This window comes from Rhinolophus sinicus, linkage group LG04, assembly GCF_036562045.2.
Source record: "Rhinolophus sinicus isolate RSC01 linkage group LG04, ASM3656204v1, whole genome shotgun sequence".
Lineage (NCBI taxonomy): Eukaryota > Metazoa > Chordata > Mammalia > Chiroptera > Rhinolophidae > Rhinolophus > Rhinolophus sinicus.
This window is the reverse complement of record NC_133754.1, coordinates 102,706,652-103,181,734: the sequence shown is the minus strand read 5'-3', so window position 1 is coordinate 103,181,734 and position 475,083 is coordinate 102,706,652. Positions and strand designations below refer to the sequence as shown.

Below are 475,083 nucleotides of genomic sequence, written 5' to 3'. Positions count from 1 at the left end.
CTTTAAAGAGAAGAGTGCATTTTAAAGTAGTTTCTTTTAAAAACCTGCCAGAACAGAGGGGTATGATGGATTTAAACCCCGCCGTACGCAACGTGTTAAAATCAGAATTGAAAGTGGGAACATTATTACTGATCTTACAGAAATAAAAAGGATTATAAGAGAATCTATGAACAACTGTTAAATCAATAAATTAGGTAACCTAGATGAAATGGAGAAATTCCTAGAAACACACAAACTACCACCACTTACTCAGGCATAAATAGAAAATCTGAATTGATCTATGACAACATATTGTTCAAATTGGTAATCAAAAACCACCCAACAAAGAAAAGTCCAGGATCAGGTGGCTTCAATGGTGAATTCTACCAAACATTCAAGGAATGTGCCTGACACAGAGGAATCACTAAGTATTTTAAGGAATGGGTAGTGGAACACATGTGAAAGTTTTTTAAACAGTTCTGTGCTTTGCAGTTTATGTATTTTTAGGATACAAAAATCACTGGTAATTTCCACAATTGTGGAAAGTAAATGTGCTGCCTAAAAAATGTTCAATATAGGGATGTATAAGGTGTTATAAAAAAATACACTGAATATTTAAATAAAAAATATTACGGGACTATGGGAACAGAGTCCCAGAGAGCAGTTTCCAGGCTCTCAGCCTCACGTGGAAAGGTGCTGGCTCAGTTATTAGATGGCCATCAACTGTAATAAGATGGTCATCCACTATGGCTGGGTGGCCATCAGTTATTGCCGGTTAGCCATTGGCCACTAATATAACTGCCATGGCTACACTAGGGGGTTGGTTGATTGGCAGACAAGTGGACAGTAGATTGCGGCTTCTGTTTCCTGTATCTCCAACCCAGACACCAGCAAGAATATAGTGGTATGAACCCCCTATACATGGCTCCGTTGGTGTTCCTTTTTGGCCTCACCATATACTGCATTCTTGTGCGGGGAGTGGGAGCTGAATCCCTGCATGACACATGCCACAGCGAGCAGGGTATTGTGCTGTCCAAAGCTCTCTGAAGGGCAGTGGAACAGTTTGTTCGTATGGACACTCAGTCTCGGGGAGCAGCGCCGGGAGTAGGAGAGGACGTGGATGGTTCTCTGACCAGCATAAAAAAAGCCATGCAGCTGCCGGAGAGCTGGACCCCCGTGGAGGAGTGGGAAGACGTGGACGGTTCTCCAACCAGAATAGGCCGGAGAAAGCGAAGGTCATTACTGCCGTGGGCTGGGAAGTGCTTATTGAGGCAACCCAGGTGCAGGACTTGTAGTCCCAGGAGGAAACACTTGCTGAGTCCTTGGTGGAGGATGCGGGTGAGGTCAAGGTCGTCCCTCACCCCCAGGTTGGGGAGGACTTGGAGCCCTCGCCCTGCGCAGAGAGCACTCATTGTGAGCCCAACGCACAGCCCTGGCGGATGACTGTGGACTATTGGGAATTGCCTTTCATCCCTGATTTGATGGACTGTTTGACTGTTTGCTTGGGAACGTTCCACCATGTAGTGGAACTGGCAGATGTTTGCTTCCTGTGTCTTGAGAATATGTAAGCACCTTGGTTGTGAGCCACTATTGTTCCAGCATGGTACCCTGAGAGCCCTGGCTGTGCCCAGGAAGTCTGGCTGTGCCCAGAAAGACTGGTACTACCCCAAAAACTCTGGATGTGCCCAGAAAGTAGGTGGACATCAAGGGATACCCCCTGGGACATTACTTGAACTGGACTGAAACTTTTTCTCGTGAGCTGGGTTCCTGATGCAGGGCTCCTCGCAGAAGACGCTTGTTGCATAGATTGTGAGGTGAGACCCTGGAAGGGTGGAGTGTGGGGACAAAGTCCCAGAGAGCAGTTTCCAGGCTCTGGGCCTCACGTGGAAAGGTGCTGGCTCTGTTATTAGAGATGGTCATCAGCTGTAATAAGATGTCCATCCGCTGTGGCTGGGTGGCCATGAGCTGTTGCTGGTTAACCATTGGCCCCTAGTATAACTGCCATGGCTATGCTGGGAGGTTGGTTGGTTGGTTGGTTGGCAGAGAAGCGGATGGCAGATTGCGGCTTCTGCTTCCTGTATCTCCAACCCAGCCACCAGCGAGAATACAGTGGTATGAACCCCCTATTCATGGCTCCATTGGTGTTCCTTTTTGGCCTCACCGTATCCTGCGTTCTTATGCAGGGAGCAGGAGCTGAGTCCCTGCATTACAAAGACACATTGCCCTTAACCCTCCTAAAAATACTACACCTTGCTTCGAACACAGTTATCCCCTCATTCTTGCTACTTTCTGAAGCAGTTCTGGAAGTCCTCTTTCGTGAGTGTCTTTAGTTGCACTGTCATGGCTGCCTCAATGTCCTGAATCATTTTGACTTTGGGGAAGAGCCAGAAGTCGCATGGTGCCAGATCTGGTGAATAAGGTAGATGAAGACAAACTGTAATTTTTTTTTTTTTTTTAAGATTTTATTGGAGAAGGGGAACAGGACTTTATTGGGGAACAGTGTGTACTTCCAGGACTTTTTTCCAAGTGAAGTTATTGTCCTTTCAGTCTTAGTTGTGGAGGGTGCAGCTCAGCTCCAGGTCCAGTCGCCATTGCTAGTTGCAGGGGGCACAGCCCACCATCCCTTGTGGGAGTTGAACCGTCAATCTTGTGGTTGAGAGGACTCACTCCAACTAACTGAGCCATCTGGGAGCTCAGCGGCAGCTCAGCTCAAGGTGCCCTGTTCAATCTTAGTTGCAGGGGGCACTGCCCACCATCCCTTGCAGGACTCGAGGAGTTGAACCAGCAACCGTGTGGTTGAGAGTCCACTGGCCCATGTGGGAATCGAACCAGCAGCCTTCGGAGTTAGGAGCATGGAGCTCTAACTGCGTGAGCCACCGGGCCAGCCCTGTAATGTTTTTATTTGACAGAAATTTCCATACCAGAAGTGATGTGTGACACAGAGCCTTTCCACTGTAATCAAAAAATATGGTGACTGCTGCTGCAAAGTGCCATCCAACAGAAAGGCAGGGATCTTCAATATGGAAACTGATGCGTCGAACCTTAGTAACAATGTGTGACAAGTTTCATCTTGTTTGGTACAGTCAGTCTAGTGTGAGCTACAGTTGAGAGAAGGTATCTTTTTTGTTTTAAATTAAAGTTTATTGGGGTGTTTTAAAATGTGCCATAAATCATCCTACATCATGACAACGCTCTGTGTCATACATTGCTTCTGGTATACGGCAATGTCTGTCAAATGAAAACATTATAGTGTGTCCTCATCTGCCTTATTCACTGGATCTGGCACTGTGCAACTTCCCCAAAGTCAAAATTATTCAGGACATTGAGACAGCCACGACAGCACCACTAAAGACATTCATGAAAGAGGACTTCCAGAACTGTTCCAGAAAGTGGCAAGTATGATGGGATAACTGTGCTTGAAGCGAGAGGGAGTATTTTGAGGGGGATTAATGACAATGTGTCTTTTACAATAAGAATTTTTGTTTTATTTAAACAATCACTATATCGTTTGATCACACCTCATAAAGTACAACATAGGGAATATAGTCAATAATTGTAATAACTAGGTATGCTGTCAGGTGGGTACTAGACTTATCAGGGGGATCAGTTCACAAATTATATAATGTCTAATAACTATACTGTACACCTGAAACTAATATAATATTGTATGTCAGCTGTAATTGAAAAAAATCAAAAGAAAAATGCAAAACCTATAGTATGCTTCAAGAGTTGAGACAATTACATAACAATCTCAATTACTGTTATTTTAAAAAAGAAAGTAAAAATACAGGTGTGACAACTATCATCATATTGCTGTGCTGTGATCACAGCAAAGATTCAGGCTAGAATTCTCCTTTCTATTCAACATTATTGCTTAGACATTCTAGAATGAAGTGGATGTGATAATCCCTTCGTTGTTTAGACTCACAGGTTCCCATGAACTTTTGCTGCAGGTCCAATGCACCAGCAATAGTTCTATCTATATTGAAATTGCAAGATTTTCTTTTTTAAAGATGTCTTTTAGTATCCAACATTGTTAAAAACTTCTGTACTGAGCTAAAATTCTAGAAATCTGAGATTTGGGGCCTTGGTGAAGAACTCTCTTCCCCACAGGTGAAGTGGGCTGTGAGTTTTCTTGCCTTTGCCGAGTCCTGGGACTTGCATGTCTGTGTTATCTCCCTGTCCTGCTAGAGTCACCCTTTCTGGTCTGAATGATATAGGCATGGGGATTGTCCTTCAGCCAGGCCTGCAATTCTGTCCTCTCTTGACAGAGCAATCACTGATATCACTAGTCCAGCAATGAAAAATTCTCAACAATTAGAACAACTTTCATCCCAGATCAACAGCATTAAAATATTATTACCAAATAATTTGAGAATAACATAGTATTATTTTGTATATTGCAAAACCTGTGGAGCTGGGCTTTGGCAGACAAAGTGAGTTCATCAACCCCTCAAGTGATGATAAAGATGAAAGCATCCTGGTGGATATTTATGGTACAGATTGTGGTGATGGTTTCATGGGTGAATACTTATTTCCAAACTCATCAAGTAATATACATTAAATATTACTTTGTAAATTTCTTTGTGTCAATCATACCTCAATAAAGTGGCTTAAAAAATGAAAACACCTCCTAGTCATTAAATTTTTACTACATGGTATGTATTATGCTAAGTTTTTTTGTTTTGTTTTTCTTTTCAGCCCAGCACCCTAATTCCCGTGAAGTGTGGTGTCCAGAGCTCTGGCTTGGGAGTGGGGCAGGGGCCATGGAGACTGGTCTGCCCCAACTGTGGTATGGCTGGAAGGCTATGCTGTTTTTACGTATATTTTTTCTTTTAATCTTCTTGAGAATCCATTGAGGTATTATCATTCCCACTTTGCAGATGAGAAGACTGAGTTTCTAAGACGTGGAGCACTGAAGACTACAAAGCTCTTTGTAAGGTAAGATTTGATCCCAGGCCTGCTTGACTCCAAAGCACGGGCTCTTAACCATTACATTATAGTGCCCTCCTGCCTATGATGACACAAAGGATTTTATCAGAATGGATAGTTTGTGGTTAAAACCTCTGCAGGAGAGTCTGGTCTGATTTTCCTCTACAGCAATACTTGAAGATGCAACAAGAATAGGAGCAGCTGATGAGGTTGGACCTTTCCTGGTCTGGCAGAATAGAGGATGGAAGTTCCTCCTCTCTACCCCCTCCACTTTGTAATGGATTTTGAGGACCCTTCAGGTTTAATGGGCAGTTTTGAGAATTACCTGGGCTACAGGGTAACACACCTATTAGAACCTTAATTTAACAACCAATTAAGACTTGAGTGAGGTAAAAGACCCATTTACTCTACCAACAAGCAAACGTGGTAGTATGAAGTATGTTAAAAAAGAAAAAAGAGAAATATAGGCACAAAAAGTGAGGATGTTATTATCTTAAAAGATACATATTTTAAGAAAAATGATCAGTCTTTTTGGGGATGCTTTCAAGCCAAAGGACTATCATAAACGAAGATGATTTGGGTCCTTGTAAGGCATCTTAATTAGCTGTGACCTTGAAAGGCTTGGGCTTTGGTTTCCTCACCCACAGTGAAAATTAAAAGAATAAACAAAACCAAAACCTCGATTTAGGAAAGAGGAGCTATTTTTGAAGTAGATAGCAATTTTTTTTTGGGGGGGGGGGGCAAATTTCTGTGAAAGCGTTTTGTAATTATCTTTAACCAGTGGTAGTTTGTTTCAGCTATAATTCCGGTTGTTATACATGGTACTTCACTTGACTAAAAACTTGACCCGCCTTATTGTTATTTAACAGACACGAAGCCCGGGCATGCGCACTATGGTGCAGGACCGCGTCTGCATGTACGCAGCGCTCTGTGGTGGCAATCAGCTGAACACTGAATTTTGCACTTTCAGTATTCAAAATAAATACTTTTAATAAGTAATGTGACACAATGCCAAACCAAGCATTAGCCATACGAGAAAAGCGGTGACTACTTTGGAAGTGAATTCTCTCCTGGTTACCTTTGCCTTATGAAATAGTGTGGCCCAATGCCCTTTGTTTCTCCTTTACTAAGTTACACCCAGCCAAAGCGGAAACAAAGACAAAAAGCGAAAACCGCCCAAATACAATGACCGTGAAAGAAAGAACCCTTCCCCCTCAGTCTCTAAAACGGTCGGTCTCTAGATGCTTAGTTCTCTCTCCGCGTTCCCGGAACTTCCTATCCGCTGCGGCGCTCTCCTAGTTTTCAAAGGGGAGGGGTTCCGCTTTACCCCAAAAGTTCACTCTAGGAACCGTTTTTGTCCTTCCCGCCCTGCTGTGCCCCAAGCGGAGGATGCCTTGCCTGGAGTCCCCTAGGTAACGTCCTCGCTGTGACTTCGCTGGGAGTGGTAGTTTGTGAGGGTCGGGCGGTCCCTGCGCGCAAGCCCAGAGCGGACCGGTGGGCACTACATTTCCCAGGAGCCCTCGCTTCAGGGGCGGAGCTCCGGCCGGAGGCGGTGATTGTGGCGGCTCTTTCGTAAAGGCGGCGGCGACTCCAACTCTGGTTTGAGTGGACTGAGAGACCAGAGGACTGCAGATCGGTAATTCCTGGGCAAATCGAGCGGGGTAGCTGGAGTGTTCGCCGCCCTGCACCTGAGAGGGCCGGCGGGGCGCCGGAGAAACGGCTTCGGGCCTCAGAGCGGGCGCGGTGGGCGCCGGGCGACGTCCGGCGGTGGCCAACGGGTTCCAGGTTAACGGGGTTTTGTGGGGAGTCTGCGTTTCTCACCGCCGAGATTTTGGCCATACTTTCCGTTGCTGTTGAGAAGCGCAGGGGACGCAGGCTGCTCGAGAAGTGAGTGTAAAGTTGCTTTGCTTTCTGTCATCCGGTAAGGGCCGGTCTCCTTAACCCTGGTCAGGAGCTTGTCTTTAAAGCTGTGCTATGGAGTCGTTGCTTTTAAGGAAGTGCATTTTGGGGGACCGATAAGTCACCTCTCAGACCAACTAGTTACTTCCTCATGGTCAGAGGATAGCTTTGAATTAACTGCTTGTGCCCACTTTGCCCCCTCATGATGCGGAGACCCCAACTGCTTTAAAGAATGCTTTCGTAGCACTATGGAGGTTTCAAAGCTGTTGGTTTGTTTCAGAGATTTTCTTTTTTTTAAAAAAAGATTTTATTGGGGAAGGGGAACAGGACTTTATTGGGGAACAGTGTGTACTTCCAGGACGTTTTTCCAAGTCAAGTTGTCCTTTCAATCTTAGTTGTGGAGGGTGCCGTTCAGCTTCAAGTTGTTGTCCTTTCAGTCCAGATCCAGTCGCCATTGCTAGTTGCAGGGGGCACAGCCCACCATCCCCTGCGGGAGTCGAACCCGGTAACCTTGTGGCTGAGAGGATGTGCTCCGACCAACTGAGCCATCTGGGAGCTCAGGGGCAGCTCAGCTCAAGGTGCCGTGTTCAATCTTAGTTGCAGGGGGCGCTGCCCACCATCTCTTGGGGGACTCGAGGAATTGAACTGACAACCTTGTGGTTGAGAGCCCGCTGGTCCATGTGGGAATCGAACCGGCAGCCTTTGGAGTTAGGAGCGTGGAGCTCTAACCGCCTGAGCCACCAGGCCAGCCCCCAAAAGAGATTTTTATATAGGGAAAATCTGAGTCCACATACTGTTATAATTCTTTCTAGGCATTCTGCTATATATGCTCCCTTTACCAAGGTCTTAGTATCAGTAATAAGTAACAGATTAAGGTGAAACAACATTTTTATACTTCACGCTGACAGTAAATATACTTTGCAAATCATAGTCATGAAATTGAAATGAAGGAATAGAGGGGTTTTTGTTTGTTTTGTTTTTTTAAGTGTCCAAGTGCTGCATCAATAGCGGCACTTACACCTGTCAATCTAGTAGGGAACTTTTCTAGATTTTGATGTTGTAAAATGTCCTTGTAGCTTGTCTACTTTCTAAATTTGGTTTCAAAAATTTCCTGCTAAGGTTATTTAAATTTAACCAAGGTTATTTGGTTGATTTTGTTAAAAAGTTGTTACCTTTATAGATAGGCTTCCAACTCAAAAATAATTAGAAGTAGTTTGCTTAGAACTGATTTTTAAAAATTATTAAAGAATAAGCAATATCCAGTAAAGTACCCTAATCTCACGTGTACAGCTCAAATGTGTACACCAGTGTAATCACCACCCAGATAAAGAGCACTGTCTATGATCCCCGAAGGCAAAGCCCCTTCCCAGTCAATAATACCACCCCCAGCTCCCTAGATAATCATAATTCTGACTTCGGTATCTATAGATTTATTTTGCCTATTCTTGAACTTCATATTAAATGGAAACATACAGTATGTGTGTTTCAACATTACTCATCCATGTTTTTGCCTATAGCAGCAGTTTTATGTTTTTTTTTAAATTCCTGAATAGCTGGGGTTCTTAATGTGTATCAGTGAGGAAACAAATCACACTTCCATTTTTGTCTTTGGTTATTGAATAGTTTACAGGCATTCCTTTTGTTCCTAGAAAAGTCTTCAGTGGGAGTTCACAGTACGGTAAGCCTTTGTAAAACTCTTCCACAGCTCAACCAGGGCATTAAGTTCATTGTCTTCTACCGTGTTTCCCTGAAAATAAGACCTGGTCGGACATCAACTCTAATGTGTCTTTTGGAGCAAAAATTAATATAAGATCCGGTCTTATTTTACTATATGACCGGATCTAATATAATATAATATAATATAATATAATATAATATAATATAATATAATATGATACCAGGTCTTATATTAATTTTTGCTCCAAAAGACACATTAGAGCTGATGGTCCGGCTAGGTCTTATTTTTGGGGAAACACGGTATTTCTTTCAACAGTTCTATAAACTGGTGATGCATAGCATGTACACATAACAGCTGGGACCATGACAGATATAGGATCTGCTTCAGAAAACAGAGCACAAGGATTTTCAGCGTGTGTTGTGCAGTGCAGTGATGCAAACCAGGGAAACAGAATTGTCTTGCTTTGAAAGTCCAAAAAATCCAGAGCTTTGACCTAATAAAATGACACCATCTGCCTTTTAGTTCTTTATGCACATTAGCAATATTTCAAGTGTTCAATAGCCGTGTGACTAGTGGCTGCCATACTGGACAGCACAGGTCTATGTAATTGTACTTTTTTGTCTTCAGTTAACTATATCTTGGATGTATATTCAGTACTTCAATATCAGCACTTCATGAACTTACTTATTCTCTTTACTAGTTGCCTAACATGCATACCATGATTAGCTGGTCCCATGTTAACAGACATTTGAGTTAATTTCAGTTTATTACAAAGGTGAACTTATACCAATATAGCACAAAATGCCTAGATGTGAAATTACTGAGTCAAAGTTTCTGTGCATGTACAGTTTGGATAGATGTAGTCAAATTCCCCTCCTAAAGGTTGTACCAGTTTACATTCCTGAGTAACAGTTTATGAAACAGTTCCCTTTTACCACACTGGGTGTTACCAAGAGTCGTCTTTGCTAACCGAGTATGTGAAAAATGGTGTGTTGTTTTTGTTTTAGTTTCTATTGAATTGATTGAGGATGAGCATATTTTAATGTTTGGGCATCTGTATTTCTTTTTCTGTTTGTCTTTTGTGTATTTATGTCTTTTAGACACTAACTAGGTATGAAGCTAAATACAGTTTCCTTTTGGTTATCTGTATTTTGTTGTATTATATTGATAAAGTCCAGAATTCTGTCTGAAAAATAGTGTGAGATGTCACTCCACTTTGGTGTTTCTCATCAAACTAGATTTCTCATCTCAAAGACATGGCTATAGCAGTTCTTTCTCCCGTCTCCATCCTTATCAGCCTACAAATATGTTTTTATTTCTTATATCTTAAAAAAAAAATCTCTCTGCACTTTGCTTCCCTGTGTAATTTCCTTCTTTTTATAGCAAAACTGGACAGAGTTAGCTATTCTCATTGTCTCCAATTTCTTCTTCTTTCATGTATCCCCTCCATTCAAGCTCTTGCCCCTCCTCCCCAAGATGCTCTCATTGAAGTTAAGACCTTTGCTTTGCTAAATTCTAAGGTTAGTTCTCAGTTCTCCTCGTCTGTCATCTGTTAACAGCATTAACACAGCCCTTTATTCCTTGAAACACTTTCTTCACTTGGTTTCAAAGACACTACACTTTTTACATCATTTTCTTTTTTTGGCTACCCTCAATCCCTTAGTGATCTCATCTGATGTGTTTAGATACCATTTGTATGCTGAGGAGACCCACATTTGTGCTTTACAGCCTTGGCCTCGGCTATGAATTACATTCTTGGAAGTCCAGCTGCCTACATGATGTCTCTACTAGGATGTCTGATAGGCATCTTAAAATGTCCTAAATTCAACTCTTGATCTCACACTCCCCCAAACCTGTTTCACCCCCAGTTTTCCCCATTTCAGTTAATGGCAACTCTCTTCTTCCAGTTGCTCAGCCAGAAAATTTTAAGGAATAAAGGGGAGGATCCTAGTGACCTTTGAGGTTTTACAGACAGTAAAGGAGGGTTATATAGTTAGGTTATATAGTCTGATCATATGAGGTTCAAAACTGGGTGCTTTTTATGGTGGAGGGAGGGAGAATAGCCAAGAAACAAAAAAGAACAAGAAGGAAAACACATATTCTACTTTCAGGATCAGTGGTACAGGGTATGGGCTGCAGAGGAAGAAGTGTTCTTGGGAAGATGAGAGAGGAGGTTAAGGATAATAGAGAATTTGCTGGTGATGGACAGTGAGTGTGTTGGCACTGGGGATGCTTGGGAGACAGAATTAGGCATGTGCGTGGAGATTAAGAGAGAGGGTAGCTTGGGAGCCAGGCCTTCTTATGGTGACTGATGTAAATAGGTTTAAACACAAAGAGATTAATCCTGGAGAGCTCAAGGTAGGTGGTGGTGAGGAATAGGGCATTGGTGGGGCAGCCTGCAGATGGCGGTTCCCAAGTCTGGGTGTTGGGGTCTTACTCTGCACCTCATGGCTGCACTACTCGCTCTCTTCTTTACGAAATTCTTACTTTTATCCTCTAAAGCAGGGTTGTCCAAACTGCGGCCCGCAGGCCAACTGCAGCCCGCAATCCATTTTTTATTGGCCCACAGCAAATTCTAAAAATATATTTAGTTTACTTAAATAAACCAGGTGAGGCAATACGTACTTCACCTCGAGTGAGTGGCTCGGCTGTTTGCGTATTTTACTGCACATGGCCCTTGGTAAAAAACGTTGAAAAAGGTTTGGACACCCCTGCTCTGAAGGAAGACTCCCTGTTCGCCCTATCTACACTTGCAGTCTCCTTCTCCCATACGGCTTTTATTTTTCTCCTTAGCACTTATTACTATTCAACATATTGTATAGTTGTGTTGTGTTTTTTCCCCACTAGACCGATTTATTAACTGCAGTATACCCAGTGCTTAAAACCGTATCAGAAAAAGAAAACAAAACACCGTATGTGGCACAGAGTAAGAAGTCAGTAAATGTTGAGTAAAATGAGACATACAAAGGAGGAAGAGATTATGTTCTTTGTGATGTCCCATTTAGGTTTCCATGTTCCACAGTGACAGTTACACTAGGAAATTCGTCATTTTAGAATATTTTAAAATACAATGTAGCTGTCCTATGGGATGAGCCAGTGTAATTTTTATTATCGAACACTGAATTCCCACGTATTACTGAATTCATTTTCAATAATGTAATTTAAAGAAAAAGTATAGGCCATTTTTTAAAAATATTTTTTATTGGGGAATATTGGGGAACATTGTATTTCTCTAGGGCCCATTGGCTCCAAGTTGTCCTTCAATCTAATTGTGGAGGGTGCAGCTCAGCTCCAAGTCCAGTCACCGTTTTCAATCTTAGTTGCAGGGGGCACAGCCCACCATCCCATGAGGGAATTGAACCGGCAACCTTGTTGAGAGCTTGCGCTGTAACCAACTGAGCCATCTGGCCGCCCCTCTGGAAGCTCAGCGGCAGCTCCTTGTCTTCCATCTAGTTGTGGAGGGCGTAGCCACACTGGCCCATGTGGGAATCGAACCAACAACCCTGTTGTTCAGAGCTTGCGCTCTAACCAACTGAGCCATCCAGCCGCCCACAATAATGTAATCTCAGTTGTGATTTAATTTTAAGTTAATTTTAGCAAACATTTATCATGTTTCTCCCATCTGTCAGGAATGGATGGTGCTAGGCAGTGGTGAATATACACATATTTTCAAGGACTCACAGCTGCATAGATTATGAACACGGAAGTAAAACACTACTGATTATGGGATGAGTGCCAAAATATTGATGTCAGACCTCCAGGAATACAGATGAGGGACTGCCTGGTGGGCGAGGGGTTAGAAGGGTGATGAGGGAGAAAGGGACACCAGGAAACAGTGCCAAGTAAAGGTGGAGACTGTTGTCCTGGAACTAGGGAGAACAATGGGTTTCCCAGTTGGGCAAAGAAGCAATGTAGATTAGGGTCAGAAGCATGAAAGTGCTTAACGTGGGTAATATTTGATTTTGATAGTCTTTTTTCCTTTGGTAATCGAATAACTTTAAGGTGCTTCGGATCCCATAGTTTTAGGTCAACTGATCTAGCACTTGTATAAAATCATCAGTAATTGAATGATTAGATCAGAAGGGAACTTAGGTGTTTGATCCACTGAATTTGGATATTTAAGACTTAAAAAACATGTCGCTTAACGCCCAGTTGCTTTGCTAGTTAATGTCTTTTGCATCTGAAATATTCAGTAGATTTTTGTGCTGGGCCCACGTTTGCGTAGAATAACTTTAATACTTTTTGTTGGCTGTCTTCTTTCTACAGGTGTGGGAAATTAATAGCTCTTGTAACTTTTATATTATTTAAAAACAATTGTGTGATTGGACTAAAATGTTCCTGATGCCAACCTCTTCGGAGTTAAACAGTGGGCAGAATTTCTTAACCCCGTGGATGACCAATCCTTCTCGGGCTGGAGTCATATTAAATCGTGGATTTCCTGTTTTGGAAGCAGAGGAAGAGAAGCGAGCAAATGTGAACATTTCCACCAGCTCTCCTGTTAAAGCCACACATTTTTCAAATAGCTTCAGCTTTATAATTGAAGAAGATTCGCTTCATGAAGAACAGAAGTCGGGATCTAACAGCCCTTATAAACTACAATCAGATAAATCGGAAACATATGCAGGCCTTCCTTTAACTGAAGAGGGACCACAACGAGTGCCATGTCAGGATGCTCCTGGACACGGGGAAGATAACAAAAGTGACTTTATCTCATGTCTTGCAAGTGAATTGAAAGAAGTGGCTTATAAAGACCCACTTTTTAAAAAGCTTGAACAGGTACAACAGGATTTGGCCTAATACGTATTTGTGTTATTGCAGGGTTTTGTTTATGATGAAAAGTCACCAGTTTCAGGTCCTCTTGTTTTTTCACCCCTTTATTGTGAAATCCTTAAAATACCAAATTTTGCTTTTTGCTTAATGTGAAACATTAAAACACGTTTAATGTGTAAGATATATAGTCACCTAAGATAATATCTTTAAGTTTCTACCTCATTTGGTAAGAAGTGAATTAGAAATAGTTGATCAGATATTAGGGGTGAAAGTTGGTCATAAATGTGCTGATACCTATCCTACTTTAAGAATTAAAGGATTTATATGACTTTTTCTGTTTCTTAGTTGAGATAGTCGATATGAAAAATTGAATTTTAGAGTTTTGGTGGCAGGTCTAGTTACTTGGAGATCCCTCTTTGAAACTCTTTATTATGGAACATATGAGAAGGGAGATGGGAGGGATTAAGATAAATGTAAGGTGCAAAGGTCCATAGAGAGATGTAAAGTTAGTTTAATAAAATTAATTTTATGTTTAAAAAGCTGAAAGAAGTACAACAGAAGAAGCAGGAGCAACTGAAGAGGCAACAGTTAGAGCAACTGCAAAGACTCATGGAAGAACAAGAGAAGCTGCTCACTTTGGTGTCTGGGCAACACACACTCCCAGGTATTGTTTTGCTCACATAGGGCCTTCAGTTAGTACAGTGATAGACAGTGACATACATGTCTTACCTTGAGTTGTTTGACAGGTTGTTTTTACCACTTTTTTATCATATGTTACAAACTCTAATTTGTTTAGGAGCCAGACAGATAACTGTGAAATGGTGGTGGTGTCATGTAATTGGGACATGCGGGGGCTGTGCCATTCTGAAGCATTCATGTCTTACTTAAAGGCATTCACATTTATTTATAAAATAAAATTTTAAAGAGACCTAGCCGAATAAAAAGATCTAGAGCCAAAATTGGCCTAGGGCTACTGGTTTACAACCCCTGCCTGATGAATGAAAAGCTGGTCTGGATCATAGAGGTGAAAATAAGTGTGGAAGCAGTCTACTCAGCTAAAGAACGATACCAAAAATATTTTCTGTGATTGTAGGTTAACAGTTGTTTTGTTGCATGTTAGATCAGTTAATAGCATGATGTGCTTATCAGGGGGGAAAACAACCTGTTGAAATGTGACCTAGAGCGGTGATTTTAAAGTTTTTTGACCACACTGCATAGTAAAAAAAAAATTTTATTTTTTTTTTGGGGGGGAAGGGGAACAGGACTTTATTGGGGAACAGTGTGTACTTCCAGGATTTTTTCCAAGTCAAGTTGTCCTTTCAATCGTAGTTGTGGAGGGCGCAGCTCAGCTCCAGGACCAGTTGCCATTGCTAGTTGCAGGGGGCGCAGCCCACCATCCCTTGGTGGAGTCGAACCCGCAACCTTGTGGTTGAGAGCCCACTGGCCCATGTGGGAATTTAATGTTTCAGATTAAGCAGCCTTCGGCGTTAGGAGCATGGAGCTCCAACCGCCTGAGCCACCGAGCCGGTCCAACAAAAACATTTTAAATTGTGGCTCATAATTTCAAAGAAATTACATAAATCAGTCTTTATTGGTGTGCCTGGCATATAACAAAGATATTTTCTATTTTGTTTATTCTTTGTCAAAAAAAAAAAAAAAAAAAAAGGCAGTAATGACTTACTGCAGCTGATGATAAAATTACTGATGGATTGTGTATCAGAGTTTGGAAAACAGTGATCTGGAGCCATGTGTGTGCTGCTTGCTGCTGCTGCCTTTGAAGAGACAGACTTTACTGATTCCAGGAAGTACCTGATCTGTTCAGATGTTGCATGGGGCATTGAATACAAACAAGATAAGACACTGGCAAATGAGTGTGCAAAGTGTGCCTGGATGGGTGGGACTCAGGGAGTGTTGAGGGTGAGAAACATAGCAAGTGAAGAATGGGAACAAGTGGTTTAGGGTGTTTGGATGTTTATCTTAGAGAGTATAGAGAACATGCTGTGTATCTTAAAATAGTTGGATGGTTCATGATTTTTTTATGGAATCCATAAAAAGAATAATCAAGATCACTTAAATAACAGCCTGTAATACTTCTTAATGTAGAAATCATACTTGTATTAAAGCAATAGGGAACAGATTTCAAAGTTACTAGTATAATAACTAGCCCCATTCAGTATGGAGCAGGTGCTTTAGGGAAGTGGTTTTCACCCTTTTTGGTCTCAAAACCTCTTAACACTCTTAAATTATTGAGGACCCCAAGAGCTTTTGTTATGTGGGCTATACTTATTGATATTTACTGTATTAGACATTAAAACTGAGAAATTTAAAAATTAATGGATTTAAAATAACCAATTACATGTTATAAATAACATTTTTTTAACTAAAAAACTTCTAGAAAACTAGTGAGAAGAATGGTACTGTTTTATATTTTTGAAAATTTCTAACTTCTGGCTTGAAAGAACTCAGCTGATTTTCATATTTACTTCTGCATTCACTCTCTTGAGTTATGTTGTTTTGGTTGCAGTATGTGAAAAAAAAAATCCAGCCTCACATTGATACGTAATTGGAAAAAGGAGAGAGGACTATTTTAGTAGCCTTTTCAAATAATTGTGGTTGTTTCTTTGATATTGCCCCCAAACTCAACAAGTGGTCATTTCTTAGCAGTTATTCACAGTATGAAATCTGAAACATTAATGAATTTTTTTGTACTCTATTATATTAAAATATATTGGAATACTGGCATTTTGAATGGATCTTTCATCATGCATGATTTGGTAAAATATTGCATGGTTATTTGGAAAGTAGTGGTTCACTGAGTTATGTAGGTTTTTAAAAAAACTGACATATTTCATTATGTAATATCAAAAATCATATCCACTAATACACTACAGATCTCATCATAAAAATCTTGAGATAATTATAAAGCTGTCAAGGTCATGGTGGTGGACATATTTTCCAAAATTCTGATCTTTATTTGAAAGTTCAAATTTTATCATTGGCAATAAATGCTGTCAGTTATTTTCTTTGAAGTGACTGGCTCACTTGTTTCATTTTTGAGAAAATGTCTGCCAAGTACTGAGGTTTAGATTGTCATAGTTTGTCATTTATTCTTTCAAGTAAAAATGATGTTCCTTGAAAGATGTGGCTAGCTGAGCTTACAACTCAAAAAATTACACAGCATGTCTTTGTTTGCAGAAGTGATTTATGCATTTTGTCCTATAGAATGTGTAAAAGACACGTGTAAAAGGTACTCAAGAGTTGAGATTTAATTAAAAACTGATCATTTTTGCTCTTTTAGGATACGGTTAAGTAAAACCGTTTTTTTGTTTTTTTAACTGTTGAGTGCATGGTAATGACAAGGACGGTGCCTGCCAGCGCACTTGGGTCCTGCTGTTCGACCTTTGAGTGAAGGCACCAGGTGTCTCCATTTTGCTTTTGCACTATCAGTGCATATGTCAGCACGGTGAAAAAGGCAAATACTATCTTAATATTTTATGAAAATGGTTTTGACCTGGTGCTTGATGCCCGGAGTCTTGGAGACCTCCATATGTTTACAGACCACACTTTGAGAACTGCTGCTTGGGGACATCACTCTTTTATCAAAGACGTGTTCAGGCTGAAGTGGGAATTCAAAAATGTGTCAATGGGGAGAGTATTGTTATAAAGTGAAGGGAGGTCAAACCTGGTATTCAGTGAGGATCTGCCTGAGTTCCAGTTTTATTGGTTGGTTAGGAGTAAGGTAGATGTGTATAAGAGATAGGTGGCACAGCTCTTTAGAAACACTTCCCACTGTGTCCTCACTTCTCAATTTAGTTGAGCTAATCACGGAGAACGGAGGGATAGTTGCAGGATTTCAAGGGGCTGGTACAGTAGGCAGGATGGCTACTACTGCCATCTACCCTCAAGAATTATATCTTGGAGATATGTAGAAGGGGATCTTCTCTCTGTTTATTGGATTATTTCAAAAGCAGAGATTTAAGAAACAAAACAGGCAAAGAAGAATACAGGAAATTTATAAACTATAGAAAAGTCACCTATAATACCACCACCTGAGGATACCAAAATGTCAACAGTGATTTAAAGGGACAATACTTCTGTATGCTGTGACACAGAACATGATCATTAGGGAACAGTTGAGACCGTTGGTAACGGTCTGTGTTGGTGCTACTGTGTTTGTCACAGGCTGCAGGGTTGACAATGCCAGCCAACAGTGCTGCTCACAGTTGGTGCATGAGTGGCGTCTTCCAGTGTTCAGCGGTGCCACACTATCTGCACGTGAATCATGGTCTAAATTTGCTCTTCATTAAAATTATGCACGGGTCACTTTGGACTTTTAATATTTCATGATTTTGTTAAACATAATTTCCTAATAAGGAGGAAAAATATTTTTATCACTTTGGAGAAAACTCTGTGGTAGGAGTCACTAACAGGCAGGAGAGAAAATGTTATAGAGAGACATCAGCTCTGTTGATTTTCTTAATTGCAAGGTTTAACTCTACTGCCTGCTGAGCAGAGCCAGAAGCACAGAACTCCAGGAAGCTCAGCCACTGCGGAGAAGACCACGCCCTTCCGACCATCATGTCTCTATCAGAATCAAACCCAAGAAAAAACGCACGTGTCCAACATTTTGTCCGATGAACTAAACAACTTGTGTAGGACTCCTCATCAAGATTTTGTCTTAACTTCAAAAAGTGGTGCTTCTCCCAATTTGTTTCCAGAAGAATTTGTGGAAAAAAATGATTTGAAGGAAGAAAACTATAACCGCCCTGTCGGTGAGTTACTTACGTTTCTCTCTTCTGTGCTTAACCAAGAGTGTTGCCAATAGTCCTTTCTGCATTGATTTCCTGTCCCCTCGGCTTTGCTTATGAGGTCCTACATGCTGCACAGCCACTGAGCCTGGATTGGACGAATAACTGGATACAGAATTGGACTTTCCAAGAACTGCCACCGTCCTTGTGCTGACTTCAAACCCTGCATGGTTGCATGGGGGTCTTCAAAAAGGGGAGGCAATGAGTGCTGTGTGTACCATTTTTCTTTGAGAGCCTAGGAATAGTTTGAGGTTGACTTAAAATTTGTGTGGCAGTAGTGGGTACTTGATAGAAAATGTGAAATGTGAGAAGTAGATTGGTGATAGGAGTTAAAATACCCCTAACTCAGACACTCGCTTTTTCTTCACCGTCCCTCTGTGTGCCTGCCCCAGAACTGGCACTCAGTATCTGGTGGTCTGAACTCATGGGACTCTCGTGCCATTTCTGGTCTATTCTTTTTTCTGCATATTCTTTGTTTTTCTGTCTTGCCCCTCCTTTCTGTTCCATATTTTGTAATCATAGAATATTGTATAATATTGTGTTCTTTGCTACTCAACATGGAAAATGCTTATGGTACATTCTGTAGTCTTTATAACCATAATTTTAATGATTGTCCTTCCGCTAGTCAAGTAATATGTCAATATTTAATCTTCTTTGTTAAAGTACTAAGTTAATTTTCAATTTTAATGGTGAATGTATTCTTATGAGTTAAATTATAGAAAAATACAAATAATATGAAGAAAGGTGTCTATGCTTACTACTTAGGATCGGGCAACTTTGTGTATAGTATCTCATTCCTAATTTAAAGCAATTCCTTAGTATAGGAAGGTCAAATGTCTATTTTTTAAACAATACAGTCCCTTAACCTTTTATTTTGGAAAATTTAAAACATCTGGAGAAGTTAAAAGACCACTACAATGATTGACAGTATACCCACTGCCTAGATTCAACAGTTAATATTTTGCCATATTTACTTTGTCTATGTATATTTGTATGTGTGTGTGTATGTGTATATAATTTATGTGGCTACCTATATCTATATATCTACACCTATATATAGTTTGCTGAGTCATTTCATTGCAAGTAGTATGCAGACGTTATATTACATCATTTCAAATATTTTAGCATGCATCAAGTGAAAATTAGTACATTCTTTTATATAACCACAATACTATTATTATACCTATGGACATTAACAATAATTCTTTAATATTCAAATCCATTCTAGAATTCACCCTGTTATCCCAAAATGCCTTTTAAAGTTTGTTGTCTTTTTAAAAACCCAGGATCCAATCAAGTTCATGTATTACATTCAGTTATTTTAACTCCTTAGTCTTTTTTAATTTAGAAAAGTCCACCCTTTTTTCTCCATAACATTACCTTTTAAAGAATGTCTGTTTTAATTAGAGTTTTGTAGTTTTTCTTTATTATATTAAAGAAATCCTTGAGAGTTCTGAAATCTGCATACCTTACTTTTAACCAATTTTTCTTTTTTAGCATATTAATGTAAAATTCTCAAATTTGAACACTTTGATCTACTTTTTTTGAACTAAATTATTCCTAATTTTTATTCTAGGTGAAGGTATTTTACCATGTTGGGAGAAAATGACGGAACAGATTCAGGAAGGGAATGATGTAAACTTAGAAAAAAATGGTGATTCCTCAAAAGTGGTTAATACTGAAGAAAGGTATCATCTGTGTTAAAAGTAATAAGAAATGTGATAATATAATAGCCAGTCATTATTTTTGAGCATTTTCTTTGTTTGAAAGGTCCATATTTTTCTTGTTTTTGTTTGAATATACCTTTATGTGTAAGGTTGAAGATAGAGCTTATCACATTCTGTCAGCAACAAAAAGAGATTGGGGAGATATATTAGTTTAACTGCCTTTGACATTGTATTGGAAGAACTGAGCGGTTTTCTCACCTAAGAGAAATATCTGTATAAAATTAATCTTCTTTCAAACAGTTAGGTAAATCCTGTTTTGGAGAAGAGGAAAACAAATTAAATATTGGAGTCTCACATTTGATGTTGCTTATAAATTATAATTGTGTAAGTCTTATAATTGTGTAAGGTTACAGAATTTAACATTTTTATGACAACGATGAAAGACCAATATTGAAGTCGTTTATTATTTCCTTAAATATTTGAAATATTTTAATATATGTTGTGGATGGGCAAATGACTTTTTTGATTGTTGCTCTATTTACATTGTTAAGGATCTTTCTTAATTAAAAGAATGTGTATTTAATGAACTATTTTTGAAATATATTTTAAAGTCATATAATCTGACGTCAATAGATGGACTTCAGTAGGATTTTTTTCAAGTCGTATAGAGTATTGTATGTTTCTGTATTTTGGGAGACGGAGCAGGATTGTACCTTTTAATTAGATTCTCAAAGAGGGTCTGTGATTTTTGGAAAGGTTAGTTTTTAATGTAGTCTGGAGTCTTCCTAAGGCATACAGAGTGTAAAGTATTCACCACATCATGATGGCATGTTAAATAACTTTATTTTTATTATTAGGCCTATTAAAACTGCTATTAGAGAAAGGAAACAGACATTTGAAGACTACTTAGAAGAACAAATTCGGTTGGAAGAACAAGAACTGAAACAAAAACAGCTAAGGGTTAGCATTTCCACTATTTTGATTAAATTATCTAAGACTTTAGAGATTCATAATTTGCTTTAAAAATAACTTTGAAATTCCTTGGATATACCAGAATTAATTCAAATATTGTTCTTTATTTTAGGTAGCAGAAGGATCGTTGCTAATCAGAGCAAAGCCAAAACAACCATTCTTAAAACGAGGAGAAGGTTTAGCTAGATTTACTAATGCTAAATTTAAGTTCCAAAAAGGGAGAGAAAATAAACTAGGGACTAATCAGAGCATTTCAGAGGACCAACCTGTGTTTAAAATAGATAAACAACAATTACAGCGGAAAACTGCTCTTATAAATAAAGATCCATGTACAGAGAACCCTCCTGCTAAAAAGAACAATAAAGTTAGAACCAAGAGTGGTTCTGTCACATGCAGTCAGAAGCCAAAAGTGCTTAAGGGGAATAATGGGAAAAGTCTCTCTCCATTGGGACTGAAAATACTGGCAGGGAAGAAATGTGATGGGCAACTTAGAGACCAGATCAAATTAGAAAAACAAGTAGAATCTAATAAGAAAGAAAATGTACATGAGTGCCCCAGTCCTTGTAATACTGGCTGCAAAGTCTGGAGCAGGACACAAGGTAAAGACAGACTTCCCCTTCCGACCAGGCTGGTCAGCTGCATGGCTTCTAGGAGCCTGGTAGGGGAGACCTTGAGAGAGTCAGGATCTTCTTTTGACATTTCTCTTCACAAAAAGTTAGAGAATTGGGAACGAGAGAAGGAAAAGGAAAATTTGGAACTAGATGAGTTTTTGTTTTTAGAACAAGCTGCTGATGAAATATCATTTTCCAGTAATTCCTCATTTGTACTGAAGATCTTAGAGAGGGACCAACAGGTCTGCAAAGGTCACCGGCTGTCTTCTACCCCTGTCAAAGCAGTGCAGCAGCAAAAGATGATGACACTGCATCCCATGAGTCAGTGTAACCAAAATGAGGGTCCAGATCATACTGAACGTGAAAATGCGGGTGAATGTGAGCCCGTACCCGAACAACTAAATTCAGGGTCCTCACCTGAAGAATTGGGGGAACAGTCTTGTAAAGTCAGTAGGAAAGCATTCCAAAGGAGCACTTCTGAAAATCAAATGAGTTGGAACGCAAGCGATGATGAAGGTGTCATGAACAGTGACAGTAGCACTGATTCTGAGGAGCAACTGGACGTTACCATAAAACCATCCACTGAGGAAAGCGCAAGGGGTTTCAGCAGCAGAACTGATAGTCCACAAGTCTGTGATGGGAAGGGACCTTTTGGGGACGCTGGGACTCAAGAAGAAGGTAATAGAGATGTTGATTTAGACTTGTCTGATAAAGATTATAGTAGTGATGAGTCTATCGTAACTGAAAGCTTGAAAAATGAAGGTTCTGAGTCCTCAAGAAGACCTTCTTCTGTAAGTACGAGTAAAATTGACTTCGATGATGAAAGAACTTGGACCGACCTTGAAGAGACTTCATTTAAACATGATGTTATTCTTGGGAGTGAAACCATTTATCGGACTCCCCAGACAACCTACCCTAATGAGAGTGAAATATGTGTACTGGACAAAACAATAAAAAGGAAGGTTGCACCAGTGAAGAAGGAAAACATGAGCCAGCCCAGTAGGGGCACGAGTCCTCCGGCATCAGATCTGATGATGAAATTCTTCCCTTCTTTGAGACCAAAACCGAAATCAAAATCGGATTCACACTTGGGAAATGAACCCAAGTTAAACAATCACGACCAAACCCCTGGTAAGTCAGAGCATTATATGTCAGAATGTTACAAATTTAACATTTAGTTTATTGGTATGTTGTCTGAATGCTTAAAATCCCAACTTTGGTAGTTGCTCAGTAGAAGTCTAATTAGTAGGTAATCTGTTAAAATTTAATTTGTGGGTCTAAATAATGGAATAGTCACTAGGATAAGAGATTTGGGTGAATTGTGATTTCAGATTTTTCAAATTTAAGCCAGTGTCTTGTTCCCAAGGTTTTAATATTAATTACTTTATTATAAAATTAGATGACATTTAAGTTTCTTTTACAGCCAGGGAATACCCAATTTATGGTTTGTGTTACTATGGAGTAAACTGTATGTGCATACTTTTATAATGATTGTTTTTACTTATCTTTCTTTTTTTTTTTTTTTTTTTTTTTTTTAGTAGCTCATATATTAACTCACTAAGTATGACCGGGAATAAACACAGTATAATCCAAGTTTCTGGGCTCCTAGTCCCTTTCTTAGAAGCACCAGCATTCCCATTTCATTTGTATATTCTAAAAACATTTTGTGCATAATGAAAGCATACGTGGAGTGTATAATCTGCCTTCTACACAAATCAAAACATGCTTTTTAAATAATACTCCGCACCTTGTTTATTATATTTTGAAGATTTTTTAACTCACACATCTGCCTCATTCTGTATAATAGCCATATAGGATTCAGTTGATGTGATAGACTTTTTACCTTATATTGGAAAACTCTTTTCTATTATTGTAGATCATGTTATATTATAAACTCTGAATGCTTAACAAAGCTTAGATGCTTTGAAAATATTAATTATAACAAGCTATTTCAAAAACACTCTGAATTTAAAAGTAGTACTTTTTGCAGAAAGTTTGGAAGTTCAAAAAGTATAGAGGCAAAAAATGTTTATTACTGAACTACCCAAAGACAACTGTGATATCATTTGGGGATATTTCCTTCCAGCCATTTTTCCTATGTATTTTTAATATTGTGGAGACATATAACTTGTCTTATCCTTTTTGACTAGGTGTATAACATGCATTGGCTGTGTCATTAAAACTCTGTACTTTAAAAGTGGTTGAAGTGCATTATATGAATGTAGCATAATTTTATTCAGTAATTTTTTTTTTTAAGTTTTTTTGTTTTTTGGTTTTTATTATTGGTGAAGGGTAATAGGACTTTATTGGGGAACAGTGTGTACTTCTGGGACTCTTCCAAGTCAAGTTGTTGTCCTTTCAGTCTTAGTTGTGGAGGGCACAGCTCAGCTCCAGGTCCAGTTGCCCTTGCTAGTTGCAGGGGGCGCAGCCCACCATCCCTTGGTGGAGTCGAACCGGCAACCTAGTGGTTGAGAGGATGCGCTCCAACCAACTGAGCCATCTGGGAGCTCAGTGGCAGCTCAGTTCAAGGTGCTGTGTTCAATCTTAGTTGTGGGGAGGTGGAGCCGACCATCCCTTGTGGGAGTTGAGGAGTCAAACCAGCAACCTTGTGGTTGAGAGCCCGCGCTCCAACCACCTGAGCCATCTGGCCACCCAGGAATTGAGCGGCCCCTCATTGACTTCATTCTAGTTGTGGAGGTTGCAGCTCATTGGCCCATGTGGGAATCGAACCGGCAGCCCCGTTGCCCAGAGCTCGCACTCTAACCAACTGAGCCACCCGTCCGCCCCCAATAATTTCCTTAATGTTGGACACTTATATTCTTTTTCACTATTGGAAATAACCACTACAATTCATATTTTTGTGCAAAACTATTTGTATGATTTTTACAAATTTGTTTTTTAACTACATTTTTAGAAGTAGCATAACTGGGTCAAAGGGTGGCTATGTATATTTTAGCCTTGTGCTATAAATCAGATTTCGTTTCTAAAAGGGTAAAGGACTTTTAGCCTCTTACATTCCTTGACTTGCAGCTGGACATTTGTGTTGTTTCTACCTTGTGGTTATTGTGAATAATGCTGTTATCATTAGTGTACAAATATTTTTTCAAGTCTCTGCCTTTAATTCTTCTAGACATAGTAGCAAATTTGATACGGAAAGAAGGTTTTAATTTGTATTTCTTTTATTAGTGGGGGTTAAACTTTGATTTTGGTGTTGGTTAGTGCTTTAGATTTTGTGTGACTTTTTCATGTTCTTAAGCTATTTTTACATATTGGCCTTTTAAACTTTTTATTTGAATAGTTTCCTTTATATGTAATATTAATTCATTGTCACATTGATACTCTTGGGGTAGAATCATTTGATTCTTAAATTTAAACTGGTTTCATCTGGAAAGTTAGGTCTACATTTTTTTAAAGAAATTTTGTTATTAAAAGTATTGTTTCTAATGCATTTTAGTAGTGTATTTACCATATTTTTGGCTCTTAGTGTTAATAGCTATCTAGTGTTTTTGCTGCTAAACGCCTTTTGTGAAGTTCAATATTTATGGTCTATTATAGGTGACAGTGCTCGATCTCAAGTTTTGAGAGAGAAAATTATTGAATTGGAAACTGAAATAGAAAAATTTAAAGCTGAAAACACATCTTTAGCTAAACTTCGCATTGAACGAGAACATGCGTTGGAAAAACTAAGGTAAGTTTGCATCTTACAAGTTGGGAAAAAATACAGTGATTCAGTTACATCTTAGGATTATATCTAAAATATTTGTAATAATTTTGATCAATCCAACAATATAAATGGAAAGAAAGTGAAATCTATACCACATATGAATTTTTTAGTTAAATAAAGTGACTCATTGTGGTAAAAAATGTGTTAAAAGGGGAATCTCTTAGTGATGAGATCATAAATTGAATTTGAAAAGCAGTTTTGGAGTTATGAATTCGAGTGCTACCTTGGCCAGTATATTAATTTCCCAGGACTACTGCAACGAAGTACACACACAAACTGGGAGGCTTAAAACAGCAGGAATTTATTTTCTCACAGTTCTGGAGACTTAGAAGTCCAGAGTCAAGGTGTCAGCAGAGCCATGGTTTCTCGCCTCTTTTAGTGGTTGCTGGTGACTGTTGGCATTCCTTGACTTGCAGCTGGACATTTGTGTTGTTTTTACCTTGTGGTTATTGTGAATAATGCTGCCATTATCATTCGTGTACAAATAATCTGATCAAGTCTCTGCCTTTAATTCTTCTATACATATACCCAGGGTGGGATTGCTGGATCATATGGTAATTACTGAATTTTCTGAGAAACCACCATACTGTTTTTCTACAGTGGCTGCACAGGTTTACTTCACATTAATTGATTTGTATATATGAGCCCACCTTGCATTCAGGGATGAATTCCCCTTGGTCATGCTGTAAAATCCTTTTAATGTGCAGTTGAATTTGGTTTGCTAGTATTTTACTGAGGACTTCTACATCTATGTTCATCAGGGGTATTGGCCTGTAGTTTTCTTGTGGTGTCTTTCTCTGGCTTTGGTATTAGTGATATTAGCCTCATAAAATGAGTTTGGAAGTGTTCTTTTTTTGGAAGAGTTTAAGAAGTATTGGTATTAATTTTTGAATGTTTGGTAGAATTTACCTGTGAAGGCATCTGGTGCTGGATTTGTCTTTGTTGGGAGATTTTTGGTTACAGATTGAATCTGTTTGTTATTGGTCTATTCAGGCTTTCTATTTCTTCTAGATTCAGTTTTGGTAGGTTGTATGTTTCTAGAAATTTATCCATTTCTTCTAGGTTATCGAGTTTTTTGGATTATAATTGTTCATAATACAATCTTTTTTTATTTTTGAGGCATCTGTTGTAATATCTCCTCTTTCGGTTTCTATTTTTTTTATTTGAGTCTTCCCTTTTATTTTCCTAGTCTAGCTAAAGATTTGTTGATTTCGTGTGTTTTTTCCCTCTGAGACTCCCATAATGCTTATATTGGCCCATTGTTTGGTGTCTTATAAATGCTTTAGGCTTTCTTCACTTTTTTCATTCTTTTTTCTTTTTTCTTCTCTGACTGTAACTTCAAATTACCTGTCTTCAAGTTCATAGATTCGTTCTTCTGCTTGATTGAGTCTGCTGTTGAAGGTCTCTTGTATTTTTCACTTCATCCATTAGATTCTCAGCCCCAGAATTTCTGTTTCGTTCTTTTTTATGATTTCTCTTTGTTGAACTTTTCATTTTGTTTCGTGTGTTGTTTTCCTGATTTTGTTGAATTGTTTATCTGTGTTCTCTTATGGCTTGGTGAACTTCCTTAATTATTTTTAATTCTAGGTCAGGCAACTTGTAGATTTCCATTTCTTTGGGATTGGTTACTGTAGCTTTATTAGTTTCCTTTGGTGGTGTCACATTTGCTTCATTTTTCATGATCTCTGTAGCCTTGTGTTGGCGTCTTCGCATTTGAAAGAGCAAACACCTCTTCCTGTCATTGCATAAAATTTAAACTCATCTTTCGGCAAGTCTTTACCTTCTCCTGCTGGATCCCTGGACTGATGAGTCTGCCTCGGATCACAGTCAACTGGACCCCACTGTCGACCCAGAAGCTGTCAGATCGTGTGGCAGCTTCTGGGTCCACAGTGGGGTCCAAGGTTGCAGGTCTGTTACCCAGGTTGCAGGTGGACGTGGTTATGCCAGATCTCCAGTTGGACAGGCCTGCTTCTGGGACCATGGTCAAACAGGGATGGAGCTAGGTTACGGGGCTACTTTTGGGTCCACTGTTGAGTATGCAGGCAGTGGGTCTGTTACCAGGGGTGAGGATGGATGTGGTTCCTGCCATGTTCCTGAGTATCCTCCTGCTGGACCCCAGGAGACCCTCCCGCTGTCCCTGGGTGGTCAGGGCTGCCTCTAGTACCATAGCAGTGCAGGTTGAAGCCAGGTCACAGGGCTGTTGCAGGATCCACAGTTGGGACTGAGGTCTGTGGGCCTGTTAACTGCACACAGATCAGATGAGCGTGGCTCTTCGCAAGTCCTTTGGCAGATGGGGCTGGAGCTGAGTCCATTGGGGGCCTGGACTTTTTTCCATCTGCAGTCAGGACCGTGTTTAGTAAGCTTGCCCCAAGGCACGCTCCTGCTTTCTCAAAGTGGATGTCCTCAATCTTCGGCTTCACCAGGGTTTCTCAACCTCCTACCTGGGTCCTAAAACTTCCACAGAAGCACTTTTGTCCACTTATGGCTGTCAGATGGTTGTTTATGTGGGGGGACGTGAGCCAGGGACCCATTCCACCATCTTGCTGATGTCATTCTCCCTATTCTCTTAACACAGCACCCAGAGTGAGCCTGGGTTATGACAGTCCCTCTGATCACTATTCTCCTAAGCATAATACCTAAGTACTCACAGCGGTCTGTATGACCCCAGTGGGTCTTCATCCATTATATTCTCAGCCCCAGAATTTCTAATTTGGCCCTCTTTTTTTAACATTATCTACTGTTCTGTCTCTTGCTTACTCTCCTTTAGCCACACTGGCCTCCTGGCTGTTCTTTGAACACGTCAAGCATATATTCCTGCCTCAGGGTTTTTGCATGTGGCGTTCCCTCTACCTGAACTGTTTGTCCAAATATCCTCATGGCCATTCTCTCACTATCTGCAGGTTTACTTCAAATATTATCTCAGCAAGATGACCTCATCCGTAGTTTTAATCTATCCTGATATTTCCTAACCTCATTCCTTGCTTTATGTTTCTCTTTAACACTTCTAAAATTCCATGTATTTTACTTATTTATCTTCTCATCACCTCTCTCTCCCATTAGAATGTAAGAGGCTTCATGGGAGTAAGGATGTTTATTTTCTTCACTGTGCATCCTCCAGTACTTAGTAGTGCTTGACTCATAGTAGGTGCCCAGTGGCTGCTTATTGGAGGAATGCTTTTTGTATTAATTGACTTATTTCACTGTTATGGATTGAAGACAGATTCACCAAGACCAGCAGCTCCTTAATTCCATGCTGTCACTCATGTTACATTTTGGTACCACATGTGGATTACTATGTTGAGATGGTCCCCTTAGACGATAATATGGTTTGGTCATTGTAGGAAAGAAATTGCAGACTTTGAACAACAGAAAGCAAAAGAATTGACTCGAATAGAAGAGTTTAAAAAGGAGGAAATGAGGAAACTACAAAAGGAACGCAAAGTTTTTGAAAAGTATACTACAGTTGCAAGAACTTTTCCAGATAAAAAGGAACGTGAAGAAATACAGGTATGCCAGTTCTTTACATTATACTCATATGCGTTAGTAAAGATGACCGTCTTGTAAGAATCTCAGAGTTACTTGATGTGTCAAAGAGAAATTGGGTATCAGTGTAATCACCCATTGACTCACCAAATACTCTGAGACACTGCCTCAGGAACATCTTTTGTACTCTGACTTAAAGAGTAAGGTATGTTTTTTTAATAAAGGCTTCCAAGAAAAAAAAAAAGAGAAAGACTACGATAATGACATGAATGAATTAATAAGCCAGGAGTTGGAAATTCACCAGTGTAATGTTGTGTTAATCTGTTTGACCCACCGCACAACAAATACTGTTTGTTTTGTTTATTTATAATAATTTAAGCCCATATACCAACTAGAGGTTTAAATCTAAAACTTACAAACTGATCTGCCAAATTATCAGTCCTGTTTATTTCTAAGTTAGACATGGACATGATCAGAGAAATGTAGTATTTAAAAAAAAAATTAATGCATTTCTAGCTTAAATTATAAGAAAAAAAGTAGGAGAATATATTCATGACATTGGCATATGCAAAGATTTCCAAGAGAAGACACAAAGAACTAAGTATAAAATAAAAAACGGATGTAATGGACTTCATCAAATGTTAAAACTTCAGTTTACCAAGAAAAATATTGTAAGTGGCTGTCCATTGTCCATTGCATAAAATTTAAACTCATCTTCCACTTCCGTATTTAAAGTACCAGTATTTTTTTTTTAAAGATTTTATTGGGGAAGGGGAACAAGATTTTATTGGGGAACAGTGTGTACTTCCAGGATTTTTTTCCAAGTCAAGTTGTTGTCCTTTCAGTCTTAGTTGTGGAGGGTGCAGCTCAGCTCCAGGTCCAGTTGCCGTTGCTAGTTGCAAGGGGCACAGCCCACCATCCCTTGTGGGACTCGGGGAATGAACTGGCAACCTTGTGGTTGAGAGCCGGCGCTCCAATCAACTGAGCCATCCGGGAGGCAGCTCAGCTCAAGGTGCCGTGTTCAATCTTAGTTGCAGGGGGCAGAGCCCACCATCCCTTGCGGGAGTCGAGGAGTTGAACCGGCAACCTTGTAGTTGAGAGCCCACTGGCCCATGTGGGAATCGAACCAGCAGCCTTTGGAGTTAGGAGCATGGAGCTCTAACCGCCTGAGCCACCGGGCCGGCCCCTACAGTGTAATGATTTGATCAAGATAATTAGCATATCTATCACCTCACATAGTTAACCGTGTGTGTGTGTGTGTGTGTGTGTGTGTGTGTGTGTGTACACGTGTGTGTTGACAGTGCTTACGATCTACTCAACAGCTTTCAAGGACAGTGTCCTCTCATTCAGGTGGAGCTTTCTGAGACCCTCAGTGGATTCCTGAGCCCGTAGCTGTACCACATCCTGTATGTGCTAGTTTTTTCCCATGTGGACATACGCTTTACATTTTTTCTGTGGCACATGTAATGCCAGCATCACAACTCTTGGGCTTTAGGGCCATAATGAAGTAGAATAAGGGTCACTTGAACACAAGCACCGTGATATAGCCACAGCTGATCTAATAACCCAGATAGCTACTAAGTGACTAATGTCGACAGCTTGAATAAACTGGACAAAGGGAGGATTCATGTCCGGGCAGGACAGAGTGGGACTGTGCGAGATTTCATCACATACTCAGGACGATGTGCAACTTAAAACTTAGGAATTGTTTATTTCTGGGATTTTCCATTTAATATTTTTGGATTGCTGTTGACCATGAGTAACTGAGATTGCGGATAAGGGGGAGTACCGTACCGTGTTACTAACTGTAGTCACTGTGCTTGCATCAGCTTCGCAGAATGGATGGATGTCAGTTGTGATGCGTGTTAATGAGGCCTGGGATTCCCGCCGCCTTCAGCGTCACATCTGAGGTGCTCCCAAGTTGGGAAGACTTCATCTGTCCTCCCCTCAGGTCTCGGTCACTCCTCGTAACTTGCGCCTACAGACTGTAGGTGACAGTCTCCTTGGTTCTGATGTCAATCTTGATTTCTGTCTGTACAGTTGCAAATTGCTTCTAGACATTTCCAGGAGTTGCTTCACTTAGGTCATTTAGTCCATCTAAAACTCATTTTTTAAAAACCTGTTTTTTTCTTATAAATTCCAAATAGAATCAGTTTTCAGGGCCAGTAGGAATCTTTTATTCTTCCCTTTACCTCAACTCTTCTTCCTTCAATTAGTAATGAATTCCTATTAATTTTTAAAAATTTTTTTATTTGGGCGTCTGGATGGCTTAATTGGAGTGTGAGCTCTGAACAGCAGGGTTGCTGGTTCAATTCCCACATGGTTTGGTGGGCTGTGCTCTCCATGGCTGGATTGGAGGCAGTGGGCTGCCACTGAGCTGCCAGAGGGGCGGCCAGATGGCTCAGTTGGTTGGAGCACAAGCTCTCGGCAGCAAGGTTGCCGGTTCAATTCCCGCATGGGATGGTGGGCTGTGCCCCCTGCAACTAAAGATTGAAAACAGCAACTGGACTTGGAGATGAGCTGCGCCCTCCATGGCTAGATTGAGGGGCGGTGACTTGGAGCCGATGGGCCCTGGAGAGGTACACTATTCCCCAATATTCCCCAATGAAAATTTAAAAAATAAACAAAATAAATTTATTGGGATGACATTGGTTAGTAAAATTACATAGGTTTCAAGTATACAATTCTGTATTACATCATCTATGTATTACATTGTGTGCTCACCACCCAGAGTCAGTTCTCCTTCTACTACCATATATTTGACCCCCTTTGCCCTCTTCTACCACCCCCCACCACCCTTGCCCTGGTAACCACTAAACTGTTGTTTGTGTCTATGAGGTTTTGTTTCTTTGTCTTGTTCGTTTGTTGCTTTCAATTTTATATCCCACATATGAGTGAAATCATATGCTTCTTGTCTATTTCCATCTGACTTATTTCACTTAGCATGATGATCTCAAGATCCATCCATGTTGTCACAAATGGCAGTGTTTCATCTTTTCTTATGGTGGAGTAGTATTCCATTGTATACATGTACCACATCTTCTTTATCCAATCATCTATCAAATGACACTTTGGTTGTTTCCATGTCTTGGCCACCAGTGAATAATGCTGCAGTGAACATATGGGTACATATATTTTTACAGATAAATGTCAGATTTTTGGGGTAGATACCCAGGACTAGGATTGCTGGGTCATATGGTAATTCTATTCGTAATTTTTTGAGGAACCTTCACATTGTTTTCTATAGTGGCTGTATTAATCTACATTCCCACCAACAGCATCTGAGGGTTCCTTTTTCTCCACAACCTCTCCAACACTTACTATTACATGTCTTGTTAATAATAGCCATTCTAACAGGTATGAGGTGGTTTCTCATTGTGGTGAATTCCTATTTTTTCTTCACCACCTCTCCCCCATTTGTCTCTTCTATTTCAATTAATATCTTAGTTCAGACCTTTATTACCTCATGGCCATGTTATTGCAGTGAACTATCATGCTTCCCCGAAAATAAGACCTAGCTGGACCATCAGCTCTAATGCGTCTTTTGGAGCAAAAATTAATATAAGACCCGGTCTTGCCAGGCTAGCTATTGTTTCATTGATGCATCTATTTTCTTCAGTTGCATTGGTTTAATTCTAGTAATACTTTTTTTTTTTTTTTGGAAAGGCTTTGAAACAGCAGGTAGCAGATTTACAGGAAGATTTGAAAAGAAAGGAAGCAAAATGGTCAAGTACACATGGCCGTCTTAGAAGCCAGATAGAAATGTTGGTCAAAGAGAACACAGACCTCCGGGAAGAAATAAAAGTGATGGAAAGATTCCGACTAGACGCCTGGAAGAAAGCAGAAGCCACCGAGAGCAGCACCAAGATGAGTCAGTGTGGGACTGCCGCGAAGAAAGAGAAGAAAGAGTGGTCCACGGTAGGTTTGGAGGCCAGTGGCTTTGTCAGGCCAGGGGAGGTGTTATTAGGTTGGTGCAAAAGCAATTGTAGTTTAAAAAGTTAAAAACAATTGCAAAAACCGCAATTACTTTCACACCAACCTAATAAAAATATTGGAGCAAATTCTTAGGGACAGAAGGTAGAAGGGTGGGTGCCAGGGCTGCGGGGAGGGAGAAGAAGGGCCTAGTGTTTTATGGGGACAGAGTTTCAGTTTTGAAGATGAAGAGAGTTCTGTGGACGGACGGTGGTGATGGCCGCACACACTGAATGTGCTTAATACCACTGACCTGCGCACTGAAAATGGTTAAGATGGCAAATGTTACATATAGGTTGCCACAATTAAAAATTTTTTTTGAGTATTGCTATACAGATAGTTTTCAAAGTAATTTTATAATTTTTACAAAGGAATTATACCACAGTAGGCAGACAATCTCAGTTGAAACAGGCCAAGGGGAGTTTTTGCAGGGTATTACGTGTGTGACCCTTTGGAATCACATAACTGGTGTTTCACTCATCTCTGTTCACAACTCTGATTTGCCAGGCAGTGCTTTTAGGCACTGCGGATATAACAATGAACAAAACACAAATGCTGTTTCCCTCTTGGAACTTAAATACTGCAGTGGTGGGAGGAAGACCATAAATAAAATACACGGTGTGTGACACAGTGATAGAAACTAAGGAGAAAAAGCAAGGAAGGGGAATAAGTGTCGGGGAGAGGGCTATTGCTGTTATAGGTAGGATGCCCAGAGAAAGCCTCACTGAGAACGTGACATTTGAATAATGGCCTAAGAGGACTGAGTGAGCGGGGCTGAGACCTGGTTGACGAGCCCCAGGCCTGGAGGCTGGAGGAACTTAACTCTTCATATCAATTAGCCTCTGGTGAAATTGCTGTAATTGCACGTCATCTTGGACCCTCTGTGAGGACTTACTGTAAAGCTGGAGCAGAGGACCTGGGGGCAGTGCTGGGGATGAGATCAGACATGTGACGGAGGGTGGCGGGTGCAGATTTCATCAAGCCGCAGCAGTGTGTGTCAGCGCTGGCTTTTCCTGTGGGGACCTGGGCAGCCCATGGAGGGCTCTGATGGAGGGGGCAGCCTAAGCCTTTACCTTAGCACTGTCTCTGCGACAGACCTTATAATAGAGTCGGGAGGGGGTGTGCGTGGGCACCGTAAGGAACACCAGGGGGGACTTGCAGTAATTCAGACCCGAGCGGGGCTGGCGCTGGAGCATTGAGAAGTGGATGGGGTTATGGTGCCCTGGTGTATGTGACAGCAAGAAAGGAGTCAGGAATGGCCTCCAAGTGTAGTGTAGTGTTTCTGCCTGATAGTCTCCATTTGTCTGGGAGAACACAAGGAGACAGCATGTATTTCTCGGGCATGGACATGAGGAGCTCAGGTGCAGACAAGGTGAGTCTGAAATGCCTGTGTGGCATCAGGTGGACATGTTAACCGGGCAGTGTGCATGTCTCAGGAGAAGGTCAGGATGGAGCAGGAAGTGCGGGGTCATCAGAATGTGCAGTGGGTGAAGCTTCGGGCTGGGAGGGAGGGATGGCCGAGGCTGAAAATCCACCGGCTGAGCCGACTGGGGAGCTGGGTGCGAGGATGAACAGCCAGGAGGAGGAAGGAGAGGGGGCCACTGTGACGTCCCAAAAGCCAAGTCACAGAGGTCCCTCGAGGGGCGGGGCCCACGGCGTCAGGGACGCTGCCAAGTAAGATGAGGACTGAAGGTTGTCATGGGATTGACCAGTTAGGGGTGCTGAAGACAAAAGCGTGGGTGAGAGAGAACGAGGACACAGTGTAAGCTTCATGGAGAGGTTTTGCAGTAAGTGGGAAGAGAAGTGTGGCTGTAGGGGAAGTTGTTTCTGTTTTAAGATGGGACAGTTAGCACTAAGTGTCTGTTTCCCGGTGGGGTTGTCTCAGTGGGACGGAAGGTCTGATGGGCGTGAAGGGGAACTGTTGACGTGGCCCGTGAATCAGGTGAGATGGGACTCGGGGATGAAGGCAGGGCTGCCCGTCAGAAGGTCCGAGGTCTGTACCCAGGCTGGGTGTGTGGTGCCCTGTGGTAGGACGTCCCTCCTGATGCTCTGAAGCACTGAGAGTGAGGGAGGAGCAGGGGCTGTGGGAGGGGTGAGCACACGGGAGAACGTGCAGTGGCTGTGAGGGCTGCCGGCACCGCGGAAGTGCCTGGGCCCGCGCCCGTTAGAGGGCGTTTCAAGTGAGCAGGGGTCCATTATTTTGTTTCGTTCAGCCTTTTGGGTGTAGGGTGGCTGAGAGTTGTCTTTTCCAAGAGGAGTGGTCATCGGGGGGGAATCCCACAAAGTGGGGGGGTTGGAAGTTGACAGGATGTACAAGAGTGACTGCAACGCCCCGTGAATGTAAGCTGCCTGAGGGCACAGGCTCTGGTGGGGGCTGTGAAACCTGGGTCTGTGACTAGGACGCAGAGGCTGTGGAGTCAGGACCGGAGGAACGCGCTGAAGACTCAGCTGTGACAGTCAGAAAGTGGGTTCTCCTCCTGAGACGCCCCTTATGGCGGCAGCTTCCCCACATAGCAATTTCCCCCGTGTGGTCGGCCCTGGCATCTCTCCGAGACTCCAGCACTGTTAGCATTTGCAGTGTTTGTGTGTGTCCTTTGCTGGGCAATTTGAAGGTAGTTGCAGAAATCATGGCACCTCACCCCTAAATACTTGAGCATTAAATGGCATTGGGTTTTTGAGTAGGCCAGGCTGCCCCGCATTCTGGATTTGAATGCTCTGAAATTGAGTTTTGTGGTTATTGATTTTGTACATGTTGCTATTGCCCGTTGGAGTGCACGGCTGAGATTGCTCATCGCACGCAAGCCCCGGCCTTGGCTTGTCCTCTGCTGGCAAGGACAGTGGGGTACGTGGTGTGGGTACGCACCGTGGGGTTCAGAGCTGGGCGGGGACGAGACAGATTAGATTGGAAGTGGTGAGTGGGGGAGCAAGAAGGACATCTCCCCTACTTCTATTATAAATCTAAATGTAGGGGTGGGAAGTCTGAGGATGACAGACTTCCATCTCCAGGAGGGGACAGTGGTGAGCAGGCTTCTGAGCGGGAGCAGGGCTCAGAGCAAGACGGCAAGGGTGCTGATGTGGGCCATGACTCCGCCCTCTGCTCTGGCTGCCTGCTACCAGTCGTCTCTCATGCCCTCACGTGAGGAGTACATTTCCAGAGGTGGGCTGTGTGTGTATGTGTGCCTGCACGCGTGTGCACACATTCCTAGACAATAGCTGGTTCACTGGTCTATAGTGATGAAAACAACATAAATGAACAGACTTAAAATGTTCTCCTTGCACGCCGAGTTTTGTTTCATTCGTTATACTAATACGTAGATGAATGCTACTTTTTTATTCAATTCTCTCCACCTCTAGAACTCATCAGTTCGAATGCAAAAGAGTCAGAATTCTTCAGGGACCCAGCTAGAAAAACACAAGAAAAATACTTTGCCCACACAAGGTAAGAAGTCGTATGATCTTTTCAGAAAACATTTCAGGAGTTTAAAAAATAGAAAGTTCACACCAAACTTAAGACATAAAACATTGTAAGTGTAATTGAAACCCATGTCCTCACTCTCCGACCTGATTCCCGCCAACTGCATTCCCACACTGGTTTCTCATTCCTCTGCTACATCGTGCCCACGAATCAGCACAGTATGACTGTCTCATCTTTATGTATCCCTCTGCAATTTGCTGTTTTCTCTCCATATTTTGAGACTCACCACAGTAATACACATAAACTGTAGCTTATTGATTTAATAGCTATATCCAGATTCCATGTATATCTGTGCCAAGTCTCCCTGTCTGTGGGCCTTCAGGATTTCTCCCAGTTTGTCAGTGCGATGAATAGGGCTGCACGATGTCTTGATCACGTGTCTCTGGGACCCTTGTCCAGAGTTGGATGCTGGGTCACAGCAAGTTTGTGCGAGTGTAGGTCTTCCCTGCGCTCCCCAAGGTCGTTACCGATTGTTTTTTGCCATCAGCAGAACGTGCTGTGTGTGCTTTCTAACCCTTGATCTGGTCAGACTGCAATTTTGGCCATTTGGGTGGGTGTGAAATGGCAGGTCAGTGTAATTTTAATACGCACTTCCCTATTTACTGGTAAGGCATGTGAGCATTTGGCTTTCCTATTTTGTGACTTGCCTGTTCATTTCTTTTGCCCAAGTCAGACTTTGGGAGTGGGGTGGGGGGGTGTTTCTCTTTATTGAAGTTAATTATTCTGTGTACTAATCCTTTGTCAGTTACAAATACTACCAACATCTTCTCCCAATCTGGGTTTAGCTTTTTGGTTTGTGTTTTTCACACACGTTTTTCCTTTTAATACTGAGGGTGCTAAAAAAAAACAGTACGAGGTATGACAATTAAATTCACGACTCATCCTAGAAAAAGTGCAACACACCTCATTGCTGAATATCACTACAGTCACCTTCGAAGTACTCCCCTTGGGAAGCTATGCACTGATGCCAGCACCTAGTCCACCCTTCAAAGCAATTTTGGAACTCTTTTTCTGGAGTGGCCATCAGAGCTGTCATCTTGATGTCCTGAATGCCATTGTCTTCCTTTCAATATTTCCTTTATCTTCGGGTAAAGAAAGAAATCATTGGGGGCCAGATCAGGCAAGTAGGGAGGGAGGGTGTTCCAATACAGTTATTTGTTTACTGGTTAAAAACCCCCTCACAGACAGTGCTGTGTGAGCTGGTGCATTGTCGTGATGCAAGAGCCAGGAATTGTTGGCCAAAAGTTCAGGTCATCTAACTTTTTTACTCAGTCTTTTCAGCACTTCCAAATAGTAAACTGGGTTAACTGTTCAGTTGGTACAAGTTCATAATGAATAATCCCTGTGATATCAAAAAAGGTTAGCAACATCGTTGCAACAAGTTTGTGAACTTAATTGTCAGACTTGTATACAAGTGGACAGTTTGGTCAACGTTGCTCAAGCAGTAGTTCTCCGTAATCAGAAGTGTCTGGACGCTGATGGCAACCACTTTGAGCACCTCTTGTAATTGCAGACGTCAAACGTGACTTGTGTTCATCTTTTGTTATCAGTATATATTGAGTATTACAATTTTAAAAGTTTTCCTTTCTTAAAATGTGTATACATTTTTGTGGCACCCTCTGTATTGATTTTATCAATCTTTATTTATGACTTTAAGAAATTCTTCTCAATCCTCAGTCATAAATATACCATTTTCTCCTATGAACTTTTGTTTTCACAATTGGGTCTTTATTCTACCTGGAATTGTCAGAAATTTTTTGTGTGAATTAAATTTAGAAAGTGGATATAGCATATGCAGTTTGACAATTACAGAAGAAAAGCTCGGGTGACAACCAGCTAAAGAAATAGATTAGAAGTACCCCAGAACTGTCCCCTCCATGACCATATTACATTGCTTTTCCTTGTAGTTTCTACTCCCATAGATGCAGCCCTAAAAAGTGTTTTACTTTTTCTGATCTTTCTGAATACAGTCAAACCCTGTGTGTTCTGTCATCTTTCACTGTACATTGTTTTTGAGATTCAGTCACGTTAATCTGAAGCTCTAGTTCACTCATTTTCATTCCATTTATATATACTAATAATTTACTATTCTGTTGATGGTTCATTTTTTAAAAGTTTTGGAATGTTCAACAGTGATGCCACGAACACTCTTACTCATGTCTGGTGCACACATTCATTTCTCTGGGGCATATTCCTAGGGATGGGTTTACAGTAATTGGTAGGAATAGCTTTCACACCAATAGATTTTGCTAAAACATCTTCCGAAGTGATTTTACTTTCTGACCAGCACTGTGTGTGCTTTGTTCCACACCTTGTAGCGGGCCAGCCGCCACGAGTCGAACGGTTCCTGACAAGGGGAGTGGGAATGAAAGAAGGCACTCACACTTTGATGATGGCGATCGCGGACCCCAGTGTTCCTGGAGACGCTGAGTTTATTTTGTCCCCAGAATTTATACCTTCTGTGGACGTGCAGTTTAGCAAGCACAAAAATGCATTACCTAGTTAACAGTAAAACTTTAACACAGGAGACACAAAATTTACTGAAACTCCCAAATGTAATTATCTTATCAATAGCCCTGATAGGCATCAGCCTTCTGTTCTGGGAACTGGCCACTCCCACCACATTCCTGAGCAGCATGCAAGCTCTCTCCAGATGCAGGCAGAGACAATTGCTTCAGGGGGAGGAAATAGGTTAAGTATAAACCGAGCCATTCTGTTGAGGCTTTAAAGTTAACTGCAACCATGGCTCCCCACACACCTTGTTCATACTTGATGTTGTCAGACTTACATTTTTGCCAGTTAGTAGGAAGGAGTATAATAGTATCTCATTAGAGTTTTAATTTGCTGAATCACCCAGAGTACTAAATATGCTAAACACCTTTGCCTGTGTTCATTCCTTTAATGTATTACAAATATCTTCTCCCAGTCTGTGCCTTTTTACTTTTTACAATGTATTGAACCACAATTCTTTATCTTTTTTAAATTACAATATATTTGACATATAACATTGTATAAATTTAAGGTTTACACATTGATTTGATACATTTATATATTGTAATATGATTGACATTGTGGCAATAATTAGCACCTGTCACATCACATAATTATCATTTCTTTTTTAGTGGTTGAAATAGTTAAGATCTAGTCTCTGAGTAAGCCTGATGATTATAATACTGCTGTTGTCTGTACTCACTATGTTAGATCATGAGGACTTATTTACTACTTGTTGCAAGTTTGCGCCCTTCTACACCATCTTTCCTATCCCCCCGACCTCGCAATCCGTGGTAATCACCATTTCACACTCTGTTTTTATGAGTTTGGCTTTTTTAGATTCCATGTATAAGTGAGAGCATACAGTAGTTATCTCTCTGTCTGACTTATTTCACTTAGCATAATGTCTTCAAGGTCAATCCATGTTGTCACAAATGGCAGGATTTTCTTTTTTCTTGGCTATCGTATATTTGTACCACATCTTCTTTATCTAGCATCCACTGATGGACACGTTGGCTGTTTCCATACCTGACTATTATGAATAACGCAGCAATAAACATGGGGTGCAGATACCTCTCCAAGATGCTGTTTATATTTCCTTAGGATAAATATCCAGAAGTGGAATTGCTGGGTCATAAGGTAGTTCTATTTTTAATTTTTTGAGGAACCTCAATCCTGTTTTCCATAGTGGCTGCACCAATTTGCAATCCCACCAACAGAGCATGAGGGTTCCCTTTTCTCCACAGCCTCGCCAAGACTTCATCTTGATAATAGCCATTCTGACAGGTGTCGGGTGATATCTTGCGGGTTTGACTTGCATTTCCCTGATGATTAGTGATGTTGGACACCTTTTTATATACCTGTTGCCCATCTGTATGTCTTCTTTGGAAAAATGCCTGTTCAGTTTCTCTACCCTTTAATTGGATTTTGTTGTTATTGAGTCCTATGAGTTCTTTATCTATTTGGATGCATATTAACCCCATATCTGACACATGGTTTGCAAAAATGTTCTCCCAATCTGTAGGCTGTCTTTTCACTTTGTTGATTGTTTCTTTTGCTGTGTAGCTTTTTAATTTGATGATTTTTGCTTTTGTTGTATGTGCCTTTGGTGTCATACCCAAGAAATCATTGCTAAGACTAATGTTCAGGAGCTTCTTCGCTACATTTTTTCTAGAAATTTTAATGGCATCAGGTCTTATGATTAAATCTTTGATCCATTTCAAGTCAATTTTTGTGAGTGGTGTAAGCTAGGGGTCCAGTTTCATGTCTCTGCTGGTGGTTATCCAGTTTTCGCAGCGCCGGTGTTGCAGAGACTATCCTTTCCTTATTGAGTGTTCTTAGCTCCCTGGCTGAATATTAGTTATATGTGAGGGCTTTCTGTTCTGTTCCATGGGTCTGTATGTCTGTTTTTATGACAGTACCGTACTGCTTTAGTTATTATAGCTTAAAACAGTATGATGTTCCTTGAAATCAGGATTGCGATGACCCAGGCTTTCTTTTTTCTCAGGATTGCTTTGGCTATTCGGAGTGTTTTGTGGTTATGTACAAAGGTTAGGATTGTTTTTCCGTTGAATTCCGTAGGAATTTCCGTTGGAATTTTCACAGAGATCACATTGAATTTATAGATGGATTTGGGTAGTATGGATATTTTAACAATACTAACTTTTCTGATCCATGAACACAAGATGTTTTACCATTTGTTTGTGCCTCTTTGATTTATAGTTTTATAGTTTTCATCATATAGATCTTTTACTTTCTTGGCTAAATTTATTTCTAGGTAGTTTTTGTTTTTCATGGTATTGTGAATGGGATAGTTTTCTTGAATTTTTTGAAATTTTAGTGTGTATAGAAGTGCAACTGATGTCTGTATGTTGATTTTATATCCTGCAACTTTACTGAATTCATTGACTAGTTCTAACAGTTTTTTGATTCTTTGGGATTTTCTGTGTACAAAATATTATCTGCAAATAATGACAATTTGACTTCTTCCTTTCCAGTCTGGTTGCTTTTTATTTCTTTGCCTTGCCTAACTGCTCTGGCTGTAAATATTTTACAATTATTGATTTGTGTATGTTGTCTATCCTTGCATTCAGGGATAAATCCCACTTGGTCAAAGTGTATGATCCTTTTCATGTGTTCTTAAATTTGGTTTGCTAATATTTACTTGAGAATTTTTGCATCTGTGTTCATCAAGGATATTGGTCTATTGTTTTCTTTTCTTGTGCCCTTATTTGGCTTTGGTATCAGGGTGATGCTGGCCTTGTTGACTGTATTTGGAAATACTCTTCCTTTTCAATTTTTTAGAAGATCTTGAGAAGGACTGGCATTAGTTCTTTAAATGTTTGGTAGAATTCACCAAGTGAAGCTGTCAGGTCCTGGGGTTTTCTATGTTGGGAGGTTTTTGGTTACTGATTCAATCACATTTTAATCAGTCATTATTGGTCTGTTCAGATTTTCTGTTTCTTTCTGGCAGATTGTGTGTTTCTAGGAATGTATCCATTTTTTTCCTATGTTATCTAATTTGTTGGTATATATATATAATTAATTGTTCATAGGAGCCACTTATGATCTGATTTAATTATGGAGTGTCAGTTGTAATATCTCCCCCTTTCAATGCCAATTTTACATATTTGAGTCTTCACTCTTCCTTAGTCTAACGAAAGGTCAATTCTATCTTTTCAGAAAACGAGCTTAGTTTTGTTGATCCTTTCTATTGTTTTTCTGATCTCTATTTCATTTATTTCCACTCTGCTCTTTATTATTTCTACACTTCTGCTAATTGTGGGCTTAATCTCTTCTTTTTCTAGTCCACTGAGGTGTAAAGTTAGGTTATTTGAGATCTTTCTGATTTCTTACTGTATGCATTTATCATTTTAAACTTTCACAACTGCTTTTTGCAGCAGCATCCCATAGGTTGGTATGTTGTGTTTAAATTTTCCTTTGTTTCAAGATTTTAAAAAATTTCCCTTTTGAATTCTTTGATACAGTGACTTTTCAGAAGTGTGTTGTTTACTTCCCACATATTTGTAGATTTTCCAGCTTCCCTCTTATTGTTGATTACTAATTCCACACCATTGTGGTCAGAAAAGATGGTATGATTTCAGTCTTTTAAATTTGATAAGACTTGTTTTGTGTCCTGACATATGATCTATGCTGGAGAATATTCCATATGCACTTGAGAAGAATGTATTCTGCTGCCATTGGATGGAATGTTCTGTATATAACTATGTTCATTTGGTTTAAAGTATAGTTCAGTTCCATTTTTTCCTTGTTGATTTTTTTGTCTGGATGGTCTATCCATTGCAAGGTGGGGTACTGCAGTCCCATACTATTACAGTAGTTTCCTCTTATCTATGGTTTTGCTTTGCATGTTTGTGTTTTGTTTTGTTTTATCCATCAGCCATTCTGTGCCTTTTGATTTGATTGATGAATTCATCCATTTACACTAGCTGATGATTCATATGAAAGGACTTACTACTGCTGTCTTACTGAGTGCTTTCTGGTTATTTTGTATTTCCATTGTTTCTTTTTTCCTTTGTAGATTTGTGGTTTTCTGTGGTATGCTCTGTTTCCCTTTTTTTTTTTTTTTAATTAAATTTTATTGGGGTGACAGTTATTAGTAAAGTTACATAGGTTTCAGGTGTACAATTCTGTATTACATCATCTATATATCACATTGTGTGTTCACCACCCAGAGTCATTTCTCCTTTTATCCCATATATTTGATTCCTTTTACCCTCATCTACCACCCAACTCCCCCCTTACCCTCTGGTAATCACTAAACTATTGTCTGTACATAATGGAATACTATTCTGCCATAAGAAAAGATGAAATAGTGCCGTTTGTGACAACACGGTTGAATCTTGAGATTATTATGCTAAGCAAAATAAGTCAGACAGAAAAAGTCGAGAACTATATGATTTCACTGATACGTGATATGTAAAACTGAAAACAGTAAAAGAACAAGACAAACAAATGAAGAAACAAAAACTCATAGACACAGACAATAGTTTAATGGTTACCATTTTTTTATGTTTCATGGATCTACTCCAGATTTTCGCTTGTGGTTATTACCATGAGGGTTACATAAGACAAGACAAAACAGTCCATTTTATGCTGACAGCTACTTAGCTTCCTTCACCCATAAAGCCGCCACCCTTTTACTCCTCCCCTTTCATAGTTTTGATATCACGATTTACCTTTTATGCTGTGTATTTGTTAACAAATCTTAGTAGCTGTAATTATTTTTAATACTATCTTTAACCTCTGTACTGTAAGTAGTTAATACATCATCCTGTTATAGAAGAGTTTCTATCTGACTAAATTTTCACTTTACCAGTGTTGTGTACTTTTGTGTATTTTTATGTTATTCATTAGCGTCTCTGTTTCAAGTCTGGGAAAGCCTTTATTTCTCCTTAATATCTGAAGAATACCTTTGTCAGGCAAATATTCTTGGCTGGCAGTTTTATCTTTCAGCACTTTGAATGTCATTTTACTCTCTCTTGGCCTTCAGAGTTTCTACTGAGAAATCCGCTGCTAGCGTTAAGGGGGTTCTTGTCTAGGTTACTTCTTTTCTTCCCTAGATGCCTTTAACAGTCTTTCATTATCACTGATTTTTGACAGTTTCATTATAGTGTCTTGGAGACAGTATTTGGCATTGAGATAATAGGTGTTCCATTAGCTTTGTGGACTTGTATACCAAGCCCTACCCAAGCTTTGGGAAATTCTCAGCTATTATTTTTAAAATTAAATATTGACTTTAATGTCTTCAAAGAAATTTTCTTCTCCCTCTCTTCTGGAATACCAATTACTCAAATATTTGCCGTTCTAATGAAACCCGATAGCTCTCAGTTGGCTTTATTTACTATTTAAATCTTAGTTCCCCCTTCTAACTGTATTATTTCTGTAGGGTTGACCCTTGAACAACATGGAGGTTAGGGGTGCCGACTCCCCACAGAGTCCAAAATTCATGTATAACTTAAGTCAGCCCTCTACATGTGTGGATTGAACATACAGTTGACCCTTGAACAAGTCGGGTTTGAACTGCATGGGTCCTGGTTCCACCTTTTATTAGTTGACAATCTTGCAAGTTACGACGAGTATTTAACCTTTCAACCTTGATTTTCTCACCTATAAAATGTGGATATTAGTCTCTCCTATGGAAGATAGGTATAAGATTTAGAGATGATGGACATAAAACTCAAATTGTATAGTCACTTTGCCCGTCAGGTGGAGGAAGCATTGTTTATCAAATCCAAAACAGAGCACTCCTGTTCCCCCCAGCACTGCCTACCAGCCACCTGCCCGCTCAAGCCAAACCTGTGTGTGCTCCTTGGCTCCTTTCTTGTTTCCTTACCCCCCATTCCTATCAGCTCCTAAAGTAACCCTTCCCGTGTTGATATGTTGTAAATCCGTTCAGGAGGGTGAACCATGGGACATGCCGACACTTGGCAATTTGGGGCCCGTGCATCAGTGACTGGACACAGCGCAGGTGGGCTGTTTCTGTACCGTTGCCCACCAGGCGCCGCTGCCCTCGCTGCCCTGTTCTCCTCTAGACTGTTCTCCTCACAGCACCCCGCATCTGTTCTAGCCTTTAACGTGTATATCAGAGCCTGGAACTTGGGAGTGTTTATAATATGACCTGTTGGCATATAGGAAGACAATATTAGAATTTAACTGTATTTAAAAAAAATTCACCTCCATTATTTGGTGTTGGTGGTGGTATTACTAATACAGTGTACGATCAGTGCGCGTCATGACTTAAAAACTTTAGACAGCCATCAGCTCTAAACTTTAAATACCCAGTTCATTTTTCAAGCCAATTTCTGTATGTGTTATTCTTGGATGCCTCCATTACCTGTGCGCAGACCTGGTCTCCTTGTGGTTGTCTCCACAACACTCACGGGTCCACCTGTGACGCTAGTGGAGCACCTGTGCCTTCTTCTGGATTGTAAACCCTCAGAGGACAAGAATACTGTGTTTGTCGCTTTGGACTCAAGTACCTGAATATTTAAACTTATATAACGAACTCCTATGAATTAGCAAAAAAATACATTAAGTCTTAATTAATGGATAAAGGTCAGCAGTTCACCTGAGGATATGAACTAAGGAAATGTTTGACTATAATATTAAGTAAATTTAAAACTTTCAATTAAATATTAAAACTAAGTCTGACAATTATATTCTGACAGGCAATCCATCTCGAAGATGCAAGCCTGTGCCTCCTCGTGGCTCATGCAGTTTGGATAAGGAACAAGTAAATCTCTATATTCTTACACATTCAAACAGATTATTCAGGCTTGAAGTGGATTAGTTAACTGACTTAAGTTTCTAAGCCATTTATAAAGGAGGGTTTTTACTTAATATTGTAAATGTTTAATACGTAACACCAAACAGTAGTCGTAGAATCCTGTAATAGTAAAATTGGGTTTTTGGAGATAAGTGTAAATTTTAGCCACTTGAAATGTCCTTTAGGATAGCTGAGAGCCTCTTGTCCTTACAGACTGCCTCACCCAAGGAGCTCCCTGAACCAGTGGTCCTGCCAGATCCTGAATATAAACAGGAGGAAAAAGAGGAAAAGGAAGACATACAGGGAGAAATCAGTCATCCTGATGGAAAGGTTAGAATTTTTAAAAAATAAGGAGTACTGTAAAAACTAAACATGGGTTAAAATAGAGTGAAACCCTCACATTCTAAAACAATTGATCTTTAAGGCTGTTGATGGGGCCTGTGAATGTTAGTGCTTTGACGCGTGACCTTGGTTTGTCTGGATGTTCTCCATACACGACATGCACTTAGAGCCCGCAGAAGGGGGATATGGAACCCTCTGTTCTTCCTCCATACACCCCTAAAAGGCCCATTTGGAAACCTCAGGTGATGAGGAAAGGCTCACCAGCTCTACAGCCCCTTACGTCACCCTGAATCGGGGCCTTTCCATCTCAGCCTGCAGTCTTCTCGCGCCCAGAAAGGTTGTGGGTGGGAGTGCTGCATGGCGGGTGGTCAGCTCGCAGGAGGAATGAACAGGGAGGGACATAAACAGGCTTTGTTGCTGGGGAGGTGAGGAGGGAATTTTTCCTTGGATTTTCCAAATACCCTAATCTCATCCATTTTAATTGAAATTAAAAGGCCAGAGTTCACTGCTAGTGATGAAGACAGCTTTTCTTGTTTAAAAGAATTCCAGCTAATAAATGGAAATGAAATGAAAAAAGTAGGGAATCACCAGATTGCCACCTCTAATGAAATAAAGGATCTAGGCAGGAGTCACCAGTGATTCCTGACACCGTAAATGAAAGGTTGATGGGGCTTCATGGCACATCTATCTGACTGACGTGACACAGTCAGTCCGGGAGTTAGGACCCTGCATACTGTATTTCTGAACGTGTGGCCATAAGAAGCTCACGGGCACCTAGAAAGTACTCGTCAGAATAACCCAACTGTAAGTTAATCAAGCCTCTAGATATAACTACTGGTCTTTACTAGGAAATATAGCGGCTATGAGAACATGTTAAATGATACCAAAATGGGAAAGCGATCAGACAAATCCAGAATGTAGGAAATTTTTGTATGTTCAATGACCCAGTTCCTTCAACAGTCGGCATTAAAAAGGGGGACACGAGGTGACTGTTAAAAAATGAGTCACATTAACCAAGTGTGTGGACCTCGTTTTGATCCTGATTTAAATGAACTGTAAAAAGGTGTTTTTTGTGAATTTAGGGAAAACTGTGTGGATGGTTATGATAGGATGAAGGTACTACAGTTTGTTAGGGATAATAAGGGTTTGGTTAATAAAAATCCTTTCTTACCGATATCTATTGAAGTGTTCACAGGTGATGTCTGCAGTTTGCTTTAAAAAGAACTCCACCAAAAAGTTTAGGGGGGAATAAGTGAAGTGACATGAAAATCGTGATGTGTTGATACCTGAAATTGTTATGAATTTATTAACTTTTCTCTCCTTTTGAGAGAATGTTTTATTTTATTATGAAAAATTTCAAAGTGGATAATTAGGAAGAGAATTAAGGATATTTTTGTCAGGTGGTCTCAGGAAGAAATCATACATACTGATAATCTTGTTTTTCCTTTGTGTAGATAGAAAAAGTTTATAAGAATGGGTGCCGTGTCATATTGTTCCCAAATGGGACTCAAAAAGAAGTGAGTGCAGACGGGAAGACTGTCACTGTCACCTTCTTCAATGGGGATGTGAAGCAGGTCATGCCAGATGAGAGAGTGGTAGGTTTCCTCAGGGCTGGTTCTCCCTGCAGCTCCACACCTGAGGGACAGGCCTACTGACCTTGTGTCGTTACAGATGTACTACTACGCGGCCGCGCAGGCCACTCACATGACTTACCCAGACGGACTAGAAGTCTTACATTTCTCAAGTGGACAGATAGGTGAAAACTTGCTCTGCCCTCTCCTTACTAAATTCTTTCCTTCCTCTAAAAATAAAATATTTACAGTAACTTTTTTTTAAACAGAAAAGTATTTCCCAGATGGAAGAAAAGAAATCACATTTCCTGACCAGACTATCAAAAACTTACTTGCTGATGGAGAAGAAGAAAGCATTTTCCCAGATGGTACAGTTGTCAGAGTACAACGGTATGGTGTTTGTTAAAATTGTTTCTGGATTTTCCAGTTTTCATGGTTCAACTCTGATTACCAATTGAAGTCTTAAAATCTTAAAACATCTGTGTAAGTCATTCACAATTTCAGGGAGTTTAGAAGTGAGCAAAAGACAGACACTTTGAGAGCAGGTCTGAGTTTTCAGCATTTTGGAGTTAGAACTCGTTTGAGATAAACAGACTGTAATCTATAGTCTTTAGCCTTGAGATTTAAAGGGTGTCTGTAGGGCCGGCCCGGTGGCTCAGGGGGTTAGAGCTCCATGCTCCTAACTCCGAAGGCTGCTGGTTCGATTCCCACATGGGCCAGTGGGCTCTCAACAACAAGGTTGCCGGTTCAATTCCTTGAGTCCCGCAAGGGATGGTGGGCTCCGCCCCCTGCAACTAAGATTGAACATGGCACCTTGAGCTGAGCTGCCTCCCAGATGGCTCAGTTGGTTGGAGCGCGGCCTCTCAACCACAAGGTTGCCAGTTCAATTCCTCAACTCCTGCAAGGGATGGTGGGCTGTGCCCCCTGCAACTAGCAACGGCAACTGGACCTGGAGCTGAGCTGCGCCCTCCACAACTAAGACTGAAAGGACAACAACTTGACTTGGATAAAAGGCCTGGAAGTACACACTGGTCCCCAATAAAGTCCTGTTCCCCTTCCCCAATAAAATCCTTTAAAAAAAAAAAAAAGGGTGTCTGTATACTGTGTTTTCCCGAAAATAAGACCTAACCAGACAATCAGCTCTAATGTGTCTTTTGGAGCAAAAATTAGTAATAAGACCCGGTTTTATTTTACTGTAAGACCGGGTCTTATATAAGACCAGGTATAATATAATAATCCTATAATACCAGGTCTTATATTAATTTTTGCTCCAAAAGATGCATTAGAACTGATTGTCCGGCTAGGTCTTATTTTGGGGGAAACAGGGTAGCACTTCGGGAAAGGAGAGTGGCAAGTATTTGCCTAAAAATAAAGTTGGTGAAATTGGAAAACAGTGAAGGAGACACAGAAGGAAAAGCTGCACTATCCATTTTTAAAACGAATCAAACAATGGCAGCAGGGTTTGAATTAGATTCTCACTCTCCCTCCCTGTCCCAGCCTGATAAACACTTTAGTTCTTTGGCCACCCTGACCCCATTCTTTAAAACAACCAACCTTTCTTTATCCTTCTGATTGTTATATTTCTAGAAATTAGAGACTTCTTTAAGTCTTCAATCCACAATGAACATCTTATATCACCATTTTCATTAAAACCATGGTGAAGGTTTGTCAAATCCAGTGTCCTTTTCTTCGTTTGCACCTTCTCCTAGAGCATGACAGTGTTAAACATCCATTAACTTGACTAGAACACATCATAGTTGCCTTCAACTTAAATTCTAAGATACTAACTTGCCCCCCCCTTGCCCCCCTCCAACAAGAAGTCAAAACACTAATTCAAATAATGTAGGAATGTCTTATGGTCATGATAGTGTTTTTCCCTCAACATGTCTGAAACTATGTGGTGCTCATTAAATAAATAGCAATTTGTTCTAAAATTTGAGTAAAATCTTATATGTACATTATACTTTGAACGTTTGACGTTTTCTACAATAAAAAGAGAAAAGAACATACAAAACTCCATGTACTCATCTCTCCATCTTCACGTATTAACTTGGAAATGCTCAACCTTTTTCATCTCTGCTCCTCCCTATATTAGGAGTTCGGTGTAAACGTCCCAGACACACACCCAGGTCCTCAGCTGGGTACTATTTTGCACACTCCACAGCAGGTCTCGGGTCTCATCACGCCCCCTCCTCCAGCCTGTTGCAGACCGAGCAAGGGTTGTGTGACGAGAATAGAGGTCAAAACCGAGAGCCTCGTGTTAATACAGTGCCCAACTTTTTTAGAGGCAGAACACATGTAAAGTTAAAAAACAAAGAAACCTAAGCATTTTGTGGTGAAAGCATAAATATATTTTTAAGAAGCCTTTTATGGGGACATGTAAGTGCTAATCTGATCACTGGAACTATCAGCCTGCAGCAGAAACACATGCAGAGAAGGTACCATGCAGGGGAAAGGACCCAGGGGTGCTCTGGAAGAAATAACTGCCAGAATCAAAAGGCTACTTTTAAATAGTTTTCCTGTTGTATATTTTGTATTTTAAAAGAAATTCTATTTTAAATTTACAGAGATGGTAACAAAATCATCGAATTTCATAATGGCCAGAGAGAACTACATACCGCCGAGTTCAAAAGACGGGAGTACCCAGACGGCACAGTTAAAACTGTCTATGCAGATGGCCATCAGGAAACAAAATACACCTCTGGGCGCATAAGAGTTAAAGACAAGGATGGTAATGTTCTCATGGACACAAAAGTGTAATGCTGCCTGTGTGAGACTAATCATGAAATAACACTAGCTTGATTGTCTTGTTAAAAATGTACATTTCTTGTGGACTGTGGTTTAATTTATACTGTGTGTCTGTGTGTGTAAATGGAGAAGATTATGTTTGCAATATAAAATAAAATGTATAGCTTTTTATAATCTTTGAAATTCACGTTTCATTTTTAACTCACCTACTCTGTCTTTCTACAGTTAAACACAGAGTAAAGGAAGCATTATTAAAGCACTTTGTTATAAGCTTTAAAAATATAAGTGGGCACTTTAATTGGTTGGACATCCTTATAAAAAACAAATACAAGAAACACAGAATTGCACAGATTTTCCACCAGACATCAGCCATAGAACAAGGACTCGCACAGAAAGTTTACTCAAGGAGTAAGACAATTTCTCCAGTCAAAATACCACTAGGTTTAATTTAGTACTAAAATTAAAGCGTCTTACCTACCTCGGAAGTTCTTTAATTGTAATAGAATGGGAAGTTAATGAATGAACACAAAAAGTCTAAAAAGAGTTCATTCTATGAGTACAGAAAACTCATAGTGAGAAAGCAGTTACAATGAGGGTGACGATATAGCTGGTCAAAATTTAACACTTGACACTGGGAGGGCATAAAAATAGTTGGTGTTCACTGATGGGCCATAGGTACCTTGACGTTCTAACCTATAAGATGGTTAGCTGAGTCACCTACAGGTAAATTTATATAATTATAGGTGGGCCCAATCATTTCTTTCAATATGACAATAGTGTTGGCAAAGATTCAATTTCTAAAAAAAGCTAAATACTAATTTCAGGTGATTTAAAAACTGAATATGAAAAAAGTTTAAAACTTTACAAAGAAAATAGTTATATACATTACCTCAGGATAAGAGGTATACAAAGAACAAACCTTAAAAGGCTGGCAAATGAGGAAAGTTTCTGTTCAAAGATACCACTAAGAGAAATAAGCCACAGACTAGGAAAACGTATATATACATGATACAGGGTTAATACCCAGAATCTTACAAATCAGTACAATAATTATGAACTCAATAGAAAAATGGACTAAGGGTAGGAACAAGTAACACACAAGTGACGACTAAACCAGTGAGTACGTACTAAAATAATGAGGCACCTTCTTACACTGGTGTCACCTACTACAAACGTCTGGCCACACCATGTGTTGGCAAGGGACTCAGACTACTGGTGGTGGAGTCAATTGGGGAAACCACCTTTTGGAAAACAGTTACCAGGACCTGGCACTACTAAGTGTATATATTAGAAAACACCTCACAAGGGCTCCTGCAAAAGAATACTTATAACTGAGAAAAAATGGTAACCTAAATATCTAGCAACAGAATAAATTATGTGCAATAGATACCACAGGGAAACTAAACTAGAGCTATGCATACCAATACGGATAGTGAAAAGAAAAAAGGTAATTGTGTGACACTGCACATGTTTAAAAATATAAGCAACACATCTTGTTTATGGACGCATTCAGAGACAGTAAAATTACCGACACATAACAGTGAGAAACAACAGCTTCACTATGTTCACCTCTGGGGAAGGGGGGTACTGGAGCCTACAACTGCACTGATAATGTCATATTTCTTAAGGTGACAGATGTGCATTAGTTTTCAAATGAACTAAAATGGTTATTTTTATGGGTCTACAATACTTGACTTCAAAATTACAGTGAAACAAAGTATTTGAAAGCAAATATTTATTATTTTTCAAACAACTCCTAACAGTTCAACATGCAAGGGAAAAAAGGGGGCCAGCATTATTGCAGAACAAGTCGAGAAAAATCAGCCTGAAAGGGTCTTACATACAACAGAAAACGTGCTTCAGGCCTTCTAGATGCGAAACTGTACACACTGAAAAACAAAAAGTGTTATTTTAAATTTTTGTTTAATATTAATATTCAAATCTAGTTAGTGAAGCCTGTTACTTGATGTGAGTGGATAAAGACAGTGAGCTGGTTACCAAGTCCCCGAGTAATAGGACACCGACCCTGCAGCTGGCTCTGCGCGCCTCCGGCCCTGGCGCCGCCCTCTGCTCTCCTACCCCCCACGGCCACCTGTACTACCTATGGCCGTGAGCCAGGCCAAGCCTTCTCACACACAGGGACCGTCTGATACGGGCATTCAGTAGGTGACAAGGGCCTATGAAGAAGAAATCTAGGAGAGATGCTTGTTGAGTCTTGTCATTCCTTTGACAAGGAAAAGTCCAAAGGTGCTTTTTATGGGCAATTTAGCATTAATCTGTGCTATATTAGTCACGTGCCTTATACTGACTTGAAAGGTGACCCAAGAAGTCATACTTACATCACTCGTCTCGGTCTGCGAACCCCATTTCTATTAACGACATATGAACTGGATACTGTTCATCTTCGTATAATGTCACTATTTGTTCTGGTGCTTGAGCCTAAAATTAAGATACAGTTGTCAAGAAAACACAGTAACGTCTGGGCTGCCTTTTCCCTCCTGCCTCTGGCATTCTCCAAGTTTATAATTTCATACTCTGTACTTTCAAAAGGCATGTGAGGATTTCCTGCTAAATCCCCTTCTTTCCATCCTTCTACTTTATTTAAAATGTAACTCCTCCAGAGTTTTCCTAGATTGAGCCAGCTGAGTGTTCACACTACTATCGCTGTTAAAATTTATTTACATGCTATACACATAAAGGATACTTTATGCGGAAACTGACCAAATTTTGCATGTTCTTCACAAAAGTGAAAAAAATGTGTATCTCTACGAACACTTCTTGCCCCATCTATTTTCACGGGCTTCCTGAGAAACCTTGCACAAGCCATTTAAACCACTCTGCACACATAGGAGTATACTGCTCAGTACAGATTTTCAATACACACTTCTTAGTAACAGCATTTTTTTGTCACAGCCAAATCCATCCATTGGGAATCCCAAAATCTTGGCTTCCCCAAGTCAGGGCAGGTTGGGTGGAAACAGTGGGGAAGACTCAGGTAAACTGAAAAGTCAGTTTCTGTGTAAAGGGGTTGTTGCTACATCTCCAGCTGACTGGCGATCAGAAGGGAGATCCAGGATTCCTATATTTTATAACATTGACCAGAAGTCAGATATACAGACTGGGCAAAATTTTCCAGTTTTAAAACACTGCAGTCTATAGAACGTCGGTGCAGCCAGATTCTGCCTGTGGGCTCCCCTTTCTGACATGCCAGCCTCTAAAGAAGAAGGCGTATTTACAGTAAACTTCTGAAGTTTTGTATTTTGATGCAGGTTCTACTGTAATAAAGTCAAAATGAGTAGTTACGATACCATTGTAATTCAAGCTTTCTTACAGCTCTGACCAGAACTCCATCTGGTCTCCCCTATTGCCCTTCGAGGATGCCTGCCCCACTTCCTCACTCCTTCACTGGAAGTACTGAGTGCCTACTAAGGAGCAGCTCCAACACCACATCCTGACCTGTCCAGAAGGAAAGGGTCACTCACTCCTGCTTCTTCCCCCGCCCCTCCCCCAGGTTACCTATCCCTCTCTTACAGACTGACTTCATTCTACCTCTGTAATGAGTGGTTTACGTTTCCCTCATTGACTTATAAGTTCTTTGATTAAAGGACACTCATTTTGATCACTCTGATCTCAGTCATGACATCAGTGATTTTTCATCACTGTTAAATATACTCATAAACTAAGACATTTGAACAAGCCTTACAATTACCCCTGCATGCTCACAGCTTTGTGTGCTGCAGTGAGCACCCTGACAGACTCACCATGGTGGAAGCGTATAGCTGCTTCCCCTGCAGACAGTCGATCAGCGCCCACAGAGCTTCCATGCTCCACTCGGGGCAGTACGGTATCCTCGTCTTCCCGCAGTCTCGTAAGGGGGGTTTGAACCCCGCCAACAGAACCTTTATGGCTCGGGATGGATACTGCATAAGGTGAAGAGGAATTTGACGCAGTCTGTCAAAAAGAAATTCTTAAAATGTTCAGAATGCCACGATTAAAATTCTCTAATAGTGAAAACTATATAACATGGGAAAAGTCTATGACATTGGATTTGGCAAATGATTTCTTAGATATGACACCAAAAGTACAAGCAACAAGAGAAAAAAAATTGGGACTACATCAAATTAAAAACTGCAAAGGACACAACAGTGATGAAAAGTCAATCTATAGAATGAAAGTATACATTAAAAAATAGACATTTCTCCAAAGAAGATGAAGTGGCCAACAGGTACATGAAAAGATTCTCAGCATCACTGCTCAGCAGGGAAACGCAAAGCAAAGGCACAATGAGGTACCGCCTCACACCGCCCATTAGGATGGCCACTGTCATACAGAAAATAAGTGGTGATGAGCATATAGAGCGAAACTGGAACCCCTGGACCCTTGGTGGAAATCTAAAATGGTACAGCTGCTATGAAAAAGTGGTGGTTCTTCCAAATACTAAAAACAGAATGAGCACATGATCAAGCAATTCCACCTCTACGTATATACCCAAAGGAACTGAAAGGTACCTGTACCCCAAGATCACAGCAGCATAACCCACAATCGCCAAAAGGTGGAAACAACCCAAGTGTCCATCGATGGATGAACAGATACACAAAATGTGGTCTATCCAGACAATGGAATACCACTCAGCCTTAAAAAGGAAGGGAATTCTGACACATGCTACAACATGGATGAACCTTGAGAACGTTACGCTAACTGAAATAAGCCAGTCACAAAAAGCAAATACTTATTGGATACCTCTAATAGTCAAATTCAGAGAGATAAAAGTAGAACGGTGATTGCCAGAAGGTGGATGAGAAAGGAATGGGCATTTTGTTTAATGGCTATAGTTTCAGTTTTGCAAAATGAAAACATTTTTGGAGATTAGTTGCACAGCAATGTGAGTATGGTTAACACAACTATACATGTTAAGATGGTAAATTTTATGATGTGTATTTTACCACCATTAAAAAAAAATATTACAAACAACAACAAAAAAGGAAAAAGTGTTGGCAAGGATATGGAGAAATTGGAACCCTTGTGCACTGCTGGTGGGAATGTAGAATGGTGTAACTGCTACGGAAGTTTGGCAGGTCCCCAAAAAGTTAAACAGAATTACTCAGTGCCAGCAATTCCACTCCTAAGTATATCCCCCAAACAAGTGAAAGCAGGGACTCAAACAACTACTTGTGCCCCCATGTTCAGTGCAGCACGGTTCACAACAACCACAGATGAAAGACAACACCCCAAGGGCCCATCAACCGATGAATAAACAAAATGGGGTGTATACATACGATGGCATATTAGCATAAAAATAATGGAATTCGGATACATGCAACAAGTGGGTGAACCCAGAAAACATTATTCTAAGTAAAATAAGCCAGATGTGAAAGGACAAATATTGTATAATAGTACTTATATGAGATAGAATAAGAGCTGGGGGAAAGGGAATGGAAGATTATAGTTTAATGGGTACAGAGTTTCTATTTGGGATTTATGAAAAAGTCCTGGAAATGGAGAGTGGTGATGGGTGCACACTATTGTGAACGCACTTAATACCAATTAACTGTATACATAAAAAAGACTAAAATGGTGTTATATTTATGTATATTTTACCCAATAAAAAAAACTTAGATTGAAAAACTCCCAATATATGAACAGCTTCAAAATATTTTCTTTTAAAGGAAGAGGCAAAATCTTCCCAATAATTATTAAAACAAAAGAAATCTACGATTCCTAATTCAAGTAAGTTGATATTTTTTTTTTCACCTATTTATTGTCAGCTTTTCAGTCGATCCGTAATCAACAAACTGTACAAGGACAGCTAAAGGACTGAATTCTTTAATGGAGACAATCTTTGCTCTGTACCATAAGCCATCATCATATTCTGCAAGGCAAGGCATTTCTAGAAAGACAGAAAAAGGGAAAAGTCACACTGCCTTTTAATTTTAAATAATGAAGTACAAAGCAAATGCACTCACCACATCCCCACTGCTCAGAAGTAGACACTCAGCAGGTGGCCACATTGGCCGTGCTCCCCTCTGGACTTTGCAAACCTGGGAAAGGCATCCCCACGCCTACTGTCCCCCATGCAGCCGCTGCCCAGGACTTAGATCATCCCACAGCCCCATTTCTGTCCTTCCAAGTCTCTTCACTGAGGCCATCATCTTCTACAAAGGATAACAACACTTTCTGCTATTCCTGCTTTCAAGTTTGTCCTCCTCCAACCCATTCAATGTGATTGAAATCAATCACATTGCTCTCTTGCTGAAAACCCTTCAATGGCATCTTAAGCACCCGCAATATCAAATCCTCGGAAGTGCCACTTCCAGGATTTGCAAAATCTACTCCGAACCAGCTCCGGCCACATATCCTCCATGTGTCACCCAAACACAATTCAGCACGTCGCTGTCCCCATATCTGGTATGTTCCTGTGCCCTTCATTTTATGATCAGTTCCAGCCTTTAAGTCCGGGCTCCTAGCCATGCTTGCTGTGACCTGATGGCATCACGCACACTTGAATGGGAGCTGTTATTCTCACCCTGGACTTGGGTTACACGTCCCTTCTTTGCTACCACACTGGCTATTCCGTATTCCCACCATGGTAATAGAATAAGCATTTGCTCAGTAAAAAGTCTGCTCGTGAATGCTAGGCTTGAGTAAAATCGTGGGGAAATGAGTATAATACTACGTGTTTCCTTTCCCTTCGTACACTTTTAGATTTCAGTAACTTCTCTAATTCCACCCCTCCCTTTATCATATTCTCTTCTACAAAATTTCCATAAAGAAAAATAGCTGTGGGCAAGTGTCATTTAAATACTACATGACTCTAATGCAGAGATTTTTATTTCAAATGGTTTTTATTGGAGTTGTAAATAACTTGAGTATATAGAGGTGATCCGGAGAGCAAGAATCTCATCTATAGAACAGCCTGTACAGCAAACGACTGACCGAACCACTGCTGCCAGTCCCTTCCGACTTTACCATTACAGCCTCAGAACCATGGCTGGAGTTTCACCTCAAAATGCAACTTTAGAAACCGACCTAGTTGTCATATTATTTTAAACCCACCAAGCAACTCCTTCCATGTAAATTCCTTATTCAAATGTTCATCTTTAATGGGCACTTGCCTATGAATTGACTGGTTCATATGTACACTTAAAGAAACTTTTATTGAAGAATAAAGTACCTACAGAAAAATACACAAATAGTATGTCCAATGAGTTAACACATTACACAGACTGTGTGACTTCCCCTGAGACAAGAACACAATGAGGAAAGAACTGTTTCTTCCAGATGGTAAGTCTAGAGTTTACAAAAGGAAAAAATCCTAACGAGTTTATTCTTTCACTCATTCAACAAATATTTACGAGCACCTGCTTACGCAGTGCCCTAATTGCTGCTGACACAGCAGTACAGGTCCCCGGCCAACCAAGGAGAGGAGACGGGTGGCCGGCTGCACTACTTCACGTAGGGTAGGGTTGGGGAAGACCTGCAACGGGTTAGCTGTGCGGAGACCTGAAGTGCGCTCCAGCCTGGGGAAGGGAGCCGCCATGGCTGTCAGCCAAACATGGGTCACGACTGATGAAAAGCTCACTGAGTAAAATCAGGTCCATTAGGCTGTTTTCCTCTGCTTTAGCACATCCTCTGTTATGTACAAAACACCCCAAATATACACATCTGTCTATATCACATACACCAACCACTCTTGGCATTTGGGAATTGTCGACACCAGTAACAAGATGTACTTTGCTCACAGGAGAATCACATGTATTTAATAAAGACGGTTAAGAATAAATCATAAAAAAAAGAGCAGGATTTGACTTAGCCTGACACCATCGGAATTCCCCTGCCTGCTGTCTAAAATTATCAGGTTAGGTGGCTTGTAATTAAAGTTATTGTCATTTAGGTCTGAATAACAACTCTCACAATTTGAGCCAGTGGCAAAACCTCAAGGTGAGAAAAATCATATTAGGCAATTTCCAATGAGCCCGGACTTCTGGAAAGGTGAAGTGCCCCGAGGCAGTCACTTCCCTTCTGTTAGTTCCCAGAGAAAAGGGAAGGGCCTGCCAGGGTCTCAGGGACTCCGAGACCAAGCACCTACACCAGAGGTAACCCAATCGCATCAGCCCATCCAAACCGAATCGCAGGTACCTGTTCTAAAGTCCGTCAGGGGTGGGAAGGTCTTCACATTCGTACTGAACCTCCGCAGGGCTTCGTTGAGGCTCTCGGACTCAGACTCCCAGCTGACTCCACTGTCATCTGTGTCACTATGCTGGTTACACAGGTTACTATTTTCTACAGAATCGAGGCAAATATACACCTACGTGGGGGGAAGGGAAGGAGAAAACTTTCAAATTCTGTAATTTTTAGTATCAACTGATACAGAACAATCGTTGCAGTACACAGCCTCCAACAATGGCCCCAACGAGCCCTTGTAGCGCTCCTCTCCCACGTCACACCAGAGTTGATCTTTGTGGCCAAAAAGACACAACAAAGTGAGGCTCGTGCCTGCAGCGGTGGTGGTGCTCTGCCACTGACTACTCTCTCAGGGGCCCATGGAGAGGCCCACAGGACAAGGGACAGCCTCCCAGGCAGCACCGAGTCAGTCTTTCCGGAAGCGGACCCTGCAGTGCCCCCTCCCCACCCGAACATCTTGATTGTGACCTTAGGAGGGACCCTGAGCCAGTACTTAATAAGCAGCTCCTGGATTCCTGACCCTCAGTGGCTAAATTGGGGGTAACTTGTTAGGCACACAAAAATCATTGTAAAGACCCAAAACAGTGGTACAACTACTATGCCCTCTGATGAAATTACAGAGCAGATTCTGCCCTTTCCTGTGAAAGAATGGTTTACTGTATAAAATGGCTGAAGGAACTCTTGGGCTACTTAATTTCTCATGTCTTTATTTCTTGTTAGCCAAGGACTTTTTCTTTAGCGTACTTCATTATTTATTGAGTGCCTGCTATATATCAGGCAGCATTCTAGGTTCTGAGGACATATTGGTTACCAAAACAGACAAAAATCCCTGTCTTCATGGAGTGACATTTTAGTGGGGAAAAGCACACAAACATCCTAAGAAAGTGGCAGTGTGTGTAAGGTGATCAGTGGCGTGGAAAAATACAGAGCAGGGTCAAGAGCATCCAGCGTGCACTTAGGACAGGGGAATGACGTGTTGAAAATGTCATAGGCGGAACTAGGTCCAGTTTAAAAATCTAAATATTTGATATAAACATAACTAAAGCAACAAATTGCTGGGAAAACTAGCAAGTGCTTAAGAAATACTTGCCTTATAGTATAAACAAATATCTGAACAGGGGATTGTAGGGCAGACAAACCAGAGGTCACTAATTTTCAATTACTTAAAATCAGTAAGATGGAAATATGAAGTCAGTCCTAGGGTTTAGGACCAAGATTGCTTGTTATGTTTCTAACCAATCATGTAAATCACACACCTCATTAGGTGACACCACGTGCTTAACTTGAACAGCATAGAGTTCTTCTGGGGGAGGCAGAGATGAAGACAAATATGGTGGCAAAATGGGGGTCTCTGTTTCAGACAAAAGCAATTCCTAAAACACCACAAATAGATTCAAATTTCAGAATGGTTATTGCAGAAATCGAGTTACATTATACAAATTCATTACAGTGCAATTTACTCTCAATTAGCAGAAAGCAAGCTTTCTTGGACACTGAACACCGCTGGGTAGTTTTACTGCAGGACCAAAATGTGATGAGTAAACAAAAGATCTTTAGAATTCTTGTCACCCCAATTAAAAATAAAAAAGACTGTGTGTAAAAAAGCCCCACATGAATGTTTATTTATGTGTACATATTTACACATTTTACACAAAGTTCTGGAAAAAATGGTCAACAAATAGTTAACGTAATGCCACTGCCTAGTGGGACTGGGCGTTTGGACTTTTTTCCTTTTCACATTTCTGTAGTATTTAGTTTTAGAATAAGTACATATTTTATAATAAAACCTAAAATGATACATGAAATCCCAAAAGATTTAAGTTAAAATAATCAAAAAACGATGCTCTCTCCTAAGCTCTATAAAAGCATAAGGATTAATCAAAAGTTACATGATTCTCAGAAGGATCATGGCAGTTAGCAGTTATTAAAAGCACATATATACAAGTGTCGGTGGTATTCTTTTTGAAAGTTTTAAAAAATTCTTGAATATAGTAATTAGCATAAGAAGTGAAATCATCACATTCAAATTATAGATTAATTTATTACTACTTAACATCTAAAAACTGGTGACAAAACAAAACAACTGAACCACTCAGTAGAATTCAGAAAAACTGACTGCCCCACTGCTGAATTTGTAATTTGTTACAAAGAACCAGACAACAAGCACGTGATATTATTATAATCATAGGAAATACTACTTATAAATGATAAAATGTTTACTTATTAAAATTATTTCTCTACCAAAAAGCACAAGTGACAAAAGGGAAAACAGATAAATTGGACTATTACAACTCAATGAAAATGCAACCTAGCTAAAAATGGACAGAGCATTTTTTCATTCTTTTTTTTATTTTTATTTTCTATGTTTTCCAGTTTTACTGAAATATTTGATAGATAACACTGCATTAGTCCCAGGTAATTTGATATATATACATACTGTGAAATAATCACTATAATAAGTTTAATTAATATCAATTGCTTCACATTTAGAAAAACTGTTTTTCTTCTGATGAAACATTTAAGATTTATTCCCTTAGCAACTTTCAAATATACAATACAGAATTGTTAACTATAGTTACCATATTGTACATTACATCTCCAAGACTTAATTATCTTACAACTTTAAGTTTGCACCTTTGATCACCTTCCCCAATTTCCCCCACCTCCAACCTCCCCACTTCTGGCCACCACCAATCTGTTCTCTCTCTATGAGTTCAGTTTCTTTAGTTTCCACGTGTGAGATTGTACAGTATTTGTCTTTTTCTGTCTGACAGCATGCCTTCAAGGTACAACCATATTGTCGTCACAAATAGTAGGATTTCCTTTTTTATGGCTGAATGATACTGCAGTGTGTGAGTGTGTGAGTGTGAGTGTGTGTGTGTGTGTGTGTGTGTGTGTGTACAATTTCTTTATCCATTCAGCTGTTGATGGACACTTAGGTTGTCTCCATATCTTGCCTGTTGCAAACAAAGCTGCAATGAACATGGGGATGCAGGTATCTTTTCAATACAGTGCTTTTTTCCTTTGGATATATGTCCAGAAGGATCACATTACAGGATCACATGGTAGTTGTATCTTTAATTTTCTGAGGAACCCCCACACTGTTCTCCATACTGGCTGCACCAATTTGCAGTCCCACCAACAGCGCACAAGGGTTCCCTTTTCTCCACATCCTTGCCAACACTTACCTCTTGCCTTTTTGATGACAGCCATTCTGACACGTCAGAAGATATTTCATGGTGGTTTTGATTTGCATTTCCCTGATGATTACTGATGTTGAGCACCTTTTCACGTACCTATTGGCCATCTGTATGTTCTTATTTTAAAAAATGTCTATGCAGTTCCTCTACCCATTTTTGTTATTGAGTTTTTTTGCTATTAAATTATATGAGTTCTTTATGTATTTTGAATATTAGCTCCTTATCAGATATATGATTTGCGAATATTTTCTCCCATTCAGTAGGCTGCCTTTCATTTTGTTGATGGTTTCCTTTGCTGTGCAGAAGCTTTTTAGGTTGATGTAGTCCCACTTGTTTATTTGTTTTTGTTGCCTTTGCTTTTGGTGTCAAACCCTAAGTAGAGGATTTGAACAGCGATTTCGCCAAAGAAAATATACAAACTGCCAAAGAACACATGAAAAGACTCTCACTATTGATACATCCCCCCCCCCAGGAAAAGGACGAGAAAAAATAAATATATGGGATTACATCATACGAAGAAGTTTTTTCATAGCAAAGGAAACCATCAATAAAACAAAAAGGCCACCTACTGAATGGGAGAAGATATTTGCCAAATGATACATTTGATTAAGGGGTTAATATCCAAAATTTATTAAAAAACTCAACTCAACACCAAAAAAACAAACAACCCAATTAAAAAATGGGCAGAGGATATAAAGAGACACTTTTCCAAAGAGGACACACAGATGGCCAACAGACATGAAAAATGCTCAACCTAAATAATCATTAGAGAAATGCAAATAAAAACCACAATGAGATACCACCTCACTCTGGTCAGAATGGCTATTATCAATTAATCAACAAACAAGTGCTGGTGAGGATGTGGAGAAAAGGGAATCCTGGTGCACTGTTGGTGGGATTGCAGATTGGTGCAGCCACCATGGAAAGCAGTATGGAGGTTTCTCAAAAACTGGAAATGGAACTATCTTATGACCCAGCAATTCCACTTACCTTATTTTCCCCAAAATAAGACCAGGTCTTATATTAATTTCTGCTCTAAAAGATGCATTAGGGTTTATTTTCAGGGGATGTTTAATTTTTTTCATGTACAACAACCTACATTTATTCAAATAGTCATGTCATCTTCTTCTGGAATATCATCCTCTCTCTCCAAACCCCGAATTCCAGCTTGAATTTCTTGCGACTCCATTTCCTGTAGAACCATTGGCCCCAATCTCTCATGTCCAGCGATAGAGCTCTCCTTAAATGAGCACTTCTTGTCCATGTAGCCTGCTCGTAGCGCACTGGCAACACAGCTGTCAGTGATTTTATCCCATGAAGTCTTCACCCAAGTCACCACCTCTTGCAGGCTAGGCTTCACAAAGTTTCCACACTGATTTCTCTCCATTCTATTTTCAATGTAGTCACTGATTTCCATGCTCAAATGTCCTTGAATAACTTGTTTATTGCCGTATCAAGAGTCTGGAGACAGGCAGTCATTCCTGCAGGAATCATTATTTGATCTGCTCTTCTCTCTGCAAGGAAGTTCTTCATGTCTTTAGCGCGGTGAGTGCTGGCTGAATCCCAGACTAGCAGACCTCTTTGACCACCTCGCAAAACAAGTGGTAGCATTAAATGGATCCATTTCCTTTTAACTGCTTAAGGCTTTTTCAGTTTCAAAAACGTAAATGCCTGAAACGAGTTCAACCTTATCTTTCTTGCCCTTAGTGATGATTAGAGGTGGAGCTTTCTTTCCATCCAGAGGAAATGCCAAAATACAGGCAACACGTGCACTTTCGTAACCAGTGGAGGGAATGTAGATTGACAAGGCACCCCTCTGATCAACTGTCATTTGAGATCCTTGGCCCATAAACACTGCAGTTTCATCCATAGCAGTCATGTTGGAGAGTTGGTATTTAGAAAAGTCGATGCCACCAACAAAGGACTTGAATGCAAGTGCACGTTTAATAACTTCAGTATCTTCCAGCTTGGACAGTGTTGTTGATCTTCTTAGAGATAGTTCATATCGCTGAAGGAAGCCATCCAGCCAGTGTTGTGATGCTTTGAATTCTTCCGGGGGTATTTCTAACTGTGGGGCCATTGCAAGGGCAAATGCTTGAATACCAGCCCGGCGCACAACCAAAGCCTTTGCTCTCCTGTCAGCAATCCATTCACAGATGATGTCTTCCAGCTCAGGAAATAATGGTTGCCGACCTCTTCCACATTTGTGCTTCATAGCATTTCCCACGTCCACCTGTTGACTGAGGTTATTGTACCCTGCTCGCCATTTTCCGACCACTCGGAGATCCAACTTCTTCTCTTTGCAGAAAGCTGTAAGATTCTTGCTCTGGGAGTCCTCCACGATTCTTTTCTTGTACTCGATGGAATAGCTCCTTCTTTTTGCATTCATCTTGTCTGCAGGTCAAAATATTCCCTTTAAAACTACCATTAAATCAAGTGTTAACTGAAGACTTACGAGACAGGAGTGGCAGCAAAAATGATGCCAGTTAAGAATGATGGTCCACACAAAAGCGACGAAAAATTGCAGGCACCAAAATTCAGAAAATGTTTCTTTATTTCACAAGAGTGCATTAACTATGTCCATTACAACACACAACGTATTGAATTATGAAGATTTCTATTAGACACAACCACATCCGATCGTTATCAAGTGCACACATTATTCGTGTGTTGTGTCTGTACTCCAGTTGGTTATTCTGCAATACGTCTCGAGTTCATCTGTTTACACAGGCGTTTACCTCTCACCCAAAGGCACCCGCTTGGCTATTTACAAATACTTAATTATAATTTATATTATCACTTATTTTAAGTATTAATGTCAATAATATTATTTATTTCTATTTAACTATGTATTAATATTATTTTACAATTCAATACATCCATCGTGTGTTGCAACGGACGTACTAAATGCATCCATCTGGCTGACAATCTTAACTGGGGTTGATTTGGGGAGTAGGGCTTATATTACCAGCATCCTGAAAAATCATGCCAGGGCTAATTATCCAGTTAGGTCTTAATTTCGGGGAAATACAGTAGGTATCTTTATGGCAGTGCTATTCACAAAAGCTGAGACGTGGAAATAACCAAAATGCCCATCGGTAGGTGACTGGATAAAGAAATTGTGGTACATTTATACAATGGAGTATTACTCGCCCATAAATAAGAATGAAATCTTACCATTTGCAACTATATGGATGGATCTAGAGAATATTATGCTAAGCGAAATAAGTCAGACGGAGAAAGATACATACCATAGGATCTCACTTATGTGTGGAATCTAAAGAAAAGAATAAATGAACATACTAATCAGAAACAGCCTCAGAGATACAGAGAAAAACTGAGGGTTGCTAAATGGGAGGGTAGTGGGGATGAGGGAGAAGGTGAGGGGATTGGAAAGCACAAACTGGTAACTACAAGATGGCCACGGGGATATGAAAGACAGCTTGGGGAATATAATCAATAATGTTGTAAAGATTTTGTAGCATGTCAGATGTAGGGTGTCTTACTAGGAAGACCACTTCATGGATGGTGTAGATGCCTGACCACTGCACTGTACACCTGAGGCTAAAGCTGAATAACAATGAATGTCAACTATAATTTAATATATATATGGTCACAGGATGTGGAGTACAGCATAGGGAAAGTCAATGGAATTGTAATAGATATATGTGATGTCAGAGGGGTAGCAGATTGGGGGAAAGGGGGTTATCACTTTGTGAGGGGTGTAAATGTCTAACTATTAGATTGTTTTGTAATAGTCACTGAAACTAAAAAGACACTCACGATCATCAGTCACCAGGTAAATGCGAATCAAAACTACAATGAGATACCACACTTTACACCTAACCTAGCATGGCTAGGAAAAAAGTCAGGTAACAAGTGTTGGTATGGATATGGAAAAAATGGAATCCTTATACAATGCTAGTACAGAAGTAAAATGGCGAGGCCCCTTTGAAAAACAGTCTTCCTTACTATGGTAACAGAGTCAACATATGACTCAGTAATTCTACTCCTATGTCCATACCCAGCAGAAGTGAAAACAGATGTCTACTAAAAAAAGTGAACATGAACGTTCACAGTAGCTTTACTCACAACCGCAAAAAGGTAGAAATAACCCAAGTGTCCATCAACAGCTGAACAGACAAACAAAATGTGGTCTATTCATACACTGAAATATCAATAGAAAGGACACATACTACATTGTGAATGAACATTCAAAACATTATGCTGAGTAAAAGAGGCCATTTACAAAAGGTGGTGTATTGTATGAGTCCACTTACATGAAATGTCCTGAACGGACAAGTCCACAGACATAGGAGGTTAGTGGTCTCTAGGAAACTGGGGCAGGGAGAAGTGGAAGTGAGTGCTGTTGGTAGGAGGTTTCTTGTGGGCTGATGCAATGTGGAATTAGTCATGATGATTGCACAACAGTGTGAATATACTGACAAACACTGAATTGTATTCTTTAAAAGTTAAATTTTATGGTATGTAAATTATATCTCAATAAAGCTGTTATAAAAGAAAACGCTTCCTTCAGGATTTTGTATCAGATCTTTTGCACTGATGAAGTGTCCAAAAGTTTCCAAAATACTTGAATTGAAACTTACCTCAAACCTTATTTCCCACCTTTCCTCCTCATACTTGTTACTGTATTCTGTTGGTTTCTGAAATACAGTATTCTCAATGAACAAAACCATTGTTAACTATATTGATATTGTCTTAAGGTACTTTCATACTTCATCTCCACAAAAACTGGGTGTGTATCCTTATTGGCATTCACTTAGTTATTTCAGGTTAACTATGGGAAAATCTAATGTCCGGAGTAATCTTAATATCTTAATACTGCGACAGTAAAAATCCTAAAAATTATGTTAAACATACGTCAATTGTAATTAGTTTAATAGAAGAGAGTGGGAGCTCTCACCTCCCCTTTTAAATGTTAACACTGAGAAGCACAACTGGAAGAGAGACTAGTAATCTTTATAAAACCTGTTTAATAGACAGAACACCTTTTACACAAGCACACGGGTACAAATGCATGCACACACACCCGTCTCCTTAAAAGAAAAAGCTGGCAGTGAGGATGACATGTACAAAGTAATATGAGTTTCTATCTGAGATAAGAAAGTAGCTTTCTATATTAAACTGAACACCCAATGTTTGGTTTTGGACTATCACTAAAATGAATATTCAAAAACATAACAAGTGAACTGTAAGTAATGCAAATATCTCGCCATATAAAATGTTATTATTTACGATGCATACCCTCTTTCTAGAACGTACTTATGGCAGCTTGCAATGTAAAACCATATATATAAAAGGGTAATTATCTTTTTTTAAATATTAAAACCAGAAGCATCAGGCAACTGGACTGGGCTATTTATTGAAGTTAAGCTTAAAAACTGGCGTTGAGTTTCTTGTAAGAAGGCAAAATAAGGGAAACGTTGTAATATCAAATAAAAGCAAAACACATTTTATCTGGGGAGAGAGTCCTTTTCTGGCAGTGAATTCTGTTAAGATTTTATTCCTTACATCTCTATATTCAAACAACACTGGATAACAAGGGCTTCTCATTAGGTCTGAAGGTACAGAAACAACTGAATCTTAATGCAATTAAAGTCTTTTTAGAACACATATAAGTATTGCTTTTCAATACAGAATTTACAATTTCTTTAGACTCTTAACATATCAGACATGTAGAAGCATACTGAAGACTTGAGATGTAAGACAAAATAGGACATTTTAAGCAGCATTTTTCTGTAATTTAGATTTTTATAGAAAAAGAGTTCACTTACTTCTTTCAATATCTCCTCAGAATGTTCAAAAGTACAGTATTTATGGTGTGCCATAAAATAGGAAAGTGACATTCCATCAAAATAGAGATGAACAGATAATTTCCCCCATGGATTTTCAGGTAATTTCTATTTAAGTTCAATAAAGGAGATTATTAGTATAAAAATAAAGTCTGTTTGAAGATTAAAATTTTGTAGTCCGCAAAAATGAAAACAGATTTTCTGAAAATAATAGTATTACCAGTTTCATCAATGACTCTTTCATAATATTTTCTTCCTGATATTTTGGCAGGTTATGAGGCACTAATACTGTTACTTTGGTTTATGTAAAATATATTTACATGTCAATAAGATAGAGTCTTATACTTATTTACTTATTAGAAAATAACTTGCTGCACATAATTTACTATACCTCACCTTTAGATGATACTAATAATGTATCTATTTAGAAGTAGAAAGAACAGGTATGTTTAGGGGTAAAACAATGAAGTTTAGTTGAAATGTCAAAAATGGCAGGAATCAGAAGAGATTAATGATGACGGCCCAGAAGGAGTCAGGACACGGTTTGGCCCTAGTCTCTGCCCATGATTCGGTACTGGGCGTACACACTGGCCAGCTGGTCGTTTCTCATCAGCTTCTCTTGTATCCCCTTCGCCCAAACTCTGGTCTCTACTGAGTTATTGTAACTGTGTTCCAGCAGACCTCCCTGTTTCTACCTTTTTCTACTATCCAGTTTTTGTCAGTGCAGAGTGAAAATACTAGAACAGAAGGTCAGATCATGTCACTCTTTTGCTCACATGCTCAAATGGCCCCCCAGGACAGCTGACAGCAGCAGCTCTCACAGGTCCCCTCCCAGGTCCAACTCTGTCTTGCTCCTGGCTGTTCCTTGACTGCTCCGGGCACGCTCCTGCCTCAGCCTTCTGCACTGCTCTCTTGGTATCTGCATGGTTTGTCCTGTGATCATTTTAAAGTCTTGACCTAACTCACCTTTGCAGTGATGTCTTCTCTGACATTGCATTTAAAATGTTACCTCCTCGCCTGCCCCACCTCTCCCTATCATTCTTCCTACTTTATTTTTCTGCCTAGCACTTACCACTATCTAATATACCTTATATTTTATGTTGTTAATTTTGTTTCCCACCACTAAAATGGAAGCTCCACAATGGCAGGAATTTTTGAGTATTCAGTTCACTGCTGTACCTCCAGGCCTAGGGCAGCCCAGCAGGTACGAACACTTGCTCAGTATCTGTTATCAGTACATGAGGTCACACGAGCAGATCTGGGGAAGGTCCGGCTCAGCAGTAAGGGCTGCAAGCCACACAGGTTCTTATTTCTGAGACACTGAGCAGCCTCTGGTACAACAGGTCCTCCTTTAGTTATAACCTCAATAAGATGCCTAGGAACTTAATTAACTCTTGCTTGGTTTTGTTACACATCGTTTCGCTTCAAGTCAAAGAACCTATCTGTACTACAAATTGTTCTCCTGTGATAAGCTAAGCAGCAAAGAAAGCTACCTTGATTAACTAAAGCATTTTAATGTCTACCTTACCTGTGACCTCCTACAGGGGTGTGAGTAACGAAAGGGAACTCTGGGTACTTACACCAGCAACATTAAAGCTTCTCTACTTTCTTATTTAAGTGCATCTCTGGCTCTTTTTAAGTCTTTGTCACCCTACCATCACACCTTTCATATAGAAATCCTTTCCTTACAGTTTTTGTGTCTTTCTACTCAAAGCACAGCTGCAGCTTGATCTTCTTACCTCACTGCTCAGAAACCTCCAGTGGGGCCCCACCGAATGACCTCTACTTCTCTAAATCCTATTCACCACTTCTTCTCACAAAACCTCTCAAGTTCTAGCCAAACAGTTGTACTATTTCCTAAACACGTGCCATGCCCATTTCCACCTCTGTGTCTCCTGGTCGGGAGAACTTTTCTGTCTTTTCAAGGCTCCCTCAGTTCTCCCCATCTCTAAGTTCCCACCGCACTGACTCATTGTCCCAGCCACCTGGCTCCCAGCAGGTGGCCTTGCAGTGCCGAGCTCTCAGGTTTACGACCAGTGTCCACATGTTCCACTGACTAGAGAAGGTCTCCAAGGACAGGCTAACCTGCACTTAACGTCCTGAAAGCTACTACCTGTACTTTTAAACACCTCTCTTTCCTTGATACTGCTCCGTTATCAAAATAAGCGGTTAATAAAGAATCTTGCAATTTATGGACTTTAATGCTTATGCAAGTTCTCGGGAACTTGCTCAAAATCAGGTTTACTTAAAATGAACCTAGGAAACCAAGTGGTAACTTCTTTTTTATATCAATGAGTAATTTACATTCACACAGGAACACTGCTCATCATAAAAAATATCCTCCAAATTGTGTTAGCTGTAACACTTTATGGCAAATAACTTAAATCAATGACATATGTTTTAAGTACAATACCATAACGTGAATTTCCACGTCTCTCTTCGAAAGCAGCTCCTGAAGGAGTTCTACGGCATCTGCTTGCCAGACATTCCCAACCTATTTGGGATTAATAAACTCAGATTTTTTCACACATTCACCAAATAAGAGCAGGAAGCAAATGAGGACAAAGTAGTCATAAAACAGATAACATTAGAGAGCAGTACAAAATATACCAGTACATTTCAGAGAATATCATGGGTGTATGATAAAAATGATCTTAAGATACTAATCATTTCTGAGCTTCCCCCCCATCGCACTCTCTTAAAGCATTTTAAGCTTTAAAAATATAAACCTACATGAAAAACAAAGCATCCTAACAGTTTTTTAACAAGGCCAACATGCCACTGCAGTGCTTGTACACTGTGTATTATAAAATGCCTATAATATGTACTTATTGAGCAGCAGTGATGGTTGTTTCACGTGTTACGAGGTTCACACGGCAAGAACTGGGGCCTCCTGCCAAAAGCCAACGAGGAGCCTTAGCCTGTCATGACTGCACCATCACGAGGAGCCCTGAGCCCGAACCATCCAGCTAAACTGCTCCTAATCCCTGAGCGACACAAACTGTATGAGATTTTTAAAAAGTTGACTGTTAATTCAGTTTTTAGCTTATTTGTTATGCAGCAACAAATAATTAATATTCCACTCCTTTATTTGATTTCCAGCTTCAACTGTGAGGATTTTATGTGATAAAGGAATAAATTAATTTTTACAATCTTATGCCTTCCCCTCTGTGAAGATGTTATGTCTCTTCATTTATTCAGATGTTTTTATATCCTTCAGTATAATTCTGTAGTTTAATTTAGCAGTCATATTAAACTTATTTCTAAGTATTTTATTATTTTTGTTGCAACTAAAAGGGATTTCATTTTATATTCTAATTTCTAGAAAATTATTAACGAAAAAACAATATTTAAAATTAATCATCTTACAAATTACTGTTTACTCACAGGTACGGTATTATAGAGCTCACAGGGAATACAAAACTGAGGTGTATCAGGATATAGCAAAATAGGGTAAAGATGACACTGTGGAATCTTCTCGGTGAATCCATGATCTAAATATTGCACCTGAAACAGGACAAAAACAATTTTTAGTTAAAATTTACTATTAAAAACTAGGGAACAGAAGGGACTCCCAGATCTTAAAAAAAAGAAAAAAAGACACCTTGTGAAGATATCTAAATCTGGATTTGAAAAATCTCCAGAAAAAAGCAACACTGTATTCCCTCATCCCAGAGTATATCAAACCTCATTGTCAAAAGGTTTTCTTACATATAAACCAGTTTTGTTTCTTTTAAATAAACTGAAAATTATTAGATTTACAAATTCCCTGCGAATAATCCATTTTTTAAGATGATTTTTAAATTTTTTTTCCAAGTATTTTAGAAGCACTGATTTACATTTGGTAAAGAAGCATTTCTCAAATTTTCAGTATTTCTCAAACAGTTTCACACTTTGGCAAACTATGTGCAATACTTCCTTCTTGGATTGTTTTGGCATTCAGCATTTTAAAAAATGAAATAGATCATGGAGATGTAAAGTACAGCACAGGGAATACAGTCAATATTATAATAACTATGTATGGTGTTAGGTGGGTACTAGATAGATCTTTCAGGGTGATCACTTCATAAGTATTTAAAGGAAAAAAAAGTTTATAAAAGTCTCGTAACTATGTTGTACACCTGAAACTAATAAATATCATATGTCAACTGCAACTGAAATTTTTAAAAATTAAATAGAATTAAATAAAAAACATGAGTATATCACATGTAGATAGGATGAGTACAGTTTCATGTAATGTTTATTTCTTTGTGGACCATAGGATAAACTTTGAAAGTATCAGATTAAGCAATGAAAAATTTATTGTGTATACTTGAAATGTCAAATGACCACAGGAAAAATAAAACAATGATAAAAATATCAAAATACTTTTAAATACATTTTTCAAAAGAGCTATTAGACTGTGTGAGAGGAAATAAAGTTCACCACCATTTTATTTATTTGGATTCCACGTATGTCAAGTTCACGAATTATGATAACTTAATGAAAGTGAATTCCAGTGCATTTTTATACTAAAAAGGGGTTATCTAAACAATTCAAATGTGAAATGGACTCATGTGCATATAAACACATAAATCTGTAAGTATCCATATGCTTAAATGTTCATCCAGAATTTGAAACCATTTTATTTCTATTAAAACCATTTAAAGCCCATAGTCCAGTAGAAAAAGCACAAAACTTAGATCAAAAATTTAGCAATCAGATGCTAAATTTCAATTTTCTTATTAGTAAAATGGAAATAATTATCTACATCTATGATAGAAAAAAATTTTAAAAACACGAATGCACATTTGTGAAAGAAGTTTAAAAACCAGAAATGCTATTCTTATTGTTAGGCAGCATCATCAAATAGACAATAAACCCCTGTACAAGTAGAAACAAAAGATTATTTCCTTAATCTTTCCTTCCCACCTAAAACTAAAATTTTTAAGTGCTGAATGTCTCATGATTTCATTGCTTTACTTAGTAAATACATTATAAATGGTGGTCTTTTAACGTGTATTTTTATATGCACATTTTTTTTCAAAGTATGCAGATCTCTCTGAAGATCATGCATAAAACGCAAGTACTAGCTCAGTATTCTGAAGAGGTAAATTAGCTGTTACCCTGATAGGGTAAATTAGCTGGTGTACCATTGAGGTACCAGAGGCCAAACCTTTACCTGGAAATAATTTTTGGTTATTCAGGTTAATAAATATACTTGAAAATAAAACCAAAAATTATTATTACAAATAAATGTGTAATGTATCTGACTGGTCTTCCTACAGGACTGAAGTTATTAAAAGACATTTTAATCAAACTTTCATGTATTTAGATTCAGAAGACCACTTACTGTAATAGCAGTTAGCCCTACAACGGTCACCAAGGAATATAAGACTCACCCTGATGGTGCCGCCGCCGAGTTCCATTACCTTGCCTCTATACCACATAGTATCTGATCCTCTTACTGCACAGGCTTCTCCCTTTTTCCAGAAATAAGGCTCCAAAAGACCAAGGCATTTTAAATTACTTTGAATTTCATTCATCATTTTTATTAGCTCAAATTCTGAAAAAGTTATTAAAGATAGAAAGCATTTAGGAAAAATTCCCATTTTCAAATGAAATCACCAAACTTTAATAATTTCATCACTTAGATAATATTATAAATAAAATTCAGTTCTCATATAACAGAGCCTTAATAAAATCTAATTCAGTCAGTAGCTTCTATGTTTCAAAATATACAACTAAGAGCATGTAAATAATTATTCTGATCTCTGGTTATAAGTGCAAGCATTCTTCTGGGAGTGCAGGAATCATTAAAAGCTCTGAGCACATACAAGATAGCCTAATATAAGAGAACTACCACTTTGAGATAAGGTCATTTTGATAGCACACCTAAGTAAAACAGAACTCAAGTTATGTGTTACTTACTTAATGCTTAGACATAGCATAATGCTGGCATATAAAACCAAAATTCAAACATTGCTAATTACTGCTAACAGTCCCATTACTGATACCACAGAAGACAAGCTCTGGAGTCAGTGTCTTAACAGTTCTACCACTTCAGTTGAGTGATCTTGGGTAGTTCCTTTACCCCCATCTGCCTCAGTTCGTTCTGTAAACTGGGGCCCACACTGTCAGTCTCATTGTGATCAGATGTAAAGCATCTAGCTCATTGCCTGGCACTAGCAGTCAGTTTTAGCCATGACTATACATGTCAAGCAAAGCTTCTGGATTAAGTACTAGTGCTAGAGTTCTCAAACACTGTTCACTTGTTCCAGAATAGCCAACTATACAGATTTACTCAGTTTTTCAAATTAAAAAATAGTATTTAGGAGATCAATAAATGAGAGAAACATTTCAACATCTTCATAGCCACCATGCCCTTACCCATAGGTGGACTAATGGAGCTTAAGTCCTGTGAGTGTAGAGCTGCTCAGTTACAGAGCACTCTGCACACACCCACGCTGTAGAAAGGAAGAATTTGTACATAAGCCTAAAGAGATCTCAGGAAAGACCTGAATATTTTCAAATCTCTAGTCATTTGTTATGATCTTTTCTCATTCTAAATTAATATAAACTTCTGTATTCTTTTTTCCTAGACAGCCTCCAAACTTGTGTTAAGTTTCTAATATAAAAGAACTACCATCTCAAGATATGTGGAACCTGGAACCACCACCGTGCTTATGGCCCAATGTCTCAATAAATGGCTTTTACGAGCTAGGCATTGTGAAAAGCACCACGTGTGTTATTTCATTCAACCTTCACAACAACCTAGTGAAAATGAGGTCCAAAGAGGTTAAATACTTGTCCAAAGTATTTCCTTCCATATCTGTCTTATTAGAGAGTAAGCTGCTAAGCTACTACTTATAATGACTAACCCTATATACTGTAAAAGATCTTACCTGCTAATTTAGGTACCACAAATACAGTTCCATCATCACCAACGCAGCTGACTATTGCCTCAAATTCTTTCATGTTAGGAATAATTGGTGGTTTATAGCAGCCAGTGGTTCTTGGTTCTAGAACTTTCTCCTTAAATTCAGACACCCTGTGCTCACTGATATCAGCAGCTTTTTTGTCAGGGCTAAAATTAATTTTAGTACACTGAGTAACCACTGAATCTTCTTGTTCCAGGGGGATTTCCCGAAACTTCTCAGATAACGAATGGCTGTTATATAGTTTATTAATTCTGTAACATCCAAAAAAGAATACATCTAAATAAGCAAATAAAACGTTCTGGAGAAAACAATACAAAAACAATCCCTCCAATATATTTAAAATTAAAAAATATATATATTTGTTCTAATCGAGGATATATTAGTCTAATTTGTTATGTGAAAATGAGCATAATTTAAGTTATAATGAAAATTCTTTTAAATGATGAGCTTGATAAAAAAAGGAATATAATTTCACTTAAATTCTTTAAATTACAATCTCATATTTACATGCTATTTTCTCTTAAAATCTGATAAGAATACCTCAAGTATTAGACAATCAACCAGATGTTATGGGAAACACAACACCTTCATGTTGATTCGAATTTAGTCCACAGACAGAACACAAACATGTGGCTAGTTATCAACATTCATAAAATAACACAATGATATTATGAATCCCCTAAAAAAATATGGTACTATTCAGATAAGAAGTGTTACTAGTAATACGCTATATTCACTCATAATTTCTTTTACCTTTTGTTATTCTCTTCCAATTAAATTCCCTTCCTTCTAGGATATGCCTACCAAAAATATCCTAGAAGGAAATTAGCATTACTTATCTTAGCAGAATTACAGCAGATTTTTGTTTCTTCTACTTTCCTGTATTTTCTTTTAAAAGGAAATAAGCACTGGATGAAGTAGGTCCATAATGCCTCAACTCCCACCGCTCCCACAGGCCCCAGCCTTGAGCGAGCTGGTGGTTTTGGTGCCGTCCAAGCAGGGAAGAGCATCACCAGTGGCAGGTGTTGTAACATTAACTTGCGTAACATTTTTCCCTTTAACATTTTTTATCAACGAATTGCTCTAGTCTACAGCCAGTGAACCCGAAGAGAGACTCGGGACTAAAGATGCAGAATGTGGCAACAGGCCAGTGCCCAGCATTAGGTCAGCACCCACCAGGCCTGGCCAACCACCTCAGGACCCATTTTACTTCAGATGTCTCCTCTGGCCATTTCATCAGGACTGGGGGCTGGGCCCATATAAGGTAAGCTATAGTAATATAAAAGAGATCTGGTCACCTGTGGTACCACGTGGCTACCTAGAATATGTGTCTGCAATGTCCATAGACCTCTACATCTAGGAGAGAGAGAACCAGGAACCTAGGGTTGATGCAATGTCCTGATGCTTCTCCCCTTGGACCAAAGGTACTTGAACTCTGTAGGACCCGGAAGGGTCTTTAAATGCAAATCTTGTTCAATTATGTCTTTTGTCACCCATTTCTGTTTCACATAAACATGTTGGTGTATACCTATGAGAATTGCCAACATAAAGCTTAAACATTTGTGTCTAAGCAAATGAGGCCAAAGGTTGCAGATCTGGTACCCACTATACCATTCCCCTTTCCTGTGGTTTAGTGTGTCAGTGCCAAAGCAAAGGGAAAAGCAGAAAAGCAAACAAGTCAGTAAGGCTTTAAATATGCAAGAGCTGATGGGCCTGAATAAAGAAACTAGCAATCCTGAAGGAATGTATCTCTGAGCTGGCTTCTCAGGGTTATTCTATAAATCATTTTTAAGAGCAAACAAGATGTAATTCAGGTTTGAAGGCACACAGACATGAAGACTTACACAGGCAAATAAGAAGCCTCCGCCTAAACTGACGAGGAAAACAAAAAAAGTCCATACCTCCTTTCTCTCAAAGCCAAACCCTTTTTAATCAAATATTTAGAGACATCAACGCGCTCTCCTTTTTCATCTCTGCAGAAAATTTTCACAGGTAGAGGCCATGCTGTGGTGTTTTCCTGAAGTGGTTTCAGAACACAGTAAATATGAGACACAAAAATGAAATGTTATACACTTCTCACCGGCATTTCCTCCAACATTTCTCCAAGCCAGAAAAAAATTCCCAGCCAAGTAATTTTGATATATGAACATATCAGAGAGAAAACAGCCTGGAAGAGAGTCAAAGGGGACAGTGTCTTGTGAAATGTAGCAGGAAGGTCTCACTATCAAGGTAAAATGTGTGTGGTGGGGGGACGGAGGGGAGGGATGAGGAGGGTAAGTCAACTGAAAGACTTTGGTTTATCCCAGAATGGGGCAGGGAGTGGGGGGATACACATCAGTTACAAGTTTCTCTATTCTCCTACTAAACTCTGCAGACTAGAGATTGAAATTTTCCCAGGTGTGCCATTTTTTCCCTACAAATAAGCAAAAGAAAGAACTACAAAACATTCTGCTTCATGTAGAATTACAAAAATGGAGAAAGTATACATACAAAGAAAAAAGTAACATGGAAAAATTACTTATATAAGAAAATTCTAATCATTAATGTGATGTTATCAAATTAGAAAAAAAAGGAGGCAAAGAATATTTTTAAATGTTCTGAAAAGATATATCCTATATATATCCTCTTCTCAAGTCCACACTGATACACACTTTTTATGACATAGTTAATATTTCATTAGATGCTCAAATAGTTTTCCAGTTTGCATATATGCAGAAATGCACTCTAGCATACATAAATATAACATGCAAATTATCAATACAAAAATATTACTTTAGAAATGCTTTAATTCATGGGATCATTTATAGTGACATGTATTATCAAACAGCTGTTATAACTTAGAATAAGACCAACAAGGGTTGCAAAAAAAAGAGAAATCCAAATACTTTGCCACTTTTTTCTCAACAAGAAAATACATGGAACTGTAGAAAACATCAATGAAATTATCAGTACATATCTATTATAACCCCATCACACACCTGTAAGATTATAGTTGCTACAGCTCCAGTTAGGTACAACGAAAGACAGTCACAAGCTGTCGCTGTCCACTTGTCACTCCCACCAGTTGGTCTAAAACAAAAAATAATGACAACTTGTTTTATAACCAACAGCACAGGATACAGAAATACAAAATAACCACCATATACATATATATTTGAACCAACTGCATATGTAGTGAGAAATCAATTTAAACATGACTTTGTATTACTTTCACAATTTTCTCCCGTTTTCATATTTTCAGTCTTTTGTTCATCTCTACTGAGGCACTTGAGGGTAAGATTAAAAACAGACTAGATAGGGCCAGCCCGGTGGCTCAGGCGGTTAGAGCGCCGTGCTCCTAACTCCGAAGGCTGCCGGTTCGATTCCCACATGGGCCAGTGGGCTCTCAACCACAAGGTTGCCAGTTCAACTCCTTGAGTCCCGCAAGGGATGGTGGGCTCTGCCCCCTGCAAATAAGATTGAACATGGCACCTTGAGCTGAGCTGCCGCTGAGCTCCCAAATGGCTCAGTTGGTTGGAGCGCGTCCTCTCAACCACAAGGTTGTTGGTTCGACTCCCGCAAGGGATGGTGGGCTGTGCCCCCTGCAACTAGCAACGGCAACTGGACCTGGAGCTGAGCTGCGCCTTCCACAACTAAGACTGAAAGAACAACAACTTGAAGCTGAACAGAACCCTCCACAACTAAGATTGAAAGGACAACAACTTGACTTGGAGAAAAAAAGTCCTGGAAGTGCACACTGTTCCCCAAAACAGACTAGATAAACCTGTCATTTTTAATGATTCATTCAAGTTTTTATAATAATGTTGAAAGGGTCTCTGGCATCTTTTAGCTTTATTTTTGAACAGATCTGTAATATTCCTATTTGTGCCCATGTCTGAAAAATGTACACACATATATGTGTATGTATATATCTTTTAGACAAATAAAAGCAATTGGCTTGATGGAAATTGTTTCAAATCAGGAAAGAAATCTGAGCACACCAAGCACCAGGAAATTATCCTCCCATAGGCTTTCATTATTGATAGAGCTACTTCCCACTTGTAAAACTTACATCCCAGTACTCCACAGGGAAATAGTAGCTAAGACTTATTTACTAAGTTAATGACTTGAACCTCTGGAGGGAAGGCCAATTTTTGGCAACATTGTTACTTCAATGACTACATATTCTGATTTTTGTCAATGGACGCTAGAAATTCAAATATTTACGTGGCACCAGTGGTTTTTAAGAAAAGTTGAAAATTTTAAAAACTTTCTGGAGTCTGACTTATTTCACTTAGCATAATATTCTCAAGGTCCATCCATGTTGTTGCAAATGATAAGACTTCATTCTTTTTTACGGCCAAGTAATACTCCATTGTATAAATGTACCAGTTTCTTTATCCAATCTTCTATCGATGGGCATTTCTGTTGTTTCCGTATCATGGCTATTGTGAATAGTGCTGCATATATTTTTTCGAATTGATGTTTTGGCTTTCTTTGGATACCCTGGAGTAGAATTGCTGGGTCATAAGGTAGTTCCGTTTTCAATTTTTTGAGGTACTTCCATACTGTTTTCCATAGTGGCTGCACCAACCTAAAATCCCACATTCAGTGCACCAGGGTTCCCTTTTCTCCACATCCTTGCCAACACTGGTTGTTTGTTGACTTATTGATGATAGCCATTATGACAGGAGTGAGGTGGTATCTCATTATGGTCTGTATTTGCACTTCTCCAATGATTGGTGATGTTGAGCATTTTTTGGATGTCTGTTGGTCATCTGTATGTCCTCTTTAGAGAAATGTCTCTTCATGTCCTTTGCCCATTTTTTAATAAGGCTGTTTTTTCAGTATTGAGTTTTATGATTTTTTTAAAATAAATTTTGGATATTAACCTTTTATCAGATGTATCATTGGCAAATAGCTTCTCCCACACAGTAGGATGCTTTTTTGTTTTACTGATAGTTTCCTTTGCTGTGAAAAAACTTTTTAGTTTGATGTACTCCGTTTTTCTCGTTTCCCTTGGCCGAAGAGATGTATCAGTAAAAATGTTACTAAGGGTAAATGTCTGCAAATATACTTCCTTTTTTTCTAGGAGTTTTATGGTTACAAGTCTTACATTTAAGTCTTTAATCCATTTTGAATTTATTCTTGTATATGGCATAAGAAGGTGGTCTCATTTTCCCAGCACCATTTATTAAATAGACTGTCTATTCCAATGTAAATTCTTGCTTCCGTTGTTATAAATTATCATATAGGCATGGATTTATTTCTGGGCTCTCTATTCTGTTCCATTGATCTATGTGTCTGTTTTTATACCAATACCAGGCTGTTTTGATTACTATACCTTGCAGTATGATTTGATGTCAGGTAGCATACCTCCCACTTTGTTCTTATTTCTCAAGATTGCCCTGGCTATTCAGGGTCTTTTATGGTTCCATATAAATTTTAGGATTATTTGTTCCAGTTCTGTTGAAAAATGTCATTGGTAATTTGATAGAGATTGCACTGAATTTGGTATTGCCTTAATATGGACATTTTAACTATATTAATTCTTCCTATCCACATGATCTCACTTATATGTGGAATCTAAAGATCAGAATAAATGAGCAAACAAAATAAACAGACTCACAGATATAGAAAAAGAAAACTGTTGCTTGCTAGATGGGAGGGGGAGAGGATGGGGGAGAAGATGAAGGGATTAGAAAGAGCAAATTAGTAGATACAATACAGTCATGGGGATGTGAAATACAGCAGGAGGAATACAATCAACAATGTTGTAAAGATTATGTAAGGTGCCAGATGGGCACTGGACTTATCAGGGGGATCACTTCATAGACTGTAGATGCCTGACCACTGCGCTGTACACCTGAAGCTGAGGGAGAATAATATTATGTCAACTATAATTAGATAGATAGATAGATAGATAGATAGATAGATAGATAGATAGATAGATGTGGACAGATGATAGATACATAGTCATGGAAGGTGGAGTATAGCATAAGGACGATAGTCAATGGAATTTTAACAGTTATATGTCAGAGGGGTAGTAGCTTGGGGGAGGGGAGGGGGGTTATCACTTTTTGAGGGGTGTAAATGTCTGTTATGTTGCTTTGTACACCTGAAACTCTTTTAAAAAAAGTGGAGACAAAAACAAAACTTTCTGGAGGCAAAACTTACAGTTCATGTTAGTTGGATTCGGCGCACAGACTGTAAACTACATATAGTCTCTGACATAGAGATAAGCTTTCAAATTTACAGAAAATACATTAGGAAGGACAGCCTAGACGCTGAGTAACAACATTTGAATTTCAAAATGATTTAAATGAAATCTGACAGGAATAAATGTAAAATTCTATGTTTTGGTGAAAAAAAATCAATATTTAAGTGTATAAAAAGCTATAGTTTCCTAAAAAGTTGATCGAAGAAGAGCAAGTGCCACTCCTACGAAGTCCTTCTAAGTGGAAAGCCCTTGTAAGGACATCAGGGCATGTCCTGCCCTCCAGGCCAGTGCTGGGTCTTTGGCTGTAAACCCTGATGTTTTGGCTGGTGATACCTTTGTCTTCGGGAAGACGGAACATGATAATCCTGGTTCAGTCAACAAATGGATACAGACTGATGTGCTTGGGAGCTTTTATACAGTCGTTTAGTAAAACTGAAAGTCGAATGGAGCGACAGCTAAGACCACCACTTCTAACTAATAGTCATAAGCTCAATGCAAGTTCAATGAAAACTGCTTAAGAAATTCAACCTAATTCACCTCCCCAAAATACAAATTTGAGTATGCTACATGAACCAAAATGTAATGAACAGACAGAACCCCATGTTTATAGTTTTAGTGAGATCTGCTCAGAAAATACCTGAAATAATTCTTCCAACTTAAACCAGAAACCATTTAGAGAACACAACCAGGAAAATCTGGAAATCATGTTATTTTAGGATTCTTTGACAAAACTGGAATAGCCCAGAAGAAAAAAAACGTACCAGTGGAACAAGATATCTACCTTTCCATATCTAATGGCTGGATGAGTCAAGAAGTTTGTCCTGAGGGAAGATGAGGATGTGTGGGAGCTATGAGGAGACCAGCTTTAATGCGATATAAAGACATTAGCAACTGGAGCTGCCTGATAAACGAGCTCCCTGGACAAGAATGCTGCACAGCACTGGAAGTTTTCAAACAGGTCTCGTCTGTCCTTTTATTATTTGGACTGGTATAAAAGAAATTACTGTCACTATGCCACTAAGGTGTTTGGATTCCAACTCTAAGAAATAATTCTTGTTACAAAGATACTACAGCTTTTTTGCCATAGATTTTATAATGAAGGAAGGTCCCCTAGAAGCAGGAATTTGCCACGTCTTTATTTTTCAAAATGAAGCCTGAGGATAACATATACCCATGCTAATGATGCTGTGACTCCTTTCCATCTGGGAGAACCATGAAATGAAACTCAACACAGATATGTGAAGAGCTTCTTGGGTTTTACCAAACAACATTTCCCTCCTAAATTACCATTCAGAACAGACTGCATTTTCCTATATTCCTTTAAGCTATATCTTATATACAAAGTTTTCTTCTTATTTACACAGTTTTCTTAATAGTTGAAGCGTATCTGAATAACTTCTTAAATATCTGGTGAATTCAACTTTAAAATATTATTATGGTGGGCCGGCCCGGTGGCTCAGGCGGTTGGAGCTCCGTGCTCCTAACTCCGAAGGCTGCCGGTTCGATTCCCACATGGGCCAGTGGGCTCTCAACCACAAGGTTGCCGGTTCGACTCCCACAAGGATGGTGGCCTGTGCCCCCTGCAACTAGCAACGGCAACTGGATCTGGAGATGAGCTGCGCCCTCCACAACTAAGATTGAAAGGACAACAACTTGACTTGGAAAAAAGTCCCGGAAGTACACACTGTTCCCCAATAAAGTCCTGTTCCCCTTCCCCAATAAAACCTTAAAAAATAAAAATAAAATATTATGGTAATTTTCAAACACATTCAAAAACAGAGAATATAATACATCTGACGTATCTGTCACTCAGTCAGCCTTGACAATTATCAATACGTGAGCAATTTTATTTCATTTATACTCCTATACTCGTCCCATCCCTGATTATTTTCAAGCAAGTCCCAGATATCACACTATTTCATTTGAAAAGATTGTATTTCCATAAGATTATGTTTTTAAACAAACATAAACACGTACCGTTACGACATCTAAACAATTTAATACCATGTTTCCCCAAAAATAAGACCAGGTCTTATAATTTTTACTCCATTAGGGCTTATTTTCAGGCGATGTCTTATTTTCTCATGTACAACAATCTGCATTTATTCAAATACAGTCATATCATCTTCTGGAACACCATCATAACATACTAAATGCATCCGTCTGGCTGGTGATCTTAACTGGGGCTTATTTTCAGTGTAGGTCTTATTTTGGGGGAAACACGATAGTTCCTCAATATTGACCATTCAGATGGTGTTCATTTTTTCCTCATGTTGCACAACAGTTTGAATTGGTAAACAAAGTGCACACGTGGTGAATGGCTGACGTTTCCTGTGTGCCCTTCCATCGCTTTCCCTCGCACTTTTCGGTTGAAAAAACTGAGTTGTGTGGTCTGCAGTTTCTGTGATTTGGATTTAGCTGGTGCATTGCCATGATGTTGGCCATGTTACTGCCTCCTGAATGTCCTCTAAATTCAGGAAGGTCTAGAGTCCTGATCAGATTCAGGCTTGCACGTTTCTTTTTTCAGCCACACTATTCATCGGTGGTGCCGTGTGCTCCCATCAGGAAGGGTACAATGTCTGATTCTCTTTTTGTGATGTTAGCAGCCACTGACACTCATCGTCTAGATCTCCGAGTTATTAGGGTTATAAAATGGTGCCATTTTAATGACATAATTCTTCCTTTGCTAGATGGAATAGTTATAAAGGACAACATTCCCTAATTAACTATTTGATTATCTTGAAATACAGATCATAAGGAAAAGCAAGGCAAAAACTCATTTCCCTTATTCACCAGTTTTCAGAATGAGGTGGATTCCTAGAATCCTCTATAAGTAACCAATGAGGGCTTTTTTAAAAGAAAAAATCACTTTATAAACATAAAGATTTAAACATAGCAAATGCTTTAATACATTACAATTATCCTATTGGTGCTCGAGCTGTGCCATCTTTGATCAGTGGAAGTTTACTCAGGTTGACTACTGAGTCCTTTTGTTATCATCCCAATAATTCTTTACAGATTTCTTGCTTTTTGCTTTGATAAGATATTCTAGGCTCCTATTACCCGAGACCTGAATCAGCCATTTTCTTTTTAAAGAGCACGAATTTCTTTTAGTGGGAAATGGCATGTGGAGGCCACAATTTGCATACCAGCACAGCTCACTGCTACTGGGTCCTTCATATTACAAGGCTAAAAAAGATGGTTTTTTAACAATTAAAACACCTCATGAGTTTCTACTGATACTTCTAATCCAAAATCAGGAGTACAAGTTAACCCTAACCTTACACCTTTATCATCTATCCACATCAGTTCTTAGTGACATGTACATAATGACTATTTTGACACTACAACCCACTTTGGGAGTAATGAAAACAACTGCTGATGGAGGGGGCAATTATTTTTTTGTCCTTAGGATGTATTCTGGTTAGAATGTACATTCCACGTACGGTGTTTTAAAGTCACTGAAGAAGTTCCTCTCTGAGAGGCTATACTACCACTATATACAGTCAGTTAATTTCATTTTCCTTACTATCTTACTGATTCCTTTATATAAAATATTAGCATAGTTCCAATACTAAATCAGTATTGTTAGGAACCTCCTTCTGCTTTTCCCCAACATCTTATTTGAAGTAAATGTAATGTTCACCACCAGTCCTTATGTCAAAATCTCTCATGCTTGTCATCTAAAGCTTGTTCTCCTACAGATTCCTCAGGAAGGGTTCCTTGAAACAATATTCCCTGAGTGGTTATATCAGTTTGTCTGTGGGCTTTATCCTGAAGGTCAGTTGGGCTGGACATAAAACTCATAGTTTGCCATTTTCGAGTATTTTTAAAATGTTACTGCATTGCCTTCTGGCATAAAGTGTGATTTTTATTCCTCTTATAAGTCAATAATTTTACTAGATAATCTCTAAGTGTTGGCATTCCTGATTTTCAATATACAGTTTTAAGCAGGCTTTTGTTTTAGGAACACTTTCTTGAACTGGGTTCTTAGTAGTTGGTCTATTTCTTTTAGCTTTCTTCTTTGCAATTCATATCACATGTATGTGTATGCTGGGTCCTTCTGGTCTATTTTAGGTGTCTTTTGTTTTCTTTTGAATCCTTTGGATTAATTTCAAAAATTTGTCTTCCTTTCTATATTGTCTTTCTATTAAGATATTACTTATTGTGCAATTGTTTTTGCGTTTTTTCTAGTTTAGTCTACATTTCTGATAGGATTTTATTTTATTTCTAATTCTTTCTGAGTGTTATCACTTATTTCTAATTCTTTCTAAGGGCTATCACTTTTTTCAAATCTTCCTTTTTCTGTAATAAATCTTATTTTTGAGTTTTTCTAATTGTTTGTGTTCTTCACAGTGTCCATCATTTTCAAAAGTTTTTAGTCCATTCTGAAATACTAGATTACTGTTTATTATTTTGTAAGCATGTCTTTTTGGTGGATTTCCATTGCCTCTAGAGATGTTATTTGGCTTCATTGTTTTTTCTCATAATAATTTGCACGGAATTCAACTGTAACCCTTTCTTTTGCTCATGTTTTAAGTGACATAAAATTTCCTGTACTCTTAGGAGGAAACGGTAGATCACACTGCTTTTCTCACTTAATGACTCTAGAACTCTCTCTTGTGTTAGTTTTCCCAAAGTGACAGAAAAGGTGGCATTATACTTTGATATTCTGTTTCTCTCCCCTGCTCTGATCTGCATCTTTTCTTTGCTTTCTCCCATTGTCTGGCTTGCTCAAACCAGGCTCTATTCCCAGTAGTCTCCCCTCAGTGTGAGGTCATGGAAAAGGGCTTAGATAGCTAAGATGTTATACAGCTAGGAAGGCTGCTGCATCACAAAACTGACACACGACAGGTCTCTTACATTCAACTATGGATAGTCTCCAGCATTACTCCATTCTCAGTCTGGGCTGCTCTTCTCATATTGCTCTGCCTGCTCCAGTGAACCACTATTGCCGATTTCTTATCTTCAGAGCTGTCAGAAGCCCAGTCAGCGTTCCCACCACATCTTCCCACCCAAATGCTGACCCCACAGGGGTCATGTGGGCGACACCTGCTTGTATTTGGGGACTTTCAGAGGGAAGCCTTGTTGCCTACTTTCATTGTAGATGTTTACTGTGCAGTCTTTACTTTTGCTATCAAAGTGGCTCTCGGTTTATGGTAGGATTTTAGTAGATTCCTCTCTAATTCAGTATTTTTAGTAATTTACACATTTTTAGTTTTCTATGCAATCCTCAGCTTATGAAATACATTTTATTTCTGCCTTTGTTCAAGTTTTTTATTTATTTAACACTTTAAATTCTACCATGTTTCCCCAAAAATAAGACCTAGCCAGACAAGCAGCTCTAATGCATCTTTTGGAGCAAAATTAATGTAAGACCCGGTATTACATTGTATTGTATTATACGCGGTCTTATTTTATTATAAAATTAATATAAGACCCGCTCTTCTTTTACTCTTATAGTCAAATGGCTTCATTCTTTTTTGAAGCCATTTCAAAATGGCATACATTACTCTTATAGAAAATAAGACCGGGTATAATACAATACAATACAATACTGGGTCTTATGTTAATTTTTGCTCCAAAAGATGCATTAGAGGTGATTGTCTGGCTAGATCTTATTTTTGGGGAAACAGGGTATCTAGCTAGATACCTGTCATACTCACCTATCTCTAGTTCCTTACTACCACTAAAATTATGTGCTCCAAATTTTTATCTATTTCTCTTCTTTAAAACCTTAAAATTAACTAGATTTTATAAACATTTCAGAATATGTTAGCAAAATTAAAACTGACAAGAACCTATCCAGAAAGAAAAATATTTAAAATCGCATTGAAAGATAAGAAAATTTACTCAGTTAAAAACTACCTTATGTCAACAAGAGAGCATTCCAAAGATAATCTTCCCATTGTCTTTAGGTTTTCTTGAAGTTCTCGTAAACAGTTAATATTCACTACTACTTCAGTACCCACGTCATACAGCAAGACCTATGAAAAAAATAACTTTAAGTCTATGGAAAGACAATATTTCCAAGTATCTTTTGCAAACTGAAAAGCAGAATAAAAACTGGATTAAATAACTCCAGTATAAAAATATGAAATGCATTCACTTTCATGATTATACCTTTCACTTTGCATTTACCTCTACCAGTGTGTCTGTAACCATCCTGATTATCTGGCCTCTTCGCCACTCATTGTTATCTGGCATCTTCACAGCACAGTGCATATCATTTTCCCATTTAATAGGTTCCCATTTTGAGTTTCCATAAGCAGCTACCATGTTTTCTTGTAAACTATGTAAAGAAAATGTATTTTAGCTTCCTAAACCTTTTCTTATAACATGTAATTCTCTGACCTTATGCCTTCTACTGGCCTCCCTTACTCATCCTACTCCAGCCAAACTGTAACTTTGTCCTTCCTTGACTACCCAAGCTTCTGCCACTGCAGGGCCTTTACACTGGCACTTCCCTCTACCTGAGATGAACTTCCCCCAGATAGCTTCATGGCTTACTCCTTCTCCTCCTTCAGGATCCATTTGAAATGTCACTGTCTCTGTGAGGTCTTCCTTGATCATCCTAAAATTGTCTTCCTCCCCAGCTGCTGTATTTTTCTCCACTGTCTTTATTACCATCTGCTACACTAAATACTTTATTTGTTCATTGTCTCTCCCTCTACTAGAATTTAAGCTCCATGACAGCAAAGACTTTTCCATGTTTTTACCACTGTATCCCCACTACCTAGAACTGTCAAATTATGAGCTGTCAAATAATAGGTGCTCAATAAGAATTTGTGGAATGAATAAATTCTAATACAGTGAAAATAACCAGTAAAGATATACTTGTGTGCATTTAACTAGTGTTTAGTGAGTACTTAGCTGAAATAATTTTGCTACTTTTAAAATTCTCTATTTATGACTTCTAGATCTTTGAAACAAAATATAGAAAAAAAGAATAAAACTATATACAATATGTATTTTCTTTATATCTTATACCTATTAAGTAAGTTTTCTGTTAATAACCACTGAACATAAATCTTCTCAGGAGATACTACATTACAGATATGCACAGGCAGTTCCCTATTGTAAAGTGATTGGAGATTCTCATTAGGTAGAGATTTTGCAGACACAGAATTTAAGTTGTTTACTTCATTTGAAATAATTTCTTCTGGAGAAGGATCCCATATTTCAACATGCTTTTTGGAATTATCTTTGATGGTATATCTGAAAAATAACGAAACCCATCAGCAAAACCAGTAGTTTGCAAACCATTTGTTTGCATTTGCTTAGATCTAGAAATGAACAAGTTTTAGTTATGGCTCACTGCTTCCCAGTTTTGATATCAATAGCAATTTTAGTTTTGTTTTTTTTTAGAGTTCTTAACTACCACCAAAGCAAGCATAAAAAAGCCTAAAAGTCCAACTTTCTATTTTTAAAAGTTTAAAATACCAATTTCACCATTTCCCATTGATATTTTGCACTCCCACGGGAGAATTATTCACCTTTTTTTGATAACTTCACTATTTCTCTCTGATTAAAAAAATATCAATCTGTTCTCCAATGAGCATACAAGTGGAAAACAACTGCTAATAAAGGGTGTTAAGGAGCAAAATTATTAAATGAAGTCTTCAAAACATTTAATAAATCAGATTAGTTCACACTCTAACCACAGATGATTACATGTCATTTTTTATTTCCATAAAGGAAAAACTTGATTTCTTTCATAATAAGTTTGCGATTTAACTAATCAAAATGACAAATTTTTCCTATAAATCTAATGGACAATTTTCAGTCCTCAGTTGACATAAACTCTGATCACTAGCTACTCTTCCCTTGCAATGCTCTCTTTCTTTGGTTCCTGGTTTTCCCTCAGTCTCAGGTTCCTGATCTACCATTTTTTTTTAACTTTTCTTTCTTATATCACTTATAAGTGATTTCCTATAAGTGATAATCCTCAGAGTTCCATCTTCATCAAGTGAGACTGAGATGAATGACAACAGGGATCATTTCATTCACTCTCCTGGACTCATTTATCATATACATGCTGCTAACTCCCATCTCAATCACCTAACCAGGTCTCTCTTCAACTTGCCTGAACCCATGAAAAATTCACATACCTCCAAATGGGAATGTAGGCTACTCCACCACTCCACTTACTCTCTATCTTGCCACTTCTCTTTTTAATTCTCCTGTCAAACAGGTACAAGAGGCTGCCTAAGCAGACATTCCACCTAGAAGATCTCAGTATCCTTTTCTTGACTTTCAATTTCTAGGAGCCATTCTCAGGATTCAGGGTTCCTTAGAGATGGTGGGAAAGCCACTCTACTCCCCCATTAAACTAATGACTTCCATTATTTTTCCTGACCCACAAATAGGGAAAAACTCCCATCTATGACCTAAATAGGGGAACAATATGACAGTTTCTCTTCTTGTGAACAAAGTGTTACATATGAACTAAAAATAAAAATTTACAGGTTTACTTACCCTGCTTCATAAGATGCTAGGCCTTCTTTGACTAGCTGGTAATTAATACTGGTAGGAATCATTCCAGGAGCACCAAGAGAATCAAAAAGCTCAATTAAGAGCACATTATCTTCCAGAATTTCTGTAAAATCATTAAGACTAGTTTGGGGAAAGAAATTATGTCCCAAAATATACTAAACGAAGCAATTAAAAAAAAAACTGGAAACTTAATCTCCTTCATTTTGCATCCATGAGGTTTCTTGCTAATGTCAAAGTTTCTCTCTAGGGACCTTGCAGACATAAAAGAACTACCAATGTTACCTACAGCATTTACAAATTAATGAAATGTCCCTTTTAGGTTATTGTGTGCTGTTCTATAATGAACCAAAAGCAGTTTAAATCTTTTAGACTCAGAAAAGTATAAATTGACATATAGTCATTGAAGAATTGTTCTTTTATGTTTTTATACTATTTTATTGGTTTTAGCCAAGTCCCATAGGACAAAAGTAATGAATGAAAGTTAATTCAGGTCAGTAATTATTTGCGGAGGTTTATAGTTTTTATAAGAATGACACAAAGTTTAACAGAAACTTGATTTAGAACCCTTAATCAACTGGAATTTTTCCCCATCCCTCTGATCTCAGGACAAACCATCTAACTTAATTTCTTTTAGAAACCAAACTGGTTGCTGGTTCTTTAGCTCTATTTCTTTAGATTAGGAGTTAGCTGAGGGCAAAGCTTACATCTCATGTGCCTATTTACTTATTTATGGTACACAGCACAGAGAACCTGCTCAATAAGTATATGGGTAAATGACAGAGGAATTTCTCTAGGTGACACACACTTCCATGCACTGAGATCAATTTATACCTACACCTTCTGACAGCTGCTAGTCAAAATGATGATTCAAAAAAAAAAAGATAAATTGTTATCAGCAGTAATATCATGCATTAATTAGTCATAAGAATACATATTAGAAAACTTTTTTCAAGAACTTAAAAATCATTCCTGACTACTTTTCAATGGACCAGATATATTATCTAAAAACAAAAGCTGAGCCTCAATAAACTTTTATCTCCTTACTTTCTGTCTCTTATGTTCCCTTTGGTTCTTTGATTTCATACTTCCCATACATCAAGTTCTTTATTCCATCAGGGCCAACTTTCCCTGTGTTCAGTATCTCTACCGTCTCCCTACTCTGCTTCTAATTAAAATTTAAATGTCCCTTGTTTTATAAGGTAACAGTGTATATTAATGGGAGGCTGCCATTCTCATCTGTGGTAGTTCACTTATTATAAATGTCCTGAACTTTCAAGCTCATCATTGTGTGAGTTAATGGAGAAAGTTATTTTTAGGTTCAGCAGGCCTTCTGGCACGCCTGACATCAAATTATGTAGGTTAATAACTATGGTATGACTACTGTTTGGAAGTTGATGGCATAACAAATAACTGAGAAAGAAAAAGGAGGAGTTAAGAAAGAAACCCAAGGAGTCAGGTCTTAATGGGCTGTCTATGGCAGAGAAACATTCAAGGGAGGAGCTAAAAACCAACAGAATAAAGTACCAAAACCAAAGTTGGGAAGCAGAATTATCTAGGTTAAAGTCAGCTAAAAAATCAGTGAAGTTACTTCAGGACTAACTGGCCCTTACTTTACTGCTCGTATCAGAAAAGACAAATATAAAAATTCTATAGACTAAGGATACAATTTCTATAATCATATTCTTCCTCAATGGAACTATTTCTTCAGAACAATTTCTTATATCAAACTAAGTAAATGATCACAGATATGTCATCACTTCTAGGTTATCTGCCCTTGAGCAGTTGATCTCTAAGCTTCAGTTTCCTCATTGTAAAACAAGCTAATGATCTTATGGTTGGATTCATTTAATGAAAGTATGATAAAAGTGGGAAAAAAAAAGGATATAGTAAAAATTACCCTTGAAAGTCCCACAAATCAACCACAAATAAACATGGTCTTGTGTATCCTGTACTAGTCCTCATTAAAACCAACACAGCCAACGTGGATCATAGCTTTGGAACATATCAAAACCCCAGATAAATAACAGATTCCCAATACCCCTATCCAAATCCCCTGGAACCAGATGTATTTCAGAATTCTGAAAACTGACAAAAGTTGCAAATTTTCTAATATCCCTACCCGGTTCTGAGGCAGCATCCCATAAAGAAGCATTACTATCCTGAAGTGGAATATCCAGCATGTCCCTGAATAATGTTATTTTGTTATAACATTGATGAGCTGCCTTGGGAGCCTAACTCTTGTTTATATCAATTAAGCAGCAATAAAATTGGTTTCCTTATAACTTGTTTCTCTTAAAGTCAAAGGACCTATCGATGACGTTAAATGAGGACCTACTTTCTAAATATTCATTGTAAAGAAGATAAAGAATATATCCTCATGTCGAGTCAGTTTTGCCATTAAACTTTTGATTTTCATAACTTGTTGGGTTACAAAATTGTTGGCCAGTTTCAGCCTATGTCTCAGACCCAAACCATTCCAAACAAAGAAGCAAGTTTCTTCAAAATATACTGAGAGCCTACTGTTGAATTCACTTCACTTGAATGAAATGATACCAAACAAACAAAAACTATTTACCAGTTATGTCCCACCTCCTCTCCCTTTTCTGAAAATTAAATGTTGGCATCCATCATTACAAAATCAGGTACAGAGCCCTCTCAAAAATGCAAACGGAAATAAGAGAAGCTAATTCCTGGCTTTAGGGCTTTCAAGAGGCCATATTAAGGGTGACCTGGTCTTTAATAGTAATTTTTGCCTCGTGCTGATTTTAGACTCTAGAGCCTGGAGAATATATTATTCCGTTTTACCTAATTTCAATTAATGTTATCTCTCTCTACTCTTATTGATGACACACTGAATTTATTATAAGATCTGGAGAATGTTATTTCATAATGTTATTCTCATTTAAAATTATGTATGAACACATACAAAAAAAAAAAACAAAACAGAAAATAACTTACTAATGACTGAACATGTCATAAATTTATCTTGAGTCTTTTCTTCAAATTTTTCTTTAGCTTTTCGAGACCACTGCATTGTCCTTTTACATGGCTCAATATAGGCCAGCTTACATTTAATTGCCTGTGTCAAACAAAATTGTACATTAAGAAAGTAGACAATTTTTAGTTACTTTAGAATTAAAATAAATTTTATGTGTTCAAACTAAATTTTGTGTTTGAATTTAATACATATTCAGAAAATAAATGTGCAAAGATGTCTATAGTAGTACTTTAAAAATGCGAATAACTGGAATCAACAGAATATTTGGTTGAATGAATTACTATATTCAGGTATTGTCAAAACAAGCATTCATTAAAAGAATTACAGACACGGTATACTGTTAAATGAGAAAAGCACTTACAGGTTATAGGGCTACAGTCTAATCGCATAATGGTTAAAAACACAGAAGATGCATCTTAGAAGTACATATTTCAAAAATATTGAGTAATTCTGAGTGATTCCCCTAGTTTTGTGCATCTGTATTTTCAAGTTTTTTTCTAAAACATTCCACCCATTTTAAAAATGAAAATTATTGTTCAATAACTATTCAAATACCACAAGAGAATATAAATTAGAAAATAAGCCCTCTTCACCTTGCTAATCTCTGGGGAGGAGGATTCCAGGAGAAGGATAAGTTTTCTTCTCTCTTTCTCTTGCACAAGTTATATAAAATATAAATGGAATCACAGTAAAAGTACTTCTGTAATGAGCTTTGTTCACACAATATGTCATACTCTTACCATATTATATAGGTTATTTCAAAATAACATTAAAAGCTGCAGACTGGGAAGTACTTATAAAGACACAAATGGAGGACAACCAAGATGACACAGTAGGTAAACACTGTGTTTACCTTCTCTCACAACCACATCAAAATTATAACTAATCTACAAAACAACCATTACTGAGAATCACCTAAAATCAAGCTTAACTGAAGCCTTTCAACCAAGGACTTGCAGAAAAAGCCACCTCCAGACTGGTAGGAAGGTCAGAGATGCAGAACAGGCTGGTCCCACACATGCGTGTGAAGGTCAGAGACACAGAACGGGCTGGTCCCATACACGTGTGTGACCATAAAGATTGGTAAGGCTATTTCGGCTGTGGGGGTCCCCTAAGAGCGAGAGATTCCAGCCCCACTGCAGCCCAGGTTTCCAGTGCCTGGCAGAGAAGTCCCCATAATTTCTGGCTGTGAAAACCAGGAGAGATTGTGACTGAGCGAGACTGAGTGCGGCTGCACTCACAGGTGTGCCTCTTAAAAAGACAGCACACGGACTTACCCACCAACGGAATTACTCGCTCTGAGCTCCAGTGCTGGGGCAGCAGCTGGAAAGGCGGCAGGGACATGTGGTTGGGAATTTAGTTGTGTGGCTTGGGACGGGGGCTGGACACCAGCTTTCTCCTGGACAGAGGAGCTCGTGGAGGCCATTGCTTCTTTGTTGAGACCACCCCCTCCCGGCGTGTGAACACAGGCAACCGCCATATCTGAGTCTCCCCAGTTCGCTCACCACACCCTGGCGATTTGAGACCTGGCCCTGCCCAACTTTCAGGCAAACCCAGGCTGCTTTCAGGGCTTTATCATGCAGACCGTCTGCCTTGGCTCAAGCTGCAGGTTTTTCCTAGACTCTCAAAGATTTGCAGAACCCAGACAAGCAGCATCTAGCTTGAGCGTGCCCTGTGCCTCTGGCTGAGCAGCCCTAAGCCGGCACTAGCAGCAGCCGGCCTTGGTTCGCAGCTTGGCCTCTCAAGGCGTTTCCAAACACAGCATGTGCAGCAGCCATCTGCTGATTTCTTTGTGGCTCCCGCTGGGTGGCCCCAAGTGGGACATGGGCTATGGCTGAAGTAGACCTACAGTGGATCCCCTCCAAGATGGGCCTGGGGCTGGAACCCCCAGTGGACAGCTTTAAAACGAGCTAGGGCATCACCCAGCTGCCTCCAAGTACGACACACACAAGGGACAGATTGGGCAGGCACCACAGTCCTGCTGAGGCAGATCCTGCTCGGTAGGTTCAGCCCCTGCACAACTCGTCCAGTATAGTCAAAGCCATTCCTCACAACCCGTGAGCCCAGGGGTCAGTCCCTCACACTGATGTGCAATTATCAACCAAGGCTCAATTACAAGAGGAGGGCACACACAACCCACACAACAGACACACACCTGGAGCACGTGGCTCAGGTGACCAGAAAGACTGTGCCACTGAACCCCACAGCACACCTATTACATAAGGCCACTCTACTAAGACTGGGAGACATAGCAGCCCTGCCTAATACATAGAAACAAACACAGGGAGGCAGCCAAAATGGGGACACAAAGAAACATGTCCAAATAAAACAACAGAACAAAGCTCCTGAAAAAGAACTAAACAAAATGGAGACAAGCTATCTACCAGACGCAGAGTTCCAAACACTGGTTATGAGGATGCTCAATGCTCTCAAGAAGAATTTCAACAAAGAGGTAGGAAGAACAAATCAGAATAAAGGATACAATAATGGAAACGAAGAATATATTACAGGGAATCAACAGTAGATTAGATGAAGCAGAGGATCCAACTAGCAATGTAGAAGATAAGGTAGCAGAAAACACCCAACTGAACAACAAAAAGAAAAAAGAATCCAGGGCAGCCGGATGGCTCAGTTGGTTAGAGCGCGAGCTCTGAACAACAGGGTTACTGGTTCAATTCCCACATGCGCCAGTGAGTTACACCCTCCACAACTAGATTGAAGACAACAAGCTGCCACTGAGCTTCCAGAGGGGCGGATAGATGGCTCAGTTGGTTAGAGCGCGAGCTATCTACAAGGTTGCTGGTTCAATTCCTGCATGGGATGGTGGGTTGCGCCCCCTGCAACTAAAGATTGAAAACAGCGACTGGACTTGGAGCTGAGCTGCGCCCTCCACAACTAGATTCAAGGACAACGACTTGGAGCTGATGGACCCTGGCGAAACACACTGTTCCCCAATATTCCCCAATAAAATTTTTTTAAAAAAGAGAAAAGAACCCAAAAATTGAGAAGAGTTTAAGGGGCCTCCAAGACAATATCAAGCCTACCAACATTCGCATTATAGGGATACCAGAAGGAGAAGAGAGAGAACAAGGAATTGAAAACCTATTTGAAAAAAATGACAGAAAACTTCCCTATCCTGGTAAAGGAAATGGACATACAAGCCAAGGAAGCAGAGAGAGTTCCAAACAAGATAAACGCAAGGAGGCCAACACCAAGACACATCATAATTAAAATGACAAAGGTTAAATACAAAGAGAGAAGCTTAAAACAGCAAGAGAAAAGCAGTTAGTTACCTACAAGGGAGCCCCCATAAGACTATCAGCTGATTTCTCAACAGAAGCTTTTTCAGACAAGAAGGGAGTGGCAGAAAATATTCCAAGCGATGATGAAAAGCAATGACATACAACCAAGATTGCTCTACCCAGCAAGCTGTCAATTAGAATTGAAGGAAAGATAAGGAGCTTCCCAGACAAGAAAAAGCTGAAGAAATTCATCACCACCAAACCAGTATTACAAGGAATCATAGCGGGACTTCTTTAAGATGGGAGGGGGGTTAAGGATGGGTGAAAGGGGAAGGGATTAAGAAGTACATGTTGGTTGTTGTACAGTAGTCATGGGGATGTAGGGTATAGCATAAGGAATAGAGTCAATAATATTGTAAGATCTAGCCAGATAGGTACTAGATCTATTGGGGTGATGGATGGGAATGGAGTTGGGGGAAGGGTGAAAAAGGTGAAGGCATTAAGAAATACAAATTGACAGTTAAGACAGGATGTGGAATATAATCAACAATGTTGTAAAGATCATGTAAGGTGCTAAATGGGCACTAGACTTATCAAGGGGATCATGTCATAGACTGTGTAGATGTCTGACCACTGCGCTGTACACCTGAAGAGCTGAAGTAGAATAATATTGTACGCCAACTATAAATAAGATATAGGTATATATAGTCACGGGATATAGAGTACAACATAGGGAAGATAGTCAATGGTATTATAACAGCTATATAAGATGTCAGTGGGGGAGTAGTTTGGGGGGTGGGTTATCACTTTATGAGGGGTTTAAATGTCTAACTATTACATTGCTTTGTACACCAGAAACTAAAAAAAACATTAAAAAATGAAAAAAAATTATCATACAACCCAGCAATTCCATGTTTGGGTATTTATCCAAAGAAAACAACAATAATTTGAAAACACATATGCACACTTATGTTCACTGCAGCATCATTTACAATAGCCAATATAAGGAAGCAACTTAAGTGTCCTCCGATAGACGAATGGATAAAGAAGTTTTGGTACATATATCCAACGGAATATTGCACAGCCATACAAAGAACGAAATCTTGCCATTTGCAACAGTATGGATGAAACTTAAGGGCATTATTTAGGTGAAAAGACAGGAAAAGACAAATACCAAATGATTTTACTTATCTGTTGAAACTAAAAAACAAAACAAATGGACAAACAAAATATAACAGAAATGGACTGACAAATAAGAGAATAAACTGGTGGTTGCCAAAGGGACAGGTGGGGAGGGGAGGGGTGAAACAGGTGAAGGGGATTAGGGGGTACAAATTTCCAGGTATAAAACAAGTAAGTCACAGGAATGTAACAAACAGCAAAGAGAATATAGTCAGTAATACCGTAATAACTTTGTATGTTGACAAGAGATAACTACACTTATGGTAGTGATCACTTTGTAATACTGAATGACTACACTGTACACCAGAAAATAATGTAATATTGTAAGTCAATTATACTTCAATAAAAAAGACAAATGTATATACATGTTTATAATTAATGCTTATTTGCTAAGATATACATATTATTTCTTAAATAGCATCTCTTTTCTATAGTCCATGTAACAGAAATTATTTATAAACAAAAATGGTAGTTAACATTTATATGGTGAAAATAACTTCTAAAAATACTTTCATATATGTGCTAAAATTCTAATCCTATGATTCACAATAAGTAGATTACCTTCTCTGGGGGATTCAGAAACTCATCCTTGATTTTACGCATTTCTTTAAGTGTTATTTTTGCAGTATTGCCAAAGTCCACATATTTAACTTCAACTTCACGATGTCCAGGCAATCCTTCAAAAATTACAAAATTAGCAATCACAAATGTGGAAAGAAGAGAGAGAACTATCTAGTAAAATTTATATCGATCTTATCTACAGTTAACAAGATCAGAATGCTTTTAGGTTCAACATACAAACTTAGTATTTGTTAAAATGTAAAAAATATTCCTAACATGTGAACTTCAAGAAATCAACCATAATGCACAGTTGTTCAGACTTGGTGAATGAGAAACTAACAAGCTATCTAAAATCAGGATAACAAAATGACAATCAAATGTCCAGTGTATGGTCTGAAAATTAAGAATTAGGCTTTCAGTTAGATCGACTGGGCTAGAACCCTAGCACAATCACTTGAATGACATGTGGCTCTAAGCAAGCTTGTTAATATCTTTAAGATATTACCCTGAGCAAGTTGCTTTTTCTCTCCAACCGTCATTATTTCATCTGTAAAATGAGTATACCCATTTTCATTTTTTGAGGATTCACCTATTTAAAATACTTTGCAGGGGCCGGCCCTAGTGGCTCAGGTGGTTGAAGCGCCGTGCTCCTAACACAAGTTGCCAGTTCGATTCCCACATGGGCCAGTGAGCTGCGCCCTGTACAACTAAGATTGTGAACAACGGCTCTCCCTGGAGCTGGACTGTCGTGAGCTGCCTAGGGCTGCTGTGGGCTGCTGTGGGCTACCGAGTGCTGCCATAAGCAGCTGGTGGCCAGCGTGAGTGGCCAGCAGCCAGGGTGAGCGGCCAGCGCTGCCATGAGTGGCGACCAATGACTGGTGACTGACTGCCTCAGCTGGGGGGAGTGCAGGGCTCCTAATACCAGCATGGGCCAGGGAGCTATGTCCTACTCAACAAGACTGAGAAACAACGGGTTGAACCAGAGTGGGGGTGGGAGGCGGAAGAAGAGAAAAAAAATACTTGCAAAGCACAAGCACAAAGCAAGCACTTAATGTTTATTGTTATTGCTTATTTTATTGTTAGATCAACATAGGTAATCAAACAAGGCAAAAGATTTAATAAGCAAACTAAAGATACATTCATATAATAATATCTACTACGACATTTAAAAATTTTTCATTTTGGGGGATATTGTGAAATATTAGCATAGATAGATCTCTATGTCAATCTAATCTCTGTATTTTAAGAATACCAAAGAAACCTCTGCAAGTTTCAAAAACATCGAAGTTTGAATAAAGACCTATCACAAACTGACCTTTTTATAAACACTCAAAACATTCAGCTGACTTTAGCTGCTCCCAGAACATGTATGTAAGGTGCTGCTAAACCTGTTGCCATCATTTTCAAATTTAAGGATCAACACAGTGCATATGATTTCAATATGGGAAAAGTACAGGCATTCTTTGCTCCCTGACAGACATGGACCCAGGTGGAAGCAACACTGGTAGTCAAGATGACACTGCAAAGAACTTAGGCCCTACGGTAGTAAGCATCTGTGGTGACTGAGAAGACATTTGTCACTGTAAGTGTAGGTAAGAAAGTGAGGGAACCTGTCCCCACTTCCACTGGAATCTTCATGCTAGAAGGACATTCTCAACTGTACCAACGCCATTAGATCCTTTCCATTCCTCAAGTCTCTGATGAAGATGCAGTTTTAAACAAAATAGATAGATACGGGGCGGAATTTAAAGAACATTTTGTACCCAAATTATCAATCATGCATGAGAGGAGAGCCAGGAGACATGGAAGGTCTCAAAATTTACCTACCACTGATTCTCTATGAGGAAACAATCAGAAAACGCTCCATCAAAATAAGGGAGTAAACCAAAGAAGTAAACCTGGGATCCAGAAAACAAAGGGTCCCAATACATGAGAACAATGAAGTGCATTGCCAAGTGAAATAAATTCCCAGAATAACAAAAGTGTAGTAAGCCTAGAGAACAAGCAATCTAATTGGAGCAGAAGACAGAAAGATGTTTCCACCGTTAAAAAAAAAAATTATCTGAAAGTCTAATTGTGTGGAAAACTGTTTTGAAGTATTAAGAAGTTGCAGCCATAAATTAAAAGAAAATAAAGTGAATTCAAGTATATCCCAGAATTAAAGTATATTTTATAGTTTAGCAGTGAAAATATTTACAGAATTAAAGTATATTTTATAGTTTAGCAGTGAAAATATTTACACAGACTATTAATTTAACTAAACATTGTCAACTATGGGGGCTAAGAAGGGTACAAGAGAGCTATAAGAGATCTAAAACTTATCTAATGTAATGATAAATAATATCTAAGACTGAAGTATGACCAAGTATTACATATTATTTACAAGAAATAACACAGGTAAACACCAAAATAAACAGCTAAAACAACTTAAAAATATTTGCCTTTTAGGAGGAGGGTGGAATGTTTAGGATTATTTAACTTTTTAAATAAGGCAGACATTAAAAAACATTAAATCCTAGTCAAATCAAATGAAATCTAAGGAGTCAGAGATTCATCTCCCAACATCCTTAAATCATATTCCTCAGATACCTTAAGTATCCTTCTAGATATTTTTCTGCGCACACTTTCCATACTTTTGTTTTTATCAAAAATGAGAACATAACATTCATACAATTATTTAATTGATGCAAGTTTGTAAACACAGATGACAGAGAAAAATGGTAAGATCAAATAATATCACTTCCATGATTTAATTTGTACCAACTCAAATGGTAGCAGTTTTTAAGCATAACATTTCCCTGTAGAAATAGTGTGTAATTTCCTACCAATGACTTTCGCTCGGTACCAAACTCCATCTTCAAATTTAGCTACACAGGCTTGATCTTGAACAGGACAGAGGATGTCCAGATTTTCCCCATCTTTACTTTTATAGAAATCATCAATTGTCTTTAATAGAAATAAAAAATCCAGGCTCTCTATCTAAGAAAAAAAGGGATTAAAACACTGTAGTTTCATAGACACTTAAAATTTAAATGTTGCATGTATAAAATTATGAAATGTCAGAATTGGAATCAGACAGAAATCATTATGTAATTTATATTTGAAATATTTTATTTCAGAAGAATTACATAAAATTAGCATATATAGACAGAAAATGTTTTAATCATATTCCTCAGATATCTTAAGTATCCCTCTAGATATTTTTCTGCACATGCTTTCCATACTTTTGTTTTTATCAAAAATGAGAACATACCATTCATACAATTTGATAACATGCATTTTTCTGTCAATTCTCACTTTTTCTATTTCGGTAAGTGTTCCTACTAGTACTTCTAGACCGTATTTCGATTTTCCCAACTGACCAAAACCAGTATCCAATCCAAGACTACACATTATATCTGGTTATCTCAGTAAGTCTAGGGCAGTGTTCCTTTTTTTTTAATGTTCCTGTCTTGTTGAAGAGTGTGCTATTTTTCTACAGAATGCCCCATCCTTTGGATTTATGTGGCTATGTCCTCATGATGTTATTTAACTTGTTCCTTCCATGAGTAGAGTCGATTCCCTGAATTTCCCAAAAGTTACATCTACAGATTTGATGGATTTAAGTGAACCCTTTTTGGCTAGAATACATCATAACTAAATCTGTTGCCACATCAAGACAGTATTACTGAATCACTGCGAATATGTTAAGGTTCACCTACGGACTGGAATGCTGTTCTGATCCCTCCATTGTACCATCATGTTTCCCCCTGGTGGCCACTAAGCAATTCATGTAATTCAACTAATTCATGGCATATGAATATTTGGTTTCCTATCAACCGTCTATCTAATGGTTTTAAAGTGAATTGATAAAATATGTTAATCAATAATTTCAATAGTTTGTGAAATGGCTGCATTATTAAAATAGAGCTATTATTATATGGGACTTTTGGTTACTTTAAAACATAGTTCCTATAGTACCTAAAACATAGTTCTTAAAACAAAATAAAATCAAAGATAAATGTTTGAACTCAACACCAAAAAAACAAACAATCCAATTAAAAATTGGGCAGAGGATCTGAATAGACATTTCTCCAAAGAGGACACAGATATGGCCAATAGACATATGAGAAGACGTTCACTGTCATCACCGAAATGCAAATTAAAACCACAACAAGACACCACCTCACACCTGTCAGGATGGATGTCATCAATAAATCAACAAATAACAAGTACTGGTGAGAATGTGGAGAAAGGGAACCCTTGTGCACTGTTTGTGAGATTGTAAATTGGTGCAGCCACTATGGAAAACAGTGTGGAGACCCCTCAAAACACTAAAACTAGAACTACCTATGACCCAGCAATTCCACTTCTGGGTATTTATCCAGATAAATCCAAAACACTAACTCAAAAAGACATGTACACTCTTATGTTCACTGCAGCGCTATTTACAATAGCCAAGATATGGAAGCAACCCAAGTGGCCACCAACTGGATAAAGAAATAGTGGTACATTAATACAATGGGATATTACTCAGCTATAAAGAAAATGAAACCTTACTATTTGTGACCATATGGATGACCCTAGAGGGTATTATGCTAAGTGAAATAAGTCAGAGAAAGACAAATACTGTATCATCTTACTTATATGTAGAATCTAAAGAACAAAATAAGCAAACGGAAACAGACTCATAGATACAGAGAACAAACTAATGGTTGCCAGAGGGGAGCGGTGTTGGGGAGCTGGGTGAATATGGTGAAGGGATTAAGAAATACATATTGGTAGTTACAAAGTAGTCATGGAGATGTAAAGTTCAGCACAGAGAATATAGTCAATAATGTTGCAACAAATTATGCATAGTGCCAGGGGGGGTACTAGACTTATCTAAGGGGATCACTACATAAATTATATAAATGTCTAATCACTATGCTATACACCTGAAATGAATGTAAAACAATACTGAATGTCACCTATAGCTGAAAATTTTTTTAAAAGATAAATATTTGATTATTTCTCCAAATGCCAATCCTTAAGGTTAAAACATATTTAAAATCCACCTAAAATGGTAAAGAAAATTAGGTTTTTCTCTTTTGTGAGAACAATGCAAGTGGAAATTTCCTGATCTCTCTTTTCTTGTTATTTCATTTAAATTACTTTAAAACCTACTTTAAACTTTCTGAACTTTCATTTCTAAGTATGTGTTTTTCATATTCCTCCATTAACGGTTATCCAAAGAACACTGAAAAATTCAATAGAGGAATGACAATCAGCAAAATAGCTAAGTAGGAAGCTCTAAGCTACCATTCTACCCCAAACTTATTGAAAAAGAAAAAAAACAAGAAATCATCTGAACCAACTTTGTCAGAGCTCTGGAACAGTCAAAAGTTTACAGCAACCAACCAAATGCCCAATCAAACACTTGGCATTCAAGGAAATCTCGTCAAAACATTTGCTGAACACAAGCTAAAGGAACAGAGACTTCAGTGATCTCACACAGGCAATTGTCTTTGCAAAAATAGTTTGGAAAAGTTTCAAAACAAACCAACAACTATAGTCTTCAACAACTGAAAAAAATCCAGCAAACCCAGGTGGGGGAGAATCTGATTTTCAGAAAGCACACAAACAAACAGGACAACATGGTTCATTGAAAGGAACAAAACAGACAGAAACTGCCTCTGAGGAACCCAAGATAGTGGACTTACTAGATACAAACTTAAGAACAAATGTCTTAAATATGCTCAAAGAGCTAAAGAAAAACATGGACAAAAAACTAGAAGAAACCAGGAAAACAATAGAAGACAAAAATGAAAATATCAACAAAGAAGTAGAAATTATGAAAAGGAATCAAACAGAAATTGTGGAGCTAAACTGTACAACAGCTGAAATGAAAAATGCACTAGAGGGTTCAAGAACAGATTTGAGCAGCCATTATAATCAATGAATTTGAAGACAGGACAATTGAAATCACTCAGGAAGGAGCAAAAAGGAATGAAGTGGACAAGAGACTAAGGGACTTGTGGGACACCATTAAACACATCAAATATGCATTATAGGGGTCCCAGAAGGAGACAAGAGAGAAAGGAACAGAAAGATTATTTGAATAATGCCCCAAACTTCCCAAATCTGGTGAAAGATATCAATCTACAAATCCAAGAAGCTCAATGTTATGAGTTGAACCATGTCTCCCCCAAAAAGATATGGTGGAGTCATGAACCCCAGAAGCTCAGAATGTGACCTTAGAGATAGTCTTTTCAGAGATAACCAAGTTAAAATAAGGTCATATGGTAGGACTTAATTCGATATGATTGGTGTCTTTATTAAAAGGAGTAAATTTGGGCATAGAGACAAACACACAGAATACATGCCAAGATGAAGGCAGAGACTGGAGTGCCCAAAATTTCCAGCTAACCACCAAAAGCTAGGAGAAAAGCTAGCTTTCTAGAAAGGAACAGATTCTCATTCACAGCCCTCAGAAGGATCCAACCCTACTGATAACTTGATATTATATTTCTAGATCCAGAACTGTGACACAGTAAATGTATGTTGTTTAAGCCACTTAACTTGTGGAACTTTTTATGGCAGTCCTAGGAAATGAATGCAGATTTTGGTAGTGGAAAGTACGTTGTTGTAACAAATACCTAAAATGTGGGACTGGCTTTGGAATTGGGTAATGAGTTGAGAAGGAAGAATTGTGAGATGACTGAATGAAAAAGCCCAGATTTCCTTGAAAAGACCGTTGGTAGAAATCTGAACATTAAAAATGCTTCTGGTGAGCTCTCAGACAGAAGTGAGGAACATGTTATCATAAGCAGGAGGAAAGGCCATCCTTGTTATAAAGTGGTAGAGAACTGGGATGAACTGTGTTCTGTTGGATGGAAAGTAAACTTGGATATTTAGCTGAGGAGATCTGTAAGCAAAGTGCTGAAGGTGTAGCCTGCTTTCTCCTTGCTGCTTACAATAAAATGTGAGGGGACAGAGATAAATTGAAGAAATAATTGTTAAAGAAACCAGAACTTGAAGAGTTAGAAAATTCTCAGACTATCCATACTGTAAAACGTAAGTGCGCTCTGGAGAAAACACCAAAGGTGTGGCTGGACACTGTTTGCTCAAGAGATTACAGGTGTGCGCATTGTGGATCCAATCAATCACCTCAGCAGAAACACTGCAAGTCTGAACTGCAGGGGACAGAGATGGGAGTAAATGAAGGAGGGCTTTTGGACTTGTGGGATTCTGTAAGCAGAAAGTGAGCTGATACAGCGTTTGGCCATGAATGTGTGTTATCTTTCAAGAAACAGGAAGAATGACCCTGAAGGTGGTTCAGAGGCTGGTGTGTCTGCCACCACCACCACCACAGGCTCAGAGGGCATAGGCCTGAGAGACAGGCCTATGTCCATCTCTGTTCCAGGGGGTAGAGCCTCCTCCTGGGTTCCAGACAGTGAGAACGACTCAATTCCAATGGGTGAGGCTGATGCCAGGGCTAAGGGGGCAGGGCCACCACCCCAGCTGGACTAAAGGACAGGAATATCCAGTCAATGAGGATTATTTTCCAGTCATAAGAATCTACTAGAACTTGCCCTGCTAGGCTTTAGACTTGTCTGGTCTCAGCGATTTAGAGATGGAGAAGAGTTTTGCCCCTATTTGAGTGATACCCAAGTCTTACCTATACCTAATTTAGATGAGAAGATTTGAGACTTTGAGTTGAGTTAATGCTGGAATGATTAAGACTTTTGGAATGTTGTGATGAGATGAATGTATTTTGCATGTAGGAAGGAAATTAATTTTTGATAGAACAGAGGGTAAACTGCTATAGGTTGAATTGTGTCCTCCCCAAAAACACGTTGGAGTTCTAATCTCCCAGTGCTTCAGAATGTGACACGAGACACCTACTTGGAAATAGGGTTTTTACAGAGATTATCAAATTAAAATAAGGTCTTATGTGGGAACTAATTCAGTCTGACTGGTGTCCTTATTAAAGAACAGAGACAAGTACACAGAAAGAGTGCTATGTGAAGGCAGAGAGATTGCAATGATCATCAGTGAGCAGTCGTCAGTGAGCGCTAACAATCACCAGCACACCACCAAAATCTAGCGGAGAGGAATGGAACAGATTTTCCCTCTCAGACCTCAGAAGGAACCAACCTTGCCAACACCTTGATCTTAGACTAGACTCCAGGACTGTGAGACAATAAAGTTTTGTTGTTTGAACCATCCAGTTTGTGGTACTTTGTTATAGCAGCCCTGGGGAATTAACACATTCAACAAACCCTAAGTAGGATAAACCCAAAGAGAGATGCACTGAGATGCATTACAATAAATCTATCAATAGCCAAAAACAAAGGGAGAATCTTGAAAGCAGCAAGAAGTGGCTTGTCATGTATAAGGGATCAGCAATAACATTATCAGCTGATTTCTCAACTGAGACCTTGGGAGACCAGAATACAATGGGAAGATATATTTAAAGTGCTGAAAGAAATAAACTGTCTTGCAACGAGGGTGAAATTAAGCCATTCGCAGATAAACAAAGATGAGGGAGTTCACTATCACTAGACCTGCCCTGTAAGAAATACTAACGGGGGTGGCCGGATGGCTCAGTGGTTAGAGCGCAGTACTCATAACACCAAGGTTGCCGTTCGATTCCCACATGGGTCAGTGAACTGCACCCTCCATAACTAGATTGAAAAACAATGACTTGACCTGGAGCTGAGCTGCACCCTCCACATCTAGATTGAAAACAACGACTTGACATGGAGCTGATGGATCCTGGAAAAACACACAGTTCCCCAACAGTCCCCAACTAAAAAAAAAAAAAATTAACGGGAGTCCTTCTGGTAGAAATAAAAGGATGTAACTTAGAGCCACATGAAGATACATTAGGCCACAAAACAAGTCTTAATAAATTTTAGAAGACTGAAATTATACAAAGTATTGTTCCCAACCATAATGGAAAAAACCAGAAATAACAAGGAATACTGGAAAATTCACAAGTATGTAGAAATTATTTATATTCTTAAACAACCAATGAGTCAAAGAAGAAATCACAAGAGAAATAAGAAAACATCTTCAGACAAATAATAATGAAAATATGACATACCAAACTTACGGGATGCAGCAAAAGCAGGGCTAAGAACTTCACAGTTGTAAATGCATATCGTAAAAAAAGAAAGATCACAAACAAGCTAACTATACACTTTAAAGAAATAGAAAGAACAAGTTAAACCCAAAACTAACAGAAGGAAGAAAATAATAACTACTTGAGCATTGGTATAAATAGAGAAGACATAATAGAAAAAAAATCAACAAAACCAAGTTGGTTTTTGAGAAGATCAACAAAATTGAGAGACCTTTAATTAGTTTAAGAAAAAAGTTAAAGACTGAAATTATGAAAATCAGAAGAAAGTGTGCACACTACTGCTAATTTTAAGAAATGAAATGATTAAGAGTCTACTATGACTAGGAACAGACACCTATCAAGACTGAATCATGAAGAAATAGAAAGTCTGAGAAGACTTATACCTAATAAGGAGATTGAATCAATAAATCGAAAACCTCCCAACAAAGAAAAGCCCTGGACCAGGTGGCTTCACAAATGAATTATACTCAAAATTGAAAGAATTAACAACATTCCTTCTCAAACTCTTCCAAAAAAATTGGAAGAGAGAGAAACTCATCCTAACTCGTTTTAAGAGGCCAACATTACCTGATACCAAAGCCATATAAAGGTACTGTAAGAAAAGAAAACTAAGACAATATCACTTATGAACACTGATGCAAAAATACACGACAAAATACTAACAACCACATTCAGCAGCCTATTAAAAGGATTATATGTCATGATCTAGGGAGATTTATTCTTGGAATGCAATGATGGTTCAAAATACAAAAAAATAAAATAAAAATGCAATACATCATATTAACAGAATAAAGAAAAAATAAAAACCACGATCATCTTAATTGATGTAGAAAAAGTATTTGACAAAATTGAACATCTTTTCATGATTAAAAAAATTCAATAAACGTAGGAATTGAAGAAAACTTCCTCAACATGACCAAGGCCATATGTGAAAAACCCACAGACAATATTATACTCAATGGAGAAAGACAAATGCTCTTCCCCTAAGAATACGACAAGGATGCCTGCTTTTTCCAGAGCCACCAGGCAAAAAAAAGAAACAAAAGGCATTCCAATTGGAAAAGAAGAAATAATCTCTCTTTGTAGATGATCTTATGTGTAAAAAACCCTAAGAATCTCCATCTCAACCTCTCTGTCTCTCTCTCTCTCTGTCTGTCTCTCTCTCTCTCTCTCTCTCTCTCTCTCTCTCTCTCTCTCTCACACACACACACACACAGTATTAGAACAAACTCAGCAAACTGGCAGGATATAAAATCAAGACATTATTTAAAAATTACGTTTCTATACAATAGTAATGTGCAATCCGAAGAGGAAATTAAGAAAACAATTCCTTTAAAATAAAAAAGGATATTTTTAGGAATAAACTTAACCAAGGAGGCAGCAGACTTCTACATTTATTGTACACTACACATGCTGCTGAAAGAAATTAAAGAAGACAAAATAAAGGGAAAGATATCCACATTCATGGAATTGAAGACATATTCTTAAGATGTCAATACCACCAAAGCGATCTACAATTCAACGCAATCCTCATCAGAATCCCAATGACATTTCATGCAGAATAGAAAAACCCATCCTGATCAAATACATGGTGATGGAAAGAGAACTGACTCTGGGTAGTGAACACGCAATGTAATATATATATATAGATGATGTATTACAGAACTGTACACCTGAAATCTATGTAACTTTACTAACAACTGTCACCCCAATAAGCTTTAATTTAAAAGAAAAAAAAAGAAAAACCCATCCTGAAAGTCAATATGGAATCTCAAGGGACCCCAAACTGACCAAACAATCTTGAAAAAGAACCAAGTTGGAGGATTTACACATCCTGATTTCAAAACTTGCCACAAAGCTATAGTAATCAAAACAGTGTGCTACTGGCATAAGGACAGATAGACCGATGGAATAAAGTAGTAGAGAGCCCAGAAATAAACCTTCACATACAGCCAGCTGAGTTTTGACAAGCATTACAAGACCATTCAACAGAGAAAAGACTGTCTTTTCAACAAATGGTGCTAGGAAAATTGGATATTCACATGGTAAAGAATGAAGTTGGACCCTTCCCTTATATCACATACAAAAAATAGAATGAATCAAAGACCTACATATAAGAGCTAAAACTATAAAACTCTTAGAAGCTAACAGGCGAAAAACTCCATGATGTTAGATTTGGCAATGATTTCTTAGATATGACACCAAAAGCACAGGCAACAGAAGAAAAAATAAACTGGACTTTATCAAATTAAAAAAGTTTGTGGATCAAGTAATGCTATCAAGAGAGTGAAAAGGCAACACACAGAATGGGAGACAATATCTGAAAATGATGACTCTGATAGGAGATTAGTATCCATAATGTATAAAGAACTCCTAAAACCCAAAAAAAATAATCCAATTAAAAATGAGCAAAGAACTGGAATAGGTATTTCTCCAGAGAAAATAGTCAAATGGCCAATAAATGTACATAAAAATATGTTCTCAACTATACCAGGGAAATGCAAATCAAATCCACAATGAGATACCACGTCACACCCTTAAAATGGCTATTATTTTAAAAAAATAAAATAACAAGTGTTGGTGAGGATGTGGAGAAATTGGAACCCTTATCATTGTTATAATAGGAATGTAAAATGATGCAGATGCCCCAGAAAAGTTTGGCAGTTTTTCAAAAAGTTAAATAGAATTAGTATAATACAATCCAGCAATTCCACTCCTCCTTATATACCCAAAAGAATTGAAAGCAGAGACCCAAACAGATACTGTATACCACGTTCATAATAGCATTATTCACAATAACCAAAAGGTTGAAACAATCCACTGTTCATCACAAGATGGATAAAGAAATGTGGTTACACACACACACAATGGATATTAATCAGCCATGAAAAGAAATGAAATTCTGATACATGTTACATGTAAACATTATGCTAAGTTAAATAACGCAGACACAAAAGGAAAAATAATTGTTTATTTTCTACTTAGGAGGTACCTAGAATAGGCAGCTTCATAGAGAAAGAAAGTAGAACAAAGGTTGTCAGATACTGGGGGAGGAGAAATGGGAGTTACTATTTAAGGGGTACAGAGCTTCTGTTTGGGATGAGGAAAGAGTTCTAGAGATGGACAGTGGTGATGGCTGCACAACATGGGGAATATACATAATGACACTGAACTCTACACTTAATGGTTAAAATGGTGAATTTTGTTATATGTTTTACCTCAATTTAAAGACACTAAAAACAATTCAACACAAGGAATACATGCAAGTTCTACTCTATGGCTGAATAAGCAGATTTCCCCAACTCATCTGGGGAGGCAGCATAGCACGAGCAGGCTCCATAGCACGAGCAGGCTCTGAGTACAGCTGCATTGCCCAGGTCAGTGCTGACTCTACTTTCTCAGGCAAGTTGCTTCATCCCTTTGGTTAGAGTGAAGGTAACGGTATCTTTCTCATAGGATTGTTGTGAAAATTAATGAGTTCATTCACACAAAGCATTACTGCCCTTAGAATGAATTAATTCATATAAAGCAATGACGCAAAGAGATCTATAAGGATGAACTCAGTAGCTATCTAAACCCATCAGTCACATATCCAAAATGTAACATGAAATGCCTTTCATCTGAATCTATTTTGGTGTTCAAATTCAGAAAACCACCTAATGACAATCAGTCCATTCTCAGATACACATGATCAGAAACAGGTTTTATCATTTTATTTTGATCTGTCAGCTCTATATGTTTTCCTAGTCTCTACAGCTGACCCTTGAACAACATGGGCTTGAACAGCGTGGGTCCACTGATATGTGGATTTTTTAATACTATTAAACGTGTTTTCTCTTTATGATTTTCTTAACATTTTTTTCTCTAGCTTATTTTACTATAAGACTACAGTATATAATACATATAACATACGAAGTATGTTCATTGACTGTTTATGTTATTGATAAGGCTTCTGGTCAATAGTACGCTCTTAGTAAGTTTTTGGGGAATCAAAAGTTATACAGGAATTACAGGATTTTCAACTGCGTCGTAGGGGGTGAGGAGGTTGGCACCCCGTGTTGTTCAAAGGTCAGCTATAGATTTCTGAAGGTAGCGAGAAACATGATATATCCTTCACTGTCCTTTCCCTCCACATATCACTAACTTGCCTAATGAAGAATTCCTTCAATTTACTATGAATCATGTGAATTTCTTATTTAAAGTTGCAGCTACTAAGAAACCTAAATTTACAGACAGCTCATAGTGGCTTGTTTGCTCTAAAATTCATACTGGGAACTCATTTCTATTATACCTTTCTATTTAAAATTTGCAAAAATATTGTCTCAAAGGAATACTATATACTTACCAACTGAAGATAGAAATCAGTAGGACTATTTATGTGACAAACCATAACTGAAACATCTGTCATTTCTTTAGGCAAAATAGGTGGGTTATAGTGTAAAGTCATATTTTTTCCAGAGTGACTTCTTGGTGACTGTGACCTAAACCTAATTAAAAGCATAATTAAAACATAAGCAAGAGCCATTTTCTTAGTCTCTTTTCTCAGGACTTGACCTGAAGGACTTGGACATACACTGATTTATCTGCCAAAAGTATTTATTTTCCAATTTCTCTCTTCTAACTTATAACACTTCTTGGTATTGTCTCCAATTATCAAATCAAGTTAAATAAGATGCCAAGTCTCAAAACTCAATAATTAACCTTCAAATTTGTGTTGGAACATTTTTGAGCTGGATTTGTAGTTTCTACTCAAAGTTTCTAACTGTTCAGTGCACTTGATAACCACAGTGTATGGTAGCACTCACTAAGGACAGCTGAGAGGTCTCTGTGGCCTCTCTCAGCTCCAAGACCGCTTTTATTTTTCCAGAATGGAACCTACTTGGTTCACTTTCAGAGCTGTGTAATTACTCAGGACAGAAAGTAAGTATCTTCCACTATCTCTATGGTTAGTCAGCTTTGTTCATCAGAGATGAGGGAGGAAAGAACTTTTAAGTATCTATTCTAGATTCATATATTAAATAGAATGGTTAGAAAATTTAAATCAGGAACTGTTAAACTACAATCCTTGAAATACTAGTGGAGCTGCTTTGAAGTTATCAAGAGTCTAAAAAAATATTCAGTATGCCCAAATAGTTTCTATTTTGAGCTATCTTAACTTCTTGATTTCCTTAAATCAAATGATCTGAATGCAGTTTTCAGAGCCAACTGTAATTAGAAAACTCTGACAGCAACATTTTCAACCTCTTGGAGTATGTTGAGGTTCACTTTAGAGCCCATAGTTTTTTAAAGGTAAAATCTGCTATTCCAATTTATAGCTATTATCTCAAAAATATTTAAGGTTTAGTACCTTATAAATATAACTTAATATTTAAGTTACCTACCTTGCCAGTTCCATAAACACTAATGCATCTCTAAGAGACACAGGCATGTCACTGCTTATTTTATTTGTTGGTGGTTTCTGCAGGTCTACAATAAGCACACCATCTTCTTCTCTAAAAACTTTCATTAAAACAGCCTTGTTATTTACCATTTTTAAAAATTCTACTTTAGCTTCTTCTCCCCAGCCTTCATTCTGTGGAAAAAGTTAAATTCCAAGGTACTTAGTAAAGATAATTAGTTCTAATGGTACAATGCTCTGGATTTAACTTTATACCAACCAAAGTCCGCAAATTTGAGCAAAGGCATGGAACCAACCATAGATACTAAGCAGCAGCTGGGGCCACAAACTCAGGACAGTCTTATATATGCATGATGTGTGGATTATACTTTGATTTTATAAATATAGCCTTAAGGTGTCCATACGCTGTTCCACTTCAGAATTTAGTTTCACTTCTGGATATTAGTATGAAGATTATAAATAAAGATTTTAAAATAAAACACAAGTATTAGATAAGAATTTTCCATTGAAATGATGAAGATTCAAAAGGCAAATCAGAAAGTATAATGGAAGCCATGTAATACAATCAAGATATTTATAATCATCATCAGTTAAATTAGTTCTCATTACTAGCAATATATGCGGTATACGCTACTTAAACAATAAAGAAAAATATTCACCTGTTGAAAAACAGTTTTTTAAGTTGATCTTTGAAACTTTGAGTTTACCGATACCTAAAATAAATTTCAAAGGTCAAAACTACACATTCCTTAAAAACAAAAATATAAAACATCTTTCTAAAAATGAGTGTGAGTATAAAAGTAAAGCCTACTCAGAATAAAAGACAAAATTAAACAATTTTACCATTTTGAGGAAAACACTAGGTGCTAGTATTTTTGTGTTTTTTTTAATTTGTTTATTCATTCTTTCAAATATCTGTTGAATATCTACTGTGTGCTATACCTAGCTAAGTGCTGGAAATACAATGATGAGCAAAGACACAGACTCCTGCTTTCACAGATTTTATAATAACATAACTGTTTAACATACATTCTTACACACAATTCCTGTCTCCCAGGGTTTTTCAATATTGCTGGGGAATATCTAAATAGTAATAAATAATACAAAGGAATACAATATGGGCTATAAGTAATGAACAAAGCGTCATGGAACTACTGAAGAAATGTATAGAAACACAAACCATGCCATATTTTAATTTCTGTATATTTGACTTTAAAATTTAGTGGTTTATTTGGATATTTCACCCATTATTTGTTATATAAGCTTATTCTACTCAATTTCCCATTAAGAACATTTCCAATTGTGGAAACTGAAGTTCATTTTCTTTTTTATTGGCACCTATTGGCTTATTATGCAAAACGTAATTGCCAAAAGAATTGGTACCTTGAAACTACACTCAGCAATCTGATTTGCAATACCTAGCTAAAACTGGCATATTTACCCCAGAAGAAGAAATAACTTAAGTTTCACTTACTGAATTCTGTGGAACAATGTCCTTCAATGAGCATGGCTGTGCTAATGGCTGGATGCCTTCCAGCAGCCTTTCAATATATGGTTCAGACTTCCTCAGAACCAGACCTAAGTCACGCAGTACTATACGCTGCTCAGTACTACGTTCTGTTCTCACATGGGTATCACCAACTCTAGGAAGAATTCAAGTGACATTTATTGAAAATAATGCTTCAAACCCAAACTTTCCCCCATAAAAGGTATGCAATTCTAAGGATACTCTCCTTAAGTTAAATCTTCTAGAAAGTTATATTCTAATTCATATTTCCTTACTATATAAATTTAATCTAGCTTTTAGAAGTACAGATATTATTTCTATATATAGAATTAAATTTCAATTGCCTTTATCTGAATTGTCTTTCCTGTACTTATTCAGTTTAAACTTAAAGGGGATAATGATGCCCCCAAAGAGAAATCTGTTTATTTATAAAGCTGTGACCATTAAATAATTAGGGACCAGGCTATAGTTAATACGGGTTCTTATCACAGAATCATTTTCAGTTTGTTTTCTTTTCCAGAACACTGAGGAAAACATTTTTTATACCAAGAGTAAGCTAGACACTGTGCCACTTTCACATGCAATGAAATTACAGAAATCTGACTAAAAATTTAACTCAATCATCCTGCAATTAACTATAACACTGTATGTAAAAGAACTTTTGAGTGCATCATCATTCCCTTCTTTGAAGCAACATAGAAGAGTACTTAAGTTTGGATACATCAAAAAGCTCCCTTTTTAAGTTCCCCATCTAGTAACACTTGTAAATAACACTTTACTAATTTAGTAATTTTTAAGACAAATTATAGAGCAAAACTATTTGCCTTGGAAATGAAGAATGATAAATTACTGCTCTCTACCTCTTCCCAATTTCCTTTATTCGTTAGGATCCACCCTACACCCATCACAAACATTTCTAAGCAGGCCAAGGACACATAATTTTAAAATATCATACCCCTCAACAATTAGCACTTCAGAATTTCCATAATCTACCATGAATATTTGTATTAGTGAAACTTCATGGACTGAGAATTTAGTTGGACAACGTTTCTTAATATTTTCAGTTTCTATTGGAATTAATTTAGTGATAATTCCTCGACACCATATTCCATTTTCAACACTGCTGACAAATATTGCTGCACCTAAATAAGGGAGACAAATCATTATCAATGTTTATGGAGAAAGAATACTTAATAAGCTCTAATTTACGAATACTTAATAAGCTCTAACTTCCACTACTAAGAAGTCTTAATTCATTTATCTACTGATAAATGATAATAGTAGCATGTCAAGTGCTATGAGAAGGATCAAGGTAGGGTATTATGATAGCTCCTGTCCCACAGAAACTTATCAGCTGAAAGGGGAGGTAACAAAGAATATTCGGTTAGCAGTCACTTATTGAGGACCTATGTTTTATGAACTATAACAAAGATGAATGAGACCATCCTGCCATCAAGATACTCAAGAAAGAAAGAGACAGGCAAATAAATGACTTTAATAACAACAACAAAGACTCTCTATCCTCATGCATGTACACACATGCATTGTACATATACATGTACTAAAATTTGTAAAATACTTTGGTAACATAAAGGAAGAAATAATGACCTACTCTTGGTTAAGGGGAGTGAAAATAAACAAACAATGAAAAGCAGAATGTGAAATGCCAAAATTAAATTAATATACAGTGCAGTTCAGAGAAGGGGAAGATGAACCTAGGAGCAGAGGAAGACCTTGCATTATAAATAACCAGGAAAACAGAAGAGGCCTGAATTTGAATGCTTACTATGAGCTCAGCAGTGTTTTCAGTATTTTATGTTTGAGTTCATTTACTCCCACAACAAACCTATGAAAATGGTGCTTCCATCACATAAGTGAGGAAACTAGGCAAAGACACCCTGGAAACCTAGCCCAAGCTACACAGCTACTTAGAAGAGGTACGAGGAGAACTCAGATAGTCTTAGAGCCCATCCTCCTAAAAACTAAGCTACACAGCAGAGATAAATTTAGTAAGACCTGATCACTGATTATACACAGAAGGATTCTCTATAATCCCCTCTGTACATGCTAATAAAATCAAGATAGTTGAGAAGCACATCAGGGGGCCTTTTAAGTTCTACCAAAACATTTGTTTGTCCTTGAGATTGTTGTTGACCTTCTCATATGTTGATATACCACATAACCAATATTCTTAGTTTTAAACTATATGCTATTAAACCATTCTTTCTTGCAATACATAAAAGCTTGCTGAAGCCATTTTTGTTCTTTATAACGAAGAACAGGCAGTTAAAGTGAACAAGAGGATACCCTCCTAAAGCATTCTATCACATTTCTTCCCTTACCACTAATTTCTCAAAATATAAATGAGTATTTAAATCATACTCGTATATACTTATCTTGAAATAACAATTATCCTTAATTTAAAACAAAGGGCGACTTTCTGGCTTTCTTAGTACATTTTCTAAATCTAAGCTGAGCTCTTTTGGGCATGTATTAAATTTCAGAGAATTATTTGCAAAAAAATTAACACTACACTTCCCTCCTCTAAAATACTTGTGTTATTTTTTAAGTTTGACAATTATTATTTTTTGTCAGAAGTGTGTGATGATCCTAGGCTTCTGATACTCTGTTAAGCTCCACAGATGTGCTGAGAGCTAATCACATTTTTAAAGAACTACTATATAAGGCTAAACAGATTACACTTTTTGGTATTAGTTACATATAGACATTGATTGCTATTAACAGAATTAGAAAAATGCTGTATCAGTAAATCAAACAAATCATAGCTTCATCTTATTATAGAGTATAACCAAATTTAGTCAAAGGAGTTACAAGGAAAATATTTTTAATGAAAGCCCCAATTATGACAAATTACACATATCCTTAGAATTAAGATGGACTGGTTAAGTTTCCCAACTACCCTTTGTGTGGCCCTAGGAAACGGATGCCACTATCCTCCAGCATCTCATCAAGTGTTTAATTACATCCTCAGCATTACGTGTGGACATCAAGGGACTGGAGTCACATTATAAGGAATCATCTTAGAGGAACAGTTTGCCTTGGAGACCAGGGGCAAACTACGTAACAGGCACTGGGTTTTGTCATTTATAAAACTCATCTCACTCTATAATGGAGTTCTTGTGTTATCTCACTCAGTGGTCAATTTTGAGTATTTAGCTAACTTACCTAAATAAAATTTAACTTATGTTAAATAATTCCAAAACTTTTATGCTTGGAGTACAAATCTGTACTATAAAAAGTTTATATGAGCTGGCCAACTGTTACAATATTTATATACACTTGACATTTTAATCTGTAGTAATATTTCGTTACCTAGCTCCAAAATGTCTGAAGGATGAAGGTGTACACTTTCACTGCAAAACTGATTCACCTGCTTTTCCAACACTGTTGCATTTTTTCTTTGTGAATACCTCCGGATGTAGAAGTGACAAGGATGTATTACATGACTTACGAACACTAGCTCTGGAGGATCTGGATAAGAATATTTAAACCACATTAATAAACCATAAGTTAGAAAAGAATTCACAAAACCTGAATGCAATATCCTCTAAAAGAATAAGTATCTTGTGGCATTGCAAACTCCAGAATACGGAGGTCCCACCAAAGAGTCCAATGCCAAAATAGTAACTAGACTAATGGAACAAACAGATTAGCAAACTGAACTGCAAATATTTTATTTACTTGTAAAATATGCTAAATAAGTGGAATTGCAGTTCATGTGGTAGTCAGACTGTAAAGTCAGTAATATTAAGTCCCTTGTATTACAACAAACTTCAGAGTTTATTTGTAAACATATTTGGAACTCATAAACCCACTGGTAATAATTAGGTTTCTAACACAGCCACCTAAAATCCTATGTAATCTATAGTATTCTCAATAATTAGCTCATAGTCACTCTGAATCCCAAATCTTATCAGGTTAGAGAGGCGTGAAACAATGTCCAGGCAAAGCCAACATACTGAGCAGCATTTAGGGGAAGATGGGTGTTTAGATGGAGGTAGAGTTGGGATAGAGTAAAAGATGTTGAGACATTTTTTGTATATAACACTAATTAAGCCAAGTGTTGCATCTGATATGAAAAGATCTCCAGAGTATAATATTAAGAAAGGAATTAAAAGAACAGGATAGTGTTATTTTAATTTTTTATAGATATTCATAGGTATGCTATGTTTTGTGTAAAACAACGAAAAATTAGAAAAGTAATATATGTATATGTGTTTGTATATGCATAGAGAAGCTCTGGAAGGAAGGGACAGGCTGGATGGAATGGGAATAGGTTAGGGGAAAAGTTTCATAGGGTATTTTAACATATATATATTACATTTTCACATATATTATATAATATAAATAGTTTTTGAGCAATGTAGATGTTTCATCTAGTAAAAATGTTTTTAAAAGACTAGGAGTACTAGAATTGGAGATAGCCAAGTACAGATGATAAAAATTGAGCAAATGGATAATTTTAATTATCCAATATAGATCACAAAGAATAATACCCATATTGAGGATGGGGTTAGGAGATAAATATATGTAACTGGAGAGACATCTGAGAGAAGTGTTATAAATTTTAGAAATGTTTTTGCCAATAACAGCCAAACTTTTAGCGTTAAAAAGGAAGAAGTTTTAGTTATCAGTAAAATTCATTTTCTTCATTGCTTCACGCTACCTAAGGGCTATTATACATACAGCAAACGCCACAATATCAAGTTCAGAGTTGTTAAAGTACCTGCTTTTGAGCCAAAAGGAAGAGATGGCTTTTCCTGAAGAGGCTTGTTTGGATATCTGGGTGTCTCCATAAGATAACCTGTGAGGCATGCGACAGCAAAATAGGAAGTAAAGGCAACTGCACTAATTTTATTAAGTTGACAATGGCATACTATTGTTTAAAACACTGTATTTGAATTGAAAAATACTGGAATGGCAAGACCCCTTGTATCAGTAGGTAGTCATGAGCGGTTTCTTAACTGAGATATCAGTGATAATACAGTGAAATGGAGAGAAAACAGCATATCCCTTTTTTGTATTCGTGTCATTCTGGAGAGTTGACCAATGGAACAGACGCTAGGGGGAAGGAAGAGAACCAAGGGGATCTTGCAAATGGCCCTAAAGAAAACCAGTAGTATAACTACATACACTAGTATTTCACGCTTGTGTTAATGGGGAGAATACCAATATTGGAAATCTAATCAAATAATTATGATACATTTAAATGTTACAAAAGAGATGCTATTATATTCACGATAGTTCATTTTATAACAGATTCTATCCCAGAACAATGATTTAAGAGAAGCTGTTCTTAAATGCAAGGACAAAGTCCTGAGATTGCTTCTACAAATCTCATTTACATTTTCACCTTTTATACGAAGTTTACATATGGAACACTAAAAAGTCAAATACCCTATTTGAATCAAATATTAAATTTATATCTCAGAGCTTAGCTATATTATTTCATTAAAAATAAAAATGATCCTAATTTTAGAAAATGTGAAAGTAGGGGAATGGTATAAGCTAAGAGCAATATGTTTCTATTAAGTACAGTGACAGAAAGGTACTAATTTTGTTTCTAATTACAGACACGATATATTGTCTCCTTGCTTTTATATTTTCACTCACTTTCCAGGTTTTCTTCAATAATTTCTTCAATGATCACATCAGGGCTAGAACCCATCTGAGGCAGAGCAGCAATGGTTTTGGAGGATGTTGTTGCAGCAACCTCTTTCTGTGGCTGGAAGTTTTTTACTTCTAAATGCACATCTTTGGCTTCCGGTTGCAAAGGAGGAGGTGAGGCTTCATTAGTTAGCACAGACACGTCAACCTTTTTCTTTTCTGGTGAGAGGTATGTATCAGGACAAGAAAATTCCTTTCCATGATTGTATTTCCTTTGAACATTCTGGCCAATTTCACTTTTGGAGGGATCACATCTGTTTAAAAATACAGAGGCATATAGCCACTTTAAATCATTTCATAAAACTATTATATCTATCTTCAATCATTTCCTTTCCACATGACACTTAATATTGTGACACATACCAAGGGGTAAAGTTACACAGATGTTCAGGGGTATTTTTTAAACAGCTTTATGAATATGTAATTCACACACCATAAGATTCACTAATTTTTACTAAAGTTACAGAGTTGTGCAACCATCACCACCATCTAATTTTAGAACATTTCTATTACCCAAAGAGAAATTTTTGCCCAGTCCCAGCTCCAAGAAAGCCCAAGGGCTTGAAAAGGGCAACAGAGGTATAATCAATGAGCAGCTGAAGAAAAATTTGATACAGTCATGCCACAATGATCTAGTCCTAAAAAAACAGTGGATACAAGTTTTCAAACGAAGTCATTTTGATTTGGCTTAGGTGTTTGATTTTAAAGTATGTTAAGATTATTTATTCTTTTTAATTCATTGGCTTAAAAATAAAATGCAAAAAAACAGTGAAGGGGGCCAGCCTGGTGTCTCAGGCAGTTGGAGCTTCGTGCTCCTAACTCCGAAGGCTGCCGGTTCGATTCCCACATGGGTAAGTGGGCTCTCAACAACAAGGCTGCTGGTTCCACTCCTCGAATCCCGCGAGGGATGGTGGGCAGTGCCCCCTGCAACTAAGATTGAACACGGCACCTTGAGCTGAGCTGCCACTGAGCTCCCGGATGGCTCAGTTGGTTGGAGCACATCCTTTCAACTACAAGGTTGCTGGTTCGACTCCCACAAGGGATGGTGGGCTGTGCCCCCTGCAACTTGCAACGGCAACTGGACCTGGAGCTGAGCTGCACCCTCCACAACTAAGACTGAAAGGACAACAACTTGACTTGAGGGGAAAAAAAAAAAAGGCCTGGAAGTACACACTGGTCCCCAATAAAGTCCTGTTCCCCTTACCTAATAAAATCGTTAAAAAACAAACCAAAAAAAAAACAGTGAAGGGTAGAATCCTGAGCAAATTATTAGAAGCCTCCACTATGGTTAGAAATCACGATTAATCTGAATCCTTTGGGTATCACAATTCAAGAGCCACTAACCCACAGCGGATTATTTATTCTGTTTACTCCATATTTTTCTATCTTCTTCACATAACCACACAGATTTAGGCTATGAAATCTGCAAGTACAGAAATGAGCTTTTATTTTAGTTAACCCATGATGGAGTTAGCTCCATCACAGATCATTTAAGAAGCATTTCAGAAATAAGAACCAAAAAAGTCAATTAAAAGCAGTGACACATCTGTCTCTTCCAACAGAAGGTATGCACTTAATGCAAGAAAAATCAGTACGTGTTGAATAAAGGTCTAAGGATACATATATGCATGCAATTTTGCAATCTAAATATTTCTTTTTGTAACAACTCTTGTCTAACCTTATTAAGACATTTGACACTGTCAACCACCTTCAGTCTCATAAACCCCTCCTTGACTTCTAGACCACCACTCTGTCGTTCAGCCTCTGCCTGCTCCTTCGCAGTTTTGCTTGGTTTCTGTTTGTTTTTTGCAAGCTACCCTTTCCCTACCCTAAAATTTCTTATTTTTCTGGAGTACTGTCCTTGACCTACTTCAATATCTGCTCTCACTGGGCAAACGCCATGTTTAACTACCACCTGTAATTAGTAGATGCAGGTACACTGATACTTTCCCTAGAAACTAGGAAAAGATTTAAATAACTACTGAGTTAAAGTCAAGGGGCAGCCGGATAGCTCAGTTGGTAAGAACACAGTGCTCCTCACAACAAGGTTGCCGGTTCGATCCCCACATGGGCCACTGTGAGCTGCGCCCTCCACAACTAGACTGAAACAACTACTTGACTTGGAGCTGATGGGTCCTGGAAAAACACACTTAAATAAGTAAAAATTTAAAAAACAATTTTTAACATGTTGCGTACGGATCACGAGAATCTTCGTTTTTTTCTGAGCCATGCGTTAAGGATGGATAACGAGAATTCTCGTTTTTACTGTTGACTCTTTTTACTTTGCACATTTTATTGAATTATTTGTGTTTCGTTAATATCTAACGGGCACCGCTTTCACCACCCGGATCGGGAGACAGGAAGGATTACTAACATCATAGGTGAGTAAATCCTAAAAAATTCCATAGAAAAATAATAAATGACATAGAAGCATTTACGCTTTAAAGAGAAGAGTGCATTTTAAAGTAGTTTCTTTTAAAAACCTGCCGGAACAGAGGGGTATGAGGGATTTAAACCCCGCCGTACGCAACGTGTTAAGTCAAGACAAGATCAATACAGATTCTTAAAGAGACACAATAGCTTTTGGTATTAAAAATATTTGACAGTAAAATATATATATATATTTAACAGTAACCATATTCAAGTTATCAAAATGTCTGAAATAATGCACTGATTGAAAAAATGATGATTATCCTCTGGAGCACAAAAAGTCAAGTCACAGGGGCAAATATGGGGCAGGGCTCCACACTGGGGAAAGTGGCTTGAGTCAAGGGACGGGTACTTGTGGTGGCAAGGAATGGAAAGCTATCTGGGCCTAATGCTGTTAAGCTCTTTAATTAATCTTATTCCCTCTACTGCAAACAAGACTGCAAACAAAGCAGCTTCTAACAATTTGGCGTCTCATGTCTATCTGTATTTTGGAAAAGAAACCCAACCTAAGTATTCTATTCCCCGCCTACTAAATTCTGCATATATAACTATGATAGCAATTATGTCGTACTCTACTTATTGGAACTTCCCTGACATATATCTCAACATCTAGGGTGTTAATGACTGGCACAAAATCAGTGTTCAATGTTGGCTAAATGAATGAATCTCAAAAATAACTTTGCCACATATCTCACTGAATACTGATCCCTTGGCTAGATCTTTTAATTCCTAAATATTTTACGTAGACTATAACTGATAGAAACTATTTTGCCCTTTATATTGTTTTTCAACTTTTGATTTATACATACTACAACAAACATCACTTTTTCTGTCTCTTAGGCCCTGTCAGACACTAATGGTACATTGTCATTCTTATAAATACTTACTTTGTTGAGTCCTCAGATTTAATCTTTACCATACTGTTAAACATACAGATGATCTCACTGCAATTCATATTCAACCTAAAATAAAACACTAGCATGTAAGTAAATGTTCTAATACAACTTTATTACTTTCTCTAAATAAAAATCAGTTGCAGACATAAAAACTCTAAAAGACATTTAAATAACTTTCTTATTTATCATAAATTACACTTATTTTAATTTGGTTGCTAACTTGGAAAACATTTGTGACCCAAATTTCCATTTTATAATTGCTTGCTATTTTAGTAAGCCTAGGCTCTAATACATTTTTATATTTAATTGTTATGTTCTCCTGAATTATAACTTATTTACCTGGGAGAGTTCCTTAGTTTTAGAGTGCTAACTTGTGACAATTCACTCTCAAACGTTAACTTCAAAGTCCGGATAATCTGAAATCAAAAGAAAAGTGTCACTCACATGTGAATTTTATATTTTAATAAATATTGTTGAAACAGAATAAGATTTTAGAAGAAAAACTATACCCTTTAAGTATTTCACTAATTAAAGTATTCAGGTTTGATTTTAGACACTCAAAAAAAGGGATGCAAATAAGTTTTTATGACTTTTTCCCCACAGAAGGAAATTCAGTATCTTTTGGAGACATGTTTAACAGGTAACAACAACAGACACAGGTAACAAATGAGATATAGTTAATACATGATCAGAGGAAATTCTGACCAGATTCATTTTGCACCTGCATCGCTGTCCTCAAATGTTTCTCTCTTTGTTTTGCCACATCTTCCTAACGAGGCTAACTAAAGACCAAATTTACCACTTTTTTCCACCTCCTAATGCCTCATGTGGAACACACAAGAAATGACTATTATTCTTTTTAGAACTACTGTTGGAAGGAGGTCTGGCCAAGTAAGACAGCGGCAAACTCTTCTTTCATTTAAAGTTAGAGACTTTGGAAGCAGGTAAACCAATGGCTTTTATTTCATACCTCAGTTCAGTCCAAACATCTGATTACCTGAGGAAAATGAAGCCCTGATGATTCAAAGACAGAGTATGATCTATTCCTCAAGGGAGCAAGGTAGAAATTAGCAAAGAGGATCCATGGTTAACCCTATCCTGCCAAATGATCTCAAAAGAAATATGTTTCTCCATTTTTACCCAACTCTATTCCCTGGGCACATGATTGGGACATAGTTAAAGCACCTTGTCTCTTGACCTGGGGAGGCAGGTGGGGAAAAGAAAAAACTTGAATGGGATCTTGAATTAAGTTTTTAAGTCAAGAGTTGAAAGTCATAACTAAATTGCTTATGAAAACAAGTCTCCTTTAGTTTGCTACCCTTATTTGTCCTGATTTTTTATTCAAGTGTCCTAGAAACATCAACTTTCAACTCAATGTCATCCTACTTGTTCTCAGATCATGTGTTATAAAAACCTTACTATACCATTACCCTAAGTAGTAAATAATTTAATAATAAAATGCTGAACAAATTTATTGATGTTTGTCTTAGAATTCAAACAGCTAAGAATTCTAAATTGACGCCAATACAAGATAATCTGAAAAACGTATTTTTATTATAACTCTTAAACATCATATTCAAAAACATGTAAAATAAGCTACCTCAGAAATAATTCACATTATGAACTATTAAAATTACCTGATTCAAGTCACAATAAGTCCTTAGAGAAGGTGCTGATTTTAACTCTCTTGCAATCTTCATAGCTGCACCCAAATCTTTTTTTTTCTCTTCAAGGTAGTTTTTAGCCATTATTACATTTGATAAATAATCATCTGTATTTTTTACTACTTCTTCACACAAGTTCTTTTTCCTTCAAATAAGATCACAAAGTTATTTGACGAATTTTGTAAGCATTTACATGAAAGTGGATTTACATTAATAACAGTATCAAAAGGGTAATTTCACTGGTTAATGAACTTAACATGGTTAAATGAAGCATTCAATTGAACTGAAATGTATTATAATTGAAAGCTATACATGTATAAGTAGAGAAAAAGTCAATTTTGCAGGTTATAGTTATATCCTAGATACAGCTGTCACAGAATTACAAGGTTAACACAGACCCTAGATGATTCCACCCAAAATAGAAATCCTCTCTAATTGCAGTCACCTGTGCCATTACATTGACATATCTGTATTCATCGCTTAACAGGATCTACCTGTATATTTTTAAATTTCCATCAACAGATACAAATTATATGAATATGAAATGATATTTAAAAAGAGACGTCACCAAACCAGAACTTGGGTGTCAATTAACTATAACCTTCAAAGTAATCACTTAGGAAGGCTACATAATTATTCCTTCATTACTTTTACCTCATTACTTAAAATCTTTTCTGAACTTATGGTGGAATTACCCTATGATGGCAATTAAAAATTTTTGTATCAAAAATTGTAGCGTCTAACTCACTCATTTTATTCATCCAACGTCTTTCATTATTTCCTCAAAGTCAAATCTGGCCTCAGAAAGATTTTGCCACACTGAAGATGTATCACAAAAACCTTTTAGTAATTGCTCATATAACCTCTGAAAGTCATTTCTTTAGGGTAAAAAACTGATCATTTTGACAAGTTCTAGTATGGTTCCTAAAAACTCATGCTTATTTGATGATGTCAGCAAAATGGCAGACCAGAAAATTTTAAACCCTCGTTCCCCAACAGAGATGTCAAAAACATGCAAAAAAAAAATGGTTTAAATAATCTTCTAAGAACTCTGGAAAATAGACAAAGATATACAGCAACCAAACAAAGGCCCAATCAATAAAAAGCCACACTCAAAACAGTAGGAAATGTTATGGGTTTTACTTCTCCTTGCCTAGCCCCCTCCTTGGTGTGGCACAGTACGGGTCTGAAGGCAGTGGGGCACAGTTCCCAATTCTTTCTCTCAAACCAGAGGGAGGACAGCAGACTTTATTTTCAATGTTCTAATTTGCCTGGGGGCTGCTTAAAGAACGAGTCTGTTTCACCTAATTTGGAGCTCAGGCAGTGAGAAGCAATGGGCACAGCTTGAGAAGGCTGAAAATAGACCAATAGCTGTAGACACCTGGGCAAGAGATTGCAGGCAACGACATACAACAGACCATTTAAGGCTCAGAGGAGAAGCTTAGAAGACTCTTAGGGAAAATAAGACATTTACAAACAGCCATACATACAAGAGAATCCAAAAAGCAACACTCAGACCCAGGTATAACATATGCTCACAAGACCTGGGAATTCTGTAAGCTTTCACCTCAGGCTGTCCCAAGGCTCAGAGCATGCTCAGCTACTCAGTGAAGGGCTGCCTCAGCAAAGAGCCAGTTTGCAATGACTAGGGGGTAGGGCGTGGGGGGGGGGACCCAATTTTCAACAAAGCATACAAAGGAAATCAGAAAAACGAGGGACCAAAATGTGAATACCAACAGAGTCAGAAATTATAAAAAGGAACCAACAGAAAATCCAGTGCTCAAGAGTACAATAACTGAAATAAATTCACTACAGAGTTTCAACTACAGATTTGAGCAACAATAAAAATCAGTAAACTTGAGGATAGGACAATTGAAGTTACTGAGTCTGAGGAACAGATAGAACAAAGAATGAAGAGGAGTACACAGAGCCTAAGGGACTTTAGGGATACCCTTCAAGAGGACCAACATATGCACTATGGGAGTCCCAAAAGGAGAAGAGAGAGGTACAGAGTGATTATCTGAAGAAATAACTGCTAAAAACTTCCAAAATTAGATAAAATACATGAATTTACAAATCCAAGAACTCAAAGAAATCTAAGTAGATAGAATAAACCCAGATGCTCCACATTGAGACACAATATAATCAAACTGTCAAAAGACACAGAGAATCTTGAAAGTGCCAAGAGAAACACGCAATTTGTCACATGAAAGGGATCCTCAGTAAGATTATCAGTTGATTTCTCACCAGAAACCTTGGAGGCCAGAAGGCAGTGAGGTGACATAGTTCAAGCGTTGAAAGGAAAAAACCCTTTTCTAATGCATTCTATGAAGCCAGCATTACCTAAGAATTTTGTACCCAGCAAAACCATCCTTCAAAAAAATTGAGGGAACAATTAAAACATTCTCAGGTAAAAGCTAAAGGAGGTCATCACCAACATCCATGTTCTACAAGAAATGCCAAATAGAGTCCTTTCGGTTAGAATAAAAGAAAGCTCAGTAACTCAGAGCCATACAAAAATAAATATCTATGGTAAAGGTAAATACCTTTAGGTAAATGGGCAAATATAAAATCTAGTGTGATTGTAATTTTGGTTTACAACTCCACTTTTTCTCTTCTATAGGATTTAAAGGACAAATACATAAAATGACTATAAATCTATGTTAATGGGTACACAATGTATAAAGATGCAATTGTGTCAACAAAATAAAATAGAGGGAGATGTAAAGGAGTAGACTTTTTATACGCAATTCAGTTAAATTAGTATCAATTTGAAATACAGTGCTATAACTGTATGTAATACCCGTAATACCCATGATAACCACAAAGAAACTCTAGAATATGCCAAAAAGAAATGAGAAGAGAATGAAAATTTGTCACTACAAAAAAGAAAAAAGGTAAAAAGGAAGGAAGATAGTAATACAGGAAATAAATGGCAGAAAAAGCTGTAAGACAATGAAAACAGCATGGAAAAAGTAGGTAAGTCCTTCTTTATCAGTAATTACTTTAAATGTAAATGGATTAAACTTCTGAATCAAAAGAGAGTACAAAATCAGATTTTAAAAAATGATAGCATATATTTGGGTCTACAAGAAATTTACTTTAGATCTAAAGACATACATAAAAGAACGTATGAAAGAATGGAAAAATATACTCTATGCAGATAGTAACCAAAAGAGAGCTAGGGTGGCAATATTAATAATCACACAAAATAGACTTTATAGACTTTAAGTCAAAAACTGTTACAAGAGACAAAGAAGGACGTTATATTGATAAAGGGTCAATTCACCAGAAAGATATAACAGTTACAACACATACATATGCACCAAATATAAGAGTTCCAAAATATATGAAGCAAACACTGACAGAATTAAAGCGAAGCAAACACTGTCAAAATTAAAGGGAGAAGCAGAGTTCCACAATAATAGGTGAGACTTCAATATCCTACTTCCAATAATGGATAGAAAAACCATACAGAATATCAATCATGAAATAAACTACTTAAACAATATTATAAACCAACTAGACCTAACAGACATATAGAGAACACTCCACCCAACAGCGAATACACATTTTCCTCAAGCATACGTGGAACATCTCCAGATTAGACCATGTGTTAGGACAAATAAGTCAATAAATTTTAAAAGACAGAAAGCATACAAATTATCTTTTCTGGTCACAATGGAATGAAACTAGAAATCAGTAACAGAAGAAAACTAGAAAATTTATAAATATGTGGAAATTAACATACTCCTAAACACAGATAGGTTAAGAAAAAATCACTAGGAAAATACCTTGAAACAAATTAAAACAAAAAACCCTAAAAATATCAAAATGTATGGGAAGCAGTGAAAGCAGAGCTAAAAGGTTAATATGTAACTGTAAACTCTATTAAAAAAAGAGATGGCAAACCAACAACCAAACTTTATATCCTAGGAACTAGAAAAAGAACCACCTAAATCCAAAGTTAGAAGGGAGGTATGATAAATATTAGAGTGAAGATAGGATATAGAGAATAGAAAAAAATAGAGAAAAATCAATGAAACCAAATGTTGATTCTATGAAAATATCAAAATGGACAGCTCGTTAGGTACATTGACTAGGAAAGCAAAAAAAGAGAAGAATCAATTTAGTAAATCAGAAAGAAAATGGGCACGATAACCAATTTTACAGAAATGAAAAAGATTAGAAGAGAACACAATGAACAACTGTATGCCAAGAAATAGGATAACCTAGTTCAAATGGACAGATTTTTAGAAACGCACCATCTACCAAGACTGAATCAGGAAGAAATAGAAAATCTGAACAGACCAATAACAAGTAAGGAGATTGAATAGGTATAAAAAAACATCTCCCAACAAAGAAAAGCCTTGAACTAGATGGTTTTCACTGGTGAATTCTACCAAATGTTTAATAAAAAATTAATACCAATCTTCCACAAACCCTTTCAAAAGATTGAAGGGGCAGAAATACTTCCTAATGCATTCTATGAGGCCAGCATTACCACAGCTGCATGAAGATACCACAAAAGAAAAAAAAAAAACTACAGACCAATATCTGAGTACTGATGCAAAATCCTCAACAAAATTCTACCAAACTGAATTCAGCAGCAAATTAACAGGATAACACATCATGACCAAGTGGGATTTATTCCTGGAATACAAGGATGATTCAACATACAAAAATCAACTAATGTTATACACATTAAAGAAAGAAGTAAAAACCCCCACATGATCCTCTCAAAAGATGCAGGAAAAGGATCTGACATATTTCAACATACTTTCATGATAAAAAAATTCAAGAAACTAGGAATTGAAGGAAACTACATTAACATAATAAAGGCTATATATGAAAAACTCACAGGTAACATTACACTAGATGGTAGACTAACAGCTTTTCTTCTAAGATCAGGAACAAGATGAGGATGTATGCTTTTGCCATTGCTCTTTAACATATTATTGTAAGTTCTAGCAACAGAAATTAGGCAACAAAAAGAAAAAGCACCCAAATTAGAAAAGAAGTAAAATTATATTTTTGCAGATGACATGATCTTATATGTATAACACCCTAAAAATGCCATAAAAATACCAGTAGATCTAATAAAGGAATTCAGCAAAGATGTAGGATATGAAATCAATACAGAAATCAGACGCATTTCTATACACTAACAACAAACACTCTAAAAAGGAAATTAAGAAAACAATTCCTTTAAAATAGAAAAGGATTATACTTAGGAATAAATTTAACAAAGGAGGCAGCAGACTTGTACTCTTATTGTAAATTATACAACCTTGCTGAAAGAAATAAAAGGAAAAATATCTCATGTTCATGGGTCAATACCACCCAAAGCAATCTACAATTCAATGCAATCCCCATCAAAATCCCAATGACATTTCATGCAAAATAGAAAAACCCATCCTGATCAAATACATGGTGATAGAAAGAGAACTGACTCTGGGTGGTGAACACACAACGTGATATATATAGATGATGTATTACAGAACTGTACACCTGAAATCTATGTAACTTTACTAACAATTGTCACCCCAATAAGCTTTAATTTTAAAAAAAAAGAAAGAAAAACCCATCCTGAAAGTCATATGGAATCTCAAGGGACCCCAAACTGACCAAACAATCTTGAAAAAGAACCAAGTTGGAGGACTTACACATCCTGATTTCAAAACTTGCTACAAAGCTATAGTAATCAAAACAGTGTGCTACTGGCATAAGGACAGATAGACCAATGGAATAAAATAGAGAGCCCAGAAATAAACATTCACATATACTGTCAACTGAGTTTTGACAAGCGTACCAAGACCATTCAATGAAGAAAAGACTGTCTTTTCAACAAATAGTGCTAGAAAATTGGACATCTAAATGGAAAAGAATGAAGTTGGACCCTTCCCTTATACCACATACAAAAACTAACTCAAAATGAATCAAAGACCTAAATATAAGAGCCAAAACAATAAAATTATTTTTAAAAATAGGGGAAAAGCTTCATATTAGATTCGGCAATGATTTCTTAGATATGACACCAAAAGCATAGGCAACAAAAGATAAGTTGGATTTTATCGGTAACTTCTGTGGATCAAATACTGCTATCAAGAGAGTGAAAAGGCAGCTCATAGAAGGGGGAAAATATCTGAAAATGATGTATCTGATACAAGAATAGTACCAATAATATATAAAGAATGCCTACAATCCAAGAACAAAATAAATAATCCAATTCAAAAATGGGCACTCATACAACTTAACACCAATAAAACCAAACACTCCAATTAAAAAATGAACAGATGATCTGAATAGACATTTCTCCCAAGAGGACATACAGATGGCCAACAGACATATAAAAAGATGCTCAACATCACTCATCATCAGGGAAAAGCAAATAAAAACCAGTGAGATACCACTTCACACCTATCAGAATGGCTATTATCAATAAGTCAACAAACAAGTGCTGGCAAGGATGTGGAAAAACCTTGTACAGTAGGTGGGACTGCAAATTGGTGCAGCCACTGTGGAAAACAGTATGGGGAGTCCTCAAAAAATTAAAAATACAACTGCCATACAATCCAGCAATTCCACTTCTAGGTGTTTATCTGAAGAAAACAAAAACACTAATTTGAAAAGATCTATGCACCTCCATGTTCACTGCACCAAGATATGATGCAACCTAGACATCCATCAATATATGAATGGATAAAGGAGATGTGGTACAGACGTACGTACGTACACACACGCAAAATAGAATGTAATTCAAACATAAAAAAAGAATGAAATCTTGCCACTTGCGATAACATTATGCTAAGTGAAATAAGTCAGAGAAAAACACATACCTTATGATCTCACTTACATGTAGAATCTAAAAATACAAAGTAAATGAATAACCAAAACAGAAACAGATCCATAGATATAGAGAACAAGCTGATGGTGGCCAAAGAGGAGGGGGTGGAGGGATGGGAATAAAAATAGTAAAAATTAAAAACAAACAAACAAACAAAAAAATAGGCAAAGGAATTGAATACACATTCCCCCAAAGAAGTATACAAATGGCCAGTAAATAAGCGCATGAAAAGGTACTCAACATAACCAGTCATTAGGAAAATGCAAATCAAAATCACAATGAGATACTACTTCATTCCCATTAGAGTGTGATTATCAAAAAGAAAAGAAAAAAACAGAAAATAACACTGCTGGGGAGGATGTGGAGAAAGTGGAACAACCCTGTACACTGCTGGTGGGAAAGTAAATGTGTAGCCACAGTAGACAACAACTTGGTGTTTCTTCAGAAAGTTAAAGTTACCATATAAAAAAGGTAAACTTTATTATATATGTTTTACCACTGTAAAAACTGTAAAATAAATTCATGCACATTACCCATCACTTAAATATTCTAATTAAAGACCACATGTGAGATCGCATCAACATGTAAGAGTAAAGAATATCAACTGATTCACGGATAGTGTATTGTGCCTAAAAGAACTAGGAATCAAAAGGACAAGTACCATTCACTACTAATATATTCTTTGGGCATGTCAGAACTTTTACAATCTTATTTCTTCAAGTGTAGAATGTGATTAAGATCATTACAGATCATACATATCGAAGAGTTTTTTAACAAGTGATAAATATATAACTGTATGGTATTTGTTTAGAAATAAGTATTAGAAAGTATCAGAGTATTATTTGCTCTGATGCAAATAAATTTACGAAAAAAATGATGGAAATACATATAAGAAAATGTTTGCGTTTTCCCAAGTAAGCTAAATTCTACAACACAGATTCAAAGTTTGCAAATAATTTTCTGTGCTGCTTTAAGAAAGAAGCCTGTTCATTTTAACAGTTAGCTTTGGGACAAGAAAGCAAATAGACTGAATAATAAAAAAATGTACAAATTGTTCCTTATTTTGAAGCTGTAAACATCAGCCTGTAGAGACCACCCATTATCTTCCAAACTTGTTTAAAAATTACTCATTACTTCATTCTATACAAAGAAATACAATGACATGTTATTGTTAGAACTTCAGTTTCATTGAGTCTATATTTTTAAGTTATTACCTGGAATCAAGAGAAGTAAAAAGTTGATCAAACTGTTTCTCCAGAACCTCTAAAAGACTGACTGACTCCACTTGTGTTTGATCGTGTATGTGTTCAAGCCTCTGGGAAGAACATAATACTAATTTTGCATTTTTATTTTGTAGAAATTGTACTATTCAACATAATTTACAAAATAAAAGTACTTTTTGAACTTTTCAAAATAATAGCACAAGAGGAGATTAGATGATAAAAATGGAGTAAATCACAAGGTTCAACTTTAAATCCTGGTACTTGTCAGCAAGGTCACACCTCTGTGGGCACTGTCTACGGATAAATTGGCAAAAAGGCCTAGAAAGTCTAACAAGTTTTCCAAACATCTTTCTTATCCCTTTTTATTATTACAGCAAACAAGTCATTTTAAATAGCTGAATTTTCTTTGGCAGCATTCCTTAAATTTAAAAAGTAACATTTTAAGTATTTTTTTTTAATATTAAGTATTCCATATACTTCTCTGCATTTCTAAACACAGAATGGTTGCTTGAGATCTGTGAACCCTTTTCTCCTTTCCATTTCTCCCTTCTGGAATGGGAATGTCTATCCTATCCCTGCCCAATGTATTTTAGAAGCAAATAATTTATTACCTTGTTTCACAGATTCACTGTTAAAGAGGGATTTGGCCCAGGATGAATCATACCCTGGGTCTCACCCATACCTGATTTAGAATATATTTAGATACGATTTTAGACATAGAGTTGATGCTAAAATAGGTTAAGACTAAGTTGAGATGGGGTGAATGTATTTTGCATGCATCTGGGGCAGGGTGGTGGTGCTGAAGGACATATTGTTACGGGTTCAATTTTGTTTCCCCCTCCCAAATTCTTATGTTGAAGTCTTAACTCCCATATCAGCTATAACCTTTTGACCGCGTTGGTTGTAAATTTGTTGTTGCTTGTTGTTTGTCACCAAATCAGTGATTCTCTTTTGAGAGATGGGGTACAGGAGAAAAGAGAGTTAAGACTCTTTGTGTAAGGATATACAGCCAAATAATGAGCAATGTTAGAAGATCTGCAATGCTTCTGAGACAAAATTCAGCTCAGAGCAAGAAGAAATCATGGTTCCTTGATAGAGCTCCAATGTTACTAGGCTGCTAGCTCCATGCCACAAGACCATGGGGGTTTTCCATTCTGTTGTATGTTTCTCTGTCATTAGATTACCACGCTTAATTAACTCAGTGCTTAGCTCTAACTTCAGTGATAATACATCCAAATATACACATTTAAAGAGAACATGCCCTCATTTATGAGAATTTAATCATTAAAAATGCTTACTTTCACAGCAATACTTAATTGTTCAAAATTATTGCCTGCTACCTTCAATGCTTCATCAATTTCTTCTGCAGTTTTAGTCTCCTATGAAGGGGAAGGGGATCATACACAAATATAAAATATAAAAATAGATGCTTAGATATAATAGTCGCAAAAACATCAAGCTATCAGTTTGGTTACAAAAGCAACACAGACCCACTATAGAAAGCTGAAAACAAGGTAGAAAAATAACATTGTTAATCCTTCTTACCTAGAGTTTAAAAATAATTAACATTTTAGAGTTTTCGTTATAACATTCCAGATTTTAGATATCTTTTTGAAAAAATGAGATTATGTCCTGTAACCATTTTGAAATTTAAAACTATCTTGAAAAATTTATCATGGTAATAAATGTACACATGCAAAAATTAACAGATGAAGGGAAAAAATGTAATTTGGCTGTTAAGATCGAAACTTGAAGCAAAAGATAGCAATATTAAGTGCTCTCTCTCCTCCCTTAGCCCACTAAAGATCTCCTTAACAAGACAATATTTCACTTATCAGCATTTTAGAGTTTGTTCTGTTTCTAATCTTAAACTTTAAAATACATTATTCAAAGTTATCAGATGTAGTAAGAGATAAAATTCACTCTTTCAACAACAATATCATCATCATCAACAACAAATGCTATTAGGCCTTTTGGATGGAAACATCACACTTAGAGTTAGAAACTTGTACTTTATACAAGTTTCATGTAATTCAGACTCAAAACTAGGTTCAAAGAGAAGAAACCACATATAAATAAATATCAAGAGCACTAAGAGAGTTGGTCCAAGGTAGAATAGGCTGCCTCGGGAAGAAAAGACAATTGTTCAATCATAGTTTAGAATTAAAAAAAGAGGTTCAAGTAAGAAATGTAGTTTACCTCTTACCTTTAAGCTTTGAAAATAATCTATAATTATAGGAGCCTTGAAAGGAAAGTTAAGCTACCAGAGACAAAATATAAAAGTTTGGCTTCATGTTACTTTATAAATGACAGTTTTCATACCGCCATAACAGCTGATGAGTTCAAAACAGTCCTGTGTGTGGATGATGAATGTTCTAAACCAGTAGTTTGCTGATCAGCAGTCTTTTTCAAGTCTTGAGAACAATTCTTTATCCTGAAAAATGTCAAGTACATTATTTGAAATACCACCATTAACGGCTTTAACCTTCTATTCTGATTTTTTTACCCTCTATCAAAAATAATTCACCGCTAAGACTGTGAACATGGTTCTTCCTGGAGCTGGGCTGCTGTGAGTAGCCGGCAGAGCAGCCAGTGAGAGTTGCCATGGGCAGCTCTGAGCCGCCGACGGACAACTGGGGACCGGCTGCCTCAAAGGGGGGGGGGGGGAGGCAAGGCTCATAATACCAACATGGGCCAGGGAGCTGTGTCCTACACAACTAGACTGAGAAACAACGTTTGAACAGGAGTGGGGGTGGGGGGAGGCGGAAGAAGGGGGAAAAAAATAAATAAAGCCAATAATTCATATGATGACTTGTAAGAACACATACACTGAGCTCTCAATCACCTATGATAAGCAAAGAGTGGGAAACCATGACTAAATATGCTTTCATATAAAACTTAATTTTAATCAACTTCTTAACAAATCTCTACAAATAGCGTACAGTAAAAATTGTATTTTTCCTAATCACCTAATCACCTCTCCTTACCTGATAGTTTTTGGTAGAGATGTTGATATCATCACTGAACTGTCTTAAGCTCAATTAAAGTAAGTACTTACACACTTAAATGTCAGCTATTAAAAAAATGTACTTACAGGCCTGGATAATTTACAAAAAGGTAATGAATTTATTACATAAATTTGCAAGGGAAAAGTTCCATTTTGTGTCTATAGATACTCGAGTTTTTGCCTGTTTTTATCTTTCTATCCCAATGTTGGCTAGCACACAGTAAGCACTTAGTGTTTGCTGAATAAGTTAATCATAAGCCTGTGACAATTTATAGAAGAAACTATGATGCTTAAATGTTACTCTCATAGAGAGACACAAGAGACTAATTTTTAAACATTCAATTACTTTGAAAAATGAACATTCATGTTCTTAAAAACATATGTGAGTGCATTAACCCTGAGGAGTCCATATTCAATTTACTTCAACATATTAAAGATAAATCAGGAAGAAAATATATTATCAAGGGATCCTTCTATTTAAAATTTACAACCGTTTTAAACAAAACTCTGCTGAAACAGAAATTCCTAACATAAGGATACTTGACATGGAAAATTTAATTTAAAGAATGGTTAACTTGGAAAAATTTGGGGGTGCTAAAAATGGACTCATGTACTTCTGAAAGTGAAATTTCACTCTGTAGCCATACCAGGTATTGTACATATCTAGACAAGAGTACAATCAGATTTGATTTGCATGATGGTTAAAAAGTCAGAAAATTTCACATAGAAGTTCAGATCTCTATTTTCTCTTGAGAAAAAAAAAAGGAGATCAGGAAACGATGGATCGGTCTTAACGGCCACAACTGGCTGCAGCCAGTAGGGGCTGTCTCCTTTGGAGGGAGTAAACCTTCTTCCAACTGCCATAATCCTTACCATTGTTAAACTCAGTCTACTTATCTCACCCACTATGTCATCTGCTAGACTCCTCTATCAGTTTCAAATTTGCATGGCCACTGACTCACATGGAGTCAGAAAGATTACTAAAGATTTATTCTTAAAAAAAAAAAAAAAAAATGTATTCTAATCACTCTACACAGAGCTTGTGGAGGAAATGACTGGTAGATTACAAATATAGAAGTTGGGAGAAATACTGGCGTTCAATAAACCTGACTTCTACTTCTGGTTGTGTCAGTAACCGGCCGCCAGACTTTAGCTAAGTGGTTTTACTATCCAAAGAAATAATTATATCTATTCTTTGGGTTTCTAGGCACACATTTAAGTCTGGACAGAGAAGCTGCAGCAATCATGTGAAAAGCCTCGAACACTAGTCTAAAGAATTTTGGATTTTATTTGGATAGGCAGTGAAGAACCACAGAACAGAGAAGAGTCTGGAAGTGCTAAGAAGGCAGGCAAAAGAGAATTAAATAGGGTAGTACAAATAAAAGATACATTATGAACACAGGAGACACTGGGAAGTTAGAATCTGCAGGAGGTAAAATGAGTGAGAACGAAGAACTAGGGTGATCTATAGATGCTTGGTGCCATTAACAAAACTGAAAAGTTCCAAATGAGACTGCTTCTTGAGGGTATCCTGTGTTTATTTTAATTCCTACATAATTTACTATCATGTTAAATATTTTTAAAATGTTAAGTCATACAAAATTGTAATTGCCATCTGAGTAGGGTCCCAGTGAATTAATAAGAAGGTTCTTTAACCCTTAAAAAGTTGCTAAATACACAGAACATACTTTTTAGGCTGTGGTTTTTCCATAAAGGAATCTTCTTGAATACATCCATCAACTGGGTAGTGTCCTTGTCTCATATTTATAGTTGTTGCAACCTTAGGACAAAATAAGATTAAAAACAAAAACAGAAAGTCATTCATGAATTCTGTTTATCGAGAATTCAAACAACTAGTGTGCAATTCATAAAGTTGATAATAGCCTTAAAAATCCTTAAATACTTTTTAAATCAAAGAAAAAATTGTACATCGATCATGTTTTATCTTATTGCTATTTTTCAAGAAATTGGTAATTTGGCAACTATTAATTAAACAGAACATTAAATTAACTAAAACTTGATTCTACCATAAGGTACGTTCAAAACTCTAGCAAAACACTTAGGAATAAATTTAATAAGAAAAATATAAACTCTAAGAAAAGAAAACCAAATAATTTATTGGGGATCATAAAACAAGAACTGAATAAATGGAGAATCGTGTCAGGTTCCTGGAGACAAAAATTTAATATTCTAAAATACATCTAATATAAAATACAATTCTAAAGTTCACACGGAAAATATGCAAGAATTACTATAATTTTAACAAATCATTCAGTAGAGATTTATCCCACCAGATAATAAAGCTACTGTAATTAAAATACTATGGTACCAGTACAATAGAGGCATAGAATAGAGCCCTGAAACAGATCCACATACATATATGGGAACTTGATACAGAATACAAGTGACCTTTCAATTAAATAGAGGAAGGATTATTCAATAAAGAGTATGAGAAAGGTGGACACCCATCTTACATCACATATGAATATTATGAAAGGATTAAATACGTACTTTTTTTTGAAAAACACGATATAAGTATTTAAATACACACACACACACACACACACACAACTCTGAGATAAGAAGGTCTGCCTAATCAAAGAAAACATAGAAACCTTAAAAAGGGGGGGAGGAACTAAAGAAGGAAAGCATTTCTAAATGGTTACACGTAACAAAAAGAACTGAAAGTGAAAGATTGGGAGAAAACAGTTGAGATACACAAGACAAAGTGTTAACATCCCTATCACATGAAATAGTCCCACAAGTTAGGAAGACAATTCAAAAGGAAAATATGCAAAGCATCTCAAAGGATCTGTTCAAGAGCTTCCCAGAAAGGGAGCTGAGAAGTCAACATGTGAAAAGTTGCTCAATTTCACTAGTCAGGGAAATTCAATTTAAAAAAAGGAGATACCCATTTTTTGCCCATCAAACATTAAAATAAATATGACAAATTGAAATATGGATTTGTTTTGGAGCTAGAAATTAACAGAACTTGCTGATGGAGTTATTTTGGTAGGGGCAGGTTTGAAGAATTGTGTAAAAATATAGTGAAAATTTTTGAAAACCACCTAAATGTTTATAATGAAGGGATTGGTTAAGAATTACAGCACTTATGTACAAGGGCTTATTATGCAGCCATTAAAAGTAATGGAGGGCGGGCCCGGTGGCTCAGGCGGTTGGAGCTCCGTTTTCCTAACGCCGAAGGCTGCCAGTTTGATTCCCACATGGGCCAGTGGGCTCTCAACCACAAGGTTGCCAGTTCGACTCCTCGACTCCCACTAGGGATGGTGGGCTGCGCCCCCTGCAACTGGACCTAGAGCTGAACTGTGCACTCCACCGCTACAATTAAAAGGACAACTTGACTTGGAAAAAATCCTGGAAGTACACACTGTTCCCCAATAAAGTCCTGTTCCCCTTCCCCAATAAAATCTTTTTAAAAAAAGTAATGGAGGAGACTCTCAGGAGAATAAGTTAGTGTTGCTAAGAGAAATAAAGCAGACAACTAAATGCTATGGTCTTCTACTTAAATATGCATCTTTGGTAGGGAAGAGGATGTTGTGTCGAAGTTTTAAGTGTGATGTACCAAAGATAGCCCTGTCTTACTAAATTAAGGGCAAAGTATTACTTTTAACAAATCACACTGGACCAAATGTTATTTTAAGACACCCCCTCCAAATTAAGCACTAAAACCTTGATTTCTATATGCCTCATTTATCACCCTTTGGGTTGCCATTTCCGAGTAAAGCTTTCTTCTGCCACCCCCCTCCAGTTTGTCATTTAAGGTTTATTTATGGTGGTGTGTTTGTTTTTGTTACTTGTAAATGAAAAAAATGTGGTCAGATTTAACCAGAATTTTTTCTTTGGTTTCTGACTTCATTGATTCGTTTAACAAGACTTCCCTGTCTAAGATTATACAATTATCTGTATTTTCTACCAGTTTACATTTTCAATTTGTATGTTAACATTTCCAATCCACATGGGATTTTAAAACATATTAATTATCTGTTAACTGGATGACTTCTCTTTTCCTCATGCATAATATATTTTTGGTCCAAAAGATCAAAAAGAGGTCAGTATTTCTGAATGATACTTAAGTATGATCCTATTTGGAACAAAATCCCCCATCTTGCTGTGCAAAATTACAGAATGGTTATTATTTTAAAAAGACACAAAACGTTAATAACAATCAAAAGCAGTGAAGGGATATTATTAAAAAAACAACACCACACAACTATGAAAGATAAAGGCTGATATAGATAAGTCCAGAGTATTCACCCAAACTCAGAAATAAACAAAAGCATACCCTTAATCCCAAATGGAATCATTTTAGGCTTAAGTGTAAAATAAACAGAATTATCCAGGCTTTCAACATTATAGATTATAAATATAAGTTTAACGCAAATACAGGTACTTAAATCTTACTTCACTGAACACATACTTTTTAGAGAATATACATAAATTAAAAGTAATAAACTACATTCCTCAAGTATTCTATAAATTCAGACTTTTCACTAATTTATATTAATTCTTCCAATCTCTCTTATAAACTTTAAAAATTAGTACGAGTGATAATTTCAGAAAGGTTTCTTGAAGGACTCCTTTATATAGCAACCAGCTTAGTGTCTGAAGAATCTAAATATAATTCCTTGTCAATTACCTGAGAAGAGGGGGAAAGGGAAAAAATGAGGAGGATGGGGCAAATCATCCGTATCCCAAAGAAAGAGTCAGAAAGAGTCAAAATGATATTTATCACAAAATAGATTTATCACAACCTTAAAATCAAAACCAGTATGTGTAAACACACTCTAAACATTTGTATAGATGTTATCCAAAATAATACAAGTATAATGATTTAAGACTAAATGAAATCATTTGCCAAAAAAAGGCAAAAGTTACTGTTCTAATAAATCTGTCTGCTTTTGAATATTACAACAGGATGGGCATGGGCAGAAACAGTTCCAGCTCCTTCCATTCCCTTCTTCCTTACACATCTCAAGATGAAATCTGTCAGGGACCCTCCCTCCATTACAAACACAAAGGCTCCCCGCTGGTCGTAACTATGCAGCCAGCCAACATCTGAGGAATCTACTGTCAGGAAAGGAACGGAAAAGAATTCCCCACCATGAAGGACACAATTGGTAAAGTATGTGATTCCAAAACAGACATCTTCTAATATGTAAATGTTTCTGCTACGATTAAAACTTTCACACATTTATACACTATATATGCATATAGACACACATATATATGTATATATGTATACACGTATACACATGTGTACACATGTGTATATATGTATACATATATGTACATATATGTGTATACATATACCGGGGGTGTCAAAAAATGTATATACATGACTCGTATTCGTCTTGTGTTATCAGTATATATTATTACAATTCTAATAGTTTTTTCCTTTCTTAAAATGTGTATACATTTTTTTTGGCACCCTATGTACATATATACACATATGTGTGTATACACATATGTGTATATATGTATGTATTTTTACCATGTTTAACCTGCAAACCAGTTAATCCACACCTAAATAATCAAGGGTCAACTATGACACATATTTTAGGTCTTTAAGCTTGTAGAGAACTTTTACATAATTCAGATTTGACTCTTACAATCCCATGAGATAAGAAAAGCAGGTATTATTTCCATCTGACAAATGAAGAAACTCAATCTTACTATGACAGAATTAGGACTGCATTCCAGGTGTCTTGCCTCCATAGTGTCTGCCACACTACCATAGAAAACAATAAATACAAGTCCTTATCATCTGATCTCTCAAGTGGGGCATTAAAAATTTCAAGATTAAGACAACTTTCCAGAAAAACACTATGTTTAGCTACATTTGTATTTGCAGTAAATGCAAATGACATTCATTAACTTTTATTTTAAATCCTTTGTCCTCATTATTATTGGTCCATAGATTTTAGTCCTAGTGCAACTGTACTATTTTTAGTGCTTCTGAAATTAACATTAACTTTAGGCCACTGTATTGCTTCTCTTTTTATACTATGACATCTCTAAAAATGTAATTTAGTGACACACAAAGATTGAGGGGAAGGTGGAGTTCAAAATTTGCTTGCGAGGTATTGGTGTAGGAAAGAAGGGCAGAGACTTGAAAGGAATATACTTTATTTAAAAAGAGGCAATTTCCCATGGATGTTTCCAAAGAGTCAAAATATGTATGTAGGCTCTCACAAGGTATGTAACTATAACCTTGTATTCTTTGTGGGTTTTTCTTTTTAACCTTGTATTCTTCTTGATCATTTTGAACAATTATTAAATGGATGGGAAAATCTTTATCTTTTGTTAGGCTTCTTGGCTTAAAGACTCAGCAACAAAAATACAACTCTAAAGTTTCTAACTAGAATTATGTTTTACTTTGCTAACATTTTTACTGTTAACATAATGTATTCGATATGAAAAATGATAAAACTTACCTCACAAGCAGGGCATATAATTTTGCTGTACTCTTCGGTTACTAATAAGCACAGTTCACAAAAATCATGTCCACATTTAAGTTCATGGTGTTTACCTATTGATGAAATTGTGAATTAACCTTCTCACAGTTTGTTAACATTGAATGTGCAGCATTAATCAGAGGGCAAAATTAAAGAAGATTCTATCGTACAGGAAAAGATACCAAGTTTAGTTAGAAATGGATGACCTATTAAACAAAAGTCAGGAGAAACTATACAAGTCAGAACTAGGGACAAAAATCAGAAAAACCAGGCAGAGCTATATAATATTGTTTGCATTAATTTAGATAGTTTTTGGTACAAAGTACTGCAGTTTCCAACTGCAATGTTGTTTCTACTTGATCACAATGCCCTCTACTAATTTATATTTCCCATCCTGTGAAGCGGACAGGAAGGGCAGATATAAGACACTGGCAAAACCCCCCTCATACAAGGCTCTAAGTAAGACACTGGCAAGTACAGAAGCCAGATGCTACTACTGTCACACACACAAACAACCTAAAGATCATTTTCACAAACATAGCATTTAAGAGGGAAATACCATAATCTTCATTGTAAACCTAATAACAGGATTTTAACGCTCTAAGTAGAATATGAGGCATAATAAACATATTTGTTTTAGCTCTCTGTAACTTCAAAAGGATGTTATTTTAAAAGACACTTTGCAAGAAAAAAAGGAAAGGGAAAAAAAACTAGATAAAACCAGTCATCTTCCACTAGCAAAAAAGTAATGTTCTTGCTGATTTATATATAATTGCATTCTTTTGATTAAAAAAAAAGCTTTACAGTTTTTCTGCCAACTGAAATACCTGAAACTTGCTTACAACCAACCTACGTTTTCAAGCTCTATTTAAATTTCAGAGATGATATTACCAGGGAAATAAAAACCGTTTAACTGCTTTATCTTTATAAAATGTCTTATATTGTACAAGTCAAAACAATTTTTGGTGTGTTAACAGCTCACAAAACACAGAATTCATAACCACCATCTTTCCAATTGACTATTTCTAAGCACTGCAACACACATGCTTGGAAAAACCAGTTATTATAAAAAGTCTTGTTCTAAAACTATTTTGTAACACTTATTTCCTTCAAACAGTGTAGATTTTCTATGTAACAGGAACAGTCAAAACCCAAAACCCAGAGTCTCGGCTCTCCACCAGGAAACACAACCAGCCAACTTTCTCTACACACGTTCATGTCTCCTAAACGGAGTCCATCTAGAAGGGACTATGAAAACTGATTGAATGACTCACTTTGAAAGTACAAACATTAAACAGTTACGCAGGGTAATAAGACTTTTCAGCACTCTGAGACATTTTAAATTACATTAAATGTTTTCACTTGAGGAGAATCTAAGCAGATCAATGTGAATCTAAAACTGCTCTAAAATATAAAGTCTAAGATACATAGTAAAATAAAGATCTTGTATACAGAAAAAAAATGAAGTAAATTAGCAGATCAATACTAAGAGGGCGGGGTATTTTTTTTCCCCTTGACGTACAGAAAAACAAGATGCATAAAAGTATCATTTTCCAAACAATGCTTTACACGAAACTGAGCAATAATTTTCCTCCCTCCACCAAATAAAATTCCCAGTATCTGTTTAATTCAGGAACATTTCAGGGGTCTACTTGTCGCTTCTACAACAAAACTACAAAAGAAAATCAAGTGTCATTACTTCCTGACCACAAGAAAATGGACTAAATTTTTACAACGATTCTTTCGTGAGCCTGGGGACGTTTCGAACCGGTGCTCAGGGGAGCTCACACACCGTCGGGTCGGAGACTCGGTGAGAGGAGGGGAGAAACGGGGCGCAGGCTGAGACCAAGACGGGAGGTGCGACGTCCCCTTCAACTGGCCACCAGGCGTCGCCGCGGCCCTCTGGGGGCGGGCTGCCGGCGACGAGGGGCCTGTGGGACGGTTTCCACGTCAGCCCCGGCCCCCATCACCCCAGATGACTCCCACCCTCCGCCGGCCTCATTCTGTCTCTACGCCTCCGCATTGGACGCGGGGACGCGGGGCTGACCCTCGGACTGCTCACCGGAGGCTCTGGTCACCCTTCTTCCACACCGAATGCACTGAATATCAGCAGCTTCCCAGGGCCGACCCTTCCTCCCCATAGAGGAAGGCTGGGAGAGCCAAGCCGTCGACGCTTCTGCCTCCATCGCCACCGCCTTTTGGATCCGATGGCCGGTACCGCGTGCCAGTCCCGGCGTCCCTCGCGCCAGCGACCAATCATCGGAGGCAGCCGCTGCAGGTAGCCAATCAGCAGGCAAAAAAGTTAAAGCCCGCCCCCTCCGTTTGGCCTTGCTGGAGGCGGTGCAGGTGCGGGGAGGTTGTTTTCAGTTTTAGTATGGGGCCGCTCCATTCCAAGGAAGGACGCCGCGAGGTCGTGAAGGACCATTTACTTTCAAATCTTTACCAAAAGCGTCACCCCTTGAGCACGCTTCGTGCATTCAAATCCAGATTTCACGTATTATTTCACTTACACTGTTATTGACCTCACAGGCAGCAAACAATCCCCCATATTGAAAGGAATTCCCCTTCCCTAGTATCTATCAGGGCCAGAAATCCCAAACCTGTAATAACTATATATATGTATATGTGTGTGTGTGTGTGTATATATATATGTATATATATAATTACATATTTTTTATCATATCTTTAAATTATCTGCAAGGGATTTGAGGGCTTGACTTCTAGTAGCCTCAGTGGAGAACCTGTCAGTGACTACCGGTGTGGAAATTCAATTAATTTCAAACTAAAGGGTGATCATCATTACTAACAGTTGTTGAGCTGGAAGCAGTTGGGGTTGCTAAGAATTTAAAAAGAACAGGATTATAACCTCTACCTAAAACAGTAACTTCTGCTAAGGTAGCTCGTGGTAAGTGCCAGAGGGGAGTAAGAAACTAAAAATGACTGCACTCTGGAGCGTTGATGTCAATATGGCCTATAGTGGTATGAAAAACCTTCCTAGAGGACACAGGGTTTGCATTAGACCTGAAAACCTGTGTAGTATTTAAAGGAGTAAACAGAAAATGAGACATTCCAGGGAGAAGGAACAGCATAAGCAAGGGAAAGTAGGTGGGAGATGAGTGTACTTCTCGGATTTATAAAGACCGTTTGGCCAGAGTATTTGTGGGGACAGAGCCAGGAGTGCAGTTTCCAGGCTTCCAGCCTCACATGGAAAGGTGCTGGCTTGGGTAGTAAATGGCCATCAACTGTGATTGGATGGCCATCAGCTGTGGCTAGTCAGCTGTCAGCTGTAACCAGTGAGCCATTGGCCACTAATATAACTGCCATGGCTACACTAGCAGCGGATTGTGACTGGCAAGTGCGGATTGCGGATGGAGGCTTCCAGCTAGCAAGTAGGGTTGGTTGGTTGGCAGGCAGAGAAGCCCACGGCAGTTTGCGGATTGTGTGGCTCCTGCTTCCTGTGTCTCCAACCCAGCCACCAGTGAGACTATAGTGGTGTGACTCCCCTATCTATGGCCCCGTGAGTTTTCCTTTTTGGCCTCCTCATATCCTGCGTTCTTATGTGGGGAGTGGGAGCTGAGACCCTGCATGACACCCTGCATGACACCCTGCATGACAGTATTAATTTGCTTAAAGTGAGCTTTATGAAGAAGTATGTTGGGGTCAAATTTTGGAGAGTCATGAATGTTGGGGTAAGGAGTTTGGACTTTACTCTTCAAGTAATAGAGGGCTGGCTAAGTGTGACCAAGGGATGAAGTAGTCAGTCTGGTGGCAGTGTGGCAGTTGTATTGTAGAGGAAGCACCTGGAGATGGCAAGTGCCTTCAGTGGTGAAAAATAAAAGCCACATATATTTCTTATTTTCTGTCTACATTTTTTTGAAGTAGAAACAGAAGTATTTTGTTCAAAAGCTCATGCCTGCTCAAAAATCTTTATACTTTTTTGCCTTCAGGAAAAAGTACTAATCTTAATCTGTCCTCATCCAGTAGTTTTTTGCTACTGATCCAAAATGGAACTCACAGTACTAATCAAGCCAATATTCTCATGTAACGTGCTGATTCCTCTACAGTGAGTGCAATTCCCTATTTCCCTTATCTAGAATGTCCACTCCTTCCTCTTCATCTACTTGGGTTCTCTTTATCCTTTATGGCTCAGCTTTAGAACCACCTTACTCCTTCTTGAAACCTTCACATTTCTCCCTGCACTCAGTAATGCTCTAACATGTAGCAACAATCTCCTTTTCCACTAGGATTTCTGTACTGTAATTTGAATAATGATAATCTTATTGCATCAGCGTTCTTCTTGGGTCATAATTCAAATGTGATGCAGCACAGAGGAGCCATCTCTGAAAGCCATCAGGCACGCTGGAGAGAATTATATGCCTTTGGTAATCCCAGAAGTTAAATAAATCAGGGCCAGTGAAAAATGCAATAATAAATGTTTAGGCCCCCTCCATTAGGTCTTAGTATTTACGGGGAACTCTCAAATAGAGCAACCAGAATTATCATCTTAACATTTAATTTAGATTATGTAAATCTTTTGTTTGGAATCCTTTAATTGCTTCCCATGAACTGTGACAAATCCTTAAAATGGCCTTCTAGGCTTTTTGATTTGGCTTCGGGTTACCTCTCTAGCTTAATTTTGCACCACTTCTCCTCACTATGTTCCAGGTACAGTCGCCTTTTTCAGTTCTGTAACAGTCAAGCTCTTTCCAACCTTGGGACTTGGAACTCTCTTTCCTGTGCCATTAAAAAACAATTATCATAAAATATTTTAGCTCAATAAAAAGGAATAAAGAGTAAAATTATGAATGCCCATGTACCCTCCAAACAGTGTAAGAAACAATCTAATTTTATCCAGATAATCTAGTTTTATTATGTCTGTTAGGCTATTCCCTCACATGTTGGCCAATTCTTTATTCCTCCTTGTGTCTCATACCTTCGTTCTAAGATAATTTTTCTCCTCCAAGAACACCCTGAAGAAATGTCTTTGGTGAGGATATGTTAATGGCGAATGCTCTCAGGTTATTTGGCTATAAATGTATTTTTACCTCATCTTCATTCTTGAATGATCATTTAATAACCTGAAATTCTAAGCTGACAGTTCTCAGACTTTATATTTTTGTCAGACTTTGGAGATCACATTAGAGATTTCTGACTTCTATTGTTGCTATTGAGAAGTTCATGATAAATGTGGTTGTCATTCTTTATAGGTAAGTTGTTTTATTTTTGGCATTCTATATATTCATTATAATATCAAGGTGTAGATAGTTTTTTATTTTGCTTGGGATGGATTTCATTTTTTTTGATCTGAGCATTCTTGTCTTATTGGTCTAGAAAATTGTCGTATTTTGTTTTTGCTTTTTGTAAGTGCCCCAAGCCACTATGAATCTAGAACCACTTTAATTTTTTGGATTCTGTTTTCCTAGACTACTCCAACAACACATTTAGAATCCCAAGCCCACCTGAAGGCAGGTGTGTATTCTAGATTACCTGGGGAGATATTTTCCCTACCCGAAGGTGTACAAGATATATATATTTTTTTACCTTTTATCCTACGGTACCTATTCACTCTCACCAGCAGTGCGTGAACTTTCTATGTAAATACTTAGATTAGCAGCTGTTTTATATTTTGCTAATTCAATGGCTGTACCCTGGTATCTCCTTGTGGCTTTAATTTGCATTTCTCTAATGTCTAATGAGATTGGCATCTTTTCCTGTTTATCGGTCTTTAGGCTTTCATATTCTTTTTTTTTTTCTTTTGGATTTTTTTTTATTGATTTGTAAGAATTCTTTAGATTCTATTGCAAATATCCTTTTCTAGGCTATGTCTTGGTTTCACTTTGTTCATGATATCTCTTATTATCCAAAGGTATTTTATTTTACTATGGTATTTTCATTAAAATTTGCAATTTTTGTGTATTGTCTCAGAAATCTTTTCCCAAGCTAAACATTAATTTTATTCGCTATCTTCCATAAGCTTTACTACCTTCTCTTCTACTTTAAAATACAGCTTTACTGTTGTTGGTATTTGTAGGAGTGAAACGAAGAGGGGTGTAATGGAAACATGGAGCCCAGTAATTTGGATGGGTAGGGTCATGAACCTGGATTTACCCTTTACATGTGTCTCCACATACACACCATTGGCATAGTAACATCTCAGAACATAGATAGGTATTCCACAAATGGCATTTTATTATGATTTTTTTTAAAGATTAAGTATATTTTAGCTTTAATCAGCTTTTGTTTCAATAAAACTTTGGACTGACCATATATTTTTTTAGACTAACTAAAAGCATCAGGTTGTCATTAAAATGAGTCATTCTACAACATTCGCAGAGTTTCATACACAGTATATGCTCCACAGAAATGTAGGAGTAAGTGCTCACGTGGTGTCAGAACACAAGACCGCCCCATAGGGAGGACACACCAACATAGCATGCCAACCAGCATGACATCATCTCAAAATGCACCAGATGGCGCCAGACCTATAACAACAGCATTTGCAATTTGGTTCCTTCCTTACTTTTTGGAGGTAGTTTTAAGGTCTTCTGGTACTCTACTCCACATGACCTTTCAGTCCTGTCATTGGCTAAGAGAGGTGTGCAATGAAAAGGTATAAGCTCTCTTCCACATCTTCTAGAAGAGACAGGATACCCAGCTCTTTCAGGACGTGACTCTGGCTTTTTTTCTTAGCTCTTACAGGGTAGTGAAGCAGGAAGGATCTTTGGAAATCACTAAATCCTACCTCCTCATTTAGGATGGGGAAGCCCAGACTCAGAACCACTCGGACTTTCACGGGTTGAGCTAGGGTCCTGGTGTTCTGATTACTGGACCATAGTACACCAGTTTCCACGTCCACTTCCAGAAAACTACTTTGGGGAACTATAACAGAGATGGACCGCGCAGATATGATATTTGGGATTAATGGAGAGATGACGATTGCTGCTCTTAGCCAGATTTGGAGGCCTTTTGTAGGGATCAGCAAACTTCAACCTTGCTGCTATGAAAAGTTAGGGGACACGATGGGGACTGCAGTGTCCTTTCTTGAGAAATAGCTCCAGGAAGAGCTCTAGGGTCCTAAAAGTTGGGGAAGTGATCTGCAGGGCCCAGTGAAATGAACCCCTGTGAGCCTTCCTGACTGAGTTGAGTGTGGGCACTGGGTGGCAGAGCTCAAGCCATCACTTGCCTGAACTCAGCCCACAGAGGTTTAACTTGTGGACCCCAGACTTGGGTGTGCTTGAGAATCCCCAGCAGAGGCTCTGATTCCAGAAGTCAGTTTGGAGCCCAGGCATGTGCCACTGAACAGCTGCCCTGGAGCAGGATGTAGTTGGCCTGAGTCCCACCCTGAGGGACAGAGTGACTTATTCATACATCGCTGAGGTTCCTTCTGACTCCTCATTGGTTCCTGTACATTTCGCTAGTTCTTACCATTCCAAGATGTCCATGTACTGCTACTTTATATTGGGCTTTTTTTATTTGGAAACACAAAGCTGTAGACACTGAGGGAGAAACAAAACCCAAGTTTTCGGCGATTTTATTTGTTTGCATTGAAGAAAGCCATCAGGATTAGGAACTTTCCAGGAAGCAGAGTGAATCCAAGTTCAGGCTCTGAATTTACTCTGTGGTGAGGCAGCCAAAGGGAAGTGCATTTGGGGTTACCTTCTAATAGAAAAATACAACGTGTTGGTTCAGATTCTCATAGTCACTGGTCATGCCTGCTATGCTGTGAGCTGTAAGGCATTCCTGACCCACGGGCCTTTTCCCAGGATCCCTTCTCCAGATACCTGGCCAGAGGGGTAGGTAGGTACATAGCTGCAGCCCTCTGTTCCTGATGTTTTCAAACTCTCACCTGCCTTTTCTCATGAGCAGAAGGCTCTCTGTTTCATCTCAGATGCTATAAAAGAGTAAAAACATTTCCTGCAAAGCTCAAGCAGCAGAGTCATTTCTCTAGTCTCATGGCGTCTTGTGGTATTTTTCTGGCTGCCATTTTTGGCTCTAAATGCCATTTTTACTTCCCATACTCTAGGAAGAGGTGCAATTAAATGAGGTTCACAAACCCTGGTTACGATTCTAACAGAGATGGCATCAATTTTGATGATGACTTCAGGGAGACAATGAAGAAATTAATGAAGGAAGATTTGAGAATTAAAGGTAAAGGAGGATTTGAGAACTACAGAAGAATGCCGGTTGAGGGGGTGGTGCAGGCATCACATGATCACTAGGGTCACATGATCACATTTACCACTCTTTTCTCACCAGAGAAATTCAATACTCGGCCTTTCCCTCCCTCGCTGAGGTTCTCCTCTTCTCTCTTCCCACCACCCCTTCACCTTTCATCTTAAAGGCAAATAAACTCACATCTGAGTTGACAGGAGTTTTCTGGAAACCAATAGATCATTCCAGTATTCACTGGCTTATCTCATTTTAGTGAAGACAGTATGTTCAACGTCACATTTCACCACTGCGTTCAGACATAGAGCTGCTTTCACATCCCCAGTGCCTCCTTCAAACCTCCCAGCCCAGGGCTCAACCCCATGGTGGGTTCCCACCAAGCACTCTTCAGATCTCTGTGGTTGTCTGCAGCATCTATGTTAGCACCCAACTCTGCTCTTTCATATTGGACTTTAATTGTTTCACATGGACTAGTCTTGCTGTTTGAGGCAGATTGTATTTTTCTAAAAATGGCCCCCATGGTGTCCCCTGCAATGTGCTGTTGACAATCTTGGTGGGGCTGGTGGGTGAGGGAGACAGTGGGCCCAATGAAGCTGGAGTGGTGGGCAAAGACAGATGATGAAGAGCACCGTGGGGTGTGTGCTAAAACTGGATTTTATGAAGCAGGGGAACGACAGGCTCTCTCTCTTTCATGTTGGCAGCATTGAGTAGAAGAGCTTCAGTTGTTGTTGTAATGGTGGCACTAAATCTATTTTGAGATTCAGACCTCTTGTATATAATTTTGAGACAGGTTAGTATGATTGTTAGGTAGATAGGTAGGTCCCTGGTGAGATAAAGAAAAGAGCCATATCCTAAAACTTCAGGTTTTGAAACCATTCTTTTGCTCCAGGACATAATGTAACAAGGCCTTGAGGTGAATCATAAAATTCCTTTTGGCGTGACAAATGTAGCAGATCTGATAAATAACAGTGGGTTGCTTTGCCAATTCCTTTAGGATGGGCAAACAGAACAAACCTGGTAGACGAATTTCATTAAAAGGTGCCAGTTCCCTTCTGCAAACAGCTCCCCTTCCCCAAACAGACAAAGGAAAGGTATAAAGGTAGGAGCTTTTGCCTCAGTCACTGGGCACCCCCCATTCGGGGCCCCCTCCCGCTCAGGAGCTACAACCTCTTCTCCTACCTCTAATAAACTATCCTGTTTTTAAAACTTTTTGCCTCTCCCTGGTCCGTGTGTCCATTCTTCGGCTTCACGAGACAAGATCCCGGCCCACACCCAGAAACTGCCGGCAGATCCAACATCCCTACATCAATTTGATTTAACAAGTGTAATTTAGCTTGCAACTTTCAGAAAGTTTTTTTTTCTCTTTTCTTTGCCTCCCTCCAGCCAAACCTTAATGACTCTGTTTACTATACATTTACTATGCATACCAGTTTCAATGGTTTTGTTTACTTATGCCAGACAGACCATGTGATTTAGGAGAGATTTTGCATCTGTAAGGTATCCACTCCTGGTTCCTACTTAAATCTACATAACATATACAAGGGTTCTGATGACCAGTTTAAGGGCACCTTCCCCCATCCCAAGGGGGACAAAGCTGAACTCAATAGAAAATTCCACTGCAGGCCAAAGCAATTTATATCCTGGTTAGAAAATATAAAACTTCTGAAGAAACAGACTGGGGCCAGGAGTTTCCAGCAGACTCTGTCCAGCCGACCTTTCTCTTACTTGAATAAGTCTTCCTTCTGTATTTCTTCCTGCCTCGTGACAACCCACAAGTAAGCAGCCAGAACAGTTGTGTTATTGTTGTTTTTAGCTCCAGATTAAGGAAATACTATCTTCATGGCCTCCTACTGAGGATAATGCTTACCAAGTAAATGAGGGACGTGGTCCTGCGTACCACAGAGACAGGGCAGTGAAGTAGAAAGGCTTAGGTTGGACAAACTTGGCTCTATGGACACTTCGTACCTACGTCACATTGGAGTAAGTAATGTTACCTTTCTGACCCTCTTTTTCCTCATCTGCAAAATGGGCATGATAATAGTCCCTGCCTCGCAGAGCTGCTCTCAGGGCTCACTGAGATAATGCATGCAGATGGCTCCCATGGCGTAGCCTGACACACAACAGGATCTGTGAACAAAGATGGAAGCTCATTGACTCCCACCCTGCTCAGTTTCTGTTTCAATCTGTTCATCTTTAAAGGTGGTGTCATAAAATATACTCTGTAACATGAGGCAGATAAACTCAGGTAAATTCTGTCACTGATTGTCTGTGTGACTTTAGTGTTGTGGCTGCTCAATTGTGGGTCGTGAAAGAATTCACGAGTCAGGTAAAAATATAGGAGGAAGATTTATTAAAGATGACGGTCAGTTGGACAGAGTCTGCTGGAAACTACTGCCCCAAGTCTTTGTTTAGTCTCAAGCTTCATATTTTCTAACCAGGATGTAAATTGCTTCCACCTGTAGTGGAATTTTCTATTGAGTTGGGCTTTGTCTGTTGGGGTGGGGTGGGGGAAGGCGTAGTTAAGCTGGTTGTTGCAACCTTTGCATATGTTATATAGATTTAAGTTGGAGCCAGAAGTGGATCCCACACAGATGCAAAACCTTTCCCAAGTCACGGGGCAGCACTGGGCTGAAGTAAATGGAAACATTGAAGCTGGTCTACATAGTAAGTGCTGGGACCGTGTTTCGTGAAACCAAAGAATGGAAGTACGGACCAAGGAGAGGTGAGGAATTGTGACGTAGGTGGTGTTGGATCTGCTAGCAGTTTCTGGGTGTGGGCCAGGATCATGTGTTGTGAAGCCAAAGAATGGAAACACGGACCAGGGAGAGGCAAAAAGTTTTAGAGGCAGGAGAAGAGGTTTCAGCTCCCGAGTGGGAGGGGTTCCTGAATGGGGGGTGCCCCATGACTGAGGCAAAAGGTCTTACTTTTATACCTTCCCTTGCCTGCTTGGGAAGGGGAGCTGTTTGAAGAAGGGAACTTGTTTGAAGACGGGAACTGGCGCCTTCTAATGAAATTTGTCCACCAGGTTTGTTCTGTTGCAAAATCCAAGACCGGAAAGAACCCAAGCGTCACTCAGAGACTTAGGAGAGTCAGCTTTATTACGCCAGCGGGCTAAGCGGATCCTTCCCAAAAGACTGAGCCCCTAGCAAGGTTTTGAGCAGGTTTTTATGGGTTGGGGACTTTCTTGAGTGGGGAAGGGGTAGGTGTAATCTGGTGATTGGTTCAAGGTGTGGCTTGGAGGGGGTTATGCGGAATGAGCTGGGGCTTACTTAGGCTGGGGACCTCTCTCTCCACTCGGGCTACCATTTTAAGTCAGTTCCACGTGGCAGGAAACCATTTTAAGGTCAGTTTCCCCATCAGTTCTGCTTGCTCATCCTAAAGGAATTAGCAAAGTAACCCACTCATGTCTATTAGATCACCTCTGTTTGTCAGGCCAAAATGAATTTTATGATTAACCTCAAGGCCTTGTTACATTATGTCCTAGAGTGAAGGAGTGATTTCAAAACCTGAAGTTTTAGGATATGACTGTCTTTGTTTATTCCACCAGGGACCTCCCTGTCTACCTAGGGATATGCTAACTCTCCTGTATCAGTTGAAAAAGAGGATATTTTATTAAAAGCAAAGGGTTACAGCTCCCAAGTGGGAAGGGGTTCCCGAATTGAATGCTTCCTGACTAAGGCAAAAGCTCTTACTTTTGTATCTTCCCTTGCCTGTTTGGGGAAGGGGAGCTAGCGCCTTCTCATGGAATTCATCTATCAGGTTTGCTCTGTTTGTCCATCCTGAAGGGATTAGCAAAATAACCCATTCCTATCGCTCAGATCTACTCCATTTGTTAGGTCAAAAGGGATTTATGAGACAATTTATTAGTCTCAAGTCGCAGTTACATTTTGTCCTGGAGTGGAATAAGCTATCTCAAGTTTTAGGATATGGCTGTCTTTTGTTTATTCCACCAGGGACCTTCCTGTCTGCCTAACAACATGTTAACTATCCTGGCTCAAATGTATAGGAAGGAAAATCATTAACATTTAGCAGAAAGGAAGCAAAGAAAGAGAAGAAAGCTTTTGAAAAGTCCCAAACTAAATTACACTTGTTAATTCAAATTATACCAGAGATCTAAATCTCAAAATAGAAGATTTAGTGCCACCATTACAATGCCCCTGTATCATCACTTAGGCAAATCCATCTATTTAGGATGTACTTGCCTCATCTGTAAAGTTCCTAGATCATTTGTCAGGTTTATCATGAGGAGTGTGAAAGGGCTTTGTAAACAGTCCACTGTTAACAAGTATGAGGTATTCATGCCATTTTAAGTGCACTTTGACCTCCCATGTTCCTGAAGATGTTAATGAGTGGAAAGAATCTGGGGCTGTGGCCTGGGCAGCCTTTTACACTTGTAAAGATGAATAGTGTGATGGAAACGGTGGGTGGCAGCCTACTCATTACACTCTGTTTTCTAAAATCCCATAGCCAGACTGCATCAGCATTCACACTGTGTGAGTGAGACATGGAAAATTAACTGTCTACTAATTTATAATTTCGCCAGCTCTGCTCTTTAGTTGAACCCAAAATCAGCTTTCAGAGGTTGGTCCAGAGGAAGCATGAGGGATCCTGGTAAGGTCTGGCTGCTGTGCTTTATAATCCAGACCTCACTTGTCAGAGCCTCCGTGTTCCTTCCTACAAAATGCAAGTATAGTAGTAGTAAGTCTATTTCCCCCATTTAATTCCCATGGATGCTATCAAACTAAATGGAATTTTCAAAATTGCAGAAGACCGTTCAAATACTTTCAAGGTTTTCTTTTTCCCCCCCCTTTCTTCCGCATCCCTCCAACCCCACTCCGGTTCAAGCCAGTGTTTCTCAGTCTAGTTGTGTAGGATCTGCGTTAGGAGCATGGCACTCCAACCACCTGAGCCACCGGGCCGGCCCGAGGTTTTCTTTTTAATGTTCATATGTATGGTAGGTAGAAGTTAGAAAATGTAAGAGAAGGAGGAGGAGTGGGAGGGTGTCCACAGTACCTACAGAAAAAGCCCATAAATAGCTTTGATTAACTGCCTCCAGCCACGTATCTGTTTTTACAATAATAGATGACAAGAGGGGGTCTGGAGCAAGATGAGGATCTGGGTCAACAGACCTCCACCCATCTTAGGAAGAGCTGCACCACTTTTCCCACCAAATCAATATGTAACTTCCTTACCCCACCCAGCAAACCTTAAGTCCTCGGTCAGGACAAGGGGACTGGGGCCTAGGTCCCCCTCTCCCACCTCGGCTAGGCCTGTTCTCTTCCCTGAGAATGTATCACTAATAAACCCTGCTTGCGTATTAATCAGCTTGCTGACCTTTGATTCTTCACTGTGTCGGCAAGAAGAACCAAGACTCCCAGACTCCCGTAACATAAAAATCACAATGGAAAGTCTTCTTGGAGAGTGTGCTCTCTTCAAGTGGAAGAGACTGAAATAAATAGCTTTTGGATTTCATGACAGATAATATCATACAGTGGTAAGAGCACAGACTTTGGAGTCACTGATTGGGTCTGATTCCTGGCTCTGTGACTCATAGTTAATTCTGTGTGCCTGTGCAATGTACATGTGTGTATATACCATTTGTATATATACCACATATATGCACATGGCTCTGATATAGGATTCTGGTGTCTGGTGCCCGGAATTCATGGTCTCATGTACTCGAAGAATGAGAACACGGACTCGGAGAGGTAAATTGAAGCAGTATACAATTTTATTGCGAAAGTTAAAAGCACAAGAGTAAAGCTCTCCAAAGAGAGGAGGGATCCAAATGGAATGCCCCTCAGGCTAAGCTGTGCGGGAGACTATATGTCCTTGAGCCTCTAATCTTTAAGTTGTTCACCAGGAGCACACACACTCACCCCCCACCCCACCCCCCACCCCCGTACCTGGGCTGTTGTTTTGGCTGCCTTTGCAATCTGATGGGGTAGCCCCTCCCATGTAGGTTCCTTCTCTACATTTCTTTTCTGTCAGCTACTGTTCTCTTTGGCCTTGAGGTCCTCCGCCGCATGTGCCTGACTGCCCATGATTTTCTCATCTCACTTTGAGACTGTTGGTCGGGGCCTGGATGCCCTCTACCACGGCCCTGTCCCTAACTGCCTATGACTTTCCTATCTCAGCTCCATTTGTATTATATACCACATCTTCTTTATCCATTGGAGCATCAATGAAACAAAAGTGAGAACCAGAAGATAGGCCTTTGGGGACGGGTGGCTGGCTGGGCAAGAGGAGCGGGGGGTCAGTAGCGCAGTTTCTCACTCATGAGCAGCTGGACTTGGCCGATGTCTAACTGTGCCAAGGCTGAGTGCCCCTGAAAGGAGTGAATAGTGGGTTTCTTCTCCTTTTCATTGTGAATGGATAATTTTCAAAGAAAAGGTAAAATCATGACTCTCCTACAGATACAAAATGAACAAATGTTAAAGAATTTATTTAGCTCACTTAGGTGAGGGAACTAGGCAGTTGTTGGAATGGGTTCAAAGGAGCAAAGCAGCACACATTTATCAGGAGTTAAGGAATGTTCCATGATTGTGCAAAGGGAGCAGAACTGGCTTTTCTGGAGGAAGGAGGATCAGTCCCTCACCAGACAGGATCATTTGCATATCCGTAGACAAGGAATACGCTGAATTGCTGTCTGTTCTCACCCTTAGAGCTGGAAAGGGTGTGCCCTGGACAGCATGTAGTTTTCCATGGAAGCACAAATTCTCCCCATACCACCTTACAGATTCTAAAGTTGAGCCACCTAGTGGAGGAGAAATCAACAGTGCTGAGCAAGTCACTTGACCTCTAAGCCTCTGTTTCTCTATTTGTAATGCAAGACTGAGGTTACTAACTAATGGGGTTGTGAGCATTCACCTAAAATTAAAGGGAACGTCAGAAGCAACACACATTTACTTGAGATCCCAAAGAATACCTATGTGGGAACTGCTGATTCAGGCAGAAACCCAAATGGTGCCCTGATGAGGGGTGAAGGCAAGGGATTTTTATAAGAAAGTGAAAGGGATTAATGACATGAATAGAAAGAAGGCATTTCTATTGGTGTTAATAAGTCAAGGAAGGAATTTCTACAGACACAAATAAGCTCAGTTATTCTCTAACTATACATGGTATTGCTAATTCTAAATAATGTCTTTCATTCTCAGTCCAGTACTCTGACTGTCTGCTTTCCTGTTAGCTTTGCAAACAGTTGTTTGGGATACAGTACTACTTCAGGCCCAGCCCAAAGGTAATTTTGCCCAGTTTAAACATTGAAAGAGTTTGGGAAGTAAGATGTGTAAGGTGGTTCCTCTGGGATGGCAGCTCCAACTCCATTTTAAAGTGGTTCCATTTGCATTATTTTTCACATGAGTATTTATGAGATGCTTTTAGGTTATCACAGTGCCCAAGACATAATAGGTATTTAATGAATATCAGTTATTGTTATTGTCTTGTTAAAAGACATTAAGCTTGTCAACGAAAAAATATCCAGCCTAAGAGAAACCTTATAAGAGTTTATTTGAGCCAAACTGACAACAATTGCCTGGAAGCACAATCTCAACGGATTGAAAAAATGCTCTGCAAAATGGTGGTTTGCAGCTTATTTTATACATAGAATCAACGGAGGAGGGTTACATGAAATCCAGTGGTGGTAAATTAAGGGAGTGGGAGAAAGCAAAGCGAGGAAATCTCTGGGACTGGATAAAAGTAAATTGGAGACACAGGTACTTTCACATAGGTGGGTACAGGACAGTTAATAGTTCACGTTTTATGGCACATAGAGATGGTAATCAGGAGACAAGAGTAATAATGAGGGATTCTCTAGTTTCCTACTCTGGTCCGCAAAAAGGGATGACTGACATTCCAAGGATGTCATCTTAGTTGCAAAGAGACAATAGACAGGCTCACTTAAGGTGAAGATTGACTATGAAGAAAGCTTCACGCTAAAGATGTGACTTCCCGCCATGGCCCACCTTAGTTATGAATTTTTTTATGTTCACGCTATCTTAGGTGGTTATTTTCATGTTCCTGAGTTTGTTAGGTTTAACATGTGGCCTCTTTTCTGTCCAGAAACTCTACTAGTGGAATGATGGCCAAATGAATGAATGTGGAATGTGACAATCTTCAAAAATGTAGAACCAGAAGGAACCAGCCTGTGTACATTCAGACAGATATCGTATTCTATTTTAAGTCTCCTGAGAAGAAGTCCTTGCCTCAGTATCTTTTCTTTCCCCATTTTGATAGTAATGTCATCTGTCAGGGAAGGTGATGGCCTTTCCCCTAGGGCTGATTTGAACACATCCTCATTTGTATCTCTGCAGGTAACCCCCCTTACAAAGGTCTCCAGGGGAGTCTGTTTATCCAGGTAAAGGTGCACACACATATACACTGTCACAAGCCAAGTGCTTCGCACGCTAATCTCATAACTGTCACCACCTGCCTAGTCTAAGTCACAGCTTACCTTGCCTCCTAACTATCTCCTCATGTCCACTCTTCCTGGCTGCCCCTCTATCCTCTACACAGAATCTGAAGTGATCTTACCACGTTGCCTGGACCAAGTCACTGCCTTATCAATAGTGTTCAATGATTCGACATTGTACTGGTGATGAATCCCAACTTCCTTCACTTGGACTGTGAGACCCAAGCTGACAGGACCCTTGCCTGTTTCTCCCCCTGCCTGAGGAAGCGGTTTTCCGGGTGCTGTCCATATGCCTACCACACACTGTCCTCAGAGTGTTTGCATGCCTGTCCCCTCCTCCTGGGCTCTCCACTCTTGACTGTGGCTGGCTGCTCCTTCTCATTCACCTCCTCGAAAAGGACTTCCCGGACCACCCTGTTTGAAGTAGGCTCCCCATCCTAGAACTCACTATCTAAGCCTCATTATGTGTTTAGAACCCTGATCAGAATTTGTATCTTCTCTGCCCTTCTGCTGAAGAGCCAGCCCGAGTCTGTCTCATTCCTTGCTGTATTCTCAGTGCACCGTGGGCACCCCATATGTCTTTGTTGAATGAATTAGAATCTTTCCTATCTTAATTACAGACAAGGTAACGTCACTTTATGGTTGCTGGTGGGAATGGTAAATGGTGCAGCTTTATCTGAAAATAAGTTTGGCAACATGTATCCAGAATACTTTAAAAATGCTCTTAATCCCTAATTCCATTTTGAGGAATTTATTATAGAGCAATCAGAGATGTAGAAGATTTATTGACAAGATACAACCTTTAAAAAAAGAAAAAAGATGGCCAGTGTGAGTGACTGGCAGCCATCGTGAGCAGCCGGCAGCTGGCAAGAGCTGCCGTGAGCTGCCGTGAGCGGCCTTGACCTGCTGTGAACGGCCGACCGATGACTGGTGACCGACTGCCTCAGCTAGGGGGTAGTGCAAGGCTCATAATACCAGCATGGGCCAGGGAGCTGGATCCTACACAACTAGACTGAGAAACAATGGCTTGAACTGGAGTGGGGGGGAGGCGGAAGAAGGGTGGGGGAAGGAGGAATAGTAGAAAATAAATGAACCATCTAAAACTGGGGATATGGTTAAAACACTCTCAATGTAGAATACTGTGTAGTCATTAAAATCACATCTTCAATGTTAAATAAAAAGGCAGAATGGAAAACTTTATATTTCAATTTTGCCTAAAAATAAATATATGCATAGAAAACCCCAATGAAATAACTACTCTTTCATTTAGGTTTATTACTAGGTAATGAGATTCAGGGTGATTTTAATTTTCTTTTTACCCTTCAAAATTTCAAATTTTATTAAATAATGTGCAATTTTATAATCAGAATAAAACATAGATTGTTTCAACAACAAAAAAAGACTGTAAATCCAGCCTCATCTTTATCTCTGAGTTACTCTGCCACACCAATTAGATTTAAATTAACTCTTGTTATTCTTCTAAAAAGTATCTAGGCCTTAGTGGGTCCCTGAAGTAGTCCCTCCAAAAAAACACCTCTGATGTGGGACTTGATTGCCTTTTGCTGTTTACAAACTAATGAAGCGACTTGGTATGCACATCTCATGTCTGGGATTCCTTAGTCATTTGTTCATTTTTACAAACATTTGAGTGTCTGCTTTTTGCAAGAGTAGGTATGTACAGTATGAAAGTCTGCAGACGGGGTTCCTGCTGTGAAGAGACTTCCATTTCAAATTTAACTCTTTTCAAACTGAATCCAATCCCAGGTGAAACCTCTGGCAGGGCCAAGAGCCTTCCACCGTCATGGGCAGGAGCACTCAGACAGCCTGGCAGGAAAAAGGATGAGCACAGATCCGTTCTAGTTGAAGTTTAGAGGGAATTCCAGCCTTGTTGAGGCTGGAATGAGGCCATGGTGATGCTGCCCAGGAGGGTTTCCAGTTCACTGGAACTACTGAGATGAGATTAGTCCAGGGATAACTATGATAATTGAGGCTGAAAAGACAGATAAAAAACACGAGGATAGCAGCATTTTTTTAAACTGAAATATTCACGTGCAATACACACTGCACAGTATCTATTTACAGTTGCAATGATGCACCCCTGGCTTCTTTCATACTTCTAAATGTGATCCCTAAGAAGGTAGAGAACCGTGGCTCTAAGTCCCCCATTTCCTGTTGGGAGATATTGCCCTCGATCCGCCAGCAGCAGAATGTTTGTGTCTAAATGGAAAATGGTTAACCAAACGTAATTTTCAAGCTCGGTCCGTTCAGTTTGTGCTGGTGTGTTGTTGATGGAAAGGCTCTGAACACTAGTCTCCCTGGGGTGCTGCTGATAAAAGCTGTATCCTCCCATAGAAATCCCGACTTAAAAGTGTGGTCCCATCAGAGAACCGGTGGTGTACAGGGCGGGGATGCTGGTGAGGGCAGAGTTCAGAAGGAAAATCCTCTATTTTCAGACCATCCATAGAAAAGTAAATTACAAAAGGAAACAGAATTGAAATCATCTCATTTGTGTGCACGTGTGACCTACGCTCTACACTCTAGAAAATCTCAAATTAATTAGAACACCACAAGACCTGGTTTTATAAAACACCTTTTACTTAAAAATGAGGCCTCTCTGGGGCTGTCAACGTGTGTGTGTCACACATGAACCAACCTAAGTCAAGGCAGGAAACATGATGGACGTAAAATGAGTTCTGGAGAGTGCTTTGTGAGTGTTTGACAAGAAATAAATATTACTGCTTTAAACCACAACAGTTCTGTACTGAGGTTGTATCCTAGGAGATGAAAACCTCTTTGGGTCAGGGGAGCAACTGGAGCAGGACATGCAAGATGGACTTGGAGATCCCTTTTGGAGGAGTTGGTGGTGGGGGTGGAAGGCAGTGTGGGAGGGAGGGAGTCCCCCTGGAAGAGGGAGGGCACAAAGGATGGGTGAGGAAGTATAGCCAGGTAGCTGAAGACCTTGAAGAAGGATCTCAGAGTCAAAACAGGTTGGCCATGTTGCCTTGATGTCACTTCCATCTCTTGCAAACTGTTAGCTGAACCAGCCTTTTCTGAGCAAAGTAACTATGAAAATATAAGTTCTCGGGGAATTCACAGAAATCTTTGGGAGGTCGCTGGACTTTTAACAGGGTGAATGCAGGTCAGAACATTCCTATCTAGGGCTTATGGAGCAGGGAGACCCCAGCAGATGTCTGGATTACCCAAGACTATTTCACATGAGTGAGCTCTATGTGCATATAAACACGTCATTCTTCCCTACACCGTTACCTGGAAATTCACATCTTTTAAAATAAGGAGATAGACATAGAGATGAAAATTATATATACACAGTTAAATATCTGCTCTAAAGTACAAAACATCTGGGAGTGTCTTTCACATGGTCTTCCTCCTTCTCCCACGTGCATTCTGATGACACCTGCTGCAGTGACGTCAGTCTGGGCAAGCGGCCACACAATGGAGAGGAAGTCCCCAGTTCCTCTGGTGGGAGGCTTGGGAAGTGAGGTGGTCTTAATAATACATGTTCTTATCCCACCAGCCTGCAGAGGTAGAAAAAGTAAGTTAGAAATGGGCAGCTTGTCAAAGTGGATAAGCAGGGTCTCAAAGATCACCCTACACTTACTTCCAGGGTAAAGTCTGATGAAGAGTTTCCGCATCTCGTCATACACCCAGATGAGAATGGCGTGCGGCACAGCCACAAACCAGTACTGAGGCCTGGAAGCAGAGGGGAAGGTGAGCCCGAACGCATCCAAGGGAGGGCCCAGACCCCACCAAGCAGCAGAGCCCCCCCTGCCTCCCCCTGCTCCGATTCATGTCCCTGCCTCACTGGAAAGAACAACAGGTCCACTGGGTCACACAACATAAAGCTGGAAAGCTTATTTAACCTGGGTTGTGACCACTAGAAGGAACATCTGCCTTTGAGGTGCCTGTTGGATGAGGGTCGAGATGGGATGGTGAGGTGTGGGAAACCCATTTCCTCTTCCGGGGAAATCTAGCAGGTTGAAGCCTCGAACTAATAGAGAACTGACTCGTTTTTCCTCTTCTGAAAGACTTAATGTTTATTTGACTGTGACAGCTCGCAGCAAGGCTGGCCCTTTCCTCCCCACTGTTGAAGGAACTCACCGGAGCATGGTGAAATTCAGGGCTGTGATACTTCCGAGGCCACAGGAGAGGATGAGGGCGATGATAATTTGTGAGGCAATCCCCACCCAGATGACCTTATTTCTGCAAGAAACATGAAAGCATAAAGATCCTCTGTTCCCATGGCTCAGGGCGACATACCCTGCATCCAGGAAAGTCGGTGGCTCAAGTGGTATAGGTGGGGCCCTTGTCACTGGGGCAATGGAGGCCCAGTAAGACCCATGAAGTTGGATGCGGGCAGTACCTGAAGAGACCCTGCTGGAAGATGGAATTCCTCCGGGTTTTCCTGATGATCAGATCTGCTATTTGCTGGACCATGATGCCCACGAAGAAAGCTGTGTAGCCCGTCCATTCTAGGTATTTCCTCTGGTAACGTGTCTGCCAGTGGACAGAAAGGAGACAATGAGACCGTGCAGGGGATGACTGCAGGGAGATTTCCATGCAGTTCTGAGAAGCTCTACTATCTTTCCCCACCTCTCTGAGATTGACGGATTCACCGTCTTGTGTTTAGAAAGAAAGAAACATTGTTTTTCTTCTTTAACCAGGTGAGTAGGAAAAGATGCTAACTTTATTGATTTGGCCCAACCAACTAGGGGCATTGTTGGACTGGTTACTCTCCCTTAAAAAAGTGACCTCTAGGCCAAACTAATATCACCCAGGGGCCCACTAGCCCTGTTCACTGAGATAACCTTCACTTTCTCTGGGTCATTAAGGCCGTCCAGGGAAACAAGCTCATGTCAGCTCGGGCAGGGGAGTGAGAGAATGTTGAAGGCAGAGTCCCTCCTTACCCATTCTTGTCCGTAGCTGTCTTCCAAGTCATTCACAGAGTCCTGCTCCCATTGCACCCGGAGGTTCATGAGAGTACTGGGTCTGAAGCCCTCCTGTGCATACACGGTAAAGTACACAAGGAAAGCTCCCAGGGACTGCATGAGGCCTAGGAGAATAGGAGGTCAGCACGGCCCTGCCCTCATTGTCCTTCTGTTCCTTCTCCCACCCAACCCCCACCCCACAAGGGAAAACCCAGTTTCTGACTGACAGGTAGGAAGCGTACCGATGTGCAGGTAAGAGTACAGAGCGAGTGGCTTGTTCACCAGCCGGTCCTGCTTCTTGTGACGAGGCTTCCTGTTCATGATGTCACTTTCAGCTTTCTCATAAGCCAAGGCAATGGAGGGAACCTAGATGGGGGGCAGAGTCCATGAAGTCCACCCTTGAAACTGTGCTCTACCCACAGGATGATAACAGGGGCGCAGTCAGGGGTCTCAAATGGGGGTGGGGTCATGGATGGCAGTGGTGTGTTATGGGTCTGGTCTATCCAGGGTGCAGGCAAGCAGGGTGCATTCCCTGCAGAGAATTTAAGAACAGTCAGCTTTAAAAATCAACCTGCTTTTCATCAGCACGTGCTGGCAGTTCTACACAATGATGCGAGTTATAAGCCACTTTACCTCTGGGGCGGACTTCTCCTACCAATCCCTCCCACTTTAGGCATGCCACTGGATCACAGTGGTTCTCTCTCAGGTCCTCCCAACTGGAGAGCCTGTTAAAAGATAGATTGCAGCCCCTTCCCCCTCCAGACTCTCTGATTCACAAGGTCTGAGCTGAGGCCAGAGACTCTGCATTTCTAACAAGTTCCCAGGTGATGCCTGAACCACACTTGAAGAACCATGCAGTGGAGAAAAATGAGCAAATTTAAAGGGCCTGGAAACGATCTGACCGTAAACTTTGGGGCTCTTATTTCTCCTGTAAGGTAAAGCTACCTCCAGTCTCTCTGCAGCGTGGAGGTCACCTTGATGTTGTATAAGGCAAGAGAGGGAGGCGGCAATTTGCAGGGCCATTCTCCTCACTGAGTTTAGGCTGCTCCCTTTTGCCTGTGTAAGTCAGGGCAGTGAAAAACTGTCACAAAACTTTCTGACATAGGTGCGAGGAGCAGAGGGGAGGGTTTAGGTGACATCATTGTAGGTCAACATGAGGCTTTATAACTGCAGCTTCTTACCGTGTTGACGCGAGGGGCTTCCAGATCACAGATCCTTTTAAAAGTAAAAGGGGAGGCTGTGGGTTATCACTTTAGCAACTGAGCCCCTGGTGGCACAAGGGACTATCCTGGTGACAGCTGCATCTTCTCAAAAAAGAAGGGAGGCATGTGAGCTGAACCTGACCAATGGTGTACTTTGCCAGGAGGGTGAAGAACTCATGTCTTGAAGTGCTTTTAATTTCCTCGCCTTTGATAGATCTCCCTAGTTCTTTGCTTTTTATCCCCCCTCCTTCTTCCACCCCTCCCCCACCAACTCCAGTTCAAGCCGTTGTTTCTCAGTCTAGTTGTGTAGGACACAGCTCCCTGGCCCATGCTGGTATTATGAGTCTTATGCTCCCCTGGCTGAGGCAGTCGGTCGCCAATTGCCAGTTGGATGGTCATAGCAGCTCACAGCAGCTCTCGCTGGCTGCCAGCCGTTCACGATGGCTGCTGGCCACTTGTGATGGCTGCTGGCCACTCATGGCAGCACACGGTAGCACGCGGCAGCTCACGACAGCTGCCAGCCACTCACGCGGGCTGCTGGCCACTCATGGCAGCACACAGTAACCCATGGCCGCACAAAGCCCGCTGCAGCACCAGCCCCCAGCAGCTCACACCAACCTCCGCTGCTCACGGGCAGCCCAGCTCCAGGGAGAGCTGTTGTTCATAATCTTAGCTGTAGAGGGTGCAGTTCAGTGTCCCAGGTGGGAATTGGACCTGCAACCTTGATGTTAGGAGTACTACGCTCCAACCACCTGAGCCACCGGGCCAGCCCTAGTTCTTTGCTTTGAAGTGTGGTTGGTGGCCCAGTGGACTTGGCATCATGTAAGAGCTCATTAGAAATGCAGAATGTCAGGGCCCATCATATTGAAGTTTGAGCACTGATTTAGTCCAACTCCTTGCCCTTGAAGGAAATGACTTTGAAATTTTTGTCACCTGGGGTGGTTATCGAACCCTGGTCCCTTTAGTGCTACTTACAATGTCTGTGCCCAAGTCGATGAATAGGATTGTGATGGTGCCAATGGGCAGGGGTACCCCAATGATGATGTAGATCAGGAAGGGGCATAGCTCAGCGATGTTCTTGGTCAGGGTGTAGGCGATGGTCTTCTTGAGGTTGTCAAAGATCAGGCGACCTAGGCAAAGATGTTTCTCCTTATAGGACTGGTTTTGGTCCCCAAGGTGACCCCAGTTCTTGGAGGAAGACCACGCACCTTCCTCTACTCCTGTGACTATGGATGCGAAGTTGTCATCCAGCAAGACCATGTCAGCTGCATTTTTGGCAGCATCCGATCCCGCTATCCCCATGGCAATCCCAATATCTGCCTTCTTTAGAGCCGGAGAGTCATTCACTCCGTCCCCCGTCACAGCGACAACTGCATCCTGTGGGGACACAGTGAGAAAATGGGAGTGAGCAGGACTACAGGTCACAGGTTGGTCAAGAACACCGTCTCCCTTTCATCTGGAGGATGTGAGGACGACTGGATAGAGAAGAAGGGTCCATATTGGGTTTGGGGAAAAGATAAAGAACAATGAGCTCCAAACAAGATGCATTCAAATAACTAAAACCAGTGTGTGTGGCAGACGAGAAGAAAACCGTTGGACTTTCATATCCACAGGTTTCCCATCCACAGATTCAACCAACTGCAGATCAAAAGTATTCAGGAACCAAAAAAAAAAAAATAGAAAGTTCAAAAAAGTGAAACTTGAATTTGCCAAGTGCTGAGCACTATGCTGACTCCATGCAAATGAAGTGATGTGTGGACATGGGCTGCTGTCCTCTATGCAAATGTAGGTTATATGCAAATACTACTCCAGTTTATATAAGAGATTTGAGCATTGTGGATTTTGGTATTGGAGTGGAGACAGGGGGGTCCTGGAACCAATCCTCTGCAGATACTGAGGGATAACTGCATATTTTCTATCTTATGTCTTTACATTTTTGTTCTTTTTGTTACATTTTAAATCTTTCTATACCCACACCTATCACAGTACCAGATGCTTCACAGTCAGAAAATCCTTCAGGAGTGTGCAGCTGCATGAGGTGGGTGGGTGACAGGAGGGCAGAGGGTCAGCCTCCGAAAGGTGGAGATGTCAGATGACGAGGAAGGAGGGGCAAGAAACTGTCTTGAGAGGTTGAAAAGCACCACGGCCTTGATCTGGGAGCCGAATCTCAGCCCTGCATTTCCCTGTGGGACAGGCAGGGACTGGGAGGTCCTCTAGGTACTGTTGCCCACCCACCTGCCTCTGGCAGCCCTCCACGATGATCAGCTTCTGCTGGGGGGACGTCCGGGCAAAGACGATCTCCTGGTAGCTGGTTAAGACCTCGTCCAGCTGTTCCGCACTCATGTCCTTTAGCTCCATGCCGGTCACCACTGCGGCTTTAGCGTCCCTAGAAGGCCAGAAAGAACTGGTTGAGGCCAAAGGTCAGGCCTTGGGCTGGAACCCTGTTCTGGGAAAGGCGTGGCTGAAGCTTCTTCCAACTTTACCGGGAACCCAATGTCCTTGAAACCCAATACTCTAGTGGGATGACAGGGTTACGAGTACTGGGGACACTTTGGACTCCATTTCAAGACAGTAAGCTAAGGCTAAAAAAGGCCATTTCCTGTTATCACACAACAAACCATAGGAGTAAGCCAATGAGTTTTTTCTTGACAGGAATGGGTGAGAAGTGGTATTTCCTGGGCAAAGCTTTACTTACCAAGTAAAAGGAGGGTTAAAAACAAACAAATAAAAAAACCCACCTGTTTATATGTTTTGGGTCCTAGAATTCAGCTTATGCCAAAATATGGATAACAATTCCTGGTTATTGTTTATTTCAGATTTATAGAGTGTCTACTATGCAATGAGCTATGTAAGGAAATTTATTGAGATTTTTCTGTGAAGAACACTACTGTCTGCTATGAAAGAAGGTTCAAGAAACTATTGATTATTCAGATCTGCTAAAACTCTTCAGAGGTGGTCCACGGCGCTTATAGCAGATCCCAGAATCCCTAACTTGGTCTGCAAGGCCAGGAGCACCCCGTGTTGTTGGGCCTCCCCCACCCTCCAGCCCGCTGGACCGCTCAGTCTGAGCCCACACACCTTCCATGGCCCTAAGGCCTTCACAGGTCTTTCTGCCTTGCTTTCTCTTGGCTAAAACTTCACATTTCAGTCTTCAAATCTCAGCCTAAACGCTCCAGCTGCAAATCACCGTGAGCCTTTTCTTTACATTTTTTTAAGTTATGAGCTTTTGTAGGTCTGTTTTTTCCTGCTGGTGCTAAATATTGGAATTCTAGCACTTGACTCAAACCACAGGTCTTCCTAAGTTCTTGTAAAATATATGTATATAAAAGTAAGATAAGAAGGAAAGGGTGGTTCTGTTTCCCCTATAGCTACAAAAATCTAGTTATCATATGATCATGAAGCCAAGCTGATAAAGTGGATAACTGAAAACATTCACAAAAGTATCCACCCACTCTTCTGTACAGTGTAGTAACTTGTATGAAGATTGGTAACTTGTTGCCCTGGTGATTATTACCTGACAGCTCTGTATTCCTAAAAGGCATAAATGCTTGGGTAAGCTAGAAAAGGTTCACTGGTCTTTCCCCGATTCCCTCTTATGCATGAAAGTATAATAAAGCCAATGACATTTATTTTCACACTGAGACCACGGAGTCTTTGATCATTTAAATTATCAGCAGTCCAGCTAACTCTCCTCCCACTGCCAGTTCCTCTGTCCCCTGTGTGTCTCCTTCATTGCACTCATCACATCACAATTAGTTTTGATTTTTCTGCCCCTCTATCTAGATGGAAAGCTCCCCAAGGGTGGGGACAGGGTCTGGTCTGTTTGCTACTATAGTTCCAGTGTCTAGCATGGTGCCTGGTATACAGCTGGTACTCAACAATCGATTGTGCAAAAAACTGACCCCAGGAAAAACCAAGTCTTTCTAAGGATGCTGCCGTTCTATTTACTATCAAAGAAAAAAGCATATGTTTACGTAGCTACCCTTAAGAAGCAATCAAGTAGGTAAATACTAGAGATACACACCAGGGCAGTGCACAGAACCCAAAGGGTTCTCAACATTCTAGCTTATACGACTGGATCAATGACAAGTCATTTCATATAAACTCTTTGTTTCAGCCTTTATCACTCTAAATTAGGATCTTAAGTTTTCAGATCTACTTCATTGGGTTTTGAAATTTCATACAAGGAATACATAAAGGGTAATTTCTGTGGTATTAATACAATGCCTGGCACTGAATTAGGTGCTCAATAAAATTTTGGGTGAATTAACAGATAATATATGAATTATGGAGGAAATCAGCCTCGCATCACCATGATAGAGTGTTTGGCAGAAAAGGGGATTTGCTCCAAATAGCACAGCTCCCACAGAGGAGAACTTGAAATTCTGCTGTGTTGGTTCTGTGCTTCCTTACCGTTTGTTAACTTGCTCCACAGAGATGTTGAGGCGTTTTGCAATGTCTTCCACCGTCTCACTGTTGGCTGAAATGATACCCACACTCTTGGCAATAGCTTTGGCTGTGATTGGATGATCACCTGTAACCATAATAACCTAGAACACAAACAAGGAGAAAGGCATAGGGACAATGTGGACCTTGGCTGGCCAGAGTAAGGGCAGTTCAGCATCACCTGCTCCACCTGGTAGAACATGCTTAATGATGACTGTTGCATGCCCTTATGGATAGTTGTTGATCTTTAGGTCAGGGACACGCTGATCCCACTGGATCTATCCTTGCTCCTAAGTTTCCTGCACTTCCTCCTCTGACATTAGAGGGACCCCCTTCCCTTTGACGGGTGGTATTTATAAAAGGGCTGGTAGCTGGCGACCCGGGACAACCTCATGTTACTTCAACAGTCTTAATATTAACGTGGGAATAGAATGAAGTTTTTGGTTTCAATATCATGAAGGTAAATGGATTATGGAGGCTAGACTTCAAGATTAATAAAACCTTTTATCATGAATCACACTCTAGGGCAAAATATGGCTATTTCATGGCAAAGGGAGATAGCTTTCTTCTCACTGCAGTTACTATTGTTTATTCCACACAGACACAATTATTTTGCTTTCATTGTAGTTACTGAAATCTTAGTATAGTGAAAGTAGATATTTTTTAAAAAGGGGAATTATGATATTTACTTGAAGAGCCCTAAATGCTGACTACCTCCTCTGACAAACATAAATGGAGTAAATGAAGGGCTTCCTAAGTCAGGAAGATAACTCTCACCTTGATCCCTGCGCTCCGGCATTTGGTGACTGCATCTGGGACAGTGGATCGAGGAGGATCAATCATTGACAAGAGCCCAACGAAACAGAGGTTGGACGTGGGAAAGTTCATGGCGTCGACATCAAATGAGTAGGTTTCTGGAAACTCGTCTGCTGGCAGGTAGAGATGACAGAAACCTGGAGAAGGCATGAATTTGGGGGGGCGGGGGGGTCAGTGAAACTAGGCTATGAAATGACACAACAAAGGGAAGAACATTTTGACACATTCTCAGTTCTTCACTCTTTCACCAATACTTTAGAGTCTACCAGAATTGTTTAATTCTTTCAAGTCCATAATGTATGTTGTTTTTATCAAAGACACAGTTCATCCAAAAATAATTCACTGTGTGCCCATTAGGTTGTAGGGCTATACAGACCGAGTATGGACAGCCTTTACTTCTGAATATGGCCCAGTTGAGTGTGGGGACAGAGACATAAAGAAATAAGCATAACAGAGCATGGACAGTGTTACTGAGGGGAGCTAAGCTCTGGCCATCTGGGGAATTGGGAAAGACTTCACTGAAGGGGTCACGTGGGAGCTGACTCTTGAGAGAGGAGTTTGGGAGGACAGGGGGTGAGAAGGCCATTTCATGCAGATGAAACAACACATGCTACTGCACAAATGGGAGAAAGAATCTGGGGAGTTAGGGGAATGGTACAAAGCTCAGTCTCTAATCAAGATTAAGTGTGAGAGAAAAGGCCCCAGGAGTGGAGCAGAACCGCTCATTACTCAGACGGCGTCGGGCTCTCACTGGCTGAGGTGAAGGAGTTCCTGTGTCTGGTGGGCCTTCCAAGATCGTGTGACTTTTTCATCAGCTCTCAGGTCAATTGTATTCTCAGCATGGCCCACTGTGTTATGCGTTTCGGTAAAGCCCAGACTTTGAGAGGTCAAACGTGAGGTTTCTAGAGTGACTAGGCAGATGGGTATCAACCTTGCCCTGACAAGATCGCCTGGTGCTGTGGGTTGTTTGAAGCATGCTTAAAGCATTATCCTCTCATTTATAGGTTTTACTCACTTTACAAACCCAAATATCCTTTAGAAACACACATTCCACAGATTCCACCTCTACTAGCAAGAACTTTCCTGATGTTTAATGAGCCTTAGCATCGACCATGAACTTGTTACCTTGAATTCACCATTCTGTAGTTCAGAGGTGCCACTCTGTTAACCCATGATTCTCACAGCAGGACATATTCTGTGATATCAAACCACAGTTCCACTCCTGCCACAGTGGTTGTATTTCTATTGTCCCTTCCACCTCTAACAGCCCTGTCTCTCTTACTGATAGTATTTTTTCCCTAATCACTAAGTGGAAAACTTCAACATTTTTTGAACTAACTTTCCTCCCCTAAGCAGTTGTTAAGTCTTCCCAATTCTGCCTCCAAGAAGTCTTATATCTAGTCCCTCCTTCACGTCCCAATTGCCTTGGATCAAATTCCCACCCTGTCACCTGACTGAGGGCAGCCACCTGCTCCTGAGACCCTGTCTGCTCCCTGCTCCCGCCAAGAATGAGCCTTTAGAAACATGGACTCTGAGCAGCTCACTTGCTGCAAAGCATCCAGTGTCTCTGCCCTGACCCAGCACCTCAGCCACATCAAGCACGCCATATGGGGACGGACCTCCAACCTGTCTTTCCTCTCCCATCTCCCATAACAAGTCATCCCTCTACCATGCAGCAGCACTCCATGCTGACTGCCTCACTGATGACGCACATCCCCCACTTCTACGTCTGGGGCTTGGCCTGTGTTTTTCCCTCCAACTCCCTTCAAATGTCATTCAAGGCCCAGTTTGACTTCCATAGAATCGTCCCAGGTTTTCCTCACCTGGCAGCAACCCTACCCTCCCCGCTGCTATCATGTAGTATTTATTTTCTTATCTGCCTGCTATTCTGTGAGTCCTGTGAATGCAACAGCTACTCTGCTAGAGGGTCAGCCTGTCTCAGCTTGTGTCCTGACCTGGCTTACAGCCATGCACCTCACAGGTGACACATAAGGGTTCTGCCACCAAGTACTCACCCAGCACGCGCTCGCCCAGGCCGCCCAGCTCCATGTACGCGGTGTGGAAGGCCTCGGCTATGCTCTTGTCCAGAGGCTGCTCCCGACCATTGAGCATGATGGTGCTGCACTTCTCTAAGACCTTCTCAGGGGCCCCTTTCATTACCAGGAGGAAGCGCTTGTCACTGGGGTCGTCTGTCTCATGTATGGAGAGCTGGCAGGGAAGGAAGTGAGTATAAGCACAGCATGCAATCGAATCACGATACCATCTTCACCACCAAGGGCCCGAACTATACAGGCCTATTAATTAGCAACATGACAAGATGAAAAACAGCCCTTTTTTTCGTTGGGCTGTTTATCCTTGAAATGCAAAGGAGAGGTGCTCTCCACAGCTGAGTTCTCTCCTTTTCATTTCTGGCCAAATAAGCAAGAGGTCTAGACTCAGCCATCTAGTCCTGGTCCAGCAGGATACCCTGAGGTCCAGTCCAAACTAAGTGGAGCTCATCTTTCCAATAGAATCCGGCTGCTTTAGGGGGTCGAATGTGGCCGCCAGCCTAAACAAGTTCTGCAGGGGTGACTGTGGGCTGGAAGGACCTCGTCTCGCCTCCCGCCTCTACCTCCCTATTGCAAACAGCAATTTTTCAGACCAAAGCTGCTCTGAGCTCAGGCAGGTGTGAGGGCAGCAGGCCTTCCTGTGCCTCTTCATCTCCGCCTCGATCCAGTTCTGCTGTCTGGATGTGACAGAAAACGGCAGGGATGCAAGGAAATGGGGAGGCTTGTCCAGGCTTCCAGGAGGACAGTTAGGTAATGGGTATCACAGTTTTAACACCAACACCCTTTGACCTAATAATTCTGCTTCTAAACTCATCCTAATAAGATACTTGGGACAAGTATGAAAAATGTATAGACAATAATAAATGGCTAAGTCTTATGTAGCCCTTATCATATACCAGGTACTCTCCTAAGCCCTTGAAAAGAACTTCAGGAAGCTGGAGCATTTGGCAGAGAAAGAGTAAGTTACAGATAAAAATTCTACCATTCTGGGTCTGTCAGTTGATTCTAAATCAGTAGTTCTTAGTCTTTGGGATATCAGACATCAGTACAATTAAAAAAAAAAAAGTAGAGGGCAAACATAGGTTTGCCAGATGTTTTTTATGGCCAAGTAAAGACAAAAGTAACTAACCAAACCAAATCAAACCAAACTAAACTGAAAACCTCCCAGCTACTATCACTATCATTTTAACATTTAAAAAGTAGAAATAATAAACACTTATGCAGTGTGTACTATTCTAAGTGCTCACACAACTCCTCATTTTATTCTCGAAACCGCCCTAAGGCTGTGGGTACTCTTACACCTCCTTTTACAAGGCAGGAAACTGAGGTACAGAAAGGCTAAATGAGTCCTGCAAGGTCACACACAGGTGGCTAAACTAGGGTTGAATTCAGGCAGGCAGCTGTGAGACCCTGCCCTGACCATGTAAGATACAAAGGATAATCTTTTAAATGGAATACATTTATTTTTACACAAAACATTCATCTTTACATAAAACTTCATAAAATATGGTCCTAAGTTTCCAATTTGCTGTAAACTACTGAAATTATCTTCATGGACAAGTCTCAGTTTGGGCAATTGCTACTCTTAGCATCAGTAAGACATGGACTTTCCACTTTGTTTCCTTCGGTTGACCACACCCCACAGAGCTTCCAAGTTCACAACAGCTGAAGCTCTTTGTTCAGGGCTCAGTGGGGTAGTCCCAGCAGGACTCTGCACCTTGTTCCGGACTGCAAGACCATCCAGCCCAGTCCCTAAGAGCACAGGATTCCTGGGTCTGCGTGAGTCTTGGCTCCAGCCCTTACCAGCTGTGTGATAAAGCTCTGTACCTCACTCCTCACTCTACCTTACAGAGCTGTTGTGAGAATCAAGTGACTTGATACACATAGAAAGGTGCACATAATGGCTGTGATTAGTTGTTATTTTAGAATTATGACTCATTCCATTTTCACTTATGTTTTGAACAAGAGATCTGATTTCCTGGCTTTAGTATTTGACATCACGCATTTTTATAGGCTGTCTGTGACTAATTGCAGTTCTTTATTGGCCCATTATCCACAAAGATGTTTGCGACAAACAGTTCTTTTCCATCCAAACAAAATGGCTGGATAATCACCAGAAAACTCCACACAAACATGGGTATCCTACTGATATCCTGACTGTTAATGCAAAGACCAAATCATAATGCCTACTCTCAGCTCTGGAGACTACGGGAAAGCTGACAGCAGGACCCTGGGCTATACTGTCATCTGTCCTAACACAAGGATGATGGGGGTGGTTGGTTGACAGCCACCCCTGAAAGGAGGGAAGACAACCAGGCAAGGACGGCCATTATCTTCTTGAGCAATGAGTGAAAAAAGGTCCCTTTGAGGCAGAATTGGAAAGCCACTTGGCTGATCATCTGAGACTCCTCCCGGTTTTGCAAAGGGCAAGGCTCCGTCACACAACCCAAGGGAGACTGTTCTGCCTTGGAGCTGTGGTAGAAAACGCATGGGCTCAGGAGTCAAACAGAAGTGTGGAAACTGGTCATGCCACTTCGATGCTGGTGTGAGTCTGGTCACATCAACACACTCAGGGGCCTGTGTCCTCATCTATAAATTGGGATTAACTAGTCCGACCTCAGAGGCTGTTGAGAGGATTAATGAGACAATGCATGTAAAGCACCTGACACTGACTGAGTAAATGTTAGCTCCTCCTTCCCCCACCTTTCATTTACCCTTTAGATTCTGGCTGTTGCCCCTCACTTGTGCAAGTCACCCTGTGGTGTGTGTGTGTGTGTGTGTCTGCAATAGAGATCCCACCATGTAAACCTGTTCTGACCTGACCGGAGGCCCAGGCCCTCCACCTCTGAGGGCTGTTTTTTAAGTCAAGTATCATTCAAAACCCGTAGGAACCTATGGATACTCGCCGGTAGAAACGCCATTCTCGGGATAACAAAGATTCATTTGTGAGAAAAACTCACCTGGAATTTGTTGGTCGAGTTAAAAGGGATTTCTGCTACTTTGCGGTTTCTTTTTCTAATTTCCATCACATCACCCAAAACCACCTCTGAGAATTTCAAAAGGGCAGTTTCAGAGGCATCTCCAACCACAACTCTCTGAGAATCAGAAAAAATAAAATACACATACATATATATTTTTTCAGCACATAATCTGGTTCTTTTGGGATTATTTTCAATGAACCAACATGTCACCTGAGTTTACTATCTAATTGGAAAGACAATGATGCCACACAATTGTGACAAATTTAAAACCACAATGAAAGTGTTAAAGTGAGTGGTGCCACCTACTGGCATTAGGAAAGCTCAAAAAAATCAGAGCTCCGGGAGAAAAAAAAAGCGGCTATCAACTAGATCTTGAAAGACAGTAGTGGGTAACCAAGAGAAGAGCTAAAGAAAACCCTCTGGAAGCTAGAATGCCATGGACAAAGGCAAGAAGTGGAAGACTTCTTTCTATCCGGTGGACATGGAAGGCCCTGAGAGGCAGGTGTAGGTGTAGACTTGAGAAGCAGAAAACAGAAGCAAGGAAAGTTTGGGGGCAAAGTTGGGTGAAGTATTTCATCTAACATGGAATTTAAAGAAAATTAGTGCCATGTAAGAAAGACTTAGGAAGGGAAAACTGGAATCGTTACGCCAATAAAGAGGCTGGTACAGTTATTTAGATGCAAGTTATTGGTGATAATAGAAATGTAAAATTATAGATATTTTGAAGCAAGAATGATAGGACTTGGTGAGGAGAAAGTTAACAATGACTCTGGAAGTTTGGGCCTAGATGACGGGCCACGTGGTGATGTCATAGACAAGTAGAAACTTTGGGACAAGACCTTGACTTGGAGCCAGGTTGGGTACAGGTGGAAGGTGGCAAGTGTAATCTGTAGAGTGTCTAACAGGACAAAACCTCCATGTGGAAACACACAGCTAGCTGGAGATCCATGGAGTTGGGATGAGAAACTAGAACTGGACATAAGGATTTGAAAGATACTAACAGAGAAGTGATTGATCAAAAAGAAAATTGATGAGCTGATAAAGAAAAGCAAACAAAAAATAGAAGAAAGAAAGGTCAACGAAGGAAACAAATGGCACATAGAAAAGTCAGGAAGACATAGATTCAGTGACTCATTGGGAGTAACAAGAAGAGGGAGAGAGAGGGGGAAAGGTAAGGAGGGAAGGGTTAGTTTATTGTATATTCCAATATTCCAGGACCCCTTATAGCGTCTGTTGCCGAGAGGAGTATGTTCTAAGATCAGTCCTATTTCCATCCAATTATATTTTAAACTTCAGTGAATGGCATTTATGTAATAAAGAAACTTTGATTGTATCTACTTATCTGATCAAGACATTAGGAAAGTAATTTGAAAGCACTCTGACTTTCTAGAATGAGACAGAATTTTCCACAGACCGAAATCAATCTGAGAACTTGCAGACATCTCTGTGATGTCGCAAAGCTCGTTAGTATAAAAGGAAATCTTCGGCAGGTCTTGTGAGTCAAGACTTGTTCTGCCTAGCACAAGCTCTGCTTGGTTGGAGTGATTAAATCCACTTCGGTGACTTCAGACTGGCTGTGATTTAAGATTGGCAATGCAGACGGTTTACCTTCATGATGGGGACACTTTCCTGTCCTGGTCTGAACTCGGCTCGGTTACACAATGTGATTATCTTTGATAAGGAGGCCCAGGTTCCAGAGCTTTGATCAAAGGTTTGCGCTGGAAAACAGAAAGCACAGTGGATGCTGGGGGTGCAGGGCACGTATTCTGGAACCACACTGTCTGCTGCCTTAGGCTGGGTCCCACCACTTGGGTCCACTGCTTTGGTCCAGACGGAATGCTCCAGGAATCTTACTTGAATGGTCCTCACTGGTGTCTGCCATGAAGATCTGACTGTCGAACCACAGATGGGCCACGGTCATTCTGTTCTGGGTAAGAGTCCCCGTCTTGTCTGAGCAAATGATGGAGGTGGAGCCGAGCGTCTCCACTGCCTCCAGGTTCTTCACCAGGCAGTTCTTCTTGGCCATCCGTTTTGCTGTCAGCGACAGAGTCACCTGCACAGAAGAGAGAGGAGTCGTTTTGAGGCAGGTTCAATAACATAGAAACACCTAGAGCTGGACTAGTTTCAAGATAGAGCTATAGTTACAGAGACAGCAGAGCTGACCCAGTAGCTGATGGACCACTACCGAGCCCCATATACCACAAGCCTCTCTTATTAAATATGGCACACTTCTTTTGTCCATTCACCCCTTGACAAAATGAGCCTGAAGTACCCACAGGTGACAAAGCCAGACAAGGTTGCTACAGCTGATACTCATGTGTAATTATAAAGGAAACTTTGGCCTGGAGTTCAAACAGGTCGTCTGCTGTCTCCGCTCAGGACAATAGCAGACCAATGATCACGGACGCCACCTTTCCATGTAATAGGGACCACCCCACAGCAGAGACTGGGAGGTGGGGTGTTTAAGGATGAATTGGATGGGCCCTTACAAAGGGAGACTCAAAACTGAATTAGGGGGTAGACACAGAAAAGGGCTGAATTGTCTTGCAGAGAAAAATGGGAGGAATTTTTGTGTCTGTGTTACAGAAGGAAGAGAAAGAAGTAAGGTAAATGATGGGCCTGAGTTCCTCAGTTGTAGGAACTGCCAAGGAAATGGGTTTGCTTTCTGTGGAAATGTGGGGATGGCATTCAGCTTCTAGAAAATCTGGCAAAGATGGTTTGAGTCTGTGTAATCCAGATTTAAGGGGCAAAGTAACATATGTGATTTGCAGATTTGCAGATAGATCTCCTGAAATGGAAATATAAAGTTTTCAAAGATAGTGCATTCAAATATCAACAATCTTACAGTTAGTTAGTTCCTTTTGTCCCTCTAAGAAACTCATTTCAGAATGTCTCCTGCTCGCCCCTGACAGGGAGAGAGTGTCGCTCTGAGATGAAGGAGACCTATTTTGCGATAGGAGCTCAGCCAGCATAGCAGAGGGGCATGTATTAGCAGGGTCAGGGGACGGGCCAGCGAGCAGCATGGACTCACAGTGACAGTGGCCAAGAGGCCCTCGGGCACATTGGCCACAATGATGCCAATGAGGAAGATGATGGAGTCCAGGACACGGTACTTCATGGACACCGCGATGATAAAGAAAAGGACGCCGATGGACACGGCCACTCCGGCCACAATGTGCACGAAGTGCTCGATCTCAGTGGCAATGGGTGTCTTCTCATTTCCGACGCCTGAGGCCAGTGCGGCGATCTGACCAATGATGGTGCGGTCCCCTGTGTTGATAACCATGCCCGTTGCCGTGCCTATAGGTGGAGTGGACATTTTATTCCAGGGGTCCTCAGTTGGGAGAGGCCTGCTCACAGAACTCTGGGGGCTTACGGGATCCATCAGCATGTGACATCGCAAAGGCCAAACCTCTGCTCGCTAGGGAGGCCCTACAATTCTGGGTTTTCCCTTGGACAAGCTTTGTAAAGAGATGGCAAAGAGATATAGACACAGAGCCAAGGGGGAGCATGGTGTGGGCGGGGCAGGTGGTCTTGAGGTCCTCGGGGGCGCACCTTCCAGACAGGTTGTGGAGTAGAAGCCAATGTTTTTGGTCTCCAGGGGGTTGTCGTGGGTGAACTCACAGGAGCGGGGCTGGGGCTCCGACTCCCCAGTGAGAGATGAGTTGTCCACCTAGAAGGAATTGTGAAAAAGTTCAAGGGGCAGCTGATTAGCTCAGTGAGTTAGAGCGCGATGCTCGTAACACCAGGATTGCTAGTTCGATCCCTGCATGGGCCAGTGTGAGCTGCACCCTCCACAACTAGATTGAAACAACTACTTGACTTGGAGCTGATGGGCTCTGGAAAAACACACGTAAAATAAATAAAAGTTTTTTTTTTTTTTTTTTAAAAGGTCAAGATGAGGCACCGTATCCCCTGCCCCACTTACACCAAGACCTGGAAAGAGCCCCGAATGCCAGCCTGATCTATGGGGTGCCCATGACGATTACCTTGCACCCCTGAGAGGACAGCAGCCTGATGTCTGCAGGGATCTGGTCCCCTCCTTTAATCTCCACTATGTCTCCGACCACTAGCTTCTCTGCAGGAATTATCTTCTTCTCCGAATCTCGAATGACAAGAGCTTGCTGTGAAAAAAAAAAAGTGACAGATGCCTTGGATTCTGCAATGATGCTGCCCCTCCTCCATCTCCCCTTCACCAAACCTCAGCAATGAGGCACAGGAGGCCACAGCTTTCAGAATGGCAAAAGACGAAACAAAAGACTTTGATCTGGGCCTGAAGACCCTGGCCATATTCTCGGACCCAGAAAGTGCTGCCAAGGGAAGACATAGCACAACGATAGCCCTGGGCCTGATAGAAAGGGATGAGCGCTCCTGGCTGGGATGTCTGGGGAGAATCCTGAGGCTGAACCAAAGGGCTTAATAACCTTGCTCAGGTCAGGAAAACTTTAATGCAGGGGGAGGTGGATCTCCCACTTGTTAGCACAAAAGATCCCCAGAGTTCCCTCCAGCTGGCAACTCTGGGGGGCTGGGGATAACATGGTTTTCCCACTGTGTTGACCGTGGTGCACAGTCTCCCTGGAGGACACCTGCCAGGGGTCCCTGTGGGAAAGGGGAGCAGTGGGCATCCTGTACTGAGACCGTGCTGGGGCAACATGCAGTGAGGCTCAGCCATGGCAGCCAAGATGGTCACAGATAAAGGATCACAGGCTGATCTCCTTGGCTCCCAGAACCACCTGAATGACTTCTGTCTGAACAGTTCACCAATGCTTGTGAGCAGTGACAGAAGACGTGCAATGACGAGTGTTTCTATTGTACTTTACTCTTGACTAAGTATTTTCCTGTATCTTACCTCATGGGTCATCTCAAAACCCTGAGGAAATGAGAGGTCAGGGAGATTAGGATTCCCAGACAGCAAAGGATGGGGCAGGGCTGAGCATGGACCCTCTGCCTCCAGGGCCCCACTGTCCCCCTCACCAGGAGTTATGCAGAGACCAGAGAGGGACTGCAGTCACTCACCTGTGGAATCATCTTACTGAAGCTGGCCATGATGTTGGTGCTTTTGGCCTCTTGGTAGTATGCAAAGATCCCTGTTAAAATGACGACCAGTGCGAGCACGGTGCCCAAGTACACCTGAGTCAGGAGGAGAGGCACCAATCAGAATGACAGCCTCAGGAGTGAGCCAGGTCCCAGAGCAATGGCAGCTGTGTTCTGGTGTCATTTACAGGCCACAGAATTCACCCATTGTAAGTATATAATTCAGTGATTTTTAATAAATTTACGCAGTTGTTGATTAAAGTTGCAGCGATCACCACAATCCAGTTTTACAGCATTTCCATCACCCCAGTAAGACCCCTGGTACCCACTGGCAGTGTCTCTGCTCCCACCCAAACCCTGGCAACCACTGCCTATTCTGTTTCTGGGACATGTCACATCAGTGGAATCATACAGTATGTGGTCTTTGCGTCTGGCTTCTTTCTCTTAGCATCATGTTGGACACTTCCGTTTTGTGGTTTTGGTGCAGCAGTCATAGACGCTGCCCGCATTAAAGAGAGAGAGTTAGCTTTGGGGACAGAGAACCCCAAAACACGTCACATGGATATAAATCTTTCTTTGTTTAGGAACTTACAGTGTGTCTGTCTGTCTCTCAAATTCATGCTCACACTGCCCCCAAGACATAAGAAAGTCATGTAGAACTCTCTTTTATAGCTGGAAAAGAACTATTTTTCCCAAACCCATGCAGCGATTGGTCAGCGGCAGACTCCGGACCCACCCAGGGCTCTGCACAAGAAAGGCCTCACTTTATGGTTCTGTTCTCATTACTTCAATTGAGCAAAACCAGGCAGGGAACCCCAGTGCCTTACGTTGTCTAGAGATGAGGACTTGTCGTTGGAGTACTGAATCCCAAACGCGATCCAGCAAAGGATGGCTCCCACCCACAGAAGGATGGAGAAGCCCCCCACCATCTGCTTCAGGAACTTGATGATCTCCGGTGTTTCCTTGGGAGGGGAGAGGGCGTTGGGCCCATCCCGCGCCAGGAGCTCAGCAGCTTGGGTGCTGGACAGACCCTGAGAAAGCCGAACAAAGACAGATAGGAATTAAACATTTCTCCTGCCTCGGTTGGACATCATACTTAGGCAGGCTGTGGGGAGGACTTACCATGTCCAGGGAGGGCCTGGGAAAAGTGGTTGACGCCCCCAGGCCCCACCTTTACCTTTTTAAAATAATATTTAACGGTTAATATCAGCCAAACAGTGCTCTCCATATATTTACACATTTGTTCTTCAAAATTACCCTCTGAAGAAGCAACTATTATTTTCCTCACTCACAGAGGTGGGATTTGACGCTCATGGTGGTTACGTCACCTGGCTAGTTAGTGGCAGAACCGGGATTTGACCAGGCACTTGGCCCCAGAGTCACTACGCTGTGCTCTGCTAAGGCTGGTCCATTTCTTAGAGGTTCCCCCAGAGACAGGAGCGATCTGGCTGAGGAACACTAGACATACAGAGCTGGTCCCCAGGGTTCAGGGCGATGCAGTGAACCCCCAGAAGTGCTTTCATTCTGGAACTCCAATACAGCACATGGCTCATTTTTCATCCTTATGTCTAGTGCTTTTCTGCTTTTCTAGATATCCACCCTGAGTTCTAAGTTCTTGCTCATCTTGCCAACCTGAGGCTCACATGACCAGTCACGTCTTGTCAGGTACCTTCCATCCAAAGGTGCATGGAGCCCCCTGCACCCCCTAGAAATCCTGCACTGTCACTCACAGGGGATTTTTCCCCCAAACTACTTTTTGTGGAGGAAGTCTAGTACACACCTTCTGTGCCTGATTATGTTATAAACCAGTTAAAGGAAAGGAAGGACGCTATCCTTGTCCATTTTTGTGTCCTTTGTAGGGTCCGCTGCTTTTTCCATCGTAGAGGCTCAAATAGTTGTTGAATAACTGGATATCCGAGGTCACCAGTCTGCTATCATCAGCCCCCATTTGTAATTCCTCTTCCAGAACCCCAGACTCATCACCACCCCTCCCTCCCACTGCCTTCTCTAATCCCCACTCCCACCCCCCACCCTGCCATTTCCACCTGTAACCCAGATTAGGGATTTGTTCAAAAACTTCAGCAAAGTCCTATCAGTGATTTCTGTGAAATGTCTCTTGAATCTGTCCCCTTCTGTCCAATCTTACGGCTACTGCCCTGTTTCAGATTCTCATTTCAGTCCTGCATTATTGTCTTATTCTTCTAGACCCTTCCATCTCTCACTTAAAAAACAGATGTAGAGAGATATATAGGTACATTGCACACAGTGGGTATTTTTGTTGCCTTGAAAAGGTACCTAAATATCTCTCCATAAATTTATCTTCTACCGGAATTGCCTTTTGAAAAACAATCTCACCAAATCGTTTCCCAGTTCAGAAATTGTGCCCCTCTCACAACTAGTATAATCCTTATTTCTTAGTTTAATAGGAAAGTGCTAGACAGTTTCACCCAAATTACCAGTCCCCTGGCCTTGTTTTCTACCTCACCTCCCCACTTCCCACACATGCTCCCTCCCAAAAACCCCAGATGGCTGTGCAGGCGCACTCCGTCCTTCGTGCCCGCTGAGTACTCTGCCAACTTAAATCCGACGCATTGAGCCATCATCCTTTGTCCCAATTTCAAACATGGCATCTACTCTGGCCAGAATCCATCACTCAGTATGTCATGTGGACCTCTCATCTGGCCTCCAAGTAGAACAGAGTGGATGCTATGATACTTTCCTAGCACCTGCCTGCCCTACTGAACTGCTTATTCCTGAAGACCAGGGGTCCCCATTTATCTTTGCCCCTCTCACTGCTGACCCAGGGCACTGTACACAGTGGGTGCTCTTGCTGACTCCAACAGATGTATCCAAGTCTTCGGATGTCAACACACTTACACTTAGAAAATCTGACTTGAGTTTGAAGTCTCCCCCCCCAGTGCTTCTGTGTGGGGAGAGATCTGGGGGGTGCCCAGGAGCATTGCCGTTCCCAGAGGAGGAGGTGGACAAGCAGGGTCGAAGGCTGTTACTCCAGACCCTTTCTTCTTAACACTGCTTCTTCCCATTCTTTGATAAGACCATCATACTTCCTGGACACCGGGATTAAAACAACTGTGACACTGAGCAAGCATCTGCCCCTTTCTGGGAAGACTATAGCTTTCCTGCTGCAGTCATAGTCAGAAGAAGTGTATACAGTCAGTGTCCAGCTTAGCTGAGATGACTAGGACCTTTGTTAGGACATGCCAGCTCTCGAGGTCAACCAGCCCTCTGTCACCCACCAGGCATGTGGTGACTGGCATTCCCAAAGTTGCTGCTATAGGTCCTTCATCCTAAAGGTGCCATCTACTTTCCCACACACCCTTCTCCTTCATAGTCACTTCTGCCAATCACAGCACCCTGGTGACTTACCGTAAGGATGTTTGAACAATATTTATCTTCTAATTCCTTATTGCTGAGCTTGTGGTCATCCTGAAGTCCATGAAACGAAGAAGAGAGTGAATTAGATAATTCCCAAAGACTCAAACCCGAAGCTCTGGCCAGCCTATGGAAGCTGGGAGCAGCAGTGATGGGAGAGGAGCCAGGAAGTGTGTGAGCAGGAGAGAGAGTCCTTGGTGCCAGGTGGCCCTCACAGGGAGGGGAGGGAAGGAAGGTCGTGCTACAGGAGAGCCTGTCCTTCCAATTCAGGGGACTCTCTGGCCATCTTGGAAGAGTTCAGACTTAACTTACCATTTACCACATAGTTTTTATGAACAAAGCAATGCATTTCAGCTCAGTCTGAGCTCCAGCACATGCAAATCCGAGCACACCTGGTATCCAAGTGCTAGTGAGCGGGACCCTTAACTCAGACCTGAATGTGGGGTTAGTGGAGGGTGATGAGCAACACCAACCAGCCCACTTTCATGTCCTGACCACTGGGGAGCCATGCAGCCCTTGTGGGGAAGAAGCCTCTGGGAGAGGAAAGCATGACTTATTCAAGTAGGTTGCTAGTTACAGAAACCCTGCAGTTTAATAACCTGCTAAATAAATACCAGTATGGCCCACACTTGTTAATTTGGCCACAGAATCATTAGATTCAAGCAGCGTTTCTCGACCTGGGCATCATTGCCATTTTGGGCTGATAACTATGTTGTGAGTGTTTCTACCCACAAGGACCTGCTATCATTTGTGATAAGCAAAATGTCTCCAGACATTGCTAGATGCCCCCTTGGACCAAAGCCTCCGAGGACCACTGGGCTAAGGACTAGCCAGCAGCCTCTTCCTGTTGCAGAAAGAAAGCCCAGGGGTAAGTCTTCCTCAGCCCACCTGGAAAACCCAGCACTGGGGGTCTTTAAGCATTGACGTCCGGAATAAAGATTTATACCGTGACTGGGACCACAGCCACTCTTTTCTTAAGCATATGCAGAAAAAGTCGTGTTAAGAGATTAGACTTCACGATTAAATAATGTGTTTGCCCCTTCCTCAGCCAGATTCTACTCTGCTCACTCTTTCATCAATTGAAGCTGACATTGCTGGGGATGCAGAGGATTAAGACACAGTTCTGTACACTGTACGCTAAGTTCCAGGCAGATGTGAGTAACGGATGAGTAGGGCCACTATTTGTATGGATGGACCTGGATTTTAAGGGGCCTGCTCTGTGAGGCACAGCACCTTTCCTCCTCCCCTGAGCCCGGGCTTTGGGGAGGAGCCTGCGGGAGGGCAAGGAAGGGATGGGGATGGGGATGGGGATGGGGATGGGACGTCCTCTGCTGGCCAGCGCTGGAATAGCACAGGGCTGGACCTGCCGCTGGGGCTTGGGTTTATTCAGAAGCCAGTGTTGCTTTAGCTCTTATGAAGGTGCTAACGTGCTGGACAGGTCAGGACGCAAGAGCAGTCAAGTACAGTCACAAAGTAGATTCTTGAGAGAAGGCTGCGAAAAAGTGATGTACCTCTCTCAGTGAATCCCATTACACATCTTCAGAGAATGCTCAAGAAGGGAGATTCTCATCATAATAAACAGGCATATGGCAGAATGGATATATTTTCATGTGGTCAGTAGCAATTTCAGAGCAGACGAGCTATGTCTTCAGTCCTAAATGCTAGAGACACATAGGCAATAAGGATGACTACCGTCTGGTGCTCCTGTAAGTCTTTCTCCTGAAGTGTCTCATTTAACCTTCTTAATAACTCTAAGAGGCAGGCATCATGTTTCATTCCTGTTCTTCAAAATAGGAAACTGAATTTCAGTCAAAGTGGGATTTGAGTTCACGTCAGTCCAGTTTCAGGACTGTGTTCTTAAATGTCCACCAGAATATATACAGACAAATGCCGCTAAATGCTTAACAAGCTCTCCAGCAGAAAGAAAAAGCTCTGATTTGCAGTGTTTCCCGATTTCTCCCAAAGGCCACATTTTAAGCTACTAACACGATGTCAGTCAGCTTGCCCAATTCCTCAATATTTAACCATGGGCTCTCTAGCCCCCATGAGTTTACACCATTACCATCTGCTTTTAGAGCTCTAAAGTCTGCAATGACTTTCAGGGACTATCTAGCAAAACCTCCAGCTGAGTGTAGCAGCATCCCCTTTGGCATTGCTGAGATGAAATGTCACATTTCAGTTCTGAGGCATTTTCCATGATGGCCAAAATTCTTCCTCAGTTATAATAATATTGTGCTTCCATAAAGCATTTTATTTACAAAATACTATTTTCTCACTTTTTCCCCTCACAGACCCATGCAAACTATGTATTTCCTGTTTCGCATAAAGAAAATGGAGCTTCAGTGAAGCCAGGTAGTTGCTTCCAGTTGCACATCAATCAATCACTTAGAGAAGTGAAAGTTTAATGGGGCGTAAGGTCATCTGAATCCAAGCCCAACATCTTACCACCTTCTCAGGGGGCATATATACCCAGAAACCTAGCAAATCTCATATAGTATTACCTTATCAGCTACAAACTGGCAAATGGTTACTTATATCCCCATGAAGCAGCCAGAAGGAGAGCGCTCTGGGCCAAGCCTGTGAGGACTGGAATCCCAGACCCTTCCGTGGGTCCCACCTGGGACTGCCTGCAACCAGAATGCAAGAATCCTGCAGAGGCTCTCGCTCTCTCTCCTCAACAAGGAAATGATCTCACAGGGATTTTCAAATCCCTGAGACTGATTTTCCTTTTGTAAGAGGCAGCTTGTAGGGCAAGCTCCCAGGGGAAGGGCAACACCCAGCGGGGTCCATTGGGCTTAAGGGCTCAATCAATCCACTGACCAGATCAAGTTCTTTCTTCAGCTCCTCTTTGTGGTGATGCTTTCTGGGTTCCAAGCAGTTACCCTGCAGGCCCCGGTATTTCTCTTTGCCATCCCCCTTGTCTGTTTTCTCGATGTCTTTAGCTCCATTGAGCTCCACAGAGTAAACTCGTGGTGTTTTCTAAAGAAGCAGAGGTGCTTTATTAGCCCCAGATGGGTTTTCTGACCTCCCTTACGAGTCGGGGACCACCCTCCCCGTCATTCCGTCCTCTGTGGGGACAGGAAGGAGAAGGAGTGTGGGGAGGTTCCCCCACCTTCAAACAGCAGCTCCAGGCTGGGGGTAAGGGCACGATGATTTACCCACCTCGAGAGAAGACCCCTCCAAGGAGCCACGGGGTCTCCCTATGACTTTGTTCCCTGTTTGTTGGGTGAAGGTTGCCCACCGCTACCCTGTTTCTTAGGTGGGGTTGCCCACTGCTGCCCCGTTTGTTGGATGGAGGGTGTCCCGGGCAGGGCGCACCTTACGCACCGTGGTATATCCGTGTACCCCAGCCTGGCGCCACCCACAGAATCGGGGCTGGCCTGGGACTCCCACCCCTCCCCGGGTCTGGGTTTGGGTCTTCGCACAGCCGGCCCCGGTCTCCGGTCTCCGATTGAGGGGCTGAGAGGGGCGGGCAGAGGAGCCGCGCGTTAGCCCGGAGCGCAGTCTGACGCCCCGCCTCCCCATCCCTTCGCAGCCCGCACCCGCCGGGTGGTCGCGGCTGCACGCACCTGGCCCATGACGCGGCGGCGGGCGGGCGTGGGTCGGCACGCGGGTCCGGGCGGTGGAGCAGAGTCCGGGCGGCTGAGCGGGACTGCGCGCACCTTGACGGCCGAGCGCAGCCGCTGGCACAGGGAGGCGACAGCGCCTTAAATGCCGCGCGCCCCGCCCACGCCTGCGCGGCGCCGGCCGCCAGCCTCGGGAAAGTGCGATTTGCTTACTAATAATACCAATAAAGGAATCGATACCCACACACTATCAGCGCAGGGGCACACGGCCGTTCTGGCTGCAACTGCGCTGTAAGGCCGCTCTAGGACCGGGTACATGGGGTCCGTAGACACAAGTGCGTCTCCGAGGGAATTTGGGGACAACCGAGCGACTCTGAGGAGTAGCTGAATTACTTTGCAGGATGCACATAGGGTTTTGAAGTCGGAAACAATTTGGGAGGGAGAGAGCGGAGAGAAGAGATGGGGGATACTGGGCCAACCGAGGGGCTCTGGAGTCTGAGGTCTCGGCCCAGGCTCTAGGGGCTCAGAATGAGCTGTAGGCTGTGCACCCCCACCCACCCCAGCGGGGACCGAGCGCTCCCGCTCCCTGGAGCCGCACACTCTCTACCCTCCCTGCCTCGCAGCCTCCCTCCACACCTCCTACCTGTTCCTTTCTCCTTTTCTTTCCAGAATGATAGAATTTAAAGCCTAACCCCGCCCCCACCTCCTAGCACAGCAGAGCAACACCAGTGAATCAGTTACTCCTGATCTAAACTAAATCGAAAGGGACAGGAAGACTCGGGATGGGGGGCTGACTCCTGGTTACAGATACACATCACAGGTTCTTTGGGGGGAGGCATTAAATTCTTGTCCAAACTCAGCAGCAGTGGCCTTCTGGGGGAGGTTCCGGAAGTCCCTGTAGTGTTTTTCCTCTCTCCTTATTCCCAGGAGAGGGCTCAAGAACAGATTTGAAGACATGGGGCAGGAGATACGAAATGGGTGTGAAACTGATGTTGCCACTGTTTGCTGGGAGTCAGAGAAGTGGTTTTGCAGGCTCCAGTGGCTGCTGCTCACCTTCGCCTGTCCCCAGCCCCTGCTCGACGTTTTTGGACAGATGTGGACCAGACAAGCAAGCTGCCCCTGACCCCAAGTCTAGTCCAAGCTTCAAGAGCAAACCCCCATTCATACTGAATTGATGGGGGTGGGGGTGTGTTCGGGGGAGGCTAATGCAGAGGTGGTGGCATAGGGTTAAACATTAGAAAATTGTAAAAAGCTCCTTGGAGAAGATTGCTGTTTATTCTTGTTGATTTCAAGTTTGGAAAAGTGTTGGTTATGACCAAACTGGACAAAAAAGAACATTGCCAGGTTCTTAGCACGTCTCTGGTTCTGCAGGATTCCTGGCTTCAGCAGGGGGCCAGTCTCAGCCACTGCTGCTGTGACCCATGAGGCAGCTCTGATGCCATCAGGTGTCCTGGAGTGCAACCAAAAAGGACAAATGGGGCCACTCCCCCCACACCCACCCAGACTCCAGAATTACTGCTTTGCTGTCACCAGTCATCCTGTCCCAGAGTCTGGACATCCCATTATTTCTTGAAGAGAATGGCCTCCATTGTGACACAGGCACCTGGAGTAGTCCTCACCTACTAGTAGAACTGTGAGCTGGATTTCCCCTCAGACACACAGACTCACCTCTTTTGGCTCCAGAAGCTACTACTACCATGCTGTTCTGGGCAATGGATACCGAGCTCCACCCAATTCTAATAACCTCTCTTGAGCTGCCCATAAAACCCAGGGCATAGCCGAGGACACCTCCTCGGCCCTCCTACTCCAGTAGTGACTTCTGCTTGAGGCGGGGTTTTCCTGTCTTTCAAAAGAAGCCTACCCATGCCAAGACAGTCTTCTAGAACTGTTCTAGAAGATTTCTATATAATATTTGTAACAGGTTGTTATAGTCCTAGTTATTTCAACCAGCTCATATACTTAATGTAATCAGTAGTACGGTACTAGACATAGGAGGTGGTGGGGAGAAATGGTACTAAAATTATGTCATATTCTGACCTCAAGGAAGTTACACTTGATCCATTAGAGAGGCAAAATTAACAAATAAACAGTAGGTGACCCAAGACAGAAAAGAAATTGGACACTAAATGGTATAGGCTCTAAGCACTTTAAGAGTTGAAAAGAAAGATGGGGGGAGATGGCAAGACTTTCATTCCTTAGAATTAATTACTCATATTTGTTTCTATCCCATTGCACCCTTGGTGAAAGGTGCAAGAGAGGCAGAAAGAGGGGCTGAGTTAGGGCCTGGTGGCTGTTGATCCTGGTGCCTCCAAAGGCTCCCTGCTGCAGAGTCCTGGGTAAAGGGACATTCACCCGCTGGCTCAGGAGACCTGAATGTGAGGACTCAAATACAGAGAAGGAAGTGGTCCAGGTGACAATGGGAAGAGGAAGGTTCCCTTCCTGCCTCACATCCGGCTCAGCTGGTACCACTGCCCACTGTCCTCTTCCTCTCCCTGGATTCCTCTCCCACGCACACCAGCAGTCCCCACACACCTGTGTCCACTGGTTGTGCCTGGCAATGACACTGGCAGCATTTCTCCACCGATAAGGGCTGCCTGGAGTGGCAGTCAGAATGAAAAAACAAAAACAAAACTTCAGGCAGGCACACTCTGCACTGTTTCCTCATTGCTTCGTGTGGAAGAAATCCTGCAGAGAGGACTGACGGCTTTCAGACATTAGCACGTGTGCTATGGTTAGCCTCTGCCTGGGCCTCATAACCACCATGATCAGAGCAGCTGGTGGTGCTCTCAGAAGCAGGTAAAGTCCTGCAGGGGGCTCAGCCAGGTCATGGGGGCAAGTATGGGCCTGTTTTCTCCTCTGTGGATACAGTTCCCCAAAATGTTAGCTCACCACAGCATTTGTTCTCTGTGACTCATTTTGGGTAACAAGTTTATTTTTCAGAAAAATTACAATTTCCCTTTTAATAGGTTATTCAAAAGAAATTGACTGCATTTTTCTGACTTACTTTTTTAATTTTAATTTTCTTATGATTTTTGTTTTTTAATCTTAGATTTTTCTGACTTGAATGATCTTGACCTTTATCATGGAAGTTAAAACATATATACATATGTAACATATATGACATATAACCTGTATGACATGAAGGATATTATTCACACAAATACACTTGGTTAACTTTGCAGGAATTTGCCTCTTCTGATGAGTGAGGTGACATTATCTTGATCACCAGCTTCCACATGTTTCAGAGTAAGGGAGCCCAAAGCAGACATTCTGGTATTTATTCCTGAAATGTTTATTGGAGGCTTATGTGTGTATAGCACCATACCAAGTCTTCTGAAAGAGCTTTCAACCTGGTTAAGGAAATCAGCTACATGATCCAGGTTAGAATATTAACATAAGACATTTCAAAGGCCGCATACAGTCCAGGACTCAGTGGGGGCAGATGCCCAAAGGCGCCGAAGGACGCAGAAGCTGTGTGCATTGGGGTGATGGGCGCTTCTTGAAATGGGTCAAGTGCAAGTGGAGTTTGATCAAGTGGGGAGGAGGAGCATGGGCTGTGAAATACCTGTGGGGAGGAAGATACTGGAGACTGCAAAGACAAACCCAGGGGACGGGGAATGACAATGGTGGCATTTCAGGGAGAGCTAAGGGCCTGGTAGCCAGAGAGGACAGGTTCATTCAGGTTGGGCAGGAGGCCTGGCTGTCAAGGTGGGACTGTGTAGGGACCAGGCCTTGGGGAGCCCTTGAGGATGAGAGTAGCATAATGGAAACAACATTTGGGGGGAAGATGAGAGGTTCTCTAGCAAAATCCAAGAAGTCTGTTGACTCTGTGAAGTTGCTGGGTTTGCAGCTGTCCCAACGTGAGACTTGAACCCAGTTCCCTATATTCTAGTTTCCTGTCAGTGAGCAGGTTGTAAAGGAGGTGGCTTGCTGCTTTTGTCACTTATGCTTTAGCACCCCAAATACCCTGAGCATGTCTAGTCTCTAAGCAACTGTTAGTTCAGATATCATTGATTTGTTCCATCAAGTGTCTTTGAAACAAAACCAGGGAAAGGGCAAATGGCACTCACCTATCTAAGGTTGATAGTCACAATCTAAATTAGAGAAGTGTATAGGACTCTCTCCTCTACATAACCCCAATAAATATGTATTTATCCTGTGGTTCCTGGTGAACTGAGCTGTCCTAAGAGCTGAGGGAGGTGGGGGGAGGGAAAGGGAAGCGAGGGCTGAATGGAATGAAAGAATGTCCTAAGAGACATGGTCCCTCTCATCCAGAAAGATTGGCTTCAATCTAATAATAGGGGTGGGTGCTGTCATTCCTTATGGTGTCCTAAGTTAATAAAGAAAGTAGAGTCTGAAATCTGACCTTTTCCCAGTGATGTTAAGAGCTGTGTTCATCTCCCCCAATTTTCATGTCTGATCTATCCCTTGTGAGATGCCAGGTTCGGTTTGGGGCACATAAGAATGACCTCGTTCTCACCGGCTCAGCGTTCCAGGTGAGCCAGGTACAGATAATGATAGCTTGGTTGTATTGGTTGCCATGCTTGTCCCTCCCAGGAGCCACGTGAGCTGGATTTATCTGAAGACTGTCAACTTGAATGAGTGTGGGAGTAAGATTTTTTTTTGAATCAGCAGCTTTTCAGCCAGAAAATTCTTACCACTGTGTAGAGGTGACATTCTTGGCTCTGAGAAGTCCGCTGTGGAAATCCAATGCCGGCTCAAAACCAATTTTCAGCTTTAGAGGGGACCAGCAGAGGGCGCATCTTCTAAAACCACGCGGGGCTCAGGTACCCGGATGACATCGTCATGGTCAAGGCCACCTGGAATCACTCAGGCACCAAGAATTTATAGAACGCCTGCGGGCTTTGTAACTGCTGCCAAATATTTCATTTCTGACAGAGCAAAGGACAACTTGGATAAAAGACAAACCCCAAACAAACAAACCAGAAAAGAAAACCCAACCTACCAGTAAAAGAAAAGAAACAATAACAAAAACTCCAGTGCTAATTAGCACAAAGAAACAGTGAACTACAAGGTTACAAGAAAGACAAATTGTGAATGTGTCCGTACTCCTGGTGCTGGATGGGATCTGGAATCGTCAGGTTCAGCCTTTTGAGACTAGCTTCTTCCTGAGGCGTTCTCTGAGTGACAGCTCCAAAGGGTTAATGCGTTCATAGTCTTGCCCCTAAAGTCTCCTGATTGCTCCGTGTCACTTGTTTGTCTCCCCACCAAAGAAATATGCTCTTTCATGCCAGGTATTATACTTTCTTTAGATCTCTCAAAGACACGGCCACAGTGACCGGTACTTAGTAGGTGCTTCCACATCTCAGTTGTTCTGGAGAAATGAAAGAATAGTTTTTAAATATTTTAAAACAAGATTTCACTGTCTCCCTTCATCACCCTTGATTTTAGTGACTGACTCTAACAATTAGGAAAGTTTTCCTTATAAAGTACTGAAGAAAGCTCATTTTGCAGCTGGAATTTATTGCTAGATGTGAGGGGGGTCCTGATGAAAAAAAATTGTTTAAATTTCTTGTGAAACCTAAAACATAAGCGTACATGTTTCTTTCCAGCTTGAGAGACCTAATAATTTCTTCATATGTAATCTTGAATGGAGAACCTGTAGACCTGAGTTCTAGTCCTGGCTTTCTTATTTGCTAACTGTATTTTGCAGCGGCAAGACACATAACATCTCTGTGGCCTCAGACAGTGTCAGAGCTGAAATCAATGGTTCCTGACTGATCACAGAATCTCCTGGGAATTCAAAAAATTCTCTGGACCTCACACCCAAGTAAGTCTGGGGTCAGTCTTGGAAGTCTATTTTTGTAAAGACCCCCAGGTGATTCTTATGAACCAGCGGGCTTGACAGCCACCGGACCAGGTCACTGGTCCTCAACCTGTATGTACGGATGCCTGGACCAGCACAGTCTGGTGTGAGCCCAGGTTGAACAGCTTCCCCAGGTGATTCCAATGTGCCTCCAAGGTCAAAGGCCCTGGATTAGATGCAAATACTGGTGTCTGTGCAGGGCAGACACACAGCAGTGTTAGAGGATTACTTCTCCTAAGAGTTTGGGCTTTAAACACTTTCTCCTTTACCTTTGCTGGGCTCCCACTTGGAGAGAGAACCTCTGCATCCTTAAAGACAATCTGCTTGTTTCCACTTGGACAACTTGGTGAGGAAGAGCTGACTCCCGGAAAATGCCTTCTCACAGCCAAAGTGAGCCAAGTGCAAAGTTGGTTCCATTTCCCTAAGAGAGTAACAATCTGTTTAATTCTAGCAATAAACTGGGTTCCAGGGGGAGGGACTGTTGAAAGGTCTGTGTCAGTTACATGGTGATTATGAAATTCATGGTATGACTAATCCAGTGGCTGAACCTATGATTATCTGACTTAACCAAGGATAAACCCATTGTATTTCTTTATATAATTTCCAATGTATCTCTTTATAGAATTTGAAGTACAATAAAGGCCGGTGACTTTGAAAATTTCCCTTCAATGATTTGTACATCCTTGCCTATAGTTAGCAGCTATGATTAGACAACAGGCCACCATGACAAGCCTGTAACTTTCTGAAGCATTCTTTAGTTATTTATTTTTTGACATTTTATAATTTCTTCTTTCTTAGGGACACTTTGTAAATGGTAAATAAAGCCCATTTGTAACAAGCTCCTATAAATGTCCTGGTTTTAAAAATCAGAAAGCCAAAAATTATGGTCCAACCTTGAGGTCACTGACTTTTTTTGGAGAGAAGTTTAAAAATCTCTGAATGCTTGTCACCTCCTAGCCTCTTTCAGAGAAAAATGCCTGTGGTTCCTATCGGGGACCATGTTTTAAATATTTTTAAATTTAATTTATTTAAACCAAAAAAAAAGTTCACCCATTATTTTCCATGCCCAACCACCTTGCCTCTTGCAACCACCAATCTGTTCTCTGTATCATTGAGCTTGGTGGTGGTGGTTGTTGTTTTTGATTCCACACACCAGAGAGATCATGTGGTATTTGTCTTTCAGTGTCTGTCTGACTTATTTCACTTAGCGTAATGCCCTTGAGGTCCATCCATGTTGTTGCATTCTTTTTATGGCCAAGTAATATCCCGTTGTATATATGTACCACCTCTTCTTTATCCATTCATCCATTGCTGGACACTTACTTTGCTTCCATATCTTGGCTATTGTAAATAATGCTGCAGTGAACATGGGAGTGCATCATTACACACGTGTAGGGCTGGGCAAGGATAAACATTCACGTGAGGGTCTATTTGATGTGTCCACTTTGGTGAGGCTGCAGTTCCCAGTTACACAATCAAACACTCATCTGGGTGTTTTTGTGAGGTATTTTGAAGATGTGACTAAAGTCTACAATCAGTCAATTTGGGGCAAGGGAGATTGTCCTGGATATTGTGGGTGATCCCAATACAAAAAGTTGGAAGGCCTTAAGAGCAGGGCTGAGGACTTCCTAAAGATGAAATCCCACCTGTGGACAGCAGCCTCAGTGCATGGCCTGGAGTTCCAGCTGCCCTTCCTGGTGGCCTGCACACTTGTCCTACCAGCCCCCACATTTTTGTAAACCAATTCTTGCAATCAGTCCTTTACTACTGTCTCCTACTGGTTTCGTTTCTATGGTTGAACTTGAACTGACACAGTTGCTACAAGCACTGTATAGATGGGCAAATGGAAATTCAGTGGGGATAAGTGGCTTTCACAGTATCACAGAGCAAGTGAGTGACATCCAAGGACCAGCTCCAGGCCTGCAGCCTGGAGTTATTTCTGCTATGTCCCTCTTCTTCATTTTTCTGACTCTGAGCAAAAGGGAAGGGAGGATTTGTTGAACCTTCTCTGTAAAAGTTCCACAGGAAGGTTTTTTTTATGAGAGCTGATGAGTTTATGACAGCTGATGAATTTTATGAGAAAGCAAGAAGCCTTCCTTTGAAATGCTAGAAACTACTTGCCCAGCCCTCTCCCTTTTCCGCACTCTAAGAATAGCACAGGATCTTTAAGAACTTGGGATTTGAACCTATTTACTGCTGTTCACCTTCGAAGTGCTGGTACTGGTGAGCTGATGGCAGGTGCAGGGAGCCGCACTCAGGGGTCATGGGACACTTGACTGGCAGTGTCCCAAGAAGAAGTGGCAAGAAGGGAATCCAAGGTGAACTGGCAATTATAGCTGAGTAAATGCACTTCTCATTTCATAGTCACACAGGAAATCCATGCCCACAGTCCAAGGACCTGACTGGACTGAAGGTGGCGAAAGCAGGGCAAGAGAGGAGAGTGTTAACAGAACACTTTTTCACAGGCAATATGCAGCATTCTTTTCATGGGATCCTGGAGAAACTCATTAACTCTTGAGATAGGGAGGTAACTAAGAAAGTCTTGGAAAATGCCTCCCAGGAAAATGCATTTGTATGTAATGAGGTACAAAATTCATCCTCCCAGTTCAGATTGGACTTAAAAAGGGAGAGAACACTCCCCACATAGATTACTTGAATTAAACTCGGTAGTTTCCTTATGAGCTCATTGGGTCCTTCAGAGAGATTGCATCTGTGCTCTCATAAAGACTGTGTAAATATCGATTCTAATACAGGTTGGAAAATTACATCTTCCAGGCCAGACGCGTGATTTGCACAGAAGATTCATTTTCCTCAAGTAATCCCTTCATTTGAGGGGCAAGGAACCAGGAGGATGGATGGATAGAAGTTCTTTCCTTTCCTTTCCTTTCCTTTCCTTTCCTTTCCTTTCCTTTCCTTTCCTTTCCTTTCCTTTCCTTTCCTTTCCTTTCCTTTCCTTTCCTTTCCTTTCCTTTCCTTTCCTTTCCTTTCCTTTCCTTTCCTTTCCTTTCCTTTCCTTTCCTTTCCTTTCCTTTCCTTTCCTTTCCTTTCCTTTCCTTTCCTTTCCTTTCCTTTCCTTTCCTTTCCTTTCCTTTTTCCTTTCCTTTCCTTTCCTTTCCTTTCCTTTCCTTTCCTTTCCTTTCCTTTCCTTTCCTTTCCTTTCCTTTCCTTTCCTTTCCCTTCCTTTCCTTTCCTTTCCTTTCCTTTCCTTTCCTTTCCTTTCCTTTCCTTTCCTTTCCTTTCCTTTCCTTTCCTTTCCTTTCCTTTCCTTTCCTTTCCTTTCCTTTCCTTTCCTTTCCTTTCCTTTCCTTTCCTTTCCTTTCCTTTCCTTTCCTTTCCTTTCCTTTCCTTTCCTTTCCTTTCCTTTCCTTTCCTTTCCTTTCCTTTCCTTTCCTTTCCTTTCCTTTCCTTTCCTTTCCTTTCCTTTTTGAAGTGCTAGTTATAGCAGTAGCAGAAACTGAGTTGATTTCGTTTTAGTGGGAATACAAGGGAAGCCCATACAGGCCAATATATATAGAGAGAGCCTGTGATGGAACTTTTAAAGTAAAACACAGCTGAGCAACTGTTTAAGTGGTGTTCCTTTCCTGAACACTCTTGGAGGACCTCTTTAGATAATTCCAAAATTTTCTAATTGGTTTTGTGGCGTGGTAATTGGCACGATCATCCTTCCTTTCAAAGGGAGAATATAGTTTAATGATGAGCATGGCTCTTTCCCTCTATTTTGGCAAGTATTATGAAAATGCTTGAATCTACACCATTCTCTCCTCAGTCAGAGATCACCTTATAAGACATTCCTTGTTGTGACCACTTAATCTGAGGAAGGTGGGTGATGCCACTTATGAGGGCTGTTGAAGATGACATCATCACCACCATCATCATCAATCTGTGAGCAGAGGAATAATGTGCACAAATTTGTTTGGATTTGGAGGAAAGACTGCCTGGAGAGGAAAGAAAGTAGAGCAGGGAGGCCAGTAAAAGGCAAGAGAATTTCTCTGACTTCTAGTACTTAGCTTCCAGTTCGAGTCATCAGGACTTGAATGTCTCATGACATTTAATACAAGAGGGTGTACAAATATTAAATGAATGGTATGGAATGTAATAAATACTTAGGGGAAAAAAAGATTATTATAGGCTGGGAGACTAGGGAAGAGGGAAGTCTTCACAGAACAGTGGGGATATGATGGCAAATTTAGAAAGACAGGGAGAAGAGAAATGGGCCTTCTGGGCAGAGGTATCAATATGCATAAAGGTTTTATGGCCAGAAAATTGTGTTAGGCAAGTTTGACTGGAGTGTACTATTTTGAGAATGGTACATATCTGGGGGGGCAAGTCTTCATGGAGGACATGAAGAGAATCTCACATGCCACTGAATATTTTTCAGTTTTATCTTAAAAGATTGCTGTCACAGTGCAATAGCAAAAATTTGCAATAACCTAGATGCCTATCAATCAGAGAAGAGTTAAGCAAGCTACGATCCTGTCAGTGTATTGCATACCATCCAGCAGTGACAAAGATTGAGTTGGACCTGCATGTACTCACTGGAAAGCTCTCCAAGGCACGGTGAGTGAAAACATCCAGGATAAGTAATGCCAACCACATAAAGCAAGCACACATCCACACCCGCGGTACTCCATGCTCCTGACGGTACAAACGTATAAACACAGAGACGTGTGTGAACACATCCTCATTCTAGGAGGATACACGCTCATTGATGACAGTGGCTACTTCTGGGCAAAGGGCCTGGGATGGGCCACAGCACTGCCTGCTCTGAAGGCTCAGATCCTTGTCGGTAGAGAGTGTTTGAAGGAAATGGTGCTGAGCCAGATTGCCTCTCAGTCACGTAAGCCTGCTTCTTTCCCCAGCCCAGCTCAAACTGGATTCCAGCTCTAGTTATCATGTAGGTGGACTAGACTGGACTTGCTTTGCTTCCCATCAATTAAAATATACCGTTTCCCCGAAAATAAGACCTAGCCGGACCGTCAGCTCTAATGCCGGTATTATATCATATCATATCATATCATATCATATCATATCATATCATATCATATCGTATCATAGTAAAATAAGACCGAGTCTTATATCAATTTTTGCTCCAAAAGATGCATTAGAGCTGATGGTCTGGCTAGGTCTTATTTTCAGGGAAACGTGGTATGGTAGTAAATACTCTTGCAAAGATAAGCAGAGCTCCCATTTATCTAAAACTATTTTTTACTGCATAAAGTGTTTCTGGCCAAGACAAAGACAAACACCCTTCTTAGAGTGATATTTTTAAGTTTTTCTGTATGAGAAAATCTTTGATACCTTCACTGGGGTAAAAAATTAGTAAATAAAACCAACCAAACTACAAGATACTTCAAGTTAAAATGAACAAAAATGTGCAAGAACTTTATGAAATCAATTATAAAATATTACTGAAAGACATGGGAGATCCAAATAAACAGAAAAATAAACCAGGTTTCATGAATGTAGAGATCAATGTCAGAGAGATGGAAATTCCACACAAATGCATCTCTAGATGCAATTCCAATAAAAACTCTAATGGAATGTCACAGATTGTTTCTAAAATTCATATGAAAATGTAAAAGAACCAAGAATAGCTACAGTATTTCTGAAAAAGAAAACAAATAATTTAGAAGTACTTGAGCTATTGGATGTAAGTAATTATCATGAAGGTTATAGGATTTAAAACACAGTGATATTGAAATCAGAGGCCAAATGAGTCCGGGGCTCGTGCTGCCTGCGCTGCTTCAGCCATAGATCTACACTGGAGCTGAGTCATAGAATACGCGTTTATTATCAGAGCACTGGTGGTCTGAGAGGCCAATGGGTTAACACCTCCAAAAACTGCCTTAACCTTCTCAGACTGGCTTGGGGTTTTTAAGGGAAAATTGGGGTATTCCTCCAGAGGCTACGTGACGGTTCTGGGGGTCTGCATGGAACCTTCCCTCTGGCCATGTGATTCTCCCATGGAGAATCAGCAACCCAGGAACAAAGATGTGATTAGCTTGGAAAGAATGCTAGACCATAGATATTGTGATCAATAAGCTTAAGGGTGTTAATCATAAATTTCAGGGTAACTAAAACGGGGAACTGGGTGGGAGAGGGGGCATTCCGAGCTTAAGCCACAGGGGGTCGTTCTATTGCTAAGCTATAGGTAGGTCAAGTAAAGGTGAGGCTGGGGCCACGGAGAGGCTTCGACTGTTGGGGTGCCAACAAGGCCCTGCTTCAGTATTGATTCAAAATAGACAAGGGCAATAGAGAGATCGAAAATAGGTCAATGGAATAGAAATCAAATACATGTCTAACATGAGAACTTGATGTTACGATAGCAGACATATTACGAATTCATGGAGAAATATTATATGTAAAAAAATGAAATTGGATTCCTACCTCATACCCTAGGGAAATAAAGAAACAAAAAGTTAGGAAATACAATCTTGCAATAGAAAAGAATGGTACAAGCAATGGAAGAAACCACAAAAGAAAACCTCAATACATTTGCCTATACAAATTAAAAACTTCTACTATCAAACAAATGAAAATATATGCACAACATTGAAAGAGAAACTATCAAAATCATTACTAAAGAACTTTTTTAAATCAATGAAATGAATACAAACACTTCAATATAGGAAAAAATAGGGAGCGCAGAATAAATACAAATTGGAAATTAACAAATGTGTTATTTCATTAGCAATCAAATTTATGCAAATTAAAATAAGATGCTATTTTTCACCTACCAAAAGGAAACCCAAACAAAACCCTTCATTATTCATTACTAGTAAGGGTTTGTTGATATTTCTATTCTCATTCTTTGTTGGTAAGAGTGTATATTGGTAAAAATTTCTGGAAAACAATTTGGCATTGTGTATCCTGATTTTTTAAAAAATTATGCCTATTACATTATAATTTATAATGGTTAAAATTGAAAAATTAAATGCCTAACAATAATTAAATCAATGGAGGTCTATATAGTTAATGGAGATCAAGTTTTTGTTTGCTTCTGTTTTTCTAATTATTTATTTTATTAAAGTATAGTTAACATACAATATTGTAGTGGGATCATGTTTTGAAGAGATATTTAGTTGTCATTGGGGACAATACTCAATATTAAAGTTCAGTAGAAAAAGCAGCCCACTATGTGGTATATGAACCAAAAACAACGAAAGAACAAGGCAAACAAATGAGAAACAAAAACTCATAGACACAGACAATAGTTTAGTGGTTACCAGAGGGTAAGGGGGGTGGTGGGTGGGAGATGAGGGTAAGGGGGATCAAATATATGGTGATGGAAGGAGAACTGACTCTGGGTGGTGAACACACAACGTGATTTATAGATGATGTAATACAGAATTGTACACCTGAAACCTATGTAACTTTACTAACAATTGTCACCCCAATAAACTTTAATTTAAAAAAAGCAGCCCACAAGTTTATGTGATATAATTCCAATTTATTAAACAAAAAATATATACATACTCTAAAAACAAGACTGAAAATAAGTATAACATTTTGACAGTGATTATCTCTGAGTGTTAAAACTATGGAAGATTTATTTATATTTTCTTCTTTCTGTTTTCTATACAGCTAAGGATCTGGAATCCAAAACAAAAGGAAAACAAATCAGGTTACATGGTCTAGGTAAAAGAAGCAATTTGGCCGGGAGCAGCATCTCCCAAAGTGTGTTCTGTGGACTTTAGTGTCATTAGTATTATTACTTGTTAAGTAATATTAGGAAGAGTTATGGTATGATGGAAGGAAGGCTTCCCTGGCTACCAGTCTGGATACAAAAGTGAAATAGTTTCTCTACTTCTCTTAAACCTTTGATAAATGAAGTGTCCGCAATGCGGTTATCCGGTTATCCTTAGCTGTAATACATGTTTTAGATTCCAAACTGTAGACGTCAGAATAAGCATTCTGTTTGTAAATTCAAGAGCCAAATGTGTGTTTTAGCCTAAATAGAAACCCATTAACAGAGTGCCTGTGGGGAGGGTCAGCTTTTTTAGTCAGTGCTTAGAATCTGTTAAGCTCTTAGTTAAATATTTTACCAGACTCCACAGTTTTGTGCTGTTACCATGGAGGAGTCGATTTTATTCTGTAAATATTAGGGCAATGGTTACAATTTACCCTCTCAACCGTAATCATATCAAAACCTGGCCCCTGAAGTAGATCTGGTTTTGTTTTGTGTCTTGATGTATAATTTAGCTGTAGACAATATCATGCTTTAAACGCCCCAAGTTGTGTAAAATGTTGAATGGGGATATTTAGTTTTATCCATTTAAATTTGGAGACGCTTTGCTCAATACATGGATTTTCTATTTTTCTGTTTTTTTTATTTATTTATTTATTTATTTATTTATTTATTGTATTAATATGGAACACTTCACGAATTTGCATTTCATCCTTGGCAGGGGCCGTACTAATCTCTGTATCGGTCCAATTTTAGTATATGTGCTGCTAACATCTGATTCAGCTCACTTTGCCTTAAGCTCTTTTTAATGACAGGAGAGCAGGTTCCGTTACGTCTGTCCTGGGTTTGAGCAGAAAAGGAGGCTGTGCAGCTACCTCACACTGCAGGCTTATCAGGTTATTTAAATTTAAGTTATAAAGAAGAGAGGCTATCACACCGTTCTGCTTGCCACTATTTAGAAATGGACTTTGAACCTTCAAAAGCTGTTCTCAAATTTTGATGCTGGTAGAAGCATTCTGATGCAGATTTTGAAGGGCCAGTGAGCATAGGTACAGGCTAATGTGGGGGAGAGGACAATTTCACCTCCAAGGGTTTACGAATCAAACACACTCCCCATGGTCTGAACCTGTCCTCTCCTAACAGCCTTTAATTTCACACCATTATCAATATGAAACTTTTGTCTGCAGACCTTAATGTGTGTACATTATTAATTAGTGATGGGCAGGTGCTATAGTGCTATACTATGAGGTATGTTATAAACACATAAATTAAAACTAAATAAATTAAAGATAAATGCAAAGTAACATCATTTTAAATACTATTAGTAATGGTATCTTCGTATATTTATTAGTGGATATGTCAAGGCTGTGCATAGGGTCCGATTCATCCTTGTGGATAGTGGATACGAGGTCTGACAATTAGGTTCATGACTTGTTGCAAAGATGTTGCTAATCTTTTTTGATATCAGAGGGATTATTCGTTATGAATTTGTACCAACCGGACAAACAGTTAACCAAGTTTAGTATTTGGAAGTGCTGAAAGTGAAGTAGGAATATTTTTCTGTGAGTCCCCAAATGAAGTAAATGATGTTGGATCTGCCGACAGTTTCTGGGTGTGGCCGGGAGCGTGTCTCGTGAAGCTGAAGGATGGACACATGGACCAGGGAGAGGCAAAAAGTTGTACAGGAAGATAGTTTATTAGAGGCAGGAGAAGAGGTTGCAGCTCCTAAGCGGGAGGGTTCCTGAATCGGAGTGCCCAGTGACTGAGGCAAAAGCTCTTACTTCTATACCTTCCCTTGCCTGCTTGGGGAAGGGGGCTGGAGCCTTCTAATGGAATTCATCTGTCAGGTTTGTCCTGCTTGCCCATCCTGAAGGGATTAGTGAACCAACCTATTCCTTCTATTAGATCTGCTCCTTTGTCCAGCCAGAAGGGATTTGAGATTATCTATTAATCTCAAGATGTATCCTCATGTCCCTGTCCTGGAGTGAAGGAGACATTCCAGGACCTGGAGTTTCAGGATATGGCTGCTTTTTGTTTATTCCACCAGGGACACCCTTGTCTACCTAGCAATCATACTAACTAACCTGTCTCAAAAAGGCTGCATAAAAAAGATGACCTGAACTTTTGGCCAACAATTCATGGCTCTTGCATCACAACAATGCTCCAGGTCTCTGAGGGAGTTTTTAGCTAGTAAACAAATAACTATCAGGACACCCTCCCTAGTCACATGATCTAGTCCCCAATAACTTTTTTTTTCACCTGAAGCTAAAGGAAATATTCAAGGGAGACATTTTGACGACATTCAGGCCATCAAAGGTAATACGACGACTGCTTTGATGGCTATTCCAGAAAAAGAGTTCCAAAATTGCTTTGAAGGGTGGACTAGGTGCTGGCATTAGTGCATAGCTTCCCAAGGGGAGTACTTCGAAGGTGACTGGAGAGATATTCAGCAATGAGGGATGTAGCACTTTTTCTAGGATGAGTTTGCGAACTTAATTGTCAGACCTCGTATGAAGCCATATTTGAAGTGGTCTTAGGTAACTCACGTTTTTGGTTGTTGATGTCTTGGCTAATCTCATTAGACCAGCTACGGGAGTCTCGGTTTTTCTTAGTTTTTCTTGCCGACACAGTGAAGAATCAAAGGTCGGCAAGCTGATTAGTATATAAGCAGGGTTTATTAATGGTACGTTCTCAGGGAAAAGAACGGGCCTAGCCAAGGTGGGAGAGGGGGAGAGAAAGAGGGAGGGAGACAGAGAGAGAGAGCAAGAGAGGAAGGGAGAACCATGTCCCGAGGACTTATGGTTTGATGGGTGGGGTGAGTTACATATTGATTCGGCGGGAAAAGTAGTACATGTTCTTCCACAGGAGGGCATGACCTCCTAAGACAGGTGGAGGTATGTTGACCCAGATCCTTATCTTGAGCCAGACCACCTCCTGTCATCTGTTGTCTTAAAAAGAGATATGTGGCTGGAGGCAGTTAATCAAAGCTATTTATGAGCTTTTTCTGCAGTATGGACCCCCTCCCACCTCTCCTCCTCCTACATTTTCTTCTACCTAACAGAACTGTCATTGTTTTCACTTCATGGTGTGACTAACAGAGCTTGCTGTCTTGTCCACTTTCTTCTGGTTGGCTTTTGCCTGTATCACTGGTGTCATGTCATCTACAATTAGGGTTCTTCACAGAAACGCTCTAAGCCCTTTGTCAGTTACATCATAGTAAGTCTTAAAAACAAATGTCTCTGGAAGGCTAACACTTTCAGTCATTAATTTCTGGTGTGAGTTTGTCAGAAGAAGTCATCCTGTTACTGCCTTCAAGGCCCGAGAAACTCGCCTGTCAGTTATTTGAAGGACAGAATTGTTTAGACACTCCTCAGATCAGAGCATCTCAAACCCCACCGTTGTTCAATGCAGATTTCTTGAATGAGCAGGCCTGTGCTTTGATAGTGGACAGGTGGAGGTTGGGTCAGCTGGAGGGCATAGGGTGCAGGTCAGATGGGGCAGGCATGGCGGGGTGCTCACAGGAGCAGGAAACTGCACAGGACAGAAGAGTGATTGTCCAAAATGCAAAAGGGAGGGAAGGACAGATTCTGGGAGACTCTCACTCCTGAAAACGTGTATGACACACTGTTAAAGAGGTATCTTTACACTGTTGTTTTGAGGATGTAGAAACCAGGCTTGTGAGCACAAGAGGGACATCGGTGGCAAGATTGATCCGAATGTCTCTCCTTGACTGAGCTGGAGAACCTGGAACAAATCTAGATACAATGTCCTGTTGTACACTGGGAAGGAAGATGGCAGAATGTGCATAATGGTAGTCTCGGGGGATCTGAACCTGCTCCTGTGGTTTGGACTGGGGGAGTGTCTAGAAGGAAGAAGGAAGAGCGCAAGTGTACCAGGACCAGGTCTCAGGAGCCCAGGACTCGCTGTCAAAGGCAGGGCAGATTCTGGGGAGGAACGATACTGGCCAGTCTGCAGCAGGCGCCAGATGCTCAGGCACAAGGCTTGGTGCATGAGATAAGGGCTGAGCAGCAGGGCGGTGCAGGCGGGATGCACCATGGAGTAGAAGCAGGGACTGTCACCATCAGGGACAATGGCTTATGTTGAATGGTGGATAGTACTGCCGTGGGGCCACCCTTCCCTCTGCAGGGACCATGGGGTCATACTCAGGGTTGACATTAAACATATGTAGCAGTACAGAAGGGGTGCCAACCAATTCCTCCATGGGGCGGGACCAGTGTGCCGTGTCAGCATTGAGTCCCACTGAGCGACAGCCCTGGGGAACGAGCCATCCACTCTCCCCTCCCCAGCCCTCTGGTAGCCAAAGGCATGAGTTTGCAAAGAGACTGGAGCATGTGCTAACTATTCAGTCCCAAACCATTGAGACCCTAAGAGTTAATGAAAGCTGCTTTATAAGAACTTGCTGGTTTTGGCACAGGGAGAGTCCACGTTGACAAACAAGCCCCAGAAATAATGCCTCCTGGAACCTACCCTTGGGCACACCCACAATTACCCCAGGTACTCCTATAAGCATAAACCACAGAGGCATTTATCTAGAGCCCCTCCCCCTCCTCCCACTGTCAGACCTCTTTCAGCACCTCACTTCTAGGCTACAGTCACATTCGTGCATTGCTTCCCTGTTCCACCCCCTTCAAAGCTCAGGAGGTAAAATATTTGCATAGTGTTTCAGAATAATTATTTATCAACAATGTTTTTCCTCTCCAGTTTTCACCCACTTAAATCCATAGCAGAAAAAGACTCTTTTGTGCATGCTCTACTCTCAATTTTTATAAAAATAGCTTTGAACCCAAGGAATGGCCAGTGAGTAGCAAACTACTCATATCAACCTATCTTGATATTTGAGTTGACCCAGATTTCTGGGCAATGCTCCCTTGCAGGGGAGGAAATGGTATAGAAACAATGACCCGGGCTAGCCAGCCTTTAAGTCAGTTTAATAACCGTTCAATTATCCTTTGTTGAGTGAACAGAATAGAATCAGTGGATTTCCCCAAAGGCGCTGCAGCTGCTTCCTGGCTCTTAGTCTTGACTTAAGGGACAGCATTCTCGGATTTTCTGCATTTTCTTCCTGCAGGCTCTGATGCAGCCAAGTCCAGGTTACCCTTACCTGCTCAATCCTCTGGACTCATGTGGAACTCAGGAGTACGAGGGCACTGCTTAAAAAACTACTTTCTAGACTGTAAGGGCTAGATAGCTCATGCAGGAGACTCATCTCAGTGACATGGTCCAGTGTGCGGGGAGATGGGCAGGAGTCTTGACTACTTTCTATATTCTTTGTATTTTGCTATCTATAAATTCTTTCTAGGCCTGAATGATTGAGATAGAGAAATTGGAACAATATTTGCCATGCTTTATAAAGAGGCAGTATGGAGTGAGTTTTCCGAGCCACCTGCTCAGGGGGCCCTTTCACAACCTTCATTTCCTCACCAGTAGAATGGAGCCAATATACTCACCTCCCAGGAATGTGTCAGCACAGGGTGCGGTAGGTAGTAAGCACTCGGCAAGGCAGCTATGATTGTGTCTTTTATGAAATAGAAGACTCTATTAAACATACTTTAATATAAGTGGCATTATTGGTAATAAGAGCATCTCAGGAGATTTGTGTCAAAGTGGCAGCAGTTACATTTACTTTATATATGAAAGTGATCTTATCAGTGTTGATGAAAAGCATCCAGCCTAAGAGAAAGCTTATTAAGAGTTTATTTAAGCCAAACTGACGACATTTGCCAGGAAGCAAAATCTCAACGGATTGAGAAAATGTTCCGTAAAATGGCGGTTTGCAGCTTATTTTATACATAGAATCAAAGGAGGAGGGTTCCATGAAATCCACTGGTGTTAAGTTAAGGGGGTGGGAGAAAGCAAAGCGGGGAGGGGGAGGGGGGAAAGGTGGAATCTCTGGGATTGGATAGAAGTAAATTGGAGAGACAGGTACTTCTTTCACATAGGTAGGTACAGGACAGTTAATAGTTCACACAGAGATATTAATCAAGGGACAAGAATAATAATGAGGGATTCTGTAGTTTTCTGCTCTAGTCCAGAAAAAGGGATTACTGACATTCCAAGGATGTCATCTTAGTTGCAAAAAAGACAATAGATAGTCTCATATAAGGTGAAGATTGACTTTATGAAGGAAGCTTCAGTCTAAGGATGTGACTTCCTGCCATGGACCATCTTAGTTATGAATTTTTTTTATGTTCAGACCATCTTATGTCATTATTTTCAGTCTTCTGAACTTGTCAGGTTTAACCTATGGCCCCTTTTCCATCCACATCAGTTTGCTAACTGATTCCAGAAAGAAATGCTTTCTCTTACTGAAATCTTTGTGGTATAAATGGGAACACATTTATATGTAGTCGTTAAAACATGATTAAAGAACTCTATAAATGGCCATTTTAGGGACAAGGACAATTGCATATTGACAGTCTTATTTTTTTTCTTTTTTCTTTTTTTTTTTTTTTTTTTGCTTCAGGACCAAATCTAGATACACTTTGAAATAGATGCTTATATACTTTTGTTAATTGAGTAAAAGTCAATATTGGAATAGATCATACGAAGTGGGACAATTAAGTTCGCAGACTCATCCTACAAAAAGTGCTACAGGGGCTGGTCAGGTGGCTCAAGCGGTTGGAGCTCTGCGCTCCTTGCACTGAAGGCTGCCGGTTCGATACCCACATGGGCCAGTGGGCTCTCAACCACAAGGTTGCAGGTTCGATTCCTCGACTCCCTCAAGGGATGGTGGGCTCCGCCTCCTGCAACTAACAATGGCAACTGGGCCTGGAGCTGAGCTGCACCCTCCACAACTAAGATTGAAAGAACAACAACTTGACTTGGAAAAAGTCCTGGAAATACACACTGTTCCCCAATAAAAGTCCTGTTCCTCTTCCCCAAGAAAATCTTTAAAAAAAAAAAATGTTACATACCTCACTGCTGAATATCGCTGCGGTCAACTTTGAAGTACTCCCCTTGGGAAGCTATGCATTGATGCCAGCGCCTAGTCCACCATTCAAAGCAATGTTGGAACTCTTTTTTTCTGGAATGGCCATCAGAGCTGTCATCGAATTACCCTTGATGTCCCAAATGTCATCAAAATGTCTTTCAGTATTTCCTTTATCTTCTGGTAAAGAATGAAGTCATTGGGGGCCAGAGCAGGTGAGTAGGGAGGGTATCCCAATACAGTTATTTGTTTACTGGATAAAAACTCCCTCACAGACAGTGCTGTGTGAGCTGGTGCATTGTTGTGATGCAAGAGCCATGAATTGTTGGTGAAAAGTTCAGGTCATTTAACTTTTTCATGCAGCGTTTTCAACACTTCCAAATAATAAACTTGGTTAACTGTTTGTCCAGTTGGTACAAATTCATAATGAATAATCCCTCTGATATCAAAAAAGGTGAGCAACATCATCGCAACAAGTTCGTGAACTTAATTGTCCAACCTCATATAAAATCAAAGTGTTGAGTGAGAAGAACATTTCTTTGATTCATTTTGTCGAACTCCTGATTTTCAGTACAGTATTTCCACTGTCATAAAATGGAGGCATATTTGATATTTGAAAAAGGGCTATTTAAGCCATTACTAATAGATGCTCTGTTCTAGAGGTCTTTTAAAGGAGATAAAAAAAATGTCAGCACTGGTTGAATGATTAAGAAACAATCACATCTAAGATCCTTTACATCTCTAAAATATATCTATTTTCCTATGACATAATAACTAGGGCAAATTTAAGTGTAACTTCCAAAAGTTTATTCCAGAAACAGAAATCTTTATTACTTTTCAGGGCAAACCACTTCTTAACCAAATAGTTGTTCTCAAGTTAGCAAACTTTTGTGGGGGGAGAAAAGAATTGAAAAAAATTGGTGGGGAGGGAATGTGGGGTAAATTTGAATGTGAGAATTGATCCTTGTGTTCATGGCCCAAACAGGAGAAATGACATAACGATGACAAATAGTTGTGCCCACATGTCCTTTCTGTGGGAAATTGCGTAGCTTGATTTGGATTATAACAAAGCTTGAGTGAAAACAGCTAAGCTTTCTCCAATGTGAAATGGGGGTGCAAAGTGAGGGTGGGGTAGTCATCTTCAAATTTGTCAGCAGCAATGTTTCCAGCCTCTCCCTACAGAAACGTAGGAATGAAAACTGTTAATAATTATCAAAGGAGTTCAGTAAGTATGGCACAAAGAAAAGCCACTTTCCCAGTAATAAAGATTTGGTAAATGCTAATGAAAAGGCACAGTTTATTTTCATTAAACCATGCTACCTTTCCCTAACTTGCCCTCCCCCCCCCCAACTCAGCTTCATGCTTTCCTTCCAACCCACCCAGTAGCTCCTTCAAAGAAGGCCCTCCCCCATGGACATGGAAAAGCTGGACCCTTTCCTCTCCATTACCTTCCCTCCGAAAGGCACTCCTTTCCCACCTTTTTCTACCGCCCTCCTTCCATCTCTGGGCCAGTTGCAATTAAAAATGGGCATGCTCTTTTCTTCATTTTCTAGTCCACTAAAAACTTTGGATTTCTGTTTCTACCACTGGGAATATCAGTCTTGAATCTGAAGATGTAAAGTATTTTTCTGCCAGTATCTCTTTGAATGTGACCCTTTACCTCTACTTTCCTGAAACATCTGTTCGTGTGATGGGTTTTCGGCTACTTTCCATGAGGTCTGTGACGTCACCTGCCTGGTTTTGATCTCTTTATCTCTCTGTGCTGCAGTTTTCAGTGTAGTTGCCTCAGATGTACCTTTCCATTATTCTACCAAATCTCTCTTGAGCTGTGTGTATTCTGTTATTTCACCTGTTTAGGAACTTCCAGTTAAACCACCATATATTTTCATTTCTGAAAGTTCTATTTGGTATTTTTCAAACCTGCTCCCCCCATTTTATTTTTAAATAAGCTCTTGCTCTTTCTTAGAAATCTGATTCATTTTATGTTTTTAAAAGGTTCAGTATACCTTTCCATTCTCTTTCATAATTGCCATTCTATTATCTGAAACCCTTATGGCTTGGATTTTGGTGCTCTTTCTGTTTGCGGATTTTCCCTCTCTGTGGGCTATTTCCTCATGCATTGGCTGGTTGGTGACAAGCTGGTGTTTAGTGGGACTTGTTCTGTTCCTGACAATCTCTCGTGGCTTCATTGTGAAAGTCCTTACAGACCAATTTTGCAGCCGATTTGATAATAATATTGTAGCTCGGGGATGTTAGGGTAACGTAAACTCAACCTCCACCAGTAGAGAGAAGGCCTGGAGTTCTGAATTCCTGGGGAGGACTTTACCCCCAGTGCCTAGAGCACACGGACCTCCTTCCAACAGCCTGTACCCTTCGGTGAGTTTTTCGTAACCTGCTGGGTTATGTAGGGAGGGGTTTAGGAACTGAGTATAGTGTGCAGGCTGTGTGCTTGTCTCCAATTCCCTGCTTTGTGAAGACTCAAAGTCTCGTTTTCAGTTCAAGCTCCTGTTTAAGGGGCCTAGGACCACCTTTCCCTGAGGGCATCGCACTGACACTTTGGTGCCAGCATTCAGTTCCCTCCTTTATGGCACCTGGCAATTACCCTTCCCCACCCTGCCCCACACTTCCTTCTGTTTAAAGATTAGTCTTGCACTCAAAAGTTGATCTATTCTAGTAGTCCTAAGGATTTTAGGCAATTTAAATTGGCCGTATTGCCAGAAAGAGAAACCATGACCAATAAAAGCGGATAAACTGTCGTAGGTATGGCTGTGTCTGTGACTTAGTGGTGACTGGACTGACAGGCCACACTGCCGGTGTGTTAGTGAAGTAGGAATATTTTTCTGAGTCCCCAAATGATGTAAATGATGTTGGATCTGCCAACAGTTTCTGGGTGTGGGCCTGGAGTGTGTCTCGTGAAGCTGAAGAATGGACACACGGAACAGGGAGCGGCAAAAAGTTGTAAAGGAAGATAGTTTATTAGAGGCAGGAGAAGAGGTTGCAGCTCCCGAGCAGGAGGGGGTCCCGAATGGGGGGTGCCCAGTGACTGAGGCAAAAGCTCTTACTTTCATACCTTCCCTTGCCTGCTTAGGGAAGGGGGCTGGAGCCTTCTAATGGAATTCATCTGTCAGGTTTGTCCTGTTTGCTCATCTTGAAGGGATTAAGAAGTAACCCATTCCTATCTATCAGATCTGCTCCTTTGTCCGGCCAGAAGGGATTTGAGATTATCTATCAACCTCAAAGTGTATTCTCATGTCTCTGTCCGGAGTGAAGGTGACATTCCCGGACCTGGAGTTTCAGGATATGGCTGCTTTTTGTTTATTCCACCAGGGATCCCCCTGTCTACCTAACAACATGCTAACTAACCTGTCTCACTCTGTCACCCATCTTGCTGTGAGATCATGGGCTGATTGTCCTCTACACTTCTGTCTTCCCAGAGAGAAGATGGAACAATAATACCTGCCCTACCTGAGCACAGTAAGGATTAATGAAACTGGGGAAGAGATGAGACACCCCGAGAGCAGGGTAGGAAACAGTGGCTCCATGTGTGGCCACAGGAAGTCAGAAGCTCTCATTTTGGCTGTAGGAGTTTTGCTGTGTGTGTGTGTTTCTGAGACGGGGGCATGTCTCCACCTTTCTTATCTTCCCATGGAACCCACAATAGTCCCTGCACAGGGGCTGCATTAGGCCAGTGCTGCTAAAGCCCTCACTCAATGCCCACCCTGAGGTAGGTGGAGAGGCCCAGAGGGAAGTTGAGTCACTCTTGGCTGATAATGGAAAAGGCCTGTTTCTGCCTGAGGAGCTGGCAAAGGGTGTGGAGACTCTTGAAAGACAGACTTGATTCTCTACTTTGCATAAGAATCTTGACACATGTACTTCAATGGGGAGGGGGAAATACAGGCAAGTTCTGAGGGATAACACAATCCTTCCTTCTCCAGTGGCTCAAGAGTTTCACTAGAGTAGTAGACAGACTGGAACATTCACATAAAGGCAGGACAAGCTCACGGAGACACTGACTGGGAGCTCTAAAAGGCATTTGCAACAGCAACTGGTTGCTCACATTCCGCAGCTGGGCAATGTCTGCATCCATCTGCCACCTTTTCAAAGCACCCTCCTCTTCCTCATAACAACAAATGTGCCCCAGAGTGTGCCCGGCGCTCTGTGTTCCCACACATCTGCCCTACTTCTCAGCACCACCGTAGTGACATGCCCACTTCTACAGGTGGGAACCCAAGGGTCAGAGAACCTAATGCCCAAGGAGGGCATTGACACTTAGGAGCACTTGGCTCCAAAGATGGCTTCGTCCATTGTCTCATGTGCCCACCCCATGTCCCCTCCATGCTTCTCTGTGTCCCCCACCTTGTCACACAGGACAATCCAGAGATCAGCGCTCCAGGCTCCCCTCCTCCTCTGACTCACAAGCTATGAGCCCAGGGAAAGTCCCTTCCTCCACTGAGGCTTGGCTTCTTCGTCTATTAAAGAAGGGTGTAATTAAATGACATCTATGGATTCAAGGATTCTCCTGACCCAAGCTTTGGGAGAACACACATTTCGCCATGCCATCTCCTGTGTTTCTTCACCTTACAAGCCCTCACCCGAAAGTCTCAAGATAGAAAAGGGATGTAGGGGCCTAATATTTAAAAGCTGACTCCACTGGAGTTGTGCTGGGTGCCGATGGCCAAAGTTTTTGATTTTCATTAAGCCTTTACTAATTTCCTTTGCATTAATTCCTGGTATTTACAAACCCTTTCTCATTTCTATGATTTGTTGTCCTTCCGCTCCCCTGTGTTCCTCCTGCCTCCTCCCTGCCAGTGAACTCAAGCAAGAATCACTCACTTTGGATGGAACCCCACAAGGATGCTCTACGGTGTTGATTTTGGGATAAAGAGCTAGAGAGAAGAAGGCTGGGTAGGAAGGTTGGCTTAAAAAGAATGAGCTCAGGGGCGCCCAGATGGCTCAGTTGGTTAGAGAGCAAGCTCTGAACAACGGGGTTGCCAGTTTGATTCCCACATGGGCCGATGAGCTGCACCCTCCACAACTAGATTGAAGGACAACGACTTGGAACTGGTGGGCCCTGGAGAAACACACCGTTCCCCAATATTCCCCAATAAAAATAAATAAAAAAAAAACACACAAAAAACAAAGAATGAGCACGGATGATTTTCTCTGTCAAGGGTTAGAGATAGTGTTCTGACTTCTCCTCATTCTGGACCTTTTTTGGGGACCTCCAGGGCCATGAAACCTTTATTCTTTTTGTGGGAAGGGGTAAATCAGACCTTTTCTGCTTCTTTCTATAATTTCCGAGGAAGCTTTTTGCTGTGTGGGAGTCTTACTCAATTATCACTGTTCATGCTTCATTCAGGGTTAGAATACATGGGTGACTAGAATTCATGGAAGAATGCTGGGTAGAGAGGTATCTAAGAAGACTTTGCCCTTGGCCCATAAATGCTTTGAAGTGTAATTGGCAATTCAAAGTCTTGCCCCACATTATTTCTCTGAGGTCTTGTAAAGTCTCAGAGACCAGACTTGAAGACAGTTATAAGAAATTATTTGAGGAGACCAAACCCATCCATTCCAGGCAATCCCCTTTGTCGCAGTTAGGACCCTGGAGGCTTCCAAGTTCATATTTTATTGAAATGTGTAGGCTGAGGAGCTCCCAGGAGCACTGAAGCCTTAGGCCCTGCTCGCCAGATCTAAGAACCTCTGAAACTCCTAGGCATAAAGAATTCAGTTAAATTCGCTTCAATTCAACAGATTTATCAAAACCTTGCTACTCTCCGCTGATCCCCAGTTTCCATGGCTTAGAACAACTAAAGTTGATTCCTCCTGTGAAGCCCAGTGTGGGGGACAAGAGGTTGGGTGGGAGGAAGGGGATTTCCTCACAGTCCCGGAAACAGGCTGAGTGGCCTCGCCCTGGGTGACAACGCCCAGCTGGGGGAAGGAGGAAGAGAGCAGGAAGATCTCTTAGGAGGGTGCCAGGGGCAGTCATGTCAGCCCACTCTTGGTGACCCAGACTCGCCCACATGGATCCAGTTATTACAAGGGGCTGGAACACAGAGTTCCTGGCTGGGCAGTGCACATTCCTACTATGGGCGTGGCATCGTGTTCCCAGGGGCCAGCAGTGTAGACGTTGAGGACTGTCACTTCCCTTCTTCCCTGCACCTCCTCACCACTCTCCACGTACCTTTCCCTCATCTTATCATTCCCTCCATCCTTTCCTACCTCCAACACTCCCCCCACCCCTTACAACCCTTTTCTTCTACTCTTGCACAGAAAATCTGTACTCCAGGGATTTTTCATATAGAAGTCAGTGTGAAAGGTACAGGCTGAAAAGAAATCAATATACACTCCCGTCCCTCAAGCCAGGCCAGGGAGCCTGAAGGATATCGCTTCAGGCTTAGCGCTAGTTTCTCCCACAATGTGATTCTCGTCAGTCGCTGCCTTGTCCAGAACTCTGGGGGACTCCTCGCTGCTGCACCAAGGATGCACTGCTTTGCCTTTCGCCTTAGATCCCTTGTAATATGGCCCCCACTCCCCTGTCTCAGAGTATGAAGCCTCCCAACAGCTCCAGCCCTGATTGTAACTTCCACTTGACTATGGGGCAGTCTTGCAGTTTTACACATTTCCCTCTAATTTTTTTAATGCCTGTTTCAGTGTTCTTTGTTAGGCTGTGCATTCCTTAAGCAGAAAGAACTAGCCTGATGGAGACAGCTCCTGCCCAACACTGCTCGGTGTTCTGCTGTCGTCCTGTGCCTGGATTTTGCGTTTTAAACCGCGCCTTTGCCAGTTCCCTCACTTCAGAAAAGCTGTGTACACCGACACAATGTCCTATTACCGCGCAAATGCCATCTGGCGGTGGAGACGAGTCACTGCAGGCGTGGAGAAGTTTCCTGAATAAAAAAACCAGGACCCCGCTAAAGGAGGATTAATTATTTTTCCCTCGTTACTGTCTCTTATGATGGAACGCCAGGTGTCCATTTCAGCCAGATCTGGGGACTGATGTTTCTCCTTTGTTTCCCCAAAGTGCCTAACAATTGATACAGACTTGCTGGTTAATTATTTAAAATTAAAAGCAGCTTCTGCCCAAGTTTATTTAATAGCCATCCTTTTATTTAGTATCCATCATAGACCAGGCTTTTGTTTATTGTTCATTCACATGTGATCTCAAACTTTCAACAGCTCAATGCCATAGGTATTGTCATCTCCCTTTTTTCTAGAGGAAAAAATGGGCTTCTTAGCACGTAGGAGGTTGAAAGCACAGGCCAGTGAGAAGAAGCAGGTCTCTGAGTTGGAGTCTTCTGACTTCAAATCCTATACTTTTTTCTATTATTCTAGTTACTTAATTGCTTTTTGATAATAATCACTGATGTTTCAATACTGGAACTTTTGCAAGTGAGTGCTAAAGGATTGGGAAAGAGCTATATGATAGACCTGGGTTTTAATTCTGAATCTGTGATTGACTTCACTGAAGCCACCAACCTTCTGGAGTGTCTTCCCTGTCCCAATCCCAATCTGTGGAAATCAAATCAAATATGTAAGGGAGTGGAAAAGAAAGGCTTTGCTCCTCCGGAGTAATATCCTTTGCCAGAAGCTTTTTTCTTTTTGTTTTGGTTTTGGTTTTTTAAATAAATAAGTTCCAAGTGTTACGGATACCAGGACCGGAAAGAACCCATGCGGCACTCAGAGAGTTAGGAAGGTCAGCTTTATTACGCCGGCGGGCTCAGCGGGATCCTTCCCAAAGACTGAGCCCCTAGCAAGGTTTTGAGTGGGTTTTTATGGGTTGGGGACTTCCTTGAGTCGGAGAAGGGGTAGGTGTCCTCTGGTGATTGGCTTGCGGTGTGGCTTGGAGGGGGTTATGCAGAGTGGGCTGGGGCTTAGGCTGGGGACCTCTTTCTCCGCTCCGGCTACCATTTTAGGTCAGTTTTTCCATCACAAGGACAAGGAGAAACCAAACTTAAAATCCAATTGTCTGCAAAGATCTTGACCTGAGTTTCCTCCAGGGTTTTCTCATCTTCTAGATCAGTGTGCACTGATCCTAAGAACTCTAAACCAGCCTGGAAATTCAGACTGCAAACTCAGTGTGTCCTGGCTCTGCCTGATGGCCGGCCCCAGAATTTGAGGTGACAGCAGTGGGTGGGAGTGATGTAGGATATTTTCTTTGTGCTGGGATCCTGTCTCGTGAAACCAAAGAAAGGAAGCGTGGACCAAGGAGAGGCAAGGAGTGAGTTGTAAAAGAAGATAGTTTATTAAAAGTAAAGAGTCGCAGCTCTTGGAACAAGAGGGGGTCCCAATCTGGTTGCCCAGTGACTGAGGCAAAAGCTCTTATTTTTATACCTTCCCTTGCCTGCTTGGGGAAGGGGGCAGGTAGCTTCTAATGGAATTAGTCTGTCAGGTTTGTCCTGTTTGCCCACCCTAAAGGGATTAACAACCCATTCCTATCTATCAGATCTGCTCCTTTGTCCGGCCAAAAGGGATTTATGAGATAATTTATTAACCTCAAGGCGTATTCTCATATCTTTGCCCTGGAGTGAAGGAGACATTCTAGAACCAAGAGTTTCAGGATATGGCTGCTTTTTGTTTATCCTACCAGGGACCTCCCTGTTTACCTAACAACATGCTAACCTTCTCAGGAGCTCCAGCAGAAGCAGGGACCCTCCCAGCCTGTCAGCCCAGGTCCTTTTAGTGTCTCCCCTGGACTCCTGGGAGGGCCCACAACACAGAAACTGCTGATGTTTGCATAATGTTCCACAGTTTCTACAGTACTTCTTAGATGCAGTGAAGCATTCAGCCTTTGCAATAACCTGCGAGGTGGGTGTGTCAAATCTCCCATTTACATCTGCAGAGTTGGAAGGTCAGATGCTAAGTGACTCACCAAAGGCCTCCCAGTAAGGAGCAAGACCCCACCTCAGAGCAGCTCCTTAGACCCGTGTCCTGCCCTGCTGTGCACACCTCCTTGTATCCCACCCTGCATCGAACCATGTCTCTCAAACGTGCTCCCTTCCTGGCCTCCAGGCCCTGGCTCATGCCATCCCTCTGCCTGGAAAATTCCATCTCCTTCCACCATTTCCAACTGCAGAACTTGTCCACAAGGTTTTCCTAATCCACTCCTGGACTATTCCTCCTCTGCTTTTCCATAGCCCTTTCCTGCCCTTAAAAAAAAAAAAAAAATCATGTCACCGTAATCTGCTGTGTGGTGCAGGTACTACATACATGTCAGCCAATGGTCTGCAGTCTAGAAGAACACCTTGTATATGGCAGGTTCTCAATACAATGCTTATCCAATTGAATTATTATCATGGACCAAATAAAATAGTAGTAGCTAATATTTGGTGGCACTTTCTGCGTGCCCAGTCCTCTTCTGAGAGCGTTGCACAACTCACCTGGTCCTTACCTGTAGCTTGTGACTGTCCACATCTCAGAGGTGAGAAAACAGAAGTCAAGGAGGTTAAGTAACACGTCCAGAGTCACACAGCTAGTAAGGGAGAGAGCTGGGTTGGAATTGCTTTCCCCATTGCCTGTAAGGGGGGAAAGTCCCTGGGCCCTACGAACTACATGTTTGTTTCTTCCCCCAAGAAGCCTTGGCTCCAGAATGAATTAAGGCAAAGCCAGACTCTGACTTTGCTGGCCTTGCTTTTAGCCAGACAGGCAGCGACTCTGTGGAAGGCTGGCACTCATTCTCATCCTCAGCCCAGAACGAGCCTGGAAATAGAGGCTAAGCTCTCTTGAACTCTCAGTGTGAAAGAAAGGGAAGAGAGGGCTTCTGCTGTCTTTGGTTGCTGCCCACACACTGTCCTGCCCTTGAAGGTGCTGTCCTGGCACTTGAAGTTAGCTCAGGCTCCCTTTCCATGTTTCACATTAAGGGGAGGACTCCTCACTTTCTACGATCTCAGCATCTCCTCAAAATGAAAATGGTAAACCAACAAGCTTGCCATTTATAGAGCAAGAGTTGCACATTGAAAGCTCAATGCATATTGTTCCCAATTCTAGCAGCAACCTGCAAAAGCAAGCATTGGGAATCACCTGTTTTACTGACTGGGAACCTGAGGTGCAGAGTTTAAGTCCCTTGTTCCTTGTTATACACCCAGGAGGCAACAGAGCCCGGAAAGGGCTGGGGGTCATCTGAGGATGCAGCTCTGACCTGTGGAAGAACTAGCTGCTGTCCTCAGACCCTGTGGGGAGTTGTCATTTGTCCCAACCCCATCTCTGCATGAAATGCAAATGCCTCGTTTATTTGTCCATTGCCCAGGCTGGAGCATAAGAGTCTTTCAAACACCCTCCCTGCCTCTCTCTGTAGTGGTCATCTCCTCTAGGGCAAAGCCACTTGCAGGGGCTGCCAGGTTTGCTGACCCTGAGGATGGCTCTGCTTCAGTCTGACCTTCCTGATGTTGGCACCCATCCTTGGGGGAAGGCTGGGGGGCTGGCTGGACTGTCCTGGGCACGTCAGTGCTAAGAGTTAATGTCAACAGTATGGGAGGAAGGAACGCAGGGCGGAATGGGGCTGTCCCTCCTCTGAGGTGGGGATGGACAAGGGCTGGGAGCGCCTCCAAACATGGAAAGGCTGAGGTGTTTTCCCCAGGGACACTGCCCACACAGGGGAAATGACAGGCCTTCTTTATAAAAGTGACCGAGGTGCAGGGCTTAACCTGAGGGGCAGGGCGTGTCACTGCACAGAGCCAGCCCCACCCTTGGGGCTCAGACAGGACCCACAGGCAGGCCCCAGAAGTTCCCTCTAAGTAAGTAAGGGCACCTTACTGCCAACAAAAGCTTAAGAGGAAGCAGTGTATGAAACAGCAAAAAAGACCCCCTTTTAGCAGTGTAAGTTATTTTATAGGTTCAAGTTCATGAAATCAACTTATTATAAAGCAGTCAATGCAAACAGTGAGGCTCTTTTGACAGGTACAAAACTTTAAATGGGAGGCATGGGTGGTGTTTGCTGACAGTTTCCTGCTAGTGTCTCACTCGTACTTATGTTATTTGGTGGCACATTAATGAGGAAAATCTGGATTCATACAGATCAACTATTATACATCCCAAAAGTTTAAAAATGTCTGTGTTGCCATTTCAGGATGTTTAAATCTCAGGGCAGGAAATTTATGTTGGGGTCTACTTTAAGACACACTAACTTAGCAAGCGAAGTGAAAACTTTGGTGGTCTCCAACGGTTTCAGTTTTAGAAATAGTTGAGTAATTATACTTAGGAAGCGCAGGTGAGACCGTGTAGCGCTCTGACACTGGCCTAGGGTGGACCCTCGGCTTCTGCATTGGAACCACTGGCCCAGGAGAGTGAAGGCAGCTTCATTTGGGGCTGTGGGAACTTGCTGGGCTGCTCATTAGCGACTGAGTGTATGTTCAGCACAGCCTGTGCGCCCATCACTGGGAGGGACTGTATTATGGTCATTCAGTGGGGTTTGTTTTCAGAGAGACCTGGGTCTGACTAGGAGAGCTTTCACTTGGCAATGCCCCCACATCACTGTTTCCCCACCCCACAAAGGGAAACAGTGCCACCCAACCAGTATGATTCCTGTGGGGTTAAACAAGATCCTCTTTACAGCTGTTAGCCCATGTGTTGGCATTTAGAAAGCACTTACTAAGGGGGACAGGGAACAACTATTTGGGCAGCTGCCGTGGGCTGAGCAGCGTGGCGCCATGTGGAGCTGAGGACAATGGGTAGCGTGGGGGACTGTCCTGTACCCAGGTCCACACGCACCGATGTATTGGATTTGGGTATCCAGTAGCAGCTTACATTCAGGAACAAACAGGATTCATGACCCCCTGGTCTTCCCAACCTTGGGGGCTCCCAGACCATATTATTCTCTTGGTGAATGACCTTAAAATAATTATCCACTCTCCTTGCCAGGGCCTATGACCTTGGACTCAAAGTGAAGTCCACAGACCAGCAGCCTGGCGTCTCTCCTGGGGCTTGTTAGAAAAACAAGTGCTTTGGCCCTCCGGGGTCAGAAGCTGCATTTTAACAAGGCCCCTGCTGATTCTCCTGCACGTGGAGTTAGTGGTGTGCTGAGCCCACCTCCCGCTCTGACTTTCTCAGGGGTCACCTTCTCCTGGCGCAGGAGCCCTGGTGCTGTGAAAGCCGGGCCAGCTGCTCCCCCTTCTTGGTTCCTTCTGTGAGTGAAGGGTGGTCTCCAAGTTTGCTAAATGCCTGGCTGGCTGCTCAGATGGTTGATTTAGGACCCACCAGAGGTGGCCCTGGGCACAGGTGTGGGCGGGCATGCCTCCTACTCCAGCTGGCTCTTTCCAGGCTGATCCTTCAGTCCATGGGCAGGACCCTCCCGGAGGCTACTGGGAACCAGTTGGAATACACAGAGAGCTGCCTGGAGGCTGGGGCAAGTGAGGGGGTGGGGTGGGGAGAGATAGCATCATTGGTGCTTTCTTTTGGCTTGGAGTGGGGAGTGACCATCCTCGTATCCTGGCCCAGGGCCTTGCTGCTACTAAAAGGGACAGTGGTCACTCAACTCCTTGTACAGAAGAGTGATGAACATTTTGGAGAAGGCTGTACCAGCCAGAAAAGCAAAATGCAGTTGGCGGTCAGCAGAGCACCTCCTCTCACTCCGCGCCCTAGGGCTGTGGGAGTCCCTCCCTCAGTGGCCTGCAGCTCTGACTGTTGGATCTCACAGGTAGAAGAGACCTGGCAGACCCACCTCTCTGGCAATGGCAGCTCCAGGCAGGGGGAGTGTCACCCCAGAGCGCTCCCACCTGAGGTGTGGACGGCACCCCAGGGGTGGTCTTGCTGACAGACCAATGAGCAGCTGGGGGAAGCCTGTCCCTCCAGGTCCTGTGTGACTTCCACTTGGGAACCCTGGGTTCGCTGCCTGGAGCAAGGCTCTACTGAGGGGCCTGAACACCGACCAAGATGACGTGGTGTCAGGGTGGCTCAATCTGGCCACTGTGAGGGCCGCAAGCCTCGGCTCTACGCTGGCGGTCAGAAGAGGTGAATGTGGTCCTGTGGCCTGGCTGGGGATGGGGAGGGGAGCCCAGGAGCCGAACATTCCTGGGGCTCTGGGACACTCTCTCCACCCCTACTTCCTCCTGTGGTTTCCTTTTCGTAAAATGACTCTGCCCTGATCAGTTTTGGCCAATATCTTGTGTGCTCTGCCCACTCATCTCTCTCTCTCCAGCTACCATACTGGCGTGGGATGCTCTTTCCACTCCCCCCGCCCCTGCCCCCGCCATCTCTTTCCAGCCATCCATGTCTTACAGCCTGGAAGGCTTGAGTCAAGTCCTAGCTCCCCCTGGAGTTTGTCCCAAGGCCTCCAGCGCGGAGCTCCATCTCCTTCACCTCTGAGTGCCTCCTTCCATCCTAATTCATCCACAAGGCGGCGCTCAGTGCTGCGCTGGTTTTTTCTGTGCAGTTTTCCCGTGTGCTGGATGACCCCGGCGTGACTGTGTGAGCGCAGGGTCAGTGTCTGTACCCCAGACCCTCATTTACATTCATGAAGCATTTCTGGTACCCTGTAGGTGCAGAGCAGTGTGCTGAGCTGCAAGTGTGTGTGTGTGTGTGTGTGTGTGTGTGTGAGAGACACATTCCGCCTTTAAGGAACTTACAGTCCAGAAGGAACGATAAAACATGGCACAACAACTAACTGTAGGAATCAGAAACAGTAGAGACAAGACACCATGAGGAGTCAGAGGGAGAGATGGGGGAAGGGGTCAGGAAGAGCTTCCTGGAGCTGGTGGCCTCTAGAGTAGGACTCAGAGGCTTTCGATTGGAGTGACAGTCGTGGGGGAAGCGTAGGTTGTCCTGGGGAAGTGGAGAGTCTCATCTGGTGTTGGGAGCCTTCAGTGGCCCCAACGGCACCACCTGCTTCTGTCCTCCAGGTCACTGGAGCAGGAAGGGAACATGGACCACCTGGGCTCCCCGTGAGGACCCAGCAGTGGTGGGGGATGGGGTGTGGAAGCTCTGTCCTCGGCTGCACCTCAGATCCCATAGCCCTGACCCCAGCCCCTCTCACTCTTGAAGCCAGTGCCCCAATGAAGCTTTGGGGGCATATGGCCCGAGCACAGTGCCCACTGGCCAGCACCACTGAGGAACAGACTCAGTGATGGGAACCCTTGATGACGTTCTCAACCTGTGTGACTTTATTTTCACAGATAGAAGTCAGCACAAACCGAGGTCCAGGCTTTGGAAGAAGGCCGGGTGTTACTGGATAGGTGCGTGTTACAAACCGGAGCGTACACACCAGGACTGGCGGCCCCTCAGACGCCCACTGCTTCCTACCAGGGGCCAGCGGAGTCACCTCGTCATTCCTCATGGACAAGGCACTGGTCCAGATGGCCACTGCAGCATCCTGTGTGACTCAGCGTCTCCCCAGGCACAGGTGCTGCTATCTGCCACCTGCAGGAGCAGGGACAGCTCCCACTCCAGGTCTTCGATCCTCTGAGCCAGGTGGGCCCTCCTCACTTCCAGCATCAGAGCCTGGTCGCTCTTCAGGGCCCAGGTTCCTGGATGCCCTCTGTCTGGGCCACCTGCCTCCGCTGGGTTAGGTCTGTCTTCCTGCCACACACAAGGGAAGACTCTGGGAACCACCTGAAAAGAACACAGATGGAAAGAGGAGAGGTGACCCCTGAGAGTCCTGAGCACACTCTGCCCTGGAGCCACCAGGTGACCCTGGCATGACTGTTGTCACTCTGACAGTCTCTAGGCAACAACATCCATCCGAACATTTGGGAAGGTGCCAACGAGTCACCTCCAGGGACTTACCTCATGATTCACTAATAAAGCCATAGTGTCCCAAGTTTTTATTGCCACATTAATGCACAATAACTAATTACATCATTGCACAATTGTCATGTCTAATAATTTGGAGCAATTATTGAATAATTAAATCTTGCCACAGTTTATAGCCCCTCAGCTCATTCTGTTTTTTCCTTCCTTAACAGCAGGGATATTTACATAATGTCTCGTTAGGCATGACGTTTTCCAAGTCATTGTCATCTGAGTTCCTCGATATATTGACGATTGATCAGGCCCTGCACCTGGCCCCCCCGCAGTGGCACTGTCTTCACAGTGGTCTGACAGCGGGAGGAACAGAGCCCACAGCTCCATGACCCCTGTGGAAGGGGGTCTGGCGAAGCCCGAGGAGTGAATGCTGCTCGTATTGAGACCAGAACACAAGGGGAGCTGACACCCGCATTTGGGTTTCACAGGGAAGACCGGCCTCAGGGGTCCAGAGACCCAAGGGTTTGGGGTTCAGGGAACTTTGGGCCTCAGGAGACACAGTCCCTGTGGCCGCTCTGGGAAGGACACCTGTGGCTGTGTGACTCAGCGTCTCCCCAGGCACACAAGATAAATTTTCCTGCAGGCGTTTGTGGGCGTGGGTGCTTTTCTTGCCCTTTTTGCCTTAAGAGAGAGAGAGATCAGTTTGACCAAGAAGAACCAACTCTCCAGACCTCCCAACATCAAGACTCAGGCACACACAATGCTCTTGTGGAACTCTGAATTCAGGGAGCAGCACAGCTGTCCCCAAGCTGGCCCCTCCTAGGCCCCCACTTCCAGTATCACTATGGCAGGCGTCCTCCCTGCTTGTGAAGAGGGGACTCCTTGGCAACATAGGGCACCCCGGCACAGACACCGGCTCTGGGAAGCCTGGTGACTGGTGATGCCTGCCCACATCCTGCCACTACCCACAGCATCACCCAACTCAGCAGGGTGGAGACAAGGGTAGATGAGGGGGCGCTGGGCTCAGGAGCAAATGTCGGTGGGGTGGGGGTGGGGTGCAGGGCAACAAAACACAAGCCAACAGAAATAGTACTTTAACGCAGTATTTAAAACAATCAAACTGGCAAGTTAAGGCACATTCACTGGCTGCCTGCTTTAGCAAATAAAGTTTTATTGAGCTCAGTGCAGACATCACAGAATGATCACTTCTGTCTGTTATCTTTGTCCCCTCCAACCTCCCCTATGTCGACACCGCCAGAAACCAGAGTGAGAATGGGGAGCAATCCAGATGGGAGATGCACCCCACGGACAAGACCTTGTTCTAGTACCAGGCTGCGTGTGTGTGAGCAGCTAGTTCTACTGTCCGCTTTCCATGCCCCTCCCCAACATTCCCAGGCCTTCAGTGTGTGACCCGGCAAGCCCAAGGACTGCTGCGCTCCCCGTCTCTACACCCATTTGCCAAACCAGATGGGCAAAACTGGACTCCAGCTTTGGGCTTTCTGGTCAGAACTGGTTGTTCTGCTCCAAACCCCTTTCTATGGAAGGGGCTGTGACTCCGTGGGCGCCACACTGTGAGACCCAGCTGCGTGTGGACAGCTCAGGAGCTGAGAGGGTGGTCTGCTGGGCTTACCTGGACTGTACCACCCTTGCTTGGGGGCAGTTGGTCTGACTTGTCCTCTTCTCTCTGGAGCTCTAGGGCATGAGCAGTGAGCTGGAAGAACTCCTCGTTCAGTGCATCCAAAGTGTCCTCCACCTGCCATATCTTTCTCTGGAAACAAGGGACATGAGGCTGTCATTATTTTCTCTTTTATTCTAGTTTCATTAAAAATCCACGGAGGTTCTGCTCCATGACAAGCAGTGGGGTCGGCACTAGAGAAGAGCTGAATTCAGGTCTGCTCAAAAAAAGCTCAGAGCCGACAGACAAGTAAATGCAGGGCTGCAATCCTACACAGTGAAGGCTGTTGTGGAGGCTGCAGGAACAACCAGCAGGACACGCAGGCAGGTGTGGTCAGGGAGAACTTTCTGGAAGAGGGGACATCCCAGCTGAATGTTAACAGATGAATAGTAATTAGCTGGGTGGACAATGTTAGAAGGGCATGCTAGGCAACGGGAATAGCAGGTGTGAGAACACAGACATATGAGAGAGCATAGGGAATATTCATCCAGCTGTCAGTCCGTCCGTCCATCCATCCATCCACCCACTCACCTGTCAGCCAATGGTCAATTCTGGGACTCATTAGTGAACTTCCATGGGGTTTCCAGTCTATGAAGAACAGCAGACATGGAACAAGGAAGTATGAGTGGCGAGTATTGCCTGTGGGGATGGTCAGGTTGCTGTGGGAAGCCGTCAGAGCTCATCTTGGTGGTAGCATGGACTTTGTTAGGAAACAAGGAGCTGACGCTGGAGAAATGGAGGTGGTGTAGGAAGTGGGGAGAGCAGGCCACAAAGGACCTTCTGTGCTGGTCTTGTCTATTATGGACAAGACCTTCTTATTAAGAGAACCCTCAATTTGTCAGAGGTGTCAGTGTGCCCAGCTGAAAAACTGCTCTTCTTAGATTCTTTTATAGCTACAGATGAGTTAGTGACTAAGTTTTGGCCAATGAGATGTAAAAGAAAGTTATTGAAGGGATGGCTTCTGGAAACTTCGTTGAAAAGAGCTGACGTGGTTGGCCTGTGCCTTTTTACCTTCCCACCTTTCCAGCAGCTGTCTTGTGACCACAAGTGAGCATGAAGATGAAAGTCATGTGCTGAGGGTCACGAAGCAGAAGATGGAAGGATCCTGGAATTAGTAGGACATTGCGGTTGCTGATGGGTTTACTTTTGAATGTGTTAAATTTAAGCTATCAGCCCATGAGCTCATATAATGACTGACTAAGTGGTGAACTCAGCTGCCATGGAAAGCCCACCTCTTGCTCCACACATGAACCCCCAGGTAAAACACAAACACAAATGCAGAGTCAGGTTTGAATGGGACTCTCCTGACGCCAGAGGTGAAGAAGTGAGTCAGGGGTCGGAAGGAGTTGAGGGCATGGGGCACGCAGGTGGTCCTCCTTGAGGCTGAGGCCTTAAGTCCCACCTCAGACAGGCGTTGAGGCCACAGGGCCATCTGTGGCAGGAAACTGGTCCAGAGCTGCTTGAGTCAAGTCTGGACCCAGGAAATGGCTGTCCCTTCTCTTAACTCGAATAAAAAAACCTGCATCTGGCCTCAGCATGCGGCTTCTTGCTCAGGGCTGAGGTTGGAACAGAACTGATGGGAGAAATTGGAACCCTGAGGCTATGCCTGAGCACACTGCCAGAGGCCAGAACTGTCTACCCAGGTGAGAGACATGGAAACCCACACACCCCGTTGTGCACAGTGACAACCACAATTGCCCTACAGGGTCAAATGCCCCACTGAAATGACCCATAGACGAAAACACAAAACATGAAAGGAAACCCAACATCATGAGGGCCAATAGATATGATGAAAGTATGCCCAAGAGGCCACAGATAGTGGGTGAGATCTGAGCAGGACCGCTAGATAAGCATGTTTAAAGTGTGAAGAAGACAAAAGAAGGATAAGAATCCATAAGGCAAGACCAGGGACATTATGGACAAAAAGAGAAATCTAGAAATAAAAAACTGTCAAGGACTATGATGGATTGATGGAATATAGGCAGATCTAGCTGTAGTGAGCTTGTAGGAATTTGTGAGGAAATTACCTGGGACAGAGCACAGAGAGCCACAGGAAAAGTAAAGGAGAAGTGAAGAAATATGGAGGCAGAAACTTTAAGTATTGCCTAGCAGTATACATAAACAGGTGGTGCTTTTTTGCATATATTTTTTTACAAGCACTTGTAGTGTGTGTACATTTTGCCATCTCACTGGCCCTGAACACCCTCCTGAACTGTCAGTTCCTGGAGCAGGGGCCTGGGTTTGTCACGTCTGTGAACGCCCTGCTCCCTTACACTCAGCTCCTCCTGTAAACATGGGTGGGAAATGATAGGAGCTTAGGGAGGGATCTCCTTCCTCTGCTTCATTTGTGTCTCTTGAGAGAGAGTGAGGAAATAAAATGGAGTCGTGGTAGTCAAGCTGTTGACTTACTAAAATAAATTAGGTTGAGGTATGAGGAAATGCTTCTGTTCTTGCTCTACCTAACCTGGGAACGTAACTTTTTGAACTTTCCACTGGGTCAATGTCTGGGCATACATCAGATCTCCAGATAATACTCTGATTACCTCCTGAAGGACTCACTTATCCAGGTCACTGGACCTGACCAGACCTCCTGGCACCCACCTTCTAGGTCACCTGGCACCCATCATTCTGACTGCCTAACATCTGATTGAACACTGTCCTGGACCAATCCTAGGACTAAGAATGCAGGACTGATAACTCTGAAAAATGCACTTTTTACTATGAGAACTCTTAACTTTTCTTTTTTCTTTGGGACACTTTTGGGTTTTTGCCTAGTTGTGTTCTAGGTTTGCAAACCCTAAGACCCTTGAATAAATCCTTATCTTTTATTTCTAGCAAAGCCTCCAGACTCTATTTGAGTTCATTCAACACTCTGAGTGAGGTCAGGCAGCAGGATATGGAAGAAAAGCACACATTTTTGATGTGGATAAATTGGATTCGAAACTCTCTTGGGCAAAGTCACCTCCTTTCTCTGAGGCTCAGCTCCTACACCTGAAGAGTGAAGGGAAATGAAGGTTGCGAGGTGCTGCCATGAGGGTAACATGGAGTATTCTCTGGAACACTGACTAGCTCAGGACCTGACTTGTAGGAGGCTCTCAAGAAATAACACCTTTTCTTTCTCTCTCACTTGGGTGCTGACGTGGTTCCCTGTGTATTTGGCAGAAAGAAAACTAACCATGGCTTGGTACATGGGAATTGTAGGGGTTCAGAACAAGTCACTCCAGGCTGTGCCACTCTGGCATGCAGATAATTTCAAGCTGAAAACAATCAAGGCCCAGAAGACTCAGGAAGAAACTTTGACCTCCCCTTGACTGCCTAAAAGAAGTTAGAGGACCTGCTTCAGGAAACAGCCATCATCACAGATACTACAGTTTAATAGAACTAGTATGTGATGGACAGGGAGGAACCTAGCAAGACCCCTTTGATCCAAGTTCTTCTTTGTGTCCCATTGTTAAAGCTGGCCCAGCAAACATTTATTTACCAAACATTAGCTCTTTTCATCTCCTTGTGCATTGCCTTACTTCCCTTTGAAATTCTAGACCCCTCCTTCTCCCTCCTTAGTCCAGAATAACATATAATTCCTCATTTTGCCTCCTTGTCTTTGGAATTTTCACGCTTATGTGAATTCCCCGTGCACAGATATTGAAACTTGATTTTCTCCTGTTAATCGGCCTTACGTCATTTTAATGATTTGACTAAGAGGGGAAGGGGAGGATGTCCCCTTCCCCACAGAATGATGGGTAGAATAGTTTCTATGCATTTTGGACACCCAATGGCTTCTCATGTCATGTGGTTCCATTGTATCAGGAACTGTCACAGTATCTACTATTTCTCCTTCATGAAGAGGGAAAGAGAAAAAAATGTTTTTCCCATAGAAAGAGTTTCCCAGTCTGTCCCCACCCTGGGATGTAGGAGGGAGTGGTGCCAGTGAAATTTGTAGGATCTGCTACACTTTCAGTATCAGTGCAACTGGTTTTAAGTGAGCGGACAAAAACCCAGATTTCTGAGGCTGCCTGCCCTATTGACCAGAAACTGTTTCATAGATTTCCTTCCCATTTCTATTCCCCTTTAAATCTGATCTGCCCTAGTATCTTCTGATTAAAAAGACAATGAAAAACAAAAATATGTCATAGAGGAAACAAAGAAAATCTCCCAATTTTTGTTTTTCTAATTGTAAAAGGTAAACCCTTGTTCATTGTAGAATATTAGTAAATACAAGAAAGTAACTACAAGAAAGTAAATACATTAAACATATGAACAAGTGTGTTAATATTGTCATGGCCACTGAGGTAGAGGCCCCAAGGGCCCGAGTGCCCCCTCTGTGCCTGTGCAGGGTCCACCCACTGTGGAGGGTGGTTTATCTTACCCCTTGACACTGTGCTCAACCATCTGAGTTGCTTTGGCCATTGGGACAGGCAGATGTCATACTGTGCCAGTCCCGAGCCTGGGCCTCAAGAGGCCTTTTGTGATCCCACCATTGTCACAAGGACAAGTCCAGGCTGGCCCACTGGCCCTGAGAGGGGTAGGAGAGATGCAGGGTGCAGTTGCCTCTGATACAGTGCCCCAGGCAAGCCCAGACCAGAGTTGGGGCCCAGCCAAACCGCAGAGCCCAGAACTGTGGGAGAGAGCTGGGCCAGACCAGCTGAGCCCCTGCAGCAGGAGCAATGTCTCACTGCTGTCTGTGCTCTTTGCCTTGTGGCAAAGCTGACTGATAGACCCAGTCACCATTTTGACACTGCGGGCCTTCCCATTTCAGTTTCTCTCTTCCTTCTACCATGTTGCTCTCGCTCCCTTCTCTATAAGAAATGACATGTACTCGCAGGTGAAATCCTGCAGTATATGCAATTCTCCACCCCGATTTTTCACTTTAATGACATTAAAAATTTCTATAGCATCATTTTTAGTAAAGGCATTGATATTTTATGATAGGGCTCTACCGACCGTAATTTGGGTAACCCTCGTATTATGGAAAATTTAGGTCGCCTCCATTTATTTTTATGTCATAAAAAATTGCCATGAACTTGTTTTTTTGTTTGTTTGTATTTAAAAATAATTTCTGGGGCAGCCGGATGGCTCAGTTGGTTAGAGTGCGAGCTCTGAACAACAAGGTTGCCGGTTCAATTCCCACATGGGATGGTGGGCTGCGCCCCTTGCAACTAAAGATTGAAAACAGAGACTGGACTTGGAGCTGAGCTGCGCCCTCCACAACTAGATTGAAGGACAATGACTTGGAGTTGATGGGCCCTGGAGAAACACACTGTTCCCCAATATTGCCCCCCAATAATAATAATAATAATAATAATAATAATAATTTCCCTTAGAGAGATTCTTAGAATTGGAGATACTGAGGCAAATGGAGTGAGTATTTTAGAGGCTTTGGATGCAACTTGCCAGGTGGTTTTCCAGAAGAGTTTTAACGTTTTACCCTCAACTAGCTGGCATGGGGGTGTGGCTCTCTTTAATCGTCACAGTCACTTAGTACTTAAGTTAAATATTTTAAGTAGATAAAAACACATCTAGATTAATTAACATTTGCTTCTTTGAACATTTTTCATATAATTTTACTCGTTTGTATTTCCTTTCTCTTAGGGCCACTTACACATTTTTTTCTAATAGAGCAAAAGTGTCTGCTAGTGTTAAATTTCTGACCTAGAGATTCCTGTTTTGTGTTATTACATAGTCATATCTGTTGTTGCTCTCCTTTGGAGTTTTTTTCTGTTGTTTTGCAGATTCTTTTAAACCTTCACAAGCTCTGACCTGCCCTCTGGAATATGACAGAGAACTGGGGAGGGCTTGTTGGTTGACTGAATGCGTTTCCTGACCAGTGTTCTCTAATACTGACTTCTTTCTCCACAAAATATCCTTCCCAGTCATTTTCCTCCAACCCTGTATTTGACATCTGTGTCCCTGAATCTCATTTGGTGTGTAGGTGACAAGCAGGGCTGAGGAGAGGGACAGCTGGACAGCACAGCACCCTCAGAGGTGGTGAGGAGAGCTGGTGGCCCAGTGCTCCCTCTGTGAGGAGAGCCTTGGCCTCAGTGGCCCCTTCCTACCTGCAGCTCAGGAAAGCCTCCGTGCATGTGACCATGTCCCAAGCCTGGGCTCCTGGCTCCTCCTTTGGTGTCACCCTGAGGGTGTCGTCCAGGTTTCAGGTCCTGCGGGGGCCTGGGAATGAGAGGCACCCTTTTGGGCCTCTGCTGCCCAATAGCACATTCTAACCCCCAAACCAGAATATAAAAGACAGTGGCCACTTTTAACTCCTCCCCGAGGTGCCTGAGATTAGAGAATGAGAAATTAGGAGATGGAGAAACTGACAAACCCTCGGATTCCTTGAAGCTGGACTAACCACCTATACACCCTTCCCTGCCACCCCGAAATATGGTATATGGAGTATTTCGAGCAGAAGGCAGTGAGAAGTACACACAAGGACAGCTCTCTGCCCTCCCCCTATTTGCCTAAATGCAGGACGCACCTTTCAAGGTGCCCCTTGCCGCACATAAGGAAGAACAGAAGTTAATCACCTGAGGTGACTCTAGATCCTTATGAGCCCAGAGACACCGCCAGAGAAATTTACATAAAAACCCTGCTGAAACTATTTGTTGGGGCAGCCGGTTGGCTCAGTGCTTGGAGCGCGGTGCTTATAACACCAAGGTCACCAGTTCGATTCCCACATGGGAGTGAGAAACAATAGCTTGAGCTTGGAGCTGAGCCGCAGGTGGGTGGCTGGGTTGGCTCTGTGGTTAGAGTGCGGTTCTCTTAACACCAAGGTTGCTGGTTTGATTCCCACATGGGCCAGTGAGCTGCAGCCTCCACAACTAGATTGAAAACAATGACTTGACATGGAGCTGATGGGTACTGGAGAAACATACTGTTCCCCAATATTTCCCCCACCCCCGAAAAACCAATAAAAAAACACAGGGTGGCCGGATGGCTCAGTTGGTTAGAGCACGAGCTCTGAACAACAGGGTTGCTGGTTCGATTCCCGCATGGGCCAGTGAGCTGCACCCTCCGCAACTAGATTGAAGGACAAGACTTGGAGCTGATGGGCCTTGGAGAAACACAGTGTCCCCCAATATTCCTCACTGTCCCCCCATATTCCCCAATGTAAAATTAAAAAAAACGAAACAAAAAGGGTGTTCCTTTTAAAAAAACAAACAAAAAAACCCAACTAGTTGTCATGGACCATTGGTTCCCCATATATTCACCTTCTCACGTGCAGTGCCCTCCCTGCCTTCTAACCACTCTCTGAGAACATCATCACGGAGCTCCAGGTTCTCCAGGTTCTGTTTGTTTTTCTCTTGTGGATAGTTTTTGTCTGTCTAATTTACAGGGCCTTGCCCCAGGTGGGTAGAGGAAAGGATGTTTTTCCTTCCCTACATCAGGCTGGCTATGCCCGTCAGGGCCTGTCCTCACGGTGCCCTTTCTGTGGTCCAGTACCTGCTCTCTATCCTCCGGGCCTGGGAAGGGAGAGATGGGGGTCCAGGGAACTGAACTAACCTGTGTGGTTATGTGGACCTGCCATACCTTTATACGTGGTCCTTTATTACACCTGCCTCAGATTTCTACCTAGAATGTGCCAGCTGCTTCCTGGGGGGACACTGGTTAATACACTTTTCAGACTCCCCGTGGACAAATCAATTCTAGACCTCAGTTTCTATGCCTTGAGGTGAGAGGGCTGGACTGTCTCCAGGAGACTTGGGGCCTCAGTTCCCGAGCCCTGCCTCAGCTTCCTCACCTCCATGTCGCTGTCAATGCTGTTCCCCTCTAGGAACACCCTTTCCAACACCTCTGCTGGTCAGCCCCCTACTCACCCTTACCGTAAAGTCTATCTGAAATGATACCACGTCACCAAATCTTTCCTGGTCCTTATAGCCTTCTTTAAACCTCCAGAGCTTTGTATTATGATCATTTGTTCTTTCTGACTCCATCAGCCCTGCATCAAAGATGGCGCTACTCATCCTCGGGTTGCAGCTCCTGACACTGGCTGGAAGGTGTCTGTGCCAGATTTACAGTGTTCAGGGCACAGTCTAGTCTAGACCCAGCTCTCTGGGTGCCCAACCTGCCCTCCCCCGTGTCACTCTTCTTCCCAGAGTCCCTGATCCCCCAGGCCCCAGGGCTTTAGCAGGAGAGGCTGGATTCCTCTCCCTTTGCCTCAGGGCACTTGAATTATTTGGATATGCTCTCTAGGCCACTTAAGCAAGAAAACCAATAGGAGAGATGTTTCTGGGAGGCAGGACTGCGTGGGATCTGGCTGTGTGGCTCCCGGTATGCTCTGTAATTTCCAGGTCCTGTGAGTAATATGCCTCTGTCTTTCTGAAGTGCCCTGACAGTTCTTGCTGAGGGCGTCTTGGAATCATATAAGAACCACAAGGGTTGGCCCAGCCACAACACTGGTCATTGATGGGCTGAGGTCAGCACAAAACACATTGGTGGAAATCAAGTCGACAAAGCAAACATGTCCACCTCAGCCTCAGGTTGACTTGGAAGAGCACAGCGACCCCGTGGCTACACCCCCAGAAGAGGAGGGGGAGTCAGGAGGAGGAGGGTGGGAATCTGAAGTCTGGGGTCAGCCAGAGTGGCTATGGCCCTGTGCCCACTGTGGGACTAACCCCAATAAATGACGTGAGTTCAGATGAATTACTCAAAACAGTGAACCCCTTGGCAAACCAGACTGGCCACGACGATGGGGGTTACTGTGGGCAGGGAGCCCTGGATCATGTAGCTGGATCTCAGTGGGGGAAGGCTTTAAATCAGGTGCTGGATGGAGCCAGCCCGGTGGCTCAGGTGGTTGGAGCTTTGTGCTCCTAACGCTGAGGTTGCCGGTTCGATTCCCACATGGGGAGAGCGCAAGACTCATAATACCAGCATGGGCCAGGGAACTGTGTCCTACACAACTAGACTGAGAAACAACAGCTTGAACTGGAGTGTGGGGGGAGGCGGAAGAAAGGGGGGAAACATCAGGTGCTGGTGATGAAAGTAAGACCCTCAGTGCCAGGCCGCACCTGAAGAACACAGCAGCTGTGTGCAAGCTTAGGCGTGACACCCGTCCCCACCTTGCATCTGAGGGTGTCCCCACCTTGCACTTTGGTGCTCCCCATTTGAGGGTGGGGCTCGGGGCTTCAGGAGCACGTCATTCGCCAGTTGAAGGTCTTGTTGACAGATGGAGAGAGGCTGTTCACCAACCTGACCAGAGGCCTTGGAAGAACAGACATTTCTGTGACTTTCCTCCAGTCTGGCTGGGCCCAGGAAAGAACAGCGGGGGAAAAAGGCAGTGTTGTCAGCCAGCCTGGGCTCATGCACTGATCTGAGCGGGGAGTCCATGTCTCATGTGGCCTCGCCCCTGACTGCCTGGTGTCCTTGGGGCCCCCGAGCACCTGCCCAGCAGCAGTTAAGACCTGATGAGGGTTGTGGCCTCCCTTTTAGTGCCTCCAGGCCCCTTGGGGACATGTGCCATGGCCATGCATTCTACCCTATTGTACTGGGGTATGCCAGGCGGGGCTGCTGAACAGAGGTCCTCTGAGTCTGCCTTACTCCTGACATGCTGCTCTCAGGGCTGGATCCGTGCCTGGTGCCTCTGAGCTTGGTGTGAGGGGCCAGGTCATAGGTGCCCTGGGGAGGCTGTCTGAGATAAGCTTTTGGAGGAGAGCAAGAGCTGAAGCTGGGGGTTAACCTCTGGGCACGGCAGTGGACCTGGGTTTGTGACCAGAGTACGGTCACCTGCAGAGAGTGTGTGTGCGTGTGTGTATGTGTGTGTATGTGTGTGGTGCAGTGTGTGTGCATATGTATGTGTGAGTGTGTGTGTCTATGTCTGTGAGTGTGTTGTATAGTGTGAGTCTGTGTGTGCCTAATGAGTCTCCATGGGTCAGGCTGATGGTGGAGCTGCTCTGTACACACAGGTGGGCTTCCTCTCTGGTGGGGGAAATGGGCGGGCTTTCACCTTCCTGCTGGTCCCAGCTGGTGGCCGTTGTGCATGAGAAAGTGCAGATGCCAGAGCTGCAATCACTCTGTCAAGCTGAAAGCCCAGGGGAGAGACACTGGGGGTGCAGTCTGGGGAGGAGAACACAGAGGACGCCCTTAGACACATTATCTCACCTGACCACAGACCACAGACACCTGGCCTGACACCCCTTCGCTCTTCCCCACTTCTGAAGCCTGTGTGTGGCTGTGCGTGTGCCTCTCGCCCATCTCAGAACCCACTTCCAAGTCTCTCTTTCCTTTAGGCAGTCACTGCAGTGTGGATTTTTGCTTCCTGTTATAGACTTTTACTGATGGAACTTCTGTAAGGAGCCCTTTTGAAAAACAAAACTAAAAGTAACAACTAGGGAGACTGTCAAGAGCCTTAGGGTCCTGGTACTGTCATATCCCACACAAGGCCAGCAGGAGATCTGGGGGAGGCCTCCTCTACCACATTTACTCGAGTCTCCACTCCCCTGGCAAAGCATGTCCCTGCCTTGGCCCGGGCCCATCTGTGATCAGGGCGGATGTTTCTGGTTACCGCAGGGGGTGCTTAGCACCAAGTGACCCAGTGAGCAGGAGACACACAGCTGGGCACGCTACAGAGTTAGAGTTAATATTATGGCTTTCCACCTGCCCACATGGCCCCACCCCTGCACCTGCCTCTCACCTGGAAGACGCTGCAAGCGCTCCCTGGGAGAAGCTGCCATGTGACTGCCCCACCAGTCCTCACGCTGCCCGGTGTCTGTCCTGGCCGTGGCTTTGGCCCCTGTCTCAGTTGAGCTGAGGCCCTGCAGAAGGTCCTGGAAGAGGCAGGACTCAGTCATCAACGTCCTTCTTGGGGAAGGACTGTCTCCCGGGGCAATGGGGATGACGGTGGCATGGCTGCCTCACCCGGAGCCCCTGGAGCTGCTGGCTGGCACCCCTGTAAAAGGCCAGCGCGTCACTCCTGTGCTTGCTGAGCTGGGCTGCCACATGCAGGCTCTGGTCCTCGAGCTTGTCGTAGAGCGTGCGGATGCTGAAGTCCTCCAGGGTCTTGGCTGGGAGCAGCTCCCCTGCGTGGGGGGGGGGGGGCTTGGAGTGAGACTGTGGGACGGGCAGGAGCCGGGAGCAGGGCCCAGCAGCTTCCCTGGTCCTTCCCATGGGGAGTGGCAGGCAGGGCACAGGGGCAGAGCAGAGGCCTGCCTGCAGGAGGTGGCACGCTCAGGGGAGGGGTGAGCGCTGGAGAACAGTGGGGTCAGGCTTGGCAGGTGCAGATGAAGAGGGAGACCTTCAGGTTCAGGAGCCAGCAGCGTCTGCAGAGCCTCCTTTGGGTGGGTGTGACTGACAGGGGCCCTGCAGCCTCTTGTCCTGGCGTCACACCGCTTTGCTGAGCGGAGTCTCCCTGCCCCGAGGAGGCTGGGTCGACCTCTGCCCGTTCCTTCCACCTGCGTTCATCTCGCTGTCCCCACGTTTGTTCCTATACTGTCTTGTCCCCCACTGTGCTCACAGATAGCAGGCGCTCACTAAGTGCTTGTTGGGCTGAGGCGCCACCTCTAGCCTTCAAGCAGGCGTGTGGCCCACACTGATGCCAGGAGACAGGTAACTTCACATCAGGGCGACCCCATCGAGGCTGCTGGCCCAAGAGGGGTTCTGTCACCTCCTGCGGGAACATCCCTGGCAGAGTGTCTCCTTCTCCCTCAAACTCACTCTGCTCTGCTAGAAAAGCCTGTGAGGGCAGGAATCCCTTCCCCTGGGGAGCTGCGTCTTGAGGAAAAAGGAAGGAAGGTGGTGAGGCATGCTGGCCTGTGCTCGGCGGGGCAACCCCTGCAGGAGGCTGAGTGAGAGTCCACTGCCAGCTCTACACATCGCCCTTTCCCGGGCCACGGGGTGCGTGTGGGAAGAAGGGGGAACCAGGTTCATGCTGGCAAAGTGATGGGGCCCATCCCAGGCAACACACCGGTCCCATGAACAGCCAGCTCTGCCTTCCTGTTCTTTGTCTGTGGCCAGGGTGGGGTCTGTCCCCTGAGCTCCCAGCCAGTCAGGTAGGAAAGGGGTGCGAGGGCAGCTTTTCAGAAGAAGGACTGGGATCTCCCACTTCACCAAGGTCCACCCCTCCACCTGCACTGTCACACGCCCACAGTGATGGGTGCTCCACCCTCCCCTAGAGGACCAGTCTGTCCCAGCACCCAGAGAAGGTCTGCCTGGCCCACCTTGTGCTGCGGGAGCTCTCAGCAGTGGGCCCCCAGCCCAGCCCTGGACCTGAATGGGGGCTGCATTTGGGGGTTTAAGTGCTAGCTTCGGTCCCTGATTCTCTGTAGCCCCTCCCTGTGTCCTCACTGCACAGGCTCAGCGGTCCACCCCACTCACCACAGTGGGAAGGGGAGACTTGTCCTGAACTTAGTCAGTCCTCTCTGCCCCCCAGAAAGGCTCTGTCCTCCCTGCACAGAGCCTTCACCAGGAAAGTGATGATGCCACCAAACCCCGTGACAAAGCAGAGTCAGGGACCACACAGAGGCCAGCCCTGGACAGGGTGTGTGTGTGTGTGTGTGTGTGTGTGTGTGTGTGTGTGTGAGTGTGTGTGAGTCTGTGTATGTATGAGTATGTGTATATGTATGTATGTACGTGTGAGTGTGTATGGGTGTGTGTGAGTGTGTGAGTGTGTATGTCGAGTGTGTGTACGTGTGAGTGTGTATGTGTGTGTATGTATGAGTGTGAGTGTGTATGTGTGTGTATGTATGAGTGTGTATGTGTATGTATGTATGAGTGTATGTATGTGTGAGTGTATATGTGTGAGTGTGTGTGAGTGTGTGTGTGTGCATTTGTGTGTGTGCAAGCCTGTGTTCAGGTTCACACAGCTGGGAGACTCCAGTGCTGGTTTGACCCCACGACCATGCTCGTGACCATCCCCTTCACTGCCTCCTCCAGGCCCCTGTATTCAGCTGCCTTCTTGGGTCCTACATCTCTGCAGTTAAGAACTATTACTTGGCACACAGTATAAACTTGATAAATATTAATTTTCCTTCTTTTTAAAAACAAACAAACAAAAAAACAATAGAGGCCACCGCTAAGCTGTGTGAACCCAGGCCAGTGAGAACCAGCGGCTCCTTTCTCTCTCCTTCCATCTGACGTTACCCAAAGTGACACAGCCCAGCTTTTCCTCCCAAGCAAGCGAGGGTCTTGCCTTCACGGGGCTGGCTCTTCACGTCCCTCTTAAACATCTCCTGCTCACAGTGGGTGCTGGGGGCCAGGTGGGGGCGAGGAGGTGTGGACCCCCAGGTTCTCCTTACTCCCAAAGCAATACTCAGATCTCCAGGTGTGTAGAGGAACTGACAGGGCACCCGAGTGATCCTGTAAGGGGACCCTGTGGACAGTCCTTGACTTCTTGCCCTGTGGTGAGCGAGGGCCAGCTAGCCAGGACTTGATTGGGTCCCCAAGCATAGTAGAGATCAGAGAGCTCTTGCTCCAAACGCACAGGCACCTTTTCTTCAGCCCTGACCGCCTGGGAACCCTGGGCAAGCCACTCACATTTCCTGAGCTGCAGTGTCTGTCTACCATGTGGGGGCAGTGCACACCTGGAAACACCCCATCCAGGTGTTATGAGAACCACATGGACAACATGAGTGTCCCACAGACTGTCAGTGCTGTAGAAACATGGGATGTCCCCCAGAGCATGTACCTGGGTGAGGAGGGGTACAGGGTAGGGAGACAGAGAAGGGACATGCCACACATTAGGGTGGTACCTGCGCCCTGGGTAATGGCTGTCTCCTGGGAATCGGCTCCTTCTCCAGAGCCTCGAGGACCCCGGCCTCCATGGAGCAGATGACTGGAAGGAAGCACCAGCCTCAGGGCCTAGGCAGTAGGCCTAGGCCTGGCCCCAAGAACCAGCAACGAATCGGTCAGCTCAGGAAGGTGCCCTTTCCCGAGTCCATAGGGCCACACTGGCTCATGGCTGGGGCAGGGCTAGGAGAAGCATGAAGGGGTAGGGGAACTCACCTGTCCCTGAGGGGCGCATACTCAGTGGGCACGTGAGGCTCCCCAAGGCCCCTCCACTGAGGTCTCCAAGCCTTCACGGGGCAGGCCTGGGCCAGTGAGGGTCTCAGCACCAGGCCCAGGCCCGTCAGCACTGCCGTTGCCAAGCCAACAGCCAACAGCACCCCTGCAAGGCGGGGGCCGCATGGTCAGCACTCAGAATCTCCCCAGGCTCCCAGGGTCCCAGAGAGCACCATTTTGTACTTGCCTCAGTGTCCCTGGTCTCTCAGCCTCACAGCCCCCTGTAAAATAACCCTCATTCCTGCACTGGGGCTTTATGACATCAGGGGTCCAATCGGGGGGGGTGTCTCCTGCACCCTGCACCCCTCATGTGTGGGCCTCTCCAGGACACTGCTGCTTAGCCCTCCTCCAGCATGTCCCAGTGCCAGGTCCGCTCCATGTGGTTTGCTGGCCACCTGGTGCCAGGTGGCTGTGTGCTCAGCCACTGCAGGGCTGCCTTAGGGTGGTGCACCTGGCAGGGGCCATGATTGTCCCCCGGTCTGGGGCTCAACCTGGAGAGCTCAGTGCAGACTGCTGACTCATGGAGAAGGAAAGAAGATGGGGAAACCCAGAGGAGGTCGGATAGGCATCTGAGCCACCCTGTGACCACACTCAGGGCGCCCATGACCAGGGAGGGACCCCATTCCCTGGGGCAAGTCCCAGCGATGAAGGGCATGGCGGTGGGGAGCTGGAGGCTGAGAAAGATCCGATAGCTTTGCTGACAATGAAGCCACAGGTGAAGGGCAAGCTCGTCCTTGTGCACATCTCTCGTCTCTGGGGCCCGGGCCAGAGTCAGACAGGGCTAGATACTCAGCTGGGGGTCCTGCTCTTCTCATGTGCCCCTTCCTTACGCCTGCTTCTCCGTTCAGGGTCCGTACCTGTGATCGCCGTCCAGTCGGGGCCCAGGTTTGGCAGCCTGCGCCTGAGGACGCCATGCCTGGCGAGCTGATATGGGGAGGAGGGCTGTACGGGGGCCAGGCCAGGACCGCAGGCCTCTTCCTTCTCCTTCACCAGCACCACGGCCATGCTCTCGGGCAGCCCGTTGTCTTGAAACACGTACGTGCCCGGATCAAAGAACTGGTGGGCAAACCTGGGGGGCAAAGGCCAGAATGCTGGGAGAGGTGGCTGCTCACACCAGGCCCAGTCTGGGCGGCCTCTCCCCACACACAGAGGTACCGTGGTCCCGGAAAGCTGCCTGTGACCCACCCCCCCCCACCTGTGCAGGCAGGAGGCCATGCCTGCCTGGGGTCTCCTGTGCCCTCCATCGCCCATTTCAGAAGAGGCTGTGACCTATGCTGGAGAACCTGGGACCCTCCAAGCTCCCAGGCAGCCCCACTTTGATCACCTGGTGAAGTTGAGGTGAGTTTCCTGCACCAGGTAGCTGAGTCTCCTGAAGGGCCCTGAATCCCAGTGGGGGTTGCTGTTGAACAGGTGCTGCTTCTGGTACACCGGGTAGTGACTGGCTGAGCGATCTGGGGAAGGAGCTGGGATTGGGCTGGTCCCAGAGGCTCCCCAGCCCCAGCCCTGGGCAGCGTGCACACGGGAAGCTCCCCTTCTTTTCCTCCGTGTCTATGAAATGTTTCCAATAAAGTGACGTTCTATCCTCCCATGTACGCGTGTGTAATGGGACATTCGTACCTTGGTGCCAGGGCAAGATCTGTGTTCCCTCAGCCTACACAGCGAGCATATGCTCTGGTCAGGGCCACAGGCCCCAATGCCCCTTGTGGGTGCCCTGACACCCTCAGAGGCAGCACCTCTTCAACTCTGTACCCCTGGCACACAGTACGGTGCAGGCACGCAGCAGGCACACGATACCTGCTGTGCAGGGCTGAGCGTGAGCAGCCAAGGGGCTGGGCGGGGCCACTGGCAGAAACACCGGCCTGGCCATTCCCTGTGCACAAGTAGGACTTTCCTCTGCACAAGTGTCAGCTCCTCCTCCCAGGCCACCCCCTCCCCCTCACCCCCCAATAAATTGGGGCTCCGATCTCACCTCCCCCATCGTGTGGAGAAGGGGGATGCATTGGGTCACTTCACAGCTGTAAGTGCCAAGGCTTAAGGAGGGGCAGGTTGCCCCACGACCCCTGGGTTGATGGGGGAGCTGGGCCTGGAGCCCAGGGCACAGATGTCCCATTTGGAATTCATTGTCCGGAATCCATTTCCCCCCTTGACCCTCATGGCCTGGCACTGCTTCATGGGGAGGGACTCAGGTAGTTACATGACACATGAGACCAGACATCTCGTGGTCTTCTACCTGGGACAAGCGGCCTTTCTGCTCAAATTGGGTTAAAAGCATGGGCTGTGCGATGCACCTCATAGCCCATCCCAACGCTAGGACTGCAGCTGAAATTCCCTAACCAGACGCTGAAATCCTCAGCCTTGCCTGGAGGACACCTCCGTTTTTGTGCCTTTCTTATGTTGTTTTGTATGGGGCATTCTCTGGATGCATTTGTTGTTATAAAACAATTAACAAAACAGCCTGCATTTGTATTTATTTTCTATTTCATACTTCTCTGCCCCATAGCTTTTCTCAAAAAAAAGAAAAGAAAACCACACACACAGCAAAAAAGAAAGCCAGCCTGGGTTCTCTCATGCCTTTGGAGTGGCAGGCCAGTCTCAGCCAGCCCAGCGACTGGCCCTGGTGTCTGGGTGGGAGCGGGTGGGTGGGGTGCCCATCCACCCACAGCTGCGCCCTAGGGGAGTGCCAGCCAGAGAATGGGAGGGAGTCAGGCCCACTGAGGGCTGGGACCGTGGCTCAGTGCTTGCAGGTGGACCGCGCCTGGCGGGGGTGAGGTCTGCTGCTGTCAGTGAAGGCCATCTTGTGAAGAGGACACAGGCTTGTTCTGTGAGGTTCCAGGGCTGGGAGTCACAGAGAGGGACACAGTCCTTATAACCCAAAGTGTCCCTGAGGGAGGGGCCTGCCAGGAGGCTGAGGGGTCTGGCCCTGGGAGGGTTTCAGGCCCTGGCAGGACGGCGGCCTGGCACTGAGCAGGCTTGCAAGGGGAGTAGAGCCAGGCCAGAGGTCTCCTGGTGAGGTCCCCCTTTCCCCCTCCTGAGGCACAGAGGTCTGACACCCCCGTGGGCTGCAAAGGGGACAGCCAGGCAGGGGAGGGATGAGAGCCAGGGTAGGAGGGAGGGTCTGAGGGGCAGAACTCACTGTGGGGAAGAATGTGAAGCTGGAACAGGATCACATCCCCTTCTACCAGGCAGACCACTGGGTTCGGAATCTGGGGGTGGATGCTGGGGCCGTTGGACTCTGGGTCTGTAGTCCAATGCCGCCTTTGCAGCTGGGGGCTGGACACAGGTGGTCCTGGGGAATTGGGGGAAGGAAAGCTGAAGCACCTTGGCCTACCTGGGAGCACACGTGCCCCCTGTTGTCCCCAGCCTGTCTCACTTTCCTCTTAGGGGCAGTGCCAGCCCTTCTGCCACCCTTGCCTCGTGGGCCATCTTTGGCCCCTGCCAGACTCTCACCTCTACAGCACAAAGCTCTGCATCCTGCACCCTTCCTGCAAGAGTGCAGCCATGCCCCTCGCCCGTCCCCCCTCACCCGTCCCCCCTCCTCTGGGCAAGCCGGGGCTGCAGTCTGCTGCGGGGGTCTCCGCTTACCCAGGAGGAAGGAGCCAAGCATGTCTTCTCTGGAGACGACGAAGCCAAAGATGCCATGTGGGCCACACTGGACCAGATGGACCCTGGCGTTCCCATGGAAGCACTGGTCTGGGCCCAGAGTGCTCACCACCTCCTGAGGGCATGCAGCGGGGTGGGGGAGGGGCAGCACTGAAGCTTCAGAGATGGACAGACAGAAACCCAGAGAGCCCTCAGCATGGCCCCGGTCAGCCTCCCTCTGGACATGACTCCTTCCTCACTGAAACCTTTCCAGGTGGCCTCCTCTGCCCTGGGTCCCTCCTCATCTTCAGAAAACACGGCTGACTCAGCTCAGGCCCCTCTCCAGGGTCATTGTTTGCCCCTCTTTTCTCCCTACCTGCAAATGTGCTGGTTATGGAACAACGTAGAAACATCCCCTATCACCCAAATCTGCTGTCCAGGCCCCACCCTTCAGTGGCAAGCAGACACAGCCACCCAGAACCTTCTGGCAGACACACATTCAGGGTGAGCTGACCTACGTCCGGGACCAGGACCAGCCCCTCCCACCTTAAGGAAGCTTCGAGGCCCTGAAGACAGCCATTCTGGTGGCCAGAGATGGTCCTGCCCTGTGGCTAGAGTTTCAGGCTGGGACGAGAGGCTCACCATGTCTGTGACTGTGGTGAGTGGTTTCACATCCCTGGGCCTCAGTCACACTTCTATAAAGTGAAGCTGATCCTTTCTTTCTAAGGTCCCTTGTGGCATCAAACTTGATGGTTGACACTGACATAAGAAATGCCACTTCCTGACTCCTTCCTACCCTTCCCTCCAGCCCACAGAATGGAAATCCATGCAGATGGCAGCAGACTAGGCTGGAAGACCCGATATCACATGGACCTTCCCTTCTGATGCCTGGTTTCTTTAGACTTGGTGCCTGGGTTTTCTACAGACACAGGTGCCCTGGTGGCCCCATTGTCCCCCACTGCCATCCCCAGCAGGCAGAGGCTGTTACCCAACTGGGCTCACCCACTGGGTGCTGTCCCCAGCCTTGCCCTTCACGCTGAGTATCAGCTTTCTGCTGGGGCCCCAGGCCAGGGTAAGCTGGGGGGCCCTGGCCAGACACTGGGCATCACAGAGCTCTTCTGCTGAGATGTACTCCCGGCACCGGCAGCTGCAGGAGAAGAGATGGGGAGGGCTGCCCACTCCCTGACACCCCACAGCTGGCGCAGACCCCTGTGAGGGCCGAGTTGTCTAATCTTCCTAAGTAGCCACTGCACTTGTAACAGAGGACCACAGATGACCCATTACCGTGCCCTCTTGCCCTGCTTCTGTGGCAGCGGGCACCTCCCAGAATGGGAACCATGCCTGGGACAGAGAGCCCTGGCTGGGAGGCCCAGCGTTTCTGCTCTGGGTGTCCTGTTGAAGCGAGAAGGAGGACAGAGAGCTTTCCAACCTGGAGAAGTCCCATTTTTTCAGCAGGCCTCCCTGCACAGCAGTCCCCCTCCCCTGCCCCTCAGCAACTTCATCCAGGCCACAGGTCAGCTGGAGCACTAGAACTCAGGACAAGCTCGCAGTCCCTTGGGCTTGGCTTCTAGTCAGAGCCGGCTCTTGGCAGCTGGCTCGGGGGCCCGGGCGTGGCCCTCACGCTCCCTCATAGCCGCCCCTCCTCAGTCCTGGATGCTGGCCCCCAGCTGGTATGGCTTTGCTCCCTTCTCAGGGATGCTGCCATGGGCAGTTTCTGGAAAGAGCTTGCACTTAGCTCAGTCTCCCATCAGGGCGGGGTCCTGCCAACACCCTCTGGATGGTCCCTCTGGGGACAGTCAGGACCTGTCTGGAAATGGTGGCTTCATTCTATTCTCAGTGGCCTTTTGTCACTCACATGCCCAGTTCAGTGCTGAGCTCCCCACCCACTGGGTGACAGAAGGAGGAGCAGTTGTGCTGCTGGGGGGACACACACTTGCGGGTGGCAGCCAGGCGAACATCTCCAGCTGAGCAGCGCTCAGCGACCTGTGGGAAGAGAGTCGGGGGTGGGGGCTCTCAGCACCAGAGAACATTCCAGAGACGCAGGCAGGGACTCTGGGGAAGCAGGCTCCTCTGAGAGGCCATCTAGTCCATGTGCTAAGACTGGGGTTAGGCTTGTGGGTAGAGGGGCCCCATACAAATACTAGAAGTCTGCTGCCTTTGGGAGATTGGGAGGTCCAGCTCTGGGGAGACTGGACCCAGGTCCACACCCAACAGCTAAGATGACTTCCTAGGAAGTGAGGAAGGGTCGGCCAGAGTGAAGGCAGGGGCTAGTCAGGGAAGGCTTCCTGGCGGAGGTGATGGTGAGACTGGTTTTGACGTAGGATTGCGAGGGCAGGATGCTGCAGAGGTCAGAAAGACTGGAGTGTGTCAGGGCTTTCTGTACCACCTGGCTGGCTGGCTGAGGTGGACCCTCTAAAGACATCACTACATTTAAAAAAGAAATCAGATGCAGGGCCTGCAGAGCTGGCTGTGAGGGGTGGACCTCGGACCTTGCTGCCACCGGGCTGTGTGCCTGGGGCACACTGTGCTCCAGCTCCTTGTTTTACAATGCTCCAGGGACATCTACCCCTCAGTGCTCACCCTATAGTCCTCAGAGTGGCCCTGCTAGCTGTCAGCAACCGCAAAATGCTCTTCTCAAAATGCTCCTCGATTCAAACAAGAGACTTGCGTGCAGTGGGGGGTAGCGGGGGGGGTGGATGTCTGAATCGTTTCAGGATCCTGCACAATGTGGGAGCAGTGGCTCTATGCTCAGCAAAGACGCATGTCTTGTCAGGATATGGCCTCTTGGCGGTCTTCTCCATTGCACAGGAGCTAATCCCCCGGCAGAAAGCACTGAACACTGACCAAACAGCTCGCGGAAAGCACGCGACACCCAGAGGCCTGCACACATGCTGCCCATCCTCACACCCCTCAGGCCTTCCGTCCCGGCTGACGGCTGTGGGTACCTGGGGCTGACAGTCCTCATCACTGTTGCTCTCCTCACTCTCCAGGCCCCTCCTGTCGTAGGACTCGTGTCCTGCTTGGCAGATGCAGGACCCATCTGACTTCTGGAAGACTCTGTTCAGGCCTCGACATGTGCAGTGGGAGGCACCTGGGGACACAGAAGTCCTGTCACCCGTCACAGGCCTGACAGTGAGCCAGAGACTGCAGCAGTCAACTCTCCATCCATGTCCATAGGGAGTTTGCGATCCAGACACCGACATTTAGCAAAGCGCTGGCCTTAGGGTCTTTGCATATGTGTGTGTGTGTGTGTGTGTGTGTGTGTGTGTATGGGGGGGGAGGGTGGTGAATGAGACTTTCTAAATCAGTGTTTTTTAATTCTGACTTTGTATTAGATTCATCAGGAAACCTCTAAAAAACATTAATGTCCAGGTCCCCTTTCAGACCAATTAAGCAAAAATTGAGGTGAGGCAGGGCTGCTAGCTTTTAAAAAGTCCCTTGAGTGTTTTAAGGTGTAGTCTGGGTTGAGAACTACTGATTTCGATGAAAACACTTGATGCCCTGTGGAAAGTGTGGTTCCTGTCCACAATGTATAAAGTCATGTGGGCCAGTCCTGGGGGACGGGCACAGGCCTCTCTCTGTAGAGAAGGGAGTTACTCAATACTGAAGTGACACAGAATATTCTCCTACCAGTCAGGTTCTAAGTGGTCAAGTGCCCACTAATATCTTAAATTAGAATGTTCTTTGGCGTGTCTGCGCCAAAGAATATTCTGCAAAGACCAAGGACTCTCAGGAAGCTTGAAGGAGAAATTGGATTGGAGGGGAAGAGCCAGGAGGACAGGGATTCTCAGCAGAGAAGGAGGTGATGGGTGGGGAAGTTCAAGTTCTGTCTGGGAGCAGAAGAGTCCAGGTGAATGTTCTGGAAGAGGCAGCTGGGGGAGAAGTGCAATTGGGACCTTGTAGTGGACTAGGATTCACTGCAATTCTGGCCTGTTTGCCCCTATTGAGATTGGTGTCTGCTCATGGAAAAAAAAAAAGAAAAACACATGTAAAGTGTAGCCCTTTAGTTCACTGCAGGTAAACACTCAGATCTGGTGCATTGTGACCAATAGACCCGAAGCAGAATTAGTTGAATGAATTGATTGAAAGTTGACAATTAAAAAGAGAGATAATTATTTTCACTATAGAGAAGGGAATTACTCAATACTGAAGTGACACAGAATGTTCTCCTACAAGTCAGGTTCTAGGTGGTCAAGTCCTCTCTACCGTGTTTCCCCCAAAATGAGATCGGGTCTTATATTAAGTTTTGCTCCAAAAGACAGATTAGGGCTTATGTTCAGGGGATGTCATCCTGAAAAATCATGCTAGGGCTTATTTTCCAGTTAGGTCTTATTTTCCGGGAAACATAGTAATACCCTAAATTCTAGAATGTTCTTTGGCGCGTCTGTACTAGCTCCCTGCCGAGACCGTGGGCATGACCCTGATCTAAGAGTCTTTCACATCTTCTCATTGTCCAGAGTACTGGGCTTCACATTTGGTTTGGTGGAGCCCTGTGGTTCCACAAATGTGCCTTGGGGACTTCATGGGCAAAGTAGTTACTAAGTGGGAGTAGTTATGAGACTTCCCCCTCAGTTTAACCTGAGCCATGTTGCTTTTACATGTTTTATATTAATTCCCTAAGGAAGACTTCTTTTGAATAAGTTTTCTGTTGCTCAAAAATACTTTGAACAAAAGTTTGAACTCTTGGCCCAGCATTGATGACTGTAGAATTAATTGGGGCCGGCCCAGTGGCTAAAGTGTTTGGAGCACCATGCTCCTAACACCAAGGTCACTGGTTCAATTCCCACATGGGCCAGTGAGCTGCACCCTCTACAGCTAAGATTGTGAACAACAGCTCTCCCTGGAGCTGGGCTGCCGTAAGCAGCTGGAGGTTGGTGTGAGCTTCCGCAGGCTGCGGTGAGCTGGCATGAGCTGCCGCGGGCTACTGTGTGCCGCCATGAGTGGCCAGCAGCTGGAGAGAGCTGCCGAGAGCTGCTGTGAGTGGCCGACTGACTGCCTCAGCCTGGGGGGAACGCAAGGCTCATAATACCAGCATGGGCCAGGGAGGTGTGTCCTATACAACTAGACTGAGAAACAACAGCTTGAACTGGAGTGGTGGGAAGGAGGCAGGAGAAAGCGGGGGAGGTGGAAGAAAGGGGGAGAGAAAAACAAAAAACAAAAAGAAAAAAAATTAACCACTGACCTATATAATGAGCATCATTTTGAATACCTGGCCCCCATCATCTCAACCCAACAAGATTTTATTCATCTTCATTCCTGTTGAAATACAACCTTTTCCATAAGTCTCTCTGGCCCTGCCAGTGCAGAAGCAGTTTCTTCCTATTTTGAACCATCAGACTTTTTGGGTTCCTTTCTTGTAGCATTTGACACTTCTGCCAGTTTATTATGTATTTTCTCTTTCTTCCTATTATACCTATTACAGTATTTTCCACTGTGCCTTTGTGGCATGAAGAACAATAATTGGAGGTTAGTGTTCATGAGATAACCTTTAAAATAAATTTATTAAAAAACTTCTCCACCTCATCCCACAAAGAAAAGAGGCAGTTTACAAATGTGCATATACTTACAAGAACTTTTTCTACCTTTAGCAATGTCATAGTAGCTTTTTTTCAGGCCAATTTTCCTATGACTGATAACTAGAAAAGCCAGGGAAAAAAAACAGAAAACATCTATTTAAAGGAATGAAGAACTTAACTGAGGAGTTAAGGGGGAAAAAATTCTGGAGAGAAAGGAAATCCAGAGGGATGAGAACCACATCTGGCATCACATTCCCTCAAAGCATTTGCCACTTCAACAGGTACAGTTGAGAGGTTGAAAAGATAAGTGCAGCTTCAGAATGTCTCCTAGGCCATGGGAACAAAAATGGGGCCTACCAAGAATGAAGGTCTCTGGGAAACATCACAGGTTGTCAGTTTGGACCAGTGAGGGGCTATCCACTAATAAGGACTGATTGCAAGGAGACTAACTCTGTGAAAATTGGATTTTCTGAATCCCTGATAAGTTGAGCTAATTCGTTCTCACTATAACTGTCTTCCAAAGTGAAAGTAATTCCTCTACGGAGGAAGGTGACAGCATCCAGAATTTCAAATATTCGCTATAATTTTCTCTGACCATGTCTAGCATTCAAATAAACAAACAAAAACAGGCATGCAACACACACACACACACACACACACACACACACACACACGAGTTGTTAATAAATCAAGAGAAAAAAACCAGACAATAAATAAATCAAGAGAAAAAAAACAACAGAGGCTTTCAAGATATCCAAATATTAGAATTATAAGATATGACATGCACTTTAAACTGTGATTAGTATGTTGGATAAATCAAATGACAAAACGAAAAATTTCAACAGAGAACAGGGAGCTACAGAGGACTAATAGAAATTCTAAAACTGAAAGATTCAACAGCAAAAAGTAAAATCAGTGGATGTATTTAGTAACAGATTATATGGAGCTGAAGAGAAATTTAATAAAGTGGAATGAAGGTCTCAAAAAAGTATCCAGATTGATTCTCAGAAAGAGAAAATAAAAGATGAAAAATGCAGCAAATAATGTGCTGGGGACATGTGCATTGTTAAAAAAAAGATAACGTGTAACTGGAGACTCAAAAGGAAAGAAGAAAGTAGGGCATAATAAATATTTTAAAATATAATGGCTGAGAATTTTACAAAATTGATGAAAGATATCAAACCACAGATTCAAGAAGTGCTAAAGAAACTCTAGTAGGATAAATACAATGAAAAACTATAGGAAGGAAACTTTAATTATGTTCCTAGAAATCAGAGACGAAGAGAAAATCTTTAAAAGCACCAGAATAAAAGGACATTTACCTCCAAAGAGCCAATATAAGACTTATACAAGAAGACTTTCTGGGGTGGTCGGATGGCTCAGTTGGTTAGAGTGCGAGCTCTGAACAATAGGGTTGCCGGTTCGATTACTACATGGGCCTGTGAGCTGCGCCCTCCACAACTAGGCTGAAGACAATGAGCTGCCGCTGAGCTTCTGGAGGGGCAGCTGGATGGCTCAGTTGGTTAGAGCGTGAGCTCTCAACAACATGGTTGCCAGTTAAATTCCCATATGGGAATGGTGGAACTAAAGGTTGAAAATAGCAACTGGACTTGGAGCTGAGCAGTGCCCTCCACAACTAGATTGAAGGACTACAACTTGGAGCTGATGGGCCCTGGAGAAACACACTGTTCCCCAATATCCTCCCCCCCATAGAAGTTAAAAAAATAAAAAAAGACTTCCTAAGAAAAATAATGGAAGCTGGAGGCAATGGAAATATGTCTTTGCAATGCTGAAAGAAAAATACTGTCAAGCTACAATCAATCCCCTGCTTAGCCCAAATATACTTCAAGAATAAAGCTGAAAAGGCATTTTTAGACAAACAAAACACTAGAAAATGAACTCATAGCTTTTACAATAATATCAAATACCTAGTAATAAAGCTAATGAGATATATACAAGGGCTTTACCCAAAAAACATGATAAAACAAAAATCATTACTTAGAAAAATAAAGACCTAAATAAGAGGAAAATTAAGCCATATTCAAGGATTAGAAGACTTGATGTGATAAAGATGTAATTTCTCTCCCAAAGGATCTGTTTCTATGCAATCCAATAGAAATCCCAGCAAATGTCCTTGTGGATATAATCCGATTATACAGAAATTCCAGGGCCACAAGTAGCTAAGACAATCCTTGAAAGAAGAACAAAGTTGGAAGACATAGACTACTATATTAAGGTTTATTATAAAGCTACAGTGATTAGGACAGGGTGACAAAATAAAACACGCATGGAGCAGAAGAAATTCCCAAACAGACTCACGTGTATATGGGATTCTCGATCAATGACAACCACAAGTGATCTTTCAATAAAGGTGCCAGGCCAGTTGGATATCTAGTGAGCCTTAACTGATACCCTATACAAAAACTTTTAGGTAATAAAAAGGGAGAATGTATTAACTGGAGTGGGACTTCTTCTTGTAGAAGTTGAGAAGCCTAATCAGAACGCAAGCCAGAAGAGATATTGGCTTATTCTAATATTCAACACGGAGATGGTCAAAGCCCCTGCCATGGGCTGACTGTCTGTGGAGACAGGGCCTTTGCAGAGGTGGTTAAGTTAAAGTAAGGCCGTTTTGGAGGGCCGTGATCCAAGGTGACTGGTGTCCTTACAAGAAGAGGAAATTTGGACACACAGACACCAGATATCTGCGAGCACATAGAAAGGCCACGTGAGGACACAGGGAGAAGGCTGTAAGCCAAGGAGAGAGGCCTCAGGAGAAACCAACCTGCCAACACCTTAATTTTGGACTTCCAGCCCCCAGAACTGTGAGAAAGTAAATTTCTGTTATTTAAGCTGCCCAGTCTGTGGTATTTATTCTATTATGGCAGCCCACGCCAACTATGGTTCTATGTCACAGAGAATGGCCGCAATAATTTTAGCCTAAACAACTTAATTAGTGGCACCTAAAGGTCATCTCACCACAAAAATTACAGTTCCATGCCCATAGAAGGTGTAACTGTAATTCCCTGATGATCATTCAAGAGAAACCAGTTAAAAATGTACTCCTCAGTGACTAAAGCAATGGGCTGTGCTAGGCTGTTCCATACTAGCCAGTGGGACATAATTTAGACCACAACCCCCAGGGCCTGCTTCCCTCAGTCCCTTACCTCCAGGTAATGGGGTTGCAGGATTCAGGGGTTGGCCACCTCAGGGACAGAATGCCTTAACCAGAAGACAAGAAATGATGGTAGACTCCCTGACAGTCTAATGTCATAACAAGGAAGATGGCATGATGGTTAAGAGCAGGAATTTGAGAGTCAGCTGCACTGGGTTCAAATCCTGGTTCTGCCACTAACGGTCTGGGCGTGGGCAAGTTTCTCACACTCTCTGCATGTCAGTGTGTGTATCTGTGAAAAGGGATGATAGCAGCTGTGCCTATGTCAGAGTTGGTATGGGGATCACATGGGTAGATGTCTGGCCAGCACTTAGAACAGCACATGGCACATGGTCAGTGCTCTGTCAGTGGAGATCTGGGTCAGCCCTCATTGGGGGAGGCGCTGGAGGGAGCCCCACAGAGGCTGACTGTGTGTGATGCGGATGACTGAGGAAGTATCTGGCTGCCTCTCCCACCCACACAGCGGGCCCCGTGCAGATGCTCACACAGTGACAACGTGTGAGACCACCTCTTTGAAATGAGGCGAGGAAGCCAGCTAGGAGCCACTGGCTTCAGGTTTGCGGTGGATCCTACTGCCTGGTGCTAGGACCGGGACGGGCCGGGGTGGGGTGTGGCTGCTGCCTGTAACAGCAAACATCTTCCGGACAGTCTGAGAGCAGCCCCTTGGCAGCGTCCTCTACAGCACATCGCTCAGCTTCTGTGAGTTGTGTCCCACACTCGCTCGTTTGCTTGTTGAAGTCATCATGCAGACTCCGATTTTGTACACCCCTGACCCCCAGGGGACAGTGGAGCCATGGAGACACCCATTCCCTCACATGCAAATAGCTTCATGCAACAATGAGGTCTATACTGCTGACCCTCAAAGCTGCAGGCCCAGGAGACCGGGTGCTAGGCCTGTATCTGGAGACCAGGGCAGTTGGCCGGTGGGGGCAGGTGGGTGGAGGCACATGGGTGACTCACCGGGGGGAGAGAAAGCAGAGCTCCCACAGGGGAGGCAGCCAGTCTGGCCCGGCCTGGCACTGAAGGTATTGGCAGGGCAGGGCAGGCACTCTCCGGCTGCCCCCGCCTGGCTGCTGTTTCTGAAGGTTCCAGTGGGGCAGGGCCTGGGGCTGTGGGTCCCAGCAGGACAGTAGTGCCCCACGGGGCAGGGCTGGCTGTGGTACCACTCTGTCCCTGCAGGGAAACGGATGGGAATTCTGAGCCAGGGACTCTGGTGGAAGCGGGGACAGAAATGGCAGAGTCCAGGGTAAGACTGAGCTTGCTGGGGTGGGGGCGGGGGATGGGAAGGGAGAAGAAAAGCAATTACAGGGGGCAATCTAGATTATAGGGAGGACAGCAGACGCACTGTGCCCTACTGTATGTACCCCGCCCCTTCACCTGTCCCCTAGGTCCCCCGGACACCTCAGAGCATGCTTCCATCTCAGCAGACACAGGGCAGTGTAGCCACCACTGCTGACCATGGGGCAGTCCCCGTGTTCTTCGGTCTTTCTCTATCAGGTGACTGGTCTTGCCAGACCACAGGCCCGTTCCTCGGATAGGCCCCTCCGCAGTGGGTCCCTCCCCGCCGGCCACTATCGTGACTCGAAGCCTGGGCCCCCAAACCTACCTGGCTGGCAGCTGAATCCAGGGGGGCAGGGCTGGCAGGACAGGGCATCCGGGGCTGGGATGCGGTAGGTGCCCGCGTCACAGAGGCGGCAGCAGGTGTCCTGGAAGACTCTGAGTCCGCTCCTGTTTAGGGCCTCGGAGCCCCCAGGGCACGCACGTGGATGGGTGCTGCCTGGGGGGCAGTAGTAGGGGAACACGCAGCTGCACAGACACACAACCCCCAGGTCCCAGTTTCACACTGATGGGGTCTGCGTGTGCCCTTGCCCCTCATCTCATGAGCAGGAGCCCACCCCCACCCCGCCACATTCCTAGGCTTGGGCCTTAAGCTGTCAGTGGGGTTGAGGGTGAGGAGAACCTCCAGTTATCCCAGACGGGGGCCCTGGAGTTGCCTGCACCCTAAGTAGGTCAGCATGCCTTCCTGGAGGATGTCAAGCCATGCCCAGGTGGCCAGGCCATCCAGCAGTGTCCAGGCCTGTGCTCCCTGCACACCTCACCTGGACAAAGGGATGTGTGGACCAGATCTGATGGGGCTGGGGGCGGGGGACCCAGTCAGGAGTCCTGGACACAGGCTTGGGGTCGCCAGATGGACTCCAGGACGCCCAGTCATAGTGGAGTTGCAGATGAACAAGAGGAATTAACATAGAATAAACAATGCCTATAAACTCCCAAATATTGCTCAGGGCTGCGTGTATAGTAAAAATGTATTTGTTGTTTACCTGAAATTCACACTTAACTGGCCTTCCTGTATTTTTTATGTGCTGAGTGTGGCCGCCCCACACAGGATGGCCCTGCAGATTGCTGATGGACCTGTAAGTGCTACATGCATCCTCGCCCCCCTTCCCTGGACAGAGGCTCAAAGTGTCACCCAGTGCTGGTCTGTGGCCCTGAATCCTTTGGGACACTAAGGGGTTGGCTCCTGTCTAGAGAGACCGGAGGTAGGGATGCTGAGATATGGGGGTGCTCACATAGACGGGGGTACTCACAGCTGCCCTGGGCCAGTGTAGGTGGGGGAGCCAGCAGGACAGGCATAGCCCCCAGGGCAGAGTGGGGGGACCCCAGTCTGGGGCCCACAGTAGGAGCCAGCCCTGCATACAATCTCAGCCACAGCACCTGGGGGACAAGGGGCAGAGAAAGGCACCTTGGCCTTGGGGAGATCCAGGTGGCACAGATGCCACCAGAGACTAGGTGGGCTTGCGGTGGTCATGCCTGTGTGAAGTGCTCTGGGCTAAGCCTCAGGGGTGAGGGCACGGGGACAGGACAGGGGCAGGGCCTGGGAAGGGGGCAGGGCTGGCAGGCTCACCTGCAGGACACTCAGAGCCAGCTCTGCAGGGGATCGCAAACACCTTCTCAGGGCCCCTCAGCTCGGCCTCTGGGCAGTAGTAGCCAGGGGGACAGAGCTCACAGTCTTCCTGTGATGCTGCCCCTGGCTCTGTCCGAAAGGTGCCCGGTGGGCAGAGAAAGGCACCCTGACCCTCTGGACACCAGTGGCCTGGAGGACACAGGTAGCCTTCGAAGGAAGAGAGACCTGAGGCAAAAGCAGCAGGCAGAGAAGGGATGCCACACGGCCTCTCCTGCCCAAAGCCCTCAGCCTCCAGCCTGGAGACAGCATCTCACCTGGGGATGGGCAGTGGTACCCGGCCGGGCAGGGGCGGCACTCTGCTCGTCTCTGGCCTCCTTCTGCTGTCAGGTAGGTGTGCTCCGGGCAGGCCTGGGGGCCTCCTGGGTGGGTCTCCCTCCCTCCAGGGCAGTAATGCCCGGCAGGACAGGGGCGGGTGGCTGGGTCCCCTGCAGAGCAAGGGCTGTGCTCCTTTTCTATCCTGCCCCACCTCCCAAAAGGCCTCCCTGTGTCCTTCTCAGGACCAGTGCACTGTAGGCTGCAGTACAGGTGCCTCACCAGCTTTGCACCAGCGCCCAGGGGGGCAAGGCTCACAGTCTTCTTGTTGTTTGGCCCTGGGGGTGGCTGCCACGGTGTGCGGTGGGCACAGGGTAGGCTGTCCACTGCCCTCTGGGCAGTAAAAACCTGAAACACATGGGGTCACATCGGACCCTGTGGAAGGCAGGGAGGCACGTGTCCAGGGTGTCTGGACACCAGTCCTGGCACTACCTGCTTTTGCATTTGTCAAATCAGTCACCCTCTGAATTGCACTAGGCGCACATCCCCTGCATATTATGTATGTATGATATATGCAACCACATACACATGCATATGCAAATTAGATGGGAAGCACTGGCGGTCAACTATTTTTAGAATCTGTTTTGCCTGGATGGGTCCTATGGTGACAGCTGGGCAGCCTTGCTCTTTGTCTCTTTCACACCCCAAGGTCAAGAAATGGCTGTTACCTGGTGGGCACGGCTTGGCGCACAGCTGTCCCTGGGGACACAGTGTCTGGGACTCCCTGGGACCTGGTGTCATCAGTCCAGAGGTCCCCGGTGGGCAGAAATAACCAGCAGGACATTTTCCCCACACCTGTCCGCCTCTAACAGCCAGGGACAGGGGACAAAAGAGAGAAGGCCAGTATGGAGGGCTGATCCGAACCAGGAAGCAGGCCTTGGTTTCAGACAGTCTTGCTGTGACCCACAATGTAGAACACCCAGGAGAACGTGGGAATATGCCCATGTACACGAGAGAATAAGATGAGACCGTTCGTCCAGTGGACAAATGGGACATGAGGCCCAAAGCCCCCACCTGTGTGCCCTTTAGGAAAAGGTGGGTTCCTGAACACCTTTGTCCTGAGATTGTGGAGCTCAGTGGATAAACAGCAGGACGCAGGGCTGCCAATGGTAGGACACGCCCCTCTGGGAGGAGCTCCTGGGCCCCGCCCTCACTGTGGGAATGAGGAGGGCGGGGACCAGGTTTCACCCTGCTTCCTGCACTGCCCCCTGCACGGGAGCATGCAAAGCCTGGGCTCTGAGGGCCACTAGTCTGACCTCCAGCTCTGCAGCAGGAGAAAGCAGGCTAGACCTAAGAGCGAATTTCCTCAGAGAGGGATACGAACCTCCAGAAGAGTCTGAGGGACCCTCTGCTATCGCCTTTAAGTAGAAAAAAACCTGCTTTGAAGCAGGTGCACCTCTGCAGGAAATGTGGACCAACTCTTCTCTTGCTGAGCCTATTCCCAGTCTCCGGAAATTACAGGTGTATCTTCAGCACACGTTGGCAGCTTTCCCTGAACCAGAGACCCCAGTATGCTTTCCTTTTGTCTGGCGACTCTGGGGAGTTGGGCCCTGGGCCTGCCCTTAAGCTCTGGGGAAAGGCAGAGGCTGGGCAGCCCCCACCCATCCTTCAGGCTGTGAATCCCAGATTCCCAACTACAGCATTCTCCCAGTGACTTCTGCTTCAGCGAGAATGTCCCCACTGCACAGAAGTTTCCTGAAGCACACACCTGATTCCACCAGGCACTCAGGTGGAATCTGGTTACCCTAAGGCTGGCTTCCTGGTCATACTGTTTAAAGGTACCATGCACTGTCTCTCCAGACCAACTGATGACAAAAGGTATTCATATTGTAGAACGTCCAGAAATAGAGGTGGAAGGAAGAATTGTCCATCTTTTCCCCCTGAGTGTATGTGCAAAACACTGGCATCACCTAGAGGCACAAAGAATTTTGCCTGTAAGGAACTTCCCAGGTTTTTAGGCTGAGATGAGCAGAGACCTTTAGATTCCATACCTGCGTTAACTGTCCTGGCTCTTTGCCTCACTGTTAGGCTCCCACTCCCTGTTCAGGCCTGTGTGGCCCATGGGGCTGTGGTCTTACAGGCGGCCCCTCACCCACAGAGCAGGGCCCAGGACAGGCCACAGCTGTTGGGCCTCTTCCCCGAGAGAGTGCACTCTGACGGCAGCAGCCAGAGGAGAGTGGGCTGTTACTGACCTGCAGTAGTGACCAGGGGGACAGACGGAGCAGTCGCCCTGTTCCCGGAGGCCTGCCGTGTCCTGGGGTGTAAAGGTTCCTGGGGGGCATGGTGGAGGGGACCACGTGCCTAGAGAGGAGCAGCTGGTGAAGATGGGCAGCCGAGGGCTGGGGTCCCATCAGTACCCATGGACCTGCCTGGACAAACTAATCCACGAAGGACAGTCTAGTCCGGGCCGCCCACCCTCGTGGTGTGAGACTTTCGTGCTGCTTTCCCAGGGCCGATGGAGTGATGAAAAGGTGGCAATTCAGTCTCTCCCCTTAGGATTATTGTTCTTTTATGAAAAAGTAACTCCTGAGTGGAGGGTGTTCAGATAGCAGCAAAGCTGTCTGGGGGAGAGGGGCCATTTGTGTGGCCACAGGGCTCTTTGGGCTGAGATGGAGACATGTTGAGTCAACACTGAGCACATCTCACTTGGAATCCGCCCTGCTGCTCCGCCTGGTTGGGTGGGATGTACCTGTGTCAGTTTCCTTCTCCTCCAACAAGCCCAACTCCCACCCCATCCCATCCCAGTCCTCGACCTCCTGGGGCCTGGACGTGTGCTGGTGCGTGTGGGCTATGCTGGTAGGTACCAGTGTGCACGCACTGAATGGGAAATAAGGGAAGAAATTCCCTGACAGAGAAGGTTAAAAGTGAGTAGCTGGAGCTACTGGGAAAAAAATAAAATCTGACCAGGAGTAAGGGGCTAAAAGGTACAAATCAGCAAATTAGCATTAGTGAGGGGAGGTTGAGAGTGAGAGTCAGCACCTCAGCAAGGAGGTGCCTGGGAACCCCGGAGAGCAGCGCTCCCCAGAGAGGGCCCTGTGACCTGCACAAGTAACCACGGGGCAACAGGCCAGGCTCTTTGAACGTGTGATGTCCCAAATATAGTGGGGTAAGGGGCACTCATTTAAAAGGGACACATATACCTTTCATACCATAGTCACGGGAAGAACAAATGTGTGTGTTGCCTGTGAATCAAACACTTGCAAAGGTAATGTACCCACAACTAAATTTATCAGGGAGATCTTCTCCAGATTTACCTAAAACGTGACAAACATTATGAACGTTTGTGGACACCTTTTTGTCTGCTGGGCTGCCCTGGGGACCGCATATGTGCATGTGTGTAATTTCTGTGTGTGTGTGTTTGTGTGTTCCTGTATATGCTGCGTGCATGTTTGTGCATCTGTAGGTATGTGCATGTGTGGTACGTGTGTAAGTGTGAGTATATGTGTGAATGCGGTACATGTGTGAATGTGGATATGTATGTGAATGTATGTGTGAGTGTAAATACATGTGTATGAGTATGTGTGAGGAGAGTACATGTGCAAATGTGGGTAGGTGTGTGAGTGTGGGTGTGTGTGTGAATACATGAGTGCGAGCATGTGAGTGTGAGTACATGTGTGAGAGTGGGTACATGTGTGAGTGTGGGTACATGTGTGAGTGTGGGTGCATGTGAGTGTGGGTACGTGTGTGAGTGTGGTACGTGTGTGAGTGTGGGTACGTGTGAGTGTGGGTGTGGGTGTGAGTGTGGGTGCGTGTGAGTGTGGGTGCATGTGTGAGTGGGGGTACGTGTGAGTGTGGGTGTGTGTGTGAGTGTGGGTACGTGTGTGAGTGTGGGTGTGGGTGTGAGAGTGGGTACGTGTGCGAGTGTGGGTACGTGTGTGAGTGTGGGTGTGTGTGTGAGTGTGGGTATGTGTGTGAGTGTGGTATGTGTGTGAGTGTGGGTGCGTGTGTGAGTGTGGGTGAATGTGTGAGTGTGGGTACGTGTGTGAGTGTGGTACATGTGTGAGTGTGGGTACGTGTGAGTGTGGGTGTGGGTGTGAGTGTGGGTGCGTGTGAGTGTGGGTGCATGTGTGAGTGTGGGTACGTGTGAGTGTGGGTACGTGTGAGTGTGGGTGTGTGTGTGAGTGTGGGTACGTGTGTGAGTGTGGGTGTGGGTGTGAGAGTGGGTACGTGTGCGAGTGTGGGTACGTGTGTGAGTGTGGGTGTGTGTGTGAGTGTGGTATGTGTGTGAGTGTGGGTGCGTGTGTGAGTGTGGGTGCGTGTGTGAGTGTGGGTACGTGTGTGAGTGTGGTACGTGTGTGAATGTGGGGGTGTGTGTGTGTGGGTACGTGTGAGTGTGGGTGCATGTGTGAGTGTGGGTACGTGTGTGAGTGTGGCCTCATGCACAGAGTGTTCAGAGTGTCTGGACTCAAACTCATGGACAATAAACTCGTGTCACTGTGACAAACCACCAGCTTCCAAGACCAGCACCTGACACTACTGCAGAGCCCTGCTCCATTCAGTGTTCAGGGAGTCACTCCCAAATAGTCAACCCAGAGTGGCACAGGTGACAACACCTGTGTGCCATCCCCTCTGGTGCAGGTGCTCACCCTGGGCCCCCAGGATGAGTGTGGGGAAGAGCAGGGTACTGAGCTTGTTCCAGAGAAGGCGACGGGAAGAAAAGTGACAGGGTGGGGTGGCTGAACCAGGTGTGTGGGGCGAGGGGAGCAGGAAGGCTGTGGGCGTGCCCTTGGATGCTGGTGTTCCCAGTACAAGCACCGTGCCCACGTGCAGTAGGCACTCCATGGAGTTTGAATGAAAGGAAGACAGGGTGTTGGGGAGAAAGCAGAGGGCCCGGAGGCATGGGGAGTCAAGGGTTGCTGGACATACCCGCCGGGCAGTAAGTGTGTGGTGGGCAGAGCCTGGGCACTATGGTGCCGGGATGCGGGCAGTGAAAGCCAGGTGGACATCGGAGACAGGTGTCTGAGCCCAGTGAGGGCTGGTACCCCCCTCGGTGGCATACGGCAGGCCAAGCAGCTCCTGGCTGGCAGAAGTGACCCTGGGCATTAGAGACAAAGTGGCACCTCTGAGAGCCAGGCTGAGCATGGTTGGGATGCCCAGAGGCTCAGGAGGGGTGCTGCATTGTGCTTCCTTTGTGCTGGTGATGACAAGTGCAGGGCGCCGGGAGGCTCGGTGGGGCAGGTGGGGAAGGAATTGGGGCCTGGAGCTGGGGGCGCTGAGGTCACTCCTGAGGGGCATGTGGCTCATAGTTGGAGGGCTTGGGGACTGGGCTCCCTCCCGCAGCTCCTGGGGAGGTACCTGAGGGCAGGGGAGAGCCATGGGGCTGGAGGCCACAATGTCCAAGGGGCATTCGGACCCTGCCACACAGGAGCCAGTGGGATAGCTGAGGCCCAGGCTAGGGCAGAAGGAGCCAGCTGGGCAGGGCTCACAGCTCCCCTTGGAGATGCCACCTGGAGAGGGAGGCAGAAGGACATGGGCTCTGCATCCCCACACCGGACTGTCAGCCCCGAGGATGGGGACCTTTGCACCTTCTGGCTCACTGCCATACTCTGTGCCAGAATGGAGCCTGGCCACTGGCCAGGGCCTCCCTCAGGCCTCTGTGCCTCGGGTGGCCAGCAGCATGGCAGGTATTTTTGGGCAGAGCCCCGCATTGGGCAGCCTGCAGCCAGACTGTGTCCACCCCAGTGGGAGCCCTAGAGAGCCTACTAACAGAGGGTCTTGCTGTGCTGTTTGTGTCTGTTCCAGGGGTTGGGGTCAGATTTTGATAAAGGAGGGGCCGCTGGGTGGGAGTGGGGGTGGCACAGGGCAGATGCTCACCTGGGCTGCTCCTCATCGTCCCCGCGGGACAGGGCACAGGGTGCAGAGTCCCCTGTGGGCAGTAGTGGCCAAGGGGGCAGGGTCCGTTGAGGGGGAAGGCAGAGTTTCTCCAGGGAGTGGCGCTGGCCGCACCCCCTCCACAGTAGTAACCGGCCAAGCAGGGTCCTTGGATGTGGGAAGATGTAGAATTTTAGGGCAGCTGCCTGCACAGTGGGAGCCCCTATCTCGCCCCCTGTGCTTCCTGCCTGCTGCCCCTAATCCTAGAGGCATGGAAATTAAAGTAGGAAGGAAACGTTGGAGCATCCGTGGTACCCTTGGCCTGAGCATGGAATGCGGGGCGAGAGCCAAACCCAGAGAGCAGCTGGGGGCACTTCCTGGGCACTGAGTGCTGTTCTCAGCCCCGGATTTGTGAGAACAACACTCCCCAGAGCAACTATGGGGATGGGTACTGTTATCATCCCCTGTTATGGGGGAGGCTGAAGCCCCAGGGGACCAGTGACATGTCCGGGTCACACCTGCTCTGAACACAGAATCCTGCCCTTGGCTGCGTGGGGAGGGGCTGGATTCCAGGGAAGGAGTGGCAGGAGGCCATACCAAGGTGGGCTGGCCAGACTGGGACTGTGCTGTGGCCTCTGAGGACAGCCCTGGGGGCCCATGCACCAGACAGGACACAGCCCTGCTGGGCGCTGGTACCTACCCTCGGGCTGCCCACTGCCCTCCCCAGGGCAGTACTTCCCTGCAGGGCAGGGCTGGCAGGCCCTGGGGGAGAGTGTGCCTTCCCGCGGGTTCAGGGTTCCCTCTGGGCAGGGAAGAGCAGAGGCTGTCCTCACTGGGCAGTAGTGACCTGCAGGGGTCGCCAGAGTGAGTGAGTGCTGAGCACTGCGCCTGGTGCTCCCTACACCCCACACGTGTGGTCGTTTAGGGCACAGCTCAGGGCAGCCCTTGAGGGGTGCAGAGGGCAGAGGCAGAGGGTGTGGAGGGGGTGGTGGGAGGAGGCAGTGGGGGGGCTCAGGGTCCAGGCCAGGGAAGCGGGGCTCTGGGGGAGGTCTGTCAGGACAAGTGAGTGCACGCACGTGTGTGCATGTGTGCACACAGGGGTGTGAGTTCTGAGGCTGTGGGGTCATTACTTAGTGAGAGGTAGGTGACAGCTGTGCTCTGGGTCTGTGAAACTGAATCTCTTGTCCTGAAGAATGTGGGGTCACGTGTACCCCAGCGCCCCCAGATTTCCTCTGGAGAAATGGCTGCCCTAGGAGCACCCCGACAGGCAGCCTGGCTCATACCAGAGGGAGTCACCCCTGGGGTCGAGCTCTCACAGATCCTCTGGCCTCACTTTGCAGACAGACTGTGGCCTTAGGACCGGGGCAGGGACTGACGGGGGTTTCCTGCTTCTCAGGCCTGTGTGTCCCTTCCATAACACCTGGACACAGCTCCTGGACACCCATGGCCGGTCACAGATCATGTGAAGGAGCGTGCTGGCACTGTCCCCGGGGGGGTGGCTCCCTCAGCAGCCTTCCCCGTGTACTCCTTCTGTGGCATGATCAGCCCATTTCACAGGAGGGTCATCAGCCTTGTTGAGAGCACGGAGTTCCAGATGGAGCTGAGCCCTGATGTGAACCGTCCACTGTGATCATACTCAACATCCCTGTGCCCCGAAAGCCAGGGCAGAGGCCAGCCTGAGGGCATTCATTACCTTTGGGGCAGCTGATGGGCTCCACGCTGGCAGCCTTTGGGCAGTAGGTGCCTGCTGGGCAGGGCAGGCAGGTGTCAGCGCCAGAAAATGGGCTGAAGGTGCCAGGCTCACAGGGCAGCTCGCTGTGGGCCCCTGGGGGACAGTGGAAGCCAGGGGAACACCTGTATCCGTGGATTCCATTGGAGGGTGAGGGGACAGTGCTGCCTCCTAGGCAGATGTACCTGAGGAAACGGAGGGCTGTGGCTGAACCTCTCCATGACCCACGGTCCTGGCCATGCAGATAAAGGTGAGAGATGCAGTAGCCATGGAGCCGGGTCATCGGGATGATACCAGCCATCCCTACAGTGAAAGGCCCTCAACTCTCAATATGCTTCTGGCCCCTGCGACAGGAACCAAGCTGTAGGGGCTCAAGAAGACAGTCAGGGAAGGGGCGGCATTTTCCAGAATGAGCACTTTCCCACATCTCTGTCCGCAGGGCCCCTGAGCACACAGGGCAAGTCTTCCTTCACACAGGACCCGGACAGTTTACTGGTGGCTGTGGCCCGTCTCCAGCCCTCTGGACAATAAGGGAAAATGCCCCTGGGAGGGGTCTGTGTGCCTGTTGGCAGGATGTTGGCCGCTGGGACACAGCCTCACTGGGAGGCTGCCCTGGGGCCGAGCGGGACCATGGGCTGATCGGCACACCCAGAGCTCCTTGGACCTGGAAGGTCCGTGCTGGGAGGGTCCATGAGGGTGTATCGAAGGGATGGCACATCGGGGGCCCCCAGACCTGGGGGAGACAGTCACTCTGGCCCGGGGTCCTCTGAGGGGCTGACAGACTGTGGGAGCTTAGGACTAGTCTGTGACTTAGGGGCTGGGGTGGGCCTGTGCTAGGGACCCTCCTTCCTCCTCAGGCCACCCCAGGGCCCCTCACCCTGCATCGCAGAGCCCAGCCTCCAGGGCGTGGGACAGCCCGGGGCTGTCACAGTAGTGCCCCGGGGGGCATGGCTTGCACTGGTCCTCGCTGGCCAGGCCGGGGGCAGAGGAGTAAAACCCAGGTCGGCATGGCACTGGGATGCCCGTTCCCCTGGGGCAGAAGAAGCCAGGAGGGCAGATGTCATTCTCAGGAAGTCCTGGGGCCTCTACCTGTGCAACCAGAGAGAGTAAGAAAGGGCCTCCAATCAGGGCTGTGGCCTCAGGGCTGGCACCTGACAGGAAGACAGGGACTGCATCAAGGTAAATGAGGTGACATTGCAAATAACATCACAGGCAAAATCACCCTGTGAGCGTGTGCTTCTAACTGCACCGCTAAGGCCTGGGAGGTATCTCTTCCTGAATAATGGCGCCGATGCAGGGCTCCCCCCACACCCCCACTGGCCTAAGCTCTTCTCTGTGCTGCGGATATGGAATTGGTGACTTCCAGAAGGGGCAGTCTGTGTTCTAAAAGGGAAGCTGGGGACCAGAGGGGCCAGGAGCATGTGTCCAAGGTCACACAGCAACTCAGTAAGAAAATGAGTCAGAGCCAGTCAGCTAACACAGCAAGGCCCATCTGCCCCGATGTCTGTCCAGCACTGGTCCGTGTGTCCACCCACGCAGCCGACTCCCCACCACCCTGCTCTACAGTATAACAAGGTCACTTTCTCACCACGTGGCCTTGAGAAAGTCCATTAGCCCACGTGCCCCTCAGTGTCTTCATGTTTATAATGGGGGGACCTGGGGGCCTCCCAGGGGGGCCTCTGTGAAGGTGCTGAGTCAGCATGTGTACAGCACAGTCCAAGTAAAGGCTCTTGGGTGTGTGTTACCTGCTGTCACTGCCACATGTCATCAAACCCAAGATGTCATCTACTGAAAGGTGAATGATTTCAGAGAAAAAAAAAAAAGCACTGCCATTATGATTGCCAGATGCCATGGGTTATAAGATGCTGTTGATTTTAGAGAGGGTAAATATGAAAAAGTGTGCATCCTAGAATCACTAAAATTAGCTACCACTGGGTCCTACCCCTAGTTTACCCCTGGGTTTGCTCAGTGGCCTGCAGACCTCACTGCTCAGGCCTCCCTGCTGGGCCAGCAGATATGGCTCAGGCCATCGTGTGTGTAGCATGTACCTTGTACCTGGGGGAGACTGACTTGGGCCACAGCCAAGGTGCCAGGCCCTGGGGACACCGAGGTGGGAATGTCCTGCCCTTTGGGTACTTTAGCTCTGCTGGGAGAACCCACCAGCCCAGCAGGACCCCAGCCACATTGGTGGTCCCATCACACGTGGATGTTGTAGGATGGGCTCAAACACCCATTTGGGGTGCCGTGCCCAGCCTCACCTACCTTGTGTTTGATGGGGGTGGGGGACACCGCTCCCGCTGTGCAGTAGTGTGCGGAGTGGCAGAGCCCTGACGGCTGGGACAGCCCTTCCGATGAACAGAACATCCCTAAATGGGCAGATTCAAGGGGCAGGTGACAGAGGGACCACTCCATCTCCCTCCTGCTCTAGCACCAGCCTGCCTCTCTTGGATGGTGTTCCCCACCCCCTCCCTGGCTCTCAGACTATCACAGGGTGCTGGTGTAATGGCAGACTTGGGGAGTGAGAAAGATCTAGAGAGATGTGAGGCTGTCTTGACCAGGGCAGGGTTCTCTCTCCAGTAACACCTGGTCCCTGAAGGGAACACGGGATTGGCCTTGTCCTGGACCCTAGAGGCGCATGTGGGGGGGCTGGGCACAGGTATGAGGAGGCCCTGAGGACCCCAAGGGTGCTGGGGTCTGTGGGCCTGACAGGAGGTCGAGGGGGCCTGGGCCATGTTTGGACCTGACATTCCTTTCCCTGAGCGGGTGCTGCACTCATGAGGTGCTGCACTCGTGAGGTGCTGCTGTGACAGGCAGCACGTTCCCTCATGGACCTCATTCTCTCCTCAGCCTTTGGCTTAGGCTTCCCGAGGTCTCACAGCCCAGAGTGTACAAACCTGCCGGGCACAGCTCACAGTCCAGCTCAGCAGCAGCCCCTGGCCGGGGCCCGAAGGTCCCCCGAGGGCATGGGTGGGCAGTGGCTGAGTGGGAGCCGGGGGGACAGAAGTAGCCCTGGAGGCACAGGCTGGGGCCACCAGCTGTGGGGCCTAGGGGACAATGGCAGGGTCAGCTGAGCTGGCAGTGGCAGTGAACATCCAGGCTCTGAAACTGTCCTGGGTCAGCCATCGGTCAAGGTGCTTTACTCTAATTTCTGGGCATGTTGGCCAGGAGGGATCCCTCAATGTTTGACCATCTGTCAACATGACGGAAGGTGTGTGCTCAGGGAACCTCTGTGGGCCCGAGATCTCCAGCCTCGAGGGCCCAGGTTATTGAGCATAAAGCTCACTTCTCCACGACGTGGGTCTTGTGCATGCTGGTCACACAAATGCCATTGCCCCTGGGTTTGCTCAGTGGCCTGCAGACCTCACTGCTCAGGCCTCCCTGCTGGGCCAGCAGATATGGCTCAGGCCATCGTGTGTGTAGCATGTACCATGTACCTGGGGGAGACTGACTTGGGCCACAGCCAAGGTCCCAGGGCCCTCAATCTCAGCCTGTCCTGTCCTGCCCAGTCCTGGGCACTGGCATCCTGATGAGTCGCCCTGCAGGCCCCCCCTCCCCCCCCATGTCCTGCTATGCCTTTCCCTTGTAGCTGGCCCCTCCCTCAGCGCCCCCTCCCTCTGCTCCGCTGTCAGTTGTCAAGGGTTGCCTGTGGATCCCAGCACTGACAATGACAACCAGGCTTCTTACATAAGAATTCCAGAGACACATTCTGAAACCAAATCTAAATGGATGGGTACAGGGTACACTGGGGTCTCGTGTCATCCTGAGCCATCTCCCTGTGTCACCTCGGGTTGGTCCCTCTCCCCCCTCTGACAAGAAGGTATTGCTTCTTCAGGGGCTCGTGGAGAGTTAGGTGCCCCACTCCTGGCACCTGGTCCTGGGGTCCAGCCTCCCGTGGGGACCTTGTCTCAGCCCCAGGGAGCCCACCTGTGCCTGAGGCTTCACAGTAGAATCCAGGGGGGCAGGGCTCACAGGACCCCTTGGCCTCCTGGGGCTGGAATGTTCCGTTCTCACAGGCCCTTGGCTGGGGCGATCCCTCAGGACAGTAGAAGCCTTGGGGGCACCGGAAAGATGTGGGCGTGGCTGAGGTCTGGCCAGGGGGACAGTAGTAACCTGCTGAGCATAGCCCGTCTGGGAAGCGCTTCCCGGCCCCTGTGCAGAGGGGTGGACAGTGGGCCTGGCTTCAGGTGAGAAGGACAGGTGAAAGGGGACACACATGCGCCTCGTGCTGTGTCTAAGCTGGGCTCTACAGCCAGACTCTGCGTCCCCTCCCGGCTCTATGGCTCACAACTTATGCAGCTGTGCAGGAGCCTCTGTGAACTCAAAAAGGCCTGTCTGGTCACATGTCATGGGAACATGCAGAGCCAAAGTGAAGACAGTGCTGACTGGGGAACCCCGAAAGACAGGCTGTGCTGAGGGAGCTGAGGTGTGTGGGGCTGTGCCACCCTGGCCAGTGCCGCACGTCCCAGCCTGATTCTGGTGACACATCGTGCTCTTGTGGTGTCCCTGGGATCCTGGGGACCATTTGGGGGAATTACACCACCCTCTGCTTCCCAGCATCACACATGTGTCCACTTCCCGCCCAGCTGTATCTTGGTCTGGGTGATTTCTGTAGAAATGGACCAGACAACTACAATTGGCAAACGCCTGCCACACTTCCTCCTCCACTGGGTCACTGCCTTGTCCACCTCTCATCCCTCGGCTCTTTCCCAGTAGGGTCTCCCCGCAGTCCTGCTCTGCCACTCTAGATGGAGCCCCTGCTTCCTGAACAAAGGGGGCACCCTGTAGCAAACACTCCATGAAGCTGCACCCCCGCCCTAAGCCAGCAGAGCCCCCTCTCTGCCTGGCTGGGGCATTCGTGTTCTGTCTGTCCTTCCACTGCCTTTCCCACCGTGAACTTGAAGTAGTTGGGCCAGGTCACCTTTACCTCCCTGTGCTATCCCCACGCCCAGGCCTGAAGCAGTTTCCCCTATATGGGGGCAGGTTATGCATGATGCGAGTGGACCTGGATGTCTGCCCACAGGACAAATGAATCAGCTAAGGACCCTGCAAAGTCCCAGACAGAGGGGTCCTATTACCTGAATCTGAGCAGAATTGTCCTGCGGGACAGGGTCTGCAGTCCTCAGTGCTGCGTGCGCCAGCCCTCTCTCGGAAGGTGCCCCCGGGACACGGGTGCTGGGTGGCGGTCTGGGTACCCAAAGGGCAGTAGTAGCCAGCAGGACAGTCCACTGGCCAAATCGGCCGGGCTCCTGTCCCCTGTGTCCCGAAAGGGCAGAACCTGTGGACACAGTGCTGGGTGGTGAAGTATGAAGGAGTCACCGCCTTCTACATCCCCAGGCTTTCTAGGAAGTGAGGCTCCACCAGAAAGGAAGCTCAGGACATGGAGGATTTGGGCGGAAGCAAATCCCTCACAAGACCATCTGACATCAGAGGAAAGCGATGTCAAGACAGACAGCAGCCCCGTCACACGGAGAGTTGTGTGTGATACCTGCAGCCTCCCCAAGGCCCCTACCTTGGCATAACTGTGTTTGTTACACTGGGCTCTGCAGGGCAATTGGAGTCTGCAGTGCCCATGGTCACTGGTCCCTGCAACCTATCTGAGCCCCTCTGGCTTCAGGGGGTGGGGGGGGGCAGGAAAAGTCGGATGTAACCGAGATAGAGGAGGTACCCCACCCCAGCGATAGCTCACTTTCCAGCTGGGCACATCTTGCACAGAGTCTGTCCAGGTTCATCCTGATACTGCCCCGGGGGGCAGAGAAGTGGCTCCAGGCTCCCTGGGGGGCAGGAGTGCCCAGTGGGGCAGAGATGGCCTGGAAGAGCCAAGGGACACAATGATTTCCTTTGGGACACTCCCCATCTTCTCCCAACCAGAGCCCAGGACCTCCACTTCCTACTCCCTCCACTGGGGTGGCCGAGCGGGTGGGGTGTGTGACTCAGGTGCCTGTGATGGGTGGCACGCCTGAGAACAGAGGCCCCAGAGGACAACTGTGCCAGCTCTGCTCAGGGGAGCTCGAATGCACCCCTGTCCTTGGGGTCTGACCCTCTGCCCCTTCTCCCCTGGGCCCTGGGCTTCACATGAGGGGTGAAGACCTGCCCCCTCACCTGCCCCCTCGTGTGGCCTGAGAGCACCTTTATTCCCTCCTCCAAAGTACTGGATTCTCCATCTCTCACTGATTTTTAAAATGCTTCTAGTTCCTTCCCTCCCTCTCACTCATCCCAAGCCTCCCCCATCTGCCTTTCTGAGCTCTGTGCTCCCAGGCAGCCTGCCTCGCTCGTGCACGGGGCTATGGTGCAGTCACAAGGACCCATCTCACTGCTGCGAGGTGACAGGAGCCTGAGTGTGGAAGTGCGGGGAGCATGGGCATGTCTCCTTCCCGGCCAGCCCACTGGAGGTCCCACAGCACCAGAGCGGGAAGAGGGTCTGCCCTTACCTGGACTGTGTCCTGAGACAGAGGCTCTGGGGCAGAACCAGCCTCCTTCACACGTAGCCTCCGGGGAGCTCAGGCCGGCGCGGGAACAGAACCAGCCAGCTGGGCAGGGCTGGCAGTCATCTGGTGATGTGGCCCCAGGGATGGGCAGGAGAGAGCCTGCAGGTCCACACACTGTGGCCACCGCCAGGAGGGCCCCAGATGGGGACCTGCGGTGGCCCGTCTCGGACGGCAGAGCCATGATCCTGCTCTGCCGCTCAGCCTCAGACACTAGTGACTGCAAGGCTCCCAGGCCACCTCGTCACCTGGTGTGCTGCAGCCTGGGCTCAGCTGACACAGCTGAGGTGCATCTCACTCCCCATCTCTGGGGCTGCCGTGCATCACTCACTTCCTGCTGTGCTTCCTGACATCAGCCTCTTGTGTTCAAGTCTCCCCCAGAAGGCTGGGTCCAGCTCTAAGTCACCCCATTTGCCATTCCACCCCCAAGCCCCACGCTACATGTGTACAGGACGGACGCTGATCCTTAAGTGCAATTTGGGGGTTTCTTCTGTGTCCTTCCCTAGGAGGCTCCCCAAGGCCGGGCCTCCATTCCTCTCCCCTCCCCAGAGCCCAGTGCAGACCCACACTGCTGGTGCTGCCCCATTGGTGACCCACCTGGGGGGCATGGAGTAGGCCTGGGGCTGCCCTGGGGACAGAAGTGGCCTGGAGGACACAGGTCTCCTGTGATCCCATCAGTGGGATTGGGGACAGAGGCTCCCCGAGTGCAGTGGAATCCTGCGCTGCAGGGCCCGGACACGGCCGCCAGCCCCGGCAGCAGACAGTAGGAGCCTGCAGGGAAGAGGGAAAGACAGGGTCCCCAGGAATTGGGGGGGAGGGAGCGAATCGGGACAGCCCCCCAACCAGCAAACGTGGGTGATATGCACTGTGGGCTGTGGCCCGCACCCCGTTCTAAGCCAGGCCTGAGTCCTGCCCTCACTAGCAGGGAAGATGCGGACCAATGTGTGTGGGGCAGGGTGCGTCCCTGCCTCCTTACCTGGCTCACAGGGGGTGCAGTCTGACTGCTGGACACTCCCTCTCTGTGGTCTGTAGGTGCCCCTAGGGCAGGGGAATTGAGAAGCAAAGGAGGTGGAGGCTGGGCAGTAGTGGCCGGCTGGACACTCGCTCCCCACCACAGAGGAGGTGTTTGCCAGGCAGAAGAAGCTGCAGGGAAGACAGGTGGGGTGGACGTGGCCACTGGACTCAGCCCCCCATCTGTGGACTCAGCAGTCACCCCCAGGATGGGGACACAGCTCTGCTGTGCTGGAGCACTAGTGGGGTGGGGCTTTGTGAGGAGAGGCTAAATGGCTTAAATTGCAGCAAAATAGACCCAGGTTTGAAATTGGGACTGACTCAGCGACACCCAACACAGAGATGGAGAGACACAAAGAACGAAGGCTGGGGGGCTGTGGGAGTTCTCCTGTGTCTTCTCCAACTCACAGGAAACTCGGGTTGAAAGGGGTCTTATTGAGAGTCTGGTGTACCACCTGCTGTGGCAGAAATGCAACATGTGCTCAGCAGGACGTGGCCCAGCATGCTCTCAGCACTCACCCCTCAGGACAGGGCACACAGTGGCCCTGGGCGGCCAGGCCGTTGTGGGTGCCTGCTGGGCAGGGCCTGGGTGTAACAGTGCCTGCGGGGCAAAAGTGCCCTGAAAGGGAAGCAGACCAGTTATGTCAAAGCCACAGCACGCCCCACTCCCTGGCACCCTGAGGGGCCCCAACCTAAACTCAGTCCCTGGAGGGCCCAGGGGACCGCTGGAGGCCTCTGGTCAGTGGCAGCCTCAGAACTTGCTCATTTCCACCTCCCCGGAACCCTGCTCAGGGCAGCCCCTCGGGGTACCTTCAGGGCACGGGCCACCAGTCAGGTCTCCCAGTGAGCCATTGGGGAGGAGGGCCCCACGGAGGCAGAAGAAGCCTGGGCTGCAGAGCCCAGAAGGGCTGGTGAGGCCAGGGGAGCTGCAGTAGTGGCCGGGCGGACACAGGGAGCAGTCAGCCTGCAGGAGATCCCCATTTAGGTGCCAGCCCCCACCTCCCACCAGGGTGGGGACACAGAGGCCACATCAGATGGACTGAAAGGGCCCCAGGTCAGAGAGAGTCTCATTCTAGCTCCCCTCCTTCCATCTACAGCTCCCTGACAGGCCTCGCTGCCCCTGCTTGCTCCTTCTCCAGGGAGGGACATGCCCTACCACCGTGCCCTGCACAGCCAGCGGGTGGGGGTCGCCCGGATTTGACCCTCCAAGCATTCCATCATTGCTGTTCTGCTGCTTTCTTTTTTCTCTGTTTCCATCTCCCCTTGCAGTGTGACTGCTACCACCAGGGGAAGCCTGTTCCCCTGACCCCCTTCCAGGCAAGGGTGCAGAGGCTGGGCTTCCTGGGGCCCTCGACAAGCCTCTGGTTGGTGCAGTGCAGGCCATCGCTGGAGGGGCTTGTGAACTCAACCAGACACTGATGCTGCTTTTGGAACCTGGCAATTTCCATAGGATTTTCTGCATCCTATGGTGGCCCTTTATAAATTATAGATGAATATGTATTATATTATAACGTCTCGTCACTCAGGCAGCGGCACAAGGCGCTGCGTAGCTGGGCTCCTGGCTCCCTCTGCCCCACCCTCACCCAGCTCATTCTCTGCACCCCCCTCCCCAAAACCCCCAATGGGCACCCTCTGCAAGGGGGGTTTCTGCTCCCTCCAAGTTTCCAAAATCAGCTTGTACTAGTCATGCATGCGTCCGACAAACGTGTACTGGGAACCTTGCTACGTGCCAGGAGCAGAAAGACAAACTCCCCAGCTTTCTCTGTTAGTGGGGAAGACAGAATATAAGGCCAAGAAGGAAAGCAGTGTGTCAGGCTGTGACATGCGCTAAGGAGGGCCAGGGATGGCCTCCCTTAGAAAGTGACTTTTGAGTCAAGACTGGAAGGAAGGAGGCAGTTGGCCAGGTGGCCCTGTTCTCTAATCCCTGCTACAACTTTGACCTTGGGGGGTTAGATCTAAACAGGGCCCTCCCCACCCCCAGCCTCCTCCCCCGGCTGGGGTCTCCCTACCTCTGAGCTGAGCTTTAGGCGGGCGCTGAAGGTGCCAGGCGGGCAGGGCTGGGGCATGGCTGAGCCCCTGGGGCAGTAGTGTCCCTGAGGACATGGGCCAGCCGCCTCTGGAACCAAGAGACACATCAGCCCAGACATTGGGAAGCACAGGGTGATGAGGGGGTGCTCAAGCAGTCCCTGTGTCCCTGGTACAGGTTCTGGGCCCAGAGGCCCTGGGCAGCTGGTTCCAGAGGCACACCTGTGAGGGGTCCCTCCTACAGGCCACACCCTCTGCACGTGCCCTCCACCACAGCCAATGCCACTGTCACCGATGGGAAGAAGTCAGAGGAAGCTTCTCCTGACATGGGCGGTGGCATCTGGAAGGGGCAGCTGAGGAAGGAGGGGTTCCCTTGGAAGGCTCAAACCCTGGGGTGTAGGGGCAGGATCTCGGCTGGGTGACACCCCCCTCCACCCCCCAGCTCTTTTCTCAGAGGGCTTTGCAGAATTCCCATGCTGGTTCCAGTTCTAACACTCTTCATGGGTGTCCAGCAGGTGGTGCCAGTACCTTCAGTGCCCGCCTCTGGGTTGGGCCGGGTGGACCCTCTGGAGCAGAAGAAGCCCCCCCAGCACTGTCCGCCTGCCTCTGTAGCATTGGCCCTGGGGCAGAACCTGCCCCTATCACAGGCTCGACACCCCACCAGGCTGCTCAGGCCAGGCATAGGGCCATAGGTGCCTGGGGGGCAGGGTTGCCAGGAGAGTCCTGAACCTTCAGGACAGTAGAAACCTATGAAGGGGGCAGGCAGGGCTGAGATTAGAGCCTGAGCAGACAGGGGAGATGGGGGGAGCCAGAAGGAGGCAGGAGGAGGGAAGGCTCAGGGTGCTGGGTCCTGGGCTAGGGCCTGGCATGGCTCCTGCCCAGGAGTGCAAATGCTCCATAAGTGCAGGGTTACTGACCATATGTGCAGCCCAGGCCTTTGTCTGAGGGATGTGAAGGGAGATAAACAGGCCAGTTACTTGCCCTGCAGGGGACTATCCCCACCCCACCCGTCAGAGCGGCTGCTGGCAGGACACAAACCTCTCGGACACAGCTGTGGCCTCAGCCCTGGAACGCAGTAGTGGCCACTGGGACAGACCTGACATTTTGTTGTGTGGGCACTGGAGGCGTAGGAGCCGGGAGAACATGGAGGGAGGTCAGCCATTCCCAGAGGACGGAAGTGCCCAGGGGGACAGGATGTCCCAGAGAGCCCCTCCATGGGGGTGGCAGGGATAGTCCCTCCAGTGCAGGAAACTCTGGAAAAAGGTGGGCCAAGCACAAGCATCGCTGGGGACCGTGCTGCTGTGGGCAGTGGAGGACTTCAAGCTCAGGCCCGGGACCCTCCTCACCCACTTGCCCCTTTCCCCCACCTCGTGGTCTCCCGCCCTCCAGCCTGGCTCCTAGGAAGGTCAGCCAGGCCCTGCTCAGGGGTAGGGTGGGCGGTGGCAGAGATGAGATGCGCAGCCTCAGGCATGGACACTGGCGTGTTCCAATGGCCTTGTCTGCAAAGCAGTCAAGTCCCAGCGTGGCCTGACCCTGGCTTGTCTGCCAGGGGCCTGCGGGTCAGTGAGGGTGGCTTCTCCCTGACAGGCAGGGATTTCCCTTGTTCTCTGGCTGGGGCCAGACTCTGGAGTGGAGCCAGCTCCTTACTCTGTGGTCGCTGTTCCCTGTCTATCTGAGGAGACAAACTGCTTGCCCACCCTGGGTGGCTGGGTGCTGGCCAGACGGGCGGGTGGCCACCAGAGCAGGGCCGCCCTGCAGAGCAATCTCGACATCCTTCTGGGGTTGGGCTCCCTTCCTCGGACCAGGTACCAGGTGGGCATCGGGCTGGGGCAGGAGTTCCTGCAGAAGTCAGAGCGACAGACAGAAGAGGCTGAGCAGCATCAGCGGCTCCTGGGAACTGCGCTAGGCTCCTGCCCCTGGAGCTCTCCCTCCTGCAGACCAGGCTGGGGAATGCCACCCCTCTTAGCTTCCAGAGGGCAGGGATCAGTTCAGTTTTGGAATCCTTGGTCAACTTCACTGAATGAATGAAAGACACTTGCCATCCTGCAAGTGGGGACAGAGGTGGAGAAGGAATGACCAGGCCTGAGGGGCAGATGAGGAAGGGCAGCTGCTCCACTGAGGTCTCCTGAGGTCCAAGCTCGGGGAGGGTTTGGGGCAGGGAGGGGTGAGGACTGCCGAGCCCAGCAGGGTCCTGAGATCAGCCCTGCACGCTCACCCTGCCTGTCATTCGGGGACACTGTGCTGGGACAGAGGCTCCCAGTCTGTGGTGACCTGCCTTCCACCAGGAGAGGCCTGGAAGGAAGGGAAGCAGCCCTCTCCCAGCAGGCCACGGCTGGAGTGGGTCTGGGGGCGGTGATGTACCTCTGAGGCAGTAATGCCCAGCGGGGCACAGGAGGCCGGCTGGGGCCTCGCTGGTGGCTCCTCCCCGGCACCAGTGCCCTGCGGCACAGTCTCCTAGGAGAGAGGACCCTGGTCAGCATTCCCACCACGCCCCTCCCTGGAGGCCCAGGGCTGCTCCAGTGACCCCACCAGGGCCACAGGCCGCAGGAGTACCCGAGCCGAAGCCAGCCGAGCACCCTAGGCCCTGGACGAGGAGACCCGAGTGCCCCTCCGCTCAGTACCAAGCTCCTGGGTCAAAGTGGGTGTGGGTTGGGCCAGCTTGAGGTTTGCCATCCTCAGGGACTATCAACTGCCAGACCTGTTTTTTCCTTATGGATCAAAACACTTCTGGCCATTTCATACGGGAGCCACCCAAACACTCCAAGAAAGTGACAACCTCCTTCGTTCCCAACACACCAGCTAACGGGACTGGGGTGCAGAAACACTTCAGGCCCTCTGGAAGAACCCCAGACACGGTGCTGGGGAGGTGATGGGGCCTGTGTGCTGAGAATGGCAGCTGGGCTGTGGTCCTACTGGGAGGCAGGCGGGCAGTGATGAGGACTCCTGATCGGGGTCACATCAGAGCCACCTGGAGAGCTTTTGGAAACTAGACACCCAGGCCCAAACGCCACACCTCCTGACTTTCCAGGGTGGGGATACTGTTTCTGACGTCAGGGGCCGTGGGAAGGCAGTGGAGATGCTTCCCCGGATGTCCCAAGTCCTTCCGGCCCAAGCCCATGCTGCTGTGCCCCCAGGTCCACCAATCATCCGTGCCCGGGTACTTTCTCCCTGAAGCCTGGAGTGGGATGCAGCGGTCAAGCCCACCCACTGCCTATGGCCTCTTCTGCCCTCCAGGACGTACCTGTTGGTGCCTCGAGCCCTGCCAGTGCACAGAACTTCCCAGCGGGGCACAGCTGGCACTCAGCGATGCTCCTCAGCCCATCCCGAGGGCCGTAGGTGCCCACAGGGCAGCTGTGCTGTGTGGCCACGGCTGTGCCCAGGGGGCAGTAATAGCCTTGGGGACAAGGGTACAGGCTGAAGTCCTGGACGGGCCCAGCACTGGCGTCGCAGTAATAACCTGGCGAGGAGGGAGGGATGCTCAGGATTCCCCCCCGCTGAGAAGTTCAATCCGCCCAGGGTCTCCTGCCCCAGGGCCTGGGGGCTGTGCCATGGGGCCAGCCCAGAGAGCTGCCATCCTGCAGCTCTCGCTCCTGGCCTGCACCCCTAGGGCTCTGCTGCCTCTCACCTGCTGGGCACTGCCCGCTGGGGGCTTGGAGACCAGCCTCTTTGCAATAGAAGCCTCGCGGGCAGGCCTGGCATGCAGAGGACACAGTCTGCTCTGGGAGGCTGGAGAAGGTGCCGGCGGGACATGGGGTGGGCCTGTGCGACGCTGAGGCTGAGGGTACAGGGAGGCCATGGTTCAGGGTCAGGAGCGGGCTCCTCGTGGGCAGGTGTGGAGCCAGCCTCAGAGCTGGGCAGGGCTCATGGTGGCTCCCCCTGTAGGACTCACCTTGCCCGTCCTCCCTAAAGCCCCGCTCCCTGCCTCTCCACAATACATGGAGACCCCAGACCTTTACCAGTAGCTGGAGGAGCATCATCATGGCTCATACCCCTAAGAGCTAATGAGTTCCCTGTGTGACAAGGCCACTGCCATCGGCTCTCAGCTGTTCACACCAAACAGCTCACACCACACAAGCATCCCAATGCCTTTTAGCCACCGTCCTCTGCAGCACCTTTTGGCCTCATGGGACCGCCTGTGGCACCTCCTTTTCCTCTGGCTTCCAACCACCCCAGGGGCCAGACACAGACTGAGGAATGGGGTCTGTCCCCAGTCCGGGATGGGAGGGCAAAGCGGGCTGAGAGTGGGGCCCAAGGAGTCACTCACGGCAGAAGGTTCCCGGGGGGCAGGGGGCTCCTGTCAGCCCGTCTTCTGGAGTTGGGGACGCTGCTCCTTGTGCACAAAAGTAGCCAGCCTGGCAGGGCCCGCTGGGTGTGGAGAGGCCTGGGGGTGAAAGCGAAGCCAGGCTGGGGCCAGTAGACTCATTATGACGGGAGTTGGTCCTGAAGCAGATGGAGTCACGTGGCATCAGGCCTCTGAGGTGCAGGACCTCAGCCGGGCTGGGCTTCTTCTCTGCCCAACTCTGTGAGAGACGGGAACCATTCCCACCTCACGAAGGGCCTGAGGGCAAGTCGACAGGTGGCAGAGCTGAGATCTGAGCACAGCTTCAGCTGATACAGGCTAGGGTCTTGATCTCACTGCACTCTGCAGCCCAAGGGGGGCGTTTCAGGGGCAGGAAGAAACTAGTTCATGTGTGAGTCGCCAGTGACCAGTAGTGTCCGGCCATAGCAGGTGCTCAGGAAGTGTGGTCACACAGACACAGGAGCAGTGAGGGAGGGGAGCGAGGGGTCACCGAGCCCCTCCTCTCAGAGAGCCCTGCCTCTTCCCCATGTTAGTCTGTGGTGACTCACCTGTGCTTACTGAACCAGGAGGGCAACAGTGACTGTTTACATAGCACAGTACGCAAGCATACCACCCCAGAAGGCAGGTGCAGACATCAGTTCTCACTGGACAGAGGAAACCGGTGGCTCCACGCCCAGTGACACAGCTGGAGAGGGCAGGGGGTGCTCACACCAGCTATCTCAGCACCACCGAGCCTGGGTCAAGGAACAGCAGCTGGAGAGAGCTTGGGGTCCTTACCAGAGGTGGCGCAGAAAGAGCCTGGCAGGCAGGGTATGGGCTCCCGGCTGCCCTCAGGGCAGAAGGAGCCCGCCAGGCACCTCCCTCCTGTGGCTGTGGCCGGGCACAGGCAGTTAGCACTGGTGTAGTTGTCCAGGTCGAAGGGGCGGGCGGTCCACGCTGCCGACACACAGAACCAGCCTGGGGTGGAGACCAGCAGGGAGGGCCAGGCCGAGATCCTAGGTCAAAGGCCGAGCTCACCCAGGTCCAGGCACAGAAGTGGTGGGTGGAGTGTCTCAGGGGGCTTTGGGAAACGCACCTGCATCACAGGGCCCAGAGGCCTGGGTCAGATTCTCTTGCCCGCAGTAGTGGCCTGGGGGGCAGGGCAGGCAGCCGTCCAGACTCTGGGTCAGTGGGTCTGGGTTATAGTAGCCCCGAGGGCAAGGGAACTGGGTGGCGTACTTGGTGCCTGAGAAGCAAAGACCAGAGAAGGGAGCTCAGCCTGCTGGAGCCCAGCCGGGTCCAGGGCTGGGGCAGGATGTAGTGCGGCCGCGGCTCCTGCGGAGAGGGCCTCCCTCTGGCAGGGCCTTGCCTGACAAACTCCTGGCCTCAGCCCGAGGAGTGACCACCTCACCAGTCGCTTACACCGGACTTCCCAGTCTACGAGGCCCTGGGCCTGGCGTCCACACCACCACACAGCAGGCAAAACTCATCTTCCCGGCGGTCAACTTTACCGAAAGGCATAGGCCCCCAAAGTTGTGATACATTGGTAAAGTAATTTCAAATCTTTATTTTTTCAGCCCCCCTTGATATGGAATAGAAATGAAAATTCTCATGAATTTTGAAGATAAAACAAAAGACCTGTACGAAATTTGGTGCTCAAGGCCAGCTGCTTTGGGCTCAGCCCCTGTGGAGGGCCCTGTCCCTCCCTGGACCTTTGGGACAGGTGCTGGGAACATCTCGGAAGCAGAGGACATCATGTTTGCAGAGCAGCAAGTACCAAAATCCCTTAGCCTGGAGCAGCTGGGACAGCAGCCTCACTCCTGGAGCTGTGGCTTAGGCACTCACCTCTGGGACAGTAGAAGCCGGCAGGGCACGGGTGCCCACTGTAGGTAGTGACAGTCTCAGGGCAGTAGTAGCCGGCAGGACAGGGGAAGCAGGAGGCTTGGCCAGTCAGGTTGTTGTAGGAGCCAGCAGGGCAAGGCTGGGGAAGGCTGGTCCCCCGGGGGCAGAAGTGGCCTCTGGGACAGGGGCCCCCCTGCTCTGAGTGGCCTGAGGAGCGGAAGGAAGCTGAGTGAAGGGTGTAGGCCCAGTCACAGCAGAGCATGCCAGAGCCTGAGGCAACTTGCCTGGTGACACTGCGACCAAGTGTGGCCTTAGGTTTGGATCAGAGTTTTGAGGCTTTTCAAAAGAAATAATGCCAATAACTAACATTTGTACAGCACCTTCCAGATCAAATAGCATGTGCTTTACACACGTGTTATTTTATTCGAGCCTCAAAAAATCCCTGTTTGGTAGGCGGGCAAGAGCGATGACCCAGTGTTACTGGATGACGTCCTGAGATGGAACCTGACACGTGGGCCCAGCGTCTTCCCTGTGCTCAGCTCGACTCAAAGCCCAGTTGTCTGACATCCCCCATTTCCTTGTTCAAGACATGCTCAGTGATTGTTTGTTTAATAAAACAGACTTAGACACGTTGCTTTCACGTGTGGTTGTAATGAGCCAGGATGGCTGGTTCTGCTTTTGGTGGTTCGTGCTGGCTGAGCAGCAACCCTGTCCCTCCATGCCCTGGCCTCAGTGGGGGTATGGCTGCCACTCAACTCCCGGGGACTTCACCTTCCACCTGGGAGCTGGACTGTTGCCTCAGATGTCTTCTGGACAAACAGAAGTGTTGGAGAAGAGGGGTTTTAAGGGCCCTGGCCCAGGCTCCATGGCCCTGACCAAAGGGCCACCGAGCACGGTGGCCTGTTCAGTGCTCCCGAGGACCAGGCCAGTGGTCACTAGAGGGAGCCCTGACACCGTCCATCACCAGCACCTTGCAGGCACAGTGTCTACCCTGTCAGCCTGGCTTCACCCGGCTCCTCCCCACAGGTGCTGTCTCTGGTCCCCGGTGGAGGTGAGAGCCTCACTCAGCTCACCTCTGGGTGGCCCCAGGGCACCATTCACTGGCTGCTCTCCAGAAGCCCCCCAGTCCTCCCTGCAAATCATGATGTTCCTGTCTTTAGGCCAGTGGGGATCTGATTCAGGTGGGACTGAGGTGGGCTTGGAAATGCAGGTGTGACAAGAGCCCATGACAGCAGCACAGGAGGGCAGCAAGCCACACTGAGGCAGGACAAGGGAGGCCAGTGGGTCCAGGAACAGCAGTCAGACCACTAAGGGTCCAGCCGAGGGTCCCCTTCAGGCCCTGTGGCTCACACACTTCCCCTTGTCCGCACCCCCCACAGCCGGTCACCTCCCATCAGAATGCCCAGCTACCTTGGGCGCCTGGCCAATGCAGGGCCCACTGGGAACCTGAGGTCTCTCACCTGTTGGGGTTGGGGAGGTAACTCCGGCCAGACAGAAGTAGCCGGGGGAGCAGGGTCCAGAGGGGGCAGTGAGGCCGGACCTCCTGCAGAAATGGCCAGAAGGGCAGGCCAGGCACTCAGAGGCCATGGAGAGAAACATCCTGGGGAGACAGAGAGAAAATGGGGTCAGTGCGACCAGGAAGCTCTTAGGGTAAAGTGGCCATGTCCTGGCGAGGGACATGCTTTCTGGGGCTGCCTTTCTACTGCTCCTCTTCTAGGCTCCCTAGGGTTCCTCTTGCTTACAAGGGGTCCAGGAAGGGGTGGCAGGTCTCTCTTCTCTCTCCCTCCCTTCCCTCCAACCCCACCCCAAGGCAGGCAACTGGTCACAGTTCTTTTCATCTTAATCCCCAATTTAAACTCAGGCTGTCCAGGGCCCCAGGCCCCCGAGTCTGGCAGCTGAAGTCAGAACACCTGACAGCCCTCTCACTGTTGGCTCCATGGCTCACCCCTTGCTTTGGGGTGCCCTCTGTTGGGGGTTGGGAGGGTTCCTAAAGGTGGGGAGATGGAGCTCTGCTCTCAAATGAGACACAGGTAGACATGCAGGATTCTTGATGGGGTTGCTTCCTCAGCCATGACATGTTCTCCAGCTTCCAGCAGCCCACATCGCCTGCCCTTATTCTGGCCAGCTGGTCAGAGACTTGTGCCCTCACAGGCCAGGTAGAGTTTCTGCTCCAGAAAGCTCATGTTCCCCCATGACAGAGATGAGGTGAAACGGTCAGGGTGGGCAGCAGGACAAGGGGCTAGACAGCTTGGGCTCACCTCTTGGGCCTGGGGGGAGTGGCACTCACTGGTCTGAGAAGGTGCCCACAGGGCAGGGGAGGGGCATCCCTGTGCCCAGTGGACAGAAGTGGCCTGGAGGGCAGGGCCCCCCTGCCGTGGCACGGATGTCTCCATTAGGGTGGGTGACCTCAGCTCCTGGCCAAAATCAGAAGTGGGTGAGATCACAGAGCAGCCCCTCCCCAGCCCAAAGGCAGCAGCCCCCGCCTTACCCACCCTCTGCAGGAGGACGTCTCCCAGAATAAGAGCTGGAAAGCTGGAGTGATGGTGCCCTGGATTGCCAAGGCAGCTCTCAAGTCTAGGGTCCTGCCCAACCCTGTCCTCCATGGGGATGGTGGGTGGGGTCCCAGGAGTGGGAAGGGGTCCGGAGATGTATCCACTTCTGAATTAGAGGTTATCTGAGCAGGACCCTGCTTAGGACCCCAAACGCAGGGAGAAAGTATGGGGGTGCCATCATTGGTCTGTGCTGGAGAAAGGGGCACAGGACGGGGGCTCCAGGCCCAGCTCAGGAAGTCTCTGCGACTTTTTCCCATCTTGGCCAAGCTTCTTTCTGTTTGCACCAGGACCCCCTTTCAGTTTGCTCACACCCACTGGGATGAGGTGGGACACACAATTATACTGAGAATAAACTCAGAGGAGAAGGGGACTTGTACTGTTATGGGAGGACAAAGAATCAGTGATATGTGACCTGTTTTTGGGACTGTCCCCAAAGCCAGTGGATTTGTCTGTGGAAGTGTGCGCGTGTACATATACACACACACATGAGCGTAGGAAACGTGCAACTCTAGGGACACTGATGTGACCAGGGGAGGATGAGAAGTTGCTTCATGTCCTGAGAACTCCTGGGATGAGGGAGCGCTGGTGTTGGGGGATGGGCCCACAACTCAGGCCTGCTGTGGCCCTGAACCCTCTGAGGGGCACACATGCCACCCGGCAGCCCCCCAGCAGCCCCAGAGCTTCACACATAGGCTTGGTGCCAGCCCTGGCCACAGAGAACCCACACGGGTGGCACCAAGGTCCTGCGGGTAGGGCCTCGGGAGAAGCAGGACCTTGGCGGGCCTTGGTGGGTAACTCCACAAGCTGGACCCAGTCTTGTCATTAGAAGAAGGACACGGTGGGCAGTCCTGCTCCTGAGGCCCCCCCAGCCCAGAGCTCCTCAGATTCATGATCACATGGCCCCCTTGCTTAGCTCTGCACTTAACAGCTGACCCCCCAGGAGGTCCACTGGGAAACCAGCACAGCTAGGGGCTGGCCTGCAACACCCTCCCCACTCAGGAGGGAGCCACTGCTCAGCCAGCCCTACAGGAAGCCCCGGGTCACTGAGTGCATCCTTGGTCCCTGGTCCATGCCGATCCCCTTGCCTCCACCATGGAGGCTGTGCGGTGGCTAGTCTCAGCCTCAGTGGGGCTAAGTGCTCACTTACTGCCCTTCCCATGCTCTGTCTATCTTAGTGTTTGCTGGGCATCATGCCTTCCTCCACTCAGTGTTCCTGTGGGGCAGCTGGGAGCCAGAGGGAGCCCCCCAGTAGGGAGTGTGCCGCCAGATCTGGCCAGTCCCAGAGCCCCATCCCTAAGCCTGTCCAAGGGCAGGAGGACTTTCTAGTGAGCTCTGCTCCTCTGGTCCCAAGATGCAGCCTTGACCTGTCCCCTCGGCCCCGTCTCTTCCCCTGTAGGACATGGCTGGCAACGCAGGGCAGGGGGAGGCAGCCAGGGCCCTGGGGGCAGTAACAACCTGCGGGGCAGGTCTTTGGTGTGGAAAGCAAAGTGGCTTTGCCATCCCAGGGCCTTACCCACCCCATACTGTGATGGTTTCCATAGCACTAGTGCTCTACTTTCTGGTGGAGCCCAGGTACCTGAGCCATTGCTGTGCTGCTCCTCCGGCCAGGCTGTGGCCGCCACCGAACCTTCAGGGCAGGCGTACCCCATAGGACCCATGTCTCCCCATGGCCCACCCAGGGGTCTCGGGGTTCGTGCCCCTCCTGGGCAATAAAATCCTGGAGGCAGAGAAAGCACACAGGCTGGTCCAGCTCCCTGCCTTTCTGTCCCGAGGGTCCCACCACACCGATTATGGCTTTGACGGGAATAGGCTCTGGGGGTGTCCCAGGGGGCCCAATAATCCAGGCCCCTTTAAACCTCATCTAAACTTCACTCCCCACCGAATCCATGGGTATCCTGCAGGCCATGGGGGGTGGTCAGGGAGTTGCCCTGATCACCGATGAGGCTGTGATTTCTGAGGAGATGGGCCTTCCAGGGCTGAGCCGGCTAAGTCTCCTCAGCCTCGGGGACACTACGGTCCCTTCCTTGTCCCTTGCCCTCTCCTTCTTCCCCGCCTTCATTCAGGGGCAGGGATAATCCAAGTGGCTTGTATATACCCCCTGCCACATTTAGAAGCCCCACCAGTGGCCTCCGGCCTGCCTCCCTCGTATTGCAGTCAAGCTGGATGTGGGCTGGACACACCTCCCTGAGCTCTCTCTAACGGGCCTCTGTCTCAGGGCTGTGGCGGGGTGGCAGGGCCACAGCCGAGTGAAGGCCTGGACACCTTCTGCTTGGTACAACTCCTGCCAGGCCGTCAGGGAAGACAAGGGAGCCCTCACCTGGTGCACACGGGCCCCTGGGGACAGCCTGGCCTGCTGTGGCACAGAAAAGCCCAGGTGGGCAGGGCAGGCACCAGCTCACATCCGGTGCCCCTCTCTCTGCATTCCAGGTGCCAACTGGACAGGGCCTCTGCCGGGGGTCCTCAGTGCCAGCTGGGCAAAAATGGCCAGGGGGGCAGAGGTCACCAAAGGGGAGTGCCTCCTGGAGGAAGAGGAGTCTGTCAAGGCTTAAAAGTCAAGAGGAAGGGGGTCCTCTCCACCGGCGCCTCCAGTCCTCCCTGAACCCCCTCTGAGGAGGCCTGCCTGGTCACTCCTACTCGTTTACACACACTGACTGGCACTGACACCGCCCTCTGGGAACCACTCTGGGAGTTTAACTTCGCACTTCGCAGAAAAATAAAACAAATTGTAATGTTGAGTAGCCTAAACAATCCCAACTCTCTGCCTATTTGTTAAAAGTATTGATACACAGCTTTAATTATGGTAAGGTACATCTGTCTGCCTATCAACTATTATCTATCTATCTATCTATCTATCTATCTATCTATCTATCTATCATCCATCCATCCATCTTTTCTCTCTTATCTACCACCTATCAATCATTTATGTATCAGCACAGAATCCCTAGTCATTATTAATAGCTACCTAGGATCCAACTGTGGGTCGATATGCCATATCTCTGTCTCGACACTTTCCTGTGGCTGGGACTGTGTGATGTTTTGTGCTTGTCTTGTTTTTGCTATTAAAATTTGTGGTGGTGTGAATATCTTTACATAGGTGACATTTTTTCCTGTTCCAGGTTGTTTCCCATGTTGGAATTATTGGGTCAAAGTGTGGATTGCCTGAGCTCCTGCTCTGGACGGCATGCTGGGAATGGCCTCTGTCCCCTCACAGTGCCTTCTTGGACTTTGGCTGGCCATTGTGTCTGATGAGCAGTAGATGCAGAGTGTACAAAATGGCTTTGCTTCCTGTGTCCTTCCTTGTCAGCCCAGCTGAGCCTTTCCTAGCTGATGATATAGTTGTATTTGGTCCTTTGCAGGTGGAAGCTGGAAAGTGACCTCAGATACTCTGACCCTTCTTTACTTGTTCACGTTTGTTGGCCATGGTACAGTTCTACCACCTGTCTCTGCAATACTTCCTCCCATCTGGGGTTATCTGTCCCCCCACAAGGCAGTGAGCTCCCCAGGGAAGCCCTGGGCCTTGGTGTTCCCTGGCCGTGCTCCCCGGCCATGCCCAGCCTCAGTGCTCAGGCTGGCCTCTCCGGGGGTCTACACTCACCGGGGAGGAGGTGTTGGAACCAGGCCCACAGTGATGTCCAGCACGGCACCACCCCTGGGGCTCAGCCAGGCCTTCTTGGCCACAGAAGGTCCCAGGGCGGCATGGCTGGCAGTCTTCCACACGGGCAGCACCAGGGGCATCTCGGAAAGTGCCCTGGGCAGAGAGAAGGACTCCGATGAGGTCAAGATCCTGGAGGCCAGAGTCAGGGCTCTGCCAGGAAGGGGCAGAGCAGGGCCCCTCTACTCTCACCCTGGACCCACAGGCCGGGGAGGAGGCGAGGGCCTGCTCCAGAGCTGAGCCTCCAAGACACTGGCAAGCGTGGCTAGGGTTTCCCTGTTGCTGAGCACAGCTAAAGAATGCTGGAACTAGGACTCATTCCCAGCGATTCTGATAGCGGGCAGGGAGAGAGAGTAGAGGCCACAGGTCAGCTGAAGAGGTGTGCGTATCCTAGGGAGAGGAGCCATCGCGGGGGTGGGGTGAAAGGGGTGAGAGGGGCTTCTGGAGCTTGGAGAACAAAGGCTGCACCACAGCCCGCCCCTGCCTGGGGCTCCACCTGAGCCTGGGTCCCCCAGCTCCCTGAGCCCCTCTCTCTTCCCTCCAACCTCTACAACCCTGGGTCACTCTGTCCCTGTGGCTTTTTGGTCTAGAAACCACTTGCAGGGAAGTGAGTGGGGGCAGGAGATGGAAGGCTCGGGTGTCACAGTGAAGAGATGTCACCCATCCCACCCACCAGCACGGGGCCCATGCCCCCAGAGCTTCCCTGTGCAAAAGTGAAGACTTGAGAAGAGCCGAGGATGCTTCTCACCATGGGGCAGGGGATGGACAGCAGGCCCTGTGCTGGGCAGTAGTGCCCGGGGGGACATGCTGTGGGTCCAGCCAGCTTTGTCTGGTTGCAGAGTTTTCCTCCTGGGCACTCCTGGCACCAGAGACGGCCGGGACCCTGGAAAGAGGGCTTGGGGGTAGGCCGGCTTCTTTCTGCACCTCTAACATTTGGACAGGCACTTAGAAAATATTGAATCGAACTGGGAATGCTGCTGGCCAGCCCGGGCTCTGTGTGTGCAACTCTCTTCCTCCTCAGAAAGGGCTGGCATGAGAGGGGCTCACACAGGGCCAAGGCCAGCAGAACTGAGGGGCACTTCAGGCCTCTGGCTTGGCCCACAGACTGTCAAAGCCTGGAGGAAGGGGCTCCCCACCTCCATGACTTTAGGGTTCTCTCACTTCCGGTCCCTCTGAGGTATGAATCTGCTCTGGGAACACTTACTGAGAAACTTCCAGCACCACATGGCCGTGGAGTGGCGGTGCCCAGCTCAGGGCAGTGGTGACCAGCGGGGCACAGCACACAGGCCACAGCCAGCCTTGCACCTGCACTCTGGCGGGAGGTCCCCCTGGAGGAGAGGCAGAGAGAGCTGAGGGTGTGGGTGCCCACAGCCTTCCCAGAAGGAGCCATGACAGCCACGTGGGGTCACCATTGCCCCTAGCTTCAGCCACAGTGTTCAATGGTCAATTCCAGCTGGGCAGCAGGCCCCTGGGGTAGGCTGAGAATGTGGCTGGTGTGGCCACACGTGGCCTGTGGGGCTTCAAGGGAGAGTTCAAAGGCAGGTGTATGGGCGAATGGTGCTGCTTTTTAAAGTTGTTCCTCCATGCCACGTATGTTTTCAGTTGGCATGGTCTCTCTCTCTCTCTCTCTCTCTCTCTCTCTCTCTCTCTCTCTCTCCCCCCCCCCCTCCCTCTCCCTCTCCCTCTCTCCTTCTAATTGATCTGTAATGGCTCTTTATATGACAGTAGTAAGCAGATGGATGCTTAGCCTGTCGTTCAGGTTGAAACCGTCTCCCTGCTTTATTGTTTGCCTTTTAACTTTGTTTCTGACACCTTTGAAGGACAGAAACTTGAAATGCTGCATTCAAATCCTGCAGTCTTTTCCTTAATTATTTCTGCCTTTCATGTCATGCTTAGATTTTCCACAGTCTGATTTTATAAATGCTCATTTGTATTTTGTTTTGTAATTTTCTGGTTTTGTTTTTAAAACTGAAATGTGTATTTGATCTGAAATGTATTTTGGTTAATGCTGTTTTCACTTTTTACACAAAGAACATGTATTTTATTTTTTAATAAGAAAAACTCTTAAGTTTTTGACCAGAGGAATAAAGGGCATATCTTGATAAACAGTCAAATTAACAGAGACTCTCTGAGCTTGGCCAAATGATCCCTGTTGAGATCCAGATGCTGGGCTGTTGCAGAGGGGGCTGTTCTTTGAAGTAGTTTCTCTCCCGGGGTGTAGGCGCCTTCCTCACCTACTCCAGCACTGAGTGAGTCCTCTCTCTTTCCACATCGGGGCCCATGAGGGTGGTGTGCAGCCCCCACACAACCCGTCGCCCCGCAGCCCTGAGCCTGGCCCCTGCCTATCCTGTTCCCCTGTCTTGACTCAACAAGGCTGCCAGTCCCTGAGGGCAGGCTGAGCACTCGTCTATCTATGTAGAGCCCTTGGTGCCTGGAACAGTGCTGGGGTCTGGCGTGTACTCGGTAAACACATGGTAGCTTAACTTCAAGGAGAGCCCCACCCCAGCCTCCCTTACCGTGGGCAGAGCACAGGCTTGGGGGCCCCGCTGGGGCAGAAGGCCCCTGGAGGGCAGGGCAGGCAGTCTTCCATCTGGCCATTGCCTGCCTGAGAGCTGTAGGTGCCTGCTGGGCAGGGGAACTGGGTGCCCCACTTTGTACCTATTTCAGAGAGGGCAGGGGTCTGAGGAGGACAGAGGGAGCTCAGAGCTGCCTCATCCAGACAAAGCAGCGCCTCACCCTGCTCCCTGGGGACAGCTCCTCACCCTGCTCTTTGGGGAGGTCATGGGAAAGGGACAGGGAGCAGGGGTGCCACTCACCCAGGATGCAGCCTATGTCTGGGCTGAGATGCCCTGTGAACCCGGCAGGATGCTCAGTGGCTGGCCAGTCCCAGCCCTCCTCTCAGGAAGGTCTTCTGAAGGCTAACCTTAATCCGCGGAGGTGTGCAGGCTGGCCCATGACATTCCCTCCTGGCACTTACCTGTGACCTTGCCAGGAAGACCCTGGCTCCACTCACCTTGTGGGCAGTAATGTCCAGCTCTGCATGCCCCTGAGGGCACCTGGGCTCCACTGACGCAGAACCAGCCCCTGGGACAGGGTGCACACTCCTCGCCTGCGGTCAGTCTGGTCTGGTTACTCCAGGTGCCCGGGGGACACTGGAACTGGGTTGGCTGTTTGGTTCCCGGAGGGCAATAATGGCCAGCTGGGCAGGGGGTGGGGGGCCAGTTTGGACCCCCAGTTCCTGCAAAGACAGTCTTGAACCAGGTCTGGAGGTGCAATAGCCCCTCCAACCATATCCCTCTGGCGAGTGTCAGGGACATGTCTGGGCGGTGGGGAAGGAAGGGGCGCCTGGGTTAGCCGTGGCCCAGAAGCCGCCCCACTGAGGCAGCGGGTGGGGCTTGGCTGCTCTTCCTGGCTCATGCTTAGGTACCTAAGGTGAGGTGGACCATGCTCTTGGTGGGGACAGAAGGCGCTGTTTCCTGGCCTTCCTGCCTTGGAGCCCAGCTGGTTCTTCACCAAGGGAGGGGTCCCACAGGCAGGGAGGCAGCTGCTCTGCCTCCTCACTCACCTGGAGGGCAGGCCAGTCCTGCGGGGCAGGTCTCACACTGCGACAGGGAGGAGAGGCTATGGTGCCTGCTGAAGGTCCCGGCCGGGCAGGTGTGGGTATGGGCGTGGGGGCTAGAAGAGCCCACTGGGCACATGTACCTGTGACAACGAAGGAGCTGGTACCCACTCCACAAAGCCCAACATCCTGGAGAGTCACAGGAAAGTCCCACTGTGCCCATGGGCTTGCTGTGTAGCTTTGGCACAGTAACCGGGCCTCTCTGAGCTCCCTATTCCCCACGGAGAAGCCAGGAGTTCCCAGCTGCCTCTGCAGGGAGGTCCTGGAGCCCCGCTGATGTGACACTGAGCCCTGATGTGGAGGCAGGGGCCCTCCCAGGACTCCGAGAGGGTGGATGCTTGGGGAAGTCTCTCCTGAACCCAAGGGTCTGACCCTATCTATGCCGGTGGTAGGGCGAGGATGCTGAGCCCCCATCCTGTCACCCCATCATGGAGAAATCTAAAACCCTTACCCCGGCGTGCACTTGGTGCCTGGCTGAGTCAGCCCAGCCTGGGTACAGGCCCTGCCTGCTGGGCACGGAACGCAGTCTGCAGCTTCATCCTGGCCCGGGTGGGGGTTGAATGTGCCGGGCTGGCACGGGATGGGGTGGGTGGCTCTGCTGGGGCAGAAGTGTCCTGCCGGGCACTGCAGACAATGGCTGAGAACTGGGGAGAGGACAGCCCACATCACTCGCGTTCTCTCTGAAGGGCCTGGGCTGCTGGTTCCCCAAGAGACGCAGTGAAGCCTTCCCAGGCCCTGGTGTGCCTATCGTCCTGCGGGCCTGGGGGTGCAAGGAATGGGCCAGCAGCCCCATGTGCCAGGAAGGGAGGCCCCTGAGGTGCAGAGTTGGGGGCCTGTCCCCCCAAGTAGCTGCCAGGGCCACAGCCTGCAGGGGGCTCCTGCAGCCTCAGTAGCACAGTCCACAGACGTTGGGAGTTCCCCCGACTTCTCAACCCCTATTTTCCTTTTGATGAAATAGGAATCATAACAACATGTCCTCCAAGGCTTGCTGTGAGGACTAACCGACATTGCCCAAGGTGACAGCGCTGTGCAGCGCCAGGCCTATGGCAGGTACCAGCGAATGCTGCCACAGCCCTGGGAGAAGTGAAATTTAGGCTGACTGGCTCACACCAGGCCACAGCCCCTGTCTTGGAGGCTAGTTCACTTCCCAGTTCTGGTGTGCCCAATGCTCTGGCCCAGCCTGGGGAAACTGCTGTCCCCACTCTGCCCTCACGTGGGAACCGGGGCTCCTGGAGGGGGAGTCAGTGTCACCCCTCATGTTTCAGCTCCTGGGGCCTGTGGAGGAAACAGCTCCTTCCTACCTAGAACTGTGTCTCCTGGGTGGGGGCAGCCTTGACCTGGGCCTGCAAAGGAGGTATCTGTGTTGAGTGAGGAGCCTGCTCTCCGCCGGCTCTGAGGAATGGCCCAGGGGCTTGGTGGCTTCCGAAAGTCACGGAAAAGCAGCTGAGAGACCCCATCACAGAAATCTGTTTCCTTGAACCATTTTCCCAGGACTAGACCTGAGAACTGGGTGAAATGGAAGGTCTGAGGAGCTTGTTCCTGGTGTGTCTTTCTTGTCCCTCAAAAGCCTGTCCAACCGCCATCTCTCATTTGCTGGGGGTTGAGGGGGCATGCAGAGTAATGAGACAGGTGTCAGTTTGCATTGTGACCTCATACTGCGTGACCCAAGCCACTTAGTTGACCTCTGAAGCTCAGCTGTTGGGTATGACAGTGTTGCATGAGCTAATACATGGCGCAGGAGCTGACACCCAGTAGGTGCGCCAGCCCCACCCCACTGGTGCTTGGGGTCTTTCCTCATCTGCCAGGTCACAAAGTCACAGGCTCAGGATGTCAGAGCTGAGAGGGGCCTCAAAGGCCACCCAGAGCCCCAAACACCACATGCCACTGTCGCAGAGAGTGGTGGTCTGCCTTAAGCCCAGACACTGAATCAGTGCGGCTGAGAGGACCCGCCTGCCCTCACAGCACCCACCCAGGAAAGGCCTCAGCACTAAGGGTTCCCAGCCATGTTACCCCTCTGTCTTTATGCTCTAGGTAGAATAATCCGCTGCCTTTGTACTTCCTGTGCAGGTCCTCACTTTCCCAGCTGAGCACAGAGAACACGGGATCCCAGAGCTGGGGGCCTGAGGGGGATGCTGCACTGTGTTCACCCCTCACAGGTGCATGGACGTGCTGCTGGCCGTAGTGGGCATTGCAAGTCAGCCTCGAGCAGCCTTTGGATAAGCACCTACTTAGCAACGTTAGCAAAGTCACTCTTACCACGGCGTTCAGAACTGACCTGTCCAGCAGAAGCTGGTGTTGGGGTGGGGTGTCTCCCTCTTGCCCTCAGAGCTCCTGGCCGGGAGTGGCACAGTGGTAGCACCGTCTGGGCAGAAGTGGCCTGGGAGGAGAAGTCTTATGGTGGGTCCTGCCATGCCATGAGATTAGTTTTGGGAGGAGCCCACAGGTTGAGAGAGTGTGAGCTTCGAGGCCAGGTCCAGGGCTGGCCTCTGAGAGGGTCTGGATCACCCAGGATGTGGCTGGACCCCACCCAGGGCCCTGGGGAGGCATCACTGTCAAGAAGAAGGTCAGGGAAGCAAAGGCTTTGCTCTCTGGTTTTCCAAAAACCTGCTTCCTCTTTTGGGAGGGCTCTCTCTGCCCTCCCTGCCTGGTACCTCCTGGGCCCGGCTCCCATATCTATTCAGATAATATGTTTTCTGACTGCAATGATTAAAATAGGAATCAGTAAGACATCTAGAAAAGCCCCTAAATGGTTGAAAATTAGACAACAGTTTTCTGAGCAAACCACTGGTCAAAAAATATCACAAAAAAATTAGAAAACCTTTCAACTTGAATGATACTAAAACCCAAAAACATGAAATTAGTGAGATGTAGCTAAAGCAACTTATAGATTCAAATTTATAGGCTTAAGTACCTATAAATTGAATGCCTATATTAGTAAATGAGAAAGGTGTAAAATCAGTAATGTTTCCACTGTAGGAAGCCAGAAAAACATTGCATAAAACCAAAGCAAGTAAAAGGAAGGATATAATAATAACAGGAATCAATAAAATAGAAAAAGAAATAAGGAAAATCAATAAAACTGAAAGTAGTTCTTAGAAAAAAAGATAAATAAAATTGATAAACTAGATTGATCAAGAAAAAAAGAAAGAACACAAAGTACCTATATCCATATCAGGAATGAAAAAGAGATGTCACTACAGATGAGAAACTAAAAGGATAATAAGGGAATAATATGAATAACTCTATGACAATAAATTTTACAGCTTAAATGAAATTGACACATTCCTTGAAAGACATAAATTACCAAATTCTCACAAGAAGAAACAAAACAATCTGAAAAGCTTTAAATTTATTACAGAAATCAGAGGGTAAAAGCGGAAAGGGGTGGTAGATGAGGGTAAAGGGGATCAAGTATATGGTGATGGAAGGAGAACTGACTCTGGGTGGTAAACACACAATGGGATTTATTGATGATGTAATACAGAAGTGTACACCTGAAATCCATGTAACTTTACTAACAATTTTCACCCCAATAAACTTAGATTAAAAAAAATTTATTACAGAAATTGAATTTTTAATTAAGGACCTTCCCATCAAGAAAACTCTAGGCCCTAAGGCTTTACTGAGTTCTATACAACACTTAAGAAATAACTCATACCAAATTTACATAAATTCTTTCATAAAATAGAGGAGCGGGGACTTCTTTGCAATTAATTTTATGAGACCAGTATTACTTTGATATAAAAACCAAAGAAGTGGATAGAACTGGACCCTCGAATCCAAGAAGCAAATAGAACACCTAGTTACCTCAATCCCAACAGGCCTTCTCCAAGGCGCATTGTATTGAAGCTGTCTAAAATCAACGACAAAGAAAGAATCCTCAAGGCAGCCAGGGAAAAGAAGACGGTAACTTACAAAGGAAAGCCCATTAGATTATCATCAGATTTTTCAGCAGAAACTCTACAAGCCAGGAGGGAGTGGAACCAAATATTCAAACTATTGAAAGAGAGAAATCATGAGCCAAGAATAATATATCCAGCAAAGATATCCTTTAGATATGAAGGAGGAATAAAGACCTTTCCAGACATACAGAAGCTGAGGGAATTTTCTAATACACGACCTGCACTACAAGAAATACTAAAGGAGGCTATTCGACCACCATCAACAGGGACAATTTGTGGCAACCAAAACTCAAAAAGGGGGAGAGTAAAGGCCTGAACCGGAATATGGGAATGGAGAAAGTAAGCGTGCTGAAGAAAATGGAATACTCTAAATATCAAACTTTCTTTTACATAAACTTAAGGGTAACCACTCAAAAAAATCCAGAACTGAAATATATACTGAAATAAAAGAAGAAACAGAGGGAAACATCATAGAATACCACCACACAGAAATAATAGACAACAAAAAGGCAAAGAAACAATGGAGACACAGCCTTACCAGAAAACTAAAGATAGAATGACAGGAAATCCTCACATATCAATAATCTCCCTAAATGTAAATGGACTGAACTCACCAATAAAAAGGCACAGAGTAGCAGATTGGATCAAAAAACTAAACCCAACCATATGCTGTCTCCAAGAGACACATCTCAGCTACAAGGACAAGCATAGACTCAAAGTGAAAGGGTGGAAATTGACACTCCAAGCAAATGGTACCCAGAGAAAATCAGGTGTAGCCATAATGATATCAGATGAAACAGACTTCAAGGTGAAAAAGATAACAAGAGACAAAGATGGACATTTCATAATGGTGAAGGGATTGTACAACAAGAAGACATAACAGTCATCAATATTTATGCCCCCAATCAGGGAGCACCGAAATACACCAAGCAACTACTAACAGAACTAAAGGGAGAAATTGACCAAAACACAATTATACTAGGGGACTTAAATACATCATTGACAGCTATGGATAGATCATCCAAACAGAAAATAAATAACGAAATAGTAGCCCTAAATGACACATTAGATGAAATGGACATAATTGACATTTATAGAGCACTTCATCCTAAAACATCAGACTACACATTCTTTTCTAGTGTACATGGAACATTCTCAAGGATAGACCATATATTGGGACATAAAATCAGTCTCAACAAATTTAAGAAGATTGAAATCATACCATGCATATTCTCTGATCACAAGGCTTTGCTCCAATGTTCATTGCAGCTTTATTTATGGTGGCCAAGACATGGAAACAACCAAAATGTCCTTCGATAGATGAATGGATGAAGAAGTTGTGGTATATATACACAATGGAATACTATTCGGCAGTAAGAAAAGATGATATAGGAACATTTGTGACAACATGGATGGATCTTGAGAGAGTAATGCTGAGCGAAACAAGTCAGACAGAAAAAGCAGAGAACCATGTGATTTCACTGATACGTGGTATATAAAACAAAAACAACAAAAGAACAAGACAAACAAATGAGAAACAGAAACTCATAGACACAGACAATAGTTTAGTGGTTGCCAGAGGGTAAGGAGGGTGGGGGGTGGGGGGTGGGAGATGAGGGTAAGGGGGATCGAATATATAGTGATGGAAGGAGAACTGACTCTGGGTGATGAACACACAATGGGATTTATAGATGATGTAATACAGAATTGTACACCTGAAATCTATGTAATTTTACTAACAATTGTCACCCCAATAAATTTAATTTAAAAAAAAGAAACAAAAGAAAACAAAACAAACAAACAAAAAAAACCAAAGAAACCAGAAATGAAAACTACAGACTAATATCTCTCATGAACATAGATACAAGAATTCTTACAAAAAATTTAGCAAATCAAATTCAGTGATATATAGAAAGGATAAAATGTCACAACCATGTGGAGTTTATCTCAGGAATGCAAGGTTGATTAAACATTCAAAAAACAATGATACTCATCATCTTATCACAACAAAGGAGATAAACCATATGCTCATCTCAATCAATGCAGAAAAACACAGGACAAAAATCAAATACCCATCTAAGATAACAACTCTCCGCAAACTAGAAATAGAAGAGAATGTCCTCAACCTGATTAAAGGCATCTATAAAAAACTATAGCTAACATCATACATAATGGTAAAAAAACTGAATGCTTTTCTCTAATATTTAGAACAAAGCAAGGATGTTCAATTCTATTCAAAATAGTATTAGAGTTCATAGACAGTGTAATAAGGCAAGGAAAAGTAATAAAGGCATACGGATTGAAAAGATAGATGTTAAAAAGTCTAACAGATAATGTGATTGTGTGAAGAGAAAATCCTAAAAAATCTGCACATATAAAAAGCTACTATAACAAATAAATGAAGCAGGTAAGATTGAAGGATACAAGTCAATAGAAAAAAGTCAATACTAGCCAGGGTTATGAAGAGATATTTGCATACCCATGCTCATAACAGCATTATTCATAATAGCCAAGAGGTGGAAGCAATCCAATTGGTCACTGATGGATGAATGGATAAACAAAAGTGGTATATCCATATAACAGAATATTGTTCAGTCTAAAAAAGGAAGGAAACTCTGATATGCTACAACATGGATGAATCTTGAGGACATTGTGCTAAGTGAAATAAACCAGTCACAAAAAGACAAATACCATGATTCCACTTACATGAGGTACCTAGAATAGTCAAACTCATAGAGATAGAAAGTAGAATGGTGGTTTCCAGGGGACAGGCATACAGAGAATGGGGAGTTAGTGTTTAATGGTATAAAGCTTCAGCTTTACAAGATGAAAAGAGATTTGGAGATGAGTGGTGATGATGGCTGGACAATATTATGAATGTATTTAATACCACTAAACTGTACACTTAGAGATGGTTAAGATGGTAAATTTTATGTTACATGTATTTCACCACAATAAAAAACAAATTGAAAAATATCAATACTAGATACAAATAATTGGAAATTGAAATAAAAAATACAATTTCATTATAATAGCATCCAGAAACATGAAATACTGGGGGATGAAAGTAACAATATGTACAGACCCTTATACAGGAAGTTTTACGGTTCTTAGTAAGACCTGTGAGGAGCCGAACCAGTACTTCAACCATCTTCCCAACTCACACGCCTCTCCGCTCTGCATACACCCCTCCTTCTGCACTGTCTCACTTCATCCTCCCCACAGTCCTGTGGGTGCATTTTTGGGGCCCAGGAGTAGCTGGACTCTGCCCCTCAGAGCCACCTGGGGGGGGTGCAGGCCAATCCGAGCACGTGGACCCCCGCACCCTCCTTGTCCAATGTTGTTAGGGTCACCAGCCCACTCTCACCTACCTGTGGGGCAGGGCTGGACACCGAGGCCTCCATCTGTGAAGTAGCCCAGAGGGCAGAAGACACAGCCAGCATGCTGCGAGCTTGGCTCCTGTCTAGGCAGGTACTGCTGAGGGCCAACAGGGAAACAACAGGTGAGACGACCAGTAGGTCGTGACTAACCCTGTACCTGGACACTGCTGAGACTTGGCATCTCAGCTCTGGTGCTTACTTTGACAAGTGTTTTTGCAGATCCCCTAACCTCCCTGCCCCTCCAATTTCCTCTGTAAAAATTACCACCAACATTGCCTCCATGTGTTGTGATGAGGGGAGCTTCCTGGATAAGCGAGGGTCTTGCCTTTTCCTCTAACTCTCGGTGGAGGCTGCAGCTCCAGCACTTACTGCCTAGGGCACTTACAGCTCTGAAGGATGGCCAGCTCCCAGGGGACAGAGCTGTGCCTGACACTGTCCTCTGTACCCAGTGCTGCACACAGTAGGTGCCTGGTGACACATGGTGAATGACTGACTCACCAGGTGACTGCTGTGGGCGTTACTCCACAGATCCATGGCTTCTATCTTAACAGCGTATCATGAGGGGACAGTGGCTCCAAACCTCCCAACACTTCACGGGCGTCACCTCATGGAATCCCCACAGCAGCCTAGAGGTGGGTTATACCTGTTTCCAGGTAAAAGTGGCGGGGCAAGTCCCTGGGTGTTGGGTCAGAGGTGGGCAGGGAGTGTAGGCTGCCTTGCCAAGGGAGTATCACCACCTTACTTTTACTCGTATCAGCAAGGATGAGGCTTGTTCTAATGCTGAGAGATTTAGCCTCTTCTGGGGACTTCCTGATAACCTCTAGGACACCCCACCCAGGAATGGCTGAGACCAGGAGCGGTCATTTCCCGGGGATCACCTGGCTGTCCTTGCTGTCTGTGAGTCCTGGGAGCGCACTGCAGGCTCCAGTGGGGCACAGCTGCAGAGCTGACCTTCCATCCAGGCGGCTGCAAATGCCAAAGGAAGCTGAGCGACTGAGCAGAGGCCCCATGAGCCCGGGAGGCTGCCCAGCCCGGGGACTACTGGGCCTCAATGGCAGCAGAGATGGCACAGAGGCCCTTCACACTTGGCCTGGGTCCATCTGGATCTGCCACCAGCCTGGGGACACCATCATCTGGCCCATCTCTGGCCTACTTTCTGCCTGACCCAACTGGGACTGGCTGGATGGAGAAGGGAGAGTGTGCCAACTGGATGACTCAGAGCTGATGGGCAACACCGAGGAGACTGGAAAAGGTCAGTCCCCTGCACAGACACCCTGAGGCAGGGCCTCCCAGAGGGTCTCTGGGTAGCCCCCAACCTCCCTCAACCCCTTCCCCTTCCAGCCATTTCCCTCCTCTCTTCCTGGGGCACAGGGTGTGTACTCCTTACTAAAAGCCTGCAGGGCACTGCAGGCAGCTTCCAGTCAGGCAGTGCTGGCCTAGCAAGCAGATGACAAGGCACAGGAGATGGCAGTGGGCCCCACTGCAGGGAGAGAGGATGGCCGTCCCTGCAGAGAACAAAGGAGGGGAGGGCAGGGTGGGCGTGAGGGCACTGCACCATGGTCTCTAGAGAGCCCCCTGAGCTGGGCCTTCTCCTGCAATGATGTCACTTTACCAAAAGCCTGCAATTACTGACAAACTGTTTTGACAAACTGTCCTAACAAATGGCCTTCACTGAGAGGTGGGCACACGGCTGGTGCTGAGGATGACAGCTCTTCTGGACATAGCCAGCATGAGACACGGGAAAGAAAAGCACAAAGATCATGTAACAGGGGCTGCACATTGCTGAGAGTCCCCCATCCCCAGACCCCAGAAACATGACACTGAAGAGACCTTATGGCTTTGTGGTCACGCTCACCTCCTAGAATTTCCAGGTGCTCCGAGCGCTCTGCCATTAGCATCAGAGAATAACTGGGCTGACATTTCATCTGGTCAGCCCTCTCATTTTACACGTGGGGAAGGGAGCTGGGACTCAGAGAGGTCGCAGTTCTGGCCAGAGCCACCCTGAGACCCTCGGGGATCTGGAGTGGGCTGGGGGCATGGAGGGCAGGCTCCTGTTTGTGCCCCCCACCCCCGGCAGTTCCAGAGGTCTGGTGTGTGGCTCCTCTCTATGCTCCTGTCCCCAACCTCCCCCCAAGGAAACTGCTGGGCTACAGACCCAAGGAAGGGCCGCTGGAACTTTACCTCAAAACTGCTCAGCAAATCCTGATGGGGGACCCCAAGAGGCCCTGGGTTTCAGTGGAGAAGCCACAGACTTTGGGGACAGACAGACCTGATTCAGATTTCAGCTCTCCAACCCACTACCAGTTAGCAATGTCTCTCCACCTCGGTTTTACTCTGTTCTATTGGGTCACAACAGCTACCTCAAGAATTTTGGACACTAAATGAAAAAGATTTTCTATTCTCTATGTGATTTATACCTCAAATAAATAAATATATATATATATATATATATATATATATATATATATATATTAAATAACAATATAAATTCACATCTTTATATATGCTATATATAAGAAATAAGATTATACATAAGATTTGTACTTTAAATATATAAAAGATGTAAGTTTATGTATATATAAAACTTTTATCTGATATAGCCAACTAACCACAAGTATTTGTTTCACATGAGTCCCAGAGAGGCAGACAATTCATCAAGAAAAATTAACACCCATTAGGGCCTATAGAACCAGGGCCCGAGAGAAGGTGCAGAGTAGAAGGACGAGGAGACCATAGAGGGAGTGACCCCTGAGAACCTGGGTAGGGGAAGGCTGTGTGCAGAAGGTGGCCTCACCTGGGTGGTGGAGAGCATGGAGGCCTGCAGATGATAAGGGAACAAGTGCAGGTCAGAGAAACCCAGAAGAGGGAGGGCAGCAGAGCATGCTCCCTCCCGCCCTTCCTTCTAGGCAGTGCCCCAGCAGTGATGAAGGCCATGGGCTGAGTCTGTACCTGGACCTGACACTTACTGACAACATGCTCTTGGCCAAATTATTGACTCTTTCTGAGCCCCAGTGTCCTCATCTGAAAAGTGACTGTTAATTGTACTGTGTATAGAATTGATGAGAAGTCTGACAGAGGATGCAGGTAGAGGCCATGGGTCCCAGCACACAGCATGCACCCAGGTGTCATGGCTGCATTGACTCACTTGCATTGAAGGCGGCCGGTAGAGGGGCCAGTGCCATCCAAAGCCCAGGCTGCGGCATGCTGGAGCAGTGACTGGGAAAGTCTTCACCAGAGAATGTGCCGGATCCTTGTCCTGTCTGGGCTGAAGCATGTGACCCTTGCTGCTGTAACTGGACCCGCTACATCTGCTTTGGACTACCCCCCACTAAGGTTCTCTGGGAAACGTGGCCTCCCTGAAAGCATCAGAGAAGACAGGCGGGGCGTGATCTTTGTCCAGCTCTCCTCTCCCGCCCCTCTCCTTCCAGGCAGCAGCTGAGAAAAGCCAGACTGCCAAGTTCCGGTGCTCTGGTGAGACCTACCAGCTGTGGGATTCTGGAAAGAATGTATTCTTTTTCTGTTTCAATTTCCTCCTCTGCAAAATGGAGGTGACAAGAATACCTACCCCTAGGATTGTGGGAGGGCCGAGGAGTCTCTGGGCGTCCTCAGAACAGTGTCTTGCGCAGGCTGGGCATCATTACTAATTCCTTTCAATTTGCCAAGCATTGGTTGAGCATGCACTGGAAGAAGAGGCCGAGAAGTCAACGCCCTGATTCATGTCCTCAGGGCTTCATTTAAAGGCTATGAGCCTAGCCCACAGGAAGCAATTACAAACATAACTATCAAATACCAGTTAGCACTACATGGCCCTACTGTGAGCCAGGTTTCATTCACTTTTCTCACAAACCCTACTGCTGGGTGTAACATTTATGTGGCGGGAACAGTGACTTGCTTGAGGCCCCCCACTCCAGAAATGTGTGCTGGGCACAGTGACTTCCTGCCAAGAAGAGCAGTATGGAAAGGCGGTAAGAGAGTAACTTTACAGTGGAGAAACCTGACTATCACTACTTTAACAGATGATCAGGTTCAACATAAACAATCAGAAATTATGTTGGTAGTATATAACCTTGCTATGACGTGATGAAAATGACACTTTACCTCTGTGGTCTTCCTCTCAAAAACCCATAACCCCAGTCTAATTATGAGAAAAGCATCAGATAAATTCCAATAAATTCTAAAGATACCTGACCAGTTTTCCTCAAAATTTTCAAGGTCATGAAAAATAAGTAGCTTCTGAGAAACTGTCACAGCTCAGAGGAGCCTAAGGAGAAATGACAACTACATGTAATATGGTAGCCTGGATGGGATCCTGAAACAGAAAAGACATTAAGTAAAAACTAAGGAAATCTGAATAACTATGGATTGTAGTTGATATTAATGTATCAATATTGGTTAATTGTAACAATGTATCATAATAATGCAAGAGGTAAGGGAAATTCTGTGTGTGTGTGTGTGTGTGTGTGTGTGTGTGAGTGTGTTTGGTGGGGGGTTACATGGGAACTCTGTACCATCTCAATTTTTCTGTGAATAAAACTGTCCTAAAAATAGTCTAATACATAAATAGAAAGAATGCAATGGATTATAACTTTTTGAACAGAAAGTAACACATGAATTCATACCAATAGTAGAGAAATAAATAAGGAAGTCTCTTCTTTAATAGCAGCATCAGGACTAATAAATGTGACGGGCCTGAAGGAGTTAAAGAAAAATTCAGCAGTTTGTAACCATCACGGTCAAGATCGGTCACAAAGTATCTCTTCACAGATTGCTTACTAGTTGCCAGGAGGGAAATATACAGTGGAGAAACTGGATAACACCTTGATCAGCTGATAAAGACTAATATCACCTTATAATGGACAGACAGACATCCTGTGCCTCTGGATGTCATATTCTGAGGACACAATTCACTTGAATCTAATCAAGAGGAAACGTCAGACAAAGGTCGATGTGGGAATCTGTATTTGAGGAAGATTTTTTCTTTGTAAGGGGATGGATGGCTTTGCTCAGCACTCTTGGTCATAAGGCTGTTAAATAATCAACTGCAAACATTCCAGACTGTGATTTTAACTATTATATGTATACATTAAAACGCTATGGGAACAGAAAGATTTATTAACTATGAAGAGATTAGCAGTTTCCCTTGCAGGGACGGTAAAGAATGCCGGGGCAGGGAGCGGGTCTAAGGAGAGGGAACCCTGAGCTGAGGATTAACAGTTGTTCGGTTCGTATTTATTTCTAATTTAATAAACACACGGTAATTACTTGTATCAGCTGCTGTTCTAAGCGTATTTCACATACTGACACGCTGAGTCCCCTTTGAAAAGCCTGATTGTTAAAAAGCCTTAAAAACTTAAAAGCACTGAAAGACGCCTACGTATATTTTTGGGGTGCCAGGCACTCACGTTCTCTTTCCTTTAGGAGTGAACCCCAGAGAACGTCGCGCTCATTTTTGGCCAAAGTTACTGTTTCTCAGTAACTTCCCTACTCCAGATCTGGAAACTAGTTCCGGGCTATGCTTGTTGTCAAATTGGTGTGTTTATGACGCAATGGATTCTGGGAAACCAAGTCGCCGTCCGCAAAGGGTCCCAGGTCGGCATGACGCCGGACTTCAATTCCCACAATTCCTGGCGCAAGCCTGCGATGTTTTCCGGGTAATCGTGAGGCGACCGCCATCTTGAGCCCTAGGTGCGGCTGGAGTCTTTCAGTCCCTGTAGGTCTCTGTTTTTGGGGTTGTGTATCCGCGTTTCTTCAGCTTCTTCAGAGGCCAGTGTCTTTCTAGAAGATTTTATTGAGAAGTGAAGGTCAATGCAGAGTTGCCGGGTAAGGTGAGTAAACACCTCCTTTCAAGTGTGTGTGTGTGTGTGTGTGTGTGTGTGTGTGTGGCGAGTCGTGGTGACGTTTTCGGTTTCTTCAGTCAGAGACTTGAGTTCTCGCCGGCGCTTGGCCGAACCCCTACTGTTAGCTGTAAACGAATTCCCGGCAGAACCTGCACCTGTTTCCGTTGGGACAGAGAAAGGGGTGATACACTTTTGCCCGGCTGCCTTTCGACGAGGTCGGGAGGCCGTGGGGCTCAGGTTGTGTATAGGCCGGTCTCTTACCGCAACCCCCTGTTCTTCTTTGAGACTTTTCTCATGTTCGAATGAGAAAACGAAGGCCAAGAGGTAGAGGCTGTTTCTGGGATGTGTCTTCCTTGAGTCTCTCTGGTACCATTCTCTAGTTTGCCTTTTTTGGCCTTTTCGTTTTTCCTCTCATTAGAAGAACACCAGAGAGCGGGCGGAATGAAGCATGATTGAGTAAAACAGGCTTTTGGATTGTACTCTTGAGGGCCCCACAGAAATTTCAAGGGAAGCAGAGTTCGACGTAGACCCTCTGGAAAAGATGAGCGCTTTGATGTGGGGAGCTGCCAGAATTTCTTTTCTAGACATAGTATGACATATTTGCGTCATTTTCACTGCAGCTGAATATTTTTTTCTCTTAGTGCAAAACACCCATTTGGAAACCACTTTTACACCACTTTATGAAGCCCACAAAGATTGGCATTTCAGTTAATCTGGCCTGTGATTGCTAAGGAGAAGTGGTTGTCTGAAGTTTGGGAGCTGGATCCATTTATTCCTATGGACATAGTGGTTTTAAATAGGAAGACGTTTATGATGTGATTTTTTGCAGCCAGTTTGCTTTTGTCAATTTGGTTGGCAGATTTACTCTCCTCCTTAGCACACAGTTGTGTGTCTGTATCATCAAAACGTATATTATTGATTCAACTTTCCAAACTTACTAAGTTATTTAAGTTCCCTGAATTCAGAAATGTGTCATTTAGATTAAAGGTGAGATACACCTTTAAAAAAAAATGATATTTACTTACCTTCAATGAGACCCCTCTTTTAATTCATTGTTACAACAATACTTAAATAGTAAGTGGTTATAAAATTACGATTTTATAATTTTTGTATTTTGGGACGATGTTACCATTTAATGCTTACATCACAAATTTAAATGTCTTCTTCTATTCCTTGTTTCTGAAGAAACTTTCCTTTAGATTTTTAAAATATTAGCTATTAATTGTGTGATTTCTTTGCTCCTCAGATGCCTTATCGTGAAATTGAAGCTAAATCTTTGGGACACGGGGAAGAACTAACAAGTGAACCATGCTGTAAAAAGTTGAAGTCAACCAAAGAGCCTTTTGTTTTCCCCTATCATGGTAGTTCTAATTTTCACAGAAGCCAAGAGAAAACTGGAAATGATTGGGTCCCTGTGACCATCACTCATGTCAGAGGACATGGTTATTCTCAGGAGCACAAAACCAAAACTACAGATTTTCTGAAACGTGTCTGTGATAAGATGCCCCGTAGTAGACCGGATGTTATTAAGTCCATTGATTCACAAGTTTTACAGGCTGCAAGTCCTCCATTGGTATCCGCAGATGATGAGATATATAGCACAAGTAAAGCATTTATAGGACCCATTTACAAACCCCCTGAGAAAAAGAAATGTAAGGAAAGGAGGAATCAAGCAGATACTACCAATGGTATAGATGGCAAAAGAGCACAAGAAGAGAAACAGAAATTTAACTCCAAAAAATCAGAGATTGACAATGAATTATTCCAGTTTTACAAAGAAATTGAAGAGCTTGAAAATGAAAAAGATGATTTGGAAGGCAGTTGTAAGGAACCCCAACTCTCTGAGGAGCAACTTATTCCATGTTATCAGGACCATAATAATGATCTGATAAAATATGAAGAAGAAAAGGGAAGAGATATTAGTAATGCTCTTCAGTCACATTGTGTTTATCAGCAATACGTGGGGAATGAGCCAGGCAAATATCCTTGTAATGGACAAGTAATACCTACATTTTGTGACGTATCGTTTACTTCCTTCAGGCCTGAATGGCAATCAGCACATTCTTTTATAGTACCCAGAGGTCCTCCATTTCCCAGTTCTAATTATCACTTAAGTATTCGAAGATTCAGTGCTCCACCAAGTCCACCATCAAATAGTTTCCATGCCCGAGATGGCTCTCTGATTCGAAGTGGATATTATGTAAATAGTTGTCAAGTTAATTGGAATTGTTTGACTTTTGATCAGAACAATGAATATATTGACTGTAGCGAGAATATTGGTAGTGATAATCTCTATAGAAATGGCTACAGTGTGCATGATGGATTTGTGAGTAATGGTTTCTGTGAAACCAGTGAAGAATGCTGGAAAGATCTTTCTATGGACAAGCAGAATAGAATGGACAGGTTTATGAACCAGCAGTTTCAAGAGGAAAAGTTAAATAAATTGCAGAAGTTACTTATTCTTTTAAGAGGCTTGCCTGGTTCTGGGAAAACAACGTTGTCTCGGTAAGTAAAGGATACCAAGTGAATACTTGGTAATTCATTATTTAAAAATCATAAATGATGGTTGTAATCAATGACAAATGCCTCCTGTTTCTAGTAGAAAATCTTTAATTTGTTATACCTGAGAATGGCATCTGACTGAATATTTTAAAAGATGTTTTCTGATAGAGGGAAGCAGAATTGGCATATTTATATTGAGAATTTGCTAAGGGATTTAAAAATAGGTACACCACGTATAATTATGACAGTGGTGAAAGCAATGCTATTTGAGAACTGTACTGGCCTTCACTTTTAAGTCAGCTGTTCAAGAAGAGTTGGAGTCAGGGTTAACAAGATTTGGGCTTTGACTCAGTTTGTCACTTTATGACTTTGGACAAGTTTTGCTATCTGTTAATACAGTGAGTAATACTTATTTTTCTGGATTTATCATGAGAAGCAAATGAGATATCAACAGGTATGAACACTGTCCTGTTCATACCATTTGACTGACAGAAAGAATCCTTTTTTGGTTTCTTTAAATTTAAGGAGTTTGAAGTGAGCAATATCTGAAGTAATAAAGTTAGACTGATGGTGTTTTACATGACAGAATGTTTCAAATTCCTGTTTACATTTTTAAAAAAAGAATATTGATGCACTTGAATACATCCATGCAGTTGTGAAAAGTTGCATAAAGAAAAACAACACAAATTCTTTGTAGTTTATGTAGGATGATTCAAGGTGTATGCCACATAAGGAGAAAAAGAAAATGTATGTGATATCTTTGGGTGAGGATAAAAAGTTCCAAGGAAAACATTTTGTAAATGTTTTATATTTGTGAGACAATTTAAACAATCTAAACAAAGGTTTCTTTGGAAACGAGAAATTAGAGAAAGATTAAATTTATATAGATATTTCAGATTAGACTGTAGACTGATCTTTGTACATGAATTTAAATTTAGGTTTTTGCATTTTGATTCCTCTTGCTTTAGTGAAGATTTTGTAAAGAAGATGAAATTTCAACTCTTTAGAAAGGATAGAAATTAAGAGTGAAGTTGTCACAAACATGGGCAGTCTTAGATTTAGAATATAATATCAGAGGAAAGTATTAGTTCAAATTTGGAAATTGCATCAAAGCATCTTCTAGCTATGGACACCTGACTAGGACTTAGTAGAGAATAAACATAAGAGAAAGATTAAGTTTGGAACAGCATATTGGAGTATGTTGAAACTAAAGGTGAATAAAGTAGTAATTCAGTATAATTTCAGGGAGACTAGTTGTAGTGAGAAATTATAGAGGTGATAATATATAACATGTGTTTCTTCATTGAGAGATTAAATAATGTTATAAGAATGGAAGTTATAGTAGTAATTACCATTTGTGTCATGATTTACAATTTACAGAGTACTTTTATATATAAAAATCTGGTGAGATGGGGTGTATTCTTTTTGTTTTGTAGAAGAAGAAGAAGCTAAACAGAATAAATTCAGTGTAAGGGACTTGAGAGAAGTTCCAAAAAGTGACAAGAGGTCAAACTAGGGACATAAGTGTTCGTGTGTTTCTTTCCTGCTCCTTTAATATCTGTTGTGAGCACGACTTTGTATGTGACTCCTGACTGGAAGGAGCTTGATTAAAGAAGCCAGAATATCTGTGTAGGTAGATCAGTGATTTTTGAAGTAGAATTGTTTGTTTGGGATTGGCTATAAAGCCACTTATTCTCTGGTGAGGAAGAGCTTCATATAGTAGTTAGCTTTCAAAATGAGCTTTAAAGAAAGAGACGAAGTAAAGATTTGGTAGATCAGAGTTGATTTGGGGCACTACATAACAGCATTGTTTAGTATTAATGTCTAGAAATGAGTATAGGGGTTAAAGTTCACATTCCTTGGGGTAATTGTCAAATCCCCTTCTTCCTAAACTTAGTCCTTACCCACCTCTCCATCTTGGTATCTGTCTGCACTTGGACAAGTACCTGCCCTCCACTGCAGGAGACGTAATACTTGTCCATTCGTTGTTCTCAGGACTTTGCTTATTCAAATGCCTCCACTTTTCAAGGTTTTTGGCTTATCTCAGCCCTCAGTAATGCTGAACTCACGTTGTATTTGCGTTTACCAACCAACCACTCTTTGCATTTAGCATAAGCTACATAATACAGCATTAACTGACCTAAGCAATTTGGTTATAAGTGGCTAGGCTTAGTTGTTTAACCACAAATTCGCTAACAGATTTTAATCCGTACTAGATTAAATTCTAACAAAGTACAGACTTTAAATATTTATGAGTAAGTTAGTGCAAAACAGTTTGTACAACCTTTGTAGGTATGATAAAATGCCAGCTCTTTGTCCTTTTAGGAAAACTGATAGTACTCTGATGAAAGGTTCATTGGAGGCAATATTCTAGAGGTAGAGTTTTGTTACCACTGTAGTTGGCAGCAGCCAAACAGAATTGTCTGACTCAGTGGATGGATCTGACTCAGTGGATGGACACAGGACCATTTAGGGATCAAGCCTGGAGTGTCATTCCCAGGGCTGTGGGCTATAGATTTTGCTAAATTCTTATACCTTGTTCATGCATGGAGGAGGGGTGAATCTTAACAAATTTTAGCTAATCCACATTTCTTACACTTTACTGATTATTTTTTCCCCCTTCTTCCACCTTCCCCATCCCTCCAGTTCAAGCCGTTGTTTCTCAGTCTAATTGTGTAGGACACAGCTCCCTGGCCTGTGCTGGTATTATGAATGAGCCTTGTGCTCCCCCCGGCTGAGGCAGTCGCTTGCTGGACATAGGTCAGCCACTCACAGCAACTCTCACTGGCTGCCAGTCACTCACTCACGCTGGCTGCCGGCCACTCATGCTGGCTGCTGGCCACTCACCGTAGCACACGGCAGCCCACAGCAGCTCACAGTGGTTGCTGGCCACTCAGAGCAGCCCAGCTCCAGGGAGAGCCATTGTTCACAGTCTTAGCTGTAGAGGGCGCAGCTCACTGGCCTATGTGGGAATCGAACCGGCGACCTCGGCGTTAGGAACACAGCGCTCCAACCACCTGAGCCACCGGGCTGGCACCTCACATTACTGATTTCACCAGTGAGGGTATTTTCAGAAACAGGCCACTAATTTCATTATTAGCAAAATGTCTGGAGTTGATCAGAGATAAAAGAGTCAGAGAGGAGAGAAGATGCTACACTTCTGGCTTTGATGGAAGTAGGAACCATGAGCCAGATATTCAGGTAGCCCTTCGAAGCTAAAAAAAGGCAAGGAAACATTCTCCTTTAGGGCCTCCAGGAGGAATGTCAGCTTGACCCCACCTTGATTTTAGCCCGGTAAAACTGTGGGCTTCTGACCTTCAGAACTGTAAGATAATCTGTATTGTTTTAAGCCACCAAGTTTGTGGTAATTTGTTACAGCAGCGTAGGAAACTACTAACGTTTACAGTTTAAAGAGTGATGGGAAGAGATTCCCCCGACACCCCTGCTTTTGCTGCTTTTGGAGGAGATCTCAATTTAAACTACAGAGGAAATAATTGACTTTTTCTTATGTACGTCTCTACTCTTAATTCAAAGAGTGTTCAGAGTGAAGTGGCCCAGTAAAGTTGTCTTGGGCTCAGGGTATGCATGGCCACTCAGTACATTAGAAGGTAAAGGGTTCATGAAGTGTCAGTTTTAAAAATTTAGATTTTTTTTGGGAAAATCACTTCTATTTTTAAATGCACGTGGATGTATTAGAGAAAATAACGTACAGTTCTTAGAAATTTCAAAAATAAGCCGTGAAAATTAACTCTTATTAAATGGTAGAGGCCATTTGGGGAAAAGGGTTCCCAAAAAACGGTTTAAGGAACAGGATTTACTTGTTCCTTACTTAAGTGAAAAATTATAAGCACAAAGTGCATTAGTTATCTATGGCTGTGTAACAAATTACACTTAAACTGAGTTGTTACAGCAGCAAACATTTTCTCACAGCTTCTAAAGGACAGGAATCTGGGTGCCTCTGGTTCAAGGTATCTAAGAATGCTGTGATCAGGATGTTGGCTAGGGCTGTGTTCTGGTCTGACAGCTTGCAACTCAGTCTCTTGTGAGCTTTTGGGTTGAGAGTCTTGCTGGCAGTAGGCTGGGGACCCCTCAGTTCTTTGCTACTTGGGCCTCTCTCATATTGTGATGAGAAAGCGAGCCAGCCCTGAGCCCAAGACAGAAGCTACTTTTTTCTATAACCTAATCTCAAGTGACATTCCATTACCTGTGCCATATTCAGTTAGTTAGAGGCTAGTCAGTAACTCCAACTCACACTGAAGGGGAGATTAACCAGTGGCTTTCAGTGATCTCTGTCAGCGATCTTTATAAGCCTTGGTTTTGTCTCTCCCGACACTATTTATGTAACTTTGATGGCCTGATTTCTGAAATTATTTTCTTTCTGAATTTGTTTAATATCAATCTAGCAAAGTTGTTATGAGAATTAAATGAGATCATAGATACATATATAAAATGCTTGGCATATAGTAGATACTCAAAAGATAGCTATTTTGAAAAAATACAAATCAAGTGGCCAGTGGGCCCACCTATACCATGTTTCCCCGAAAGTAAGACCTAGCTGGACCATCATCTCTAACGCGTCTTTTGGAGCAAAAATTAATCAATATAAGACCCAGTATGATGTGATTAATTTTTGCTCCAAAAGACGCGTTAGAGATGATGGTCCGGCTAGGTCTTATTTTTGGGAAAACACGGTAAGTCCCCAAAATAAAGCTTCATAGTTTGAGATAATTCAGGGAGTTTTAAAAAGATGCATGAGCAGTCTGCTCTGTCTGGGAGGAAAAAGTCTCTCCAAGCTAAAATTATTTTCTGTAATTATGATTTATATATTCGAGATGTTCTTCACAGAGGTTTAGTCATGTTTGATGTTGACTTGGTTTAATGATGTAAATTGATTTACTGTCTCCCCCCCTTCTTTTTTATTTGGGAGAGATTAACACATTTCTTGGATACAAAAGCCACTCTACTCTTAGAGTATGATATTATTAATATTTGAAAAATCACCTGCTAATAAAGTAATACAACAGAAAAAAATGAAACTAGGGTAACTAGCCAAGGTGGTATCAGTGTTCTGATACTGCTAAATACAATTAGGTATCGTGCAGTTTATTTTGATCAAAATATTTTTAGATGATTGAGCTTTGGAATGCTAATACTCTGACATTTTTATATTCGAGGTTATCTATGTAAGCAAATATGATGCGAAATATGTTAGATTGGATATATTTTGAAAAAATTATGGCTGCTTAAAAAAGAAATCCAACACCAGTTTAAATGTTCAAATGTCATCTCAGATAAACAACTCAAACCATTTACTTTCATTCGTTTGTTTGAAATAATTTGAGCTATAACTTTATAAGTGGAAATGCATATTTAAATTTTTTTAAAATTTTGAGATATGTGATTTATTTTTTATTATAAAATACACAATTTTGTTATAAACTGAGGAAAGGAAAGATGATATGTTTACCATAATAGTTATATCCTTTTATTATTTTTATTAGGAAGTACGTATTCTGGAATCATCCCAAGACAATATTCTTTTACTTTTAATTCATTCTACCACCTTCCAGATGATTATAGAACTATAGCCATCCGATTGCCCAGTAGTTGAGGGAGAGGAGAGAAACACCGAAATACTTTCGTTACTGTTGGATCCGAATCATTCTCTTAACGGTGTTTTCCCTTTTCTCAGCACACCCCCAGTCTCTTTCAGAGTCACCACTTAGGGGAATTCTCTGACACTCCGAACACTTATTAATCTCGCTGCTTAGCAATTTAAGAAGGTTGTAATGTGAGAACAAAGCTTATTGCCATTGATTTGTTCTGCAAGTGTGTCTTTATTTAGTGTTTAATAATTAATTTCATCTAGTAATTTAATCTTTTAAAAATTAAAATTTGAGTATAATGTGGAAGATCACAGGTTTTTTACTGCCTTAAGCCTCAAGTCATTAATGACTTCTACTTGTGGGTTTTATGTTTGTGCTTCATGGAAATGAGTTTATCAAAGCTATTTTGGGTTAAGTACAATTTTCCCCCAGATGAATTGCTTGCTTAGGCTTAGCTGCCTTTTAGGTTACCTGCTACAGTAAATTTAGGCAGTTTTAGACACCAAATACACATCCACTAAAGTTAAAACATGGATAATAGTTGATATAATTTTGGGATTGGCAGAAAGAATGTTTTTAAAAGTTGCGATATAAATGCTACTTTAAAAAGTTTTCAATACTGGCTATAAGCATGTAGATTTAAGTGTGAAGTAATATTTGAAATGTGAAAGCTTTTAAGGTTCAGCTCCTCTGCTATTCTGTTTGCAGTAAACTTATAGGTATGTACCAGAAATTCATTTAATAAGCTTTCCTGTGGCTTTTTTTTTTTGATGGCTATAGATTTTATAAATGGCACTTTGTGATTTCTTTTATTAACAGAATTCTGCTTGGTCAGAGTCGTGATGGCATTGTGTTCAGCACTGATGACTATTTTCACCATCAAGATGGGTACAGGTATAATGTTAATCAACTTGGTGATGCCCATGACTGGAACCAGAACAGAGGTTTGTTTTGGGCCAAGTCTCCTGGGATAGAGCATTTGACTAGGAGTCAGAGGACTTAGGTTATTATTCAGCTGAACGACTTTGACAAGCCATTTAGATAGCTTGGAGACTCAGTGTTTTCATCTGTTAGAAGTGGTGATAATTATACTTGTCTTACCTGATCAAGGTTGTTGCGAAAATTAGAGAATTTAGATAGAATATTTTGTAAACTGTAAATAGTGTACCAGTATAAGCTGGTAAAATAGAGGTGTGGGATATTTTGGTAGGCTTTATTTTATATCTCTTGAATAAATTCAGAGAACTCTGATACTATAGTTCTGTATTCCCAAAAGTTATTTTCCTAAGAGTAATGCTAATGTTTTCTAAGGCTGATGTAATTAATGCCTGTGGATATTAAATTTTTCTCATTGATGTTACTCTGAAAAATCTATGTAATACATTTTTAATTGGCTCATGGATCAATTTATTTTCACTTTGGAATAGTGGTTCTTAACCTTAGCTGCACATTTGAATCACTTAGGGACCTTTTAAAAAAAAAATTGTGTCTGAGTCAGCCCCAGATATTCTGGTTTAGTTGGTCTGGAGTGGATCTAAGTGTTGGTAGTTTTTTGGAAATTACCCAGATATTCTAATGTTGCAGTCCGATTGAAAACTTGATCTAGAACTCTATAAGTAAATGCATGTAGTATAAGTTAATTTCTCTCTTTATAGATGAAGGATGTATTGATGATTTAACAAATTGACTTTATTATGAAACATTTTAAACTAAGAGTGGAGAGATTACAATGAACCCCATCCTGCCATCACTCAATTATTATCAGCTACCAAGATTTGCCATTATCGATGTTATCCTTTTAGTTTTCACTCCTCCTCCGTTTTTAATTTCCTGAAGTATTTTAAAGCAAATTCTAGATATGCTTTATGCATTTCAAATTAACCTTCTTCTTATAGGATAACTGCAAAGCCATCATCACACCTAAAAAGAAAACCCAATTCCTTGACGTGTAATACCCCGTCTGTAATCGTTTCCCCTATTGTCTTAACTATTTCTTTACAGTTATTTTGTTTAAATCAGGATCCAAACAAGGTCCTTACAGTACATTTGGTTTTATATTTCTTTTAATTATGTTAATCTGTAGCAATTTCCCCTCTTTTCACCCTTATACAAGTTCATTAACTTGTTGCAGAAATTTGGTTGTCTTACAGAACATCCTATACTGTTAGTTGTCTACTTGCTTCTTGATGGTGACCATTTAACTTCTTCCTGTTGTTCCTGTATATTGCCCTAAATGGAAGTTAGCTCTAGACTGGAGGATTTATTAAGTTCAACTTATTTTTTTTGTAAGCAAAACTCTGGTCCCATTTTTCATGATGCTAGATGGATCAGTAGCTTCTAAGGGACAGCCTGCTCCCTCCATTATCAGGTTCCCTGTGAACCTTACCTCATTACTAATGGTTTTATCCAAAAATGAGTTGTTTGCTGAATCAGTTATTTCATTAAGGGTTCAAAATGGTGATTTTTCTGGGTCTGTTGTTCCTTGAAGTGCAGTATGCACAGAAAAAACTGGATAAGTGCTTTTCTTTTTTATTGTCAATTTTCAGAATAAGGAATTTGTGAGCATATTTTTGAGTAAAACGTTTCACTCTGTTACAGTTCATGGTTTCACAGGAAATTTTAAATATTAAATAAGTTTGATTATAAGACTATTTCTTAGTATTGGTTCTGTGACATTCTAGGATTTCTCCAAATATGTTAGAGTAGCATAAAAATCTCAAAAACTAAAACAGAACATTAATTGCCCAAATAAATGATGGTATTGCAATTCCAAAAATGTTTGGTGTTATCAGCCTTAAGGGAATAGGAGTAGGGAATAAGTGGATGAATAAGGCACGGGTAGAGCCAGTGTGCCATTGGGCTGGGGAGCTTGTTTGTGGGGGGCGTTTTTTCTCTTTGCAGAACTAGTCTAGAGCATTTCATGAAAAGGTTCATATTTGTGAATTATACTGCTGAACAGAATAATGGTGTCAAGCAGCTGGTTATATTATTAGTATAACAAATATGTGCTTTTTCAGGGTAACTTTTACCTTTTTCAAGGTAATACAACTAGCAGTCATTACATGTTTTGAAAATTATAAGCATGACTTACGTAGGACAGAATTTCTCAACAAATATATATATATATATATTTTTAATTTTCAGGCAACCCCATGAGTTAGGGTTTTTTTTCTTCTTTTTTTAGGACTTTATTGGGGAACAGTGTGTGTGTACTTCCAGGACTTTTTTCCAAGTCAAGTTGTTGTCCTTTCAGTCTTAGTGTGGAGGGCGCAGTTCAGCTCCAGGTCCAGTTGCCGTTGCTAGTTGCAGGGGGCACAGCTCACCATCCCTTGTGGGAGTCGAACTGGCAACCTTGTGGTTGAGAGGACGCGCTCCAACCAAGTGAGCCATCCGGGAGCTCAGTGGCAGCTCAGCTTAAGGTGCTGTGTTCAATCTTTAGTTGCAAGGGGCGCTGCCCACCATCCCTTGCGGGACTCAAGGAATCGAACTGGCAACCTTGTGGTTGAGAGCCACTGGCCCATGTGGGAATCGAACCGGCAGCCTTCGGAGTTAGGAGCATGGAGGTCCAACCGCCTGAGCTACCGGACCGGCCCCAACAAATACTTATTATATAGTTTTAAATGTTAGGCACTATTCTGAGACTATCTGTTTACCTCATCTTTATTATTAGAAGACTAAATACATCTTAAGACTGCTTTGCCTGTAAATTGAAAACATCTCTAAGGTGTTATTATTCTCTTAGAGTATGGTGGTTAATTTGTTTAAGAAAATGACACTCATTATTTGGATATTCAAGCATTGCTTACTTAGCTCTATTCTGCTGGGGTACGCTGGAATGTACTGGATAATGATTATTCATGGAAAGAGGATAGTCTCCCCATTGTTTGGTTAATAAACTCCCCTTCTAGAACATAACTGCTGGAGGTGTAAGCCTAACTATCTGACATTGGAAGAATTACTTTAATAAGTTTTTTTTTTTAATGAAAGTTCTGATCACTGTTTATGATTGAGAATGGAGCATTGAGAGGTGATAGCATCTTGATATCCTATTTATGACCCAAATTCTAAATTTCTTTTGGTATGTAGAGACATCTCTCCCATACATGTATTCCACTATAGTCATTACTATTTAACTAACTAAACTTTAGAATTCTGCCTGCCCTGGATCTATGGATAAATGTTGTCATTATGTAGAACTTAATGGTTTGAATTCTAAAACCCAAGAAAACTTCCATATCATTGCATTTTTGCCTCAGCCTTTTAAATTTTATTATGGGTTCTTAATTATATTTATTGTCTTTTTTTTTTTTTAACATAAGTCTTTCTTATTTCAAAAGCATTGTTTGTCATTGTAAAACATTAGAAAAGACAGATAAGGATAAAATGCAGATATTCCCACCCCTTACAGATGACCACTCTTGATTTCTTAGTAGCTCTTGTGTGTGTTTTTTTTAATTAAATTTATTGGGATGACAATGGTTAGTAAAATCACATAGGTTTCAAGTATGCAATTCTATAATACATCATCTGTATATCATGTTGTGTGCTCACCACCCAGAGTCAGTTCTTCTTCCATCACCATATATGTGACTCCCTTCTCAGATCTTTATATTTTGACCAAAATAAGATCATACTTACATGTTGTTTTGCTACCTGCAATTTTCAGTTAACAAGTATCCATTTTTCCATGTCAATAAATGTTCACCTCTTTTCATACTCAGACCATATTCAAATGTAACTTTTTCCTGTATTTCCTATAAATGAAAGTTAGCTCTAGACTAAAAGCTGCAGTAACTGTAAGTTCAACAAAATGTTTCCCCCAAATGTTCTTTACAGTTAGTCTGTCAAAATCAGCATCTGGTTTGGAGAATACACACTGCATGTGGTTATGTCTCCTAACTCCTATTAGTTTAGCAGAGTCTTTTTTTCCATGGCACCGACTCAAGAGATTGCACAGTTTTGGTTTTAAGTACCGAGATGTAGAAAGTTTCTTAGTAATGAATGTTTACATTTTATTTGTGTATTTTAACCTAATAGTTCTGTGGTTGTGTTTTTTTTTTGTTGTTTTTTTTTTAATTTATTTTTTATTTCAGCAAAGCAAGCTATCAATCAGGGGAGATCTCCAGTTATAATAGACAACACTAATACACAAGCTTGGGAAATGAAACCATATGTGGAAATGGTAAATATGAGATATCAGAGAGTTTTTATGTTTTATTCTTGTCGATTTTTTTATATTCTGGAATTTTGGTTACTTTGATTTTTATTATTAAAACATTTGTCCTTGTTTTCTAAAGAATGTGTTGGTTTGCTTAGTTTTAAAAAATTGGGAATGGTGTATATTAAGGAATATAGTCATCTTACTAGTTTTGCCTCAACTTGAGGATAGTAATTGAAATTTGTCCAGTTAAATAGTCTTAACATTTTTATAAACCGTATTATTTTAAAAGTAAAAATTTTCTTGACTGAGCAAATTTAGAAGTAGTCTAAATGAAATTTATGTCTGTCTGCCTACTTTTTACTTTAAAAAGTATTTTCTGGGTTTTGTTTTTCTTCCTTTCCTTTGTATAGGCCATAGGAAAAGGATACAGAGTAGAGTTTCATGAACCTGAAACTTGGTGGAAATTTGATCCTGAAGAATTAGAAAAGTAAGGCACTCAAATTTGTTTTGAATCCCTACCTTTTTTTCTTTCTTTTTTACACAATGTCTTTGCCAGCTTTGTCTGTCATATCTTTGCTACTTGTGAGTAGGGACTACTGCTTCTTACTTTCTGATAAGAGGAACATTGACTTTAATTCAGTGTTTTTGAGGTATGCCTGGCCTTGTTAAATTTTATTAAAATTTTCTTGTTAATATTATATGAATTCCTACATTGTTTCACAATATACTGAATGCTAGTGGAGATCCAGAAAACTTTGAGGGAAGAATTAGGAGTTTTCCCTCTGGTTTTTAGCAAGGCCACTTCTTTCTCTGTGTTGTCCTTCCAACTTCATCTCCTTCCCATTTTAGGTCCCATCACCTTTTTACCTGATGCTTTTCATCTTGCTCCCTGTTTTTCATCTTTACTACTGGAGCTCTATAATCTCATAACCAAGATCCTGGGAGTCACTGTGTTTTGGAATTCAGATTAGTTTTTGGGGTTAAAAAGGTAATATAGTGTATATACCTCATCATAACACCCCTGGCAGAGTTTGGGCAGCATGTCATAATCAAACATCGTAATATTTCTGCAGTAAACTATGACTAAGTAGTCTAAGGAGATGAGAAAGGCTGTATATAATGTGTTACCAGTTCTGAGTAGATCGTGCTGCCAGATGAGTGCAGGTCTGGTTAGATTTCGCTGCCATATGAGTCAACAAAATGAGTTTTCAGAGTATTTTAGGTTTTAGAATTTGTGGTGACGGATTGTGTGTGGACTTGTATTGCTTTCAACCTGCTCTTCCCTTTGGGTTTATTTTTACCTTTATCCCTTTCCTCTGACAGCATTGGTTTTCTTGACAATGACTCTTTTTTTCCTTCATTTTCACCCTCCACTTTTGGTAACACTTTGAGATATAATTCACATACTTAACAATTTACCCATTAAAAATATACAGTTTATTGGTTTTCAGTATATTCATAGGGTTGTGCAATCATCTTCTTCCTTTTTTAAAAAACTGTTGTTTTTTGTTTCCCCTCCCACCTCAGTTTGCCCTCTACCAGCTTAAAGCTGTTATTCTCTATGGTGTCCAGTTAATAATTCTTTCCCCTTTGCGTTTCATTCCTTTAGTTATCTTACTGTCCCTTTCTGATTTGCATGTCATGTGTTCATATATAAATAGGAAAACTGGTAGATTTATTAATACCTGGTATTGTTGCCTGATTCTGTGTATATTGCACCTCAGGTGGAAGAGATGGAAGTTGAAAAACTTTTAAAGATATTTGGGTTATGGTGAACAAATGAATTGATGAAATTGTTGTACAGTTAGGCTTTGTTTACTTTTCAGGGATTGTTGAAATTTATTGTAATTCTTAATATAAATTGACTTTACAAAATAAAGTCAGTTTAACTGATGTCTAGCATTGTTTGATTTTTTTGGTAAAGAATTGATTGAATCATCAAATTTGATACATTGTGGATTTAGTCATATCTTGCCAGTTTTCAACTTGAGATTTTTTTTTTTCAGTCTTTTGTCTTCTCTCTTGCTTTTTTTTCTCATCTTGAACTCAAACATCAATAGTTTTGAAAAGTAAACATTTCTTCTGTGTCCTTTTTCTGGGTAAAATGAATTAGCATTAGTAAATCAACTATAACATTAAATGTAAAATAATGTTCTTGTGTGTTTTGCCATGTCCATGTCAAGGTACAGAAAACTACAAGAGTAAAATAAATTGTAAAAACTTCTTTGAGGGTCAAGAATAATTTTTAAACCACTTTTTGTAGTCATAATTAAACTCACAGAAAAGTACATAAAATATAAACATAACAGTTGACAAATTGCTTATAAGGCAAATATTAATTTAGCCATTCCCTATGTCATGAAAGCATGTCACCTCAGAAGTTTTTTGAATTCCTTTTCCCAGTAACAATTTTTGGTAATTACTTCTTGCTTTTCTTTAAAGCACCTTTATTTTTTTCTATAACATTTTTTGCCTTAACACCATAGTTTATTTTTTAAACTTTATATAAATAGAATTATGTAGTATGTAGTTTTTATATCCACTTTCTTTCACTTAACATTATATTTGTAAGCTATGTCCAAATTGTTATATCTCTCATAATAATTTTGTGTTGATAATAGGTTTTAAAAATGCAATAGGAAGTGTCCTAAAATAACTTTTAAAAAGTGATAAATATTTGATATTGATTTTTGAAGGTCTTACAAGCCCACTCAATTCTTCTATAATTCTCAAAATGGTGTCTCATAATCTTTAATTTTGTAATTAAAAAATAGGGGAGATTAACTGGTTGCTGAATGAATCAGTAGTTAGTCTGTGTGATGAAGCCAGAATCAGTTAACATTTTGCTCTGGTTTATGGTATCTTTAAATCTTTTTAAAATGTTTAAAACTTTGAGAGAGCCAGTATACATTTTTTTTGGTATTAAATGTTGATAAATGAGATTGTATCTCCTAGTATTTATCTGTAAAATATAATTTAGAATCTATACTCGATTAAAACAACTTTATCTCTAAGCTTATACATTCTTTAAAAAGAATTAAAATCCTTTTCTTTTTTGGTAGGAGGAATAAACACGGTGTGTCTCGAAAGAAGATTGCTCAGATGTTGGATCGTTATGAATATCAAATGTCCATCTCTATTGTAATGAATTCAGTGGAACCAGCACACAAAAGCACACAAAGACCCCCTCCTACAGAGGAGGGACAGAGGTGGGGAGGCCCTCTAGGCTCACATAATCACATCTGTGTCACATATAATCATTAGGTTGACTATCTTCAACTAACACATTTTTTTTGCTTGTCTTTGAAAATAATTAGTGAGCCTTTTTTGAAGTTTAAATAGTTTCAAATAAAAAAAAGTACTACATTGCCTCACAGAAGATGTTCTCAGCAAGTTGTTTAAAGTCTAAAGTGTAAATAAAAATTATATAAAATTGTATTTTAAATGTTTTTATAATCTTTTGTTGTAATACCTTCAGTTATTATGAAGGTGCCTGCGTGGGTAAGAAATAGAATGTTTTTCTACAATTGAATTTTAAACAAAATTATCTATTTTGTAGATAACGTTGAACAGTTTTCTAGTTCATACTGAAATCTAACTTTTCATAAAACTTTAGTATTTTTCCTTAAATACCTTAAACATACAAGAAGTACTAACTGGTTATAGGCACCATAGTTGATTCCCTGTTTATTATATAGGTAAAATTATGTTTCCGCAAATTAATCTGTGTAACAAAATATTTCCAAGCTATAATTAGCATATCAGTTAAAATTCTCCATCAAATGCCATACGTCAGGTGTGTCAGTCACCTGGGAAGTTTTCTCCATAATTACGTGTTCATAAACTATGTATACATATTCATCACCATTCTTAAGCCACCCCATTCTCCCCCACACCCTCTAGTTCTGGGATGGACACGTAGGGAAATCACTCTATAGTTAGGAAATCTCAGGCTGTTCTGATACGCATCACTCTTTTCTATTAAGCACTGCATAATTCTAGTGTAAAAATCTATTATATTAGACTGCTCCTTAGTTGTAATTATGCGAAGGTTTGTCTTGTAGGATGTTTTATTTCTCCTGGAGAGCCAACCGTTATCTCACTGGATAGTTAGATTGTGTTCCTTCAATTAAATTTAAAAACCAGGAGGAATTCATTTCAGAGATCTGGTAATTCATCCTAATCTTTGCTTTGATTTACTCTTTTTTAGGGGAAAAAAATACCAGCTAATTACATGATTATTTTTTAAAAATAATCATCATGACCCTTTGTAAGTTTTATATGACATTTCATGGCCTTTCAACTTTCTCCTAAACCAGCCCATCCTGAATCTGATAATCCTTCTTTATATGTTGTTTTAAAACCTTTTACTATTCTTTTCCATTTTGCTTAAATGTTCTCCCACATCTTTATATTACTTTTTAAGTAATATTAAGTTGCTGGGCTCAAAACTAAACACAATGTTATCAACAAGGTCTTTATTATATTTCTTTTAGAGATAAGAATACTATTCCCATTTATTTGTACTATTCAATTCTGTTTACACTTAAATTCGTATGACCTTGCTTTATCTTGTTTAACACATGTATGTTTGTATGTATTTGTTCATCTTAACAAATTATGTAGTAGGAATATGCTAACTCGTATTTTGTGTGTAAGTATATATAGATATTTGTATTATACATACACACATTTCCTTCATCCACTATTTTCATGTATTCTTTTGTTTCAGAGTAATACTTCTTGGTTATTTGGACTTGTATTTCCTAGTATTTTATTATATAAATTATCATATCTGGAAAATAGCCTAAAAGGATTTCATTTGGGGACAGGTGAAAGTAAGATATGTCTTGTGTGTCCTTTTCCCTGTCTTTATAAAACTTTGTTTAGGAGTAATAGTACTATATATTTATGGTTTTTGAATAATAGATTCTTTTTTCTTTTTCTTTTTTTTTTTTTAAAGATTTTGTTGGGGAAGGGGAACAGGACTTTATTGGGGAACAGTGTGTACTTCCAGGCCTTTTTTCCAAGTCAAGTTGTTGTCCTTTCAATCTTAGTTGTGGAGGGTGCCGTTCAACTTCAAGTTGTTGTCCTTTCAGTCTTAGCTGTGGAGGGCGCTGCTTAGCTCCCGGTCCAGTTGCTGTTGGTAGTTGCAGGGGGCACAGCCCACCATCCCTTGTGGGAGTTGAGGAATTGAACTGGCAACTTTGTGGTTGAGAGGATGCGCTCCAACCAACTGAGCCATCTGGGAGCTCAGCGGCAGCTCAGCTTAAAGTGCCATGTTCAATCTTAGTTGCAGGGGGCGGAGCCCACCATCCCTTGGTGGAGTCGAACCGGCAACCTTGTGGTTGAGAGCCCACTGGCCCATGTGGGAATTGAACCCGCAGCCTTCGGAGTTAGGAGCATGGAGCCCCAACTGCCTGAGCCTCCAGGCCGGCCCCTGAATAATAGATTCTTAATTAGCCCAATTTATGTTAAGTAAGTAGAGAATTGCCTTGGGAAGATATAAATTATGAGAAAACTTGTTTATGTTAGATAATAAGTCTTCTGAGTACTAAATAATCATCATTCAGAGATCATTAATCAATTACTGATTTATTTTTATAAATGCATTTTTGTTTGTTTGTTTTTAAAAATTTTATTGGGGAAGGGGAGCAGGACTTTATTGAGGAACAGTGTGTATTTCCAGGACTTTACTGGGGAAGAGTGTGTTTTTCCCAGGACCCATGTCAAGTTGTTGTCCTTTCAGCCTTAGTTGTGGAGGGCGCAGCTCATCTCCAAGTCCAGTCACCATTTTCAATCTAGTTGCGGGGGGGCGGGGGGGGGCGCAGCCCACCATTCCATGATGATGGTGGCCACCCCTCAGCAGCTCAGTGGCAGCTCAGCTCAAGGTGCCATGTTCAATTCTAGTTGCAGGGCCTGCAGTCCACCATCCCTTGTGGGAGTCAGACAGGCAACCTTGTTGAGAGCATGTGCTCCAACCAACTGAACCATTTGGCTGCCTGGGAGCTCAGCGGCATCTCTTTGCCCTCACTCCAGTTGCAGAGGGTGCAGCTTGCTGGCCCATGTGGGAATCGAACTGGCAACCCTGTTGCTCAGAGCTTGCGCTCTAACCAACTGAGCCAGCCATCCGCCCCTAAATGCGTTTTGAGGCAGGGAAATTCACATTCTGAAAGACTTTCCATTTGTTGTTAAGACAAAATTAAATTAATGGTTACCCCAAGAATTGTGGCTAATTTTATTTTGTGAACAGTAGCAGAATGGAAGAATGAATATGCAATCAAAGAGACCCAAATCCCTAGTATAAGGCATTGCTTGGTGTTAAAAATCCATAAAATATGAAATTTGCCAATTAAAGATTGTCATCAAAATTTTTTCTACTGTCAGATATACGTATGTATATTTTCTATTCAGATATATTCTTAATCGATTAGCCCCAGCTGCCATCTCCCATTCTGAGTTGATTTCCCTGAAAAAAAATAAACTGGGTGTTAGTCACCATATTTAAGGTGAAATACATTTTAGTTACACACAGTACAACTTCTAGTAAGTTTAAGTTGTTTTTCTTTCATATGCTTGGTGTAAAAATCACTTTTCCTTTTTTTTTTTTTTTAAACTTTTATGTATTTTAAGCGTGTTTTTCCAGGACCCATCAGCTCCAAGTCAAGTAGTTGTTTCAATCTAGTTGTGGAGGGTACAGCTCACAGTGGCCCATGCGGGGATCGAACCGGCAACCTTGTTGTTAAGAGCACCGTGCTCTAACCAACTGAGCTAACCAGCTGCCCCTATAATTTTCTTTATGTCATAATCCTGTTAATAAAAATACTTGTGTTGTAATTAAGTTGAACTTTTCATATTGCTTTTTAAATAGATCATCTTTATTTTCAGCATTCACCTTTTTAAAAGAAAATATTAGTTTTAAAATGTTTATGTCTTTTAAAATCAGATTGTTTTCAGGAGATTGGGTTATATATGCTATATTGTTGGAGTGATAAAGGTGGTTTATAAGTACCAGAAGTTTGCTCATCTTTTGCCTAATTAATATAGTTTATGGAATTTTCCAGTTTTATTTATAGAGTTTTTGAAGAGTTCATAATTTCAAAGGATATAAAGTACTTGTTTTGACCAAATTCGAGTTTTTGTTATTCAAAAATGTCTTATTTTTCTTAGTCTGGTTTTCTAAGTATTTATAAAGAAAATTGGTAGTGTTCTGTTTCCTCTCTCAAAACTCTTAAAGAAATGTGGTAGTTTATGTATTAGTGCCTTGACCAGATAGGTTTGCTAGGCTCTGCTTGCTGCTCGCGGCACTAGCCTTTAGTGAAGTTTTATGTAGTGTTCCAGCCGTGGATGAAGTTTCCTTTCCTGTCTTTTTGTTTTTTTTGTTTTAACATCTGCAACTCATATAAATAGAGTAACACCTGTTAGTCTAGAATCATAACAAAATACTAGTTTTGTTACTGTGACCATTTAGAGTAAATCTTTGGAGGCAGCAGGAAGAGCAGATTGAGTTAGTGGTTTTTAGAGTTAAGTCTTAATGGGTTACAATTTGTAAATAAAAATTTTTTCCTTTAAAATTGTTAGCTTATGAATTGACAGGGAAAGGAGTGGTTATATTAATTAATGAGTATTTTTTATGTGATGGTTTTCTTTACCAATTAAATAAGATTGGCATACCAATATTTATATTCTTCAAATTAAGCTACTATGAAAACAATTGGTCTCTGTGTGTACTACATTGTCTCCTTAAAAACGTTCTTAAGGATTATAAGTAGTAGTATTAAATTTGTTGAAATAGATTCTGAAAGAGGAATAATTAGTGATTGTCTTGTATATTTTTTATTCCCTTTTTCACTTTGCAAAGCAGCGTTTACATTAATTCAATTCAGTTGATTAAAATTGCCAAGTGTTTTAAAGTCTAAAAAAATTTTACTTTTGCATTATTTGTAAATTTTAATGCAAACCTTGAGCAGTTTATGATTTTTGCAAGTTCAGAGAACACTCTATAACTGTTATAGATTGGTTATAATTTACACTCAGTATCTTTATTTAGATTACACTGAATGGCATAGCTTTTGTAATGGAACATACATGTGTGTGTGCTTAATGTTGAATATATTTCCTATGGAAATTCATTATGCTCTGTCACTGTTAAATTATGCACAGAAGCAAGGGGAAAGAATAGCATAAATAACTCTTTAGAAAGAGGTCCTCAAGAATAAATAGTTATTCTCAAAACTAAGGCTGTGTCTGTTGGAAAGTTTTGACTTTTTGGTACATTTAAAAGTCTATCTTAGTCATTTAGATTAGAAATCATCTCTTTTTTTCCCTTTCCTCGTTACATATATTGTTCTGTGAATGATAACCCTTCCAAATGTGATAATTGCAATAATTACATATTATAATATACTTCCCAGTACAGAATCCAGTAACTGTAATAAGCTATTTTAAATTTAAACATGAACAATATAGATTATTTTATCTAGTATGGACACAGCCATCGTCTGACCCCTAATCTTAGAACTAGACACAAGCATTATTTTGGTGAGTAACTAAAGACTTTGTCTAGGACTGTTGTCCGGTTGTTAATATTTCCATGTTTTTGTAATTGAACTTTGGTAAATTAATGAAAAGACAGAGAGGTTGTGCGATGAGTTGTTGGGTTTTTGCCTCTCAACTTTATTAATAACTAAGGGGAAAAAAGTAGGAATAATCTGTTCATTTATGGTTAAAATTGTGTTCAATAGAGTCCATTGAAATATACTTTATTTGAATTTTCTTTTTTTGTGGATTTAACTGTGTTCTCAGGACATATAAAATGAAAATTTTACGCTTGGGGTTAGTTCATCTGCAACTAGTAATTATAATTGTACAACTTTGTTACTGTCTCTTCAATTATAATTCTGAACTCTTCAGTTTTTTTAGTATAACAAAATGAGAGAAAATTTGGTTTTGGGAAGGGATTGTGGGTTCTTCTTAATACTTTGTTTTGTTTTTTGTCTTTAAGAATGTTAGAAACCATGTTTCTTTCCTAATCTTTTTCTGTATACATGGGTTTTTTTTTTTCTTTTATTCATTTTCTGCTCAGCTATCTTTGTATAACCTCATAACATTTTTCATGAAGATGATGAGATGTTAAGTGACTGACAAAGTAGAGGTAACATTTTTTCCCTCCTCTGTTCCACTGCACTCATTGTTTCTTTTGAACCTTACTTAACTGTGTTAAACTTACCGTCACACCTTCGTAGTTAGTTTTCTGACCCTGTGGTTAAGATAGAACTTTAATATGAAAAGTACTTGGAAAGATTTATAAAAATCTATCAATGTGTTACTCATTTGTTAGGAATCCCATAAGCTTGGCATAGTAGTACTTGGCTGTGTGGATTTCAGAAAAAATTCTTTTATAGTACTTTAGCATCGTGATGACAGACTAGATGAAAAGTCGTAGTTGGAAATTCGCTGTTACGGAATTCACTATTATGTCATGAATCTCCAGTCTGCCCATCGTAAAGAACTGAATAATTTTGAAGGAAAACTGATAGCTATTTTGATTTCAACTTTTATGGGTGGGTCTTCATATTCTGCAATGTTGCTATAATGGTCAATAGGAAGTTAATACCTAGCACCAAGCCTTAAATTAATAATACTTATTTAGGTAGCTGCCATTTATTTAATGCTTGTCCGTGCCAAGCCCTATTTTAAATGTGATTGTTAACGGTCTGTAATTTTTCATAACAATGTGTAAGGGTTTTATAAAGAAAAAATTAACAGGTTAAGCAACTTGTCAAACATAATTTCTCTAGGGAGAGATGCAACTGGAATTCAAATCTACATCATATATTCCTCATTATATGCCATTTTACCTTTTAAATTACATAGTCTTTTTAAAAAAAATTTATTTTTTCAAGGCAGGAAAGAAATTCCAGTGAAGAGTTAAGTGCATCTTTACAGTCAGTACCTTTGATGTATAGGGTTTGAAGGTATGTTGATTTATCAGTGAAGTTGGGTGAAGAAGCCTGAAAGTGGCCTTTTATTCAGAATGCTGTTTTTAAAGTCAAGATTGAAAGTAGAGACTTTTATACAATTTAGTGTTTAAATGTTTTCTACAAAAATATACATTGATATAATTGATAATCATGTTTCAACATGTTTTCAATTGAATTTTTACATATGCTGCTGTGCTTTGATGTTTAAAATTTAATATTTTCTGATTTTAGTTATTTAAAATGCATAGTGTTCAATAAATGGATTGTTAAATTACATAAGCTGTTTTGCTGATTAATTTTGAGGCAGTATTTCCTAAAATAGATCAACGCTATGTGTAAGTGGTCTTAATTTATTTTCCTTTTAAGGTCCACTTACTACTTAAGTGTGCTGGTAGTAGATGTCCATTTTTTCGATTTCTGAAGAATTAAAGACTTTTTGTCCCTTTATGTTTGTTTAAAGTAATTTCCCAAAATTAAAGAACAATAAGGAGCCAGTTATGTTTGCTATGTTGAATTAGTAGGTTTGGGATTAATTAATATATTGAATTAATTAGGTTTTATAAGGAAAACCTTTATAGATGAAGAATTCTTATTGTTGAGTATTAGCTTTATTTTGTTTTAGTTAACTTAAAAATAGAAGGATTAGGTCTTTTTTTTTTTTAAATTACCTGATACGTGTTTTTTTTTTATTGTTTCTAAATGTGAAATCAGAGGCGTAATTTTTGTTAGAATAGGGAAAACTTCCTGAAAGAAAAAATAGTGTTGGTTTCTTGAATAGATTAAGGTAGTTTTCAATTCAGGAAATTAGAAAGCAGTATAGTATGGGATTGAGGTAATGGAAACACTGGGTACAGTGTAACACTGGCAAAGATGTGGTGAAAACATTTCATTTCCAATATAAGTAAATTGAAGTATTTACATGAAATGTGACAGGAGGTCTGGGCTAGACATTTTGAATTAATTCAAAAGTGAGAAAAACAATTTGTGGGGAATAATAGGAAATTGTTAAGGCTAGAAGGATAGTGGTCATAGGTGGTATTCCACCTTCCTCATCTCCCTTTTGCTGTTGAAAGACCACTAGGGCCATGATTTATGTTAAGAAAAATTATCTTGTACCATAAGTGCATGAAAGCAGGGTCTTCCTTGTCTTCCTTGGTCACTGTTAGGTCTTTGGAACTTTGTCCTTTAATAAGAGTCAATAAATATTTGTTGAATATTAGACCTTGTCTCGCCCTAAAACAATTAACAACCTTTTGATATTAAGGACACATTGATCTAAGTAAAGCAACTTTATAAGGCAGTTTGTAATTTAGGAAACGTGAAGATGGAGTGTGAATTAGTTGTGTTTGAAACTTGCCAGTGAAAAGAGTGTCCAGACCAGTGGAGACGAAGGCTTATTCATTCATTTAACTTGGTGGGTGTCTAGAGGTGTTTGTTCCAGATTTTGAAACTCACCAGTTGTCTTTATATTTGTGATTTATGATCATGAAATTAAATCCTGTAATACAGATGAGGAAAGCAACCTTTGGGCTTATGATTTTTCTCTTAGAGTCTTTTTGTTTTTTTAACAATTTGTGTAAGACTTCTCAGGACACTCTGAGAAAAATACTTAAATACTTTAGGTATTTATCCTAATCTTAAAGTGGTCCAAAAAAAGTTCACAGGCATTTTTCAGAACCCTTCTTCCAAAGAACTGTATTCCTAAGGGTCACTTAAAAAAAATCAAGTGCTTAAATCTTCGGTATGAGTACACTAATAGAGGTTGGTAATCAATAGCAACAAAGAATAGCTGGTACTGACACATATCTTCATATAGTTATCCTCTATTTGGAAAATAATATATATTGAGTTATTTGCCGTCTTCAGGCTAAATAACTTCAATTTAACTTTTCTTATCAGTTTGTTGTCCTACTTAGGATACTTTTCAAAATGCTTGTAGCCTGATTTAGATGGAAAGAAAACATTGTAAGAGTTGGGCGATCTGAGTTCTGCCCCCATTTGTATCCATCCTGTCTTCTCTCCCTTCTATTTCAATAGATAGGGTAGCCCTCCTCTTATCTAAGGTTCATGCATTTACCTGTAACTCTGGATTGCATGTTTTACCTTCTCAAGAATCTCTGTGTATTGTCAATTATTTCTTCTCTCTGTAACTTCAGTCTTGTCTTCTTTTCTTGGTCTGTCCACATTTAAACACAACCAGGTTTTTTTTTAAAGTCCCTCTTTATTGGCAGCACTCATTTACAGCCAAGCTTCTCTAAAAAACTATCTATACCAACTGTCTTTTTTGTCTCAACTCTAAATTCAACTCACTCCATTTTGGCTTCCACCCCTATCATTCTCTATTTTAGCTTCTGCCCCTGTCGTTCTACTTAAAGTCTGGAGACTTTAAGGTCTCTAGATGTTTCTCTGTATTGAGCATTTTTCAGTCCTCCTCTTATATGACTTCTCAGCAAGCATTTGACTAGATCATTTTTTTTTCCTTAAAATACTTTTCCTTGACATGATCTTTGTTCTCTGTGAGTACTTCTCTGTCTCCTTTGCTGCTTTCTTTTCCTCTTGCTCTTTGTTTCTAGAGTTCCTTAAGTTTCAGTTCTAGACCATCTCCTATTCTTACTTTTTGCTTTCCCCAGGAGATTTCATTATTTCTCACTTGGACAGTAGTCTCCCCACTTACAGCTTTGTTACCCTATAATTTTACATTATTCCTGCTTAAACTTGACATAATCTCTGGTCCTTGGCTTCTTCCCTGGCCCTGTCTTCACCCCTGTCTTCTTCATTTACTGCAGTCTGTCTATACTGGTTGTCTTTTGTATTCTTCATACAAGCTAAGCTTGATCTTGCTTTAAGCACTGGTTCTTTTCTCTTCCTGGAATGCTGTTCTCTTCTCCTCTTCCTATGCCTAGCGTTTTCTCACCATTCAGGTCTCACCTCAGATGTCACCTCAACAGAGAGGCCTTCCCTGACTTCCTATCTAAAGTAGCCCACCCCTTTCACATTGTCCTGTTTTGTTTTCATCATAGTACTTATTAGTAGTTGAAGTTATTTGATGCTTATTTGTTGGGGGTCTTCCTAAATTAGAGTAAAAGTTTCATGAGACCTTGTTTATTTGGTTCATAGCTGTACCCACAAAATCTAAACCAGTGCCTGTAATACTGTAGGAACTCAAATGCTTGCTGAAGGATTTTATACCCAGTGCTTCTATATTGTTAACAATGTTGACACCCCCCCCCCCCCAAATGTATTTTCTTCTTAGACCTGTCCTCTGAGCTCCAGCCTGTATTAACTGCCTACCTGACTTTTCTACTTTTAAGGCTGAGAAATTGAACTTGTAATTTTCTCTCCCACCTTTGGATCTCTAGGACTTCCTTACACAGCATATGTGTCTACCATCCATTTATTTCTGCAAGCCAGAAACTTGGGAATCTTCTTTGATGTCCTCTTTTCTCCTGTATATTCAGTCCATCAGCTGGGGTCTGTGGGTTTTGCCACTGAAATATCTCTTGAGTCTATTTCTCCATTTTTGACTGCTATCTTTCTAGTTTGAATTATCATCTCTTACTGAGACTGGATCCCCACGTCAATACTTGCTCTGTTCTAACCCCTTTTCTCCACAATTTAACCAGACTGAGTATAATGTACATATAGGAAGTGCTTAAATTATAAGTATAGCTCAACAGATTTTCACAAAATGAACGTATCCATGTAACCAGAATCCTGGTCAAGAAATAGAACATTACTAACACTTTAGAAGCCCTTAATTGTTCCTCTGTGCCCAAGTGATCTTTGTAAAATGAAAATATGATCATGTGTAAAGCCTTCTAGGTGCTTCCCGTTGCTGTTAGGACAAAGATCAAAAGCCATAATGTGATATTTAATACCCAGGTTGATAGTGGCCCCTACCTGCCTGTCCAACCTTGTGTTCATGACTCTTACTACTTTATGTATTCCAGCCCTACTGGCCACCACATTTCCTTGAATGTTCTATTCTGTTTCCTCTTCCTGGAAGGTTCAATGTGCGTATATCTCTTCTATACTCATCCTTCAGATTTGGACTCTTCGAGGAGGCATTTTTGGACATAGCAGGCTTGGTGAGGTCTAAATTACGTTGTGTGCTCTCATACTTTATTAATTTGTATGAGTATAGGCACAAAACCTTGTTTTATTGTGGTTCGCTTTATTACACTGCGCAGATACTGGTTTTTTTTTACAGATTGAAGGTTTGTGGCAACCCTGTGTCGGCCAAGTCTATCAGTGCCATTTTTCCATCAGCATTTGCTCACTTCGTGTCTCTGTGTCACATTTGGTAATTCTTGCAATATTTCAGAGTTTTTCATTATGACTGTATTTGCTGTGGGGAGCTGTGAGCAGTGATCTTTGATGTCACTACTGTAACTGGTTAGGGGCACCACAAACTGCACCCGTATGAGATGGCGAACTTAATCGAAAATGTGTGTGTTCTGACTGCTCCACCAACCAACCGTTCCCCGTCTCTCCCTCTCCTCGGGCCTCCCTAGTCCCTGAGACACAACAATGTTGAAATTCGGCCAGTTAATAACCCCGCAGTGGCCTGTAAGTGTCCAAGTAAAAGGAGGAGCTGCATGCCTCTCACTAAAGTGGAAGCTAGACATGATTAAGCTCAGTGAGGAAGGCATGTTGAAGCCGAGATAGGCTGAAAGCTAGGCCTCTTGCGCCAGTTGGCCAAGTAGAGAGTGCAAAGGGAGAGTTCTTCAAGGAGATTAAAAGTGCTACTCCAGTGAATACACGAATGGTAAGAAAGCGAGATGGCCTTATTGTTGATATGGAGAAAGTTTTAGTGGTCTGGACAGAAGATTAAACCAGCCACAATATTCCTTTAAGTCAAAGCCTAATCCAGAGCAAGGCCCTAACTCTCCAATTCTATGAAGGCTGAGAGAGTTGAGGCTGCAGAAGAAAAGTGTGAAACTGGCAGAGGTTGGTTCATGAGGTTTAAGGAGAGACGCTATCTCCGTAACATAAAAATGAAGGTGAAGCAGCAAGTGCTGAGGCAGAAGCTGCAGCAAGTTATCCAGAAGGTCTAGTTAGATAATTAATGGGGGTGGATACACTAAACAGCAGATTTTCAGTGTACACGACAGCCTTTATTGGAAGAAGATGCCATCTCAGACTTTCATAGCCAGAGAGGAGAAGTCAATGTCTGGCTTCAAAGCTTCAAAGAACAGGCTGACTCTCCTGTGAGGGGCTCATGCAGCTGGTGACTTTAAATTGAAGCCATTGCTCACTAACCGTTCTGGAACTCCTAGGGTCCTTAAGAATTATGCTCAATCTACTCTGCCTGGGCTCTACAAATGGAACAACAAAGCCTGGATGACAGCACATCTGCTTACAACACGGTTTACTGAATATTTTAAGTCCACTGTTGTGACCTACTGTTCAGAAGAAAAGATTCCTTTCAAAATATGACTGTTCATTGACAATGCACCTGGTCACCCAAGAGCTCTGATCGAGCTGGGCGAGATTAATGTTTTCATGCCTACAAACACAACATCCATTCTGCAGCTCATGGATCATCCTATTGTTTAAGAAATACATTTCGTAAGGCTATAGCTGCCTATTCTCTGGTGGATCTGGGCAAAGTGAATTGAGAACCTCCTGAAAAAGGTTCACCATTTCAGATGCCATTCGTGACTCATGGGAAGAGGTCAAACTAGCATCATTCACAGGAGTTTGGAAGAAGTTGATTCCAACCCTCATGGATGACTTTGAGGGTTCATGACTTCGGTGGAGGAAGTAACTGCAGATGTGGTGGAAGTAGCAGGAGAACTAAACTAGAAGTGGAGCCTGAAGGTATGACTGAATTGCTTCAATCTCATGATCCTCCATTGCTTCTTATGGATGAACAGAGAAAGTGATTTCTTAAGATAAAAGATACTCCTTGTGAAGATACTGTAAAGATGGTTGAAATGACAACAAAAGGCTTAGGATATTATATAAATTTAGTTGATAAAGCAGCGGCATGGTTTGAGAGGATTTACTCCACTTTTGGAAGAAGTTCGTGGGTAAAATGCTATCAAACAGCATCATGTGCTACAGAGAAATTGTTCATGAAAGAAAGTCAATATGCAAACTTCACTGTTGTCGTATTTTAAGAAATTGCCACAACCTTCCCAGCCTTCAGCAACCACCACCCTGATCTGTCAGCAGCCATCAAGGTGAGGCAGACCCTCCACCAACAAACAGAGTATGACTCCCTAAAGGCTCAGATGATGGTTAGTGATTTTTAGCAATAAAGGATTTTTAATTAGGGTACGTACATAGTTTGTATAGACATAATGCTATTGCACACTTAACAGACTATAGTGTAGTGTAAACATAACTTTTATATGTACTGGGAAACCAAAAATTTGTGTGACTCATTTTATTGTAATAGTCACTTTATTGTGATGGTCTGCAGCTGAACCCACAATATCTCTGAGGTCTGCCTGTATATGATTATTTTACCCCATTATTTTTAAGCTCTGTGACTCAGATTGTACCTATTTTGTTCACCATTGTAAGGTCATCAACTAGCACAATGGCTGGGTAAGAGTGAATATTCAGTATTCATGCCATAAGTGAATATGAGTAGTGTCATCTTGTTACGGCCTGAATTGTGTGTTGAGATATGTTGAAGTCCTAACCTCCAATACCTAGAATGTGACTATTTTTGGATAAAGGACCGTTAAAGAGGTAATTAAGATAAAATGAGGTTATGATTGGGCCCTAACCACAACGACTGGTGTCCTTATAACAAGGAGATTGGGACACAGACACTGGAGGAAGACAAACCAAAGAGAGAGGTCTTAGAAGAAACCAACCCCGCTGATACCTTGATCTTGGACTTCTAACTCCACAATTGTGAGAAAATAAATTTCTTTTGTTTAAGCCACCCAGTCTGTGGTATTGTGTAGCTTTGGCAAACTAACAGATTTTGGTACTGGGAAAGTGGGCTGCTGCTCTAACAAATCCCTAAAAATGGAGAAGTAGCTTTCTAAGTGGTATGGTAGAGGTTGAAAGAGTTTTCAAGTGCGTGTTAGAAAAAGCCAAGCTTGCCTTGAGAGATGGTAGAAATATGAACGTTAAAGGAGATTCTGGTGAGGGCTCTGAAAGAGCTGTTGAGAAGGCTTCTGTCATCTTAGAGATACACATATATGATTGTGAGCAGAATGCTGGTAGAAATATAAATGTGAAAGGCGCTGCTGCTGAGGTCTCAGATGGAAGTGAGGAACATGTTATTGGAAACTGGAGGAGAGGCCACCTTGTTATAAAGTGGTAGAGAACTTGGCTAAATTGTGTTCCAGTGTTTTGTCCTGGAATATTGCACTTGTAAGTGGTGAACTCGAACTGAGATTCTGAAGCAAAGTGTTATAGTTAAGGCCTGGTTTCTCTTTGCTGCTTATAGTAAAATTCAAGAGGAGAGATGTAAATTGAAGAAGGAATTGTTAAGCAAAAAGGAACCAAAGCTTGAAGATTTAGAAAATTCTCAGCCTATGTATATTGTGAAAAAATGATCTGTTCTGGAGACAACATCAAATTTGTTGATAGGCAGCGATTTGCTAAAGAGATTATAGGCATGTGACTTATGAATCCCTTAGGCCGTCCCAGTGGAATAGAGATGGATTATGCCAACAGAAACACTGCTGGCCTGGACCGAGGGGCCAGACAGGATGAAATGAAGGGAGTCCTGTCAGACTCTACAAGTCAGTGGAGCTATCTGGCTGTGAACGTGTGTTGTTTGAGAGATGAGAAGAAGGTGGTTTGGGGTTGGCAGGGCTGCCACTACCACCATGCAGTCAGAAGTACGACAAACTGGGTTCAGGGGGGATGAGACTACCACACTGGAAGGCAAGGCCCCCATGTCCCTGGGCTGGAGGACAGAGCATGGAGCCAAAGAGGATTATTCTTCAGCCTTAAGATGTAACGAAATGTGCATTGTTGGGTTTTGGATTTGTTTGGGACCTCGCCCCCATTTCTTATTTCTCATTTTTCCATTTTGGAATGGGAATATCTATTGTGTGCCTGTCCCAATATTGTATTTTGAAAGTAGGTAACTTGTGTAGATTCACAGGCTCACAGCTGGGGAGGAATCTTGCCTCACATATCTCAAGTCCACCCTACCTGATTTAAATGATATTTCGATGAGATTTTGGACTTAGAGTTGATACTGAAATGAATGAAGACTTTGGGGGCTGTTGGAATGGGGTGAATGTATTTTGCATATGAGAAGGACATGAATTGCCGGAGCCAGAGGGTAGAGTATTACGGGCCGAATTATGTCTCCTCAAAATTTATGTTGCGGTCCTAATCTCCGGTACCTCAGAATGTAATTGTATTTGGAGACGGGGCCTTTAAAGAAGTGATTAAGATAGAGTGCGGTCATATGGATGGGCTTTAATGTGACTGGTGTCCTCAGAAGAAGAAGAGATCAGGAAACAGACACACAAAGGAGAGACCATATGAAAACGCCAGAAGAAGAAGGCCATTGTCTACCAGTTGAGAGAGGCCTTAGAAGAAACCAAACCCGCTGACACCTTGATCTCAGACTTCCAACCTCGAGAATTGTGAGAAATAAATTTTTATTGTTTAAGCCACCCAGTCTGTGGTACTTTGTCACAGCCCTAGCACACTAATCCACAGCTATCACAGTAGCTAGTTGAGAGGCACGTGTAAGACAGTTCCTTCATTGTCAGCGAGGACATTTGACTGGTTCAGGGTTGTGAATTTTTAATTCAATCTTTCTGAAAATGGAATATGTTGTATTAAGAAGTATATAGTGGGTTGCATGACTGCATTTCACAGTGTTCACAGTGCAGTTGAGTTCCATAGTTTCAGAATGTTCTAGACACCTCAGTGATTGTTGTGAAGGGCAGAAACATCCTATTTTAGGAGCGCACAGTATTTGAAGGTAAGTTGCAGTTCTGACTGCAACTTGGGCAAATCACTTAATTTTCTGAAATGTTTCCTCATAATTAAATGAGGATAATATCTTCTCAATCTATAACATAGGTTTATTGGATGGATGAAGTGAGATGAGTATGTTAGAGTTTCAGCTGAGGTAACTCTTGTGTTAGTCTTGAAATTCTGTGATTTCGTTTGCCTTTTGATGATTTCACCTCTTCACTTTTTTTTAAAAATTTTATTGGGGAATATTGGGGAACAGTGTGTTTCTGCAGGATCCATCAGCTCCAAGTCATTGTCCTTCAGTCTAGTTATGGAGGGCGCAGCTCAGCTCCAAGTCCAGTCAGTCACCGTTTTCAATCTTTGGTTGCAGGGGATGCAGCCCACCATCCCTTGTGGGAATTGAACCGGCAAACTTGTTGAGAGCTCACCCTCTAACCATCTGAGACATCCGGCCACCCCTCCTGAGGCTCAGCTGCAGCTCGTTGTCTTCAATCTAGTTGTGGAGGGCGCAGCTCACTGGCCCATGTAGGAATCGAACCAGCAACCCTGTTGTTCAGAGCTCAACACTCTAACTGAGCCATCTGGCCGCCCCTCACCTCTTCACTTTTGATACACATTAGTAGTGGGCAGAGAATGAAACAAAACAGTTGATTTTTATACTAGTTAGCAATGCTATGAGAGATCTAGAAGGATAAAGTTTGATTTTTTGGTTATCAGATAGTCCCATTCCTCATTAACATAGACAACAGGAGGTAAGCCGTGGAATAGTATAAAAACGCTGATGTGTGTGCCTTTTTATCATGAGCGTGGCACTGTTTTCCATCTACGTTGTATGGATTGTTGGTATGATCAAATCAGTTTGATATTCTCATCTTTATTGGCAGATTTGGTATGATTAGTTTCACACAGCATTGTATTGGCCAGCCCACATGAACCCATTTCTTTCAAAGAAAAACCAAGGAATTTTTGTTGTTCTTAATGTCAGACGTAATGAAAGTAGTAAGCCACTTTTTCCTTTGTTTTCATTCATGACATCCTGTGTAATGTTTATGTGACAGTGTGACATCAGCTTACCTGTGGTTATGTGAAACTTAGTTAATTGCAGCCTGGGCTCCTATGAAATGTGCCATGTAAGATGGGAATATCAGTTTGAGTAGATGTTGGTTTTCTATTTTTATAATACAGTTAGGTAAGTTATAGAACTGTCACAAGATTCAGTAGACAAAGGAGAAGAAGGTATATGTTGGAAGGTATGAGAGGCAGTTTTTAAGATATAATTACTAGTACCTCATTTGTTTATTTTTAAATGAAAATATACTAAATTTTAACAACATATTCTTCTTGACTCACTTAAATTATTTTCTACAGTGAAGTAGAAATTTTTATATTTAGAAGCAATTCTGTTATGGGACAATGAGGTTATTTGTAGGCAGAATAAATAGCATTCAGTGGAGAAAGGAAATCAGAAGAGAAAGCAGCTAGTTTTTAATTAACTAATTGGCCATTGAGACTTTCTAAGGAAGATGTTGGTCAGGTGCTGTGGTGTGGAATTGTGGAAACGTATGTTGGTCATATGAATTCTCTCCTTATAGGATCTGGGTTAGACCTGCTTACGTCACAGAGCCCGTAGTAGGTCTCCAGTACCGAAGCTCAGGTGATAACCTTGCCCAAGGCAGTAAAAGAGCCATAACCAGAAGTCTCAGAAAACACCAAAGATTATGCTGAGGAAACGTAAGTTCAGGCAACAAATACGAAACAAAGGCAACCTTGGAGACACAGAGAGTCGAGAGGCTGGGTGCATACGAGGGTGACAGCAAGCCATTGCTGTGAGTGGTGGCGAAATGCTGGAGGCTTGCTTTACTGGTATCCTTTCTTGGTGTATATATGGGTTTGTGTGTGTGTGGGCACGGGGGGGACGACTGATTTGAAGGTACACAATTGGACTAGAAGCTTTCTGTCTGCCTTCCCTACCTTGTTTGTCCTTGAAAGATGTGGAGTGGAGGTTGGTAATGGTGGGGGGTGGGCGGGAGGGAATAGCTTGGGAAGATTTGCAGTTACTGTTACTCTGGATCAGATTTGGCAGGGCTTGGCCAAGGTACAGAGCAGAGCACGGGCATCAGCGAGGCCACGGAGAGGGGGGAGTCCCTGATGGGTGTAAGTTGGACTTGAGACTCAAGGGACTGACTGAATAGGGCCAGGAAGAAGCCTCTGGCATTTGGCAGTAATGAGAACCTGGAAAGTGTGGGAAACAACCAAGCTCCTTGCTTGAATTGTCTTGCCTAGTGCACATTAGAGCACCTTTTGTTTTCCTAATGCCTCAGGTGTGTCTCTACTCTTGGACATTTATGCAGTAGAAGTACTCAGTGCAGGAGGAAAATAGGTGGAAGCGATAGGTCCCGGGGTGGAATGCTGTTTCCTGATTAGAGGAATGTGGTTCAGAAAGGGGAACCAGCAGTGAGAAGAGGGTGTAAGATGTTTTCCACTGTTGAGTAATGGATTGGTGGTCAGTGAATGACATGCACAGGACTGGGTTCAGGTAAGGCTTCCTGGAGGAGTTGGTGCCCACGTCTAGCCTAAAAGTGGGTTTTTACAAGAGAGGAAGGATAGGAGAAAGGGGCCTGTAGGCGATAGCAACAGAATGATCAAAGTCTCAGCGGCAAGAGACAGTGTGCATTTAGTTCCACAGGTATTTATTCATCCAACAGTATTTCATGAGTGCCAGGCATTTTTCTAGGTGACAGACATACAGCAGTGAACAAAGCAGACAAAGCTTCTGCCCTCCTGGAGACAGTGCTGGGAAGCAGACCCTAAACCAGTGAACATGTATGTCGCAGGTCAGATGGTAAGTGCTGTGGAGAAAACTGAAGCAGCATAAATTGGCAGGGAGGGTGGGGCTTTATCCGGAGTGATCTGCAAAGGCCTAACTGATGAGGTAACATTTGAGCAGGGACTTGAAGACGAAGATGATGAGAATGAATGAACAAAGAGTGAGGGGAGAGCAGGAGCCTGCAAGTGAGGGCCCTGATGAGGGACTGCTCAGTGCGGCGAAGGAGAAGACGAAGGAATCAGATAATATGAGCCTCGTCAATTATTGAAGGGACATAAGCCTTTACTCTGCTGGAGATGGGAGGCTTTTGGAGAGTTCTGAGCAAACAGTGACATGATCTGACTTGTGTTTTAAGTTACATAAGTCAGTTTTGGCTGCTGTCTTGAGAATCAGTTTTAGAGAGTCAAGTGGAAGCGGGGCTAGTTAGGTGGCTCTTGAAATAATCTAAGTGAGAGATGATTGGGGTTCAGGGAATAAATGTAGAGGTGGTGGGGAGTGGTTGAAGCTAGAACTGGCAGGATTTGCTGAATAGATCGAATAGAGGGTATGAGAGGAGTTACTGAGATGTGATGGAGGGGGAGCACATTTGGGAAGGAAAACAGGTATGCAGTTTTGGACATGGTAAGTTTGAGGTGCCTTTAGACATCTAAATGCAGATGTCGACTATGTAGTGTGTTTGGAGGTGCAGAGGAGCGGTCTGGGTAGGAAACACAAATTTGGGTATGGTGGAAAAGCAGACTTTTTGTGGTGTTTGAAGCATCAAATTTGGTCTTTGTGTAGTAAGAGACAACTCCAGGCATCAGGTGCTTCTCAACCTTTTCCACATTACGACACAGAAAACAAAATTTTAGAATTTGCTGGAGTAAATGGTCTAGGCTACTCTTCCCAAGACTGTTGGTTCTTAAAGAAACAACAGGCCCAAAATGGAGTCACTTGTGCAAAACCTCCCTAAGACTTACTATCTAAGCTAATTGAAGTTTCATCCTCTCCCAGGAGTAGAATTTTAAGCCAATAAGTCTAGAATTCCCTGGTCAGCACTAGTGAGGTCATCTGTCTGATGAGCCCGCCTGCCTTCCCCTAAGGGGAGGTGACCTTCCTGAAATAATGTACTCTTTCTTGTCCCACCCTCTCTCTGCCTACAAAAACCTTCCATTTTGTACAACCCAGAGTGCCCTTCTAGCTTTGAGGTGGGATGCTGCCTGATTTGTGAATTGCTTAACAAAGCCAATTAGACCTGCAAATTTACTGAGTGGAATTTTGCTCTTTAGCATGATCCCAGGGTTTGGGAACTCCATCTGCCACAGGCTCCATTCAGTGGTCTGACCTGTCACCTGTTTGAGGCTTTGCCAAGCACACTTGTTGTGAAGCTCTGCTCTAGAACAGAAGTCAGGCCAGATTAAGGAGCCTGAACACACAATGTTAACGAACTGTGACTTTGTCTTGCTGATGTGGGGGTCACCATAGAAAATTCAGCAAAAAGATGTCATAGTCACATTCATTTTGGAGATAGGTGCTTTTTAGACTGTGGTGAAAGATAAGTTGTGTAAAATTTCCAATCCACCACAGTCTAAAACTTTAGTAAAGTATAATAAAGTGAATTACTAGAAAAAATTTAAAGATACAAGTCGAATATTTTATCATTAACATAAAAATTACTCTGTCAGGTTGCTATAAAAGTTTTTTATAACTTCCTATCAATTTCTGTACGCAAACTTCGGTTGCGGCCAACAGCAAACTGTCCGTGGGCTGGCATCTGCATGGATAGCAGTTTGATTAAGTAGCACTTTTGGAATGGGGCATATTGACGGAAACATCTTACCAGTTAGTTGGAAGGCCACCAAACGTCTTGTCATGTTTGTTGAGTACCTTGAGCTGCCCGAGGCGGCCTGGCCAGCAGTGTTTTGGTGGAGGCAGAAAGAGAGTTTGGGGCTTGCTCTACTGGTAAACCTGCCTGCCCATTCTGGTAGCCTCACCTCCACTTCTCCCCCAGAATTCTGCTCCAGGGTGGCCCGAACCTTGGTCCAGTGCAGTTTATGTTTAACCATCTCTTGGTGGATCAAATTTGATTATTTGTTTGAGTTTCAGTAGTGACCAGAGAGGGTTACAAAGGATTTGGGGTGGAACATCTCAGGGTAGAGTGACTTTTGTTGCCTGGTTTTCCATGTGACAGAGAATTAGCTGGGTCATTTTAGCTGTCGAATATATAGGTTACAAGAAACAAGAAACTTTGGAGCAAGGGGCCTGTCTGAATGGACTAAAAGACAAGTGGAATGATTAGCCTATCTACACAGTTAGTGCACGAGGGCACCTTTGTCCTGGTGGAGCAGTGTTCCTTGCTTTCCTGTTTTTGTTCCTTTACTAAAAGCACCAGTATTTATCAGGGGACCATGGGTTCTCCTGAACTCACGTATCTCTCTGTATCCTGGAGAACCTGAAGTGCACGCATCTCAGGCATGCGAGGTCACTCAGTATATTACTTAGTCAAACTCCTTTTTTTCTTAATTAGAAAAGGCCTGGTTTGTCTGTGGTAAGCAGGAGTCTACTTCCATTCATAGGAACTCATCGCCACGCCCCTCCCTAACACGAGCTGGCCTGTCAAGTCTTGGGCAGGAATGGTGAGAAGGCACTATCAGGCCAGAACCCAAATTCTTAAGGTAGCTGATAAATTCAAGAATTCTTACTGTTGGAAATGCCCTCTGAGGGAGGGGTCATTGCAAAATGGCTCTTGAGTGTGCATTTGGAATTTGGGGGCATGTCAGCTAACTGACCCACTTCTTGGCACAGTCAACCAGTATCATCTTTCCCAGGGCTGAGGCTTAGATATGTCAAAGGGTGGTCACAAACCAGAGGTAGCTTGGTTAATATTCCTTTTTGCAGAGGGAACATTCAGATTATTTAGTAGCTGATGTGGTGGGCCCGTTGGCATGTCTGCTCTCTTCCTGGCTGTCTAGGTGCTTGGTGGGCCCCTGACCAAAAGGCTCTGACTACTCACCGTTGATTCCCCTAGAGTTGCCTTCATGTGTTATTTGTGGCAATCAGTGAGGGTAGTCAATGTGAGTAGTCAGAGCCTTTTGGCACTAGACTGCCGCTGGGGTGCCATCGCCACTGCTGTCTCATCCACTGTGTTCCAGGCTAGCTCTGCCAGAGATGATGTGAAGGAAAAGGAGCTGGTGGGCTGATGGCTGAGGGGGCAGTGCCAACTCTGTCCCTTGTCAGGGTCCACTGTGTTTCCCGGGCTGGGTGGGAAAGGCAGGAAAGGCCCAGGAAGCCCTGTGGAGTCCCTGAAGGGGGCCCTTGAAATGTCCAGGACTCATGGTGTTGGGAGCGTGGATTGCATGGTACCAACAGGTCAGAACTGAGGCCGGTTTCTGTGCTAGAGGGGAAACCTGTGGACCTGTGGGTACCGGTCATTAACCCATTCGTTTATGGGTCTTGGGGGGTCCTAGAGAAGAGGCTGGGCTGTCAATTAGGAGGGGTTCAGGGTATTGTATGCCAAATGGTACTGAAGAAGGTAAGTGTTTTGACAAACTGTGGCCACAGAAGTGTACTGACTGGTTATTTTAGGTTATTTTAGCCCTTTAAGTTCTGAGAGTCATGGACTCTTGAGTATCCATGGCAGGTTTTACGTGCATAAAGAAACTGTGGTTTTCCCAGTCTTCTCCTAATTCTTTCTGGGATAGGTAGAGTCCTAGAGAGTCTGAGAGGCGAGTGCCTGGTGGTACGTGAGTAGCGCTGGCCTCACCTCTGCTATAGGCTGGAACTGATTGGGGGCTAGAATTTCCACCCTCTCCCCATCTTTCCTGGATACAGGGAGTAGAGTGTGACTTGTACATGTTGAATTAACAGTAGATGTGTCTCTGTGTCTGCTGGTTTTAAGGACAAGTCTGAAAACCTGTGCAGGGAGCTGGGAGCAAATGCACTTGGTTGAGGTTCTGGTCAGGCAGGTTAGTGAGAGGGCGTAGGTTGTGGAGAACCCAGCGAGGGCCGGACGCTCTGCTCAGGGAGCCCGCAGTGGGAGGGTGCAAGGGGCGTTCACATCTACGTCTTCAGAGGACTTGGGAAACCATTTCATTCGCTGATTTCAAGGACCAAGAGCTTGGGAGTCTAGAAGGGATTGCAAGAAAGGCCACAGAGAGAGGATGGTCCCAGACTGTCGTAGCTCATGGTGTCCTTTTCAGCCACTCGGGACTTGTATAATGGTAAAGATGATAGTGACAGATCTTCTGTATGGGCTTGACATTTATATAGTAAATTAACAGAAATTATATAGAAAAGGAGGCAAATACTGCACCTGGAACCCTAAGACGTAGCCATAGGAAGCAAATGATCAAGTGTCATTGGTTATTATTCTAATAGAATTGAAGGGGAAAGGATCTGTGGTGACGTCCAGCAGTAAGAGATTGAGCAGGGTAGGTGTGAGTACATTAGAGAGCAAATTGGCTGATTGGGGGGTGACAAGGGTTAAAGCACATTGCTTTCTGAATATAACAAAAGCAGCAACAAAAATAATACAGTGAATAGAATACTGCAAACACAGTCAAGAAATTAGGTTCATTGTTCTCACTATGCCAGTTTTGTGACCTTTTCTGAGTTGTCCCAGTTCATGACTCAAATATTACATATAAAGATAATACCTCTTTGTTTTCTCCTGAGTACTGTGAATATTAATGAGGTGCTATTATGGTATACTTTGGATTAAAAAAAACAACCAAAAACTAAACTAAACATACTACTAATTTCTATTTGACATGTTAAAAAATGGAGTTTTAGGACTAAAACGGATTTATAGGACATCAAGCTCAGATGTCACATTTCACAGATAGGAAAATGAGACCCAATAACGTACCATCTGGATTCGGGGAGAACTAGGACTAGCATCCAGGCCTCCTGGCTGTCAGCCATTTCATTGGTGTGGAGACCATTCACCCCAAAGGTCCTCCCAGGACATACTCACGGTGAGTAACATGGGCTTGCAGTGTTCTCACAGCTCATCAGGAAGTCTGCATCCTTGGCAGTGGCCATGTTGGCTCCAGAGCAATTCATGGAGAGTTTAAGGCAGTTATATGAAAGTTGATTTCCTTCTTAATTTATATATTAAAAACATTATAAGGCGTGATTAAAAATAGGCTGAGTTTTAGTCACTTGTTTGACTACATTTCACATTTTAATAAGAAACCAGGACAAGAGACTTTGCTGTAGTTTGGGGGCAGAGCATGGGGACATTTACCCAACTCAGCAGTGCTCTGATTGTCATGTGATACTTTGTAAACTATTTTGATGAATGATAGATATTTTGATGGGGATATTGGCTGATGATGAAAGCCTAAGGAGGATCAACGTCATGTAAATTTAAAACAAATATACTGTACATAGGCAACGTTTTCATCACTTTTACAGAACTTAATGTTAACACAGGTTTACATGTACAACACAGTGATTCACAGAATAGATAGGGAAGGGAAACTGAACCAGAGAAGTCCAGCTGTAGGCTGCCTGGATGACAGAGTATGTTGTGAACCATCGCTTAAAAAAAAAAGCATTAGCCAGAGGCTACAAAAGAATAGTATTGTCTGAGCTTTATGGCCATGGACTTGTACCCCCTACAGGTTCAACTTTTTAGAGTTTTTCCTTTGGAACATAATATCAAAGGGAAAGATAAAGTCACTGGGGCTTCTAGGGATGCAGCCAGCGTATCACAAAGGGAGCAGTCTGGATCACAATTGCACTATATGTGCCAGGGTCCTCTTGGTGGTTAGTATGTGGTGCGGCTTTCACGGGTGAGAGCTGCTCCATCAGAGCATTTCTTGTGGCAAGAAGACAACTCAGTCAAGTGTGACAGGTATATAGCTATAGCAAGGGCAGTCATCCCAAGGACACACTGTGGAAACGATTTGTTGTGCTTGCATTGCACTATCTTTTTGGACACCCAAATCTGGATATAAATTATAAATAATTCAAGCATGACCTAAAACATTCATACAGAAGGAGGTGATGTGAAAGTTATCAGTTCTTTTTATTCCGAACCTCCTTCACATTCTACTTCCTAGACAGGGTTCACAGGTTGATGTGCCTCCTTCGGCCCCCTTTTGCGCCTGTGGGGGAAAAAACCCGTGTACACATACATATGAGATGCCCATGCATTAATAACTGAGGACCGACTGTTCCACACCCTGTGCTGGGTGCTCTTTTAGTCCAGACACAGATGCACAGTCCACTCATTCAGGGGTGATTTCCTTAGGAACTTTGGAATATGACTAGTAACTCAAAAGTAAGAATTTGCTGATTTGCTGAAATAGATGTCACATACTCTGTACCTTTCAAAGGCTCTCTTTGAGGCAATTTGCATTTTTTTGAACAAAATTCCAGCAAGGCATTTTAATGGTTTTCCTTCCACAAATACTTTAGTGGTAGCAGGTGGTGGTAAAGTTGGGGCAGTTCCAGAGAGAAGAAGAAATTAGATCTGACAGCCGGAGAACATTTGAGGATATGAAAACACTATAAAATGCAGACAGGAGAACTCAAAAGCCTAACCACACGGGGCTGTTTGAGGGAGAGCCAGTAAGTAGCTCCCATACATTTGAAGTCATTTAAGGTATAACTACAGCTCAGTACAGTATGGTAACTTATTTACAGTGACAACACATGGAAGGCTGGAATTGACATACACATTTGTGAAAAACCCCTATGGGCATCAACCACAGTCCAGCGAAAGCAATTATTGATGTCTGTCCAATGGCTAACTTGTATATGATTTTTTTTGTGTTAGAAAATAAGGGCTAATAAAATGTCTACATTTTGATGCTTTCTATTTGCATAAATTATAGGCTAAAAATAAATCCCCAATTTTAAGTGTATGAAATTTAGTGCTTCTGAAGCCATCCAATTTCAGAATTTTTTGTTTTTATTCTTCGTGGACATGATAACTTGTAAATTTCATGTTCGAAAACATTTAGAAATGTAGTTACTATATTCGTTTTAACAGCTATGAATGACTTAAATGTGTCAAATGTTAGGAACGTGAAAAGTTGCAGCAAGTCAGGACTATCTTAATAGTGCATGCTGCTAACGCGATTTACTAAGCAGGTGTAAGTTTTTTATTTGAAAGGCATTAATATTCTTTTCAAGCATAATATACCAATTCTCACTTTAATCATATTAATTTCTGATAAGAAAACAGATGCTGAACATAAAGATACTTGTAGGATACATGTAAGAAAATATTTTTAAAAATGTATCGTGGTATTTTAGGCTGTTCAAAATATCTTTTGAAAGTGCTAAATCCTAAGGCAGTAGGGGTGATATCACATATCTCATTTCAGGCTTAGGACAAGAAGTAAAATTAAACAAGCTTCATAATATATTTTTCTTTTCCTGTAGTTTTCATTTAGTTTTAGTATTTAATTCATTGCTTTTCAGATTGTCAGAGTTGGGCCTTCTTTGGGGACATGTGAAAGACTTTTTACAAAGCAGTATTTTTTTCCATATATGATTCTGTAATAAACGACCATTTCAATTTGGAAGAACTTCTGGTAAGTAAATAACACTTTTTGCAGATTTTTATTGTTATTGTTGTGAACTTCAGGGTTTTTTGCTTGTTCATCTTTAACCCTATTGATTATTGGCTTAGCTAATTTTTAGCCTGAAGTTTCTTTGGTATGACTAGTCCATTAAAATACATTGTTAATAATTCCAAATGATTAAACTTACTCTATATCTATAAAAATTGTCTCCCCTTTTTGTGTTTGGTCTCTGTTTAGTACAATATGAGCAGCCATAGCCAACTAATAATAAAAGATGCTAGAACCTAGGAATTCTTGTAATTCATCATGACCACGTAATTTGTCACAGTGGGAAAGCCGTATTGCATAGTGTTACAGAATGCAAGCTTTCAATGCCGGAGACCTCTATCACCTACCCGATTTTGGGAAAATTACTTAAATCTCAATGTCTCCTATTTTGTGCAGTAGGGCTGTTAATAGTACCTACCTCCTAGGGTTGTTGTAAAGCTTAACTAACATAATACATGTAAAACATGTATAGTAAGCACAACAAGGAAGAGTATTGATATGATTAATAACAGAATAAGCAGAGTCCCAAAGAATGTGGAAAAGAAAAGAGCACCCTGCCTCTTTTCCCTGCCAAACCCCAGACCTGTGGATTTTCCCTGCCTGGGTTTGTTTTGTGTTTTCAGATTCTGAGCCACTTTCCAGGGACATAGACCTCTCTTCAACCACGGAGGCCTTAGGATGTTCCCATGGAAGCTAAGTGTCCTACTGGAGAAAGTGTTTGCCTGCCCTGCAGCAGGGTGAAAAATAAGGATTTGCTCTAATTACAAAATTCAACATTGTATACCCCACATAGTTGTACAAGTCACCAAGTCAGCTCACACAAAAGCAGTAGCTCCACTCTTAGCCTCATGGTAAAATGATCATTCATTCAACAGCACCTTCTGTGTCACAGGCACTGCTCTAGGTACAGGGGGCAGCTAGGAGCAACACAGACAGGACTAAGAAATCAGTCGTGTGCTGTGTTAGGAGGTGGTAAGCGCTAGGAGAACAGTAACGCAGGAGAAGGAGTGTGAGGGGCCTGGCCCAGGGGAAGAGTGCGTGGGCTGGGGCTGGGTGCTCAGTGGTTGCAATTTGCAGCATAGCAGTCAGGGTGGGCTTTACCTGAGGTGACATTTAAGCACCTTAGTTTTCCTAATTTGGGTTTAAACAGTTGTTAAGGGAATTTTTGAACAACGTAAAATTCAAGCCTAAATTTTTAGTATTTATTATATGGCCACATAACAAAATAAATTGTATTTAGCTGTACATTTTTCCTAGTGAGTAGAAGGCATCTGACAGTATCTGTGAAGTAATATTGTCAGTGTAAATTGTTATTTCTTAGCCGTGAAACTAAACTAAGTATTTTTAAAAAAAGAATTAGAGTGAATTGCCCAAATCTTGGCAATTAAACTAGATTTGTAATAGAAGAGGGGAAATGTAATTGATAGGATTGGAGTTAATATGTTAGAATACCTTGTTAATTATGAACTTTATAGACGCAGCAGTATGATCTTGTCAACAAAATAAAGACTTTTCTGTATTTGAAGCAAATGAAAATTTACTTGAGAAGGTGTGAGAAAATTTGGAAATTAACTAGTTCCCTTGGGGAATTGAACTTTCAGGAAAATGGTGATTTTTATCTAATATCTAATATATTTTAAAATATATGCTGTTTTATCTACATTTTGAAAATTTAACTAAGGATGGACACAATGAAATCAATATATTTAAGAATAAACTAGATGTTAACTTTTAAGCAATTCTTTTTTTTTTTAAGGCGTGTGCCCATGTTCAATCCTCACAGTGGCTCATGTGGGGATCAAACTGGCAGCCTTGGTGTTATTAGCACCACACTCTAACCAACTGAGCTAACCGGCTGCCCTAGATATTAACTTTAAGGACTTGCTGTTATTATTACTGGCAATAATAAAATTTAAAGCATTACTATCTCAAAGTGAAATCTTAAGAGCTCACATTATGGAAACAAAAATTGATTCACTACACCGTACTATAGTTAGGACTGGAATTATTTTTGTTCATGACTAATGAGGATGTAGTCACCCAATAATAAAGAGTTTCTTTTAGAAGACAGGTGTTAATGGTAATTGTTGAGTCTTATTAGCTAGAACTTCATTTGCACACAGGCTGGGGTTGGTTTTTGTGTGTGTGATAAGTTTATGTTCCTTAATTGAAGTTTGTATTCAATAAATCCTTAAGTGGATTTATTATTCTAGAGTGAATCTTAAATGTTGAGAAACTTTGAAACACATTTATAATGTATTTTGTCTTTGCTTTGCCTAATTTATTTATCGAAAGTCTTAAGTGCACATTTATTTGTTTTTTCTATTACAAAAGTAGTACATGCTCAATGTAGGAAATTCTAGACACAGAGACTCCATAATTAAAGAGTTAAATTATGGAATTAAACCTCCATAATTCACTGCTGGTCACATTTTGCAAATTCCTGTTTTAAAACATATATATGCACATATTTATAATACATAAATATAGAAATATATATATTTATATATATATATATCTTTATTGTCGGATTTATAATTTTGACAGCTATGTAATGTAATAGTTGAGGACAAACTTTGGAATCAGAGAGACTTGATTTTAAGCCTAACACCACTATTTATTAATCATGTGAACTGAGCAAGTTTCTGAGCCTCAGTCTCTATTAAATGAGAAAGATGACGATAGTACTTTCCTCATAGGTTGTTCATCGGTAGGGTTAAATGAAATTTATATGTATGTGTATATTAACAAATATTGCCCCCATAGCAAGTATATAGGAAATATGAGCCATTATTGCTGTTTTATATTTTAGGTTTTGTTTCACTTCAGTATGTTGTGAGCAATTTACAATCTTAATCTTTATTTTCATGAATTATATTTTCCACTTTATTAACTCAAATTTGTTATCTGAATATTTTATCTTTTACTTTTAAAATTTTAATTAAAGTAGTGATTTACATAAACTGTAGTTGTAGCTATAATAACTACTGATTGCATGTAAAAACGGTTTACATTCAAACATCTTTTCACTGCAAGTGGGGTACATTATTCAGCAAGGAATACATAATTGAGACATTTTTTGAGTTCCAATTTCTCCACATCCTTACTCATATTTGTCATTGTTTACCTTTTTTATTATCGCCATCCCAGTGCATATGAAATGGTTATCTCATTGTGGTTTTGACTTGCATTTCCTTGATGGCTAATGATGTTGGGCATCTTTTCCTGTGCTTTTTGGCTGTTGTTATATCTTCTTTGGAGAAAGGTCTATTCTGATCCTTTGCCCATTGTAAAATTCAGTTTGTCTTTTTATGACAGTTAGCTTCACCTCATCTGCGGTTAGATACGTTCCAAGACCCAATAGTACTGAACCCTAGTTTTTTCCTATATATATCGGGGGGTGCCAAAAAATGCATACACATGACTTGCATCCATCTTTTGTTATCGGTGTATATTGACTATTACAATTTTAACACAGTTTTCTCCTTTCTTAAAACGTGTATACATTTTTTGGGCATTCTCTGTATATACAGTTTATGGCTTGTCTTTGGCATATCCAGCTGTCCGGATCACTACTCTTGTGCTTTGGGGCCATTATAAAGTAAAATACAGGTGAAGTGAATACAAGCACTGTGATACTTGACAGTCGATCTGATAATCATGGCAGCTGCTAAGTGACTAAAAGGCAGGTAATATATACAGTGTGGATTCGTTGGACAAAGGGATGATTCACATCCTGGGTGGGATGGAGCTGGATGGCATCACGCTCCTCAGAAGGGTGTGCAATTTAAAACTTATGAATTGTTTGTTTCTTGAATTTTCCATTTAATATTTTCAGAACAAGGTTGACCGGGAAACAAACTGCAGAAAGCAAAATGGCAGATAAGGGGGACTACTGAGTTTTAAGAGTTCTTTATATATTTTGGGTACAAATTTCTCATCAGATGTATAATTTGCAAATACTTTCTTCCATTCTGTGGGTGTCTTTTTACTTTCTTGATGATATCCTTTGAGGCACAAAAGTTTTTAATTTTGATGAAGTCCAATTTATTTTTTTCATTTGGTTGCTTGTGCCTTTGGTGCATCTAAAAAACCACTACCTAATTCAGGGTAATGAAAATTTACACCTATATTTTCTAATAGGAGTTTTATGGTTTCAGCTCTCATATTTAGGTCTTTGATCTATTTTGAGTTAAATTTTGTATACAGTGTGGGGTGGGGTCCAACTTGATTCTTTTGCATATGGAGATCCAGTTGTCCACCATTTGTTGAAAACACTTTTTTCCCCATTGGGTTATTTGTCAAAAATCAATTGGCCATAATTATAAGGGTTTATTTCTCAACCCTGAATCCTGTTCCATTGATCTCTATGTTTATCCATATGCCAGCAACACACAGGCTTAGTTACTATAGCTTTATAGGAGGCTTTTAAGTCCTCCAATTTAGTTCTTTTTTCAGATTGTCATGGTCATTGTGGGTCTCTTTAATTTCTGTGTGAATTTTAGCATCACTTTGCCAATTTCTGCATAAAAGGCAGGTGGAATTTTGATAGGGATTGCATTGAACCTGTAGATTGATATGGGGCATATTGCCATCTTAAGAATACTGTACATTTTGACCCATGAACATGGGATGTCTTTCCATTTATTTAGGTCTTCTTTAACTTCTTTACACGTTATTTTGTAGTATTCAGAGTACAAGTTTTGTGTTGATTTGTTAAATTTATTCTTAAGTATTTTTGATTATATTATAAATGGAAATTTATTAATTTTCAGATTGTACATTGCTAGTGTATAGATATACAATTGATTTTTGTATATTTTTGATCTCATGCCCTGAAACTTTGGTGATCTGGTTTCTTAGTTCATTATGGTTTAGTATATTTAATTTTTTAAATATATTTTTTTAATTTATTGGGGTGACAATTGTTAGTAAAATTACATAGATTTCAGGTGTACAATTCTGTATTACATCATCTATAAATCCCATTGTGTGTTCACCACCCAGAGTCAGTTCTCCTTCCATCACCATATATTTAATCCCCCTTAACCTCATCCCTCACCCTCCACCCCCTAATTTTTTTTTTTTTTTTTTAAGATTTTTATTGTCGAAGGGGAACAGGACTTTATTGGGGAACAGTGTGTACTTCCAGGACTTTTTCCTGGTCAAGTTGTTGTCCTTTCAATCTTAGTTGTGGAGAGCGCAGCTCAGCACCAGGTCCAGTTGCCATTGTTAGTTGCAAGGGGGTGCAGCCCACCATCCCTTGCGGGAGTCAAACCGGCAACCTTGTGGTTGAGAGCCTGCGTGCACTCCAACCAACTGAGCCATCTGGCACTGGCCCCTGTGGAAAACGAACCGGCAGCCTTCGGCATTAGGAGCACGGAGCTCCAACCACCTGAGCCACTGGGTGGCCCCATTTAATGGTTTTTTAGTACATTCCTTAGGATTTTCTATGTATAAGATTAGGTCATCTGCAAATAAAGATAGTTTCACTTCTTTCTTTGCAATCTGGATGCTTTTTATTTGTTTTCCTTGACTATTTGCCCTGGCTAGACCCTCCAGTACAGTGTTGAATAGGAATGGTGAAAACAGACATCCTTGTTTTTTTTTCTTTCTGATTTTAGGGGAAAATAATCAGTCTTTCACCATTAAGTATCATGTTAGTTGTGTTTTGTGTTTTTTTTTTAATTTTTATTGGGGAGTATTGGGGAACAGTGTGTTTTTCCAGGACCCATCAGCTCCAAGTCAAGTCGCTGTTTTTTTTTTTTTTTTTTAATCTAGTTGTGGAGGGTGCAGCTCAGCTCCAAGTCAAGTTGTTTTCAATCTAGTTGTGGAGTCATTGTTTTCAATCTAGTTGTGGCAGGTGCAGCTCACTGGCCCATGTGGGAATCAGACTGGCAACATTGGTGTTATGAGCACTGCGCTCTAACCAATTGAGCCCACCGGCTGCCCCAGCTGTGTTTTTTTTTTGTTTTTGTTTTTAATAGATGTCCAATATCAAGTTTAGGATGTTTCCTGTTCCTCGTTTGTTAGGTGTTTCTGTCATGAAAGAATGTTAGATTTTTCAAATGATTTGTCTGTGTTTATTGAGATAACCATGTGATTTTTGTACTTCATTCTATTGATGTGGTGTATTACACTAATTCATTTTTGGCTGTTAAATCAACCTTGCATTCCCGGGATACATTCCCACTTGGTCATGGTTTATAATCCTGTTTACATGTCACCAGATTCAGTTTGTTAGTATTTTGTTTTGCTTTAGGTTTTTGCATCTATAGCCATAAGAGTTATTGGTCTATAGCTTTTTTGTGATGTCTTTGTCTAGTTTGAGTATCAGAGTGGTACTGGCCTCGTAGAATGAATTGGGATGTGTTTCTTCTTCTTTTATTTTTTTGGAAGTTTGTGAAGAATTGGTATGTATTCTTTAAATATCTGATAGAATTCATCAGTAAAGCCATCTGGGCCTGGCTTTTTCTTTGTGGAAAGTTATGAACATCCTTTAAAATCTAGTTTGTTTTCCTTTCCAACTGTTGTTCACTTACTTCAGGAACTGTTTTTCATTCCCTCTTGTATGGTTAAAAAATAATGACCTGATCTTATTTGACAAGAATAATAATTTTGTTATACCTCTTTCCAAACCAAACAAACAAAACAAAAACAAAATTAAAACAAAGGATAAAGGAAGGCATAAACAAAAGTAAAGAAAGCAAACCACACATTTTCAATGAGGTGGTTTTTTGTGGTTGGCCTGTCAGTATAATAATGTTATTTTATAACATTGTATCAATAGGTTATTTTGCTTTAATGTAAAGTCTCACAGCCATCTAGAAAACAATCATTTTGTAAGTTGAAACTTTCCTGAATTTTAGGTTTTTTTAAACATTGTTTTATATTTTTTCTTATGCTTTTAAATTTTTTTATTTTTCGGGAATATTAGGGAACAGTGTGTTTCTCCATGTCCCACCAGCTCCAAGTCATTGTCCTTCAATCTAGTTGAAGGGCGCAGCTCAGCTCCAAGTCCAGTCGCCGTTTTCAATCTTTTGTTGCAAGGGGAGCAGCCCACCATCCCATCCGGGAATTGAACCACCTTGTTGAAAGCTCGCGCTCTAACCAACTGAGCCATCCGGCCGTCCCTCTGGAGGCTCAGCTGCAGCTCGTTGTCTTCAATCTAGTGGAGGGTGCAGCTCACTGGCCCCTGTGGGAATCAAACCGGCAACCCTGTTGTTCAGAGCTCGTGCTCTAACCAATTGAGCCATCAGGCTGCCCCTTCTTATGCTTTTAATGTAATGTTTAGGCTATTTTATATTATGGCAATAATTTAGTAATGAGGTTAAGCAGAAATGATCCAAAATAATCTAATACTGTTCCATATACTTAAGACTAAGGTAATATTAGATTTTTTTAGTAATTGATATCTTAGGTCATAATTGTCAAAAATAACATTTTAAAGAAGAAAATTGCTAAGGATGAAAGACTTTTAGATAGATTTTTTAGGTGATATCTATAAAGCTAAATGCAATTTATAGCACTTCAGACTGATCTTACTTAGACTATGACTTACACAACTCTTGATAGTAAGCTGATAGTATCACTTTAATCTTGTAAATGCATTGTGTAAATGGTAGGGATGTTAGTAAGAAAAGCTATGGGATAAAATTACTAGATTATTATTTTAGAAATTAAGTTTTAAAAAAGTAATCATGCAATACCATTATTCACTCCTGCTCTACCCTATAAAGGCCTCCTGGCATGATCCTGTCTTTCACCAGGTTATCAGTCTGGATGCCAAGATGTGTCTGAAATTTAGTGATGGACAGTCTACAAAAATCAATTGTATTTTTATGCACTAACTGGTCTTGCTAAGTAATCCAGCAAGAAACATAGCTTTAATAAAAGTTTAATAATAATATAGATTATCTGGTTTAAAATAAGCTGAAAAGAAACAGCCTACGTATCAAATGCCATCTGACTGTTTTTTCAAAAACAAGATGGCACTTCTTTCCCTCTTTCAAGTACCATGTGAACTTGACTTATTTTTCTAGTAGGCTTGATGGATTTGTTTTATTCATTGCATTCTCCCACAGGACTCATCTTCATGTGCACACATTTGTGAAAATACTGGTTGTGAAATATAACCTCTGGTCATGTGTAAGAAGAGGGTTGGTTTTCCAACTTGAAAGTTGATTTTGCTAATAAATATTAGTGCTGGGCTGTAAGTGAGCTAATTAACCTAGGATAATGGCTAGTGTTTCAGACATCAATGTTTAGGTTTATTGCATCAGTGAAATAATTAGAAGAAGACCCATGCAAGTTGAAAAAGTAACTGAAGGTTGAGTACACTATATAAACATAAAAGTCTAAATAAGTATTTCCTTGAAAAACAAACTAGCAATCTATAGAACCAAATATAGCTAAAGACCCATTTACCCTGGAAGATAAGGGCAACAAAGCCATGAAGGTTTAAATGATATATATTCGCATGGACACATACACACATTTAAGCTTTGAACTGTGGAATACCATAAAGTTCATTACACAAAGCAAAGACAGTATGGATTACATTTGGGTCTAGCTCCCACAGCTGGAATAGAACAGGGTCATCATGTGCATTGAGATATAAAGTTCCAGATATTGGGCTAAACTTTATGAGGTATTTGCATAAGACTTTGAATAATAGTCCAGAGGAAAGCAAAAGAAAAAAACAGGAAAATTGTCCCTGAATGTAAGTTTGATGTGAATTAAAGCCATGATATACGATATGATATATGATATGATGTGATATATGAGTAGAAGCAGACTCAATCCTTTTTGGGTAATGGACCACTTTCAGAATCCAGTGAAAGCTAATATGGTCCCTCCTCCTATAAAAATTGCACACGTACATGTTCACCCTTTATTCCAATTTCAGGGAGTTTACAGGCCCTCTGAAGTCTTGGATACCTGTAAATGAATATTGGCAGAAGTAGAGAGAGTCCAAAATGGACCAGAGAAAGTGATTTGTGTCAGAATGTGAATGAATTTGAGACCTCTTCATAAAGTGAGAAAACAATGATGGCCCCCAGAAGTGGGCTACAAATTATCCCACAAAAGACTTTAGGTTTTATTTGTTCATCATCCATCAATAAAGCTGAGGGCAAAAAAGTTTAGTTGCTGTTGCAGGCAGGTAGCAAAGGTCTGGGCAAGTGGGGCTTTGGCCACACTCCTCAGTCAGAACAGCTTCCTCCACTTTTACCTATTTATGTATTTGGATTGTACTTAAAATGTTAATTAATAGATGGGTTCTACTCCTTGATATTTATGTACAAATATCTCTTCAAGACCCTGCTTTCAATTTTTGGGGTATATGCCCAGAAGTGAAATTGCTGGATTATATGGTAATTCAATTTTTAATTTTTTGAGGAACCGCTATACTGTTTTCCATAGAGGTTGCACCATTCTGCATTCCTACCTAAAGTGCACAAGGGTTCCAATTTCTCCACATCCTTGCCAACACTATTTTCTTTTTTTCTTTCCTTTTTAAAATAATCATCCTAATGGGTGTGAGGTGATATTTCATTGTAGTTTTGATTTGTATTTCCCTAAGGATTAGTGGTGTTGAGCATTTTTTCATGTATTTATTGGCCAATTGTATATCTTCTTTGCAGAAATGTCTATTCACATCCTTTGTTTTTGAATCAGATGGTTTTTGTTTGTTTGTTTTTAGTTTTAGGAGTTTTCTATATATTTTGAATATTAATCCCTTATCATATATATGATTTGCAAATGTGTTCTGTTCTGTGGATTGTTCTTTTATTCAGTTCATTGTCTTTTGACACACAAAATGTTTACGAAGTCAAATTTGTCTTTGTTTTCTTTTGCCTGTGCCTTTGGTGTCAATATCCGAGAAATCATTGCCAAATCCAATGTTGCAAAGCTTTTGCTTTATGTTTTCTTCTAAGAGTTTTATAGTTTTAGATCTTACATTTAGGTCTTTGATTCATTTTGAATTATTATTTTTTAAACTTTTATTTATTTTAAGTGTGCTTTTCCAGGCCCCATCAGCTCCAAGTTGTTTCAATCTATTTGTGGAGGGCGCAGCTCACAGTGGCCCATATGGGGATCGAACTGGCAACCTTGCTATTAAGAGCACCACGCTCTAACCAACTGAGCCAACCGGCTGCCCCCATTTTGAATTATTTTTTGTACTTGGTGTTCTGTATAGGTCCAACTTTATTCTTTTGCATGCAGATATCCAGTTTTCTCAGCACTATTTGTTGAAAAGAATGTCTTTTCTCCATGAATGGTCTTGGTACCTTTGTCAAAAATCATTTGACCATGTGTGTGAGGGTTCATTTCTGGGCTCTCTATTTTATTCCATTTGTTTATATATCTATCCTTATGCCAGTACCACACTGTTTTGATTCTGTAGCTTTGTAGTAAGTTTTGAAAAAAGGAAGTGTGAGTCTTTCAGCTTTGTTTTTGTTTTTTTTTGTCAAAATTGTTTTGGTTATTTGAGCCCCTTGAGATTTCTTATGAATTTTAGGATGGGTTTTTCTATTTCTGCAGAAGAAAAAGTCATTGGGTTAGAGAGGGACTGCAGTGAATCTGAGATTGCTTTGGGTAGTATTGACATCCGAACAATAGTAAGTCTTCCAATCCATAAACATGGGATGTGTTTCCATTTATTTATACCTTCTTTAATTTTTTTTCAGCAATGTCTTGTAGTTTTCATTGTACAAGTCTCTCACTTCCTTGGTTAATTCCTGAGTTTTTATTCTTTTTGTTGCTATTATAAATGGAGTTGTTTTTATAATTTCCTTTTCAGTTTTTTTGTTGTTAGTGTATACAAGTGCAACTGATTTTCTGTATATTGACTTTGTACCCTGCTATTTTGTTGAATTTATTTATTCTAACAATTTTTTGTGTGGAATTTTTAGGATTTTTACATATAAGATCATATCATCTTCAACAGAGATAATTTTACTACTTCCTTTCCAGTTTGGATGTCTTTTATTTATTTATTTTTCTGCTTAAGTGCTCAGGCTAGAACTTCCATTACTGTGCTGAATAGAGGTGGTGAAAAATGAGTATCCTTGTCTTGTTCCTGATCTTATAGGAAAGTCTTTCTTTTTTTTAAAAAAATTTTTATTGGGGAATATTGGGGAACAGTGTGTTTTTCCAGGACCCATCAGCTCCATCTCAAATTGTTGTTTTTCAATCTAGTTGTGGGGGGCGCAGCTCAGCTCCAAGTCAAGTCATTGTTTTCCATCTACCGTGTTTCCCCGAAAATAAGACCTAGTCAGACCATCAGCTCTAATGCATCTTTTGGCGCAAAAATTAATATAAGACTCGGTCTTATTTTATTATAATGTAAGACTGGGTGTATAATATAATATAATATAATATAATATAATATAATATAATATAATACCGGGTCTTTATTAATTTTTGCTCCAAAAGACTCACTAGAGCTGATGGTCCGGCTAGGTCTTATTTTCGGGGAAACAGGGTAGTTGTGGAGGGTGCAGCTCAGCTCCAGGTCAAGTCATTGTTTTCAATCTAGTTGTGGAGGGCACAGCTCACTGGCCCATGTGGGAATCAAACTGGCGACCTTGATGTTATGAGCACTGCAGTCTAACCACTGAGCAAACTGGCCACCCCAGGAAAAGCTTTCGATCTTTCAACATTGATATGATGTTTGCTGTAGGTTTTTTTTTTTATATATGGCTTTTATTATATTGATATAGTTTCCTTCTATTCCTTGTTTTTCAAAGATTTTTTTTTTTTTTTAAATTGGGGAAAGTTTACAGGACTTTATTGGGGAACAGTGTGTACTTCCAGGACTTTTTTCCAAGTCAAGTTGTTGTCCTTTCAGTCTTAGTTGTGGAGGGCGCAGCTCAGTTCCAGGACCAGTTGCCGTTGCTAGTTGCAGGGGGCCGCAGCCCACCATCCCTTGTGAAAGTCGAACCGATAACCCTGTGGTTGAGAGGATGCGCTCCAACCAACTGAGCCATCTGGGAGCTCAGCAGCAGCTCAGCTCAAGGTGCCGTGTTCAATCTTAGTTGCAGGGGGCGCTGCCCACCATCCCTTGCGGGACTTGAGGAATTGAACTGGCATCCGGTGGTTGAGAGCCCACTGGCCCATGTGAGAATCAAACCGGCAGCCTTCGGAGTTAGGAGCATGGAGCTCTAACCACCTGAGCCACCGGGCCAGCCCCTATTCCTTGTTTTTTATTAGCGTTTTTATTATGAAAGAGTTAAATTTTGTCATATGCTTTTTCTGCCTCAGTTGAGATAATCATGTGGATTTTTTTCCTTCATTCTGTTAACATGGTTACTTTGACCAGCTTTCATACATTGAACCATCCTCACATTCCAAGAATAAATCCCACTTGGTCATGGTGTATAGTCTTTTTAACATGCTGCTGAGTTTGATTGAGGATTTTTGTTTCAATGCTCATAAGAGATATTGATCTGCATTTCTCTTTTCTTGTGTCTTGTTTCAGGATAATGCTTGCATCATAGATAAGTTATAAAGTGTTCCCTCTTCAATTTTGGGAAAACTTTGAGAAGGATTAGTTCTTTAAATTTTTGATAAAATTTACCAGTGAAGCCATCAGGTCCAGGACTTTTCTTTGTCAAAAGGTTTTTGATTACTGATTCAATCTTACTCATTTATACTCTTAGGTTTATTAAGATTTTCTATTTTTTAGTGATTCAGTCTTGGTAGGTTTTGTGCTTCTAGGAATTTTTCCGTTTCACGTAGGTTATTCAATCTGTTGGCATACAGTTTTCCATAATACTCTCTTATAATCCTTTTTGTTTCTTTGTAATTGGTAGTCAAGTCCCCATTTTCATTTATGATTTTAGTAATTTTGGTCTTCTTTTTTCCTTAGTCCATTAACTAAATGTTTGTCGATTTTGTTCATCTTTTCAAGAGCTTTTGATTTCATTAATTTTCTGTTTTTTAATTCTTCATTTTATTTATCTCTAATCTTTATTATTTCCTTTCCCCTGCTAGCTTTGGGTTTAGTTGTTTTCTTCCTTTTCTTGTCCTTAAGTTGTAAAGTTAAGCTGTTGAGTTGAAATCTTTCAGTTTTTTTAATGTAAGTGTTTATAACTTAAAATCTTCCCTTTCATGCTGCTTTTAGTGTGTCTTATATGTTTCAGTATGTGTTGCTTTTGTTTTCATTTATCTTAACTATTTTCTAATTTCCATTGTGATTTCTTCTTTGATCCACTGTTTTTTTTAAGCATGTGTTAGTTAATTTCCCCAAATTTATGAATTGTGCATTTTTACTTTTATTGGTTCCTAATTTTATCCCATTGTGGTGGGAGAAAGATACGTTGTATGAGATCTGTTAAAAATGTCCAAACCTGTACAGAATTTTTACAAGAGTTTGTTTGAGCAGAAACTGATGACATATGCCAGAGAGCAAGTTCTCAATTGCTCTGTAGAATAACAGTTTTGGAGATTTTTTTATGCATTTGCAATTAAGGAGAGAAGATAAGGAAGATTACATGGAGATGGGAGAAAGAAATGTGGGGATTGGATTAGAGGTTAGTTAAGACTATATGCTTTCATGCTTTAGAAGGAGGGGTCTACAAGAGGGCATTTCAAAGGTTCACCAAAACAATGGACAGGGCTTGTTAAGACAAAGATAAACCTTTTACTAAAGAAGTTACATGCCTGGGGGGTAAATACCCATTATGACCTGCCCAGTTAGGAATTTATGACTAGATCACCCTGTGAGGTTACTTTCCACAGAACCCCTTTTTCTTTCACATATCTATCTTTTAAAATATTTTGGGCCGGCCCGGTGGCTCAGGTTGTTGGAGCTCCGTGCTCCTAATGTCAAAGGCTGCCAGTTTGATTCCCACATGGGCCAGCGAGCTCTCAACCACAAGCTTGCCGGTTCGACTCCCTCAAGGGATGGTGGGCTGCGCCCCCTGCAACTAACAATGGTAACTGGACCTGGAGCTGAGCTGTGCCCTCCACAACTAAGATTGAAAGAACTACAACTTGACTTGGAAAATGTCCCAGAAGTACACACTGTTCCCCAATAAAATCTTCTTCCCCTTCCTTAATTAAAAAAAAAAAAAATCTTAATAAATAAATAAATAAATAAATAAATAATAAATAAATAAAGTATTTTGAGACTTAATTTGTGGTCTCATATGTGATCTATCCTGGAAAGTGTCCGCTGTGATATTCTAGTATAAACCAATCTTGCAAATCCCAAGATAAACCCAGCTACATCATAATATATCATCTAGTTTAATCATTACTAAAGGTAGTTTGCTAATGTTTTGTTTAGGATTTTTGTTTTTATAAAGTGTACTTTTGTGTTTAGAAAGTACCATCAAACTGAAAAACATTGGAGATATTCTCTCTTTTTCTCTTCTCTGGAAAGTTTGCATAATATTCACAATTGACCGTTCTTTGAATATTTATTTAGTAGAACTTTTTCTGAGAAGTCACCTGGACTTGGAGTTTTCTTATTGGGAAAAAAAGTTAACTTGTATTATTTGATTATTATGGGACTACTCCAGTTTTCTGTTTCTTTTTTAGTCAGTTTTAGTTAATAAGTTTTATTTGTATAAAGTTATTCACAGTATTACCCTTTTATTTATTTTTTACTTTTTAATTTGATATATAATTGACATATAACTTTATATTAGTTTCAGGTATACAACATAATGATTTGATATTTGTATATATTGCAAAGTGATCACCACAATAAATCCAGTTAACATCCATCACCATACGTAGTTAAAAAACGTTTTCTTGTAATGAGAATTTTTAAGATTTACTCTTAGCAACTTTCAAATATATAACACAGTATCATTAACTGCAGTCACCATGGTGTACATTACTTCTCCATGATTTATTCATTTTATAACTGTAAGCTTGTACCTTTTGACTACCTTAACCCATTTTGCCCACCCCTACCCCATGTCTCTGGCAATCTATTCTCTGTATCTATAAGCTCATTTTTTGTTTGTTTGTGTTGATTCCACATATAAGTGAAATCATATGGTATGGTATTTGTCTTTCTCAGTCTGATTTATTTCACTTAGTGTAATGCCCTCAAGGTCCAACCATGTTGTCACAAATAGCAAGATATCCTTCTTTTTTATGGCTGAGTAATATTCCACTGTATATACACCCACATTTTCCTTATTCATTCATCTACGATGGACTTTTAGTTTGCTTCCATGTCTTGGCTATTGTAAATAATGCTGTAATCCTTTTATTGTTTAAAATCTCTTCTGGATCTGCATTTGAGCCTCCTTTTTCATCCTTAAAACTAATTTGCTTTTTCCCCCATTTGATTACGAGAGGTTTGTGTATTTTATTATAAATTTTTAAATAATCAACTTCTTAATTTGTTGGTCTTGCCTAGAGTGTGTTTATTTTCTGTTTCTTTTTTATCTTTTTCATTCTTTATTATTCCCTCCCTTCTCATTTTTCTTCCGGTTAGTTCTACTGGTTTTCTTTCTCTTTTTTTTTTTTAAAGAGGGCACAGCTCACAGTGGCCCGTGCGGGTATCGAACCGGCAACCTTGGTGTTATTAGCACCACGCTCTAACCAACTGAGCTAACTGGCCACCCCAGTTCTACTTTTCGTTTTCTAACTTCTTCAGTTGTGTGATTAACCCTTTAATTTTGTATCTTTGCTTTTTAAAAATGTAAACATTATGGTAAAATGTCCCTTTAAATACCATGTTTACAAGTAATTGTTTTTATTGTCATTCTGTTTTACATATTTCTACTACAATTTTTTCTACCTATGAATTTGTCAACATTTAAAAAATTTTTCCGAAATAATTTTTTGTTACTGATTTCAAAGTTAATTGATTATGGTCAGAAAATGTGGTCTGTACATTGGTAATTCTTTGATATTTGTGAGGGCTAGCCTCGTGGCCTAGTTAATATTTGTAAATAGCCTATGTGGGCTTGAAAGAATGTTTTTTCCTCCAATTTTGGGATGTAGTATTCCATATTTGTTCATTATATTGAGCATTACATTATTAATTATGCTATTTATAATTCTATATCCATGTTCCTTTTTTTTTTATTTGGTCTGGTTGTGAAAGCTGTTTTAATCTTTGATAAAGGTGATGGATTTATCAGTTTGTCTATATATGGCCACTTTTAAAAGAAAAACTTCTAATCATTTGCAATTATATTAAATAAATCACATTTTGAGAATTTTCCAGTTCTTCTGTCTCACCTGTTCTTTTTGCATAAATCATACCAGCCACTGCCCTATTCTAATCTTGAATTGCATCCTGGGAGTCTCAATGAAATATATATGATTGTTTTTGTTGTTGTTAATATATAGTAAAAATAAGATCTGCCATTTATGAACTATCCACCATGTGCCAGGCATTTGTGCTAGGTGCTTTATTTACAATAAAAGTCCTTTCATCTAGCATGAATGGGATAGGAGGCTGGTTAGTTCACTGGAAAAGTTGATTAAAGTAAGGAATTATTAAGTAATGATACATAACTATGTTGCGAGCGCCTGTAAGGGCAGGTGCTATATTTCAGTCTCTTCCTGAAAGCCAAGGGGACATTAACCCCTCCGCAGGGCCCTATGTCCCTGCGTGGTACTCTAGATGTGAGTGGGGAACAAAGTCCCAGCATACAGGTTCAGATAGAGTGAGTCACACAGCTTTATTTGGGACCAATGTCCCTCCAGAGGCCAATGCTCTGGTAAGCGCAAAAGGTTATACAGAATAGAATAGAATTTAACACGTTGTGTACAGATCACGAGAATCTTCATTTTTTTCTGAGCCATGCGTTAAGGACGGATAACGAGAATTCTCCTTTTTACTGTTGACTCTTTTTACTTTGCATATTTTATTGAATTATTTGTAAAATAATTATAGAATAATTTATAGAATAATTTATTTGTAGAATCTATTATTTATAGAAAAATAATAAATGACATAGAAGCATTTACGCTTTAAAGAGAAGAGTGCATTTTAAAGTAGTTTCTTTTAAAAACCTGCCGGAACAGAGGAGTATGAGGGATTTAAACCCCGCCGTACGCAACGTGTTAATAACGAACCAAGTCCCAGAGTCAATCGGGATGGAGAAGGTTCCTGGTCCAGGAGCGGTGACTGGGCCCCCGATGGGTCTGAGGCAAGCTGGTCTTGCAAGGAAGAACTTTGGAGAATCCTGGTGGCTTGCCCCTTGCAGTCGGACTACTCATAGCATTGCTCTGGAATTCTGCTTTTATCCTTTTTTCCTTGGACTTGTTTACCTCTGAGGTGATAATCGGAAGTTGTTTGCCAGGAGTTGTTTATCTCTTAGGTGATAACCAGAAGTTGTTTTGGTGAAGGTGTTTATCACTCAAGTTTGTTATGCTCAGTTTCACACAAAAACATGTTTTTCACTTCACTCTTATCAGTCTCACACATGTGCGGCCATAGTTCTGTCCCTACTAGTAAACAACTTGTTTTGCAAACTTCAATCCAACATATGTAATACATTTTATATGCTCTATACAACTTTAAACATTTTATTTGAATTTATGCTTACATGTACATTCACCAATCTTTATGTATGATTCTGTTCAGTAGAATTTATCCTTTTTTCACACCTGTAAACCACACCTGTAATGCATTGTTAAGAACATCTGGTTTCTATTGATATAAATTGGAGGGAGAACCCAAAGAAATCTTCAAAGCAATATGAGTGCAGAGTTACAGGTTTTTTATAATTTTTAACCAAACTTTATAGTTATTCTCCCATACCTAATTTGATAACAATTGTTTAGTACCTCATCTTTATGTAGTTACTTACTTCAATTTTATAGAAACTTTTTTTCCGTGTTTCCCCGAAAATAAGACCTACCTGGTTATATTATATTATATTATATTATATTATATTATATTATATTATATTATATTATATTATATTATATTATATTATATTATATTATATTTTATATTATATAAGACCGGGTCTTATAGTAAAATAAGACCGGGTCTTATATTAATTTTTGCTCCAAAAGATGCATTAGAGCTGATGGTCCGGCTAGGTCTTATTTTTGGGGAAACATGGTTGTAGTCATATTCTGGTTAACGTCATGTTTACATAATGTTTAATCAAACTACATAACTAGAGTAACAACGGATTAGTATAAATAGACTTGGGAATAAACTCATCTGACTCCTTGTAAATATACAGCCCTAAACAATAGGAGCGGAAGGTGTGGCTGTGCTGGACAGCAGGCATCTAGCTGGGAGCATTCTGTGTGCGGCTGGCAGCGGCACACTGTAGCATCTCTTGTACCAATGATTTGGAAATCTGCACAATAAGAGTGTAATGTTTTAGTTTGCTATTGTTCTATAAATGATTGTTATACATGTTCTTAATTCTTTTATATTTCAGAGAGTGAAACTTGAAGAAAACTGGGCTCTGGCTCAGCAAAACTAAGCAGAAGAGAAACAGAAAAAGAAATAAGCACAATGGTTATAGTGAAATCATGGAGAAAAGGCCATTTGAAACCTTAGGTTATCTCATGCCAGGAGTTCGGGACCCATCACAGAATGAAGGGGAACACTTGGAAGAGACCAAAGAGGAGCGGGGGTGTACCGTCACTGGAGGTCTGGGAAATGAACCAGGAGATTTAGGGAATGGCCATAAAGATGAAAGATGGGAAAACATAAATCCTGAAGACAGTTTTCCAATTGTTATGTCTGCAGTTGAGTTGGACAATACACCAAAGAATTACCTCCCTAAGGAAGACGATGACTTGTTTCTAAGTTTGTCATTGAGGCCAAATGGAAGCTCTGTTACTTGTCCAACAGTGACGGAAAATCTTCCCCATGTCACCGGTGATGACTGCTCTGGCACGAAGGCAGAAAGCATACTGGAAACACACATCCGCGGTATTAGATGTCCAGGACCGAGTTACTAAGACCCCTTGCTCATTTATTCAGAAGAGAGAGATGGTACCTAGATTAAAGTCTCCCAAACAAAACAATTCTGTGCTATTGGTATGGACCCTGAACTTCAGATAAAGTTTTAAGAAAGGAGTAAATATAACTAAAAACGACTGAGCTTTTTTTCTCAATTTATCCGATGAAGAATTACAGCTGGTCCCTAATAGACAACCCTATTTTGGTAGCTGGCCTGAGGGCCCTCATACGTGTGTATATGTGATCAGAGAGCAAAGATAGATGGTAGAAAGCTGGCCTGTCCTGACAGCAGGCGGCAATTGATTACATTGATGTCCACTTCTGAAGATGCTCAGGACCAGGAAACAGTCCAGGAGAAGCTATTGATAGAAAATGAAGATTTGTCTCTTCCAACTGAGAACATAGATTCAATCATAGAAACAGAAACAAATATCTTTGAAAGCTGCTTACTTAAACTGAATATCCCAGAGTGCCTTACACTCAACAGAGAATAAGTAAAAGAGGCAGAAAAGGATTTTCAGTTTGGCACCAAACTTCAACTTACTGGGACAGAGTCATACTAGTGTAAGAGAAAGGGAGAAATGTGGCTTATTCACAGAAAAGTCACATGGACTAAAATTTATTTTGGAAGAAGAAAAATATAATTTCAGAAATAAATAGTGAAGAAGAGACTAACGAAAACCACATGATCTTTGATCATCATTCATTATGGTTTTACTCTGATATTGTCAAAGATAGTTTTAAATGTTGGGGGAGAAATTTACTCTCATTACCTGCCTATCGTGCGGGGAGGCCTGCAGGGTCTCTGGTCCCGCTCCCCACATAACGCAGGATATGGTGAGGCCAAAAAGGAACACCCACGGAGCCATAGGTAGGGGAGTCATACCACTACGGTCTCACTGGAGGCTGGGTTCACTGGACGTGCGACCTGCTGTCCGTTTTGTCTGCAACCCACCGACGACTCTCTTTCACTCTCCTCCTCTCTCCTCGGCTCTCCTTCGTAGCCGCAGCAGTTATATTAGTGGCTAATGGCTCAATGGCTACAGCTGACGGCCAATCAGCCACAGCTGACGGCCATCTACTACCTGAGCCAGCACCCCTCCACGTGAGGCCGAGAGCCTGTAAACTACTTTCTGGGGCTCTGTCCCCACACTGCCATTTAACAGACTAAGGCACTCTGTGTTTTACAAAAACCCTATTCATTCCGGTGTGCTACAGAAGATATCTTTTACAAGGAAGATACTGTTTTTGACTTTCAAATCTCACATAAGAGTAGATAATAAACGAAGTGACATGGGGTTTGCTTCTCCAGAAATTTTAAGTAGGGCACCTGATACCTGGTACGTATTTAGGATCACTCATGATCTTCACCTTTTAAAGGAAAGCTCTGGTGAGAAGCTGAAGCCACAGGAGGAGCCTCAGCCATGACAGTTCCTCCACACTGGAGAAAGCCAGATTCAACAGGCACTGACCTTGAGCTACTATTGTCACCAGGTTTGTCTTTCAACTAGTAAAGCTTTGTGGATCTATCTCCTGGAGTGACAGTGGGTAAATTGTGCTTATTTGCTACAAATAAAATATCCAGTTTAACATATGCAAGTAGTTTTTCAGGTGTTTCTACCTCGAGCTAGTGATTTCATGCAGTTAACTGACCTTGTGATGCTTTTCAGCAGTGGGAGTGGAGGACCCACAGCAAATGGTGCTTGATCTTCAGAGTCGAGTTCCCTGCCCCCACCTCTGTGACCAATAGTCTTACATGTCTGAGCATGTAGAATACTTGGACTCTGAATTTGAATAAACACTGGAAAGAATGAAGGAAGAAGGAGGCAAACAGGGAGTATGTGACAGAAGAAGAAGCACCTTTTTAAAAAAAAAAAAAAGAAAAAAAGAAACTCTTGCTACTTTCCCTTATTTGGTACATGGCCCTTTCCTTTCTCATTCACATTATGGCACAGATATGAGAATAGTAAAGAAAGGGACGGTGAAGATTAAATGATGGGAAAAAAATCACCTGAAATAGTTTAATTTCTTTTTTAATTAAAGTTTATTGGGGTGACAATTGTTACTAAAGTTACATAGGTTTCAGGTGTACAATTCTGTATTATATCATCTATAAATCCCATTGTGTGTTCACCACCCAGAGTCATTTCTCCTTCCATCACCATGTATTTGATCCCTTTTACCTTCATCTACCATCCCCCTCCCCTCTTACCCTCTGGTAACCACTAAACTATTGTCTGTGTCTATGAATTTTTGTTTGTCTTGTTCTTTTGTTGTTTTTGGTTCATATACCACATATCAGTGAAATCTTATGGCTCTCTGCTTTTTCTGTCTGACTTATTTTGCTCAGCATTACACTCTCAAGATCCATCCATGTTGTCACAAATGGTCCTATTTCATCTTTTCTTACCACCAAATAGTATTCTATTGTGTATATAGACCACAACTTCTTTATCCATTCATCTATTGATGAACATTTTGGTTGTTTCCATGTCTTGGCCACCGTAAATAAAGCTGCAATGAACATTGGAGCACACTTGTCTTTATGTACAAATGTTTTCAGATTTTTTGGGGTAGATACCCAGGAGAGGGATTGCTATGTCACATGGTAATTCTATTTGTAAGTTTTTGAGAAACCTCCACACTGCCTTCCATAACAGCTGCACCAGTCTGCATTCCCACCAACAGTGTATGAGGGTTCCTTTTTCTCCACAGCCTCTCCAACACTTGTTACTATTTGTCTTGTTGATGATAGCCATTCTGACTGGGGTGAGGTGATATCTCATTGTGGTTTTGATTTGCATATCTTTGAAGATTAGTGATGCTGAGCATTTTTTCATATGTCTATTTGCCATTTGTACTTCCTCTTTGGAGAAATGTCTGCCCATTTTTCAATTGGGTTTTTTGTTGTTGTTGAGTTGCATGAGTTCTTTGTATATTTTGGATATTAGCCCCTTATCGAGGCACTGTTTGCAAAAATCTTCTCCCATTCAGTTGGTTGCCTCTTTATTTTGTCGATGGTTTTTTTGCTGTACAGAAGCTTTTAAGTTTTATATAGTCCCATTCATTTAATTTAGCTTTTACTTCCCTTGCCTTTGGAGTCAAATTCATGAAATGCTCTTTGAACCCAAGGTCCATTAGTACCTATGTTTTCTTCTATGCAGTTTATTGTTTCAGATCTTATGCTTAAGTCTTTGATACATTTTGAATTAATTTTGGTACATGGTGACAGATAACAGTCCAGTTTCATTCTTTTGCACGTGGCTTTCCAATTCTCCCAGCACAATTATTGAAGAGGCTGTCTTTTCTCCATTGTATATTTTTTGCTTCATTGTCAAAAATTATCTGTCCATATTTATGTGGTTTTATTTCTGGATTCTCAACTCTATTCCATTGGTCTATGTGTCTGTTTTTCTGTCAGTACCATGCTGTTTTGATTATTGTTGCCCTGTAGTACAAGCTAAAGTCAGGGAGTGTGATACCACCAGCATTGTTCTTTTTCTTAAGATTGCTTTGGCTGTTCGGGGTCTTTTGTGGTTCCAAACAAATCTGATGATTTTTTGTTCTATATCTTTAAAAAACGCCATTGGGATTTTGATGGGGATTGCATTAAATCTGTATATTGCTTTGGGTAATATGGCCATTTTAACTATGTTGATTCTTCCAATTCATGAGCACGGAATGTCTTTCCATTTCTTTGTGTCTTCTTCAATTTCTTTAAAAAAATGTCTTATAGTTTTTAGCATATAGGTCTTTCACATCATTGGTTAAGTTTATTCCTAGGTATTTTATTCTTTTTGCTGCAATTGCAAAAGGAATTTTTTTAAATTTCTTTTTCTGAGATTTCATTGTTAGTATATAGGAATGCAATGGACTTTTGTACGTTGATTTTGTAGCCAGCAACTTTACTGTATTCGTTGATTGTTTCTAATAGCTTTTTGGTGGAGTCTTTAAGGTTTTCTATATATATAGCATCATGTCATCTGCAAAGAGTGACAATTTAACTTCTTCATTCCCAATTTGGATGCTTTTTATTTCTATCTCTTGCCTGATTGCTCTGGCGAGGACTTCCAATACTATGTTGAAAAGCAGAGGTGACAGGGGACAGCCCTGTCGTGTTCCTGAACGTAGAGCAAAGGGCTTCCATTTTTCACCGTTAATTGTGAGATTAGCTGAGGGTTTGTCATATCTGGCCTTTATTTGTTAAGGTATTTTCCTTCTATACCTATTTTATTAAGTGTTTTAATCATAAATGGATGTTGTATCTTGTCAGATGCTTTCTCTGCATCAATTGATATAATCATATGATTTTTGTCCTTTATTTTGTTTATGTGGTGTATCACATTGATGGATTTGTGTATGTTGAACCATCCTTGTGCCCCTGGGATGAACCTCGCTTAGTTGTGATGAATAATCTTCTTAATGCATTGTTGCATTCGATTTGCTAGAATTTTGTTTAGGATTTTTGCATCTGTATTTATCAGAGATATTGGTCTGTAGGTTTCTTTTTTTGTGTTGTCCTTACCAGGTTTTGGTATCAGGGTAATGTTGGCCTCATAAAATGAGTTAGGGAGTACTGTCTCTTCTTCAATTTTTTGGAAGAGTTTGAGCAGGATTGGTATTAGATTCTCTTTGAAGGTTTGGTAAAATTTACTAGTGAAGCCATCTGGTCCAGGACTTTTGCTTTTGGGAAGGGTTTGGATGACTGATTCAATTTCGTTACTGGTGATCGTTCTGTTTTGATTTTCCAGTTCTTTGTGATTCAGCCTAGGAAGGCTATATGTTTCTAAGAACTTGTCCATTTCTTCTAGGTTATTGAATTTGGTGGCATATAGTCCATAGTATTCTTGGATGATTCTTTGTATTTCTATGGCATCTGTGATAACGTCCCCTTTTTCATTTCTGATTTTGTTTATTAGTGTCTTCTCTTTTTATCTTAGTGAGTCTAGCCAAGGGTTTGTCAATTTTGTTAATCTTTTCAAAGAACCAGCTCTTTGTCACATTAATTTTTTCTATTGTCTTTTTGTTCTCTATTTCATTTAGTTCTGCTCTGATTTTTATTATTTCCTTTCTTCTGCTGACCTTGGGTTTCATTTGTTCTTCTTTTTCTAGTTCTTTAAGGTGTAACGTGAGGTTACTTATTTGGGATTTTTCTTGTTTCTTGAGATAGGCCTGTAATGATATAAATTTCCCTCTTAAAACTGCTTTCACTGCATCCCAGAAATTTTGGTAGGATGTATTTTCATTGTCATTTGTTTCTATGTATCTTTTGTCCTCTTTTCTAATTTCTTCTTTGACTCAGTCGTTCCTTTAAAGAATGTTGTTCAATCTCCACATATTTGTGCTTTTTCCTGCTTTCTTTTTGCAGTTGGTATCCAATCTCAAAGGCTTATGATCAAAGAATATGCTTGGTATGATTTCAATTTTCTTAAATTTGCCGAGGCTATTTTTATGTCCCAATATATGGTCTATCCTTGAGAATGTTCCATGTACACTAGAAAAAAATGTATAGTCTGATGTTTTAGGATGAAGTGCTCTATAAATGTCAATTATGTCCATTTCATCTAATGTGTCATTTAGGGCTGCTATTTCGTTATTTATTTTCTGTTTGGATGATCTATCCATAGCTGTCAATGATGTATTTAGGTCCCTAGTATAATTGTGTTTTGGTCAATATCTCCCTTTAGTTCTGTTAGTAGTTGCTTGGTATGTGTCTGTGCTCCCTGATTGGGGGCATAAATATTGATGACTGTTATGTCTTCTTGTTTTATAGTCCCCTTTACCATTATGAAATGTCCATCTTTGTCTCTTGTTACCTTTTTCACCCTGAGGTCTGTTTCATCTGATATCAGTATGTATGGCTATACCTGATTTTTCTCTGGATACCATTGGCTTGGAGTGTCAATTTCCACCCTTTCCCTTTGAGTCTATGCTTGTCCTTGTAGCTAAAATGTATCCCTTGGCGACAGCATATGGTCAGGTTTAGTTTTTTGATCCAATCTGCTACTCTGTGCCTTTTTATTGGTGAGTTCTGTCTATTTACATTTAGGGTGATTATTGATATGTGAAGATTTTCTATCATTCTATCTTTAGTTTTCTTGTAACACTGCGTCTCCATTGTTTCTTCGCCTTTTTGTTGTCTATTATTTCTGTGTGGTGGTATTCTATGATTTTTCACTCTGTTTCTTCTTTTATTACAGTATATATTTCAGTTCTGGATTGTTTTTGAGCAGTTACCATTAAGTTTATGTAAAAGAAAGTTTGATATTTAAAGTATTCCATTTTCTTCAGCATGCTTACTTTCTCCATTCCCATATTCCGGTTCAGGCCTTTACTCTCCCCCTTTTTATGTTTTGGTTGCCACAAACTGTCCCTGTTGATGGTGGTCAAATAGCATCCTTTAGTATTTCTTGTAGTGCAGGTCATGTGTTAGAAAATTCCCTCAGCTTCTGTATGTCTGGAAAGGTCTTTATTCCTCCTCCATATCCAAAGGATATCTTTGCTGGGTATATTATTCTTGGCTCATAATTTATCTCTTTCAATAGTTTGCATATTTGGTTCCGCTCCCTGCTGGCTTGTAGAATTTCTGCCGAGAAATCTGATGATAATCTAATGGGCTTTCCTTTGTAGGTGTCCGTCTTCTTTTCCCTGGCTGCCTTGAGGAGTCTTTCTTTGTCGTTGATTTTAGACAGCTTCAGTACAATGTGCCTTGGAGAAGGCCTGTTGGGGTTGAGGTAATTAGGTGTTCTATTTGCTTCTTGGATTCGAGGATCCAGTTCTTTCCACAAGTTTGGGAAGTTCTCACTGACTATTTGTTTGAATATACTCTCTATTCCCTTCTCTCTTTCTTCTCCTTCTGATATCTCCATTATTCTTATGTTGCTCTTTCTGATGGAGTCAGAAAGTTCTTGTAGAGTTCTTTCATTTCTTTTAAGTCTCAAGTCTCTTTCTTCTTCCATTCATGTCATTTCCAGGTTTCTATCTTATATGTCACTGATTCTTTCCTCCATCTGGTCAACTCTACTACCTAAGCTGGCTATTTCATTCTTAATTTCTTCTATTGAGTTCTTAATCTCCAGATATTCTATTTGGTTCTTTTTGAAAATTTCAATATTTTTGGTAAAATGTTCATGTTGTTCTTTGTGTTCATGTTGTGTTTCTGAGTTCATTAAACTGCCTTTCTGTGTTTTCTTGCATCTCATTGAGTTTTTTCAGAACTGCAATCTTGAATTCTCTGTCCTTTAAGTCACATATTTCCATGTCTTTAAATTCATTTTCTGGAGACTTTTCACTTTCTTTCTGAGCTGTTTTGTTGCCTTGGGTATTCATGGCAATTAGTGATTTATTATTTCTCTTCCTAGACATCTACAGGAGTGGGTTTTGCAACAGGTTGATAGGAAGAGGTCTTTCTTTTGTTTTCCAGCATGTGTTGGTAGAATGTTTTATTTTCTCTCTGACTGCAGCCTTTTTTTTTGGTCTCACACTGTAGTGTTATGTTTTCTCTGCACTATTCCAGCTTCTATCACAATGGGAGGATTTCCTGTTAAGGTGGGCTTCTCCTCTGTTAACAGTTTGCCTGGGTCATAAGGCGCAGAGTCCATGTGGGGATGTGGAGAGCTTTTGAAGTTCCAAAGCTCTTCTTGAACCAGATTCAGAGCCCATGTGTTTCAGCAGTTCTGTTTACTCCTGCAGGGATCCGCCCAGATAGGTGGGGACAGGGGCGGGGTGGGTTGTGAGAGGTGGCCCAGAGCAATGGTGGCGACCACCGCCACAGCCAGTCCTGCTTCCACAGCTTCTTCCCCTTTGCCAGAACTAGTTGGGCTAGGAATGTGTGTCTGCAGACCACATTTCTCAGAACTGCAAATATTCTATTCTTTTGATCAGACACTGCTACTGTTCCACTTCTAGCACTGGGCATGTGGGGGTTGGGTGAGCTCTGGGAAGGTAAGGAGGGGGCAGCTACTGTCAGTGCCTAAGGCTTCCATTCTCTGCAGCAGTGAGGGCTTAAACCACCATTTTCAGCCTTTTTCCCTCAGTCTTTGCTCCGAGGTCTCTGCCGTGAGCGTTCGGTTCAGCCGTGTTATATGCTGCCCCCTCAGCCCTGTGGGCCACAAGCAGAGCCCTAGCAGTCCGAGGTCTTCCCTCTCCCGCAGCTGTGGTAGCTCCGGGAAGCAGCGAGCTCGGAGCACTGAGCTTGGTCTGCATCCTGCACCCGCGGCTCCGTCTCCGCATTTCTCCCTCCCTCCTCCCCCGCGTGCGCAATTTGCCCACCTTTAGGTGAATTCAGTAGTGAGACTCTTCGTCTTGCCTGTCTGCTGTGCAGGGAGTCCTTTGTGGAGTTATAGTTGTTCAATTTGTTGTAAATTCCAGGGGAGATTTCCAGAGGCTCACCTCACGCCACCATTTTGATGATGTCCAAATTTAGTTTTCAATAGTTTAATTTTTAAAGACTGGAGGAAATGGAGCACATGTGCTAACTTTATCTGTAAGTCAGTTGCACGTGTAGATTGTTTCATGCAGTCGATTGCGCATGTCCCTTCCTTTAGGGACAAGTTGTGGGAACAAAAGGGGTCAGAGCTCCAAGCCCTGCAGCCCTCCTGTGTCTTCCTAATGTTTTTCTCCTGCACCCACCGGGGTGCCTGTGCCCGCTCCTCCCTCACAGCTTGTCTCCCAGAGGTTTTTACTTTGCTCCTAAACTCCTGCTCTTCTGGACAGACATGTTCCCCCAACCATGTCTCAGGCCCAGTGTGTCACAGTGATCAGTCTGCCTGCTCGTTGGGGTCTGGTGCCAGGTTTATCATTTTTGTAAGCTTTGTGAATAATCACATCTTAACTCCTGCAATTTTCTATTCTCCTAGATGCACCAAAGAAACATGCCAGTTTAAAAAATTAGAATGCATTTGTTTCTTTGGGAGAATTTTAAAAGATAATTGAAGTCATTTTAGGTCTCTGATCTTAATCCAAGGTCCATATTCTGAAATTGTGTGCAAAATTTTTTTGTGTAATTTTTCTGGGAGAAACAACATAGATTTTATCAGTTTCTCGAGGTGGCGGGGGTGGGGGGGTAGTCCATGACCCAAAAGATGAACAATTATTCATCTTAGAACAGTACCAGAAAACAGTAAGGCACTGTGGGAACAGACTCTAAACCTCCTCCTCCCTTGAATGTACAATACCATCCTAATCACCATGATGATCAAGCAGCCATTAATTAAGCTTTGGAAAGCTTTTTAGAGGAAATAGACCTTATTCATCAAATAGCTTACCTTCTAAATGAAGAGATGAGACTAACACAAAACAAAATTATTGCACATAGAAAATGTAAATGACAAGCTTATGAATATTTTATGAGTGAGGTTAGCAGCGCTATGGGGATTGTGGAAGAGACTGTGGGGTTATGGTTTTGTCTGGGGTAGTTTATTTATGGAAGTGAATTATAAGCAGTATTTATACAAATGTGGCTTACAAGAAAAACAGGGAAAATTTCACATTTGGAAATGACATATTCTTAGAAAAGGAGAGGAGAAAACTGGAAGTCGAGGCTATAGACTGATTTGTGTGGCTAGGTTCTCTCTATGGCCAGTGGCCTTGTAAATGGGGCAGGGAAGTGAAACGAATCACGTGTCAGGAATGGCGCAGACACAATGGGGTGACATAATACAGCCCGATAAAGGCCTGAAGAAACCCAACTGCCCATGTTGCTAGAGATATGTGAGTAGAGCAAAAATATTTTGTGTGGTCTGGACATTAATTGTTTGTGAGGATTCTTTTCCCCAAGACACTCTTATGTGGAAGGAGCAATTTCCAAGACTAAAAGTTGGTATAGTTGCAATGTTTAATACATGTCACAGGAAAGGACTAAATTTTATGCCCTGTGACAGTACCATATAAATGCGATATATATTCATATTTATATTTATATTTATAGTTCTATTTAGTGAACAATGAGGTGTATTGTTTTACATATATATACATAAGCATTTTCATTGAGTCTGGATGGTGTTCCCTAATAGAGGATAGAGGTCTGAGACAAACCAACTCCTGTGTTAGCTGAAATATCTTCAAAACCAGGCTTTCACCATCTAGATATCATGTTTGCATACCTTCATATTTAGGGTAAAAATCTGTGTGACAGATTTTTACACAGAAGATAAAACTTCTTCCTTTTTTTTTCCCTCACAGAATCTTGGTTGCCTGATGGCTACATGGTTCCTCTCTACTGGAAGGCACTGAATGTGATCTATTTGCAATGGAAGACATCAGAAAAGGTATGTTGCTAAGGCTTTTAAAGAAGAATTTCAAAAAAACAAAACAATTGTAGACAATCCGTTCCTCAAATATAACATGAAAGGCTACATCCCTTATATTACATTAGAGAAGGAATGTGCATATTTCTTTCAATCAGTCCTAAAGAGAAAGTAACACTTAAGCCCCGAACTTTGTGTGGTGTGGGCTGGTGTAAGGACCAGTGGGTGACCGAGGTGCCCATTTAGGAGAGTCCTTTGTTCCTCATTATGTCTTTTCTCCTGGCCAGCCCGCCGTCTTATGCTGAGATGATAGAGGAACAACTTAGTGTTCTTGTGTGTCTGACTGGGAGGCGCCTCATTGTTGGTGTTCTATTGGTCCAGAGGGAGACATGCCAATTCTGGCAGGCTGTTCATTTTCCAAGTGGCTGGAGAAGGTCTGGCTGGGAAAAGTAGAAAGGTCCCCAAGACTCTGGAAAGGCCGGTGCTCTGTATAATGGAATGGGGACAGTGCACTGGGTTTCTGTTTACAGTAGTTGATGGTGATTTAAATGTGCGGAGGGGCAATACTAGGGGTACATTTTGAGACAAATAGTAAATCAAGGTTTAGTGACACTATATAGAATTATATAGTTCAGGATAGTGGATCTTTCTTAACTGTTCTTATTAGTACTGCTGGGGGGAAAGTAGATTCGTTTTGTGTGCCCAGTGAGTAAAACCAAATACATTTTTCTAAACTTGGTATCTCCTCATTCCCCATGGCAATCTTATTGCTACCTGAACACACACACACACACACACACACACACACATACACACACTACTTTAAATTGACACTTATGGTTATTACTGTGTTTCCCCGAAAACAAGACCTAGACAGACCATCAGCTCTAATGTGTCTTTTGGAGCAAAAATTAATATAAGAATTATATTATATTTATTATAATATATAAAATATATAAAAATTCTATTATGTTATATTATATTATATTATATTATATTATATTTATTATATTATATTATATAAGACCTGGTCTTATATTATGGTAAAATAAGACTGGGTCTTATATTAATTTTTGCTCCAAAAGACGCATTAGAGCTGATGGTCCAGCTAGGTCTTATTTTCGGGGAAACATGGCATGTTTCTTTTGTCATTTTGGGAGTATTCCCTCATGAGTTAAATAACGGTGCAAACTTATCTCCAATGCCAAATATTAATCATTATTATGTTTTAAAATTATAATTTCTAGAAAAGACATGATGATAGGTTAATAAATGAGAAGTCCTTGAACAACTTATTCCAGAGACCTCTATGTGATCACAAGGAAGTAAACATTGACATTATTTGGTTGTAATAGCTCATACGTACCATAATTAGGGAGTAAATGTAAAAAATGTATTCTGTTACCATAGCAACCCTGTGTTGCTATTGCACACGTAATGTTCTTATTTCCTTTAAATATAGATCTTCTTGTGAAATGCAACAAAGCCAAGATTGTTGCGACCAAATTTATTTTCCAACTTCATTGGTTAGAACATATTTTAGAGCATTCTGTCAACACACGGTTTATGAGAGATTCACCACTGCTATGTGATGTGTGACGGGGGCTGGGAATTAGGGATCCAGGTTATATTTAAATATTAAATGCTTCTCTAGGAAAAGAGGTAAAACATGTAGACAAACTCATATTCTAAACTTGATATCCCGCTGACATTAAAATAAACACACTGCGCTTTTCCCCAAATGCCTAAATTATGAAATAAACACAGCTGCTACGATTTCAGTGTATATGTATCTGTGTTTGATAAGAATTCAATGCACATACATTTGCCATATGTTTTCTCTCCATTTTAACTCTTATTTCTAACAGTAGTCTATTTCCCTTTCTTACCTAGAAATATACATATACCCAGTAAAAATATTTTCATTTGTTTTAAACCTAGTTCTGCCTAAAGAAGACGGAGGAGAACAGATTTGGGAGAAGAGTTTAGAAATGTGGGGACCATTAGAAAATGGGGGATAAATACAGCTAGGGAGATTAAGAGGCCCTGAGGCACTCCAGAGACAGGAGGTGGAGAATGCATTCACTGGTTCAACAAATATTTATCGAGTGGCCTCAATTCAGACATTGTTCTATACACCATCGAGGGCAAGAACATTCCTGCCCTCGAGGGGTGATGTTAGAGGTTAGAGAGGGAATGTCTTCTTTTCCGCCAGGAGGTGGCCCTAGTGTGACACCAGTACAGCAACCAGCATGGACACATTTGGCTGTGGCCAGCTGGGGACTCTGCTACATACCTGCCAGATTTGGATGTTTGTGTGGAGGACACTTTCTGGGCCGTACTTTTGATTTTTATGTTGATCTTCCACATTCATGCAAAACCGCCCTCCGAACCTGGTCTTCACAGAGCAGTCACCCCTAATTATCAATGTTTTCTTCTTGGGGAATTTCATGAGTGTTGTGCAATGTACAGATTTTTTCAATTAATAGAAGAATTGTAAACAATGAGAACGGGCCTCCCTGTTTTGTGTTTGGCATAAGGTACTGAGCAGTGGGCCTCGAGGGGTAAATAGAAATTTAGAAAGAGGGAAATAGCAGGAGAACGTGGCGGGCGTTGGGCGCCACAAATCCCTGCCTATTTCACAACCCTCACTCCTTTAAGGAGGTGGGGCAGAGTGCTGCCGCAAGACCTCAAGCTACCCCCTCGGAGCCTGCTTTCTTTACCTGTAACAAATAGCTTTATAATACCAGCCTGTCCTGGGGGTATGCAAAGAGGGTTAAATAAAATAACAGGCAAGTACTTAGCATAGTGCCTGAGAAATAATAGGCTCCTAGAAAGGGTTAATTCCCCCTCCCCTAAATGCCTCCTGGGGTTCAAGCATTGTCTTTGAAATGCCCCTGGCAAAATGGAAATTGTGAAATCCAGGAGACAAGTTTGTAGACTCAATATACTTGTTAACATATTCACATGAATTGATGTATTAATGACTGAGTTTATAGTGTACATAGCTGATTCTCAGAGGAATGGGATTTGGAACAGGTTTTCATTTAAAGACGGAGGTTGGGCAATGTCAGGGCACAGGCTCTGGGATGAGGAGGAACCAGGCAGGCTGTGGGGGTTGTGGGGACAGAGTGCAGTACCAGGTGCCAGGGGAGTGGCTTCACTCAGGAAACAGCCTGGGAAACTGACAAGAAACTCGAGTCACCATTTTGTTGGGACTCCGTTGGTCTGAGTTTGTTTGCTGTTGAAGACCCTAATTATCAGTAGTGTTCAGTGCTGCCCCAAAGGAGTGTTGCTGGATGGCAAATTTTGTTTACAATCTGTCCAATCATTCCTGATGAGTCACCTGAATAATTAAAAAAACCCAGCGAAAGAGGTAACAACCCGAACGTTTCATCACCTAATTTTGAAGATGTTTGCCACACTCGAATTTGTTTTATGGAAGAAAACAAGGCACAGAAAACTTGGGTATTTTAAATATTGCATCAGGATAGAAGGATAGTCATATGTCCACTTATGTATCCATGATTCCATTTCTAGAATTCTGAAATCCAAAAAGCTCTGAAAACCAAATGTTGATTTTTTGTTTTTTAAATGTTTTGTATTAAAACTAAGTTGGCAGCAAAACTTGACCTAATAAACAGGTTAATTTTACTCCTTTTTATCCCACTTTATGTGACTATGTATAGATTTCACTGCAGAAATATTAATGTTTAATTACCGGGGTGGCCCCAAACCCCACACAGAATGTAAGGCCAAACAAACAAACACGTTTTCTGAATTCTAAAACATGTCTGACCTCAAAGATTTTAGTTAGAGTACTTGAACTATGTAACAGGTACCTTTTCAAAAATTCTGTTTTAGGTTAGTTGTACTTAACAAACTTCAAATATGACAATTCATATCTGATAAATATAAGACAAGGGGTTGGCATTGAATTAATCCCTTTGTTTTCAGAAAGGGAGCCCCGCCTGTTTTATTTCCCCAAACTCCTCCCCATCCTTGTCTTCTCCAGGTTTCCCTGGGGGCAGTGGCCTGATTCTGGGCTTGTTTGTTTCTTAAACAGACTTTCAACCTGGCCTTCCTGTTTAGTGCCCCATTTGTAGCCCCAAACCTTCCAGTTCCTGAAATTTTAAGGGTTATGCAGGGTAAACTGTGTTGCTTCTTTGCTTTCTGTATTCAGGATTCTCTCTCTCTCTCTCTCTCTCTCTCTCTCTCTCTCTCTCTCTCTCTCTCTCTCGTCAAATTAATTGACATCTGGCTATTGTTTTCCAGTTTTCAAAAAATGCTGTGATCTTCTCTCTCTTTTGTTATAGTTTATGCTTAAAAATCAAAACAAAACAACCCCCACAACCACACACACACAAAACCCTCCCTTACATTTTAGTGGGGTTTCAGGGAGGGAGTGGAAGTTAAATATTGTGTTCTGTCTGCCATCTGTATTGGAAATTGAGAGCTTTATTTAAAACAGCTCAGTGTTTTCCTTATGTTCATTTTATATAGTTTTAGTTTCTCTTTTCCCTGGACTGTTGGTGTTTTCCAGACTGCGGACCAGGTTGGGAGTATGGCTGAACTCGCCCGGGGTCCTGCTCCCTCTTCAGGCTCCCAGAGCCCCTGTGACACTGGGCTTGCCTTTGGCCTGGGGTGGGATGACTTCAGGGAAGAGCTGGCCAGGATGAGGGTGGAAGCACAGACAACTGCGGAGGGGACTCTGGCATCTGGCAAACCCTTGCTTTTGAGGGGCCTCTGACAGACATTGATGGATTTCCAGTGAGTACACTAGAGTCCACCCCAGCAGAGGGTCGTATTAGAAACCTTAACAGTGAGGATGGCATGGCTAGGGACCATTTCTGAAACACCTTCCTGCTGTACTGATGCAACCAGCTGACGGTCTGCCTTGGCTTTTACTCGATTCCGATGCCCCCAGCTTTCACTTGCCCTAATTTACAGAATGGAGATTTAGACACATTGTTGGAGCTACTCTTCCCCTTCCCAGGCTTCTTCCTCAAAGTTTACACTCTCCAAGTGCCCTTGTGTGCAGTGGCAGATAATGGGTGCTGTGGAAATAAAAAACATGGCCTTTGCCATGAGTGTGGAGTGGAACACCAAGAAGAGTGAGCGATGGGGTGTAGGAATCAGGCAGTTGGGGCAAAATGGGCAAAATCAGGCTTGTCCAGAGGCCATTTCTGAGTTGGCAGCCTCATCCCAGTCTGAGCACGTCCCCTGGCAATTCAGCCAAGCAGACATATTCTGCATCGTTGTTCCCTGGTTCCTATTCTGCTGTCCTCTTCCAGCTTCCTGCAGCTCCTCCAGGCTTCTAGGGGAAGGGAGGGAAGAGCCAGGAGGGAACAGTGTTAGGTATGGAGAAGGCCAGGGTCCTACGAGCCACGCAGGCTAAGGTGACGTCTCTCCTGTCCTCGCAGCTCCTATCACACACATATGTAACAAGATGAACACATATGTATAAGACTAATTTATGCTATGAGTAAAAAGCAAAAAGAAGTTTTTGGCAGGGGAATAATGACAGAGGGTCAGAGAGAGTGCCTGTACATTTAAAAGGGTTCTGCTATGTTACAGGGTCTCGGGTTCGATGGCCCTTGTCTGGAGAGGGCTCATCTCCTTGTCCCCACTCTCTCAGGGAACCCCCCAGGGGAGCTCACCTTGGTTTCAGACTTTCTGCTATCTTGGCATCTCCTGGGGAGGAGCCTGGGTGGGTTATAACGCAGCACTCCGGGCTTATTTGGACCTGTAGGTTTAAGGGTGATGTTGCTGTTTTCCACTAGCTCTCCTCATTTTCCACATCTTGTTAACTAGTAACGAAGAAACATTTGAATGTTTTATATGCCAAAAATAACTTATAAGATTATTTTCTTTACGTGCATTGTAGTAATGGTTTCTAGTGCAGCCAAGTGAGACAGTGTTGGTCATCCCGTAATGGAGAGACGGAACCAAACCCCAGGGCTGAAAAGTTGGTTGGATGGACTGAGGGCATGAGGAGTGTTTTCACAGGGCTCCTCTGACTCAGGGGAGCCTGCGTGTCTGGCGGCTGCTGTCTCAATGGGACCAGGAAGGATGTGAACACAGCCAGTAGCAAGCTGGCTCTCAGGTCTGTCCTGATGGTCACTGACTGTTTACACTGCTCCTTAGTGACCATTACCACTGGCTTTGTTCGGTCTTAATTTTCAGTAAATCCCAAGCTCAGACTCATCTACTGAGACAGTAGTTCAGGTCCACATACAATTATTGAGCACCTTCTGGATATCAGGCACTGTGTTCCATCTTCCTGTCTAGTGGGAGGAAACAGATACAAAGCAGTAAGTTTCAATGGTCTGGTTTTGAGAAATAAATTGGGGAAAACAGTCAGAGCTTGCTGACTAGTTAAACATGGGGGTTGACAGAAAGGAAAAGCGTCTAGGGTCACTTCCAGGCGCTGCAGACCATTTTCTCCTTGAAACTCTCCCTCCCTGGGCCTCCACACACTTGTCTCCGAGTTCTGTCTGCTTTGCGGAGCCACTTCAAAGGCACAGTCCTTCAAGTTGGTGTCCCCAGGGCCCCCCTGCTTAGCTGTCTGTCCCATTCTCTGTCTCCTCCTCTGAGGGCAAGGACTTCCAAAGCTGCCTCCAGCTTAGACCTCTCTTCTGAGCAACACGCATCTCCCAGCATCTCCTAGGCCGCTGCCTCTGCCACAGGCATTGCAGATGGGTGTGCCAAAGCCTCTGGTCCCCACCGCTGTGCCTTCCTGCCGCCCTCTCCCACCCTGGCTGGGACCCCCTCCACAGGAGGAAATAAAGGCGCATGGAAGTCTCATAGAAATATGCTAGCCACATATGTAATTTAAACTTTTCTAGTAGCCACATTAAAAAAGCGAAAACAGGTGAAATTAATTTTATACTATATTAACCCAACACACTCCACGTATTATCATTTGAACATGTAGTCAGTATAAAACTTACTGAGCTATTTTACATTCTTGTTTCCATACTGAACCTTCAAAATTCAGTATGTATTTTGATCTCAGTTTGCACAGCCACTCTTCAGGAGCTCAGCAGACACCTGTGCCTCCCAGCTCCTGTTTGGGACAGTGAACATCTAGAATGAACAAGGCAGTGTTAGAGGCTGGGCCAAAGCACTCTCGTAAGAAGTGTGATCGGACACATGAGGTATGAGCGTCACTGCTTTTATGATTCACGTATCTTCTCTGTTCCTTATGGTTTTCCCCTAATATTTAGAGCAGCTTTTGAAATTCCAGTGTTTTTCAGAAGTGCTTAGAAGAATCACAAAGTATTCTTCCTCCAGTGCTGGGAAGGGACTTTTAAGGGAGAGGGCCATCTCCTTGTCCCCACCTCCCAGGGAACCCCCCAGGGGAAGGCGCAGTTCTCAGCCACAGACCCTCCCTACTTGGAGAGTCCCTTCCAAAGCTTGCTGGGAAATCTGGGTTTTGTTTCAGAAGGAAGTGACTCTTCTTCACAGTTCCTTTCCAAAATGTTCATACCTTAGCTGCCAGCGACAAAATGTATTTACTTTACAATCATTATTACAGCTGGAGCCACCATGGAGTTTTCCAGGGTGGTGTTAATTTTTAACAGTGTTTTTTCAGTCCCTGTGTGTTGAATTTTTGTTCAGAAGATAGGCTCACGCTAGCACAGTCCTGAGTGTGAAATACTGGAGAGTACTAGTACTACGGTGATCAGCCAATGGGCGCTCACCAGTCCCTGGAACTGGCACTGAATTGTAAATGGTTTTAGTAGGCTGCCCCTTCCCTGGGGGTGGGGGTGGGGTGGGGTCCCAGAGAGGCCACATCTCCTCAGGTGCCAAGAGGGCATGTACCTTTCTTCTCAGGAAACCTAGTTTATGCTACTGTGCACAATCAGTCTGAGTTTTAAGGGTGTTTTTTCTGGGAAGAAGAGATCTAAAGTTATAGAGAGGCAGCAAAGCTTTCTAAGAATATTTTTGGCAGGCTGATAAAGAAGGATAAAAAAATGAAACGATACAAGCTTGGGGGAATGGTGTTAGCCTTGGGACTCCGCCAGATACTGGTACTCACAATGGGGGAGACATTGGCCTTTACTGTTACTATCCAAAATGCGGTCCACATTTTTTTTAATCAACTAAAATGATTTTACTTTCAAGGTCCAGGCCGTCAGGGGTGGGGCGGGGGAGGGCCTGGCTTTTAGGCGGCCGGGCAGCGTCCCACTGTCCCAGGCAGCCCTGCCCTCCGGGCGCAGGGCACCGGTAGGCTGGGAGGGGGCTCAGAGCGGGGGTCGCGTCGCCCGCATTTCCCGGCTGTCAGTCTCCCAGAGTCCCCAGCTTCCAGGTAGGGACGCCCCCTCCCCCGCAGCGCGGCTCGGCGGGTGGGGAGGAGGGGCTGGGCTCCGAGCACCGCCCCTCCATTTATCACATGGCCGGAGCGCCACAAAAACAACAGCTTCGGCCGAGGCCGGGACTTCAGGAAAGGGAACCCGGGGCCCGTGCTGCAGCCCCCACCCCATGGAGGAGGGTTTTCTCGAATCCTTTGGGAGGCTGAGCCTCCAGCAGCCGCAGCCTCGGCCGCCGGCCCCGCCACCCCCGCGCGGGACACCCCCGCGCCGCCACAGCTTTAGGAAACGCCTGTACCTCCTGCGAGGCCTCCCGGGCTCGGGGAAAACCACGCTGGCCAGGTAATTACCCCGGCCTGGCGCCGCCCCGGCCCGGCCTGCGCCCCAGCCCCGGCCCGGCGGCGGGGAGCCCGGGCGGGGGAGCAGGCGGCCGCGCTGTGCGTCCCGTGCCGCGCTTTCCCGAGCACGGTGTGGGCGCTGTGCCCTGCGCCAGCCCCAGGTGGCACGGGCCTGTCCGCCGCCGCGCGGGCCCAGGGCAGCCGGCCGAGGGACCTGCGCCGCCCCGGTGCCCCCAGCCCGGGGTCGGGAGGCCCGTAGGGATCGTCGTCAGGCAAACCCGTGGCGACTGCAGAGAACGCCGCGGGGCCACCCGCCGGCGCACAGGCACTGCCACCGCGTCAACAGGCGTCTTCACCCGGGCGGAGAGACGCGGGGCCGGGGGCGGGCGGCCGCGTCGGAAAACGAGCAGGTTGGGCAGCTGCGTTCGCTGGGGCAGCTGCGGAGGCGCACAGGTGCGCGGGGGGCGGCGGGCGGCCCCGCGCCAGGGGCGCCCGAGTGCGTTTACCCGCGAATTGTGCAGGCAGTACCCCGTGCCAGGTCTGCGCGGACTACGCAGGCTTATCGCCTGCCGCCACCTTTCCAGGCCCACCAGGCCAGCCTCGCCCCTGGACTCCCTGCTGGCACCTGGTTCCAGCAACGTCTACGGTTAGCTCCTTGCCTGTGCCGGCGCTGCCCGCCTGCCTGCTGCCTCCCTCTGCCCGACGCTTCCACTAGCCCTTTAAGACTCAGACCTGTCATAGCGTGGGCACCACCCCACCCACCAGTAGGTGCTCGCCTCCTGGGCTTCTCGGCTTCCTGTTTACACCTCTGTGACTGCGCTTGGTTGTGCACATAGTTTTGTTTATCCTTCTGTAAGTTTCTTGAAGGTAGGGGCCATATCTTACCGTGCCAAGCACAGTGCCTGGCGTGTAGTATGTGCTCCATAGAAGTGGTCCCTTGCCTTCAAAGGGCTTGCCAGCTCACTGGAGAGAGAAGGCTAGCCCAAGAACCGTGGGATGCTTAAGGATCAGGTAGCACACCATACATTCACAAGCTGGTTTGGATGGGAGGAGGGTCTGGGCCCTTTGCAGGTAGGGAACTGTGACAGCCCTGATGACGTGCTGCCAGTTTTAGTTAGGACTCCCCGCTGATCTGTGGAGTAGAAGCCTTTAGCAAAACAATATTGCTACATTTTCGCAGGTGAATGGGATGGGTGACTTCCAGTGGTACCCTTTCCTGAGACACATGCCCATTTCAGTAGGCCTTGTCTCAGTGTGGGTGGGGAGGTGGATGGTGGATGGGGGGGCTGCTTAGAACCCAGAAGAACAGGCTATTTTGTCATACAGTTGGGGGCGGGGGCATCTGTTAATACAGCCAAGTATCTTCTGAATTCAAATCCTGTTTGGTTTCACTGTGGCTTTGCGATCTCGGGCCTGTCACACCTTGATTGTGTGTCTAACTACTCAAAAGCCAAGTGATGGGATGAGCAGAGGTATGTAGCCTTCCACTGGGAAGCGCTGGGTTTGGACCTCACCTTCCTTCTCTGAAAAGTGAGTGGGTTGGCCTGGGTGGTCTTTACGGTCTCTTCTGGCTCTAACGTGCTACACTTTTAGGATTTTAATTCCTGGGTGACATTTGGCTAAGCAGAAGACACCGGCTGAGAGACCAGCTTATTAAAGAACATCTCTCTAGGGACGCCTGGAGTGAGCGCTGACCTGGGAGTCTGAAGATTGTGCCTTTAGAGCTTCTGCATCACGAAGTAGCTGGTGACGGTGGGCAGTCACTTAGCTTCTCTGGGACTTACTTTCCTTACATGTGGATGCTAAGAAAGGATAAGGTTAGATGATTTATTGAAGATCTTCTGGCTCTTAATTCTAGTTGTCAGACTTAGAAATGGTGTGTTAATAATTGCTAGGTAAAGAGCTCTGATCTTGGAGTCAGTTTATGGCTTCCAATCCAAGCTCTGCCACTCACCAGCTGTAATCTTGACTTCAGTTTCCTTTTTTTGTTAAATGGGGATGTTTGCTCTGTGGACTTCACAGGGCTCTTGTGACGATTACGTGTGTGAGAGAACTTGTTAACCTTTAAAGTGCTGTGTACATTTCACGAGGTTTTAGTTACTGCTTAGGACGGTGGTCAGCCGAGGTAAATCTTCACGGTGTTACTGGGGGAGGAGTCTGGCTCTGCAGTGAAGACGGAAGCCTACTCTGAGTTCTCCCCTTAGGCTGGGCGTCAGCAGTTCTGGGAGCACGGGGTCCTTGGCGTAGCTTTGGGGTGGGTTGTGTATTTATACAGAAATCGGGAAGTCAACAGGAAATAGGCTATAGCGCAGCAAGGAGAGTGGCCTGCAGTGAGGACGAAGTAGTGTGGTGGGTGGAGGTCACAGGTCACTTTTTGGGGGGTGGGGTGGAGAAGAGGAGAATGGCAAACTGTTTAAAAAATACACATGTGTAGAAAATAGTAGAACTGTGAGGCTCTCTTATGTTGGATTTTAGGAAATTCCTATTTTCTTTATTCTATGTATTTTCTATATTTTCTATAATGAACATGTATTTCTTGAATCAGAAAAATAAAAAAAAATTTTCTTTAAAAATTGGAAGAGATCCATTTTTACAGATGGGGGTTCATCTTTTTTTCTGCTTAACTTTTAATTCTCATTTGGTTAAAGAAATAAAAAGTTTTGAAATTAGGATATGTGTTGTCTTCCAAATCAATGTTAGATTTCTATGCCTTTCACCTGTTTGTTTTCATAGCTTGAAGGGGCTGAAATGTGGAAATAGCCTATTTAAGTTCTTTGGCCACATTATAAAACACAGTTGGAGTTTTATCTGGTTTAAAAAAGTTTTAAGTACATCAATGTACTAAAAAATTACTGTGCCCCTAAATCTGTTTTATCACCTCTATTTCATTTAAAAAAACATTTCAAAAATAGGTTATCATTGACCTATAAGACCTACTTCCAGGAATTCATCTGAAGGCAACAACTGGACAAGCACATGAAGATAGAGGAAAGTTCATCACAGAGTGTTTTATGGAATAGAAAAAATGTGAGCCAATTTAGACATACAGAAATAGAGGACTGGCTTATAAGTCATGCAATCATTAATGGGAACATAGATATATATTTAACATGCAAATATACTCAGCACCCCTCATTAAGTTAAAAGCCTGTTAACAAATCTCTCTCTCTCTCTCTCTCTCTCTCTCTCTCTCTCTCTCTCTCTCTCTCACATATATATACAGAAATCCCAGTTTCTGTTCAAAGAAAGGGGTGTACATATCCTCATAGACAAACATGTGAGAAGAGATATCTGTTGATAGTTGTTGACTTTAGATAGTGGGATTCTGGACTTTCCCCCTGAATTATTTTCTCATGTTTCTACAGTAAATATGTATTACTTGTTAACTTATTAAAGGTGAAAATAACTTTTTACCGTTGAAAATAATTTTGTTAACTAGGTGGGATAGACCCAGGTTGTATGACAAAGCATTTATTCAGTAATAAAATAAATGTCATTTAGTATATGAAAAGGCTTTCCTAGGTTCATTCTCAGTTGGACATATACTAGGATACTTTTAATCCATGAGGAGATTAATTTGAAACACTTGAAATTAATTTTTGTTATTATGTTAATGATTAATTTCTATTAATTAGCATATGAACCAGCATATGTCTCTTGATTCTTCAACACCTCAGGTTCTTTTTCGTTAAAATAGGGCTGAGATCCCATTAGCAAGTATATTGTGAGGATACTGTGGTGAACAGGTCCTGTGATTGCGTGTGGAAAGCACTGTGGGTGTGGGCGGATGCGTGGGCTACATAAATACCAGCTACTGAAATTATTCCTCGCTAATCAGTAATCATAGTACTCACCGAGTACTTATGTGGCTGTTAGTACCTACCTAGTAAGGTGTGCACCAAATGAGATTACGGGGAGGAGCCTACACAAGGCTGGCGGATGGAATCCATAACCTGCGCACTGCTGTGGGGAAATGGCGTCTAACGGGGACCAGCATCTCCTGTGCTCTGGGTGTTCAAGGTCAGGGCGGTCCCTGAGGATGACCAGGAAGAGCAGTCTCCTCCACGTGGAGGTGGTTCTGAGCTCGCCTTGAGGCTGGGGAGGCTGAGGCGGAACAAACAGAAGGATTAGCGCCATGACTACAATGGTGGTGGTGGGAAAGCGTGGGTGTCTCCCAGGCCAGTGGGCTGGGCCCACGTGGGTGTTCCATCGGAGTAAACCCAGCGCCAGCCGGTGGAGGACATAAAAGACGGACAAAGGAGTACAGACTTGGTAGAAGACATAGGAGTCCCATCCCAAGACCCCTTCTCTCTCAGAAGGTGACCCAGAACTTTCCACAGCTGAGCTGACAAACACCTGGATCTGCCCCCACCCTTTTCTCCTTTGTCAGCGAAAGCATCTGTCTACTTCTGTGTGTGTGTGTGTGTGTGTGTGAGAGAGAGAAAATGCCTCCCTTTTGGGCCGTTTTAACTTTTTTAAAGTGCACATTGTTGTGTAACCATCACCACTATTTCAAAATGTTTTTATCACCCCAAACACAAACTTTGTACCCATTAAGCAATAAATCCTCAGGCCTTCCTCCCATTAGTCCCTAAGTGACCCCGATTCACTTCCTGGCCCTGTGATCTGACTGCTCTGGTGCCTCATGTAAGTGGAATTGCGCAGTATTTGTCGTTTTCTGTCTGGCTAATTTCACTTAATGTTTTCAGGGTTCATCCATGTTGTAGTATATGTCAGAACCTCATTTCTTTTTATGGCTCAATATTCCATTGCATGGATATACCACTAAGTTGTCCTTTTGAAGTGAAATGAATTGAAATGGCAAGAGTAGAGGGTAGTCTTTCCTTTTTTAAAAAATTGCCTTATTTGAAAAATTAAAATTTGCCAACCTTACCTTTGTTCCTGGAAAGTGTTTTGAATCTTTACATATCAATCAAAGCGAAGGCTATGAGTCACGTTGCATCTTTTGTAGTGTTCTAGTCCCTTCTGGCACCATCACAAATGATTTGTAACATGGGTTCCTTTAGGCTCAAAGGATGCTTGCTGACAGCTGTCTTTTTCTCCTCATGCATATCTCTGGCTAACATGAAATTTTCCATCAAGAAAAATACCTATTTATTATTTCTTGGCACTAGAGCTTTCCAAGGAAGTGAAAGGATGCTCTCCTGATGTGATGCAATGGCAAGCCAGAAATGTGGACAAAGGTATACTCTACAGACACACACAGGGAGCTATGGGAAGCAGTGAGATGAGGGGACTAGTTAGGTCAGGCAGTGAGTCGTCAGGCCCCAAAGCGTGCTGGGCTCTGCAGTGCTCCTAGCTGCAGGCCTGGACCATGGGGCTTTTATTTATGAGGCCAGGGCTCTCAAATGGAAGCGAGGGCAAAATGGGAAGCTTGCAGTGTTCCACGTCTGTGCATATGAAAATGTGGGGATCAGGCAGGTGATGTCTGAGAGCTTTAGTCACTCAGGTCTCCCTGCAGCAACTACTAGCTTTTTATATTTTTAATGATTTTCCTAAAGTGGGTCCTAAATCTCCGTCCCCACTGCTGAAAGTCCTTGCAGTTCCTGTCTCTGGAGGCTGGGATGAATGAGCACTGGAAGAGCCGTGTGTGTTTAGCAGAGAGTACACAGTGCACTGTTTATAATCACTGCTGGAAAGGAGACTCGCCACCACCACAGTCCTGGATCACGGGAAAAGACCCTGCTGAATTGGGATAATGCAATATTGCAGATGTGGCTTAGGATTAGAGAAGCAGTAGAAATAGACGAAGCAGTGAAAGGGGAAGAGTGTTTTCATAGGAAAATTGCAGGAGATGTGCAGGAAGTCTCCTTAGAGCTCATGTAGTCGAAGCCCAGGACTCAAAGCTCTGAGAAGGTAAACATCGTCATTAGGTCACAGGGGTACCTCTTCCTGACTCTAGTCCAGAGCCTTTTCTTCTGCAGCAAAGGAAGAGGCTAGTGGGAGTGACAGGTGGAAAGAGTAGTGAGGTTGGTTGTGGTCTGTTGTGTACTGAAAACATACTCAAAGGCCCCACTAAGAGGGTAAGTTTACCTGGACTACAACAGGGTAAGGAAGACACATTTTATGTATCTCAGTATTGATGCTGTGTTTCCTCTGATAGAAGAAATTACCAGGGAATTTATTTTCTCTATCAGTGTGGAGTCAGCGTAAGGGCGTGTACATTCTCTTTCCCGTCTGCTCACATGACATGATATTTATAACTCAACTTAGTGCCTTACTTCCCTCTCGGCACTTTGTTGAACTCGACTCTATGTAATGACACCATTCTTGGCTCATTCAGACTCTAGAGGAACCCAGTAGAAATTATTGATTATCATTCCAAGTTGTCTGAAGATACCTGGATCTATGGGATTGAGGAAATGGCATAATAAAGAGAAATGAGTCAACTGTCTAATTGTTCCTTCACTTCGTCTCTATTGCATCGTGTATGTGGCTTGGGGAAGGCTCTCTGTTTTTATCAAGGTGAGAGCCTGGCAGGGGGAGGGAGAAATGGGGAAAGAAAAGCAAGCCCACATTTACTGAGTGTCAACTGTATGCCTGGCTCTCTCTATAGGCTGGTGACTGGATCTTTGCAGTAGCCTGACAGAGTTGTTTTTATTCCGTAGATGAGGATGCTAGGCTCAGAGAATCACGCACGTGGTTCTGAGGCATGGGACTTCATAACAGTGTCTTCCCTCAGCAGGGATGTTCACGGACAAACACACTTACACCTGCTTGTCACAGCTATTCGAGAATCCTGTTGAAGTATGATTGTATAGCTAGGATATTTCATCGTTCTTTTCCCCACACCTTTTAAGGGTCTGAGGGGGGCTTTCTCCGCCTTCTAAGTGGTGCCTCCAGCATCTTCGCCCTGTACTTTGGCTTCCTTTCCGTCCTTGCATTAGCACCACCTGACATATACTTACTTATATGTTGACTGTCTGTTTCTTTTACTAGAAGGTAAGCTTCATGAAATGTGGACGTAAGCTTCGTGAGATCAGGAACTTTGTTCTGTCCGGCTCCTAAAAGAATGCCTGGCACATAGTTGGCTGAAATCACTAAATATTTGATGGATTTGTTAGTGCTAGAAGCTTCCTAAGATTTGGCAGCTCAGATGTCAGTGTGGGTCTCAAGTAAAGAAAAAAATCAAAATCAAAAGGGAGATTATTCACAAAAAGAGAAATGTAAAAAAAAAAGGCATAGAGCCCCTCTCCCTCCAAAGTTTTCAGTCCAGTGCACAGGATACCATTCCTGTGTTTTACATGTGAAAATATGTGATGTGCCATCTCCTTCACCCAACAGTTATACTAAAAAGGGAATTAAAAATCAGAATCAAAGATGCAACCGCTTTCCCATTTAAGCAGCTGTCCAAAAAGAGCCCAGTGACAGCTTTCCTGTACCACCTCTGTTCTGCTACCTGTGCCTGATTTATGATATTTTGGGGAAACACAGCTAAAGGGAAGTTAAAACCGAGGTAGCTGTGCTTCCAATTGCTTCTCGTGTTCTGAGCGTGGCTGAAGTGACCAGTAGGGCACAAATACGGGGTGCTGTCCCTGTGGCTAGATTCTGTGGGAGGGTGCTATTCACGCGCAAGGGCTTTCCGCTACGCGTAGTGCCATGGACAGTGGCACCCAAGGCCCACCTGGGAGCCTGCTTTTGACACGCCTACCTTCACGGCGTGAGGGCTGAGAGCAAGAGAGCCATAGGACACCTGGGCACTCTTCACTGGAGTCCCCTTGGCCGCTGTGGCTTGGTGGTAACACGGGGCTGACAGTGGGTGAGGTCCGTCTCTCCAAGGGCAGGGCTCAGCCTTGGTGTGGCGGTTGGAGGCCCCGAGAAAATCGGGCCACACCAGGACTCAGGGGAGCCCGTGCCAAACCATTTACAGCATGACTCTCCCCAGTCCCCTCAGGCTGTTGGGTCACAGAACCTGTTTCCTATCCTCCAGGGGGATTCTAATAATATCCAGAGGACATGCCTGGGACCCAAGAAGAATCCTCTCTCAAAGTCTCCTTTGGGGGTAAATCCGAGCTTTGGGTAAAATTCTCAGTGCATAAGGATGAGTGAGTACAAATTCTCTTCACACAGTTTGGGGCCCTATAAAAAGCGTTTGCATAGTTAAGGCAACAGAACCTAACATTCAAGAACCACTCATACCTTCACCAAATGTTTACTGAGTATCTCTCATGGGCCTGACATTCTTCTAGATGCTTAGACCAGTGAACAAAAAAGACAAAGATCCCTGCCTTCATGGACCACCTCTCAGAGAATAAAAATTTCTGAAGGAAATAAAATTTAAACAGCATCTGCTCTGTTGTTCTTTTTTAAAAAAAGAAAACACCAAAAAACCCAAAACCCTATGAAAAAGGATTTGAGTCATACGAAGATACCCTCAGGAAACATTCCACAAATGCACAAGGAGATAAGTCACAGTGCTGTTCACTGAAACTCCTTCATGATGGGGAATATTGCAAACAACCTAAGTGTCTCTAGAGAAAAGGGTGGATGAATGTGGTTTATTGTAGAGCACTCAAGCATAGTGGGTCAGTTCGTAGCTCTGGAGCCAGGAGCCTGGTTTTAATCCAGCATGTACCACTCACTCGTCTCCCCCCACCCCCAGCTTTATTGAGATATAACATTGTGTAAGTTTAAGGTGTACAATATGTTGATTTGATACACTTACATATTGTAAAATGTTTACCATCATAGCTTAGCTACCACCTCCGTTGTGTCACATATTACCATTTGTTTTCTGTGGAGAGAGCATTTGAGATCTACTCTCTTAGCAACTTGCAATTATATAATGCAGTGTTAATAGTCACCATGCTGTACATCAGATCCCCAGAACTTACCTGTCTTATAACTAGACATTTGTACCCTTTGACCAACATCTCCCCATTCACTTCCCCCCCAATCTCTAGTAACCACCATTCTACTCTGCTTCTATGAGTTCATTTTTTAAGATTCCACGTACAAGTGAGAGCATACAGTATTTGTCTTTCTCTGTCGGATTTACCTCACTTAGCACAATGCCATCAAGGTCCATCCATGTTTTCGCAAATGGCAGGATTCCTTCTTTTTCGTGGCTGAATATTATTCCATTACATATATTTACCACATCCTATGTATCCAGTCATCCATTGATGGACACGTAGGTTGTTTCCATACCTTGGCTACTGTAAGTAATGCTGCAGTGAACACAGGGGGTGCAGATATCTCTTCACGATCCTGTTCTCATTTTCTTTGGATAAACACCCAGAAATAGGACTGCTGGATCATACGTTAGTTCTATTTTTGAGAAACCTCCATCCTATTTTCTATAGTGGCTGCCCCAATTTATATTCCCACCAACAGTTCATGAGGATTCCCTTTTCTCCACATCCTCAGCAATACTTGTTATCTCTTGCTTTTTGATGATGGCCATTCTGACAGGTGTGAGGTGACATCTCATGGTGGCTTTGATTTGCGTTTCCCTGATGATTAACGATGTTGAGCATCTTTTCATGTAACTGTTGGCCATTTGTATGTCTTCCTTGGAAAAATGTCTGTTCAGATCCTCTGCCCATTTTTTAGTCGGATTAATCATATACATATTATATATATAATATATATATATATATATATATATATATATATATATATATATATAGCTATTGAGTTGTATGAGTTCTTTCTATATTTTGGATATTAACCCCTTATCAGCTATATGATTTGAAAATATTTTCTCCCTTTCATATGTTGCCTTTTCATTTTGTTGATTGTTTATTTTGCTATGCAGAAGCGTTTTAGTTTGCTGTAGTCCCACTTATTAATTTTTGCTTTTTTTGCTTGTGCTTTTAGTGTCATATCCAAAAAAAAAATTATTGCCAAGACCCATGTCAGGGAGCTTTTCCCTACATTTTCTTCTAGGAGTCTTATGGTTTCAGGTCTTATGTTTAAGTCTTTAATTCATTTAGAGTTATTTTTTGTGAGTGGTATAAGATGGGGTCCATTTTCACACTGCTGGTGGTTATCGAGTTTTCCCAACACCATTTATTAAAGAGACTGTCCTTCCTCCATTGAGTATTCTTGGTTCACTTGCCAAAATATTAGTTGACTGTATATGTGATGGTTTGTTTCTGGGCTCTCAGTTCTGTTCCATTGATCTATGTGTCTAGTTTCATGCCAGTACCATACTGTTCTGATTACTATAGCTTTGCAGTATAGTCTGAAATCAGGAAGTGTGATGTCTCCAGCTTTGTTCTTCTTTCTTAGGATTGCATTGTTTATTCAGGGTCTTTTGTAGTTTCGCATAAATTTTAGGATTGTTGTTCTATTTCTGTGAAAAATGCCATGGGAATTTTAATAGCAATTGCATTGAATCTCTAGATGGCTTAAGGTAGTATTGACATCTTAACAATATTATCTTCCAATCCACAAACATGAAATATCTTTCTGTTTGCTTGTGTCATCTTCAGTTTCTTTCATCAAAGTCTTGAAGTTTTCTGTGAACAGGTCTTTACCTCCTTGGTTAAATTTGTTCCTAAAAAATATTTTATTGCTTTTGACATGTTGTGAATGGGATTATTTTCTTTTTCAGATGTTTTGTTGTTAGTGTGTAGAAACGATTTCTGTACGTTGATTTTGTATCCATTCACTGGCTTTAATTTCTCATTTGTAACGTTCAGGTTACTAACTATTTACCTCACAGGTCTTTTTGAGCATTATATGAGAAATGTAAAGCCATTATGAGTGCTTAGAACACAATAAGCACTTAATAAATGTTAGCTGTGTTTATTATTGTGCTGATAATGGAGCTTAACATAGCAGCTGAAAGCAGTGGACTAAGTCCATCTATCAACATAAATGATCTAAGAAGATAATTTCCCTTCATTTATTTATTCAAAAATACTTCCTGAGTGGCTACCATGTTCCAGGCAGGGGTCTAGGTGCTTGGGAATAATCCATGAACAAAATAAAGATCCTGCCCTCGAGGACCTTAGGTGCCAGGGGTAGGGATATAAAATATAAGGACATTGTTTGTCATGTTAGGACGTGACACATATTGTGGGAAAGGGCACAAAGAAGTATAGTACAGGTGTTTGGGATTGCCAGAGTTAAGGTGGGGGGTTGGTTGAATTCTAAGACAACAAAACAAATATGAGAAAATGTTGACAATTAGCAGCTCTGGGCTGTGGGTATACTGGTGTTTGTTATATTATTGCCTTTGCATTTCTATTTAAGGTGTTTTCAAAAATCCCTCTTGATGCTACAAGGAATAAAAGAAACATGATAATATGGAGTTGGCTAAGAGGCAGAAAAAATTTTTAAGGAGCTAAATGAGATACATTTCTTTAAAAGAATCTAACATAAATGTTGGAATTTTAAAGACCATCAGAGATAAAGATGAGCAGAATCACAATGCAGAAAATCAGACAGCCACATAGAAGACAAATATGAGAATAAATATAACCAAATAAACCAGAATAAATATACCCAAGGCAACAATTACAGATATAATAGGACATATTTCTCAGTTGAGGCTCTAAACAAAAATGATAACAAAATAAATTCAATACCTACACATATCCTTGTAAGACTGTTAATTAGTTACCCCTACTTCCATAGTTCCTTTTTGTTACGTGTGGCAATGTGCCAACTATAACCTGTTTTCAAGGCTCCCTTGCTTCTCTCCCTGCTTGCTGTGCAGATTGTGGATGTGAAAGCGGGAGCAGCAGTGCCCCCTGTGCCCAATAGGCGGCGCAGGATGGAAGCATGAAGGACTGGAAGGCTGCGTGCTAAGAAAGATGGTAGACACACGTTTAATGTATACATGGGAAAAGAAGAAAGGAAAAAGGAAGAAGAACCCTGTTGACTTGCGTTCATGTGGTACCAGCCTTGAATTCTACCTCTGATTTTTCACACATAATTGTATGTGTGTGTACATATATGCCAAAAAAGTGTATATATGTTTTAAGAAAGGAAATAACTGTATTAGAATTGTAATAATATATACCGATAACAAAAGATGAAGACAAGTCATGTGTATAAATTTTTTGGCAGCCCCAGTATATAGATATAGATATACAGATATATATACACACACACCTCTCTATTTTTAATAAGCCACTGTGATCTGAGTTTTATGTTAAATGCAATTGACCCCACTTTTAACTGAAACAAATTTGAACTATAAGCATCTGTTAGGAAGGATTGTAATCCAGTAATTCTCATTCAGCCAAATTACTAATGTGTGAGTACAATGGAACAGCTTTCTCAGACCCATAAGATCTCACAAAGTATATAACACCCATGTACCTGACTCTGTACACCTGGGGAAAAATTCTGGCAGTGCCATATCTACGCTGTGTAAACGTGGGCCAGTTATTTACTCTCTTGAAATCTTACGTTGTTTTTTTTATTATTGTTAATCTAAAAACTAGAGAAAACATTATTTATTTTATAAAATTGTTCTAAAGGTTAAGGACAGTTAATATATGCCAAGCTCTTTGTTTAGTGCTTAAAATTCTTGGGAAAAAAAAAGAAAATTTATTGGAACGACCAACTCTAGCCTACCATAAGTAGAATCAAAGACATCAAGAAATGGACATCCTTTTAGCTGATATTGTTCAAAAACGTCTGTACAAGAAAATAAGAAAATAAAAGTATAAATTTTATAAAGGAAAGATTTGTAACTACTGAATATAATCAAGAAAATATTGGAAAAGAAGACAATGAAGAAGAACTTACACATGAAGTTTCATAGAACAAAATAGAAAGTTTAATAACAGGACTAATTATTTGTTATTTAGTATAGAATAAAAAGTATTTTAAAACAATGGGGAGTTGATGAGTTGTTCAGTCAATGGTTTCGGGATAATCACGTTTCCTTCCATGTGGACAAATAATCAAGTTAGATCCTTAACCAATGCCACGTGCCAAAATTAAATTTTCAATGGATTGGTGAGTAACATGTAATACAACATAGATGAGTTTACATAACCTTGGGGCAGGAAAGACTGTTGTAAATGTATCATCAAAGGCAGAAAGTAGAAAACAAAAGATAATACATGTGACTAGAAAACTTTCTAAAAATTTAGACTTAGGTTAGAGTTTGTTATAAACAAAATAAAAAAAAAGAATTGATGTACTCAATAAGAAATATGCATATTCAATAAGAAAGAGATAAACCTCTCAATAATGTTATATTAACAATCAGACAAAGGACACAGAAATGCAATTCATAAAAGAATCTCTCTAAATGACCAGCACACATAAGAAAAAATATTTAATCTTGCTGGTAATCAAAGAAGTTGGGGACAAACTAAATACCTAATCATAGAGCCTTGGTTAAGTAAATTATGGTACATCCATATGAATACCTATGTCATAATCATTAAAAGTAATGTCATAGAATAATGTTTCATGAGGTAGGAAATAATTGCTATGGAAATAAGTTTGGTGAAAAGTTGCTATACTCTACATTATGTTTCTGTTCTTATGTAATAAAACATCAGATGAAAAATTCCCTCTCTCTCTCTCTGTCTTCCCTCCTCCATCTACCTCCCTCCCTCCCCTCCTGGAAAGAAGATGACAATATTAATAATACTTATTTTTAGATGGGGGAATATAGGAACCTCCCCTTCTTTGTAGTTTTGGTTTCAAAATACTCTGCAGTGAGTAGTTCTTTGCTAATTAGAAAGGAAAAACAGTATTTTAAAGGTTTGTGTAGACAAAGACACAGGAGATTGCTTGAAGGGGTATCTCCTGGCCAAATGTGGGACAATTTGAGCATCATAAAGAATACCCGTGGTAAGGAGTATTAAAAGGGAAGGGGGAAAGAAAGCTTTTCTTTACAAGCCAATGCCACCTAGTAAATACAGAAGACATTACATAATGAGAAGAATCAATATTCTGCAATTCCCAATGTAATAATTGTCACGAAATTATCAGCAATGAGGTAAAGATCATTGAGGGAAAGTTTGTTGGCATCTCAGTTTCACCTCCTTCCCCTGTCCTTCCCACATTATGTGATATTACAATGGATAGAATGGCTGACACCACCTTTTAGCCAAGAGATTAAAACTTAGCACAATGGTGTACTGTCATTATGTGCAATCAGAAGCTGACAAACATCACCTCTGTAATTTCCTTCCAAAATATTTAACCTAGATTTAATCATGAGGAAACAATCAGACAAACCCAGAATGTGGGGCATTCTCAAGCCAACTGACCTGGACTCTTCAAAAATGGGAACCAAAGGGCATGAGGACAGTTCTAGATTAAAAGACACTGAAGAGACATCATAGCCAAGTGCAGTATTTGTACCTATGAATAGTGTTATTGGGACCATTGGGGAAATTAAAACATTTTAAATTAAAAAGTCTAACATCAACTGTTTTGAATTCATGTTAATTTTTCGATGTGAGAGAATGTTCTTAATCATAGGAGACACTTGACAAAGAATTTAGGAACAAAATGTCATGATGTCTGCAACTTATTTTCAAATAGTTAATCAAAAATACGTATGTGAGAGACAAAATAAATGACGCAAAATGTTAACAACTGGTGACTATAGATGAAGGGAAACCAGTATTAATTGTATTGCTTTTTAAACTCCTTTCTATAGGTTTGAACATTTTCTAAATACCGGGGGTGCACAAAAAACATACACATTTTAAGAGATGTTATCTATGTATTACTTTTCGAAGTTGAATTACGTAGCAATGTGTAGTATGACATTCACTCAAAAGATGGCATTAATCAAATGAATGCAAGCATCATTCATTGTATTACAATTTTAATACAGTTTTTCCCTTTCTTAAAATATGTATACTTTTTTTTGGCACTCTGTATAAATGTTTATGGGTGGAAAAGATTCAGGTGGAAATAGGAAGGAGAGGGGAAAGTACAGAATAGGGGACGTGGCAGCTAAACACAGCGTGTGGATCCTGTTGGGTTGTTGACGCAAACCAAGTGAAGGAATATGATTAGAGACAATCAGGGAAATTTGAACACTGACGGACTATTTGGTGAAATGAAGTAGAAGCAGGCGAAATAAGACTAGTCAGATGATGATGATTGGAAGCTAGGCCATGGGTGCGTGGGGAATGATTATTATTCTATCTACTTTTGCATGCTTGACAATTTCCAAAATGGAAAGCTGGGGGTACAACTCAAAATTTCTTAGTAATGTTGGACTTTGTGAGTGCGTGAGTGACTAATAGGTAGGTATCTAAATATGTTTCAATGGTTCTCTTTCTATTATTAAAGAATTACACAGAAGAATGATCAGTTGTCAAATCAAGGTTAGTACCTGAGTTTTTCCCATAGTAGTGATTTTAAGTGAATTTGGTGGTGAGCTGGGGAGGTGAAGTTTCTGTGGAAGTAATTGTCTTCTATTTTTTCCCTTTTATTTTCATTCTCTCAGTGTCCCCAATGCACGAGGCCCCTGACCACCATAAAGAAAGCTAGAGCTGGGGCATTGTCCCCACCACTTCTGAAGCAGATGGAGTGGTATTTATTCCTTCTACTTAAGTTTGAGAATCTCAAGATTGTCCGTTCACTCAGGTCTTTAATTTAGGCAGGAGAGCTTTTATTATCCTGCATATTCAAGATGCTATTTGTGGCTTCCAGTGCTGATTTAACATTCAGGTGAAGATAGAACACCACTTTGAATGAAGGAGTGATCATTCAGGGAGGACGCCCCCCCGCCCCCCTGCATTCGAGCTGTAAAGGTGAAAAACATATTTTATTTTTATGGGCTTGTTAGGACAACCATCTATGCTACAGTCAGATGTGTCTCAAGAGATGGCGAGTAGGTAGGCGGCCTAGCCCCACAGTGGTCCTGAGCAATTTAACTTTTACTCTAAGGTAAAATTTTGCAATCAAGTAGGTTTTTGTTGTGTTTTGTTTTTGTTTTCTAAAAGGGGATAGGATTCAAATAAGATATGAATTGGACAGACATGTGGATGTTTTGCTTTTTTAAAGGAAACATCAGATAGTACTCACTTCCAATAGATAATATAGGTCATAAAAAGGAAAACAAGAGTAGGAGATAAGACTATGCGTAGGAAAAGAAATAGTCAACTCTGAAAATGGTCAAAACCAAAAAAACGCCTGTTAGGAAAATGAATGAAACCAGAATTAGAAGGGATAGTAAATCTGGGATCAAAAAGAAAACAAAAATCTTGGAAACGATATCCTTAGTTACTTAGTACTCAAAAGGCAAGGAAAATAAGTTACACGCTATTATTTGACCTCTGAATGTAGTTTTCATTATGTACACGAGATAGTATTAATGACAGTAACTTAGAAAGTGTAAAAATGTTCATAAATGTGACATACCTGAAAATGCACTTAGTGCTGCCCTTAGACATTTTTCAAAGGTGTCTGTATAATGATTGTTTGCGTTCGAGGTTACAGTTTGGATTTAGGATTTGGGCTTTTCAGTTTGAGTATCTTTAAAGTCAAATAAAAGAATTTATCTGGAAACTGCGAATTTCTTTTATTAAATCCTCTTCATACTTTTCTTTCCTGCCATTTTCGGTAGCTCCGGTGATTTGAAACGGCCACATTTTCTTTGCCACCTGTCTTCCTACCCTTCATTGTGGGCAGGCAGTGACTCGCCTCGACCAGTAGAACCTGGTGGATGCCTGGCAGCCTCCACTCGCTCCCTCTGGGAATGACTGGAGAAGCCTGGGCCGGCCTCTTCGTGGGTGACAGCTCGCTGACAGCCGGCACCCGGACACCAGCGTGGGCAGGCCGCTGCACCAGGGGTGCCAGGCAGGACCAGCAGAGCCCGCCAGGGGAGCCCGACCCAAACGGCCGAGCCACAGAACAAGTTCATCCCCTGTCCTCCTCTCCTCACACAGATTTCCCAGGATCTGAGGGCGACCATCGTGAACCACTACTGTCATCTGTTCTCACCTTCAAGGGCCGCATTCCTCTGACCATCTGTGCTCACCTGACAGTTTTCCATGGTTGTCAGGCCTTACATTTTCCTGGTCACTCGTCTCTGGACATATTCCCGCTGGCCGAATTCCTCTTTCAATTCCTCTCACAAGTGAACAGTGTTGCAAATATGATTTGCCGTTTTTAACCGGTAGTGTCTTTGATCTTGTTTTCCCCTAAAGTCTCTTGCTCACAACACGCCCTGTAAGCAAGAGCTTTCTCCTCTTACCTCCTTCCCTAAGAGGCATTTTTCCCTCACCCCTCAAGGTCTAGGTCAAGCGCAGTCTCTTCTACAGTGCTTTCCGGGTCAGAACTCTCTCCGACCTCAGCTTCTGGGAGGGCTTCATGTGTCAGCTCTTTGCATCCCATGGTCAGCTCTTTGCATCGTGCCTTAGGCCAGCTGTGTGGGGGCTGGCTCCTTGTCTGGGCTGGTAACCCCTTGGAAGCAGCTACTTTATTTTATGCCTTAACAGTTCACATAGTACGTGGCACACATCAAGTGCTCAATAAATATTTAAGGAGTTGGATAATTCTCTAATGTTTGTTAGGTATTAAAATGTTATCTTCTGGTCCACCTTTTCCCACAAGGCTTTCAAGAGAGTTAGATTCCTGTTTAAGTCACGTTTAAGATCATGTCCATTGAATTTCCCTGCTTACCAGCACGTCCCATCAAAGAAGAATATATTCCGTTTAGAATCATTTTCTCAGCTATCTATGCTGCTTTCTTTTTAAATCCTGTCAAGCCTTCCAAATTTTTTTGACAGAGATGGTTGTTTACTGTTTCTGGAATGTGTTTATTCATTTTTGAAAACTGAGGCATCTGCTTTATTTTGGTCTTTCATCTAATTCACTCGCAGCAACTGCAAGATCGCGCACACAGACGCATGTATTTCACTCCCACGGCATGTAAACAGTCTGGGTTGGTAAATTTGACCTCATTTGTTATTAGTATTAATAAAATAACAGTACTTTGCATTTGTAGAGTGCCTGGCCATTTGCAAAATGTTTTCCAGTACCTTACCTCCTCTGAACCTTGCTAGAAGCTCCATTTAACAAGCAGTGATTAGTATCTGTGTTTTTCAGTCGAGAAAACAGAAGCGTAGAGAGAGCGCACAGGGCTGGTCCCGGCGGAGGAACACTTGAACCCACGTCTGTGGGCACAACGGCCCGCGGCCTGGTCACCTAAGGCTGGAGGGGTGGTAGGTAGGGGGGAGGTGGGGGGGAGGTAGGGGGGTGCTGGGGGTGGGAGGGGAAGGCGGCCTCTCATTCCTTCTCTTCTTACTGGAGGAGAACAAACGCAAGGAGCGGCTTTGCGTTCTGTGCATTCCCCGCCTTTTGTCATTTTTCAACCTTTTTTCCTTCCAGCTTTTAAATACTGTATCTCTTTATTCTGAGCATCGCTTTGAAGTTAGAATTATGCTGGCGAGTGCGGTAGGGAGAGAAATGTGCACTCATCGTGTCACGCGTCGCACTCCGTGCTTTCCCACATTATGAGGTCACTGTCATCACCTGGCAACATAGATAACGTTTGTTATCCTCAGTTTTTACAGATGAGAAAGGAGGCTTGGAGATATACCCGGTTACTACCCAGCATGGTGTGCCTCTTCTCCCCCAAAATAGTCTGAATAAGGATTTCGAGTGGAAACATTTTCTGTTATTTTGTGCACAAATTAATTTTGTTTTGTTTTTTGCTTTAAAGGGGGGACTCCAAAGTTTTTCTTTTTTCTGTGATGTTTTCATGTTTAGAGCGAGTGATAGAGGTTTAGGAAGTTACGGGAAGTGTTCCTCTTTCCTTCTCCTGGTGTGTTTTTATGTGCTTTATGTCACTGTTAAAATGCATTGTTACCTAATGGGGTAGCACACACGTCCCTTTTATCTACATTTCATACCTGACAAAGAACTAGTTTCTGAGACAAGAGAACTAGTTTCTGAGTCCTTAGAGAGGAGAGACCCAGGGTGGGACCCGGGACAGGGGAGAGTTTAGGGTGAAAGGAAGGGCCCTGGGTGCCTCACAGAGGAACAGCAGTGAGGTGTGAGGCCCCCAAGGACAGGCTGTTGTCACACCCTCCACTTAGTCTCCCACTGGCGTGCAGCCAGTCATGGTGCTGCAGAAGTCAGTGGTGGGGACAGCGCTGTCTGTTTCAAGAGCTGGGCAACACACCCTCAGCCCTCTTCCGGTCCCAGGGAGGAGTGATGCTTTCTAGAGATAATAAGCATCTCTGTTTAAATTGAATTTCAATAACTCAAAACTGGGTGGTCTCATGATTACAAGGTGTTAAACGACAGCGACGTGAGGAGATGGTTTCTGTTATGACAGTGCGGACTCATAAAACAATCTCTTCTTTCCCCCACTTCCCAGACAATTGCAACACGACTTTCCCAGGGCCCGGATTTTCAGCACGGATGATTTTTTCTTCAGAGAAGATGGTGCCTATGAGTTCAATGCTGACTTCCTGGAGGAAGCCCATGAATGGAACCAGAAAAGAGGTGACACATTCCTTTCCAAACTCCTGGGAAATCCTATTGTGCACATAGATTGTAGCAGATTTAATAAGTTTTATCACAGGACTTTAATAAAAACTCGGCCATTTCCCTCCCAAACAGAATGTCAGATCATAACCTCCCTAGGTTCCAAGAAAAAGAAAATGATTGGTAATGGGTCCTGGAGTAGGTGGCATTAATGTCATGTAATGAGGATATACTGTAATAAAAAGGACAAGCTATGGTACGGTTCACTCACCCTTCTGTCTGATTGTTGCCTGTTGTTCACTGTTGTATAACATTGTGTTGCAGCAAGAAAAGCAATGAGGAATGGCATATCCCCCATAATTATTGATAATACCAACCTCCACGCCTGGGAAATGAAGCCCTATGCAGTCATGGTAGGAAAAGTATCATTCTGAATTTTCAGTTACAGGCATTGTGTGAGAAAGTTGAAACCTTTGTTCTTTCCTCTCTTTGTGATCTTCTCGACCTCGTCCTTCGCGCTGGTTCTCACAGGGAGGAGGCAAAGAGGTTGCATTTTCGTGTTTCCGTGCTGCTCAGTGGGTCCCATTTGCTGACCTGCTCATATCGCCTTGGGTACAATTCTTCAATTGTCCTTGGTCAGGTTTTGATAGCTCTTCTGTCTTGGTGGTTTTCCTAAGCGAAGGCCTAGGAGGGAGCGCCCCCTGCTGCCGCCGCTGAGCCGCCCGTGGCATCATGGGTAGCTGTCCCATGCTGGTGGGGTGGGTGTGCTGTGCAGTGTTGCTGCCCGGAGGCGGGGCGGCAAAGTCTAGTTTAAATACAGATTTAGGACTCACACCTTAACCCTACTAAGATACTCGAATACAAATGTAAATACACATACAAAGATAACAACTCAGCTCTCTCTTGTCAGGATAGGAAAGAGCAGTTAAGATGAGTACAACAGTGTGCACATTTTAAATTTTGAAATATGTATTTTTCCCCACGCATTTCATCTTTTATGCTAGGGTGTTTTCATTCCCTATCAGGTATAGGAAGGAGAAAAAAATGCAGACACATCCAGGGGCAGGAAGGAGACAGCTGAGTGTCTGTGGCTGTCACACCTGAGCCCCAAGATGGCTAATTGTCGGCTACGTATCTCCAAAACTGGGCTCATGGCAGTCTATTTTTGGCCTCCTTTTACATTTGGGACAAAATAACTTACATACAAGTGTGCTTTTCTCTAACTTACATTTTCATCAGTTTGACATAGGCCCAGATGGTGGGCCTTTGGGGAATGAAGGAAGGAGAGAGCACCAACCTTGAGGTTACTTCAGTTCATGGATGGAGGAGAGAAATGAGCAGGGACCCAAAGAGTCAAATTATTAAGGCACAACTCAAAACCAAGCAGTAGGTGGGACGGAAAGTGGCTTACGGGAGGTCATGTTACTTTTCATTTTCTGGAGATATACAATCTTTTCCAGCCATGCACAGCTGTTAATAAGACCCAGAAATGAGATATTTTCCATATGTGACATTTTAATCCTTCCCCAACTGGAAGTGTCCATCTAATGAATAAAGAGGAAATCTTTGTACTTAGCTCTTTTCATTGAACTTTCATTACTGAAAGTTCCATTTGAGATAAAAACATAGTAGTCAATTTAGGAATGCAAAGGCTATTTGGGTGTTTGCATGGAAACAGTAACAGTTTTCTAACCTGGGGGAGGCAGGGCACAGCTCAGCGGGCCACACCGCCCTGCCCTGCGCAGCTGGGAGAGTGGCTTTTGGAGGGAAGAGTAGGTACAGTATCCGGGAGTCACTTTTATTTCATCAGCTCTGTCCCTATGGCACTGTCAATCTCTAAGCTAAGGCATTGTGCAGACCTAAGCCTACGATAAAGCACAGAAGGGCCGCTGATGGGACATTTAAAGCGGGTTCAGCTGTCTATTTAAAAAAATTCCAAAACAAAGCACATTTATAATTTTCCTACATAGTAGAGAAAGTGGACCAAGATTTATTGTTGGGAACCATAATATCACCATAATGGCTAAGAATGGGAATGAATAACTGTATTTGTTAAGATAAACTAAGGCATTGGATTACTGGTAAACAAAGGGAATTTTAGAAAAGATTTGTAGTAAATGTTAAATGGCAGCATAAACATTCCCAAACATACATACCATGTCTTCAATGTTTTATGTACTTTTGAAAAATCAGGCACTTGAAAATAACTATGAAGTTATATTCCGAGAACCTGAGACTCGCTGGAAATTCAACGTGCAAGAGTTAGCCAGGTACTTCTTTGTTTTTCTAAGCTCCTCATTATGTATCCTGCTATTTTCAGGTATTTCAGACCGAGCAAAAGAATCTTTTCAGGCTGGAAATGGACATGGTAGTTTTCAGGCCAGAAATGGTAATTCTTGGAAATTGATAACTTTGGAATTATTAATGTGAAGACTTTAGTTTGGGGCCAGTTTTCTAATATAATGCTAAATGCTAAATCTTGGCTTGGACTTGGTCTTGTAAAAAGACACATTTAACATTCGGCTAAAATGGCTTCCTCGTTAATGAACATTTAAAAGCACTTTCTTCTGCATGGGACTGTGCACGGCAGTGGTGTTTTTGCATTTAGGCTAAACACAGATCTTTAGATGTTGAACAGTCTGTGGTTCATTTATGGCCCAAAGGCTGCTTCTAATTTATAAAGCAATAAATGTCCAAATAATACTAACTTGGTGATTGAATGCATGGGTTCTGATATGCGTTATCTGTGTTATCTGATAATGTGCAGTGATTTAAAGTAACCAGTGAGATCAGAATTTACTTTTTAGGAATAAGGCTAGTTCATCTTGTGGTTATAAGGAGACCAGACAGCCTGAGGTGGTTGTTAAAATCCTAGTTGGGGGCCGCCCCCTTTCTTTAGCTGGAATTGCTGTTAATTACATTTGACTTACAGCCCCAGTTGATTTTCATGCCCACAAGAAGTTAAGATTGTTTAAATAAGCATCTAGAAGTATCTAGGACCGACTTACATAAACCAATTATAGATATATGCATGCTTAATAGGCAAATAGCTAATAAAAAGATCTCATGTGTTCTTTTATGTCTTGAAGGACAGAATTGAGATTTCCAGAAACAAAGCATTTCTGACGCTTTAGCTCTTTGCAAGCCTCAGGGAGGTTTAGGGCGGCATGAAAAACAGGCGTGGAGCCCGAAAGAGAACTGCTTAACAAGACGTTATGCTTTTGTCTGTGAAATCCCGAGTAGGAAGTGCCTCTCTGTGTCATCCTACGACTTCTAAAGCACAAGTAACTCACCTGGGTAGACTGCCTTAACTAAACGTTTGCATTTTTTCCCCCATGTAGAAGAAACATTCACGGAGTCCCAAGAGAAAAAATACACCGAATGAAAGAACATTATGAACACGATGTTACCTTTCACAGTGTGCTCCACGCGGAAAAACCAAGCCGAATGAACAGAAACCAGGACAGGAGCCACGCCTCGCCGCCCAGCCGCGCCGGATACTGGAACTCCTGCGCCGAGTTCCCACCGCGGAGGGCGGCCGGCGGCTTCGCCCACGACGGCTCCTTTACCCGGAGGGGGCGGTGTCACCAGGGGTATTAGAGCCCCGGCTCACGGGCGTTCAGTTTTCCGAAGTCAGTTTTTACTTCAATTTTTGGTATTTATTCTTTGTTCGGTTTTAGTCAGAGCTCTAATGCCAGTGTACATAGTCGAGCCTGAACGTTTTTTGCGCAGAAGTCGTCCCGTTCACCGTCAGCAGGCGTTTGTTACCGTGATCCTATCTGCATGGTCTGAGGCTGGGAGTTCCCGAGGTTTGGTTCAACTCTCTCTCTCTCCGGGGAAAGAATTAATTTGAAGCTGAAACCCAAGAACGTAATGCGTTAGTCACGTAGGTTCACAAGTGAAGTCAAGTGTTTGTAGTATATGAGCTTCAGCACCACTTTCTCTGAAGTAATCTATTTTTCCAGGAACTCATCTCCATCAGGAAAGGTGGGGGAGGAGACGTGAGAGGTAGGAGAAGTTTTAGTGCCATTGCTACTTTTTAAATGTACGTATCCAAAAATGTGAGATGTGTGGCTGTAATGATACGGATTTTCCTTATGCTAGAAAGTATACATCTAACGGAATGTCCTACAAAGGAGACACTTTGGGAAGTTATTCCTTTATTCTAGTGACGTTATCATTGTTAAAAATGTCGACTCCTTCTTAATAGCTATACAAGCTACTGAGGAAAATCGGTGTCATTTGGTCACTATTTATAGTCTTGTGTTTTAACAACCACTTTATCGAACAGGATTAAACCTGAAACTTTTGGCTGTTGTGCTAATAGTGTAAATAAAACAAGCCTCCTTTATAAAACACCAATTTTAAAGAGGAATCATTAAGCAGTTTTTAAAATTCTGCTTCTAAATGTGTAATTAGTTGGCATCCCCAGTGTTTGGGAGTGCGAGAAATGAAATCCCAGGGTGTAGACAACAGAGGCATCTGCGAATCGTGCTCACCCTCAGATGGGCAGGCAGCCTTGGTGTTTTATGTGGCATTAGTTAAGACAGAGAAGTTCTACCACAGCTCTGGAATGTCCCTCTTATGCCAATACTGAATTTATGAATCCAAATTAAGTCTCAACAGGTTGCAATCAGATTAAATTGGTGTGAGACCGATAGGAAAGACCATGTAGGGTGTGTGCTTTATTTCTTGTTGGCCAACAGCTTCTCTCTAGTGTTCTGTGAAGTATTATTTTAAGTGTCTTCTATAATGGTGCTTTTATGGTTATTAAAAATTATATATGGTATTGCTTTACATGCATTTCTCATTGAATCTAAGCCTTTTTTTTGTTCAACAATATAAAAAAGTTAATTACCTAAATCCCACAGAATTCTACCATAGTAAGAAGTAGTTTTTTTATATCGTAAACTTTCCAATCTTCTTTAATAGGAGACATATAAGACAAAAGCAACCTTCTTTTTACTTGCTTATATAAATTACTTGCTCTGTGTACATCAGAAACTCTGTTACTGTAACGTTCCATTATCTGACTCCACTGACACCTACTCAACATCTTGATGACTACCAGCAAAGCATCTGTAATTTTTTTCTGCATTAACATTTAAAAAATTGGTATCTCCTTTAACAAAGTTTGGCTAATGAAACTAAACTTGAGTGAATTTGAATAAATGTAAGGTATTATTCGAGTTTTGCTAAATTCTGTGTGTCCACGCACCACCACGATAATCGTCTAATAACCATGACAGGCGCCACAGTAACTAACACCCCTGTGCAGGCCCAGGCCATCTGTTGTCCTGGTCAGTATGGCTGTTGCAGAATTCACTCACTCAGGGGGGCTGGACTCTGTTAGGACGTAGAGGGAACTGCCAGAGAGCCCAAACTGGAATTACCTTGCTTTGATTCCAGAGAAGCCAAAGGGGCAGGCTTCGAGTCCTCCTGATTCGTATCTGACTCTCTGCTTAGGAGTTTTGGTCCCTTGGCTGAGAGTCTGCTACGGAGCAGTGGCCCCAGGTTATAGATCCAGGCCCTTTATAGAGCTCAGGAGAATAGTTTTCCAGTCTACTTGACTCTTTCCGCCCCATGACTCCTGAAATACTTGGTATGGAAGCATAAACATAACTCATTAAATGCTACCAACTTTATTTATCCCACCTAGAAGCGACCTATTTTTTCTCTCAACTGACTTACACAATTTTTTGAACACTCAACAATGACATGCATTGTTTCGTGTTATTAACATTTGCATCGTTCAGAGCTGGCAGTGCTTTAGATACACAATAGGCTCTCACCGAGTGATTGTTAAGTAACACAAATTGCTTTTACCATCCGTCCCTTGTGCAGTGGACACTGTTGACTTTGTAATCATTGTCAATTTTTGGGATATGATATCCACATATAATCAAGCTTCATACCTTGCTCACATAGCTTAGCTGTATTATTTACAGTTTCTAAGGAGTGTGTGCATTAGACTTCTCTTTACTGGGTAGTCTAAATGGTAATGAAGAATGGAGGAGGTAACAGCAGTTAAGTTTTCCCAGGATAAAAAAAAAAGTTAAATTCTTACAATTCTTTCTGGTCATCTGAGACTCAAGTTTTATTCACTGTTCTAGAGTGGATCGCCAGGAAAAAGTTTAGAATGTGAAGACCAAATTGTTTTATGAACAAAATTTAAATTTCATTAATAAAATGGGCAGAACACTTAAGTTAAAAAGAATAGCAGAGGGAACAAGGCACATGAAACTCTTATTTCGTGTTAGAGAAAGAACTAGGTTATGAGGAACAAAGACCCAGGTAAAAAGGATGGACTTAAAAGTTTTTCCCTGAGGTAGCAGACATTAATTTTACAATGAACCTAGCACAGTGAATATACATTTGGTTGTAAACATCTTGAGTGATACAGGTATGTTTTGTACGTGATAGAAATTTGTTATAAAACCCAAAATCTGTAACTTCAACTTGTCTGAGAAACTATTTTGTTTGTTTTTTGTTTCTGGTTAATTGCCCAAAACTCCTGAATGGTTTTTTTTAAAATATAGAAATAAAGAAGAAATACATTTTTGTCCATGGTTAAAGGAAAAAGCAGAATGGAATATTTATTATGTTAATGACTTTTAGAGGAGAGAAAAATCATGGATCACAGGAAACAAACTGCTTTATAAAAGGGTATATTTTTGGCTTTGAAATGTGTTTATAGATTTGAAAACATGGTATTATATATAAATTTAAAACATATTGAAAGACTTATTTAAGAGCTTTTTCATGCTATTAGCTCCTGGTTAGAACTGCCTTTTCTTTTCTTTAAACATAAGAAAGTAACGAATGTGACTATCATCTTGAGTTGAACTGTTACCTTCTGCTGGGATGGCTGGGGCAAACGAGGCACACAGGGAGCCCCCGTGAGTCCTGTGACAGCGCTGAAACAAAGCAGGCAGCATTAGTGCCGATCTGAAGGAAAGACTGTCTCTTTAAGTTGCCAGGAGAAAGCGGCTGTGGAGCAACACGGAAACCCTGATTCAGAATGTTCGCTGGGCAGAGCCTTCAGAGCCCCGACTCCTTTACCAGCACACCTGGTTTCTTACATGTTTCTTCCCTTTGCCTGCAACCAGTTAACCTTCCAATAACTTAGCTCTCTCAATAATTGATTTTTTTAAAAGGTCATTTTATTAAAAAACAGAAACAAAATTAACACTGTGAAATCTGCTTCTGATTTAAAGTATTTGAAGTTTGATTGAAATACTTTAATTTCAGAGCTCACATTGGGATCATAGCAAGGAACGACAATGAGGGTTCTATTTTTCTTGTAGTCATGCTGACCTAAGGATGAACAATTGGTCGAAAGAAAACAGCATTGTCTTATCTCCCTCATCCTGTTTTTGGATCAGGACAGATCTGTAGCAGCACCGACACGTGCATTAAGGTGAACTGATTCATAGCAGGTTACCTCTAACAAAACCTAACACAGCAAGTACACTAAAAGGAATTACGTGAGTCAAAATAACTGTACTTAGAAACCTAGTTTCATTTAATTAAGCACACAATCTAAAAGAAAAAGGTATGTTTATTTCATTTGTAATCAAATCCAGTCATAAAGATTTTTTTTCTTGATTAATTAATAAATTACAGTTTTAAGAAACTTAACGGAAATAAAAGTGTATCAATACAGAAACAGGCAAAGAGTGTGCTTGTGACATGCGAGAGCTCAGGCAGATTTGGAACCATTTCATTTCTCCTCTCGTTTTGCAAATATGGAGGGACGTGCAGCTTGAAACTCTATGTGTGTTACAAACTGGAAAGGTTAAGAGTTAATAACTAATTTTCGTTTCTGTTGCCTTTGCGGTCTTACTTTTTATTGTACTCGTGTCCTGCACGTTCGTCTCCCGTTCCTCGGTACCAACTTGGGAATCCTCCTATGCTCTGACCAGAGGTGCAGAGTGGTGCCTTTTCGGTCCGAGATAATCTTTTGAACAGCTGGGAGCATTCCTGGTAGGTTCACTGAGATAGAAGTTGGTTTTCTCCCGTTGAACCAGATAATAGGGCCTGGGTATTTATCAGTGCAAGTTCTTCATCAGCTATTGAATCACTTTCCAAAAGAGAAATGTCATGACATTTTTCAAGTGGAGTCGGCTGAGGAGAATTCAATTCTTTTTTCTTTATAGGTGTTTCATATTTGGTGCCACAACTCCGTGGAGGCTGAAATGCCTTCTGTGCAGCTGGCGAGACAAAGGTACAGATGGGACTGACAGGTGGAGGCAAAGGCAGCCTACTCAAGAAATCCAAGGCTCTTCTCTTCTTGCCGCTTTTTGGGTCATCAGTCTCTTTCTCCTCTTTACAACATGACTTCGAAGTCATGTGGGCTGATACAGGTGTGGAAACAGACTTCCCTTTTGGCTTACAAAGTGATAAAGGACTCTGATAGTTCATCTCATTGTTGGGAGAAGGCATCTAACGAAAAACAAATTCAAAAGTACATATATAATTATGTGCTAAAATATAAAACATCAAATTAGCTTTTCATTAAAAATGTTTAAACATACAAATACCACACACATTCTCATTCCCCTAATGGCTAATATAGGTCAGGTGATTTCATGAGACATTCATATCACTATTCTTATTCCCCCAGAAGGAAATAATTGTGCAGAAGAGGATATAAAAATGACATGAAAAGATGGATGAAGACTAATCATAGTAAAAGACAAGAAAAGGAGGTAGGGGATATAAGTAACGCTTTAATATTTTATTTCTTTTTACTAACAGGTTAAATACAGGTAACCATTTTAAGAACACAGACTGCCTGGGTTCTAATACCTACTTTTGTAACTTCGTTACATTAGGCAGTTGCTTGCCCTCTATGTACCATAGTTCCCTCATCTGTAAAATGGAGATAATAATTTTATTTCATAGGCTTGTGGTGAAGGTAATGAATTAATATAGACACACTTAGCAAGTGTCAGCTACTTAAGAATTAGTCATTGGCCAATATTACAGACTTTAACTTGATTTGCATTTATTGTGATATAAAGAGTTACATCAAACTGAGCTTAGAAACAACCCTAATTGTACAGAATAGCCCTCTGAGCAAAAAGAACGGGAAAGAAGTCTTTTCTATCACATGTACTTGAAGTGCTCAAAATGGAAAGCACCTGTTGTAAAATTTGCCCCCTGAAAGTGTTATATTCTGTCTTTTTTATTTTTTTCCCCCTTCTTCCGCCTCCCCCCTCTGATTCAAGCCATTGTTTCTCAGTCTAGTTTTGCAGGACACAGCTCCCTGGCCCGTGCTGGTATTATGAGCTGAGGCAGTCGGTTGCCAGTCTTTGGGTGGCTGCTCACAGAGACACACAACAGCTGGACTCAGCAGCCCACACCAACCTCCAGCTGTTCACGGCAGCCCAGCTCCAGGGAGAGCCATTATTCATAATCTTAGCTGTAGAGGGCGAAGCTCACTGGCCCATGTGGGAATCCAACCAGCGACCTCGGTGTTAGGAGCATGGCGCTCCAACTGCCTGAGCCACCGGGCCAGCCTTTAATAAATAAGATATAATTTCCAGCAAACCTATACCTATAGGAGCCATAGAACAATAAACCACACTTTCTAATTCAGTTAAATTACATTTTACCATGCTTACTAGGTGTATACTAGAATACACTGCTGCCTTCATATACAGTACCTATAAAATTCCTTACATTTATATTAACTTACCAGAAGCTTACTTCCTGCACCAAGGACTGCCTGGAAGGCGTGCGGCGCTGAGGGACAGTCTTTAGTCGGGGTGAACCACCTGGCATTGTTTGCATTAAGTATAAGCATAAGCTTGTGTTCTGCATCATTGCAAAATATATCAATGTTCTAAGAAAATAAATTGGGAAAGTTGTTTTGTAAAACGCAAATCTACACATTCGGTTGTTAGAGTTTACCTTTAAAAGCAGAACTACAATATTCAGATCAGAAGAAAAGAATGAGTCACCCCAAATTTAACAGTAACTGTCAAACAATATGTCAATGCAAACATGCAAAACCAACATCAGTGATTCAGGGAGCTTAACTGTTGGAGGGAGAAAGGGAGTGTGTGTGTATGTCAGGGGAGGAAAGAGCTGTAAGAGACCTTAGCAAGGTGTCATACATGACACCGGACTGGAGATGGAAGACTGGATGAGGCTCCAGTTCCAGCTCCATTTACCACTAATACCTGTAAACCATCCAGTATCTACAGAGAGATCCTTGTGTTAGGAATAAAATGAGAGAACGGCCTCACATCTGTTTGAAGGATTAATTGAAACAACGTATAGGTTAAACCACATGAAACTGTTGTTTCAGAAGTCATGAAGGGTCCAATTCCAGCAAATACGGTTTAACCTAATTCATGAAAGTATTTTGTAGAACTTGAAAATGCTACGTAAATGACAGTGGTCTCTGAACTGCCCTTGTATGGTCTCAGGAGAACCTGGAAGGTAGATAGCAGGTTCTCTGTATGGGAGCCAAATAATGAAGGGAACCCCCACCCCCAATTAGAAACTGGATAAATCAGGTGTTTCTTTTCAATGTGTGAACTGAATCTTCAGGTAAATATTACCCACACTTCCTTTATCCAGCTACCTATGTCCCATGCTTTTAAAATAGGATTTTATATAAATTTTGAGTAACATTTCAAATATTAAACTACAGAACGAAGAGGCTTATCTTTTGTAGATTATTAATTAGCAATTTATATAATGCAGAATTTTGCAGGGAGGCAGCATTGCATAGTAGTTAAGAGTATGGGCTCTGCATGCACACAGTGTAAGTGTGAATCCTGGTCCCACCCATGTGGCTGTGTGACAGCCTCTCTCCATCAACAGAATGGAGAAGCAGCTCCCTGCTCGTTGGCTCCAGGTTAGGACAGGGTGGGACGCCCAGCGCTCAACAAACCTGAGCTAATACTATTTCTTACATGATGTACATCCAGATTTAAGCAAAAATGCATGTGATCCAGGGAAAATAATTTCAGTGTTTTCCTATTTGGGATTATTTCAAATCAAAGACAGGTATAAACTGTATAAAATACTAGACATGGAGTTTAAAATGAAAGTCTGGAGTCTGCTTATTGTTAACTAATTACACTGCCAACTGCTATGGACCACAGGGAACTCACATTATTCTCGTTACCAATTTTCCGTTTGCCACATGGCCTGGAGCTCCAACCTCCTCTTTGTCACTCCCCCCTAACTTGGTTCTTTCCATTTAGGTCACTCTTTTCTCCCTGGTCGCTGTCATTCCCCACCTCTTCGGGGTCATGAGCAATGAATATACGACAGACACTCACCTGACATCATATCTCAATATCCAATTTTCATAAAAACTGCCACTCCTTTTATATTTGACTCTCAAAATAGGAAAATACCAAAATGTGTGGAAATGCTCAAAACTAATTTTACCTCAATAGTATTTCTCATTTTGTGGAATGTCCCTTGAAAATGGCCCTCTTTTGGACTGGCAGAAAAAATGGAAAAATCTCCAGCAAATAAAGTAGGAATTCCTGATCTGGATTCTGGTCGCCACTGGAGGTTGCTTGCAGCAATTAACGCGTGAGGTTTAATAATGTCTTCATTAAGATCTCCCCAACACTTTATGGCCAACAAGTTATGGCATTCATCTGACAAATAGACCAATGGAGCAAGACCTACAGTGAAAGAAACAAAAAGCAAAAACTCCACTTCATTGTGTTAGATAAATTAAAAAATGCAAAGAACCTCTTATATGCCTATTTATTTTGGTATGTTAATGGTGAAAACAAATTAACTAAATTTAAAGACTTAGGATTTCCAGAGTGACCTGTTGCTTCCAGTGCTAAAATTTCAACGCCAACATGACACACACCCCGCTCCTGAGGAAGGAGGCAGGCACAGCAGTGAGGGGAATACCTAGTGGTGCCTCCCTCCAGCGAGAAGCTTGGTAATACCTGGCAAAGCGACATACACACTTACCTTTTCACCTGCAGTCCCACTTTTGGGACTGTGCTCTGAAGATATACTTCCAATAATAGCAAAATACATATGGACAGGTTGATGAAAACACGTGTATGATGATGAAAACACATATCCAGCTACGCTCCTGGGTAGTAGCTAATATGAGCTGCTTTCGATAGTTGGTAATTACACAGGAGAGTAGCTGGATACACTATGGAACAGCTACACAATGGTGTACTATGCAGCTGTCCAGGAGGATAGTCGCTGTCAGGTGACCCAAACATACTGTTAGGTGAAAGAGAAAAGCACAGAGAAAGACTCGAGTTTATTACCCTTCCTATAAGGAAGGAAGAAGGGGATACAAGGAAATATACCCCTACCTGTCCCTCCATGCAAAACAAGCGCAGGAAGGATAAACCAGAAAGTACAGGGAGTGGTATGTGTGGGGAAGAGGAGAGCATCGGGCAGCAAGCACGACGTGGGAGTGTCACTTCTCGGAGTTTCTGTGTCACTCTTAGAACCACAGTGGTATTTCTCATACCTGTCACATGTCCCCCAAACAAAACCGACCAGTTACGAGGAACTCCAGGTTGGGACATCAGCACATTTCCTGGTGTTTCTGCCTGAAATGCCCCACGAGCAGTGATGCCCCATAGGAACAAGCACATCTAGCGATCAGACCTTGGTTCTAAACACAACTTTCTCCAAAACAAAGGATCCAGGGTTCCTTGGAGAAGTACAGCAGGTCCTCAAATGACATCATGTTGTTCAATGTTGTTTCGTTATGACATTGATGAGATGCTTTAGGAGCTCAACTCTTGTTTATATCAACTCACCTGTGGTAAAACTGGCGTCATTACACGCTGCTTCCCTAAAAGTGCAGAACCAATCGATGTTAAGGGGGGACTTAGGGAGCTGCATCCTGGACAGGGACAGGGAACTTGTAGGAAGCAAGAACACAGGAGTCAACCGGAAAAAGCTCCTGAGGGCCCCAAACTGAAACAGCAGGAGCCACAAAATAATGAAGATACTGAATGTTAACCCACAGAATAAAACAAGTATTTGTAAATCCATACTGATATAAATCAAATAAATACATGTGGGAAAAAGGGACAGTCCTTCCTTGAGTAGAATTCCACTGAGTTCCAGTGAATGTGGAAGGAAAGAAGAAAAGAGAAAATCATCTTTAGGCAAACCCCACAGTAAGAATAGTTGCCAACAAAATCATGGTGGATGCTGACATTAATAGGGGAGAGTCTGTGGTGAAGTAGAATTTGCAGAATTTCAAAGAATCTTCTCCCAGACACTTATTGACAACAACGGGGAAGATGGTGATTTTACAGAGAAGAAACCTAGCAGATACCACCCAGCCCAGTAAGCAAGGTGCCATTACAGTAATAAGGAAGGTCAATCTCGCGGACCCCTTGATATGATGTACAGATAAGGACATCATTCCCGTGGTAATTGTGCCGAAAATGCACAACTCCAGTCATGAGAATACATCAATTTTGTAGCATTTCCCTCATTTTGGGTTTGTCTGATTGTGCAAATGGTGACAAGTGGAAAAAGTTTCTAGAGTAACACACAGAATGCTGGTGGCTGAGCAAGAGGATGAGAAGAAAATTATTTTGCAGCTTCGGAGTCTGAACTTCCACAGAATTCTTTGTATTGTTTTAATTCTCTTTAGAAAACTTTATGGAAACGATAAAGTACTAGCATTTTCTAGAACCACCTTCACAGACGCCACCTGTAGTGGGTGTTGTGGTCTGTACAGGCCATCACTGTCTGACACCCCGGTTCTGGGGAGCGCTGGCTTTTGGCAGCTCAGCCTGAGTTCCTTGCTGGGCTGCCCTTAGCCCCAGGGGCCCTGAGTTGCCCGGGGTGACGCCCAGCTCTGCAGGCTCACTCCCAGGGCCTCCCTCTGCTCCTGCCCAGCATGCTCCTGAGGGCACTTCCCAGTAAACCTGCATGGAAATCTCTGAGACTGTTTCCCAGGGAATCAACTTGAGAAGTGATCTCATTTAATTCATTTTATGTGAGAGGGTTTCTGTAATGTCATAATGAAACAGACTGAAAATAGAGAAGACACTGTTTTAAGCCCAGCTCTCCAATGTTGGGCTTGGTATTGGTTTGGCAGCATGAGGTGTAAGAAAAAACATGTAAGCTATAGGGCCTGAAAGAATGGGTTTAAGTCCCTTTAGAGAACTGTGACATTGGGCAGGTCGGTTAACCTGTCCCAGCTCTGGCTGCCCGTCTGCACGGTGGGATCACAACAGCAAAGCAAGTGTTGACATGAGGACGTCATAAACTGTGCCCCCCTGACGTTGTCAATGGTCCCCTTGCCCCCATTACAGCAGAGGTGGGATAGAAAGAAGGTAAAACGAGACCACGTTATCAGTGTGCTTGGGAGGAGGTTCAGAGAGGACCATGGGATGCGTGCTCACAGACACACACAGACATAGACACACAGACACACACACACAGAGTGCTGCAAGCTGGAGAAGGAAGTTCTCATTCAGGCTGTGAGCTCTGCTAGGGAGGTGCCATGGGGCGGAATAAGGGGGAGAATTCACCCAGAGGGGGGGCCAGAGGGCATTCTACGCACAGTGAACGAATATTCAAAGGTAGGAAGTGCACTCTGTCACAGTGTGTCTGGATTATGAAACTAAAGTTTAGCTGAGGTGTGGGGTGGTGGTTTAAGGCAGGAAGTTGGACAGGTTTCCAGGCATAGAAAGTAGTTTGGGTTTCAGCTTCTAAGGGACAGGGAACCACGAAAGATTCTAAGCTGGGAAACACGATTAGATTTGGGTGTTAGATAACTTTAACATCAAACTAAATTAAAAAAGAATGTTCACTAAAAGCATACAAATGAGGAATATGCTGATATAAAATTTAAAACTTGGTGACGAAGGAAAGCAGCAGGAGACTGGATAGAGCCAAGCAAGCACAGAAGACTCAGCTTTGAATCCCGTATCTCAAACTGGTGAAATAACACGCATTTTGAGAATCCTGTTATCCTTACACCTGAAGAAAAGCAAATAGAATGGGTATCCTTACCCCTTTCCTCTTCTGATGAGAAATAATGAAAATGGCGGCAGGGAGAAGCAGGTGACCAGGACTGACTGACAGAAGTGAACGGTCCAGGTTCCAAGGTGTGATGGGCTGAATTGTGTCCCCCCAAATGATGCCGAAGTCCTAACCCCAGAACCTGTGATGTGACCTTATTTGGAAATAAGATCTTTGCAGATGTAATCAAGTTAAGATGATGCCATTAGGGTGGGACCTAATCCAATGTCCTTGTAAGAAGGGGACATTTGGAGACAGACATGCACACAGAGAAAACACCATCTGAAGATGAAGTGGGACACTGGGGTGACACAGCTACCAGCCAAAGCCTGCCAGGAGCTGGGAGAGCCGCCGGACTACATTCTCCCTCACGGCCGCAGAAGGAACAACCTGCCCACATCTGGACCTTGGACATCTGGCTTCCAGAACTGGGAGACAACAAAGTTCTGTTGTGTGAGCCCCCAGTTTGCAGGACTTTGCTACAGCAGCCCTAGCAAAGTCATTCACAGGGTTACTGAACTAGGGAAAGTGACTGAGAAGAGACATCTTCTAGGGATATGAAATAATGGATAGAAACTCGAATACCCGGCCGTCACACAGTAACTGAGAGCAGGAAAACATTGGTTTTGGACACAATCGAGAAAGAGTCAAGAACTACACGGGGTCCTGGCAGGTCGCTTCACTTTTCCTCTCCTACACGCCTGACCTGACCATCACCACGTGACTTGGGACCATTAGCCCTGATGTCATGTCCTTCTCCACAAGAAGCCCAGGCCGTCCATATTCCCGGACAATCTCCAAAAGCTCTGCACGCTGCCCTGACACCATCTCCCACCTCTCCCTGTCTCTTGGAATCCTCCACTGGATCCTCTGGAACTTAGCAAAACCTCAGCACTCTCCACGTTCCAGAACTGCTCTTTACTGTCCTGCTGGAACATGCCCAGCCTTTGTCTGATGCCACAGCTGCCCTGCAGACTGTGCTCCTGGAGCTCAAGGTGGGTGGGTGTTTTCCTTGCTCCTCGCTGCTGCTCCTGGCACCGCCCCCAAAACACTCAGCTTTGAATCTCCTGTGATCAGACATGTGGTTCACTACTCTCCTTGTTGACCCCTGGTCACTCACTCCCTTCATTTTCTTGAAGACTCAGCTCACAACACTGTCGTTCTGTCATTACTATTGCTGTATTTCTCTGTGACTTCAGTATCCCCACAGATAACCCTTCCGACAGCCTGGGCTCCCATGGTCCGTATTCTCCTAGAGGGTCTTGTCGCCAGTCTGTGAGCTGCCCACCCGGCAGACCGACCCAAGACCTCGTTACTTGCAATAACCCCATGCTCCCCCAGAACCTCAATTCCAAATATCCCATTCTTCCACCACAACCTTTGCTCTCTCCTGCTCTCTCCCGATAGAACTCGACCTCAACCAATCCTTCCACCCACTCCACTGGGTCATCCTTCTTATCTCCTGCTGCTCTTCCGCAGTCCCCAAATGTCCCTTCTCTCTCCTGCGTCATGCTTAAAATCCAGGGTCAGTTATTAAAATGCCTCCTTTGCATACACCCCCACATTCCTTCCCTTCTGCTTTGTGTCATTCACCCAGCTAACTACAGGTCTGGCCAGATCCTACTTCCCCTGCCTCAGGCCTGCACCATTCCCGCTGAACATGGCTGGAAAAGTATCACACAGCCGTGACGACCAGTAACTTTATCTTCATGAACTCCAGTAGCCCTGGCAGCCACCAAGTGTTCGCCCAGCCCGTCCACTCTGCCATTTACTGGGGTGATGATGTCACGCCTCTCTTCCCAAACTTTTAACGCCTTTCCCTCCATTGTGACTCTCAGGTGATGATTTCATTTCCCGTTGCAGTGCGGAAACAGAAGCAATCAGAGGAGGGCGGCCCCAAGTTTCACTCACACGCCAGCTCTCCCGCTTCATCCGTACCCTGTACTCCACGCTTTCCCCTCTAACTACAGACAGGGACCAACCACCTACCAGCTGAGGCCAACCTCCCCATATACCCACTAGGCACCATCCCAACACGGCACGAGGAACCGTGTTGCACCACCAGCCCCCCTTTTCTTCCACTGTGATGTTCACCCTCTCTCCTGGGCCCTTCTCCTCAGTACATGTTATCAGGATGCTACTAGCACTTTGATCTGAAAAAGCGAATATTCTCTGGCCCTGACTCCCCTCAGCTCTTGGTTCATTTCCCATCTTCACTGGGAGCAGGATTCCCTGACGCCTGTACTCACCGCCGCTACTCCTCTCCTTCCGCAGCCTGTCACTCCAGCAAAGGGGTCCTCGGTGCCAAAGCCAGTACCACGCTCAGCTCTCCATGGATGCTCTCAAGTGCTGGCCCCCAGACGCTCACGCTCACCTCTCTGAAATCCTCCTTCTCTCCAGCTTCAGCAGCGCTCCCTCTCAAGCCTCCCCGCACCTCACTCACGCTCCTCCTCTTTCTTTAACTGGCTTCTTTCCATCTCTGCTTCCAGGAGGGGCAGCCTGAGTCACTTCTCTCTCTCCCCCACCCTCGTGACCTCAGCCAGTCTGACCACTTTACCCACCACGTGGATGTTGACTTCCCAATTTATATCTTCAGCCCAGACCATTCCCCTGAACAGACGCCTATATCCAAGTGTCAGGTAGACATGTCTACTTGGATTAAGCGCCTAAAACTTCACTGTCCACACTGAGCGCCTGACCTTCCCCACGCCCTGTTTTCCTCTCAGTAAATGGCAAGTCTGTTTTTCCAGGTGCTTAGAGCAAACACTGTGGCACTGACCCGACTCCTCTATTCACCCCACGTGGACCCTCTACTTTCAGACTCCGACGACGTTTGACTCCCCCCCCCCCCCCCCGCTGTTGTCTGGTCAGACGCTTGTCAGCATCTTGTGCCGTGGCCTCCACCTGGTTCCTGTTTGTGCCCTCACACCCCCTACCGTCTATTCTCACTGGGGACCTGCGAGGCCCCCTGAAAACCTAGTCAGATGGTGTCACTCCTCCCATCTGCCAGAGAAAGGAAGTCGGTCCGAGGGCCACCATGTGATCTGGCTCTTCGGAGTGTCTCCCTGGCTGTGAGCTCCCACACACTGCCGGCCTCTGCCACTGCTCAGGGGCACCAGGCCGGATGCTGTCTCACGACCTCTGCCACCACCATCCCTCCTGCTGGAACGCCCCTCCGTGGAGGTCCACAGGCCTCCCTCCCGTGGGTCCTTCAAGCCTCCCTCAGATCCTGTCAGCTTTGCAGTGAAGTCTTTCCTCACCTCCCTCCCCAAAGCTGCATTTCCCCTCCCTTCCCTGATACTACCTGTCATTCCGCACTTAACGTTCTTCATCAGCACTTACTAAGAAAGGTACACATGCCACTTATTATGTTGTTTGCGATGGCTCCCCCACCACAGTGGAAGCTCCCTGAGGGCAGGGGGTTTTGACTGTTTTGTTCATTGCTCCGCACCCAGTACTCACCACAACGTCTGGCAGTAGCAGGCATTCAATAAGTATTGACTGAATGAATGAATACAAGTTACCCACCATCTATAACAACAATAGAAAGTGTGGAAAAAGTCACCCAAGTCTGACCAAGATGAAATGAAATGCTATGGAAACAATGGAGGATATTAACATACTACAGTCAGAGAAAACCTGCAAAGCACCAAACACAACCAACCAAACAAAACCCATTAAAACAGAGGAGAAAAGAGCACAGCAAAGACAAAGAGCACAACCCATAAGAAAACAAGACAAGAAGAACAGAGATGGTTTCGCATCTTCAGAACGGATTCATGCCATTGAATTTAATAAGAACATAAATTCAGTCAAGCAAAAGCTGGCATAGGGATGATAAATAGCCCTGTAAGATGATAAGGAGACTGCAGGGCCAAAGAAATGAATTGAGGACACCAATACATAATCCTCATGGGACAGATACGTGCATTAGAAATAGCAAGAAATAAAACAATGTAGAAAATAAAATTACTGACATAAAGGCTGGACATAATAATGGTGAATGAAGATGAAAAACACAAATAGAAGCTATCAGAGAAGAGATAAAAACAAAAACAATCCAATATAAGACTAACAGGTGTCCTTGAAGAAATCCCAATAAATGGAACAGCAGATATATTCAAAGAAATGACAGAATTTCCCTGAAATAAAGAAAGCATTGAGTCTTCAGATTAGAAGAGGATCCTGTGTCCCAGGAGAGTTGTGTAGAGAATATTTACACTAAGACACAGCTTAGTCAAGCTTTTGAACTACAAAACAAAATATTCTTCAGACCTCCAGACATAAAAAGAAAACCACCTAAATGGGGGAAAAATTAGGCCAATCCCAGACTGCTGAATGCCAAAAAAGCAATTTCTACCAAGTTCTGAGGGAAGGAAAGAAAGTGTGATCCCGTAATGTTATGCCTAACCAAGATACAGTCTCAAAAGTAAGGAAACAGGTACACAGCCAATGGAATATGGCACACATGAAGCCATCTTAGAAAAAGACTGACCATAAACCTTAGCCAAAAGACCAAGGAAGGGACAGAGCAGGACAGGGCAGCTGCTAATGAGGAATGCACCAAAGCTTTCAGACCCGACCCTGTACCAGGCACTGTTTTGGGAGCTGGGGACACAGCTCCTGTCCTGGAGGAGGGAGACAAAAACCAGGGAAATGTACGCTGTCAGGTGCTGCTGAGCGCTGCTCTGGGAGCAGAGGGAGGGCTGCTCTTTTGAGGGCCGCATCTGACCAGAGACTTGGAGGAGCGAAGGGAGCCAGCCACGTGGCTGTGTCAGAAGTTTCCGGACAGGGAGACGTGAGTGTAAGTCTCTGTGAGGAAGGTGAGCTCGGTGGGCTCAGAGCAGCAAGGAGGGTGTCACCGTAGCTGAACTGGAGTGGGGGACAGACTGAGGAGAGGAGACTGGGGTGCCTGGCACAAAATAATGAATAAATACAAGGCTTTGTGCTTCAAGTCAGACTGCAGCTGGCCCTTGACACTTCATAGCATTTAGGGAGATGCGAGTTTGGCTTTGTAGATAGAAAAATGGAAAGAGGAATGTGCACATTTAGGGAATAAAATATAGATGAATTTGGCTGAGATGCTGGGAGTAGTAAACGTGAAGCTGACACTGTCAACTACCCACTTTTTTTGTTGGTAATCAGGATTGGAGAGTGTGGCTTTGATCTAAGATGAAACAACAAAAGCCTTTCCTCTATCTCGCCAAGGTGCACTTGACAGGGTTCTATTCTGTGGGTTCGGTTTGCTCGTTGGAGGAAGAAAGAGCAGAGGAGGCGAAACATGGACTCTGAACTCACAGGTTCCAAGAGAACCGAAGACAAACATGGATAATAACCTATTTCCCAAGGTCACCAATGAAATAAATGCTTCTTTCCTTGGGAAGGACAGAGTGAAAGGGCTGGAGAGAAATGGAGTTTCTCTGTCATTTAAAATTATTTGTTCCTCAAAAAATTAAAAATACAACTATCATGTGATCCAGCATTTCCACTTCTGGGTATATAGGCGAAGGAAATGAAATCACTCTCTCAAAGAGATAGCTGCACCCCCATGTTCACTGCAGCATTAGTAACATAGCCAAGTATGGAAACGACCTACGAGTCCATCGACAGATGGGTGGATAAAGAACATGTGGTATAAGCCAAGGAATACTATTCACCTATAAAAAAGAAGGAAATCTGCCATTTGCAGCAACATGATGGACCTCAATGGCCTTGTGCTCAGTGAGACAAGTCAGACAGAGACAAATATCGTATCATCTCATTTATATGTGAAACCTGAAAAACAAAAACTCACAGAAAAAGAGATCAGATTTTCTGGTCAGGAAGCAATCTACTCTGGGCCCTCCCCGACCTCTCTGCTATACAAACAGTCCTGAAAAGACAGTCTGAGACAAGAGCTGCTATCAAGTGTGTAGAAATGTCATGCGACTTGCTTTCCAACACAAGAAACTGATGGGACAAACTGAAAGTAGCCAGCAAGGTGGTCAATTTTAATCCAACTTTATCAATATCAGATTAAAGGTGATCAGATTAAACAAACCAGTTAAAAGACAGAGGCTGTCAGATTGGATAAGAGCAAGACCCAGCCACGCTGTCTATCAGAAACACACTTGAAATATAAAGCCCTCAGTAGGTTAAAAATAAAAGAATGGGAAAAGATAGATACCATGCAAAACCACACTAACCATAAAAAAGTTGGAGCAGCTATATTCAAAGAATAGGCTTTAGAACAAGGGATATTATTAGGGATAATGAGGGATGTTGCAAAGGAAAAAGAAACCCAAAACCCGGAGGTGGAGGCTTGACTCCTCAGTTAACTGCACAGGGAAATTATAATTATTATCTAGTAATCACTAAGATGCTTCAGAACATTTTCTAGCTATTTCTTTAAAATTAAGTAGCACAGAATGGGAAGTAAGTTCTTTCCTTGTAATACCACAGAATTGCTTTTCATTAAGAACTGAGATTAAAACAGGCCTACTTTCAAATCACTAAGTTATCAAATTTGCCAATTTGTAGTTCCAATTAACCATAAGGAAGACAAAATGTAAAAGATAATGTTTTTCAAAAGCATCAATAAAAAGCTGCAATTAAATAGGCTGTACCTTACCTGTTTTCTTCACAACAGAAATTACAAATCCTATTAGATCCACCTCAGAACAAGGTGGCTGGAAGTCTGGATTCAGTAACTGGTTGAAGGGAAGGGGCTTCCTTGCCTGATAAACTTGGAACAGGATTTCGTCTGAAGCCTACAAGAGAAAAATCAGCATGTGTCGATGCTATAAACTAATATGCATTCATCAAAAATGAAAAATTATAATGAAAGTGTGTACCGGTAGTTGTTGGTACTGAGTTTTTTTTGTTGCTGTTAACTGTATTTTAGCTCCTCCAGGTTTATTTTTAGATTTTGATGTTGCAAGATGATAGATCCTGTATCTCTTTCCCTCTGTTAACAGGGAATATAAATCTGATGACGGACGCCAGATACTCAGTATAACTATTTAGGTAAAGAGGAAAAAGACACAATGGAAGAACTGATTATCATCGAGATTCTTGTTTAAAAATGGAACACTGATTAACAACTGAGATCTAAGGATTCGATCATCATTTTTTGGGTGCTGGTAGCCCATTTTTGCTCCTCTGATATCCACTAACTTTATACTTAACCTAGCATTTGAGATTATTTTATTAATATCATAAACTTTAACTTAAAACTGATAAAAACAAATTTACATACTGACCTGAATCTTCTTCTTTTTTCTCATAGCTTATGATTCGCAGCTTCCACACAGTTGTAACATCCCTTGATAACATCTGCTCCCCTTGCTCAGCAGATTCCACAGCCTTCTGGAACCTCAGCTGGATCTGTGCTTGCTTCTTATCATTCAACATCTGCCTGTGATTATTCAAGGCTCTCAACTGCTCTTCACTAAAATAACCCTGTGATCATTTAATATATGAAGGCAGATAATGTTGGCATGAAAAGCAAGAAAACAAAAACAAAACACCTCATCATTGTAAGTGAATCCCTTACATTTAAGGGATAAAAACACAGTAGAGTTCTCTTTAAGGGTGTGACAATATAAAAAGTGAGATGAATGTACTCAGCTTATCACATAAATATTTTCAGGTGCCTTAAACTCTTTACTAATCTTTGTGACAAATTTCCCTAGGGCCAAAGCAACCCCCTACTTATAAATGTGACTGTAATAATTATAATCATCAACATAGATGGCATTATAAATGGTTAACATTTGAGAGCTCGCTCTGTCTGAGAAATGGATCTATGTGTGGTAAATGCATTAACTCATTTAATCCATACAATAACCCTAGGAGGCAGATACTATTATTGTTCCCATGTTATAGAAGAAGAAACTGAGGTACAGAGAGAACAACTCGCAGAGACATATAGGTGGGGCTTAACTCAAGAACCCTCATTTTTAGCCCTGTAGTGTAATTTCATGAACCCTTTGGAACAGTAGATACAATTTAACACAGACTTGTGCTGTGAGAACTTGCCTCTGCCTCCACACTTCCCTCCCAATAATTCACCAAACTGCTGTCTGGACCCGTTGGGACTCTCAGCCCAGTGTAACAAAATTAAATAAATGAACAAACAAAAACAGAATAAAATAAAATAGGAAATGGAATCCTGACACCTAACACTAGGCCTTATACATCTTAATATCCTACTCTACAGAAGAGAGTCTGAACTCTCTGTACCCTGAGAAGGTTTTCCAAAAATGTAGACAGTGATCAGTTTAAACACGCATTTAAAAAAAAAAAAAATCTGTGATTTCCAAAGTTGCACAACATTTAATATTATCACTTAAAACAAATCCTTTGAAAGGGTACTTCAGAAATGGATGGTTCTTTTTCCCTTCAAGCATTACAGTAACTTGACCTAAGTGAAATCTCATAGAACTGTATGAACCCACAACCTCAGAGATAAGGTCCTCTCAGGCCTTCCCTTGGTAGAAGGTGGAAAGGAAGCCTAAGAGGCAACTCACCTGTCCAGCTACAAGGTGGCAGGACCAGGTCAGAACTTAGTCCTCCAGCTTTCATTCTGTCCCCTATTTTCTCCTTATAAATAAATTCTACAAAAAGCTTCTAGATTAATAAGGATCTTGTTAAATTTTGTGGATGAAATTAAACCTATCTTCATGATGACTCATAGAAAGCATAAATAAGCTTCAACATAGGTAATAAGAGAGAAAGGCAAATCATTTCTCAGGAAAGCAGAATAAAGCCTTCACTCACAGACTTGCCGCAGATACACTGCCAGGCTTCACAACTGGGCTCACCTCTCACAGGGACCATGGGTTGTCACTTGGGAACATGAGGGAATTCCATTCAGAACAGCACTGCTCACTCTCCTAATAGAGTATTCATTATTTTGTAGTCCCACTATTTAAGAGAACTAAGGCTATATAGATTTATTGTCATCAAATAAATGAGATTAACCAATAAACAAACAATAGCTTTCCTAACACCTTCCATCTTCTCCCTATCTAGCAAACTAATCCTAGAATTTGCATTAATTGGATACCAAGGTGTCTGAAAATTTAGGAGGTAGCTTACCTGAATATATGAAATGATGTTCTAATAATAGTAACTAACATCTTTATGGAATTTTGTAACAGTACACTTTTACGTACATTATCTAATTTGATCCTAAAACAACTTATTTTATGCCCATTTTATAGTTATTTTACGCCCAATTTCCTTGGCTAATAAACAGCAGAGCCATGATTCTAAAGCCTCTGTTATTTCCAACACAGTTTAGTGCTTCTGAAACTTTTCGATCTCAGCACCCTGAAAGGAGAGGATTATGAAACAAGCTCTAAGTAGGATGCGAGAAAAAGCTAAGAATGTGGAAACTGAGGCATTGCTTTATAGATACTTGCTTCATCTTAAAAGTAAACAAGTTTTGCCTACTTTTTAAGCCACACTTACCATCTAAAGTTATTTAACCCTCCTACCCTTTATTTGATACAGAACTGAAATGTGCCACAGAAGTTTGCCACATCACTGGGGACCCCTCTGAGAACAGCCTTTAATACTCCGCTTCCCATGATGGTCAGGGGTGACCACAACTTCCCACCTAACGGGTGAAGTGCCTGTTCCTCTCTCACCTCCAGGTAACCGGGGTCTGGTGCGGTCCTTACAGCTTCATAGAGCTCAGCACCGTCCTGCAGAGCACGCACCTGCCGTCGGGTCAGTGCACGCGGAGGTAGACATTGTTTTGTTCTGTTTTCTAGGGAAAAAAATCACTAATCAGCCAAACCACAAAGTTAACACTGGAAGCTAGAGAGCCAAGCAAAAATACCCAAAGAACAGGGGTTAAAAAATAAGAAACCATTTATCTGCTACAAGTTTTCTAGGAAAATGTCAAACTAATGTACTCAGGCTTTAAAAAATTGTCATACAAAGAGTCTACTTAATTAGAGTAATTTGTAAATTAAGTAAATTATTTTGTGATTTACTTAATCACAGAAACACCATGAGACAGTGATAAGTTTAAGCAAATCAAATTTTGAGTCCAATTCTTTTTGCAGATTTATATACAACATGAAGTTAAATAATATAAAAAATCATGAAGCAACGCAGAACATAAAATTTTCAGCAAAAAAGATATTAAAAAAGTAAAATTTCATGTCCTTTAAGCAAAAAAAAAAACCACTATGATTTTTATTATTAAAATTGATGTCACAGGGAAAACAAGTTCTAGCTCCAATTATAATAACATAAAACTCAACAACTACAACAACAAAAAACTGCAAAAGTTATATAATGTAGGTAGGACACTGAAGAAAGAGAATGACAATGGCTTAGGGGAAAATTATTTTTTTGAGTGTTTTTCTTTTTATTGAATATGTTTGACATATAGCGTTGTGTAAATTTAAGGTGTTCAACATGTTACTTTGATATTTATATATTGTAATATGATTGTTGTATTCATATTTATGAACTTACATAATTATAGCGACATACTGTCTACCAGGTTGCCAAAAAAATGTATATACATTTTAAGGAGAGGTTATCTATGTATTACTTTTTGAAGTTGAATTGAATTACATTAGCAATGCGTAGTATGATTGCACAAAAGATGGTGTTAATCCAATGAATGCTAGTGTCACCATGCGACAGGCAGGACAGAAAATGGCAGAATCATGGTTGTTGTTCGAGGAATGCAAGACCATTTTGAAGTGGTATTTGAAATTCGAGAACGTTGTGGAAGTACAACGACAATGGAGGCGTGAATGTGCAACAGAACCTCCAACACGCCTAACTGCACGCATCGTGATAAGTTTGAGACACTTGGTGCTGTGTGTGACGTGCACAAGGAAGATCCTGGAGGCCGCGCACAGCAACAAGTCCTGCTGCTTCTGCTGTGGTGTTGGAGCAGTTTACACGCTTCCCACAAAAATCTACCAAACAGTGTTCGCCGTAATCAGAAGTGTCTGGACGCTGCCGGCAACCACTTTGAGCACCTCTTGTAATTGCAGAAGTCAAATGTGGCTTGTATTCATCTTTTGTTATCGGTATATATTGAGTACTACAATTTTAATACCGTTTTTTCCTTTCTTAAAATGTGTATATATTATTCTGGCACCCTCTGTACATTCACTATACTGCGCATTAGATCTTTATGGCTTATTTACTACTCACTGTAAGTATCTTAAACAATATCAATCTTATCTCCCCACCCCATGCTCTGGTAACCACCATTTTTTTACGAGTTAGTCTTGTTTATACTCCACATATAAGTGATTTATACAGTACTTGTCTAGGGGAAAATAATTTGATATTTCTTTCCCATGCTGCTATTCTTTCTCTAATACCAAAATAAGATACTATAAATACTACAAATACCAAAAAAAGATACTACAGTACTGACGCTTAAGAGGGAATGTACTTCTGCAAAGTGTTATGGCTATGTAATTGTGTAAGACAATTACAGTATCTAAAAAGTTCAGTATGTTGAGTAAAGATTTAACAATTTGGGGTTAGGTCAATGCTTACCTGTATGTTTATGTAATAATATTTTGAAAAACAGAAAAAATTCAGATTCAGAATTAGAACAAAGAAATCTGTTACTCAAAGACAATTTACCCAATTACAAAAGTTAAACGAGAAGCCTCCAAAAACTCTAGTGAAAAAAACTTGTTTTCGTATAAAAAAACTTGTAATATACAACTCATTTTACCTTCATGCTCTTCAAGTTCTGCTTGAATTTTAGTGAATAAGTCTTCTAGTCTCTTGTGTTGGGCCTCTGCATATTTTGCTGCTTCCTTTTCTTCTTCTCTTTCATTGCGAAATATGTATAATCCAGATGATGTTTTCTCCACCCACTGTAATAATGCATTGAACAGAAAACATGGTAAGGAGGGATCATTCAAACTAATTGTCTCAAAAGAGAGAAATAGAGAGTAAGTTTCAAGAACATATCATACCTGTATAGGATATACTCTTTGAATAACTACGTCAACACAACCAACATTTCCTCCATCACTGAAAAGTGATGACAAGGGGAGAGGAAAAGGTCTAGGGTCCTGAAAGAATCCAAGTTTGGCATACCAGCAAGCAGGCCGGGTACTGTTAGCAGAAATCTGGACAAATTAAGGAATACATTGGTTTATAAACGAAGGAAATATAGTCAATTGTATTTCAGATTTCATAACATTTTCATTCTTTTAGGACTGGCTGCTTTAAAAATATTCACTTTAAAAAGTCTCATGAAGGAAGACAATAAGTTGAAAAAGTGTACGACAGTAAAAATACTTTCAAAATGTACTATCTTAAAAAAATTATTTATGCTGCTATAAAGTCTTAATGTTATATAAATATTACCACAGGCATACCTTGTTTTATTGTGCTTCACGAATATATATATTTTTATTTATTTTTTCAGTTACAATTGACATTCAATATTATTTTATATTAGTTTGAGGTGTACAGCATAGTGGTTATACATATATATAATTTATGCTGTGATTCCCCCCCATACACTTTGCAGATATTGTGTATTTCACAAATTGAAGGTTTGTGGCAATCCTACATTAAGCGAGTCTCCTGGAGCCATTTTGCTGACAGCATTTGCTCACTTTGTGTCTGTCACGTTTTGGAAACTGTTGCAATATTTCAAACTTTTTCATTATTATTATATTTGTTATGGTGATCTGTGATCTATGAGAAATCATTCGTGAAAGGAAGAGTCAGTCAAAATGTCAAACTTCACTTGTCTTTTTTTAAGAAATTGCCACAACCACCCCAGCCTTTGGCTCCCACCACCTTGATTAGTCAGCAGCCATTGGTGGTGAGGCACACCCTCCACCAGCAAACAGAGTACAAGGCCCTGAAGGCTCAGATGATGATTAGCAATAAAGTATTTTTAATTAAGGTATGTACATTGATTTTAGACACTTAACAGTATAGTGTAATATTACTTTCATATGCACTAGGAAACCACAAATTCATGTGACTCGCTTTATTGCGACATTCGCTTTATTGCGTGGTTTGGCCCTGAACCCACAATATCTCCAAGGTCTGCCTGTATTAGAAAATTAATAAAAGATGCTTTAATTTAAACATGATGGATTAAAATATACTTATTTATCTAGGTTCCCTCAAAAAACCTACAAGAACAAAGAGAACTGGAGAAGACAATAGATGAGGTATCACCAAAAATCTGGAAGCTAAAAATCTGTTGCACGAGTGGTAAATAGCAAAGCGGCTCGAGGATGATTACAGTTAATAAAAACAGCAGACATTCACAGAGTACTTACTATGGTGCATGGCACAGCGTTAGTGCTTTATATTAACATTTAATCTTCACAACAACCCTAAGACTTCCCATTTTACAGGTGACAAAACTGAAGTATAAGGGAAATTACATAACTGACCCAAGGTTACTCAGCTAGCAAACTTGTTGTATGGAGCCAATATGAAACAAAACAATTTGAGGAAATAACCCAGACACTGGAGGCAACAGGTACCCTCTGTAGGCAGGAGCATGAGGTGCGGCTGAAAATGGGAGGAATGGTGGAGATTTTGTATGAAGATAGTTAAGATCTCAGATTTCCTCTCCCATCCCAGGCAACCACGTGACGGTCCATCCCTCACCCCAAAAAGAACCCAGGAGAATTTACTTTCTGGAGAGGCTAAACCACACACATCCTGGACTCTGCAACACCAGGCAGAAGCAGCTAGCGTGGGGTGAGATGCTGTATGGAAAACAAAAAATGCAATGAAAACCCTTACGCTGAAAAGGACTCCCTGTTAGTTTTCTTACTCTGCCCAGCTCTCCTAACAGTTGCTGATATTTGAGGGTCTCCTAATTAAAAAAAAAAAAAAAAAAAACACATCCCCATGTTACCCACAAGTTGACAAGCCCCACTGACCTCACACAGCACTTCTAATCAGCTCATTAGTGCCCCATTAGCGAAGAGGAAAGAACAACTAACAACCAGCAGTGGGGCAAAGTCTCCAACCTGAGACACCCAAACAAACAAAAAAAAGGTTCTCACAGGGGAAAAAAATGCAGGGAGCAAAAAAACTAAAATAAAACAAAATGCTAATCAGCCTCAGAAAGACGAGAAGATACTGTATCTGTGAAATAAAATCCTGATGTCAGAAAAACACATTTAGGGGATAATAAAGGTCTCAGGAAATTGAAAATGATGCCAGAAGGCACAAATTCACTTGAGGGATTAAAAGAAAAAGATTAAGAACTAGAAAGTAGGGGGTGAAACAGACAATAAAAAAGGAAGAGAAGAGGGAAAGAAACAAGAAAATTACAGGATCAATCTAAGTGGCTTAGTGCCCAAATATCAGGAATTTAAAAAAAAAAAATGAAGAGAAAGAAACAGAAGGGAAGAAATTATCAAACAACTACTTCAAGAAAATTTCCCAAAACTCAGTGAAGAACATATGTTTATAGACTGATTGTCACTGTGTACCCAGGACAATGATTTAACACAAAGGCTGACATTATTATGAAATTTCAGAATACTGGAGACAAATGATCTTAAACACTTCTTGGAAACAGATCTCACAGTAAAGGACTGGGAATAAGAATAGTACTGAACTTAGCAGAAGCTTCACTAGAAGCAAGAAGATAACAGAGGAAATGGCTTCAAAATTCTAAAGGAATTATTTCAATCTCAAACTCTTTATTTGGCCAACCTTACAATATAATTTTAAAAAGCTGCATGCTCCCTTTCTCAAGAGGCTTCTGGGTTGTGTGTCCTTAAACCAAGGGAATAAAGCTAGAAAGATATGAAATCCAGAAAACAGGGCTTCTAACACAGAAAGAGGTGAAAACAATTTCCAGAATAACTGTGCAGCACATGTAGAAAATAACCACTTCAGATAAAGCAGGAATATTGAGAGGTCCAAGGGATCTCCAAGAAAAAGAAATGGAGCTGATTAAGGTATTTTAACATATTGGGATGAGTTTTATATAACTCCTGTATGGGAATGAGTTGGTGGTAAGGACACAGAAAATTAAGAAATAAAAAAAGCAAGAAAGTTAATAACTCCAGGGAAAGCAGTAAGTTGTGAAGAAAGGAAATGTAATCATAGTATATTATATGCTGAGTTGCAAAAACTATTGTCATTATAACGTAAAGATTGAATCCAGACTTCACTCCTCCTCCTTCGTCACAGGAGGCTAATAGTTATTGTCTAAACGAAGGAGAAGAGGAGACGTAGCAGTGTCAGCCAAAGGAACAGCCGAAGCTTCAGAGTGGCTCCAGTCTTTGGGGAGAACATGAGTAGCCTGAGGCTGGATGCATCAGTGGCTGCCTTTGGGGGGGTGGGGGGGTGGTCATAAGCCTTTTACAGTCATGTGCTGCTTAACAACGGGATACATTCTGAGAAACGCACTTGAGGAATCTGCCACTTACATTAAGATTATCATGCCATTTCCAAGAAATGGTGTATCCTTAACAGGCGTTGGTAAATTAAAAATTTTAAATGTAGAAGCTCTTCAGAATTTAACTGAATCAGTGACTGATTTTTTCCCAAGAGTGTGCATTCACTTATCTTACCTTTAGCCTTAGAGATTCTGGGGCTTCCAGAGGTGGGCAGGCGTCAGGAGAGCCCAGCAGCTCCGCTCCGTGAGTGATGACCTTCTGGCCTACGGCCAGCCTGCCGATCTGGAGGAGGGCCGAGAGGGGGGCGTCCAGCTGGGCCTTCACCGCGTACCAGCCATCTGTCAGTTCCACAGCGGCTGCGCTGTTGGTCTCCACACTGCTAGTTCTACTGCCAGAAGTTTCAGAGAGATTTGTGCTTGATGGAATTATTTCAGAAACACAGAGAACAAGTGCTTTTGCAGCTGTGTCATCCCTTTCCATTATCTTTTTTATAGCTGATCTTTTGCTTCTATCAATTTCCATATCATATCTAAAAAGAAAAATGCACGTTTTAGGAACTATGAATGTACAATTTCATCGCAGAAAAAAGTCACTGAATAATTGAAACTAAAAATTTAATACCTTTATTGAAGAAATACTGAGACAGAGAGAATTTTAAAATTTGGTAGCCAGAAATACATTAAGTTTTATAGTGTTAAAAATGAATTAAATATTAAAACCCTCAAAATACAAAAATGCTTTATTAGCAATCCCTGAACAGTGGATTGAATTAGTAATTCATATTCTTCTCAAGAATATGAGATTAAAGAGGGGGTGGGAGGAAGAGGGAGACTGGTTTATGAATGTGTGATTTCTCTTAAGTGGGGGTTGGGGGGTGACCAGAGAACTACCCTATACAACTGTACAGCAATGTAGGATGGCAACTGTCACTGACAGCTGGCTTGTGTGCCTCTATGACATGGAAGTCAGACTGCAGAGAAGTCTGACCGATATCGCAGGACATGATGACATCATGTAATGCTTTAAACTTGCCTGTATTTTAGTTGAAGAAGCACCCGTTCTGGGTTTAGGCATCTATTGGCAAATTGCTTAGGAAAAGCAAATTCCATAGCTGCTAGCTTCCATACGATCCATCTGTAGTGATTATAGACCCAAACTCTAGAAATAAGCTTTGGATCCACACCTGGGGTGTCACACAGAGCCCTGAACAAAGAAAGGTAAAATAATATAATAAAAACCACGTAAGACAATATTAACTTCAATAACCAAAACTATTCTTTGCAAAAAACTACACAATAGAAGAGCATTCAGTAAGTTTTAAAAATAATTTTAGAAAATGAATTGATATGTATCAAAATATACTAATAAAAATTCACTTAACATATTAGTCAATACAATTATTTCAATTTTTTAAAGAGACTGTTTTTAGAAATCACCAAAGAACTTCCTTCCCTAGTCCTGGGGCTCCCCTCTGCTCAAATCTCAAGTTCCACTTCCTTTCCCATTATTCTCACTCTCAGTAGTAAGGAACGGAGGTGGCTTTCATTAGCCTCTGCCCTCGTATCTATGCACCCAGCAGCATGCGCCCCTTACACTGTGCCTTCTGCCATTTGTACATGAGCTCCCACCCTTCCTTGTCTACTCAAGGACACCGATCTGGGAGATGCCTCCTCTCTCTCCGCATCATCGATTTTATTCCCTTCTACGGGATAAAAAACAGTTTTTTGAACTTCAAACAAACAAATAAACATAGCAAACTACAACCTTTTGATCCCACTTCCTTCTTCACATACTGCCCTTTTCTCTGCTGCTCTTTTGGGCAGCGCCTGAAAGAATGACTGTGTTCTCCCTCCAGCACCTCTCCTTGCCCTGCCATCCGTTGGCACTGTGATCCGGCTTTTACCCCACTGATCTCCTGAATTACTTTCATTAACTTTAGTGGGGACTCCGCGTGCTAACCTCAGCCATCACTTCGCAGCCCTCATCTGATTGCACTTGTCAGCAGCATAGACACTGCCAGTCACTCTATCCCCTGAAGGGCCACCTTCACCTGGCTTGTGCCACACCAGCTTTTTGGCTTTATTTCTAACTTTCGGGTTCTTCTTTCTCAGGCTCTTTTTCATGGCTTTAAATTCCATCTATATGTTTACAACTTTCAAGTTGCTTTCTTTGGCCTACGCTTTACCTATGAGCTCCAAACTTGCATATCTGACGGCCTGCTCATCTGCACTGCATGTCTACTAATACCTCAAACTTCGAGGGTCCCAAACTGAACTCCCAATTTCCCTTCCATCCTTGGTCTTCCTAACTCTCAGGACATAGTAACTACCCTTCCAACTGCTAATGCCAAAATCTTTGGAGGTTTTTTTACTCTCCTCTTTCCTCACACTCCTCATCCACTCCTTGAGCAAATGCTGAAGGTACTACGTTTAAAATATATGCAGAACTCAACAGCTTTCACCAACTCGACTGCACCTCCTTGGCCTGAGCAACCACCCCTCCCCTGGGTTACTGCAACAGCTTCCGAACCGGTCTCTCTGCTCCCAGCCCTGCCCCTCCCCACAGTCCAATCTCAACAAGTAGCCAGAGTCCTTCTTTCAAAAGTAAGTCAGATCAGGTCACCCTCTGCTTTAAACATTCTGATGGTTTACTTGGAGTGAAAAGGATTACTCAGAATAAAGGCCGGAGTTCTTGCAAAGGTCTGTAAGGCCCTACCTCTCTACATCTACTGGGTCTACTCCAGCTACCCTAACCTTCCTCCTGCTCCCTGAATAAACATGCCCTCCCGCCACCCCCCAAGCCTAGGATGCTGTGCCCAATGGTTCCGTGCTCACGCCCTTAAGCTCCTTCAGGTCACTGATCAAAGGCCACAGGCTCAGGGAAGCCTCCTAATTACTCATTAAAAAACCCTGTACCTCTCCCCACTCAACTCTTCCTACCCCCTTTCCAGCTTTATCTTTATAGCATTTATCACCTTCTAATACAATTTTCTTTTTTCTCTTTAAAATTTTCTTTCCCCACTCCAGACACTCCCACTAGAATGTATGACATTTTAGGGTAGAGATTTTCTTGGTTTGTCATCCTTAGTACCCAGAATAGTATCTGGCACATAGTAGATGCTCAATGTTTGATGAATGATACAAAAAACAACTTGAGCGTCAACACTCAAACGTTACGAACCATGCCCACCAGGTTACAGGGTAATACTCTTAACCTCTCCACAGTGCAGGCTACTTCATACAAGAAAATAATACCACTGTTTACCATACTTTTCCAACTACAATCGATAGCAGATATTTGTTAACACGAGACAAATGCAAGATATACATAACATTCTTGCTTGAAAATAGTCCAAAAACACAACAAAATCAGTTTTTATTTTGTAGGTTGATAAGAAAAATGCTCTAATTTAAGAAAACCAATTTATTAAATCCTTAGATGAAACATATCGTGTTTCCCCGAAAATAAGACCAGGTCTTATGTTAAGTTTTGCTCCAAAAAGATGCATTAGGGCTTATTTTCAGGGATGTCTTACAAAAAATCATGCTAGGGCTTATTTTCTGGTTAGGTCTTATTTTCGGGGAAACACGGTAATTCACATTTTAAAAGATTTCAACAGAATGTCTATTGGACAATAATCAACTTAAAATGATTCAATGTATAAAAATTTGATTCCTAGACAACTTTTTAAGTTCAAGAGAGATAAGGAAAGAGAAAAATGGGGGATTTGTGAGGAAGAGCGGGATGATGGAATATATAAAAACACAAATCTCTTATTGCATAGAGTACCTATAAAATTCTTCTTTTCCAGCTTTTCCATCGTTGGAGGGTATGAGCCATCCACCATCAGCCAACTGTATTCCCTTTCCAGCCCATAAACTTTCCTTACCAAAATAATCCTGAATGTGAAACTGAAAAGACTCTGCATTTTTGCTGTTAATTTTTACGCAGTGTTTAGAAACGCCATACATATATAGCTGCACAAAATAAATCAGAAAAATTTGATAATGAAAAACAAAAAGCAAACAAAAGAGCATGTTTCTTTGAATAAAAACAATTGTAACAAACCAAAACTGAATTTACCAAAAATTTTTCATTTAAGTATTAAAATATTCACTGTAAAAATACTTACCTTACTTACTAGAAGCTAAAAATCTTAATGTATATAAATGACCCATGCATCCAAGCAAGGGTCTGCTGCACCTTTTTCATTCCCTTGTGTACATGCCTCCTGCTAGATCTGCCATAGAAAGTCATTGTGGGGTAAAAGTAATTTACGTTTTACAAAACCTCTTAAGTTCAAACATTTAAAAGGGAAAGAACAATGAAAAGTATATTTCAGGAAAGCTGGCCTCAGATCAGATTTCTACACAGGCCTGGCCTGCTTTCAAGGTGCTCACTTTCACCCCAGCACGTCTTTTTCTCCCAGAGTTCTTTTCCTTCGTTCCGACTTGACTCTGGAATAGTGGTTCTTCTACTACTAAAGTGACTTTGAGCAGTTACTTAACCCTCTCTGTTCTTTAGTCCTCTCATCTGTAAAATGATGGACAAAATAATAGTGCCTTCCTTTTAGGGTGCTTGTGAAGATTGAAAGAGAGATAACCAGCAGGTACAGAGCTTAGAAGACACCTAGTACATAGGAAATACTCAGTAAATATTACCTATTAACATTACCAATATCATTTTCACCTCTCCAGCGCCTAAAATGCTACCTAGATAGTGCTGGCTTGATCAGAATCCTCATTTAAAAATGTAAATAGCTCTTTGTGGGTTCAGGGATATGAGTTAGTCACACTTTAAATTTGATGACACTACTTTCCTCTAACAGCTAGTAAAGAGAACTTATAGTAATAAAATGAATATGCTTTGAAGAGGAAGAGAAATCGTCATTCTGAAGCACAGATCAGCTTGGTAGGATAAGGCAGCAGAGGACAAGGCTACCACTGTGGGGTGACTGGGGAACATGGGGATTTCATTCATCCATCATTCCTGCTTTAATGCGTTCTGTCTTCAAACAGAACAACTTGGAGATACTGGTTAACAACACAAAGTTACACTTTGCTTAGAGGCTGTTACTGTTACAGACAAAAGCGTACCTGTTTATGAGAACACGCAGAGGGAGCTCGGCCTTCTACTGCGACTTTCAGAGAGATTCGAGGCATAGTGGATGTTTTTGCAAGATACAGACTGCCTGCCTGTGGAAAAACACGTTGCCTGTGTTTCTTTTTAATCCGCATATCCTGTGCATCTCTGGCATTCTGAAGATTTGTAATTAAATCTATTAAGGAATAAATAATTAGCAAAAAATAATACTGAATATAAAATTTAAAAAGTACCACCCTTGCTTCATAAATTCGCATCTATCAATTTGCTCTAATTTTAAATCTTCAGGGGTGAAAAAGAGTTTCAACTTGTAAAGAACAGAAATAGATCTATTATTTTTACTTCGAATTTGGAAGAAAATTAGTAGCCTGATAAAAAATATATTCCAGTAATGGCGGTCCTAGCTTTTTAAACAACAAAGTTTATAAGTAGTTACCTCTGAAAGAAAATATTAGAATAACTAAAACCTAATGTTTGGACTTAGAAAAATCTAAAGCATTAAGGAAGTTTTAAAATTATTAATCACCACAAAAGGGGGAAGTCCTCGAGGCATTATTTCATATGAGAAATACCTAACTGAAAGGCAAAAACATGTCAACATAAATTTTTACGCAATACCTAACGGTTCTTCCTCACACTTTGTGGAGATTACAGTTGCTGCTTGATTGGCGTTATCTTTGTCAGGCTGATGAATTTCACTGTCATTCATATTATTTTCATTCACACCAGAGTCATGTTCATCTATGTTTTTTTGTTTTTGTTTGTTTTCCTCCAAATTAATATTGCTAACACACTGTTCATCTCTGTGAAAATGTGACTTAGTTTTAAAAGGTGGGACGAAGACTTTCATCGCTTTGCCTGTAGTAATTGAGTGTCTTCTTTTTTCATTTCTTGTGGCAAGAACCTTATAAAATGGCTGCCCTGAAACTGATAAATTGCTTGAAGATTTTTCCAAAGTCAGGTGTTCATAAAAATGAGATTTAGACAGAAATCCTTGACCAGGTACAGTCAAATTTGGAGTCTGTATTTCTTGCCACTCCTTAGTTGTGCTACAATGGGGAGAAAACATTTAAGTTTGATTATTTACCAGTAAATGTACACATATGTAGATGTTATGGAATATGCATTTTTTTGGAGGCCCTCAATTGCTACATAAAAATCCTATTCTGGTTACTGTTTCACATTTCATCATAGTTGCCATCCAAAACAATGCCACACTTTTCAAATCTACCACTAGTTGTCACCACTGAGTCCAGGCTTTGACTTTCCATACCAGAGACAGTCAGACACAGATCCCTCTGCGTCTGTCTCCTCCCATTCCATCTCTACTCACCTCTCCTACCACAGAAAGCTGTCCGTCCTCTTCTTGTGGCTAACTCTTTCACCGGTACTCTTGACCCCAGCTAATAATAACTCAGTCTTTTTAGAAAGAAACCCCATTCTTTCAATTTATTCTACCTCCTTCGTTTCTCTTTCTACCACCTTTTTCTTAGTGCTCTTTTCATTTAGCCACCCTTGCCCACCCTTGAAAGCCTTGCCCACCCTTGAAACACTTTTTCCTCAGCCTTATCTCCCCTTCAAGCTAAGACTCACTGTTACCTGCCCTTCATGGCCAACCTTTCTAAACAGGTAATTTAACTAGCTATTTTCACTCCCGCATTCACTTAACTCTCATTTCTCCCACTATTCTATAGAAATTGTTCTCAATCAAGATGCTAGTAACTTCCCAAATACCAAAAAAATATCGCTTCATGTGTGCACTCATTCTACTAGATCTGATAGCTGACAGCTGACTTTTTTCTTCTTAAATCCTCACCACTAATATCTACACAACCATTGTCCCATTCTTTCTCCTTCCTTCCTTCCTTCCTTCCTTCCTTCCTTCCTTCCTTCCTTCCTTCCTTCCTTCCTTCCTTCCTTCCTCTCTCTTTATTTTTGCTGGTTTTTCCTTTTTTCTTTCTCTTAAAAATATTCCTATCTCTAAAGCTGGATTTCTTTCCTATACGCTTTTGTGGGTGAGGTGAGTAATTTCCATTGTTTAAATAATCATATACCTAACAATAAAAATATTAATCTGCGGGGGAATGGGTTTTCACTTTGTGAGGGGTGTAAATGTCTCATTATTACATTGTTTTGTATACCTGAAACTAATAAAAAAAGTTAATCTGTATCTTCATGCCTGAACTTTCCTCTAGGTGTTATTTCTACAGTTTGAACTGCATATGGCACCAGACTCACTGCAAACTCAACATGTCCCAAACTATATTTATCATCTTCCCTGGCATACACGTTCTTCCTAATATTTGAGATCTTGTTAAAAACCTCGTACTTCCTTTTACCCAACCCTAAACCCCTGGTACTTGAAGTCACCCTAGAACTCATTTAGTTATCCATTCACATATCCATCAAATATTTAACGAGTTCCTACTACGTGTCAGGCACTGTTTTGGCTGGGAGATACCATGATGAACATAACAGAATCATAGAGTTCAGTCTAGTGGATGGAAACAAATATGCGAAATGGTAGTAAATGCTATGGAGATAAACCACTTGATAACTGGCATCTGAAAAAGGGCTACCCTCACACTTAATTTGATATTTTGGTCAGTGATAGGATTTTATGTTGGAAATCATTTCTTCTTGGAATTTTAAAGGCATTGCTCTGTATAATACATTACAGAATCTATAGTCTGCTAGCTTCCATTGTTAACAATGAGAGGATTTATACCATTGTGACCCTTGAAACTTTATTGAAAACCTGATTTTTTTGCCCTTGGGAATTTAAGGTTCCTCTTTGCCTCCCTAGTGTTCTAAAATATGAGGATGCACCTTAGTGTGGGCCAGTTTTATTCCTGTGCTCTCTCTGAGGGCCTTTTTAATCAAGGAAACTCATGGCCTTCACTATTGATAAAATATCTTAAATTCTTACTCTGAAAATTTCTCTCATTTCTCCTGTTCCTTCTTTCTCATACTCTAAATTTTCAGATGTTAAGATCCACAGGATTTACTTTCTGATTATCTTTTCAGTCCTTTTTCGTCTCTTTTTCTTTCTGCTCTACATTCTGGGGACATTCATAACTTTGATGTTCCATTACTTCAGAGTTAATTTATTTGTGCCATCATATTTTGAATTTCTAAGAGCTCTTTTTTAGCAACTTGTTCTTAATTGAAGGATGCAATATCTTCTCTTTCCTGAGAATATTAGTAAGTTTCATTTTGAAGTTATTTTGAAGTTTTCTTCTCCTTGCACAGTCTATTTCCTTTAAGTTTCTTTTTCTTTCTTTCTTTTTTTTTTTTTTTTTTTTGTTGCTTTGGGTTTTGTACTTGGGACACTATCTTTCATAGAGGTTTTCTTCCAGTGATCCTTGATTATCTGTTCTTATTTAAGGGGGAAGCCCCTGAAGAGCTTACTGGAAGCTGTGTACTGGTGGGCTGGTCAATTGTTGGCTTTACTGTCTGGTGATCTGGCTATGTTGTTTCAGCTGAGTACCCGCAACTGTAAATAGTTTTTGTTTTTTCTACTGGACTGGTCATATTCCCCAGAAAAAAATTTCCAGTCTTCTGCCCAGAGGCCTCGCTGCCAGCATTTGGAAGCCAAGCATGAGAAGGGGGTTAGGGAGTCTCACTACTCAACATATGAATTTTCACTTAATCTGTTTTCAGTCCCCTCCCGCCATCCCACTCCCAATTCAGAATCCCTCCCATTCGTCTGCTCCTGAGAATAACCTTCTCGAAGAGGGATAACTGCCAGTCTGCTTTAGGAGGGGATATAGCTGTTTCTTAAACAGATTTTCAACTAATCTTCCTATTTTCTACCTCAACTTCAGAAGTACATGTTGCTGCCAATTTGAGTCTTTCTCAGATTCTTTAGGGGAAATTGAGAGTTTCTCTGCTTGCTTTAATGTCAGGTTTTGGCTTTCTAAGTTTTTCATGCTTTCTGGCTTCCAAAATTTTGTTGTTTCTTCTGATAACTGTCCTTGTGGATTTATACATAAAAAAATTCTCTTAGTAATTTTAGCAAGGTTTTGAGAGGGAGGAGAGATAAAACGATATTTTCCACATATGCCATCTTTTTGTTATTTGATTATGAGTAATTTCCTTAATCGCTCTCAACCTCAATATCTCATCCAAAAATCAGAATAAAATCTGTTTGTCTACTTTATTTATGACTCTAAAAAATGAGATAATAACATAATACTATAAAGTACTACCAAAGTACAGAATTATTTAATCCTGATGTAGGCTTCCAAAAAGGGAAGCATTAACTCCTTTATTGAATATTAGTCCCATTATTTTTAGAAATAGTTATTTAAAAAACCCATATTTTTCCTACACAATATTAGAATTTAAAAAAAATTTAAACACGTCTTACCAAAAGGGTGTACAGGTAATCGGCTCTAAAGAAATGTGACGCATAAACAATCTTCTATCGTTTATTGTGCCTAGAAAAATATTTTTTACATTATGTATTATTAATGAAAATGAATTTTACATTATGTATTAATGAAAATCTAAGGGAAATTTTATTTACTATATCTATTTACTACAAATTATTGTAAATATTTACACAAAAAAGCTTGAGACAATTATACACGGTCTGACAATTAAGCTCGCGAACTTGTACGGATGTTGCTAACCTTTTTTGGTATCAGAGGGATTATTCACTCTGAATTTGTACCAACTGGACAAACAGTTCACCAAGTTTACTATTTGGAAGTGCTGAAAAGGCTGCATGACAAAGTTAGACGACCTGAACTTTTCACCAACAAATTCATGGCTCTTGCATCATGACAATGCACCAGCTCACACGGCACTGTCTGTGAGGGAGTTTTTAGCCAGTAAACAAATAACTGTATTGGAACACCCTCCTTTCTCACCTGGTCTGTCCCCCAATGACTTTTTCTTTACTCGAAGATAAAGGAAATATTGAAAGGAAGACATTTTGATGACATTCAGGCCATCAAGGGCAATATGATGACAGCTCTGATTGGCCATTCCAGCAAAAGAGTTCCAAAATTGCTTTGAAGGGTGCACTAGGCACTGGTGTCGGTGCATAGCTTCCCAAGGGGAGCACTTCGAAGGTGACCATAGTGATACTCAGCAATGAGGTATGTAGCCATTTTCTAGGATGAGTTCGCGAACTTAATTGTCAGACCTCATATGTCAAATGTGGCTGAAAGATGGAGTCAAGTGAGGACACAGACATGCCTGCTGGATTTGCCAACACAGAGATCACCATGTGACATAGGAAAGCATGATTTTGGTGGAATGGTGAGGGCCAAAGCTTGATTTGACTCCTGAACCTAAGCTTTAAATTATTATACTAAGTTCTTACTAAATTCTTATAGCTTTTTTATTAATCATTTCACATTTCCTAATGATGGACACCGTCCATATCATACTAGGTATTAGGGAAAAGTGCACATAACAAGGCAAGATATAAGTTTAACAAACCACACTGTAAAGTCTTTTCCAATTATCTATTAATATATACCCAAAAGAGATGAGAAAAAGTAATTTTAAGAATATTATGGGTAGTACCTATTAGAAGGGGAAAAATATGGATAAAACCAAATTTTACCGTCTGGATTGCTTTTTGAAGACTTTAAGGGTTTTTCTTGATTTTCTGTCCTGTCAAATTCATTTATCAAGTTTCTTTTGATTGGGGGTTCTCCTAAAAAGAAATTTTCATAGTTTTCAAAGCAAATAACATCAATTTTATTTTTCAAAAGCCTATAGTCCATTTTTTAAAACTAAAATATCGACTCTTACAATATGTTAAGCAAAAAATACATATTAACTATAATTTAAATAGCAACCGTTCTATTCTGAAGGAGAGGATTCATTTTTCAATATCACTTCAATTTCTATTATTTCTTGACCACTTAAAATACCTATTTAATTGGACCTAGGGACAAACAGATGTTACCAGATACCACAGATAAGCTAGCACTGAATATAATTCTAGGTTTACTGACAATAAGGACAAAACTTCTTCAAATAAACATTTTTTGTATTAAACTCAAGAAGGAATTTATTATATAGGTCCTTGAATTAGAGTGAGTAGGAGAAAAGATTCTTTAAATTACTAAAATTAAAATATTAGGAAAAGTAATACGTTTTCATTAGTTTCAGGTGTACAAAACATAACAGCTATTTACACCCCTCACAAAATGAGAATGCCCCCAATCTACGACCCCTCTGACATTGTATATAGCTGTTACAATACCATTGACTATATTCCCTATGCTATACTTTACACCCCGTGACCATATGTGTGTGTGTGTGTGTGTGTGTGTGTGTGTATATTTAATTATTGTTGACACTCAACATTATTCTACTTCAGTTTCAGGTGTACAGCTCACGGTCAGGCATCTACACAATCTATGAAGTGATTCCCCTGATAAGTCCAGTACCCATCTGGCACCCTACATAATCTATACAACATTACTGATTATATTTCCCATACTGTTTTTCATATCCCAAAAAGTACCATATTTTGCATTTATAATGCACTCCCATGTATATAATGTGCACCCATGTTTCTGGCCCAAACTTTCAGGGAAAAAATCTTTCGTTTTAATTCAGATTTTTATTTGTTTACATTTAGGTACTTGTCTTTTGTATTATAAAGGAATTTTAGCATTTATTTTTAACATATTATGTTACAAGAAATTTTATGTAACAAATAATTACAAAACACAAGAACAGAACAAGGTACAAGGAATTTTATGTACCAGTAACAAATTTATGATATTTAGGCATCACAGAAGGCAAAGAACTAGTCATCGTTGCAAGGTCATCGTAAGTTCAATAAAACCAATTATTGTATTCCAGGGTATCATTTTGCATACGGATATTGCTATTGATTTCTAGAGTTACACTTTTAACTCATAAGCATAAATAAAAGAATTAAAAACATTTATATAGATATGGAATTAGTACTACCCATGTATAATGCACATTCTTATTTTTCCCTCACAAATTTGGGCAAAAATGTGCACATTATTATACATGTCAAAATATGGTAATACTTTCTATTTGAAAATTTTACAAAGGCTGAGTAAAATTAAACAATAATGCTAATTACGCATTTCTGCGTCACACTGATAATATGTGATAACAGGTACTTTCCTTTTTGATGCTTTACTAAAGGCAATGAATTTAATAAGTAGGATTTAATAAGTAAAAATGTCCATGCGAGGCTTGTATCAAGTGTTAGATTATAATGTGCCTTAATTGTTTAACAAGGTTACTGGTTAAGTAACCAGAAGCTGATTAAGTTCTATATATACAGAGGGTGCCAAACAATGTATACACATTTTAAGAAAGGAAAACTGTATTAACACTGTAATACTCAACACATATGGATAACAAAAGATGAATACAAGTCATGTTTGACTTCCGCAGTTACAAGAGGTGCTCAAAGTGGTTACCATCAGCGTCCAGACACTTCTGATTACAGCGAACTACTGCTTGAGCAATGTTGACCAAAGTGTCCGCTTGTATACATTTGTTTGGCACCCCTGGTATATAACAGAAGTCAGGGAAATTAAATAGTGATGCTGTTGAGAACATTTATTAGAAGTTATTTTTGTCTAAGCAGGCTAACCCACTTCAGTATACACATGAACAAAACGGATCCCTATAAATAAAGCCATTATTTTCCATAAAAAGAACATGACTATAAGCATCTCCACTTCAGAATTCTGCACTAGTTTAAAGTAAGTATTATAAACTTACAACTTTGCCATAACATAAACTTGGTACAGAATGTGACCTAGATAACACTTGATTAAGCAAACCTGTATCCACCAGGGTAACTCAGGGGCGAAAGGCACCAAGTGGAAGAATGAACCGAGGGCTTCCGTGTCTTTTTCTGTATTGTGAAGGGACTGGACAAGAAGACTTATAATAACTCAATTATTCTATGAGTATATAGTTTTTTAAAAGGAGCTAGTTATTTAAGACCATTTACTTTAAAGCTGGAATGTTAGTTCTGGCATTTACGTTAATTGCAACTGATCAACAGATTCAATTATTTATTATTATTCCTACTCAGAGATACTAACTGAAAAAAAATTACACATCAGCTAACCTAGTAGTTGAACTAAGTTGTTAGACACACAGTTAAAAGAGATGTTAGAAGAGAGCACAAATGGCATTAAGACCACAATACTCTTTGCTAAGGATAACTGATTTGAGAACACTTCCTAGATGAACAAAAAGGAAGCAAGCCAACACCTCTAACTAGAAACCAACTTTTTAAGTTAATAAGAGCCACAGTCTGAACCTCTGCTATCTGTCTATCTGAAAACAATAAGTTGTTTAATGCAGGCTATTATAATACAAGATAAGAGTTTCAACTTTTCTAGATAAATTAAAATTTTTAATAGTAATTTCTCAATTATAACTATATTAATAATCTCTAAAAATCCATGGAGAACCTCAAAACACAACTTCTTGGTACACAGACTTAGATATCAAGAGTGAGGTCATATTCCTCCAACCCACACATCAAAATCTGGCAAAACATACAGAGTGTATAATACCCTCAATACTATAAGCTAGTATGCCAGGATTACTGAGGACTTATTTTCAAACATGATTGGCAAACCAAAATGAAAACACGGACACTTACCAACTGAGACAAATGCTTCTCCTCTTCTTTTCTGGGTTCTTGAATTTAACAAAACTGTTCTCTCATTGTTTTGGCACGGAAGGAGAGAAGGTTCGGGATGACTCAGCAGATCAGAATCCGTCAGCTCATCATCTTCCATAAAAGCTTTGGCAATCTCTACTGCTTCTGTTTCAAAATAGTTTTCTGGGTCTTTGGAGTAAGTAGAACAAATTTCTATATTTGTTCTCACGGGAAGAATAGGAAACATTTCAGTTTTCCCAATTTCCATTTTTATGTTTTTAGGTAAAGCTTGTTCTTTCCCCAAAAGATGACTGTTCTCAGTAAGTGGTGTTTTGCCTCCTGATACCAACTGCTGTTTGTCTCGCTTAAACTGAGAGAGACATGGAGATACTTCAACAGAGTGAGTATTATCTGAAGAACCAATTTCACTGTTACAGTTATTCGATAATTTAAGTTCTTTATTGTAGGCTTTTTCCATTTGGGAGTTTACGGAGTGTTCTGGGGCTCTCTTATCAATACAGGAGAGAGGAAGTATTTTTGACACAGCTTGTCTGGATGTAGGTGAACAGTGAAGACCACATTCACTTCTGCTGAAATCAAATTCCTCTAACATCCCCTTAACTCTGCTTAAGGCACTTTCAGAAACTGGAACCTGTTTTCCACTTGCAGTACTAAATCCAGAGAAAGCAGATGATAGTACATTTTGCGGGGTACGTGTCTTAGTATTTTCTTCTCTTGTGACCTTCTCTGACTGTTGTTCAAAGGGTACTGTGGAAAAGGGCAACTCAGCACTCTCTTCTAGCTTAGAAAATACCTGTCTAGCCTTTTGTAATGCAGCATCTGACACTTCTATAGACTTCCCACTCGCTGTGCTAAAAATACCACAAGCATTTGTAGAAGAGACCAACTTGGGAAGTTTCCCCGTATGAAATTTACATACATCAGAAACTTTCAAATTAACCTGACAAGGTAATACTTCAGTAACTTTTCCTGATCCGGACATACTTTGGCTGTGTTGTAGAATATGCTCCCTTTGAATGTCAGCAAAAACCTTGTTTGAACACATACTATGTTCACTATCCGAGGGGTTAGGAAAAATATCCTCCGACGCATCCACTGCCTTATGGTAACCTGCCACAATTTTTGTTTGGCCAGTGCCTGATTTACTCTCAGTGTTTTGCTTAACAACCTGAGTGCAGTTGTCTGTAAACCTCTGTCTCCCTTTTGTTCCGTGTGACACGCTGACCATTTGACCACTTGCTGTACTGAATGCAGGTGGCCCTGCCTCAAAATTACTGGAATCAGACACGGTCACTTCCATGGCTGCATTTTCATTTTTGCACGGGGAAGAGTTAGTCACAAACTTCTGAACACAAATACTGTCATTTACAGTTTGCGGGTATGTATCTGCTTCTCTTATAGTGGATATTACTTCAGAAAAACCAGTGTTTTTTCTGTCTTTGACATTCTTCACTACTGGCTCAATTCGGGAATTACCAACTTTATTTTTTGAGAGAGATTCTGATTTATTATACACCTCATTGCAATGACAAAAATCAGAATAGTATGAATAGCTGTTAGACATGCTACTGCTACTTAAATAACTTGAATCTTGTTTTTCAGAGAGATGATTTTTTCCATTGTCAGTTATGACAGTGTTTGAGCAATTACCACATGAAGGATTTTCTACATAATCCTCAGGATATTCTTTTAAACATACAACCTTGGCAGCATTTATTTTTTCTGGTTGATCATCCAATTCTCCTTCTCTAAGCCATTTTTTTGCTTCAAGTAGTGAAGCCTGACTCACAGAAATTTTTCTCCCACATCTTGTGTAAAATGCCAATGCTGAATTTTCAACTGAACAAATGGACTGATTTGCGTAACAAGTTGTAGGACATTTTGCTGTTTCTTTTTCTACGGCTTCACATACTTTAATTTTAAGAGAGATACTATTTGACATTTGGAGATTATCAGTTTGTCTGCATAAATTATTACTTGAGAGCTTGGGTGGCATGGCAGTCTTGTTAGAAACAAGTTTTTTCTCCTCTAGAGAATTCTGCATTTCTTTGTATTTTGGGTCAGTTGTTATTTCAACTGTCTCACATGCTAATTCAAGCCCTTCTTCACATTCCTCTCTGTCCTTTAACATTTTTGCCCCTCGATGGCTAAAATCAGTGGCTCTACTATTATTATATTGCTTTTTTTCATCAAAAATATTTTTCACTTTGTCCAAAGATTCCTTTGCAATTTTCACCTTTTTCCCACTAGCTGTATGAAAACCCAACATGGTAGGTTCTTTGATCTTTTTGATTTCACATTCTGGTTCTGGTTGGAGAGTCAGTAATTGATTTTCAATACCAACTGGGTCACCTTCTTTCAATGTTTTCTCTTTAACCATATCTGTTTCCTCATGACTTGAAATGTCTATTTTGTTGACATTTATTCCAGAAAGGAATTCAGAATTCAAGGCATCTGAAAAGTTATTCAATTCTTCTTCTGCACATTTTTGATTAAAGAAATATACAACTTTATTTAATGAATCTTTGGAGATGCTGATATTTTTCCCACTTGCAGTCTGAAAAGATATATCAAAAATGTCAAAATCTTTTATGTTTTGCCCCATCTTATTAGCAGTCAACTCTTGTTTATTTGAGGTATTAACAAGACATGTTTCTTCAGCTTTCACAACTTCCAAACATGTTAAATCTGACACACTTTCTTTGACTCGAGTGTTTCCCTCCTTCATAAACTGGCTAGATGATTTTAGATGTATGTTGTGCTGATCAACACATTGCAAGACATTTTCAGTATTAGGGATACAAACAGTATCATTTTTATTTGAATCACTGCCATTAGAGTCTCCTAAGTTACAAATATTTGTACCAGCACCAGCATATTTGTCATTTTCATTTTCTGTGTTTTTCTTGTGATCTGCAGTATTTTCTTCAACAATCGTGCCAGTAGTCATTTCAATATTATTTTGTTGTATTAGTTGGCATTTACTATTGTTCTCATTTAAATTTGTATCATTGTTATAATTTTCTAGGTTAAACAATGAAAGAACAGAATCATTACATTTACTTGAAGAGAAACTTCTTGGATCTACTTCTGCAGAATATTCCTCACTAATATTCTCAATGTCCCTGAACAGTTTCATAGCTTTTTGCAGTGCTTCACTAGAAACATTCAGTTTTGTGCCACGAGCAGAATAAAAGCCTCTAAACTTCAGTTCGTTTTCATCTGTTAAATATCCAGAAGCACTTTTGTTACAGTTGGTTTTCAACGAGCAAACAAACTTTTGCTTACCTTCAAATTTCCTGCTGCTGTCTACCTGACTGATAGTTGGGGCATTATTTCTGAGATGAAGATCAATGTCTTTCCATTCCTCAGAAGTGGTATTCAAGGCAGGAATCTGGTTTTCAAGCATTTCAAATTGATTATTCTGTATCACGTGGCTTGGTTTTTGAAACTGTGTAAATTCAAACTGACTTCCTGATTCTTCCAATATAGTAGAAAGTTCTGTAATTTCTGCCTTTTGGCTAGGTGTTAAATTCTGGTTTGAACTAAAATCTTGCTTTAAAGATACAGTTGGAGGAGTTGTGTGACTATTTTCACTACTAGAAACAAATGTACTAATTTGTACACACCCAGATACAATGTTAGTTGACTGTGAATTAAGTGCATGAGGTTTTCTTAGTTTCTTTTGATTTTCTGATGATGTATTTACAATTTCAACACAAGCTAAATCAGTATAAAAATGTTCTTCGATATCTTTGAAAAGCAGTTTACCTTTCTTAATGTTGTGTTCAGAGAGTTTTATCTCTTTATTAGAAGCTGTTCTGAAGCCATTTCCAAAATTGTGATTTGAAATGGGATCTGCGAGTCCTGCCCATTTGTCCATGTAATTATTATTTCTATTTGATTTCTTATCTATATCCAAGGAGATGTCTGATTTTGAATCTTCACTTAGAGTCCTTTTTAGTTGCTGTGTTACATTATTTCTGTTCTTCTCTGTAAGATCACGGACTATAGTTGATGAATCAAAATCTTCTGTAATGGACACTCTGACAGCTTGTTTGTCATCGATACCTGTACCTACTACGATGGTAGAGTTCTTTAGAATAGGTCCTCTTACAAAACTGAGGTTAGCCTCATGAAGTTCCTTAGTATTTTCTAAAACAAGAATATTTGTTTCAGTAGTTGTTTCAAAGACAAAATCATTCTCATTGTCCTGGAAAAGTTCTTCAGAGTTTGAATTGATAGTTATTTTTGGAACTGAAGTTGTCTCTTCTTGATCTCTCTGGATTACTGTGAGACTTGTATTTTGGTTGAATTGTACCTTAACAGAAGATGATGCTACAGTTACGTATTTTTCAGGTGACAACAACTCAGCTTTTTTAGAATTTTCATTTAAAACACGTATTTCTTGATTCTTTTCCATGGTGATATTTTTGGTTAAATCAAAACCAGCTTCACAATTCTTATCTTTTAGTTTCTCTAATGTTGTATATGATTCTTTTCCTCTAAAAATCACAACTGGATTTGATGGAGGATCCTTGGAGCTGGGAGTTAAAATACTGGCCTTATCATGGTTATAGAAACAGCTTTCCTGGGATGGAAAGTGAACACTACTATATTGTACTTCTGAATGTGGCATTGCAGGAAAGACATTTTCTTTTATGTCTGAAACGCTTTGGCTTTTTGGGTCAGCTTCACAATGTTTTTCCTGCAAGCATGAGAGATAATCAGTTTCTGTGGTTATAAATGACTGCAGTTTTTCTTTATTAACTTTTGCTTCTTTATAATCAAGATCCTGACATATAACTTTATTATTATAAGAACTGCTTTCATTACTGGAATATTGTCTCAGATTTGTTCTTAAAGAGCTGGTTAAAGACAAAGTTGGTTCTTCAGAATCATTCTGTAAACAGCTGTTTTTGACAGAAGAATGTAATAAACCTAAGCATAAAGACACAAAGTGACAAAATAAAATTAAAGTACCATCAATCACAGTCACTAAATATTTTCTATCAAGTTAAAATTCTTATTTTCTAAAACAATTACATGAAAAGGAAGAAGTGAATGTCAGGTTTAAAAACAGAAATAATTCTAGATATTCTTTATTTTGAATTTATTATATTTTCCAACTAAAGATGAATAGGACCTAGTATTTTTTTTAAATATGTATCGACTCAATCAAAATTAGTATGTCGTTTCAGAAAGCAGCTAGCTACCATGAGTAAAATTCAAAGTAATTATATTAGAAAATTGGAAAAAATTCATTGCTAATATTGATGTAATAGAAGGTTAAAAAGCAAGGCAAAGGAAAGGAATTAGAAAACTAACCATTTCCATTAGTTAATTCAGTCTTTCAAATTGAAAACACACACACAAAAAAATCAACCTTTAAAACCAGGTTCTACATATGAAGGGCCTGAAAGATGACTTAATCTCAATTATAAAGGTAAATTAACCTGCTCTGTTCAGTTAATTTTAAAAGCCCTCTGAATTTCCTATTAATAAGTCAAAATTACTCATTTCATTTTCTTTCATCAGTGACCACTACTATATATTAGGTTTTAACTGATACGTACAGCATTAAACATTTTTCTCTGGAAATTAACCGAAATCTCAAACAGTTCCTCTGTATGCCAGTTCCACCAAACCCATCAGTTGTTGAGATGTTATAACCCACTAAAATCTTCTCACAGGGAGCTAAAATCACTTTTAACATAGAATTTAGCTACTGATGATATGAACTGTTGCTCAAATAAAAAATGAGTTTCATTGTGCACACTCTGGACACACAGAGATACAGTAATAACTCGAAGCAATCTCTAAATATTTGAGAAAATTATTTAACAATGATGAAAATCACTACTTTATTTAGGACTAGCTTATATTTAACTTAGCTAGCAATTAGCTCTTTTTTTCGATTGTTTTACATGCTTTAGAGAAAATACATAGTCAACAGCATAACACATTTACAGAAATGTCCAATTTGTATACAATAAACACTGGGAAATTAAAGCAGGAAGTATGTAGCCAGGCTCTTGATGCTTATAAATCACAGGCTGTGTCTTAAGAGTGATCATTATACATATACCATGCAAACTGATTCAACAAGTTTGAATGAAATGATTTTGAACATTTGAACATTGATAATCAAAGGCCTAACTAAACAATAACAATATAAGGTGATGTCAGGTATGTTGACATCACTTGATATTGAATACAGTTGACCCTTGAACAACATGGGTTTCAGTTGAGTGAATCCACTTATATTTGTATTCTTTTCAATAAATACGCAGTCGGCCCTCTACATCCTGGGGTTTTGCATCTGCAGATTCCCAACCACAGATAGAATACACTGTTTTCAATCCATGGTTTGTTGAATCTGCAGATGCAGAGGGCTGACCACATGCATTGTTCCACGCCATTTTATATATAGAGGGACTCGAGTGTCCAAGGATTTTGATATTGTGGGGGGATGTCCTGGAACCAGTGCCCAGCAGATATCCAGATATGACTGAGTTTTGGGGTAGTCAAAAGTTACACTTGAATTTTTGGCTGCGCAGGGATCGGAGCCCTTAACATCTCTGCATTGTTTAATGGTCAACTGTACAAGATACAGAGATTTTAAAAAACTACACAAGAAAACCAAATATACTACAGCAGGAAAGCAGGCAGTATGTTTCAAAAGAGACTAAAGAAAGAGATTCACATATTCAAATAAGAGAACTTGTCACCATCCATAAAACTCTATGTACTATTCCCACACACAGAAAAAAAGGTACCTGAATCAGCATTTGTAACCGTTGGTGGTGCTTCAAAAGAATCTGATTCAAATTGGGCTGAATAGTTAGGTAATTTTGATTCTTGGTCTTTCTGCATTTTTAGTCCTTGATAAGATGTTTCATGATTTATAGGATAAATAAACTTTTTAGTTTTCTTTCTCAAAGAGGATATTAAACTTGTATTCTTCAAAGCTACAGAAGTGTGTTTGATAGTGGCTGGCCAGCTTCCATTATCAACTGAACTTGCATATAAAGAACTCTCTTTCTGTGAGCAAACAGTATGTATTTCCAACCCACTTGCAGAGGCTTCAGGTTCTTCTTTAAAGTTTGGATCAGTTACATTATTTGAGAAAATTGCACTGGATGTCTCTTCAGGTGATTCTCTGATCCTGAATATAGACTTTTTGATATCCTGAAGTGGAGAAACTATCAGGGAAGTTTCAGGTACTGCGTGCTTTTCCACAAGAGTGGAATCTTCATGAGATCCAAGACACTGTCCGTCATCTCTCTTATTTACCACTGTTTCCTGAGTTAGTATCGTCTCTGTTTTTGGTTCACTTGAAATATGTGACAAAGAACTTTCTAAAGTAATGAAGTCGGTATGTACTTTCTCTTTGACTATGAGATCTTTTTCTAAATTATTTTGGTCACAAGAAGAAATATGCAGTAGGGGTATTTCTTCCATCTGGGTTCCATTTAGACCTGAGAGGATTAGCTGAGACCATTCAGAGGCTGAAGAGTTTACAACTTCTTCGGAGATCATGTCACTTCCATTCCCAAAAGGCTTCTGATTTGTTATATTTGAATCAAATGGATCACTGTCATTTGGTTCCATTTCAGATACAAATGAATGTTTATTTTCTTTTATTTGTTTTTTAGCTTCTTCACACTCATCGGTTTTTGTTTCATTAAAAATATTTTTCCTAGTCTTGCCAGCTTTTATTTTTTGAAAATTTCTTGTTTTATATTGAGAAATACATAATGAAAAATTATCTCCAGAAACATCGGCAACTTTTTCATGTATGTCATCTTCTAGGACATTTGGCATTGACTTTCCAAAATGGTCTTTGCAGCCACTTACTTTACCAAATGAATTCTCCAATCCTGTTAAAGTTTAAAACAGTAGCATATTTAATAACATTTTGTAATACAACCATGTAATTTATAGTATTCTCACAACCTTTTTCATAGAAATAGTATATACTAAATTACACATAATTTAACATTTAAAGGGTTATCTTCAGTGCTAGATGTTTTTTTGGGGGGAGGGGGGCACACCACCCTTCCCATGTTTCTCTGATAAAGACTGACTCCAATGTCCCGAAAGCCTTTTATTCATACTCCAATCTCCAATCATGTTTCTTTACCAACTCTACACAAACTCACCCAATCTTACTATATATATACATATATATACATATACATATACATATACATACATATACACACACACACACACACACACACACACACACATATATACAATCTAACATCTAAAATTTATCAAACCAGATGTTCCAGATTAATTTGTGGCCCTACAACTGAAAGTAAAATCTGATTACACACACACACACACACACACACACCCCCCAGATATGCAATCCTACACATTTATACAGACATACACACATGCTAAGAAAAATGCAATATTCCCATGACCCGATTAGGTAATTTTTGATATATCTGAAACCATATTTATTTTCTAATTAGAAAATTAGGCTTTCACATTTTGTTAATTATTAAGTCTCATTCTTCATCTGTAAGTTTCGAGTAATGGGTTTTGTTTTTGTGTCACAGCAGCATCTTGAATAGTGTTATCTCGCATGACATTTAAACATTTCATCTAAATTAAGTTAGTTTGTACCCTCAATACTGTATTCAGTCATCAAGAAAGGAGAAGCAATGTGTTTTCTCTTTAGGAGGAGCAATATTTCAATTATGTCAGTTAAAAACAGTAGTTCAATTAAACATAAGGACTTACCATGACTTTTAGCTTCTCTTTGATTTTTGTTTTCATTGTCTAGCCCAGAAGGGATAAACCAATTATTTTTCTTCAGATGTTCATCATTGATAGAAAAATAGCTTTTCAAAATCTGCAAGTTATATTTTAAAATTACTCATATGGGGTCTCTTTATATATATATATACAACTTACTATTGCATAGATAGGTAGCAGAGTTTCAAAGGAAATCAGAGTAAATCACATATGGGAACAGGTTTAGAGACTTTCTCAAAGGCTTAGATAAATTATAAATTAGGGAGTGAAAAAATGCAAGATCAGTAATTTTTCACGGCATCCTACAATTATAAGCAACTGCAACAGCATAATCAATTTATCATATTTACTTACAGCAGTAGTATCATTAGGACATACAGCTGCACGTGCTTCTTCATCTCTGACTGGAAAAAAAATTCAATACTGTATCATATACATCATACACTAAAGTTAATGCAAAAACTTACGTATTCTTTTTGTCAGACATGAAAAGACACATACACTATTGGATGACATGATACATCTGAAACAAAATGAATTGACCCAAGTAGAGTAATTAGAAAGGTCAATCAACATAGTGAATAAGGTACATTCACTTCCTTACTACCAATCATAACGTGGTAAGAAATTATGACTTAGTGATCCTGACTTTAATGTAATATTGTCCACAAAGACTTGGAGAATCAACTAAAGCTGTGAGGTCATGACTTAAAAGCTAAAGCTTTTAGACTTTAGCATTTATTTAGATAATGGTATAGTCTAAAGGCATGTCATATGTTAAACATTTCTTACTTTTCAACATGCTTTTATTTGTATTATTTCATCTGAGCAACTGAAGAATAAAGTTAAATTTCTAGCTAAAGGAAATGGAATGTATTTTAGCTAGAATAATAATAAAAAAAAAAATCCTGGTTTGCATATAATTTGACTCCTATAGAATACTACTTAATGTACTTGTGATTTATCCTAATCTACACAAAATAGAATAAAACTACTCTGAACTAACACACTTATCAAGGACAGTATTGACTAATCTAATTACCATCTAATTATATTTTCATGTTTTCTTTTCAAGAGAGGCATTTTAGATGGCAATTCATCACCGTCATCTACCTCCTTATGAAATACACATTGACAGTCTTACCTATAAGCACAGTAGCACTGAGGGTTGGTGGTGTGGCCAAAGAACTTGACCAAGACATATCAGGATCCACCTCAGCTCCTAGACTTTCAGAAATATGTTTTGGTGTCTGACCCTGGTAATAAAGAAAATAGTTTATTTCATAGAAAGGCACTGATGATTAAACATATTTTCTCATTCACTTATTTTTTTCATTTATCATTTACTGAATGCCTATGTGGGACTGTAGGTACGTATCTGTAAATCCCAGGGAAAAGTATGACACTGTTGTAAAATTCTCAATTACTACACAATAAAGTAGGCAGAATATTTACCGTCAGAAGCTTTGGTGTATGAAATAAACATCCACATACCACTGGAGGTAAAACAAGGAAAAAATTACTAAGTTTTATTTTTATTAAAATTTGTAACATTTAAAAAATAAAAGCCTTGTTTTTAATCATACCTGACTTTTCTCTTTGTGGTGTTACATGTATACATCGCAGAACACCAGGGCTAAAACAAAACAAAACAAAACAAAACAAAACAAAACAAAACAAATCCCTCATGATTCAAGAGAAAACAGAAATGGCAAAAAAAACAACTAATCTTATTAAAAAAGGACTCTCAGTCATATGTCATATTAATTGCAATTATAACGCCCGTTGAAAGTAATGTATAAAGTACTTACAAATTTCAGCTGGTGGGAACTGTATATTTTGAATTTAAAAATTATATAAAGTGAATCTATAATAGCATCACATTCTCTCCAATGATTCAAAGTACACAATTTATTTTAAACTGATAATTACAAGGGCATTGTTTTTCATCATTAATTTTTTTATCATTAATATTTTTGTTACATAAAAACTTCATAGAATATACAGAAAAACCAGTGAATTCAACATTGTAAGAAAAACAAAGAAATGTTTCTAATGCAAAAATGACTGTATTAAAGAACTCAGCCTAAAAGGAGATTTTTAAAAATATAAGTTACTCTACCAGGCTCTCTGCCAAAATATTGTGTAAACATTAGATGCATTTCTATAAAACAAATTATCATATGAAGGAAAATGTTTAAGCATTTTAATATAGTAGCTCCATCATACCTTTCACTAAGACAAGAATTTAGAGGTGGGCTGGTAACATCATTTGCTTGATCCATTTTAGCCTTCATTGTGCAACTTCTTTTATGCTTACTATTGGTACTATCCTTTCCTGGAACAGTACAATAATTCAGTGAGGATGTGTATGCTCTGGACTGTGAATTTTCATTCTCTGGAAGTATTTAAAACAAAAAGTCTTCTGTACTGGAAGGAGAACGGATGAGGAGTTCAGTCTGAACTGGCTCTCAGTTTGCTGAGCCTCCCCAAAAGGGACGTCTGCCCCTATTATATGCTTACTATAACAACCATAGTAAACATATATAATAATATGCATAAGGCACATGGGTCATGCAACCAAGATACAGTTTTAACCTCAAGGAGTTCAGAATATAGCAGGGGGAATTTTTTGAAATGTGCACAAGTGGAAGACAAAGTCGAATGTGATATGTCCTTTTATTAAGTGTCACACTACTACAGTATCATGGAGAAACAGAGTAAAGGAAAAGACCTTTATTGAAAACCTACCAAGGTACCAAATCTGACCCTATTACTTTTCTGCTGAAAACCTTTCAAGATCTTGTTCTCACAATGAAGTTCAAACTCTGTAACAAAACTCCCCGGTATCAAGACCTTCACAATCTGTTGTTTTAATTTCTATGACATTTTTTCACACTTTACTTTTCAGTTGTACCCAACCACCTGCATATCCTGCAAGAATGCTCTCTTTCCCTCTAGGCCTGTGTACAAACTGTTTCTTTCTCTCTCGTTTTATTTCTCTTGACCTGGAACATCCTCGTTCAGGCTGCCATTTGGAAACTATCTCCTCCAGAAAACTTTACTGGTCCCTACAATGAGATTAAGTGACTGCCCCTCTATGTGCTCCCTGCAGTTTTATTACACGTTGTCCCGTTTTCTCTACTAGACTGTGAATTCCCTGAGGTTGACATCTCGTCTTATTTATCACTGTATCCTCAGCAACAACAATAATTACCTGATATGCTATAGTTACTCCACCAATACTGGCTGAATGAATTAGCAGTGAGTAGAAAAGTGGGTTGTAGGCAGCAACACATACTCCTGCTATTCTCGCTGACCACATCTGCTTTCTGGGTAGGGTGTGGAATGCTCAGACAGGGCTTTTAAAGCTGTATGTGGCTCTATCAACTCCAATGTACAGTTTTTCAACATTCCTATTTTATGTATTACAAATTGGAACCTTGAGGCATTTATATTATTCTTAAAAACTGCTTTTAAAAATAGTTGCTTTAATCGATCCTATGACCTCTAACTTAGAGAAGCTTTGGGGGAAATAAGCTGTAATAAGTGTTACTAAAATAAAGCAAAGACCAAACTGAAAACGATTTGTAGCAGCATACACAAAACACTGTGTTATATTCTCATTTCTCAAGTAACAGGGAATAGACAAAATCGGTAACAAGCCAAATGGACATGTAACTTAAAAACCTCAATTCAACAAAATATCCAACCTCTTTCTCTAATGAGAGTTTTAGTTAAAGATATTAAAATGTAGCTAACCTTATTTTTTGAAATTTCACCTTTCCCTGTTCACTTTAACAAAGATCCCTAAAAGAAAAAACAAACAAAAGGACTTAAACAATAATCCAAACCATGAGATACCACTATACACCTATTAGAATGACTAAACTCCAAAACACTGAATCCACCAAATGCTGGCGAGGACGTGGAGCAACAGGAACTCTCACTCACTGCTGGTGGAGATGCTAATGGTTCAGACACTTTGGAAGACAGTTTGCAGGTTGTTACAAAACTAAACATAATCCTAACGTACTATCCAGCAATCATGCTCCTTGATATTTATCCCAAGGAGCTGAAAACTTAGGTCCACACAAAAACCTGCATAGGGGTTTATAGCAGCCTTTATTCACAATTGCTAAAACTTGGAAGCAACGAGACATCCTTCAGTTGGTGAGTATATAAACAAATTGGTCCATCCAAACAATAGAACATCACTCAGTGATAAAAAGAAATGAGCTATCAAGCCATCAAAAGACATGGAGGAACCTTACATTGTTAAGTGAAAGAGGCCAGCTTGAAAAGGCTACATATACTGTATGATTTCAACATGGTATATGACATTCTGGAAAAGATGAAACTTTAGGCAGTAAAAAAGATCAGTGGTTGCCCGGGGTTTGGGGGTGGTGGTAGTGAATTAGAGCTCATGGGGGATTTTCAGTAAATCTGTTCTGTATGATACTGTAATGGTGGACACACAACATTATATATTTGTCAAAATCCATAGCCCCATACAAAGAAACCCTAATGTAAACAAAGGACTTTAGTTAATAATAAAGTGTCAGTATTGGCTCAGCAATAAAAAGAAACCGAACTGTAAAACATGAAAAGCAAAAAAATGAACCAGGCAAAAACAACTCCATACCCAAATAATCATTTCCCCCAAAACTTGAGACTCTCATAAATAAGCTGAATAATGGTAAGATAAACTCATGATTTGAACACAAAAGGAAGGACTACTGCGAAGCAGAAATATTAATAGCACATTTCCTCATGGAACGCTAGGGATAACTCTTTAAAAACAGCTTAAGTCTTACTCTTACATTTCAATACTGAATTTAAAGTAAACTTAAAAACAAAAAGTCTCAAGAGACTAGTCAACAGGATTATTGATGCGCTCTAACCTTGAAGTCAGCCTCTGACTGAGTCATTCATCCCTATCCTCCCCGGCTTAAAGACGGCCGATTCTAGCAGGTTACAATTAGAGAATAAACACTGACACTAGCAGTCTATCAAGGCTCAGGACTCGGCATAAACTGGTTGAGGGGGCTTTTCATGACCGCATTAAGACAGACGGTAGGTAGATTGCTGCCGCACGATGCCCACTATGTGGCACTTGGTACATGCCCATTGTAGCACCTACAATCCCAGTACATTTATTTATGTATCTTCTCCCATAAAGACTGAGGTCCGAGAGGTCAAAGGTCACCTTACTCATGTTTATATCCTTAATGCCTAGCAAGTTGCCAGGCACAGTGAGCACGGAATAGTGGTTGAATGGATGATTCCTTTTTCTGGGTTCTCCTTGGCACTTCCTCTGCTGAATACCCCGTAGGCCTCATCAGAATCAATTTTCTCACCACACGTGATGATTATCACCTCCCAGACACATACCTAGTTAATTCCTACAGTTCTCTCTCCTGCCTGTATTCTTTCTTTCAGTCTTATATTTCCCAAAGCCTCAGGACATCTCCACCTTAACATCCCATTACTGTCTCAAATTGCAGGCCAAACGCAATCTAATTTTTTCCTCATCCTTTCAAATCTTTTCCTTCTCCAACCATTTCCTCCAGTGCTTACAATTTCTATGAATGTCACCATTATATTTCAACTTTAGTCGGGCTCCAAACCTGTGATTTAATCCTTTCTTTCAAATTATCCATACCTAGTTCATTGCAGGGTCCTATAGTTTTCACTTTCCACGTCCACTTTTACTCTAATTCAGGCACTTGCCCCTATCACTTGGCACATATGTCCCACTGACCTCCATGCCCATCTTCCCTTTTCACAGGAATCACCCAGTTACTTTAAAATGTACATTCATGGGCTCCATTCCCAGATTCTAATTGAACAGCTTGAGATCAGGGCCTGCAATCTTCAATCTTCCCTTTCAGTCAGCACTTCAGGAGATTCTGATTGGTCCAGGCATCACATTTTGAAAAATACATCACCCAAGACAGCTGTCAACAGGCTTTCTCAAGCAATACAAATATTCATTTTTCTATAAACATTTCCTGAATACTCAGTGTGTATGTCACTTAGCATCCAATAACATACAAGGAAATCTTCGCCTATTAACCGTATCTCCTTTGTACGAGTATTTTCCAGTACCATTAATTTCTTCTTTCACAGCATTTATCACACTATAATTGCTTATGTAAATCTCTTCACTAGAAGATAAATGAAGATCTGAAAGATGAATCTATTTTAGCACATGTACTGCCGAAGTGAGCACTGAAAGATGAATCTAAGTCAGCTAGACAAAAAGGAAGAAGTTCTGTGCAATTAGCCAGAGCCGTGGTCTCAAAGAGAAATTCCGTATGAATGAACGGTAAATTGAGGATGGTGGGAGGGGGGTTATGGCAAGATGAGGCAAGAGTTAATGAGACCAGATGATAAAGGACCTTGCAATCATATTAAGGAATCTGGATTTTATGAGGGCAAAAGGGAGGGAGGTAATCAAAGGTTTGAAGCAGGAAGAAGCATGATCAAATTTGGAGGTGAGTTTTCTGCTCAATAACCTATCAAATAAATTCAATTTCATTAGCCTGGCACTCAATGCCTCCTTCTAATCTGTTCTTTTTAGTCTTAGGTTGTTTATTGGTCCCTGTCAGACACAACACTCCAAACAATCTGTATTTGCTATTCTCTTAACATATTCTTCTTTATGTTCTTCCCTCTGCATAGAACACTATTACTCTATCCCATTTTCAAGTTTCTGAATCTCACCTAGCCTTCAGGATTTAAGTCAAATGAATCACTTCCAAATTCCTCCAATACTATTTATGCTTTCTTCTCAACTCATTGTACTGTTCTTTTGACATGTATCACATTCAACCTTAGATTATTTGTTATCTGTGTACTGTTAATTTCCCTTATTAGAGATAATATTCCAAAGGAAGAGGATGTTACTAACTCAAGCAGGTAATAAGTATTTCAATGACTGAATACATAATCTTATTACATGATTGATTGGAAATAGCTGACACATAGGGGAACCGCTACCAAATCAAAGGACATTTATAGAAAACTGATAAAAATAATTTGTCCTTTATGATTGGCTCCAGAAATACAGTTTAATTAACATCAAAACAAGTCCTAGGTTTTTTTTGTATAGGAATGATATAATTAGCAAGTTTCAGTAGGCAGGATGTATTAATCAAAAGTGGGAGAAAAAGGAGCATTTATTAAGTACTTACATTATTTTATTCAATCCAAACTTATCGGATATTATTTTCATCATCTCCATTTTTAGGTGGGGAAAGTGAGGCCAGAGAGATTGATGTGACCAACATGACACAGCTAGTGACAGAGCTGGGATTCTGAACACAGGTTTGTCTGAATTCACATTTTTCACTAGTCTGCATCACAGTACTTACCTAAATCTAACCTGTCTTTATCTAATTCTTTAAGAGGAGACTGGTACAGTGGCAGAGTTAGACCTCTTTGTTCTTTGGATATTACTGGAGTTGAAGCCAATAGATGATAAGGTTTCCTTTGTGGTGTTTTAAATAGGTTTGGTTCAGAACTGATTTTATATTCAGATTCTTCTGCAGTTTCAGAATTATAGGGTGGAACTTCTGAAGAAAGTTCTTCAAACCAATTAAGGCTTATTGGTCCTAAATCTGTAAGAAAAATAAAAACCCCACCTTGGTTTTAATCAGAGACACAGGAAAAGCCCTGAGCCAGTAAAGATCATGATAAAGAAAAGGATACTTGAGATTTTTTACTGTGGATGACTCTTGTTAAAGCATATCAATTAAACAGGATCATTCGTCCGTTCTCTTATGAATCTGTAGTAAGGTACAACAAGTTTACAAAAGCTACATGGAGATAGCTCTTAGCTGTATTAGTTCTTCTAGAGTTTTCTTTTTCCTATATTCATGATTCAGAAACAAAATCCTAAGAATGAATTCCACAGACACAATTCAAATGTTTATAGAGACTACACAAGTGGATGTGATAAATCCATAGGTATAAGGAACATGCAGACTCATGAATAAAATGGAATAAAAAGATTCTCTATTAAAGAGGAATAACAAAACTTCTGCTTTGCTCTACCCACCCGTAAGAGTAGTGGTTACCAAAATGTGGTCTGTGGACCATTTGGGTGGAAGGCCCCAAGACCCTTTCAGGAGGTCCATAAGGTCAAAACTGTTTTCATAATAATACTAAGGCATCATTTGTCTTTTTCACAATGTTGACATCGGCACCACTGGTGGGAAAACTAACGACACCTTTGCATGAGTCAAGGCATTGTCAACAAACTGTATTAGTAGTCACTGTATTCTTTGTCACCTTTCACTTGTAAAAAAACAAAAAACAAAAACAAAAAGCCAGTTTAACTTAAAATGTTCTTGATGAAGTGGTACAAATTAGTTCTATTAAAGCCCAACCCTTTAGCACATCTTTTTGAATATTCTCTGTGACAAAATGGAAAGTATACATAAAGGATTTCTGCATATTTAAGTAGAATAGTTGTCTAGAAAAACACTCATATGATGAGATGTCAGCTGAATTAGCACTATTTTTATGGAAAGCCATTTTTACCAGCAAGAATGACTGACAAGTGAGGGCATTCTGACTTGGGTGGTTTAGGAGACTTTTTTTTCAAAAATGAATGAAGTGAGCCTGTCACTGCAGGGAAAATAAGAGTTTATTGCCAATGAAAAATTGTGAGCTTTCAAACGAGAATTAGGTTTTTGTTAAACTTTACCAGCCTCTGTGAGGTTGACATCCTCCCAATCTTAAAAGACTTTTCATCAGTGTACTAATAAATATGATTTTTTAAATATGGTTTAATGCAATGTGTCAATATATGGAATATCTGTGTAATTCAGAACAGAGGCATTTTCCAAATAATCAATGCATGTTACAATATAGATAAAATATGTATTCAAAGTGCAAGAAAGACTGATAGAATTTAATGTAATAAGAGTACAAACAGTTCATTATATGGTTTCAGATTTCACATTGTAACTTTTAAGAAACTACCATTTGTCTTAAGTTTTGGTGTAGTATCAAAGAAAAATACCCAGAATTAACTGAAGACTATTTAAATACTTTTTTCTTTTCCCAACTACATTACTGTGTGAGGCTGGATTGTCTTCAGACTTCTACCAAAGCAACATATTGCAACAGATTAGATAAACAGGTCTGAGAATCCAGCTATCTTCTATTAAGCCAGCTATAAAAGAGAACCGCAAAATTGTAAAACAATGCCATTTTCTTTTGAAAATAGTTGTTTTTCATAAAAATATTATTCAGGTTAATATGTAATGGGTTTATTTTTATTTTTAGGTGAGTTATTATTTTTAAAAGTTCTTAGTTTTAATTTCTAACATGGCAACCTACATAAACAAAAGCTCTGAGGTTCTCAGTCATTTTTAAGAGGGTAAGGAGTACTGAGACCAAAAAGTTTGACAACTTCTGCTATAAATTTACATTACCAATGATTCGGATTTGCTATAAGTTCTGTGCTTTAAAAACAATTCTTTCTACTGCTGCTAATCAAGAGGCTGGTCTCCTCTTCATCCACTGGGGGTTCTATCCAGTTTCTTATCATTTGGTTAACTGTGAGTGATCATTTTCTTAACTGGATTTATGACTCCATACAGAACAGTTTATAGTGTGAACAAAAATGTGAAGTATTGGATTCTTTCCAGCAAGCATGCATATTTACATATTTTTCCGAAAACATTTGCTCAATGTAATTGATCAGTTACTATAAAATCTGCCAATACCTGCTTGGCTGCATCGCGTCTTAAAAATTTCAAAAAAAGTTGGCCTCTCTTTGCATCCAATAGGCATTTTTCTCAACAATATTACTCCAACACTTGGTCAATGAGTCTGCAAAAGAGAACACCAAAACACATCTCTCAGGGTGCAGTCCTTGTTAAGTGACTTTGAGATACACTCAGAGGAGGGTAGGTACATTTGCCTCAAGTTAAACTGTTTATCTCGGTCCCATCAGGCATTTGAAATGGCAAGTGCAACTCAAGAACAGCACTTTTGATATTACTTAATTTTAATTAAGTTAACTTGTCACGTGTGGCGAGGGCGCCTGTTAGAGGTAAACCACGTTTGCCAGTTCCAGATCAGGACACCTTCACCCTACAGCAACCAGCTCCGGGGGTTAAGTAGGGCAGATAACGGTGTGTCAGAAGCTGGAAACACTTTCCAAGGTACAAAATTCCAGTAAAGTAACTTTATGAAGAATATTTCAGATTGGGACACCTGGGACTGCTAGGAGGCGATCCCCCGAGAGGGTGGCGGGGGCCAAAGTGCGGAAATGGGGTCCCAGGGCAGAGGGCGGCTCCGTCGTTCCAGTCAGCGCGGGGCTGGCGGAGACCATCCGGGGACTGGCGCCGCAGCTCGCACCGGCGTGAGGGGCGCCCCCGCCGCCGGAGACCGCGGAACGCGCGCCCGCGTCCACCCCGCCAGCACTAACCGCCTCCACAGACGCAGCTCTTTTCGGCCGGAGAAGACACTTGGATCACAATCAGACCCCTCGGTTCCTCCCGCGGACACCCACCGCACAGACAACAGCCGAACGCGGCGCCACGGCCCCGCAGCCCCGCCCCCGCGGCCGGCTTTCACAAGCTGGCGCCAAAGCCCGCTCTCCGACACGTCACGCGCAGACGCTGTGACGCAGCACGCAGCGCGCGCCGCCCGGAAGTCAAAATGGCCGGGCCGCCGGAGGGGCTCCGTGTGGCGAAAAGCGGGTCCTCGTTCGTGTTGCAGTCGCTGTGGAACTGCAAAAAGTGGGGCTGGAGCGCTCGTCCTCGTCTCCTTGAGCCTTCGGAGAGACCGCTCTGTGTACACACCGCCACTCCTTCCCCTTCGCTCCACCGCACCTTCGGGTGGCCGCCCTCGCACGCGCCGGGGGCCGCTGGCAGGCCTTTGTGCCGGCCTCAGAGCGGGCGTCCCCCAAAGTCGCCAGGCTTAGGAAACCCCAGCGTGGTCTGTGGCTGTTTATGAGCCTTCCCGGCCGCCTGCTCCTTGTGGAGTGGAAGGGGCTGAGACGTGAAGCCAGAGCACTTCAGTTCTAGTCCGCGTGATGCTCTTAGGTAGCGGGTTGTTGAAGACCTTGGAGCCTGTCTGCTTGCTGCAGAAATTGTGACACCCACCTTAACTCACACTTGCAGTGTTAGCTACTCCCCTCTACAGGCTTCCCGTAACCTGTATGTTCTTAGGGGACCGATCACCCTGTTCGTGCCTGCCTTCCCCTCCCAACTGCCCTGGGAGCTGGGAGTCTGCCATCATTCACAGGGCCTGTGACATGCCTGGCACAAGGCTTAATTCTGGTTTGCTGTATGGGCTACAGAGCCTTCAGCGGGTTCTGGAGGTGAGAGCTGTTCGTGGGCCTTGTAGCTGGAAGGCTCTGGAGCAGTCAGAGCCGGAAGCAAAAGGATGTGGAGTACAACGCAGGGAACAGTCGATGGTGGTGTAACACTAGCTGTATAAGATGTCAGAAGGGTAGTAGCTTGCGCGTGGGTTATCACTTATGAGGGGTTTAAATGTCTATTACGTTGCTTTGTACACCTGAAACATTAAAAAAACGGGGGTGGGTGGGTCCTGTTTAGTTCCTGAGGTGTCATTTTAGTTTGATTTTAACCCCTAGCTGTAGCAGGAAGCCTTACCAATACAGAGAGACACCAAAGCTTATGATCATCTAGGTCAAAACAGCAAAGGAACACAGGTCTCTGATCCTAATCTAATGGCTGCAGTTTACTGAACATTTGAGTTATTCTGCTTTTTGCTTTACAAAGCAATAACACACCTAATCTCATAATCCTATAAATTGGTTAGTGTTGTCAGATGGAGAAGCCTAGTAACAAGGGCCAGGTTTCAATTTGAGTTTGACCTCAGATACTTAACTAGCCTGCTATTTTACCTACATTTACCCTCTAAATCAGAACAATTTGCTTCACCCCCACTCTTTTGGGGGGTCCTCACTAGGAGTGGACTAAGAACCTTTGACATGTCAAACAACCCTCAAATACATTTTCTTTCACTATATTCACCACCTACCCCCGCCCCCCAACTTTATGCCCCTCGCTCCTGTGGTCTTTACAGTCATGAGCTGTGCCATAATATACTTCCTTCCTCATGCTCTTCTAGTATAAGGCTGCTCAAATAATTTACGGCTTGTATTCGTTTTACTATATGACCTTAAACCAGGATCTTTAAAATGGCAGTCACTATGAGAATAAATGGATGAATTGCTAATTAAAGCTTGTGTGTGAATAATGATGAACAGCTTTGAAAAAAAGAATCAGGAGCAGCAAACGAAGACAGTGAAGAGCAATTTGAATTAGGTGGCAATTAGATGTCTGTAGGTAGGTAACTCTCCTCCCCACTTCCAATTAGGGTAATAGGCAGCAGCTCCCATCAGAATCTGAAATAAATGGAGAGGCTAGGGATGAACCCGACCCAACTTGACCAGGAGGAAGGAGGGGCGGATGAAGGTGGAAGGCAGAGAACAGGGGCTACAAACTGCACCCGGATATCGCGCGGTGCCTGGGCGCCCCGCGAGCGAATGGAGCGCTTTGTCCGTGTTCCCTACAGCCTGTACCAGGGGACACACTATGGGAACATACTGCCTTTGGGCCAGCCTGGGCTCTGTGAGCACAGACACCCAGACTGGAGGCACAACATTGGTGTCCCCACTTTCCTGGCCAGGCCGGGGCTGCTGGTGCCCACTAACGCCTCTGACTACTGCATGGACCCTTACAAGCGGGCTCAGCCTAAGGCCGTTCTTTCCCAGCTGAACCCCAGCCTGAGCCTGCGGCTGTTCAAGCCCCACACCAAGGAGGTGGGCGTGCAGGTGAGCCCGTGGGTGGACAAGTCCGTGCAGTGCTCGCTGGGGCCTCGCACTCTGCGCAGCCGCTCCCCGTGGGGCAGCACAGACTCCAAGGCACCCCTGCCAGCCTGGGGCGTCGGTTCTCCAGGGACAGGCTGCAGGGGCTTCATCCGGCTGCTGCGGAAGCATGGGGAGGCCGAGGAGAGGAAGGCAGTTTCGGGCCCCGCAGAAGCCGGCCAGCAGCCGCTACCACCAAGGCCAAGGTCGCAGGAGGACAAGCAGTCGGAACTCTGGCAGCAAGATAAGTTGGGGGAAGAAGACGCGTCGAGTCCTGGGGAAAGGAAGAGCAAGGAGGCCCCAGAAGACGCTGCCGACCCGCTCGCGAAACCCAACTTCCAGGTGAAGTTCGTCTTCCCTCTCCTGTCCGCGGCCAGCCCCAGCCTCCCTGTTCTCTTTTCCATGTCTAGGGCAATAAGAGCAAGATCTTCCCTCGCTTCCTCCCTGTACTTGATGGAGAGGAAGTTCTGAAAATGTGGTCTACATGTTTTGCAGCTTTTTTGTAAAATAGGGTGGCAGCTTTAAGCACGTGCAAACCTAAACCCTGACAATTATTGCTATTGGTTGGGGATGAGGAGACAAAGGAGGGTTTCAAATTGTGAAGTATGTGATCTGATTTGTGTTTTGGGAGCCTGCTGGTAGCACTGTGGAAAATGGATTGGAAAAGTATGAGCGACAGCAGCGAGAAGAATCCCTTGAGAGATGAGATGCTCTAAATAATGTAACCTTGAGAACAGCTGTGAATGAGGTTCAGGAGCCTTTTTGTGTTTCCTATACAAAGCTACAAGCAAAGAAGGATCTGGCTTTTTCCCCTCCAACAAATATGAAAGACTTCTCTCCTTTATTTGCAGTTTTTGGAACCAAAATATGGCTATTTTCACTGTAAAGAGTGTAAAACCAGATGGGAGAGTGCTTATGTGTGGTGCATTTCTGGAACTAACAAGGTGAGCGAAGTGAGTGGGACGAGGAGGAGGGTGGGGTGATATAGATGTGAAGTGGAGGAAGAATGTTTCCTGGTGGAGCGTGGCTTAATGCGTCTCATTTGTCTTGATCTTCAGTGCCAGGCACATAGTAGGTGCTCAGTAAATGTTGGGACTGGACCGGACAGGACAGTCCACATGAGCTCCTGAGGCTGCTGAAACATGTCCTGGTGCTCTGCTGGGTTTGGTAGTTTGTTGGACAAAATGTCAGATTATTTAGATGAACTTTTGTTCTTATGTATGTATGTTGGAAGTTTCTATAATCATTTTTTAGTTGGCGTGTTTTGAGCAGGTGTGGGCCTTAGCTCTAGGAAATTTCCACTGTCCGTCCACAAGGTGGGGCTATAAGAGAAATAATTTATTGTGAAGGTTAGTTGGCTTGTGAGAGACTTCTTTAGGCTAAGAGATTTCCATCTCCTCTCCACTACCCGCCAACCCTATTTGAATTAGTTGTAAACATGCTAAGACTGGGCAAGATTTCCCAGTCTGTTTCCAGATTTTCCTAAACAGTCAGACTCTGGACATCATAGACTTGAGTTTCAATCTGAGAACTGTAGGCGGAGGCTAAGCAGCTTCTCTCTCCTTTCAATGAACACATGCACGTCATTTTGTAACAGTCTGCACCTGGTCTAGTTCACTAACTTCTACAAGCATTTGAGTCCCCAGTGTTGTCACACTTTAGATACTGCCTTTTTAGCTAAAGGACCGTAGACGGAGAGTTATGCTAAGAACTGAATGAAAATGTGACTTCACACTGTTTACTAGACACTGGAGGCGGGATTTTAAAACTAAACTAAAATTACTTTCCTTCTCTTGCCAGAAGAAAAACAATAGGCTTAATTCAAACACTCCAAGACACTAGGATACAACGAATAAGACAGAATTCATCCTCAAGAAATTTAGGGAGTGATGGGAGTGATGAGACAACATGCAATTTGGTGACAAATGCAGTGGCACCTGTGGCACGGACGTGGTACCCAAACAACACACGAGGGGGGAAGGAATCGTGACGTCCAAGCAGGATTTTAAAGGAGAAGTAGGAGTTCACGAAGTGAGGCAGGGAGAAAATGTGCACAAGGAAATGTACAAAACCTAGAAATCACGTGTATTGGTGGGTTAACTACAAGTAATTTGAAGTTCAAGTGGGCAGATAGTGGGGAAAACAGTGAAAAAGCAGGGGCTAATAGACCAGGGCAAAAGGGGAAGGTCAAGGGTTTGGCCTGCACAGTGAGTAAAGTTGTAATAGTTACTTCCCATTGGTACTGTGGTACTTTATGTACATTATTGAGTAGTTCTCAGAATTATAGAACAAGTAAGGAGTAGGACCTTAATTTTACAGGTAAGAAAAATGAGGTGCAAAGAGTAAAAAAGTGACTAATGGCACTAGAAGAGCTCAAGACCTCAGGGTAGAGGTCGGGCAAAAGCAAATTACAAGGTGGGGGAGTGGGTTACTTAAAAACTGGGAGCCTAGGGTACATTTAAACTTGGATTTGAAAAAAGACAAATTTCTCTTTAGGTTTATTTCAAACAACTCTGTTGCAAGTGCCAGAAGAGTTTTAACCCCTATAGAGTAGAAGCAATCCAGTGTCAGGTAAGCCTGTAAAAAATGCTTCCATTGTGTCTATAACGTTTTCATTCTGAACTGAAGCTTCTGTGGCATAATGTTAGGATTGGATATTTGTGTAGCAAAGTTAAATGTTCTATGTGTTTGAATTTTTATAATATTTTAAGATAAAAACATTATTTCTGGGTTGTTTTGGAGAGAGGAATGGGAGAAAAAACTTACTCTTAAGTTGCCTTATGTGGTGTGCTTATGAATAGGGTTGTGGTTTACCTTAAACACCCTGTGCATAGTTTGGATGTAATAATTTAATAGGTAACCTTTATTAAGCTTTTACTATGTCCCCAGCTTTAGGCTAAATGCTTTCCATGCATTGTTTCCTTAGAGATAGGTGTTAGCCCCATGTTACAGAGCAGAAAACTGAAGTTCAATAAGAAAATAACTTACTCAAGTCTAGACCATTACTATTAGAGCTGTGATCACATTCCAGTGTCCCCAGGGTCTAGGAAGTCACAAAATTAGATGAGATTTTTTTCTCAAATAGCTGGCAGGAAAGCTCTCTTTAAGCTTTTCAGAAAAGTGTAACGTAGTTGACTTTCATAATCAAGAGGTTTTTTTTTTTTTAAATTTAAATCTTTCATTTAGTTAAAAATATTTAAAAATATTATTTAGAAATGATATTTTAAAAACTTGTCTAGTTTATAAATGATCTATCCTTACATTTCCTAGTCTGACAGTCTCATTTAGTCTCTTTAATAGAATTACTTATTAAATTGGGTTTAAATGTATTTTATTATACTCCTTTTTCTTGTGCTCACTTGAATTGATTTTTAAAGAATTATTCCCCCCTCTATTATCTTAGTAGTTATTCTTTAGTGTTCTTATGGTGGTTACTCTGGAGATTACAACATAATTCCTTCACTTATCAAGTCTACATAAATTGTTAATCTTACCTCTCATTGACAATGCAATGACCTTAGAACTCTTTAACTCCTTGTCACTTAATCCTAACTTATATGCTGCTGTTACATATTTTAATTTTAAACTTCACAAGACATAATTTTATATAGTCGTCATTCATTTAGCTTTAGCTCCACATTTATCTTTTCTCCTGCTCTAAGCTCCTTTTTGTATCTGGGACCACTTTCCTTTTACCTGAAGAATACATTTTAATATTTCCTGTAGTGAAGGTGGCACATTCTATTTCATCTGGGTAGATTTTAAAGAATATTTTTGCTGAGTATAGAATTCTTAAGTTGGCAGTAGTTTTCTTTCTGCCCTTGAAAGATCTGACCTTCATTGTGAAGTTGGCTATTAGTCTTATTGCAGCTCCTTTGAAACAATCTCTCTCACTCTTTCTCCCCTTCTTAAATCTGCTTGCTTTTAAGATATTTCTCTCTGTTTTCATTTTCAGCAGTTTTGCAATTATATGCCTAGTTTTGGTTTCTTTGTATTTATTCTTTTGGAAAATTATCTACCTTTAAAATATTACTACCACCCCATTTTCCCACTTTCTTACAATTACTCATATTAGACCTTTTGTTGTATCACTTATGCCTTTTATGCTCTTTTCTATGTTTTCCTCACTTTTGTCTCTCCTTGCTTCAGTTTGGATATCATGTTAAACTACTTTCCATTTTTCTAATTCTTCCCTCAGCTCTTTCCAATCTGCTATTAAACCCATATACTGAGTTATTTCAGTTATTGCATTTTTTAGTACTGGCATTTTTGTCTTTTTGGAAAAAAACACACAAACCTTCCAGTTCTTTGCTGGAAATACTAATGATCTTAAAATCTGTATCTCTGTTAACTTCATTAACTTCATCCCCTATGATTCTGTTGACATCCTCTTCGTTTTCCTTGGTTTTCAAATGTGTTGTTCTGTCTCCACATATAACTGGTTATTTCTGATTGAGTGCTAGATATTGTATATGAAAAATTACAGTGATAACAGTGGCCTAGAATAGTATCTTCCACAGAAAATGTGTGTGCTTCTGTCAGGCAGGTAGGGACGCTAACAATTTTGGGTCTATATTTTCTAGTCAAGGTTAAGATGTTTTGAAGCTGGGCTTTGGTAGCTGTGAAGACTGGTTAATACTTGGCTCATCCTTATTCTTAGGGTGTAGCCTTTCTGGCCTCAACACGAAAATTGAATTGTTTTCCAGGGCTCTTCCATTTTGGCATATTTAAGATGATCCCTCAGCCTTATCAACTTATTAAATTCATGCCAAGTTTCCTACCATCTTTCTCCTCTTCCACAATTGACAGATACCTTTAGAGAGAAAATAGTCCCAAATGTCAGGCTCACCTCTATTTCTGGGTTTCCTTTCTAATGCTTTGATAATTCTCTAGTGACTTTAAATAGTTCTTTTAAAAAAAGTGTTATTTTTTAGCTCAGCTTTTCCGGTGTCCTAAGCAAGAGGCTTGATCAAAACTATCCAATTCTCCATTGCCAGAAACAAATCTACCTTTAGAGAAAACCCTGACTTTTTTAAAAATTGAGTTTTTTCTTCCTTGAAAGGGTATTGTGAGAATTAAATGAATTAATGTATATAAAGTGCTAGAACAATACATATAGGAAACACCATGTAATTATTAGGTATTAGAATTGTCTTGTAAGGACACATGCTTATCAATAGGAAAGTGGAAGATGCAAACATAATACAACGTCTGATGTATCACTTAAGACTCGTTTGGAAAATGGAAATGCCTATTTTCACAGTGTAAAAGGCAAATACTGACTTTTTCTGTTTGGCTGTGAACACATGCCGAAGGTAGAGTCACGATTATCTATTTTAAAGATTGACAGGGTTGGGAGGGTGGACCGGGATAGTATCCCAAACGCCATAGGGTGTTATTTGTAATTATCAGAAGACAGAATGGAGTAATGGTTATGAAAACATTTTAAATTCTAGTAAAGATTAGACATGTCTAGAAAGAAAAGAAAATTAGCTCCCTCTAGGACTCCCCTCCCTCCTAGTTGTGACAAACTAAAATATCTACAGACATTGCCAAATGTTTGCCGGTAGGTAAAATACTGCTGGTTGAGAATCACTGTGCTGGTGTTGTTAAATGTTCTAGATAATCAAGTCACGTCCTACTCACACACTGCCCACAATATGAACACCTACATAGTGAAGACACGCGATAAAAATCTCACTTTTAAAATTTTTGTATATTTTCTTGATTGGCTCAGTGATAGTCTCCTAATTATCATCTTTGCTCACTCATCTTGACAAATACACGGCATTTAATGGGATATGAGTGGTTTTGTACGAGTTGGTCTTGGACTTACCATAGGAGTCAGAGGAGGATGAAGATATCAGGGATGGAGTGTGGTGGGAAGAAGTATTTTGGTTTGAGGATTGTGTTTGAAACACTAATTTAATCATGTAGCGTCCAAACTGTTCCTTGTTTTCTAAAGATCTGCTCGAAGTCTCGTTGTTCCTGTCCTCGAAAGAAAAGACACATTGATCTAAGGAAACCTCATCGCCAGGAACTGTGTGGCCGCTGCAAAGACAAGAGATTCTCCTGTGGCAATATTTACAGCTTTAAATACATCATATGACAGGCAGTGTGACTTGTACAGGACACCCAAACTCTTCTGGTCACTTACTGTACTGTTCCTCTTTTGCACCTTAGCGCTGACCTGGTTTTGGAAAATGGATTAGGCTTTTGTACTTTTTGTAGGTTGTTTAACAATTGTACAGTGTGAATAGAATAAAATAAATGCATGTAAAAAGACCATGAAGGCACATCAATTGGTTACTCCAGAGTTAAAAACATCAACATAGCATTGAGAAATGGTAGATACTGTCACTTACATGAAGGGGACAATGAAAAGGGAACACATTCATTTGACGAACTTTTACAAGCTGGTGTTCTAAGCACTTGGAGCATAGAGACAATCAAGGGGCAAGATTGCCTTCGAGGACACATAATAACGTGTTTAACATGTAAGCAGCACTCAGGAAGTGCCCGGCGTTGTTGTAGCTCATTTCAGCAGCTGTAGGAAGCAGCCACTATGAAAGCCCTTCGTAACAGGGGAGGAGAGGGAGCCACAGGGCTCACAGGGACATCCGGACTTGAACCCAGATAGACGAGGCATTTGCTCCATGGCTTTCACTACCACATTTATATTTTCTCTGATTCAGATGTGTAAGTGCTATGAAGGAAACGGTGCTACGATAGTGACCCTTTTAGTAGGTCAGGTGGTTGGGAGGAGGCGACATGAGAATGGAGATGATGGATGTAGGATGATGGGCTTGGGAGAGAAGGAATTGGTTGTGATCAAAGGGTACAGCAAGAGCAAAGGGGATGGAGCATGTATGTGGCCCGTCCCATGAGCAGGAGCCCCTGAGGCCACTGTGGGATGTGGGCTGGAGAAGACAGGGCTCAGGTCACTCAGGGTCTCTCGGCCACGCTCCAGCACATGGCAGCCCATGAAAGGGTTTCAACAGGCAGAAACCTCAGATTCTTTGGCAAACTCACTGCTGTGATGGAAGGCCAGGCAGAGTGGGAGGAGGCAGACCAGTTAGGAGGTAATGAAGGCACGAGCAGAGTGATGGCTAGCTCAAGGGTGATAGCCATGGAGATGGAGAGAGGCACATGGATTCAAGGTAATGCTTGGGAATGTAACGTACAGATTGTAAGTGGATGATGGAGAAATAAATGATGACTTTAAGATTTCTGCTTTTAGTTAGGGGCAGATGGAGCTGAGAGGTATAACCGTTAGGAGTACATTCTGGTGTCAGATTACCCAACTTCAAATCCTGGGTGTGATACTTAAGAGATGTGCGCTTGGGGCAAGTTACTCTCTGTCTCAATTACCCCTCTGTAAAATGGGGATAAAAATAGTACCTGTCTCTTGGTGGAGGTGTGAGGACTAAAGGAGTATTTAACATGTACCAGTTCCGGTACATGTTAAATACTTAGGATATTACCTGGAACATTTTGAGAGCTCAGTAAACTTAACTGTTGTTGTTTTGGTGGAGCTATGTACTGTGTTTCCCCAAAAATAAGACCCAGCCGGACCATCAGCTCTAATGTGTCTTTTGGAGCAAAAATTAATATAAGACCCAGTCTTATTTTAATATAAGACCAGGTCTAATATAATAGAATAATATAATATAATATAATACCGGGTCTTATATTAATTTTTGCTCCAAAAGATGCATTAGAGCTGATGATCCAGCTAGGTCTTATTTTTGGGGAAACACGGTAATGATGTGGGCTAGGGCATCTGTTTTCAACATACTAAGTTTAACATATTTGAGACATCCAAATGGACATGTCATGTAGGCTGAGTATATGAATCTGGAATATGGAGGGAAGTGAGAGCTAGAGATGTGGAGATAAGAAATATGTAGTGTTTAAATCCATGGACCTGGATGTGATCTAGGAGGACAGCACTGGACTCGGGGGCACACCAACACTTAGTGAATCATTCTGGAACTATAAAGTCCTAGGAGTTATCCGGTGAATCCTGTTACCTGCAGATTCTGATCTAGCAGGTCTAGGGTCTGAGTCTGCAAACCTGACAAGCTCCCAGTGCTGCTGCTCCCCTAGATCACACTTTGTAGCGATAAGTTAGAAGTTAGATAAAAGAGCTGGTCAAGAGGGATAGGAAGCGCATGCTGTCGTGAAAGCGAAGATATAATAAAACAGGTTTGAGAAGAAGGGAGTGGTTGATGGAGTCAAATCCTGTGGTGAGTGAGAAGGAATGTAGACAAGTCCACTAGATTTGCTGTGACGTCAAGTTGACTGGTGATCTTGAAAAGAAAGCTTCGGTGGAACGGTGGGGATGGAAGCAGAGTTAATAAAGTCAAGACAGGGAATAGAGATAACACTTTTTGGAAGTTCTGCTGTTAAAAAACTGAAATTGGTGATAGTGAAAAGGGCGTTTGGGAGAAAGAAAGGTACTAAGTGACTTCGTATATTAATGGGAGTAATTCAGTAGAGAGAAGCTGATGGTACAGCAGGGAGAGGACACACACACGAACAAAGCCCTGGAAAAGGGAGAAGAGATGGGGTCCAGAGCACAGGTGGGGAGATCAGGCCTGAGTGGGAGCAGTGATAGTCCCTTTAAGGTAAAAGGATGGAACATGTAGAACATGGGGCTAGTTAGATAAAGACAGGTTTATAGATCTGGGGGAGAAGATGACACTGATTTATTTATTCAGTGAATTGTGAAGCAAAATCATCAGCTGAGGCAAGTAGGAAAGGAATGGGTGGGAGGCTGAGGAGGAAGAGCAAGGTGTGGAATAACTATTTCAGTTGATGGGAATTTCAAGTTATCAGGGAGGCGTAACTGATAGCATTGAGAGCTCATTTTGAGACTTGGAGCTGTTTGAGATATGCTTGGTTGCAAATTGTGTTCCTGTAATGTCACACTTACACAATTCTGGTGCAGGTGTGGAAGGGGTAAATCTCAGGTTTAACTACCTGAGTAAGACAGGAATGAGATATTAAAATCCATGGAATTATTTATTGTTGGGTTAAAATGTTTTTTTTTTTTTTTGATTAAATTTATTGGGATAATGTCAAATCGCATTATATAAATTTCAGGCATGCAACTTTATAATATAACATCTGTATACTCTATTGTGTGGTCACCCCCAAAAGTTTAGTCTCTTTTCATCACCATACTTCAACCCCTTAACTCTCTTTGTCCTCCTGCCACCCCACTTCCATTCTGGTAACTGCGATTCTGTTGTTTGTATCTATGAGTTTGTTTTTTTCGTTTTGTTCATTCCATTGTTGCTTTTGTTTTATATCCCATAAATGAATGAAATCATACACTTCAAGTCCCTTTCTATCTGACTTATTTCATTTAGCATAACACTCAAGATCCATCCATGTTGTCGCAAATGGCAATATTTCATCTTCTTTGTGTATGTGTGAGCTGAGGAGTATTCTATTGTATGTATATATGTACCACATCTTTAACCAGTCATCCAGCGAAGGACACTTAGGTTGTTTCCATGTCTTGGCTATTGTGAATAATGCTGCAGTGAACATAGGCGACATATATCCTTATGAATAAGTGTTTTCAAAATTTTTGGGTAGATACCCAGAAGAGGGATTGCTGGGTCATAAGGTAGTTCTATTTTAATTGTTTTTGAGGCACCTCCACACTGTTTTCCATAGTCTCACCAACAGTGCATGAGGGTTCCCTTCTTTCCACATCCTCACCAGCACTTGTTTGTTGATTTATTGATGATAGCCATTCTGAGGGGAGTGAGATGATACCTCATTGTGGTTTTGATTGCATTTCCCTGATTATTAGTGATGTTGAGCATTTTTTATTTAAAACATTTTTTTTTAAATTTTGCAATTACAGTTCACATACAGTACTATATTAGTTTCAGGTGTGCAACATAGTGATTAGACATTTATATAACTTATGAAGTGGTCACCCTGATAAGTCCAGTACCCACCTGACTATACATAGTTATTAGGATATTGTTGACTATATTCCCTATGCTGTACTTTACATCCCGTGACTGTTTTTGTAACTGGCAATTTGTACATCTTAATCCCTTCAACTTTTTCACCCACCCCTGTAATCCCCATCCCCTCTGGCACATCAGTTCTCTGTAACTACGAGTTTGTTTCTGTTTTGTTTGTTCATTTATTTTGTTTTTTAGATTCCACATGTAAGTAAAATCATACGGTATTTGTCTTTCTCTGGCTTATTTCACTGAGCACAATACCCTCTAGTTCCATCCATGTTTTTCAAATGGCAAGATTCATTCTTTTTTATGGCTAAGTAATATACCATTGTATATATGAATGTTCTTAGTCTATTCATCTATCAGTGGACACTTAGGTTGCTTCCATATCTTGGCTATTGTAAATAATGCTGCAGTGAACATAGGGGTGCATATGTCTTTTTGAATTAATGTTTTGTATTTCTTCAGATAATCAGAAGTGGGATTGCTGGGTCATATGGTAGTTCTATTTTTAAATTTTAAAAGGAGTCTCCATACTGTTTTCCATAGTGGCCATGCTCATTTGCAATCCCGTCAATACTGCACAAGTGTTCTCTTTTCTCCACATCCTCACCAACACTTGTTTGTTGGTTTATTAATGATATCCATTCTGATAGGTGTGAGGTGGTATCTCATTTCACTGATGACTAGTGGCATTGAACATCTTTCCATATGTCTGTTAGCCATCTGTGTGTCCTCTTTGGAGAAATGTCTATTCAGGTCCTCTGCCCATCTTTTAATCAGAATGTTTGTCTTTTTGGTGTTAAGTTGTATGAGTTCCTTATACGTTTTGGATATTAACCCCTTATTGATGTATCATTGGCTAATATCTTCTCCCCTTCAGTAGGTTGTCTTTTCATTTTGTTGATGGTTTCCTTTTCTGTGTAAAATCTTTTTACTTTGATGAAGTCCCAATTGTTTATTTTTTTCCTGTGTTTCCCTTGCCCAAGGAGACATATCCAAAAAAATATTACTAAGAGCAATGTCAAATAGTTTACTACCTGTGTTTTCTTTTAGGAGTTTTATGGTTTCGGGTCTTACATTTAAGTCTTTG

At 42.2% G+C, this 475,083-nt stretch overlaps 10 protein-coding genes, 2 long non-coding RNA genes and 2 other non-coding genes across 36 annotated transcripts; 7 read left to right on the top strand and 7 right to left on the bottom strand.

Annotated features, from left to right (window-relative positions):
* The first annotated feature begins 6,437 nt into the window (after window positions 1-6,437).
* On the top strand, window positions 6,438-50,085 carry CPAP (centrosome assembly and centriole elongation protein). 2 transcript variants are annotated; one of them, XM_074330105.1, is made up of 17 exons: window positions 6,438-6,547; window positions 12,755-13,264; window positions 13,799-13,922; window positions 17,746-18,030; window positions 19,643-19,754; window positions 20,591-20,693; window positions 20,818-22,447; window positions 24,872-25,004; window positions 28,382-28,547; window positions 32,190-32,441; window positions 35,850-35,934; window positions 45,153-45,217; window positions 45,464-45,580; window positions 47,047-47,187; window positions 47,264-47,348; window positions 47,433-47,553; window positions 49,731-50,085. In XM_074330105.1, exons 2-17 carry the CDS (start codon window positions 12,821-12,823, stop codon window positions 49,921-49,923), a joined length of 4,056 nt encoding a protein of 1,351 aa, XP_074186206.1. In that variant the 5' UTR covers window positions 6,438-6,547; window positions 12,755-12,820; the 3' UTR covers window positions 49,924-50,085. The 2 variants fall into 2 exon arrangements, with proteins under 2 accessions (XP_074186206.1, XP_074186207.1); XM_074330106.1 differs by having other exon boundaries at window positions 6,469-6,798.
* Window positions 50,086-51,673: 1,588 nt separating this feature from the next.
* RNF17 (ring finger protein 17) lies at window positions 51,674-143,151 on the bottom strand. The gene is made up of 36 exons (XM_074331570.1): window positions 143,011-143,151; window positions 140,928-141,022; window positions 136,161-136,252; window positions 133,788-133,899; window positions 132,764-132,844; window positions 131,457-131,557; window positions 123,369-123,540; window positions 122,071-122,147; window positions 121,723-121,797; window positions 118,352-118,659; window positions 117,465-117,542; window positions 116,051-116,209; window positions 113,673-113,859; window positions 112,685-112,853; window positions 111,194-111,384; window positions 110,158-110,299; window positions 99,529-99,682; window positions 96,704-96,819; window positions 91,679-91,799; window positions 88,703-88,823; window positions 87,215-87,442; window positions 86,366-86,516; window positions 86,093-86,211; window positions 77,004-77,094; window positions 75,927-76,042; window positions 73,990-74,276; window positions 72,487-72,650; window positions 70,493-70,612; window positions 69,519-69,599; window positions 67,088-67,213; window positions 65,900-65,956; window positions 59,349-59,465; window positions 58,048-58,216; window positions 55,663-55,798; window positions 53,673-53,862; window positions 51,674-52,350 (listed from the first exon to the last, which is right to left on the bottom strand). The coding sequence occupies exons 1-36, from the start codon at window positions 143,132-143,134 to the stop codon at window positions 52,252-52,254; spliced, it is 4,926 nt and encodes a 1,641-aa protein (XP_074187671.1). The 5' UTR covers window positions 143,135-143,151; the 3' UTR covers window positions 51,674-52,251.
* Window positions 143,152-150,967: 7,816 nt separating this feature from the next.
* LOC141571084 (uncharacterized) lies at window positions 150,968-161,287 on the top strand. The gene is made up of 3 exons (XR_012495628.1): window positions 150,968-151,097; window positions 151,675-151,839; window positions 161,153-161,287. It is a non-coding gene; the product is annotated as an uncharacterized LOC141571084 (long non-coding RNA).
* ATP12A (ATPase H+/K+ transporting non-gastric alpha2 subunit) lies at window positions 159,009-186,084 on the bottom strand. The gene is made up of 23 exons (XM_019749579.2): window positions 185,963-186,084; window positions 185,214-185,372; window positions 182,388-182,447; window positions 179,828-180,031; window positions 178,983-179,096; window positions 177,956-178,090; window positions 177,522-177,639; window positions 176,998-177,266; window positions 175,821-176,019; window positions 175,575-175,684; window positions 173,946-174,080; window positions 170,953-171,145; window positions 168,899-169,074; window positions 168,089-168,225; window positions 165,911-166,061; window positions 164,884-165,052; window positions 164,651-164,805; window positions 162,716-162,839; window positions 162,453-162,598; window positions 161,909-162,042; window positions 161,647-161,748; window positions 161,147-161,238; window positions 159,009-161,063 (listed from the first exon to the last, which is right to left on the bottom strand). The coding sequence occupies exons 1-23, from the start codon at window positions 185,969-185,971 to the stop codon at window positions 161,035-161,037; spliced, it is 3,120 nt and encodes a 1,039-aa protein (XP_019605138.2). The 5' UTR covers window positions 185,972-186,084; the 3' UTR covers window positions 159,009-161,034.
* A 14,066-nt stretch (window positions 186,085-200,150) lies between these two features.
* On the bottom strand, window positions 200,151-200,259 carry LOC141571395 (U6 spliceosomal RNA). The gene has a single exon (XR_012496140.1). It is a non-coding gene; the product is annotated as a U6 spliceosomal RNA (small nuclear RNA).
* A 20,230-nt stretch (window positions 200,260-220,489) lies between these two features.
* On the bottom strand, window positions 220,490-266,810 carry LOC109457001 (uncharacterized). Its single transcript, XM_019749580.2, has 36 exons — window positions 266,266-266,810; window positions 265,524-265,644; window positions 264,913-265,112; window positions 263,762-263,986; window positions 262,732-262,881; window positions 262,100-262,203; window positions 260,715-260,926; window positions 259,802-260,022; window positions 258,809-258,955; window positions 258,112-258,276; window positions 257,593-257,744; window positions 257,164-257,332; window positions 254,490-254,598; window positions 252,966-253,102; window positions 252,520-252,645; window positions 252,240-252,410; window positions 251,926-252,150; window positions 251,609-251,735; window positions 250,627-250,826; window positions 249,981-250,193; window positions 243,278-243,423; window positions 242,188-242,315; window positions 241,335-241,479; window positions 240,336-240,468; window positions 239,887-240,039; window positions 238,078-238,204; window positions 237,611-237,822; window positions 236,697-236,859; window positions 236,444-236,526; window positions 233,616-233,776; window positions 233,392-233,524; window positions 232,705-232,814; window positions 231,844-231,962; window positions 228,821-228,932; window positions 222,723-222,860; window positions 220,490-220,960 (listed from the first exon to the last, which is right to left on the bottom strand). Exons 1-36 carry the CDS (start codon window positions 266,501-266,503, stop codon window positions 220,682-220,684), a joined length of 5,754 nt encoding a protein of 1,917 aa, XP_019605139.2. The 5' UTR covers window positions 266,504-266,810; the 3' UTR covers window positions 220,490-220,681.
* Window positions 266,811-268,201: 1,391 nt separating this feature from the next.
* LOC109456994 (uncharacterized) lies at window positions 268,202-284,317 on the bottom strand. The gene is made up of 18 exons (XM_074330089.1): window positions 284,197-284,317; window positions 282,885-283,008; window positions 282,429-282,563; window positions 281,624-281,776; window positions 280,346-280,547; window positions 279,605-279,745; window positions 277,764-277,890; window positions 276,937-277,076; window positions 275,480-275,683; window positions 274,731-274,880; window positions 274,433-274,612; window positions 273,620-273,736; window positions 272,981-273,130; window positions 272,597-272,812; window positions 271,717-271,809; window positions 271,053-271,194; window positions 269,340-269,446; window positions 268,202-268,294 (listed from the first exon to the last, which is right to left on the bottom strand). The coding sequence occupies exons 1-18, from the start codon at window positions 284,268-284,270 to the stop codon at window positions 268,290-268,292; spliced, it is 2,460 nt and encodes an 819-aa protein (XP_074186190.1). The 5' UTR covers window positions 284,271-284,317; the 3' UTR covers window positions 268,202-268,289.
* A 282-nt stretch (window positions 284,318-284,599) lies between these two features.
* Window positions 284,600-298,124, bottom strand: LOC141571082 (uncharacterized). Of its 2 annotated transcripts, XM_074330098.1 has the most exons (11): window positions 297,201-298,124; window positions 296,766-296,842; window positions 296,147-296,261; window positions 295,727-295,846; window positions 293,969-294,086; window positions 293,460-293,547; window positions 292,573-292,678; window positions 287,575-287,676; window positions 285,751-285,943; window positions 285,246-285,382; window positions 284,600-284,918 (listed from the first exon to the last, which is right to left on the bottom strand). In XM_074330098.1, exons 4-11 carry the CDS (start codon window positions 295,782-295,784, stop codon window positions 284,605-284,607), a joined length of 1,116 nt encoding a protein of 371 aa, XP_074186199.1. In that variant the 5' UTR covers window positions 295,785-295,846; window positions 296,147-296,261; window positions 296,766-296,842; window positions 297,201-298,124; the 3' UTR covers window positions 284,600-284,604. The 2 variants fall into 2 exon arrangements, with proteins under 2 accessions (XP_074186199.1, XP_074186200.1); XM_074330099.1 differs by lacking the exon at window positions 285,751-285,943 and having other exon boundaries at window positions 284,690-284,918.
* A 104-nt stretch (window positions 298,125-298,228) lies between these two features.
* N4BP2L2 (NEDD4 binding protein 2 like 2) lies at window positions 298,229-398,219 on the top strand. 10 transcript variants are annotated; one of them, XM_074330093.1, is made up of 8 exons: window positions 298,250-298,401; window positions 299,665-300,923; window positions 307,346-307,470; window positions 311,620-311,708; window positions 312,098-312,174; window positions 314,750-314,896; window positions 370,080-370,165; window positions 398,092-398,219. In XM_074330093.1, the coding sequence occupies exons 1-7, from the start codon at window positions 298,387-298,389 to the stop codon at window positions 370,093-370,095; spliced, it is 1,728 nt and encodes a 575-aa protein (XP_074186194.1). In that variant the 5' UTR covers window positions 298,250-298,386; the 3' UTR covers window positions 370,096-370,165; window positions 398,092-398,219. The 10 variants fall into 10 exon arrangements, with proteins under 10 accessions (XP_074186197.1, XP_074186193.1, XP_074186194.1 ...); XM_074330094.1 differs by lacking the exon at window positions 398,092-398,219 and adding an exon at window positions 390,490-394,498; XM_019749585.2 differs by lacking the exons at window positions 370,080-370,165; window positions 398,092-398,219 and adding exons at window positions 340,830-340,942; window positions 359,368-361,196.
* On the top strand, window positions 378,332-409,935 carry N4BP2L1 (NEDD4 binding protein 2 like 1). 12 transcript variants are annotated; one of them, XR_012495622.1, is made up of 10 exons: window positions 378,375-378,801; window positions 398,092-398,219; window positions 398,526-398,614; window positions 398,733-398,813; window positions 400,395-400,471; window positions 401,543-402,209; window positions 405,509-405,621; window positions 406,127-406,187; window positions 406,361-406,912; window positions 407,449-409,935. XR_012495622.1 is itself a non-coding variant. In XM_074330100.1 (6 exons), the coding sequence occupies exons 1-6, from the start codon at window positions 378,632-378,634 to the stop codon at window positions 401,584-401,586; spliced, it is 708 nt and encodes a 235-aa protein (XP_074186201.1). In that variant the 5' UTR covers window positions 378,332-378,631; the 3' UTR covers window positions 401,587-403,936. The 12 variants fall into 12 exon arrangements, 7 of the variants coding, with proteins under 7 accessions (XP_074186201.1, XP_074186202.1, XP_074186204.1 ...); XR_012495626.1 differs by lacking the exons at window positions 405,509-405,621; window positions 406,127-406,187 and having other exon boundaries at window positions 406,361-406,428; window positions 406,828-406,912; XR_012495623.1 differs by lacking the exon at window positions 405,509-405,621.
* On the top strand, window positions 386,125-386,254 carry LOC141571417 (small nucleolar RNA SNORA16B/SNORA16A family). Its single transcript, XR_012496160.1, has one exon. It is a non-coding gene; the product is annotated as a small nucleolar RNA SNORA16B/SNORA16A family (small nucleolar RNA).
* BRCA2 (BRCA2 DNA repair associated) lies at window positions 405,702-461,731 on the bottom strand. The gene is made up of 27 exons (XM_019749583.2): window positions 461,584-461,731; window positions 460,877-460,982; window positions 458,513-458,758; window positions 453,363-453,471; window positions 452,720-452,769; window positions 452,589-452,629; window positions 452,278-452,389; window positions 451,488-451,537; window positions 451,119-451,230; window positions 449,138-450,241; window positions 442,338-447,299; window positions 439,278-439,370; window positions 438,069-438,138; window positions 434,315-434,745; window positions 433,690-433,871; window positions 432,383-432,570; window positions 429,626-429,796; window positions 428,768-429,122; window positions 425,171-425,326; window positions 424,924-425,068; window positions 422,849-422,970; window positions 420,455-420,653; window positions 420,047-420,210; window positions 419,824-419,962; window positions 409,617-409,861; window positions 407,905-408,051; window positions 405,702-406,646 (listed from the first exon to the last, which is right to left on the bottom strand). The coding sequence occupies exons 2-27, from the start codon at window positions 460,941-460,943 to the stop codon at window positions 406,194-406,196; spliced, it is 10,113 nt and encodes a 3,370-aa protein (XP_019605142.2). The 5' UTR covers window positions 460,944-460,982; window positions 461,584-461,731; the 3' UTR covers window positions 405,702-406,193.
* LOC141571083 (uncharacterized) lies at window positions 442,430-458,506 on the top strand. The gene is made up of 3 exons (XR_012495627.1): window positions 442,430-442,533; window positions 442,620-442,737; window positions 458,389-458,506. It is a non-coding gene; the product is annotated as an uncharacterized LOC141571083 (long non-coding RNA).
* Window positions 461,732-461,764: 33 nt separating the features above from the next.
* ZAR1L (zygote arrest 1 like) lies at window positions 461,765-470,788 on the top strand. Its single transcript, XM_019749588.2, has 4 exons — window positions 461,765-464,337; window positions 464,847-464,939; window positions 466,492-466,566; window positions 469,961-470,788. The coding sequence occupies exons 1-4, from the start codon at window positions 463,543-463,545 to the stop codon at window positions 470,102-470,104; spliced, it is 1,107 nt and encodes a 368-aa protein (XP_019605147.1). The 5' UTR covers window positions 461,765-463,542; the 3' UTR covers window positions 470,105-470,788.
* The last annotated feature ends 4,295 nt before the right edge of the window (window positions 470,789-475,083 follow it).

Excerpts from the sequence above, each read along its gene's own strand:
- CPAP (XM_074330105.1), top strand. The coding sequence starts at position 12,821 with ATGTTCCTGATGCCAACCTCTTCGGAGTTAAACAGTGGGCAGAATTTC. Across the intron at positions 19,755-20,590 it reads GTGGTTAATACTGAAGAAAG|GCCTATTAAAACTGCTATTA; the intron begins GTATCATCTGTG and ends TTTTATTATTAG. Across the intron at positions 45,218-45,463 it reads GCAGTTTGGATAAGGAACAA|ACTGCCTCACCCAAGGAGCT; the intron begins GTAAATCTCTAT and ends TTGTCCTTACAG.
- RNF17 (XM_074331570.1), bottom strand. The coding sequence starts at position 143,134 with ATGGAGGCAGAAGCGTCGACGGCTTGGCTCTCCCAGCCTTCCTCTATG. Across the intron at positions 77,095-86,092 it reads TGCTCTCTTGTTGACATAAG|ACCAACTGGTGGGAGTGACA; the intron begins GTAGTTTTTAAC and ends TTTTTGTTTTAG. Across the intron at positions 65,957-67,087 it reads CTGAGGAGATATTGAAAGAA|AAACCAACAGAATACAGTAA; the intron begins GTAAGTGAACTC and ends ACTGTATTTCAG.
- ATP12A (XM_019749579.2), bottom strand. Across the intron at positions 180,032-182,387 it reads ATTGTTCAAACATCCTTACG|GGTCTGTCCAGCACCCAAGC; the intron begins GTAAGTCACCAG and ends CGGCTTTCTCAG. Across the intron at positions 164,806-164,883 it reads AGTCACAGGAGTAGAGGAAG|GTCGCCTGATCTTTGACAAC; the intron begins GTGCGTGGTCTT and ends ATCTTTGCCTAG.
- LOC109457001 (XM_019749580.2), bottom strand. The coding sequence starts at position 266,503 with ATGGCTCTGCCGTCCGAGACGGGCCACCGCAGGTCCCCATCTGGGGCC. Across the intron at positions 252,411-252,519 it reads TGGGCGCTGGTGCAAAGCTG|GGGACCCAGCCACCCGCCCC; the intron begins GTGAGGCACCTG and ends CTTGCTCTGCAG. Across the intron at positions 250,827-251,608 it reads TACACTGGCCCAGGGCAGCT|CTGCGTGTTCCCCTACTACT; the intron begins GTGAGTACCCCC and ends GTGTCTGTGCAG.
- LOC109456994 (XM_074330089.1), bottom strand. The coding sequence starts at position 284,270 with ATGGAAGACTGCCTGCCCTGCCCTCCAGGGGCCTTCTGCCCCAGCGGG. Across the intron at positions 277,077-277,763 it reads GTGGGCACCTTCTCAGACCA|GATGTTTCTCTCCATGGCCT; the intron begins GTGAGTGCCACT and ends CTGTCTCCCCAG. Across the intron at positions 275,684-276,936 it reads TACCTCCCCAACCCCAACAG|GCCACTCAGAGCAGGGGGGC; the intron begins GTGAGAGACCTC and ends TCCGCTCCTCAG.
- LOC141571082 (XM_074330098.1), bottom strand. The coding sequence starts at position 295,784 with ATGCCGCAGCCTGGGCTTTGGATGGCACTGGCCCCTCTACCGGCCGCC. Across the intron at positions 292,679-293,459 it reads CAGACAGCAAGGACAGCCAG|CAGTACCTGCCTAGACAGGA; the intron begins GTGATCCCCGGG and ends GTTGGCCCTCAG. Across the intron at positions 285,383-285,750 it reads GGCACCAAGTGCACGCCGGG|GTACATGTGCCCAGTGGGCT; the intron begins GTAAGGGTTTTA and ends TCGTTGTCACAG.
- N4BP2L2 (XM_074330090.1), top strand. Across the intron at positions 311,709-312,097 it reads TGAAACCATATGTGGAAATG|GCCATAGGAAAAGGATACAG; the intron begins GTAAATATGAGA and ends TCCTTTGTATAG. Across the intron at positions 312,175-314,749 it reads GATCCTGAAGAATTAGAAAA|GAGGAATAAACACGGTGTGT; the intron begins GTAAGGCACTCA and ends CTTTTTTGGTAG.
- N4BP2L1 (XM_074330102.1), top strand. The coding sequence starts at position 378,632 with ATGGAGGAGGGTTTTCTCGAATCCTTTGGGAGGCTGAGCCTCCAGCAG. Across the intron at positions 378,802-398,091 it reads GGGAAAACCACGCTGGCCAG|ACAATTGCAACACGACTTTC; the intron begins GTAATTACCCCG and ends CCCACTTCCCAG. Across the intron at positions 398,220-398,525 it reads TGAATGGAACCAGAAAAGAG|CAAGAAAAGCAATGAGGAAT; the intron begins GTGACACATTCC and ends ATTGTGTTGCAG.
- BRCA2 (XM_019749583.2), bottom strand. The coding sequence starts at position 460,943 with ATGCCTATTGGATGCAAAGAGAGGCCAACTTTTTTTGAAATTTTTAAG. Across the intron at positions 451,538-452,277 it reads CAGTGCTACTGTGCTTATAG|TCAGAGATGAAGAAGCACGT; the intron begins GTAAGACTGTCA and ends TTTTTTTTCCAG. Across the intron at positions 438,139-439,277 it reads TTCAAAAAGCAATCCAGACG|GCACAATAAACGATAGAAGA; the intron begins GTAAAATTTGGT and ends ATATTTTTCTAG.
- ZAR1L (XM_019749588.2), top strand. The coding sequence starts at position 463,543 with ATGGAGAGGCTAGGGATGAACCCGACCCAACTTGACCAGGAGGAAGGA. Across the intron at positions 464,940-466,491 it reads GCATTTCTGGAACTAACAAG|GTTTATTTCAAACAACTCTG; the intron begins GTGAGCGAAGTG and ends ATTTCTCTTTAG. Across the intron at positions 466,567-469,960 it reads TAGAAGCAATCCAGTGTCAG|ATCTGCTCGAAGTCTCGTTG; the intron begins GTAAGCCTGTAA and ends TGTTTTCTAAAG.